This window comes from Hemiscyllium ocellatum, chromosome 10 (assembly GCF_020745735.1).
Source record: "Hemiscyllium ocellatum isolate sHemOce1 chromosome 10, sHemOce1.pat.X.cur, whole genome shotgun sequence".
Lineage (NCBI taxonomy): Eukaryota > Metazoa > Chordata > Chondrichthyes > Orectolobiformes > Hemiscylliidae > Hemiscyllium > Hemiscyllium ocellatum.
The window spans coordinates 27,542,756-28,119,471 of NC_083410.1; the positions used below are offsets into that span (position 1 = coordinate 27,542,756).

Here is a 576,716-nt window from a genome sequence, read left to right on the forward strand (position 1 = left end):
TAACAATGTGATCACACGATCGTATCTGTTTCAACTCTCTCAGTTCGCCGTGTTTGCACTGTGCAGGAACCTGTACAGATGATTCTACCCATTGCTATTAAGTAGAATATGGGTAAAGGATAAGGAGCTGGAACTGGGATGAACTCAGCAAAAGTTTTAGGCCAAATTTGTTTTTTGTGGTTCCCTTATTTTAAATTGGCAGGTTGCAGATTGATTTACATGAAGCCTCGTAGTGAATTCCGGGAATGATTATAAATATTGCAAAAAGACCAAACAAAAGTTCTGTTCATGTGTTTCTAAAGCAAATAAAATTCTGCAGCACAAACTGTAACATTTAGTATGCATTTTAAAGCCTGCATTTTGCAAGATTAATTGGATAATTCCTGTTTTTTTTAAACCACTGTCACCATATAATAACCTTTGATTTGTTCGTTTATTCGTGTTATCCATTAGAATGTGAATAGTTATTTTTCTAAATCATTATTTGCTCAGTCTGATCTACGTGGACTGAATTGAGAAACGGAATTGATTTTCTTTTGCATTTTCCATTGTGGTGATCCTCAAGTGGTCCTTCTTTTTTGAAGAAGAGGCAGCTGACCTTTAAAGACCTTTGTGCGACCTGAGGTTTTACTGCAGATTTCATCCAGATAATTGTTGGTTTCACAGGTTCTGGCTTCAGCTGAACACTGTATGGACTGATGACTCAACTGCAATCATTGCTCTGGATAATGTAACTCTCAGCCTTGACTGTTATCTATCAAGTGAGTATAATCATTGCACTTGTCTGTCACTTTCTTTTCTGTTTTATAATACTAGATCTTTAACAAGTTATGGTGTCAGAATGTAACCTGTCTGAATAAGTAAAGTGGTGGCTTCAGCTTTTGACATATCCCAGGGTTGTTTCTGTACTTGAAGGCGAATAGAATTACAATTCTTAAAGTTTATTTATGATTCACATTTTAAATGTGCTTTTGATATTAGTTAAACATGCATATGATTGCAAATAGCCAAGGAGAGAACCTGGATGTGGCAGTGAATTAGAACGCCACTTTTTCTCTGAGAATTTAATTTATTTTTTGCAATGGACTTGTAGTTTCTCTGTCCTATGTAGATGGCTAAAGAACATAGGAACAGGAGTAGGCCATTCAGCCCCTCAGGCCGGCTGCAACATTCAGTCAGATCATGGCTGATCATTTACCTCAAAGCAATTTCCCTACAATAACTCCATTTATGTATGGAGGTATCTTGAGGTTCAAGCCCATAGCTTCCTGAAAGAGGCCACACAATTTGATAGGATGGTAAAAAAGGCATATGGCATGCTTGCCTTTCCTAGTCAGGGAATTGAGTACAAGTATCAGGAAATCATGTTGCAGCTTTATAAGACAGTGGAAAGGCCACACTTAGAGTATTGTGTTCAGTGCTGGTTGCCACATTGCAGGAAGGATGTGGAGGCTTTGGAGAGGGTGCAGAAGAAGTTTACCAGGATGCTGCCTGGATTAGAGGGTACCAGCAATAAGGAGAGGCTACAAAAACTCAGGTTGTTTTCTCTGGAGCAGTGGAGGCTGAGGGGAGATTGATAGAAGTCTATAAAATTATGAGATGCATAGATAGAATTGATGGTCAGAATCTTTTTCCCAGAGTTGAAATGTCTAATATTGGGGGGTGGGGCATGCATTTAAGGTAAGGTGAGGGGGGACATTTAAAGGAGATATGGGGGCAAGTACTTTATACAGAGAATGGTAGGAGTCTAGACTACACTCCTGGTAGTTTTTGGGAAGGCAGATATGTTAGGAGCATTTAAGGACTTTTAGATAAGCAAATGAATATGTAAGAAATGGACCAAAGGTAGACAAAAGGGTTTAGTTAGACCTTGTCCAACAGGGAGCATGGAGTTAATTGGAAAGATAAGCAGCAGGATAGCATGTGTGCAAGTGGGTTTAAGCTCAAGGCAGACTAGGAATGCAGCAAAAAGGAAGGATAACTTTGGACATCTTATGATTTCGAATATCTCTAATAAAGATAAGAAAGTTAGCATTAAGGCACTTTACGAATGCTATAAGCATTCAGAGAATAGAGTAGATGAATTAACGGCAGAAATGATCGTGAATGATTATGATGTGATAGGCATCACAGAGACGTGGTTGCAGGGGGTCCAGGAATGGCAGTTAAACAGCCAAGGATTTACAACTTATCGAAAAGACAGGGAAGTGGGCATAGGGGGCAGGGTTGCCTTGTTAGATAAGAATGAAGTTACATCTATAGCACTAAATGACATAGGGTCAGATGATGTGGAGTCTGTGTTGGTGGAATTGAGGAACCACAAAGGCAAAAGAAAAACATAATGGGAGTTATGTACAGACCTCCCAGTAGTGGTCAGGACCAGGGGCGCAAGATGTACCAGGAAATAGATAGGGCTTGTCAGAAAGGCAAGATCACGGTGATCATGGGAGACTTCAATATGCAGGTGGACTGGGTGAAAAATGTTGCCGGTGGATCCAAAGAAAGGGAATTCATGGAATGCCTACAGGATGGCTTTTTGGAACAGCTTGTGATGGATCCCACAAGGGAGCAGGCTATTCTGGACTTAGTGCTATGTAATGAGCCAGACTTTTTAAAAGATCTTAAAGTTAGGGGACACTTAGGAGGCAGCAATCATAATGTGGGAGATATCAGTCTACAGTTTGAAAGAGAAAAGGCAAAATCATATGTAATGGTCTTACAGTTTAATAAAGGTAATTACAGGGGCATGAGAGAGGAACTGATGAAAATTGACTGGAAGCAGAGCCTAGCGGGGAAGACAGTAGAGCAACAATGGCAGGGGTTTCTGGGTGTAATTGAGGACACAGTACACAGGTTCATTCCAAAGAAAAGAAAGATTATCCGGGGGAAGGGGCGTGGGGTATAAGACAGCCGTGGCTGACAAACGAAGTCAGAAAATGTATCAAAGAAAAAGAGAGAGCCTATAAAGTGGCCAAGAGCACTGGGAAATCAGAGGATTGGGAAGACTACAAAAACAAACAGAGGATAACAAAGAGAGACATAAGGAAGGAGAGGATTAAATATGAAGGTAGGCTAGCCAGTAATATTAGAAATGATAGTAAAAGTTTCTTTAAATACATAAGAAACAAAAGAGAGGCAAAAGTAGAAATTGGGCCACTCCAAACTGGTGCACAAAGGCTAGTCATGGGAGATAAGGAAATAGCTGAAGAACCTAATAAGTACTTTGTGTCAGTCTTCACAGTAGAAGACATGAGTAATATCCCAACAATTAAGGAGAGTCAGAGGGCAGAATTGAGAATGATAGCCATTGCAAAAGAGAAAGTGCAAGAAAAGCTAATAGGTCCAAAAATTGATAAATCTCCTGGCCCCGATGGGCTACATCGTAGAGTTCTGAAGGAGGTGGCTGAGGAAATAGCAGAGGCATTGGTTGTGATCTTTCAAAAGTCACTGGAGTCAGTGAAAGTCCCAGATGATTGAAAAATCACTGTTGTAACCCCCTTGTTCAAGATAGGATCAAGACAAAAGATGGAAAACTATAAACTGATTAACCTAACCCCGGTTGTTGGTAAAATTCTAGCATCCCTCATTAAGGATGAGATTTCTGCATTCTTTGAGATGCAGGGTCAGATTAGAACAAGTCAGCATGGATTTAGTAAGGGGTGGTTGTGCCTGACAAACCTGTTAGAATTCTTTGAAGAGATAACATGTATGTTAGACCACGGAAACTCAGTGGATGTTATCTATCTAAATTTCCAAAGGCCTTTGATAAGGTGCCACACAGGAAGCTGCTGAGTAGGGTGAGGGCCCATGGTGTTCGAGGTGAGCTACTGGCATGGATTGAGGATTGGCTGTCTGACAGAAGGCAGAGAGTTGGGATTAAAGGTTCTTTTTCAGAATGGCAGCCAGTGACAATGGTGTCCTGCAGGGTTCAGTGTCGGGGCCACAGCTGTTCACTTTATATATTAATGATCTGGATGAAAGGACTGGGGGCATTATGGTGAAGTTTGCCGATGATACAAAGTTAGGTTTTTGACAGACCGTTAGTACTGAGGAGGTGGGGAGGCTGCAGAAAGATTTAGACAGTTTAGGAGAGTGGTCCAAGAAATGGTTGATGAAATTCAACATGAGCAAATGTGAGGTCTTGCACTTTGACAAAAAAGAATACAGACATGGATTATTTTCTAAACGGTGAGAAAATTCATAAAGCCAAAATACAAAGGGATCTGGGAGTGCTAGTCCAGGATTCTCTAAAGGCTAAGTACATGATTAAGAAAGCAAATGTAATGTTGTAATTTATCTCAAGAGGGTGGAAATATAAAAGCAGCGATGTGCTTCTGAGACTTTATAAAGATCTAGTTAGGCCCCATTTAGAATACTGGCTCTGGAGTGGGTCCAGCGGAGATTCACACGGATGATCCCTGGATGAATGGCTTAGGATCCTGGGATTGTATTCATTAGAGTTTAGAAGGCTGAGGAGAGATCTAATAGATACTTACAAGATAATGCATGGCTTAGAAAGGGTGTTCACTGGGGAGTTGTTTCTGTCAGGTGGGGAGTCTAGGACCCATGGGCACAGCTTTATAATTAGAGGGGATCAATTTAGAATGGAAATGAGGAGACATTTCTTCAGCCAGAGAGTGGTGGGCCTGTGGAATTAATTGTCACAGCATGCAGTGGGGTGTTAAATGTCTTCAAGGCAGAGATTGATAAATTCTTGATCTCACAAGGAATTAAGGGATACAGGGAGAGTACGGGTAAGTGGGGTTAAAATGTCCATCAGCCATGATTAAATAGCGGAGTGGACTTGATGGGCCGAATGGCCTTAATTCCACTCCTATGGTCTTATGGTCTTTTATTTTAATTTGGCGTCATGTTCGGCTCAACATCGAGGGCTGAAGGGTCTGTTCCTGTGCTGTACTGTTCTATGTTTTATTTCTTGATGTCATTATTCTCTAGAATTCCTTTGATTTCTGTCTTGAACATGCTTAATGATTAAGCCACAATTCCAAAGGTTCCCCACCCTCTGAGAGATGAAATTCCTCTTCTTCTCAGTCTTAAATGGCCCATTCTTTATCTTAAGATTATGTTCTCTGTTTTAGATTCTCCATATTGTGGAACATTGTATTTATATATGCCCTGTAAGAATTTTGTAAGTTTCAATGAGGTCACCTGTCAGTTTTTGAAACTTTAGGGGCCAAGGAACCAGTCTTGTCAACCTGTCCTCATAAAACAAGCGTTCCATCCCAGGATTAGTCTAGTGAAACTCCATTGTACTCTTGTTTAATTAGTAAGTGCCAATTCAGATAGGAGGGCCAAATCTATACACCGGTGAGGTCCCACCAAGGCTTTATATAACTGCAGCATGACAACTTTACTCCTGAACTCAAATCCTCTTGCAATGACAGCCAATGTACCAATTACCTTCTGGATTGCTTGCTGTAGCTGCATTCTAAGTATTAGTGAGTCATAAACAAGGACACCCAAATCCCATTAGACACCAGCATTTTCCATTCTTTCAGCATTTAAGAAACCTCTGCCTTTGTGTGTTTTTCCACCAAAACAAATAACTTCACATTTACTCACATCACGTTCCATCTACTACAGTCTCATCCATTTATTTAGCCTGTCCATGTCCTCTTGAAGCCTTCACACTACTTTGGTTCCAATTCAATTTGGTGATGCCAGCAAATTTGGAAATATTACAATTGGTCCCGAGATCCACGTGATGGATATAGTACTGATCCTTGCGATATTAGTCACAACCTGCCATCCTGAAGGTGATCCATTTATTCCCACTCTCCACTTTCTGTCTATTAACCAGTTCTCAATCCATGCCAGTTATTCTCCCCAATCCCATGGGCTGTAATTTTATTTAGGAGGTAAAAACAATGTCTGCAGATGCTGGAAACCAGATTCTGGATCAGTGGTGCTGCAACTGTCAGGCTTAAGTGAGTCAGAACCCTTCAAAATCTTTATCTTCAAGTGGCCTTATCGGAATCTTTCAGGAGGATATTTCCAGGGAATTGTCTTGGACTTAGCTACACAGGGTTTCTGCATGATCCAATACAGCAATCCAATGTATCCACTGATCCAGAATGTAATTTTATTTACCAACCTGCTGTATGGGACTTTATCAAAGCCTTCTGAAAATTCATACACACCACATCCTTCATTAATGCTACAAATACTATCTTGTCAAACATAATTTTCCTTTCATATATGATGTTGACTGCCCAATTTTATCATTTCTTTCTAAATACCCAGTTATCACATCTTTTATGACTTTGTCTATTACAGATGTTGGACTAGCAGGTGCACAGTTCTCCACTCTTGTTCTTCCACCCATCTTAAACAGTGGGGGTATATTTGCTACTTTCTAATCCACAGGCAGCTTTTAAAAATCTATATAATTTTGATATATAACCACCAATGCATCCATTAATTCAATTGCCCAAGGAATTTATTAACCTTCAATCCAGATAACTTTCAAGTACTGCAAATTTCTTTTAGTTCCTCAATTTCACAAGTAGAAGTTGCATGGTTTTGTCATCCACTTCACAGCAAAGTACTGGGAGTTGCGGGGTTGGCGAGGTGGTAATCTGGTAGGGGAGGGGATGACTGTGGAGCAGACAGGGGAGGTGATGGGTACAGCAGTGGGATAGCTATTGGGACAGTGTGTGGGGATGCTGACAAGTCAGGTATTCAGGTCCAGCAAAGAAAGGGTGTTGGGTCTAGCTGTTGGGTGAGATGGGGGTCAGCAGGGGTTGGGTGGGGGTTGCTGACTTTAGTGGGGAGAGATTAAGGAGAATTTGGTCCATCAGGGACAGCGTGAGTGACAAGGACTAGGCAGATTATAGTTGGGTGCTAAGTTTAACAGTTACCCAAGGAGTGAGAGTAGGTTTTGAATAATCTAACTTATTTTGAGCAATTGTCAGGCTTAAGTGAGTCAGAACCCTTCAAAATCTTTATCTTCAAGTGGCCTTATTGGAATCTTTCAGGAGGATATTTCCAGGGAATTGTCTTGGACTTAGCTACACAGGGTTTCTGCATGATCCAACACAGCAATCCAATCTATACTCTCCATAAACAATCTGGCCATTGGAAAAGCGCTGGACCATGTTTGTTGAGATCTTGGCAGGTGCAGGCACTTCATGTTACTACATACAGAGCCAGTGAAAGCATGCCATGCTGATGACAGGCTTGTTTGCAAAGAAGCATCTACTATTAAGTTTAACCAATCTTCACACGCAGTGATGGTGTCATTAGCAGTCCATTAGCTTCGTTGGCTACATGTCTAGAGTGTGGTTCAGAATAATACTATTCATTCCCAGTGTGGATTCATTCCCAATTCTGGCTGAGGTAGTTCTTGAGCCCTACCTTATTTCCTTGCACTATAATAATTTCATCACTTGTCCCAGAATGAGCAACCTTTCAATGACATTAATAGCACACAGGGAGAGGGTGTTACCATTTGATATACTGGGTCCCAATTTGCTTTGAGTAATTAAAATCTCCACATCAATTAGTTGCCTAATAAGCAAAACCTGCCCCCTTTGGCCTGTGCATGCAAGCGTGAGATTTCCAAACAATGGTCAATAGATCCACACACACCCCACCGCCCCCCTCCAACTTGTGCAAACTTTCTTGGTCACTCTCAATCCACAAGTTTTCTTGAATCTCATCGCCTTCCTCACAGAGACCCAACGTGTGCCAATAATCGTGCTGCAGAGAGGAAGGCAAGTATAGCCCCGGGATTCATGACAAACTCATGCCAGTAAAACAAGACAGAGAAAAAAAATCTCCAGATATTTGTTCTGAAAGGAATTCACAAAATGCAGGATATTTTCTGAGTTTTTTAAACGAGCTGACTTCACACTGATTCTCTCACATTTCTGGTCCCACTTCACATGGGTACCTTTGGAAATTAGGTTCTTCATCCGGAAATGATGCTGATTACATCTTCATTCCCAAATTAAGATGTAAATAAAGTGTCTGTTTGAATGAGATAAGCACTTCACATGTTATTGGTCTTCAAACTTAAAAGAAAAAAGCAACACTGCAGCTGAAAATGGGTATTGGTCCAGCTGGATGAGACTTCTGTCAGTTTTCAGTTACCAGCTGTCCAGCTTATGGGTGGTTGGCAAAGAGAAAGCCACAGAGATACAGTGTGTTTACAGCATAGCAACAAGTCATCTGACTGAATTAGTCCACGCTTCAACTCCTCACATACCTACTCCTGACCTTCACTAGGCCTATATGGCTCTGAGACGTGAACTGTGTACAGTAGACACCTAAAGGTGTTGATGCAGCACCACCAATGCTGCCTGTGCAAGAGCCTGCAAATCTGCTGGGAAGAAAGATGCACCTACACCAGTATCCTCGGCCAGGCTAACATCCCCAGCATCGAGGCGCTGATCGTCCCTGATCGGCTACAATGGGCTGGGCGTATGACCAACTCAAAACTCTCCAAGTGTGATAAAGTGGAAGTTGACCCCCTTCTGAGAACTAAAACTGAGACACCCAGAGAGGAGCGCCTCATCCTATAATCTGTAAAGAATGGGAAAAGTGGTGTAACCCACTTCTCACCAACTTCAAATGGTTAAGTAAAATAAATCCCTGACACTCACTTCAAAATCAACAAGTAACAATTTATTTATCTATCTCTGACAGGGAACAATTTAACCAAACTATTAATAAACCGAATAAATCCCTTCTAACTACTACCTATTCCCAAAGAAAATAAGATTCTAATGTTATGTTATTCCACTAAATACAAGTCCCACTCATACAACGAAAATAGAATTTAGTCTCTCAATTACAACCAGGCTATGTGTCTTCTGGAGTGTTCTGTGCCTTTTTCATCAATCAGTCTGTCAGGAATGCCTTCTCTGTTGTTCCTTCTGTCAGGAATGCCTTCTCTGTCATTGGTATCCTTGTTATTTAGATGGTACTATCTCTAATACGTAGAGGAGGCTGTGAGAGCCAATGATTCTCTCTCAAGCACTCAGGGCTGTTAATTCTGGCAGATGGCAGCTAGCTCTGGAGTTTTTGTGCACCTGCCCCCTTCTTTTATACCCTTGATAACATATCACTATTTCTTACAATAGGATTGGTCCTATGTTATCAAAGCCATCAGATTTAAATTTAGTTGGTTTTGGTATCTAAGTGCCTAGTTCAAATTGATTGGCTAAATTCAAAAGCCAGTTGTCTTGCTAAAATCTGCGGCTTGGCATGCTAACTGTACGGACTTTCAGTTCGAGTGCTTCATGTACTTGCAAACTTTCAAGCTGCTGCTCACAGACATCCATTTTAAATTTCTAAGCACCACAAACACCATCTTTTAAAGGGACCACACAATGCATTCTCCCCTTGTATTTTACAATTTTACAAGCACCAAGTTCGAACTTCCTGCGTTCCAATCTACAATTAGTCTATCCAACCTTGCAACACAAGCAGGTGCTTTACTCCCGGGTTCAGAACAGCATGCAAGCCCCAGGTAGACAGAGGAAGCACTTCAGGGATACCCTTAAGGGCTCACTGGTGAAGTGCAGCATTCCCACTGACACCTGGAAATCACAGGCCCAAGACCATCCAAAGTGGAGGAGGAGCATCCGGGAAGGCGTCAAGCACCTCAAGACTTGCTCTCAGGAGAAATGCCAGGAGGAAACAATGAAAGGAGCACACTGCCACACCCATGCCCCATTAACCACTTCCCATGACCACCTCCTGCCCCAAAGGTAACAGAGTCTGCGGTAACTATATCGGTCTGTACAACCGCCTATGGACTCACCCTGAGAGTGGAAGAGTGACCCTCATCTGTAAGGGGCTGCCAATGAATGAACAACACATGTACATAGCACAGAACAATAAAACGTTTCAGCCTTAACATATAATGAAAATGTAAGTCAGGACAGGGAAAAAAACCCATCAGTTTATGCTGATAGGAATTGTGGAAACAGAGAACAAAGCAGGAAAGATACATGATTGGCATATAACAGGTGTAGTATTGATTTAAATTGAATGGGTTGTGAAAATTAACAATTGGTAATTCAAGACAAGACTGTGAATGACAAAGAATGAGCTAAGGACTGGCAATATGAGGTAGTGATCTATTGCTGAGTTATTGTTATTGTGTAGGAAGAACAATGTAGTAACTCAACATGAAATGAATAAAGGTCGCATTCAGAAAATGACGGCTGACTGAAACCTGATTCATGAAAAAACTGTTAATTGAAAAATGCAACACAAAACCTATGTCAGTCTGGCATGTTTATTCCATATTTTACCAGCCTAGAATAAATTAAAAAGGTACAAGATGTTCCGTTGTCTAACTCCAATGTCCCTCATCTTGACAAGTATGAAGATTGAGTCAAACAAAATCCAAAAAAAAGCTTTCGTTAGCAGAAAGACTGATGTGCATTCGGATATAAAGTGAAAGTTACTGTAACTGTAATTTAAAATGGAAATGATAACATATTTTAGCCTGTTGTCAACCACATCAGCTCTTTCTCAACTTGTCAGTGCCCACATTACTGGTATAGAATTGACTGGACTGGTGATTCATTCTATTACTATGCAGAGCTATTCTAAAAATACTTAAAGAATGAAGCCACGATTCTTAGTAATTTGCAATATAAGCGAGGCAATTATTGTTGCATTTTATTTTCAAGCACGAGTTTGAGAAAGTGGTAGTGAGACACTTTTTTGAATCACATTATACAAGTATTATAGATCTACCCACAGTCCTTTTAGGTAGCAATTGTCAGGATTTTGATCGAGTGACAATGATATGTTTCCAAGTCAAGATGGTATGTAACTTGAAGGGGAGCTGAGAGATGCTGGGGTCTGTTCCCCTTGACTATCTCAGTAGTAAATCTGCAGATTTTGATTTGTGCTGTAGAAGAAACTGTAGAAAGGATGTAAGTTGTTTCTACAGTCACATTGCAAAATCAAAAGTACAAAAAGCAGAAAAAATTATAGAGCTTAGAAAGAATGAAATATTCAATAAAAGAAAGACAGAAGGACAGAAGATTGAAGAAGTTTGCATGTTGTATTCAAGAGATGTTAACTGCCAGATGATAAGCTTTCATTCAAATACAGAACTTTGCTATGATCTTATCAGTTCAGGACTTGGTGGCTTAATGGTATCGCAACTGGGATAGTAAGCAAGAGATCCAAGTTAATACTTGAGAGTCATGAGTTCAGCCCCCACTTCAGCAGCTGATGAAGCTTAAATTCAATGAATAATGCCAGAAAATCAAGCCAGTCTCTGTCATGACGACTATTATATAAACCTATTTTGTTTGTCAATGTACTGTATAACCTGATCCTAACCTGATCTGGCCTGCATGTGACCCCAGACCCACAGCAATGTTGTTATTGATTCTTAAATGCCTTCAAGGACAATTGCTGGTCTTGCCATTGACACCCACATCCCATGACAGAATAAAGAGATTGATTGATTCGTCATGAAATCAAACCAGAAGATTTGCGAATTGGATCTATACATTGACTGATAATCCACATGTGAACACAGAATCGACGCATTTCAATGAGAAATAAAATTTCCAAGTGGAAGACCTAACATTAATTATAAAAGTAAAAGCTGGTAACAAACTTCAAGAAAAAGTGTATGATTACACAAAGTAGTTAGAACTATAAAAACTTAACAAGAGTTTTCATTGATATTTTAAAAAGCTCAGAATGGAAGTGTTGGTCATACAAAAAGTGAATTGGAGAATTAATAATAGTAAACAAGGAGATGGTAGGTCAGAGGAGCAGGGAATTTTGCATTAGTCTTGACTATAGAGGATACAAGCAGCCCATGTGTAAAGAACTGTAAATCAGGAAGGATAGGATGAGGTAACGAAAATTATAATCATCAGGGAAATGGTTCTGAGCAAATGGTTGGTGCTGAGGGCTGACCAATCTCTGATTAACTTCATCCTTGAGTCTAAAAAGAAGTGGCTGGTGAAATAATTGATAGTTTTAATTTTCGTTAGTTTCAATTTTCCAAAATTTCCTAGATTCAGAGAAGATTATTAGATTGCAAAACAGTGAATGTGACACCTTTATCCAAAAAAAGAGGGAGATTGAAACAAGAAACTACAGGGGAGTAGGCTTAACATCCTGTCATAGGAAAGATGTTAGAAGTTATTGTTAATGACATTATAACAGGACACTTAGAAAAACTCAAAGTATGCAAGCAGTTAATCATATTTAACCAATATATTGGGATTCTTTGAGAAAATAATACATTGTGGATGAAGGCAAAGAGGTGGATTACTTTCCAGAAAGCATTTAATAAAGTTGCACATCAGAGTTTATTGAGAAAATAAAAGCTTATAATATAGGGTCATGGGTAAAAACAAACTAGTTAACTAGTTAAGAGGAAACAGAGAGTAAACATAACTAGGTCATTTTTTAATTGGAGAGATGTAATGAATGACACACCTCAAGGGTTGGGGCTGGGATCTCAACTTTTTACATTTTATAAAAACGACTTGGATGAAGGACCCACAGGTACGTTTGTAAAATTTGCTGATGACACAACATTATGTAGGGAGTAAATTTTGTAGTGGATATAAATGACTCCAGAAGTAGATTAAATGAGTGAGAAAAAGATCTGGAAATGCATTATAATGTAGGAAAATGTGAAATTGTTCCTTTTGGCAGGGAGAGTAGAAAAGAAATATTTTATACGAATGGTTAGAGTTTGCAGAGTTCTGAATGCAGAGGGATCTATGCCTCTTAGTATATAAGTCATAGATGGTTAGTGCACACATACTGCAAGTCATGAGGAATGCTAACAGAAGGTAATCACTTATTGTGAGTGAATTGAATACAAACAAAAGGAGGCTATGCTTCTGTTATACAGGTATTGGTGAGACCACATTTGGAATATTGTGTACCATATGAGTCACTTCATTTAAGAAAGGATGTAAGAATTTTCAGAGAAGGTTTATGAGGCTAAAACCTGGAATGTGCAGGTTAGTTATAAGGAAAGTTTGGCCTGGTGAGTCTTGTATCCACTGAAGATTAGCAGAGTAAGAGACAACTCGGTGGAAAGGATCTTGGCAAAGTGATTGTGAAAAAGAATATTTCCTTTTGTGGGAGAACTTACCTCAAGAGGTCATGAGTCTTTGGAATGATCTTCCTCAAAAGTCAGTCGAAACAAAGTCCATGAATAATTTTAAAGCAGATGTAGATAGATTCTTAAAAAGCAAGGAGGTGAAAGGTTATCAGTTGCATATGAGAATGTGGAGTAATCGGAATAACCATGATCTTAGTGAATTATGGAACAGGTTCAAGGGGCTGAGTGGTCTGCACTAATTTGTATGTCTGTATGTGCATGTAGCATATTAATTGCATTTATTAGATTTTTGATTCTGAATTACTTTCTTTCCAGTTATTCTGACAAACTGCATCAGGCAAAAATTTGATTTTAATTATTTTCTTTAATGTAGGCAATGCAGACAGCTCTCCTGCAAATCATTCTGCCAATTCAAGCCAGTCTCTGCTAGGCCGAGCCTTTGTGGACAAGACTGTTGTAGCTGCTAGTAAGAAGGTACAAGAGGAGATGCAAGTCAGTGCTCTGTCAGGTATGAGCCATGTAAAATAATTTGTTTGACATTTTAAAGAATTATTTTTGGAATGTAGATTTGAAATGTAGATTTTTCTTTTCCAATTGTAAAGTTTCTCCTGGATTATCTGACGTGCTATTGGAGATATTGCATCTTGGGTTGTTCATCTTTTGAGATTTGATTTAAAAAGGCTGAATGAGACTTAAAAGACAACATACAGAATAACACCTTATTCTGACTTGTTTCCAAATAAAAGATAAAATGAATGCAGTGTAACAGCATGCTTATTTGGAAATACATTTTGATGATAAGATTGATTAGAATGTTGTAGCAACTAGTGAGTCTAAACCCTTGCGCTCATCATGAAATGAAACTTCTGCAATCAACATTTTGTCCAGTGCTTTAGGAAATTGTAATGTTGGACTAAAATTGAAGAAACATACCACTGTCCTGGTATGCTGTTGCTGTAGGAGGCAAGGCAATGGGCATGCCAGTCCCAATTCTCAGGTTGTTTATGAAGCAGTTTCTTATATGGAATGGGAACCCAGCTTAGCATATATTTTTTATGATATATTTTCATATTCTTAGCAAATTATCCCCCCCAGTTGTGCCAGTTCTCCTGCTATAAATCTCAGTCGCCAATATTTTCTTTATTTTAATGAAAGATATTATCCTTCCTTGGTGTCATCAGGAGTGAGAATTTTCCTATCCTTCTGCTTTTCTTCGTTCAACAAATAGGTGTGTGACCGTGACCTCACTAAATCCACATGTGGCCTCACCAATACCCTGAATAACTGAAGTATAACTTCCATAATTTTGTATTCAATTCTCCTCACAATAAATGACCTAATGGTTCCCCCATTCCAATGAAGAAATGAATTGATTTCTACTCACTTGTACACTGATAGAAATTACAGTGCTGCATCTACTGTCTGCTCCTCCTTAGAATTTGCCAGAAGGTCAAGATCAGGTTGGAAAAATAATGACAGTTTAAGAGAGGGAAATACAGATCAGAAAGCAGCAGCGTTATCTCCAACAATAACTGATTCCCAAGGTGCTAAGTTCAGATGCCTTCAAATTAATGTCATCAATGAAATTTCCTTATGCAATTTGTTACAATTCATTTGTCCAAAAGCAATAGAAACAAGAGTAGACCAATTAGCCCTTCGAGCCTACGCCAACATTCAATAGGATCATGACTGATCCAACATTTCTCATGTCCACTTACCTGCCCGTTCCGCATAACCCTTGATTGCTCCACTGATTAAGAACTTATCAATCTCAGCCTTAAAGGGACACAAGGATTCTGGCACCACACTTCTCTGTGGCAAGGAATTCCAAAGATTCTCAACCCACTGAGAGAAGGAATTCCTCCTCATCTTAGTCCCTTGATTCTGAGAAATGCAGTCTGGCCCTAGACTGTCCCATGAGGGGAAACATCCTCACAACATCCTTCAGAATCCAGCATGGTTCAATGACTTCTCATCCTGCTAAATTCCAATGAGTAGAGTTTCAACCTGTTCAACCTTTATTCATAAGACAATCCCATCATACTAGGGATCATCCTAGAAAGCCTTGTCTGAACTGCCTTCAATGAAATTATATCTTTTCTTAAATAAGGGAACAAAACTGCTTACCATACTCCAGCAGCACTTGGTATAGTTGCAGTAAGACTTCCCAGTATCACCCTCCAATGCCCTTGAAATAAGGGCCAATATTCCATTAGCCTTCCTGTTTACTTGTCACACTAGTGTGCTAGCTTTCTGTGTTTTGTGCACAAGTACTCCCAAATCCCTTTGTGTTGCAGTTTTCTGCAGTTTTTCTCCACTTAAATACTTGTTCTCCCTTACAAATTGAACAACTTGACATTTTCCCATTTACCAACATTTTTACCCACTTACCCAACTTATCAATATTTCCCTGTAGACTGTTTGTATCCCTCTCACAACCTGCAAATCTGGCAACTGTTCATCCGCTTCCTTCCTCCAAGTCATTAATATATATGTAAACCGTTCCAGTCTCAGCACTGATTTCCATGGCACTTCCCTGGTTACAGGTCACCAACCTTATAAAGAACCCCTTATCTCTACTCGCTGTTTCCTGACCATCTGCCAATTCTCTATCCATGCCAATATATTATCTGCAACATCATGGGCTCTTATGATTTAATCTTTTGTTGAAAGCTCTTGCAAGTCCAAATATAACAGATCTACTGGTTCCTGTCTGTGCACTCTGGTCGAGACCCCCTTGAAACACTCTAATCAATTAGTCAGACATGACTTCCTTTCATGAAGCCATGCTGACTTTGCTTGATTAGATTCAGATTTCCTGCTTATATTTCTTCAATAATTGATTCCGACACCTTCCCAACAATAGATGTCAGGCTAATTGGCATATACTTACCATTTTTGCCATCCTCATTTTTTGAACAGGAGTGTCACATTGGCAGCTTTCCAAACCTCTGGTACTGCTCCAGAATCCAGGCATGTTTGGAAAATTGCAACTAATGCATCTCCTAACTGCGTTTAGCCCACTAGTTAGTCTAATACTATTTCTCTAGTGAAGGTGATAGTACTTAATTTCTCCCCTATATTCTTTAGTATGAATGGGCTGTTCAAAGTATCTTCCACTGTAAAGACTGATGCAAAATATATGTTTAAATCCTCTGCCATTTCTTTGTCCCCCATAACAGTCTCCCCAGATCCATTTTCTGAGGAGCCTATGTTCACTTTGATCTCTCCCTTTTTTATACATTTAATTAAGTTCTTATTGTCAGTTTTGATATTCCTGTTCAGTTTGCCCTCATAATTTATTTTCTCTCCCTTTACTAACATTTTTTGTATTTTTTTTTCAATTGACAGAAGAATTATATAGTTCACTCGTTACTTCTTTCAAGCAGAATGCTTAAACAAAATAGCATTCAATTGCTTTCATAGCCAACAAGGTTTTTAAGCAAACGGTTGTGCTTATTTGTGTCATAACAGTAGGGGGAGCCCTCTCTGCACATGCACAGATAAACAAAATACATGTGCAGCTATGCCAGTTATATTCAATGTCCATTTTGCACATACAGTGTGGCAACATTTCAGGAACATCAGGTGATGTTGCATAAATTCATGAGACGTGGAAGAACATGCATTTATATATCACCTTTCATGTAGTTCTCAGGAATGTCATCAGACAAACAATGAAATTGGACTACAGTAAAGAAGTGATACCCAGAATCACAGCAATAATTAAATATTTGGTCAAAAAGAGTAGATTTTACACAGAACTGTAGGAAGAAAGCTGACCAAGTTTACAGAGAGAGCTACAGAGCTCAGGATTGAGACACCCTGACAGCATGGCCACCCAAGGAATAAGGTAATTTAAAGCAGCTTGAAAGGATCAGTGCTCTTAGAGGGATGGTGACGGCTACTGAGGAAAAGAGGAATGAATTTACAAATGAATTTAGTATTGTGCTGGATATTACAATAAATTAGCACCATTGCTATTTACATGGGCATTTCCTGAAGACCTCTGATTAGGAAATATTGGTACTCGTAGAGATAATGGTCAAATTTTGATGAACCTTTTCACTGTAAGCTGTGGAAATCAGGTACTGACTGAATGCTGTGTCATTGGCCTGTTGGAACTTTGAAAATTCAGCAAGAGACTTTTCTGAATTAAATGTATGGAGCCAACATGATGAAATAGACCCAAAGGAGATATCAACCGTGATGTAATTGAATGGCAGAAGAAACTCAAGGGGTTGGATTGTTTATGTCTGTTCCTGTATTCCAATATCGTGTTTGCACCCTGACTCTACTAGCACTCAAGCTCATGCTGATAAATCTGTTTCTCTGTCTGTCTGCCTGCAATTCAAGGGCTGCCAACCATTCCTTGCCTCCCAGGCAATTCTTTTGTCAGGGCTTCATAGGAAAAGTGGTTTCCAGACCAATGAGAGGAAAATGCACCATTTATAATTGCAAGAATTTCAAATATCGCAATCAGAATGTTTGCAATAACTAAAGAAAGTTTTATTTTATTCACTTGTGGGACATGGGCATTGCTGTCAGCATTTAGAATTAGAATTAAAATAGCTTTGATTGTCAAGTCCACTCAAATGAGTGCAATGAAAAGTTTGTGATGTCACCACTTAGGCACTGTCTTAGGTACAGGACACCAAGGTACAGATACATTGTTACAGAATTAAAAGAGTAAGAGCATTAGTCTAGCGCAAGAATATAAAGTTTTACAAAGTACTAGGATTACTCAAAGTCCAGAATAGCAATAAAAGTATCTTTTAAAAGTACAGGTCGTTCTGCTATAACATGTGTTTTATTAATGCAAATTCGCTATAATGCTATTGACAAATTAGGGACACTTTCTAAAGCATGAATTTTTAAAATGTGTATTGGTTATTACGCAATCCTGTTCCCATTAGTTTCAATGGTGCTGCTATTATGCAATTTTCCTATAACATGGGATTGCACGAGAATGGAACTATTGCATTATAGCAGAACTGATTTTACTCAAACCATAGTTATTTTCACTGAGTCCGTGCCCACCGGGCTTCAGAACTTCTGCCTCCTCATACTTCCATCTGGCCCATGATTCCCCACCTGCATTTACCTCCAGGACTTGTCTCCCAGATTGGCCTGGGCTCAGACTGCCTCCCACGCGGGGCTTCGGTCTGCAACTGATCTCCAGGACATGCCTCCTGCTTGGCATAGTGTCTGACTCATCTCTCACACAAGCCAGGACTTAGGCTCACCTTCTCTACTCTCCAGGTAACTTTAAGAAGTTAAAAGTCGGGTGGGTAGGGGAAGGGGAAAAAAACTGCAGTAAAAAAAAAGAAAAAATCTTATTGCTCATCCTGAGTTTTCCCTAATTCAGTTGTGGGACTTGGACGTTGCTAGCTGGTCAGCATTTATTAAGAGACAGAAAAACTGCAGCTGCTGGAATCCACGGTAGACAGGCAGGAGGCTGGAAGATCACAGCAACGCAGGTAGCATCAGGAATTGGATAAGTCAACATTTCGAGTTCCTGAAGAAGAGTAACTGGCATTAGTGTGGCGCAAATGTTACTTGCCACTTGTCAGCCCAAGCCTGGGTATTGTCCAGATCTTGTTGCATTTGAATGTGGACTACTTCAGTATCTGAGGAATCGCAAATGATGCTGAACATTGTATAATCATTGTCAAACACCCCCATTTCTGACCTTATGTTGGAGGGAAAGTCATTGATAAAGCAACTGAAGATGGATGGGCCTAGGATACTACCATGAGAAACTCCTACAGAGGTGTTGTAGGATTGAAATTCCTGACCTCTAATCATCTTCCTATATGCTAGGTATGACTGTAACCAGGTAAATCTTCCCCCCACTACCTATTAATTTCAGTTTTACTGGGATTAATTGATGCCATACTAAGTTGCCCTTGAAAAGGTGGTGGTGAGCTGCCTTCTTGAACTGCTGCAATCCATGTGCTATGGCAGACTCAAAATGCCCTGAGGGAGGGAATTCCAAGATTTTGCACCATTGAAGTAACGGTGATATATTTCCAAGATAGAATGGTGTGTCTTGGAGGGGAGCTTGCAGGTGGTGGTGTACCCATGTATCTCCTGCCCTTATCCTTCTAGATAGAAGTGGCCATGGGTTTGGAAGGTATTGTCTAATGAGAATCAGTGAGTTTCTGCAGTGCATCTTGTACATAGCACACAGTGCTGTGACTGGCCACCAGTGGTGCATCAAAGTCTTTTATCGATCTGAAACAAGACTTAGATGAATGATTCATTTGTCCAGACCAATCTTTATTTTGCAGGGGGAGAGTACCTATTCACACAATAGGTAACAACTCCAACAAGCAATTCAAAATACAACCTTTTTTATAACATAAACATGGGAAAATGTCTACATGATTATTCAGCAAAGCAATAAGTACAAAATTGTGATAACAGGCCTGACTGATGGGAAATGAATATTTATGCAGTTCATTTGGACTGTCTCAGACTTTCCTAGGCCGTTTGCTTTCCCATGGATCCTGACCATAAGATGTCTCATTGTTTAAGCTGCAGTTTTTTTGCTTACTAGCTATGAGCAATATTAAATTTAAACCTCAAGCTACTCTATCCTTCATGCTGGCTTCCAAAACATTTTATTCTTCACTGAGTAGGATACTGCTGAGCAGGTGCTGCTTGATAGCACTGTTTATGACACCTTCCATCCCATTACTGATGATCGAGAAGAGACTGATTGGGCGATAATGAGCCAGGTTGGATTTGTACCGCTTTTTCTGTCGGGGCCAGAACTGGGCAAATTTCCACATTGTCGGGTAGCTGCCAGTGTTGGAGCTGTCCTGGAAGCGTTTGGCTAGGGGAGTAGCAAGTTCTGAAGCACAAGTCTTTTGTGCTGTTGCTGGAATGTTGTCAGTGCGCTCAGACTATGCAATATTCAGTGCCTCCAACCATTTCTTGATACCATGTGGACTGAATCAAATTGGCTGAAGACTGGCATGAGTGATACTGGGAACGACTGGGGGAGCTTTTATCCTAACCAGTAAAGACTATCAATTTTCAACATTCATCAGCTGATTTTAATACCTAGTACCTTCATTGGATAAAATGGAGGATAAGAAGAAATAAACATGGACCTAAAGTGGCAGCGGTGCTTATATGGCCGTAGATAGAGGCAAGATCAGGAAACTAATGTCACATAAATAAAACGGTCTCAACTGAAATAATCATTTTATTTTAAGGTATGGAAACCAGACAACTGATTCAGCTTTCAAGTCATTTTCACCTGCTGTTATATTTGAATGAGAAGTTGCATATATTTACTGGAAGGATTGCCTGCAAATATCCATTTTAGGAAGACAATGCAGTCAGACTCGAGAATACACCAATTAGTAATGTTTCAATAGCTGCTTAACAAAGCAGCAGAGAGAGAAAGGATGAGGTAACAGCAAGGACAAAGGCTTCTCTCTAACTGTTTCTTTCTCAACATCTTGAAAGTCCACCCTTGTTAGAACTCAGAAAAATCAATTCACCAAGAACTCAAGAATTCAATAAATTCTGATACTGCGGAACGTATAAGGCATCAGCTGGACAGTGATAGCCTCAGGGTCAATTTAACAACTCAAAGACTCATTACAAACTTTTTGAACTGCTATCCTTTATCTTCCTACTGAGCTGAACACTCTGTCTATTTTTAATACTCTATTTGTTTTTGCTTATGCATAGGTGGCAGTGGAGTAGGGCTCATCTGCTTTACTTTTCTCTTTTTTTCCTATCTTTTCTTGCTTTTTTACCCTTTCTTTTATTTTTTATTTTACTTATCTGTTGTCACTTGGCCAGAGCCACGGCATCAGCTTGGACCCGTGGCAGCGTGTCGCAGGCAAGTCTGAGTTCCTTGCAGCTTCTGCATGGACGAGGCGGTCCTAGCGCTCACCCATGGCTGCTGCAGTGGAAGTGAGTTTAGGTTCCCGGCGACATCTGCATCTGGCGCAGATTCACGGAAGGGGTGGTGGAGGCACGTTTGATATATTTCCCTCCCCTCCCCTATCAGCGTTCCGCAAGGACCACTCCCTTCGTGACTCCCTCGTCAGATCCACACCCCCCACCAACCCAACCTCCATCCCCGGCACCTTCCCCTGCAACCGCAGGAAATGTAAAACTTGCGCCCACACCTCCACACTCACTTCCCTCCAAGGCCCCAAGGGATCCTTCCATATCCGCCACAAGTTCACCTGTACCTCCACACACATCATCTATTGCATCCGCTGCACCCGATGTGGCCTCCTCTATATTGGTGAGACAGGCCGCTTACTTGCGGAATGCTTCAGAGAACACCTCCGGGCCGCCCGAACCAACCAACCCAATCACCCCGTGGCTCAACACTTTAACTCTCCCTCCCACTCCACCGAGGACATGCAGGTCCTTGGACTCCTCCACCGGCAGAACACAACAACACGACAGCTGGAGGAGGAGCGCCTCATCTTCCGCCTGGGAACCCTCCAACCACAAGGTATGAATTCAGATTTCTCCAGTTTCCTCATTTCCCCTCCCCCCACCTTGTCTCAGTCGGTTCCCTCAACTCAGCACCGCCCTCCTAACCTGCAATCCTCTTCCTGACCTCTCCGCCCCCACCCCACTCCGGCCTATCACCCTCACCTTGACCTCCTTCCACCTATCCCACCTCCATCGCCCCTCCCCCTAGTCCCTCCTCCCTACCTTTTATCTTAGCCTGCTTGGCTCTCTCTCTTATTCCTGATGAAGGGCTTATGCTCGAAACGTCGAATTCTCTATTCCTGAGATGCTGCCTGGCCTGCTGTGCTTTGACCAGCAACACATTTGCAGCTGTGATCTCCAGCATCTGCAGACCTCAATTTTTTACTCGAGGCACGTTTGGGCCCAGTACAAGATTTGGTAGCATCAGCAGCGGCAGCATCTGCAAGGTGGGCCCCAAGCGGACACATGGCAGTGGCAGAGTTGATTTTGGGCTGGTGCAGTGCCCGGTAGCATCTACGTTGGCGAAGACTCATACTGGCAAGGGCTTCAGCTGATGTGAGGTGACACCAAAGAGATGACAACTGTTGTACCAACGGTAGTGGCACGGCGAGTCGACTCATGCCTATCCAGAGGCCAATGGCCCATGGTGGAGTACTCAACAACAAGGTTGAGCAGTTTTTTTTTTAATTTCTCTGCCTTTATATTCTATGTTTTGATTAATTTTTTTTAAGGTGCTGGAGATGGCAGAACTATACAACATTTTACACTGTTTTTCGAAACAAAATGCACAATACAATAAATAAATTAACCAAATTTATTTCACGTCACATTTCTTAATTTATCTTGGGGTTAGTAAGTAATAAAATTCTTCTTTATTTCACTCAAAAGAAATGTGGCTTCCTAATTTTCACTAATATTACATTTTAATTAAAGTGTGGTATAACTATGTACTAAAAAGAATTTAAAATGCTTGTTGCAACTGACTAAGGGTGTTAAAAAGAGGGGAGTCAATCTACCCCTGCTGACCTGCTTTAACACGACATCTATGTGAAGTGATGGAGGGATTTTTTATACTATAATCTTTGTTGATAGGTGTGCCAGAAACCCTGTGCTTCAAATTGATCACTGTGCCTGGCAAATATATTTGTGAAAGATTCTTATGCCTCAGGGTCTAAGTTGAAGTCAGTTTTAAATATCCAACTCATACTCAGCACTATCTATTCTGCTCAATGTCAAAGAAATTTAAAGTAAATTAAACTGACTGTGAGGCAAGCACACTTTGAAATTACCTTAACTCGCGAGAACCTTGCAATTATGCAGAACGAAACCAAAATACTGCAGATGCTTGGCCACTGACATAAGACAGAAAATGCTGGAAATACACGACTGATCTGACAGCATCAGTGAGAAAAACTGGGTTAACCGCCAAGATTTTCATTCACTCGTCCCATCCTGCCATCAGGAACCAGAAACACCAGCATCAGCAAAGACCTGAGGGGCTGAATAGCCCACTTGTACTCTGAATTCATATGTTCATAGCTAAGTAAGGAGGCAGTAATGTGGTGGGAACGTCATTGGAGCAGTGATCCAGACCCCCAGTCAAACTGTCTAGGGACACGGGTTTGAGTCCCGCCTTCAGAGATGATGGAACTTCAATGCAATGAAATCTGGAATTAAAAAAGAAGTTGACTTAATGGCAGACATTGCTGTAAAAACCCATCAGTTTTGTTGAAGTCCTTTAAGATATGAAACCTGCCATCCTTTCCTGGTCTGGCCTACATGTGACTCCACACCCACAGCAATGTGGTTGACTCTTGTAACGAACAATAAGTTCTGGCTGAGCTAGTGATGCCCACATGGCAAGAAAGCATGGACATTAAAAAAAAGCCCAGAAGGCAATTTTGAAGGAGACAGCCAAATAAATGGTTGATTCCAGGACTCCCATTCAAGTAAAGATGTTGGGTGGGTACCTGAATCTGGAGTTATACCAGAAGGCTGTTCAAGAATCATAATTGGCTGTTCCACTGTCAGAAGTGGATATTACTGAAGAATGTAGGAAGGTGGTGAGGGTACCTCCACTGCAATTGTTGGAAATAAGAGGAATATCTAAGAGGATGCGTTCCCCTCAAATAGTAAATTGAATAGCCACATGGTCAGGTAGGTAACCATTGTCAAAGTAATCCTGACTCCTGCATAATCCTGTGGAAGTGGGCACATGTCAGGGATGAAAATGTGTTGCTGGAAAAGCGCAGCAGGTCAGGCAGCATCCAAGGAACAGGAAATTCGATGTTTCAGGCATAAGCCCTTCATCAGGAATCAACATGTCAGGGAGCCAGCTTGAAGGATTTTCCTCTTCTTGACAGGCTCCTCTGTTGGAATAATTGAAAATTGAACCCCATGTTTCAGGTCGGTGATCTTTTATCAGATCAGTTACCTCTGTTTTTCTCTGTCCACAAAGGGTGCAGTACATCTTAATCACCGTGTACAGATTTGTTTGCTGAGCCTGGATTAAGGAATGAAAATTCCACGGAGGAAAGAGCTTTTTTTCTCACATTTTCAAATTCTAAAATTAGTTTTAGTTTGGCATTTGACCTAATTGTAAGTGAGCCAGTTACACAATATCTGTCACGCTTGCAAAGTTGCTGATCTAGGTTGAAAGCCTTATATAAATTTTATCCTTGGCCACAATAATTCTACTATAGGCAATAAATGTGAATAAAGGATGAGTCCAAACATGGATCCAAGTTGCACAATGATTCACGTGTACCACAGTAGGCAGGAATGTTAGAAGGGCTTATGCCCGAAACGTCGATTCCCTGCTCCTTGGATGCTGCCTGACCTGCTGCGCTTTTCCAGCAATACATTTTTCAGCTCTGATCTCCAGCATCTGCAGTCCTCACTTTCTCCTAGGAATGTTAGAGTAACCAGATACTTAGCTTATGTAAATGCAGTAACATTTGCAAATAGTAATCAAATAATCAAAATGTCATTTGATCAAACAACATATACGCCAACCTCCAGGAAAATGTCTAATCAATTTTTAAAGAGCCCTTGGAATGGGCGAATCCAAGATGGTGGCGATCAAGGAAAATCGCATTGCAGAGCTCCGCACCACATCGAAAGCGGACTAAGTCCTAACCCACCTACTGGGACCACCACGATATCCTGGGACTCTGGAAAGGTCATGGAGTCCCAGAAAACTGTCAGAGAGCAACTTAACCAGCCTGCAGGATTCTCAGACTCGATTTCCTACCAGGTCCTGGTAAAGGAGCTCGATAAATCCTGCAAGATGTTAGTCAAGCAGTCAGAGGAGAAGCTGGTCCTGTTCTCTATCATGCTGCAGAAGCATGCACAGCAGCTGGGAGACCTGGAGAAAAGGACGGATGAGGTAGAATGCAGGGTCACAGTGGTGGAAACTGACACCAATTCCTCCAAGGATAGGATCCAGGCTGTGGAGACGCAGGTCGGTCGGTAATTTGCTTAACCAGGTTAATGACCTTGAGAACAGGAACAGGGGAAAAAAAAAGTGGATTGTCGGTCTGCCAGAGGGTAAGGAAGGTGAGCGGCCAGTGGAATTTATTGAGGACTGGTTGCTGAAATTCCTTAACTTGTAGGCTGGAATGAGAAGCTTCAAGATTGGGAGGGCTCACCGGGTCATGGCGCGGAGGTCAGGTCTGGATCAACATCCTTGTCCTATCTTGGTGCGCTTTCATGACTATAGATATAAGGAGAGAATCATGGAAGCTTCCAGAATCCAGGGGTAGGATCTGAAGGCCCTAGATTATGAGGACTCTAATATCATGTTCTTCTTGGACTTCTCAGCGGCAATGATATGGAAAAGGAAATCCTATCACGGCATCAAGAAAAGACTGAGGGAGCTCGGATTCCTGTATTCTCTGAGGTATCCGGTAGTGCTTCGGAGGACCTTAGATGAATATGTACATCTCTTTGACACATTGGAGAAGGCAAGGGACTTTGTGGACAAATTAACTTAATCAAAACAATTTAGTATGAACAAATAGTAGTGTTGTTTGGATTTGTCTTTACTTTTCTTTAAAAAAATGAGGAATTCTGGTCGGGACTTTCTTTTCCCTTTTTTTAATTGGTAATAAGCTGGTCCAAACTATGCTCGAGGGTGGTTGAAATGTGTACTTTCAATTTGTAACTTAAGTTATTCCAAAGGATAGTTGGGGTATTTATTTTTTTTCATAAATTTCTTTGCTCACATTGTTGTTTCATGGTGTATTTTGTTTGTGGTGCGGCTGTAGCTAGGAGGAGGGAAAATGGTTGGGATGGCTAGATGCCTACTAATGGGCAGTTTATGCCTGGTTCAGGTATTTAAATGCCCTGGCTGCAGTATTAACAATAGGATGAGAAGTTGGGTTTTTGGGGTCTGTAAATGCTCCCTTTGGGCAGGGGATGCATTCCCCTATTCAGCACCATTGGCGCTTTATATGTTGGTTTGCTTCTTGTTGTACGTAGTCTTTGATAGCTTTGTAGGTTTGCTAACTTGGTTTTAGTTTATGTAGTTTTTATGTTCGATGGATCTTGCAACACTAAGGCTGTGCGATTTGTAATTCAAGCATCTCCTCTCTGGAATCTAAGGATTACTGCAGAAGGTTGTGGCTAAAGACTTTATTAAATGGTGTACCTGGAAACATTAAGGGGAGTCACTCACCAATTAAGAGGAAGAAGATACTTACAAGTCTCAGAAAGAAAAAGGTGGATATTGTTTGATTACAGGATGATAGGGAGCATTTGAAACTCCAGCAGAATGGCTTTGACTGGGTTTACTTCTCAGCTTTGAACACCAGAAGTAGGGGAGTGGCTATAATGGTTAAGAGGAATCTCCCATTTAAGTTACTGGAGTGTGGTAAAGACACACACGGGAGGTTTGAAATCCTCAAAGCCCTGATAAACAGGGAAGAATGTGGTGTTTTAAGTACGTACTGCCCTCTGGCCCATCCCCTCAAATTTCTGGTAGATGCATTCTCTAAATTGATCAGTCTCAAGTCCTGGCATATAATTATAGGGGGAGATTTTAATTATCTTATGGATCCCACAGTTGACAGGTTGTCCAAAGGCCCCCTGATACCCTCTGTACAAACTAAACAATGAGTGGATCAGTGTGTGGAGTTAGGATTGATGAATGTCTGGAGGTCTTTCCACCGTACAGGCAGGGATTTTATAGTTTTTTTTCCAATCCTCACAGACACCAGTCCAGGATCGGTTTTTAGCAAGTTTTGAGAAGATTTGTAGCTCAGGTTGCGGTTCTGGATGTAGGTTTGCTCGCTGAGCTGGAAGGTTCATTTCCCGACGTTTTGTCGTCCTACGAGATAACATCTTCAGTGGGCCTCCCGGCGAAGCACTGCTGATGAATCCTGCTTTCTATTTATATGTTTGGATTTCTCTGGATTCGTGATGTCATTTCCTGTGGTGATGTTATTTCCTGTTCTTTTTCTCAGGGGGGTGATAGATGAGGTCTAACTCGATGTGTTTGTTGATAGAGTTCCGGTTGGAATGTCATGCTTTTAGGAATTCTCATGTGTGTTTCTGTTTGGTTTGTCCTAGGATGGATGTGTTGTCCCAGTCAAAATGGTGTCCTTCCTTATCTGTATGTAAGGATACTAGTGAGAGAGGGTCATGTCATTTTGTGGCTAGTTGGTGTTCATGTATCCTGGTGGCTAGTTTTCTGCCAATTTGTCAAATATAGTGTTTGTTACAGTCCTTGCACAGTATTTTGTAAATGACATTAGTTTTGCTTGTTGTCTGTATAGGGTCTTCCAAGTTCATTAGCTGCTGTTTTAATGTGTTGGGTTTGTGGGCTACCATGATGCTCAGGGGTCTGAGTAGTCTGGCAGTCATTTCCGAGATGTCTTTGATGTAGGAGAGCGTGACGAGAGTTTCTGGATGTGTTTTGTCTGCTTGTTTGGGTTTGTTGCTGAGAAATCGGCGGACTGTGTTCATTGGGTACCCATTCTATTTGAATACATGATATAGGTGATTTTCCTCTGCTCTGGATTGATTTTTTTCTGACCCCTGTGGCAATCCTGGACTTGGTGGCATCTTGTATGATTGGTAATATTACCATCTCCGATCACACTCCAGTGTACTGGTTGGTTAAGATTAAGGACGCTATAGTGGGCCTGAGGCACTGGCGAATGGATCCCTTTATCCTTAAGGATAATAAGTTTGTGGAGTACTTCTCTAAGGAATTTCGGGCATTCCTTGATATTAATTCAGGCTCAGTTCGTAGCCCATCTGTGCTTTGGGAAATTGCCAAATCTATGCCAAGGGGTTAGTTATTTCCTATCTGCCAGTAGGAAGCGGCAGAAGGGTGAGTAGCAACGTCTCCTTGAAGCATGGTTGAAGGCAGCAGCGTAGGCTTAGTTTGACAGGCCCTCGTTGGCCAAGCTACAGAGGATTATGGTGCTGGAGTCTGCATTGAATTCCGTACTCACGCAGACAGCAAAGAAGGAGCTTTCTTTCTCAAAACAAAGGTTGTATGATCATGGTGACAAAGCAGGCAAGTACCTTGTATATCTCATCAGGAAAAGGAGTGCCGTTGAGCCAATATGTTGATTATGGAAGGGTTTGGGAGCCTAACATGTGATTCCAAGAAGATTAATGTGGCATTCCAGAGATTCTGAGGGTTGTGAGGAGAGGCAGACCAAGATGGAGTCCTTTTTCAAGGATCTGGAGCTCCCGGGCGACCCCCAAACAAGAGTCTGAGGGTTGTGAGGAGAGGCAGACCAAGATGGAGTCCTTTTTCAAGGATCTGAAGCTCCCGGGCGACCCCCAAACAAGAGTCTTTTCTCAATGCCTCCTCATCAGAGCAAGATTCCCAGCAAATTCTATAAGGAATTTATAAGCATATTGTCAGGCCCGATGCTCAACATGTTTAATGACTCATATAGTCATGATTGTCTCCCGCCATCTCTGAGAAAGACCAATATTTCGCTTATTCTTAAAAAAGGAAGGTCCCGGAGGACTGTGCTTTGTACAGACTCATTTCACTCTTAAATGTTGACTTTAAAATCTTCTCAAAGACTCTTGCGTTAAGGCTGGAGACTGCGTTACCTTCTATTGTTAAAGAGGACCAGATAAGCCTCATAAAGGGCCGTAGATCCTCCAATAATGTTAGGAAGCTACTTAATGTAATTCAGGCATATCAACAACAGTCAGTACAGGATTGGTCATTGCTCTAGATGCAGAGAAGGCATTTGACCGAGTTGAGTGACCGTACTTTTTGTACACTCTGGAGTGTTTTGGCTTGGACAAAGCCTTTATAAGATGGGTAAAGGTTCTCTCCAGTGACCCTCTCCCTACAGTTATCACCAGTGGGATATGATCAAGCAATTTTAGCGTTTTTAGGGGCAGAGCCGACAGGGCTTTCCCTTTCACCATTGCTTTTTACATTGGTGATTGAACCGTTGACGGAGACTATTTGTAGAGATCCTAAAATATTGAAGTGGGGTCAAAATTACATAAGATTTCGTTGTACATAGATGATGTCCTCATTTTTTTTGTCAAATCCAGCAGTTTTGGTGCTTTGCCTGATACGATGCATCAGCTCTCTTGGCAACTTTTCAGGGTGGAAGATTAATTTTGCAAAATCAGAGGCTATGTGTATGGCCGGTCTTACGAAGGTGCTAGGTCTTGAGGGCAAATCTCAATTCCCATTTAAGTGGTCACAGGGAGTTTTATGTATTTGGACTTATTCATCGCTCTAGGTCTTGATCGGTTGTTTAATTTTGTTCAATTATTCGACGAAATCAAACAAGATCTTCAAAGATGGGAGGCTCATCTGGTCTCATGGTTAGGTCAGATAGCACTTATTAAGATAAATATTTGCCCCCATTTGTTGTACCCTCCATAGATACTCCCCCTGATTTTCGACAAGCAAACATTCAGGAGACTGAATGGCTGTTTCAACTCTTTTATTTGGCATTGTAAGCAGCCCCTTATTAAATTAGCTAAACTGGAATTGCCTCATAGACTGGGAGAGTGGATGTGCTGGACACTAAAAACTATCAACTAAGCTTGCTTTACCTTACATAAGTGATTGGGCTTGTGGGGACCCTCTTTCAGTATGGTTAGATATCGAAACCTCTTAGGCAAAATGCTCCCTTACTAGTTTGCTGTTTTTGGACAAAATGAGGACAGTTAATAATATTACCATAACCCAATAGTTATCAATACTGTTAAAACAAGAAGGGCAATTCAGCAGAAGGAAGGCAATATTGGCAAAACATCTTTTTTTCAACCTATAGTGGATATGCCGAGTTTTCAACGAGGGATGATGGATTCAGGATTCAAACATTGAGTGGCTAGGGATGTGTCTTGCATGGGTGATTTATTTGAGGGAGACACAATGATGTCTTTTTATCAGTTAGCGTGAAAATACATGCTATCTAATGGGGATTTCTTTTTTTTTCAAGTTAGGGATTTCATTTAAAAAAAACTACACTTTTGACTGAATCCTAGAAATCCAACGTAGAGAGGAGGGTGCTTAGTGCTGAGAGTACACTTTCTGTCATCAACTGGGGGTGCCCTCTCAGATGAGTTCAATCGACTCTGCAGGGTGTGGGAGAGAGAGCTAGGTTTTGAGGTCTCCTCAGAGGCATGCAAAGATATTTCGGAAAATGCAAGAAAGATGTACATTTGCAATTGGACTCATGCTTTACAGTTGAAGATTCTCCACAGAGTCTACTTAGCTCCGGATCGTTTGTCAAGATTTAAACCAGGGGTATCTTCAACATGTCCCAAGTGTAAAGTTGGTACAAGCACTCTTACTCATTGTCTCTCATCCTGTGATAGGCTTTAAACATTCTGGAGCACTGTGGCAGGTGCAATGGAAGGGATTTTGGGTGTAAGGATGGAGAAGACCCCGATCTCTCCTCTTCTTGGCCTGCCCAGTGTGTTCCCTGTAGATGTGTAAAGAAATAAACTTCTCAACATCCTCACTTTCTGATCAAGAAAGATAATCTTCTTGGGTTGGGTGTCCAAACATCCCCTGGTCCTGTCAAGTTGGCGAAAGATTGTTATGGAGCATATCCCTTTGGATTTTCTCACAAGTATGGTACACCACAAAACGGAGAATTTCTTTTAGACATGGCGGCCCTTTTGGAATACCGGAACACAGATTTATCTGCCACACTAATAAGGGCTTTTATATATCTGTTACGATTGTGCTTCACGAGTCCAATATCCAGAGAGGGGGATCTGCGAACGTATGAACAGGTCAAAACGAATGGTCTCCATACACAAGAGTTGGTGTTTTATTTGGCTGAGCTGTATTATTATTATTTATTAGTCTTTTGTTAGTTATTATTGATTTAGTTAAGTAGTTGGAATTTTTTATATGTATTTATACATTTGTATATGAGGGCGGTTTGGGTTTTTGCATTTTTATTGGTGTTCTTTCTTTGTATTGTTTTGGATTTGTTATAACAATAACAAATCTATTTTCCAATAAAAGTATATTTTAAAAAAGAGAGCCCTTGGAATAGATGCTTCCATCGAGCAGTGTCATCCAAAAAAGGCTGTTTAAATATGCAAACCAGGAGCCCGCATTGATTGTAGGAATCCCAATGTAATTTGCATAAAGAAGTGCATCGACCGAGCATTTTAGCACCCACTTCTATCACAATTCTCAAAATACTACTAGAAAAGACAACATTGTCCAGGAGAATACTGAGATACAGATTACTAGACTAGACAGGATTGAGGCAACATCCAACGAGCAGCGAAATCGACGTTTCGGGCAAAAGCCCTTCATCAGGAATAAAGGCAGTGAGACTGAAGCGTCTCTCTGCCTTTATTCCTGATGAAGGGCTTTTGCCCGAAACGTCAATTTCACTGCTCGTTGGATGCTGCCTGAACTGCTGTGCTCTTCCAGCACCACTGATCCAGAATCTGGTTTCCAGCATCTGCAGTCATTGTTTTTACCTGGACAGGATTGAGGTTCACAAGGATGTGGAAAGTGTGAAAATAGATAAGTCCCCTGGGCTGGTTGGGATTTATTCTACGATTCTCTGGGAAGCCAGGGAGGAGTTTGCCGAGCCTTTGGCTTTGATCTTCATGTCATCATTGTCTACAGGAATAGTGCCAGAAGACTGGAGGATAGCAAATGTTGCCCCCTTGTTCAAGAAGGGGAGTAGAGACAACCCTGGTAATTATAGACCTGTGAGCCTTACTTCAGTTGTGGGTAAAGTGTTGGAAAGGGTTATAAGAGATAGGATTTATAATCATTTAGAAAGGAATAAGTTGATTAGGGATAGTCAACATGGTTTTGTGAAGGATAGGTCGTGCCTCTCAAACCTTTTGAGTTCTTTGAGAAGGTGACCAAACAGGTGGATGAACGTAAAGCAATTGATGTGGTGGATATGGATTTCAGTAAGGTGTTTGATAAGGTTTCACATGCACAAAATACAGAGTCATGGGATCGAGGGTGATTTAGTCGTTTGGATCAGAAATTGGCTGGCTGGAAGAAGACAGAGGGTGGTGGTTGATGGCAAATGTTCATCCTGGAGTTCAGTTAATAGTGGTGTACCACAAGGATCTGTTTTGTAACCACTGCTGTTTGTCACTTTTATAAATGACGTGGGTGAGGGGTAGAAGGATGGGTTAATAAACTTGTGGATGATACTAAGATCAGTGCGTTGTGGATAGTGCTGAAGGATGGTGCACGTTACAGAGGGATATAGATAAGCTTCAGAGCTGGGCTGAGAGGTGGCAAATGGCATTTAATGAGGAAAAGTGTGAGGTGATTCACTTTGGAAGGAGCAACAGGAACAAAGAATGGTGGTCTAATTGTAAGATTCTTGGTAGTGTAAATGAGCAGAGAGATCTTGGTATCCATGTACACAGATCCCTGAAAGTTGCCACTTAGGGTTGATAGGGTTGTTAAGAAGGCATACAATATGTTAGCTTTTATTTGTCGAGGGATTGAATTTTGGAGCCACAAGATCATGCTGCACCTATACAAAACTCTGGTGAAGCCACACTTGAAGTATTGTGTACAGTTCTGGTCACCACATTATTGGAAGGATGTGGAAGCTTTGGAAGGGGTCGGGGGAAGATTTACTAGGATGTTGCTTGATATGGAGGGAAATTCTGCTGAGGAAAGGCTGAGGGACTTGAGGCTGTTTTCGTTAGAGAGAAGAAGGTTGAGAGATGACTTAATTGAGACATATAAGATAATCAGAAGGTTAGATCGGGTGGAGATGGCTAGCTCAAATGGACATAGCTTTAAATTGAAGGGTGATAGATACAGGACAGATGTCAGAGGTAGTTTCTTTGCTGCCTGCAACAGTAGTAGACTCACCAATTTAAGGGCATTTAAATGGTCATTGGATAAACATATGGATGAAAATGGATAGTGTAGGATGGATAGGCTTCAGGTTGGTTCCACAGGTCAGCGCAACATTGAGGGCCGAAGGGCCTGTACTGCACTGTAATGTTCTGTGTTCTATAAGCCACTAAGTAAGCAATCATTTTTTTCAGATGTTTTGTGATGTATAAAACTCTAATTCCATTCTTCCAGGTCCTCCTAGCCTCTTTGCCACCCAAATAAAGTTTGCCCTGGTTAGTATTAATTTTCAGTGAGTTGGAGCATAGATCATCTGTTTAGGATTCACAGTTCACTACAAAACATGTTGAAATGATCTGTGCTGAAAGGTAGTTTCAGTTTTCTAACTGCTACAATAATTAGGCATCTTTGGACAATTATCAATGTTGTTTATTATTCTTTCACAGGATATTGGCATTTAGCTGCTCAGTAAGGTAACAGGCCTGGCCTTATTCTTGATTGTTGCAATTGGGTGAACCTTGGCATTCTTCTGACTATTGTAATAACACTGCAGTTAACTTGACATTATTGTACAAGTGGGACATTTCTCTTTTCAGTTTTATTTTTGCTTTCAGAGTTTAATGTGTCAATTCCCATACATCCATTGACCACAATACCTCTAACCTCCATTAGCTGCTTAACACCAAAGCATCAAATCCATAATCCTCACCTGGACCAACAAGTCCATGGCTTTGCCATAACTCTTCCAATCCCTCTATCTCTTCAACCCAAATGATGTTCTTCACTCCTTCCATTGTAGCCTAGTGTAGATCCTACCCTCTCCCACACCATCACTGGGCCCCTTCACATTGCTACTCCCTCACCTTTAAAAGCCTCTGCTCTTCAAACAAGTTGATGACCCTCTCCTTGATTGTTAATTATTGCTTAAGTCTACTTCTTTGCTGTGATAGTTAAGGGCACAGTAGCTATTGCATTTATAAATCTGTACGTCTATCATCAGCTCCTGCTGCAATACCCTCTTTTTGTGTTTGCACGCCTGCAAATAGTGACTGGGTGCTCTGCAACTGCAATACTTCATTCCACATGTTTGCACACTTACGGACATTTTGATAAATTTTGCTAAATTTGAAGTTAGTTATCCGAAGACTCTTTTCCTCAATGGTGAATCTCTATATTTACCTGTCACTCCGACACTAACTTCAAGATTCATGGAGTTCCTTCAAACTGCAAGTAGCAGATATAATGTTCAGTTCAGTGAAATACATTTCCAATTAGTTTCAATCTCAGGTAGGGCACTTAGTATTATAGTGCTCATTATATGTCTGCAGTTATTTGTTTTTTTCTGGAGCTCTAACAAAATGGTACTGTCTACACTGCAATCCAAATGCCTACTAGGCAGAAGAATATTTAACCTTCATTTCCTATCTTTTGTCAGACCTGATAATAAGTCAATTGAAATAATAACTTCAATTCTGATAATAAGTATATTTCCATCATTTTTTGCTGTTCACTGAATTTGAAATGAATTCTGATATTTCCTTATTACGGGCATGAGTAGTCTATTTAGCCCTGAGACCTGCTCCACCATTTAATAAGACAATGGCTAAACCAATTGTAGACTCACCTCTAATTTCATCTCTGCTTCCGATACTATTTGACTCCCTTGTCAGTCAAGAATCTATCCAACACAGCATTAAAACCATTCAATGACCCGGTCATCACTGTTCCCTGGGTAGGGGAATTAGAGTGAGGAGGAAACTAGTCATCCTCTGAGAGAAAAGGATTCTTCTCGTCTCTTTTACCTTTAACCGTCTTCCCTACTTCCCATCTCTCCCATAAGAAGAAATATCCTTTCCACAACCACCTTGGCAATGCCCTCAGCAACTCATATGCTTCATAAGATCACCTCACATTCTTTTACATTTGTCAATACAAGCCCAACCTGTCCACGTTTTCCTCAACCCTTTCTTTGCAGGAACCAGTTCAGTGAACCTTCACTGCTTTAAAAGCAAATCTGCCCTTTCTCAAATAAGAAGAGAAAAACTGTACATAATACTTTGGATATAGTCTTGTCAATGCCCTGTACAACTACATACCAAAATGTCTCTACTTCTATATTCCACTCCTTATCATAAATGAAGGATTTGATACCCTTGCCTTCACTGGTCAGCGCATTGAGTATAGGATATCATGTTGTAACTATAGAGGACATTGATGAGGTCATTTTTAGAGTATTGTGTTCAATTCTGGTCTCCCTGCTATAACAAAGATGTTGTTAAAGGTAAACTTGAAAAGGTTCAGAAAAGATTTACAAGGATGTTGCTAGGATTGGAAGGCTTGTGCTACTGTGAAGTGTGATTAGGCTGGGGCTATTTTCCCTGAAGCATCAGAGGCTGACCTTATAAAATCATGAAGGGCATGGATAGGATGAATAGCCAAGGTCTTTTTTCCAGGGTTAGGGAGTCCAAAACTAGAGGGCGGCATAGGTTTAAGGTGAGAGGGGAAAGATTTAAAAGGGAACTGAGGGGTGACTTCTTCACTCACATATGGAATGAGTTGCCGGAGGAAGTGGTGGAGACTAGTACAATTATGGCATTTAAAAGGCAACTGGATGAGTATATGATTGGGAAGGGTTTAGAGCGACATGAGCCAACTACTGGCAAATGGGGCTAAATCAGCTTAGAATATCTGGTCGGCATGGATGAGTTGGACTGAAGGGTGTGTTTCCATGCTATATAACTTGATGACTCTCTGACAAAATCCTTTTTGCCTTCCTCAACATTTGCTGTATCTTCACACTAACATTCTGTGATTCATGTGCTATGATACTTACATCATTTTGTACTTCAGAGGTTTGCAAACTGTCTCCTTTTAAATAATACTCTGATTTGCTATGCTTCCCACCAAGATAGACAACCTCACACTTTTCCACATAAGCAATTCATCCCTTCAGCGTACTCCGCCATTTGATGCGATCATGGCTGACCTCATCTCGAATTTAACATCACTTTCCTGCATGCTCTCTATAACCCTTCAACCTATTGCTAATTAAATATTTATCTATCTGCTCCTGAAATGTATTCAAAATCCAAGCATGCACTGCAGTCTGGAATAGTGAATTCCACAGAATCACCCTAATCTGAGAGAATTAAGTTAAATCAGCTACTCCTTATCCTAAACTATGGCCTCTCATTCTAGGTTGCCCCACATAAGGAACTGTCATCTCAGCATCTACTTTGTTAATCCCCTTTAGCATCTTATCAATCTCAATTAGATCTCCTCATTCTTCCAAACTCCAGAGACAATAGACAATAAAATCAATCCCTCTGATTTTATCTTCATAAGACAAAGCCGTCAGCACTAAAATTAATCTAGTGAACCTCCTCTGCTCACATCATAGACCACCAGCCAAATTTCTGTCTTAATAATTTTTGTCTAAATCCCATTATAGACTTCTGTGTCTTCCTTTCCTACTTCTCTTTGGATCATCAGCAAATTTAGCCACCATACTTCATTAAAGTCAGTGATAAAGATTGTAAACAGGTGATCCTAGCAATGATCTCTGTGGAACTCCACTTATTACACCTGACCAAACTGAAACTTTTAATGCCTATTCCCTGCTTTCAATCATTCAACCAATCCTGGACTGAAGGGTCTGTTTCCATGCTGTACATCTCTATGACTGTATGACTCTATGTTAGCATGAGTTTTTATCTTGTGTAGCAAACACAGATGCCTTCTGAAAATGCAAGTACAGTATGCCACACTTACAATTCTGAGTTCTGAGGATGGATCACTGGACCTGAAATGTTAACTCTGATTTCTCTTCATGGATGCTGCCAGACCTGCTAAGCTTTTCCAGCAACTTCTGTTTTTGATGCCACATTACAGGTTACCCTTTATCCATTTTACTTGTTACTTCCTCAAGGAACTTTAATAAATCGATAAAACGTGATTTCCCTTTCACTAATGCTTGTTACAAATTGCCTCTTTTCAATTCTACCAAATTTTTAATTGAATTTAATGGTCAAAAGTTAGTTCTAAACAACTTCTCAAACTTCTCAACACAAACAAAGCTATACTTTGACTGTTGTTCTTTCAAGAGCTTCAATGTAAGTTAAAGGCCTTGTGATTTGCAATTTTGTTTTTTTTCAATGCTTGTGAAAAATATGCTGATGCCATGCCTTATCTCTTTATGGAAATCATTGAGTGGCATTTGGGCCCTATTTCCAAACAAGACTAATTCATCAACAATATTCCAGGTTATGGCTCTTCTCTTCTAGTCTTCAAAGAACTAGGGGCTATATTCACACAGCATATTGCTCCAAATCTGTACAACATTGCTCTGTGCCTAACTCTCTTTTAATTATTGAAACACCTCAATTAGATTGCCCTGAATGATATGTGTTAAAAAGGATACAAATCTAGTCTATCTATTCAACTTGTCCTCATAATTTAAATCTGATAGTTGCAATATCATTTTTGTAACTGTCTGCTGCAAAGTTAAACATTCTTTCTGTCATAATACAGCGATTTAGCAGAGTCATAGAGATGGAAACAGATCCTTCAGTCCAACTCATCCATGCCGACCAGAGATCCCAACCCAATCTATTCCTACCTGCTAGCACCTGGCCCATATCCCTCCAAACCCTTCTATTCATATACCCATCCAGGTGCCTTTTAAATATTGTAATTGTACTAGCCTCCACCACTTACTCTGGCAGCTCATTCCATACACGTACCACCCTCTGCATGAAAAAATTGCCCATTGGTCTCTTTTATATGCTTCCCCTCTCACCCTAAACCCATGCCCTCTAGTACTGGACTCCCCACGCCAGGGAAAAAAACTTTGTCTATTTATTCCTTCATGATTTTATAAATTTCTATAAGGTCACCTCACAGCCTCAGACGCTCCAGGGAAAACAGCCCTAGCCTATTCAACCATCATCTTTTGGCTCAAATCCTCCAAGCCTGGCAATATCCTTGTAAATCGTTTTTGAACGCTTTCAAGTTTCACAACATCTTTCCGGTTGTATTGTTGCCTCACAGCACTCGGGACCCAGCTTCAATTCCAGCCTCGGACGACTGTGTAGAGTTTGCACATTCTTCCCATGTCTATGTGGGTTTTCTCCTGGTGGTCCAGTTTCCTTCCACAGTGCAAAGATGTACAGGTTAGGTGAATTAGCCATGCTAAATCGCTCATAGTGTTCACAAATGTGTAGGTTAGATACAATAGTCAGGGGAAATGTAGAGTAATAGTAGAGGAGAATGGGTCTGGGTGGGATACTCTTCAGAGAGTCAGTGTGGAGTGTTAGGCCAAATGGCCGTTCCTACACTGTAGGGACTCTATGATTCATGCAGTGCCAAGGTTTAAAATAGCACTCCAGATGGAGCCTTATCAAACCTTTATGTATCTGTATCACATTGTCTGTCACTTTGCATTCTAGCTCCGTTGAGATAAAGACAAATATTTCATTACCATTTTTGTTTACATTTTGTATATATCCACCAGCTTTTAGTGATTTGTGTACATGAATCTATTAATTACTCTCTTCCTCCATAGTTCCTCACATTTTATCATTTAGAAAATGTATCGTTTCTAGGTTCAAAGTAGATGCCACTGATGTTCTCATTTATTAAGGAATAATTATATGTGCTTGCTTAATCTTTCAACACCCCTTTGCATCTATCTGTTCCCATCAATACTGTTTACCATCTATATTAGTGCATACTATCAACATCATATAATTCTAAATTATCTGAAAAAAAGCGTATTGGTGGCTTGTGGCAATATCACTGGACTAATTGTGCAGAGGCCCAGGCTAGTCCTTTGTAGAATACAAACTCAAATTTCTCACCAAACTTCGGTCAAAACCATGGAGCTTCCTTCCTCACATCCCTGCGCATGTGCCTCTACTTCAAAGACTACATCAGTTCAAGAAGGCATCTTTTCAAGGGCATTTAAAGATGGGCAATAAATGGTGAACAAACCACTGATACCCACCATGCATGAATGACTATAAAATCTCAACACAGACCTGGAATTGGAAAATATTTTCAGCAATAGCAGTCAACATTTGTGAAAGCATTATCAGTTGTTGCAAGAAGACATGTGGTCAAATCATATTTGACTTAATCAATCTAAAATATATTGAAAATTAATTACCCTTTGAAATGGCCTACAAAATCCAATTAGTTCGAGCAAAATTAGGGATGGGCAAAGATGCTAATCTTGACACAATGTTCCACAAAAGAAAACAAATGTAAGTTAAGTGAAAAACTGAAGCATCTGTGCAGATCCCTGGGGGATAATATCAATCAGATCTCCCAAAACTGAGTTGATACCCTTTAGTCAAACTTTCAGGCTCTGACCTCCTAATCAATTCCCTACCCAAAATAACTTCCTTTTATTCCCATGTGCTCTTATTTTAATTCACAGTTCTTCACATGGAACTTTACAAGATGTCTTGTGGATGTCGATATAAATAACAGCCAAAGAATTTCTGTATCTGCCATTTTAGTTTCCTCCTCAAAAAAATTCAATGATGTCCACTCAATGTGATTTAGTCTTTAAAAATCTATCTTCACTTTCTCTGAACAGTTCAAATTTGTCGAAACGATCTGTAACACTGTCTCTAATAATGGATTGTTGTAATTTCTGGACACCAGATGTCAGACTTAAAAGACCTTAATTTATCTCCCCTTCTTAAGAGTGCTCTGTTAAAGCAATTCCGAGTCTTTATATAGTGGCATTTCTATTATGTTGCAAACAAAATGTACCCACAATGATTATCTGTGATCTTATTTTGTGTCGTCCTGTTAAAATTTGAAATAAGGCTCTTTAAGTTGATTGTATTATGCTCTCATAGAATCTTTGCTTTGCTCATGTTGACCTCTAGATAAGAAATTACTGCTGAATAGCCCAATAAATTTCACTGACTGTACAGCACAGTGACGTCAAGTGTAGGAGTGTTGGATGGTACCGTTCACACTTCTGCCCATTATTCTCACATATTGGATTACTGAATCTCAAACTTTTATCATAGGGATGTCAGGTACTATCCAACTTGAAATATGAAGAATTATTGCCCAAATCACCTTAGGCTGTTTTCATACACCTTTGACAAGACGATTTAAGAGCAGCACTGAATGAGACTTAAGAATTAGACAAACTTATACACAGTCAAGAAATGCTACGTAATGTAAGAAGAATTTAAAGTGGTGTCGAGAGAAAATAATTAAAAAGAGAGAATTTCAATTTGATATTGCTTCCTTCCTACACACCTCCAGGCTTACATGCACAGCTATCTGCTCTAGTCCCATTTCGTTTGATATTGACCCAAGTACAGTCCCACACCTCTGCTCTGGATTTCCATGTGGTCCTTTTTCAAATTGTGATTGATTCAAAACGTACCTGTCTTCAAGTGTACTTTTCATGGGATGGTACAGCTAATTAAGCCAGCCTCCTCCTTGTTCTATTTTGCTTACCTGTTTTGAAAACAAAACTACAATTTTTTTTCTTAATGACTCTATAAATCAATAATAAAGCATCAGTTTCTATTAGGAGTAATGTGGGCTACTCCTGCACAGAGAGAAAACAGACTGTAATTGTGCCCCATTGTGACTGCAGTCATTTCAGGCAGTTGACAAGGTAGATATGCAGAGCAGTTGTATAGGTATAAACATCTAATCATGATGTCAAGGCAATTGCTTTTCCCAGAGGTAAGCGAATATTAATTTTCACATTAGCAAAGTTCTATAGAATAAAATTAACTAATATAGCATAAAATCAAAAATAAATAAAAACTATGAGAATGATTTAAGTTTGGCCCTTACTGCCAATTTAAAACATTAAAGATATTCTGCAATAATCAGTTGCAGTTTTTGAGGGGCAGTTTGTTTTTTATTTACTTTCATTGCCTTTAATTTGGAACTAATGGTGTTGGGTGAAAATTCTTCACTGCAGAATACAGTTGTGAAATGTTACCAGAGAAAGACATTGAAGCCAACAATATGAATGGATTCAGGAGGCAATTAAAAGTGTTTGTGCAGAAGAAAGAGATTAAAAGACAAGATGTATGGGTGCTTAGCTGGGGTTCATCTATCAGAATTGAATGAATCTCTGTGTGTCTTGCCAAGCAATACACAGTTCTATTTGTCTGTGAGAAGTGCACATTTTTAAATGTGAGATTGGGACAGGATAAGCAACTACTGTGACATTCCCCACAGTTAAAAACAACAATTAATAATCGGTCTAATTGGTGTAGTTGGAATGGAGTTGTGTATGCGATTATTTTTCTGAATTTCTGTTACTTCTGGATTTTCAAATTCATCTTGTAAGCATTTGTTTTCGTCAGTACAGTTCTTCTACCAAAATATTTGTGTTTCATCTTCAATGCAGCTTTGTGTGAAATGATTTGGAGATGCCGGTGTTGGACTGGGGTGTACAAAGTTATGATTTTTAACTTTGTGTGAAATGATACAGTGTAAGAATTCTGGAATTTGAGTTATTTTAGTCAACAATATTGTTTTTAAAGGCATGAATGCTCCTGTAAATAAAATTAAAATCTGCTTTTCCCACCCCCTACAAGTTTGACCCTCTTTACCTGATTTTATTAGTTTGATGTTGATCACCAGGCCTTGACATCTCACCTAAGTAACTATTCTTCATACATAGGACTAACCGGTTATTTGTTGTCAGCTATTCATTTCTTTCTTGACCAATGCTTTTAACTTGGCCCTGGAACCTATTTAGCTTTTGTATTCCATAGAATACTAGCTGTATGCAGTTGACTCTATGTCGACTAGGCAAACGGTAAATAAAGTTGATTTGGCACACTGCGCTTTGTATCAAATGATATAGTACTTTGTAGTCAGTCACATTTTACAGTATCAATGTGTAGGATATTAGCACTGCAATGTGAATTACACACTGCATACATTATTGCTGAAATAAACCCATGTGTTGATGCAGTACAGTAGAAGAAGCTGTAATGTGAATTGCATGCAATACTAAATAGATGGGAGAATATATATGTCACATAAGTCATGTGGTACAATATTGCATGCAGTACAAGCCACCAAAAATAATAACATTGTAGTATCTGTCTTACAGAAAATGACATAACTGTTTGAACTTGAACAGCAGTCAACTATATAATTGAGTATACCTTAAAGAATTGCGGAAGTTCAACAATACATCAAAAAAAAATCCCATGCCCTGTTTTCTGTTCCTTCCAGAAAGATGTTATTGTTGTGGAACACTCAATCTTCTCCTGTACACATTCAGCATCAGAAAAAAATGGGTTACTGTCAACAGAAGTACTTCCATTTGCTATTGATATTGCTTGTTAATATCAAATGGAACTTTAAGCTAGACTAACATTTTTGCTGATAAATATGCCCCGTCGACTAATTGCATCATGCCAAATTTATTTGTGGAAGGGACTGTTAGAAAACATCGTGATACAGAAAGATGTTCTTGAATTCTGCACGTTCATTTTCAGATTATTAATGGTTGGATTAGCTCACTTCATTAAGATGCTTGCCTGCTCTTGCAAATGTCCTCATGGTTCTTGTGATTGCAAGAGAGTTTCAACCATAGCAGCCGTCAAATCTTTGTGATCCTTGTGCAATGGACTAAGTTCAATGAAACAAATATATTTATGAAAATCTCTGAAGTAGCCCTCAAAATATACCGTGACGACAGGCAGTTGTTGCTTTTGGGTCTTTGTGATCACAGTTAGTGAATGTAGACAGCTGATAATGTTTAAGCAAATTTCTGATAGTTTATTGAGTTTGCTAAGAACAGGAGTTTATTAGTTAGTTAATTAGATAAAGCAAGTATACAGCTGCGACAATTACTTCACTATTATCAGTGGAGACTCAGTCTGTTGGCATAGAATGTGTTGGTCTCCTTAAAGCTCTCCAGCTGGAATTTAAAGGCATTGTTCCCTGGGTCGTCTTCTTCTTCCTTTGACCCATCTTCCATCTGGAGAAGACAGTTGTCCGAGGATTGCCAAATGAGGACCATCTGATGAGGACCGCCTGAACGCTTGCTGATTTACCGTATTTCTATGAGGCAATAACTTACTCAATGTATCAATTGTCTGAGTTTTTTTGGCCAATGGCCATGGGTCAGTTAATTATGACACCAGGGTGACCATTGACCCTTTACCCATCTTCATCTGAGGGTTAGTTTACCATTCTTTCTAAGAACAAATATTTCTGATTTTCCCAAACAGTTCACTGATAATAAGATGCATATGGCAGCACACAAATTGCTGATGCTGGTTCAATGGGTCATCGTGGCCCCTGTGCTTCTCGTGGTTCTTCCCATTTGTTTTCATATGCTTGAAATTTGGGAAGTTAATTACTGATGTAGTAGCTATTCAGTGAAATGTCATGCGACATAGTAAACACTAGGAAAATTCATTTTTTGAGAGCCTCCAATTTCCGACAGGGCCCCTATGAGAAGAAAATATCCTCATTGATGTCTAACACCTAATTCTTAATTAAAATGAGTTTTGAGAAGATTTGTAGCTCAGGTTGAGGTTGTGGATGTAGGTTTGCTCGCTGAGCTGGATAGTTCATTTCCAGATGTTTCATTACCCTGCGAGGTAGCATCCAATGGGCCTCCATATGAAGCACTGTTGATGATTCTATTTATATGTTTGAGTTTCTTTGGGTTGGTGATGTTATTTCCTGTGGTGATGTCATTTCCTGTTCTTTTTCTGAGGGGGTGGTAGAGAAAATGAAGCCCCTGATAAAAAGAAACTGAAATGACATCACCACCAGAAGTGACATCACCAACCCAAAGAAACCCAAACATATAAATAGAAAGCAGGAATCATCAACAGTGCTTCGCCTGGAGGCCCACTGAAGATGTTGCCTAGTAGCGTGACAAAACGTCTAGAAATAAACCTTCTTAATTAAGATATTTATTTCTAATGTACAAGTTCATTCCCCAATTTTTTAATTAAGTAAAATCATGAAATCCCTACAGCATACAATCAGGCCATTCGGCCTATTGAGTCCACATTGACCCTCTAAAGAGCATCCCACCCAGTCCCAGCCCTCCACTCTTTTCCTGTAACAGTGCATTTTCCATGGCTAATCCTCCTAACCTACACACCTCTGGATACTTTGGGCAGTTTAGCATAGCCAGTCCATCTAACCTGCCCATCTTTGGACTATGGGAAGAAATAGGAGCACGCGGAAGGAACCCACGCAGATATGTCGAGAATGTGCAAACTATACACACGCAGTCGCCGGGTCCCTGGCACTATTAAACAGACTACTGAACCACCATGCGGCCCTTATACATTACAGACAACACAACTACCAGGCTGTAAATATTAAACTTTGAGGCGCTACCACACATAAGGCCAACATTGTCAACCAAGGGATCTGATTGACATTGTAAATCAAGTCAGACCAGCCATACTCTCCTAGCTTTCAAAATTCTTCTAGTCTTGTTTGGCCGAGCCATTTTTTTCTAAGGTATTGGTCCTATCTAAAATTGATATGAGGTTTACAAAGGGGAGTTGAGCTGCCAGATTGGGCGATGACCTTAAATTGCCTCATTCTACAAGGAGATATTTACTCTCAGTGCTCTGATGTTACACATGGAATGTTTGATTGTGGTTGTTTCAATGAGTTGGAAGCAGAAAGAAGACTTCCAAATGGGGCAAATATCACCACCTTGCTCCCCATGCCTTTTCTTTCCCATTCCTTTATATCAAGTTGTTGTACTTCTCACTCTTTTCTCTCTCATTTTGCGTTGAAACTATACTTTTATCCTTTGAGGACGTTGGCTCATCCGTAGCAGATTATAGTATCTTCAATTCAGCCTGAAAAATGTTCAAAGTGTTCAGGGAAATTCACTCACAGCGGCACCAAATCAGAAAGAACTCACCCCTTCCCCAGTAATTAGAATGGAAGGAACCAACTAGAAGCTGTTCCTGCAACCACAGGCTGGCTTTCACACCTGCTTCCTGCTGATATGTTCACTGTGGACATGGAGTGAGGCTGAGATCCTGGGCTTTGGGGAAGGCACGGGGACAGAAATTGGGGAGAGAGAGTTGCTGCCAGGGGCTGTGGGGATTGTCTAAAGAAACTGCAGGTGATGGTGAGGGACCATGATTGGGGAGTGTGAGGAATGAGGGGCTGCAAAAGCTGAACAAGGGATCTCAAAGTCCGGCTGAAAAGTGAGCTGTGTTGCCAGAAATGAGAGCGTGGAGCTGCAAGGTGTTACAAATTTTCAACAAAAGGAATAGTCTACTACTGAGAAACCAAGAAGACTGAAGTAATGAAATCCTTGTAACTTAACGTGGAGTCTCTGGATTAACGCTGTCAGAGTTCATGAGCTATATATATGGGGGAGAGGTACAAGATGTGATTGTAATGAGCGTTGTGTCAATTGTACACTGAACAGTTTTATTATGTGAAGATTTGTGTTCATGTGTTATCACATCTCAGGGTGTTTTAATTAATATGAATTACTTGAGGTATATTTATTGTGCTGCAGGCAGTTATTTAGCTGCGACCCCATCAGTGAACCGAAAGTATGTGATGGATTTTTGTTTATAAAAATGTGTCAATTATTTTAATAAAAAAAATTGTTGCTAATTTATGCAAGTTATTTAGTGCCAATTTAAATATGGTGGTATCTAGGAAGTTAATACCTTCCACATAGACGTTATTTTATGTTTAGTGGAGCAGTGGTGATTATTGAGGATATGAATTAAATCTTCCAATTCTGCTTGTGTGCCAGTTCAAATTCCCCATATGACAATATAAACACAGAAGAATTGTTTCTAAGTGACTACATTATCTAATGAAGGAATTAGTGAGACCGAAATTGCAGGGCCTGAAAATCAAAAATCAGCCATAAAGAAATCTCCTGAGGGGCTCTCAAATGAACAACAATATATATGAAGCCCTGCTCTGAAGTTTATTTATTTAGTAATGCCTGCTTCATACCAATGTAGTAGATGCCACATATTAAATACAACAATAACTTCTCAACCTGCCCTACCACCACCTCTTTTTGGACAATGAGAGAGAAGGCAACAATATTCAATTGTTCTTATGGAAGTTGCAGAGTTGGAATTAAAGTCAATTTTTTTCTTTTTGGATCTAAGCAGTTTAATATCTTTTACAAGTTAATGTACAATTTTCGATCAAGCTCCATTTATGTATGGCTCTTGAAGGAACTGAAATCCAACTGAAATCTCCCCTCCTATAAGATGCTGTTTCCACAGGGACTCACTTGTTTTATTCACAGTCCAGTACGTGAAAAGTTGGGCACTATGTATAGGAGGCACGGCTAGTTCACTACTAACAAAGAAGTAAACTTTCTATTAAACCATTTAGGTGACACTTAATGGCTCTTTTTGTTGGAAATCACGTTCAGAATGCTAAATCTCATGTGTAATAGGTCACTGATGTTTGGAACCTATATTTAAAAAGAGCAGAGAGCTAAAGGCCCATTAGTTTAATGTTACTATAGGCAAGTATATAGATGTTATCATTTGAGGTGCATTGTATGATTAAGCTTGATAAAGCAGTGGCTATTTAGCAACTACAAAATGGTTTCTAGGAATCCTAACTCAACAACTTATATTGTCAAAAGACCTAGTTTAAATCAGTCCATAATGTTGGTTTTCCTTAAAAAACTATCAATTCGTTTCTTTCTGCTATTCTTAAACCTTTACCATGTAAATTGTGATTATTTAATCATATGTCCCAGTCCCTTTGAAAGTTACTATTAAACCTGCAACCAACACCCCTTCAACCAATGTAATCATCATAACTCACTGCAATGATTAAAAAGTATATTGTATTCCTCATCTCTTGTTGGCAATTTCTATGAATAATCTTAAATCTCTGCCATCTGCTATCTGACTCCCACAAGGTGAAATAATTCACAGAGGCTAGTATCCCGTCACCAAGTCACCCTTTATTTACACGTGCATAATACTTGGCACTGATCTGGCAAGGGCTTTTGCCTGAAATGTTGACTTTCCTCAGACACTGCCTGATATGCTGTGCTTTACCTGCACTGCACTTTTCAACATTGTCTGGCTTCCCCAGAGCCAGCTGTCAGAGTGAACAGAACCTCTAACACTCCTGTTCAAGTCTGTCAGCCAAGATTCTCTGATTGGACCAGATTAACAGCCCCAATCTAGGAACACATATTCTATGAGGTCCATCTGGCTGACTCCACTACAAACACTACATCCCTTTCTCTCTAAGTCCAGGAGCGTAGGCCTGTTGTATTTCTTGTAGCTTCTCCTGGGGCATTTTTACACTGGGTTGGCTTCCTCTGACTCAGCCTCAGGTCTAGGTAGTGTGTCACCACTTGAGCCCAGAGCATCTTGGAAGAAATTCATCCTCGTTTTCAGGCAGTAAAGGTGTTGTGGCTGCAACATCCGTCATGTCCATCTCAGACTCAGAGAAGGGTTCCTGATGAAGGGCTTTTGCCTGAAACATCGATTTCCCTACTCCTCGGCTGCTGTCTGACCTGCTGTGGTTTTCCAGCAATACACTTTCAACTCTAATCTCCAGCATCTGTAGTCCTTACTTTTGCCATGGGTTCAGACAGCCTTTCCGACTGTTCTAAGGAGACAGGTATGTTTTGCTGCTGTCCCATTTCCAAGTTTGCAGCTTTCATGTCATCCATGTGCTTATTCAGGATTGCTACACTCACCCAAACATTGTGCATCATGGGACCTGACCTCACCTGGTCATGCCTCTTACCCAGGCAGGGCCATTTCCATGGTTTCAGAATTTGTCCCCTGAAGTAATCTGCCTCTCTCATTTACAGGAGTCTTGTCTTTGGCATTGCTGTTCTTGCTGCTATTTCACTACCCCCACCCTCACCAACCCCAGGTCTGGAAGGATTAGATTTAACCTGGTGTAGAGTGTCCTACTCATTAGCAACTCAGCTGGGACTACTTCGTAGTTGCATGAGGGATGTTCCAACAAGCAGATAGGAACCAGGACACTTTGGTATTGAGTGAAGCTGTAGGCTATTTCTGTAAGCCTGCCTTCCAAGTTTGGGCTGCTCTATCTGCCAGACCATTAGACAATGGATGGTATGGTGCTGTTCTTACATGCCGAATCCTCTTAGACTTAGACTTAGACTTAGACTTACAGTGTGGAAACAGGCCCTTCGGCCCAACAAGTCCACACCGACCCGCCGAAGCGCAACCCACCCATACCCTTACATTTACCCCTTACCTAACACTACGGGCAATTTAGCATGGCCAATTCACCTGACCCGCACATCTTTGTGACTGTGGGAGGAAACCGGAGCACCCGGAGGAAACCCACGCAGACACGGGGAGAAAGTGCAAACTCCACACAGTCAGTCGCCTGAGTTGGGAATTGAACCCGGGTCTCTGGTGCTGTGAGGCAGCAGTGCTAACCACTGTGCCACCGTGCCGCCCAAATTTTAGGAATTTCCAGACTTTAGGAAAAAAATCAAATTTCCTGCTGGTGAATGATGGCCCATTGTCTGTGACCAGCACTTATGGGACCCCGAATTTTACAGAATATGTTCACAGCGTTTTTGTCATTGTCCCCATGTTCGGCAAATGAACTCTGCATGTCCAACCACTTTGAGTGGGCTTTCGAGGGTATGCATTCTCTTGGATACCAGCCTGAGTTCTCTTACTCAGTTTAGGTCTAGAGGGACCCTTTTGCTGTCTCAAGTCCACATAGTGCCAGCAAATACAGTGGCTTGCTGGCCCAGATCCTGAAGAAAATGTCAACCTTCTGACTGAGGCTTATTGTTGCTAGGGATTTTCCTGTGGGCTGACTTAGAGTCCCTCTGTTCAGGATATATCCTGAGTGAGGCTATGCAATTGCCTTCACTCAAATGGTGCTCCCCGAGCTCAGTCGCCTGGGCAAGAGTGTCCACTTCTTTCAGCATACCCTGTAACTTCCTTACTCCACTTGCTGCATTTTCCAATGACAAATCCAGTTGGAGTGTCTGTTTGAAGTCCAGTTGGGCTTCAGCTACTGGGTGCTTTTTGCATGGTTACATTATTAACCCCACTCTTGTTGGCACTGAAATAACTCCGCAAAGACTGGTATCCCATCACTGAGTTGCCTTTTATTTACACATGCATAGTACTTGACACCGGTCCAGCTTCCTCAGAGTCAGTTCAGAGTGAACAAAACCTCTGAAACTCCTGTTTCTATCTGTCAATCAGTGCTCCCGGATTGGACCAGCTTAACAGCCCCAATCAGGGAACTCATATTTTATGCGGTCCACCTGGATGACCTCGTTCCAATCACTACGCTGGCCACTAGGTGTCTGCCTCCAGGGAATTGAACTGTCCTCTGTCACATCAGAAAACTGTTCTGTTGGCCTGCTTAGTTACTGGCTAATAGGACTCTTCTCAATGAGCCCAATCACTGCCCATTTTGTAGGGCTAGCAGGCCTGTCCTGGCCAAAATGGCCGCTGCTCAGAACGAAGTTGGCAATGGAGTCATGAAACTTTCTGGTCCAGCCCACCTTCATTTTCAACCCAGCGGGTCTGAAATTTTCAGCTCAAAGTGTCTTTGTTTACAGAATATACACATTGATACTGTGTTTGGAGAGGTCATATTTTATCACTTACATTAAAAGCCCTGTTCCCAGAACAGGGCAAAAGAAGAACTGATTTGCGAGACTTGTAGTTTAATTGGATCTATGGGGAATAAGGGTTTAGCAGGCTTACAGTGGAATGGAGCTGAATACAAATCTTGATAAGGCAATGCATGTAATATTAATGCATGATGTACACTAGGAATTCAAAATGCTCATACAAGTCAAATTTACACCAGTGTCATTTTGACATTCTTTGATAAAATTCTGCTTTGATCTTGAATTATACATTAAATGCAGAGTCTACATGTGCACTGACAAAATTTCAGAATGCATGTTTTCCAACTGGCAATTTCAAGGTGAAATGGAAAATATTTTAAATTGTGGGACATGAGAGATTTATGAAAAGGCTTACAGAATCATAAACAAGAACAGGAATTATTGTAGTTTTTTTTATAACCAGGGCACAAAGAAAATATCCTTATTAAAAGGACACATGTTTCTATCACTTTATTACCAACGTTAAAAGCTGCACTTCTAAAAAAAACCCTTCTTGGTTTGAACTACAGTGGAGTTGTGCCAGTAGTTTATCATTACTCTTTTGCTGTCTGTGGCAATCTATGTCTGTCTGATGGCCTGTAATTGGAATCGAAGCTGTAATATTAAGTGAATGTCGAAGCAGAGAAGAAAATAAAATAAAAACATTAAGATCCAATTCAACTGTGTAGGCTATTCAAAAGCTGCTATCTGCTATCTTATGTGTCGTCGCAGTGCCTGAAGGAGATGGGTGAAAATGAGAGCAAAAAGAATACAAAGAAGGAACAGGACTTTGAAAGAAAAACAAGAAAGACAGAATAAATAAAAATAAAACAGGACAGTTGCTGGAGGCCAATCATTTCAGCCCTAGAAAATCACTACATGAATTCTTCAGGGCTATATGCTCATCTTAACTCTCTTCAGCAGCTTGTCCAATGCCCTTTGCTGCATTATAAACGCAGGTTCGCTGAAGATTGCATAATGTTTCATTTCATTTGCAATTAGTCTGGTAATAAAGTTGGCCATACCTGCGTACAGAGAGACCTTGCAGGTTATTTTATCTCTTTCCTGGATTTGGAGATTGAAAATTAGGATTGACATAATTGCACTGTAATGTCCAACATCTTTATGAAGATTTTTTAACAGATCAATTTCAATGAAATCATCCAGATACTCTTCAAGTGATCTTGATCTTTGACCAACATCATCTTACTTGGTTCACTGGCATTCTTCTTGCCAATACCTGTCATCTGCCTTCTTTTTTCAAGCAATCCCCATTGATATACAATGTCTGTCTTCGTTTTGACCTCTGCTGTAAAGATTTTCTTTTGAGATTTATGAAAGAACTCACAAATAGCCTTCTTCTGCATATAGATTGGTCAGACTAGGTCAGATGAGATTTTATTGTCAAGTGAAGCCGAGAACAGGGGCATAATGAAAAATGTACAGTCGCTATTCTGTGGCACCATTTTAGAATTAAAAATGAAAGCCGAAGTTAAAGAAACAGAAACGGAAGGAAACTAAAATGTCCAGATCACCCTCGTTGCTGCACTGTCTGTTAGTATGCTTACTGCTTGGTTATTGTATTCCCAAATTGTCTTCTGTTGGCTTAGTTATATAAGGACTTATTCCAGTCCCACTGTGATTACTGATCTGGTTTCAATCATCCTCCACAGATTTCAACCAGTTTCTTGTGATTAACAGTTCTGTTTAATTCAAATTCTTATATTCAATTCAGTACTATCATTGCAATTAACAAGTATTGATGTAATTAACAAGTATTGCATCCATCCAAGTTTTACATAACACTTCTGAATTCATAGCCAGTCCATTAACACTTTCCATGCAATCTTGACAATATCGAGGTTTGTCTTAATGTGTGACTTAAACATTATTTACCAGATAGTGATATACCCCCCCAAAAAAAAGCAGCATTTAACTCCCTCCCTTTGATGCAGTGTGGCAATGCCATTGCTCCACCATCAACATTGACCAGACTGAACCAGTCCCATGAACTTTATACCTAATGAAACAGGTTAGAGGCCTGGTATTCCACAGCGAGTGATTCATTCCCTGCCTCCTCAAAGTTTTTTCCTGAATATTGAGAAAGAGGTTGGGAAGAATTCAATCATACTCCCATTTGTTTGAATGCATACACAGGAGCAACAAAACTCAAGATGCTCAGACCATCCAGGACAAAATGTTTGAAAGATGCCCATCTGCCCTTCATGCACCATGGCTATGATCTGTGCTGGTAACCAACTGCCCTGCAGCAGTTCACCAAGGCCCCTTCAATATCACTTCCCAAGCTCACAAGCTGTGATACCTAAAAGGACAAGGGTACCAAGGCACAGCCAAGTTCCTACCCAAAATGCACATTGGCCCATCTTGTACATATATTTCTGTCACGGGGTCAGTATCCTAGAACCCCCCACTTTTTTGCATTGCAGGAGCACCCTGAATGCACAAACTGCAACAATTCAAGGGGAAAGATCAATCAAGGTGAGCTTAGCATTTGAGCACTGTCCATGTTTAGATTAGATTACTTTTAGATTAGATTACTTACAGTGTGGAAACAGGCCCTTCGGCCCAACAAGTCCACACCGATCCGCCGAAGCGCAACCCACCCATACCCCTACATACACCCCTTACCTAACACTACGGGCAATTTAGCATGGCCAATTCACCTGACCCGCACATCTTTGGACTGTGGGAGGAAACCGGAGCACCCGGAGGAAACCCACGCAGACACGGGGAGAACGTGCAAACTCCACACAGTCAGTCGCCTGAGTCAGGAATTGAACCCGGGTCTCAGGCGCTGTGAGGCAGCAGTGCTAACCACTGTGCCACCGTGCCGCCCATGTGTTGAAAATGAATTAGTGAAAAGGGACAGTACAGGTAAAACAGTGAAAGAATAAATCCACCCAAGAGCAGGGGTATCTAACATGTAAGGAATGCAGATGCAAAAAAACTTCAAACTGGTTTCTAAGGACTATTTAAAAAATGAGATACGCTTCTCTCACCCAGTTTATGACTCATGATTGTCATAACTTTAAATTTCATATTCCCTGTGCACTCAGTCGCAACGTTGTGGCATTTGACTATTTGGAACATAGTAAGAATAGAACAAAACTGCTCCAATCTGTTTTAAAATTTTCTGTCTCATTATTCAACATTTGTAAGCGCAAATACTCTCAAGAGACACATGCTACTATGGAGGCTTCTGTTTGAGGTACAGATCTTCCACAATCTATTGCTTTATTAATGCATGAATTACTTTAACACCTTCCACCTTCAGGAGTTCACAGCTTCTGAAATTTCAGGGTGCGCTGATTTGAAGCACCTTAAATCGTTTATGAGGAAGATAATGGCTCATTTGAGGAAATGGAGAGAGTTGCTGTGATATCGACTCTGAACACTTTGTAGATTTTGGGTAGAAAGTAGCTTACTGGTTGCAGCTGGAAAATTCCTTTCATACTGCTTAGAGGACAGTTGTAGGTGGTATAATATCCACATTTTCAGGGTCTCATTTAACACTTATCAAGACTATTGATGAAAAGGTTTAGCACTTGACATCAGATTATGTGAATCATAGTTAACCCTAAATTCACTTCATTGATGCAGATGTATAGTGGTCCTGTCTTTAACCAAAGACAGAATCCTCTGCCAAACCACCGAAAAGCTTCTGATCAACTGGCAGAGGATCTGCCTCTATTTTTAAGAAAGTCTGCAGAATTTAGTTAGAATTATGGCTGCTTTAATGAAATCAAGTAAGTACTGAAAAAAATCCATTGATATTCCATGCTTTGAAATTGTAGAAGTCTAAACAAACTTCACAACTCAGCGGGCAATACGGGGAAAAAGCATTCACCCCTCAAAAAGTAGTATTTAAAAACAAAGCAATTTGTCACATGGACTATCCACATCACGGTAATCACATTTGCATCTCATTTCACTCCCCTCCCAATCATAATTCCCTTTCCTCTCTCTAATTCTTTGTTGCCTGTGATCATTTTTTTCTGGTTAATTTAATGAGCAAGTGATTGTCAGTGAATATACTACATATTCTGAAATGCATTTCCAATATTTGAACTGGATGTCAGGCTCAGTAAAGGCAAAACATTTACGCCACAATAAATGCACGTCCTATGAGGGTTGAGTTTTCCTGTATGCAGGGATTTCTAGTTATTTCTGTACATCTTTTACAACTAAAGGGGAAAGGAAGAGTCAGATGTTAAAATTCATACATTTTGGAGTCCACCAAATGTAGTCTCTGTGCAAGAGGGAGATATTTTGCCTGCATTTAATACCTACAAGTGGAATAAGGACTGGAAGATGTCATCTGACAGAAATCCATGAATGATAATCTATATAAAACAAAATTATGGCAAGCATTTTGCTTTGAAGAGAGTTTATTATATTTGAAGGTGCTGTGCTGATCCATCAGCTCACTCTGACACTTTTCTGTTGAAGATTTTCTCGCAGCATCATAGCGCCATTTTGGCACAGAAGGAGGCCAATCAACCCATCAAATCCATGCCAGTTCTCTGTTGGGCAAGCCTGTGAGCCCCATTCTGCCACTCCACTTGTGTGGCCCCACATAAGTTTGTTTCGCTCAAGTGTCCATCCAATTTATTCATGACGTTGATGATCATCTCTGCCTCCACCCACCTAACATGGACTTTAATTGCGTTATGGTCCCAACTGATGGTGATAATGTACAAGTCAGATCTCAGTGTGAAACATGACTTGATAGGCCATTCGTTTTAATCCTGCAATTAGTTTGCCATGGTAGTCATGAGTATATTAACAAGAGGCTGCCAATGTACTTTTAACAAAATAAAATTAATGTCACTAAAACATAAAAGGGAAAAAGCACACAAGCTATCCTAAATTATCTAAAAACTATTTAAAATTATTTTACTTAAAAAATCATGAAGAAAAATTAAACTCTTTTGCCCTTACAAATACTTAAATCTCGATGAATGGTCAGCCACTTTAAAGTGTCTTAAGAAGCCAACATGACTGATTGGTCTATTTCTGGCAAATGGCAAATATCTGCATTCGCTTGATGCTTGTTTCTTTAGTTAATGTCTCTTGCTGTGAACATTTCAGAAATGTCTCTCTCTCCCTCAATTATACAATCTCCTATAATGATGGCATTTCTACACCTTGTTGTTTTGTCCTGTGCGGTCCCTCTAGCATTGGCATCATGATTTGGAATGCAATCCTTCAAGATGTTGACATTCCCAGCAATCTCCAGTGCCAAGTGCTAGTTTCAGAACGGTGGACACCCTGAACTGATATTGATTGCCCTTCCCTGGGTTTTGGATGTGACCCATCCTGAACATGTGCTTTCAGTTGGGTGTTCAACAGTTGATGAAGGAGCAGCGCTCTGTAAGCTAGTACTTTCAAATAAACCTGTTGCACTATAAACTTGTTTTGTGTGATTTTTAACTTTGTCCACCCCAATCCTACACCAGCACTTTCACATCATGACCACCTGGTATTTTTGATCCAGGAAATGCTAATTCTTTCTGGTGCTCCTCATTGAATCTAGCTCCCCCTCAAGCTTGGATATTCTCAACTTAAGCTCAAGCAACTGCAAATGTTTCCTGCACATGAAGTGGACTGAACTCCCCATATGGCACAGGAAATCCAAACAACAAATGTTAACTTCTCTCGGTAAAGAAAATCTGAATTGAAAGGAAAACATGACTGCAGCAAATCTTATTGAAAGGATGTTTACCGTTGTAAATGTAATTACCTTCTGTGCTACGGGCTTTGTTTTTTTTTAGTATTGAATCCAAATCAAAAATAATTAAAGCATGGAGTATAGTTTTGAGAAGCAAGATTCCCACTTTATCCAAGAAACTAACTTTTTGGTGAAGGTTTTGTTCCTCCTGTTCCAATCACTAATGAAGAGACAGGATAAATATGGTGAATTGGTAGATTGTCTTTTGACTTCTAGATATTGGGATTGGTAGGTCGGAATGTTAGTACATAAGATTCTTTCCTTGTTCAGTGGCTTAAATTGCCCATGGTGGGGTCCGTGGTGGGCATTAGGAGATTGTCACTTCTACTATGACCTGGATGAGTTTTGTTGACTGATGATGCACGTTTCAGCTCAATTTTCATGCAAGCAAGTTGCAGCACGAGTTAAATGATGAGTCACAAGGGGACAGTGGGCAGGAAGCTGTCAATTCTATTTGGATGTTCTGGGGTCAAAGGTTCCGGTGTTGTTTTTAAAGGACAACCAAACTCCCTTTCACCCAATGCAAGCCGAGAGCACTGGAGGAGTCTGTGTTGGCCGCCATCAACCACTCTGCATTTTAATAAGCAGAGAATGGTCCCAATATTCAGCAAAGGCTTGTGACAATCTCTTGTCTAAGTGACCTGGGAAAGAAGGGAACTTTTCCCTGGGAATGGTGGTAGGCAACCCCTCCCATCAGATCCCAGCAGCTTAGAGTGAGTTTGAAGCACAGTTCAGCATCAGTGAACTGACTATAAGACTCAGATCCAATGTAGGAAAAGGATGAACAATCTCCTGCACTCTCTAAGAATAAGTGGCACCATCTACTCATTACACGTGCACACTCAGAGGGCCATCCTTTAGTTTCAATATAGGACATAGTGCGATCACCAGATGGTGAACCCTGAATCAGCTGTCTAAGGAAGTGATGTAGAAATGTGGTTGTGGTTCATGAGAAAAAGTTAATTTCCTAAGTTGAGGTATATGTGGCTAAATATTTTCAGTATGTAAAGCAGGGTAATGTCTAAGTGAGATGTAAATCTCTGCGTCCTACAGTGAGAATAGGAGGAAAGTGCACTTCTGCAGTCTATAGTAATAGTTAAATAGTCACTGAGGATGTTTAGCCATTGCAAGGATACAGTCAATGTTCATAACATTGTGCAGGAGTGTTGGAATAATGAGGGAGCAAGATGACTGGCATTAATTAAGATGTGAGAGCAATCTCCAGGTTGATTGTTCCTTATTCTCCTCTTTTTTTGAGGCAAGGTCCACAACCCTGCTACCCTTCAGAAAACCTCTGTTCACAGGAGTATGCAGTGCAATTGCAACAGTTTTAAGCAATTAGCAGAAAGGTTAGATTGGTTTACAGATTTTCCTGTTAAAAATAAAACAATCACATTGGAAACAGTTTGCAATTGTAAACTTAGCTTTTGTCATGTCAAGGTATTGGTGTAATAAACAATCAGCATACACAGCCACAGCTAGACTGGCAGGCAGGTAGAATCACAGCATTGTATACACAGCACCTGTGGTCTTTAAAGGCGAAATTGCTTAAAGTCAAAGTACATTTAAAACATTCTCCTCATCCTCAAAAGAAAGTTGAACAATTTACAAGAACAAGTGAAATTATCAGTCTGTAACATATAAATGGTTTTCTCATATGTCCAGGTAAGATGGTGACTTTATTTAAACATGCTGTTGATTTCACAGGCATCAATTACATTGTTACAAATCACACAACACCAGGTTATAGTCCAACAGGTTTAATTGGAAGCACTATTAGAACAGATGAAAGACTCAACAGACAATCAAGGTATTTTTCAATGTATAATTTCACTTACATCACACTGTAAATTTTTGCTATAAATTCTGTGTCTTACAATTGTGTCCTTCACAACCACCCAATGAAGGAGCGGCGCTCTGAAAACTAGTGTGCTTCCAATTAAACTGGTGATGTGTGATTTGTAACTCTGTACACCCCAGTCCAACACTAGCATCTCCAGATCAATTACATTGTTTGTGTCTTCTAATTATGCTATTAAGTGTTCTCTCTTTTCCTTCTGGTTTTATTGGAAGCCTAGAATCCTTCCAACAGCTATTTCAGTGGCCATTTGGTTTCCTCTGCATCCTGTTTGAATTAACTTGCGAGATCATCATTGTTTGCATTTATTTCTGAAATGACTATCTCATGTGCCACAAAGCTGGTCCCTTTTTTTCTAAAAGCTGTTCCTTTTCTCAAGGATACTGTGTCTTTGATTATTTTCAGAGGGGTCGTAAAAGGGTCGGGCTCCGATTAGACTAGTTTGGTACAGAGATGAAAAGGATTTTGAGAGGCATTTTGTTTATATGTAAACAGATGAGACTTCAGGCCAAAGGCATCATGTTTTAGAGGTGCCATGTATAATGGAAGGGGAGTGGTCAGCTCTCTAGCTGAGCGGTTCAGACCAGAACCAGTGAGGAGATCAGCTGTGTGGAAGCAGGCTGTCTTTCTCTCTGCCCTTCTAACTTAAACCTGTAAGCACTTGTTCCATTTGTACTGGGTTTTTTTAAAGGGGACTGTTGTGCATATTTGGAACAGCATAATTAAGTCTAGTTTGGATAGACTGAGTTCTGTAGGGGTTCTTTATTCTCTCCTTTGTGTTTCATTATGTAATTTTGTGAATAAATTTCCATCTGTTTTAAAAGCTAGTAGTCAACCTAGCTAACTTACTCCGGGTAATTTTCACTGTACATTTATCAAAACAAATTGCAAAGTTATGGTCTGGGTTGCCTGCTCAAGAATATTTTGAGTGGTCTGGCCTCGCCCATAACACATGGATTATTTATAGCTCCTTATTGCCTCTGCTATGTATCTCCATCTAGTTTTGCAGGTCTGTCATTTCCTCTAACTTTACTTTCTGCTCACCAATTTTTCTATAGCAGCACCTGTTGAGCTTGATTCATTTTACATGCGAGTCACTCCAGATCTTCCTGTAAACTGGCAATCTTCTCATTGGATTGATGATGCAGCTCATTTGTTTCCTTTCTCTTGCAGTTCTTCATTCGTTATTGGGCTGAGTAGAGGTATACCTCTAAAATATTTCTGAGATGGTGGACTTACTTTTTTTTATCCATAGGCGAGAGCTGAGATCTTAGGTCCATTAATTCAGAAGGTGAACTGCTCTAATCTTTTTTTATACTCAGTTCCGCAACTGTTCCTAGAATAGTTTGTTGCAGTTTCAGTTTGTGACTGATTTCTTGTTTGTGACTAATCATGGAATGCTGAAATATCTGCAGTTGTTGGTCCAGCAGTGTCTACAGCATAGAACATCTGCGACAGCCAACACTTGTAATCCAACACATGGAATTGGTAAACCTTTGTATGCTGAAAGCTTTACTTTTATAGGTTGCGTCACAGCCTTCCGTGTTTGTGAGTAAGTTTTTAGAATTCATAGGTGTTTGCTCCAGTGTCGATCTTAGCTGATAACAAATAATTAGCAACTTTCTGATGAAGAATCATTTGCAAATACTTCAGATGTTGTGATAACTTTTGAACTGGCAAGAAATGTAAAATTTGAGTTCACCATTCATTGTATCAAATTGTACATCACCAAATTCTGGCTTGTCAATCACTTCATGTCCATGCATCTAGTAGGATACCAGACGGTCTTTATCGCAGCTTGAAAATACTCACTGTGTGTTGTTTGTTTGGGTTGGTCAACAGCTCTTGGTTGATTTGCCATAGTGATCTGCCTCTGCCAATGGCTTTTTCCACCATATGCCTTGCAAAATTGATTGAAAGCAGGGCATTTCATTGGTGCCTACAGAAAGCAACACCTACAATATGCTTTGGTGTTCTAGTGATGGTGTCAATTGTTAAATTTCAGCTTAGGACCTGCAAACTTCATCAACCTACAACAATTACGAAGCACTTGCATTCAGTAGCTGTTTAACTCTTTGGTCTCTTTAGCAAATCATTTTGGAAAGCTTCCATGGATGTTGGTGTAATCACCAAGTCAACAATTCTGTTAGTTAGCTTCCCATCTGAAAAATTATCCATTGATAATAGGAGTCAATGGCTGATCCTTTATTTCAAACCAATACTTTTGCTTTTTCCTCATATCCTTTTAGATTATAAAAATCTATTTCTTTCTTAAGTACATTCAATGACTTTTCCTCAGGATCGCCGCCTTCAACTAAAGACGTTTCTCCTTATCTCAGTCCAAAATGGCCAACCACAATTTCCGAGGTTGTCACCTCTTCTTCTGAATCCTACTCCCTGGCCGGGGGGAAATATTATTTGGGCATCTAGTCTGTTTATCCTGTCTGAGTCTAATGCATTTCAGTCACAACCCCTCTCGTTTTTCTAATCACGAGTGATCACAGGGCCAGTCAAATCAACCTCTTCTCATATGATGAACTTGCCATCTGTGGATTCAATCCGGTGAACCTTTGCTGCTCTCCCTCAAAGGAAAGTCTATCATTTCTTTGATAAGGAAACTAAAACCACTCTGGGTGTGATCTCTCTAAAGCCCTGTACAGCTGCAGTAAGATTTAGAGTCATAGAATCCCTACATGCAGAAGATGTTGTTCAGCCCACCTAGTCTGCACTGGCCCTCTGTATAGCATCCACCCAAAAACAGCCCCTACCCTATTCCCATAACCCCACATTTACCAAGACTAACCTACCTAGCCTGCATATCCAGCAAGGACCCTCAATGGCGAGGGTGTTGTTGGAGATAACGTGGAGCCAAAGAGTGGCAGCAGCACGATGAAGGGACTTGAGCTTGGCCATCAGGTCCATTGCCCATGGTGAAGCACTTAACAAGAGGAACTATAAAGTTGAACATTTTTAAAAATGTCTTCATTCTTCTGCCTTAAAATTCCATGTTTTGGTTTATTTTCAGATAGCACCAGAGAGTGCAGACACTGTACAACACTTATTGCTGTATTTAAAACAAAACCCACAATAAATAAATCAAATCACCTCCCTTGACAATTTGGCATGGCCAACCCACCTAACCTGCACTATGGGAGGAAGCCAGTGGAAACACACACACACACAATGAAACCGTGTCAACTCCACCCGGACAGTCACCCGAGGCTGGAACCAAACCCAGGTCCCTGGCACTGTGAGGCAGAACTGAGCTACTGTACTAGTGGCTTTGTTTGCTCCTGTACTCAAATTCTTTTGCAATAAAGGCCAACATGCCATCTGTTTTCCCAACTGTTTGTTGCACCTGCACGCTTGTTTTCAATAATTGCTGTACAAAGACATCCAGATCTTTCTGTACATTAACCTTTCCCAATCTGTCACCATTTAAATAATATATTTCTGTTCTGTTTTTCCAAAATGGATAACTTCTGCTATATATTTTCCTGATCATCCAATTTGTCCAAATCATTCTGAAGGCTTTTTATATTCTCTTCACCACTCACACCCCATTTATGGCATCAGCAAACTTGATAATATTACACGGATTGTCTCATCCAAATTGTTATTAATGTTGTGAATAGCTGAGGCCCAAGCACTAATCCTTGAAAATATGTATGATTGCTGTGAAAATGTATGGATGTCTGTACACCATCATACCATACAACATTTTCTCCCTATCTACCTCATGCAATTTGCCCCAACACTTTAATAACTTCTTTTTTTCAAATTCAATAACCTGCCCCCAGATTGAGCCATCTCACTTACAAACATAACGTAAAATACTGTCATATAGGGTCACGGATTACTCAAGGTTATGTTACAACAAATTATAAATTAGCTCTTTTATCATTGGATAAAATAACCTGTTCACTAGTTAGTTCCTCATTCCTAAAACACTGCAGAAACTCACTCTCCATAGCATTAGCGCTCATCATGATTACCCAGTCTACATGCAGAATGAAATCAGCCCATGATTACTGTATTACCTGTGCTACATGTTTCTCCAACCTCCCAATTACTGCCATGCCTCACACTATTTGTTTCGTCATCTACAAACAGCTCCTGACAATGTTTGCTGCCCAATGCTTATAGCTTAAAGCATTTGTTTGTAAAATCAAAGCAGCAAGTACTTCATCATACATCAGAGAGATGTAGAAGTCAATAGTTACTAGTTACATGCCAGCCATCTATGGTTGGATATCTAAAGCACTGAGTATCTCACCAAGTCTAAAATTGATTTGGAAGACCAGTTTGGTTCCGGTGAGTTGGGCTTTTAATGACAATTAACACGTGTAGATAACCTTCTTGACATCTGCTCGTGAGAAGATCAAATAGCCTTTTAAAACCAGAAACTTTGAACTTTTAGGTAGGCACTGAATATGCAAGGAATGGAGGGATATGGACCAAGGGCATGCAGAAGGGATTAGTGTAATTTAGCATCATGTTTGATGACCAACATTGTGGGTTAAAGGATCTGTTCCTGATCTATACACTTCTCAGTTCTATGTTTTAACTTAATTTCTGAAGTTTGTTTTGATGACAAGTATCTGCATTTTTTTGCCAGTTATACCTTCCATTCTCATTGCCGTCTCTGAAACTGGAAAATCTTGCCCAGTGTCTTATGTGAAATGAACTCTGGCCAACTCAGTCAAATCACCCATAAGATGATCCATCTGAATAATGGAATATATCACATTAACACAGCATGTTATGCTGTGAATAGGGCATTATTTAAGTGGAGAATGTATTAACCTACATCAGTCAATCATATCAGTCAGGAATCTAGATGGTGTTCTATTTCTCATTTCTACTATTTATCATCTTCATTAACTCTGAAATTGGCCATTCTAAAAAAAAAAGAGTGTTGTTGGTAATTCCCCTTTACAGGAGCTTGGTGACTTCTAACATTTGTTATTCCCTTATGGCTCCAAGTATAGTGTATGTCTAATGTCCTAATAATGTAAATCATATTTGCAATAAGGCTTGTAAGTTTTCAAACAGGATGCTTTGATAAGGATACCATTCCTCAGGGAGAAAAGAAGATTCAACTTAACCTTTAATAAATGTCATGCTAGCTGAAACACTGAATGGAACTAATATAATAAGTCTAGTCAGGATTTATAATTTCTCAAAGAAAGGACTCTTATATTGATCTGATTTTCAGCCTAATTCAGTACAATATTCTGATTGGGTGCACAGAGAGTTCCTTCTACTCTGCTCAATAATGTGTTTTAACTCTTGTCTCAGAATGATCACATCGAGTAGTATTCCTATTTCTTGTATGAAACACCCTATGGACTGGTTGAATAAGATCTTGAGCTGGCTTTTTGTTATGGAGAATCAGGTTTCGGAAATTGCGAATCTATCTCTGGCCCAGTGCTGGCTGCTTGGCTGGTAGAAGTTTCAACCAAGAAAGGTTCAAAATTCCATTTTAATTGTTTTATGTGTGAGCGTGAATGAATTATAGTTGCTGCTTTCTGCCTCCTTCCGTCCATTGAAGTCAAAACCATGGAATGCTTTCGGGAAGGATTTATAGGTGGCACAGTGGCTCAATACTGCTGTCTCACTGTGCCAACGGCCTGGGTTCAATTCCTGCCTCGGGCAACTGTCTTTGTGAAGGTTGTGCATTCTCCCCATGTGTGCATGGGTTTTCTCTGGGTGCTGTGGTTTCCTCCCATAATCCAGAGCTGTGCAGGTCAGGTGAATTGGCCATGCTAAATTGTCCATACTATTGGGTACATTAGTCAGGGGGAAACATAGGGTGAGGGTACGGGTCTGGGTGGGTTACTCTTCGGAGGGTCGGTGTGGACTTGTTGGGTCAAAGGGCCTGTTTCCATACTGTAGGGAATCTAATCTTAACTATAGCTGTTAGGCCGAAAGGGATCAAAGGGTATGTGGAGGATGGCAGAACAAAGTACTAAGTTGGATAATCAACCAAAATCATATTGAATGGTGGAGCAAGCTCAAAGGATGGAATGGCTTCCTTCTGCTCCTACTTTCTATGTTTCTGTTAGAGTTATGGCTTTCCAATCCACTAGAAGCTTTTCAAAATCTAGAGCATTTTAGAAGATGACAAGTAATGCTTCCATTATCTATGCTCTCGTCTTTTTTAAGTTCCTAGAAGTTAGGCCATCATGTCCAGGAGACCTATGAGCCTTTAGTTCCTTTTGTTTTCTAAGTTCATTTTCTCTAGTGATTCTGATTGTTTCACGTATATTTCTCCCTTTTGTCCCCTACTTTTTGGTTATTCTTGAGACATATTTGTGGCTTTCTGTCCTGAGAACACTATTCAAAATACTGTTCAAAATCATAAAATTGTCAAAATAAACAAATATTATTTGAACCAGTACTTGAAAATTGATAATTATCTTCAGAGGCTCACGAAGACAGTTATTTCAATAAGCGTGTTTGATTTGTGTTTGTTTTAGTGAGAAGGCTGACTTACTGATAATACCACTGGGCTAACATTCCAAAGGCCCAGCCTTATGTTCTGGGGACACAGAGGACCTGGTGGAATTTAAATTTAATTAATAAATTGAACAAATTAATAAAATCCAGGATTGAATGCTACCGTCAGTAATGGTTACCATTGAAATAATTCCACAAAGGCTGGAATCCTGTCATCAAGTCTCCCTTTATTTGCGCAGTGCACAGTGCATGGCACTGACTCAGCTAGCTCAGAGCCAGCTCACAGAGTGAATAGAGCACCTGATACTCCTATTTCTGTCAGTCAGGGCTGCCTGACTGCACCAGGTTAACAGCCCCAATCTGGGAACTCATATTTTATTTCGTCTACCTGGCTGACTTCATTCCAGTTACGACAACCACAAAAATATCAATTGTCATAAAAACCTAAAAAAAATCGATTATCATGTGGGGAAATGTGAAGTTACTCACTTTGGTCATGAAAATGGAAATACAGAACGGTTTTTAAAATGTGTGAAACTTTTAAACATGTTCATGCTCAGAGGCCTGGGTGTAGATGTGCAGGATATATGGGAAAGTAGGATACAGGTATAGAAAGCAATTAGGAAGGAGAAAAACATTTTGGCCTTTATTGCAAGGGAGTAGGTGTACGGGGATAAAGAAGCCTTGTTACAACTGTTCAATGTTTTGCTGAGATCATATCTGTACACAGTTTTACTCTCCAAATATGAGAAAGGGTGGACTCGCATTGCCCCCATTCCAGTGGAGGCATTACAACAAATATTCTTTCAATTGGGATGAGGGGTTATCTTATGATGAGAGGCTGAACAAATTTCTTTGGTGTTTAGAAGAAGGACATCAAGAAGAAGCAGAGGTGTTCTCATTGAAAGATACAAGATCCCTTATGAGCATGATTGGGTAGATGCTGAGATTTTGTTCTCACCAATCATGGGGCCACAACCTTAGGTGAAAAGGTTGATCATTTTCAACTGAGATGAGGCAAACTTATTTTCCTCAAACAGTAATGAATCAATGGAATCTACACCATGGAACACTCTTAAGGAACCAAGGGATATGGAGAGTGGGCAGGAAGTGAGAGTTGAAATCCAAAGATCAGCCTTGATCATACTGAATGATGGAACAGGCCCGACAGTCTACATGGTTCACTGCTGCACCTTTTGCTTGTGCTGAAGTGTGTTCCTTAGTTTCCTTACACTGATCTGAGCTGCATGTAACTCCAGACCCAAAGCGACTGATTTTTTGAGTGTCTCTGAAATGGCCTAGTATCATAGAATCATAGAAACCCTACAGTGTGGAAGCAGGCCATTCAAGTCTGCACTGACCCTCTCAGAGCATCCCATGCTGAGCCACTCCCCCTCTACCCGATCCCGCATTTCCCATGGATAATCCACCTAAGCTACACATCCCTGATTTTATGGGGCAATTTAGCATGGACAATCCACCGAGCCTGCACATCTTTGGACTGCGGGAAGAAACTGGAGCACCCAGAGGAAACCTACATGGGAAAAAAATGCAAACTTCACATGGACAGTAGCCTGACGGTGGAATCAAGCTTGGGTTCCTAGCGCTGCGAGGCAGCAGTTTTAACCACCGAGCCACCGTACCGCCCCAAAGTAAGGTGGTTACATGTGGAAATTAGGATTGGGCAACAAATGCTGTCCTTGCCAATGACACCATGTATCATGAAAGAATAGAACAAAAGTCACTGGTGGATCAGTCACACCCTTCTCAACTGGGATCAGATTGTTTTTGGGAGGTGCATTTACATAATGATGAGAGAAATCTTCAACACAACCATACCACTTTGTGTGTGGTTAACCTGATACAGTATGGGCCTTCTACCCCTCAATTAGATTGACCAGCACACCCATGAGTTCTAACACACCAGGAAAATTATAACAGGCTGCTGACAGAACTGCAGGCAGTCCCAGGATGAACACCACTCCATCCCCCAATGAATCCTCGGTCCCAATAAGTCAGAGGCATTAGGCAGGGACAATTCGAGCATCTCAGGAAAGGAAATGAAGGGAGTGGGTTTTAAAGTGCAGGCAAGGGGAAGAAAAGGTGCTGTCCGTGATGCACAACGGTGCACCCTAACGATAGTACCAACATTCCTTCTGCTTTCTTTAAAAATAATTAGGAAAAAAAGGTTGCCAGTCCCACTTGACTGCCTATGTCAACCACATTATGGTGTGGATAACGTAATATTCGACACAACTGACTTTTTAACAAGCTCAACTAACCTGTAATTATTTATTTAAATTTGGCAGGTAGGCCAGTCCATCCCCCTCCATACTGTGGGTACAACTTGGGGATGAATGGCCTATTTTACATGCCTTCACACGCACCTAGCTGGCTACAGAAAATCCAGCCATTGGTTACTAAAGGGTCCTATCTGCTGAACTCCCCTTCCCCTCTTCGTTCATCTCATTACCTCTCAAATAACATTTGTATATTTCTTTTTCCATTTCATCAGCTGAAGTGCTGCTGACTTTATTTTTTACAAATTATAGTGAATGTGCTGTTGAGGTAAATCACTACGTAAAGAAGGAAGCACATTCTTTTAGATATGCAGGAGCCTAACCCTCTGGGAATTCTATCACTGTACAGCAAAAAGGAAAAGTTGCAAATTTTTATATAAACCATTTATGGATTCAGTTCAGTTTCTGGTCGATAGTAAATCCCAGAATGTTGACAATGAGGGACCTAGTGACAGTGGTGCCATTGAATGCCAAAAGGCAGTATTCAGATTGCCTCTTGTTTGAGTTGGTCAATCTCAGGCACTTGCATGGTGTGAAGCTTTTGTTTACCACTCATCAGTCCAACCTAAATATTCTCCAGCTGCTTGTGAACAGGGACTGCTCCATATTACCATGAATCACAAATAGGGCTAAACATTTTGCAATGATCAGCAAACATCCCTCTCCTGACCTTATGATGGAGGGAAATGTCTTGCTGAAGCAGCTGAATATCAGACTGGGACACTGTCCTGAGGAACTCCTGCAGAGATGTCCTGAAGCTGACATGACTGACCTCCAAAAACCATAGCTTTCTTCTTTTGAAAGCAAGTAACCGGCTATAACTCCAACCGGTGGAGAGTTTTCCCGGATTTCCATTGTTTCCAGCTTTGCTGGGCTCCTTAATGCCATGCTTCGCCTTGATATTAAGGACAATCACTCTGTCTTCCCCTCTGGAATTCAGCTTTTCTTCTCATATTTGGACCAAGGCTACAACGAGATCAAGAGCTGAGTAGCCCTAATGGAACCAAAACTGAGTTTCACTGAGCAGGTTATTGCTGAAAATAATTGGAAGATGTTACAATGGGTCTTGACATCCCAACAACTTAGTGGACTGGTTGGGGGTGGGTTACGACAGAATGGTGTTTGAGAATCAATACATGGAACCCCCTTTGCTGTTGGCTGAACTGAATTGTGTTTAGTTAGAATCAAAAGGTTGTTTTAATGACTTCATGCAAAAAGCCTCTTACAAAATTGTACTTTGAAATTCTGATTTGCTTGAATGAATATTTAAAGGGTTAAAAACCCTCCAATCCTTCCCCTAATGTTGTCAACTCAGAGCTTGGATGGACTGCCTGTAAGTTACAGAAATAAAAGCCAGTTGCTTTGAGCAAGGTAATTGTTTTAATTGACCAAAGCCATCGCTATTCATTCAATATTGATAGAAGCAATGTAACCTCCTGTGAATAGCTGTTGATTTAGTGTAATTATGAGAGATGCACTTGACCTTTTCAATTTGGCTCAGGAAACCTAAAAGCTGAGCTGTTCATATTCCTGTGGGTTAGCGTGTCTGCCAGGAGTTCCAAACCAGCTTAATGCAGGTCAAACAATCAGCTGTAACCCAGCATCAGGGATTTGATTGACAGCTTTGCCTGATGATCTTTGAGGACTGGTCATAGTCATTGTCTGCAGCTCTCCTTAACAGGCAGTTCAGTGAAATTGGGTCTGAAAATGTGTTGCTGGAAAAGCGCAGCAGGTCAGGCAGCATCCAAGGAACAGGAAAGTTGACATTTCGGGCATAAGCCCTTCATCAGGAATGGGAGGAAGGGAGCTTCTTCAAGGAAGACATCCTTGCAAGAGATTCGCAGTAGGTTAAAATCTTCGAGGAGAAAGTGAGGTCTGCAGATGCTGGAGATCAGAGCCGAAAATGTGTTGCTGGAAAAGCACAGCAGGTCAGGCAGCATTCAAGGAGCAGGAGAATTGACGTTTCAGGCATGAGCCCTTCATCAGGATTCCTGAAGAAGGGCTCATGCCCGAAACGTCGATTCTCCTGCTCCTTGGATGCTGCCTGACCTGCTGCACTTTTCCAGCAACACATTTTCAGCTCATCTGTTAGTTAGTCAAGTGTTTTTTTTTCCTCTCTGGCCAGCAGCTGGAGTTCACCCAGATTAGTTTTGATCATCAGTGATCTCTGACCATTTTAAGCAAAAGCTTACTATTTGACTAAAGTACAACCCACATCTACCCTGAACGAACACATAGAATAAACAGTTTATTTTTAGTGCTACATAAATCTAAATCCATGTACATATAATTATTCATTCTGACTTCAGGTCAACAAATCTCCAATTGACACCTGTGATGACACATTATCTGCCAAGATTGAAGTCAGAGCTGTAATTTAAGTCTGCTAGTCACATTGAGTCCATCAAATGAGTATTTGTGAGGTGGGTTTGATACTTGGACCTGATTATTTTCATTCAGGAGAACTCTGTCATACAGAAGTATGTGGAGAGTCAAAGTAAGCTTTCACTTTAAAAGCAAGTCGTGCTAGAATCAGGCATTTTTCGTTGTTTGTGATGCCCACAAAATCACTGCCCCTCCACTTGCCTTTTAGCTCAATGTCATTTTGCACATTAATTATAACCATGACAACTCCACTGCTTTACAAATCAAACAGCTGATGAAACGTTGGACCTAAGCCATATTAAAGGAATGAATGTGAGACAAATATGACAATTTGTTCCATCACTTCAGATTCCTGAAATCATCTATATCAATTCCTCTGCTAAATTCCTCAGATCTGTACAGACATTTTCTGGGTGGAACCATTTTTCTTTGTCTTTGGGAGGCGTTGCAATGTTTGGATGTGATGTTTAATTGTGAGGACCACAGACCCAGTTTCAATTTGAATATATTAGCAGCACTGATCAAACCTGCTAACTCTCTGTCTTTTACCTTCAGTTCACTGTTCAGCTTAGTTAGTTTTGACATGATATCTGTAAAAAAAAACCCAAAGTTGAGCAGTTATGCACTATCTGACAGCTCATTGCACACTTCATTCCTTGATTAAAGTGAAGTGACAATTTCAGGTATCAGACCTAAATATCTAAAAGGAAGGATGGACAGTAGCTGAGAGGGTCTAGGGAGCTGGGAGTTGAGTGTAGACTTGGAGGGAGGTTTACTGACAGGTATTCAGAGTGACAGCACCTGCAAGCTGTAATATTGGACACACAAAAAAACCTACTGTCCTTGAATTTCAGACCTGAAGTGATGTTGAAAATGTGGCCTGGATTCTCATATTCAAGGCAAGCAGACAGGATTAAAAATATTCCAGTTTTGCACGTCCAACTCAGAGAGAATTTCCCACAAAAGTCAGATCTTCATTGCAAGGGTGAACTGTGATAGGATGAGCTGACCCAAGAAAGAGCTCAGCAGCAATCACAGGGGCTGATTATCAATAGCTTAATGATTGGTGTCTCCGCCAAGCTTCATACTAAATACCTGATTGAAATAATCTGCAAGGGTATGGGAATAAAACAGAAAATTGACAGTAGGTATTATGCTCATTTGAAGAGCTGGTGTAGACACAAAGAGCAAAATGGTCTTCTTCTTAGCCATGATTGTGAGAAAGCCCAGATATCCATTAGCCTGTTGAAACATCTGAGCCCCAAGGAAAACATTGCCTCATTGGCAGGTCTGGTACTCATCACTCTGCTGTCAATTGCACAATGTTTATTCACACATGATTAAGAGTTTTAAAAGCTGGCTGTAGACACTTTAACTGGCCTGTATCATTGACACTTTTATTGTCCATAGCAAAAGGATTTTTACTAACGTGGTGAAAGGTTAGGCAGTTTTTTAAAGTTATATTTGCACTTCCTGTGGGTTTCATACCAGATGACTGTGCAAAATATCATAGCTTGACACAGAACCATGGAATTGGATGGAGAATCAGAACCTGACATAGTGGGAATGAGGGTCCACGAGGAGTTGGGGGTAGTGGTTTCATAGCATAGCATAGTGGCATAAGAAAGATGTTTTGAACTTGTCTTTCGAAAGGTATCCTCATGAAGTTCATAACCTTTGAGGTACTGTGAATGACAGACTTTAAAATGTCTGTCCATCTTCATGAAAATTGTGAAGGACAAGGGCATGATTGTCTTTACAAAGAAACCTACCAGTTTGATAATGCCAGGTGCAGGATCATAACCCAGAAAATCAGAAACCTGGAAATGAATTTACCTCCCAGAATCATGCCTGCTACTTTTAAGGGTCTCCAACTCATCTCAACTTAAAAAAACCCAAGCAATAAAGCCAATGACCTGATTAATGCATTTATGGACAGGCATAAGACCAGTATGCTGACACCTCTCCCCTATTGTTCTTACAGACTCTTCTACCTTGTAAAGATCATGCAGTTCCCATTTTAAGGTGTTTTGCTTGAGGCAAGTAAAGTTGTAGCAGGAACGGTTGCTAAATATTACACAAATGTAAACTGATTTTAATGTCAGTGTTGAGTGCAGGATATAAATATTGCAAAACAGCAAACATCAAGTTAGCAAGCACAGTAAGAATTTCTTTTAGATGGGAACATAAAGTTACAAAGTCGTGTAGACAGACTAAGTGATGACACACTTTTGTAGTAGATGTAGGGAAGTGTGACGTTATTTTCTTTCAACCTGAAAAATACAAGTCAAACATCTTTCTTATGGTGAAAGACTGGGAATGGTGGAAGAGCACAGGGATTTGATGTCCACATACATAAATCTTGAAAAGCTAGAGCAGGTACAAACAGCAGCAAAAGGGTCAGTGGAATATTGGTCTTTGTCTCATGGAAGCAAGAATAAGAATGTGAGGAAGCATACTGTTCAGTTTCAGCCATACCGTGTATTGGTTAAATCCCATCAGGAGTATTGTGTTCAGTTTTGCAAAATGAGATTTGCAAGACCGTTACTGGGTTTAAACCGATAAATTATGATGATAGAGTTATGGAGTTGAACAGTATGGAACTGGCCCCTTAGTCCAACTCGTCCAATCCTGCCAGATATCCTAAATTAGTCCAGTTCCATTTACCAGCATTTGACTCATATCTTGCTAAACCCTTCTGATTCATATACCCATCCAGATGCCTTTTAAATGGTGTCATTGTACCAGCCTCCACCATTTCCTCTGGCAGCTCATTGCATACACGCACCACCTTCTGAGTGAAAAAAATAGCACCTTTGATCCCTTTTAAATTGTTCTCCTCTCACCTTAAACCAAAATCCTCTAGTTTTGGACTCCCCTACTCTGGAAAAAAGGCCTTGTTTATTTACCCTAACCATGCCCTCATGATTTTATAAATCTCTGTAAGGTCACCCCTCAGCCTCCGAAACTCCAGGAAAAACAGCTCCAGCCTATTCAGCCTCACCCTGTACTCAAATCCTCCAACCCTGGCTGCATCCTTGAAAATCTTTTAAGAACCCTTTCAAGTTTCACAACATCCTTCCTTTCACAGGTGGCATGATATTGGTTTGTATTCCCTAGAGTTTTAAGAATGAGAAGTGATGTCAGTGGTAGAAATTACAGCACTGAATTAGAACGCTGTAGTTCAAGTCCTACTCTAAAGATTGTAGCACATAATCCAGAGTGATTTTTCACTGCAAGACTAAAAGAAAGCTGTACAGTCCAGATGTGTCACCTTTCAAACGAGACAATAAACTAAAGCCCTCTGTACCTTCTCAGTCAGATGTAAAGGATCCCAAGGCTTAGAAGGGGAGGGATGTTTTCACTGGAAACGTTTTATGATGAGATTAGATTCCCTACAGTGTGGAAACAGGCCCTTCAGCCCAACAAGTCCACACTGACCCTCTGAAGAGCAACCCACCCCGACTCATTCCCCTACATTCACCCCTGACTAATGCACCTAATATTACTGGCAATTTAGCGTGGACAATTCACCTAACCTGCACATCTTTGGACTGTGGAAGGAAACCGGAGCACCCGGAGGAAACCCACACAGACACTGGGAGAATGTGGAAACTTCTCACAGACAGATGCAGGAACTCGACCATTGTCACTAAATGAGAATGACATTCAATTAGATTTTTTTTTCTCTCTTCCACTGGCAAGTTCAGCATTTGTTATTCATTCTTAAATGTCCTGGAGAAGATCAAGATGAGTCACTGTCTTGAACCACTGCCGTCCATCTATGATAGGTGCATTTACATTGCAGGTAGGAAGGGAGTTGCAGGATTTTGACAGAAAAAAAATGGAGGCGCAATGTAACAGTTTAACCGAACAGTGAACATGAAGTGTGACATCTGCTGTGTCAGGCAAGGAATCACAACAAGTGTCTTTTACTCACACTCGTTTAAGCAGGCACGTGTTCCTTTGCATATGCAAATAAAGGTCTTAATGACTGCCTAAAGTCCCTGCTGTAAAATTGGCTTACCCTAAGACAGCCATCACCATCAGATTGCCACCTCCTGTTTCCTGCATTACTCAGTATGCTTTGTCTTGCTGTGATGCGAGGGTAAATTGCTGTTGTAAATTTAGGCTTAAATAATTTACAACAACTCAGGATTCTGTTTCTTTACTGAAACGAAACAATGCCTAGTTCTTTTTAAGAAGTATTACAAACTGCTTAGAGTGCTTGGGGTGTCCAGAATAAAGAGACAGTGATATAAGATTAAACGTCCAGGAATTAGGACAGAGATCAGGAGGAGTCATTTTGTATTGAGGGTTTTGAGGCTATATACTGCATTACCAGAGTTAGTGACTGAAACAGACACATGTCAACATTTAGAAGTGAAATAGATGCTTGAAGGGAAAGAGAATAAAGGGGTAGATGAACAAAACAGATCTAAGGGACTAGGATTACTGCATATGCATAGAACAAGCACAATGTAGTCTTTCTTAATTTATTTAACTTTTGAGGAGAATTCAATGAATATTGTCTGACTGATAATGATTTGACCAACTCTTCAAAATCTATATCCAGACTCCTAGCATTGTGTTAAAGTGCCTGATTACTGCTGCTTTGTAAATAACTGTACTTTTAATAATCTAGCTATTAAGAAACATGTTTGGCATATTTAATATTATCAGTCTTCTGAAAGTACATAAGAAGCAAGAATATCTTGAGAATTCCAAACCTCTCCTCGGTCATTACTCCCCACTCAAAACATGGGATTGAATTTACTCAGCTGAAAAATTTTATATGCTTTCAACAGCAGATAAAATACAATAAAAGGGAGAATTTCTACCTTGTGAAGCATTAATTCCCAGTTACTGAGGTTTCAGCTGATGATGATTTGGATCACAGAAGGCTGAGGAACAGCAAAGATAAGTTGTCTCTTTGCAGTAAGATATAACAAATTAATGGGCACAATGCTGACTTCTAACAGAGAGCTCAGCAGGACTGGCAGTCCATGTAGAAAGAGCATCAGAGTTCATGTTTCAAGTCTGCTTTAAGTTCTGATGAAGAGTTCTGCTGGCAGACCTGTTGAGTTTCTCCAGCATTCTCTGTGTTAGTTTCAGTTTTTTAGCTTCTGCATTATCTTACTTTTATAACACAAAGCTACAATATTAAAGTTTGTGAGGGGCTGCTGTTCGCATCCATTTGAACCTCTGCCTATATCATTCTTAGTGACGGTGGTTAAACATTCTACCCATATTGAGCACTTGTATTTCTCTTCTTTGTCCAGAAACAGGAATGCATTGAAGAATCATAAATTCGAAAGTGCAACCTCATTTAGTCTATGTCAGAAAATAGTCTTGTTGCACAGAATTCTTGAGATTCCTTCCTTTAAAACCTCCTAATGAATTCTGATTAACTGAAACTAAGATTTACAAGATCTGCAGCTCTTGTGTTATATCTCAGGAGTTGGAATCCAGAATCTCAGGCTAATGTTCTAAGTATGTTGGTTTGAATCCCATTGTGGCAGATGATGAAACTGAAATTCAGTTTTAAAAAATCTGTAACCACTGTCGATTGTTATAAGATCCTATCTGATTCATTATTGTTCTTGAGGGAGAAAGTCCTTATCTGGTCTGGCCCACATGTAACTCCAGACTTATAAAGTGGTTTCCTCTTAACAACCCTCTGGCAATTAGGGATGAGCAATAAACAATGGCTTAGCCAGCAATGCCCACATCCTATGAATGAATGAAACAGAATATATCTTTAAGACACACACTAATAACATCACCACTATGTCATAGCATGTGACCTGAAGGCATAAAGTTCTCATACTCTAACTTTCTTCAGAATACATGAAGAATTACATGCAATGGAAAGTTTGTAAACCTGATGTTTTCACTTTTGTGTTCCATTCAACTTGTAGCCACATGCACAAGGTCAAAATACTAGTTACCTTCATCACCTACAAGTATGGCATTCACTACAAGTTTGCCCAAGTATTTTATTAGCATGGAGGAGCCACAGAGATGGACAGCATGGAAATGGAGCCTCCAGTCCAACTCATCCATGTTGATCAGATATCCTAAATTAATCTAGTTCTATTTGCCAGCATTTGACACATATCCCTCAAAACCCTTCCATTCATATTCCCATGCTTTTAAATGTTGTAATTGTCCCAACCTCCACCACTTCCTCTGGCAGTATATTCCTTACACACACCACTCTCTACGTGAAAAGGTTGTCCCTTAGGTCCCTCTTATAGCTTGCCCCTGTTCACTTTAAGCCTACGCCCTCTAGTTTTGGTCTCCCCTCCCTTGGGGAAAAGACTATGACTATTCACCCCATCCCGGCCCCTCATGATTTTATAAACCTCTATATGGTCGCTCCTCAGCCTCTGACGTTCCAGGGAAAACAGCCCCCCAGTCTAATCAGCCTCTCCCTGTAGCTCAAGCCCTCCAACCCTGGCAACATCCTTGTAAATCTTTTCTGAACCCTTTCATGTTGAATGCCATTTTTCCTATAACACGAGGAGCAGCCCAGGATTGCAGTAAGAAAGTTTATGATTTACCAGATACTACCTCCCCATAGATCACACGGAGATGGCACAGGTGATATGAAGACTTTTTTGAAGAGTTGGACAAACAAGAAGCGCAATGGCAAAACTTCCATCACCTAATTCATTTATTTTTAATGGGAGCTCTCAAATGTACAGGATTATGTGAAATAATAAAGTTGGCTATGCAAAGCAGTGCTTTTAATGGTTTATAAATCATTGGATTTTGGCCAGTTATGATTCTATAATTCTAAGATGGAACATTTGAAGAGGTTTCTAAACAGTTGTGATTTCAAGGTCTGCTGGTGAACAAAAACCTGTCAGCATCAATTTCTCTGGGTTTTGTTCATTTTCAAGTACAATTTTAGAAGTCACTTAGAGATGAATAGCTATATTGATCTGTTACCGTCTTGCAGAAAAAGCATTTGCTGCACACATTGACCCTTCTTAGTAATTAATTTGAACTACTTCATACAGTTCTATGCAAGTGAGAGCCTCAATTTTCATTTTGTGCCATCTAGACACTGAAATAAAATGATTACTTAAACATACTCACGCAGAAGGCCCTTTCTATCAGTTCCATGGCTAAATCTAGTGTTGGGGTGTTACAGAAGTTCATGGATTAGAAGAGCCCTGATTTGTTCTCTGGTGATATTGTTAGTTCATGTCATTAATCAGTATTTTACAGTTAGTGTCAATGCCTGCAGATCCAAACTTAGACAAAACATATAAGTTCATATTTTGACAGGTTTTGAGTATTGCTGCAAGGGCAAAAAAGAGCGTTTTGTTGAGCGATGAGACCTGTTTCCTACGAGTTCCTTTTTCTTGGTCATGGATTCACCATGTTTGAAACGAAACAGTGTTGTTTGTAAGTAATATGTTGCTTTTCAAACGTGTAGAGCTCTTGCAGAAGGTGCCATGAGATGTAGATTATTTATAAGACCTTTTGTGACCAAGAATATCTTTGTTTCCATTTTACAACCATTGAACAGGTAGGTAATTGATCGATTTAGTATAGTGCTGAAAATGTGTTGCTGGAAAAGCGTAGCAAGTCAGGCAGCATCCAAGGAGCAGGAGAGTCGACGTTTCGGGCATGAGCCTTTCTTCAGACTGTGCCCAATTTGGAGCATGAATTCAGACCAAGCTAAATTCATAAGTTCCTTCGACAATCTTAATGCAGGCTTTACTTCTAAATGGAAACAAGGGCCCTGCATAATTTCATTTAACTCATTACAGTCAGTGCAAGGATCTTCTGTGCAAAATCCAAAATGTTTTTAAGCCTCTACAGTGGCTGACTGAACTTTCCTTATACAGAGTTCTGGAGGCTGTGAAAGATACTGGGACGTAAGCTGCCTTACTGTGAATCCAGGAGAAACAGTAGCAATCCTAATGATTCCACTGGTGGCCATCGCTAGCCTTCACATGTCTTCTCCCTGTCTGCATGCCACCCTCCTTTTTTCCCATACCTCACTGTGCCCAACATAATGAACGACACTGTGGGGCCAAACGTGTGAGCACAGCTCTGCAAATGTATTACAAGGAAACTTGAGGCTACATTTAAGGCCACATTATAAGTTGTTTTTTTCCAGCTCTCAGATACTTTTCAGTGGTTCTGATATTTTATACCCATTATTGGCAGCTGCCAAATTTAGATTCACACAGGCCAAGACCTTTCAAAGGGAATTTTGACTTACAATTAGAATAGTCCAGGCCTTTGAACCCAAACAAGCTGATTGAAAGTTGGTCGGTCGAGCACAAAGGCAAAAAAAAACAAAGAACTGCATATGCTGGAAATCAGAAACAAAAACAGAAACTGCTGGAAAATTTCAGCGGGTCTGACAACATAGAGTCATAGAGATGTACAGCATGGGAATATACTGTTTGGTCCAACTCATCCATGCTGACCAGATAATCAAAATTAATTTAGTCCCATTTGCCAGCATTTCGCACATATTCCTCTAAACTCTTCCTATTCATGTACTTATCCAGATGCCTCTTAAGTGGTATAATTGTACCAGCCTGCATTACCTCCATCAGCAGCTCGTCCCATTCAGACACCACCTACTGTGTGAAAAAGTTGCCCCTTAGATCCCTGTAAAATCTTTCCCTTCTCATCTTAAACTTATGTTCTCTACTTTTGGACTCCGCCACCGTAGGAAATAACGTTGACTATTTACCCTTGATTTTTTAAACATTGATAAGGTCACCCCTCAACCTCCAAAGTTCCAGAGAAAATAGCCCCAGCCTAGTCAGCCTCTCCCTATAGCTCAAACCCTCCAACCCTGGCAACATCCTTGTAAATCTTTTCTGAACCCTTTCAAGTTTCACAATCTTTCCTGCAGCAGGGAGACCAGAATTGAACAATATACTCCAAAAGTAGCCTCAGCAATGTCCTGTACAGCCACAGCATGACCTCCCAACTTTTTTACTCAATGCACTGAATAATAAAGGCAAAGGTACAAAGTGCTTCTTTACTCACCTGTCTACCTGTAAATCCACTTTCAAGGGACTATGAATCTGCACTATGAATCTTTGTTCAGCAGCATTCCCCAGACCCATACCATTAAGTATATGAACCTGACCCTGCTTTGCCCTACCAAACTATGGCACCACACATTTATCTAGATTAAACTCCATCTGCCACTCCTCACCCCATTGGCCCATCTGATCAAGGTCCCACTACACCTTGAGTTAACCTTCTTCACTGCCCAATACACCAACAATTTTGATGTCATCTGCAAACTTACTAACCATACTGCCTATATTTACATCCAAATTACACTGCCGGCTACAGGCCTCCAGTCCAAAAAGAAACCTCCACCACCACCCTCTAGCTCCTACCTTTGAGCCAATTTTCTGTCAATTTGTAGAGAGAAAGCAGAGCTAACCTTTCGGGTCCAGTGACCCTTCTTCAGCATAGTTCTGAACCCAAAACATTAACTGTTTTCTCACTGCAGATGCTGCCAGACCTGCTGAGTTTTTCCAGAAATTTCTGTTTTTGTTAATAATAAATTAGGGCGGCATGGTGGCACAGTGGTTAGCACTGCTGCCTCACAGCGCCAGGGACCTGGGTTCGATTCCCACCTCAGGCGACTGACTGTGTGGAGTTTGCACGTTCTCCCCGTGTCTGCGTGGGTTTCCTCCGGGTGCTCCGGTTTCCTCCCACAGTCCAAAGATGTGCGGGTCAGGTGAATTGGCCATGCTAAATTGCCCGTAGTGTTAGGTAAGGGGTATATGTAGGGGTATGGGTGGGTTGCGCTTCGGCGGGTCGGTGTGGACTTGTTGGGCCGAAGGGCCTGTTTCCACACTGTAAGTAATCTAATCTAAATGGGCTGCAGCAGTGCAACACCAATCAGATTCATGAATAATTCAAATACACCAGTATTACAATTTGAGACCAGTGGTTTCAGCAAAAGGCAATATGAATTTGCAAAAATTGATTACCTTTAAGGGAAATTAATATACATGGATATTTAAAATTCTTTCCACTCAGTGCAACATAACTGGGGAATACAGCTATGGCTGTCAACCCTGATTTTGGCATCTTTGTGAAGGGACTTTTAATCTAGGGATCTGTCCAAAAACTGTCTAAAAGCAGTGTAATTCAATCATCAAAGAGACAAATAAAGGAGAACTCAGTCTCCAGTAATATGCAGTTATCTCCCTTCATAGCATTTAGAATGACACTTGTCAATTTAGATAGCAATTGAGCCTGTTCTCCAAATGATGGCTCTCTGTTTTGACTGCTAGCCATTATGATCATGTGTCAGTCCATAGTCAATTTTGTCAGTTCCTAGCCAGGGTGTTTGATGAAACATTGTACTATTGTTGAGTAGATTAATCATCTAGCTTCTGAAGGAGCCCTTGTCACCGCAAGAAGGTAACATCAATCTGAAATATTTCATCATTGGTTGTAAATCATTAATGTGCTTCAACATTTTTCACGAAGGTTTTCATCTAATAACTGTCTAAAGCACACCTTATCAGTGAGGCTAATTGGAATATTCTCTGTATTTTAGCCATGTTTACGCACTTAGTAATGATGAAACTCTCTGAGATAACCTTGCAAAGAAATTAGCAGGCATATCTGATCGCCAGAGGTGAAGTACTATGAACGTTCGAAATCTGTCAAACAAACAGAAAATTCTGAAAATACCGACTCGATAAGGCAGCAACTGCAGGGAGAAAAAGAAAGAGTTAAGATTCAGAATTGTGACTCTTTTGTTAGAACTGGAAAAGCATTACAGATGGAACAGGTTTTAAATAAGAAGGGGAAAGTTTAGGCGATGGGAAAAGGAACAAAAAATGAAAGATCTGGTAGGATGGAAGGCAGGAGAATGACATGACAAAAGAGATTTTGGTACAAGGCAGACGAGGATTGTCTTGAAGCAAGTGATGAAACAGATGTTGGATCTGGAAAGGGAGTAAATCAATCATTTCCAGCAGCTGCCATCTGAAAAACTTACAGCAGTTATTACGATTGGAACTTGTTAATTCCAAAGGCCATCAAATGTTTAACTAGCACATGTCTAATGTCTAACTATGAGATGCTGGACAGATTCTCGAGAACCACTGACTTATTTGGTTGTACACTATCGGGGGTGTTGAATAAACATTGGTCTCAAAGATTACGGTCAGTGTATCTCTTGCCCACTTTTCATTGCATTATAGAATAGAAATGGGGTGAGTTCTCTAATGGGTGCACATTCTCACCCAGATGGTGAAGATGAGAATTTAGTCCTTTGCCTCTTTTTTCCCTTTTCCAACCTATTTCTCTGTGCCAGCCATATTCTTTCTCTGTCTCCCTTGTGTTCTCCTCCTCTTTCTCACTATCACTTCCAGCCCACCCCAAACACAAATTAACACTTTTTTTTATCTTATTAATGTTGTTTTTCTTCAATGTTTTTCTTCTTTGTTTAGAGCTTGCTCCTCAGGGATGCTACCATATATGAGAACATTTGCTCTTGCACATCGAAATAGCACTAAAAACATCCATATAAAGGTACATTCTTGGTGCACTGATTTTGGAGGTAATCTGGCTTTTTAAAATCTGTAGCAGATATAAAGCCACATTTCAAATGGTGAACTGCTTTTAAAAGTGAATCATCCAGGACCCCATTCTGATTCTGCTGCTATAAATCTACCCCTTCTTTCTGATTCTTTAAGGCTGTCACAGAATATGAATGAAAAATCTATTCTGCCTACCTTTAGTTGTCCACCCAGTTGTCTTCTCATTCTTCCATCCAATAGTTTCTTGATTCCAGGTTTCCATCCATACTCTCTGCCCAGTGGATCATCTTTAAGTGTAGGTAAAAACAATGACTGCAGATGCTGGAAACCAGATTCTGGATTAGTGGTGCTGGAAGAGCACAGCAGTTCAGACAGCATCCGAGGAGCACTAAAAATCGATGTTTCGGGCAAAAGCCCTTTCATCAGGAATAAAGGCTTCAGAGTAGAGGAAATGACCTGGGAGTTACAGTGGGAGAGGGACTCCCTGAGATTCTTGTAGGGAGAGGAGGAAAACTTCTTCAAGGCAGGCATCCTTGCAAAAGGATTCGCAGTAGGATTAAAATCAACGAGGTAAAAACAATGACTGCAGATGCTGGAAACCAGATTCTGGATTAGTGGTGCTGGAAGAGCACAGCAGTTCAGGCAGCATTCCAGGAGCAGTAAAATCGATGTTTCGGGCAAAAGCCCTTAATCAGATCTTTAAGTGTTGCTCACTCTCTGTCTTAAGGGGAGCACCCCGACATCAGTCCTAAAATTGTGCTTTACTCCTTTGAAACTGTGTCCCTGTTTGATGTAAAGTAGCATTTCAGTTACCATTTCATTGCCTTGTGTTCCACTAAAATGTCAGCACTTCAACATCAGGCTTTTCAAGTCTCTGATGTTTCCTAATAACTCTGCCATGAAGATGCCAACTATGCTGAGTAACAACACCCTTGCCCCTCGAGTCAGATTCAACACCCATTCTCTTCAATGTAATTCTGTACGAGGGCAGCAATGTCAGTGGTCCCACCTTTTGAATAAGTTGTGAAACCAAGTCTGGTTCTGCCTGTTTAAATGGATGTAAAAGATCTTCTGGCACAGTTCAAAAATGATGAAGGGAGTCCTACCAGTGTTCTGTCAGCACATAGTCTCAACTGTTATCACTAGTGCAGATTATCTGATCATTTTTTTTATTGTTATTTGCTTTTCTTGTATGTAGTGGCTTTCACATTTTCCTACATTCCAACAGTGACTCTATTTCAGAAGTGCTTTCATTGTGAACCACCCTGGGGCAGCCTGGGGCGAGAAAAGACATTGATAGAAATTCAAGTTTTTTTTCTCATTCTGTCAGCCTAGTTGATCTTCTTTGTACTTATTTCTAATGCTTGGATCTCTCCCAGTCTTTCTTTTGACGATGCTCCTGCATTGTGTAAAATTAGAGGTGACTTGTTCTTTTCTCATCCATGTTGTGAAAATACGATCAAAAGCTTCTGAAATCACTTGTCGATTACTTCTAGAGTCAATCCCTGCAGTTTTCAGTAGATTTCAAGAAAGACAGTTCTCTTTATATATCGAGTGTTTAAAGTCTTCAGCTGTTACATTTTCCTCTTTGTGCTGATTTTTCACCAGGCTCAAACCTTCTTTCTGTACAGGAATTCAAGATTTTTAAAAAATATTTTGGTTAGAAGAATCTTCATCTGCTAATACTTCCAGCTGCTTTACTGTGCACAAGACCTATCTGTGTGTTCATTTGAAACATCTAACAAATGGTGGTAGCCATCAGATCTTTTGCATGTTATGGACTTGTCACTGATAATTTGCCATTGTACAGTTACTCTGAACACTTCAACCTTTAAAACTTTGGAATTTCTGTGGAAGATTTCTTGCTGGTTTGGTCTGAACTTCAGAAAAAAACACAACGATTTGGGAAAATGCCATTATTGGCATTGATCCAGGATTTCAGTGGATCTGAAGCTGTGGCATATGAACAAATAAATTTTGTGTTTGATAAGTTGCCTTCCAATTCTTTTGCATGATCTTAATTTGCTTCTTCATACAGCAGTTGCTTCATAACTTGTTTTGTTTTTCTGTATCCAATCTTTCTAACTTGTAGTCCAGACAATCATTGTTGATAATGCCTAGTTTGAGGACTATAATGAGAACCCATTAGAGCGTAGGGTGATGTGTTGCACCACAGCGCTGTTGACCTCTGTTTCTAAGATAGGGATGGCAAGAGATAATTGAATGGTTAGTCAAAAAGAAAAAAAGGAAGCAAATGCAAGATTTAAGAAATAAAAATTAAACAAAGCCCTTGATGAATATAAAGGAAGCAGAAGGAATTTAAACAAGAAATTAGAAAGGCTAGAAGGGGCCATGAAAAGCAAATAGAATTAAAGAGAATCCCATGGTATTTTATATGTATTAAAAAAGCAAAAAACTGTGGATGCTGTAAATCAGAAACAAAAACGGAAGTTGCTAGAAAAGCTCAGGAGTTCTGGCAGCATCTGTGAAGGGAAATCAAAGTTGACATTTCAGGTCCAGTGAGTTAGTTCTGAGAAAGGAACACTGGACCCGAAACTTTAACTTTGATTTCTCTTCACAGATGCTGCCAGATCTGCTGAGCTTTTCCAGCAACTTTGGTTTTTGTACTTTATATGTTAGGGGCAAGAGAGTAACTAGGGAAAAGGTAGATCCATTCAAGGACAAATGATGGAATTTATACTTTATGCCAGAGGAAGTAGCGAAGTCTGAATAAATACTTTGTATTGATATTCACTAAGGAGAAGAACATGGATAATGGTAAAATTATGGAGAGGTTTATTGATATTTGGAGCATGTTGATAGCAAAGAGGAGGAGGTGTTGGGTGTCTTGAAAAACGTTATAGTGGATCAGTCCCCAGAGACTGATGGGATCTGTTTTAGGATATTGAAAGAAGCAAGGGAGGAGAATGTTGGGTCCTTGACAGAGATCTTTGTATCTTCTTTAGCCATTGGCAAAGTTCTAAAAGACTGAAGAATAGCCAAAATTGTTCCTTGTTTAAGAAGAACAACAGGAATAATCCAAGAAATTATCAAGCTGGTGACATTAATTCAGTGGTAGAGAAATTATTGGAGAAGATTCTTTGGAACAGAATTTACTTGCTTTGGGAAAATAATAGACCTACTAGGGATAGTTAGTTTGGCTTTATGTAGGGGATGTCTTGTAAATATGATTGACTTTTTGAGGAAGTGACAAAGGTGATTGATGAGGGTAGGGCAGTGGATGTTAGTCTTTACAAAAGCATTTGCCAAGGTCCCTCATGGTAGACTAGTCCAGATGATTAAGTCACATGGGATCTATAGTGAGTTGGTAAATTGGATACAAACTTGGCTTGGTCATAGAAGACAGAGTATAGCTGTGCTGGCGTGTTTTTCAGACTGGAGGTCTGTAACCTGCGGTGCTCTGCAAGGATCAGTACTAAGACCTCTATTGTTTGTAATATATATAAATAACTGAAATGAAAATATAGATGGTCTCATTAGTAGGCTTGGTGATGACTCCAAAATTGGTGGAGCTGTGGATAATGAGGAAGATTGTCAGTGGATACAGCAGGAGATCAGCTGGAAAGTTGGGCAAAGAAATGGCAAGTGAAATTTTATCTGGACCAGTGTGAGGTGATATATTTTGGGAGATCAAAAGCAATAGGAAACAATACAGTTAATGGCAGTACCCTTCAGAGCATTGGTATACTGAAGGATCTTGGTGTCCAAGTCCATAATGCTCTTAAGATGACAGTACAAGTGAAAATGGCGATAAAACTAGACATATGGTGGGCCTGTCTTCATCAGTCAGGATACTGAATATATAATTTAGCAAAATGAAAGTGAGTACAGCAGATACTGGCGATTACAGTCAAGAGTGTGGTGCTGGAAAAGCACAGCAGGCCAGGCAGCATCCAAGGAGCAGGAAAATCGACGTTTTGGGCAAAAGCCCTTCATCAGGAATGAGACTGGGAGCCTTGGGGATGGAGAGATAAATGGGAGGAGGGGTGGGGCTGGGGCAAAGGTAGCTGAGAGTACAATAGGTGGATGGAGGTGGGGATAATGGTGATAAGTTGGAAGGGAGGGTGGAGTGGATAGATGGGAAGGAAGATGGACAGGTAGGACAGGCCATGAGGGTGGTAACTGAGCTGGAAGGTTGGAACTGGGATAAGGTGGGAGGAGGGAAAACGAGGAAATTGGTGAAGTCCACATTGATGCCTTGAGGTTGGAAGATCCTGAAACGGAAGATGAGGCGTTCTTCCTCCAGGCGTTGGGTAGTAAGGGAGTGGTGATGGAGGAGGCCCAGGATCTGTGAGGATCTAAAATCTGGAATTAGACCGTTGGCAGGAGTAATCATTTTTATGCATGCTTCTATTAACCACAAAATGGCTTCTTAATTCAAAGTAACATAACAAAATGGCTTCAGCGTGCAAATTAACACTCTGTTTAAAATGGCTTCAGGCTGCATTCCTGCATTGCTGAGCTAAATGAATTAAAGATAAAGCAGAACAATGGACCTTTCACAGCATGGAATTAACGAGGCTAGATAGGACATTACTATTTTAGTTAACCTTGGAATGCCTGTGGGAAGAGATAAATGTGTAGTAAACAACTTTGTTTTCCAGAAAATATTGGGTTAACCTGCTGTCCATTATGTCATTTATTACATTTTATTGGATTTATTCTGTAATTAAGGCCGTACTATTTCTTAAGAAACATATGAAAAATTGCCTTCTTCTAAGTGAATTTGTGCAGTTTCTCCAAGGAATACAGGAGCTGTTAACCTCTGTGTTGCTGGACAAAGCTGTGCCCAGCATCGCAAATACACTGCAAAACTTGCTGAAACAGACCGCATTCATGTTGATTATTTGACCGATCGCGGGACTGAGAGACCCCTCTTTGGGGGTCGAGATCTACACTTGTATGTCCTTGGTGGAGTACGAGGAGGAATTGAAGTGTTTGGCCATGGGACAGTAGGGTTGGTGGTGTGGGTGTCCCAGAGATGTTCTCTGAAGTGTTCTGCAAGTAGGCATCCTGTCCCTCCAATGTAAAGGAGACCGCATCGAGAGCAACGGATACAGTAAATGACATGTGAAGTGCAGGTGAAACTTTGATGGATGTGGAAGGCTCCTTTGGGACCTTGGATGGAGGTGAGGGGGGAGGTGTGGGCGCAGATTTTGCAATTCCGGTGGTGGCAGGAGAAGGTGCCAGGAGAGGAGGGTGGGTTGTTGGTTTGGGGCGGGGGGGGTGGGGGTGGACCTGACAAAGTAGTCACGGAGGGATCGGTCTTTACAGAAAGCGGGCATGGGTGGAGAGGGAAATATATCTCTGGTGGTGGGGTCCATTTGTAGGTGGCAGAAATGGTGGAGGATGATGCGATGTATACTGAGGTTGGTGGGGTGAAGGGTGAAGACCGGGGTGGGGGGGGGTTGGGGTTTGTCCTTGTTCCAGTTGGAGGGGTGGGGTTTGAAGGCAGAGGTGTGAGAATTGGATGAGATACGCTGGAGGGCATCATCAACCATGTGGGAGGGGTAGTTGCAGTCTTTGAAGAAAGTAGCCATCTGGTGTGTTCTGTGATGGAACTGGTCCTTCTGGGAGTAGATGTGGCAGAAGCAGAGGAAGTGGGAAAAAAGGGATGGCATTTTTACAGGAGGCAGAGTGGCAGGAGGTGTAGTCCAGGTAGCTGTGGGAGTTGGTGGGTTTGTAGAAAATGTCAGTATTGAGTCGGTCACCATTGTTGGAGATGGAGAGGTCCAGGAAGGGCAGAGAGGTGTCAGAGATGGTCCAGGTGAATTTAAGGTTGGGGTGGAATGTGTTGGTGAAGTTGATGAATTGTTCACCCTCCTTGTGGGAGCACGAGCTGGCTTCAATACAATCATCAATGGAGCGGTGGAAAAGATGGGGAGTGGTGCCGGTGTAACTATGGAAGATAGGCTGTTCTGCATAGCTGACAAACAGACAGGCATAGTTGTGGCCCATGTGAGTGCCCATGGCTGCCCTTTCATCTGGAGGAAGTGGAAGGATTCAAATAAGAAATTATTGAGGCTGAGGACCAGTTCAGCCAAACGAATGAGAGTGTCAGTGGTGGGGTACTGGCGGGGATGTTGGGAAAGGAAGAAACTGAGGGCTTGGAGGCCCTGGTCATGGCAGATAAAGGTATATAGGGACTGGATGTCCTTGGTGAAAATGGGGCATTGGAGGCCAGGGAAACAAATGTCTTGGAGGAGGTGGAGGGCGTGGTTGGTGTTCTGAACATATGCGGGGAGTTCCTGAACTGGGAGGATAGGACAGTATCGAGATAGGTGGAGATGAATTCGGTGGGGCAGGAGCAGGCCAAATCGATGGGTCAGCCGGGGTGGTCAGGCTTGTGGATCTTGGACAGGAGGTAGAATCGGGTGGTGCGGGGTTCCCGAACTATAAGGTTGGAAGCTGTGAATGGGAGATCTCCTGAGGTGATGAGGTTGTGTAAGGTCTGGGAGATGATAGTTTGGTGATGAGGGGTGAGGTCATGGTCAAGGGGGCAGTAGGAGGAGGTGTCTTCGAATTGGCGCCTGGCTTCGGCGGTGTAGAGGTCAGTGCACCAAACTACCATTGCACCCACTTTGCTGGTTTGATGATGAGATTGGGGTTGGAGCAGAGGGAGTGGAGGGATGTGTGTTGTGAGGGTGAGAATTTGGAGTGAGTGAGGGGGATGGATAGGTTGAGGCAGTCAATATCCCGGCGGGCAGTTGGAAATAAAGAGACCGAGGGCAGGTAACAGACCGGCATGGGTGTTCAGGTGGATGGGATGTGTTGGAGGTGGGCGAAGGGGTCCTTGAAGGGTGGGCAGGAGTCTCATTTGGCAAGATTTGGCCAGTCAAGTTGCAAGTGTATAAGACCTTAATGAAATGACATTTGGAGTATTTGTGTGCCGCACTGGTTACTATACTATCAGAAAGATGTGGAGGCTTTAGAGATAAGAGTGCAAAAGAGGCTTACTAGGATATTATTTGGAGAGGAGTGTACTACCTATAAGAAAAGATTGGACAAGCTTAGATTGTTTTCATTAGAGTGTCAGAGGCCGAGGGGCGACCTGACATAAGTACATAAAATTATGTGAGTCATGAATCGGGTGAATAGTCAGTCTATTTTCCCAACTTGGAAATGTCAAATACTAGGGGGCATTGGCTTAAAATGAGAGGGGAAAGTTTAAAGGAAATGTGCAAGCCAGGCGTTTTATACAGAAGGTGGTGGGTGGCTGGAAAGTGCTGCCGGGGAGGTGGTAGAAGCAGATATGTTAGCAACATTCAAGAGCCATTCAAATAGACACGTGAGCAGGTGGGGAATAGAGGGATACGGACCATGTGCAAGCAGATGAGATTAGTTTAGATTAGCATCATGGTTGGCACAGACATAGTGGGCCGAAGGGCCTGTTCCGGTTCTACGTTCTTTATTCACGAGTTCCTGCTGTCAATTGTGTTGTTCTGAACTGTTGCCATTTAACCTTCATTCGTACTATCCATGCTAGAATGACACCATACTTTAACAGGATTGCAAAGTCGACGTTAGTTTGCATTACACAAGGCTAACTCAATTTCTGACCTCATGACAGCTTGGTCCAAAATTGTTCGAAGAGCTTGAGCTCATACGGTGAAATGTGAGTGGCTATCTCAGGCATGAAGGCAGCATTTGAATGTATGGTATCAAGGATCCACACCAAAACTGGAGACTACAGGAATCAGAAGGAAAACTCTGCTGGTTGAGATCACACATTGCACAAAGGAAATGAAGGTTACATCACAGAATCAAAGAAGCCATTTGGCCCATCTAATCTGCACCACCACAAATACACTACTGCCTACATTGTCCCACTTTGCCACATTAGGCCTATGACCTTGAATGATGTGGCACTTTATGTTCTCATGCAAGCATTTTTAAAGGTTGTGAGGTTTCCCAACTCCACTACCCTCCCAATGCATTCCAGATCACCTCCACCCTCTAGGTAAAAAAGGTTTTCCTAAAATTCCTTCATAATCTCATACCTTTCACTTTTAAATGATGCTCCCTTGTTATTGATCTTTTGACTAATAGAGCAGCAGCTTTCTATTCACCCTGTCCATACCCCTCATAATCTTATACTCCTCGATTAAGTCCTCTCTTTCTCAACCTTCTCTGCTCCAAAGAAAACAATGCATTATCCAGCCTTTTGTCATGAGCTGAAATCTTCCATTGTGAGGCTGAATGGCTGATGTCCCACTGGTGTTCAGCACATGAGAAATCATTGTGAGGTTGGAGGAGCACAGGCTGCACTCTTATTGTGGCTAATTAACGTCATTAAGGGCTTGTTATAGGCCTGACATTATGCAAACTTTAAACTGTGACAGAGGCAGCCAGTCTTTAGGAGCTGCCAGCCTCGGACCAGCTGTAAGCAAGTGTGGACCAACTCAGGGACAGGTCTAGGAGGCCAGCAAACCTCCTAAAGGTGTAGCTCAATGCCTCAGCTCACCCCTTTGTAGTATAGGTCATAGCTGCCCATTGCAGGTCAGGGGAGAAGTCAACATGAAGACCTTTGCCAGTTTAGGAGGTCAGGACCGTCCTTACATTAAGAGAGTACTGGAACTACAGGCACAGCTATTTGATCTTCCAGCTCAGCACCAAGAAGACGAAATGGGGCTGGCTGTTAGCACCCTCAGAAATCAAGATCATTGGAGATTTGGAGCAGCAGAGAAGAACAGTCTCTGAGGTATGAGGACGATAAAGGAGAGGGATGAGAGGCATGAAGGAAGGGGAGACAATACCCTGAGCAAAGTGTTACAGCAGAGCTGAAGATACCTGGACCTGACTGAAAGCCAGTGCTGAGAGAGACTGCTACACTCTCGGCAGATGGACACAGACACCTGAGGCATTGTCAGTGTGGGTCTCACACTAACCCATTACACAGTTTATGTGTTGGTAACCTTGAGTTTCTTCACTTTTTCCTTTCAAAGGTCAGCTGTTGACCTCTACAACATTTTACAGGTGGCTTTACACTGATGAATCACCCAGGCGACAGATACCCACTTTGCAAAGACAAAACAATACTTCATTGTAAGTTCAGAGGGCAGCAGATCCAGTGCTGAGCCAGTCAGATAGATCACTCCGATATCTTCCCATGAGTGATGTGTTCCTCTGTTATGTCTTTAGCTTTTGTAATGTGAACTTTAAGACAGAGGTCTTACTTGGAACAAGTACTAGAAGATCTATTCGCAAAACGATTAATTGCGTTGCAACTCACAGACGTCAGCATGGTCTGGCTGTCTCACTAAAGAGGCTGAATGACTGACCAACTTTCCTTAATCGATTCCAAAATGTAGTGGCAGTTAATCAAGTTGGGGCAGTCCCCTTATACAAGAAGGTCATGGTGTCACATGGGATTGTGTCACACTTTGTTCCCCTCTTGAAGTCATATATTTACCTGATCATGATGCATGCAACATCACAACAGCAGGAGTCTTGGTCATTGGGAGGGAGTGACTCCACAACCTTCCAGATAGAGCAGTTCATGACAAGAAAAACAGGAGCAGAGATTAGTGGTGGCAGAGGAGTGTGCCAACTCAATACAGAATGTTCCTGTTGCAAAGCAAAGTGATCCCCTTCGGCTCCCCTCTGGGAAAAGGAGAACCTTCACTTGCATGGCCTTCTGCATTCAGACAACATTAATAAAGAAAGGGTCCATAATGCTACTGGTGCTAACCTTAAGCTTTAGCAGAAATCACAGATGACTGACTCCTCTGTGGCAGCTGCTATGGGGAGTATAAATAAGTCCCATACTTCAACTGGTCCGACTCCGTTCCTGCTACCACTGGCGCTAAATGAAGGGACAGAAACCCTATTTTCTGGGCCTGACTGGCCATGAAAATCTGAACTTCAGCAGGTTTTGTACTGAATGCAGGCTTCTGACACAAAACCAAACAGAGCTCCGATCTCCTGTCCAATCAGTCTACAATTCACTTGTGTTGTAAGATTGCTCCAAATGCCAAAACAACCTCCCTTTGCAGCAGGCCATGATGTGAGTTGTCAATGATGACCGCAAGAAGCCACAGCCCACACATCTGTAGCATCGCTGTATTCCATCCACAGTGCCATCAGGCAGGCAGTTGTAAACAGAGGGAGCCTGGGAGAGACTGGGGCTGAGGAGGCACTGCCTGGCCATCATTCACCTCAGTGGGGGGGCTTGGTTCCTTGTCACTTGTTCTCCCAGAGCCACAATCGGTGGGATTTTGGCTGGTCGGTGGAGCATTTGCAGAGAAATGTTTTATGGCCCACAAACCCATGGAAATATTAAACAGAAGAGGAAGATAAGGTTCCCAGGCATCTCTCTATCCTATCAGTAGTCAGACGGAGTCAAAATCTTGGGGGCAGAGTTTGGGGGGGGGTGCGCAATGAAGCATCTTGTCTGTCTCCTTACATGCTTTCAGGTTTAGACCATGGTTGGTAGATGTGATGTAATTTCATCTGTAATTACAGCCTGCAAGTGTGACTGTATTTCTGGCTTATTTTTCACTGTTTATTTCATTGTTTGGAGCCACTTGGATCACATTTAAAGCTAATTTATAATTTTACATGGACTAAGATGGAATTTGATATCATATCTGTTGTTATTAAATGTATAATCTTGATTTAATTACTAAGCTGAGGATATGGAACATTTTAGGTAGAAATTTATTTGCAACAATAAAGCAATGATATGTTTTATTTTTATTCAGTCAGACACCCGCAAGGAGCTAATAAAAATGTTAAGCAGAATGCCAGTACAATTATCACAGGATTTTCAGCTTGATATAGCCATACGTCACAAATCATTGGATCTTCTTGAACTGACAACAGTGGAGGCTCACTTAATTCCTTTGATGGGTAGCATCAGGTCAGGCCACGTCCATAGAGGGAGTTAATTAGAATTCTTTTAAGTCCTAGGAATAGATTTGGGCCAGGTGAGACATAAAAATATTAAGATTTTTCAACACACCTCGAACCTACCCACTTCTAATTTTAAATGAGGCAAAATAAGTATGGATAACCAATCTGCCAATCAGAAGGCTGATCTATCATTGAAACCATTCAAGGAGACTCCACATCTCCATTTCATCACTGCATATCCTCAACTGCTAACGAAAAAGGTTGTCCCCAGTCTTAGGAAACCAAACAAAAAAAGATGAGGTGAGAAGGGCCAGATCCAATAGGTTTTGCAGAACTGCTTATGCGACTGGAGCAGCAGGAATGGCTACCTCAGACCCCCTCCCTCTCTCCATAACGTACCCTTGAAACTCCTTCAACCACACTCTTCCAATCTCACCCTCACAATCTCTCTTTTCCATTGTACGTTTAGAATTCCACACTATAATTCTTCCCCCTGCTCCGAATCCTTATCTAAGCAGGTAAAGGGACGGTTGGAAAATAGGAAGCCTTCAGAAATGAGATAACAAGAATCCGGAGAAAGTATATTCCTGTCAGGGTGAAGGGGAAGGCTGGTAGGTATAGGGAATGCTGGATGATTAAAGAAATTGAGGGTTTGGTTAAGAAACAGAAGGAAGCATGTGTCAGGTACAGACAGGATACAGCGAGTGAATCCTGAGAAGGGTATAAAGGAAGTAGGAGTATACTTAAGAGGGAAATCAGGAGGGCAAAACGGGGACATGAGATAGCTTTGGCAAATAGAATTAAGGAGAATCCAAAGGGTTTTTACAAATATATTAAGGACAAAAGGGTAACTAGGGAGGGAATTGGGTCCCTCAAAGATCAGCAAGGCGGCCTTTGTGTGGAGCCACAGAAAATGGGGGAGATACTAAATGAATATTTTGCATCAGCATTTACTGTGGAAAAGGATATGGAAGATACAGACTGTAGGGAGATAGATGGTGACATCTTACAAAATGTCCAGATTACAGAGGAGGAAGTGCTGGATGTGTCGGAATGGTTAAAGGTGGATAAATCCCCAGGACCTGATCAGGTGTACCTGAGAACTCTGTGGGAAGCTAGAGAAGTGATTGCTGGGCCTCTTGCTGAGATGTTTGTATCATCGATAGTCACAGGTGAGATGCCGGAAGACTGGAGGTTGGCAAACGTGATGCCACTGTTTAAGAAGGGTGGTAAGGACAAGCCAGGGAACTATAGACCAGTGAGCCTGACCTCGGTGGTGAGCAAGTTGTTGGAGGGAATCCTGAGAGACAGGATGTACATGTATTTGGAAAGGCAAGGACTGATTAGGGATAGTCAACATGGCTTTGTGCATGGGACATCATGTCTCACAATCTTGATTGAGTTTTTTGATGAAGTAACAAAGAAGATTGATGAGGGCAGAGCAGTAGATGTGATCTATATGGACTTCAGTAAGGCGTTCGACAAGGTTCCCCATGGGAGACTGATTAGCAAGGTTAGATCTCATGGAATACAGGGAGAACTAGCCATTTGGATGCAGAACTGGCTCAAAGGTAGAAGACATAGGGTGGTGGTGGATGGTTGTTTTTCAGACTGGAGGCCTGTGACCAGTGGAGTGCCACAAGGATCGGTGCTGGGCCCTCTACTTTTTGTCATTTACATAAATGAATTGGATGCGAGCATAAAAGGTACAGTCAGTAAGTTTGCAGATGACACCATAATTGGAGGTGTAGTGGACAGCGAAGAGGGTTACCTCAGATTACAACAGGATCTTGACCAGATGGGCCAATGGGCTGAGAAGTGGCAGATGGAGTTTAATTCAGATAAATGCGAGATAAATGCATCAATGTTGTCCAGTTGATTGAGATTGCTTTAACCTGCTTTTATTTTTAGCCTACCTAATCATATCTCGTGCTTAGAATGGCTTCTCTTCTAGCTTTTACTTATTGCATTTCCCAAGGATCAATTCATGACCCCTTTTTATTTTTTTGTCTGCATTTGCCCATTAGCAACATCATTCGGAGCCCACATTAGTGATCACACCTGCCCTGACTTGACCTTGACCCCTCTATTGTTGCACAATTATCATTATCTGATATCTGATACTCAGTGAGTGAAAATGAGCTGGAGTGTTGTGTTTAGTACCAGGTGTCCGATAGCAGGGAAGATGTGAAAGAATTGGAGAGAGTGCAAAGTAATATTTAAGAATGATTACAGAAGTAAGAAACTTCAATTATAAGAACAGAGAACGTTGGGTCTGTTCTCCATGGAGAGGAGATTACGTAGAGGTTTTCGAAGTCAAAAGTAAGCTGGATAGAGTAGATAGGAAGAAGCTGTTCCAGTTCATCAAAGGAACAAAAGCAGATAGATTTAAAGTGATGTACAAAAGGAGCCAGGGTGATATATGAAAAAAACATTCTCACTCGTTGAGTGTATGGAATATACTGCCCGGAAATGAGGTGGAGACCAGTTCTATTGGGACACTCAAGAGGGCATTGGATGAATATTTGATGGAAATAGTGTGCAAGGCTATGGGGATATATGAAGAGATTGATCTTGAGTAATGATCATTTGAAGAGCCGGTGCAGACATGATGGGCCGAATGACCTCCTGCACTGCAGCAATTTGTCACATCATCTGATTTTGGCTGTGTCCAAACTAATCAGCAGCTCAAAACCTCATTCATGTCATTGTTACTTCACTAATTTAATCCTGGCCTCCCATGTTTTACATCCAGTACATGTGAGGTCATGCAAAACTCTGCTGCCCGTATGTAGTAAGTCCAATTCTCCTATTATCCCTGTACTCATTGATCAACATTGACTCCCAGTCAAGCAGCATCTTGATATTAACATTCTTATCATTAATTTCAAGTCCCTCGTAATTGAACATCGATGGATTTCTAAGTCAGGATGATGAATGGCTTGGAGGGGAACTTGCAGGCTGTGGTCATCCCATGTATCTGCTACCCTTGTCCTTTGAGATGATGATCATCGTGGGTTTAGAAGTGATTGTCTACGGAGGCTAGCTGGAGTGCATCTTGGTTCACACTGATACTCAGTAGTAGCAAGAGTGAGTGTTGTGAATGTGGGGACAGTCAAGCAGGTTGGATGGTATCAAGCTTCTTAACTGTTGTTGGAACTGTACTCATCCAAGCATCCTGACTTGTGCCTTGTAGATGGTAATTACTTTCCCATTGTGACCACACCTTCATTTGCCTAGGCTCCAAGCTCTGAAATGCCCTTGTTTTTCCTCCCTGCCTCACTCTACTCCGTTAGGGCATTCTTTAAGATCTATCTCTTTGACAAAGCTTCTGCTCACCTGGTTTCATATCTGTTTAAGTGGCTTGGTGTCACACTTAGTTTTTCAGAAAGCACGAGAGACACTTTATTACGTTAAAGGCACGATATAAGTATAAGTTATTGCTTATGTTGAGACAAATCAGATTAGTTTACAGAATCACAGATTCAAGGGGAACTTTTTATGGTATGTTGCTGGAAACTACAGCCTTGGTTGAAAATTAATTCTGACAGCAAGGTCTCGAAATTATCTTGTGAACATCGGCATTCCAAGGCTTAACTCATTAAATTAAATTCCCTGTGTCCAATATTTAAGCAGAAGGCTCGCTCATTTGAAATAAAACCGGTACTTGCATTAAAATAATGAGTAAAGGGACTTTGTTTGAATTTTAATACCTAGAGTAGCATTCAAAACTACTTTTCCAGATTTCAAGAGTTCACTGTTAGAGTGAAGGAGATGAAGTGGTAAAGCAATTAGGCTGGAAGTTTTACCAAGAAGATGGTTTAGGTAGAGTTAATAGTAGTTGTCATTTTCCCTAGCATGGGGGATTTCAAAACTAGGGGCACATTTTTAAGATGAGAGGATAGAGAGTAAGGCCATTCGGCCCATGGACTCGATGGGCTGAATGGCCTTACTTCCACTCCTATGTCTTATTTAAAAAAGACATGAGGAGCAGGTTTTTAACACAAAGATGGTTCGTGTGTGGAATAAACTTCCTGAGGAACTGGTGGATGCTGGTACAATTACAGTGTTGAAAAGATGTTTGGATAAGTACATGAATAGGAAAGGTTTGACGGGATGCGGGCCAGGACCAGGCAGGTGGAACAAGGGTCTGTTTCTGTGCTGTATGACTCCAAGACTCTATGTGGAGACTCCCTGCCTTAGCCAAATGGCGCTGGGGGCCTGAAAACAGAAGTTCCATCCCAGAACCAGGTACTCACTATTTTCACTGGGAGAGGGACAAACGGTGGGGGGGCGCTATAATTTGCATATTTATGGATCATTAGTGACAACTGCATAGGTTAAAATCCAGCTACCTCAGTCAGATCAATGGTGGCATGGAAAAGAAAAAATACTAAGTGCACTTTCAATTCAACAAGAGAGGTTTTCAAAATTAATTGCAATGAGTTTCAGCATATTTCTACAAGTTCCTTTGCTACATCTGAATAACTTTGACATTGGACCTGGGGAATGAGTGGAACGCTACACTCCCTCATTAGCTGCTGTTAAAAGCAACCTCCAACATCACCAGTGCAGGAGCAGACAGCATCATTGCCCTCACTCTCAATTTACATTTGAAAGTCACGGTGCCTGGACTTTCTGCTGCTACTTCAGTGTATTCTGATGCTTGAATGGAATCAGCTGAAAGAAAGGGCTTTGAGAAGACAGCAATCCTCAATTTAGAGTCCACACACTGCATTTCCAGTAATGAGGAGGTTTGAGATTGGCACTATTCTCTCAGCACCATTTAGACCACTAATTTGAATGGGAAGCACTGCTGATCTGAATATCTGGGGACTTAGAGGTAAAATGTAAGCCACATGAAAGACTTAAAAAAAATCAGATTGCTATTCAGGTAGGCAGCCCTAAAGTGATGCAATTTATTTGACTAACCTAAAGACCTAATTTTTTTTTAACATCTTTTTTCATTATGCTGATTAAATAGAGAGCTCTTTATGTATCCCATGTCCCACCTCTTACACTCCAGCACTTATAGGCATTGTCTCATTTTGTGATATTCTCACTGATGAAAGTAAATGAACTCACACTAAAATATAATTGAGTCAAATTTCTATTCAATCCTACACCACTGGTATACTTATTAGCTGTTCACTTAAATCTTACAGGCCATTTAGTTGTTTACATTCTGCACAGTGAAGATCTAAACTTCCTTTCTTTCTCGTATATAATATTGGCAGTAGGAGCATATTTTAAAGTAGGGTGGCTATAACCAGTGTCTCTGACAAACCTGAAGCACTGTGAGAAAGCTTACAAAAATTCATTCTTAAAGATTGGTTCAATGTGGATTGGTTGAAAAGGAAATAGGAGCAAAAGTGGACCAATGAAACCTCTAATGTCATCTGACACAAATAGTTCCAACATTGTACAATCCATTGACAGAACAAAAATTCTCCAATCTCTGACCTGAAAGACGACTCTTAAGTTCTAAACATTGTTCCCTCTTTCTTGACTGGCCAACAGGAAATATCCTTTCTACATTCATCTTATCAAACCATTCAGGATCTTATACACTTAGGTCAAGTCACCTCTCACTCTTCTAAACTCCTGTTCAATGTATCCTCATGAAACAGCCAACTTATTCCAAGTATCAATTTAATAAACCTCCCCTGAACCACCTCCAATGTATATCCATTCTTCTCTCAATCTCACCAATGTCCTGTATAGCAATGCCTTTCATAATAAAGGATGGCATCTGTTAGGACGGAATTCGTCCAAGCGTGTTCTTTTAAGGAGTGACCACACTTACCCAATTATTTGATATAAAGCAGGTACGTTTATTTAGCTGCAGAAACTTAGCTGTTACAGCGAAGCACGAAAGATCGAGTGGTTCGCTGGAGAAAATGTACAAGTTCTGAAAATCTATCGATAAGCTCCGTTAGTTATACTATTTTCTAATCTCAATTCATGCAACGTGATCTTTCACAAACAAAAGCCTTCTTCAAAATGGTTTAATTTGCAAACAAAGGTTCTATGTATTCTGGAAACATTTTTACAAAGGCTTTACATATATTTGAGACATTCTGTATCATAGACACAAAGAATTACTATATGTTCAAAACATTTTCCTAGTCTTATTATCACATAGTTTACCTTAATCTAATCGCTTAGTTTAGATGTTCTCTCATTTGAACATCAGCTTTGTTATTTGTTATGGCAATAATCCCAGAATTAAAAATTACTTTGGTCATCATTTTAAACTATAGGTTCACAGCGCCCCCAATGTCCTAAGAAGTAACTACATCTCTGTCCTTTCATGGGCTTCTATAATATCCTAACACATCTCTTCACCCCCTTCATTTTGTGCTGTGCCTATATACTACTTTTTGTCACTTCTGAACTGAAACAACTAAATCCCTCTGCATATTGGAATTCCACAGTCAAGTTGGTCTGAGAAATGGGAGAAGCATATGCTATTGCTACATTTCTTCCTAGAATTAACTATTTCTATGGACACTGGTTATTGCACTAGAAGTTGTACTAACACTGTATACTTTTTATAAATAGCAAATTCCACATAAGTATTCTCCCAATCTCGTTTGAATAATCCCAAACTTAAAATGGGTGTAAATGGGCATAAAGAGTAAGGGTGCAAGAAGAAGCCACCCTTGAGTTTCTGAATTGACATTTCAACGTGGTTAACCATCATCATGCAAATAAGGTACAATATGTTTAACAATCTGCAAGTGATAATGCTTTTCAAACTTGCATGTATTATTGTGGCAGAAGCATAAATCACACTTAAAAATAGAAAATGCAAAGCAAAGTTCAATGAGGATAGATTAGTTTCAAAGCTGAACATATTTCAGTCAAAAGGCTCACAAAAATGACTTTGTCTCTCGCTGTGCCTGAAAATCTCGTCATAATGTTTAGAAACCAACAATTAGAGGATTTTCAGAATACATTCATGGAATGTGGGCATTATTGCCCATTCCTAGATGCCCTTAAGGTGGTGGTGGTCAGCTGCTTTCTTAGGCAGACTCAAAATGTTGTCAAGGAGGGTGCTCCAAACATTTTGCCCAGCAATACAAAGGTTAGCAATGCATTTCTAAGTCAGGATGGTGAGTGGCTGGGCAGGAATTTGCAAGAAGTGGTCTTCCCACGTATCTGCTCTTCTCCTTTGAATTGGTGATTGTTGTGGATTTAGAAGATGCCGTCTAAGGAGCCTTTCTGGAGTGCATTTTGTAGATTATTAGATTGGGTTGGGATATCTGGTCGGCATGGATGAGTTGGACCAAAGGGTCTGTTTCCGTGCTGCATATCTCTATGACTTTATGACTGCTGATTACTAAGTATCACTAATGGAAAGAGTGAATGTTATGGAAGTGGTGCCAATCAAGCAGGTTGTGTAGTCCTGGGTAGCACCAAGTGTTGTTGGAGGTGTAGTCATCTAGGCATTTGAGGAGTATTCCATCACACTCCTGACTTGTGCTTTGTAGATCCTGGACGGGCTTTGGGAAGTCAGGAGGTGAACTACATGCTGTAGTATTCATAGCCTCTGACCTGCTTTTATAGCTACTGCATCTATGTGGCTAGTCAGGTTCATGGTAAGCTCATCTTCTTGATAGTAAAGGATTCAATGATGGTAATGAAATTCAATGTCAAGGGACAATAGTTAGATTGTGTCTTGTTGGAAAGGGCCATTGAGTTTTACTTTCCATTTGTCAGCCCAAATATTGGCACGGACTGCTTCAGTATCTGAAGAATCACAAAGGGTGCTCAATATTATGCAATCATCAACAAACATTCCCACTTTGACCGTATGATGAAGGGAACATCATTGATAAAGCAGCTAAAGGGTTTTGGGCCGAGGGATTCCCTGAAGAACTCCTGCAGAAATGTCCTGGAGCTGAGATGACTGACCTCCAAATAATACATCCATCTTCTTTCATGTTTGGTTTGACTCCAACCAGCGGAGAGTTCCCCTCCCCACCACTCCCATCCTCCACACCCTACAATTCCTATTGACTCCAGTTCTGCTGGAGCTCCTTAATGCCACGCTCGGTCAAGTGCTGTCATATTCACTTCACCTCAGTAATTCAGCTCTTTTGAACTTTTCTAAATTAAAGCAGTAATCAGAGATTCGGGGCTGAGTAGCCCTGGTGGAACCCAAACTGAGTTCAGTGAGTAGGTTATTGTGAAGAAAGTACCGCTTGATAGCATACCTTCCATCACCTTATTGACACACCGATGGGGTAACCTTTCGCTTTATTGGACTTACCCTGCTTTTTGTTCTAGAGCACAAGTCTTCAATACCAGTCCCAGAAAGTTATTATGGCTCAGTGCCTTTGCAATATCCAGTGCCTCCAACTGCTTCCTGTTATCATGTGGGGTGAATTGGCTAAGGACAGGCACATGCAATGCTGGGGACCTGTGGTGGAAGCCAAAAATGGATCAAGCAGTTCTGGCTGAACTTGTTGCAAATTTTTCTTTTGCTCTGACGTATCGGGCTCCCCCATTATTGAGGATGGTAATACTTATGCAGTGAGTTGTTTAATTGTCCACCACCATTTATAATTGGATGTGACAGGACTGCAGAAGTTAGATTTAATCCATCAGTTTTGGATATTTGCATATGATCTTTAGGGCTATGGGTGGAGGTTTGATGGACTGATGTAAACGATTGAGGTGACAACTCATGTTGTTTTTATATGCATACCTCAATCAAGAATATAAAATCCTGATAGGTCTTGACAAGGTGGGCATGGCAATAATATCTCCTTTCTGGGTAAGTCCAGAACCAGAGGACACAAATTGAAAAATTCAGCATTGCTCTTTTAAGACACAGACAAGGGGAAGGCTTTTCTCTCAGGAAGTTTGGGCAACTTTAGATCTTTCTGCCTCAGAAGACAGTGAGGCAAGGATCACTATATATATTTAAGGCAAAAAGGTAGATAAATTCTTGTTAGGTAAAGGAATCAAAGCTTATTGGGTGTGAATATGGAATTCTAAGCACACACAGATCAGGATAGTAATGACCTTTTTGAAAGACAGAGTATGATTCAATGCCAGAATAGCCCACTTTGCTCCTAATTCATGTTTGTCTGCCCAAAGTCACAGTATTCCAAATCACGTGATTTGTTTTCTCCCAAATTACTCGTGCATCTCAGTCCAAGGAAACTATCAGCACCCATGTTGGTTGAGGAGCAAGACTAAGGCAACATGTGATTAGCTGTTTGTGGTTGAGCACTCACCCATTCAATTCAAGCCAGAGATGTGGTTTATACATTTTCTAAACCTTAGTGAGTGTTCAGTAGTCACATGTATGGCAGCCAGATTTCAAAGCTCTGGTCTTGATTTATAAACAGCTACTCATACAAGCATTTGAAATCAAGAAAAACACAGAAGCATTAGTATTTGAATTTATTTTGGAGAAGTTTAATGTGTTTAGAAGAGGAGACTAAGGCGTAAAGCTGTTAAAGTCAATGAGGATAACAGTGAACTCTTCAGCTGGAATTTTGATTACATCAAAAACTTCACAAAGTAATGATATTGTATTGCTCCTGATAAATTTAGTAATGTTATTTGCCATAACACAATATCTTATATATAATAGTCATAGAGCTCTACAGCATGGAAACAAACCCTTCAGTCCAACTCATCCATGCAGACCAGATATCTTAAATTAATCTAGTCCCATTTTCTAGCATTTGGCCCATATCCCTCTAAACCCGTCCTATTTATATACCCATCCGGATGCCTTTTAAATGTACTTATATTTAAAATGCAATATTCTGTAGACAACATGGACTGGCAATTAACTGGCTTGCCCCTTGAAGTTCAATGTGTGATGAATGCAATCCATGAAGCTTTTTGGGTGACCGGCTGTTAGTAAGTGAAGTTTGTTGATTAGCAGGTCCATTTCATTACTTGTCTCATGGAAGCTCTCTGGATCAGAGTAGTGAATGCCTATCTCTCTCTAGTTTCACTCATGGGTGCTGTTTGCCCAAGAGACCCATGTCTTACTCCCCTAACTCTATTTTACTAAATTTCTGACCACCAATTCCCCTTTATGACTTCCATATTGTTAAAAACGATAAATTGCTCCCTCTCCTTAGGCAGTGTTCTCTTCTTTTCAAACAAATATTATCTACTCCACAGTAAATATGTCTTTGACTCCTGTGCTCTTTCATATCCATTAGTCACATTGTCCTCTTCACAGACAGAGGAGGTCTAATTGCCTAGTTCTGTGTCCAGTTGAAATTATAACAAAGATCAGTCAGCACAGATTCCACCCTGCCAAGTCTGGATGTTGTGTGGTTTGGGGGGATCTTGCAGGTGGAGCTCTTCCCTGCTTACCCTTATCCTTCTAGATGTCAGAAGTTGTGGGTTTGGAAGGTGCTGTCAAGCATACCTTGGTGAATCGCTATTCTGCATCTTGTAGATGATACATACTGGAGGGAAAGTTTAAGATGTGAATGATGTGACCAATTATGTGGCTGCTTTGTCCTGGGAGGTGGCAAGCTTCTGAAGTGTTATGTGTTGTTCGATCCTCAATCATTCCTGACTTGTGTCCTATAAGTGATAGACAGGCTTAGGGGAGTCTGGAGGTGAATTACTCACTGCAGAATTCTTTGTGTTGCAGCCACAGTAATTAAATGGCTGGTCCAGTTCAGTTTCTGGTCAATAGTAACCTGCAGAATGTTGCGAGGGGGAGATTCAGTGACAGTTATGTCAAGTAATAGCAAGGGGTGATGACAGATTCTCTCTTTTTACATGTGTGGCATTAAAGTTATTGGCAACTTAACCCAACTCTGAACATTTTCCAGGTCTTGCCGCAAACAGGCATGCACTGTTTCAGTATCCGAGGAGTCACTAATAGCTGACGACTTTGCACAATTATCAGCACTTCTGACCTTCGGTTTGAGTGGACATTGTTGAAATAGCAGCTGAAGGTAGTTGAACCTCGGACCCCACCCTGAGGAGCTCCTGTAGGGGGTTCAGATTTACCTCCAACAAGCATAACCATCTTCCTTCCCATAACTCTCATCAAGGGAGAGTTTTCATTGGGTTCTCATTGACTTCAGCCTTTCTAGGACACCTTGATGCCAGATTTTAACAACTGTCTTAATAACTTGAATTCAGCAACAGCTACCAACTGAACCATGACTGAAGAGTGCTAAAAACTTAAATTCAAGTTACAAACGCCAGGTTAGTTGCCTGTTCCAGAAGTTACACTTAGTCAGGCAGCTTATTGACAACTATCAATTTGGGGTGACACAATGGCCCAGTGGTTAGCACTGCTGCCTCACAGGGACACGGCTTCGATTCAAGTCTCGGGTGACTGTGTGGGGTTTGCACATTCTCCCCGTATCTGTGTGGGTTTTCTGCAGATGCTCCGGTTTCCTCCCACATTCCAAAGGTGTGCAGGTTATGTAAATTGGCCATGTTAAATTGCCCATAGTGTTCAGGACTGTGTAGGTTAGGTGCATTAGTCAGGGGTAAGAGTATGGGAATGGGTCTGAGTGGGATACTCTTTGGTGAGTCAGTGAGGACTTGTTGAGTCAAATGGTCTGTTTCCACACTGCAGGGATTCTGTGGTTCTATGATGATCACTCACAGGCAGTTTATGTTAGTTACACATCTTAACTAACTTCCAGCTTTTTGCTTTGCATTTTTCACATTCTGATACTAAATGTAGCCAAATTACGGCTTAAGAATACTGAACAGCGAGATCTTGTTGGCACGACATTTTTGATTTCGGTGTTCAATTTACAAAGTCCTCCATTCACAGATCACTGTGTGCTTCACATTCCTCACCTTTCCATCATAACCACTCTCCTCACCATCATTCGACACCCTCCGCCCCACTCACAAACCCAGGACAGACAGCTTCCTTGCCTGGGGAGAGTTCTACCGTAACTTTATGCTTACAGTGATCTTTTGCCAGGCACAATGAGGTGTAAGTGAAAGATGTCAAAATAACCTCCCTATGGACAAATGCTTGGCCTCCACTGGGCCCCTTCCCTACTTTGGCACAGGCAAGCTCAGACTTTATATGAAACTGTGTGATATCCCAAAGAGCACAGAGAAGCAGATGGTACTTGCACATTGTGATTGATTTTTTTGTTTGTAATGTAGGAGGCAAATATATGGATTGTGTTATTTGGTAAAAAGAATTGCTAGTATCTACCGGTAATGCATCAGAATATAAAATAAATGTTTTGATTGAGCCATTGCACAGACTACGTAAAAATATATAAAAGCCAACATTAATCGACCAGAGATAGTATATTCCTAATAGGTTTGACTTCATTTCATAAAAGATAATATTAACATGATTTTGATCTTCTCAGGAGCAAAACTCCATTAAAAAATAATGGATTGGGACATTTAAAAATTGTTTTCTTTAAATTGAGATTTAATCTTATCAGAAATGATCTCAAATGGGTTCCACTGAAGCACCGTTCAATCATTATCTGACGCATTGCAGTCGTTTCAATGGCCAAGATGTGCTAAGAGAAATCAGTTTAATCTATCCTATAAGAAAAGATGAATTGTATGAAAGCTGTCATATTTCTGCATAATATCCTGATGCAATGATAACATACGATACGTGTAATCTATAACCAAGGGTGTTTCTTTCCTTACAATTCCACTCGTAGTTTACAATTGTCATAATTAGAATGGATGAATGAAAAGAAGGTGGGATGTCACACATATTTCCACTGGGGAGCAGAAAATCAAATGATGCAATAATTGAAGAAAGCAAAATTTAGCGCCTTTTGTGACCTCAGGACGGCCCACAGTACTTAATAGTGAATAAATTCATTTTGAATAATAGATGCCCATAGTTATGAGGAGGGAGCAAAGCATTGGAAAACTGAAAGTACGGACACCCACTGCACTACACCTTTGTTTTTCTGAATTTTAAACTGGCTTTCTGTCAGCTGGGAAAGTCTGTAGCTGAAAGCTAGAGCTGATTTGATGGAGGGGGTGGCATAGGTCAGGTTTGCAGGGCATAGTTTCTTATGGAGTACAGATTGTTGAACCTGCTAATTTTGATGGGAAATGACCTGTTAGTTCCAGGGCGCAGATAATCGTCATGTGAAGTGCAGATTATGTTCAGGGCATGTCTCGCAGTCAAGGTTCTCATGCTCAGGCATTCGGATCGTGTTTGTTCATGAGCATTAAGGTCAGGAATAGCAGATTATACTTTTCTTGGTGATAATTTTTGGGATCTGTTATATCCATCTGAGAGGGCAGACATGGCATTGGTTTAATATCTTACCTGAAAAACAACATCTGTTACAGTGCAATACTCTGCTAGCACCACACTGACATATCAATCCTGATTTTGTGCTCAAGTCTCTGGAATGGACCCTTAAAACTTTATATCTCAGAGAGGACAGTGTACCCACTGAGCCACAGCTATGTATAGAAAATTACTGAAAATGTTGAGAGAAAACCATGGGACTGTATCTAGCAGAACAACCCAGAAGTAGCAATGCATACTCTCAACACCACAGACAGTCTTGAATTATTGTGGCAATCATAGTGTACAAATCAGCAAATAGATGATAATAAAGCAAGCAATCTACACTCTTCAGGGCTTGAATAAACCTATGAACTGAGGGTAAATGCAATCCTGTTCCAATTTGAGCAGCAGTATCTGTTCCAAGCAGCGCTGTTCTTTGTTAGTTACTTTCTCTTCCAGACACTTCTTATGACATATAGTCATAAACTACTAAGGCTTTGGTACAGTAAAGTTTTAGGGCTCTATTGGCATCAATATTAAAGTACATCCACATCATGTTCCCAGAAAGCTTAAGAGGGGAGTTTGAAACCATATTCTCCGGAATATGTTACTTCCCTAACTTCATTCCATGAAATAAAAGCCGATGTTGTGCTGCCTTGGCACCAAGTCCATTGTCCTAAATGTACATTCTTCTCAATTAAACTGATCCACAGAGCGCTTGCTAAAACTATATAGCCCCATCCCATTTCCCCCACCTCAGTGTATTATAAATCAACTGGAGTCCATTCTTTAAGTGTGAGGACCACATCCACAAAACAGTTCTCTAGATCCCAGATGAACAATGAGAACTACACAGAGCAGAGGAAAATCACCTATACCGTGTATTTTAAAAAATGGGTACCCCAATGAACACAGTCTGTTGATTTCTTATCAACAAACCCAAATAAGCATACAAAACACGTCCACAAACCTTAGCTACTCTTCCCTACATCAAAGACATCTCGGAAATGACTGCCAGACTACTCAGACCCCTTGGCATCAGGGTAGCCCACAAACCCACCAACACCCTAAAACAGCAGCTAATGAACTTGAAAGACCCTATCCAGACAGCAAGCAAAACTAATGTCATTTACAAAATACCGTGCAAGGACTGTAACAAACACCACATTGGACAAACAGGCAGAAAACTAGCCACCAGGCTACATGTACACCAACTAGCCACAAAAAGACATGATCCTCTCTCACTAGTATCCTTACATGCGGATGAGGAAGGACACCACTTCGACTGAGACAATACATCCATCCTAGGACAAGCCTAACAAAGGCACGCATGAGAATTCTTAGAAGCATGGCATTCCAACTGGGACTCTATCAACAAACATATCGAGTTAGATCCCATCTACCACCCGCTGAGAAAAAGAACAGGATGTGACTTCACCACAAGAAATGACATCACAGGAATGACATCACTAACCCAAAGATATAAATAGAAAGCAGGAATTATCAGCAGTGCTTCGCCTGGAGCCCACTGACGATGTTACCTAGTAGGGCGACAAAACGTCTGGAAATGAACCTTCCAGTTCAGCGAACAAACCTACATCCAGAAATTAGAACAGTACTGGCACATTCTGATCAAGTGTAATCCAAAGGAGAAAGCTAGTTGCACTCTCTGTTATTGATACAACCTGACCACAGATCAGTGGTTTCTGCCAGGAGGTTTGCAGAGGTGAGTGATTTTCGTTAATTATGCTCTGGACATGTGGCATGGTTCTGTGGGATCTGCCCTGGGAGCAAGAAACAAGGATAACTCATCTTGGAGAACTGACTGCTGCTGTGCTTGTAGTTGACTGGACGAACAAGGGGTGTGACTGAGTATGCTGGAGGTTCAGCCTTTCTCCTAATACATTTTGCTCCTCACAGAAGTTCAACAATGAGGGAGCTCTGATTCTCTCCTCAGTATATGACAGCAGCTATCGAATCACAGTCAAATGCAGCAGCCAAAAAGTGTATGACCTTCAATTTTTCCTAACCACGTCCTGTTGCTGCTCCCTGATGGAAAGGCTTCCATAATGCTTGGCTTTCAGCTTCCCCACCTTTCCTCCTACGCTCTCACTTTGTAATGTTTTCAGAGAATAAACAAGGTGTTGAGATGGGAGATGATGAGATCAGTGATCGTTTTCGCAGCTCTGAGTAAAATGGCAGCATTCGCTGGGGGGATAACATCTGGTGATGACTGCACAAAAAAAATCAATTTTATTTTTCTTTTTGTGCCTCAGAATGTATTTTACAGTTGAATCTGTGAGATTAAAGTCATTGAGGAGCACTATCTTGAGATATCAGTTTAAATGCTTTGTTGACTTGGGAGATTAAGGGTATTAATCTTTGTTTCATTGCAATGAGGAAAGGAGCCAAATATTTGCACTGGTTGATGTCAATATAACAGTTTGCATTGCAGTCTCATTGCACTCAGCATCACCATATTCAATTGGAGTCTTGTACTACAAGGTGAACAGCACTATTGCCAGTTGCCTTCCTGAGCACTCCCTCTTACTCACCAAATCTTATTTATCTGCCAGGGTTACATGCTGTCCATTACTATTCCCAATAGCTCTCTGCTCCACCATTAATATTGGTCACATTCCTAAGCATATAACCCCTGCTCTGATCTTAATAACTTTCCTTAGCAGACTGCCTCCAGCATTAATTCGGGATACCTTCCAAAGAACACATTGCTCAGCAGCATTCTGAACAGGCATCAGGCAGCACAATCCAATTAGCTTGCTCAGCCTATACCTTTCTGCACATTTCAACCAAAATGAGATGAGAATAGAAAATTGTAAAGAAATAAACTTCAATGGAAACTGTATTAGGTTTATCATTTTATTTTACTAGATTAGCAGCCATTGTGTAATGTCTTTCATTATGCTTGTTAATTGTTTGTTAAGTGACAGTTGAAGCAGAATCTACTTTTTATCCAGGCTTACCTGGTTCCGATTTGGAGATGCCGGTGTTGGACTGGGGTATACACACTTAAAAATCACACAACACCAGGTTATAGTCCAACAGGTTTAATTGAACAATAAGCACAGGTTTCGTGTGCTTCCAATTAAACCTGTTGGACTATAATCTGGTGTTGTGTGATTTTTAACTGTGTACCTGGTTCCCATATTATGTCATGTTTCTACATGCATCCCCGTTAGAAATGGCGAAGCTAATCACCTACTAGGGACTCTACAAAAGATGCATCGTCATTTATCTGACTTCAAGCTGATGTTGCCAGTAGAGCTGCAATGTTTGCAGGAGTGAGGGTACAAACTACTGAAGAAAAATCTAAGCAACTGTATTAATATCAGATGCTTGAGAATGGCGACATTAGGAGAAGACAAGCAAAGGCGTGAAGTTACAGTGTGAGTATCACCCATGTTGTCACCAACTCAGACCTCTTCAGCAGTTGTATACAATGTGACCCAATGTTGATGGGATTTCAGGGGTGTCCCAACTTTTGTTATGTAATTTCCAGTCTTGGGGCAATATCTGGGCAAGATACTGAGTTGATGTCCATGTTCATATAAAACCATAGAAATAGGAAGAGGAGTAGGCTGTTCAGCCTTTCGAACCTGAAATGCTATTCAACATGATCACAGCTGATCATCCAACTCAGTACCCCTATTCCCATTTACTACCCATAACCTTTCATCTCTTTAGCCCAAAGAACAATATTTAACTCGTTCTAGGAAATATTCAGTGGTTTGAGTTGAACCATTTTCTGTGGCATTGAATTCCACAGGCTCATTCATGATAAATAAATTTCTCCTCATCTCAATTTGAAACACCACATCCTTAGGCTATTCCAATACAAGCCACCGCTGTATGACTGGGTACTCGTAAGCACAGACAGATGATACTTGTACTTCATTTTGTACTTCATTACTGCATTATCCTTTTCCACTTTGTGGTACCATTCTTTACGTTCAGCAATGATATGTAACACTGGCTTAACTAGCAAACTGAATTCCACCAGTCATGTAGTCACTGAGAGTCCTCTCATGAACCTGATATTTATGCTAAGGAAGTTAAAGGGATTAGGCTGTACAATGTGTGCTCAAAAACACAACTGGGAATGCTGCAAGGCAAGGTGTGCTCAAGATTAAAATGGGTCACTACTTCCTTTATATTTAAATGGTATGCCGTGACTGAGTACCATGATACACATAGCTTGAGAAAATTGAAAATCCATTGGTTGCACAGGAAGATAGAGACTGCTCAGCAGTTTCATGTGAGCTAACCACATGAAGAATGACTGCTCAGATTTTCACACATCCAAACATTTTATTTAGCATTTTAGACATCATGTTGTGTGTCATGGGACTTTGTTATGTCAGAGGTAGAGGCACAGTAATGTAAGTACATCACGGAAAGATGACCAGGTTGTTGTAGCAGGTGATTTAACTGGCCCCATGCTGACTGGGAATTATTCAGTGCCAGGCACTTAGATGGGACAGATTTTGTTCAGCGCATCCAGGAGGGTTTCTTGAAACAATATGTAGAAGGTCCAACTAGGGAATGATAGTTTAGGATAAGGATTAGACTGGTCCTTGGATGTAAGTGCAAAATTGGCGGAAGTCTAATCACAACAATATTAGTCAGGAACTGGAGAAATTAGATTGGCAGCAACTGTTTGAGGGTACATCCACAAGCACCCTTGAACAGCTATAGTAGTCTTTTAAAGGCCATGCTCATTTTTCCTTCAAAGGTCCTAAATCCATCGCTACAAAGATGGAACTTCGAGGTCTGGATTTTATGATCACTGTCAGGTGTGGCTTCATGAAGGAAAGGGAAAGTACCTAGCAAGTAACAGAACATTCTGAACAAGAGTCATATCTGATTTGAAACTGTCATTCTGTCTGTCTCTCCCCACATATGCTACCAGACCTGCTGAGTTTCTCTAGCACTTTTTTGTTTTTACTCTACTTAATATTCTTTACTGTAAGGGAAACAAGCCCAGTTTCTCCAGTTCAATCATGTAACTGAAAGCCCTCATCACTAAAACCATTGTCATCAATGTCCTCTGTACTTTCTCCAAAGCATTCATATTTTTATTGAAGTCTGCTCCCCACATTGGACCAAAAAAAAACAGGTGGAGTGAAACATATGTCTTATAAAGGTTTGATAGAATTCCCTGGATTTTGTATTCTCACTGTTTATAAAATGAGACCCCTATTCTTTATCAACTGTTGTATTAATTTGTCCTATATTTTAAAGGATTTATGTGTAAGCACTCTCTTTTATTCCCTTAAGATTATACCACTTGGTATGTATTGTCTCCTCATTTTTCCTACTAGTTATGCTAAATTCCTGTAATGAATGCAGTTCATTCTTTAATCACCAACAACCTCTCCATGTTCTCTTGAAGTTTATTACTAGCTTCCTCAGTGCTTAGAGTTGCACAAGTAATTCTCAGTGCTGATTATCATCTTGTATGAGGCTATATGCAATATTACATGAGACTATTTGCTCTATTGCTCACCATGAGGTAGATTTGCTGCCATCATTCTCTTTGACAATCGTGACCTACAGGGTGCATTCTGTCTAATGTAGTAAAGGAAAACGATTTGCCACTTTAACAAGATGAGGCTTCTGTATGAAACAAGATGACGTTAACTGATTGTTAGCAACAAAGTACCAAGCAACAAAGTAACACTGCTTATGATAGACATTGTTCCAGAGAACCTGGATGATGGGTCTTACTCCTTCAAGAACCATGCTGTTCTCTGTCAATGTCCATTTGACATCATAATCTGTGGTGCTTAAGGCACGTCACATCGTTAACTCTTTCAGACCCACTTCAGACTGAACATTTGTGGTTGAGGGAATGAATGTTTGTGGATGTCATACCAATCACTTGGGTTATTTTGTCCTGGATGGTGCCAAGCTTCTTGAGTGCTGTTGGACCTGCACTTATCTGGGAAGTGGGAAGTATTAGACTACATTCCTGACTTGTGCTATCTCAGCTGGTGGACAGACCTTGTGGAGTCAGAAAGCGAGATATTCACTGTAGGACTCCCTGCCTCTGACCTGTTCTTTACATTATATTTACCATAATCCCCACTCCCTCCACTTCTCTGACTTTCTCTTACAAGCAGTCTAAAAGTTTCACTGTTATCCCAGAACATATTGTCTGTGGACTTGGCAGATTTGTGCATTTCTGGGTTGAAGGCTATTGTCTTTTTGTGTAAGCACTCTCTCTTTTTATCCCCTTAAGATTATACCACTTAGTATGTATTGTCTCCTCATTTTTCCTACTAGTTATGCCAGTATTTCTGGGTTGAAGGCTATTATCTTTGATTCTGTTTCTGAGAGAGTAAGGGCTGAAAGTTGTTTTCATTGTGACCTTTATATATGTGTTCATCATAATCAAGCAGTCAAGGGCAATTGATCCACAGTGGGATAAGGATTGCTATCGCTCCTCTGTGCAACTCTTTCTGTTGTACAAATACTATAGGATCTGCTCTGATCTGGAAATCCGTAAATGACCTCACCTTTCTGTTAAGGTCCCAAGTCTGCTCTTGGCTCAAATGTGTCAAACATCTTACATGATAACACTGCTTATAGTGTGTTGCCTGCAGGATTTCCTTTCTATTTATATCTTGACAGTACTATGGGCATAAACATGGAGTTAACCTCTGTTGTAGGAAGGGGTCTGAGTTTTCAGTTTTTCCCATTCAACAACTCTGATTATCATGGACCATATTAGAGCAGGATGGATTGGTCATTTAGCAATGTTGTGATGAAGTCAGCATATCCCATTCAATTGTGGGTATCTCTTGTGACATGACCAAATGCAGAGCTAGCTGGAATTTTGCTGAAGCACTAGTTAGCAAACTGTGACCTGTTGTTTGAAACAATGGCACCAGAAGCCATATATTGGAAATACTCCCTGCAAAATCCTGTCACCTACATCTGTAATGGTGATATATAAGTGTTCCATCTCTTTTCATCATGGAAACTTGTCAATCGAAATAAAGACAAGACTACCCATTAAAAAAAGCAGAATCATAGAATCCCTACAATGAAGAAAGAGGCCATTCAGCCCACACTGACACTCTAAAGGATAGCCTCCACCCCCTGTATTCCCATATTTCCCATGGCTAATCCACCTAACCTTTGTATAGAAACCAAAGCACCTGGCGGAAATCTACGCAGACATAGAGAGAACAGGCAAAGTCTGCACAGAGAGTGACCCAAGGCTGAAACTGAAGCCAGGTCCCTGGCGCTTTGAGGCAGTAGTGTGAACCACTGAGAGCCACTGTGCCACCATAGATCGAGAGTAGATCTGTGACCACACATTCTCACTATCTGCTACAGGTATTAGCAGCTCCCTCTGTTTTGGTCTGTGAGTAGCGCAAGTTTCACAGTCAGTCACACAATCTTTAATCTCTTTGGAGGGCCAGGCTATCAAACAGCTGACCAGAGACTTGGTGATATCCAAATGGTCCTGGTTTACATCTTCCTGAAGTCAAACTGGAACAGCAAGCCTCTTGTTGTACCCCAGTAAGACTTCCATGAACGTGACATTTTGTTGGTGCTTAAAAAACATTTTTCGGATCAGCCTAGTGAGTCAACTTACAACATGTTGGTGAATGGTGAAACGTTCTTGGTTTCTCTTCTGCTCCTTTCATATTTGGTTGGGCTGATTGTGGCTTACTGGACTCAGTGATACTGTGGACCAAATATATGACTTAATTTCATGAACAAATCCAACATCATACATGGACCATTGACCACCACTCTGGAGAGCACTTCCACTGTCATCTGCTGTTTTCCCTGCACATATGCTGTTTTATAGGTGAACCTTATAAAGAGGAATCCATACCTCTATTCATGGAGGTAACCATGCTGTTTTACTCTGTCAGAAGGGAGACCATGGATTTGTTGTCTGCCTGTATGACCACTCAAACTAAGGATGTATTCTGTAAATTTCTCACAGACCCATGTAATAGAGAATCTAAAGAGCAACATGACATATTGCATTACTGTATCTGATAATGCCATGATAGGTAATAGGCCACTTTGGGCACCAATTTTCTTGCTCCTGAAAGTGCACTGTTCCTAAGTCTGTAACGTAAGTGTCAACAGATAAAGCTGGTTGGAAAAGATGAAGTGAATGAGGATATCCATGAACAACAGCATGTCCTGTATCTTCCAAAAAGCACTGCTCTAATGCAGATTTCAATACCAGCCTTATTCAGGAGACATATCAAAGATTCTACAACTACCTTCAGAGTGGAGACCCCTGAACACCTTTGAATTTCTGTGGATTTGCCATCATCTTGTCGTGTTGACAATGTGTCCCAAGAAGTGAATGGACTCCTTGTAGAATTTACACCTGTTTGTGCCTGTTTTAAAACTGTATGCACTTCCTATTCATGTGCTTTGACTGTTTCATTGTGTCTTAATATGTCATCCATGTCGCATATGATTCTTTGAAAACCTTGTGAAATGTTGGATACTGTCCACTGAAAAGCCTTTAGAGCTGAGACAATCCCAATCAGCAGTATTTTGAAGGAGAACATCACAATTAGTTATAAATGTGGTAAGCATTGTTTATATAATGGCACCTTCTATGCTCTATTGTTTGCTGTGATTAATGTGAAAACTCTACTTGTGGTTGAGTTGACCAAACTGTCGGTGAATTTCTCTTTCCACTACATTATTGAACTTTGCGGGATAAACACAACTTTGAATGAACTCCCATGGTTTAGTACAGTAACCAAGCATCATTCGGTTAGTTTTATAACTAGAGAAATAATCCTGTCCTGGGTATCTCTGCAAGTTTCTCGACATGTTTCATTAAAGGGTATAGAATCTGCTTGGTTATATTGAGACTTAATGTTTTAGCATTTTTCATTAGTGTGATGCTGTATTCAGTATCAAGCTTCCTAATCCATTGAATAATTAGGGGTATTTCTATTCAAAGGAGCTTTTTAACTTCTGCTGTTTTTAACCTCTTCAACCTTTTGATGAAGGTCGAAGCTCAAGAAATACATTCTTGCTCAAGAGTGAGAATTCATGATTGTGGATTTTATTTAAGTTTTCTACTCTCTCACGGCCCTTGTGGAGACTTGCTTGTGGGATGTATATCCCCTCGACCATGTAGTTGCAATGTTGTCAGTGAGTTGTCAAACCTGGTTCACTATTAGATAATATAGCAACATTCACTCCTGCATCCAACTTAAAATTAGAGAGGTACTCATTGGCATAACTATCCTCTTCCCAAAAAGCTAGGTTGGCTTCACCCTTTTCCTAGGAGTATTTAGATTTTCCATCTACTGTACACTGTTCTATCTCATTAAGCTCATCGTGTGAGTAGCTATTTGATTGTTTGCTTTTCTGTAAAAATGTTCTACTTCGACACAGTGACCTACCAGTTAAAAATTTCTTTTTAACAGCTGAACACCTCCTATGCTTGTGAGACTTCCTTGTTCCACAGAGCTGACAAGCACCTTTTATATATGGTGTCTGTCCTCCTTTCTATACACATGTCTCTGTTGTGATTTAAACCTTAAGACCTGAAAAGACTCTGCTAATCCTCTGTTTTACTATTGATCGTCTCCTCATGGTGTTCCACTGGGCTGCTTCTACTTCAACTCTACTCACCATCTTTATGGTTTTATCAGAATTGAACTTCCTTTTGACTGTAATAAATCAGACAAATATCTCATCAGCAATTCGGACAACAATTATGTCACTTGTGATTTATTACTTTAAATTGCCATTGTTGTATTATTTCATTAAGTTTTGGGATCATTCATGAAATTACCTATGGATTCCTGAAAATGATGAAAGCTTCAATTAGCATCTTGCTTTCTCATGAATTTTCTTTGTTCTGAGGTTAAGTAATTGTCAAAATATTTGAGTAATTCTTCAAAAGTATCTGTTGTTTCTTTTACACTTTGATAAGATATAGCATCATTAGCTTATACTCCCAATTGTATATGGAACTGTATTAACTTGTTCAGCTTATGATTTATTATCTAGTTTGGAAGCTATTCTGCATCTTAAGAATTGTTTCTCCTTTATGTCCAACTATCTCTTTGATTGGACTGATCTCTGACATTAACTCTTCCTGCCAATATTATTTTCAATGCCATGTCTTCTGAACATGATTATTTACCTTCATCACTTAAAAGTCTCTGCGGTAATAGCAGTGCGGCTGCTGTGTGCTGCCACTGGTGGGTTTCCCAGATTGTTGCACTAAACATGGAATATTCCGGTCTTCTACAGCTAAATGGAGAATTTCCCCTTTTTGTGGGTAAAATACAAGATTCTCAGCTTTTGCATGGCTTCACTAAGTTCACAGTTATTTAAAGCTTTAATATATGGTTGCTGTTTCCCTCATGACATTACTGAATGAATTCAGCTGCCTGCAGCTTTAATAATGAGACCAGTTCTAATCACGGCAGGAATATGTCAGAAAAATGAATGCTGCTTCGATAAAAATTCCCATTTCTTTCACTATTTTTTCTCTGAATGATTCCTGCTGTCTACTGTTTTGATAATGGCTTCCTGCCTTTATTATGGTTTTAATAATGGATCTCTCACCATTCCTGTGGCTTTAATAAAGTCTCCTAACTTTCTTCTTCCATTAGACCTTATCTAAGCTTTTTAATATACCACTTTATTGCTTTAATTCTTATTGCATGGTGTTCCTAGTCTTGCAGTCGCAGTTTGAATTGCTTCTGTGACTCTTGATATCCCTTACTTAAGCCATACCTCTTCATTTCCACTCACTATGGCAATAATGTTTGATCCAAACTGTAAGTACTTTTCTGTTCTATTATCTTTCCTAGCCTGTAATTTGCTCCATTTCATAAAGTTACCCCTTGTTGGCCAGGGATATTAACTTCATTCACAGAGCTTCTGATGTCCATTCACTTGATGAGCAAACATTGACTTGAGTCTCCTCCTACACATCACCAGCAGCTGATACAATCTGTAACTGCCCTGAAGTGACTGATACTCCAGATACAGGGAGTTTCTAACATTCCTGCTGCAGTGCATCTCTTTATTGGCCTGACCATAGATTCTGACTTTCTGAATCTTGAAACCCAGGGTTTCTTGCATCGACCCCTTACTTGGTCATCTCTTCCTGTTAATGATTGCAGGAGAGGATTCTTAAAGCTGTGTCTGGAAAGTCCTCAGATGTTCAATGTTGACAGCATGTGTATGAGACAACTAAAACAAATCTACATCACCATTGAATGAGGCTGTCTTCCTTGTTGTTCACCATGCAGCTTCTTTTACAGGAGGGATCTAAAGGATGTGCTTTGGATGGTATGGGAGACTAAAATCACCTGTTAGTCAACTTAGCATTTGCCTGTACCTGTGTTTTTGTTTTTGCCACTGTTTACCTATTATTTATTTATCTATGCTATTTAACTCTGTGATCTGCCTATATTACTAACAAGACAAAGCATTTCACTGAGCCTCGGTACACGTGACAGTAAATTCAGTTCAATTCAACTCAAAAGCAACAGTGATCCAATCATGAGCCTCGTGCCTCGTGCCTCCATTCTGTCTGAAGAATAGCCATTGATCATTACTGTCTGCTTTCAATCCTATCCTACCTTATCCTGGCTCTTCCAAGATGGAGGCAGAGTAAGGCTCCTGACCAGAGCTCATCTGCTCCGACTGCTCCATCTGTTTTTCTCTCTTCTCCTTTTTTTCTCACTTTCCTTCTGTTACTTCCTTTTAGTTCTTTAGTCTTTTTTTCTTCCTCTGTTCACCGATTGCGTGTCCAGCTAACACAGCATCGGAGCATGACAATGGATGGGGCCCAGCATGAGCCTGGATGGTGGTCTGCAGTGAAAGATAGCAGCAGCAGCGGCCAGCAATGAGGCAGCCAGTGGCGAAAGGTGGCGGTCGGTCGCGAAGGATAACAGCAACCACAGTCAGCGGCAGAGCAGCAGTGGGGATGGAAGCTTTGTGAGTGGCAGGAAAGCCTGGAATGTGTGATGGAGGTCAGCAGTGGTGGCAGCTGGTGAGCATGGATGTTTCTTAGCCCAGCGCAGGGAAGAGGCAACTGTACTGGGGAAAGCCCAGCTTGGTGCATCAGCAGGCCCATGGTTTAAGGAAGAATTGTAATGTTTGACTTCTGAACTTTACTTCTTTATGTTTCCATTTTTATATTAGGAAGACTGCCGTGCTTAACGTATTTCTTATTTCAACTTACTTTAACCTATTTCTTTAGACTTCCACTTCTATAACTAAGATGTTGTACACAGGTATTTTGAATCTAAGATGGTGCTGTATGTGGCAACATTGTATACTTTTCACTTACTCTTGTACCTTGTGCATTAGTGCATGTGAATAATAAAACCTAAATCTAAATCCAAATCTAAATCTATCCATCTGTTTGTTCCGTTTAGTTCACAAGCCTCAGCTTTTGTATGAAACATCGATTTTCCTGCTCCCCAGATGCTGCATGACCTGCTGTGCTTTTCTAGCACCACACTCTGGATTCTAATCTCCAGCATCTGCAGTCCTCATTTTCACCTAACAAGCCTAACTTGTCATGTCTAAACCTTTTGAATGACTACATTTGCAACATCAACTGCATAGTCCTCATTTACCAACTCTGGTACCTCATTAAACTCAATCGAGTCAATTAATGCACTTTGGGAAAGCAAATCTTAGCAGGACTTATACACTTAATGGTAAGGTCCTAGGGAATGTTGCTGAACAAAGAGACCTTGGAGTGCAGGTTCATAGCTCCTTGAAAGTGGAGTTGCAGGTCGATAGGATAGCGAAGAAGGCATTTGGTATGCTTTCTTTTATTGGTCAGAGTATTGAGTACAGGAGTTGGGAGGTCATGTTGCAGCTGTACAGGACATTGGTTAGGCCACTGTTGGAATATTGTGTGCAATTCTGGTCTCCTTCCTATCGGAAAGGTGTTGTGAAACTTGAAAGGATTCAGAAAATATTTACAAGAATGTTGCCAGGGTTGGAGGATCTGAGCTACAGGGAGAGGCTGAACAGGCTGGGGCTGTTTTCCCGGGAGCGTTGGAGGCTGAGGTGTGTCCTTATAGAGGTTTACAAAATTATGAGGGGCATGGATAGGGTAAGTAGACAAAGTCTTTTCCCTGGGGTCGGGGAGTCCCGAGCTAGAGGGCATAGGTTTAGGGTGAGAGGGGAAAGATATGAAAGAGACCTAAGGGGCAACTTTTTCATGCAGAGGGTGGGACATGTATGGAACGAGCTGCCAGAGGATGTGGTGGAGGCTGGTACAATTGCAATATTTAAAAGGCATTTGGATGAGTATATTATTAGGAAGGGTTTGGAGGGAGATGGGCCAGGTGCTTGCAGGTGGGACTAGATTGGGTTGGGATATCTGGTTGGCATGGACGGGTTGGACGAAGGGTCTGTTTCCATGCTGTCCATCTCTGTGACTCTAAACAAGATTTTCTCAAATATATCAGTACTGTCTCCTCTGTGGGATGTCTATGTTTGTATCAAGTGGCTGTCATTTTTCTCCCAGTTTAGCTTCCTCACCAATAAATTCTATGTACTTCTGATGTTTTCCCATTATACCAGGGTTGACATATTGGATACAGCTGCAGTTTATGCTCATGTCCCATTTCGCTGCCATGAATAACCCTCTCTTTTCTTATGTCATATACAAGTCCTTTGGGTTACAGTTTTCATAAGAAGAAGTGAATTATAGAATGTGATCTAGAGACAGTAAGACAGATCTGAAATTCAATTTAATGAAGAGCAGTTTAACTTAGTTGCCTTGAAGCAATTTGTTTGGTCACAGACCTCAAGTCGAAGTTCTTTTTCAATGATTTGCTCTTTCGAAGCTGTTCATTGTCAGTTTTTGAGGTTTGTTTGTTGACATGCATGGTTTGCAATGCCATAAAAATGGAATTCTTGTACAGTTTTAATTTCAAGAGCTTAACCCACCTGGAGCCTTTGCAGTGGTGTAGCTTGCACTCCTATTGTCTCTTATTAATCTTAAATTACAGTTAAACCCCCATACCCACGGGGGATACGTTCCAAGACCTACCATGGCAGCTCAAAACAGCAGATAGGTGCAAACCTATTCATTTCAATGGAAAATGTACCTCCCCAGCAGCCCCCTGGTCCCCGGTTCTGGAAGGTTCCCTATAACATGTTTGGGCTGCGGTAAACCGCAGGTAACTGAAACCATGGTAACCGGACCCATGTAAACGTGATGTGGAGGTTCTGGTGTTGGACTGGGGTGGACAAGGTTCAAAATCATGCAACACCAGGTTATAGTCCAACAGGTTTATTCAGAAGTACTAGCTTTCAGAGCGCTGCTCCTTCATTTCACTCCTTCACTTCCAAATACACCGGTTAGATAAAAACCTGATATAGTGTGATTTTTAACGTAAATTAAATGGATCACCTCTTCTAGATGTCAAACACTTAAAGCCACAATTTCCATTTATCCTAGGGCACATAGGTTTATCTTGACAGGGGAAAAGTTTAAAAGAAATGTGCAATGTGTGTTTTTAACATAAAGCATGGGAGACTCTTGGAATGTATGGCCAGGGGAAGTGATCGATGCAGATATGATAGCCAAATTAAAGAGGCATTTAGACAGGCTCATGAGAATAAAGGGAAACAGACCATGTGCAGGCAGATGGGATTAGCTTAGAATGGCATCATGGTCAGCACAAAAATGGTGGGCCAAAGGGCCTGTTCCACTGCTGTGCTCTTCCATGTTCCACATTCATCTGTGTTAAAGATGCGCATGGGTGAATGTAGGAAACTACTAGAGACTAATTCAACAGATTCAAAAAGCCAGTATAGCTCCACAAATTGGCAACAGAAGAAAAGCCCTGATATGTGAAAACAAGCAGTTATACACACAGGCTCTGCACTGTAAGCAGCTGGTTTGAACATTTATATTGCTTTTCATTTTTGAAGAATAAAAATATATCTTTGTGATTGTTTGAAGACACATTTATGAGGGGAAAGACACAAATCACACAGTGAGTCCAAATCTTTTGAAATATATTCCCCAAAATTTATGCACCCTCATTTATATTAAGCATGTTTTTACTTCATAATTAGTAAGTGTTCCTTTAATAAGGAAATTCAAATTTCACCAGACTAACAATGAAGTGATTGGAACAATGCCAACCAGGTGGATCTCTTAGAATATTGACTGGGGCTGTTAATCTGGTCCAGTCAGGGAGCCTTGGCTGACATATATAAGTAGGAATGCCAGAGTATTTCCTCATTCTAAGAACTGGCTCTGTGTTAGCTGGGTCAATGTCATGTACTATGCACTCTGTAAATAAAGGGTGACTTGGTGACGGGTTACCAGCCTTTGTGGAGTCATTTCAAACAGGATTATCTTTTATTCTCTCGCAAAGTGCTTCTGACAGTTTCTGCCTCTTTCCTTCATTACTGCCCATTCTCTCAGCCACCATATTATCCATTGACAAATTTTCTCGCTTCCATTCATACTTTCTTACACTCTCCCTTTCAATGCTTTTTCCTTTTACTCACCCATCAAATTTCTCCCCCCTTATATTTTCTTCCAGAATGACACTCTTCATCTCCCCTTCCATTTTTTAAATTCACTCATGGGATGTGTCACTAGCTGAGCCAGCATTTATTGCCTGTACCTAGTTGCCCTTGAGAAAGTAGTCCCTTCTTGAGTTATCTTCTTGAGTTGTTGCAGTTCATGTCGTGTCAGTAGACCCACAATGCCCTAAGGCAGGGAATTACAGATTTTGATCCAGTGACTGTGAAGGAACGGCGATTTATTTCTACTTCAAGCTGATGAATGGTTGGAGTGACACTTGCTGGGGAGAAGGGAGCAAAGAGTACAGTAGGTGGATGGGGGTGGGGATGAAGGAGGTAAGTCAGAGAGGAGGGTGGAACAGATAGGTGGGAAGGAAGATAGGCAGGTAGGACAGGTCATCAGGATGGTGCTGAGCTGGAAGGTTGAAACTGGGGTAAGGTGGGGGGAGGGGAAATGAGGAAACTGGTGAAGTCCACATTGATGCCCGGGGGTTGAAGTGTTCCGAGGCAGAAGATGAGGCGTTCTTCCTCCAGCCACTGGGCTGTGGGGTTGATTGGTGCGAGATGTTCCCTACAGCACCGGACTCTGTGGGAAGCTAGAGAAGTGATTGCTGGGCCTCTTGCTGAGATATTTGTATCATCAATAGTCACAGGTGAGGTGCCGGAAGACTGGAGGTTGGCAAACGTGGTGCCACTGTTTAAGAAGGGTGGTAAAGACAAGCCAGGGAACTATAGACCGGTGAGCCTGACCTCAGTGGTGGGCAAGTTGTTGGAGGGAATCCTGAGGGACAGGATATACATGTATTTCGGAAGGCAAGGACTGATTAGGGATAATCAACATGGCTTTGTGCTTCGGAAATCATGTCTCACAAGCTTGATTGAGTTTTTTGAAGAAGTAACAAAAAAGATTGATGAGGGCAGAGCAGTAGATTTGATCTATATGGACTTCAGTAAGGTGTTCGACAAGGTTCCCCATGGGAGACTGATTAGCAAGGTTAGATTTCATGGTATACAGGGAGAACTAGTCATTTGGATACAGAACTGGCTCAAAGGTAGAAGACAGAGGGTGGTGGTGGAAGGTTGTTTTTCAGACTGGAGACCTGTGACCAGTGGAGTGCCACAAGGATCGGTGCTGGACCCTCTATTTTTTGTCATTTACATAAATGATTTGGATGTGAACATAAGAGGTACAGTTAGTAAGTTTGCAGATGATACCAAAACTGGAGGTGTAGTGGATAGTGAAGAGGGTTATCTCAGATTACAACAGGATCTTGATCAGATGGGTCAATGGGCTGAGAAGTGGCAAATGCAGTTCAATTCAGATAAATGCGAGGTGCTGCATTTTAGGAAAGCAAATCTTAGCAGGACTTATACACTTAATGGTAAGGTCCCAGGGAATGTTGCTGAACAAAGAGACCTTGGAGTGCAGGTTCATAGCTCCTTGAAAGTGGAGTTGCAGGTAGATAGGATAGTTAAGAAGGTGTTTGGTATGCTTTCCTTTATTGGTCAGAGTATTGAGTACAGGAGTTGGGAGGTCATGTTGCAGCTGTACAGGACATTGGTTAGGCCACTGTTGGAATATCGCGTGCTATTCTGGTCTCCTTCCTATCGGAAAGATGTTGTGAAAGTTGAAAGGGTTCAGAAAAGATTTACAAGGATGTTGCCAGAGTTGGAGGGTTTGAGCTATAAGGAGAGGCTGAACAGGCTGGGGCTGTTTTCCCTGGAAGGTCGGAGGCTGAGGGGTGACCTTATAGAGGTTTACAAAATTATGAGTGGCATGGATAGGATAAATAGACTAAAAGTCCAGAACTAGAGGACATAGGTTTAGGGTAAGAGGGGAAATATATAAAAGAGACCTAAGGGGCAACTTTTTCACACAGAGGGTGGGACGAGCTGCCAGAGGAAGTGGTGGAGGCTGGTACAACTGCAACATTTAAGAGGCATTTGGATGGGTATATGAATAGGAAGTGTTTGGAGGGATATGGGCCAGGTGCTGGCAGGTGGGACTAGATTGGGTTGGGATATCTGGTTGGCCTGGACAGTTTGGACTGAAGGGTCTGTTTTCATGCTGTACATCTCTGTGACACCCACACCAATCAAGCCCACAACCCCGTGGCCCAACATTCCCCCTCCCAGTCTGCCGAGGACATGCAGTTCTTGGGCCTCCTCCGCCACCAATCCCTCACCACTCGTCGCCTGGAGGAAGAACGCCTCATGTTCTACCTCGGAACACTTCAATCCCATGGCATCAATTTGGATTTCACCAGTTTCCTCACTTTCCTTCCCCCCACCCTACCCTAGTTGCAACCTTCAAGCTCAGCATCCTCCTCATGACCTGTCCTACCTGTCAATCTTCCTTCCCATCCATCTGCTCCACCCTCTTCTTTGACCTATCATCTTCATCCACACACCCCTCCACCCATTGTACTCTTTGCTACCTTCTCCCCAGCTCCACCCCTCTCCCATTTATCTCTCCATCCCAGAGGCTCCCTGCCTTCATTCCTGATGAAGGGCTTTTGCCCGAAACGTCAATTTTCCTGCTCCTCCAAACCTGCCTGACCTGCTGTGCTTTTCCAGCACCACTCTAATCTAGAGTCTGATTCCCAGCATCTGCAGTCCTCACTTTTGCCTTGGAGTGAAACTTGTAGATGGTGGTGTTTACCCCTCTTGTTAGATTCTCGTTCTCTCCTGGACCTTCCTTGGCATTCCTTTTCTTCCCTTCTCAACCTTAATCGAACTCACTGGATAGATGGAACTCCTTTTTTTTTCTGTCTCCGGTATTTAGAAACGGTAATGAGCATCAGAGGGACTAAGAATATATAAAGATAAGGCTGAGGATCTGCTGGTGCATCCACCATCTGCATCAGAAAGGAATACCGCAGGAGTACAAATTGAGATGCAATTACACCTCTTTGTTTGAGCAGATATTGGCACCTTGACTTGCCACAGAATAGTGACAGCAAATGACATGGCGATTAGTATATCAGAAGAAAAACTACCATAATAAGTGACTTCAATTTAAACCAGCAAATTAATTAATGAAACATCACTTCATTACTTGTGCATTGTTATAAGATTATGAGGACTGCTGAAACATAACATGTTTGCCAGAGCCTTTTCACGAGCATAAGTCCTTTAATAAAGTGTCAGCAGGGATACATTACCTCCTGACCTGAAGCCAGACTTGTCACAGCTATTGTGAGGCAAATTAAAGACTTGAGTAATGACCGTCAGTTTCATTCATAGAATCCCTACAGGCCATTCGGCCCATCGAGTCTACACAGCCCCTCTGAAGAATATCCCACTCAGATCCATCTCTCTGCATTTCCCATGGTTAATCAACATAACATACACATCCCTGGATACTATGGAGCAAATTATTAGTGCCAATCCAACAAACCTATGTATCTTTGGACTGTGGAAGGAAACTGAAGCACCCGGAGGAAGCCGATGTTGGTACTGGGAGAATGTGCAAATGCCACTCAGTCACCTAGAATTGAACCTGGATCCTTGGTGCCAAGAGGCAGCAGTGCTAACTACTGTGCCAGTGTGCCAGCTGTATTTGAACAGGCTGTTTTGTTCTTATGCCTGAATCTATCACAACAAAAACAGAAATTGTTGGAGAAACTCAGCAGGTCTGGCTACATCTATGGGAAGAGAGCAATGACTCTTCATTAGTTCTGCCTGAGTCTGTACAAAGACAGTAGAATAGTAGTTAGTCACAGGTCTAACAAACCAGAGGCATTAGCTAATGCTCTGTGGACATGAACTCAAATCCATGATGGCTGCTGGGATGTAACTCTACTTGATAAATCTGGGATTAAAAGCTGCATTAAGATCCTAATTGATGGTACTCCTAGATATATCAATGCTTAAAAGTTAGTGACGTTTCATTGACTCAGTCATATTTTGCAAAATCATAGACTAGAGATAACATATGTCACAAAGCTGGTATTTTTTTCTAAAGGCTGTTCTTTTTCACAAGGATACTGTGTCCTTGATTTTTCTCAGAGGGGTCGTAAACAGTTCGGGCTCTGAATCGACTGGTTTCGTACAGAGATGAAAAGGGTATTGGGAGGCCATTTTGCTTATACGTAAACAGATGAGACTTTAAGCCACACCTTTCATGTTTTAGAAGTAACCAGTATAATGGAAGAGGAGTGGTCAGTCCTAAAAGCTGAAGTCTTGTTTGAGTCAGCTCAGCAGTGCACTATGTGGAAAAAGGCTGTTAAATTCTCTCTCCATCTGCCCTTCTAACTTTAGCCTGTTAGCCTCTGTTTCAGTTTTACTCGAAGATTAAGGGATTTGTTTGTTGGGACTGTTGTGTATTTTCGGAACAGCATAATTAAGTCTAGTTTAGATAGACTGAGTTCTGTGGTATTCTATATTCTGTTCTTTGTATTTCAATTCATAATTTTGTGAATAAATTTTTATCTGTTTAAAAACCTGGTAGTCAACCTAGCTAACTTAGTCTGGGTAATTTTCACTGTACACATACCAAAACAAATGACAAAGATATGGTCTGGTTGAAAATGTGTTGCTGGTTAAAGCACAGCAGGTTAGGCAGCATCCAAGGAATAGGAAATTCGACGTTTCGGGCATAAGCCCTTCATCAGGAATGAGGAGAGGGTGCCAGGCAGGCTAAGATAAAAGGTAGGGAGGAGGGACTTGGGGGAGGGGCGATGGAGATGTGATAGGTGGAAGGAGGTCAAGTTGAGGGTGTCTGGCCTGCCTGCTTAAGAATGTTTTGAGTGGTGTGGCCTAATTGATAACAGATTAGGGCTCTATGCAGGATTAAACAGCAAGAGGTAGGTGCTATTGTCTTTATTTCAGGTGTTGGTTTGGTTCGGTAGACAAAGTTTGAGATAGTAATGGCTCTTTCAGTTGCCAAGAGTTTTCTGGAGGTGGACAATGTGAACTTAGTAGTTATACAAAAGATGAATAAGATCAGACTGCTGCAATTAGCAGAAAAACTGGGGTTGGAGCTGCCTTCTTCTTTGAGGAAAGAAGAGATAATTGCAGCAGTAGTTTAGCATTTAAACTTGCTGGCAAAAATTAAATTGCAAATGAAGCAGCTTGAGTTAGAGGTGAGAGATAAAAGAGAGCAGCAGAAGAGAAAGAAAAAGAACAAAGGGCTTCAGCAGAAGAGAAGGAAAAAGAGAGAGAGTTTGAACTTCAAAAATTGGCACTTAAAAAGGAAAGTCAGCTTAAAAGATTGGAGATGAAGGCTGAAGGAAAGTTCATTGAGGAAGAGAGTAGAGATGGGCCAACCCATGGTGGACAAAAGCCTGATGAGAAACTGTTTAAGTATGTTCAAGCATTGCCTAGATTTGAAGAGGAGGATGTGGAAGCCTTTTCCATCTCATTTGAAAAAGTGGCTAAACAAATGCAGTGGCCAGTGACCAGTTTGTTGATCCAAACAAAACTTGTAAGTAGGGCTAGTGATGCCTTCGCATCATTATGAGCGGAGGTATCTGGGGAGTATGAGGAGGTGAAAAAAGCCATCTTAATTCATATGAGCTTGTACCAGAAATCTATAAACAACATTTCAGGAATCTAAGGAGGGTCCCTGGTCAAACCTATATTGAGTTTGAAAGGATCAAACAAAGTAATTTCAAGAGATGGATAAGAGCTTTAAAGATAGAGCAAACCTAGGATGCCCTTAGAGAGGTAATGATTTTGGGTGAATTCAAAAATTCATTGCCTGAAGTAGTGTGAACTCATGTGGAAGAGCAGCGAGTTAAAATAGCAAGGTTAGCAGCTGAAGTGGCTGATGATTATGAGCTGGTCCATAAAACTCGGTTTGGCATCCAGAATCAATTTCAGTTCATCAGGGATAGAAACTGGGGCAAGTAGACATCCTCACGTGGAAAAGGAAAGATAGATCTCAGTGAAGATCATAAACTTAACTGAGCACAGGGTAAAAAGGAAACCCTTGAAGGGGATAAAGAAGGTAAAAAGCTCTGGTGTTTTCATTGTAATAAAGTGGGTCACATGAAATCACAGTGCTGTTGGGCTAGGAGAAAGCCAGATGTAGGGAAACAGGACGAGCCTGGAAGTTTTGTTGGCATGGTAACAGAAAGCACAGAGGAAGCTAGAAAGCTGCATCAGAGATTGATTAAGGAGGAACTGCCAGATCTGCTTTAAAAATGTACATGCAACGGTAAAGTTTATTCACATAGGCCAGGAGTAACAGATAAAGATGTTACATTATTAAGAGGCCCAGGATCCTCTCAGTCTGTAATGCTGAAGGATGAGGAGATAGGTACTCCTGAGGGAGTATTGCCAGAAAAGGTACTGGTAACAGGAATCCATGGTGAGACAGAAAGTGCTCAGTTATGTAAAGTGAGGCTAGAGTGTCCAGAAAAGAGAGGAGAATTTGTGGTAGGAATACCGGACAAACTCTCAGCTCCAGGAATACAATCTGTCCTTGCAAATCATATAGCTGATTCACTGGTTGACATGCTGCCTACTCTAGTTGAAAAGCCAGTGGAGACTCAAGCAATTGAAGCACTGCAGGAGTCTTATTTGGGAATCTATTTGGTATTTTGTAGTAATGAGGGCACAGAGTCACAAGCTGAAGCAGGAGAGATCAAAAGGCACAGATACGGAAGCTGAAATAGCATTATCAGATAATTGGGACAGAGCAGGAGCAAATAGGTAAACATGCAAGTATCTTTAGCTCTGCTAAGCTCATTGAGTTGCAGCAGAAAGATGAGAACTTAAAGTACTTTTATCAAAAGGCATACACAAAAAAGGAGAGTGAATGCATCCCTGTGTGTTATTACTTAACAAATGATGTCGCAACGAGGAAATGGAGACCATCACATATTTAAGCAGATGAGAAATAGGCAGAAGTTCATCAAATTGTTTTGCCAGTAGGGTATAGAAAGGACGTGCCGCGAGTGGAGCATGAGCAGCCATTTGGAGGCATTCAGAGTGAGGAGAACACAGGCTGAAATACAAAGACGTTTTTATTGGTCTGGACTCCACAAGGATGTAGTTGAGTTTTCGAGTAAAAAGTGAGGTCTGCAGATGCTGGAGATCAGAGCTGAAAATGTGTTGCTGGTTAAAGCACAGCAGGTTAGGCAGCATCCAAGGAACAGGAAATTCAATGTTTCGGGCCAGAGCCCTTCAAAATTATTCCTGATGAAGGGCTCTGGCCCGAAACGTCGAATTTCCTGTTCCTTGGATGCTGCCTAACCTGCTGTGCTTTAACCAGCAACACATTTTCAGCTCTGTAGTTGAGTTTTGCCAAATATGTCATACGTGTCAGCTAATCGGAAAACCACAGGTCGTAATAAAACCTGCACCTTTAATACCTATTCCAGCATTTAAGGAACCTTTCACAAGAGAGTTGATTGATTGCGTAGGTCCCCTACCCCAAACAAAAAGTGCGATAAGTATTTATTAACACTAATGGATGTGTTGACTACATTTCTAGAGGCAGTACCATTACACAATATTACAGCTAAAAGGGTTATAGACGAATTACTCAAATTCTTCACTAGATATGGACTGTCAATAGAGATACAGTTAGATCAAGAGTCAAACTTCACATCTAAACTATTCAGCCAGGTATCGGTTAGCTTGGGAATGAAGCAATTCAAATCTACTGCGTACCATCCAGAATTGCAGGGAGAACTAGAAAGGTGGCATCAAACACTAGAGGACTGTATTGAGGGCTTATAGTCAGCATTATCCAGATGATTGGGATAAGGGAGTTTCCATTTGTACTTTTTGTGATCAGAGATGCACCAAATGAATCGACTAAATTCAATCCATTTAAATCAATTTTTGGACACGAAGTAAGAGCACGGCTAAAATTGATTAAGGAGAAATTAATAAGTCAGAATTCAAAGACCACCCTTTTGGATCTGTGTCAAATTTTGGAGAACGATTAAATAGAGCTGGAGAGTTGGCTAGACAGCATTTAAAAGCATCGCAACATATAATGAACAGGAAGTGAATCAGAAAGCACAAATTCACAATTTTGCCATTGGGGTTAACGTATTGGTGTTACTTCCAGTAATAGGTGAACTTTTAAAAGCAAGGTTTAGTGGACCTTATTAAATCAAGAGGAAATTGAGTGAGGGACTTGATAGGGACTCGAGACAGGAAGAAATCTCACAGAGTGTGTCATGCGAATATGCTCAAAAGGTATTTTGACAGGAAAGGAAAGCAAGAGGAGAAAGTGTTAATGAGTACAGCACAGAAGGAAGAACCAAGTTCAGAGGATTCTGAATTGGACATTCCTCAAATCAAATTGGTCAATGAGGAAGTTGTCAAAAATTGGGATAAATTATTGAGTTACCTTCTGCAAGAAAATCGAAATGCCCTGAAAGAGTTATTACTATCACATGGGGAGATATGCAGAAATAAACTGGGGAGTACTAACCTAACAGTGCATGATGTAGATATAGGAGATGCTGTTCTGATTAAGCAATGTCCTTATAGGCATAACCCTTTAAAGTTGGCACAGGTTCAGAAGGAGGCAGAACGCATGCTCCAAGATGGTATAATCAAAATGAGTTACAGTGACTGGAGTTCACCCACAGTCATGGTGCCAAAGCCAGATGGTACCCAACAGTTATTTAGATTAGATTAGATTACTTACAGTGTGGAAACAGACCCTTCGGCCCAACAAGTCCACACCGACCCGCCAAAGCGCAACCCACCCATACATTTACCCCTTTACCTAACACTATGGGCAATTTAGCATGGCCAATTCACCTGACCTGCACATCTTTGGACTGTGGGAGGAAACCGGAGCACCCGGAGGAAACCCACGCAGACATGGGGAGAAAGTGCAAACTCCACACTGTCAGTCGTCTGAGGTGGGAATTGAACCCGGGTCTCTGGCGCTGTGAGATAGCAGTGCTAACCACTGTGCCACCGTGCTGCCCACTTATATGTGGACTATCGCAAAGTCAATGCAGTTACAAAGACTGATGCATATCCAATTCTGTGGTTGGAGGACTGTGTTGAAAAGATGGGACAAGCAACTTACATTTCCAAGTTGGACTTGCTCAGAGGCTACTGACGGGTACCTTTTTCAGAAAGAGCAAAAGCAATTTCAGCTTTCGTAATGCCAGATGGACTATATCAGTTCAAAGTCATGCTATTTGGTATGAAAAATGCTCTGGCCACATTTCAGAGACTGACTGATAAGGTAATCACCGGGTTACCCAACTGTCTGGTATACATCGATGACCTGTGATTTTTATCACTCGTGGAAGAAGCATTTACATCATTTATCAGACTTGCTCGATCAATGTCAGAAGGCAGGCTTGGTGGGAATCCTGGCTAAAGGTGAATTTGCTAAAGCCCAAATCACCTTCCTGGGCCATATTATTGGACACAGACAAATGGCCCACAGGATACAAAAATTAAAGTAATTAGGGTATTTCCCACAAAAAAAAGAATAGTACTACGGTTCCTGGGATTGAATGGATTTGACCAAGAGTTTGTGCCGAATTTTAGCAGTGTGGCTGCTCCAATTACTGAATTGTTAAAAAAGAGCAAGAAGTTTCAATGGATGGAGGACTGTCACAAGGCGTTTGACAGCCTAAAAACTGTGTTAACCACTACCCCAGTATTAGCCATACTGGATTACAGAAAGCCTTTCAAGGTGGCAATCATTGCCAGTGATGTGGGTGTCAGTGCGGTGCTCCTGCAGGAGTACGTCGAGGGGATAGAAAGACCCATCGGGTATTTTTCCAGGAATTTGAACGTTCATCAACAGAAATATTCAATGGGGGAGAAAGCAACTTTGAGCTTGGTGTTGGCATTACAACATTTTAGTGTTTATATTATCAGCAATGCATCTGAGACAATCGTATACACTCATCATAACCTATTGACATCTGTGGAAAAATTTAAGGACAAAAATGCCAGACTGTTTAGATGGAGCTTGTTGTTGCAACCATTCAATTTGACAATTGTGCATGTGGCAGGTCTGGAAAACATGCTTGCCAATGCGTTACCGAGACTCAAATGAGATACGGAGGCATTTGGTGGTAGGTGTGCCATGAATTTGAATGGGGTTGTGCATGTTTGCATGTGTATAGTTAGTATAGTGTCTATGTGTGTTTTAGACTGCTAAACAATCTTTTCTGGAGTAGTTTTAAAAATGAAGCCATCTTTGTATATTGGTGGTTCATTTTTTTTAAGGGGGAGGTGTCACAAAGCTGGTCCATTTTTCTAAAATACTTTTCCTTTTCTCAAGGATACTGTGTCCTTGATTTTTCTCAGAGGGCTCGTAAACAGTCTGGGTTCCGATTCGACTGGTTTGGTACAGAGATGAAAAGGGTATTGGGAGGCCTTTTTGTTTATATGTAAACAGATGAGACTTTAGGCCAAAACTTTCATGTTTTGGAAGTAACCTGTATAATGGGAGGGGAGTGGTCAGTCCTAAAAGCTGAAGTCTTGTTTGAGTCAGTTCAGCAGTGCACTGTGTGGAGAGAGGCTGCTAAACTCTCTCTTCTTCTGCCCTTATAACTTCGATCTGAAACTTCTCAGTTTTACTCGATGATTAAGGGATTTGTTTATTGGGACTGTTGTGTATTTTTGGAACAGCATAATTAAGTCTAGCTTGGATAGACTGAGTTCTGTGGGTATTCTATATTCTGTTCTTTATGTTTCATTCCATAATTTTGTGAATACATTTTGTCTGTGTTAAAACCTAGTAGTCAACCTAGCTAACTTACTCCGGGTAATTTTCACTATACACTTCCCGAAACAAATACCAAAGTTATGATCGGGGCTACCTGCTCAAGAATGTTTTGGTCTGACCTAGTCCACAACACATAAAACAACATGTTGTACTATAAGAAACAAAGAAAAGGCTGGAGAAAGCAACACATCTCGCAGCATCTGTAGGGAGAGAACAGAGCTAACATTTTGAGTCCAGTATCGCTCTTGATTCACACTGGACTCAAAACATTAGCTCACTTTCTCTCTTTACAGATACTGTCAGACCTACTCAGTTTCTCCTGTATTGGATGCTTACTTTGAAGAGGTTCTCCTCCTCTCTCCACAAGAATCTCAGTGAGTCTGTCTCACTGCAACCTCCAGGTCATCTCCTCTGCCCTGAAGCTCTTCAGCTCAGCACCATCCTCATGACCTCTTCTACCTGCCAATCTACCTTTCCACCTATCTGCTTCATCCTCCTCTCTGACCTATCACCTATATCCCCACCCCGATCCACCCATTGTAGTCTTTGCTACCTTCCCCCACCTTCCTCTCTGACCTATCACCTTCATGGTAAAAACAATGACTGCAGATGCTGGAAACCAGAGTCTAGATTAGAATGGTGCTGGAAAAGCACAACAGTTCAGTGAGCATCCGAGGAGCAGGAAAATCGACGTTTCGGGCAAAAGCCCTTTTTCAGGAATACAACTGAAGCTCTGCAAGGCTACTTCTGCTCCCAGTTCTTATCTTAGGAATTCCTTTGGGCACCCAGCCAATATGTCAAAAAACATGGATCCAAAACCACACAATTCCTTGTAGCAAAATTGCTCTACATCACTCCCGAAACGTCGATTTTACTGCTCCTTGGTTGCTGCCTGAACTGCTGTGCTTTTCCAGCACCACTCTAATCTAGACCCTATCACCTTCATCCCCATCCCGATTCACCTATTGTACTCTTCGCTACCTTCTCCCCAGCCCCAGCCCCCTCCCATTTATCTCTCCACCCTGGAGGCTCCCTGCCTTCAGTCCTGATGTTGGGCTTTTGCCCAAAACGTTGATTTTCCTGCTCCTCGGATGCTGCCTGACCTGCTGCGCTTTTCCAGCATCACACTCATCTCGACTCTGATTTCCAGCAGCTGCAGTCCTCACTTTTGCCCAGTATTCTCTTTGTTTGTTTCAGATTTGCTGCATCCATAGTATTTGCTTTTATTTGTGGTATACGATAACCTCTTAGAGAAAGATTTCTGGATTTTGAAAGTTTCTGGATTTAAAAATTATATTGGAATGCCTAGTGTGCGCTGGAAAACTGAAGTGTAAAACAGGAAAAACGCATCAAAAATTTTGAAAAGTTTTTGTCCTTATCCAAATATTGTTTGGCCTCCATGGAACTGTACTGGTATTTGGGTCTACTCAAAAAAACTTCCAGACAACTACTGTTTCCAAAAACAATAAACTTCTGAACTGGAAATGTTTCAGTGTTTTTCAGAAGTTTAAAATGCTCAGCACGGATCTGCAGCTTCAAAATGTGTAGTCAATTGAAGCTGGAGGCTTATCTGCTATTCTTAAAGCCTGGCTGCTTCACCTGATACAATGTAGATAGACAATGCACTCAGCAGTTTCTCTCCTCATAATTAATAAATAAGCTAGCTGAGGTTCTAAACTTCTTTTGATGAGCGATTGTTCTGTCTGCAATCCAAATATTTAGGCCCTGTGGCTGTATCTGTTTGAATGACTCCCAAGAGTCCTCAAACTATTTACAATGAGATGATTTGAAAAAAATTGTCATCTTGACTTCTTGTTTGTGTTAAATTGAAGGACAGTACAAAAACAAAATCCGACTGGAAAGTTGTTTCATTCTGTGCAGAGAATAATCATCCTTACTTTTAATGTAGTGTTCACCTCCTGTGATTTATTACAATGTTCCAATGTGGTATCACAGAAGCACTTAGTCTTTTGTACATTTCTCTACACAAGCATAGTTTATATGGTAACTACATTCAGTTTGAAAGCCTCAGGCCAAAATTCAAAATTGCATGGATTTTGAGTGGAAAACTGAGACTGAGCTGTTAAGTGATAACTCAGATAATTGCTGTATGATTTCTTCTTGATATTACTGTTGGTAAATTTGGATTGGGTTTACAGACTTGCAGACATTAAATATCACTTTACAATCACGTCTGTTTTTCCAGTAAAATCGCCAAAGGCAAAGTTTATGCTGACCCCCTACCATGGAATGCAAGTTGCCACAGCCGTCTTAACTCTTTTTACTTTTCCCTCCATTTTTCAGGCCCGTGGATTATTAGGACATGTGGTGCTAGTGGGCCCAAAGGACCAACACAGACCCAGTGCAACAATGCTTACAGGAATACGAGTACCTCTGTGGTGGTTGTAGCTAAAGGTTCTTGGAAGGGCATTCAGAAATGGAGAGTGCCATCAACAGACACATACAAGTAAGTGCAGGTTACCTTTCTTTTGCATTTAAACTTGATGTGGAAGCCATTACCAAGGCCAGAATAAATTGCCCATTCCCAAGATGCCTTTGAGAAAGTGGTGATGAACTTTCCTCTGCAATCACAGCAAACTAAAAGATGAAGGTCTTCTCATAGTCTTCATTCTGGTTAAAAATCACACAACACCAGGTTATAGTCCAACAGGTTTATTTGGAAGGACTAGCTTTCAGAGCAATGCTCCTTCATCAAGTGTTTGTGGAGTAAAAGATGGTATGACACAGAATTTATAACAAAAGTTTACAGTGTGATGCAACTGAAGTTATACATTGAAAAAGATTTGGGTCATTTGTTAAGTCTCTCATCTTTTAGAAGGATCATGTTGGTTTCAGTTCTTTCATATGTAAATCCCAGAACGTTTTTTAAAGTTACATTCTCAAGTGAACTTTAACAATAGGTACCATGTCTGCCCAGATAATGTTAAACAAAGTTCTGAGATTTACACATGAAAGAATTGAAGCCAACATCGTCATTCTAAAAGATGAGAGATTTAACAAACAATCCAGAGCTCTTTCAATATATAATTTCAGTTACACCACACTGTAGTTTTTTGCTATAAATTCTGTGTCTTAAGATCTTATACTCCACAATCACCTGATGAAGGAGCAGCACTCTAAAAACTAGTGTTTCCAAATAAACCTGTTGGACTATGACCTGGTGTTGAGTGATTTTTAACTTTGTACACCCCAGTTCAACACCGGCACCTCCAAGCATTCATTCTGGTCATTCACGTCTTAACTGTTGCTTTGAAGTGTTTTCCTCAGAGGTAGTTTATATTATGACATCCTAGGTTTTGTTTTCATGCACTAAGTTTATTGCCTCCTTTTTGACTTCTTGCCATTTCCTGATTAGTGGTCAGTATGCATACTAATTGACAGAAATAGTGAGAAAAACTGATCCAGAAACTGGCAGCTCAAGAACAGCCCAGTTAAAAAAAAACATTATATCATATCTGGTCAAGGATTCCCAGGTCCTTAACATGAAACAATCCATCATAGGTGTCTGTGTTTCAGCAAAATGTAAGTCCATTGGGAAACAACAAGTGTCTCCTCAGCTGGAGCCCATAACCTATTTGTACGACAGGATCGAGAAGAACATTGAAGTAGCAGTAGGCCGTTCAGCCTTCCAAGCTTGCTGTTCTACTCGAGGTCACAGCCCATCATCCACCTCATTGCTATACATTATAAGTTATTAATCTCACCCTTGAACTTACTGACTGATTGAGCCCAGTAAAAACAAGGACTGCAGATGCTGGAAACCAGATTCTAGATTAGAGTGGTGCTGGAAAAGCACAGCAGTTCAGGCAGCATCCGAGGAGCTTCCATCCTTCTTTTGGGTATATACTTCAAAAGATTCACCAGACTCTGAGATAAAGAATTTCCTCATCTCAGTCCTAAATGATGTGCCTTTTCTCAGAGACTGTGTTCCATGTTTCTAGAGCACACAGTCAGGGAAAACATCTTTCCTACAAATACTATGTCTATCCTTTTCAGAATTTTGTAAGTTTCTGTGAGATTATCTTCCATTCTCCTGAAGTCCAGAAAATCCGGCCCAGTGTCCTCAATCTCTCCTTGTAGGACAGGAAAAAAGTTTGATGAGGCTCCACTGCACTCCCAGCATAGCAATATATCTGCTCTTAGCTGAAAATACTAGAAATGTACACAATGCTCCAAGTGTGGTCTCACCAGTGCTCCAGGCAATTGAAGCAAAAATTCTTTGCTCCTGTACTTGAATCCTCTTATCATAAAGGCTGTGTGCCTTATAAATTACTTGCTGCACCTGCATGCTTGCTTTCAGTGTCTTATGAACAAGGATGCTTTGGTCCCTTTGTTTAGCAACACTCTCCAATCTCTCATCATTAAGGAAATATTCTGCATCTTTGTTCCTCCTAGTAAAGTGGATAACCTCACAAATATCCATGTTGTCTTCCATCTGCCATGTTCTTACCCACTTACTCAGCCTGTCTAAGTCTCTTAGAAGCCCTCTTGCATCTTTCTCCCACCTGATATTCTCATTGAGTTTAGTATAATCTGCAAACTTTGAAATATTACAGTTGATCCCAGCATCATTGATACAGATTATGACCAGCTTGAGCCCAAACACTGATCCTTGTGTTTCCTCACTGATCTCACCCCATGCTCCTATGTTGCCCTCGGTCCCAATGCTTCAATTTTTAAAATCGAAATACGCAACATCCATAGATTTACCCTGATTGACTCTGTTAGAAGCATCCTGAAAAAACTCTATCATGTTTATCAAACATGATTTCCCCTTCATAAATCCATGCTAATTCTGTTCATTATTTCCTAAATATTCAATAATCACATGCTACCTAGTAGATTCCAGCAGTTCCTTTATTACTGACATCAAGTAACAGATCCATAGTTCCCTGTTTTCTCTCTCTCCCTCTGTTCTTAAACAGTGTGATTATATTTCCAGTCTTCCCATGTATAGGCACCACTGCAGAATGAATAGAACATTGAAAGATAATCACCAATTTATCAATCATCTCTTTAACCACCTTCTGCAACAGTCTGGAGTGAAGGTTATTATTGTCCCACGTATTTATCAACTTTTAGTTTTATCAATTTCTTCAGTACTACTTTTTGACTAATGCTAGTTGCATTCAGATTCACATTTTCAGCATACCCTTACATCTTTATTATTTCAGGGAGACCTCTTGGATCTTCCTCTATAAAGATGAAGACAAAATACCTATTTAGCTTCTTTGCCATTTCTCTATTTCCTCGTATATATTCTCCCACCCCTACATGTAATGGACCTCCACTTTTGTCTTTGCTAACCATTTCTTTTTTATAATCCATTTTTAAATGGTTCTAGTTATTTTTTATTCATGTTTCATTCTCTTTTTCTTTATCAGTTTCTTGTCTTCTCTTTTTGAAGTTCTCCCAATCCTCAGGGCTTACTTTTTTTTTGGCAATTGTTTTAGCCTCCTCCTTTGATATAATGTTATCTTTGTTAACCGTAGTCAATAAAGTGTGGCGCTGAACAAAAACACAGCAGGTCAGGTATCATCTGAGGAGCAAGAGGGTTGATGTATTGGGCTTAAGACCTTCATCAGACTCTCTTGCTCCTCAGATGCTGTCTGACCTGCTGTGCTTTTACCAGCATCACACTTTATTGACTCTGACTTCTCCAGCATCTGCAATCCTCACTATCTCCTCTTTGTTAACCATTGTTGACTTGCCTTTTCTGTCAGGTATTTTTGATCGAAGGAGCATATGCTTTTTGATAAACAAGTAATATTTACTTAAATCCCTATTACCTAGCTACAGCCAGACATTTTGATCTATTTTTCCAATCCACCAATAGACAACTTCCTCCCCATACTTCCATAATTTCAAACTTAATGAGAAATTCCATCATATCATGATCACTATTCCCTAAAAAAGATGTATTAATTAGCCTTTTTGCATTGCATATTATTAGACCTAAAATAGCCTGTTTCCCAGTTGGTTTCTCAACATATTCTTTCAGAAATCTACCTCAAATGTATTGCAGAAATATTTCTTCCACAGCATTCATGCTCATTAGCTATATCCAGTCTATATATAGATCAAGGTAATCCAAGGTGATACCTTTTGGTACATACATTTCTAATTTCCTCTGATTAATACTGTGCTCTGCATTACCATGCCTTTTGGTGGCCTAGAAAAAATTCCCTCCAATCTTTGTTGCCCTCGCTGTTTCTAAGGTCCATCTAAAAAGATTGTGCATTCTGTTCTTCAAATTAGTATTTTTCTTTCCCTAATAAAGCTTATTCTTTTCTTCTATCCTTCCTACAAGTTGAATTTCCTTAATGTTCAATGCCTGTCTTGGTCACCCTACAGCCACTTCTCTGTAATGGCAATTCGGCCATGTACTTCGACAAGCCTCACTGGGACTGCAAGCTGGAATTCAAGCCTGCTACAACAGGGGTTCATCACAAAGTTTGCAAAATTCCTGAATGCACAAGTCTTTTTAGACCCAGGTTTATAGAAAGATTGTAAAATTCTCCCTGAACACATGTATAGATGCAGAGAAGAAATTGGTGTGAGAGGTGAAGGAAAAAACATAGAAGGTCCTTATCCCCAGGGTTTACTGAGATGTCAGGTTACTTCTGGTTTGTCAGGACTTGCTGTTCCTTGGTTACCCTTCTCGAGGTACTTTCACTTGCTTGCAGGAGGTACAGAGCAACTAGTTCACAACTTATAAAGTCTCTGACTTATTGGTTGAAAGCAACAGCTTCCAGCAACTGGTGAGGGAAAGTAAACTAGTTTTAGCTTTCTTCTTCACTGTATAGAGAAATAAACCATTTCTCTTCCCAAAAGACCAACGGCTTCTGATCTTAATGTTCACACCCACAAGTTGTTCAGCTAATTGCGAGCCAAGCATATAGCTTTGTGCAGGTGGAAGGCCTTTGTCAGCAAGAAGTGGTCATCACTCCATGGGTCATTGAACTATTGTCACCAGCTAAATCTCCATTTATACACATTTCCCGGTGACAGTTTGGCTGCAACTAAAATGCTCCTCCTGGTTGAACAAATCAAGTCCCATTATTCTTGGCATCATCTCAAAAGTTAAATATTGTGTCAAAGTATGTAAAGTCCTCAATCAGGTAGACCAGGCTAACAAAAAAACATGGACCAGGTTTTTCTGTACCTAACCTGTTCCAAGTAGATAGGTTATAACCTCAGGTATACAACTATTAATTGTTGACATATAACTCTAATCAGTAAAACTCAAAACACTCTTCTTAAAATCCACTTGCACAAATATATATAGATTAGATTCCCTACAGTGTGGAAATAGGCCCTTTGGCTCAACCAGTCCACACCAACCCTCCAAAGAGTAACCCACCCAGACCCATTTCCCTCTGACTAACGCTATGGGCAATTTAGCATGGCCAATTCACCTGACCTACACATCATTAGATTGTGGGGGAAATCCAGAGCAAACCTGCACAGATATTGGGTAAATGTGCAATCTCCACACAGACAGTCACTCAAGAGCTGGAATTGAACTGGGGACCCTGGGGTTGTGAGGCAGCAATGCTAACCACTGAACCACCATACCGAGATAGCACACCATTGCTGTTACATGTGCAGGGACAAAAAATTACTGAGAAAACAGTTCACTAGCAGAAGTCCTCAAGATTCGAAGGAGTGTTCATTTTGTTTCCCAAGTTCTTCAGTTCTCTGATATTTTACTTCTGGTTCTCTCCCTTCACAGGAGGCACAGAAAGACTGATTCATGATTTGTCTGTTAAAAGCGACAGCTTACAGCAACTGATCAGACAAAACATTGTCATTCTTCAGGCTTTAGGTACTTTACGAGAGAGAGAGAGAGAGAGAGAGACACACACACCATCAGTCTAAAGCGTTCTAGCAGTATTATTCATGTCCACAAGCTCTTCAGCTACCCAGAAATAATCAGATACTTTTTGTTAGGATGATGTCATCTACAACTAGTCACAACCCCACAAGCCAATCAGTAAGCTCTTGACGACCAAATCTCACTTTTATACAGCCCCTAGTGCTATGCTGATGTTATCATTACATTAGGGTGGGGATGGCATGGAATTCACAGCATCACTACCCCAGTGCAAATATGAGGCTTTCTTCTGTGGAACCTCCAGCTCACGTCTAGCTAAAATTCATGTTACAACAGCGAAGTACCATTATTACATTTCAATAAATGAAAAAAAATCTATAGAAGCTGGAAATCTAAAACAAACAGAGAATGCTAGAGAGATTTAGTTATTCTGGCAGTATTTGTGGAGGGAGAAACACAGTTAACTCTTTTGAAGCTGGTGCCAGATTCAAAATATTAACTCTGTTTCTCTCTCCACAGACAAGAAAGTGATGATTGCAAATGCTGGAGATCAGAGTCAAAACGTGTGGTGCTGGAAAAGCACAGCCGGTCAGGCAGCATCAGAGGAGCAGGAGAGTTGATGTTTTGGGCATAAGCCCTTCATCTTCTCTCTCCATAGATGTTGCCAGAACTGCTGAGTTTTTCTCACATTTTTTGCGTTTCTGTGTTTCTTACTTCAATCCACTTTTGAATACCTATGTGTGATGATGCTGCTGTTTTTTTTCTGCAGCGGGTTCGTAAACACAGAGACTCCAGGAGGTGTAGGTTTGAAGTGCATTAGGGATAGTTTGATTATAGCTAACAGATACTGCCTCAGGCAAAAGCTTTTCAAGTTTTAAAAAAAATGCTTGTACAATGAAAGGGGAGTGGCCAGTTCTCCCAGCTCAGTTTTTCTCTGGTTTGGTTTGGTTTTAGCCAGCAGTCTGGCTGTTCAGCGTTGCTAGTCAGCTGTGAAGCTGCTGGACCCAAAGAAGCAGATCCATGTTGATCCTTTCTCTCTCTCTCTGACATCTCTCCTGTAAGCCCTGTGTTGATTTTTTTTCTTTTTTCGCAAACGGGTGTTTGTGGGGGTTATAGCAAGTATTTGGAACAGCATCATTAAGTTGGGATAATATGTTGGGTTTTCAGATATGTTAAATTATTCTACATTCTGTTCTCTTTTATTTGTGTTTCATTTGGCAATCTTGCAAATAGTTTCTGTTTTGTTTAAAACCAAGTGGTTGAGCCAGCTGCATCACTCCTGGAATATCCACTTACACCTGCTTAAAACAACGAGCAAAGTTGAGGTCTGGACTACTTTCTTGAAATGTTTTGAGAGGGTCTGGCCTTGTCCATAAACACATGTTGCTAATAGATCAGAAGGGACACACACCTTGCTCAAGTTGCTGGAAAATGCAATGAAAGCTACTTGTATATCACTCTAATAAAGTGGATCAAAATGCCCTTTGTATGAAAAAGGAATAAAATGGTCAAAACACTAGAGTGTGCTTCAGGGACAGCTGCATGGTTATGAACACAAGAATTCATAGACTTTTAAATGTCCACTCAGTCATTCTCCAGTTTAGTTTGGGGGCAAGCTGAGATTCTGTACCTTAGAAGCCCCCCTAATCTCCAGGAATCCTGTGTTCTGGCCTTAACCCGTGACCCTTGCATTAAAAAAGACTATGGATTTTCAAGCTCAGCACTGTACATCATTTTCCAGTACTCTTTGGTATGCCAAACACTTTGAAATGCTTTAATAGATGTGATAAACTGCTAATTTCCTGTTAATTATATGATTGATCCGGCCAATTCAGGAGAAGAGCATGCAGTTTCGGTCAGTTTATTTCAAAAACCATTAAAAGCCTTTCTAAAGAGTAATGATGTCAAGCCTTCAGAGACTAATGCATGAGAATAGCTTAATTATCTAATTATAGTTTCATTTGCAAGAAGATTGAAGGGAGACAAATAAAAAGTGTAGCTTTCATTAAATGAAATTTAAACAAGAGCATTGAAGAATGGGAGTCTAATACAAACGTAAAGCAATACTTGAACTTCAAGAAAAATTAGCACAGCGTAGTAAATAGTGAAAGAAACTCATAGAGGTTAATACAGGGCCACATTTATAAAGTAATCAGATTATGATTTGTTGAGAAAGATTATAGGAATTATAGAGCTATAAACAGGACTACTTATTTTATTCAGCCGAAGTTAGGCAGGAAATGTGGGAATGGATCCTACCATAGTTTTGCCATGTGTCATTTCTGTTGAGTTTAATGGAAGGTTTCTCTTTGCAAGGCCTCATAGATGTTTCTCATGCTATCATCCCAAACATGCCTCATTAACTACTTACCACACTCTCGTGGTGCCCTTCATATCCAATCCTACCACTATATTTCCATTCCCCGTAGCTGGAAGTATTTACCATTACTGGAATACCAAGGAACCCTGACATCACACTATCTTTAAAACACTGATGTTCACTCAGTCAATTACTAGTAGCCAAAAGCTGATGGCACAGCAGAGGGACATTCTTTTCTCCAGGACTGGCTGAGATTGCTACAACCCTAGACCCTCCCATCATGTTCTGAGAACGTGTAGCAATGTAGGAAGAACATCAGTGGATTTCTCCACCCTACTAACATCTTCTCTCTAACACCTTTCACTCATTCTAACTCAGCTACTGCACCCCATGTACCACCAAGCCTTAAGTTTTACCATTCCCAATACTGGCAACATTGGGAATGTTGCCAGTATTCAAACTTTCACCCATTCAAACTTCTTGATGCAAGGGACACCGTGTGGCCTCTGTGCTGCCAATTTGTATACTTGGGCTACCTCACTGACATTCCTCCACCTTCGCTCACCAGCAGCTATGCCACTTAATCCCTTCATTTTGTTCCAAGCAAGGAAAATACTGCCCATAATAGAGCCAAAAGAGCCAAGATATTCGGCTCCTCACCTCCAGCGAAAAGAGTATCCTAACCCTGGCCACCTGAGAGGCTAACAAGCCCTGTCCAAGCACCTGGACAGATCTTGGAGACTGTCCTTGGCTGACTTTGCCAGGATCCCATGACAGAAGGGTGCCTTTCTTACCTTGAGTGATGGCCGCCTCTATTAAGTGAAGAAGAAAGTGTTCCCAATGGAATAAAAATTGACCTGTTGTGAGTGAAACTAAATCAAGTCCACACGTTGCCATTTGATAGGTTTTCTGTTGTCTTTCAGCGGAGTGATGTATAGGGCCTTTTTAGTCTAGTGTGGGAGCAGAAAACAATGTACTCATCTATATAGAAAACACTCTGATATCAAATAAGAATTGGTTTATTGCATGATAGCAACTTATTACAGATTACATTGATACGATGGATGTTGTTTCAGAGACTATGAGGAAGACCTGGATGGTAGGTCTTACTCCTCTGAGATCTTTTGCTATTCTGTCCATAAGACCTTATGGAATCCTTATAATGGTTGGCACACATTTGTGCTCTTCAGTATCAAACCTTTCAGAATCATATAGAACATCATTTCTGAAGATTCTTTCTGTATTAGCATTATACATTTGTGGGTATAATTACATTTACAATGTCCGATTTCACAAACAGACTTTGGGTGGGATATGCTGATCAGTGTGGCCATTGGTGAGAAAGTTAGGGGAATCAAGAGAGACTGGCAATGAGAAGCTTCCAGACTTTGGGAGCAAAATGTTCCCAAGTGTTGAATGCTGAGATGAAATACCCACTAGTGAGTGGGAAGAGGCCTATTGGCATGTATTAGTATTTAATAACATCCTCATTTCTTCTCATTGAAATGCAGTTCCCCATTCTCCCACCTGCCAGATAGAAACTAGACCGTTCTTGGCATTCAAGTCAGAATGGTAACTTGGCAACTCCAGCTCGTCACTTGCTCTATCTATCTGTAACATCTCAGCGCAGGCTCCGTGCAAACAATTGCTGTTCACCTTGAAGTGCAGACAGTAGGATGCCAATTTCTGTCCATATCTAGGGCAATTGACAGAAACCATGGGTGTAGCTGTGGGCTGCCAACATTTGACCGAATGTACAACTGGGCATTAGAGATGGCATGACACGAGGGCGTGGATGTCCCAGCAGTGGCGAATATTTCTGGCTGTGTCAAGTGGGAAATGCAATAAGTGAGATGCCTTATAGGTATAGGAAGAAGGCAAATTTGGGAAGAATGTTTGAGAGAACGCATGGTAAAATTCAGCCATTGTTACAGAGAATATGAGGAGGACCGGGTATTAGGTCATATTCCTCTGGAATCCTGAGCTGTTTGGCCTGCAGGTTCATGTGACTTCATCATAGAGGATGGTGCTTTTGACACTTTTCCATATTAACCCTTTCATAACCAGACACAACAGGTTCAGCAGCTGTGGCTACTACTGAATCCTCTACAAGATAGTATGTTGCTGTCTCAAGCAGGCAGGGAGGCTGGCCCAGCAAGTCTACTTTGAACCCTACTCCCCTCATCAACTTTCTCCTCTGCCTCAGGAATCTGGAGTCAACTGAGGAAAAACCCTCCAGAAAAGCAGGCTTCTATCAGTTGGTCTTATGTCACCATGAATTTACTGACTTTGATAGCACCCTTTTGAGGACAACTTACCCTCCCATTCCTCAAACTCACATTTATAAAAATGACCTGAGTATGGAATGGAGGCAAGAATCAATATTCAGGTAGGTTCTCCAATATTCCACATCTGTATGGCTCCATTCCTGACTCCAGTAGGCTTCCCTTTGTCTCTGATGTTGCAGGTTTGATGAACCAAATGTGTTTTCCCCTTCTGGATTTTATTTAGTCAGGCTGAGGTCAATTGCTATCCTTCTTCAACATTGCAAACTATGGGACTCAGCCTAATCCAGGGAACAATTATTGGATCAACTGAGTTGGGTATCAGGCAAAGTCCACTGTTGAATTTACATTTCATAAATGGTTATGTTTTAAAAGTTTGCTGGAAATTGCTCAGATTTTTTGCTGGTGTGTGAACTGATCAAGGTGCAGGTCATCTGGTAACTCGGTGAACAATGGGAAACACAGGCCATCATCTTACCCAATGACATTTAAAGATTGACAAATAAGCATAGGAAAGACTTAGAAGAGGGTGAATGCGAATGGATGAATTTGATGCCAGGTCAGGTTTAGAAACAGAGATAGAGGGAGGGAACGATTCAATTACGAGACTTAGAAAGAAAATAAATGAAAAGAAAATTAAGAAACAATAAACATTGTTCACTTTTACTTTTCCTGAAAATTTATAACCTCCACACTTGAGAAAGAGAGATTGATGGAGTGTCATTCACAATTATCACACTGTAAAGAGTACACTGATCATGTTAATTATGAGACTTAATTTTCCTCAGTGAATTGAATGGGTACGTAGTGTGCGAAAGCAGCAACTTCATGGAAATCACAGTAAGATTAAGCACAAGATGCCATTTTTGCAAAGCTAATGACAGGGCAGTGCAACTTGTGGTGAGTCACAATGCACAGCATATCTATTTGTTATTGTAAGTACCAGGTCACTTTGTACATTATTAATGATATGTGACATTCAGATGTCATTATTTATTCAGCATAATATGACCAATTGCCTCAGGAGCCTAGAAAATGCATGAGACCTAAAGAACACTGTAGAATCTATACTGTTCTGCTAATATTAACCCTCTTCACTACTGAATCTGATGTGGTATTAGTGAATCTCAATATGAAACCTGTTCAGCACCGTGTATTCAATTCTTCAGTCAGCTGTATTTGTGGTCAAAGTTGTTATATTGACAAGGCAAACTGCTCCTAACTAATTGGTTTAGCTGCCCATCAAGAATGAGCTGGGGCTTGCTTCAGGATTTGATTGTTTTGGAAAAGTAGAAAATTGGATAATATGTTTGCACTCTCAGTGCAGTTCGCCTGCTGTTCACCCTGAGCTGTGAAAGCCCTATGTTGCCTTTCATTTATTTCTAGCACCCATTAGTGCTAACTTTGACAGTACAGAGCAAATATAGTGTGGCTGGTGGAAGTTACCTACAAGTGTAACATTTAAAAACCAGGATGGACAAGGGTTTTAACAACTTATCAGCAGTTGCTTATACACTGATGTTTTATGAAAAGAAGTGGATTGATCTCCGCTGCCTTTGATAGTTAAAACAAGAGTTTCATGATATATTTATAGAGTTTGATTTTTCAGCCCTCTCCTGTATGTTGCTGCTCCATTGAGATGTAAGCATCTGGGAATAAAAACAAGATTTCTGTCAATGTAGTAAAACATAGAGCAGTTTATTTTCCCCCTGAATTCATCAAATTAAATAGTTGTGCTGCAACACAGAACATTTTCCCATTTTGCCTTGAGTGAAGTTACCTACAGATCTTGTCCACTTAATTATTTATGACAGAAGCCAACAATACAGTATTCATTCTTAAATGAAGTCATTGGACCCAAACTCTGCTTTCTGTTCACAGATTCTGCCAGATCTGCTGAATTTTTCCAGCTATTTCTGATTTTCTTTCTGATTTCCAACTTCTGCAGTTCTTTGGATTTTTGGGGTTCTTTTAGATGCAACATTAAAATTTGATTTCTTGCTTATCATATCCTCAACTAACCCATGAGCAGTATATTCGATATTAAATTAAGTTTTTGTATTGCTTTTTGTACTGTGCACTGATATCTGCAAGGAACTGAATTGAGAACTACTTCTCTCCCCATTTACGTTTTATGACTTCTTCCATTTAAGGTTATTTTCTGTATAATTTCAACCAGGATGGAAGGAATGATCATTTTAGAGATAACTAAACAAGAGTAATATGACCTATCAAAAATATTAGAGGGCAATGCAGACCCTGACCACCAAGAAGAGGTTGAACATCTTTGCACTTATTTTTTCGTGAAATATTAACATTCCGAAATGAGTTTCAAATGGTCATCTGCTGCGCCTGATCTCTCTCAGAAATATGCCAGCAGCAATGTGAAAAGCCAGTGACTCTTAAATCTACAATCCTCAAATGATTCCTAGTCTCCTTCCATATGAAAACTGCAAACCTACAGTATTGGGTCTCCTAGTATAAGATTGATTATTAACTGAAGCTATCCCCCAAAATGTCCCCTGGAGTTACCAGCTTACAAAAGCTAGCTGAAGTTTTATAACATTTGGAGCAGGAAGGACTTGAGCGCAGACCTACCTGGCTCAAAGTTAGGGAAATTAACACTGCACCACTGAGCCTTTACATGAGGTGGTAAATGTGCTTTATTGGCTAAGGCTTGTGAACAGATTACCTGCATTTCCACTTAATGGAAATAGTGGGAAGTAAACAGAAAGAATGGATAAGCTCATTTGTTTTTTGCCCCCTTGCAGCTTCAAGAGGTTGTTAGGAAAGGAAATCAGAATCAAGCTTCGATAATGGCTTTCATTTCTTAAGCTCCTTTAATGTTCAATCCCACTTTAGACTTAATAGAAATAATAAAAATCCTTGTCAGGCTGGAAAAATAGAAAATGCAAGGGATAGGCACAGCTAATCAAAGAGATATGTTTTAAGGAGGTTCTTCACAAAAAAGGTAGACAGCTGGACTGTTTAAATGGAGATGAAAAGCACATGGGGGAGGTTACTATTTTATGATCAGAGTCTAGATTAGAGTGGTGCTGGAAAAGCACAGCAGGCCAGGCAGCATCAGAAGAGCAGGCAAATCAACGTTTCAGGCAAAAGCCCTTCATCAGGAAGCCTACTTTCACCTACTATTTTATGATGGTATCCTAAACACATAGGGCTGGAATTGGGGTGGGCAGCATTTAATCTAAACATACCTGGGTTTGGTTGATTGGTCAACTAGAAGAAATTGTGTTGACAGTTTCAAATCCAAGTCTGAAAGCCACCCATTTATAGCCTTAACAGAGGCAGAATGAGGTCCAGGCAACTAATACACTCATTGGAGGTGGGTCAGTCATTGAAACCTTTTAAAATGTTTATGTATCTCCATTTTAATAAGATTTCTGTTGAGAGCTCCTCTTGTTTGTGTTTCAACCTTGGGACACTTAGCAGTTTAAAAGATGCAAGAGTAATCAAAACATTTGAGTGATAGAGATGTACAACATGGAAACAGACCCTTCGGTCCAACCCGTCCATGTGTTTCCTTCAAACTACCCAGTTAATACCACATTTGCATTAACTCCCACCTCCCCCCACAAACTTCCCCGTCCTTTCTCTGAAAGTACAGACGCTGGACAGGACAAGGCTCAGCTGTTCTGTAATGAAGTTCCCACTCGACAGTTTTGTTCATCAGGAGAAAGTGAGTTGAGATGCTGGAGATCAGAGTCGAGAGTGTTGCGCTGGAAAAGCACAGCAGATCAGGCAGCATCTGAGGAGAAGGAGGGTCAACATTTCGGGCATAAGCCATTCAACAAAAATGAGGCCTTTGGGGGGAGGGGGGGTGGGGTGGCAGGGGATGCTGGAAGATTAATGGGAGGGGGGTGGGCTGGGGCAAAGGTAGTTGGGGATCTGATGAGTAAATGAAGGTGGACGGGGAGAAGGTGATAGTCGGACAAGAAGGTGGAGCAGATAAGTGGGGAAGAAAGATTGACAGATCAAGAGGGCAGTGCCAAGTTGGGACTGGGTGGTGGGGGAGGGAGGGTGGAATGAGGAAACTGGTGAAATCCACATTGATGCCATGGGGTTGCAGGGTCCCAAGGTGGAAGATGAGGCATTCTTCCTCCAGGTGTCAGGTGGCAAGGGGTTGGCAATGGAGAAGGCCCAGGACCTGCATGTCCTTGGTGGAGTGGGAGGGGGACTTAAAGTGTTTGCCCCATGGCCATTCAGTGTAATCGATTCTTCCACATTTCCCAACCTTTATTCCATCACCACAACCCCACTCCCGCAGACTCTCAATCACCTCTCGGTAAATATTGAAATGGTTGTCAATGTCACATCTAATAGTTAAAATATTGGAAACAGAAAGTTTCTTTCTTTTGAATCCTTCCACAGATGTGGATTTTGTCATGAGGCCAAAGTTTCTTGTTTATTCCTAATTGCCCATAAAATGGTGCTGAGGGGCTACTGCTTCAGTGAACTGCGATAATCCATTTGGTGTATGTACATCACACTGTTCTGTTAGAATGGGAGTTTCAGCATTTTGATCCAGTCACAATGAAAGAATGACAATAAACTTCCGCGTCAGGATGGTAAGTGGCTTGGAGGGGAACTTGCAGGTGGTCTGGTGCTAGTACTCATCTGCTGCCTTCTAGATATGAGAGATCATGGTTATGGAATGTGATGTTGAAGGAGAATATATGAATTAATGTAAACAATTTTGACTTCTACCTGCAGGATATCAGCATACGGAGCTGCTGGAGGCACAGGAGGGAAGGGAAACTTTAGAAGATTTCATGGTGTGTTAGTACAAGCCATTTTCCAACTAGAAAAAGATCTAATTCTGTACATATTGGTTGGACAACAGGGAGAAGATGCTTGTCCGAATGTAAGTAGCTATGTAGTTTACATATTTTTTTTCCTTCATAGCAACATAAAATAATTAATGGAAACCGCAAACATCCTTGGCAGTGCAAACTGTTTTTATTTTAATGATCTCAACCACGTCAATTGGAGCAATTAATGGTGATATCTTGAAGAGTGTCGTTATTACAAAGGAGGAGGTGTTGGACATTTTAAAACGCATAAATAGGTGGATAAATCCATGCAACCTGATCAGAACTTTGTGGGAAGCGATTGCTGGGCCCCTTGCTGAAGTATTTGTATCTTTGATAGCCACTGGTGAGATGCTGGAAGACTGGAGGATGGCTAATATGATGCCATTATTTAGAAATGTGGTGAGGAAAAGCCAGGGAGCTCTCAACCGATGAGAACCTGACATCAGCAGTAAGTAGGTTGTTGGAGGAACCTTGTGGTGTTGCCATAGTCTTAACAGACCATAGGGTTGCTCTCATTTGGAGAGAAACAACTGGTGGTGACCTGAGGGCCACCAGACTTCAGGTGAGGGAAGAGGTTGAGAAAGAGAGTCCTTCACAGTACCCTCAAACCAGTGATGGGAATTGAACCCAAGCTGTTGGTATTAGACTGCTCTGCAAACCAACAGTCCAGCCAACTGAGTTAAACCAATTCCCAGAGAATTGTAAGGAACAGGATTTACATGTATTCGGAACGAGGTGGACTGATTAGGGATAGTCAACGTGATATTATATATGGGAAATCGTGTCTCACGAACTTGATTGATTTTTTTTAAAGAAGTGACAAAAAAGATTGACAAAGACAGAGCTTTGGACATTGTCTATATTAATGTCAGGAAGGCATTTGACAAGGTGAGCAATGGGAGACTGATTAACAAGGTTAGGACACATGGAATCCAGGGAAAGCTAGTCATTTGGATTCAAAACTGGCTTGAAGTTAGGAGACAGAGGGTTATGGTAGAGGATTGTTTATCAGACTGGAGGCCTGTGGCCAGTGGTGTGCCACAAGGATTGGTGCTGGGTCCAATGCTTTTTGTCATTTATATAAATGACTTGGATGTGAATATAGGAGAAATAGTTGTAAGTATGCAGTTGACACCAGAATTTGTGTACAACGGGTCCTTGATCAGATAGGCTGAATAGTGGTAAATGGAGTTTAATTTAGTTAAATGTGAAGTGTTGCATTTTGGGAAGGCAAATCAGGACAGGACTTATACACTTAATGGTAGGATTCTAGGAAGTGTTGCCAAACACCTTGGGTGCAGGTTTGTAGTTCCTTGAATGTGGAGTCGCAAGTGGACAGGGTAGTGAAGAAGGCATTTGGTACACTGACCTTTATTGGTTAGTGTTACGACATGGAGTAAACCCCTCTGCTAATTTAAAACCCGCAACACAGAAAAAGAATTACCCCATGCAGTAATCTGCGAAACTTCAAGAGGTCAAGACCTATTTGAAGTAAACATTCACAACTTTATTTCTTAAGGTATAACAGAGAATAATTAATGAACTATTTACAACTCCTTCCTCTAACCTATCTTTTATCTTCCCTTCTATAATACTAGTCCAATAAAACTCCCAATTAAGATTTACAAAACAAAACTTCTTATCTCAAAACCAGGCAGCTTTCGGTTCTTCTCTGTATTCCTGTCTTCTTTACTTCTTCTTGTGGATTCTGCTTTACTGGTTACTGATTGATTAAGGTATTTTTAAGAGAGCTATTCTCTGGGCAGTTTGCAGATGCTGGTTTGGCAGTTGTCCTCCCAACTGTTCAATATTTCCCTGTCTTATGCCCCCAAAGCATCGGATTGTGTCAATGGCTTTTAAGATTGTCAATATACTAAATTCAAACTTGATTGGAATTTTGAACTTTCAGGGTATAATTTAAACTGATTGGCTGAATTTGAATTTATTTTTGTCTCACAGCAACTCAACCAGTGCTATCTGTTTTGAACTAATGTAGCTTTGTAAATTCTCCAGAACTCAGTGTGCTTGCCAAGTCCTTCACTCTCTGAAAGGTACGGTACACTTCTACATCCTCAATATGCTTCCCCCTTAAGAAGAAAATGGGCCATCATAATGAAAAGATAGCTTCGTGTTTTTTTCTTCTTTTTAAAAACACATTACCCTAATATACAGTTAACTTTAATATAAGTTCACCCTGACTTCTTCCCATATACCTGTATACATATATAACATTAAATAAATACAAACCTCATCTAACCTTTGTCAGTTAAATCCACGATAACGCACCTGCGATTACATTCTTTGGACCTGCAACATGCATGGTTTTTAAATTAAAAGTCTGGAACATAAAACTCCAACGTAATAGTCTCATATTCTTTTCTTTGAAGCATTCTAAGAATGTAAGCAATCCGTGTACATAACCGTCTCTGACACATTGTTCAGGACATGCACATTAAAATGTTGTAAGACTAGTACCAAACTCAATAATTCCTTTTTGATTGTGGAGTATTTCTTTTGATGGATGTTGATCTTCTTCGAAAAGTAACCAACTGGCAGTTTAATCCCATCCTCAGCTTCCTGGAGGAGTACAGCTCCAACCCCAATGCCACTAACATCAATGGCAACTTTAAAAGGTTTTGAAAGGTTTGGTGTAGCTGAAACTGGTTTGGTGGTTAATATTGATTTCAAATGGTCGAATACGTCCTGGCATGGTTCTGTCCACCAAAGCTTTGTGTTCTTCTTCAGTAAATTGGTTAATGGTGTCACTACACTGCTGACATTTGGAACAAACTTCCGATAGAATCCACTGCGTCCTAAGAATCGAAGGACCTCTTTCTTTGAGGTTGGTTGTGGAAATTCCTCGATGGCCTTCTTCTTTGCGTTCCGTGGGGGCAACCTTCCATGACCGATGTTATGTCCCAAGAACATCACCTCTGCTTTTGTGAATTCTGTTTTATTTAAGTTTATCACCAGTGTTGTTTCTCATAGTCGTTCAAAGATGTCTGCCAACTGTACCATGTGATCCTTCCAAGACTTACTAAAGTTCCCTACATTGTCCAAATAGACAGTACAGTTTCTTAATCCAGCCACAATTCTGTTCATGAGTCTTTGGAATGTGGTTGGTGTATTCTTCATTCGAAAGGGCAACACTTTAAACTGATATAGCCCATTTGGGGTTACAGACGCACAAACTTCTTTCGCCAACTCTGATAAAGGTACCTGCCAGTAACCACGCATAAAATCCAACTTGGTGATGAAACTGGTTTCTCTCAATACAGTCCTCTAATCTAGGAATGGGGTATGAGTCCATTTTGTTTAGGTGTTGACCTTCCAATAATCCACGCAGAATCATTGAGCCCTGTCCAGTTTAGGAACTAAGATGATCGGCGAACTCGGAAAAAGTGAGGATTGCAGATGCTGGAGGTCAGAGTCGAGAGTGTGTTGCTGGAAAAGCACAGCAGGTCAGGCAGCATCCGAGGAGCAGGAGAATCGATGTTTCGGACGTAAGCCCTTCATCAGGAATGCTGCACTTTTCCAGCAACACAATCTCAACTCTGATTAACGAACTCCACCCACTCTGGCTTGGTTCAATGATGTCTTTATCAAGAAGGCCTCCACCTCTATCTGTACCTGTCTAGCTTTGAAAGGATTAAGCCAACAGGGGTGTTGTTTTATCGAAGCATTATTCCCGATGTCTACTTCACATCCAATAGCATTAGTCCTCCTCATCTAATTCTTACATATATCCTTATACTGCAATAACAAACCCTTCGACTGCATTCTATGTACCTGAGACAAATAGCTCACTAACCTATCCCACTCCTCAAAGACTTCTTCATTTTTGAATCTATTTTGAGGCATATCAAAATCTCCATCATCTGAATTTAATTCCTCACTCTGCGGGGCAGTAGTTCTTTCTTTCGAGTATGATACAGTTTCAACGTGTTCACATAACATACTTGATACCTTTTTTCTCTATCTGGCATTTTTACCAGATAGTTCACATGACTCAACTTTTTCTCAGTTTGATAGGGACCACTAAACCTGGCCTTGGGAAAACGTCCAAGTCTCAGAGCTTTTATCTGCCACTTGCTTCATTCTACACTGTGCCCTCTTTAGCTGCTGTTTAGCTAATTCACCTACTTGATTTTGATTATGTATTGGAGGTGAGGGAGAGACTAAGTGTGAGATCTCTGAGTTTGGTCCTGCCAATTCTTCTTTAATTAATTTCAAATGGTCTCTCACTTCATGACCGAATATTAATTTGAAGGGAGTGGACTGACTCGTTTCATTTGGGGCATCTCTAATGGCAAACAATACGAATGGGATACCTTTATCCCAATCATTCGAGTAGTCCTGACAGTACGCTCTCAACATGATCTTAAAGATCTGATGCCACCTTTCTGAAGCTCCCTGGGATTCAGGATGATACGCACTCGATTTAAAGTGCTGTATACCTAAGCTATCCATCACCTCCTTAAACTGCCTAGCAGTAAAATTTAACCCTTAGTCCAACTGAATTTCTCCAGGTAGCCCATACCATGTGAACAAAGCTACTAACACCTCTACTACTCTTTTTTGCCTTGATACTCTGTAATGGAATTGCCTCTGAAAATCTGGTATACAGATTCTCTACAGTTAACAAGTATTGGTTCGCATCTTTAGTTCTCAGGAGGGGACCTACACAATTAATTCTAACTCGTGTGAAAGGTTCTTCAAATGTGGGAATTGGCAACAAAGGTCCTGGTTTTATTACCACCTGTGACTTACCTATCATTTGGCATGTTTGGCACATGCAGCAAAAGTTAACCACATCCTTGTGCATTCCAGGCCAATACAATTGTTTTAGTACCTTAGCCTGAGTCTTTCGTACCCCAAGGTGACTTCCTGCAGGAAACGCCTCCTGTCTGAATGCTACCAGTAATCCAATCGGGTGCACATTGGCCCATTTCTCCTCTGCACTAACTTGCTGTGGTCTCCACTTCTGTCTTAGGATTCTCCCTTTCAGATAATAACCCTCTGGAATATTCTCTGCCTCATTTTCAGAGTATGCATCCACATATATATCTTTTATCATCTTGTCTTGCAGTTGCAAGTCTCTTAGCCTTTCAGGACTAAATACTTCTGTCTGACCCTCTGCCTGTTCAGGTTTGTCCTGCACCATTACATCAAATAGAGTATCCGCTAAATGAACCTCAACTCCTTCATCTTTCTCTTTACTTTTCGTTTTGTGCTGTCACTTATGATAGTTGGATCTGGTTACCAGACAGTCTGGGAAAATACCAGGATATTTCTGTTTTAATCCTCAGTTCCTTGGTCTTTCTTGGTGTTCTGCACAACAAGGGATGTCACTCCCACCTTGGATCCTGCCAAATCATTCTCAAGAACAAACTGGATTTCTGGAAATGACACTCTGTCAATCACTCCTACTGTAACTTCACCAGTCTGGAGTTGGCACTCCAACCTGATCTTACATGGGGGAACACTAAATTTCTGTCCATCTATCCCACAAATTACCACACTCTCAGGTAACAGATCAGAAAGAGCGCATATTCACTCGTCTCTTACTATCAACAACTGGTTAGATCCTGTATCTCTCAAAATTATGGCTTTTTGTCCTCCTCCCCCTATTCTTTCTAAGTAAACTTCAGCCACAGAGGCAAATTCTTTGTAGAGATCAGATGCTAACTCCATACTCAGCCCCTGCCTAGGCTGCACACTCTCCTGCAGCTCCTCAGCTCTTCTGGGGTCTCCTCTGCTACCATCACTAAGGCCACTTGCTAAGCTTCTTTCACCACATCTTTTCCCACAATGCCTTTCTTTAATGACCAGCACTGTGTCTTTATGTGTCCCACTTTACCACAGTGGAAGCACCTGAGGCCTTTCACCTCCTTTCCACCATCTTGGGTGTCTTTTTTAACCTGTGGTAAAATCTTACCAGCACTCTCTACTCTTGGTTTAGTAGTATAGGATCTCCCCTTCTCCCAACTTCTATCCCTCACAAGTCAAAATTCTGGCCGGAAGCTTGTCTTATGCACCAACATGTACACATCTGCTAATTCTGCTGCCTTTCTCACTTCCTAAACTTTCTGTTCCTCCACATGAATTCTTACCATTTCTGGAAGTGAGGTTTTAAACTCTAACAGCAGAATAATCTCTCATAGAGCCTCTTAGAACATAGAAGATAGAAAAGTACAGCACAGATCAGGCCCTCTGGCCCACGATGTAATGCCAAGAATTAATCCTTATGTAAAATTAAATAACCTAACTTTCACACCCCTCAATTCACGCTGTCCATGTGCGTGTCCAGCAGGCGCTTAAATATCCCTAATGACTCTGCTTCCACCACCACCACTGGCAACGCATTCATGCATTCACAACTCTCTGCATAAAGAACCTTCCTCTGACGTCCCCTCTGTACCTTTCTCCTAATACCTTAAAACTATGACCCTCTCGTACCAGTCAATCCTGCCCTGAGGAAAAGTCTCTGGCTATTGACTCTATCCATGCATGTCAGTACCTTGTATACCTCGATCAAGTCACCCTTCTTCCTCCTTCTCTCCAGAGAGAAAAGTCCAAGCTTAGTCAACCTCTTCATAAGGCAAGCCCTACAGTTCAGGCAGCATCCTGGTAAACCTTGTTTGCACCCTCTCCATAGCCTCTGTATCTTTCCTATAGTAGGGCAACCAGAACTGGACACAATATTCCAAGTGTGGTCACACCAGAGACTTGTAGAGCTGCAGCAAAACCTTGCGGCTCTTAAACTAGATCCCGTTGTTCATGTTATATGCTTTCTTAACAGCCCTATACACTTGGGTGGCAACTTTGAGGGATCTATGTACTTGAACACCAAGATCCCTCTGTTTCTCCACACTGCCAAGAATCCTGTCTTTAATCCTATCTTCAGCATTCAAGTTCGACCTTCCAAAATGCTTACATCGCATTTATCCAGGTTGAACTCCATCTGCCATTTCTCAGCCCAGCTCTACATCTTGTCTATATCGCGCTGCAGCCTGCAATAGCCCTTGATACTATCAATGACACCTCCAATCTTTGTGTCATCTGCAAATTTAATCACCCACCCTTCAACCTCCTCATCCAAGTCATTTATAAAAACTACAAAAAGTCAAAGCCCAAGAACAGAGCCCTATGGGACACCACTCACCATTGACCTCCAGGCAGAATATTTTCCATCTACAACCACTCTCTGCCTTCTGTCAGCCAACCAGTTATGAATCCAGATAGCCAAATTTCCCTGTATCCCATACCTCCTGACTTTATAAATGAACCTACCATGGGGAACCTTATCAAATGCCTTGCTGAACACCACATCCACTGCTGTACCTTTGTCGACCTGTCTTGTCACCTCCTCAAATAACTCAATAAGATTTGTGAGGCATGACCTGCTTCTCACAAAGCCATGCTGACTGCCTTTAATCACGCTATGCTTTTCCAAATAGTCATAAATCCTATCCCTCAGAGTTCTTTCCAAAACCTTGCTGACAACAGACGTAAGACTGATTGGTCTGTAATTGCTAGAGATGTCCCTATTACACTTCTTGAAAAGAGGAACAACATTAGCCTCTTTCCAATCCTCCGGTACGACTCTCGTGGAGAGTGAGGAAGCAAAGATCTTCGCCATAAGTATCTTCGTCTTATCTATTTTCAAACCCATCGATCAAAATGGCTATGTTTAATTCTTTCGATCTCAACATATGTCTGACCTGGTTCCTTCTTTGTGTTTATGAACCACTGTCTAAATGCTTCTGATACCAATTCATAAGCACTTAAAATAGCCTGTTTAGCCTCTTCATAATCTCTTGACACCTCATCTGACATCACAGCAAATACCACGCTAGCTTTGCTTACCAGTCTAGTCTGAACTAGCCCTACCCATAAGTTCTCAGCCCACTCTGTCTACCAAGCCAATTTTCCAAATGAAATAAAGAAGTGTTCAACATCTTTTTCATCAAAATGTGGCAGAGTTTTAACATATTTATGTATATCAGTACCTTCTCTGTTAATCTCCATCCTGTTAACTTGACCTTGCTGACTAAATCGCAACTTCTCAAGTTCAAATGTTCTCTCTCTTTCTCTCTCCCTTTCTTTTCTCTCAGCCAAGAACCTTCTCTCTCTCTTTTTCCTTTCTCTCTCTCTTTTCTCTCTCTTTCTCTTTCTCTCTCCCTTTGTTTATCTTCTAACTCCATTTTCCTCAATTGTGATTTATGTTTTTCTACCTCTACTGCACTTCTCTGAAACACCTAAGTGTTTGAATAACTCCCTTACAATTTCCGCTTTACTTTTGTCCTTAGTTAAACCCAAATCTAACTTAACTTGCTAATTCTAAAAGTATGGCCTTTTTCTTTCCTTCTAAATTTTCTTGGCAAATTTGAGAATCATCACCAAATCCCAGAACCTCTTTCGCAATTTTAAGAGCCATTTCTCTCACTTTTAATTTAATTGATCACAAGTCACTGAAATTAAACAAACTGCCTCACCTACATTTTATTTAAAGTTCTAGGATGCTAACTTGCAAGTGTTTAAATCTGCTGGGAATTTTTATACCCCAAATCTATTCAAATCTGTCTAAACCAGTTCAAATCCTGACGACGAGCCCCCAAACTGTTACAACACAGGGTAAACCCCTCTGCTAAATTAAAATCTGCAACACAGAAAAGATTTATATTGTCCAGTAATCTGTGAAAATTCAGAGGTCAAGAACTATTTAAAGTAAAAATTAAGAACTTTATTTCTTAAAGAATAACAGAGAATAATTAACTGGCTACTTTTTTGCAACTCCTTCCTCTAGCCTATCTTTTACCTTCCCTTCTATAATACTAGTCATTGAGTCATACAGATGTACAGCATGGAAACAGACCCTTCGGTCCAACACATCCATGCTGACCAAAGAGCCCAAACCAATTTAGTTCCACCTGCCAGCACCTGGCCCAAGAACAGAGCCCTATGGGACGCCACTCACCACTGACCTCCAGGCAGAATATTTTCCATCTACAACCACTCTCTGCCTTCTGTCAGCCAACCAATTCTGAATCCAGATAGCCAAATCTCCCTGTATTCCATACCTCCTGACTTTATACCATGGGGAATCTTATCAAGTTCCTCCAAACCCTTCCTATTCATATACCCATCCAAATGCCTTTTAAATGTTGCAATCGTACAAGCCTGCACCACTTCCTCTGGCAGCTCATTCCACGCAGATACCACCCTCTGCATGAGAAAGTTGCCCCTTAGGTCTCTTTTATATATTTGCTCTCTTACCCTAAACCTGTGCCCTCTATTACTGGACTCCCCCACCCCAGGGAAAAGACTTTGTCTATTTATCCTATCCATGCCTCTCATGATGTTATCAACCTCTATAAGGTCACCCCTCAGCCTCTGATGCAGTCTATTTAACCTCTCCCTATAGCTCAAATGCTCCAACCCTGGCCACATCCTTGTAAATCTTTTCTGAACCCTTTCAGGTTTCATAACATCTTTCCGATAGGAAGGAGACCAGAATTGCACACAATGTTCCAAAAGTGACCTAATCAATGTCCTGTACAGCTGCAACATGACATCCCAACTCCTGTACTCAATACTATAACCAATAACGGAAAGATACCAAACGCCTTCTTCACTATCCTATCTACCTGCAATGCCATTTTCAAGGAGCTATGAACCTGCACTCCAAGGTCTCTTTGTTCAGCAACACTCCCTAGGACCTTACCATTAAGTGTTTAAGTCCGTCTAAGATTTGCTTTCCCAAAATGCAGCTCCTCAACATTCATCTAAATTAAACGCCATCTGTCACTCCTCAATCCATTGGTCCATCTGATCAAGATCCTGTTGTAATCTGAGGTAACCTTCTTCCCAGTCCACTACACCTCCAATTTTGGTGTCATCTGCAAACTTACTAACTTTATCTCTTATGCTCACATCCAAATCATTTATATAAATGATGAAAAGTAGTGGACCCAGCACTGATCCCTGTGGCACTCCACTGGTCATAGGCCTCCAGTGTGAAAAACAACCCTCCACCACCATCCTCTGTCTTCTACATTTGAGCCAGTTCTATATCCAAATGGCTAGTTCTCCAAGTATTCCCATGAAAAATAACCTTGCTAACCAGTCTCCCTTGGGGAACCTTGTTGAGTCCAATAAAACTCCCAATTAAGATTTACAAAACAAAATTTATTTTCAAAACCAGCAGCTTTCAGTTCTTTTCTGTATTCCTGTCTCCTTTTCTTCTTCTTTTGGATTCTGCTTCACTGGTTACTGATTGATAAAGGTACCTTTAAAATAGCTATTCTCTCAACAGTTTGCAGATGCTGGCTTGGCAGTTCTCCTCCCAGCTGTTCAATTTTCCAAGGTCTTATACCCCTAAAGCATTGGATTGTGTCATTGGCTTTTAAGATTGCCAATATACTAAATCCAAACTTGATTGGGATTTGATATTTTGTGGCATAATTTAAACTGATTGGCCGAATTCAAATTTGTTTTTCTCTCATGGCAACTCAGCCAATGCTATCTGTTCCGAACCAAATGTAACTTTGTAACTTCTCCAGCACTTGGTGTGCTTGGCCAGTCCTTCACTCTCTTAAAGGTACAGTACACTTCTACACCTTCGTAACAGTCAGTACATTGAGTACAGATGTAGCTGTATAGCATTTGGTTAGGCCACTTTTGGAATACTCCATTAATTCTAGTCTCTCTGCTTTAGGGAAGATATTGTTAAACATGAAAGTGTTCAGAAAAGATTTACCAGGATGTTACCAGATTGGAGGTTTGAGCAATAGGGTGGATCTAATTTGTTGTGGTTCTGTTCGCTGAGCTGGGAGTTTTTGTTGCAAACGTTTCGTCCCCTTTCTAGATGACATCTTCCGTGCTTGGGAGTCTCCTGTGAAGCGCTTCTGTGCTGATTCCTCCGGCATTTATAGTGATTTGAATCTGCCGCTTCTGGTTGTCAGTAGCTGTCCACTGCAATGGCCGGTATATAGGGTCTAGGTCGATGTGTCTGTTGACACTCATCCACAAATTCTATCAACAGATACATCGACCTAGACCCTATATACCGGCCATTGCAGCGGACAGCTACTGACAACCGGAAGCGGCAGATTCAAACCACTATAAATGCCGGAGGAATCAGCAAAGAAGCGCTTCACAGGAGGCTCCCAAGCACTGAAGATGTCACCTAGAAAGGGGACAAAACGTTTGCAACAAAAAGTCCCAGCTCGGCGAACAGAACCACAACAACGAGCACCCGAGCTACAAATCTTCTCACAAACTTTGGATCTAATTTCCCTGGAGTGTTAGACGCTGAGGGATGACCTTATAGCGGTTTATAAAATAATGAGGGGCATGAATGGGGGAAGCAGTCAAAGTATTTTTCTGAGGATAAGGCAGTCTAAAACTAGATGGCATAGGTTTAAAGTGAAAGGGGAAAGATTTAAAAGGGACCTTTGGGGCAGATTTTCATACAGAGGGTGGTACGTACATGGAATGAGCTACCAGAGGGAGTGGTGGAAGCTAGGCATATAGATGGGAAGAGTTTCGAGGGACATGGGCCAAATGCTGGCAAATGGGACTGGATTAATTAAGGATCCATCACATATTCCTCAACTCTTATTATCCAGATGATTCTTATGATTAACTTAACTCATTTGTTCTATTTGTATGAATGTGTCAAAATAGATAAGGTAAAAAAAACCCTCTGATTACAGTATATGTTTCACTAAAGGCCCAGTTAATATGTGTTGCAAAGTATAACAGAAAAATAAATCACCACTTACTCAATCTAATAAATAAATCCAGTTTGTTACATAATTGCAAATGTAATAGACAGTGTGCACCTAACAGCATTAAAAAAGATTTGAAGAAAATGCCATAAAATGCATCAAATTATTTGATCCACAGATCATGTACCATCTCATTCATTGGATCAACCTAATTGTTCTCTATATTACTTCCCCTATCCAAAAGTAAATATTCACACTAGTCAGATTTGCAATAATCTTCTTCAGCAAGTTGCCTTCCTTGCTTGACATTCATGATGTCAACAGTCAAGATTTATTCAAATCTAAAACCTGTGGCCCATTCATTGCAATTCCACATTTTCTGTTTTGTTTCTGAACTCAAAATCTAGCCCAACGATTTGTACAAAAAAGAAATATAAGTAAAGATTATTAGATCTGTCAGTGCACAACAGCTCAGTGGTTCAGCACAGCGGCTCAGCAGTTAGCACTGCTACCTCATAGCACCAGGGTCCCATGTTTGATTCCAGCCTCGGGCAACTTCTGGGTGAACATCCACTAATATCGTTTATTGTATCCATTGCTCCCGATGCGATCTTCTCTACATTGGGGAGACTGGACGCCTCCTAGCAGAGCGCTTTAGGGAACATCTCCGGGACACCCGCACCAATCAACCACACTGCCCTGAGGCCCAACATTTCAACTCCCCCTCCCACTCTGCCAAGGACATGGAAGTCCTGGGCCTCCTTCACCGCCGCTCCCTCAACACCAGACGCCTGGAGGAAGAACGCCTCATCTTCTGCTTCGGAACACTTCAATCCCAGGGCATCAATGTGGACTTCAACAGTTTCCTCATTTCCCCTTCCCCCACCTCACCCTAGTTCCAAACTTCCTGCTCAGCACTGTCCCCATGACTTGTCTGGACTTGTCCTACCTGCCTATCTTCTTTTCCACCTATCCACTCCACCCTCCTCCCTGACCTTTCACCTTCATCCCCTCACCCACTCACCTATTGTACTCCATTCTACTTTCTCCACACCTCCACCCTCCTCTAGCTTATCTCTCCACGCTTCAGGTTCTCTGCCTTTATTCCTGATGAAGGGGCTTTTGCCCGAAACATCGATTTTGCTGCTCCTCGGATGCTGTCTGAACTGCTGTGCTGTTCCAGCAACACTAATCCAACTTCTGGGTGGAGTTTGCACGTTCTCCCCGTGTCTGTGTGGGTTTCCTCCGGGTGCTCCGGTTTCTTCCCACAATCCAAAGATGTGCAGGTTAGGTGAATTGGCCGTGCTAAATTGCCCCATAGTGTTAGGTGCATTAGTCAGAAGGAAATGCGTCTGGGTGGGTTACTCTTTGGAGGGTTAGTGTGGACTGGTTGAGCCAAAGGGCCTGTTTCCACACTGTAGGGAATCTAATCTAATCAACTTCTGTATTGTCCAGTGGACCTTTGTGCATCAGGTTGCATTCCTTCTTTATATATAAATGTTAATGCCTGCAACAAGAAATAATTTCTGCCTAAATTCAGGGCAAAGTTACTCCTTCCCAATCATATTTTACAATCAAGCATGACAGAAAGCTAGAAATGGAAACGATCAAAGAAACTTAAGTAAGCTACTCACCGCATGTACTACCATGTGCTACTCAGACAGGGTTTTGTAAGGTTGAGGCAAAATCATGTAATACTTTGTATTATGTTAAATAGTGTACATTTGTACATTGCTGTGTTGCCACTCACTAGGACTTAATAATATGTCAGGCAAGATTGATGAATCATTGCAGAATGTTGCATGTTTTGTGTTTGCATGCCTACTGAAATGTTAACCAAATGCTGTAATTGTGATTACAGCATTCAGGTGGCATTCCCCCATTCTCATTCATCAGTCAAAGATAAATACTGTTAACTTGGCTATTCACTCTGGCAACAAAAAAATACATCCATTAAAGATCAATGAGCCATGCATAAAGGTTAGAAGAAAAGAAATTGGCTGAACCATTTACATTACTTCTGTCTTTTACATGTATTTTGCTGCAGTTGTCACTTGAGCATTTCATTATTTTACCTTGATGTGGCACAGCCTCTTCCATTTACCTTTGCTATTTATCTGCTTATCTATCAAATTGCATAAGTATAACACAAAGCATCATTTAACTGCATATTCCCATCTTCTGTAAAATCTGAAAGATTTCCGTTTGTTTCTCTATGAGAGTTGGGGAACACATTGGGATAGATTTTAACTTTGAGTGATAGTGTACAACATTTAATAATGAATTATAGCTAATTTTGCCCCTCTCCTGTATTTCCTTTCCATTAAAATTACAATAATAGTAGTAAGGGGTGCTGTGAAGAAAGCAAGAAAGATGTTTATACAGCAACAGCTTATACTTATACCTCCACTCAGTCTGTAAGCATACCCTCCCAGTTTTCAGTCACCCATCATTTTAGTTCTAAACGGTAGGATCTTTTGATTAGGCAGTCTTCCAAACTCAGTGTTGAGTTCAACAATTTCAGACCATAATCTCTTCCCATATTTTGATAATTTTTTAACATATTCTTTTCCCTCTCATTTTTGTCCGGCTCTTGATGTCAGCTTCCCACCATTCTCCTAATCAAACTTTCTTTCGACATATTTTTGCTTCTTGCCCCACTGCCACTCCCTTTGGTTTTGTAACCTCAATTCTTATATAATTTTAATCTCTCCTGTTCATCAACCTGTGTTTTTGTTACTTTTCTATTACTCTGCTTCACTTGCTTAGAACTTAAAATTTGTAACTTTTTTCCTAGATTTGATGAAAAATCATCAACTGGAAATATTAATTGTTCCTCTCTCCACAGACGCTCTTGATCCACTAAATATTACCAGTATTTTGTTTTCTTAAATTTGAGATCTGCAATACTTTAGCCTATTCTTTTAATTTATACCAGAACTTTATCAGGATAAAATGTCTGAGTAATTCATAGGACTGATGTCAAACACTACCACTTGGAAATTCCTCCTCAAGCCATAGACCATTCTGACTTGATGTCTGACAATGTTGTAGCGCAAAAGGCAATCATAGCAATAGCATAGATGAAATGGTTGGAAGCTCATCTCAGCATTAAGTATGATACTAAGTTTGTAATCAGAGCAACTGAACCTCAAACAGCTACTAGGCTGAAGAATGGAGTAAGCAACTTGTAATGAGAAGTCCTATAGTGTGACTGAGTGATGTGGTAAAGGAGGTGATGGGCATGAGGGAATTGTTGAGCCGAGTAAACGAAGGGAGCATGTACAAGAGGTTGGCTGTTGCAACATAATGTGGAGGAAGTAGAAAAAAGGGTAATATACATTCCTTCAATGGGAAAACCTGAAAGACTATAAGCGAACAAATAGGCTGCAAATGCAAAATTCATCACTTCAGTGGATAGCCATTAAAAATAAGCGTTTGGAGTTATAAAATAATGCTTGGGCAGATGCTGGAAACCAGATTCTGGATTAGTGGTGCTGGAAGAGCACAGCAGTTCAGGCAGCATCCAAAGTGCAGTGAAATCGACGTTTCGGACAAAAGCCCTTCATCAGGAATAAAGGCAGAGAGCCCGAAGCGTGGAGAGATAAGCTAGAGGAGGGTGGGGTGGGGAGAAAGTAGCATAGAGTACAATAGGTGAGTAGGAGAGGGGATGAAGGTGATAGGTCAGGGAGGAGAGAGTGGAGTGGATAGGTGGAAAAGGAGATAGGCAGGTAGGACAAGTCCGGACAAGTCATGGGGACAGTGCTGAGCAGGAAGTTTGGAACTAGGGTGAGGTGGGGGAAGGGGAAATGAGGAAGCTGTTGAAGTCCACATTGATGCCCTGGGGTTGAAGTGTTCCAAGGCAGAAGGTGAGGTGTTCTTCCTCTAGGCGTCCGGTGGTGAGAGAGCGGCGGTGAAGGAGGCCCAGGACCTCCATGTCCTCGGCAGAGTGGGAGGGGGAATTGAAAAGTTGGGCCACGGGCCGGTGTGGTTGATTGGTGCAGGTGTCCCGGAAATGTTCCCTAAAGTGCTCTGCTAGGAGGCGCCCAGTCTCCCCAATGTAGAGGAGACCGCATCGGGAGTAACGGATACAATAAATGATATTAGTGGATGTGCAGGTAAAACTTTGATGGATGTGGAAAGCTTCTTTAGGGCCTTGTATAGAGATGAGGGCGGAGGTGCGGATACAGGTTTTACAGTTCCTGCGGTGGCAGGGGAAGGTGCCAGGATGGGAGAGTGGGTTGTAGGGGGACGTAGACCTGACCAGGTAGTCACGGAGGGAACGGTCTTTGCAGAAGGCAGAAAGGGGTGGGGAGGGAAATATATCCCTGATGGTGGGGTCTGTTTGGAGGTGGCAGAAATGTCGGCAGATGATTTGGTTTATGCGAAGATTGCAAATGTGTTGCTGGTCAAAGCACAGCAGGTTAGGCAGCATCTCAGGAATAGAGAATTCGACGTTTCGAGCATAAGCCCTTCATCAGGAATAAGATTGGTAGGGTGGAAGGTGAGCACCGGGGCATTCTGTCCTTGTTACGGTTGGAGGGGTGGAGTCTGAGGGCGGAGGTGCGGGATGTGGACGAGATGCGTTGGAGGGCATCTTTAACCACGTGGGAAAGGAAATTGCGGTCTCTAAAGAGGGAGGCCATCTGGTGTGTTCTGTGGTGGAACTGGTCCTCCTGGGAGCAGATACGGCGGAGGCAGAGGAATTGGGAATACGGGATGGCATTTTTGCAAGAGGTAGGGTGGGAAGAAGTAACAGTCTTACTAAACAATACTTGCTTAGCAACAACCTGCTCACTGACACCAGGTTGGTTTCTGCCAGTGCCATTAAACTCTTATCCTCTTTACACCTTGATTCACTCATGAAAAAAGACCTGATTTTTAGAAATGAGGTGAGACTGACCATCTTTGACATCAAGGTTACAATAACTGACTGTGTCAACGAGAACCCTAACAAATTAGTGGAAATCAGGGGGAAAACTCTCGATCATCCGGTGTCAGTAACAAGGTTGGAGTCATACCTAACACAAAAGAAGATGATTGTGGTGGTTCGAGTTCAGCCATCTCTGTTCCAAGATGTCGCTGCAGGAGTTCCTCAGGGTAATGTCCTAGGCCCAACCATCTGCAGCTCCTTCAACAACAATCTGCCTCCATCATAAGGTCAGAGATGGGGATGTTGACAGATAATTGCACAATGTTTAGTTCTAATGGCAACTCCATGGATTCTGAAATAGTCCATAACCAAATGTTGCTAGACCTGGACAATTTCGACTTAGGCTGAAAAGTGACAGGTAACATTTGAGCCACACAAATGCCAAACAGTGACCATCTCTAACAAGAAAGAAACGAACCACCATCCCCTGACATTCGATGGTATTACCATCACTGAATATGGCACTAACAATATCCTGCGAGTTACCACTGACCCAGAAACTGAACTGGACTAACCATATAAATAAAGTGACTACAAGAGCAGTTCAGAAGCCAGGAATACTGCAGTGATTAACTCACCTTCTGATTCACCAAAGCCTGTCTTCCATCTACAAGACACATAGCAGGTGTGTGAAGGAATACTCCCCATTTGCCCAGTTGTGTAACAAAGCACGATGCCACCCAGGATAGCAGCCCATTTGATTGGCACCACATGCACAAACATCCATTCCCTTCACCACTCATGCTCAGTAGCAGCAGTGTGCATCATCTACAAGGTTCACTGTCGAAATACACCAAGACTCCTCAGACAGCAAACGCACTACCATCTAAAAGGACCAGGGTAGCAGATACATGGGAGCACTGCTAACTGCAAGTTCCCCTCCAAGCTGCTCATCATCCTGACTTGGAAATATATTGCAGCTCCTTCAGTGGTATTAGGTCAAAACTCTTGAATTCTCATCTGAACAACATTGTGGCTCAACATATAGCATATGGACTACAATTGTTCAAGAAGGCAGCTCACCACCACCTTCTCAATAGAACGTAAGGATTGGCAATAATAATAGTTATTTAGCTGGAAGTCTGAAACAAAATGACAAATTGCTGGAGAAATTCAGCAGGTCTGGCCACATCTGCAGAGAGAAACCATTGTTAACATTTCAAGTCCAAGGATCCAGCCAGCGATGCCCACATCCTAAGAAAGAACAAAAAAAACTTTGCAATTTTACTTCCTAAAATATTCCAAAAGTAGGGAAAACTGGGATTGCCATGTTTTGAGGGGGACTCCTATTGGAAACAAATGCACTTGGAAAGAATCAAAAACCTGAGTGAGGTGAACACTTGAATAGGTGAGACAGGCATCATATGCCCTTTAATTTCATTTCCAGATTCATTTGAAGGTGCCACAGTGTCATTACACAAAGGAGCTTCATTGAACTATAGTTCCCGAAGCCCTCCTTGGGGCTGCAGGGTGTGATTTACCCTGGGCTGCTGCAATCCCTCGGGATAGCTCTGATTGCTGTTTTGTAATCTCTTCCAGGTATTGATTATTCCCATTTTAATCAAGATAATCCCAAATATTCCTAACCACTGAGTGGACAGAAAGAGCTCCCTGGTCATCCGCCAAAGCCTCAACAGAAACTGAAAATATACCTTAGAATAACAATATAATTGGCCATTTATAACAGGTCTACTGCTTTTCTGCAAATCTTCCATTGAAAGTTCATGAAAATGGGGAGAGTTGAGTACAAAGCATTCTGTATCTCCTGCTTTTAACAAGGAACACAGAGGAGATTTAATACCTATGTAATCCAAGAGTCATGACTTTAAATTAAAGTTAAATTAAATAAAGATTCACTTAATGCAAAATTAACTTTTCTCAGGAACATTCCTATGTGAAAGTAAGCTCAAGGTTATAAATTTACTGGAATGTAAGGTTACTCAAAATTGTATTTAATACATGGAAATTTCAAGGATAGACACTTTCTGTGGAATAAGAACAGAAGAAAATCAAGAGTTGGATTGGTAACATAGTAGAATCTGTGGCCTTCTGGCAACAACTGATGAATAAAGCTTTGAAGAAAGTGTTATGGAACTGCTCTTATTGTCACAATCAAGTGGAGTTGGTTGTTGCTGGAGAGTTTGGCAGATAGTTGTTATTAATCTATAGTTCTCCAGTGGAGTTAGTTCTACAATTTTAATATCAAGTAAAATTTCCAAAATTGTTAGATTTTTCATCATTTTCAGCTAACTGATTTGGATTAGGAAATTTGTAAGATAAACCTCACAAACTTGTAGTTAAACAGTTGAAAGACAAGTCCTCTCATGCCTCTTTTATATTTCTAGTTAGCTCTCCACCTTACTGACCACCCCACCCATACTCATATAAAGGACCATTCAATAACTGTGACAGATGCAAAACATTTATTCTCAACTTCATTGACAAGTTACATGAAATAACCCTACAGTGAGCCCCTCTGTGACCTTTTTTGTCCCCTCAGATGTAAGAATAATTAGTCTCTGCTGAGCACTTGACTTAACCACTTTCCAATAAGGAATTAGAGGTACAAGTCCTATCATTAACACAGTGCTTAACAGATTAGCATATTCAACCATAGCAAACAGTTTATTCTGCTGCAGATTGCATCAGAAATGCATATTTCACAGCAATAGATTTACCATCCATCATGTAAAAGCTTTTGCCTGACAATTCGTAGATAAGGTTAAAAAAGCTTAACAGTTTTAATTAAACATTTGGAGTGTAAACAAAGTGAAATGATCTTGAAATATTGCATTAAAGAACTCAAGTGAGATTTTCAGCAGGCATGCTCTCATCAGTGATTCTTCTGTAAAATCAGTAATGATAAATTCTTTAGCACTGCAGCGTAAAGATTAATTGGGGCATCATGAGTGAATCAGACATCAGGAGGAGGTTTCTTTCAAAAGGTGGTACTTGTTCCACTGGGGATTTTAAGATGTCGCTATATACAGCAAGTCATAAAATCCAGCTTTAAAGCCCACTGTTAAGGGGTGAGAGTGGGGCTATTTGACAAATCCTATCAGGAAATTTTAGCTGCCCACTTTAAGGAAATGTTTCAATGTCTAGACAACAATTTTGCGTGGACCTCTATATTGTACAACCATTCATTGCTTTCCCTAGTAATACCCTGCTAATTGTATGTTTTATCCCTATAAGTACTGCATTAACAAGAATTCTTCAGGCAAGATCTCCTGTTCAGACCCACCACTTACAATGATGACTTTCTATTAAGTCTTTTGCAATAATTAGGGTCCACTGTGTATGTGTCTTCATCTTAACTCTGGGCATTTTGGTTACTCCTGTCAAATATTAAGCAGATGATCACTGACATAGCCTTTTTTGGCTATTTTTGGGACCCATGTAATCCCAGTCATCCCTTTTAGCTCTGTTCCTTTGATATTAGGAGTGAACCTCTTGGTTTTTCTCAGATCTGCCCCATGGCTTCAAAATCTCCCATGCATCTCAGTAACTAAAGCTCAACAGAGTATTCTGTTCAGAGTATACAAAAGTCCCAATACTGCCAAACTCTGATTGTTTGGTAACTTCAGGCAGGGCAGGACACCACTATACCAGGAAGTGATGGACCAAAAAGCCCATCGGGTGACCATAATGCCTGACAGGCATTTGAACGGTCAGGCTTTCTCACTGGAAGTGGCACGAGGTGCCCGACACATTGATCACTGGGATGCATGGTGGCTCAGTTGTTAGCACTGCTGCCTCACAGCACCAGGGACCTGGGTTCGATTCCAGCCTCAGGTGACTGTCTGTGTGGAGTTTGCACGTTCTTCCCATTTTTCCTCCGGGTGCTCTGGTTTTCTCCTAAAATCCAAAGATGTGCTGGCCAGGTGAATTGGCCATGCTCAATTGCTCACAGAGTTAGGTTCTTTAGTCAGTGGTAAATATAGGGAAGGGTTTGGGTCTGGATGGGTTACTCTTCAGAAGGGCAATGTGGACTTGTTGGGCGGAAGGGCCTGTTTCCATTCTGTAGAGAATCTAATCTAATTATGAAGACAAATCGAAAAGTCCTGACCGGTATCTTCTATTCTTCACTGGTGCTGGATCACAGTGTTGGAATTGAGCTCTCTAGTAGCACTGCATGTGTGCTTACAGTGTGCTCAAGAAAGAGGCTCATTTCTCCCTTCCCAAAGGCAATTAGGGATTTGCAACGACCTTACCTGTGAAACACATCTGATAAACAAGTACATTTTAAAAATGTTTCTATACTTAGACTGTAGACCACAATAATAAAAATGATGAAATTCCAAGAGGAGCAACGTGGAGTGACGCATTTTTAGGAGGAAGATTAAGGAGAGAAAGTATGCTAAAAACAGATTAAGTTCAACTTCAGCAGAGATGTAAAATGTGCATTGCGATAGTTCATTGGACATCAGTTGCATACAATGACTGATTTCTCTTAGCATTGGCTTCAGGGTAAAGTAAGTCCTCCAGAATGTAAAATGGGCATTTTTGTGCCTTAGCCAAAGTTGAATTCCATGGATAGCAAGTGGCCCTGATATTCTGTAGCAATTCTTCCTAAACCGTGGATAACTATCCCAAGTCGGATCACAAGGAAAGGTTTTGGGATTTTGAGCTCCAAAGCTGCAATTGCTGCCTGGGAGCTTAGATTAAGTGCAAACAATCAAAACTCCCTTCAAACCCTTCGGTTATGTTTTCTATTGGTGGGTATGGACTGATGGACAGCTCTTTGAAGTCTCATTCCAGCTGCATACAGACACCTGTGAGAAAGTAGGCGTTGATTCCCTGTAGATTATCCAGTTACCAACATTGCTGAACTTCTTCCCTCACCCCCATGTTCATAAACTAAAGCCTCATTGCTCCCATTTGCCAACAGCTGAAGCTTCATTCATCTGCATCCCAAACCCGTGGATAGGAAGTACAATGAGGATTAAAAAGGGATCACAAACAGAAAATGTGTATGGAGCACGGCATCTGTATGATGGTCACACTTTGTGGCCCACTAGACACAGCAGGGTCAGCCTAATGGAACACAGTGGACCATTTGGCCCATCAGTTCTGCTTCACCATTCAAGCAGGTCAAGGCTGATTCTCTCTTAAATGAAATCTTCCCCAGATGTCAGAAAGCATCCAAAAATTCTATCAATTTCAGCCTCAATCTTCCACAGCCCTCTGAGATAAAGATTCAACACTCTCTGAGTGAAGATTTGGAGATGCTGGTGTTGGACTGGGGCGTACAAAGTTAAAAATCACACAACACCAGGTTATAGTCCAACAGGTTTAATTGGAAGCACACTAGCTTTCAGAGCGACACTCCTTCATCAGGTGATTGTCAATTACCTGATGAAGGAGCGTCGCTCCGAAAGCTAGTGTGCTTCCAATTAAACCTGTTGGACTATAACCTGATGTTGTGTGATCTTTATCTCTGAGTGAAGGAATTCATCCTCATCTCAGTCCAGTTGCTTCAATCTCTCATCAGAAAACAATCCCGTCATCCCAGAGATTAATCTGATGACCGCCTATTGCCCTCACTCTATAAGAAGTACATCCGCTGATAAGGATCAGTTAGATAAAGAGATCCACAGTGTAGTACTTGAGATGCAGTGTCACCAAGGCTGTAGTGTATCTTGACTCCCACATTCCAGTACTTTTGCAGCAATCCCACTATACTCTGAGTTCAATCTCCATTAAAATGATTCAATATTGAACTAACTAACCTCATGCATTGGTACCCCAAATTTTGTATTCTTCCTCTTTAATAGTTGTGCCATTTTCTGAGATAAAGCTTCCCTTATTTCTTGCAGGTGAGGAATGAGCTCCACATTTATGTTTGTTGCAAGTTCTGATACTTTTATAATTTGAGACGCAATGGCAGGAGTTGTGAAAAGCAAAGCTGAAGCAAATCTGATTGATTTAATCAGAAATTCTAATTTGAAGTTCAGGTTCAGAGACCCATGGTTTGGGACCAAGAATTGTTGTGCTGACCTGTTCCAGCCTTGTCTAAAATTCATGAAACGAATGCAGTGAGACTCTTTGTGACAAATTCTTTTCATGAATATGCAGACAGGGTTCAACACTGTGCTGCTTCAAATACTGATGAGCCAATTAAAGCACATCCCAAAGATTCATTACCATTTACAACGTGAGAAAAAACCACAGTGGCATTACTCTTCCTGACAAATGAAATCTCGATATCTGCCACAATGAACCATGAATGAGACTTACTTGTATTCATGGATAGCGAATGATTTAAAACCTGTATACTCCCAACACTCAGTTAATTAAATTTGCTGATGATGAAATGCTAAGACAGGTCATTCGGAAAATGACTAATGATAAGGGATGAGAAGAACTAAATTGTATAATCAAATGGGCAGATTGGAATAGTATGTAGGAGAATATATTGAAGATTCTTCTAAAAGGTGATAGTGACAAAGAAGTTGCTGCTAAATTTAAATTAATTGCATGTTGAAACAAGCATACAGAAGTGAGCAGGTGAAAAGATAAGTGCTCTCTGGGTGCTTTAATAGATTAAATGTTGGCATTAAAAATGCACGTGAAATTCCCACTGTGGAAAACTTATCATTTGTACCTTATCATTTATTGCAAATATAAGTTGCATTTCATTTTGTCAGAGGGAAACATAGGTGAGAAGGACTATTATACAGAACATAACCCAGATTGAAATCTATGAAGATGAGATACATCAAGTACGAGCAGTTCGGTAACATCAATCTCTGAATTTGAAAGCCTAGAGATGTAGGAGAAAGGAAATGTTGAAACACAGTAGGATATTGCATAGTGCTAAGATCCTGAGAAACACATGGATAGACTAAGTGAGGGTGCAATATGATATTTTAACAATCAGATGGAGGGAGGAGGCAGAAAGTCTACAATGACTCACTGAGACTTGAGAGGAACAAAGAATGCCCAGTATCAGTAAATGTGACCCAGAAACTGATCGTTATGAATGCACAAACAGCTGGGGCTGAAGTCTCACAGATGGTGATTAGGAAGTCAGTCGGGAGTCTAGTTTTGTCATCAGACAGTGTGTAAACCCACCGACTCCCACAGCTACCTGGACTATACCCTCTCCCCACCACCCTTCCTGTAAAAACACTATCCTTTACTCCCAATTCCTGTCCAGAACATCCCAGCTGGCTTCCTTTTTCAAGGACTGCAATGTCCCCTCCCACTTGCTTAACAATGCCCTCCAGCTCATCTCCTCCACTTCCTGCACATCCACCCTTCAACCTCACGCTTCTAACCACAACCAGGACAGAATCCCCCTACGTCCTCACTTTCCAACCCACCAACATCCAGATACAATGCATCATCCACCACCATTTCTGCCACCTACAATCAGACCTCACCACCAGAGATATATTTCCCTCCCCACCCCTATTTGCATTCCGCAGAGATCATTCCCTCCATGGCTCCCTCCTTAGGTCCATGCAGCCCCCCCCCCAACACCACCATCCTACCCTCCACTCCCGACACCTTGCCTTGCTACTGCAAGAGGTGCAAAACCTGTGCCCACACCTCCCCCCTCACCTCCATCCAAGGACCCAAAGGATCCTTCCACATCCGGCAGAGTTTTTCCTGCACCTCCAAACACATCATCTACTGAGTACTTTGCTCTCGAGGAGCAACTAGGGAGGCAGGACGCTAACTTGCGGAATGTTTCAGAGAACATCTCCAGAACACATGCGCCAAACAATCCACCGCCCTGTGGCCAAAAGCCTCAACTCCCCCTCCCACTCAGCCTAAGACATGCAAGTCCTGGGCCTCCTTCACTGACAAATTCTAGCCACCCGACACCTGGGGGATGAACAAATCATCTTCTACCTTTGGACCCTCCGGTCACATGGGAGCAATGTTGGTTTCCCCAGTTTCATGATCTCCCCTCCCCCCACTTTATCCCAGATCCAACCTTCCAACTCGGCATCACCCTCTTGAATTGTCCTACCTCTCTATCTTCCTTCCCACCAACCACTCGACCCTATCATCATTATCTCCCACCTTCACCTACCTATCGTATTCTACCTTTCCCCCAGCCCCATTCCCCCTCCCGTTTATCTCTCAGCATCCTTGGGAACATGCCCCCCCCAACTCCACCCCACATCCCTGATGAAAAGCCTATTCTTGAAACATAGACTCTCCTGCTCCTTGGGCGCTGCCTGACCGGCTGTGCTTTTCCAGCGCCACACTTTTTGACTGAGTGTGCTGGCTTGCCAGATGCATCCTATCCATGACAAACTCTTCCAGAGGCAGGATTCAAGTGGAAGGTTCATCTGTCTGTGACGGATGTATGGCCATTTGTTACAACCTGACAAGGAGGGGTGAAAGTACTCCACCAATCCTTCTACCCTCGTTTGACCATAACTGATTTTTGCTTTCACATTTGGGGAAGACATGCCTTTTTAATTCTTTAAGTGTAGCACTGTTCAAACTTCTAGGCTATGAAGGTTTTCCTCAGATGGGTTTCTTTCAGTTAAGCAAAGAACAAGTTTATTGAAACTACTTTTTCCCCAAAGATAAGAAGATTATAATGCAACCCCATACATACAGTCACACACATACATCTGGGACCCCCTCCCCACACACAATTACCATTCACAGGGTAAAAGGCTAGGTTTACAAGCAGTTTACAGAGCAAGAAAGTTAAAAAAAAATTTGTTATTCTTTGGCTAGTCTTGATGTGACAATTTAAATGTTGCAGTCATTTAGTTCATTTCTTTGTCTGGATGTGATTTTATTGATTTCCACGTTTTAAAAGATCTTGGTTCGTAGTCTGCATTCTCCTAGGATGATCACCCTTCTCGAACTAAGCACACCACATCCAAAGAGATAAAGCAATAGAGATAAATAAAGACAGCTTCTCAGCCTGTTTTCAGCACAATATTATCTTAGTCAGTCTCCCACTTGGTAATGAACTCTTTAACTACCCTGTCCACTCTAGAGAAATTCCATTAGTTCATGTCATTAGCAGTTATTGCTTCAAAACAGATAATTGCATTTTAGTGTTTCATCGCAGAAACATTTGAAAAGTTGCAGGGAGTTATGAATCGAGAGGAGTTGGGGTCTTTCATACCCCCTGAGGATATGACTGGTTTCATCCCACTCAGCGGAACATGGAATTATATAATTTGCAATGTCTCTGTTAAATCAAAGACCCCTTTTTTTAATGAATCTGACCAGGAAAAGGAAAATTATAAGTTGTATTTTCAAGTCAAAAACACTTCTCATAATGCAATTAACATAAATAGAAGAACCTTTTGGGCTAATAATCAGGGGTCAGTTTCCAGTCCCAGAAATGTTAGAAGAGCTGCTTCCCGGAGGCATGCTATTGGTGGAATACTTTGAGGACTTGGCCTAGCCTCAGCTCTGGCAATAGGCTGCCTTGTGGTGGGGTCACCTCTGCAATAGTGACCCATCAGCTAAGATCATTTATTCATTCAACATTTTCAAAAATGCCAAGAAGATACATCACAATGGAGGTGCTTTTTTTTCCTCTCTCTTAACCTACAGGCTGCAGTTTCTTCTGAGCTGAATGTCAAGCTATTGGTCCTCCCACAATCCTGAACCGAATGCTTTGAAAAGAGTGCTGAATTTATGTACAAGAATGGCTCCCAGAATGAGAAACTTCATTTATGAGGATAGATTGAAGAAATTGGGACTGTTCTCTTTGGAGAGAAGAAGGCTGAGAGGGGATCTGATAGAGATTTTCAAAATTATGACTGGGCTGGATGATGTAGATAGGGAGACGCTGCTCCCATTCTTAAAAGTAACAGGAACAAGAAGGTATAGCTTCAAAATTATTACCAAAATCAGATGTGAGAAAAAGAATTTTCACTCATTTAGAGTATAAAATGCACCCTTTGCAAGTGTGGTGAAGATAGGTTCAGTTGATGTATTCAAGAGGGCATTGGATGATCACTTGGATAAAAGGCAAATTGGTCATAGGCTAACCAGACTGTAGGGCTGCTCTATCGTTAGAGAGAGACAATTGGTGGTGGTTTAACCTGAGGATTGCCATGCCTCGGGGTGAGGGGAGAGGTTGAGAACGTGAGTCCTTCATGTTAATTTTAGACGGTGTGGGAATTGGCATCATTCTGCACTGCAAGCTAGCTGTCCAGCTAACCAACTCCCTAAAAAATAAAAAATAATAACAGAATGGGGAAAAAGCAGAAGATTGGCACCAGGTAATGATGCTTGTTTGAAGAGCTGGATCAAAATAGCCTCCAACTGCACTGTAACAGTACTGTGATTGGCTGGTTAGCAAATACTCTGACTACTAATAGCCAATTCAGGCACAATCAGTATTTGGTGCCTTTTCCCTGCTCTGTTCAATGTTTGATTGTGCTGTCTGTGTGTTCCCTGTGCTCTGTGCTATTAGTCAAAGATGTTGGTGTTATTTATTGCAAGGAAAGAGAAAGTGAAAGCAAGCTGGAAGTTTGTGGCTGAGACATTTAAAAGCTTTCTGAGTAGAGTTGCGTTCACACATCAAACCCTTTGTGTGCCTTTTCCAAGGCAAAAAACATAGTGACTGGTGAAGCAGGTTGACCATCACTTATTTATCAGCTTCAACACTTTTTTTCTTTCCAGAAGAGCACCTTTGCTGTGGAATCAATTGGTTTTGGAATTCAACATCTATTTGCTCACTTTGGGTGTAGAAAACATTAAGGTGGCAGTGACCTGCAAGAAAGCAGTCCTCATTGCCATAGGACAATTTGAACTGCTCAGTGAGGGCACAATGCTAAGTACGCTTCAAAAATACATTGGGCTATGTAGTACTCAATGTTTACATGTTCCATCTGAGATGACAAGGAAAATGTGAGCTCATAAAACAGTACATGTCGGTGTTGCAGCAATTGACTTCTATGCAGTGATTTGGCAGACTAATTTGTGAAAACTGATTGGGGAAAGTACAATTCCAGGAATTAGTGAGTGCCCACATTTGGGGGATGATGACTTAACCTTGGAAAGAGCCATGACTTTGGCTGTCCAAATCAAATCCATCATGTTTGATTTGAAGAGGCTCTGCAGAAATGCACCCTCGTCACAGACACAGTTTTCTTTATCACACTTTCCCCATCACGGAATGCTAAAAGTATGCCCAAACTGTGGAGGCACCCATCAATTCCTGACAACATTTCCAGCATGAGGAAAAAAAATGTATAATTCATGATTAATGATGAATTACTTTGTAAAGTGCATGTGCGGTTATCGGAGAAGAAGTCTTCCTCAGTTCAACACATGGACGAGTCTGTTCCCAACAATGAAATGCAGCAAGTGCAAAGCCTCACTGATGATAAAGTACCAAGTCATTTTAAGGATTGCTCAGTCATGTGCATCTCAGTGTCAATCCTCATTGGTATCAGACAATAAATATCTATATTGTGTGACAAATTCTACCATTATTATCTTTGCAGCATTTTCTCACCCAAGTGATAGACACTTTTCACACTACATTGATTCGATTATTCCAGTTTGGAGATTTCAGTTCCAGTGAGCTACAAACATGTCAACCCACAGAAGTTTACATTCCACATAGCCAAAGAAGAGATTGACCCTGTTTGATAAGCTTGGCTTCAAACTTGAAGACCCCAGAGTACGGACAATGATAGTGACAGTGTCAACAATATCCTTACTTATTTGCAAGGTTTAGGGACACAAAAGCAAATTGTCATCCTTTTCATGTTGATATGTCAGTTCTGCCAATTTTCAAATATTTGACATGGTTGCCATTTGCAATCCATGCCACAGTGTCAAGGAACTGAAACAACTTGAAGCACATTATTTTATTGAGCAAATTAACACACTCCCAAGAATATTGAATCTATTCATTACAAAGCATAAAAATGGTGACTATGCATTGACCTTAAAATGGTAAACAAAACAATCATACCAGACAAGTAGGAGAAAGTGAGGACTGCAGATGCTGGTGATTAACGTCGCGAGTGTGTTGCTGGAAAAGCACAGCAGATCAGGCCATAAAACCATATGACCATAAGACAGAGGAGTGGAAGTAAGGCCATTCGGCCCATCGAGTCCACTCCGCCATTCAATCATTGCATTTCAACTCCACTTACCCGCATTCTCCACGTAGCCTTAATTCCTCGTGACATCAAGAATCTATCAACCTCTGCCTTGAAGACATTTAACGTCCCAGCCTCCACTGCACTCTGCGGCAATGAATTCCACAGGCCCACCACTCTCTGGCTGAAGAAATGTCTCTGCATTTCTGTTCTGAATTGACCCCCTCTAATTTTAAGGCTGTGTCCACGAGTCCTTGTCTCCTCGCCTAATGGAAAAAAATTCCTAGCGTCCACCCTTTCCAAGCCATGTATTATCTTGTAAGTTTCTATTAAGTCTCCCCTTAATCTTCTAAACTCCAATGAATACAATCCCAGGATCCTCAGCCGTTCCTCAGATGTTAGACCAACCATTCCAGGGATCATCCGTGTGAATCTCCGCTGGACACGTTCCAGTGCCAGTATGTCCTTCCTGAGGTGTGGGGACCAAAACTGGACATAGTACTCCAAATGGGGCCTAACCAGAGCTTTATAAAGTCTTAGTAGCACAACGGTGCTTCTATATTCCAGCCCTCTTGAGATAAGTGACAACATTGCATTCGCTTTCTTAATCACGGACTCAACCTGCATGTTTACCTTTAGAGAATCCTCGACTAGCACTCCCAGATCCCTTTGTACTTTGGCTTTACGAATTTTCTCACCATTTAGAAAGTAGTCTATGCTTTTATTCTTTTTGCCAAAGTGCAAGACCTCGCATTTGCTCACGTTGAATTCCATCAGCCAATTCCTGGGCCACACTCCCAAACTGTCTAGATCCTTCTGTAGCCTCCCCACTTCCTCAGTACTACCTGTCTGTCCACCTAACTTCGTATCATCTGCAAACTTCGCTAGAATGCCCCCAGTCCCTTCATCCAGATCATTAATATATAATGCGAACAAATGTGGCCCCAACACTGAATCCTGCAGGACACCGCTGGTCACCGGCTGCCATTCCGAAAAAGAACCTTTTATCCCAACTCTCTGCCTTCTGTCAGACAGCCAATCCTCAATCCATCCAGTAGCTCATCTCAAACACCATGGGCCCTCACCTTGCTCAGCAGCCTCCCGTGTGGCACCTTATCAAAGGCCTTTGGAAGTCTAGATAGACCACATCCACTGGGTTTCCCTGGTCTAACCTACTTGTCACCTCTTCAAAGAATTCCAACAGGTTTGTCAGGCATGACCTCCCCTTACTAAATCCATGTTGACTTGTTCTAATCAGACTCTGCTCTTCCAAGAATTTAGAAACCTCATCCTTAATGATGGATTCTAGAGTTTTACCAACAACCGAGGTTAGGCTAATTGGCCTATAATTTTCCATCTTTTGTCTTGATCCTTTCTTGAACAAGGGGGTTACAACAGCGATCTTCCAATCATCCGGGACTTTCCCTGACTCCAGTGACTCTTGAAAGATCTCAACCAATGCCTCCGCTATTTCCTCAGCCACCTCTCTCAGAACTCTAGGATGTATCCATATGGGCCATCAATTTTAAGACCTTTTAGCTTTTCTAGCACTATCTCTTTTGTAATAACAACCATACTCAACTCAGCCCCTGACTCCCTTTAATTATTGGGATATTACTCATGTCTTCCACTGTGAAAACTGATGCAAAGTACTTGTTAAGTTCTCCTGTTATTTCTTTATCTCCCATCACTAGGCTTCCAGCATCAGTTTGAAGTGGCCCAATGTCTACTTTTGCCTGTCGTTTGTTTCTTTTGTATTGAAAGAAACTTTTACTATCGTTTCTAATATTACTGGCTAGCCTACCTTCATATTTGATTCTCTCCTCTCTTATTACTCTCTTTGTTATCCTCTGTTTGTTTTGTAGCCTTCCCAATCTTCTGATTTCCCACTGCTCTTGGCTACTTTATAGGATCTCTCTTTTTCTTTAATACATTTCCTGACTTCCTTTGTCAGCCATGGCTGTCTAATCCCTCCCCGGATAATCTTTCTTTTCTTGGGGATGAACCTTTGTACAGTGTCCTCAATTATACCCATAAACGCCTGCCATTTTTGCTCTGCTGTCTTCCCCGCTAGGCTCTGCTTCCAGTCTATTTTTGTCAGTTCCTCTCTCATGCCCTCATAATTACCTTTATTTAACTGTAACGCCATTACATCCAATTTTGCCTTCTCTCTTTCAAACTCCAGACTGAACTCTACCATATTATGATCGCTGTTTCCTAAGGGTTCCCTTACTTTAAGATCTTTTATAAAGTCTGGTTCACTGCAAAGCACTAGGTCCAGAATAGCCTGCTCCCTTGTGGGGTCCATGACAAGCTGTTCCAAAAAGCCATCCTGTAAGCATTCCATGAATTCCCTTTCTTTGGATCAACTGGCAACATTATTTACCCAGTCCACCTGCATGTTGAAGTCTCCCATGATCACTGTGACCTTGCCTTTCTGACACGCCTTCTCTATTTCCCAGTACATGTTGCGTCCCTGGTCCTGACCATTGTTAGGAGGTCTGTACACAACTCCAATTATGGTTTTTTTGCCTTTGTGGTTCCTCAATTCCACCCACACAGACTCCACATCATCTGACACTATGTCATTCAGTGCCATAGATTTCATTTTGTTCTTATCTAACAAGGCAACCCCACCCCCTCTGCCGACCTCCCTGTCTTTTCGATAAGTTGAAAATCCTTGGAGGTTTAACTGCCAGTCCTGACCCCCCTGTAACCACGTCTCTGTGATGCTTACCACATCATAATCATTCACTATGATCTGTGCCATTAGTTCATCTGCTTTGTTATGAATGCTACGAGCATTCTGGTAAAGTGCCTCAATGCTAACTTTATCATTAGAGGTATTGGAAGTCATAAGATATCCAAAGTTATCCTTCCTTTTTGCTGCATTCCCAGTCTGCCTCGAGTTTAGATCCGCCTGCACATACGCTATCCTGTTGCTTATCTTTCCATTTAACTCCATACTCCCTGTCACTTTCACTTTCCCTTCCCCCCCAACTCAGAAGTTTAAAGTCCTACTGACCACCCTATTTATCCTCTTCGCTAGAACATTGGTACCTGATCGGTTCAGGTGGAGACCATCCCAACGGTACAGATCTCCCCTGTTCCAAAACTGATGCCAATGCCCCATGAAGTGGAATCCCTCTTTCCCACACCAATCCCTTAGCCACGTGTTTACTTGCCTAATTTTCTTGTCCCTATGCCAATTGGCATGTGGCAGTATCCAACGAACAGGAGAATTGACATTTCGGGCATAAGCTCTTCATCAGAAATGAAGGGTTTACGCCTGAAACGTCAATTCTCCTGCTCCTCGGATACTACCTGACCTGCTGTGTTTTTCCAGCACCGCACTCTTGATATAGACAAGTATCCACTTTCTGTAATCTAATAGCTATGGGAATTTCATGATCCTCCAGTCTTCATGAAACATGCATGTGACAGAATTGCCAGTAGCAGAGCAATAGTCAATATGTGGCAACTTTGGTTACTCTGAAGTGTGTTTCAGAATGCTTAATAGATTAAGTTCAGCACCTAATGCATTCCAAAAGATCATTTCTTCAGCCTTGTCAGACATTGATGATGTGATCAATTTACTCGACAATGTCGCTATTCATGGAAGGGACAATGTTGAACGTGATCAGTTGTTGTCAGTGATGTTCACTTGAATTGAACAACACAATTTTTGACACTCAGCAACTACAATTGCATATTTGTGGCACATGTGGTTCACTTTCTAAGGTCTAGTGAGAGCAGCTGGAGTAAAGTCTACTCACAATGTCAAAGCCATTCATGCTCTTCTGATCTCATCTAACTGACAAGGGTGTGCATTGTTCCTTGGAACTGCCAACTTTTATCATAACTTTCTGCCTAATCTTACAGAGATTTCAGAATTTCTTTGAAAGCTAGTACTCAAAGATGCACAATGGGAATGAACAATCAGTATTGGGTCCATTCATTGGATGTAAATGATTTGGATGAGAATATAGAAGGCATGATTAGTAAGTTTGTGAATGACAACAAAATTGGTGGTATAGTTGACCCTGATGAAAGCTTACAAAGAGATCTTGATCATTTGGGTCATGGGCTTTGGAGTGGCAGATGGAATTTATTTTAGATAAATGCGAGGTATTGCATTTTGGTAAAACAAGCAAGGGCAGGAGTTGTACAATGAATGGAAGGGCCTCGTTGTAGAACAGTGAGACCTAAGACTTCAAGTACATAATTCTTTGAAATTTACGTCTCAGGTAGACGGGGTAGATACCAGTTTTCACACAATGCGTAGTGGGAATTTGACACTCTGTCATTCCTGAACAGGTTGTAGGAGTTAGGATAATTGACATTTTCAAAACTGAGTGTAAAGAATTTTTGTTAGGCATGTGTTACTGATGTGCATGCATGGATGTGGAGATGTTGTACAGATAAGCCATGATCTAATTGAAAGGTGGATCAAGTTTGGGGGACAGATGTACCTATTCCTACCTTCCATCCCCAGATTTATGATCTGACAACAATATTAACACATGCCCATTTCTAACGGAGCCCTTGCTTATCCATGGAAAAGTACTTGGATCATGAATGATCATTTTATGCCCCATTTATTTTCCAGAGCTGCTTCAAAGAGAAACAATTCCTTAGTAGTTTGGAAATCCTCTTCCCATGAAATATAACCTATTTATAATGCAGGACAGAAGTTGTCATATCTGTAGCAATAGAGAAACATGTGGATTCATAACATTTTGAAGATACTATCGGTTAGTTGTGATTGTTACCTTGGCAGTGCCCTCTTTAAACCCTGAAATATTGTGGGGGCACCAGCACTTGCATTGGGCCACTTTCTTTTTTTTTCTTTTGCTTCATTGAGCATAGACTTTGAGTATTGGAGTTGGGACGTCACATTGAAGTTCTACAGGATGTTGGTAAGACCTCTTTTGGAGTACTGCATACAGTTCTGATTGCTCTGTTATAGGAAGGACATTATTAAATTGGAGAGAGTCAGAAAAGATTTACTAGGATGTTGCCAGGAATGGAAGGTTTCAGTTATAAAAGAAGGCTGGAAAGAATGAAGGGTGACCTTATAGGGGTTTATAAAAACATGAGGGGCATAGATAAGGTGAATAGCAAGGATCTTTTCCCCAGGTTGGGGGGAAACTAGGGGGCATATTTTTAAGATGAGAGGAAAATGTTTTATAAAGGGTTAAGTTTTTTTACACAGTGTGTGGTTCATGTGTGGAATGAACTGCCAGAGAAAGTGGTGGATGTCAGTACAGTTAAAAAAAATTAAATGACATTTAGAAAAGTATATGAATAGGGAAGGTTGGAAGGATATAGCAGGCAAAGTTTAGTTTGGGAACATGGTCACAGACTATTTGGACTGAAGGTTCTGTTTCCATGCTGTATGGTTATGTGACTCTATGACTCTATATGAAATAAGAAAATAACACCTCAGCCAATTTCAACTCATTCGGAAATGGATAGATATGTGATAGGATCTGTATCCAACCTTATTATTACCAGTGCTTTTTACCAATTGGATATGCATCATGCCTGTTAATTTGAACTGAATACAATACTCTGCTGGGGAACAGGAAGTACTACCTTAAATCTATACCAGTGACTATTGGCACATGTAACAGGAAGTTCTCTCTCTGCACTGATCACTAAGCACTGAATGAAATATTAGTCATGTCAGGATCTAATCATTGAGCTTTACGCTTCTGTAGAAAGTCAGATCATCTTCGTCAGCACAACTTCAAGGTTGAGTATGACTGAGTAGCTGATTTATTTGAGCTCAGCATTATTACAGACCATGTTAGTAATAATGAAGCAACTTACAACTTTGGAGACCACATGATTGTGGCAATTTCACATGTGACCATGAATCTTATTTCACAAGAGGCATTGAACATAGATTGCTGACTGTAAATGTAAGAAAGTAAATCTGTACCTGCATCTAAAAGCTGAGTGTCCTCATAACTAAGAGGATGAACTGGCCCTACAATACAAACTATAAAATGAATTTGCATTGTTTGATAAGAACTGTGTTACATAATGAACATGAGTGGTTATCCCAAGAGCACTAAAGCAGCATGGCATATGTGAGAACTTAGGAGCAGAATTGGGATGTTCTAGTCCCGAAAGCCTACTCCCCCTTTGAATAAGATCATTGTTGATTCAATTATGGCACCTTGTCCATTAAGGACATTTGTGGGTTGTAGGATGAAGCTATGATCCTCTATTAAGTCCAGTGGTCAGTTATATAATGCTGCATAGAAGATTTCATTAGAAACTGCACAGCAGTTATGAAAAATCTATTAAGCCATAACCCTCATGGTAATAAACTCCATGGTGAATAAAATCATTGTCACGTTGGTACTGTTGCCCTCAGAGATTGAGGAAGGAAGTGGCTTCTGGTCCTTCTGGCCATTTCCTTGTGGAGGTGGCAAACATGCTGGTGGTAGACACAAGAGGGAGGTGTCACGGCCAATGGTTATAAGTGATATACAAGATGCAACATCTTCCCTAAAGGGCATTAGTGAACCAAATGGGCTTGCACAATAATTGCTGAAAATGTGTTGCTGGAAAAGCGCAGCAGGTCAGGCAGCATCCAGGGAACAGGAAATTTGACGTTTCGGGCATAAGCCCTTCATCAGGAAGGGCTTATGCCCGAAACGTCGAATTTCCTGTTCCTTGGATGCTGCCTGACCTGCTGCGCTTTTCCAGCAACACATTTTCAGCTCTGATCTCCAGCATCTGCAGACCTCACTTTTTACTTGCACAATAATTGGCAGTGGTTACAAAGTTGTCATTATGCTAGTTTTCAACTCCAGATTTTTATTGATTCATTTTTCAGCTTCTGCCATGAATGGATACAGACCCATGTTTCCAGACCCTTAACCTGGTGTTTTGGATTGCTAAACCAATTGCAATCGCACAATATGATCTCCTCCCCTAACATATATGGTTACAAAGAAAAAGAAAATGGAAGCATGCTGGATGCTTGAGGCTGGAATATTTTAAAAACATTTGTAAAGAAAATGCTGTTCACACAAGTGAAAAAGTAGCAAAATTAGAAATGAAATCCTTGTTTTGAGGTAGTTTTAATTTGACATTTATTGCATAGCTTTGTCACAAAAAATATGCTACAAACATTTAAAGGAAAAAAACAAAATTCTGACAGTTGGCAAGAATAAAATGCACAAGTGGTCAACTCCTCTGCATCAGAGAGATAGTTTACCATCTTGCGTTTGATATTTTTCTCATTGGTTCTGATAAAAGCCGATAGCAGAAGAAATGACCTTCCTTATCAGATTTTAAGTGATCGCTGTACATGTTCTGGTTTCTTCACATCAAAACATTTGCAACAAGTTTAGATTTTAGAAGAATGATAGATAATGAACAAAAGAACATTCAAAAACAAAGAAAGAAGGAACTGAACCTATCTTTTTCAGGACATTGTTGATGTGTGGAAATTCTCAGCTTTTCTAATACTTGAAATACATATATAAAATAAATTTTAGGAAAATAGGCATTGTACTTGAATGAATGAATGATGATTTATTGTCACATATCTGAAAGATACAGTGAAAATGTTTTATTGCCACAACCCGGTACCTTGTTTCATTACAATAAGAATAAAAAGAAATTATTATATATTGGGGTGTCAAGCACAACTTCCAGGCTTCTGCTAGGTATTCCCGTCCTCAAAGAATCCCACTCTGGAAACAGAAAAGACTATGCCAATGCCCCAGAAGTCCCCAGCTCCGCTGCCGCTGCCACTGCCAAGAGTTCAGGTTCCAGGCCTATCTCTGCCAGGCTGTCATCACCAAGAGACCAGACTTTGGACCTATCATGGTCATGAGTCCCTGCTCCAGGTACTGCCATCACCAAGAGTCCAGGCTCCGGACCTAACATCACCAGGAGTCCTCATCTTGGCACCATCGGTGCCCAGAGTCCAGGCTCTGGGTCTACCACTACCAGTGTGAAGGACCAGACCAAATCCCCTCAAAATATTTTAAGAAGATAGCCTAGCCCCTTATTCTTTCTTATTTTAAAGGTAAATGTAAGGCATTGCATTCCAGATGGATTAGTCAAACTACTAGTCAAACTGCATGGATAGCTCAGTTGGTAGAGCATCAGCCTGTTGGGCTGCACGGTGGCACAGTGGTTAGGACTGCTGCCTCACAGCACCAGAGACCCAGGTTCAATTCCCGCCTCAGGCAACTGTCTATGTGGAGTTTGCACGTTCTCCTTGTGTCTTCGTGGGTTTCCTCCGGGTGCTCCGGTTTCCTCCCACAGTACAAAAATGTACAGGTTAGGTGAACTGACCATGCTAAATTGCCCATAGTGTTAAGTGAAGGGGTAAACATAGGGGAATGGGCCTGGGTGGGTTGTTCTTTGGAGGATCGGTATGGACTTGTTGGGCCAAAGGGCCTGTTTCCACACTGGAAGTAATCTATGGGCGGCATGGTGGCACAATGGACGGCATGGTGGCACAATGGGCGGCATTGTGACACAGTTGGTAGCACCGCTGCCTCACAGCACCAGAGACCCAGGTTTGATTCCCGCCTCAGGCAACTGTCTGTGTGGAGTTTGCACATTCTCCCTGTGTCTGCGTGGGTTTCCTCCGGGTGCTCTGGTTTCCTCCCACAGTCCAAAAATGTGCAGGTTAGGTGAACTGGCCATGCTAAATTGCCCGTAGTGTTAGATGTAGGGGAATGAGTCTAGGTGGGTTGCTCTTCCAAGGGTCGGTGTGGAATTGTTGGGCCGAAGGGCCTGTTTCCACTCTCTAAGTAATCTAATCTACTCGATGGTAAGCAAAACACATTACAGTTAAAATAAAGACAAAATAAAAATTTTTTAAATGGTTTAATTGTAATTCTACCAAAATGCTTAACAAAATAATAGGTCAGTGAAGGCTCAATGGGCTGAATGTCCTGCTTCTGCACTGTAGGGATTTATGATTCAAACCCATGAACTTTATCAGGTCATTTCGATTTTCCTCTGGAAGATAACGCCATAATTTATCCCAATGTTTGAAGTTCTTATTATCCAATTTAGTTTGAGGAATATCCAATTCGGAATCATCTGAACTTGCTCCTTCACTCTGTGTTTCGCCAGCAACACGTTCTCCTTTTGCGTTCCTTCTCTACCAAAATACCTTTTGAGCATATTACGTGACATGGTCTGTGAATTTTTTTTCTGTCTGCCATTCTTATTAAATAATTCACCACACTTAATTTTCTTTCGAGATGGCCCAATAAATTTTGCCTTTAAAGGTTCACCTACCATTAGGAGTAACACTAACATTTTATCTCCCTTAGCAAAACTACAAGTTTTTGATTTCTTGTCTGCTTCCGGTTTCATCACATGCTGTGCTACCTTCAAATGCTGTCTACCATCTGTATTTAATCTTTCCCTAAAATTTGACACAGAGTACAAATGTTAGGTCTTTGAATTCTGACTCACCAATTTCTCCGTAATTTGTTTCAGTGCTCCTGTCACTTGTCAAGCTATTGCTGCTACTGCCTCCTCTTTTTGCACAGTCTAAGGCAAGCCCAGCTCCAGCTTATCTGCCAATTCCAAAAGCTTTGTCTTGCTCTCTTCCTGTAAAACTCCCAAAGTGACTTCTTCCGCACCCAGGAAACTTTTATTGGCTGAAAGACCCATTACTGTACAAGGCACACTCTGTTTAAACCAATTGAATGCACCACCCAAAATAAAAAAAACACACACTCACCACTCAGTGCCTTTGAGTCCAATAATCCTAAACCCATCCTGGAATTAGAGATTTTGATACCAACAAGAGTCCCATTTGTTATAGACCGGACAAAGTCCCCACAAAATATGTTAAGGAGATAACCTAAACCCAAACTGTTTATTACCTTGCCTTATTTTAAAGGTAAGTGTAAGGCGTTACATTTCAGATGCAATCTGATAGGTCAAACTACTTGACGTTAAGCAAAATACACTTCACTTTTACTCGACAGTTAAAATACAGACAAAGTAAAGATTTTCCATGCACAAACCTTGATTGTGTTTTTTGAAAAAGTAACAAAGAGGATTGATGAGGGCAGAGCAGTGGAGGTGATCTATATGGACTTCAGTAAGGCGTTCAACAAGGTTCCCCATGAGAGACTGGTTAGCAAAGTTAGATCTCATGGAATACAGGGAGAACTAGTCATTTGGATACAGAACTGGCTCAAAGGTAGAAGACAGAGGGGGGTGGTGGAGTGTTGGTTTTCAGACTGGAGCCCTGTGATGAGTGAAGTGCCACAAGGATCGGTGCTGGGTCCACTACTTTTCATAATTTATATAAATGATTTGGATGTGAGCATAACAGGTATAGTTAGTAAGTTTGCAGATGACACCAAAATTGGAGGTGTAGTGGGCAGTGAATAGGGTTACCTCAGATTACAACAGGATCTTGACCAGATGGGCCAATGGGCTGAGGAGTGACTGATGGCATTCAATTTAGATAAATGTGAGGTGTTGCATTTTGGGAAAGCAAATCTTAGCAGGACTTATACACTTAATGGTAAGGTACTAAGGAGTGTTGCTGAACAAAGAGACCTTGGAGTGCAGGTTCATAGCTTCCTGAAAGTAGGGTTGCTGGTAGATAGGATAGTGAAGATGACATTTGGTATGCTTTCCTTTATTGGTCAGAATATTGAGTAGAGGAGTTGGGAGGTAATGTGGCAGCTGTATAGGCCACTTTTGGAATATTGCATGCAATTCTGGTCTCCTTCCTATCGGAAGGATGTTGTGAAGCTTGAAAGAGTTCAGAAAAGATTTACACGGATGTTGCCAGAGTTGGAGAATTTGAGCAAAAGGGACAGGTTGAAAAGGTTGGGGCTGTTTTCCCTCCAGCGTTGGAGGCTGAGGGGTAACCTCATAGAGGAATATAAAATTGTGAAAGGCATGGATAGGATAAACAGACAAAGTATTTTCGCTGCGGTCCAGAACTAAAGGGCATAGGTTTAGGGTGAGAAGGGAAAGATATAAAAGGGATCCAATAGGCAACTCTTGCATACAGAGGGTGGTGAGTGTATGGAATGAGCTACCAGAGGAAGCGGTAGAGGCTAGTAAAATTGCAACATTTAAAAGGCATCTGAATGTGTATATGAATCAGAATGATTTAGAGGGATATGGACCCAGTGCTGGCAAATGTGATGAGATTAGGTTAGGATATCTGGTCGACATGGATGAGTTGGACTAAAAGGGTCTGTTTCCATCCTGTACATCTCTATTACTATGAAAAGAGAACAATCAGCTTAAGTATAATTTTATCAAAATGCTTAACAGAATTATATGTTTGTTATCTACTACTAATTAATTGTTCCAATATCATAACATCCCATTAACACTTACGTGGCAAAAGCAAATTTGTAAAATAGATGGTCTCACATGCAATTCTAGCAGCAAGCAGAGAACCCTAGCTTTTAAAAGAGAGGAATAAGATTTCCATATCCAGCTTCAAAACCCCAGCAACTGTAGAAAGCTAAAACTAAAAACCTTGGGTAGGAGCTTGACCACACCCATTCAGGCTGCTTCAATTGTTCCAACTTAAAAAAAAACTCAAGGCCTCACAAGCTGTTTACTTTCTTGGCTTTGAGCATTCCGCTTTCCCCCTCTGTCTCAACTCCTCTGTCATTAAAAAAAGACCAGGACAAAATACACTAGAAATCCCCCCTCCAGGCACCACGACTGCAAGAGTCCAGTCTCTGGGTGTACTGTCACCAGGATTCTTCGCTTCAGCAACAAGTTCCTTGTCTCAATGGCATCAGTGTGGGAAAACATTTTCAGTCACATCTCAGGAAAGTGAAGTGTGGTAGAGAGATTAATTAGCACATAGGTTACTTCTAATTCATTGTCTCTTGCCTTCTGGTGAGAACCTGTATGATAATGAAGAGTGCAACAATGCCATCAAAGTAGCATTTCTCAATATTTTATGGGTCAGTTTCCAGTCAACACATTGGTAACCAATTTATTCCTTTTAAGTGTTAAGAAGCTCATTGTTCAATCTGAACATTTCAATCAGTGTTAATGACAATCATTTTCACATTCATTACTAAAGTGTACAAACTGTATGCTACAGGAAGGAAATTACTTAAAGAACCTCAGTGAATGCATTGTCATCCATAACAATTTACAGCATGTATTTTGATCTGAAAAGCAGTATTCAGAGGATCTCTCAACTGCTTATGTATAAGCAGATCATTTATAAGAAAAGCTGAGGGTGGTCAAATTATAATCAATTGAATGGATTTGAAATTGATGTATTTTTCACATAAGAGTTATAAGTACATACCTACATTTCAGCTTTTCCTAATAAAATACTGTCTTTCTTTCAAATCTGTCAATTTAGGGATTGGTATTCAGAACCCAAGAATTATTTAAAATGAAATTCCCTTTCGCATTATCCTGAAGAGATTTGCTACTCTCTATGCCTCTTGTCCTTGTCAATTTTGCACTTGTACAATATTGAAAAATGTGGGTTTCAACCCTGGCCTATCTCCATCTCCTGTTCTCACGCACAACATCTTGGAACAATACTTTGGATTATGGTTTCAGGTTGTTACTCTGATGTCACGTTTAAATAGTGGTTCTGGCTGTGCACTAAAGATGCACGTTCCTGATGAAGGGTTTATGCCTGAAACGTCGGCTGCCCTGCTCCTCGGATGCTGCCTGACCTGCTGCCACATTTTTCGACAGTGTAGTAAAGACCCATCACCAGGCAGTGATCTTCTTGAACTGGCCAGTTATTGGCCACAGAGCATTCTTATCTTCCAGTTATGCACACCAAACAGGCTCTCAACATTAGAGGATGAACAGAAGGCATTCAAGTCTGTAAGGAGCTGCAGCCTGTTGTTGCAGGTAAGGGAAAGAGGGTATGCCATTCACTCAGCAACATTTATAATTTTCTTTTGAAAGAATTGTCATAGCTACTAGGTGACCATCATGGAGGGGGTTCTCTCTTACCAGATAGCTTATGAAGGTAGCTGTGAACAGGCAGGTGGAGAGTGCCACCACAATTTCCTGGAGTGCAACCTTCCTTTCTGCCAATCAGAGGTGGATCGCAGTAGATGGCCTGGTTCCTAATATCACAGAGAGGCACTGATCATCTGGAAAAATGCAGTTCTTCTTTGATAATTGGCATTCATTGACTTTAACTTACCTAATTGACTGTGCCATCTGTAGTTGGTACCCAGTCCCACTGTAGGAAATGGCTCAGAGTATGGCGGTGATGGTGTGGTGGTCCATAGTGCTACCTACCTGCCGCTGTGCACACTGTCATTGAGTCGTAAACATTCTGTGTTTTGTCTTCAATTATTTTAGGCCATTCCTACAATTATGTGTTTATCTGAAGTACTAATTTATCATCCATATGACATAGATCTATACCTTTGGGTTTTTTTTTGGACTGAACACTTTGTAAAGTGAAAGAGACTATCTGCAGTATGGAAAATGTTACATTTGCAAACAAAAATGACCCTTTTGAATCAAAGCCATTCAATGTACAATATTATCAAAATGAGGTCAGATGATTCAGTTTGTGAATATAGCAAAACCATTGAGCTCAAACAGTTAGAGAGATAACTAGCCTGGAGAACCAGCCTTTGCTTTCTCACTCTTTTCTCTGAAATCATGTTCATCAACATTTGTAGGAGGCTTCATAAAGGCAGGATTCAGAATTTGCCATCATGTTGTGTGTGTGTGTGTGTGTGTGTGTGTGTGTGTGTGTGTGTGTGTGTGTGTGTGTGTGTGTGTGTGTGTGTGTGTGTGTCAATGTTTGCATATGAGTGTTTCCAAAATGATGCTATATATATATATTCCTATAGTTTATAAACTTTGATGATCTTTCCATCTTTGCTTGACTAATGTTTGTTCATAATACTCATTATTTAAGGAACCTGGCCAGCTTGTTTCTGATACTGAGCTATATACAGTCTAATATATAAATATATAGTTCGTAATGTCACCTTGCTTTTAAAATACAAGCATTGTACTTTAAAAGCAAGGAAAGCAATCTACTTTCTCCTCCTAATTCAGTCAGAGAGAGGGCCTGACACATGTAGTTACTAAGGTGGTTTAATTCAAGTCAGAAGTAAATTATTTTGCTGTACTGCTTGCAAATCCTATGAATCTAAATGCAGTGTTCAGAGCTGCTTTATCAAATGGGTCATGAGTAAAAAAGTTGTTTTCTGTTAACTCAAATACCTGGATTTTGTTTTATTCATTTCAGGCTGTTGGCATTGGTTGGCTAAGCAAGTATTTACTGCCCTTGAGAATATGATGGGGAGCCGTTCTTAAACCATTGCAGTTCTTGGCTGCGGTAGGGGCACTCCCAATGCTATTAGAAAGGATTTTAACCCATTGACCATAAAGCAGCAGTGATATAGTTTCAAGTCAGGAAATTGTATGGCTTGGAGGAGAACTGGGAGTGGCTTACTATATATGCCTGCCCTTGTCCATCACGCTGAAGGCATCACAGATTTGGAAGGTGCTGTGAAAGGAAATTTATCTGAGTAATAAGAACTCTGAAACCAAAGATTGAAGAAATCCCATTGCTCATTTCAACCTATGTTTCTTTATCCCAGTATTTTCTGATATGAAACACCATGGAATATCACCAGGAGGATCTGCTGAGCTCAGCACTCTTAATTTATCTGCTTTTATCTTTGTTGATCTGACCCCCCTGCAGCTCACTGATGCTTTAGGTAATGACAGTTTTTAAATGCCAATGAATAAAACATTTCAATGATTCCCCTGTCTGCACCAAACTCCCTAGGCTGACTTTTGGAACAGAGATATTGCTGCAATTTTATGACCCCCATATTCAGTTTTGCACTCTATTTTAGATTTGAGTTAATATGTGTCCCCTGGTACTTCAGCAAATCAGTGATGTCAGCTCCTTTTCATTTTACACTTCTGGGATTAATACATTTGTATTTATGTTCTTTCTTTGTTAATTCAAGACTTCTACTTAAGTCTTACTTTCTCACAATATAATTCCTTCATTTTGCCAAGGTATGTGCAATTACTGAACAATGTAGTAGACCAATTATTCCAACACCAGTGCTGCTCCTAGAAGTATGGGCAAGAGCAGTTACTATACAATGGATAGTCAGTTTTTTTGAAATCTTGTGTGAGCTTCCTCTTCCTAACATTAATATCCTTGTTAACACTTCTAAATCATGGGGCTCCTTAAATACCTCCCTCACATCTCCTCCTTCCTATGATCATACAATCTTTTAAAACCCAATCCACATCAATCAATCTATACTTGCTCATCTACGTACTCTCCTTTATTCTTCGCCAGCTTGATGCTCACTTTCAATTTCAGCCTGGCATGGTATCTACATTTCTCATGGTGAACAATATTGGTTGAGGGTAAATCTTATTTTTCTGGAGAAAAGCAACAGGTTTTATTTTCCCCATTGTCAGCTTCCATTAGAAAATATCATACAGGCTGTTGTATATACTGGCAGTGTCCCTACCTCTGTGTTAGGAAGCCTGGGTTGAAGTCCCACCTACTCCAAAGGTATGTTATAACATCTCTGAACAGGTTGATGAGAAAAACATGTTAAATAAAACATGAAGGGCTTATGCTCGAAACGTCAAATTCCCTATTCCTGAGATGCTGCCTGGCCTGCTGTGCTTTGACCAGCAACACATTTTCAGCTGTGATCTCCAGCATCTGCAGACCTCATTTTTTACTAAATAGAAAATGCAAGTTGTTGAGTATACTAGTAGATGTGGATAAATGTATAGTTATCCACTTTGGTGGCAAGAACAGGAAGGCAGATTACTACCTAAATGGAATCAATTTAGGTAAAGGGGCAGTACAAAGGGATCTGGGTGTTCTTGCACACCAGTCAATGAAGGTAAGCATGCAGGTACGGCAGGTAGTGAAGAAGACTAATAACATGCTGACCTTCATAACAAGAGGGATTGAGTATAGAAGCAAAGAGGTTCTTCTGCAGCTGTACAGGGCCCTAGTGAGACCACACCTGGAGTACTGTGTGCAGTTCTGATCTCCAAATTTGAGGAAAGACATTCTGGCTAGTGAGGGAGTGCAGCGTAGGTTCACGAGGTCAATTCCTGGAATGGCAGGACTACCTTACACTGAAAGACTGGAGCGACTGGGCTTGTATACTCTTGAGTTTAGAAGACTGAGAGGGGATCTGATTGAGACATATAAGATTAATAAAGGATTGAACACTCTGGAGGCAGGAAGCATGTTTCCGCTGGTGGGTGAGTGCTGAACCAGAGGACACAGCTTAAAAATACGGGGGTAGACCATTTAGGACAGAGATGAGGAGAAACTTCTTCATTCAGAGAGTGGTGGCTGTGTTGAATGCTCTGCCCCAGAGGGCAGTGGAAGCCCAGTCTCTGGATTCATTTAAGAAAGAGTTGGGTAGAGCTCTCAAGGATAGTGGAATCAAGGATTATGGAGATAAGGCAGGAACAGGATACTAATTAAGGATGATCAGCCATGATCATATTGAATGGTGGTGCAGACTCGAAGGGCAGAATGGCCTACTCCTGCATCTATTGTCTGTTGTCTATTGTCCAGTGTCTCTGAACAGGTTGATTAGAAAATATCTTTCTAGTCACGCAGCTGAGCTTAGAAGCTGAGCAGACCAATGCTTTTTCCTTCCTTTGCATTCATCATAATTGTGTTATTTTGGTTCATTTGAATGACTTAAACCCAGATGTCCTGACACAGGCATAGGGACACTACCAGTATGCATAACAGCCTGCATGATACTCAAATTGTCTATTTGATATAGACAACACTACTCCACTGCTTTTTCCATTTCTCACTGATTTCTCCATCCATTTTGTTTTAAAATATTCCCATTTTTTGCAATCAATATAACACCATTACTTTTTTTTTATTTATAGAGTTAAAAATTGGTCCAGGTCAGTTAAGCATGAAATCAGTTACCAATTTCTTTTGATAATGGATTTATTGACAACATGCAGCATCTGCTGTCTTCCTACCAACCCAACAGTTCAGCATCTCTTTTTCTAAGTATTCTAAGTAATTATTTAATTATCTAACGCCCTTTACTTCTGCATTTTAGCAACGCAATTCACATTTTCAGCATGGTGAAGGTAGGAATGTGTTGATAATCAAACCCCACTACCCATTGCATCATTGGTGTAATATGTTGATTCAATTACCAAAACGGCCAATTGCTCCTCCTTATCACCACTGTAAAATATAAAAGAAATGACTGCCAGGTTTCTTTAATGAACTCAAAGTAATCTATTTATTATGAACAAGACTTACACTTAAAACAGGTGTCAAACACTGATCAACATCCAAGCTATGATCTAAAATTAAAAGTATTTCCTTAATCCCACATACAGACACACTCACACAACATGAAAGTCAAGTCACTGCAGAGATTTTTTTTCATAAATGGCAAAGGGCAAACAAGAAACCATCCCACTGGGGCAAGGGTCCAGGGACAAAGGATAAAATGCAATGATTTGTCACATTCACAGAATTTTCAGTCGATAAAGCTGAATCAGTTGATAATTAATGATAGATGTTCATTTTTGATTCTACCCAACTTGGGTTCAACTTTCTAAGAATTTGACACAGGGCTTTGCCATGTAGACAGAAATATTGCTGATTTGAAAATCTAACAGGAACATTTACCAAGAAACAGGATTTCAGGAGAGGATTCATAGCTTCAAGGGTGTCATCCTCTGATAGCTGGGTCTGCAGAACAAAACTTTAAGTCCAGAAAGGGTACCTCGTCAATCATTAGCATAGGGGCAGCTATGCATCTCAAAACTGTGTTTTTTAATAATTAAGTAATAAATCCCATCTCTCATCTCCTTAAAAGCTTTGCTTAGCCATTTCTCAAGTCACTTGATTTCCAGTGTCACAAAGCTGGTCCTTTTCTCATAGCCGTTCGTTTGTCTCAAAGTTACTGTGTCCTTGATTTTTTCAGAAGGGCCGTTAACAGTCCAGGCCCCAAAACAGCTGAGTCGGTGCAGAGATGAATGGTTTATTGAAGCCCTTTTTGTTTATCCCGAAACAGATGATACCTCAGGCCAAAGGTCTTCATGTTTTAGAAAGAACTTGTATAATGAAAGGGGAGTGGCCAGTCCTGGCAGCTGAGGTTTTTTGATTGATAAAAATCCCTACAGTGTGGAAGCAGGTCCTTCAGCACAGCAAAGCCCCTCCTTAAAGTAACCCACCCAGACCCATTCCCCATTATCCTATATCTACCTCTGACTAAGGCACCTAACCTACATATCCCAGAACACTATGGGCAATTTAGCATGGCCAATTCACCTAACCTGTACATCTTTGGACTGTGGGAGGAAACCCACGCAGACATGGGGAGAATGTGCAAACTCCAAACAGACAGTCACTGGAGGCTAGAATCGAACCCGGGTCTTTGGCACTGTGAGGCAGTAGTGCTAACTACTGAGCCAACATGCCTCAGTTCAGCAGTTGTGTGTGTGAATAAAGGTCGGGTACTCTCTCTCCTTCTGCCCTTCTGATTTCGAACTGTGAGTTGCCTGTGCCATCTTTTGCTGTTGGTGCTAAAGGATGTGTGTGTTTTTGGAACAGCATCATTAAGTCGGGTTTGGATAGGATAGGTTATCAGGAATTCTATTTTCTGTTCTTCGTGTTTCATATTTTGGAAATGAATTTTGTGTGTTAAAACTTGGCAGTCAATCCAGTGAATTTGCACTGGGAATATCCACTATACACCAAGCTAAACAAATAGCAAAGTTACAGTCTGGGCTGTCTGCTGAAAGGGGCCTGGCCTAGTCCATAACACCAGTAAAAACAAATCTTACGGAACACATTAAAACTGCTAATGGCACTTTCTCAGAAATCACATGATAAAACATTATTATATGCCCAAATAGTCCAAATTCTTCTCAGTTTTTCCAGAAAATTTTAAATATAAATTATTTTTTAAAAAAACAATAACATAGACAATCCATGACAAAGTCATGAACTCTGATGTTCTGGATCCTTTGCATCCTCCTCACTAAGCTAGCTATTTACACTGCTCACCCTCCCATCCTTTTTTGTGCAGAAATGTGAACAATATATGCTGTTTATTTATCACAAAACATTCCAACTTTTTTGAGTTGATTTGATTTATTATTGTCACATATACCTAAACACAGTGAAAAGTTTTGTTTTGCGTGCAGTACAGGCAGATCATACCATATTTAATGCGTAAGGGTAATAGAACACAGTGAGAAATACAATGCTACAGCTGCAGAGAAGGTGCACAAATAGCACTGTCAATATTACATTTGAAGTTTGAAAGGTCTGTTCAGAAGTCTAATAAAAGTAGGGAAGAAGCTGTTCTTGAATCTGTTGATTCATGTGTGTCTAGCTTGGACTGAATTACTGTTAAAGATGCATTTATTTTCACATGTGAATTAGAATGACACCTATGATTAACCCTATCTATTATCCGTCATGATTTTATAAACCTTAACAAGGTCACCTCTCAACCTCGTCCTTTCATATGTGAAAATAAATCCATCTTTAACAGTAATTAAATCCAAGCTAAAATTCACTTTGAGATATTGAGGTGAAACTGAACTGATATTGGTGCAATGATCTTCCCGTTTCAGATTTTAAAGTGAACCAAAGGCTAGTATGTTCCCTGAGTACAATTTTATAAAGATGCCTATGACTGAAGCCAAGATGTATATTGGTGGATGCCTGTTAATTTGCTTTATTGGTCATACAATGGTCAACAAACTGGTTTATAAAATTGACTTTTTAATTTTGTTTTATTCTGAGAAATTATGTTTTCTTGTTAGGTTTATTTGCATGACCTAGATGAAGTAGGTACAGTGTATAATTTGTATTTCATCCTTCATTGTTTTATTTTGAAGGTAAATCCCACCATCCAGAGTGTTTGCTTGGGAGAGAATAATGTGATTGAGGAGGAGTTAAAAGCAAACGGCAATGTCACTGAGTGGGCAGGAGGTGGAGGAGGAGGTGGAGGAGCCACATTTATCTTCAAGGTGTGTATTTATAATGGCTTGATTCTTTTTTTCAAAAAGGCATCCATCATTTTAACAATTAACTTTACACATTTATCAAAATGACCAAAAATCACAGGTATGTATAGCTTGGAAAGAGACTATTCAGCCCATTAAGTCTGTGCCAATGAGAATAGCAATCCAGCCCAAACCTGTTTTCCAGCATTGGTAATGTCTTTGTATGTTACTGCACTTCCTCTACATATCCAAGTTCAAAATCCCAATTATTGAACAGCCTTAAATGATACATTATTTTTAATGCTGCATTATATTTCATGCTGGGTTCTGCAAATATTAGAGAATAATGACAAATGTTTCCATTCGTCTCAGACAGGGAACATGTTTGACTTTGCATTTGGGCTAAGCTATGTAACTCCAGTTGTCTTAATCAGGAAACAGGAGAATCACAGAAGCTAGCGTGTAAGAGTGGAGCAAATGCTAGAGAATTAGAATGCCTGGCACAGATCCATATTGTCAGAACTGTGGCACATTACTGCTGAGTTTACTGCTGAGACTCGTTAGATAAGCTTAAAGTGTTCTTCCTGATAAGAAGTGTTATTACAATTGATTTAAACGAAGCTATTACAGTTTTCAGATCTTCAGTTGATATTTTCATGGGCTTAGTGTTAGTGATCACTCCTACTTCCCCTACACTCCAGAAACAACTTCTACCACCGTTATCAAATTATACAATATAATGACACAAGGACAGTAATAATAAGATCCTTCCTTGCTTGAACTGGATAAGACCATACATCATAAGACATAGGAGCACAAATTGGCCAATCAACTAATTGAGTCTTCTCAGCAACTCATGGCTAATCCGATGATCCTCAGTTCCATCTCCTGTCTTTTCCTCAAAACATTTGATCCCCTTACTAAAGAAAAATCTGTCTATCTCACCTGGGATGTTTTAACACTCAGTCTTCACAGCCGTCTACTATAAAGAACACAACAGATCCACCAGCCTCTGAGAGAAGGAACTCTTACTCATCTCTAATAGATTTTAATAGCTGACCCCTTACTCTGAGATTGTGCCAACTGGTCCAGCACTCTCCCAAAAGCAATGATTGTCTCAAGCTCGCTAAGAATCATTTTTTGTTTCAATAAGGTCTCCTCTCATTCTTCTAAGACTCCAGTGAGTACAAGGCCAACCTACTGAACCACTTAGAGTCATAGAGCATGGAACGAGACCCTTCTGTCCAAACAGTCCATGCCAAACATAATCCCATATTAAACTAGTCCCACCTGCCTGTTTCTGGCCCAGATTCCTCCAAACCTTTCCTATTCATGTACTTATCCCGATGACTTTTAAACATTCTAATTTTACCCACATATACCACCTCCTCAGAAAGACCTTTCCATATACAAACAACCTCTTCTATAAGCAAAAACTATCCACATCCAGAATCAGTGAACCTCTCTGAATTGCCTTCAAAGCTAGTCGATCTTTCCTTAGATAAGGGGCCCAAAATTGTCTGTAGTATTCTAGTTTGGTCTGACTTGTACAGATTTAGTGAGAACTCTTCATGTTTATATTCCATTCACTTTGAAGTAAAGGCTCCATCCTGTTTGTCTTTCTTATTACCCACTGGACATGCTTTTTGTGATTTATGCATGAGGACCCAAGATCTCTCCATGCTGCAGCTTTCTGCAGGCTTTCTCTACTTAAATAATATTCACCTCTTCTACACTTCCTGCTGAGGTGCATAACATTGCATTCTTCTGCAATATATTTCATCTGCGAAGTTTTTGACTACTCACTTAACCTGCCTATATCCCTCCGAAGTTTCTTTGTATCATTCTCACCAGTTGCCTTCCTATTTATGTTTTATCATCCTCAAACTTGGCAATAGTACATTCCCTTCTGTCATCCAAGTTAGTAATGTATAATTGCGATCCCAACTAACGTTATATCAGTACAAGTTCGATCCCAGATGGGAACCCAATGTTATGGTTCATGATTTTATTTACTTTGATTTTAATAAAGTCTCTCTTGCTGAAACATAAACACAAAATGCTGAAGATTTTGTTTTAACAATAAAACAGATGTTTAGACAAAACAGACAACAGAATAGAATAATCCAAATTATCTACTTATTTTACAAACTCAAAGGTTTTAAGCACACAGAAGTATAATCCTATTAATGCAAAATACTCTTTTATAAACTGAAAAGAAATAAAATAGCAGCCCAAGCCCCTTCCAGCTAGTTCCCAAAAACGGCACTCATAAAATATTTGCAATGATATCCCTGTATCTAACATGTTGGTAGGTTTAAGTCACTTTGGAATTTATTTGTTAAACTGGAACTGCAACAGCTTCTTCTGGATTGGATTGGAATATCTGGTCGGCATGAACAGGTTGGACCGAAGGGTCTGTTTCCATGCTGTACATCTCTATGACTCTATGACTTGAGCTTCATTGAACGTAACCAATTATTTCTAGGTCTTTGTCTGATCTGAACCAACACTAACTCTTCACTCCAAGGCCCTTCACCCCCCATTCTTTTCAAGAGAACTACTCTGAACAACTATCCTGTTCTAAGATCTTCACAGGACTAATTCACGACCCAATGTAAAAAATGAAACTAAAAGTCTTTCATTATTGATAGTTCCCTTAACCTTAAAAAAAACAGATTCCAAATCCTCCAAGAAACCTTTGAGCCCCAATTATTTATCCTACTTACTCAAAACAATCTAAAGTGAATGCAAGTCTTTTAGTGTACAAATCCATTCACTCTAGAACCAAGTTTTAAAATTCTTCTTAAAATAAATTGCTGTGGTAGCAGAAATACTTGCAAATTAACATAAATGTCAGACACACAGGAAAATCTACCTGTTACACACACAAAATCCAGACCCAAACTCACCCCAAGTATCTCTAAAATTAATGATAGAGACAGTGGAAGGACGGGTACAACATTGGTGATGGACTGAAAGCAGAGCCAATGGTGAACAGTTATTGTTCAGACTGAATGGAACTGTACACTAACATTTCTCAGCAGTGGGATTAGGGCCACTCCGTTTATTGATGTACATTAATGATCAATACTCAGTTAAACAAGGCATAATTTCAAAAATCAGTGCATGTCATGAAGTTTGAAAATGTTGCCAAATCATGAGGGGTGTGGTAACAGATTTTAGGCAGACATAGAGTGGAAAATAAGAAGCAATATGTGAGTTGCCAGGACTAATGGTGATACATTTTGATAAGAGAATGAGGGAAGGCAGTAGATTTAGATTTAGGTTTTATTGCCACACGTGCTCAAGTACTGGAGTACAATGTTACCATTCACAGGGCCATCTTTGGTACAAAGGGACCTAGATACAAAATCTTGGGAACAAAAATAGAAAAGAAATAAGCTAAAACGTTCATCACTACAGTTCTTAGTATAAAGTAGAAAAATACAGAAATAAAGTTAAAAGTTAAACATAATAATCTTTTCCTAAGCTATGGGGCCTGCAGATGCTCCACACTGCCCTTCCCACATAAGGGCATGCTCTCTCCCTGCGCTAGGCATGTTTTCACCCACACTGGGCTAAGTTCTGCCCAGGTGCACCAGCCACTACACCACCAACTGCCACTTCACCACCGACCACCAACCAGGCTTATGCTGGGCCCCAGCCGCTGCCAGACTCCATCAATACTGCAGCCTCCATGACTGTGCTCTCTCCAGACAGTAAGTTAAAAAAAAGAGAAAAAGAGAGAAAAAGGACAAAAGAGGAAAAGAAAGGAGGAAAGAAAAAAAAACAGACAAAATGGACAAGATCCAGGCTCAAGAACCAGGACACTTCCTACTCTACTGCTACCACCATCTTGAACCTTCATTGAGTGTGAGCTGAATGGGACAACTTTAAAAGGAACATAAGAACAGAGACCTGAACTGTACACAGATCCTTGCAGGTAGCACAAAACTTATGAAGTCTTCTAGGAATTATGGAATAGTTGCTTAATTAATAGAGACATGACTCCAGGAAAATGTGAACAGAATAGAACAGAATGGCAATTCATTGTCACTTGTATTTATGAAAACACGTGAGATGTGCCTAAGTCTTCACAATTCAGCACCATTTTAATTACAGGAATTGTAAGAAGAAATAATTGAGACAAAGTTCGGACAAAGCTCATGTTTTTGTTCCCTCTTATGGCTATCTTGGTTTATGGAGCGGCTATGGGACAGTACCACCCTGAGGCTGCCAGGGCAAGGATTCCTGGAGTAGAACCACCAGACTGCCACCGCCGAAATCGATATCGAAGCCATTGCATCGCCGCCATAGCGACGAAGGACAGACCGGACCCATCAAGTCCAAGACAGCCACATTGCCGCCATAGCAATGAGGAATGAACCGAAACTCCCACGCCACCACAGCTGTAGCTACCACTGACACCGCCTCTCTACCTCCAGGAGGAATGGACCAGGCCCACCGACAATGGAAAGCCATGACCACTATGGTCACGAAGAGCAGATATCTGGATCCACCACACTGCCGCAGCAGGCCCTCACAACCACCTTCCTCCACACAGCCGCAGAAAAGAAGAGAAGGTGAACTTCAATACAGAAGAGAAATGAAGAAAGAAAGCAATAAAAATAAACATCAAAGAAGAATGCAGCTGGCCAGGTGAGCTGGAGCATATGGACACGGAGTCTGACATTCCTACCCTACTACAACCATCATCTTCAGAGTGAGTCAGCCCTTTTGCAGCTGTGAAACATGAGACTATTTCCAATGCCCATTTCCTCCATATTATTGATTCAGAGGGACGTAGGGGGCTGGGGTTTGGGATTTGCAAACCTTGACATAGTGTGAGAATTGTATGGAGATGGAAGTGGGCTGGTGGTGCTGGAGATGGTGGAAATTCAAGTTTCCTATAGGCTTCTCAATGGTTTCCCCAATATCAGTGGACTTCTGTGCAGAGTCACAACTCAATGTTTTTCTGACCATGAAAAGGCTGTCTGAAACTAGGTTGCAAACTTGGGAAGGGAGAGGAAATCTTTTTGTTCTCAAACTCTGAAAGATTTCAGATTTCCTGACCCCATTTTTGCCTCTGCTCTGGCCATGAATATAAACGACACAGAACATAAAAGTAAGATATGCCAAGACCCTAAAATGAGCCAGATAGCACTTAGTTGGAGTATTGTTTTTCATTGTGGGACCCACAAGAAGGCAAAGCCTTAGAGAGAGTGCATGGAAGGTTTACTAGAATGGAGCTAAGGATATTGTCCAAAATGATAAATTATTCAAATTATGGTTTTGATAAAGTTGATTGAAGGATTATATGAGTTTTGAGGACAGTTATTTTTATCCAGAGGATGGCACAAGTTTGGGACAACTGTGGGAAAGATTGGCAGAGGCAGAACTCCTCACTGCATTTACCAAGATTCATGGACATGTGCCATAATGTACAGAGCTACAAGCTAAGAACTGAAAAGGAGAGTTAGGCTGTAAAACTCACTTTAGGCTGGCACACACATGATGAGCTGAATGGTCTTCTGATTTGTAAATTGCTTCATTTAACCCTGCTTGCATTGTGCTTGCATCCCTGACATGGTCCAGATGGATAATGGAGAACCAGTACCACTGCTGATAGCAGCAGGTGGAGGTGGCAAAGCCTATTTAAGTAAAGACTCCAGTTTCCCAGAAGAGATGCTCGAAACCGATTCCACTGTTCCTGGTTTGAATGGGAGGTCAGGTGCTGCAGGTGAGTTATATCCTTAAATAGCTTCTTTTGGCATTCTAAAGAATTCACTATGTCTTCTATTTTTGTATCAACTGCAAATTGGCATTCTAAGGAATTCACTGGGCCTTCTATTTTTGTATCAACTGCAAATTTTATTACCATTGTCCTATGGTGTATATTTCAGAAGGGAATTTATATTAATGACTCGAGTTGCTACAATCTGAAGCAATAGGGGAGCCATCTCTTTTTTAAAAAAAGGAAATCAAGTGTATAATTATTTTCATTTTTCAAAAAAGACAAGCATTGAACAGAGATGGGTATATCCTCATTTACCTTTTGACTTTCTCCCACATTGGCCTCAGCATGTCATCCAATCAAGAGTAAAATTATAATTTAATCACCAATATAAAAGTGAATTCCATTTTTCTCTTCACAGTTAATCCAAGTACTTGAGTATTTTCAACATTCCACTAAGGTCTTGGCTTCTGGATGAAATCAGACACAAAGAGACTAGAGGGCTTGGATTTTCATTTTTTTTAGATTTGTCTTTGCTTTATATTTCGCAGACATTGACAACAAGTCACAACGTAATTCAAGTGGTCGTTTTTTATGAACAAACAATGGAAGGCAACACCTTTGTGCTCAATCCTGCCCCCACTCAGTGTTCCCATAGATTCACTTTCCAGCAAGAATTAAAATTTGAAGGGATAAATGTCTGTTTTCCTTTTTTTGCTCCCTTTCATGCAAGCCCCGAAAATGGTTGTTTTCAGGGGCCTCAGGCTCAATTGAAGAAGTGTTTCACTTGTTATCAAAAGACTCGCTGAAATGTTCTTATATTGTGAAAAAAATGTGACCTTGCAAAGCAATCACACTATAAAATTCCTTAATTTATGAAGCCTTAAATCCTTCAGCCCTTAGCCTTATTGATCTTCTTATAATTACTTCAAGCAGATTGCTGACACATTGGCGTTATATCCCATTTCACCAATTCACATCCAATTTAAAATGTCACAAACAGTCTCTCTACAAACCACTCTTCAGATATTATCTTTAATATGCCATTAACACTTGAAATCACAGGCAATTTAGCTAAAACAACCGCAGCATAATATTTGTGTTTTATTGCCTCAAATACAATTTGTAGATGTTACTTAAGATGACTTAGAGTAATGTGTAATCTGTGTAACTAATCAGCTCTAAGTCAATGGCCTCAGTATAAACTCAGTTCTGTCTTTCATTCAGTGAACGACTGCAGTGTACCATTGACGTGACAAATTAGGACAATGAACTCTGAACTCAGTGACCTGGATGTAAATTAGAGAATCTGCTGACATTTCAGCACTGCTTTCCCACAATGGAGAGTTCCTCATTGCAACCAGCCACAATGTGAGGCAGATGCTGAGTGATTAATTGCTGGAAGCTTGAGTGAATAAAGATAAGATCATATGGTCACAAAGCAGCACCAGAAAAGGTTGTGGAATTGTTGAGATTCTAATTGAATCTTGGAAAGTAGGGACATTGGGGCCAGCAAGTACAAACATACCTTTTCTTTTGTTCAAGTTCACTGCCTCACTTCCTCACCACATCCCTCAGTGACTTCATTTTTCAATAGCCTCTTGTATTCACTTATACTATCTGTTTTGTTGGCTTAGGGCTGATAACTTTTATTTCACAAACTCAGAAATTTCAATGCAAAATTTGTTAATCCTGGTTTTCTTTCTTATTCCTGACTTACTAATTTATATCTTGTGTTTTTTGGATTAATGTACAAAGTTATGTAGAAATGAAAACTGTCAGGAGAAAACAAAGAGACTACAAATGTATAGACAGTTTATGCAAGTGGGGAACAGGCTGGCAGACTGAGTTTAAGTAGAAAGTATGAACTTATTCACTTTGGTGATAAGAACGGAAAAGCAAAATGTGTTCTAAAAGAAGTGGAACTCTTAATTGTTGATGTGCAAAATGATTTTCCTTTTATTTGTAGAAAGGACACAGAGTAGAAGCAGTTTGGGGTCAGGATTAGAGATGGATGCATCAAAATTATCATAACTATCTATGAATTCAGCACCAGAATCTTGATTATAAGTCATTGTGGAGTACTTGAAAGTGCAGGGTAAAATAGGGTTCAGTCAGCACATCTTCATCAAGGGGAGGTCATGCCTGACAAATCTATTAGAATTCTTTAAGAAGGAAACAAGCAATTTAGACAAAGTAGAGCCAGTAGTTGTGATCTATTTGGATTTCCAGAAGGCTTTTAACAAGGTGCTGTTCAGGAAGCTGATAAATAAGAAAAGAGCCCATGATATTTGGAGCATGGTACTGGCATGAATAGAGGTTTAACTGACTGGCAGAAGGCAGAGAATGGGGATAAAGAGCTCTTTTTCGGGATGGCGGCTGACAGCTAGTCGAGTTCCCCAGGGATCAGCATTGGGATCACAACTAATCAGGTCATACATAAACGATCAGGACAAAGGCATTATCACTAAGTTTGCAAATGACACAAAAATAGGTGGAGGAACACATAATATTGGGGGAGTGGGTAGGCTGCAGAAGAAATTGGACAGGCTAGGAGAATGGATGACAAACTGGCAGGTGGAAATCAATGTGGAAAAATGTGAGATTATGCACTTTAATTGGAAGAATAAGGGCTTAGACTATTTTCAAAATGGGGAAAGGTTTCGGAAATGGGGAAAGGCTTAGGGTTGCACAGTGCTATAACGGTCAGGGATCCAGGTTCCATTCTAGCTTTGGGTGTCTGTCTGTGTGAAGTTTATATATTTTCCCCATGTCTGTGCGGGTTTCCTCCGACTGCTCCAGTTTCCTCCCACAGTGCCAAGATATGCAGATTAGGTGGATTGGTTGTGATAAATTGCCCAGTAGAATACAGGAATATGCAAGCTAGATAAATTAGCCAAGGTAAGGATAAAATGGGTGGGATGCTTTTCAGAGTATTGGTACAGACTCAATGGATCAAATGGCCTCCTGCTACACTGGAGAGATTCTATGATTCTATGAAATCTGAAGCACAAAGGGACTTAGGAGTCCAAGTTCAGTATTCGCTTTAGGTTAACATATGGTTTCAGTTGGCAATTAGGAAGACAAATACAATGATAGCATTCATTTCAAGGGGGCTAGAATACAAGAGCAGAGATGAACTGCTGAGGTTGATTAAAACTCTAGTCAGACCGCATTCAGAATATTATGAACAGTTATGGGCTCCATATCCAAGGAACAGTGTGCTGGTATTGGACAGGTCCAGAGGAGATCTACAAGAATGATTCTGGAGATGAAGGGCTTGCCATATGAGGAGTAGTTGAAGACTCTGGGCCTGTACTTGATGAAGTTTAGAAGGATGGGGGGGACCTGATTGGAATTCACAGGATACAGAGAGGCCTAGATACAGTGGACATGGAGAAGATGTTTCCACTAGTAGGCGAGACTAGGACCAGAGGGCACAGCCTCAGAGAAAAAGGACAAATCTTTAGAACTGAGGTGAGGAGGAATTTCTTCAACCAGAAGATGTTTAATCTGTGGAACACATTGCCACAAAGGGCTGTGGAGGTCAAGTCATTGAGTGTATTTAAGTCAGAGATAGATAGGTCCTTGATTGGTAAGGGGTTCAAGGGTTCCAGGAAGAAGGTAGGAGAATGGGGCTGAGAAAAATATCAAACAGTGGAGCAGAATTGATGAGCTGACTGGCCTAAAATTCTGCATCTATATTTTGTGATCATCTGGTCATACCTGAGGAGGATGTACTTGCCTTGGAGATCGTACAGCAAAGGTTTGCTCAATTGCCTTCTGAGGTAAAAGGGTTGACCGATTATGAAAGGCTAAATACTTGGATTTATATTCCCTGGAGTTTAGAAGATGAGAGTTGATATCATTGAAACATGTAGTTTCTGGACAGGATTCCCAAGATAGATACTGAGAGGTTATTCCTCCCAGATTCTAAAACATAGAGCATTAATGAACTAATTGTTTAGGGCTGAGAAGAAGTGAAGTTCCTTCAGTTAGTGCATTGTGAATCTTCAGAGTAGTCCATGTCAGAAGATTGTGGATGCCCCATTGTTGAGTATATTTAAGCCTGAGGTAGTTGGATTTTTTTTTGATCTGGCAGCAAACCAATGGGTATGGGGCAGTAGGCAGGAAAATGGAGTTGAGGCGACAGGTCAATCATGATCATATTAAATGGTACAGCAAGCTTGAGGGGATGTGTGGTCTACTCCTGCTCACATTACTTTTATTCTTTGGTATTAGAACGCTTCACCATCATAAAGAATTTGTACTGAAATGTTTTGTCAATCACTTGATTCAAAGAAAACGATTAAAAATATAAATGGCACCAAATGCTGACCAGCTGAAAAAAAAATCAAAATTCCAAGACTTGAGAATAAATCAATTATCAACTCACCTTTATTTTTCAATATACATTTTTTTTCAAAATATTCATAATTCACTGTTTTGCAATGATTTGAGGCTTTGCTGATTTGGAATAGGCATGATTCCCTGCAAAAAAGTGCATCACGGACAGTGATTTACAGTGACTGAATAATCAAGGTTATTATTTAAAATAAATTATTAAACACTGGTGTGGGATTGAATTCCACAATCTCAGAGACAAGTCACAGACTAGTGGCTACAAGACCAGGTCAGAGACTAAGAATTTTGCACAGAGTAATTCATCTCCTGACCTCTCAAAAGTAGTCTGCAGCAGACAAAACACGAGTCAGCAGAGTGATGAAGTGTTCGCCAATTGCCCAGGATGGGTGGAGCTCCAAAACCCAAGAGGTTCGACACCATCCAGGCAAAAGTAGTCTGCTTAATGGGCACCTCACCAACCATGTTAAACGTTAATTCCCTCCACCACCCAGTGCACAGTGCCTGTGGTGTACATGAAGGTGCACTGCAGTACTAGCCAAGGCCTCTCTGCCAGCTTCGTTCTAACCCATGACCATAACTGCACTAGAGGAACCATGGCAGCAAATGGGAACAACATCACCCACAAGGACCCCTCTAAGTCATGTGTCACCTTAGTTTGGAAATATATCACCATTCCTTCACTGACACCAGGTCAAAAACCCGAAGCTTCCTCCTCAACAGTACCTACATGATGGGGACAGATTCCAGAAGGTGTCTTATTACCACCTTCTCAAGACAATTAGGAATCAACCCCAGCAATGCCCACATACCATGAATCTTGTTTTTCATTAAATGCCTAACCTTATTTTGTCTAAAGTTTATTTCAAAGTAATTACAGCATGAAGTCAGTTGTTTGGACCATCCAGCCTGTGGTGATGTTTGCCTTTCACATGAGTATTGTCCCTGGAAATTGATATATAAGCCATCCCGGAGCAGGTGCTGTGATATATCGGCCTCCATAACAACCTATGTGTGTTTGTACGTTGCTTTTCAGTTAAGTGCACAAATAATCAACTTGGTTGGGAGTGCAAGAGCTGGTGCTTATGAGGTTCCAACACTTCCTGGGCCTCCCTCAGAATTATTGTGTCCTGTCCCCTCCTCCTGTTCCCCCAAGTAACCAAAGTTTTGCAGAAATGGAAGAAAAGCCTCTTTATGATAATAAGATCTTTAAAAATATTCTTGCCATCTGCTTTCACATAATGCCCTAAGGGTTCGGAATTTCAGAGCAGTAGATAATATCACATCTTGAACCTTTCCTTCTTCAGTCTACCTTCACTGTGCTCTTTATGCCCAGTGAGGAGGAACTCCATGACATCATCACAAGGTTGCTCCAGAATCTGAAACAATATACCGAACAGACAGCCTTCCTGCCTGGAGGACAATTGAGGGTAACCAATAAGTGCAACTAATAAAGCCTCATTCCTCCACTACTAATACTTAACCAGCAGCCAGTGGGGCCCAGTGAGATGATGAACAGAAAAACTCTGATTCTTAGGCCTGGAGCCTGGTAGGTGGAGCTTTCTTTGCAGCCACACAGGCACTCAGCAGCAAGGAGGAACTGACCTGGAGTAAGGTCCACCTTCCTTTTCACTCTACCTTGGTACATGTGACAACAATAAATCAAACTCATTAAACTCAAACTCAAATTGAACCTCTTCTCAAGGGATTCTGCCCTCTGAAGCCGGAGGTAACCAGTCCCACTAACCTTCTTTTCTTGCTCCATCATCAATCCTTGTTTTAGGCTACCATGTAGTAACAGAGCAGCCAGCACTCTTGGTGGCACTGCTAATACAGGATAGCCACCAACCTCTGATTGGCTGGCAGCTCCTCAGCCAATCACACCAGGATTTCAAGGGAAATGTATATCTCAGATGAACCAGAACCCTAACAGTATAAAGATAAATGCCTGACTGGGTCCTAATTCCATCAGGCCATCCAAAAATGCCTGTGAGCTAATGACAATGGCATTCCATTAGATTCCAGCCCTGATGTAGGTAAGCTGGTGAAGGAAAAATCTTTGCAATTATTCTGTATGACATTGGAGCAATAATGTCATTAACAGCTTTTTGGAGCTTAAGCCATACGAGGCTGAACACCAGACTAGTGCAAACTGTTAACATTTATTGACTCTATGCATAAACCTAGTGGAGCAATTATGGACTTCTGTGAGAAGAAAGAACATAATTTTGTGAATTTTGTGATTCAGTAATAAGAGAAAACAAATATTACTCCACTCACTTTATGCTGTTAACCTTCTCTAAGCACTGATCAAATCTTTAATTTCAGCCAGGCTTAATAACAATTCTGAAATTTGAAAAAGAATTGCATTATTCCAAATTTTGACATTTTACATTTCAAAATAGCGACAGCTTCATAAAAATCCATGACATTTTAATGGTGTGCATTTGGTGAATAACATTTCTCCTGCTTCCTGTCCTTCCTGTTTCTTGATAATATCACTGGCATTGCTTAAAACTGCTGTACTGATCACATGCACTACCTTATGGTTCTAACCACAGAAATGAAATGCCCATTAAGGACAACCAGACCAATTACCTTAACATATTGCTTGTACCTCACTGGACAGTAAGGCTGTCAAAAGGTCTTGAATCTCACAACCTGAAGACATCTCAAAGTGCTTTCCCGCTAGTGAGAGTTATTTGACATGTGGTCACTCTTGTAACTCAAAGAAACACAGCAGTCGATTTGCACTCAGCAATATCTCACAACCCACAATCAGGTAAATCACCAGTTGATTTAATGTGCGTGGGGTTTGTCAGATAGATGTTGGCAACGACAGCCTTCATTTCTTGGGAAAAGCATGAGAGAATCCTTTTCATTCAGATTGGGCCTTGGTTTAATTGCTCCATCCAAAAGCCCAAATCCCAACAGTGGTAGCAGTCTTGCAGCCTGTAATTTTCTGAAGAGACTGAAAACTCTGTTATTGAGCCAGAGCGAGCACCATTAAAAATATCCCAGATGTAGGAGCAAACATAGTTTGATACTGGTTTATGTTTGGTCAGTTTGAGCTCTTAAAACTGAAGTCAATGCCCTCAAATAAAGAAAAAAATCTGAATATTGGTCAGAGGAGAAACCCTAAATGGATAGAGATCCACAGCAGAATCAAACTCCTCAACTGGGTCTTCATGGTTGAAAATACTTGGCTTATGAACAGAAAATCCAACTTAGAAGCAAGAGTAAGCTGATCAACTATTTGATGTGATCAGATTATGATCTCTATTTTCCTGTGTATTCCCATACCATTTTACTTCGTTGTCAGTCAAAATTATTTCTAACTCAGCCGAACAAAAAAAGATACCTCTATTTCTACTGCTGTCTAGGACAGAAGTTTCTCCAAAAAAACAATTCCTATATGTGTCCTAAACGGGAGACTCCCTAATTCTAGTCTCTCCCGTAAAGGGAAAAATCCTTTCAATATCAGCCCGGTCAAGGCCCCTCAGCAGCTTGTATGTTTCAACAAGGTCATCTCTCATTCTTTGAAACTCCAATAGATGCAGGCCTAATGTTTCCTCATAAGACAAGCCCTTCATCTGGAATCAGTCCAGTTAATCTTTTTTGCAATTATGTCCTTTCTTAGGTAAGACCACCAAGACTGCAGGTATGGTCTCAGTAATTCCCTATGCAATTGTCACAAATCTTCCTTATTTTGATATTTTCACTCCTCCAACACCAAACAACAACATATCATTTGCCTTCATAATCACGTTCTGTAACTGCGATTTGTGTACCAAGATATCCACATTCCTGTAGAGCAGAGTTCTGCAAATCGTTCTGCAAATCTCACTCCATTTAAGTAATATGGTCCTTTTCAGATTCACATTTTTCTACATTATACTGATCTTCCACATTTATTGTCCACTGCCATAAATATATATATATATATATATATATCCCTTTTCAGAATTATTATGTCCTCTTCCCAATTTATTCACCTATCTTTGTGCCATTAACAAATTCAGCAATCATACATTCAGTACTTTCATTGATATAGACTGCAAATAGTACGGGCCCCAGCACCATTCCCATATTATTAAACTACAGAGGGTTCAGTAGAGATTTATCAAGATGTTGGAAGGTTTGAGTTATAAAGAAAGGCTGGACAGAATGGGACTTTTTTCACTGGAGCATAGGAAATTGAAGGATGACCTTCAATTAACAATATCATAAGGGTCATAGTTAAGGTGAATGGCAGGTGTCTTTACCCTAGGGTGGGGGATTACAAGACCAGGGGGCATATTTTTAAGGTTAGAGGAGCCATGAGGGGCAATTTCTTTACACAGTTGGTAGTTTGTGTGTGGATTGATTTCCTGAGAAAGTAGTGGATGCAGGCAAAATTATAAGTTTTAAAAGTCATTTAGGTAAGTACATGAGTGAGGAAAGGTTTGGAGGGATATGGACCAGGAGCAGGCATGTGGGGCTAGTTTAGTTTGGGGTGATGTTCGGAACGGACTGGTTGAACCAAAGGGTCTTTTTCTATCCTGTATGACTGTATAACATCTACAGGCCCCCTTTTGTCCACTTTGTTTTCTCCTTTGTCAAAGAACTCTGAAAACAGTCAAACATGATTTGTCTTTCATAAATATATGTCGATTCTACCTGATTGAAGATTTTTGCAAGTTCTGGAATATGAATAGATTCTTACATTTTCTCCATCACGGATGTTAAGCTGACTGGCCTGTAGTTTCCTGCTTTTTGTCTTACCTGACCAATCAGATATAATTATGGCATTACACTGAGACAGTTTTAGATGATTCTGTAGAATCCTTGGAAAAATGGCCACAATTTGAAAAACTCCCAGGGGAATGTATTCTTTCACTGTCAGGGCTCACACTCAAAGAATAACTATTTTGAGTGCTTAATCCAAAAACTGCCAGCACCTGTGAAACCATATTTCAGCAAGAGTATTCTTCAGGCAGAGGAAGTGATCAAATAGGATAAAATATTTTCACGAAGGCTTTGAATCAATTAACGTGGGTCCTTTACCATATTATTAGTGCACTAGATGAAAAGCTGCAGCTGTAGTAGTCTGCATCTGTAATCATCGCAATCCACTTTTCAAATCCATGAAAAGCACAATCCACTGATGTCATGACACATTTAACAACTAAATTATTGTTAAAACTTGACTTTTAATCTTAATTTTGAATTATACATATTGTGAATTATAGCCAAAATTCATCACCTCACATTGCTAAGTAGCTTGCTACTAGCAGCAATGACAGACCTTTCTCTCTCTCTCTCTCTCTCTCTCACACACACACACACACACACACACACACACACACACACACACACACACCTGGCAACGCTGACACTATTGAAAGTTGTTGTCTATTGTTTTCTAATTCATATCAATTATTTTTTAACAGCATCTTAAACTGCCCTAGCCTAACATTTTAATTTCACACCACCCATATTGATTGCACTACGTCAAAAAAGCTGTCCTTTCAAAGATATCTTTTATTATAATTGCAGCACTTAAAGAAACTGATTGTGGAAATGCTTCATATGATATAGTTAAGGAAAAAAACTACTTTATCTCGTCTGATGTGTACAAGGAAGCCTGGTCGATTATCAACAAGAGTACATCTCTTGTAGTCAGGACATTAATGAATTCAGCATGCTCAGTCAGCCATTAAATTGATTGTGCACTGCCTATTCATTTTAACAAACGTCAAAGAGACCGAGTGAAATGTGAAATACGAAACAATTTATTGTTTCAGTTATCGTTATTCAGATTATTATAATGAATTCATTAAGAGTGTTCTTTTTAATAATTTCTATCAATGATACCAAATGCAATAATTGTCTAACCCCCGTCTTGTGACAAAGTGTTGAATGGAGGCCAGACAGTTCCTCATTTGGATAACATGAAGAAAGGAGGCAAAATAAGAGGGGGAATCACATTAGTGAACATAACTGTCTTGGGTTCCAGATAATTGGCACTGGCTGTCCTTTGTTACCTCATCCAGCTTGCATGTTACAATGAACAAGTCTAAACTGTGATAAGTCGACAGACAACAGGATCCAGTCCTTAGCCAACTGTCTAGGAGAAAGTGAGGACTGCAGATGCTGGAGATCAGAGCTGAAAATGTGTCGCTGGAAAAGCACAGCAGGTCAGGCAGCATCCAAAGAGCAAGGGGATCGACGTTTCAGGCGTAAGCCCTTCTTCTTCTTAGCCAACTGTCATCCAGAACATTCCTATTGATGATCATTGTGCCATAGAACTCACTGGACAGTGATCAAATATTGATTTGTCCTAGAGATGTGGGCATTTTTGGCCAGGTTAGCATTTACCACCCATCCTTAATTGCCCTTCAAGATGGCAGCAAGTCACATTCTTGAACTGCTGGTGTTCATGTAGTGTAGATACAGTCACAACATTGCCAAAAGTGAAGACTGCAGATGCTGGAAATCAGAGTCAAGATAGAGTGGTCAGGCAACATCCAAGGAGCAGGAAAATCGACATTTTGGGCAGGAGCCCTCTAGCAGTTTTATTTTGCACTCTTATTTTGCCTCTTTTCTTCCTTTTATCCAAATGAGGAACTGTCTGGCCTCCATTCAACACTTCGTCACAAGACAGGCGTTAGACAATCATTTCATGTGGTATCATTGATAGAAAGTATTAAAAAGAACACTCTTAATGAATTCATTATAATAATCTGAATAATTATAACATTCCTGATGAAGGGCTCCTGCCTGAAACATCAATTCTCTTGCTCCTCGGATGATGCCTGACCTGCTGTGCTTTTCCAGCACCACTTTAATCTTGACACTCACAACATTGTCAGGGGTAAATAAGCCAAAGAAAAAAGAATGCTGTTAACCTGAAGCAAAAACAGAAATTGCTAGAGAAACACAGCAAGTCTGATAACATCTGTGGAGAGAAAGTAGAGTTAATATTTCCAATCCAGTGCCCCTTCTTAAGAGACTATCAGGAAAATAGTTCCTAGATTCTGACACAGCAGCAGCTGTGACTTCAAAGGGGTCTCGAGACAGATGGTGTTCCCATTGTGCTGCCCTTGGTATTCTAGGTGGTCCATTGTAGGCCTCTTCTGCCATACATCTACTAATTTAGCACAGACCAGGGGATTACATCTGGGATCTTATCAGTGCGGGAGACAATTATACTTACCTCTAATGTCTTTCCAGCTTTAGATACACAAAGCAATCGATTCATCATTTTTAAAATGTAATCAGTTGTGTTGTGGTAAACATGACAGCCTATTTAGTCAAAGCAAGACCCCAGAAGAGGGGTGTTAGATAAATGAATAGGTAATAGCTGTATAGAACTTTAGATAAACCACATTTGCAATATTGCATATAATATTCTGATCACCAAATTGCCAGAAGACATAACGGCTTTAGATAGGGTACAAAAGAGGTTTACCAGGATGTTGCCTGGTTTAGAGGTTTTTAGCTATAAGGAGAAATAGGACAATACATGTTTATGAGAGGCTTGGATATAATGGATACTCCGAGTCTTTTTCCCAGAGTAGGAATGTCAATTACTAGCAGACATAGGTTTAGGGGAAAAGGGAAAAGTTTAAAGGCAATGTAAGAGGAAGGATTTTTACACTGAGGGTGATATGTCCTTGGAATGTTCTGCCAGGGAGATAGTAAAAACAGACACAACAGCAACATTTAAGCGATATCTTGGCAGGTGTATGAATTGGCAGAGAATAGAGGGATACAGATAGTGTAGAGGCAAATGGTTTGAAGATTCAAAAAGCATCATGGGTTGGCACAGGCTTGGTAGGCCAAAGGGCCTGTTCCTGTGCTGTACTCTTCCTTGTTCTTTATTCTTGAATACATAGACTTTTGTGTCACAATAGGCAGCTTATATGGAAAATGATAGATTGAGATTATTTTTATTGATGATCCACACAACAGAAATAAAATTGCAGTAAACAAAAGCTGTGCTGGAAATAAATGAGTCCTAAGATGGGAAATTATGCAAACTATCTATTTTAGACTGTACCACGAATATAATATATGGAGACCATTTGGTTTTATTCCTGTATTTATTTTCCCTTTTATGTTTCTCTACAGGGGGTGGTGGTGGTTGGAGTGACATCACTATCCCACCATGGTCTGGCAAATCACTGACTGAAGGAGCTGAAGGTGGTCAATCCTGCCCACAGGCCATCAAGAAGTGGGGCTGGATAACACATGGAGGTTTCGGAGGAGGAGGAGGAGCTTGTACGGCAGGGGGAGGTGGTGGAGGCTATACAGGTTGGTTATGTTTTATTATTTGCAAGTATACATTATTACAATGGAATATAATAACAGTGATGAGCAGAGTAGATTTTCTGATTGGATGTTAGTTTGGAACTGTATCATCCTGACCACTTGTTTGATCGTTTCCAGCTGAGCTGAAAATGTGTTGCTGGAAAAGCGCAGCAGGTCAGGCAGCATCCAAAGAGCAGAAGAATCGACGTTTTGGGCATGAGCCCTTCTTCAGGAATCCTGAAGAAGGGCTCATGCCTGAAACGTCGATTCTCCTGCTCTTTAGATGCTGCCTGACCTGCTGCGCTTTTCCAGCAACACATTTTCTGCTCTGATCTCCAGCATCTGCAATCCTCACTTTCTCCCCTGATCGTTTCCAAACTGACTTTGCACTTTATTGCAGCAGCATCTCTATTTATGTACCCGTCAGTCCATTTTCAACACTGCCTTGCAACATCACATTGAAGAGTCAAAAAAGAGTGGCACTGGAAAAGCACAGCAGGTCAGGCAGCATCCGAGGAGCCGTCCTGATGAAGGGCTTATGCCCAAAACGTCGACTGTCCTGCTCCTCAGATGCTACCTGACTTGCTGTGATTTTCCAGCGCCACCCTTTTTGACTCTGACTCTCCACAGCATCTGCAGTCCTCACTTACTCCAACATCACATGGAAGATGAGATCTTAGGGCAAAACATTGAACTTGAGGCTAAAACATAAAATGCTTTCAAGAAAGATTTAGATGTAATTCTCAGGGCTGAAGAGATCAAAGGATAGGGAGAAAGCAGAAACAGAGCACTGCGTTGGATCATCAGACATGATCATATTGAATGGTGGACAATAAAATGGCCAACTCCTGCTCCTGTTTTCGATGTTTCAAATTTTCAGTGATGAATAAATTTTAATTGCATGTGGCTCTTTAAGGGAAAATGGCAATACATGGGCATAGGAAATGTCTGTGCTCCTCATAAAACTTTCAGGTATTTGAATCTATATGTCAGCCTTTGTCTTTTATCAGCCTTTGTTACAAAATTACCTGGCAAAAGGTAATGACTGGCATTATGAGTGTGCATCTAGTTAATCCGACTGTGCCTAACCAAGGCATAGAGTCATGTAGCATGGAAACAGATCCTTCAGTCCAACTCATCCATGCCAACACAGTTTCCCAAACTAAACTAGTCCCACTTGCCTGTGTTTGGCCCATATCCCTCTAAACCTTCCTATTCATGTACCTGTCCGATGTCTTTTAAATGGTGTAACTGTACATACATCTACCACTTCCCCTAGCAGTTCATTTAACATACGAACTATCCTGTGTATGAGAAAAGTCACCACTCAGGTCCCTTTTAAATCTTTTTCCTCTAACCTTAAAATTATGCCCTCTAGTTTGAAAGTCCCTTTTTAAACTTCTTTTGTGCCTTGCTGTTTAGCGTAGACACAAAGGCAAGAATTGTCTTCTGCACTCTGTCAGTGAAGGATAACATTTGCTGAGTTGATACAACACTGAGCAAAAAGCAGTCTCCAGTAGCAGACAAGGGTCTTGGACACAGTCAGTCAGCCATTTAGAGAGGGCAGAATCAGTGAGGGAAGACATTGCAGGCAATAGTGAGAGGGAGCAAGGTTGTGAGGTGGATGTCTTATACCGAGCAAGTTATTCTAGAAATGGATTTTGCTAAGACGGGGCTAGAATTGGATGTGAGGGATGTCATGGGGCAGGTAATTAACGAGGTGACTTTGGTAAGATACAACAAGAAATTTCACTGGGTTTAGCAGTGAGAATCCCTCCAAAAAATCTGATACAACTCACATTTATTCAAAAAAGTAAGATTCAGCCCTGAGGCACAAACCTGAAATTATATTGATGAAAATCTATGAGGAATACTTCTAATCAGGATATCTCCAGGCAGAGGCATACCCCTTAGCGGTGACTCTCTAAAACAGATTGCACTACAGCAAACAGGCACATTTCAAGGCTGCCATCTATCACAAGGACCCTTGTAATATAGTGCTGAATCTTTCTCTATTTGCTCATTGTTTCTGCAGTGAGTCTTTAGATTTTTTTTGTTCTAAGGCCTAGTGAGAAACTCATAATGCTGCTTATCAAAAGCAGCAAAGATGGAGTGAGATGTTCCCAATCCCACTGGACTTTCCTTCTGATTCTGTTCCAAATTGTACCAGGAATTTAGAGCATGGATCAGTACTTGGGGCTATGATGTTGTGGCCATGACGGAGACTTGGGTTTCACAGAGGCAGGAATGGTTGCTTGATGTTCCAGGGTTTAGAATATTTAATAAGAACAAGGAGGGTGGAAAAAGAGGAAGGGGTGTAGCATTGCTAATCAGAGAGTGCATCACAGCTACAGAAATGAAGGTTGTTGAGGAAGGTTTGTCTAGTGGGTAGAAGTTAGGAACAGCATGGGATCAGCCAATGCATTGGGGGTTTTCTACAGACCATCTAATAGCAGTAGAGAGATTGAAGAACTCATAGGCGGGCAGATTCTGGAAAATTGCAGAAGTAGCAGGGTTGTTGTTATGAGTGATTTCAACTTTCCCAATATCGACAGGAACCTCCTAAGTGTAGATGGTTTGGATGGAGCTGTTTTTGTCAGGTGTGTTCAGGAGGGTTTCCTTACTCAGTATGTAGACAGACTGACAAGGGGAGAGATCATTTTGGACTTGATGCTTGGCAACGAGCCAGGACAGGTCTCAGATCTTGCAGTGGGAGAGCACTTTGGTGAAAGTGATCACAACTGCCTCACATTAAGCATAGCCTTGGAGTGTGAAAGGAGCAGTTACCGAGGGAAGATATTTAATTGGGGAAAAGCAAATTATGACGCTATCAGTCAGGAGTTGGGAAGTACAGACTGGGAGCAGCAGACATGTGAAGACTATTTAAGGAACAGTTGTTGAGAGTGATGCACGAATTTGTTCCTCTGAGACAGGTAAGAAGGGGTAAGATTAAGGAACCTTGGATGATAAGAAGAGATGAACTTCTTGTCAAAAGGAAGAAGACAGCTTACCTAAGGTGGAGGAAGCAAGGATCTAGCACAGCTTTAGAGGATTACAGGCTTGCTAGAAAGGAGCTCAGAAATGGACAGAGGAGAGCCAGGAGGGAGCGCAAAAAAGACTTGGCAAGAAGGATTAGGGAGAACCCAAAGGCATTTTACTCATAAATGAGGAATAAGGGAATGATCAGGGAGAAGGTAGGGCCGATCAGGGATAGCGGAGGGAACTCGTGCATGGAGTCCTAGCAGATAGAGATAGCCCTAAATGAGTTTTTTTGCTTCAGTTTTCACCAAGAAAAGGGAACTTGTTGTAAATGAAAACTTTGAGGAGCTGGGATACAGTCTTGACCAGATCAAGATTGATGAAGTTGATATGCTGGAAATTTGGTGAGCATTTGGCCAGGATCAAACCAGATTTATCCTAGGCTGCTCTGGAAAGTGAGAGAGGAGGTTGCTAAGCCGCTGGTGAGGATATTTACCTCCTTACTCTCCACAGGAGTCGTACCGGAGAATTGGAAGGAGGCGAATGTTGTTCCTCTTTTCAAGAAGGGTAATAGGGAAATCCCTGGTAATTATAGACCTGTCAGTCTTACATCTGTGGTTAGCAAAGTTTTGGAAAGAATTCTGAGGGATAGGATTTATGACTATTTGGCAAAGCATAGTGTGATTAAAGGCAGTCAGCATGGCTTTGTAAGGGGCAGGACCTGCCTCACAAATCTTATTGAGTTCTTTCAGGAGGTGTCAAGACAGGTTGATGAAGGTCAAGCAGTGGATGTGGTGTATGTGGACTTCAGCAAGGCATTTGATAAGGTTCCCCACGGTAGGTTCATCCATAAAGTTAGGAAGTATGGGATATAGGGAGATTTGGCTGTCTGGATTCAGAATTGTCTGGCTGACAGAAGGCAGAAAGTGATTGTAGATGGAAAGTATTCCGCCTGGAGGTCAGTGTTGAGTGGGATCCTGCTGGGCTGTATTCTTGGGCCTCTGCTCTTTGTAGTTTTTATAAATGTCTTGGATGAGGAGGTTAAGGGGTGGGTTAGTAAATTTGCAGTTGACATAAAGGTTGGGGGTATCATCGATAGTGTAGAGGCTGCAGCATGGCATAGACAGGATGCAGAGCTGGGCTGAGAAGTGGCAGATGGAATTCAACCTGGATAAATGTGAAGTGATGCATTTTAGAAGGTCAAACTCGAATGCTGAATACAGGATTAAAGAAAGGATTCTTGGCAGTGTGGAGGAACAGAGGGATCTAGATGTGCAAGTACATAGATCCCTCAAAGTTGCCATCCAAGTTGATAGGGTTGTTAAGAAAGCATATGGTATTTTGGCTTTCATAGACAGGGGGATTGAGTTTAAGAGCCGCAAGGTTTTGCTGCAGCTCTATACGTCTCTGGTGAGACCACACTTGGAATATTGTGTCCAGTTCTGGTCGCCCTACTATAGGAAAGATACAGAGGCTTTGAAGAGGGTGCAAAGAAGGTTTATCAGGATGCTGCCTGGACTGGAGGGCTTGCCTTATGAAGAAAGGTTGAATAAGCTCAGACTTTTCTGTCTGGGGAGAAGGAGGAAGAGAGGAGACCTGATCGAGGTGTACAAGATAATGAGTGGCATAGATAGAATCAATAGCCAGAGACTTTACCCCAGGGCAGGATTGACTGGTACGAGGGGTCATAGTGTGAAGATACTAGGAGGAAGATATAAAGGAGACGTCAGAGGTAGGTTCTTTACGCAGAGAGTTGTGAATGCATGGAATATGTTGCCAGCTGTAGTGGTGGAAGCAGAGTCATTGGGGACACATGGATGGCAGTGAGTTGAGGGATGCGTAGGTTAAGTTACTATATTTTACATTAGGATTGAACCTCATTTTGGGCCAAAGGGCCTGTTGTGTGCTATACTTTTCGATGTTCTATATTGGAATATGTGTTTTCTGTGAGGACATCAATCATTCAAGTTTTCACTGAGTAAAAACAGGGTGCTTTTGCTGAATTACACACAGTAATATGCACACAGTAGCAAATGGGTACACTGGTATTTGTGCACTTTGAGGGAAAATTTTGTTCTCAATCCATGTTCTTGCCAATCTGTACCTTCACTGTGTCACATTTTCCAGATGAAATATCAAGCTGTTGAGAGTGGGGTGGGGGGAAGCTGTGCTGGAGGCCAGTCAAAAGTAGTTAAGAGTCTTGATGATTATTCAAGCGGTTAACTTGATTGTTTTTTAAGTATTTTGGGATGTACTAATATACCTAGCAATGCAGCCTTGACAGCCCTCTGTGGTAAAGAATTCCATAGATTCACCACCTTGAGACAGAAGAAGATCCTTCTCTTCACTGTCTTAAATGAGAGACCCCCCAAACCCCAAGATTATTCCCTCTGGTCCTCAACTTTCCCACAAGGGGAACCATATTGACCTTGTCAGCCTCCTAAGAATCTTGTATGTTTCAATAAGGTCACTTCTTCTTCTGTTTTTGAAGAATAAGACCAACCCACTCAACGTCTCCCCATAAGAAAATCCTTCCTTACCCAGAATCAAATTGAGTGAGCGTTCCCTGGGCCACCCCAGAATATCTTTGTTTAAATAAGGGGACCTAAACTGTCAATAGTATTCCAGGTATGGTCTGACTAGCGCCTTGTCTCATTTTAGAAAGACATCACGGTTAATATACTCCATTGAGATGAAGGTCACATTCCATTTTCGTTCCCTACCACCTGCTGAACTTGGATTTTAGCTTTTCATGATTCATTGATATGGACTTCCAAATCCCTCTGTGCTGCAGCTTCCTGCAGTCATTCCCCAATTAAATAATATTCAGATCTTTCACTCTCCCTGCCAAAGTTCAAAACATCACATTTTCCCACATTATATTCCATCTGCCAAGGTTTTGCCCATTCACTTAACCTGTCTGTAGCCCATCGTAACTCCTTGTCTCATCCTCACCACTTGCCTTCCCACATATTTTTGTGTCATCTGCAAACTTGGTGATAATACCTTCATTTTCTTTATCCAAGTCATTAATATATATTATAAATAATTGTCCCAACATTATTCCTGTGGCAGTCAACTAGTTGGCACCCTGAAAATGTCTCTTTTCCCAACTCTCTATCTTCTATTATTTAGCCAAACCTGTAATCATGTAAATATACCACGTCCAACACCATGGGCTCTCATCATATTAAGTAACTTAATGTCCAGTGCCTCTCCCTTTGACAGGAAGCAATATAACAGTCCTATAACTTGTAGTTGGCCTACCAGAGCAGACGGTAGGAGTCAGACATGCATACTTAGCCTTTTCATTAACATTGTTTGTATGTAACCTTACCTTCAAAGAAATTATTATTTCACAAATCCTTGTCATTTGATTGATATGTTTGTATCAAGAGGAATAATCCATCTGTTGGTTGTTGTAACTTTATGAATATAATTTCAAGCAATAAATTTCTTTTGGAGGTTCTAATGTGTTCCATGATTGAAATATAGAAAATAATTTCCTGAAAAACAAGAAAATAAGAATGGGGAGCAGGATTTGACCATATGCTCCTCAAGCTTGCCCCACCAGTCAATGAAATATATTTCTTCTTTTACCACAGCTTCACTTTACTGCTCTATACCTATATCCTGTGATTCCCTTCATATTTGTGAAGTCATTGATCTCAATCTTTCATATACTCAGCCAATAAAAGAGCAAGGAGACCACTATGTCCACCCATATTAATTGCCCAGGACCTTCTTGTTACACGCCACAAAAAAAGGTTCCTATAAATATCACAAGTGACCTATCTTTACTCTATGCAGTTCACAAGAGGAACAATGACCCAACATTTTACAGAATGATCTCCACACAAATTAGAGGAAGAGTATGTGCCATCTGACATTGTACGGCCACACCTCCTTCTAATCCATCCCTGGTGACAAATGCCAGTTTGACCGGTCATTTGATGACAAGTCATGTAAATGTTGAAAGATACAATACCTTCATGATTTTAACTGTACATAGAAATGCTCAATTGAGAAACCAAGATAACTTTTCAATTCAAGAACCTTTTGCTAAAAGCATTCAGCATCTGTAGCATTTTGTTATGTACTGATGGCCGTTAATATGTGTGTGTGTGTGTGTGTGTGTGTGTATATGAAAGAGAGAGAGAGAGATCCAAGGAGCTAAAGGTCTTGCTTCTTCAGTTCTACACAGGTAATGTTGCTGAAAGTTTGTATTTTGATTTTATATTCTAGCTTTGGATTTTATTTAATTAGTAAAGCAATGTAATTTTGTAAATGAATGGAAGGAAATCAAGGGAATTGAATCCTGTCCTATTAACCACAGGTGGGAATGCAACTGAGAATAATCATCCTGAAAAAGATGGTGGCTGTGGTGTTTCTTATATTAGTCCATTGGGTGAAATCTACACCCCACCACTAGCAGGTAGGTGAGATCTGTGGACAGTTCTGCAACAGTTACATGTTTTATAGTATTTTATCATCAATTACGTGCAAGATTCAAAAGCTTAGATTTTCCACTGGGACATTATTTAAACATTGTTCAATATTCTATATTAGAATCCAGGTAATGCTGGTATTGACTAGCAATTATAGACTTGGCTAAAGTCACTTGTTCATCATCAGATGTTCCCCGGTGCATTTTCTGAGAGTATCCTCTCATACACTTTTTTTTGGGATTGTGGTGGAAGAATTCCTGTGTGCCCCTTCCATGGCCAGCAGGTTCTAGCATGGGTCTAAACCAAGGCTGCTGGCAAGGGGTAAAGACACCACTGCTGCACCATCAGATCTCCTCCTTATGAGATTCAACCTTTCTGATAAATGACTGAAGAGGCATCAAGATGCTTAACCAAAATGGAATTGAGTTGGGTGCATGTGAAAATAAGTAAGTGACCTCAGCCAGATCACGAAATAATCCAAGTGTAAATCAAATAGTTTTCTTCATAGAAAGTAAGTCATTAGGCTCAAGTTGTTTTTTGCTTGCAATGTGGACTCATTGCTTATCTTTTGCTCAATTTGTCTGATCCATTATCAGTTGATGGTTCTGTTTTCTCATCTGCGCCTGAGTCTTTAGCTTTCTATCCCCCTCTGTGCCTCCTTGTTACCAAGTCTACTCCCTGTCTTTTTGTCTCCATCTTTATCTCACACTTTGTTTCTTTTTTCTGTCTGTTCCTCTCTCTACACAGTGACAGAAAGCCACGGGGAGGTTGAAATTGTGCTGCATTTAAATTGCAGCCACTGTGAACATAATGACTGTGTATTTGACCATATGAAAGAAGAACTCATCTGTTTGTGTGAATCAGGAAAAATATTGGCTTCTGACAGTGTTACCTGCATTTGTGAGTATCAGCTTTGAGGCAGTTGTTTTTTTTTTCCCAATCCCTTTTCAGATTTATCCTGAATAACATATATGTAAACATCATCATTATCAAAAACACTTCAACTTATTTTCTGGAACTCATGGCACTCATGTTACTCTTTGCTGTGGCATACAAATTGCTGCTGAATGCTGATGTTTCTTAGATGTGAAACACTGAGCAGAGCATTGACCCACACAGTCGCACTGAAGACTGAGTGCAGCTCAGAATGACTCAGAGAGTTGTGAAGAACTCTGCAATCAATAGCACTAAGTACTTGCGAAAAGATTCATTAAATAGGGCTAGGATGAAAACATGGAAGACAAGCATTAAATGAAAATAAATAATTTATTGCTCTCCGAGGAGTTTTCTTATCATCTTTCTTCTTTGCTAGTACCCCCGGAGGGGCACCTGCCACTCTCCCTTGTGCTTTCGGTCGTGTTGTCGGTTGTGGTAGCGGCCTTGCTTCTCGCCTTCTCAGGAATCATGATTGGTGAGTTGGAACATGGTTTGTATTGAAATATGAAAGGACCCCTTTTTTCTCATCTACCAAGTTAAATCCTTTCTATCCATGTTTCATTACGAGCTACCTAGGCTTGTGAAATCGCATCGGAATCCAGTGAATGGCAGATTTGTTCCGAGAAAGCTCTGTGTCCCCTCCTCTACTGACAAGCGGGTGCTTTCGATCTCTTGCAAGCACTTGCCACTTTTCGATGTTTCTTGCTGTTTGTAGCTGAATTACAGCTGCCCTTTAAGGTTGCCTTTAAATGCTAGCAGACACCTACTCAAGGAAGCAGGAAGAAAGAGGCAAGGGAGATCAGCAAAAAGAAAATAATGTGGTTCTAGCTGCCAAGATCCCATTTACCCACATGAGAATCTAACTAAAGTTTCAGATCTGATGGCAGAGGAATGGTATAGAAAAGGGACCTAAGATATTAACTGTATTTTAGATAGCAGCTAAAATTGAGTTTTTTTCAGCACTTTTGACTTTTACTTCATTTATAACCATGCCATATTATGAGTTGATGCATTCTTCTTTAAGTATGGTAACTAAAGTATCATAGATAATTGCATTAAATGCTCTTTATTGTAGTATATCGCCTCAAACACCAAGAACTGCAAGCCATGCAGATGGAACTGCAAAGTCCTGATTACAAGCTCAGCAAGCTGCGAACTTCAACCATCATGACCGACTACAATCCGAACTACTGCTTTGCTGGAAAAACTACTTCCATCAGTGATCTCAAAGAAGTTTCCCGCAAAAACATTGTCCTCATACGGTGAGTCAGAGAAAAGCTAAAGCCTTGAATGTGGGTTACATTATTTTTACTTCATATTTTCAAAGTTGCTCAGTTTCACTGCCTGAACTATTGAATATTTCTAGCGTTCTCTGTTTACATTTCAGATTTTCAGCGTCCACGATATTTTGCTTCTGTTTTTAAAATACGCTAAACATGAAGCTGGGAGGAGCAGTATTGCTGGCCATTTGTGTCTCATCCTAATATAGCTGAGATCTGCTTTGACCCTTATAGTTATCCCAGTGATTCATCAAAGGCAGAATTTCACTTGCACGCTGAATGATTTCTCAGGCAGAGAGGTCTGTAAGATTTTTCCTGTTTCTGATCCCCCATCACTGGCATGGCTGCCATTTTCTGACCTGTGGTTTGTGCCTCCTTCGGCAGCCTCCTTTTCTGATCATATATCCCCAGCCCCTGCCAATTACTGCTTCACTCCAGGCACCCCTGACTTGTGTGACAACACTCTCGCTTCCCCAGGGCCTCCTCTCCTGGCTCTGGTCAGAATACACTCCATGTCTTGTCCCACATCCACTCATCTGTGGTCCCCAACATATCTGTAACTCACTGCCAGACTCTTCTGTGTCAGGGTTGCAATGTAATCCCAGGAGTGGTCCCTGCTCCTGTTGGCATTCCTCCGTCAATGAACCCTTGGATGTTGGACTTCATTTTCACATGGGGATGTTAAATGATCTTTGAGGGGACAGAACATATCCATCATCTGAAAACTCCTGCTTCAGATTGGTTAATCTTTGTAGTTCTCTTGATCAATGAAGTCCAAGATCCAATACAAAAAGAGCTGCAAGCCTTCCTCTTTATGTCATTGTAACAATTTGAAATCCCAAATTAACTACACCTTAATTTCCTGGTCTATGTAGTGCAGGTATTGAGGGAAGTGGAACTTTAAGGTAGGTCCTCATTTTTTAATACTGTACTCATTTCTAAACACCAATAGGTCAGTAGTTGAAGGGCATAATATTTGCAAAATATTCTAAAGAACAGAAAAAAAAGAAAGGAAATGTATTTTTAACCTCATTTGATTATTAGGTCATGGAATGCGTTGCCAGAGACAATGTGGGAATAGAATCTGTAGCACCTTTAAAACAAAACCAATAAATATTTGTAACATGAAAAAGAAATTGCACAGACATGGGTGAAAAGCACAGTGATGAGCCAAGATGGCTTCCCTTTTCAGAAAGCTCACTGCTGTAGGCAGCATGGTGGCTCTGTGGTTAGCGATGCTGCTTCACAGTGCCAGAGACCTGGGTTTGATTCCATGGCTCAGGTGTGTGTGTGGGTTTCCTCTGAGTTCTCCATTTTCCTCCCAAAGTCCAAAGATGTGCAGGTTAGATGGATTGGCCATGGGAAATTGCCTACACTGTTCAGGGATGTGCAGGCTAATTGGATTGGCCATGGGTTATAGGGATAAGGCAGGGAGGTGGGTCTGGAAGGGATGTTGATGGGCTGACTGGCCTGACCCCACACTATAGGGATTCAATGTATGATAGGTAGACCAAAGTGTTTATGCATTTTTTACTCGAAGATTTTAACCTACTGCGAATCCTCTTACAAGGATGCCTTCCTTGAAGAAGCTCTCTTCCTCCCTCTACAAGGATCTTAGCCTGCTTGGCTCTCTCTCTTATTCCTGATGAAGGGCTTATGCTCGAAACGTCGAATTCTCTATTCCTGAGATGCTGCCTGGCCTGCTGTGCTTTGACCAGCAACACATTTGCAGCAAAGTGTTTATGTGTTGCACAATCCTTGGTGTATATACTTCAAAAGAATCCATTATTGTTAGCTGTAATTGGTTAAATTTATACCTTGTGACTATCATATTAGGTTTAGGCTACCTAATTATTTAATTATAATATGTATAATATTGGCTTTAGAGAAATGCATCTCAAGTGGAAAACTGTATGCTCATTCATTTTGGATCCCCTTACAGTGGTCTAATTTCCAAAGTTTTCTTCTTGTTCTGGTAGTCAAGAGTGACACTCTATAGGAAATGGAAGACAATAGCTTATGTTAGAGAAATTCACCTCTGGGACAATAACAATGTCACTACTTAACTGACACATGCCCAAGTAAGTAAGCAGATAATGCCCTGACCGAGGTGGGGGGTGGGCGGGGGGTTGGGGGTGGGGGGGAGAGTGGGGCTGAAACAGCAGAAAAACACCAAGTTGAAAAGAATAAAAAGAGAAAACTGAGCACTGTGATGAGAAGAATTACTTTGTGAAAAAGCTTTTATTTCTTATACTATCAATAAATTCAGATTATTTGTCAACTTTAGTCATGAGTGAATATTTGTAAATATCTTCAGGACAGGTTCCTGGGTTAATGTGAATATTTGCAAGCTCCTGCTTGGATAATCTGATGTTAACTGCAGAGGCATTTACAATCCACTCTGAATAATTCAATCATTTCTTAAGTTTAAACAGCCTGAAATACCCAAGAATATGAACTAAGCATGTAAAATAATAGCAAATCAAAAACTTACTGGTAAAAATTGAATGATCACATTGTTTAAATTAAATGATTGAATTCAGGGTAGTCGACTATAAATACCCCTGTGCTGATGCATGTGTAATTAAACCTGTCAAGCACCTTCGTTCAAAAGGACTCTCATTCTTTTCACTTTACGATTTGTGACTTTTTGGCACAATATGCTTTAAAATTAGAAAGACCTTTCTTTATTTAAATAGTTTATAACTTGATTCATTCTTATGTTCACAAATCACAACATTTACTCAATGATGATTGCCTTATTATAATAGAAGTGAGTGTACAAGAGGGATTGCAATAATTGATTCTTTTAGAGCTTGGAGATGCTGTATTAGTTGAAAATGGTTGGTGCTGACAGAATGATTTCTCTGACAGTGGCCTGGGACATGGAGCATTTGGCGAGGTTTATGAAGGTCAAGTGACCGGTGTTCCAGGCGAACCCAGCCCTTTGCAAGTTGCTGTGAAGGTGAGAACCCTGTGATTTCCATTGGTGTCTTTAATCACGTGTTAATTTTCAAGTGGTGTTGAGCTATATTCTTCATGTATTGCAGCTTTTTTTTTTCTTGATAAGTATCACTGAAACTGTGGAGAAATTCTGTCCCAACATTTTTGCCTCCAAAGCACTGCTGAGCAAAGGGGTCTGCTCAACTGAGAGCTAGCAGGAAACCCCACCCCTATGGAGGAGACCCAACAGCCCATCAGGCACTGAGATGGGGGAATCCCAAGATGGCGGCGACCCAGCTAGTCTGAGTCTACAGTACTCCTCCCAAGACTTGGGCAAAGTGGGTCACCCACCCCCACCACACTCACCAAATCATTTAAAATAGCTGTTTACTTTAATTAGTTGCTTAGTATTAAATTTAAACAATCTAATCTTCAGTAGAAATGACTAAAGGGAAGGGAGCGCGCAATTCTCAGCAAGCAGGAACCCCTCCCCCACCTTCTCCAGCTGCAGCTGAGGCGTCCGCAGCCGCCCCGGGGGACTTACCTACAGTGGCGAGCCTCGTGGAAATCATCTCCAAACTGGATGCAAAGATCGACGCTTTTATTGAAGAATCCCGAAGTCGATGGGACTCACTCTTGGCTGTGCTGCAAAAGCACGACCGAGACATTAAGGAAATCGAGCACCGAGTCGGAGGGGCGGAGCTAAAGGCCGCGACTTCCGAAACTATAGTGCAATCAGCCATGGATCGGGTCCGGACTCTCGAACAGTGAGTCTGGACCTTAGAGAATCATATTGATGACCTCGATAATTGAGGTCGCCGAAAAAATATTGGTTTGCTGGGCCTTCCCGAATGGGAAGAGGAAGGCCAGCTTACAGCGTTCCTTGAACAATGGCTTCCACAGCTATTAAATCTGGAAGCTGGATCAGGCCTGGTAAGTGTAGCATGGGCCTACCGGATTGCAATAGGCAGGCCCGGCTCGAACCAGCGTCCCCGCCCGGTCCTGTTCTGGCTGCAGAGCTATAAGGAGAGGCAGATACTCCTAGAAGCCTCTAGAAATCTTGGAAAAGACTCCCAAGCCATGATCTATAAAGGATCCAGGATCGTGTTATTCCAGGATTTTTCCCCAGCTCTGGTCCGAAAGAGAAAGGCATTCGATGAGGCGAAAAAGTGTTTAAGGGTCTTAAATATTCAGTACTCCTTACGCTACCCAGTGACACTACGCTTTAACCATGAAGGATCTGTGTATAACTTTGGATCGCCGGAAAAGGCTAAGGAATTTTTGGACTCTCTTAGATAAATTGTAAGAGGTATTGGATGTTGATTTGCTTTCCCCCGACTCCAGTTTACATCCCCCCCTTTTCTTTTTTTTACCTTACTGTTTAATATTATCTTGGGGGGGTGGGGAGAGGGATTTATTTATTTGTTCTCTATTTAACGATTTTCTCCCCCCTTGGGTTTTTTTTATTATTCTGTACATATATATAAAGCCGGGGGGTCTAGTTAATGTTGGTGGGGGGAGGTGGTTACCTTACTCTATTTTACCTGTCTCTAGGAGCGGGGTTGTTTTCCCTTGTTATTTTGTATTATTATATTTAATTATTATTTGTTGAGGTTGTAATTTTATACTTATATATGTTTATACATGGTATTAACATTACCAAATATAACCAGGTGTTGGTGTGGGTGGGGGGGGGGGGGGGGGGGGGTGTGGGGGTAGGGTGCTCACTGTTAACTCTAGCTCTGTAGTATATTTGAATTCTCCTCATCCTATTGAGGAGAGCCTGGGTAAAGGGTGGGGCATTGGTTTGGAGAGGATACAATGGACCTTTGGAAAGGAAGTGATACCCCCTAGGAACAAGGGGAAAAATCTCCATTTAAATACTTTTTTTTATTATTTAGAAATAGTTTTTTATTATACTGTTGTGAGTGTATTAGAGAGCCTTTATTTTTGTGAATTTTATATGCTCTATGCTTGGGTTGTTCTGGATAGGGTTTCCCCTCCCGAGGGGTCTCGGACTTGCCCGGACGATTATGGTTGATCAGTCGGTTAAGTGGTGCACCTGGAATGTCAAGGGGAGTAATTCACCAGTCAAAAGGAAGAAAATATTATCAAATCTCAAGAAAGAAAGAGTCGATATAGCTCTCCTACAGGAGGCACACCTGTTGGATAAAGAACACTTGAAATTACGACAGGGTGGATTTGATCAGGCCTTTTTTTCTTCTTTTAGCTCAAAACGTAGGGGAGTTGTTATTCTTATTTGGAAGAATTTCCCTTTCAAAATCCTAAATCAGATAAAAGATGAATCTGGACGATATATTCTGATTAAAGCCCTTATAAATGGAGAGGAATATGGGATTTTACATTTGTACTGCCCCCCGGCACATCCCTCTAAATTTATAACGGAAGCCTTCTCAGAATTGATGGGCTCTCAGTGCCCGTCAGACAATTATAGGGGGAGACTTTAATTGTATTATGGATCCGGAAATAAATAGGATTCCCAAGAGTACTGCAGGAGTATCTCCCAGATCTAGAAAATTGGTGGATCTGAACAAAGAATTAGGATTAGTAGATGTATGGAGATGTCTTCATCCACAGGGCAGAGATTTTTCTTTTCACTCCAATCCACATAAATGTCATACCAGAATTGATATGTTTTTTGCCACCTCGATTTTTTAAAATTCCATATCATCCTCTAAAATAGGAAGTATAGCAATTTCCGATCACACTGCTGTATATTTGGAAATCAAGGCGAGGAACAACGGGACATCCCCTCGGCATTGGCGTATGGACCCCTTCCTGATGAAAGCTAGTAAATTTGTAAAGTACTTCTCTCAAGAATTTAAAACTTCTTTAGAAATTAATTTAGGTATGGCTAGCATCCTATCAATGATGTGGGAGACCATCAAAGCTTACGCGCGAGATTTGATCATCTCCTACTCAGCGACCCAGAAAAAATGAAAGGGAGAACAACAGCGTCTGCTCGAAGTTCGCTTAAAAGCAGCTGAAACAGTATACGCTGATAGACCTTCTATTATCAAATTGCAAAGGATTAAGGCCCTTAGGCCAGCTCTAAACACCACACTTACCCAAACGGCTAAGAGGGAACTATTATTTGCAAAACAAAAGTTATATGAATTTGGCGACAAACCGGGTAGATACTTAGCATTTCTTGCAAAGTAAAAAAAGGCCCCTCAAACTATTACATCTATCAAGGAAAACACAGGTATTTTGACTCATGATCATAAAAGGATTAACGCAATCTTTAGAAAATTTTATTCTGATTTATATAAATCGCAGGATTGTGAAGACAGGACTAGGAGGATGCAATCATTTTTTAAAAATTTGACCTTTCCGGACCTAACTCCGGAACAGGTATCGGTCTTAAATGCTCCCCTAACAGTCCAAGAAATACTTGATGCAATCAGGCAACTTCAGAGCAGTAAGACACCTGGCCCAGATGGCTTTCAAGCTGAATTCTATAAAGAATTTACAGGAATATTGGCTGGTCCACTTATGGACATGTATAACTACGCATACAGTCAGGGCTGTCTCCCACCTTCGCTGAAAGAGGCAAATATCTCTCTTATCCTTAAAAAAGGAAAGGATCCAGAAGATGTGCGTCATACAGACCAATATCCTTGTTAAATGTAGATTTTAAAATCCTTTCTAAAATGTTAGCATTGAGATTAGAAAGGGTATTACTACATATCATAAAGGAGGATCAGACAGGGTTTATTAAGGGCCGTAGATCATCCAATAATATTAGAAGGGTTTTGAATATGATTCAAGCCTGCATTCAGGGAAAGATACCAGGAGCAGTAGTCTCATTAGATGCAGAAAAGGCATTTGATAGGGTTGAATAGTCATATTTGTTTTACACATTGGAAAGGTTTGGCGTTGGACAGGTGTTTACCAAATGGGTCACAACATTGTATAGTGATCCGAAAGCATTTGTGGTTACTAATGGATTAGGTTCGGATAGCTTCAGTGTGGATAGGGGCTGGCGTCAGGGATGTCCGCTCTCGCCATTGTTATTTACGCTAATAATTGAACCACTAGCAGAAGCTATATGGGCTGATCCTAATATAATGGCCCCGAGGATTGGTACAGGTAAACATAAAATTAACCTTTATGCAGATGATGTTCTTTTATTCCTCAGTAATCCTCTGATGTCCGTACCTTGCTTAATTCAAGTTATTAATACATTTAGCACATTCTCAGGCTATAAAATTAATTTCTCAAAATCGGAGGTTATGCCAATGAGTGGCTCCCACTTAGTGGACGGATCCCACTTTCCCTTTCGGTGGTCCCTGGAGGGTTTCTTATATTTAGGCATTTTTATTGCCCCAGTATTTGGTCAGTTATACAAGGCTAACTTTGTGCATTTATTGGAAAGGATAAGGCAGGACCTCCAGCAATGGGGAGACCTTCCAATTTCCTGGCTAGGTAGAATAGCACTAATTAAAATGAATGTCCTGCCCCGTCTCCTATACCCTATGAGAATGCTCCCGGTGATGCTGCCGAGGCTGACACTAAGTAAATTATTTGACTGGTTGGGTTCCTTTATCTGGAATCATAGACGGCCCCTCATTAAGCTGAAGAAGCTACAGCTTCCACAGGCAAGGGGAGGATTGGACTTCCCAGATTTTAGGAAATATCAGTTAAGTTCCCTATTAAGTTACATAGCTGATTGCGTCTTGTCTGACCCATAATCAATCTGGCTGGACATCGAGGCTTCTCAAGTAGAATGCCCACTTGTTAGCCTTTTGTTTTCAGACAAGAGGAAAATCATTACGGATCACTGTAAAAACCCTATAATACTAAACACAATTAAAGCTTGGAATATGACGCGGCAAGATGAGGGCAACTCACATAAAACATTCCCCTATGCGCCGATAGTGGGAGAATGGGGAATTCCAACCGGGGTCTACAGATGCCACTTTTAAACTCTGGAGATCCAGGGGTATATCATGTCAAGAGGACCTATTTAAAGATGGGGTCCTGATGTCTTTTGAACAGCTGCGTCAGAAATTCGTATTACCTAATGGAGACCTCTTTCGATACTTCCAAATTCGAGATTACATACAGAAGAAGCCTACGTTACTTGATAATCTTTATAAATCAGACAGAGAATGTAGAGTGCTACGGCCAATGGGGGTATCTTCCATCAGTACTATTTATAATTTACTACATGATGAAGTATCGGGAGATATGGACAATCTGCTTAAAACATGGGATCAGGATTTGGGACTAGAAATCTCTATAGAAACTCTCTCGGCGGAGCAGGTAACGGCTGTCTGGTGGTGTTTTTTTAAAGTCGCGGTATAGTCCAGTTATTGTTTTTTTTAATGGTTAAAATTAAAGTTTTTTTTAAGCGCCTAGCGGACCCGGAAGCTGGTGTCGCGCTAGCTTACCTGGGAAGGTTTTTTTTTCTCTATAAAATCGCGCAGGCGAGGAACCCGAGGCACTACAGGGATAGAGCCTCCCACCCGCCCTCCTCCTCTAACCTAATAATAAGACCCGTTGTGATAAGCAGGTAAGTGCTGCGTTTTGCTTGTTTGTTTCTTTAGATCCAGTTTTCTTTTTAAGGTTTAGCTTTTAGAGGGATGGCAGCGAAGGCAGTGCAATGTTCCTCTTGCAAGATGTTTGAGGTGAGGGAAGCCATTAGCGTCCCTACCGATTACACTTGCGGGAAGTGCACCCATCTCTAGCTCCTCCAAGACCGTGTTAGGGAACTGGAGCTGGAGTTGGATGAACTACGGATCATTCGGGAGGCAGAGGTGGTCATAGATCAGAGCTTTAGGGAAGTAGTTACTCCGAAAGTTATAGACAGATGGGTGACAGTGAGGGGGACTGGGAGTAAGCAGCCTGTGCAGAGACCCCCTGCGGCCGTTCCCCTTAATAACAAGTATACCGTTTTGGATACTTGTCGGGGGGACGACTTACCAGGGGTAAGCAATGAAGTTCAGGCCTCTGGCATGGAGCCTGTCCCCATTGCTCAGAAGGGAAGGGCGGAGAAAGGTAGAGCGATGGTTATTGGGGACTCAATAGTGAGGGGCACAGATAGGCAGTTTTGCGGGGGCGTCAGAGACTCACGATTGGTATGTTGCCTCCCAGGTGCAAGGGTACATGATGTCTCTGATCGTGTTTTCCGGGTCCTTAAGGGGGAGGGGGAGCAGCCCCAGGTCATGGTCCACGTTGGCACCAACGACATAGGTAGGAAGAGGGGTGAGGATGTCAGGCAGGCTTTCAGGGAGCTAGGTTGGAAGCTCAGAGCTAGAACAAACAGAGTTGTTGTCTCTGGTTTGTTACCCGTACCACGTGATAGAGAGTCGAGAAATAGGGAGAGAGAACAGTTAAATGCGTGGCTACAGGGATGGTGCAGGAGGGAGGGATTCCGGTTTCTGGACAACTGGGTTCTTTCTGGGGAAGGTGGGACCTCTATAAACAGGATGGTCTACACCTGAACCTGAGGGGCACCAGTATCCTTTGAGGGAGGTTTGCTAGTGCTCTTTGGGAGGGTTTAAACTAACTCTGCAGGGGCATGGGAACCTGGACTGTAGCTTTAGGGTACAGGACCTTGAGTGTAGGGAGGTTAGGAACAAGGCATCGATCTTGAAGGAGGGTGCCGGTAAACAGGAAGGTGGCTTGAAGTGTGTATACTTCAAAGCCAGAAGTATAAGAAATAAGGTAGGTGAACTTGCAGCGTGGGTTGGTACCTGGGACTTCGATGTTGTGGCCATTACAGAGACGTGGGTAGAACAGGGACAGGAATGGCTATTGCAGGTTCCAGGGTTTAAATGTTTTAGTAGGGTCAGAGGTGGGGGTAAAAGAGGGGGAGGTGTGGCATTGCTTGTCAAGGATAGTATTACAGTGGTGAAAAGGACGATGAAGGAAGACTTGCCATCTGAGGTAGTTTGGGCTGAGGTTAGAAACAGGAAAGGTGAGGTCACCCTGTTAGTAGTTTTCTACAGGCCTCCTAATAGTCCGAGAGACGTAGAGGAAAGTATTGCAAGGATGATTCAGGAGAAGAGTGAAAGTAGTAGGGTGGTTGTTATGGGGGACTTTAACTTCCCAGATATTGACTGGGAAAGCTATAGCTCGAGTTTGTTAGATGGGTCGGTGTTTGTCCAATGTGTGCAGGAGGGTTTCCTGACACAAAATGTAGACAGGCCAACAAGAGGTGAGGCCATATTAGATTTGGTTCTAGGTAATGAACCAGGCCAGGTGTTAGACTTGGAGGTAGGTGAGCACTTCAGGGACAGTGACCCACAACTCGGTGACTTTTAATCTAGTGATGGAGAGGGATAAGTGTGCACTGCAGGGCAGGAGTTATAGCTGGGGGCAGGGAAATTATGATGCGGTGAGGCATGACTTAGGATGTGTGGATTGGAAAAATAGGCTTCAAGGGAAGGACACAAATGATATGTGGAGCTTGTTCAAAGAGCAGCTATTGGGTGTCCTTGATAAGTATGTACCAGTCAGGCAGGGAGGAAAGGGTCTTATGAGGGAGCCGTGGTTTAATAAGGAATTGGAATCCCTTGTAAAAGGGAAGAGGGCGGCCTATGTAAAGATGAGGCGTGAAGGTTCAGTTGGGGCGATTGAGAGTTATAAGGTAGCCAGGAAGGATCTAAAGAGAGAGCTAAGAGCAGTGAGAAGGGGATATGAAAAGTCCTTGGTTGGTAGGATTAGGGAAAACCCAAAGACTTTCTATAGGTATGTCAGGAGTAAAAGGATGACTAGGGTAGGTATCGGTCCAGTCAAGGATAGTAGTGGGAAGTTGTGCGTGGAGGCGGAGGAGATTGGAGAGACACTAAATCAATACTTTTCGTCAGTATTCACTCAGGAACAGGACATTGTTGCTGATGTGAATATTGAGTCACAATTAATTAGAATGGATGACTAGATAAGTCCCCTAGGATTTATCCTAGGATCCTCTGGGAAGCTAGGGAGGAGATAGCGGAGCCATTGGCCTTGATTTTTATGTCGTCGTTGTCTACAGGAATAGTGCCTGAAGACTGGAGGATAGCGAATGTGGTCCCCTTGTTCAAGAAGGGGAGTAGGGACAGCCCTAGTAACTATTGGCCAGTGATCTCACTTCTGTTGTGGGCAAAGTCTTAGAGAGAATTGTAAGGGATAGGATTTATGAACATCTGAATAGGAATAATGTGATCAAGGATAGTCAGCATGGTTTTGTGAAGGGCAGGTTGTGCCTCACAAACCTTATTGAGTTCTTTGCGAAGGTGACCAAGGAAGTGGACGAGGGTAAAGCAGTGGATGTGGTGTATGTGGATTTTAGCAAGGCTTTCGATAAGGTACCCCATGGTAGGCTACTGCAAAAATTACGGAGGTATGGCATTGAGGGTGCATTAGAGGTTTGGATTAGGAATTGGTTGGCTGGAAGGAGACAGAGGGTAGTAGTTGATGGTAAATGTTCATCTTGGAGTGCAGTTACTAGCGGTGTTCAACAAGGATCTGTTTTGGAACCATTGCTGTTTGTCAGTTTTATAAATGACCTGGAGGAGGGGCTTGAAGGCTGGGTGAGCAAGTTTGCGGATGATACGAAATTTGGTGGAGTGGTGGACAGCGAAGAAGGATGTGGCAGTTTACAGCGGGATATAGATAAGTTGTGGCAAATGGAGTTCAATGTAGCTAAGTGTGAAGTCATTCACTTTGGTAGGAGTAAAAAGAAGATGGATTACTGGGCTAATGGTAGGCTACTGGTAGTGTGGATGAGCAGAGGGATCTTGGTGTCCATGTACACAGATCTCTGAAAGTTGCCACCCAGGTAAATAGTGCTGTGAAGAAGGCATATGGCTTTATTGGTAGAGGAATTGAGTTCCGGAGTCCTGAGGTCATGTTGCAGTTGTATAAGACTCTGGTGTGGCCTTATCTGGAGTATTGTGTGCAGTTTTGGTCGCCATACTATAGGAAGGATGTGGAGGCACTGGAACGGGTGCAGAGGAGGTTTACCAGGATGTTGCCTGGCATGGTAGGAAGATCGTATGAGGAAAGGCTGAGGCACTTGGGGCTGTTCTCATTGGAGAAAAGAAGGTTTGGGGAGATTTGATAGAGGTGTACAAGATGATTAGGGGTTTAGATAGGGTTGACCATGAGAACCTTTTTCCGCGTATGGAATCCGCTGTTACTAGGGGACGCAGCTTTAAATTAAGGGGAGGTTGGTATAGGACAGATGTTAGGGGTAGATTCTTTACTCAGCGGGTTGTGAGTTCATGGAATGCCCTGCCAGTATCAGTGGTGGACTCTCCCTCTTTATGGTCATTCAAGCGGGCATTGGATAAGCATATGGAGGTTATTGGGCTAGTATAGGTTAGGTAGGCTTCGGTCAGCGCAACATCGAGGGCCGAAGGGCCTGTACTGTGCTGTATTTTTCTATGTTCTATGTTCTATGTTCTATGTGGAATGACATTTGGGAAAACGCCAGAAGAATCACCATCTGTAACAGAACTCAGGCTATCCAGCTGAAGATACTTCATAGGGCCCACATAGCACCGGATCGATTGGCAAAATTTAAGGCAGAAGCATCTCCAATGTGTCCCAAATGTAAAATAGAGGTGGGCACTCTTGTACATTGCCTATGGACCTGTCATAAGATCCATAGATACTGGACTAAAGTAGCAAGTACCTTGACAGAAATTTTAGTAACGGAAATTAAAGTGGACCCTGTATCTCTCCTTTTGGGCTTTTCGAACTTACCCTCCCTGGATATGCACGGGAAGAGATTATTTTCTGTTCTCTCTTTCTGTGCAAGGAAAAATATTTTGGTAAACTGGGTGGCTGAGGGCCCCCCTGGACTTTCAAATTGGCCCAGATTAATGATGGAATGTATTCCCCTTGACTTCCTTACAAATATGGTGCACCGAAAGACCAAATTATTTCATAAACTATGGCAGCCCTTCTTGAATTATATGAATACAGATATTTTGGCTATCCTAACAAGGGCTTTTATTTAATTGAGATTACGAACCTGGCTGGTCTGGGGCCCCTTGGGAGAGGAATTCCACACGAATACGGGTTTTGTTACATTTGATGTTAACACATTCCGAGCATGTATCTCACTACCCAATTTCTGTGTTATCCGTTGTTTTATTTTTCTCTTATTTGAATAATGTAAGAGACTTAAATATACACTCTGGTTAGTTGTAGGTTAGATTAGTAGTTAATTGAGTTTTGTTTTTTTTCTTTCTTGGTATTTTTCTTTTGTTAAATTTTAGTTATTATATATTGAAGATTTAATTGTATATCAATGTTTGTACTTGAGAGTTTTGTTTATTTTTGTAAACTTGTAAAAATGTTAAATTTCTAATAAAAATATCTATTAAAAAAAAGCACTGAGATAGACACGGCCCAGGTCTTCCCACTGTTGAGGCCCTGGTTGATCGGGCTGCCAATACGAGTGGGAGCACTAGCAGCTGATGGTAAGCCCAGAAGCAGAGGTGGACAAGGGCAAGATTGCGATGTCAGAGTGAAATTTGTGGTTACCATGTATGTAGGAGGCCAAAGCAAGGACGTGGATTTCAGTTGCACGCCCCTCCTTCCTGATGCTGGCTGGTTCCCTCACAAAATCACAAAGAGTTTGATAATGTGGGACCTTTGCTGAGGGCCATTTAATCAGGGTAGATTTTCCCACCACTGAGAGACTGACACACTGCCTCTCACATGATTACATGAGCCCAGTCATCATGTTTCCTGCTTTAGATCCAGTCCTTAGCTTTTGTTGCAATGCATCGTCTCATTTGTGCCTGTGACACTACATGACTTTTCTGATTTCTGTCCCTCCATACGCACAAACACAAGGAATTTGCTCAACCCCTCTCCTTGTCAAAGGACATTTTAAAAATATGAAGCTGCTTGAGAAGGCAATAGGAAGTCAGCTTATTCTGATTCTGTCTGCTGTTCCGTTCCCTTTCGGAGAAAATGGCAAGTCAAACACCGTGGAAAATGTTTTCGAAAATTAATCATGAGGTGTCGGATGGTACAATTGTACAATTTCATGTGATGACTTCTGTTCATAATAGATTATGGCATCAGCCAGTGTTGATGACTTCAGCTTTCTTTTGTATACTCAACAACACATGTAGCTTCCTCACAGAAATGTTTAACAGTCGGACATGATTTCTCTCTCCTTATAATGTGATTGCATGAGTTATTGTGCAATTCCTTTACTGTAGGAAACTAGGATTAAATCCAGTGGAGACCAATAGGAAGTTCCAGCGGGGAAAGAGAGTATGATGAGGTTGATATAGAGATACATTGTTGCAGACAGAGTAAAGGGAGCTTCAGTCTGCATCTAATCAGACTACTTAATGCTTGACGTGGCGTTCCCAAAACAGTAAATATATTCTATTTCACTACCACTGACATCTTTATGATTATCAACACAAATCTTCACTCGATAAGTGTACTAATTTCCAAGAGCAGTGACTGTTTTAATTTATCAACTAAATAAACAATTACCCATAAAAAAACATCGGTTCATAACAACAGTAATGGTGTTTACACAGTCTACAAATTGCAGGGGGAGGTGGTATTCTCAACAAGAGAAGTCCATCTTTTTCAAACAAAACTGACTAATTATTCAATGCAAATGATCATTTAAGGAAACGTATGGTGCGACCACAGGGGATGTTTGGAAGTCTCTGGATGGATGAATTAAGCGGAATGGTTTTCCTCGTCTGTAATTAACGTGATCCTGGAGTGATTGTAATAGATCAGCCTGGTGAACTTCATAGAATGTGAGTTCCCTGATTGGAGCTGTTACTCAGACATCCAGTTCATTCTGACAGGTGGCTCTGAGGGACCTAAATCAGTGTCAAGGACTCTCCATGTATAAACAAAGGGTGACTTGGTGACAGGATACTAGCCTATGTGGAGTTATTGAGTCATAGAGTCATAGAGATGTACTGCAAGGAAACAGACCCTTTGGTCCAACCCGTCCATGCCGACCAGATATCCCAACCCAATCTAGTCCCACCTGCCAGCACATGGCCCATATCCCTCCAATCCCTTCCTATTCATATACCCATCCAAATGCCTCTTAAAAGTTGCAATTGTACCAGCCTCTACCACTTCCTCTGGCAGCTCATTCCATACACGGACCACCCTCTGTGTGAAAAGGTTTCCCCTTAGGTCTCTTTCATATCTTTCCCGTCTCACCTGAAACCTATGCCCTCTACTTCTGGACTCCCCGACCCTAGGGAAAAGACTTTGCCTATTTATCCTATCCATGCCCATCATAATTTTGTAAACCTCTATAAGGTCACCCCTCAGCCTCCGACGCTTCAGGGAAAACAGTCCTAGCCTGTTCAGCTCTCCCTGTAGCTCAAATCCTCCAACCTGGCAACATCCTTGGAAATCTTTTCTGAACCCTTTCAAGTTTCACAACATCTTTCCGAGAGGAAGGAGACCAGAATTGCATGCAATATTCCAACAGTGACCAAACCAATGTCCTGTACAGCCGCAACATGACCTCCCAACTCCTGTACTCAATACTCTGACCAATAAAGGAAAGCATACCAAATGTTGCCTTCACTATCCTATCTATCTGTGACTCCAGTTTCAAGGAGCTATGAACCTGCACTCCAAGGTCTCTTTGTTCAGCAACACTCCCTAGGACCTTACCATATGTCCTGCTAAGATTTGCTTTCCCAAATTGCAGCACCTCGCATTTATTTGAACCAAACTCCATCTGTCAATTCTCAGCCCATTGGCCCATCTGGTCAAGATCCTGTTGTAATTTGAGGTAACTCTCTTCGCTGTCCACTACACCTCCAATTTTGGTGTCATCTGCAAACTTACTAACTGTACCTCTTATGCTCACATCCAAATCATTTATGTAAATGGCAAAAAGTAGAGGGCCCAGCACCGATCCTTGTGGCACTCCACTGGTCACAGGCCTCCAGTCTGAAAAACAACCCTCCACCACCATCCTCTGTCTTCTACCTTTGAACCAGTTCTGTATCCACATTGCTCGTTCTCCCTAATCATGCTGATCAGTCTCCCATGGGGAACCTTGTCAAACGCCTTACTGAAATCCATATAGATCACATCTACTGCTCTGTCCTCATCAATCCTCTTTGTTATTTAATCAAAAAACTCAATCAAGTTTGTGAGACATGATTTCCCATGCACAAAACCATGTTGACTATCCCTAATCAGTTCTTGCCTTTCCAAATACATGTACATCCTATCCCTCAGGATTCCCTCCAACAACTTTCCCACCACCGAGGTCTATAGTTCCCTGGCTTGTCTTTACCGCCCTTCTTAAACAGTGGCACCACGTTTGCCAACCTCCAGTCTTCCAGCACCTCACCTGTGACTGTCAATGATACAAATATCTCAGCAAGAGGTCCAGCAATCACTTCTCTAGCTTCCCACAGAGTTCTAGGGTGCACCTGATCAGGTCCTGGGGATTTATCCACCTTTACCAGTTTCAAGATATCCAGCACTTCCTCCTCTGTAATCTGGGCATTTTGCAAGATGTCACCATCTATTTCTCTGCAGTATATATCTTCCATATCCTTTTCCACAGTAAATACTGATGCAAAATACTCATTTAGTGTCTCCCCCATTTTCTGTGTCCACACAAAGGCCGCCTTGCTGATTTTTAAGGGGCCCTATTCTCTCCCTCGTTGACCTTTTGTCCTTAATATATATGTAAAAACCCTTTGGATTCTCCTTAATTCTATTTACCAAAGCTGTCTCATGACCCCTTTTTGTCCTCCTAATTTCCCTTTTAAATATACTCCTTTATACTTCCTTTATACTTTTCTAAGGATTCACTCGATCTATCCTGACATATGCTTCCTTCTTTTTCTTAACCAAACCCTCAACTTCTTTAGTCATCCAGCATTCCGTATACCTACCAGCCTTTCCTTTCACCCTGACTGGAACATAGTTTCTCTGGATTCTTGTTATCTCATTTCTGAAGGTTTCCCATTTTCCAGCCGTCCCTTTACCTGCGAACATCTGCCTCCAATCAGCTTTCAAAAGGTCTTGCCTAATACTGTCAAAATTGGCTTTTCTCCAATTTAGAACTTCAATTTTTAGATCTGGTCTATCCTTTTCCATCACTATTTTAAATCTAATAGGATTATGGTCGTTGGCCCCAAAGTGCTCCCCCACTGATACCTCAGTCACCTGCCCTGCCTTATTTCCCAAGAGTAGGTCAAGTTTTGCACCTTCTCTAGTAGGTACACCCACATACTGAATCAGAAAATTGTCTTGTACACACTTAAATTCCTCTTGTTATTTCAGATCCCATAACAATGAGCAAGTTAATGAGGTTAAAAACCACAAAGCACACACCAGACAGCCAATGCAGTGTTTAGGATAAACAGCAGACAATAAAAGTCAATGCTAACACTGCAGTGCAAAGAAATCTCTGAGACTTGAATGGTGCCCAGGTTTTTAAAACTGATTGCTTTTTACTGCAGAGAAGTAAGTATTCAGAAAAAGTGCTGAAAAAGATACAGTCACAGGAAAAGCCAGTAGGACATTTTGCTGGGATTTGTAAGCTTACATTGGAACCTAAACAAAAAAGAGAATCTTCTAACCACTAGTTATTTTAATAAAAGAATTGTTTCACACTGTGTATGAGATGGGAAGCTATGACTATAATAGTTTGGCTGAAATGTTTTCCACGATTATCAAAACTGAAGAGAGTTCAGATTCCAAGTTGCAACAAAGTTCAAGACGAGCAAAGAGACAGCAACTGAACCATCTGTATGACTTCAGATGGGATGTGTAATGATAGAAAGTGGAAGTATCTGCAATTGAATTGAGTCAAATTACTATCCAGTACATTGAATAATCATCTACCCCAAATTCAAGTCTTCCATTGAGTGATTAAAAAGGGATAAGGTTAGATAAAAGGTCCAACACAGAATCACCAGCATCCACTAAAGGGTATCACTTCAAGCAAGGATGTACCTCCAGGAATCACAATTGAGGAAATGATCAAGCTGGTTTAACCAATAATTCACCCACTGAGCGAGAAGGAAAAATCCCAAAAAATACCAAAGAAGTTGAAATAATAAGTCGATCTACTTTAGCATAGATCTATTGACACAACATTCTACTGACTCATATTGAAGATATGGAGCATGCAACTCGATGGAAGACACCAGCACTAAGAACAGCCAAATGTACACAAATCTAAAGCACACGAAGAATAAAAATTACCCACCAAAGCCAGGATTATACCAACATCTATTAGGATAGACAGACAGCTCTAAAACCCCTCCCTTAAGGAACATATGAATTTAAAGACCTTTCAGTTTTTTGAGAGAGCTATAAACCTCAGATTATCTGGAAGATAGTCCAAGTCAAAAAACTGCTACCCAACAAACAACCATTCTTTTGAATCTGAAGAAAACACAGTACTAGAGAATTGTGAAACCTCCAGATTGGCAGAGATTGGATGTTGGTAAATGTGGAACAGTTCAGTCATTATGAGGTGAAAAGATTTGAGGGAAGGTGTTATAAATGAGTCTGAAGGAATTTATACTTGATTAAGTCAAAACAAAGAAGGAACCCATAGAAGACAGTGCTAGGGTTAGTGTGGGCTGAACAGTCTGTGTCATAATATAGTTTTGTTACAATAAATCAATAAATTTTGCATTGTATGCTGGCCAATACTTTTTTAGTTACATCTGAAAGGTGGCTATCCAAATTGCCATGAGTTACAGAAGTGGACATAAGGTCATATGTGTTAACACAGATGGGTGAGTTGAGGGGCTGTGAAGGAGTGAGGGATGACTTCCTCCTTCACTGTGGTTTACAGACAGGGCAAAGTGTCAACGTCCCAGGGTGGGTGTTTTCCTTGGGCTGAGCTACACCTGGGAGTCCTTGTGGCTGCCACCAGCTGCTGTCTGTGATGGGTCTGACTTCTGTGAACATCCACCCACCTCCGGAATGAAAATCCGACTCTCCAGCTCACTCTCTCCCAATTCGGGTTTGTGGAGCCCGGAGTTTTTCTGACTCTGTGCTCCTGCCACAGGCCTGCAGCCTCACGCTGACTGTTTGGGGGCAACCATTGTTGCAGCCTTTGTTAGAGAAAAAAGAAGCTGACAAAATAAGTCTGCAGGCAGAAAAAAGAAATAAGATGGCGAGTGTTGAATCAATGCAGTGCTCAAAAACCCTGTACATTATCTGCAAAATTGAAGCACCACCACAAAAGCAAAATTTGAGGGTGCTAGAAATTTGAAATCAAGTGCGACGGGATGGAAGTGAGGATGATCACTTCCTCCCGAAGATAAGACCTGGCCACAGGCAGATATAGTGTGATCAATTAAGGAAAAAAATGGCAGTCTCTTTAAACTACACATCGCAGCCATACTCCAGATGGTCCTACAGGTAGTGTCCAAAATGTGGTCTTCATGAAATCTGCTGAACAATGCCATATTCTTACATCTTGTTCACATCTTTCTTAGAAGCTGCTCAGGCATGACATGGATTGAGGTGACAACTTCCTCCTGATACTCTTCATATGCCAACATTTTAAGAGAGCTTTACGCATAAAATCACTCCAGTGCAACCAACCTGTGTGAAGTCTTATCACTTGGTTAGCTCTGCTGATTAGATGGTTAATGCACAATGGAGAATCATGCCAATGATACGGGTTCAGCTCCCATTCCAGCTGGAGAAAGCTCTGTCTTCTCCATGCTTCTGGAGTGCTTCTCCTCAAATGATCTGTAACTAATTGTGTGTCTCTGTAATGGAGAGAGATGCCTCTGTCTTTTGCAGACTATGACCAATTATTTCTTTTACTGACACATAATGGGTTGTAAAATGGCTGAACAAATATCATTAATGACTGTCTACAGCGAGAAACCTAACAGCGAAGGAGCTCTCACAGATTGTGATAGAAAGAAAATCAAAGTAATGAGTCACCGATGATCTCTTTCACATTTGTGTTAATTTTATTCAGTTGTGGACAGACTCACCTCTGGGCCGGAAGGTTACAAGTTCAAGCACCAAGCTGTGATGTAAGCATGTAAATTAAGATGAGTTTTTGGAGCAGAAACTGTGTTACTATTTGTGTTATACAGTTGGGAAGAGCAAAGTGTGGAATTAGAAAAAACAATGGATGTAGATTGAACAAGACCTATTGTTCCTTTTTCAGAATTTCAGGTTGGTGAAGGAAGTTTCTGGAAATTGTGTATCATCAGGACTTTTATGTCTTGTGTGCAAGAAACGGTTTGTTAACATGAGCCTTTTTTGATGGCAACTAAGTCCGGGCACAATGGATGGAATATAGTTTCTGGTGAATACAACTTAAGAACTGAAAGTAACCATGAGTGCATTATTTCAATAACCTTTTGCTCTTTTAATTATACTAATGTGTGATCATTGTTGACATTATGCAGTATTATTTTGTAGTTTTCTTCAGAATTATAAACCCCAGATCATAGTACATAAGGGTATGAATTGTTGCAACCTTTACAAGAAGGAAAGGACTGACTGACATTCAACTCATATGTTGAATTAGTGCAGTGCCCAAAATCCCCATTCATTAACTGTGAAGGGGCGTGCTATTACAAAATCTACATGCTGTGGATGCTGAAAATTAGAAATAATGTGCCACTGGATGGATATGAGGAAGATTACTCTTCTTATAGTAATGAAGTAACCCTTTGCAAGACTATGCCTGGCAGCAGGTGACCAAGGACAATATGCATCGTACATAGAGTAAGTAGTGAGAGATCATACATACTGTGAGAGATTACACATTTGTGTGGGAAGTACTTCTAACTACATGAGCCGTATCTTTGTTATATCAATAAATTAAAATGGCATTTTATTTTTTATTTGAATTGCCAGTTAATTAATATTGAGTTATATTGCTTTTCATTGGTTCAGTGGGACAAAGTTTGAAGAGTGATATTTGATCGCTGGCTTTCTTTCTGAAGCCTTTTTAGCTTTTCTTTGGTCTCTGTGTGTATCAAAACACTCCCCTTCCAGAAAGTGATCCATTACCTCATTAGTGCTTACAGAGCTCCTGAAAATAATAGAAGAGACTCTACAAATGAATGATTATGTGCGGTTAGCATATTGGCTGATACTGCAAATTAGTTCATGCCGGAAGGCATCAGTGGCAAAATATTGATGGGACGTAATTACTCCAACATCCACTGGTAATGGTACTATACATTGCTTGGCATCCTTAAATCAGATGGCATAGATTGTAATCAGTTCAAAGCTGATCACTAACAGGGAGTTATGCCGGCTAACAGATATAAATGGAGTCATATAATGGATGCAGACAGTCCATTTCTGGTGACCATTGATCTCCCTGGAATTCTTTCATTTGCCATTTATCATCAATTATGAAATGTCCGTTTGATACTTCAAAATAAATTTGCACCATTAATTTTAACTTGGCTTTCAGCCCCTGATGTAATGAATCACTTAGCTATCACTTTTCTTGAAAATCTATATTGTAATAGCTCTTTTTTATATCCCTCTCTTTCACTTTTAGCTCTTCTGATTTTGCTGAACTCATGCAAACATTTCCCTTTCAGGCAATTTTCTGTGGGATCAGTAGGTAAAGGGCTCAGTTTTGCTATAGCAATAAAAGTGAGTGGTTATCAGTGCTATTTATATGGGAATTAAACAACAATTTCTGATGAGTGCACACAAACAGAAAGGGAAACATTAAAATGTGATAATCCACAAAAGTATTTTTGGAAATGCCATTCCGGCATCTAGTTTGTGATTCAAATACACAGAAAAGCATGAAGTTGATGTCCTCAGTAATAACATACTCACTGATACTCAGTTTGGGTTCTGTGAGGGCCATTTGACTCCTGGCCTCATTACAGCCTTGGTCCAAACCTAGAGAAAAGAGTTGAACTCCAGAGGTGAGGTGAGAGTGAGTACCCTTGACATCAAGACAGCATTTGACCGGAAATGGTACCAAGGAGCCCATGCAAAACTGGGGATCAAGAGGAATATTCTCTTGTTGGTTGGATGGCCTGATATTTCGCAGAAAGCAAGATAGTTGGGATTGGCAGGCGTCAATCATCTCAGGCCGAAGACATCACTGCAGGAGTGCCTCTTGTAATGTCCTCGTGGACTAGTGTCAGAGCTGCCCTTGCCTTACTGCTGGAACCCCTTTACTGAAGACTATCTCCCCTGTCTTGACTGAGGGCTGGTGACAGCTGAGATAAGCTTTCTGGCTTTGTGTCGAGGCTAAACAATATGGCAGTACAGCAGCTTTGTGAGTCTGGTATCGCTGGCTGAGCGGGCAGTGCTCAAAAAGGTAGTGCAAGGCAAGACGTGGATGCTGTTAATAAGGTTGTTAACAAATAACAATCCTCCTTAAGAGGCAACTCTGCACCATCTAGCGAGAAACTCACCTTAAAGTGTGGAGCTGAGCTAAAAGATGCAACAGGTTGTTTTCAATGTCAAGACAGGTCTCACTGGACTTCTTTTGTGATTCTGCCACATTTCTCACCATTGCCAACATAATTCAGACATCCATACATTTCTGCCTGTGTTTCACCAATCTATCCTGTAAGTGTGTTAATATTCCTTTCTATTAGGATTTTCAAGAGTCGTTTAATGTGATGGCCCATTAAGCTAATAGTTCTAAAATGCTTGCATTGTATTGCTTCAGATTTTTGACGTAACAATGAATAATAAATGTCTTGAGTCACTTGGAATGAAGCCAATCATATATATTTGATCACAATTTTTTTTAATAATTTCTAATTTTGTGTTTCCAAGGTCTTTCAGATATTCCATTGTTACTTCATCCATACCTGGAGATTTTCCTGTACTCATCAATGTTTATCTCTGATATAATGTTTCATCTATCAGTTCCCTCTATACCTTGAAGATTCCCTCAATTGGAAACTTCATATAATTCACGTATATATCCTATTTCTTTGTCACTGCATCCCTTTAAAATAATATTTTACCCTCTTTGTCTTTTTATTCACCTATGGTCTGTTGTTATTTTTATCTTTCTGTCAAAGATTTCACCTTACAATGGATAACTCCCCTGTGACTTTGTGACTTTGTCTAACTCTAATACCTCATCGGACATCCCATTGTACAAGTTCTCTTCTTCACTTTCGTTTTGATTTCATCATATTCAGATTTGTTTCTCTTCATTCTTCTTTCTATCAGCACTGCTAATATATCATCTGTCATCCAATCTTGTCTCTATTTCTTTTCTGTTTATTTTATCTCTCTCAACCAATTAATCTTCAGCTTACTTTACTTCTGTTTCTAATCTGATTTGCCTATAAATTTATTATTATAACAGGCACTTTTTTGTTCAGACTGCATTGCAAATTAGCAAGTTTTTGATCTGACTGTCAAAGGAAATATTGTTGCTCTCGCTCTAATAACGCTGCTTAATACACAACTCGCTGCCTCTCCCGCTCACCATTTCTCTTCCCATCATTTCCCACTCACAAGTCCTCTCACTCCCTTGTTTGCTTTCTTCCTTTTGCTGCCCCTTTCCTGAGCCCTCACGCAGCCCTTGCTGAGATTGTGGGAACAAAGTGTTGTGGAAGCGAGAGGTGAAGTGGCAGAGGTTCAGACAAGGAAGTGGTAGGGTCAGTGAAGGAAGGGACAAAAAAGAAGACTGATGAATGTGAGAGATAGTGAACAGCAGGGTCCAGGATGTTAGTAGTTATTGAACACTTATGAGTAGATTTTCCTGCCTTGGCCATAGTAAAGGAGCCGTTTGAGTTCCATTGTCACTCCAGGACAAAAGTTAGGTTTACTGACCCTAAAAGCAAATGGTAAGCAGCCACACACAGGGATGTGTGCCAGAGTTGGCTGTTTAGTCTGAGTTATCTGTGAGTCCAGCCCAGTTGTATCAGAGTTCTTAGGCCCTCTACTATTCATCCCTTCCACCCCTTTGGTATGCTCTTTCATTCCCTTACATCCTCTCACCATCCACCCACTCCTATCTTCTCTCCACACCGATATATGTCCGTACAAATACACCTTCACATCCCTTCACCCATTGCCATCTCCACACCAACTCATGTCCCTTCATTTCCCATGATTCCGTGCAAACTTCATAGCAATGAGAATTCCCAATGTTCAATCTGAAGACCTCACATGGAGATGAAAGCAGGAGCCTCCAAAGGTTCCATCTCATACACACTCCTATTCAAGAAACCTATTCACAACTTTCAAATCTCCTCAGGTGGGTGATCTAGTTCAAAAACAAACAAGCTTCTATTCAGTCAGCATATCAAAGGCAGCTCATCCATTACACTGAAAATCAAATATTGAAATCAGAGTCCCTGGTGAGAAAATGCAGTCATTTGAAACTCAGCCAGACATCCTGGCCAATATATACTAACATCCCTCGGGAAATGTCAATAAAAGAATCTAGAGAAATTGTGGAATGGGTTGTAATGTTTTTTCTAAGCTACACCAGATGATGTCGCAATCAAAGCAGCCCAGCTGACAGGAACTTTTAAGTTTAAAGTTTAAATGTTCTTGTCATTTTTTTTTAAGTTTAAAAAACAGAGACATGACACTTAAGTAGATCAGTCTATCTTTGTGTTTCAATTGCTCCGTCAATTTGCAATGTTTAGCGTGTCCTGCCCCTTTCCCTACCGACAAAAATTAGATCCATATCTAGGTCCCACCATATCAGCAACTAATTGGTTTATCTTTTATGAGTTTTTTTTGGCATTTTCTGCTTGAAAACATCTATTTGAGAAATAAGTTGCTTTGAATCTGTAAGTATTTTAAAATTCTACTTGAGGCTTGATTAAAGTTGCAATTTCACGGCTGGCTCTCAGTATTTATTTAGTGAATATCCCTGATCTATAGGGACTGATACTTGGCTGACAGGTGCTGTCAGTGTTGAAGCCAGTGCAATTTTTTCACCAGTCAGAGAAAGATCCATCTTCTAGTTAGATACTTCATGCTTGACACAAATATGAAGTACAGTTAAGAGAATGAATAAAAGAATCTGCAACTTTTCAATCAAAACAATTTCCCCAAATACATGGCAGTAACATTTAATAACAGATGATACGCTGCAAATCTGGAAAATGAAATGGATAAATGCCTTTAAACCCTTTGAGCTCTATTGATTAGGGGAGGTAGTAGCATAGTGACAATATGACTGGACTAGGATTCCAGTGCCCTAGACTAATGTTCGTTAGAACTAGGAGTCAAGTTTGTGAGTGCAGGGTAAGACTGAAATTTGGTGAAATTCCTTCACTCAGAGAGGGGTGAGCCTGTGAAATTCTCTACCATAGAAGGTGGTTGAGATCAAAACATTGAATGTTTTCAAGAAGAAGTCAGACATGGCTGTTAGAGCTAACGAGTTCAAGGGATATGAGGAGAAAATGGGAACAGAGTGCTGAGTTGGATGATCAGACATGGTCATATTGAATGGCCAAGCAAGCTCAAAGGGGGGAATGGCCTACGTTTTTTTATTATTCGTTAATGGGATGAGGGTGTTGCCAGCGTGGACAGCATTTATTGCCCATTCCTATTTGCCTAGAGGCCAGTTAAGAGTCAACCATATTGCTGTGGATCTGGAGTCACATGCAGGTTAGACTGGGGAAGGGTGGCAGTTTCCTTCCCTAATGGACATTAGTGAACCAGACGAATCTTTCTGACGATTGGCAATGGACTTATGGCCATTATGAGACTCATAATTCCAGAGTTGTATTGAATTCTTGCTTCTGTGTTCTATGTTTCTATGATTGTGAAGTTCTCTATTAATGGACAAAGTGAGTGAGCAGCCCAATTCTGGTTGAAACAAGCAGAAAGAAAACTCTGCTATGTTTCTTTTATTGATGTGGCTTCTGTCTCTCTCGGAAGATGACAGACTGTGCCCAGAATGCCACTCTGTACTGTAGTGAACGTTGTCTGTTGTGCCCATAGAGACTGATCAAAAACGGCAATTCCTACAGCTGGTGCAGATGAATGGTGTTGACCTACTGATTGGTTTGTACCTTCTGGCTGCCTCCTTTTCCCACTATCTCTTCAGTTTTTTTTCTTCCTTTTCCATGAACTTCCTGACTGCTTGTCTCAAACAATAAGAATTCCCAAATATCAACTCAAATTCCAGTTATCTTGAAGGCCAACATCCAGATGTTCTTGTCATCCAAGCACAGGTAATTCATTGCTCTTGTGCCAAAGCAACTTCACCATAGATCATGTCTTAGGGGGTGGAGATGTCACCCCCTTCAGCTACATGACCCAGCCAACAGAGACATGCTGACTCAAGGGAAAGCGTGCTGTGTTCTGCCAGGAGATGCCCATATTCGATAATGGCAGCAGAGATGGAAGATGTTTACCTGCTTTTCTTGGCTTGCCAAGGTTGTTCATGTTTTACCTCTATAAAGGACAGTGCTCAGAATATAGTCTTCTACTTATGCAGCTTTGTATTTTCAGGCAGTTTGCTGTTTGCCTTGACTCAATTTTGACAAGGCGGCTGCAACCTCATAAATCCTGCTGCTAATGTCGGCATCAAGGGTCAGATTGCTGGTAACTGGTGATCTGAGCTATGTGAAGGACTGCAGTATGGTTGTCAGTGTTGGAGAAAGGTGGAATATCTACATCCTGGCCCATAACGTCAGTCATTCTGACGTTGATTCTTTGCCCAAACTCCTTGCAGGCCTGAACGAACCATTCTACAGAGTGCTGCAAGTGAGTTTCAGTTGGGATACCAGTGGGGCTTCATCAGCAATTCAAAAACTGGAATGATGGGACAAGCCAAGGCTACATCCAACTCTCTGTGTCATATTTTTCTCCATGGTACAACTGTAAACGTTTGATGGCTCAAATGCGCAACAAAAAGCACTTTGACCTTAATGTGCTGTCTCAGCTGAACACCTTGTTATCACCTCTCACATGCAGGTTGACACCGTCATCTGAGTGTTCAACATCATAGAGTGATAACGTAAAGGAAAATATGCCCAAGAGAATCGGTGCCTGCACACAGCCCTGTTTGACCCTGTCCCCACCCCTCCAGAGCCTGAAGGCATGTGACAGTAGTTCATTGCAACTGACAGAACTGTATGTTGTTGTGGCAAGAAGAAATGACGCTCAGGACTTCAGGCAGATAGTCTGTTTTCTGCAAACACTTAAAGAGTTTGCCTCCGCTGACAAGATCAAAAATCTTGGGGAGGTCTGTGAAGTCAATGTTGAGTGATGTGGAACAAAGACCTTTCCCGGATCATTAAACAAGCCGATGCCTTTGTAATTGTTGCAGTCACCGCTGACTCCTTCGCTTTTGACTATCTTAGCATTACACGTCTTGCCGGACAAATCTCTCCCAGCAGCAGAGACAAAAGCGTTTGTGGAAATCCGGCAGCAGCACCAGCTTTTCAACTTGTAACAATGTCAGATGGAATGCCATCATTTCCTGAGGCTTTGCCACTGTTGATGAAGAAGAGGGATTGCCAATCCACCGTAGTGGAAAACCACAAAGCTATTTACCTTTTTGCCAGTGGCAAAGCCTCAGGAAATGATGGCATTCCATCTGACATTGTTACAAGTTGAAAAGCTGGTGCTACTGCCGGATTTCCACAAACGCTTTTGTCTCTGCTGCTGGGAGAGATTTGTCCGGCAAGACGTGTAATGCTAAGATAGTCAAAAGCAAAGGAGTCAGTGGTGACTGCAACAATTACTAAGGCGTCGGCTTGTTTAATGATCCGGGAAAGGTCTTTGTTCGCTTTGCTCTAAGCAAACTGTAGCCTCTGGTGTCAGTGATAATGTCAGCTATCAATCTCAGCGTTTCTTCAGGACTGACACAGCAATAATTGACCTGATTTTCTGACAGCTGCAGGTACAAGAGAATTACAGCAAACAGCGCACATCACTCGACATGATATCAGGAATTCCTGATGAAGGGCTTTTGCCCGAAACGTCGATTTCCTGCTCCTTGGATACTGCCTGACCTGCTGTGCTTTTCCAGCACCACTCTAATCTAGACTCTGATCTCCAGCATCTGCAGTCCTCAGTTTGGCCTACATCTGGATTTTGGTTGCCGGAGATTTGCTCGGAGTTCACGAGAGCTGTGGTCTTGGTTTGCAGTAACTGGCCCCATTTCCACCCAACAAGCCCCAAACCAGTCAGCATTTCGTTGATCTCTTTTCCCCATGGGCAGTGAATGCAGAGGCTCCACTTTGACACCATGTCTGGTTGTGTGCTTTGGTGCCTGAGAGTGTCAGTTTGAGGCTGTTAAAGAATCCTGGATCAGTAGTACAGCAAATGTGGATCTGAGGATAACCTTTGCCCTTGAATTGATTTTCAGCTTTCTTGCTGAAGCTTGCTACATATCAGGGAGTGCTGAGTGTCACATGGTCAATGCTATGATAGCTGTGAGTAATGAGAACCCAACTGAGGCGCTATGTTTAAATATAATAAAATCTAGCTGGTGTTAGTGGCACCAGAATTTGTCCTAGACTGGTGGTAATATGCTTACTTTCGAAGTTTCCCACATTCCTGAGGAAGAGCTTATGCTTGAATTGTCGACTCCCCTGCTCCTCAGATGCTGCCTGACTGGCTGTGCTTTTCCAGCGCCACATTTTTGACTCTTGCTTATGAAGCAGCTGTTTGTCACACACAAACTCTATGGTAACTTCAGAAACATTTTTTTTCATCCATCTTGCTGATTCCCTGATGCCCTCTGCACATTAGCCAAGCTCTGTAGATGTTACCCCACCCTCACATTGAGGTCACTTCATAGCTACATCCCCTAATTGTTGGGAATTGTATTAAGGCCAGCAACAAGTGTCTCATAGAATTGATCCTTGATGTATGGGGAGATGGTGAGTCTTCCAGCGCAGATGCACATCAGGGTTAACTGAGCCAATGTGTGTTTAACCAAAACACGTTTCTGTCTCCTGAATGTCAATAAAAGGTAATAACAGAAGCTTATATTTATGATGCACTGTAAATCTGTAAATTAAACTCTGAATAAAAGCTTTAAATGTTTTGACCTCTATTGATTATGAAGCCCTGAATAGATAGGCAAAGTGAGTGATCAGCCCAATCCTGACCAAACTGAGCAGATGGTTAAACTAGGCTTTGTTTCTGTGGATAATAGAAAGTAAAAGTGGTTATGACTTTTCTCGGCCACTCTTAAAGACAAGACAGAAAATTACCTCTCACACTAGAATGATGTAAGTGCAGTGATGTGGATCTGAGCCAGAATTTTCAGTCTCTCTCTATCCTTTCCCTATCAATGTCACTGAACTTTGTGATTGGAAAATCTGCTCTGTTATATTTTCATGATACAACATTTTGCAGGGCAACAAACTGAAGGCCACACTGATATCTATAATTTCATTTTCTTTCAGTCTCAAGTCAGATTCAATTAAATGTCATTATGGTTGATTTTAAAGGAAACAGACCTAGACAGAATCGCAAGTTAAAGCACATTTTATTTATTGTTGCTTTCATTTGATCAGTCAGAGGTGTCAGCAAGGTAATGATATTCAGTGTCGCTAAGTAAGGCAAAGAAATGAATGAGGGTTCATACTCTTAGTTTGAACTGATGTCAGATGAGACCAGGATTGGGATCTTCACAATAAGAAAAGGTACTGATGTTCAAGCCCTAAAAATCTGCAAGATGTTGAGCAAACTAATGGCATGAGCTAGATCAGCTAGGAATGGAAACAAGACCCAGTTATATTTCACCCCAGTTATCAATTTCGGCCTCTGCTGGAAGAGGATGGAGGGATTTGCACCTTCCCATTCCACAAAAAGCCATGGAATTGGTCATATAATGTAACCTATCCAAACTTTCATCAGACTCAGACACTGGGTAGAATGTTCAGGGCATGCCTAGACCTTTTAAAGGAACAGTAAGAGGAAATTTATTTGGGCAGGAGGTAAACTTTCAGTTTCCCAACAATGGGTTAAAGTTTGATTAAAGTCTTAGAAAGTTTCAGGCTGTTTGGCTTATCATGAATACTCCAGCCAACTGGAGCTATGTTCATGGGCGCAAGAAACAGGGATCACATGTTCACAAACGTGCAGCTGGTGAGGTAGACTGCTTCTTCCAAACCCCAGTAATTAAGAACCGCTTCACTAACCTGGCAAAACAGCAAGCTGTCACTTTGCACAGAATGTATACAGTGTTAGAGTGAAGCCTCTCCATGGTGAACAGCTCAGAGAACGTCTCAGTTATATGTGGTGTGGCTTGTTATCATTAAAGACTTATAATATAAGAGGTGAAGCCTGACCAGGTCAACAAGTCTGTCCAGGTGAGGTAGCCACAGTAGCTGACACCTGCAAACTTGACTGGGGAGCAGGGATGCATGGGCTAGGGGCTCAGACTCAGATGGTCAAATCTCCTGGATGTGTGCTGTACTGTTCTGTGCAAGCTTTTGGATAGTCATTAGATATGTCACTGGATCTGAAATTTTAACTCTGATTTCTCTCCACAGGTGCTGCCAGACCTGCTGAACTTTTCTGGCAATTTCTGTTTTTGTATCTGATGTGTATGTTGTCCTAGTTCTAATGAAAAGTCAGTGATTTGATGGTGTATGAGCAGCTGATTGTTGTGGGTGTTTTTATGCTTGAATTGTGAAAGCAGGCAGATGTGTGACAGACTGTGCCACTGTGATGCAAGCAGTGCTCTACATTGCTAGTTTCAGTCAAGTGGCTGACTTTGATCACATGTGATGCTTCTGATGTAGATGCCTGGAATCCAACTTCCTGTGTGACAGCCGTCAGCCGTGGCAACTTTATAATCCTAGCTCAAAAAGACAGGGGCATGAAGCATTATCCATTGGTGGCAGGTTCTCTTGAGCCAGTATGTCCAGGCTGCCTTCTTCAGCTGGGGTGACCTCTTATTATTATCCATTTGGGAAAAGAACTTCCTTTGTTTTCTGAACAAGCTGCAGGGGAACTTCCTAGGAGACATCACTAAAGACTGCAGCTGATTGTTGGCTCAGTGTCTGACATCTCCTGGGCTGTAGGGGCACAAGCAGCTGAGATAGAGTGATGCTCCGGGGTTATGGAACGTGAAGTGCTCCGTGGCATGTGCCTTTTAAATGTAGCGCCTGGATACTGAAGATTGCAAAGTACAGGGAAGGAGCAGAATTTTCTGTCTGTCCATCCCTAAAACGTGGCATTTTACCTACACCAGAATAGGTAATGAGCTTCACTGAACATAATCAGTGAGAAAACATGCAGTCCCTCCGAGCTGAAATACCTCTTGCTTTTCAGTCCACTTCCACCTGACTGTCAGAAATGAAAGTCCCTCTCAGTGTGTGAACCACGCATATGTTTGCCAAGGCCTCATTATGGCAGAGAGTGTATTGACAATTATTGTAAAGACTACCTTCTTGCTTTAGCTGATACATCTAGCACTTCAAAACAGCAACTTTGACAAGGAGTTTCTTACACCAAACCGCACTTTCTTCCACCATTCCCTTCCAGCCCTTCCCTAGCCCAACAGGTCCCTCAGCATCACTGATACTAACCCATGCATACATGAAGGTATTCAAACTCACAGGGCTGAAGTTTCCTATTTTTTTTGGCCAAGTGAATTTTTTTAGTGAGCTACATGATGGCCAATCTTGTCACTGCTCATGACAACCTTTGACACACAGCGTCCTGTTCTTCAGTTCAGGAGCCATGTGACTGGCCTCACCAGCACCCATCTCATGGAATGGCAGAGAAGTAAAGCTGGAAGTGCTCACCGCTACTGGGACATTATGCTGTTCACACCACTGTTGCCATATTTAAACTCTAGCTCCACATTATTTCAGACACTGCAAACCAGGAAGTGCTCTTCACACTGTGCTCCTGCACTGTTAACCAGAAGGAAATGGGCCCAAAAGGCAAGTTCACTCCGTGCTTCATCCATGAGGTGCTGATGGACAGGCTCCTGGAAAGGAGCGCAATGCTCCTTCCTGTTGACCGGAACAGGAAGGGGATCATGCCTCCAGACCTAGTCAGTTTGGGCTGAGATAGCAGCCCAGGTAAGTGCAATTTCCCAGATGTAAGTTAATACACAACAGGGAGAAGGTCAATGAGCTCCTGCACTCTGCTAGCCCACACTCACAAGGACACTATTCACTTGGACTCTGGAACTACGCACTCACCTCACCAAGGCTCATGGAAACAACTGTATACATCATGCCCAAACAAAGGCTCTCACCCACCTCATCCTCCCAAGCCACAAATTCTTTCTGCTCTCTGAACTTGCTGTTCATTCACAGGCACACCTTACCACCTCTCCTTCCCATGCATCACCACTAAGCGATTTTCAATCCATTTCCACCATACTCAATCCCTCCTTTTGTCTCACTACAGGGAAACCTGGTTCCCTCCTGAACTGAGGTCTCCACAGCAGACTCACTGACATACTGTCATCCCCTGTTGCACTTGACCTACAAGGCTGGCCATTGTCACCCTCCAAACTGAGATTTGAGGAGCCATTGAGTGATTGCACTCCCCCCGCCCCCGATAATGAGATGCAACTGCATGGAAATAAGCTAGCTGTCATTCATTAGTGAGATTCAGAACTTGCCATTTAAACCCAAAGGGACAAGGCAGATATTTTTTTCTTAACAGGAAGAATCTGACTTTTTTTTGCCATGTATTTCACCTCCAGGCAATGGATACTGCTTAGATTAGATTACTTACAGTGTGGAAACAGGCCCTTCGGCCCAACAAGTCCACACCGACCCGCCGAAGCGCAACCCACCCATACCCCTACATTTACCCCTTACCTAACACTACGGGCAATTTAGCATGGCCAATTTACCTGACCCGCACATCTTTGGACTGTGGGAGGAAACCGGAGCACCCGGAGGAAACCCACGCAGACACGGGGAGAACGTGCAAACTCCACACAGTCAGTCGCCTGAGTTGGGAATTGAACCCGGGTCTCAGGCGCTGTGAGGCAGCAGTGCTAACCACTGTGCCACCGTGCCGCCCACAACTATGAATTCAGACAGGGTCAAAGTGCAGCTGGTCAGTCAGCATTGGGACATCACTTTGTTCACAGAATAGTTATTTGCTCAATATATCAGAGTGTATTAACATGATTAGAGCCAGCATTTAGCAAAGGAATTTTAGTATCGTTGGTAACCAGGATGCTTCTTGTTTTCAGCATATTTTGGAAAATGGCAATTTTCCCATCCATTTATTTTTGATAACATGTACTCAGAGGCTTTAAGCTTATATATTCAAGAGGAGAGTTGGATGAAAACATTCAGTCAATATCATTATCCATGAATAGTGTGTTCATTGAATTTACATAAAATAATTAATTTTGCTTGAAAACATTATGAAAGGTGCTACTTAAAATAAACTGCTGATTAAAACAAAAAAGCTTCTGATTATGCTTTTGTTTACATTGGTGTTGCAGAGAGAAACCAAACTGCTTTTTATTTTATAAGCTCATTTGTTTTATTTGATGGTTATAAAAGTTGTTCCCATTAGATTTTGAGTGGAAGTTTAATGCTGGAATTTACTGCGACATTTGTAAACAGCGTTGACTCTGGGCTGCTCAATTTCCATAATGGCCACACTGATATTGCCTTTCAAAATCACATTGTGGTTATTATCCAAAATTCATTTGTTTTGGCAGAAATTGAATTGTTTTTCATGAGACATTCCCCCATTTCCCTGCAATAAAGAGTTTACAAAATGACAATGTTGGATAAAATATAGAAAACAGCAGTGGTTGTAAACCATACCAGCGTGAGTTTCTTCTTCATAACCTGACATTGCAGCCTGTTGTAATAATAATGTCCCAGGTTCTGATGACAGAGTTCATGTTGCAAATTGGAAGGGGCACAATTCATACCCGAGACTCCCAACTCTTCCCAACTGCACAGGAATCTTCCTCGGGAGACCATATTCTTCCAGCTTCGGGATCACAACTTGCCATGTGCATGTAAGCTGCCATTAATTTACGGCCGGCGTTTGTTTTCTGCCTCTTGGCAGCAATGGAACTATAAAGGCAATGTTTTTCCCTGCTCCTTTTTGCTATATACTCATATTTCTGATGTAGATGTCGTTGTAATTTTTTTAAAATTCATTTGTGGAACATGAGCGTTGATGGCTGGCCAGCATTTCTTGACCATTCCGAGTTGCCCTTGAGAAGATGGTGTTGAACTGTTTCCTTGAACTGCTGCAGTCCATGCATTATAGCTTAACCTATGATGTCGTTAGGGATTCCAGGATTTTGACCCAGTGACAATGAAGGAAAGGCGATATCATTCCAAGTCAGAATGGTGAGTTGCTTGGAAGGGAATTTGCAGGGGTTGGGTTCCCATGTATCTTTTGCCCTTATCTTTCTAGAGTGAAGTGGTCATGGGTTTGGAACGTGCTATCAAAATATGTTTGGTGAATTTCTGCAGCATATCTTGTAGATTGTACACACTGCTGCTACTGAGGTCCAGCAGTGGAAGAAGTGAATGTTTATTGATGTGGTGATTTGTCCTGGATAGTGTCAAGCTTGAGTGTTGTTGGAGCTGCACCCATCCAGGCAAGTGGGGAGTATTCCATCAGACTCCTGACTTGTGTCTTATAGATGGTGGATAGGCTTTGGTGAGTCAGGAGGTGAGTAACTCGTTGAAGTATTCCAAGCTTCTGACCTAATCTTATAACCTCCACATTTATATGGTGAGTTCATTCGAGTTTCTGGGGTTAATGGTAACCCCAAGGATGGTGATAATGCAGGATTCAGTGACAGTAACACCATTGAATGACAGGGGTGGTGGTTAGATTGTCTCTTGTTGGCGATAGTCATTGCCTGGTGTTTGTGTGACACAAATGTTACTTGCCACTTGTCAGCCCAAACCTCGATATTGTCCAGATCTTGTTGCATTTGAACTTGGACTACTTCTGTATGTGAGGAGTCACAAATGGTGCTGAACATTGTGCAATCATTGGCCAACATCCTCACTCCTGACCTTATGATGGAGGGAAGGTCATTGAAGCAGCTGAAGATGGTTAGGCCGAAGACGTGACCATGAGAAACTCCAAAAGAGATGTCCTGGAGCTGAGATGACTTATCTCCAATAACCACAATAATCTTCCTAAGTGCTAGGAATGACTTCAACCTGTGGAGAGTTTGCCCCAATTGTCATTGGTTTAAGTTTTGCTGGGGCTTCCTGGTGCCACGCTCAGTGAAATGCAGCCTTGATATCAACGGCTGTCACTCTCACCTCATCTCTGAAATTCAGCTCTTTTGTCCATGTTTGAACCAAGGCTGTAATGAGGTCAAGAGCTGAGTGGCCCTGTTAGAACCCAAACTGGGCATCAGTGAGCTGATTATTACTGAGCAAATACTGTTTGACAGAACTGTTGATGGCAACTTCCATCACTTTATCGATGATCAAGAGTGGACAGATAGAACAGTAATTGTCCAGACTGGATTTGTCTTACCTTTTCTGTACAGGACATACTTGTGCAACTTTCCATATTATTATGTAGGTCCCAAATTGTAGTTGTATGGCTCAGTGAGTGGCAAATCCTGGAGCACAAATGTTCAGTAATATTTATGGGATGTTGTCAAAGCCCATAGCCTTTGCACTATCCAGTGACTCCAACTGTTTCTTGATATCGCATGGAGTGAATCGAATTGGCTGAAGACAGGTTCCGTGATGCTGGGTCCACTGAAAAGGGCTGAGATAGATCATCCACTCGGCACTTCTGGCTGAAGATGATTGCAAAAGCTTCAGCTTTATCTTTTGCAATTTGTGTTGGGCTCTTTCATCATTGTGGATAGGGATATTTGTGTAGCCTCCTCCTCCAGTAAGTCACTTAATTGTCCACCTCCATTCAGGACTGGATGTGGCAGGATCACAGAGCTTAGATCTGATGCGTTTTTGGCATGCAAGTAGCCCTGTTTGGTGGCTTCACTAAGTTAACACATCATTTTCAGGTATGCATGGTGCTACTCCTGGCATGCCCTCCTGCACTCTCCGTTGAACCAGGGCTGATCTCCTGGTTTGATATCCTGGTTTGATGGTAATGGTTGTTGGGGGATATACCAGGCCATGAGGTTACAGGTTGTATGGGATACAATTCTGCTGCTGCTTATGACACACAGAACCTAATGGTTGCTCAGTCTTGAATTGCTAGATCTGTTCAAAGTCTGTTCCACTTAGCACGGTGTTAGTGCCACACAACCTAATGGGGGTCATTTTCAATGTGAAGGTGAGACTTTATTTCCACAAGAACTATGCGGTGGTCACTCTTACCGAAACTGTCACGGCCAGGTGCATCTGCAGCTGGCAGATTGGTAAGGATGAGGCCAAGTATGTTTTTCCCTTATTGGCTCCCTCACCTGCCTGCCACAGACTCGGTCTAGAAGCTATGTCCTCTAGGACCAGACCAGCTTGATCAGTAGTACTGCTGCTGAGCCACTCCTGGTGATGGATATTAAAATTTCCCACTCTGAGTACATTCACTGCCCTTGCTACACTCAGTGCTTCCTCCAAGTGGTGTTCAACATGGAGAAGTACTAATTCAACAGCCAATGGTGGACATTAAGTGATAATCGGCAAGAGGTCTCTTTGCCCCATGTATAATCTGGAGCCATGAGATTTCATGGGGTCCAATGTTGAATACATCTCCCACCTCTGCTGGCTCTGTCCTACCAGTGGAACAGGGTGCCAGGGATGGTGATGGTGTTTTTGAGATGTGACTATGACCATTTCTATCATTGTCTTTTCCAGTGCCTGGATGGGTGCCAGTCAGACCCTCCAGTTTCATTTCTTCGTTGAGACCTCATAATATTGTTACAACTAAGTGGCTTGCTAGGCCATTTCAGAGGCCAGTTGAGAGCCTATCACATTGCAGTGGGCCTGGAATCACATGTAGGTCAGACCAGGTGAGAATGGCATATTTCCTTCCCTGAATGACATCAGTGTGCCAAATGGCTTTTTCTGACAATCAATAGATTCTTAATTCAAGATATCCTTTATGATTATCAAATCCAAACTGCTGTGACAGAATTTGAACCTGGGTCCCAGATCATTAGCTGTGTTTCTGGATGAATAGCAGAGCAATCTCCCCTGTCATCATGAACCAGAATCTTGTGGGAGTCTGAGCAATATGAGTATGGGCTATGGCGAGATTTGCAGAAGAGTTAGATGAGAAGTCCAGTGAGGCAAATCTTAACATTGGGAGCATCTCTTATGCTTTTGGTTCTCCTCAATAGTTTTGGACACAGAGGCTGTGAATGAATAGGGATTTTGTACAACGTAGACCAGAAGTGTCACCAGCATTCAATGCCAACTATGCACCTTGTTTCTCTTGCTATCAGATGTTGCAGATTCTCACTACAGACATTAAGCTGTGGTACATTGTCTGGCCACGAATTTATGCTTCGTGTTAGAACAATTACATTTGGAGCTACACAGAAAGACAAACAACCAGATGAAAGGTCAAAGCAATGCCATTTGTAAAACTACTGCAAAAGAGTGCATTGTCACCAGTACCACCAAAGTGCCCTCTGTAAGTTTTCTTCTTCTCCCACCTACTGCATCATAGTGTACTCCTTGGATCTGTAGCCAGAGCTGAGGGAGTGGAGCACATTAGCCTGGGAGGTTTGGGCAGGTGATTCTAGGGGTCACTTGTGTCTGGACATATCAAACTTGCTGAGAGTCTTCCTGTCAGATGCAAGGTGGCCCTCTTTGGTATAAACGTCAAAGGCCAGAGGAGAGGCAGGCAGGTTGGAGGTTGCAGGCTCAGACGCGCGAGTGTCCTGAGAAGAGATTTCTCAAGGGCCTGTTTTTGTGGTTCTGCCTCCAACTGAGTGCCTCCTCCATTATATCCCTGAGACAAAGAGGCAGCTGAAGTGTGTGTCAGGTTTCCCCATCCCTCTCTTGCCACGCCATCAGTCCTGAGCACCAATGGAGGGGCCGATGGAGTGTAGGTTCACGCATCTCTCCATTAGCTTCTGAGGATGCTAGAACTGACTCTCAATGGCAACTGCCAACCTGTCCAAGGAGGTAGCCGGGCAGTTACATGCATGCCTGCACTGCTGCAGCATCTGCACAATGATGGCTATGGTGTCTCACATAGCTGTCTGCTGCTCCTGTTCCTTATTGTGCATATGAATTAAATCCCTGATAGAGTCACTGAGTCATACAGCATGGAAACAGACCCTTCAGTCCAACCAGTCCATGCTGAACCAAATCCTAAACAAAACTAGTCCCACCTGCCTGCACCTGGCCCTTATGCCTCCAATTCATGTATCTATCCAAATGTCTTTTAAACATTATAATTGTACCCTCACCCACCCACTTCCTCAGAAAGTTCATTCCACACGTGAACCATTGTCCATGTGAAACAACTGCCTCTTATGTCTTTTTTAGATCTCTCTCCTCTTACCTTAAAATGTGGCTCCAAGTCTTGAAATTCCCCCTCTTAGGGAAAAGACAACTATCATCAAATCTATCTATACCTCTCATTATTTTATAAACTTCTATCAGGTCACCCCTTAACATCCTACAGTCCAATGAGAAAAGTCCCAGCCTCTCCGGCCTTTCTTTATAACTCAAGCCTTCCATACCTGGCAACATTCTGGTAAATCTCTTCTGAATTCTGTCCAGATTAATAATATCCTTCTTATATCTGGGTGACCAGAACTGGACGCAGTATTCTAGAAGAGGCAATGTCCTGTACAACCTCAACATAACCCCAACTCCTATATTCAAATAGCCAGCATTGCAAATCCTTCCCTGCCTGGAGATCAGCATGGTCTCTGCCAGCTCTCCGAGTGCCAGCACCCTGGGGCTATGGAGCTGATTGTAGTCCCATGCCCTCTCAGCCTGACATTCCCACCAAGGTGTGATTATCTGCACTGCTGGAGGAAGCATTGCCGTTGCTCCATTGAAACCTCAATTCCCTTGACCTCAGATTTCAAGAAGAGGGGATCAGAGGATGTTGGTCATTTCACTACACAGGTGGTAGATACACTGGCAACACCCACAACACAAAAGAGAGGGAAGACCATATGGCCACCAGTTAGATGTGGTGGCTCAATGGATGACACTGTCAGAGGGTTACTGTGAGAGCTGTGGTGGAATGAAATGTGGTACCAACTCAGTTAGTGGGACGTGCAGCCCTGCAGGAGATCTTGTCAAGGCCCGGATCTTCTCCTCATCTGGGGTGAGGAGCACAATGTCAGGCACCCTTCCACCCATTCAGGTTCTCTGTGCCCTGCTATTAGTGGTCTTTTTCTATAATGAGATTTAGGAATGAATTGAATGAGATGAAAGAGATTGGCACAGCTATTAGCCATGGTGTCTGAAGCAACGAAGTAGCTGTACAAAGGGCCTGTGGGATTGGTGAGTGGGAAGGTGGAGGAGTCCTGAGAGTGGGTGACGGAAGATGTTGCAGGCAGTTGGATGGAGCATGAGCCTTGGTGGAAGGCGGATGCAGGAGCAGTGATAGAGTATGGTACTTAGCCTGGCACAGCAGAAAATTGTTAGTCAAGGATAGTATAACGGTGGCTGAAAGAACTTTTGATGAGGACTTGTCTGCTAAGGTAGTGTGGGCTGAGGTTAGAAACAGGAGAGGAGAGGTCACACTGCTTGGAGTTTTTATAGGCCTCTGGAGAGTTCTAGGGAAGTGGAAGAGAGGATTGGCAAAATTATTCTGGGCAGGAGTGAAAGGAACAGGCTGATCATTATGGGGGACTTTAACTTCCCAACATTGACTGGAAATGCTATAACTCTAATATGTCGGATGGATCAGTGTACAGGAAGGTTTCCTAATGCAGTATGTGGAAGGGCCAACAAGAGGGGAGGCTTAGTAATGAACCAGGCCAGGTGTTTGATTTAGTTGAAGGTGAGCACTTTGGAGAGAATGATTATAATTCAGTTAAGTTTAGTTTAGCAATGGAAAGGGATAGGTACATGCCACAGTCAAGGGTTATCGATGGGGCAAGAGTAATTATAATGTGATTAGGCAAAAATTAGGATACATAGAATGGGGTAGCAAAATGCAATGGAAATGTGGAGCTGGTTTAAGGAACAGATATTGCATGTCTCTGTCAGGCAGGGAGGAAGTGATAAGGTAAGGGAACCATGGTTTACTACAGAAATTGCATCTCTTGTTAAGCAGAAGAAGGAGGCTATGAGGCGATGGAGAGTTACAGATAAGCTAGGAAGGATTTAAAGAGAGAGTTAAGAAGAGCAAAGAGAGGACACAAGCAGTCTTTAGCAAATAGAATAAAGGAGAATCCTAAAGCTTTCTATAGGTATGTGAGGAATAAAAGGATGACTGGGGTAGGAATAGGGCCAGTCAAAGACAGAAGTGGGAAGTTGAGTGTGGACCCTGTGGAGATCGGAGAAGTGCTAAACGAATATTTCTCATCGGTTCTCACTCAGGAAAAGGAGAATTTTGTAGAGGAGAAGAATGAGGTATGAGATTTTGGACTAGAAAGGATGGAGGTTAGTTATGAACAGATGTTAGCAATTCTAGAAGGAGTGAAAGTAGACAAGTCCCCTGGGCCGGATGGGATTTATCCAAGGATTCTCTGGGAAGTTAGGGAGGAGATAGCAGAGCCTTTGGCTTTGATATTTGAGTTGTCATTGTCTACAGATTTAATACCAGAGGACTGGAGGATTGCAAATGTTGTACCCTTGTTCAAGAAGGGCAGTAGAGATGACCCAAGTAATTATAGATCAGTAAGCCTTACTTCTGTTGTAGGAAAAGTTTTGGAAAGGATTATAAGAGGTAAGATTTATAATCATCTGGCAAGCAACAATTTGATTTCAGATAGTCAACATGGTTTCATCAAGGGCAGGTCATGTCTCACAAACCTCATTGAGTTTTTTGAGAAGGTGACCAAGCATGTAGATGAGGGTAGGGCAATTGATGTAGCATACATAGGCTTCAGTAAAGCCTTTGTTAAGGTTCCACATGGTAGGCTGTTGGAGAAAATGCAGAGGTATGGAATTGAGAGTGATTTAGCAATTTGGATTAGAAACTGGCTTTCTGAAAGAAGGCAACGAGTGGTGGTTGATGGAAAATATTCAGCCTGGAGTCCGGTTACTAGTGGTGTGCCAAAAGGATCTGTTTTGGGACCACTGCTGTTTGTCATTTTTATAAATGACTTAGGCGCAGGCATAGGTGAATGGGTTAGTAAATTTGCAGACGACACTAAAGTTGGTGGAGTAGTGGACAGTTTGGAAGAATGTTATAGGTTGCAGGGGGACTTGGATAAACTGCAGAATTGGGCTGAGAAGTGGCAAATGGTGTTCAATGCAGCTAAATGCACATGGGGCAGCACGGTGGCTCAGTGGTTAGCAGTGCTGCTTTACAGCACCAGGGTCCCAGGTTCGATTCCAGCCTTGGGCGACTGTTTGTGTGGAGTTTGCACATTCTCCCCATGTCTGTGTGGATTTCCTCCAGGTGTTCTGATTTCCTCCCACAATCCAAAGGTGTGCAGATCAGGTGAATTGGCCATGAGAAATTGCCCATAGTGTTAGGTGCATTAGTCAGAGGGAAATGGGTCTGGGTGGGTTACTCTTCAGTGGGTCGGTGTGGTCTGGTTGGGCTGAAGGGCCTGTTTCCACACTGTAGGGAATCTAATCTAAATGTGAGGTGATGCACAATGGGAAGAATAACAGGAAGACATAGTACTCGGTCAATGGGAAGATTCTTGGCAGTGTGATGTGCAGACGGATCTCTGCATGTGCTTATCCAAGATTTAAATCTGTCCAAACTGTCCATGTACATAGATCCCTGAAAGTTGCCACCCAGGTTGACAATGCTGTTAAGAAGGCATACCGTGTGTCAGGTTTCATTCATAGAGGGATTGAGTTCCAGAACTGCAATATCATGCTGCAACTATATAAAATGCTAGTGCGGCCATACTTGGAATATTGTGTACAGTTCTGGTCACCGTATTTCAGGAAGGATGTGGAAGCATTAATAAAGGTGCAGAGGAAATTTATCAGGATGTTGCCTGGTCTGGAGAGAAGGTCTTATGAGGAAAGGCTGAGAGACTTGGGTCTGTTCTCATTGCAAAGAAGAAGGCTAAAGGGGGATTTGATAGAAACCTACAAGATGATCAGAGGATTAGAGAGGGGAGACTGTGAAAGTCTTTTTCCTAGAATGATGATGTCAGCTTGTATGAGGGGGCATAACTACAAATTGAAGGGTGATAGATTTAAGACAGATGTCAGAGGTAGGTTCTTTACTCAGAGAGTGGGAAGGACATGGAATGCCCTACCTGCCAACGTAGTCAACTCAGCCACATTAGGGAGATTTAAATCTTGGATAAGGACATGGATGATGATGGGATAGTGTAGGGAGACGAGCTGAGAATAGTTCACAGGTCAGCCCAACATCGAGGGCCGATGGGTCTGTTCTGTGCTGTATTGTTCTATGTTCTAAAATGTCACGAAAACCTTCTTAAGCAACAGCTGGCCATTCCTTCCGAATTTGGAGATGTCATTGGCTTGGATGGCAAGCTCAGATTAGACTGCCAGGGTCTGGTGACATAGCCTCACCTACCAGTCCTCCAGGAAGCATAGCTGAAAAGGTGTTGCTGGTTAAAGCACAGCAGGTTAGGCAGCATCCAAGGAACAGGAAATTCGACGTTTCGAGCATAAGCCCTTCATCAGGAATGAGGAGAGTGTGCCAAGCAGGCTAAGATAAAAGGTAGGGAGGAGGGACTTGGGGGAGGGGCGATGGAGATGTGATAGGTGGAAGGAGGTCAAGGTGAGGGTGATAGGCTGAAGTGGGGTGGGGGCGGAGAGGTCAGGAAGAAGATTGCAGGTTAGGAGGGCGGTGCTGAGTTGAGGGAACCGACTGAGACAAGGTGGGGGGAGGGGAAATGAGGAAACTGGAGAAATCTGAGTTCATTCCTTGTGGTTGGAGGGTTCCCAGGCTGAAGATGAGGCGCTCCTCCTCCAGACGTCGTGTTGTTATGTTCTGCCGGTGGAGGAGTCCAAGGACCTGCATGTCCTCGGTGGAGTGGGAGGGAGAGTTAAAGTGTTGATCCACGGGATGGTTGGGTTGGTTGGTCCGGGCGTCCCAGAGGTGTTCTCTGAAGCGTTTTGCAAGTAAGCGGCCCATCTCCCCAATATAGAGGAGGCCACATCGGGTGCAGCGAATGCAATAGATGATGTGTGTGGAGGTACAACTGAACTTGTGGCGGATATGGAAGGATCCCTTGGGGCCTTGGAGGGAAGTGAGGGAGGAGGTGTGGGTGCAAGTTTTACATTTCCTACGATTGCAGGGGAAGGTGCCGGGAGTGGAGGTTGGGTTGGTGGGGGGTGTGGACCTGACGAGGGAGTCACGAAGGGAGTGGTCTTTGCGGAACACTGATAGGGGAGGGGAGGGAAATATATCCCTGGTGGTGGGGTCCGTTTGGAGGTGGCGGAAATGACGGCGGATGATACGTTGTATACGGAGGTTGGTGGGGTGGTAGGTGAGAACCAGTGGGTTCTGTCTTGGTGGCGGTTGGAGGAGCGGGCCTCAAGGGCGGAGGAGCGGGAAGTGGAGAAGATGCGGTGGAGGGCATTGTCGATCATGTCTGGGGGGAATCTGCGGTCCTTGAAGAAGGAGGCCATCTGGGCTGTGCGGTGTTGGAACTTGTCCTCCTGGGAGCAGATGCGGCAGAGATGAAGGAATTGGGAATATGGGATGGAGTTTTTACAGGGGGTAGGGTGGGAGGAGGTGTAATCCAGGTAGCTGTGGGAGTCAATCTTCTTCCTGACCTCTCCGCCCCCGCCCCACTCTGGCCTATCACCCTCACCTTGACCTCCTTCCACCTATCACATCTCCATCGCCCCTCCCCAAGTCTCTCCTCCCTACCTTTTATCTTAGCCTGCCTGGCACACTCTCCTCATTCCTGATGAAGGGCTTATGCCTGAAACGTCGAATTTCCTGTTCCTTGGATGCTGCCTAACCTGCTGTGCATTAACCAGCAACACATTTTCAGCTCTGATCTCCAGCATCTGCAGACCTCATTTTTTACTCTAGGAAGCATACAAAGGCAAGGCAGGGATGAGTGAGTGCTCGGACAGCGAGTGAACAGGCCAAAGATACGGCCTCATCCTTTCCATGAACTAGTAGCACACAGCGTCCTTGCTATAGCATTAGCAGGACAGTTGCAGGTTTAGTCTGAGGTGCAGCATTGAAATACAAAAGCTTGCTCTAAGGGTCTCAGAGATGTGCCAGGATGGTTCTTAGTGGCTGATAGTGTTGAATGTGAATATCTGTAGATGTGGGGTGCATGTGGTCCCTGCTCATGGAGCATGCCTTGAGATATTGGTTCTCAGCGCCCAAACAGGGCGTTCTTTGGAGCAACCAGTGAGCTGATCTGACTTCCAAGCTGAGAATCCTCAAGGTCTATTTTGCTTGCGGTGGGTGGTAGCCTGGGAAGCTGCAAGGTGAGATCTGCAGTTACTAAGGTAATTAATAAGCAATAATCTCCCTTAATAGGAACTTGGCTGCTCCTTGTGAGAAGCTTGCCTCAACACATACTTAGAAGACATAGCAGGTTGCTCTTGACATCGAGATCAGCCTCCCTGGACTTCTCACAAGATTCTGGCACAGTTCTTGCGATGGCCTGCATAATTCAGGCCAATATTAGAATCGCACAAGGAGATTTATGAAATGAATGAAAGTCACATGGCTTATCTTGGGGATTCATTTGCAACCAAAAGCGTACAATTAGGTTATGCTATCTTAAAGTTCACTTTACAGAAGGTCTTTAAATCATTCGATTCCAGGACTGTCCATCCACACTTCAATAGGTTGAACACTCACAAATGTCTCTATTGTGGACTCTCTCTCATTGAGACCAAGAAGTCTATCAAAACTACTTAAATTAGTAGGAGGTTAAGCTACGATCAGAGATGAAAATCATGAAACTTCAGTTCTATCAGGGTAGCTGGGATTATGGGAATCTGAAAAATCTAGGTTCCAATACTGCCACCATAGACAGTTAGCTAATTAATAAGGTGCTACTGTCAGTAAAGAGCTCCACCCTGTGGGATGATTGTTGTCTCTTGTATCTTCCACACCTTTCCATCTTGTCAGTAAAATTAAAACAGACATGCATAACTTGCATGGATCACATTCAACATTGGAGAAGGATTGCAGATGATATTGTAACTCTCCATTAAGATGATCATGCCAGTATCTGAATCCACTTGATTCACAGGCAGCCACTGTTTAATGTAAATTAAACAAAAGAAAGCTGTTTCACTGTCAACAATTTCTTGCAAACAAGTTGGGATTATGTTAGAATTAACAAGGTTTAAAAGACGCTGTTAAGTGGCAATGTGCCACTGTCCCCAAGGCAATAATTCTAGTAGCTTTTAACACTGGAGAATGTCACAGATGAAAGACATGCAAATGGCAGCTGATTCTGTTCCACAACAGCTCAGCTAGGAATACACTTCACTTTAGTCACTCATTTTCCAGTGCAGCTCAAGAATTGATCGCTGAAAATAAAGACAGAAAAAGCTGCAGATACTCGGCAGCTCAGTGATGGATCTGATAAAGAGTCATTGACCTGAAAAGTTAACTCCTATTTTTACTTCACAGATGCAGACTGACCTACTGAATGATTTTGTGGTTTCCTGTTTTTATTTCAGTTTTTTTTAGTACATTTCCAATGTCAGATGATCTCCTTACACTGCGACACAATGTCCTTTAGAGCAATGTATGGTAAATACATTTGGTAAAGGTCACTTTTTCCGATCTTTTCTGTTTTTATAGACTTTGCCTGAGGTGTGTTCGGAACAGGACGAGTTGGATTTCTTGATGGAGGCCCTGATAATTAGGTAAGAACATTTTAACCAATTATCAGAGGAAACAGTAAGATTCCTTGCCGAGCCGCATTAGAAGCAATAACTTTCCATTGTATTTCCCTCTTTTCTCTTCTCATCCCTTTCTTCTCAACCCAATCCAAGCACAAAACCATGATCAATACCACTCAAGTACTTCATCCCCCTTAGTGAACAGGATGATCCATGATGTTAGCAGTTCTAAGAGGTTACTGCTTCAGAGCTAACACACTTTAAATAGCTTGCAAAGAACTCCCTTTTTGAAGGTAGTTGTGTTAAGGTGGATAAATTTAAGCCCACCAATCCCTACAGCTTTGAGTGTCATTTTGAGGCTCCAACAGATCTAGGCTGCCGGCCACCAAAAGGTATATTTAAGAAGAAATGAAAAATTCTGTAAGGGCTTGAGGAACAGGGCAGGGTCTCCCTGTGTTCAAGTTCAGAGCCATCCCCTGGTGAAACTGTGTCCCTCTTACTCACTCTGAGCCTCAAGGGGGACTGGTTGCAGTCCCAGTAGTCACCATGCACTCCCAATGGTGCTGCTGAGACTGGTCATCTGTTGTCCATCTGTTCTTGATGGTGGGATAATCCCCCAGACAGGAACAGAGCAAGACTTAGAAAAGATTCAGGTTTGGGCTGATATGTGACAAGTAACTAGGAGAAAGTGAGGACTGCAGATGCTGGAGATCAGATTCAAGAGTGTGGTGCTGGAAAAGCACAGCAGGCCAGTCAGCATCTGAGGAGCAGGAGAATCAATGTTTCGGGCTCAAGCCCTTCATCTGTTTCGACATGTGACAAGTAATGTTCATTTCATACAGTGAAAGGCAATGACCATCTCCAATCAAAGAATCTAGCCATCTCCCCTTGATATTCAACAGCATTGCCAATGTTGAATCCCCCCAACAATCAATATCATAGGGATTAACATTGACAGAAACTGGACCAGCCACATAAACACTGAGGCTATTAGAACAGGTTAGACAAGACAGGAGGTTTTGCAAGTGGCCACAAAATTATTGATTGCATTCAACATTTAGTCCATGGGCTGAATACACAGTTGTGCTGAATCTCAAATTTGGACATCTATAAAATTCTGTGGGTTACATGCAGCAGCAGACTGTAATCAACCACAACCTGTAACCTGAAGGCTTGGCACATACCCCTCTCTTCCACTGCACCACGCTAGGGAATCGAACCTGATTGCAGGAAGGCCTGTCAGGAACAGCACCAGGCATACCTAAAAATGAGGTCTCAACCCAGTGAAATTACAACTCAGGATTCATTACAACTGGTTGTTGAGCCCATGGTGGATTTGCTATGGGAAATGTAAGGTAACAGGGTTAAGATAGAGGGCTGGATCTGGGTGGGATACATTTTGGAGGGTTGGTGCAGACCCATTGGACCAAACAGCCACTTTGCGCACTGCAGGAATTCTTTGACTCAATATGAGCAAAACGTAGACAACATTCAGTTTGGGCTGATTAGTAACAGCTAATAGAAACAGCAATCTCTTCAAATAACCCCAGCCCCAAAGCTAGGGAAGCAATGAACATCAGTGCAAAAGGTAAGATCAAATCTCAGCCAGAGGTGGCAAGTAGATAATTCAAGCTTCAAAATTCAAATCGCACAACGGAACATAATGACCATCTCCAATAAAATGAGACACTAACCACCTTCCGTTGATATTCAATGGCATTACCGTTGCTGAATCTCCCAACTGTCAACATCATAGGGGTTAACAGTGACAGAAACTGGGAGAAAGTGAGCACTGCAGATGCTGGAAGTCAGAGTCAACAAGTGCGGCGCTGGAAAAGCACAGCAGGTCAGGCAGCCTCTGAGGAGCAGGAGAGTCAACATTTCCTACAGGAATGTGGATGGGGGATGTAGGCTGTGAGATAAATAGAAGGGGGGTGTTTTGGGGCTGGGGGGAAGGTAGCTTGGAAGGCGATAGGTAGATGCAGGTGGGGGCTGATGGTGATAGGTCGGAGCAGAGGGAGGAGTGGATAGGAGGGAAGGAAGATGGACAGTTCAGGAGGATGGTGCCAAGTTGGAGGGTTGGATCTTGGATGAGGTGGGGGGAGGGGAGATCAAGAAACTGGTGAAATCAACATTGATACCGTGTGGTCGGAGGCAGAAGATGAAGCGTTCTTCCTCCAGACATCAGGTGGCTTGGATTTGACAGTGGAGGTGGCCCATGACTTGCATGTCTTTGGTGGAGTGGGAGGGGGAGTTAAAGTGTTCAGCCACAGGACAGTGGGGTTGTTTGGTGCAGATGTCCCAGAGATGTTTTCTGAGATGGATACAGTAGATCCATTGCTCCCTATATGGCCTCCTGTACATTAGGAAGTCAGGATGCCAACTTGTCAAACTTTACAGAGAACATCTCCGGGACACATGCACCAAACAATCTCACCACTCTGTGGCCGACCACTTCAGCTCCACCTCCCACTTCGCCAAAGACATGCAAGTCCTGGGCATCCTCCACTGCTAAATCCTAGCCACCCAATGACTGGAAGAAGAATGCCTAATCTGCCACCTTGGGACCCTCCAACCACAAGGGATCAGCATCGATTTCACCAGTTTCCTCATCTCCCCTCTCCCCACCTCATCCCAGATCCAACTCTCTAACTCAGCGCTGCCCTCTTTAACTGTCCAACCTGTCCATTTTCCTTCCTAACTATCCGCTCCACCCTCCATTCCAACCCAGTACCATCAGCCCCCTCATCTGCATCGACCTATCACCTTCCAAGCTACCTTGCTCCCAGCCCCAATTCCCCTTCTATTTCTCTCTCAGTCCCTTCCCCCTCTCCACATTCCTGATGAAGGGTTTATGCCCGAAAAGTTGACTCTCCTGCTCCTGCTGTGCTTTTCCAGCACCTCACTTTTCGACATTGGCAGAAACTGGACCAGGCAAATAAATACTATGGCTGCAGGAACTGGTTAGACACTGGATATTTTGCAGTGGATAATGGACCTTCTAATTTCCCACAATCTGTTCAAGACACAGGAGTGAGACAGAGTAGTCACCATTTGCCTCAGTGAGTGTGGTTTGCAAATATCTGTCTCCATGGGTTTTAGAAGTATAAATTTTAATTCTAGGAAGACACATCTAATACTTCAATCTCAAAGTTATGTAAAATGGAAATGTGATTGAAATACTGTTGAAGCAATATATTGGGTAATCAGAATGCAATGCATTTATTTAATAATGTCAGAGTTAGTAGGGAGAAAACTTCAGAAATGGAGGACTCATCTTTGAGTTTTGCTATAGTCATGTGCTTTACACTTATCTCATTAAAATATCCAAACTATTTCAGCAATTCCAGGTGAAATGAAGCTATCAGCAGTTTGTAAATAAAGGAATTCCTTTGTGGGATCTGCAAGGTTGGCAAAAAGGCAGCTAACTCCATCAACGATATAAATTGTTCCTGTGAGTTTTAGAATTTAATCGAAGATTTGATTTTGAAGCCAAAAGTTAATTATTATAAATTTCTGTTTGGAGCATACTATATATATTGTTCCGCAGGGCTTGGTGTTTGAACACCTTGCTGCTTGTTTTATACATTAACCATTTGGACTTGAATGTGAGGGGCACAATTGGGAAATTTGCAGATGACACAAAAATAGCCATGTAGTGGATAGCCGAGGCTGGCTGTAAGTTCCAAAATGATATATATTAGTGAGTGGAGTGGGCAGGAATGTGGCAGGTGGAGTTCAATTCTGACGAGTGTGAGGTAATGCATTTAGGGGGGTCCAACAGTAAAAGGGAATACACATCACATAGGAGTATACTAAGAGGGGTAAATGAAGTGAGAGGGCTTGGTATGCAAAGTAACAGGAGAAACAGCGCATATAGATAAAAAGGCTTATGAATTCTCTGTCATTGGTAGAGGTATAGAATACAAAAGTAGGGATATAATGATGAGACAGTAGTAAGGTCACAACTGGAGTATTGTATGCAATTGGTGTATTTGCACTGGAGAGAGATGCAGAGAAGATTGACTAGAATGTTACCAGAGCTGGAAAATTGTAGCTACAAGGAGAGATTGGAGAGGTCTGGGTTGTTTTCCTTGGAATAGAGAAAGCTGAGGGATGACATGACTGAGGGATGCAAATTGTGAGGGGGAGAGATCAGAGTGAACAAGAGGAAGTTGTTTCCCTTGGCAGAGTTCAAAAACCAGAGGTCATAGCTTCAAGCTAAGTGGCAGAAGAAAATTATTTTACGCGGAGGGTGGTGGGTGTCTGGAATTCACTGCCAAGATTGTTGTGGTAGCAGAGACCCTTTGGCCTTTTGGTTAGCATGGACCAGTTTGGGCCAAAGGGCCTGTCTCCGTGCTGTAGGATTCTATGACTCTATAATTCAAAAGTCCAACAAAGCCAGATTAAGTAGTATAGTATCGTACCTAAAACTTTATACTGTCAAACCCAGAATCGAAATTCATGAAACATGAATGAGTGGTCAAATTGTGGTTAGTTATAAATGAATTTACATATCAAATCAAACACAGTTACAAAATCCTTCAAGATTTTGTCTTACTCACTAGGATTTTCAACTCTTTTTTTTCTAACATTTAGCCAGATCCCCAGCTGACAGCATGCATGTCCAACTTGCATTCTGTAGATGCAGTTTTCACCAGAAATGTCATAAATCTACAAGAACTCCTCAACTTTGCTGGCGATTGTCAGGATGGTGTAGATCCACCAATGTTTTCCTCAAGTAACAGAAATTGCTGTAGCAACTGTGGATTTTCCTATTCTCAGTTTTTTTGGATTTGGCATCCATTTTCTTCAGCCTGTATGTACTGCACCATTGCAATCACCATCTGAGTCTGATTGTTCTACATCTTTTTGTATGGTTTCAACCAGGGTCAGTCACTCCAGGCATGCTGGTTCTCATCTCTGTTTCAATCTTATTCTCTTTTAAAAAATGGAAAGGACACATTCTTTCCTCAATTTCCCATTTCATCGAAGGTCTGCCTCAAAGACAAAAAGTTTTGAAACCACAGATTCCATCAAGTCATTCAAGAAGCTCAACACCATTCAGGACAAAGCAGTCCATTTGATTTGCCTTAAACAGTCATTTCCTTGATTATTAACACACAGTGACAACTACATGTACCATATAACAGATGTCATGCAACAACTCACCTTCAACAGCACTTTCCAGGCCCACAATATCTGATACTTACAGGAACAAATACAGTAGGCTCATGCAGTACCATTATCTGCAAATTTTTATCCATGTCACGCATTATCCTGATTTGGAACAATATCACTGTTCCCTTACTATCATGGGATCAAAATGCTGGAACTCCCCAAGCGGCAGCTGTAAGTTTATTGCAGTAGTTCAAGAAGGCAACTCACCAGCCATCACATTTTCACAGCAGTCAGGAATGGACAACAAACATTGGCCCTGACAGGGACTCCACATCTGATGAAATGATAAAAAAAACTACAAACATTGCTGCATCACTCAAATTGTATGTCATTCTGTTTAGTGGCATTATTTGAGGGACTAGCAAACAAATTCACTATCAGAGGATCACTTAAGAGCATTGCATCTACTGGACTTAGCTTGCCATGCATGTTCCTACTTACTTATGTACTTAACCAGATTGCTTTTGCGATCACTAAACATTCTTGGTTTTTCAAAGATTAAATTTTGCAGCTCTAGCCCCAACACGTGCCTCCAAGGTTACATAGAAGTGCTACTTCTAAAATACTAGTTCAAATGGATTGGATCCTAAAATGTATGGTGTGGGTAGCACAGGAGATGACTGGCCAGCAGAAGTGGCATTTGGGATGTGCAATGCCAGTAGAAACAGGGTTTCAAGGCTACAGAATTCTCCAGCTCTTGGAGGAGCAGAGATATTCCGCAGCACTGGAATATTTATTACTTTGTTCCATTAATGTTTTGCCAAATTCATCTCTCACTCAATCTTGTTTGACCCAGAAACCTGGGAATCTCTGCACTTGCAATAAAAATAAAATTTAATGGGAATGAGGTTCAATCGCTTTGGAAGCTGCCAGACCTCTCCCGGGTATTCAGATATTGGTCCTCATATATCTTTTTGTATATTGTCACATAACAAAATGATCAATGGTATTCTTAAAAATTGTAAACGTGTCCTTTTTTCCAATGATTCCAGTAAATTCTGCCACCAGAATATCGTGCGATGTATAGGAGTCAGCCTGCAGGCTCTTCCTCGCTTCATTCTACTAGAGCTGATGGCAGGAGGAGACATGAAATCCTTCCTTCGAGAGTATCGACCTAAACCGGTAAGAAGTGATGTACTGTATACAGACCAACATATACATCATGTACACAGATCCATTAGGTCTCATTCATTTGTCATGTGCATTGCCTGGACCATTTGAACATTTGTCCTATTTTAGTGTTCTAGTTTCCAGTTCTTCAATTGGATTTGCAACTGATTTCATGTTCAGGTTGAATTAGGCCAGAATTGCTGCTGCAGTGATCCCCTTATCCAGTCGAAATAGGCTGCTAATACTCAATGTATTCACATCCAGATCCCCATTTTTGAGATGCTCATTCATAGATGCAGAAAAGATCCCATTTTAGCCTCAGGTTGTGATCAGTTGCCAGATGACACAGATTAAGTATCAGCATTTAATTTGATGCTTTATTCAGAGAGGCTGGCAAAATATCAAGTGTTACTATTTTCTGAATTTCTATAGTTCTAATTGGCGATAAACCCGAGGCACTTGGAAATGAAAAACCATGGATTAAAGGTTAATGTGTTAATGCAGGCACTGACGTTTGAAGTATAACTAGCACTTGTTACAATGTATTGGTTGTCAGTTTTTGTATCACTGATTGAAACTGGGTGACAGAACATTAGACTGGGATCTGTGCTACATTGTATCAACAGCCTGGAATACCAACATGCAAAATATTGAGCAGCAGAATAATGAAATGTTTCATTTATAATTAGGCTTGTATCATTACTGTCTGTCTAAACTGACAAAAAAAATCATCTAAACGCAAAGCTTAACTTTAAGCAATTTATTCTGTCACTTGGCAAAGTTAACAAGTAGCTGCTTATATAATTAACATTTCCCTCCTCTCAGTAAACTTATTTGACAATTGGGGATAATCAGAGATGAAAAGTAAACCAATGGTTTTCTCATTTTACTCCGAACTCTTACTTCTTACTGCACGTCACTTGTGTTAACCCCTGTCTCCCCAGTCCCGACATACCAGATGCTGTCTCATTCTGTTGTACATGTAAGCACTCTTCCTATTTTGCCACACAGAAGAGGAAGTAGAGCACTTAGACTTACTACCCATTTTCACCAACTGTCCATCTACCACTTGCCACTGACTTTAGATTTCAGAAATGTGGTCAAGGGCTTTACAGAAACAACTAAGAGCCTCATTTGGACAAAGCAAAGTGGGGTCTTATGATGTCAATAGGATCCAGATACAATTTTCAAAATTTTAAATGGTAATTGGTGTAAAGGGGTAATAACGTGTTCTTTAAACTGCAACCTCTCACAGAATGCAATTGATCACATCAAATCTGGTCTTTTTCCTTCCATTTAACCTTTACGTCTCTCTGTCTCCCTCACACACATACACGAAGAGGACCATCACCACAGGAATGCAGGAAACTACTTGAGAACGGGACAATTTTGGGCTCATTCATTTAGTGAAATGTCTTTTCCTGACGTTTGGGCCATTGGTAAACACACTTACTGATGCTCCCTTTCAGAATAGGAATAAGGCTGAGAGATGGCAACAGTTCACAGGGCATAGAGGCAAAGTTCAGAATCATCGAATTGTTAAAATACAGATTAAGGCCATTCAAATTGCAGTGTCTACATGTGCTGCCTAAATAAGAAATTCACATTGTACCATTTTGCCACATTTTCCTTGGAGTACTGCACACTCTTCCTTTTAAAATCAGTCAGGGCAGGTGATTTAAACTCAGTGTTTAGCAGGTGAAAGAGATTCTTTGGGACATTCATTGATAGAAAGGTGAGTGCAATTGAGCGAACTAACAGAAAGGAACATGTTGATGAATAGTGCCTACAGCCTTGCTAATGGCTCTGAAATTGTTGGAATGGCATATCTCACTGTGTTGTAAAGGTGACATTTTGTGTGTAATTCACTCCAATCCATAAAAAAATCAGACTGAGATATTTGAAAACTTCATCAGGGTTTATTCTTGCGAACGCTTCCTATGGGAGGAATGGACCTTTCCTGATTTGTTATAAGACATTAAGCTTTGCACCCAAAGCATTAACTCTGCTTTCTCTCCACAGATGCTGCCAGACTAGCTGAATTGTACCAGTAATTTCTGTTTTTGTTTCATTAATTTTTATACCACCTTTACATAGTCGCTACTTTATTTAAATGCTAATAGTAAAATTAATGGAGTACTGTAAATCAAAAAGCAGTCTGTCACAGTCGATAATAATATTGTATCATTTCCTGCCCATCATTTCCTGTTATTTTTATGCAAGAAACATGATGAACCTGTGCAATCACTGTTGTTATCCCAGCCATCTCTGGCACAGCTGAGATCAACAGAAAGGAAATTCATGCAGGGCACTTATCAAGCAGTAATTCATTTCCACTAATCAAGCATCTCTGCCAAAGATGTATTTCACCCTGATAATTAGAATATTTTTGTAGAATGCATCTTGTTCTACAAAGGAACTCCGAAGACATCCTGGATGATCAAGTAAAGAACAAGGAGCAGTAGAACACAGGAACAGGCCCTTCGGCCCATCAAGCCAGCACCAACACACAACATCTTTCTAAACTAAAAACTTCTGGCCTCTACACGATCCACATCCCTGTACTCCCAGCCTATTCATGTATCTGTCAAGATGCCTTTTAAACTTTACAATTGTATCTGTTTCTCCCACCTCCTCTGGAGCACATTCCAGGCACAGTGTCCAAGAAATGCTCGAGCTCAAATCTCGGAGCTTGAGGGGGGATTGGAGTCACTGCAATGCACCTGCAAATCCAAGATCATCTCAAATATACAATTCAACATGCGCATATCCCACAAGAAGTTGCACATCATACAGGCCAGGAGGAAGACGTAGGTAGTGAAGCAATATTCCAAACGAGTTTCGTTTTGAATACTAGAATGCGTGACAACTGAGTGCTGGAAGAATCATACCCCAACCATCCAGGGGATGATTCGGCTCTGTACAATAAGAAGTGCAAAAATGCAGTCGGCTGAGGGGATTCAATAGTCGGGGCATAGATTAATATTTCTGAATGGTATGTGCTGTAGGGTAATCAGCAATATGAAGGGGAACAACCAGAAGTTATGATACATACCTGAACCAATGACATAAGTAAACAAAACTGCAGTGTTAGGAGCTAGGAAAATGATTTAAAAACTAAAAAGCAGGAATTTCAGAATTATTCTCATTGCCACTCATTGCTCAATGGCAATGAGTAATACAACAGGAAGATACTGTAGGTGATGAATGGATTTTGAAAAGATTGAGTAGCAGTTGCTAGGGAACCCCTTTAAACAGGAATAACCTAAATTACTTAAAAAGTTAGGGAATTGCACTGAAGAGAGCTGCTAAATCATTATATCTCTAAACATGCAGGAATATTCTGCATCTGTTGATGAAGCAAGTTGAGAAGCAATTTGCAGAAATGACAAGAATGAGCATTTTTTTCCTACTCACAAAAACAACTGACATGGTTACGCTACCCAAACTGAATAGTATTATTCAAATTTGTGTTGACATTACAGACCTCACAAGGCATTGATGAAAAAAAAATCACGATATGCCGATGGTTGAAGAGTTTAACTAAACTGTATAAAGATCAAATTTTCACAAAATGCAATTGTAGATAATAGACTCTGGTCAGTTCCATTAGACAAGCTATCAACATTGCTTAGTACCTTTAGGAGATTTTGCTTCAACAGATTACCATTTAGAATCATCCTGGTCCTAAAGGTTTTTGAACCAGTTATGTCCAATAACTGCACGGAGTCATATCCCACACAGCTCAAATATTGATACATAGGGAAAAGATTGAAAGCATGATCAGAGAGTTTAGGCAGTCCTAAAGTCTTCCAAGCTGAAGGGCTCACCTTTAATGCCAAATGCAAGGAATCTATTCGGTTTTGGAACACATGGTCAACAATAAAAACATAGCAGCACATCCTCAGAAGACTAAAGCAATTATGAAGTTCCCCACTCCAAAGTCAATCCAGGTACTCTAAAGATTTTTAGGCATGACAAGCCAGTTGGTGGGCGTTGTGCTTCACTTGGCAACCATCACTAATCCTTGGGACAACTCTTTAACAAGTCTCAAGGATGGTAATGGATCCTGGATTATGAGGGTGCATTTTAGAAGATCCAGAATATGTTGACATCCACAGACATCTGTCCTATCACTAACCCTAGCCTTAACCCTATAATCCACCCCTTCCAACCATTTTAGCAGCCTTTGCTTTAGCTTAAGAACAGTAATCTTGGATTCTGGATAGTGCCGTAAACATTCCAGTACATATCAACAGCATTATCAGACACAGAAACACAATATTACAGGGATTGAGGAAGAGGATTCCTCAGTTAGATGGGCTCAGGAGAGATTTTCAGAATATATCCTTGGCGTGAAAATGGCTCACGGGATCTCTGGTTTCTCTGGATGAAAAGAAACTATCTAGGATACTTCCAAGAATACACAGTTTTTAACTTTGTTTTATGAGGTGCATCTATGAACGCGTATGCAGGCAGGGAAACAATGACAGGTACACTCTCCAGAGCACTGACCCACTGCCTCACCAGGTTTGGAAGATAGTTGTTCCAGCACGGGAGTTGGGAGTTGTGCTTCAGGATCCAGCAACAGGCCCAGCACAGCTTACTCCACAGGACCTGCCTGAGAGATTCTCATTCCATTCCTGGCAATTACCCAGTGTCTCAAACTCTCCATAAAGGCCCCCGGACTTTGAGTTAGAATTGGAGACTTAGGAAGGTTCATATTGACTCAAGATTAATATTTACCCAGGAAAAGTTGGAGAATGAAACATGCTGTAAACCTATGCCTGAAGTAGATGTCCCTGACATTCCCCAATTCAGTAACCCATCTCCGGCCCATGAGAGCAGCCCCCCCCCCCTCAACTGCACGCTGACCCCTGTGATCTGAAACCTATCCCGCTGACCTGACCTCCCTTGCACCCAAACCCCTCTCTCCTTAGATATGAATCCACAACCCTCAAATTCACCCGCCACAATACAGATCTTGACCCACCTTAAGCACTAATCCACTTCGCAAATACCCTCGCCTCGCTGGCAGGTGAACACATGCTCCCTCACTCAGCTGGAACCTTGCGTTCTCATTTACCTGCTACCCATCTCGCCATATCCCAGCCTACCCATCTCATTGATCTTGCATCCCATCATCTTACAACCTGGCACTCTAACTGCTCATCACATCCTTCTACCACCCCAACCACATGCCATCCTATCACTCTAACAACTCTACACATGTACTCATACATGTATCATCTCCTATAATCGCCTTTAAATGACCGAATATGACACATCTCAATGAAAAGTTGGCACAGTTTTCACTCTGACCCTCTGACTCTTGGATTTGTATGTGCCGCTTCAGATGAGAGGGCTGCTGGTCAGGAAATTTGAATGGAAAGCTCCACCACAGCTAAGTATATGTATTTTGTCCAATCAGGATAGGAAATATGGTTCCAACCCTCATTGGAAGATCTGAGAAATTGAGTTTAACTAAGTTGAATCGTACGCTTAGTCCATGGCAGCACAATTGCCAGCAAGCCACAATTAGCTAACCATATCCACATGAGCTAATGAGGGATGTCTCAATTTCCATCTGTATTGTACTGTAGATTGGTCAGAGCATTGGCGTATTGGACTGGCCATGAGAACATATTTTAAGCACTGACTTCTCCAGTTGTGGACAACATGCTGGTGTGCAACAAATTACTGTCCATTCAAGCTTCACTTCAAGAAGATGTTCTCAGAAAGCTGTAGCAAGGACAATTGTAGATCCCCATGTATGGAGCCAGAGCTTGGCCAGTGGTGTGGTGGCCTGAGATCTCCAAGACCATTGAAAGTCTCCTCATTAATTATGATATCTGTGCCAACCACAGACCAGAGCAACAAGAGCTACTGATGCCAACCACATTTGCCACCAGACCATGGGAACAGATAGGCACAGATCTGTTTGCTTTTGATGAAACTCTTACTTCGTTGTCATTGATCATTTCGCCCAATGGACGGAAGTTGTACACAAAACTTCTAATACTGTTATCGAGTTTTACATTACTGATTTGCATTGTACAATGGCCCTGAATTGGTTATTTTGGACAACAGGCCATAGTTCAATTTGCACTCAGTTTCGGATTTAAAGTTGTCACGAGTTTGCTGAGATGCCCACAATAGAATGGGAATGGTAAGGTTGGGTCAGACAGTGCGGTTCCTATTGAAGAAGAATTCCAGTTTCTATATGGCACTGCTGTTTTTCAGATCTACCCCATTCCAATCTATGACCATCAAATTTTAGATTTAGGTTTAGATTCAGATTTTATTGTCACGTGTACTTGAGTACGGGAGTAAAATGAAAAGTGTGCAAATTAGTCATTCTTTGGCACCACCTAAGTGTACAGAAATCAGGATTACAAACAGAAGTGGAAATTATAAAAAGCATGCAAGAGAAAAGGACCTGCCCCAGATCACTCCCCTGCCTCCACTACGAGTTCTCACTGCTAGAGAAACAAAGTCCATCCTTAAGTCTGTGAATACTCAGGTACCCCAAGTCCACACACAGTGCCACACCGGGAACACCACCACCTCCTCCATCAGGTACCTGGGCCTAGCCAGTAGGGCCATGCCACGCCACCGCCACTGGGACCATGTTGCCATTCTCAGCGCCTTCTTGCCTCCACCGGTATCGCAAGCCGCCGAAAATGAGAAAAGTAGATACAACAAAAGTAAAAGAAAGAGAGAAAAAAAAAGAAAGGCAGACTGAAGCGACTAACCCCAGGCTCAAGGCCCAGGCTTGAATGCTGCCACTCTGCTGCTGCCATGTTATTAACACAGGTGTCCGCTGTGGCCATGCACACTGTGTTTACTCAGAGTTGCTGATGAGCAGGAATCCAAAGACTCAGTTCCCAATCCTATATGAGCACAATGGTGGTGCTTTATGGCATTCACTATTAGTCCTTGCAAACCCACATACAATATTGGGAGATTTGAGAGAGAAAACAGCGCATAGTATTCACCCTGATCATTGGCTAATAATTAGTGATCATGGATTCAAAATCTGTTGCTAAAAACTTGGAGGAGACTTTTGGATTGTTGCCACAATAGAATAGTCAGTCTGGAAAAATAGCGGAAACCAATTCCATTGTTGAGTGAAAAAGCGAGTTGGACACATAATTGAGGATGAGGATCTTACAAAGTTACAGATAAAACAGGAGTGTGAGACTTCTTACAAAGTGTCAACACATACATGTTGGGTCAAATGTCCTCCTCCTAAATTACAGGGATTCTGTGACTTTTTGAAGAAATTTCTTTCTGGATTATTTTTCTGAAATAATAAATCAAATGAAGTATTTTAGTTCCATGAGTTACCATGACTTCCCTATTAGTTTGAGCTTATTGATATTACCAAATGCAAAAATACAATTATTCAATAAGCTGTCTGAAGAAATTGAAGATGCAACATTTAATTTTGAAGTTTATCAATTAATGAATAAGTATTATTTGAAATTAATTCACAGTTCAAGTCTACCTAAGGTAGTAACTGATTTATAATTATAAACTTACATTTCAAATGATTTAACTCAGGTTTATGAAGGGAAGTGACAAAAATGATCCTGAGAAATGCTCATTGTAATGAAGGGCCCTGAGGTAAGTGCAATGATGAAAGCTGTGAATTTTATTCTCTCTTCCTTTACTGCTGATATTGTGACACATTTATGCCATCATTGCCATTTGAAGATGGCATGCCAAGTCTGGTAGTGCCTGACCTGCAGGAATATTGATTTTGTAATGAGAAGAATATGGATTTTGTAATGTAAATCCTGAAGATATCTTAATTTGATGAAAATTGTAGGTGTATTGAGTTCATGATGTAAATCCTTAAGTTATATTGGGGTAGATTTTGAGTCTACGCAAATGTGTTGAACAGTGATAGCAAGTCCACGTTCCAATTTATCCAACTTCAGAATAACTATAATCTATCTGGCTGCTGTCCTTTGTATTTTAGCTTCAACTTGCTTTCTTTTAATGTATAGTATTCCTACAGTTAGGAAGCAGGCCATTTGGCCCATCGAATCCACACAGAGTCTCTGAAGAGGATCCCACCCAGACCCACACCCCCATATCCTATCCCGGTAACCCTCTATTTCCCATGGCCAACCCACCTAGGCTGCGCATCCCTGGACTCTATGAGCAATTTAGCGTGGCCAATCACCCAACCTGCACATTGTTGGACTGTGGGAGGAAACCGGAGCACCCGGAAAAAATCCACGCAGACATGGGAAGAGTGTGCAAACTCCACACAGACAGTTGCCTGAGAGTGGGATTGAACCTAGACCCTGGTGCTGTGAGATAGCAGTGCTAACCACTGAGCTACCACTATTTCTTAATAAGCTTGATCTGTTATAAGCCTGAAGAAAATGATGAAATTTTCTGTTCTCACTGGTGTTGAACTTAGGTGGCAAGACAGGCATTTAATTAGCCTTGGTAGTGTCGTACCTAAAACCCACCTCCACCAGAATTAAGTAGTGGGCAGCAAGAGCCATGAATAACCTGCCCACCGCACTAACAATTGCCACCATTAGTGGCCAGAGCTCTATGCCACAGCTTGGGCTAACCCAGTGATGGGTAGGTCTGTTGCCACATGGCATGCCTGGCAGTTGATTCTGTGAGGAGCTTGTCAGGTCCAGGTAGGATGTTTGGAAGATTTCCTTTGATCAAGAATCAAAATCATGTCTCACAAACTTGATTAGGTTTTTTGAAGAAGTAACAAAGAGCGGTAGACATGATCTGTCTGGACTTCAGTAAGGCATTCCCCATGGGAGACTGGTTAGCAAGGTTAGATCTCATGGAATACAGGGAGAACTAGCCATTTGGCTATAGAACTGGCTCGAAGGTAGAAGACAGAGGATGGTGGAGGAGGATTGTTTTTCAGACTGGAGGCCTGTGACCAGTGGAGTGCCACAAGGATCAGTGCTGGGTTCACTACTTTTCGTCATTTATATAAATGATTTGGATGTAAGTATAAGAGGTATAGTTAGTAAGTTTGCAGATGACACCAAAATTGAAGATATAGTGGACAGCAAAGAAGGCTAACTCAGATTACAACGGGATCTTGATCAGGTGGGCCAATGGGCTGAGGTGTGGCAGATGGAGTTTAGTTTAGATAAACATGAGGTGCTGCATTTTGGGAAAGCAAATCTTGGTCAGAGTATTGAGTAGAAGAGTTGGGAGGTCATGATGCAGATGTACAGGACATTGGTTCAGCCACATTTGGAATATTGCGTGCAATTCTGGTCTCCTTCCTATCGGAAGGATGTTGTGAAACTTGAAAAGGTCCAGAAAAGATTTACAAGGATGTTGCCAGGGTTGGAGGATTTGAGCTATAGGAAGAGGTTGAATAGGTTGGGGTTGTTTTCCCTGGAGCATCGGAGGCTGAGGGGTGACCTTATAGGGGTTGTATAAAATCATGAGGGGCATGGATAGGATAAATAGACAAAGTATTTTCCCTGGGGTGGGGGAGCCCAGAACTAGAGGACTTGGGTTTAGGGTGAGAGGGAAAAGATATAAAATAGACCTAAGGAGCAACTTTTTCATGCAGAGGGTGGTACGTGTATGGAATGAGGAAGTGGTGGAGGCTGGTAAAATTGCATTATTTAAAAGGGATCTGGATGGGTATAAAAATAGGAAGGATTTGGAGGGATATGGGCCGTGTGCTGGCAGGTGGGACTCGATTAAGTTGGATATCAGGTCGGCATGGACAGATTGGACCAACTGGTCTGTTTTTGTGCTGTACACCTCTATGACTCTATGACTCTAAGTACCTTTGATCAAGGGACTGGACATCAGGAAGAATAATGCCCACTGATAAAGATCTTCTTGCTCTTGCTACTGACCACCATGCCCCATTCTGCCCATGATCCACCCACACACACACATTACATACCTGTTGCGCAGAAATAGGCCATTCAGCCCAATCAGTATATGCTTCACTTGAGCCTGTTAAACCTTTTTGAAGCTCCATTGCTACCATCTATTAGTTTCTCCATCATGTGCTTATCTAGTTTCCCCTTAAGTGCATCTGGACCTTCACTTAATGACTGCTTGTGGCAGCAAGTTTCACATTTTTTGCACTTTTTTGGTAAAGATGTTCCTTCTGCATTCTTAATTGGATTTCTTGGTGACTGCCTTGTATTGACAGTTTCTACTACTTATGCTCTTCCACTTAGGTGGAAAGATTATCTCTGTATCCATTTCATTTGAGCCATACTGGCATCCACGTTGACTAAAACTGGGCCTGTTGATATGCTCCAGATTAAGGAAGTAGTCAGACAAATCTTTTCGGAGCGAAAAGAGCAAGATCTACAGGCAACACTTCCAGTCGAGCAAGTGGATAAAGGGAGGCCAAGGCCCAGGACTTTCACTCCTATACTGCTCGCTAATCGGTATTTAATTTTGGAAACTGGTGAGGGAAATTGTTCCTCAAGAGAGTGCTACTGAGCCAACTAAATATCACCAAAGGTATCTGACATAAATGGGGGAATGAAGCAATAGAAGGGCAATAATAATAAGAGATTCTGTAGAGAGAGGGTCAGACAGGCATTGCTGCTAAATGAATCTAACTCCAGGTTGATGAGTTGCATCCCAGGACCCAAGGGGTCAAGGATGTCGCGGAGCAGCTAGTTTTCTAAAAATAGATTAGAGGTTCACCTGGGCACACCTCCACCTAGGTTACTTCATACGTTCAATCACATCTCTGTTCAGTAGAACTATGGCTTTACTGTCAATGCTGTTCTTTACACTGGGCAAAAGAAAGAGAATGTGGGAACTAGCCCAATCGAAACAATTGATGATAACTTAAGTGAGATCAATTTTCACCTGAAGACCAAAATAATCTGTTCAACTTGTAAGTCTAAATGAATTGTTAAAAGCAAGCTGTGATATTATCTCATGAGTACTTGGTAAGAGTTCGAATTGATAATAAACTGAAAACAGAAAGTCTTTGAAATTCATAGCAGGCCTTGAATATGAGCTATTTTTGACTTGATGCAGAACTCTGTTTCTTTTCCACAATGCTACCAAATATGCTGAAGATTTCCAGCACGTTCAGCTTTTATTTCAAATTTCCATCATCTGCAGTTCCTCACTAATAAGAGTTAACACATCAAGTTGCAGGAGCAGACAATAAGGAAAACTGCAGAGAATCATCACAAGCTCAAGGAAGAAAGAGAACACTACAAATACAAAGAGAAGAAACGGGGTATCATTGCTAGCACCTGGAAATGCTTTATAAATTCTCAATCAAGGGAACATGAAAGTCAGCATTGACACACTATTGAAATGATGGAAAACAGCCCGTCAACTGCAAATCCAACTGGTCATTTCTGAGATTCATCTGCACTGGGAATTAAGGAGCAGATGCAGAATAGTTGGCCCATGCCAATCAATTTGCAGGCAATTTATTGAGCCAACTAATTAGCCTACTTACTGTGAGCTTTGGCTGATATCCCCAGAATATCTCAGAAGGATGATGCAAAGGGAGTAGAATATTGTAGGTGTGGTATTTGTGGATTGAAAGATGCTGCCACCATTTCTTTTGCATTGATTTTGTCTAAGGGTCTCCTTGTTTACAACAGTAGAGGATCAACCACTATTGAATCTGAACAAGAAGAGACTCTTTACAAGATGTAAAGTCAAGATGCACGGTGGCTCAGTGGTTAGCATGGCTGCCTCACTGCACCAGGGTCCCAGATTTGACTCCAGCCTCGGGCAACTGTCTGTGTGGAGTTTGCACATTCTCCTTGTGTCTGTGTGGGTTTCTTCCCACAGTCCAAAGATGTGCAGGTCAGGTGAATTGGCCGTGCTAAATTACCCATAGTGTTAGGTGCATTAGTCAGAGGGAAATGGGTCTGGGTGGGTTGCCCTTCAGAGGGTTGGTGTGTACTTGTTGGACTGAAGGACCTGTTTTCATACTGTAGGGAATCTAGTCTAAATTATCGTATGATAGGAATAAGGTACAAATGCTCTTGTAAGACAAACAGTATTTTTAAGACTATGAAGAGACCTGGGTTATAGGTCTTCATTTCACAACATCTTAAGTAGTCTTTGAAATCATCAGATTACATGGAGCTTAATACACTCTCCAACGTTAACCCCTTCAGAATTATTATCTTTGACGACAAAAGGTGTGTCGCAAACCATCAAATTTCTGATTTGAAAAACATCTACCATGGAAGGTATGAGGTATGACACCATGTGGTGTGTGTCGTTCTAGGGAAGGATTTCAAGTTGTCAGATAGGATAAGAACGGACATGGGTTGTTATTTAAAGCCACCAATAGGAATTGAGTTTGCTCAGAGTTGAAGTGGCTTTGGTAGGTATAAAAACAGTCCACTCTGTATTAATGGCCGATTAAACATAGCAAAGAGTTTGTTGTTACTTTGTTAAGGATGAGACATCGACAACCTGTTTCCGAGGGAGTTGGTTCAAAATAGAGTCAGAACCACAAGTGAGAAGAAAAGGTTGCAGCACAGTGGGGGTGGGGAGTGATTGAAAAAGTGAGGGACAGAGACAAGAAGAGCATTGAAGGAGGAAGGCTGAGAGATGGAAGCTGTTGTGCTCTTCTATGAGAAGAAATTATCTTAATATCTTTCTGCTGTTAACAAGGCTTTTTTGTGGGGGCAAGGTGGAGTTGGAATTGATAGGAAGTAAGAAGTGGGGTGTGATAGAGGCAATCTCCAAGATCCAGTGCCAATCGTTATGACACGGGGTAAACCATCCTGCTTAATTTAAACCAGCAACACAGAAAAGATTTATCCCATGCAGCAATCTGTGAAAATTTGAGAGGTCAAGAACTATTTAAAGTAAAAATTAACAACAACTTTATTTCTTAAAGTAAAACAGAGAATAATTAACAAACAACTATTTACAACTCCTTCCTCTAACCTATCTTTTACCTTCCCTTCTGTAATACTAGTCTGATGACCACACCCCCCCCCATTTGGATTTACCAAAAGTTCAAGTTTCAAAACCAGCCAGCTGTCAGATCTTCTATTTGGATCTTCCTGTGTCTTCTTTTCTTCTTCTTAGGGATTATGCTGCACTGGTCACAGATCAATAAAGATAACTTTAAGAGATCTATTTTTTGAGCACCCTCTACATGCTGGTAGCTTTCAGTTCTCCTCCCAACTGTTCAATTTTCCCCAGTCTTATACCCCCAGAATATCGGATTGTTTCATTGGCTTTTAAGATTGTCAATATACTAAATTAAAACTTGATTGGAGTTTGGTTTTTTTTGGGGGGGGGTATAATTTAAATTGATTGGCCTAATTCAAATCTGTTTTTGTCTCCAGGCAACCAGCTACCCTAGATACCCCAGTAGCTGGACCACATGTTGCATTGTATCTTATTGAGAATACTTGGTGCTGTCAGGTAGTTCTGCTAGCTTTTAACTCTCTTACAGGTACAATGTACCCGCATCTTTAGAACACAATGAAAGAAGAGCATAACTGGAAATGTTATCAAGCTTTTGGTCCAAACGGCAATGAAGAACAGCATCTGCCAGAATAGAGGCAACCATGGCAAAGGGATGAGAGCAGGTGTATGTGTGTGTGTGTGTGTGTGTGTGTGTGGGGGGGGGGGGGGGGGGGTGCGGGGAATGGCTGCACAATTTGGATCTGACACAAGCTTCACAAGCTGCACTCCACCATTCTGCCAACCCTTCAGACCTTCAGAGATTTACCAAAAGAGAAAGACAGAGAAAGCCTCAATGCAAGAACTTTCCCTGTGCTATGTAGCTTATTATTTACCTATTAGTTACATCCAAAACAGCTAAATGACTCACGTTACTGATGCACTGGCCTTTGCTCACAGCCACTCTTACAAGGTTTACTCCTTGTGGAAGAGGTTGAGTTGGAGGCACACTGCTAACTAGAAACTCTTGAAACAGCGTGCCCATGCCAGCCTTGGCATGGAGGTGCCAAAGGGTTTGGGGGCATCTCCAAAGGTTAAGGCGCTGATAGTGCTGGGGGTTAGCTTCTGTCCCAGGTTTGATTCCACAGACGTATCACCATCCTCCAGTGCAGCCAATGTGGGAGGGATGGTGACAAGGGAATTCCCCCGTGAGGGTTAGCCCCCACCACCTTGTCACCTTCTGATGCCCTCTCAGTTCATTTGTGACTCTTGATTTTTGGAGGGGGATGAGGGACAGTTGGCATCAACTTTAGGCTTCTTTATATCATTTGTATTATTCACTGGTTCTGCCTGCCGTGCATCCTTTTGCATTTCAGTGTGCTGTGCCTGCATTCATTGCTAGTCATGGTTGTTCAAGTGATTGACTGCTCACTCAATGGCGGAGCCCCTGCTCTCAAAGCCCTGAGAAATGGTGGAGCCCATGAGTTAAATGGACTCCTTCTTTCTCAATCTGAAACTGCGTAGCTTTGAGTGATTCTGACATGTGGCATAAATCTTACACTGTCTGTCCTGATGGAGGTGCCTGTTTCATGACTCACAAGGCTTTGTGCTGAACAGAACTGCACCTCTCTGTCTTTGGATTGGGGCTAACCAAAGCTAACACAGCCTTCCCTGAATCCTCCAGCTTTGAAATGTAGTGTGCTTCCCCCTTTGCCACCATCTCTAACACTGTGCAAAGACCCATCGAAGTGTGAGTGTCCATAGTGGTGATGGGTGTGCCAGTGAGATGCAATGATGCAGGCACTGAGGTCTCTTCCTTCTCTCAATTCTTGGCCACTTGTAATCTGAGCTTTAACTCCCGTCCCTTGGCAACTGACCTGTGGAGGACAAAAGAACAGATGATGATCAACGATTGGAACAGCAAACAGATAATTCTGCTGTTAATGAGATGGCAGGTTGTGGATTGATAACTCATTGAATAGGGAGTATTGTCATGTCTCCCTAAAACCTGAGATGTTGTGATGCTTCCATTCTGACTATTTTGACTTCTTTTCCCTATCTCCAGCGTTCCTAAGGCTTGACACTGGCCACATCAAGAGCCCTGTTAGTTTGTAATGCCCCATTCCATCTCTCACTCCTTTTCATTCAACCTGTAGGTATCATTTTTGAATACGATGTTCATTCAGCTTCACTTGCCAGTAACTATCCTTTAAATCAAGGATAGTAAAGATTTGCTCAGCAAGGCTTCTCCAGTGACTGGCATGGGGTAATGAGATCGCTTCAAAGTTCTGTTGAGTTCCTGTGGATTTATGCTGTCATGCCTTACTAACATGCTGGAAATCAAGCCCCATTATCCCTGGAGCCATCACAAAATTTAAATGTTTTATCAAAGTCCCCTATTTTATTTATATGATAGACTCAGGTTAACAAAAAAAGATAGTATAACAAGAATTAATATTTATTAGAAATAAGTAAATTCTAATCACAAGTGAACAGCTATGAATGATCAAGTGGTTAAAACTCTAACCCTCTTCTAAAATCCTTATACACATATACAGGGAAATGCAAAACCATTGGCTTTAAAGGTGGAGGGAATAAAACTGGAGAACCACAGTTCAGTAGCACCAATTCATAGGGTTAGTTGAAATGATCCTTTGGTTTGCCAGACTTTCTGCTGTTTAACCTCTTTTGTTGTTTGTTTTTCACTTCTTTGTATGAGGTACTGGTGATTAGTTCAATAATTGCAAAATCTCCTGGTTACTGGTTATAGGCCACATCTTACAGCAACTAGGGGATAGGTTTTCCTCAGACTTCAGATATTTGTACTGGAGAGAGAGAGAGAGAGAGACCATCTCCCCTTCCAGAGGTCTGAAGCTTTTCATTGTATCACTCACAACCTCAAGCTGCTCAGCTTTCCAAGAGCCAATGAGTTTTGGTCAGGCTGGTGACCTTTGCCACCCACAACTGGTCACAATTCCACAAAATAATCAGCTCCTTGTTCCTGGCCAAATCTCACTTTGTATACACACTCTGGGTTAAGCTGTCTCTGGTCATATTGCCCATGACTGTGTGCAAAGCAACGACATTAATACGACTTTCCAATGAATTTTGATAACTTGTTTTTTAAATGTTCAGTCAGTTCTAATATAATGAGATAGTTCCGTTCTCGTACAATCTCAATTTATAAGAAAATCAAGTACTAGCTGCACCATTTAAACTCAAGGGGCCAGAATCACTTGATAGCCAAGACAGGTAAGGGAAAGTTCACATTCTACAAAAAACTGTCTAAATTCTTCAATTGCATTAAAGTCAATTTGCATTGAAGAAACATGCATTCTAGCAGAACTGACTTCACAAAATTCCTTGCTCAGTCCTTTAATATAAAACTATTTTTCCCAATTCAATCCACCATCAAAAATTAATTTAAATGAAAATATGCTGTTTTTACGACATATATTCTCAGCCTCCTAGCTTATTTTATTGCTACTATGCTGATAATCCAGTTTATTGGAGGTGTAACGTTTTGATTGCATTTTCTGGATCTTCCACCTTGTTTTTCAGGTTGGACTTTAGGACAATTGAAAGTCTTTTCAGCAGGTGCTAAGTTGGTTTCACACTGTCATTTATTTGGAGGTGATATTCACTTAGAAGTCTCTAACGCCTGTAAAAATGTTTAGTATTCAATGGCCAGGGAACTGATACAAATCTTTGATAGAACTTGGTGGGTTATAGCCCAGGCTTTGGACTTGCTTCAGCTGAGATGAGTGCTTTCTCTCTAGAGCTCTAAATCTTCATTCTTCCCATTGCATTGGGCTCTTAACCTCATTTAACCTCCTGGGATGAACATAGTTTCATCACTTACCCTCAGTCTTATCTTCAAGGACTTAAATTTTGAGTTACCACTTTGAACAACTTCAAACTCATGATAAAAACCAAAGGAACTGCAGATACTGTAAATCAGAAACAAAAACAAAATGTGCTGGAAAAGTTCAAGTCTGGCAGCATCTGTGAAGAGAAATCAGAGGTAATGTTCACTTGACCCTAAACGTTAATTCTGATTCCTCTCCACAGATGCTGCCAGACTTTCTGACTCACGATGTTGCACTGAGGTCAGTGTGACACTTCATATTCACTCAATGTTCTCCTTCTTTTGTCATCATTCTAACAAGCACAAATTATTTATCACTTTTAGACCTGATGCTGCTGTGTGTCCCATGGCATTATCAGGTGACATCTCTCCAGGCAGCCATCTTTGTAAATCTGCATCACTTCTTTCTAGCTAAATACTTGCCTGAAAAGTCATTCAGTCACTTGCAGTTGGAACATTGCTTTTACATGCTGGACATGCTTTCTTTTGTGTGATTTTCTTTTCAAAACATGCATGGCATCCTGTGGCCTTGATCTTTCTGATGGCCCATCTGCAAATATTTCTTCTTTTCTTCCAATATTTTGTTCTCTCTTGGTCTGGAATGTCTCTCAATATAAGTGACATACTCTCACAGTGGGCTCTCTTAAGCCTATCACAATCTTATTTCTGATTACATCAGGTTTAAGTTGTCTAAATTCATGGGATTTACCTCGAGATGAGTGCTATCACATTCTGTTTAGTAGTCTCTCTCCTTCTGATTTGATGTTGAACACAGTGTTCAAAGTAACATTAGTGGAGGACTTAAAATGTGTCTTTAATGCCTTCAGAATCTCTCCTGGGGTCAGTGCTCTGCAGCTGAGGCATATGCTACAATACAGCCGTGGCACTAATACCAGGGTTGCTACTCATATTTGCTCAGCTCTTTCAATGAATTCTGTAGCTATTTTACAGTGTTTCTACTGAGTCTGTAGCAAATTCTAATTCTCTGTTTCATGTCTCATTCTATTTACATGGCAGCAGAGAGTGGAAAACACACAGCCATTCTGACTCATCCTATAATCCAAGGTTGCAGACTTTGATTTTAACTCATCTTCGCAGTTTTTGTTTTACAGCAGCTTGCTCTCTTGCAACTTTGAACATTCACTTGATCTCAGCTTCACACTTCTGGCATCATGTTTCAAGTAATGTGCTCAATGGTTATTACTTTAACTTAAAAGCGGTATACTACAGATATGGAGACCACATGACACTGGCAGGCCACTTAGTATACCATGTACAAATTCACTTCTCCAAACAATGTCTGAACAATGTAAAATGTCAAGGAGAGCTTCACTGGTGTGTTAATAAGTACATTTTAAAACTAAGCTACATTTGGCTTCAGCATATCAAAGGAGGAAAGAGAGGTAGCTCAGCAGAGAAATGTAAGGAGGGAATGTCAGAGCTTAGGACTGGGGCAACTGAAGTCAGATGTGCTGATGGTGAAAACCTTAAATCAGGAGCTTTCAACAGTTTTGGAATTCGATGATTCACCCATCACCCCTCAATGCTGGCTAGATACTACTTGGGCAGCTGAGCTTTGGATGGCTTCATGTTTACAGAAAGTAGAATGGTTAAGATCAGAAGTGCATCAAAGTATTAAAATTCAAAGATAACAAACATATTAACAAGGACTTCAGCAGCTGATAAGCAGATGACTTGAAAGTTGAACCGTGTTGGACAATGTTTCAGAGGTGGTAAAGAATTGGATATTTTTATTAAAAGTGCAGATATATAGTGGGAGGCTTACCTTCTGAACAAATATGATACCAAGGTTATAAACAGTCTGATTCAGCATCAGGAAGTTGCCAAGTATCAGGGTGGAGTCAGTAGTTAGAGAACAAAACTTGTGAAGAAACTTTATCATGGACCAGACCAAATCCCCTTCAAATATATCAAGGAGGTAGCCTAGACCCTAACTTTTCCGTGTTTCAAGACAAGTTTAAGGTGCTGTGTTCCAGATGTTATTTCATAGTTATACTAACCAGTTTTAAGCAAAACATGCTTTATTCTTACCGAAAAGTTAAAATACAAACAAGAGAAAGAAGAATTGGAATTAGTTAACATTATTGGAAAACTAATAATAAAAAATAACAGATGATTTCACTTCTAAACAGCAAACTGTTCCAATGTAATAGCATCCCATAAACACACTCTTGGTAAAGGCAAATTCAGTAGAACAGATTGTCTCACATGTGATTCTGGCAGCAGAGAACTCCAGCTTTTAGCTATAACAGAGAAAGGAAAAACAGTTTCCACATCCATTTTCAAGACCCTAGCAACTACTGAAAGCTAAACTAAAACCCTGGCTCTGTGTGAGCCTGACTCCACCCATTCATGCTGCTTCTATTGTTCCAATTTAAAGAAAAACCCAAGGTCTCGCAGGCTGTTTCCTTTATTGGCTTGGAGGAGACAGCTCCGTCCCTATGGCTGAAAGCCTCTTCAAAAAAAAAGGACAAAATATACTTCTCAAAGCCATAGTATCATCACATACAGAATTTAGTAGGAAGAAATTTCAACTCATCTAATACTCAATATTGGACAAAACAGCCTTACAATTTAGAGATGATTGAGTGGAAAAGTGTGAGGTAATGCACTAAAGGAGAACTAATAAGGCAAAGGGCTGTATGGTAGAACCTGGGAAACACTGAAGATCAGAGGGATCTTAATGTGCATGTCCACATATCCCTTATAGTAGTCAGGCAGGTAGGTAACGGGTTTAAGAAGGCATCTGGAATATTTGCTTTGATTAGTCTTAGAATACAAGAACCACGAAAGTATGCTGGAACTATACGAAATGCTTATTAAGCCACAACTGGTGTATAGCACGCAGTTATGATTCAACGTGTTGTAGGAATATGTGTTTGAACTAGAGAGGGTGCAGAGGAGATTATCGGGGTGCACTCTGGACTGGAGGGTCTCAGCTCTGAGGGATGATTGGTTGGACTGGGGTTATGTTCCTTGGAGCAGCAAAGCTGAGAGGGGTCCTGATATAAGCTGTGTAAGATTATGAAGGGCATAAACAGAGCATATAGGGAAGTACTGCTTCTATTGGTACTGTCATCAGTAACCAGGAGGCATTGTTTCAAGGCAAGAGGGTTAAAGGAGAGTTAAAAAGAATTTGATTTCAAGCAGAGAGTGGTAGACCAGTGATCTCTGCCTGAAAGGGGATTGAGTGAGAGATGCTCATAACATTTAAGTAGGTTTTAGATATTCACTTGCATTGTCCTTGCTTCCAGCGGTATGGGCCAAGTGCTGGAAAATTGGATTAGTGCAGTCAGAAGTTGCCTGGCATGGACACAATGAGTCTGTGAACACAGTGCTGTAAATATCTGTGTGCCCGAGATTCAGTCAAGAGAAATTGTGCCAAGTCAAACTGCAGAAAAATCTCTCCTCAACTTAAGAATGGATGAGAGAAATAAAGAGCACTGATAGGCTTATGTCGGCTATATGGTTTACTTTTAGCTTTATTTGTGATATTTGACATTTCATCTCCTTCTATCGATGTGGGAACATCCGAAATTTAAAGTACATTCGAGTGAGTTGTAGAAATCACATTTCAGTATCAAAACTACTCAACGTTAGCAATATCAGTATGTTTGAGGAAGAGGATTCAAACATGGAGCAAACAAGATGAAAGGGTTTAAGTGAGATTCCAAGAGAAACATATATTAGGCAAAGACTGATATATTGCCATTCATAGAGCTGACAGTGCTTTAGCAGCAAGAAAAATCAGAGAGTTGAGTGACATTTCAGAACCCAAAACTCGAGGACAAATCAGGTGCTCAAACGAAGCAGCACAAATATCTGCCCATCTCTTTTGCAACATCCTTGAAAGTATGACATTGAAATTCTGATGAAACACTGATTACTGAGTGGAGAGATAATCCAATGTTCACATGGTAATCTGTAATCAAGATCAATGTAGGACTGAAAAAATAGGATGGCAGTCAGGCATCAGAACAAGCATCATCAAGCAGGTCATTGTTCAGTAATGTAGAAGAGAAGAGAAGTCAAATTTATGAGCATCGATCGCCAAGTGAAGGTAGAAAGGGCATTGAAAACAGTCTGCCTTAATTATCATTATTTGAACATGATTTACACCTGCAAGCATGTTTTCCAATGCCTGTCCATGTGTTAAACAAGTTTCCCTGTATCATTCCAACTGACCAAGACTCCAACCCTCATCATCTCTGCCAACAGTTGGAGAAGCCCCCACCCCACTCTCACACACATACCACTCCCAACAAAACAAAATAGAAAAGTATGAACCACAAAACTTTGTGGAAGATTGATTGGCAAAACGTAAGGGAAGTAACAAGCAAATAACTTTGAGAGAAGTCCAAAGATCAGCTGTGGTAAGATTGCTACCTCTGTGGAATTAACAGCAAGGCAATCGTCTCCCTGGCAGGAATCAATGCCAATTTCCACCCATTCCCCACCCGCAGCAATCCCCCATGTGCACGACTTACCACTATCACCCAGTGAGTCGTTAAGTCATGGACTGCACAGATCAAATCAAAACTGCTCCCACACATTGAGCAGAAAAGCATTGAGCATTTATCGCTTGCCCAGACCTACCTGTACCTCCATTATGAGGCTAGCCACTCAATAGACAATAAGTGCAGGAGTAGGCCATTCTGCCCTTTGAGCCAGCACCACCATTCATTATGATCATGGCTGATCATCCTCATTCAGTATCCTGTTCCTACCTTATCCCCATAACCTTTGATTCCACGATCATTAAGAGCTCTAACCAATTCTTTCTTGTAAGTATCCAGAGACTTGGCCTCCACAGCCTTCTGGGGCAGAGCATTCCACACACCCACCACTCTCTGGGTGAAGAAGTTTCTCCTCAAGGTAAAAACAATGACTGCAGATGCTGGAAACCAGATTCTGGATTAGTGGTGCTGGAAGAGCACAGCAGTTCAGGCAGCATCCGAAGAGCAGTAAAATCGACGTTTTGGGCTAAAGCCCTTCATCAGGAATAAAGGCAGTAAGCCTGAAGGGTGGAGAGATAAGCTAGAGGAGGGTGGAGGTGGGGAGAAAGTAGCATATAGTAGAATGGGTGAGTGGGGGAGGGGATGAAGGTGATAGGTCAAGGAGGAATGTGGAATGGAAAGGTGGAAAAGAAGATAGGCAGGTAGGACAAGTCATGGGGACAGTGCTGAGCTGGAAGTTTGGAACTAGGGTGAGGTGGGGGAAGGGGAAAATGAGGAAACTGTTGAAGTCTACATTGATGCCCTGGGGTTGAAGTGTTCCGAGGCGGAAGATGAGGCGTTCTTCCTCCAGGCGTCTGGTGGTGAGGGAATGACGGTGAAGGAGGCCCAGGACCTCCATGTCCTCAGCAGAATGGGAGGGAGAGTTGAAATGTTGGGCCACAGGGCAGTGTGGTTGATTGCTGCGGGTGTCCCAGAGATATTCCCTAAAGCGCTCTGCTAGGAGGCGTCTAGTCTCCCCAATGTAGAGGAGACCGCATCGGGAGCAACGGATACAATAAATGATATTGGTGGATGTGCAGGTAAAACTGTGATGAATTTGGAAGGCTCCTTTGGGGCCTTGGATGGAGGTGAGGGAGGAGGTGTGGGCGCAGGTTTTGTAATTGCTGCAGTGGCAGGGGAAGGTGCCAGGATGGGAGGGTGGGTTGTAGGAGGGCGTGGACCTGACCAGGTAGTCACGGAGGGAACCATCTTTGCGGAAGGCGGAAAGGGGTGGGGAGGGAAATATATCCCTGGTGGTGGGGTCTTTTTGGAGGTGGCGGAAATGTCAGCGGATGATTTGGTTTATGCGAAGGTTGGTAAGGTGGAAGGTGAGCACCAGGAGCTTTCTATCCTTGTTAGGGTTGGATGGGTGGAGGCTGAGGGTGGAGGTGCGGGATGTGGACGAGATGCGTTGGAGGGCATCTTTAACCACGTGGGAAGGGAAATTGCGGTCTTTAAAGAAGGAGGCCATCTGGTGTGTTCTGTGGTGGAACTGGGAGCAGATACGATGGAGGCGGAGGAAGAATAGCATTTTTGCAAGAGGTAAGGTGGGAAGAGGTGTAATCCAGGTAGCTGTGGGAGTCAGTGGGTTTTTAAAAAATGTCAGTGTCAAGTTGGTCATCATTAATGGAGATGGAGAGGTCCAGGAAGGGGAGGGAGGTGTCAGAGATGGTCCAGGTAAGTTTAAGGTCAGGGTGAAATGTGTTGGTGAAGTTGATGAATTGCTCAACCTCCTCGTGGGAGCACAAGGTGGTGCCAATGCAGTCATCAATGTAGCGGAGGAAGAGATGGGGAGTGGTGCCGGTGTAATTATGGAAGATCGACTGTTCTACGTAGCCAACAAAGAGACAGGCATAGCTGAGGCCCATACGGGTGCCCATGGCTACCCCTTTGGTCTGGAGGAAGTGGGAGGATTCAAAGGAGAAATTGTTAAGGGTGAGGACCAGTTCAGCCAAACGAATGAGAGTGTCGTTGGAAGGGTACTGTTGGGGACGTCGGGAGAGGAAAAAACGGAGGGCTTGGAGGCCCTGGCCATGGTGGACGGAGGTGTTGAGGGATTGGATATCCGTGGTGAAGATGAGGCGTTGGGGGCCGGGGAAATGGAAGTCTTGGAGGAGGTGGAGGGTGTGGGTGGTGTCTCGAACGTATGTGGGGAGTTCCTGGATTAGGGGGGATAGGACATTGTCAAGGTAGGTAGAGATGAGTTCAGTGGGCAGGAGCATGCTGAGACAATGGGTCGGCCAGGGTGGTCAGGCTTGTGGATCTTGGGAAGGAGGTAGAACCGGGCAGTGCGGGGATCCCGGACTATGAGTTTGGAAGCTGTGGGTGAGAGATCTCCTGAGGTGATGAGGTTCTGTATGGTCTGGGAGATGATGGTTTGGTGATGGGGGGTGGGGTCATGGTCTATTCTAAATGGCCTACCTCTTGTTTTTAAACTGTGTCCTCTGGTTCGGGACTCACTCGATCCCCTAGTGACTTAAATTCCGATAAACACTGCATTCATACACATATATAGCTGTTAGTCACTTTCTACTCCAATGATCTGCAGTTCCCTTTTACAAATTACCCTCCAAGGGTAAGGCAAGTCCTGCTGCCTTTGAATTCCCTTTGTTTAGTGCTTCTTTCTACGCTGGTGTTGGGAATCTGTGCTGCTACATCCTCTTCCACCCCAGGGACTTCTGCAGTGTCAACCCCCCAACTCCACCCCTACCATCCCTCTCTTTACTGCAACAGGAATTTCTCAAGCAGCAATGCAGTGTATTGAGCAGAATTCCATTCTGCATCTGTTTAGCCTCTCCAACCCATTTTCCAACACTTCCCTGTCTTCATCCTTCCCATCATCACTTTGCTTTCTGACACTATCCTCTCCCTTTCCACAACTTTAGTTTGCTCTTTCCCCTTTTTCCTTCCTATACACATCTACCCCCTGCATCATTTCGACATTTCTATCTTTGTCATTTGACTCCTGATCCTGCAAAAAATAAATGCCCATGGTGCTGTGGGCAGAATGTTGGCATGGATGGAGAATGAACTCTTCGGCTCGAAACAGCAACAGGAGGTAGGTTGGCGCCCTGTAACCCCAGGGATGATCAGTGCTGAGGCCACAACTGTTTGCAATATATTCATGACTTTGAGGAAGAAAGCCTCCAATGTACTGCCGCCAGATTTGCCGATGACCCAAAAATAGGTGGAAAGACAATTTGTAAGAGGGTACAGAGAGACATTGATTGGTTAAGTAAGCGGGAAAAATGTTGGCAAAAGGAGTGCAATGTGAGAATATGTGAAGTTGTTCACTTTGCAAAGGAGAACAAAATAACAGAGAATTGTTTAAATGGAGAAAACTGCAGTAAACTACAATGTAAATGTACTTAAGACCATAAGAAATAGGAACAAGAGTAAGCCATTTGGCACCTCGAGCCTGCCCCACCACTAAATAGGATCATGCCTGACTCGATACTCCTTATGACTATTTTCATCCCCTTTCTCCAGAACTTTGATTCCCCGAGGGAGCTTGGGTGACTTGTGCCTGAAACACAGAAAGCTAGCGCACAGGTGCAGCAGGTAATCATGAAATGTTGGCCCTTATTTCAAGGAGGTTGGAATGTAAGAGTAGGGAAGTCTTACTGCAATTGGACAAGGTGCTGGTGAGACAACATCTGGAGGACTGTGAGCAGTTTTGGTCCCTTTATTTGAGAAAAGATATCGCTTCATTAGAGGCAGATCAAAGAAGATTCACTGGCTGATCCCTGGTTTGCAGGGATTATGAGCAATGGTTAAACAGGTTGGGACTCTCCTCACCAGAGTTTAAAATAAGAATGTTTCCCCTGATGGGAGAGTCTCAGACCAGAGGGAAAGTCTCAGAATAAAGGGGCACTATTTTAAGACTGAGGAAAGGTAGAATTTCTTCTCTCAGAGGATTGTGAATCTTCGGAATTCCTTGCCACAAAGGGCCATGGGGCAGGGTCCTCAAGTAAATTGAAGGCTAAGGTAGTTGGATTCTTGACCAATAGGGGAATCAGGGGTTGTGGGGGAAAAGGTATAAAAGTGGCTGTGAGGAATGTCAGATCAAATCCTGTCGAACAGTGGAGGGGCTCAAGGGGCCGAACTGCCTATTCCTCTTCCTTTTCTTATCACATATGGTCTACCTTTCATCTTGTCTCCCTGTTTGTGCTTTCAAGTGAGGCCAACCGATGACACTTAAAACTGTAAAGGGGCCAATATTCTAATTACATTCCAACGTTATCAGATGGCCAGCTGTGAGGGGAAAACTTACAGAGGCCAGAAGGATACTGTAAGAGCACATGACATTGGAAATGGGGGTAAAAACAGAGAACTGTAATGAAAATGAGATTGTCACAGTTAAAAAAAAACATCACTGGTCATCTGAGAAGCTAGCAGTCTTCTTCCTGAATTAAAAAGAAGCTTTCAGTGTGTATTCAGCTACTATATCTGGATCTGCAGGGGATAGTGAGATTTACCACTGTATTAAAAGTTTCTTAAGGATTTTGAAAAATAATTGGAATAGTCAATATTTATTTATAACTTTAGATCACCAATTGTGTCAGAAAAATTGGATTCTATCAAATCTTGAAATCAATACATAGTTTAATAAATCTGTTCACTCCCTGCTGTTTATGAGCATCCAGCTTAAAAAATGCATTTTGTTTTGGTCTGTTTTGACCATTCCTATTTATTTTTGAGGAATTTCTAATACAGATGAAGTCTAGTAAGTGCAAGGACATTTTTTGTGTGGCTGTTTCACAAAATGATATTTTAAGATGCCAGTTTAAATTTCACAGAGCAGAATTTTATGCCCTCTCCTGTGGTGAGTTTAGTTGCAACAGGAGCTTTTAACCAGGGAAGGGTTAGCGGATAAGTACCACACCACTTTCTCACTTTCACCCGAATTAACTCATAGTAGGTAAAATCAAGGACTGCAGATTTTGGAAACCAGAGTCCAGATTAGACTGGTGCCGGAAAAGTACAGCATGTCAGATAGCATCCGAAGAGCAGGAAAACCGACATTTCGGGCAAAAGCCCTTCACCAGGAATAGAGGCAGGGTGACCGATCACCTCCATCCCCACTCCTTTCACCTATTGTACTCTATGTTATTTTCTCCTCATCCCCACCCCCCTCTCATTTATCTCTCCACTCTACAGGCACCCTGCCTCTATTCCTGATGAAGGGCTTTTGCCCAAAAACGTCAGTTTTCCTGCTCCTTGGATGCTGCCTGACCTGCTGTGCTTTTCCAGCACCAATCTGATCTAGACTCATGGCAGGTAGGCATGTGAAAAATCTTTCCATTCTGCTGCCAATGGAGGCATTCATGGAATACATAGAATCCCTACAGTGTGGAAACAGGCCATTTGGCCCAACAACTCCACATCGACTCTCCGAAGAATATCCCTGACCATGTTACTCTACATTTCAACTAATGCACCTATCCTACACATCCCCTGGACATTGTGGGCAATTTAGCATGGCCAATTCGCCAAACCTGCACAACTTGTGAGAGGAAACTGGAGAACCCAAAGGAAACCCACGCAGACACAAGGAGAGTGTGCAAACACCACACAGACAGTCACCTGAGGCTAAAATCGAACCCGAGTCCCAGGTGCTGTGAGGCAGCAGTGCTAACCACTGAGCCACCTTGCCGCCCCATTGCTGACCCAAGTAAACAAGAATGCCTACTTAAGAGCTTTGTGTTGCCATTGCTGGTGTTAACCCAGCCACTGAAGTGTAGGGCTTGGAGGGCATTGGCTGTACAGGGAGCAGGACAAGCAATTCCTGCTGTGTTTGCCCATGGGCTCCCAGGGGAGGGGTGATCCTTGATCCAAAGATACTCAGTGCCTGCAAGAGGGAGCTGGCATTAGAAATGGTGGAATGGGGGTTGGGGTGGGCTGGATGCTGACAGCCATCTGATGGTGCTGCAGAGCAGAAGTGTTGCCAGCATCTAATTGGCCAGTGGTTCTCAATGTGTGAAACTTCAGCACTGTGATCATGGAAGAAGGCCAAGTGCTCATCTGTTAAGTACCTGAGTGGCTCAAGATACAGTTGACCCTCTGGAAAAGAAGCAACATAGCAATTTCATTGGCTATGAAGACACTGGCTAAAACCCCATTGCATGCATAACACTCTCCTCATTGAACCATTTAGAGAATAGAAGGCAGCTATTCAACTCACAAATGTGTGTTGACTCTCCAGAGAGCAATCCAATCAATTCTATTCTCTTACTCTATCCCCTGCAAGTTTAGATCCATCAAGGACCTAGCCAATATCCTTTTGCGGTTTGTAATTGTTTCCACTTCCTCCAGCCTCATAGTCAGCAAGCTCTTGATCAGTGCTGTTAGCTATGCAAAAGTTTTTCTCCTCACGTTAACCCCCTCAATCTTGTCTAAAACTTTAAATCTGTGTCCCCTCGCTCTTATGCTTGCAGCTAACTGCGAACAATGTTTTAAATTTTGTGAGAACAATGTGTGACAATTGAACAAGCAACTCGATTCAAAATGCTGGAATCATTACCAAACCTTGTTATGCTCTATGGGATACCAGACGGACTTCTATCAAAGTGAGATTGGAAACATCAAGCTCCATTGTTCATGGGCCCATTAGGTGGCATTGACAAGAGAAATGGCTGCTATTAAAAACACCAAATTAAGCATGAAAAAAGACATTGAATCCTCTTCGTTATTTTCAAAGGTTCATACTGTGGCACTTTGAGTCCCATTTCCTCAGGGAACATTGAGCTAAATTGGATAAATTTCAGTATATCATATATCATGTTGAAATGACCTTTGCTTTACTAAGAAAGTAGCATTTACGGAAACAATTCTAAGAAAGCTGAAGTTTGAAATAGTTGTAACAGCGAAGAGGACAATGTGACTGTAACTGACCTATTGACTTCCCAAGGAGTCGAGCAGTCAGCTATATCAGGGTTTCGAATTTGATGTTTCTGGAACTAAGCAAGTACTTATACAAACAATAAGAGCTGCATTAGTTGACTTTGTTGCGTCACAGGTACATGTACAATGTCTTTAATTCCCCTCCAGCAATGTTACCTCTGGAATCTTCCAAGGATCCATTATTGGTCACCTCCTACTTCTAATTTAGATGCTGTCCTTCAGCTACAACATCCTGAAGGATAATATCAGATTCCGCATGACAGTGAACAACTTTATCTTATCATCACATCTCCTGACCCTCCAGAATCTCTGATTTCTCACAGTGATTTTTAATATCCAAGTTTGAATGAGGTAAAATATTCTTCAACCAAATACTGAAAAGACTGAAACCAATGCTTTTAGTACCTTGCATTAATTCAGTTACCCAGTCATCCATTCCAACCCTCTCTCTGGCTAGTGTTTGAGACAGAATCAAACTCTTTGCAACCTTGATGTTTTAGTTGACCTTAAGATGACATCCTGATGCCATATCAGATAAGAGACTGCCTATCTCCTATCTATAACACCATGAATCTCTAACCCATTTCAGCCACTCTCTGCCTGGCTGAATTCCCATTTACCACTCTCTGTAAACTCAAACCAATCCAAAACGCTGCTGTCCATATCCTAATTTGTTCCAAGTCCTATTCACCATCAGCCCTATGCTAGCTGACTCACATTGGCGCTCAGTCAAGTAATGCCTTAACTTTAAAACCATTATTGTTCATGTTTCTACATTTAACTAGTGACTACAAATCATTGGCTGTACTGTACTTTGAGGTGTCTGTTGCTCATCAACAACACAATATCAAATAAGTGGCCAGACCTCTTCCTGTCCTTTTACTTTTCTCCAGTCCTCTCCATTCCTCCAAGGCTGGTCTCTTACACAACGTTAGTCAGTCTACTTTTGGTGACTATACCTTCAGTTGCCTTGGCCCTACTCTCTAGAATTCTCTTCTCATATGTCTCAGCTTTTCTTGTACTCTTCCTTCTTTCAAGATGCTCCTTTAAACTTTACTCTGGTTTTGGCCAGCTATCCTGATATCTCTTTTTACAGAACAGTGTCAATTTTGCTTGGAACACCCTTGTGAAGCACCATGGGATGTTTAAATGTATAACATGCTGGATTTTGAATCGTAGGATGGAATTTAATGTAGGCCACAGGGGTTTTGCTTGCTGATTGTAGAACCCTATGTTACCTCTTCTTGTAAAAGCCCACAGCATTAGTGCCAATTAGACAATCAACTGGATAACAGGAGGCTTCCCCATGAACAAGGATCCAGACTTATGACTCTATGATTCCTGTCCACTGAGATGCTGACTCCTCTTCATTATTTGGTAGCGCTATCAGGAGGTGGTGGCTGCTACCAATATTATACACATCTCAGGATCCCCTGATCAACTCTGATGCAGGTTAGTTATAGGGAAAGGGGTATCTTAGGAGCAGAGTGTCAGCAATAAAGCAGGTGTGGTAACTCTGAGTGGTCTGCCCCTCAGTCAGGAATTGAATGCCTTGAATGAGGGATCGCCTGGGAACCCAACAAGGTTTATCAGGCTTCCTGAATGTTAGGTCTTCTGCTTGTCTGCTGAATGCCAGCGATAGTGGGATGAACCCCTCAAGTGGACATTAACTAGCAGGGTGGCAAGGCTACTGACAAGCCTTCCTGTTCTGAAGTAAATTGGGGCATACATGTGAAACTGGTAGGATCTCCTCCTGCCATCTTTCTGCCAATTAAGTAGCTCACTTGCTACCAAGCTCACGATGGGGGAGAGCAGTAAATTCTGCCAGAGTTACAGATTGAAAAACACAGACGTAACAGAGACACAGAGATGAAAGGAGGAGTATTTGTGCTTCTCTTATCTTCTATTATGACTTAATGCATTGGGGAACGATGTCATTCCAAAGCAGGTCTTTCAGTTTTCACAAGCATACATCTCAAAGTGTCTACTTCTGTATTGACACACTTGGTAACAGCTTTTTGTTCATCAGTTTCTTTCATCTGTCATTTAAGAATCACAGTCCTTGGAAAAATGTGCAATAATGATCCATCACGTGAAAATGCCAAATATTTGAAAAGTATAGGCAAAAACTCATGGAACTATTCAATGATGCTATTGAGAAAGAATAAGTTATGAATATTAATTTGGTGTCTGAAGATTTGAGAACTCATTACAAATTAATGCAGTAGCCAGTACAGTCAAAACAATTCTGAAAGTATTACTAAGGTCCTTTTTCACCTACTCCAACTTGGAAAAGCTGTAAGATAAAAGTGACCTCACATAAGACAGATTGAGCTAAGAAACTGAATGCTCTTTAAAAAATGTAAACGATCAGTCTTTGGCCTGCAATGATTTTGTTGATCACAACTGGGCACTGTCCGGAGGCTGGTCATTGGTCTGAAATTCCACAGACCTATGAACACTCCCAAGCTAACATATTAACCAGTTGAAGAAAAGTGACAAAACTGATGTAAGGAACAACAGAATTAACATGCCCATTATCAATACCTAATAAACTAATGCAGTCCATCAGAAGGAGTGAACTTGAGGAGTATTTGCTTGTCTGGCAGTGATCTATTAACTTAAAACACTGGGACACAGTTGGCTGTGGACTAGGTGCAGATGGGTGGGATTGGTGTAGTTCCGTTATTGTTGACTAGTATAGATATGGTGGGCCAAAGGGCCTGTTTCTATGCTGTATGACTCTATGTCTCTAGATTACAAACCATTCTCACGTTAGAAGGGGAAGATCCTACTTGATCAATTTTCTTGAATTTTTTTTGAGAAATATCATACCAAGGAGGTAAGCAAAACTTATGACAGAATTTTCCTATGGGCTTTGAGACCCTCAGCATCCTAACCCAGTGGGGGTCTGGAGCCTGCATTTGTTGAGAGCTAAACCAGGAGTGGTAATTTCCTGGAAAATGCCTTCTCATTGCTTTCCTATGTGTTGTCTGCTCTGTTAAACTTAGTGGATAGGTTCCCAGTGCTCCTAGCACAACACAGCTATAGAATGTCAGCAGCATCAAGAGACATGGACACTGCTGAGACAGGCCTGAGACTGAAAGTAAAAATCCAAAGTGGCAAGCAGGTAAATCCCTTAAGTTGGACAGGAAAGCCTCCTCTCTGTCCTCTTCACTATTAAGAAATTAACTATTTGAGAAAGCTGTGCACTAACATCACTAAAGTTTACAAAGGTGAAAATTCATGGCTAATCTGCCTATCCTTGTAGATTGACTGAGGAATGCTCAGAAAAGTGGTATTTTATCATTTCACAGAATTTAAAGACTCTTCTACTGAAGTCACAACAAAAAAGCAGGAGAATTTTGATAGAAATGCTGCTCCAATATTTTTTCCCTGGAGTAATGCGAAGTGAAAGTGTAAACAACTGCGAAACACTCAGAATGTCCCGACGACACATTCTTGACATTTGTTGGAAGAAATTGAAAAAAAATTAGGAAGCGCTAATAGACTTCACGCTTGTATTTTGCTGAGCTCCGAATTTAGCTTTGATGCTCAAAACTTTAACTGAACTCAGGCAAAATAAAATGTCTTGCTAAGGATTTTCTTACAGCCTTGATAAACACTAATCTGGTTGAGATTTATTTGGATAAGAAAATAAGTTAGCAGATCTGAGGAAAAGAAGATTAACTCCTCAGATACCAACTCTTTGGTTTAGATTTGCAGCTGCAAATGTGGATTAATTCCAAATGGTTGATGATGGGTTTTCGACAGGCTCAAATTGAAATGTGCTGTTTGCATTCAGTTTTCTGAAATCAGATTTGGCCAGCTGCAGCGTACACGTGAGAAGTGGAATAAAACGTTGCATACAAGTGATATTTTGTTAGAAGGAATAGTAGCAGGGCAAAAATTCTATTAGCCTTTGAAAAAATGCAGAATATGCATGTACATGGCTTAAGGAAAGAGAGCAGCCAAGTATACGATCACTTGTTTGGTGGTGAGTAAAATGAAGGTACTGCACAAGGTGCTACAGGAAAAGCACCTCGATGTAACGCTATTGCACCACATCAAAATGTCAGAATTGTAACACATCGGAAAGAAGCCCTGACTCTGCCTTGTTGCACATCCCTCCATCCTTAACACAGGTTACTGTGCCTTCAGTACCAAGATTCATCAATTTTTAATTCCCCCCCCAAAAAAACACCTCTATTTCTCCACTTCTCACAATTCCATTAGGAAAGCCTACCAAATAAACCCGTTTGATGAAGCCTTTGGACATCCTACCTTTTATCTCTTCCCATGGCTTTGCAAGTTAACTGTGATTGCACCACTTAGCATTTCCTTGAGACATTTTTCAAAGTTAAAGAGCCTATCTAAATTCAGGACCCCGGTGATACTAATGATGTGCTGTGCTTATGCTGTTTCCTTTCAACATATGACACAATCGTATATTTGACTCTCTAATGTGATCATTGCCAGCTTGGTGTGCCAGGCCATATGGATATGGTTTACTGGCATCCTGTCAGGTGCAGCCACTGGTTGATGATCACTCGAGCATGCCTTTTTTCATGAAGCAGCTTTAATGTGTTTTGATTGTTTATTGGAAAGCGTCAAGAATTCACATCTGTTATTCATGACAGCAGGTCAGCCACTCATACTACCTCTGGACAGAGGAGACACCCCATTTACCCATGCACACTGTTAAGATCAGTTTGCAGGTGTATACAGACAATTCTTTGCACAGCCTGGCACTCTTTGTTGATCCTCCTTTTTCAAATATCCTGAAGAGGAGGATTGCCAGTGATTGCCAACAACCCCTTGTTGTCAGTAATGGTCCAGGCAGAAGAGGTGGTAGGGGGGATTTATAATTTATCAATTGGCACTAAGGCTTTTGAGAACCCAATGATCAGCAAGAAAAAATTAAATGGGCACTATTTCTGTTTCCTTATCCTGACTTTTCATCTAGTCACAACTGCGTCAGAATCATTCTATCCAAAAGTAGTCTTTTGACATCTAGCATTCTGAAATCCAAAACATTAAGAAATAGCATGCAGGAAGTCCCTTCCAACAACTATTATTTGAATGAAGCAACTTTTTGATCAGAAAAGCATTTCTAAAACTGTTAGCTCTCAACCCCAGGGAACTACAGCCCAGTTTACAGTGAGGGAGTCTCCCTTTCTCCTCCTCAGTATTGGTTTATTGCAGTCAGAATAGCACCCTCCACAACTGGACACTGTGAATGTTTCTGTATTGAATATATTGGGTCCAAACATCTCAGCCCCTTTGGCACACTCCAATCAATTCTATCAGGAGTGGCTTAAAATGACTAGAAATGAGTGTGCTCCTTGGATATTATAAATCTTGTGACCTTATAGGATTCCTGTCAGTTTTGTGAAGGTAAACAATTCCTCACAAGGCTAGCTACATAAAAGATAGTTGAGCTGGAGACACAAAAATAAATGTAAATTATTTGACCTACGGTTTTTAGGTAAGCAGCTCATCAGCAGTAGAATTCTTGCTAACTGGTCATTAATGTTTTATGATCTTTCAATATTTCAGGGGCAACCATCAACTCTCAGCATGTTGGATTTACTGAATGTGGCTCGTGACATTGCTCGCGGTTGTCAGTATCTGGAGGAGAATCACTTTATCCACCGGTAAGGAGTCACAATCTTAGCAAGTGGCATGTTTGGAGAATATCAAATGGTACACCTTTTTTAATGATCTCGATTGTTGAATTTGTGTTTTTTTAAAACAAGGCATGATATTGTTTATATTTATTGGCACTACTGCTTTAAGCGGGTCAAACAAAAATACAAGAAATTATTAGAATTTACCACATTCCACTTTCACCTCATGATAAAATCAGTCAAGGATGGTTCAGATGAAAATCTCTAATAGATGTAATAAATGGATGTGGTTGCACTATTTCATATTATTGCAGTCACATGTTTATTTTTACAATGGTTTGGTTATTGCTAAAACAGGATGAAACAAACAATGATTACTGAAAAGTTAGCTTTAACAAATTAGAAATTACCTCAATCTGATGAAAAAGTTGCTTTGAGAAAAAGTCTATTTTCCTGATAACATTTGTCAATCTCCAAAGCCATGCAGGATTGTTGTCAATTTGTAACATCAGCAGTTCATGAAAGTCATTTGGGCTGCTTGGAAGTTCATGGTGCAGATAAACTTACATCAGCTCTGCTGTGTGTAAGCTAAATCAAATCAGATAGTAACAAGCTTAAAACCAAAAATAGACAGCCTCAAACCTTTCACGTGCAGCGAACTATAGGTACATTTGCACTTCTAATAGTTTAAAGGAAGGCATATTTTAGTGTCACTCAACTGGTAATACAGAACCCTGAACTAATTTTCTGGGGACATTGGCTCAAATGGTGAAATTTGATTTCGATAAAAACCTGGAATTTAAAAATAATGCCAGCTTAATGGGGATTGTGTTAGCACTGTCAATTATAATAAAAAATCAATCTGGTTCACTAACATCCTTTAGGGAAGGAAATTTGACATCCTCACCTTATCTGACCTACATGTGACTCCAGACCCACAGCAATGTGGTTGACTCTTAATTGGGCAATTAATAATCAGCAATAGATGATAGGTAAGCCACTAATGCCATGAAAAACGATAAAGCAATTCTGAATAACTAATTCTGCATGTTGACACATAAAGCTATACTTTACACACATTTCTTCCCAAAAGGGGCCTGCTCCTAATTCATAAGTATATGTACAGCCTTATATAGATGAGAAATTGGATAACTACTATCAAACTGTAGCAGCCGCAATCATACAGCATTTAATCCGTTTGTAATTCTTGTCCCTTTGATGAGAGTATGCAAGAAAAATGTTTTCAAACCTGAGGTTGACAGGTAGTAAAGGCAGAAAGAGAAATCCATAACAGTGAAATATCACACATCCTCTTGTACAGTAAACAGTTATCCAATTCAAATATTAATTTACATGAACTTGTCTTTATCACTTCCTACTATAAGACCACTAGTCATGTTTCTCATCCTGTGTGGGCCCTCGGTGTGGCTTCATTCACTGTGTGAATGCTGATTCTAATCTCTTACAGTATCCTAGAACCTGATCCTCTTCCTCATAAGTTTCTAACATCACAATCCATTATATCAGACCTCTCCCCAAGACAGTCAGTGATCTGCTCCTGTCCCCAGTGTGTTCCAGATGTTGCTCCTTTCTGGAAAGGACCACCTGAGTCAATTCCCTTTCCAAGTGAGTCCCAAGTACTGTCCCCCTTTGCAGATGAATCCCTGAATCTACTCCCCTTATCCATCTTGCTACTCCTCTCACTGAATCAGTTCTTAGAACATAGAAAATACAGCACAGAACAGACCCTTTGGCCCTCGATGTTGTGCCGATCTCTGAACTATTCTCAGCTCATCCCCCACCACTATCCCATAATCGTCCATGTGCTTATCTAAGGATTGTTTAAATCTCCCTAATGTGGCTGAGTTGGCTACATTAGCAGGTAGGGCATTCCACGCCCTTACCACTGTCTGCGTAAAGAACTTGCCTCTGACATCTGTCTTAAATCTATCACCCCTCAATTTGTAGTTATGCCCTCTCGTACAAGCTGACGTCATCATCCTAGGAAAAAGTCTTTCACTGTCTACCCTATCTAATCCTCTGATCACCTTGTATGTTTCTATCAAATTCCCCCTTAACCGTCTTCTTTCCAATGAGAACAGACCCAAGTCTCTCAGCCTTTCCTCATAAGACCTTCCCTCCAGACCAGGCAACATCCTGGTATATCTCCTCTGCTGCTTTTCCAATGCTTCCACATCCTTCCTGTAATGGGGGCGACCAGAGCTGTACACAATATTCCAAGTCTGGCCACACCAGCATTCATGTTATTCTTATCCTTGAATGAGTCTCTGAATCTGCTTCTCTCCCTGAGTCAGTTCTTAATATTGCTGCTCTCTTTCGGTAAATTCCTGAGGCTACGTTTCTCTGTGAGTCAGTTCCTTGAGTTGTCCTTGATGCACATTTAATCCTTGAACCTCCCAATTGCTTCACGTTATCTAGAAGAGAGATGGCATTACATGGTGATGCCTCAGCTGAAAATCCCTCCATGAATGGCAATCCCAACAATTATATTGTTGGAAGGTCAGCATAGCTCAAGTGCTTAAATTCTGGACTGAAACTTAAAGTGTTGACTCAGGTGAGATTTTTGCTAAATCAGACATACTGATAGAGCTTGGCATCATTCCAATTCAACCTCCTACAGTGCATTTTGATTTGCTGTCTAAGGTGAAAACATGCAAATATTTCATTACAACACAGGCATCTGCCAAAATTGACTAATACACTGATACCATACAATTTGATCCCAAGCCAGTTTTCTTTCTTGACTTTGGCTTACTTTATTGATCGAATTTTTTTAATCTTGTTTGAGTACATAATATATACATGCTGTAATGTAAAGAATTGTGAAAAGTGAGATATTTCCAGGAATATAAATGCTGAGAAGTGTCCAGTTCCAATTCACCACTACAGTGGCAAGGCATTCATTTTGAAGATCAAAGGAATGACATGACTAAAGGTCAGATCTGTCAGATTAATATTATAATATTATACCCAGTTAGACAATAATAGGATGGACTTTGCATGATCCTGACATCATTTATACTTTAAGAAACAATTTACATTTGCTCCACTCTGACACCTTTCACTCAGGTATACTCAGACAATCTGTGGCTGACATTTTAATTGAGCCTTCAAGTAGAAATCTGAGATCTAAAACCCTCTCTCCATCCTTGGTCTAATTCTTCAACATTGTCATTTTGTGTTAGCATTCGTGAGTGAATTAAATTTATATTTTCACTCTATCAATTATGTTACAATGAAGGCACTGACTGCTGTATAATTAAATATACAAATCTATGTTTACATTTTAATCTATACTGACCCAGAGGATCTCAACCAGGATACCAATTTGATCATTGATCTTAGCATCCTTTAACAATTAAAATATCATTCAAGACTCCTGCAATAAATTAGAATCTAGTGATCCCTACTGAAAGTGAATTTGTGGGTATCAGCTGAGTGTGGGCTCAAGCTTAACCCTATTCCTCTCAAACATCACTTAGAAGCACTCAGTATGAAGAATCTTGTTTGATGTATTTTAGCAGTGCAGGCAATTGTTGTGACAGTGGAACTCTACTCCAACATTAGTCAGCTGTTCTGGAATGGATGTGAGTAGGTGTATGATGATTGGGGGAGAGATCGTTTACCTTTCTTTGTTCTCTTTGTTAACAGCGATATAGCTGCAAGAAATTGCCTTCTCACTTTCAAAGGTACGGGAAGAGTGGCTAAGATTGGAGATTTTGGAATGGCTCGTGATATATACAGGTAAATGAAAAAAATATAGTATTTTACTTTTTTTCTTTATTCTGCTTTGTGAAGTTCACCAGTAAGGCCAGCAAAATTATCTTAGAACTGATTGAGTTGCTCAGCCATTTCAGAGGGCAGTTAATAATGGCCGCATTGCTATCATTATTTTTAGTAATCAGTAAATAATTGAAACTACGACCCAGTTTGAGCTGTAGAGTTGACTGTACACAGATAACCTTTGGTAGCAAGAGTTCAATCTGTTTCCTCTTATTCCACAAAGAAAAAATAGTCAGTTTTTAAAAATCTGAATATCATGGGAAATGAGCTTCAGTAATACTAGGCCGTTATCGATTTCAAATAAAGGAAGTGAAGATATGTGTTATTATTGCTGCCATTGTTCTGATTATTTAAAAAATCTAAGAGAGGAACAGTTTATGGAAGTCAATTTTCTGAGCTATTGCATGTGGTGTCAGGCCTGACCATAGTTTCCAAGTAAAGCTGTGTCGAAAGAAATAAATTAGTTGGCCTCGATGCACAGACTGACAATTATGTCTTATATTCTTGTTTTTATATATCATCGCAATTAAAAATAGCAAAATGTGTTCATCTCGGAAATAAGGAAATAGAGTTGGTTGCAGCAGAGGATTCTCATCACAAATTGAGAAGTTGGGAGACACATTACTGATACACAACAATACTGCCACTGACAGGAGAGGCTGATTATCACATGATACGTTTATGTAGGAGTTTTCTATGATACTTTGAACAACAAAAGTAGTCAAAAACTGATTTCAAATGTCACTGAAGGAACAATGGAATAAATTTAATGATACTCCCAGGAGCAGGAAATGAGGCACTTAATTGTGTGGGAGCTGAAGTGTCAACTTCTCAGCTGTGGATAAAAATTGGGAAGGTCGTCAATAGCAAATTAAAGACAAGTGTCGATAAGCTCTTTGTAATGCATCAACATGTCACGTTCAGCCATTAAAACACATGCTCACCAAATTAAATTGATTCCCTTGATACAGACATGACGTGCCAAAGGGCCTTTTCTGTACTGTGTGATTCTTTGGGTCTGTGATTGACTTGAGATTAGCTTGGCAGCAAATGGGAAAGATGTTCTCTAGATTCATGACTGGTTAATGGTGTGGTGCGGAGAGGAAGGCAGTTTTCCTGATGGATTTGGACAGAACACAAGCTGCCAGAGAGAAGAACTGATGCACTCTTGATGAAGGGCTTTTTCCAAAACATCAACTTTTCTGCTCCTCAGATGCTGCCTAACCTGCTGTGTTTTTCCAGCACCACTTTAACCTTGACTCTAATCTCCAGCATCTGCAGTACCCACCACCGCATTGAACACTGCTATCATGTCTCACCTTTTAGTGTAGACCAAAAGGAAATAAAGGAGGTGGATATGTTAATGTACGGTGATATGCTATTATCAGTGTCACACCTGCAGCATTTGTTGGCAACCATGTGGCAAAGACACTACATGTGCTCCAATTAAGTGGCCATTCTTGAAGACTAAGGCAAGAAGTTCTTAGGTCAAGGCAGACTGAGGCTTGGCCATACTCATTCGAGTTGTTGAGTTGATCAGAGTAAGGAGTTCATATCATTGCAGTTTGGGAATTGGACCACGGCCTGTTCTGCAGGTCCAGTGCAACCAGGAGAGAAATTAGAGGCAAGTTAGTCATGGAACTGTACAGAGATCAATGAGGGTTATGGTTATTCTTCAGTCGGAATTGCCTTTCCATGTCAGTTAGGCCACGGTCTATCCAGGGAATCTGTTCATTGAAAGTCAAATAGGGGGTCATTAGGGTACAGTGCTGTGGTGGGAAACTGGGAAAATTAACTTTGGAGATTGAAGGTAGCATGCTGGGATGCAGAGGGGACAATAATTGTGAAGTGAGGGACAACTCAACCTGTATGAGAGGGGAGATGATGACAGAGCATGGGAGGGCAAGGGGTACTGTGGGAGGGAGATCATTGATGGCCTCCACGGCCCTGACTTCGTTGGGGCCTCAGGGCATAGCTATCTTTGTTATAACTAAGTTATTTGTTTGTGGCTTGAGAGGGTAACTTGGGGAGGATAGCAGTTAAATAAAAGATTTGGGTGGGAACATGAGAAAGATCAAAGCTGATCAGTTTGACAGGGACAGCAATGCAGAAAATAACATGGCAGTTTGGTGAGGGGAACACCTAGAAGAGAGGCTGAGCAACTTGCCCCATGAAATGTTACCTATGTTTCATTCCATCCTTAATCCTGGGCGCAGTAACTAAAGCAATTGAATGTGGGTCCATGCCAATACCCAACAGATACTGCCAGTACTACACTTGGGTCTACGTAGCAGTTGCCAGCCTATCCATGGTGAAAGCTAGAGGAATGCATGTCAGAGGCAGCACCATCGTGGTTAGCATTGATGGGCACCTGATGCGGCTGATGCCTGCAGGTGCCGAGAGAGAATGAGTTGAAATTAATTGGTAGGAGTTTGGGCACATTAAGGATATATTTGCAGTGATGATAATGGGAAAGCAGCATGACACTGAGAAAGTCAGAAATCCGTAGAGTCATACAGCACAGCAACAGCCCCTTAGTTCCAACCAGTCCATGCCGAACTTAATCCCAAACTAAACTAATCCCACCTGCCTGCACTTGGCCCATATCCCTCCACACATTTCTTATTCAGGTACTTATCTAAATGTCTTTTAAACATTGTGACTGTAAAAGCAAGAAAACACATGCAACATGGTCTTATGCCCCAATGAAAACCACCCAGTGGCTCGGACCTGAAGTGCTTCAAGAGGATGGTCATGGCCCACATTAACTCTATCCTCCCAGCCTGCCTCGAGCCCTTGCTGTTTGCCTCCTGATGAAACATGTCCACAGCAGAAGCCATTTCCCTCACCCTACATTCATCCCTGGAACATCTGGATAATAAAAATACCCATGTCAGGCTCCTACTTATCGACTACAGCTCTGCCTTCAATACTTTAATCCCAACCAAACTAATCTCAAAGCTCTGAGACCTAGGTCTCAGCTCCAACCTCTGCAACCGGATCCTCAGCTTCCCGACCCACAGATCACAATCAGTGAGGATGGACAACAGAACATCCCCCACAATAATCCTCAATACTGCAGCCCCGCAAGGATGTATTCTCAGCCCCTTGATAATTTCTGATAAAGGGCTTTGGCCCAAAATGTCAGTTCTCCTGCTCCTTGGATGCTACCTGACCTGCTGTGCTTTTCCAGCACTACTCTAATGTTGCCCCTAATGCACTCCCTGTACACTCACAACCTTGTTGCTAAATTTTGTATGAATACCATCTACAAGTTTGTTGACGTATTAAAATAATGATGAGTCAGAATATGGGAAGGAAATAGAATGCTTGGTGTCATGGTGCAATGATAACAATCTCAATCTCAATGTCGGTAAAACAAAAGAACTGGTCTTTGACTTTAGGAAGAAAGGACAAGGGCATATCCCCATCTCCATCAATGCAGCTGAGATGGAGAGGGTTGAGAGTGTCAAGTTCCCAAGAGTAACAATAACCAGCAATTTGTCCTGGATCTCTCATGTAGCTGTGATGGTCAAGAAGGCACAACAATGCCTCGTCTTCCTCAGGAAGCTAAGGAAATTTGGCATGTCCATAAGGAGCCCCAGCAACTTTTACAGACACCCCATAGAAAGCATTCTATCCAGGTGCATCACGGCCTGGTACAGTAACTGCTCTGCCTAGGACCATAAGAAACTACAGAAAATTGTGAACGCAGCCCAGTCCATCTCCCATCCATTGACTCCATCTACACTTCTTGTACCATGGATTCCTCCCACCCCAGCAGAAAATACAGAAGCTTAAACACACTTACCCACAGGTTTGAGAACAGCTTCTTCCCTGCTGTTACTAGACTGTTGAATGGACCTCTCTAATTTCAAATCCAATGTTGATCTTGCTTTGTACACCTCCTGTGCAGCTGTAACCTTGTATTCCTCAATCTGTCTAAGCACCCTGTGAGTTATCTGTCCTAATTCATAGAATCCTTATAATGTGTAAGCATTCAGCCCATCGAAAAGGGCTGAAAAGGGTCCCATCTAGACCCATTTCTCCACCACCACCATTCTATCACTTTAACCCTGCATTTCCCAAAACCAATCCACCTAACCTGCACATCTTTGTGACTATGGGAGGAAACCAAAGCATCCAGAGGAAACCCATGCAGACACGGGGAGAATATACAAACTCCACACAGACAGACACCCAAGGCTGGTATCGAACCATGTCCCTGGTGCTGTGAGGCAGCAGTGCTAACCACTGAGCCACTGGACCATCCTTGCATACTATAATCTCTGTACACTGGTCACAAAACAAACCTTTTCACTGTACTTAGGTGCATGTGACAACAATAAATCAAACCAAAGTCCACCACATCCTCTAAAAGTCCCTTCCAAACGCAAACCACTGTCTGTATAAAAAATTTTCCCCATGTCTTCTTTAAACCTTTTTCCTCTCACCTTAAAAATATGATCCTTAGCTTGAAATCCCCCGCCAATGAATTTACTTGCCACAGTTTGGAGGTCTTAGGCGTCACCATATGAATGGTCACAGTCATCTCCTGCTAAGACAAGGAGACAAGTCCGTGGTGGTGGTGTGGGGGTTGATGGGATGACTTTTGGCCACCTGATCATCTTCCTTGATCCTCTCCAGCCTATTCTGGGTTGTTTTCTCTTGGAATGAGACAATTGAGTGTGATCAACGTGGACAGCACAGCTTTTTGTGCAGGTGTGGGAAAGAAGGGGAGGTGTGCCAAGTGAGTGAGTGACTGAGGCGCGGAGGGAATGTGGGGGTTCATAGTCTGGGAGACCGAGGTGGATATCAGTGAATGAGTGATGATGTTACAAGTAACAGTAAGAGTGATAGAGCATGAGCCTCAGTGTGAAGTAAATGCACAGTAGAATTAGAATAAGTGTAAGGTAGCAGAGGGAAGATGCTTGTCTTTTCAAAGTTTGGAGATGCCAGTGTTGGAGTAAAAAATGAGGTCTGCAGATGCTGGAGATCACAGCTGCAAATGTGTTGCTGGTCAAAGCACAGCAGGTTAGGCAGCATCTCAGGAATAGAGAATTCGACGTTTCGAGCATAAGCCCTTCATCAGGATGAAGGGCTTATGCTCGAAACGTCGAATTCTCTATTCCTGAGATGCTGCCTAACCTGCTGTGCTTTGACCAGCAACACATTTGCAGATGCCAGTGTTGGACTGGGGTGTACAAAGTTAAAAATCACACAACACCAGGTTATAGTCCAACAGGTTTAATTGGAAGCACACTAGCTTTCGGAGCGATGCTCTTCACACAATCACCTGATGAAGGGGCGTCGCTCTGAAAGCTAGTGTGCTTCCAATTAAACCTGTTGGACTATAACTTGGTGTTGTGTGATTTTTAACTTTGTCTTTTCAAAGATGGAGTTGAAAAGCTCTTTGACCTGCACTGCTGGGTGATCCTCTGGACTGTGGACCACGCATTGACACTGGTGACCACCAGACCAGACTGGTAGGGAATGGTGCTGTGGTCTCTGCTAGCAGCCTATAGGAAAGTGGACGGCCCACTTCTCCACTAACCTGTCGAACAGGACCTCCAGACCCCTACCAGAACATTGTGATACCACCTTGTCTCTGTCAACCATCTCCATGGCAATCCTTATCATAATGCAACTGCAAGAGACCATTCCTGTTTTGTAGCAGTTATCCTGATGTACAGTTTAAATGTGGCAGTGGGAGCAGAAATTCCAGGGGAATGCGAACTCCCATTGCTGGTGAGTGCCAACAGAGGCATGGGACTTACATAGTGAAGTGAGCTGCACAGAATAGCATAAGAAAACCTGCTCAACTCACACAGAGTGAAACACTCTATGAAACTCCCTAAAATTGCAACTCTAGCCTATAGTATACTCTCGCACGGAATATCGTCTCGCAAAGAAATCAAAGGTTGACAGATGTAGGTGGTGTCATTATCACAGATCATAATGGGTGTTTTGAAAGAGGGCTGATATAGCTAAAGTGGCTGGAGATGTAAATCCAGTGGCTGCCTGGAAAAGAACTCTGGAAAGTCACACCTGCAGGTGTCAAAGAATTTCAAAGAGAGAAAATGCTTGACAAATTGAACTGTAATCCTGCGAGTATCTCAGAGTGGAAACAAGCAATCTAGATGTGAGCCATATTTGCATTTTCCCCATTCCAAACAAACAAGCTTCAAACCTGGTCTCTGTGTGTTAGTGGCCTGATCTCCTAAACTGTGAATTAGTGTCCTGTGAGGATCACAGCTTTGAGAACAGCTATTAAACACCCCTACAACAGGTTCAAAGAATGACTGTCAGTCTGAGTGCTGCCAGGCACCATTGAAAGGAATCAAGACAAAAAAATCCCACTCAGCCTGCAAAGCCAAGAACCTTGTTCAACTGATAAACTCCCAACATCAACAATATCAGCAAATGATGCTGTAACAGCTGCCATGTTTGACTGTATATTCTTCACGAAAGACTAGGTCTGGTGCATATAATTTTTGACATTCACCTTTTGGCTGGATTAACCTCTCTTTTCTGATCTGTGTGCATGTGTAACGTTTTTGTTTCACTTAGCATTTAACAGCTCATCCCAGCGAGAGAGTGGTGTGTTTATGGAATGTGCTGCCACAGGATGTGGTGGAGCCTGCTACAATTACATCATTTAGAAGGCATCGGGATGGATATATGAATAGGAAGGGTTTAGAGGAATGTGGGCCAAGTGCTGGCAGTTTGGGCTTGATCAGTTTCGGATATCTGGTCGGGATGGACGAGTTGGACCAAAGGGTCTGTGTCTGCGCTGTACAATTGTCTCTGTGACAACTAAACTCTTTGATAACTCCTTTAAAATGCAAGTTTGTTTTGTCTAGGAGAATGTAGTCCACACGGGAGGGAATCACTTATAAATTAACCTTGTTGTAACTAATCATAGGAGTGGGTGAAAATGGATTGATGTATATCAATAAATAATTGAAATAATCTAAGAAAGTGAGAATTGGTGATGCAGGAATTACAACAGTTTCTGTTGTATTGCAGTGAAGTATATTTGCTAATTTTGACAAAAGGTTTCACACTTTATTTAGCTGATATTAGTGAATGAAGGAAGTTATAGCCTTACATCATTAATTTTAACTCAATCATTTTGTCGATTTTTGGGCAATTGATTATGTGAACAGAATAATTTATCACTGTTTTATTCTTTTAACCTTTTAAGTTCACTTTTAAAGGTTGTGCAAATTAAATTTTCAATCTAACATTAAACCATTACGTTCCTTTTGGGACAATGGCTTACTATTTCATATAGCCAGTGAATGCAGCAGTTAATTATCCATTTTAAAAAACTATCCATGACAGACATTTTATACGTCCAGACTTCAAGATCATCCTGTGGGATCCTGGTCCACAATGTCAATGATTATTTGAAATTCCTCTGTCTGCTCTCCCAACAGAGGTACTAACCCACCAAATAGCTACATTGACATCTTCATTGTTGTCTGGAAATGAAATGCCTAAACCAGAACATCTTGTGCTTCCAGTAGAGTAACTATTGTGTGTACAAATTGCAAAAATATTTATGAAAGCTTCTTTTGTTCTGGGAAAGAACAGCTGTATCATATTTTTGTCAGCATTCTATCTACATAAGTGACGTATTAATATCTATTAATGTGGCATTTCCTTTTAGATCTGCAAGTTACTCAAAGCTGTTGTGGTTCTGTTCGCTGAGCTGGGAGTTTTTGTTGCAAACGTTTCGTCCCCTTTCTAGGTGACATTCTCAGTGCTTGGGAGCCTCCTGTGAAGCGCTTCTGTGCTGATTCCTCCGGCATTATGCCGGAATCAGCACAGAAGCGCTGAGGATGTCACCTAGAAAGGGGACGAAACATTTGCAACAAAAACTCCCAGCTCGGCGAACAGAATTACAACAACGAGCACCCGAGCTACAAATCTTCTCATAAACTTTGAATTACTCAAAGCTTGCAGCATTATATGTAAAGCAAGGCTTAAATATCAATCCAAATAGCCATATTATGCTATGATGCATGAAACATATTCAGTTTTTGCCTGCAAAGTACAGCTGATTAACAGTAATATATGAAACTGTTTGAATTTACTTTAAAGACTGAGAAAAAGCAGAGGTAACTTCATCTACTGGCTGGTTTGCTGAACTACCATTTTACTGTCATAATGTTCAACACTTCCTTTAACATCTATCACACAGAAGGATCATATTTGTTTGTGTTTGATTCCACAGGGCTAGTTATTACAGAAAGGGTGGTCGTGCCATGCTCCCAGTGAAATGGATGCCACCAGAGGCCTTCATGGAAGGAATATTTACTTCAAAAACAGATACTTGGTATGTGTGTTTGAGCGCATGTTTCCTGAAAAAAAAGAATAAAAGGAAAGGTTAAGGTAACAACTGAATTAACTTACCTCAGGTTAGCAACTTTAACAAGCTTTACTGTGCTGACAGCTTAATCACAGACCCACAACTGACAAAGGAAAAAGAAAGATTTTCCAATAGTTTCTACAGAGTAGCAGTCCGTTGTAAGCACTGTCCTTTCACCATGCCCATTATATGAAATGCATCACATGAATTTCAGCAATCTCTACCCATTCCTAGAAAGCAAGCGCACTACAGCTCACACTAATTTGGGTCTCAGTTGGTAATCTCAGTCAACCACAATAAACTACTTTAAAATAGCGCCTTTAGTTCAAAGAACTGTCCCAATGTACTTCACAGGTACATGAAGGGAACAGGTGCTGAGCTGAAGGGAGAAGGGTGTCCAAGAGAGGCAAGTATGCAGTGGTTTTAAAAGGAAGGAATTGCAGAGAGTGGGACCAAGACAACTGAAGTAATGACTATGGAATATTGGGCGAAAGAAAAGGGAATGCACAAGAGGATAGAATCTTCAGAATTGAGTGTTGTGGAACTGTTTCTAGCTCGTGTAGGGTAAAGAGGTACGATGAACTAGGGTCAGGAGGGGTTGAAACTCAAAGAAAACAGTTGAGTAAAGTACAAAGGAAGCAAAACAATGGAGGCCCTAGAGGAGGATAGAAAATGCAGGGGGAGCTCAAGAAAGCAATTAGTGTGAGCAAAGAGGTGATATCAGAAAACAGGGGCAGGCAAGGTTATGGAGAATCCCAAAATATTCTTCAAGTATATCAAGCGAAAGAGAATAGCAAGTGATAGAGTAGGGCCGATTAGTGATCAAGGGGCAATCGGTGCTTTAAACTGGATGATATTGGTAGAGTGTTAAAGACCACTTCACATCTTCACTTCACTTTACTCTGGAGATGGAGGATGTAAGTACAGAATTCGAGGATATGGACAGTGAAGCTCTCGAGCAGATTGATGTGATAAGCAAGGAGGGATGGGAGGTTTTGGTGGATTTAAAAGTGGATGAATCCCCAGGTCCAGGTGAATTGTACCCCAGGCTATTGTGTGAGATGTTGTACCCAGGCCCTGAATTAAATTAGCAAACTAACTTTGGCCATGGGGGACCTGGAGGACAGCTAATATGGTTTCACTTTACAAGACCAGGGAACTATAGACCAGTGAGGCTAACATCACTGGTCGAACAACAATTGGAAAGAATAGTGAGGGAGAAATTAATCTCCATTTCGAGAGGCAAGGTTTGATCAGGGATGGTCATGTCTAAAAAATCTGGTGGAATTTTTCAATGAGGTGACTAAGTATTTGAATGAGGCAAGGGCAGGTGATGTAGTTTGTATGGATTTTAGCAAGGCCTTTGACAAGGTCCCACATGGGAAACTGACAAAGCAACTCACGGGATTCAGGATAGCTTTGTCAGCTGGATTTGAAATTGGCTCATGGACAGGAGACAGAAGGTAGTTTTATGGGGCTGTTTGTGTGACCCAGCGTATAGTGGCATACCACAGGAATCAATGCTGGGTGCCTTATTGTTTGTGATCGTCATAAAAATGTAGATGAGAACGTGGGGGGGACAATAAATAAGTTTGTGAATGACACAAATATTGGGCAGATGGTTGCCAGTGAGGAAGAAGGTGTTAGGCTACAAGAGGATATAAATGGATTGGTCAGAAGGGCAGATCAATGGCAGATGGAATTTGTGGGCGGCACAGTGGTTAGCACTGCTGCCTCACAGCGCCAGAGACCTGGGTTCAGTTCCCGCCTCAGGCGACCAACTGTGTGGAGTTTGCACGTTCTCCCCGTGTCTGCGTGGGTTTCCTCCGGATGCTCCGGTTTCCTCCCACAGTCCAAAGATGTGCGGGTCAGGTGAATTGGCCATGCTAAATTGCCCGTAGTGTTAGGTGAAGGGATAAATGTAGGGGTATGAGTGGGTTGCGCTTCAGCGGGTCGGTGTGGACTTGTAGGGCCGAAGGGCCTGTTTCCACACTGTAAGTAATCTAATCTAATCTAAAAAAAACCCTGATAAATGTAAAGTGATGGCACTTTGGAAGAAGTTACAAGACTAGGGAGTACTCAATGACTGGCAACTCACTAGGAAGCTCAGAGAAGCAGAGATCTTGGCGTGCTTATGCACAGATCCCTGAAGGTAGCAGGCTGGGTTAAGAAGGCAGTTAAGAAGTTATTAGTCAAGTCATGAGCAGGGAAGTCATGTTGGAGCTACACAGAACTTTACTTAGGCCACAGCTGGAGTACTGTGTGCTGTTCTGGTCACCACATTATAGGAAGGATGTGAATGTACTGGAGAGTGTGCAAAGGAGATGTGCTGGGATGTTGCCTGGAATGGAGCATCCCGACAATGAAGAAAGGCTGGATAACCTCAGAGGAACAGAGAAAGTTGAGGCGAAGACTTGAGGGAGGTGTATAAATTTATGAGGGAGTTGGACAAAGTGAATAGAATGCAGCTGCTCCCCTTAGTTGAAGGGTCAATAACAAGGCAGCATCATTTTAAAGTGAAAGCATGCAGTTAGAGTGGATTTCGGGGAATTCTTCTTCACCCAGAGGTCAATATGTGTCTGGATTACACTGTCTGGGAGGCTAGTTGAAGTGGGCAAGTTCACAACCTTTAAAAAATACTTTAATGAGGATGTGAAGTGGCATAACATTCGAGGCTATGGGTCTGGTGTGGGAAAGTGGGACAAGTGTAGGAGGTAGTGTTTATTTGGTAGTACAGACTGGATGGGTCAATAGGGGTCTTCTACCCTGTCTGATTCTATGATTCTATGAAAGCTCGAAAAGACAGCTTGTGTATAGCAAAATGAAATTTCACTGCTGCAGCTGAAACCCCATTTAATGCTGATACTGGGAACTTATTCCTTCGGACTGAACATCACGATCTTACAAAGCACAAAAGTGCACCTGAAAAATTCACAGGTTCACATGAAGGGGAAACAATACGAGCAATAAAAATACATTTGATTTGAATGGAATTAGCTTTAGTCCAGGACTCCCCTCCTGCGACAGTCCCTAGTCCAGGACTCCCCTCGGTGCAACACCCCCTAGTCTAGGACTCCCCTCCTGCGACAGTCCCTAGTCTGGGACTCCGCACCCCACAACACCCCATAGTCTGGGACTCCCTTCCCCGAGACACCTCCTAGTCTGGGATCCCCTCCCTGTGACAGCCCCTAGTCTGGGACTCCCCTCCCTGAGATACCTCCTAGTCTGGGACTCCCCTCTCCGAATCATCTCCTAGTCTGGGATCCCCTCCCTGTGACAGCCCCTAGTCGGGGACTCCCCTCCCCATGACACCCCCTATCCTGGGTCTCTACTCCACGTGACACCCCCTAGTCTGGCACTCCCTTCCCCGTGACACACCCTAGTCTGGCACTCCCTTCCCCGTGACACCCCCTAGTCTGGCACTCCCTTCCCCGTGACAGCCCCTAGTCTGGGACTCCCCTCCCCATGACAGTCCATAGTCTGGGACTCCCCTCCTCGTAACACCCCCTAGTCGGGGACTCCCCCCTCCGTGACACCCCATAGTCTGGGACTCCCCTCCCCATGACACCCCCTAGTCTAGGTCTCCCCTCCACGTGACACCCCCTAGTCTGGGACACCCCTTCCCGTGACACTCCTCCGTTTGGGAATCCCCTCCTCACGATACCCCCTAGTCTGGGACTCCACTCCCTACGACAGTTCCTAGTGCGGGTCTCCCCAGCCCATGACCGTTCCTAGTCTGGGCCGCCCCTCCCGATGACACTACCAGGGCTGGCTCTGCCATCCCTGCGACACCCCCTAGTCTGACATCCCCTCCCCACGACACCCCCTAGTCTTGGACTCCCCTTCCCATGACACCCCCTAGTCTGGGACTCCCCTCCCCACAACAGCGCCATGTCTGGGACTGCCCTCCCTGTGTCACCGCTAGTCTGGGACTCCCCTTCCCATGACACCCTTAGTCTGGGACTCCCTTCCTCACAACAGCTGCCAGTCTGGGTCTACCCTATCAGTGACACCCCTTAGTCTGGGACTGCTCTCCCGGTGACACCCCCTAGTCTGGGACTGCTCTCCCGGTGACACCTCTTAGTCTGGGACACCCATCCCCACGATACCCCCTCGTCTGGGACTGCCCTCCCTGTAACACCCCCTAGTCTGGGACTCCCCTCCCCACGATACCCCCTAGTCTGGGACTCCCCTTCCCATGACACCTCCTAGTCTGGGTCTCCCTTCCTCATAACAGCCCCTAGTCTGGGACTCCCCTCCCCACGATACCCCGTGACACCCCCTAGTCTGGAATGCCCCTCCACATAATGCCCACTAGTCTGGGACTCCCCTCCCCACGACAACCCCTAGTCTGGGACTCCCTGCACCGTGACACCTCCTAGTCTGGGACTCCCCTCCCCGTGACACTCCCTAGTCTGGGACTCCCCTCCCCATGACAGTCCCTTGTCTGCGACTCCCCTCCCCATGACACCCCCGAGAATGGGACTCTCATCCCTGCGACAAACCCTAGTCTGGGACTCTCCTCTCTGCGATACCCCCTAGCCTGGGACTACCCTACCTGTGACAGCCCCTAGTCTGGGACTCTCCTCTTCACAACAGCACCCAGTCTGGGTCTCCCCTCCCAGTGAGACCCCCCTAGTCTGGGACTCCCCTCCCCATGAGAGCCCCATGTCTGGGACTGCCCTCCAGATGACACCCCCTAGTCTGGGAATCCCCACTCCGTGACATCCCACAATCTGGACTCCCCTCCCCACATTACCCCTTAGTCTGGGACTCCCCTCACCATGACACCCCCTAGTCTGGGACTCCACTCCCTGTGACACGCCCTGGTCTGGGACTCCCCTCACAACGACAGCGCCATGTCTGGGACTGCCCTCCCGGTGACACCCCCTAGTCTGGGACTCCCCTGCCTGTGACATCCCCTAGTCTGGGACTCCCCTCACCACGACAACCTTTAGTCTGGGACTATCCTCCCCATGACACCCCCCAGTATGGGATTTCCCCTCCCCACAACAGCTCCTCGTCTGGGACTCCCCTCCCCACGACAACGTCTAGAGTGGGACTCCCCTCCCCCTGACACCCCCCAGTAGGGGAATCCCCTCCCCGTGACACCCCTGCGTCTGGGACTCCCCTCCCCACGACACCTCTTAGTCTGGGACACCTATCCCCACGATACTCCCTTGTCTGGGACTCTCCTCTCCGTGACAGTCCCACATTCCGGGACTCCCCTCCCTGTGACACCCCCTAGTCTGGGACTCCCCACCCCGTGACACCCCCTAGCCTGGGACTCCCCTCCCCACGACAGCCCCTAGTTTGGGACCTCCATCCCCACGTTACCCCCATGTCTGGGACTCCCCTCTCTGTGACAGCCCCTCGTCTGGGACTCCCCTCCCCACAACAGCCCCTCGTCTGGGACTCCCCTCCCCATGACACCCCCTAGTCTGGGACTCCCTTCACCACGACAGTCCCTTGTCTGCGACTTCCCTCCCCATGACACCCCCTAGTCTGCGACTCCCTCGCCACAAAAGCCCCAATTCTGGGACTCCCCTCCCCACGATACCCCTTAGTCTGGGACTCCCCTCCCAGTGACAATCCCTAGTCTGGGACTTCCCTCACTACGATAACCCCTAGTCTGGGTCTCCCCTCCCCATGACACCCCTTAGACTGGGACTCCACTTCCCGTGAAACCCCCTAGTCTGGAACTGCCCTCCTGGTGACACCCCTTAGTCTGGGACTCCTTTCCCCATGACCCCCCCCCAGTCTGGGACTCCCCTCCCCACGACAACTCCTAGTCTGGGATTCCCCTCCCTGTGACACCCCCTAGTCTGGGACTCCCCTCCCCATGACACCCCCTAGTCTGGGACTCCTTCCCCGTGACACCCCCTAGTCTGGGACTCCCCTGCCCGTGACATCCCCTAGTCTGGGATTCCACTGCCCGTGACACCCCCTAGTCTGGGATTTCCCTCCCTATGACAGCCCCTAGTCCAGGACTCCCGTCCCCGTGACACCCCCTAGTCTGGGACTCCCCTCCCTACGACAGCCCCTAGTCTGGGACTCCCCTCCCCAGGACAACCCCATGTCCGGGACTCCCCTCCCCGTGAGACCCCCTAGCCTGGGACTCCCCTCTCCATGACACCCCCTAGTCCTGTACTCCCCTCCCCGTGACACCCCCTAGTCTGGGATTCCCATCCCCACAATACCCCCAGTCTGGGATTCACCTCCCCATGACACCCCACATTCACGGACTCCCCTCCCTGTGACACCCCCTAGTCTGGGACTCCCCGCCCTGTGATGCCTCCTAGTCTGGGACTCTCCTTCCCACGATACCCCCTAGTCTAGGACTCTACTCCCCACCACATCGCCTAGTCTGGGACCCCCATCCCCACGATACCCCCTTGTCTGGGACTCCCTTCTCCGTGACAGCCCCTTGTCTGGGACTCCCCTCCCTATTATACCCCTTAGTCTGGGACTCCCCTCTCCACGATACCCCCTAGTCTGCGACTCCCATCCCCGTGACATCCCCTAGTCTAGGACTCCCCTCCCCATGACAGCCCCTTGTCTGCAACTCCCCTCCCATTGATACCTCCGAGAATGGGACTCCACTCCCCATGACACACCCTAGTCTGGGACACCCCTCCACACAACAGCCCCTAGTCTGGGACTCACCTCCCCGTAACACCCCGTATTCTGGGATTTCCCTCCCCATGACACCCCCTAGTCGGGGTCTCCCCTCCCCACCACACCCCCAAGGCTGGGACTCCCCTCCCCACGACACCCCCTAGTCGGGATTCTCCTCCCCCTGACTTCCCCTAGTCTGGGACTCCCCTCCCCACAAATGCCCCAAGCCTGGGACTCCACTCCCCGTGACACCCTCTCGACTGGGAATTCCCTTCCCGTGACACCCCCTAGTCTGGGAGACCCCACCCACGACAGCCCCTCGTCTGTGACAACCCTCCCCATGGCAGTCCCTAGTCTGGGACTCCCTTCCCCGTGACACCCCCTGGTCTGGGACTTCCCTCCCCACGAAAGGCCCTAGAGTGGGATTCCACTCGACACGACAGCCCCGAGTGTGGGACTCCTCTCCCCATGACAACCCCTAGTCTGGGACACCCCTCCCCATGAATCCCTTAGTCTGGGACCCCCCTCCACACGACACCCCCTAGTCTGGGACTCCCCTTCCCATGACACCCCCTTCGTCTAGGACTCCCCTCCCCAAGACAGTCCCTAGTCTGGGTCTCCTCTCCCCATGACACCCCAAAGCTGGGACTCCCCTCTCCACAACAGCACCTAGTCTGTGAATCCCCTTCCCATGACACCCCCTAGTCTGGGCCTCCCCTTCCCACGACAGCCCCATGTCTGGGACTGCTATCCTGGTGGCACCCCCACGTCTGGGACACACCTCCCCGTGACACCGCCGAGTCTGGGACTCCCCTCCCCGTGACAGTCCCTTGTCTCGGTCTCCCCTCCCCATGACACCCCCAAGGCAGGGACTCCCCAACCTGCGAAACCCCCTAGTCTGGCATCCCCTCCCCACGACACCCCCTGGTCTGGGACTCCTCTGCCCACAACTGCCCCATGTCTGGGACTGCCCTCTCGATGACACCCCCTAGTCTGGGACTCCCGTTCCCCGGGACACAGCCTAGACTGGGACTCCAAGCCCCACAATACTCCCTAGTCTAGGTCTCCCTTCCACACGACACCCCCAAGGCTGGGACTCCCCTCCCCGTGACACCCACTAGTCTGGCAACCCCTCCCCACGACACCCCCTAGTCGGGGACTCCCCTCCGCATGACGCCACCCAGTCTGGGACTCCCCTCCCCACAACAACCCCTAGTCCTGGACTCCTCTCCCCGTGACACCCCCTAGTCTGGGACTCCCCTCCCCATGACACCCCCTAGTCTGGGACTCCCCTCCCCACAACTGCCCTTTGTCTGGGACTCCCCTCTCCATGACACCCCTTAGTCTTGGACTCCCTTCCACATGACACCACCCAGTCTGGGACTCCCCTCGCCAGAATACCCCCTAGTCTGGGACTCCCCTCCCCACGACACCCCCTAGTCCTGGACTCCTCTCCCCGTGACATCCCCTAGTCTGGGATTCCCGTCCCCACAATACCCCCAGTCTGGGATTCCCCTCGCCATGACACCCCGCATTCCGGGACTCCCCTCCCTGTGACACCCCCTAGTCTGGGACTCCCCGCCCTGTGATGCCCCCTAGTCTGGGACTCTCCTCCCCACGATACCCGCTAGTCTAGGACTCCACTCCCCACGACATCTCTTAGTCTGGGACCCCCATCCCCACGATATCCCCTTCTCTGGGACTCCCCTCTCTGTGACAGCCCCTTGTCTGGGACTCCCCTCTCCGTGACAGCCCCTTGTCTGGGATTCCCCTCCCCACTATACCCCGTAGTCTGGGACTCCCCTCTCCATGATACCCCCTAGTCTGTGATGTCTGGGACTCCCCTCCCCACGATAGCCCCTTATCTGCAACTCCCCTCCCCTTGACACCCCCGAGAATGGGACTCCCCTCCGCATGACACCACCTAGTCTGGGACTCCCCTCGCCACAACAGCTCCAAGTCTGAGAATCCACTCCCCATGACACCCCCTAGTCTGGGACTCCCCTGCCCGTGACACCCTCTCGACTGGGACTCCCCTCACCATGATACCCCCTTGTATGGGTCACCCATCCCCACAACAGCCCCTAGTCTGGGACTCACCTCCCCGTAACACCCCGTAGTCTGGGATTTCCCTCCCCATGACACCCCCTAGTCAGGGTCTCCGCTCCCCACGACACCCCCAAGGCTGGGACTCCCCTCCCTGCGACACCCCTTAGTCGGGGACTCTCCTCCCCCTGACACCCCCTAGTCTGGGACTTCCCTCCGCATGACACCCCCCAGTCTGGGACTCCCTTGTCCATGACACCCTCTCGACTGAGAATCCCCTTCCCATAACACCCCCTAGTCTGGGACTTCCCTCCACATGACACCACCTAGTCTGGGACTCCCCTCGCCACGACACCCCCTAGTCTGGGACTCCCCTCCCCACAACTGCCCCAACTCTGGGACTCCACGCCCCATGACACCCCCCAGTCTGGGAGACCCTATCCATGACTGCCCTTAGTCTGGGAGTCCCTCCCCACAACAGCCCCTCGTCTGTGACAACCCTCCCCATGGTAGTCCCTAGTCTGGGACTTCCCTCTCCACAAAAGTCCCTAGAGTAGGATTCCACTCCACACAACAGTCCCGAGTGTGGGACTCCTCTCCCCACGACACCCCCTAGTCTAGGACACCCCTCCCCATGAATCCCTTAGTCTGGGATCCCCTCCACATGACACCCCCTAGTCTTGGTCTCCCCTCCCCATAACACCCCCTTCGTCTGCGACTCCCCTCCCCAAGACAGTCCCTAGTCTGGGTCTCCCCTCCCCATGACACCCCCAAGGCTGGGACTCCCCTCCCTGCGATACCCCCTAGTCTGGCATCCCCTCACCATGACACCCCCATGTCTGGGACTGCTCTCCCGGTGACACTCCCTCGTCTGGGACACACCTCCCCATGACACCGCCTAGTCTGGGACTCCCCTCCCCATGACAGTCCCTTGTCTTGGTCTCCCCTCCCCATGACAACCCCAAGGCAGGGACTCCCAACCTGCGAAACCCCCTAGTCTGGCATCCCCTCCCCACGACACCCCCTGGTCTGGGACTCCCCGGCCCATGACTGCCCCATGTCTGGGACTGCCCTCTCGGTGACACCCCCTAATTAGATTACTTACAGTGTGGAAACAGGCCCTTCGGTCCAACAAGTCCACACCAACCCGCCGAAGCGCAACCCACCCATACCCCTACATTTACCCCTTACCTAACACTACGGGCAATTTAGCATGGCCAATTCACCTGACCTGCACATCTTTGGACTGTGGGAGGAAACCGGAGCACCCGGAGGAAACCCATGTAGACACGGGGAGAACATGCAAACTCCACACAGTCAGCCGCCTGAGTTGGGAATTGAACCCGGGTCTCTGGCGCTGTGAGGCAGCAGTGCTAACCACTGTGCCACCGTGCTGCCCTGGGACTCCCCTGTCCATGACACCCCCTAGTCTAGGACTCCCCTCCCCAGGACACAGCCTAGACTGGGACTCCGCACCCCACAATACCACTTAGTCTGGGTCTCCCCTCCCCATGACACCCCCAAGGCTGGGACTCCTCTCCCCGTGACACCCCCTAGTCTGGCAACCCCTCCCCACGATACCCCCAAGTCTGGCAACCCCTCCCCCGACTTCCCTAGTCTGGGACTTCCCTCCGGATGACATCGCCTAGTCTGGGACTACCCTCGCCACGACACTCCCTAGTCTGGGGCTCCCCTCCCCGTGACAATTCCTAGTCTGGGACTCTCCTCCCTGTGACACCCCCTAGTCTGGGGCTCCCCTCCCCAAGACAGTCCCTAGTGTGGGACTCCCCTTCCCACGATACCCCCTAGTCTGAAACTCCCCTCCCCTAACAACCCCTAGTCTGAAACTCCCCTCCCCATGACAATCCCTAGTCTGGGTTTCCCCTCCCCACAACAGTCCCAAATCTGGGACTCCCCTCCCTGCGACACCCCCTAGTCTGGCATTCCCTCCCCACGACACCCCCTAGTCGGGGAATCTCCTCCCTCTGACACCCCTAGTCAGAGACTTCCCTCCGCATGACACCACCTAGTCTGGGACTCCCCTCCCCACAACTGCCCCGAGCCTGGGACTCCACTCCCCGTGACACCCCCTAGTTTGGGACTCCCCTCCCCACGATACCCCCTAGTCTGGGACTCCACTCCCCGTGACACTCCCTTGTCTGGGACTCCCCTCCCCACAACAGCCGCTAATCTGGGACTCCCCTCCCCACAACAGCCTCTCGTCTGTGACAACCCTCCCCATGACAGTCCCTAGTCTGGGACCTCCCTCTCCACAGAAGTCCCTAGAGTGGGATTCCACTCCACACGACAGCCCCGAGTGTGGGTCTCCTCTCCCCACGACACCCCCTAGTCTGGGACTCCCCTTCCTTTTACATCCCCTAGTCTGGGACTCCCCTCCTCACGACAGCCCCTAGTCTGGGCCTCTCTTCCCCACAACAGCCCCATGTCTGGGACTGCTCTCCCGGTGACACCCCCTCATCTGGGACACACCTCCCCGTGACACTGCCTAGTCTGGAACTTCCCTCCCCATGACAGTCCCTTGTCTCGGTCTCCCCTCCCCATGACATCCCCAAGGCTGGGACTCCCCAACCTGCCTAACCACCTAGTCTGGCATCCCCTCCCCACGACACCCCCTAGTCTGGGTCTCCTCTCCCCACGACACCCCCTAGTCTAGGGCTCCCCTCCCCACGACAGTCCCTAGTGTGGGACTCCCCTTCCCACAATACTCCCTAGTCTGGGACTCCCCTCCCCATAACAACCCCTAGTCTGGGATTCCCCTCCCCATGACAATCCCTAGTCTGGGACTCCCCTCCCCACAACAGTCCCTAATCTGGGACTCCCCTCCCTGCGACACTCCGTAGTCTGGCATCCCTTCCCCGTGACACCCCCTAACCTGGGACTCCCCTCCCCACACTGGCCTCTAGTCCGTCTCAAAATTGATTTTCAATTAGTCCCTTTTGGCTCCCAAATGTATCTTTTTCATATCAGATAATGTTTTTAAATTAAGAGTATTTGTAATTTAATAGATCAGTCCTATAATCTGTAATTTAATAGATCTGTCCTTTATATTCATTGCGATGTCTTTTTAAATTCATTTTTGCCCCATGGTAAGAGGCGGACCCTTATTTACCGTTAGCATTTATCGGGAAGAGTCAAATGCCTGAAGATCGATGGGGATGGTATTGTGAACGCATGGTGTGCACTTCCCTCAGAGGGAAGGAAATCTCTTGCTTGACCAATTGTATACTCAATGTAAAGGAGGGTGGAAATCGGTTAATTTATGTGAATTATGATCGAGAATTAAAATGGAGGACTTTAACTTGGTGACACAACTTGGAACAGGCTGAGATTTGCTGTTTCTTTGCAGGTCCTTTGGAGTGTTACTGTGGGAAATCTTTTCACTTGGGTACATGCCATATCCCAGCAAGAGTAACCAGGAAGTGCTGGAGTTTGTCACAAGTGGTGGTCGAATGGATCCACCCAAAAACTGCCCTGGTCCTGTGTACGTAAATTACTATCAAATTGTTATGCATCTGTTCCCCTAGAAATTTTATCTCGGTATGTTAGGTTGTTTGAGTCTTTGCGGCCGTTTGATCTTCTCTCAGCATTAATGACATTTCACTGCAATTAGAACATAGAACAGCACAGCACAAGAATAGGCCAATTAAAGCATATTGTCAGAGATTAGAAAGAACTTTCCAGACAGCTTCGAGCCCTATATGACAGGGGAAAATCTGTGGCCATTCCCAACCAGGTTTTGAACCCCACCTCCACCTCCCCCCAACTTCCTGCCTGGCTACATCTGCAGGTTACCCCTACTAGGTGGCCTGGCTGCAGAGGTAAGTTTTAAAGTTTACAAGTTAAAAAATTTGGAGAGATAGCACCTCTACCTAGAGGCGCAGCTCTCTCTGTCATTCTGGGAGAGGCAGCCCTCTGCTTTTGCAGTGCTGCAGAATGTCCTAGTGGACCTCTCCCTTTGAGAGCTCCTGCTCACTGTTCTCAAGCAGACACTAAGCCCACCCTCTAGCCACTACTTGGTCATTCAACGCTGCGTGTTTTTTCTCGCACTTTGCAGCATTTTGAACCCTACTTCACCCTGACATTGGGGGTCATGACGTACACAAAGTGGGCGGCACGCTGACACAGTGGTTAGCACTGCTGCCTCACAGCGCCAGAGACCCGGGTTCAATTCCCGCCTCAGGCGACTGACTGTGGAGTTTGAACGTTCTCCCCGTGTCTGCGTGGGTTTCCTCCGGGTGCTCCAGTTTCCTCCCACAGTCCAAAGATGTGCAGGTCAGGTGAATTGGCCATGCTAAATTGCCAGAGTGTTAGATAAGGGGTAAATGTAGGGGTATGGGTGGGTTGTGCTTCGGCGGGTCGGTGTGGACTTGTTGGGCCAAAGGATCTGTTTCCACATTGTAAGTAATCTAATCTAATCTAGACCCCAACCTTCCCATTACTGGTCATTTTAACACAGTGTTCCTCTTGCATGCCCACTGGTCTGTCCTCGGCATGTTGCAGTGTTGCAGTCAATCACAGCACAAACTGGAGGAACAGCATCTCATCTTCAGACTAGGCACCTTACAACCTTCTGGACTCAATACTGAGCGCAATACCTTCAGGTTTCTGAACTCACTCCCATTTCTTCCCTTTCTTTTAGCTTTGCTTGTTGCATTCTCTGTCACTCTTCTCCCCTCCCCGTCCCAGTCAGACTGCCTGTTCTTTTCAATCCAGAGACAGAAAAACCACAAATGCTGGAGACAGGCAGGAGTCTGGAAGAACACAGCAAGCCAGAAGGTGCAGAAGTTGACATTTTGGGTATAAAAGGGGTATACCCAAACGTCGAATTCTTCACCTCCTGATGCTGCCTGGCCTCCTGCCTGTTCTTTCCAATCTGTCAGTTAGACACACCATTGTTCTGCCATTCCGATCACTTAATCTGAACTATCAACATCCTTTCTCCCCCAGCACTCCACAACCCCCACTGCAGCATAAAAGTCCTCTCTCCACTTCACATCAGCTCATTAGTTTGCTTTCTCTCTATGGATGCTGCCTGTGATTTCCTGTGAATCCTGATGAAAGATTACACCTGAAACATTGATTTCTCCACCTCCTGATGCTGTCTGGCCTTCTGTGTTCTCCCAGCCTCCTGCCTGTCTGCCTGTGATTTCCAATATCTTTTGTTTTCAGGAGAAATTCCTACCCCTCATCTCAGTAATTAACCAGAGTTGAAAGCTAATTTATTAAAAGTATCTAACTTGACTCAAGCATAAAAGGGTTGATTGTATATACTGGTAAGATATTTAAGCTTGGTATATAACCACTCTCAGTCGTATCAACTCCAAGAATTAGCACATTTTCATCCAACAGGTATTTGCAAGCAACATTTGTGTTTCTGAAGTCCATTCCAAAATAAGAAAAAGTGACAAACAAGAGAAATGAAATTATTTTTGCTTTAACTACTGAGAATAAGTAATCTTGGAATATTTTATTGTTATCTTGATATGTCACATGAGAAGGAAGGAGTAATTAGAGAGTCTGGGAGCCAGTTTAATAAGTAATCCATGTGTCCTGATCACACCCACAGCATTGACAGGGCTAATGGTGCACAGATAGACAACATTTCACATTAACTAACTCTTTGTAATTAAGGGGAATTTGCAAGCTGATTTATATATTTGTTCCTGTAGTGGTTATATTGGGAACTCTTTAAGAATGAAATGCATAATTAACATGTCAAAGTATAGCTGTGTTTGTGTCCATAGATCTAACTTTGAAGTGTTACAGTATTGTCCTCTACTCATTAATTTGTCAGTAGCCACATTGAAGTAACTTTAATGTAGGGCTGCCACCTTTTCCAAAGTCCAAACTTGACAAGGGCAGGATGGGGCAAGGGAGAGGGCGGGCTTGTGGTTTCAGCTCTGAGTCTTCCTTTGTTATTGGTGAAAGTTCTTGCAAACCTTAATGTCTGTTGCTTCCACAAATGCTGTTGTAGGTGATTCTTAAAAAAAGGTTATGCCCAGTAATCCATTACTGCTGCTTGAAGGGTCAATCTGAAAATGCCTCTTAAAGGAGGAACTGGGTAGTGGCAATAGCTATTCCCACAAATCACTTCATGCCACATTTAAAAAACAATACAGTTTCCAAAAGGCACTATGCTGTCACAGGCCACTAAGGTTGAATGAGGCAATCTTACTTTGGGCTTAAGTTTGTTACAGCATATACTGGTGATATGTCAGACTATTGAGATTCACATCAATAGTTACGTTTCTTTTTGTAACACATATGTAAAAATAAAGCCCTTCAGTGGAAGTCATCACAATACTAAAAGGAAAAATATATGAACTGAACAAATAACTGAACAAATATTAATAGATACCACTCACTTCTTCCTACTTTAACTCTTAATATTTCAGGTATCGAATAATGACTCAGTGTTGGCAGCACCAGCCTGAAGACAGACCTAACTTTGCAACAATATTGGAAAGAATTGATTATTGCACACAGGTAACCTTTACGGATATATGTGATTTTTCTCAGATGAGGTTACATTTATCTAGGATTTTAGAGTACACTATCTCTCAGATTGGCATACTTTGAGGATAATGTGATGATCTAATCAACCAAGACTTCCAGAACTGTTCCACTAAGGATCTTTATAGGGGGCAAAAATGAGAGTTCATGAAATTTATGATAAGTTGTTTATGTGATCATTATACAGCTAGATGAAAGGAAAAGGGGGGAAAGATCATTATCAAAATCAATAGTTCCAGTTCATAGTTCATACTTCCAACTTATAGAGAAGAATTCCAATTGTACTAACATTCTGATGAAATTATAATATAGAGACACAGAAAGAACTCAAAAGAAAATCAGAACATACCGTAAATAATAGAGAAGTGAAAAGTGCTAATTCATTAAATTCATATCTATTTCTTTAGTATGAAAAGGGAGTTATGGTTTTTTTCTCAAATTGTGAAGTGGAGAAACCTTAAACTTGGTTTTGAGTTGCACACAAAGCTGCCCATCTAGCATTTATTCATTACACCCATGGGTTGACCAGAGGCTGTTAGTGTAGGACTGGAGAGACATAGAAGGTTCAGAGCAGCAGGAGGTTGTTTGTTTGTGAGTTCACATTCAAAAGTTGTCGTGGTGGGACTTGAACTAATGGGTCCTGATTTGCACCAATAAGTAGTGTGAGCATTTCTCTACTGCAGCAAAAGCACTGGATGAAGTTGAGACGCCCAGGCACTGAACCCAGCATTTCTCATTTTCACAGGGGTAGGATTGGGGAGTGGTCCATTGTTTATACATGCACAACTCCTAGAGGGAAGTAGCTGTTTAAATGACCAGCTAACTTCACTAATTCAGATTTTGGAGACCTTGGTATCTGGAAGTTGGAGTGTGGGGATCAGATCAGAACATGTTTGTTCACAATGCGTTTCTTTTGGTTAGCCCTAGTCCCAGAATACCTTGGAAGTGAGAATCAGGGCTCCTTTGGAGGTGGGTGTCAAGAATCCTTTACGGTTAGAGTTTGGCATCAATTTTAGAATGGGGCATTACATGTGCTTTGGGGCAGCTAACTGGATAAACGTTTGCGTGAAAGTTACATAAATGCTGAGAAGTGTCCAACACGTCAGCATGGGATAGCAAGTTTCAACCTGCCAAAGCAATGTCAACCAGTTCCAAAATGTATATTTATGAATCAGGGTGCATTTCTCAATGAAGTGTTTCCTGCAATATAGAAATTTAATTTTGTTTTTTTCTGCTATGTGCATATGTCCCTCAATGAGTTGACTTGGTAAGGTGCAGGGGGAAAGGGCATTGGGCAAAACTAGACATGAAATTGGCAAAGGGGTATAAGGGGTGGATGGAAGAACATGGAAAGAGGGGTGCAGGATGGTGAGCAGATAGAATACTTCCTATTTTAAACTTTAGTTTAAATTTTGATTATGATACTGGAGCTCCAACAGGCCTTCCTCAGGACCTGGCAACTTCTGAGGTGTTTCCTGAGTCACCCAGCCAAATCTGTAAACTAACTTGGACTGAAAATCGATTTGCAGGCAAATGTTTTTACATAAGAATATAAGAACTGGGGGCAGGAGTTGAGCCTGTTCCACCATTCAATAAGATCATGGCTGACATTTTCATGGACTCAGCTCCACGCACCTGCCTGCTCATCATAACCCTTAATTCCTTTGCTGTTCAAAGATCTATCCATCTTTGCTGTAAAAACGTTCAACGAGGTTGCCTCAATTGCTCCATTGGGCAAGGAATTCCATACATTCACAATCCTTTTGGTGAAGAAGTTTCTCCTCAATTCAAAGGTTTGGTCACAGAACCAAGATCTCTCCTAATCCCACACACTTGACCTCGGAATGAATATCAGAGGCACAGCCCCATAATCAATTGACAACAGTCAGAAGAAACAGAGGGGAGGGAGTAAGCATGAAGACGTTCATTTTTTAAATCAAAAGGCCAGATAATTAAACAGTCAAGAACCAAGAAACTACTTTGTGGAACAATGCTTCAAAACAGGAGGGAGATCAAAGCCATTTAACCAAGTGTGAGTACAATCCTGCACGACAGAATAGGTGGATGCTCCACTTTTGATTATGTCCAACTGGTGCACATCCAGTGTCATTGCTCATAGATTTATGTCATTTTAACCTGATTCCTTCTAGCCAGTGAGAGACAGCAATACTCAGATGGTACCATTTTGAAGAGAGTAATATTCATTAAATAAAATGATTTGGAGATGCCGGTGTTGGACTGGGGCGTGCAAAGTTAAAAATCACATAACACCAGGTTATAGTCCAACAGGTTTAATTGGAAGCACACTAGCTTTCAGAGCACCGCTCCTTCATCAGGCACTCCGAAAGCTAGTGTGCTTCCAATTAAACCTGTTGGACTATAACATAGTGTTGTGTGATGTTTAACTTAAATAAAATGAGCATCATGATTGTTGGGATAGTCAGAAAGGAGAAAATAAGATGTTTAATAAACAGAAAAAAATTATAGACACCTTTAAGTAACAATTAATAGTTTAGATAATTTTCCTTTCTGAAGGTGGTATTTAGAGTATGATCCCTTGGGTAGCTTCTAATGGAGGAACCTTTAACAAACATCGAACTGTCGAATTCTTTTGCTCATCTGAGAAAACAGGGCCTGATTGTTTATTTTACCAAGAGCTCCACTTATGTTACAGTGTGCTTTGTGGGGGTGTATTTAAGTCACAGGTTTGCCATGCAACCTGAGATCCAGTCTTTAATAATGTTTTATTTGTGCTTTATCCTAGGATCCTGATGTAATAAACACTTCCTTGCCTGTAGAATATGGGCCTCCAGCGGAAGAAGAAGGAAATGTTCCCGTGCGCCCAGATGATCCTGATGGACTAGCGCCTCTTTTAGTTTCACCAGCACAAGAAACCGAGAGCCAAGGAGCATCCACTGACCTCGCCCTGCCACCCCAGCGTCCAACCAACCTCTGCCTTGGTGAACATCGGGTCAAATTTGTTCCCAACGATTCTGCCGTTGTACATACTGGAGGGCCAGCTGAGGATGGGTCTCATGTCAACAAGACGTACTCACAAATGAACAACTCTTCTGCTTTGCAACAAGGTAGGGGCTCCCGGAAAAAACCTACCAACCTCTGGAACCCTACATATGGGTCATGGTTCACAGAAAAACCTATCGTGCAAAACAACAATACTTTGACTGACAACAGACCACCAGAAAGGGAAGATTCTGGTTTCCATGCCAGTGGCAGTTCTTCTACTACCATCCCAAATTCCAGGCCACAGGCCTCTGCTGTTGTATTAGAACCTTCTTCTCTTGTCGCCAATACATTGGATGTGCCTCTATTCCGCCTGCAGCATTTTCCTTGTGGGAATGTGAGTTATGCATTCCAGCAGCAGCAGCAACAACAGGGATTGTCTCTGGAAGCTACGTCTGTTTGTGCTACTCGTAAAGAAGATTACAACTCACATATTAGTAAAGGTTTACCTGCTCAGCAGGACCCACGTGTTCACCCGGTTGCCAATATACCCACTTGGGACTCAGGACTCTCTCTCGCAGAGGATGTAAATGTCACTATACTGTAAATAAGCAAAACAAACAGGTGGTTCTACTTGAACAAGTATCACACCAACCAAACTATAAAGCAGCAGCAAGTACTGTTTGGCATACGGGACGAGAGCAGAGTTTTTATTTTAAGCTGAAAATATGGTGAGAACCACATGTGAATGTGAGGTAAACTCAGTACTGTTAATGCATGTGAAGATATCAGGCCCATGTACAGGTAATCCAGGGCTGAGGTCACAAATATACAAAAGCCACTGCAACACCAACTGAGATAATTTAGAATTTTACAGTAACTTTTCAACCAAGATAGTGTTTTTGAGTAAAGATTCCACAACCGACAATGTGTACTGCATCAAGTTCTCCACTTGTATTTTTTTTCTGGATTGTGCAGCGGTCTCTTAATTGCCATGTCACTATGTCCCTTTGCTCACTAGCACAATCAAGGTGCTCCAAGGTAGAGAGATGATTAAGTTTGAAAACTGAGGAGGATCGTTAGGATCTTAAAAAAACAATTTCGTATTTATATAACACCTTTCAGATTCTCAGTATTTCAATGTGTCTCAAAGTACTTCCACTGCTTTTTGTCACTTATACAAATGATTTGGATGTGAACATAAGAAATATAGTTAGTAAGTTTGTAGATGACTCCAAAATTGGAGGTGTAGTGGACAGCAAAGGAGGTTACCTCATTACAGGATCTTGATCAGATGGGTCAGTGGGCTGAGGAGTGATAGATGAAGTTTAATTTAGATAAATGCAAGATACTGCATTTTAGGAAAGCAAATCTTAGCATGTCTTATACATTTAATGATAAGGTCCTAGGGAGTGTTGCTGAACAAAGAGATCTTGGAGTGCAGGTTCATAGCTCCTTGAAAGTGGAGTTGCAGGTAGATAGGATTGTGAAGAAGGTATTTGGTATGCTTTCCTTTATTGGTCAGAGTATTGAGTAAAGGGAGGTCATGTTGCGGCTGTACAGGACATTGGTTTGGCCATTTTTAGAATATTGCGTGCAATTCTGGTCTCCTTCCTATCAGAAGGATGTTGTGAAACTTGAAAGGGTTCAGAAAAGATTTACAAGGATGTTGCCAGGGTTGGAGGATTTGAGCTAGAGGGAGAGGTTGAATAGGCTGGGGCTGTTTTCCCTGGAGCGTCAGAGGCTGAGGGGTGACCTTGTAGAGGTTTATAAAATCATGAGGGGCATGGATAGGGTAAATAGACAAGGTCTTTTCCTTGGCTTGGGGGAGTCCAGAACTAGAGGATTTAGGTTTAGGGTGAGAGGGGAACGATTATAAAAGAGACCTACGGGGCAACCTTTTCACGCAGAGGGTGGTACGTGTATGGAATGAGCTGTCAGAGGGTGTTTATAGATTAGATTACTTACATGCGGTGGAGGCTGGTACAATTGCAACATTTAAAAGGCATCTGGGTGGGTATATGAATGGGAAGGGTTTAGAGGGATATGGGCCAGGTGCTGGCAGGTGTAACTAGATTGGGATATCTGGTCGGCATGGACGGGTTGGACCGAAGGGTCTGTTTCCATGCTGTACATCTCTGTGACTCTACTTTATAGTCAATCGAATAATTTTGCAAACAAGCCGCTGTCATAATGTAGCAGACTAATGTGAGAAGTTCTTTATATAAAATCAAAGAGAGAGCAAAGAAATTCAATACTTTCTAAATTATGGTACAATCTCACTCATCGCTTATCTCTGCTACTGATTGCACTTTAATGTTGGGATCAGTGAATGATAACTTAATCTGCACACAGGTACCGGGCACTCTCACATTGGTGACAGCTTTCAGGAGTACATCTGACCCCAAGGTGTTCTTACATAAGGTGCCCTTGGATTGTGTCCCATTCCCCCTCCAACTCACCAGGAAACCAGTAAATGACATCCTCTCAGCTTCCCTTTATGAGTGGGCATATATTGGTTTAAACTAAAATCGATTTTAATCTTTAATCTACCTCTTTTGGGGAGAGAACCCAAAGGTGGTCCCATAGATATTCCACAAGGAGTCCAGTATAATTATGCTGACTACAAATATTGATCTTCTTCAAGGCTAAAGTTGTAACAACTCCCAATGTATGGAAGTCTCAACTTCAGCCTCAAACCATGACCTTCCAAACTTCATTGGTCTGAAAAGGGCAGCTGGACATTCTAGCTCTTACAAATTCAAATGGAAAATAGACCGGTATCTCCTGCATCTAGATTCAAGTTTATATTCTGGACCTTCTGCAGATTCCCACCTGCTCACTCAAGTTTCCAATGGTGGTCCACTGGAAAGATAAAACAAAGCATTACAGTCACAGCCTACAGGAAAGGTAAAAGCCATTTGGTAGTATCAAACATTCTTATAGTTAGCCCATCATGTAAGATCTTATGAGACCATTCATTCATCATTTCCATTCCAAAATCCATTTCTCTCCAGTTCCTGCTAAATTGGGAACTGTCTAAATTCCCTTTAAACTCTTCACCAAGCAATGTTTTCAACAAGTGAACAACTGTAAAAAAAAGTATGTAGACACAATGATTCCAGAAGCCAAAGTTAATGTACAGTGAAATTAAAATGAGTTGAAGGGCAAGGGGTGTACCCATAATGTTGTATAAAGTGGAGCTTTGAGATAGCTGAGGAGCCCCCTTTGCAACCCAATTTGCCTACAAATGCAGTATATGGCAAAAGAAAATCAAAAAAAAATTAAACACAATAAAGCACTAAATATGTAAAAAGTGTATTTATTTTTCAGTTTGTCCTTATCTTAAAAACTGCAATCTTTTTCTGCTTAACATTCCAACTATGGATGAGTGTGCTACAGTCTGTTGTGTTGTCAGTGCAGTCAGTCATGTTTTCTGTGTTTTTGTCCTGTAGTGTGAGATCTCAGGGCATCTCTACCGCCTTGAAACAGGTGAGTGAGCAGGATGGCATTCATTGCATTCATCAGGGTCATTAGCTCCTACCTCCTCGGGCTCCATTGTTAAAGAACATGTTGCATCTACAGTTCCCGTTGTTTAATGTACAGTATCATCTATCTCAATGTCATTTTCCATAGCTGTTTCTGCTGGAATTTCCTCACCAGCCTTCTGAAGGTGAGCCAAAAAAGCTTCAAGGATTGGGTGACTTCATCCTACACCTCTTCAACCTTGCTGTCTTGTGCAGTTGTAACCTGTTTAAATCCAGTGCGGTTCAACCTGTTGGCAATTGTTGCTTCCCATACCATGGGCAGCACAATAGCCATGATTAGCACTTTTGCTTCAGCACACCAGGGACCAGGGTTCGATTCCAGCCTTGAATGATTGTGTGGAGTTTGCACATTCTCACCGTGTCTGTGTGGATTTCCTCTGAGTGGTCTCGTTTCATCGCATGTGCAGGTTGGTGAATTGATCATGCTAAATTACCAAGAGTGTTAAGGGATGTGTAGGTTAGGTGCATTAGTCAGGGGTAAATGTAGAGTAATGGGGTAGGGGAATGGCTCTGGGTGGGTTACTCTTCAGAGGGTTGGTGAGGACATGTTGGGCCAAATGACCTGTTTCCATAATGTCAGGATTCTGCTCTATTCCACACCCTCTCATGAACATTGGCCTCTGTGACAGTAGGTGTATTCCTACTCCTCATCAATAGCCTTAAGAATCCAAAAGGCCAGCTGCTGGCAGTAGTGGGTTTCAGATGCCTAATTACCTCTTGATCCATTGGCTGGAGCTTGGATATAGTTTTGGGAGGCAGGATTGTCAGCTCTCACTCTTGAGGTCAGTGATGCTAAGGTGTGGGATCAGTTGTCTGTAATAATGATAATCATTCTTTTCTTCCATTGATACATATGGTCATTTTCCTTAATGCATGTCCAAAAGATGCTGGAGGTTTTCCAGGCAATTTTATTGCCTTGTACTGTGACGGTAGTGTCTTAACATTTGAAAAGCAATGCAATGTGGCTTCTTGGACCTTTCTATCACAGAAGGCAGTAGTTTTTCAGTACTATCTAGGGTGGCACAGACTTGTGCAGTAATATGTTCATTGCTCCAATTTCCACCATTTCATGTTTTAAACATCAAAGTATGACCTGGAAAAACGATAGTAAAACAGTCTGGTTACATCCATGTTAAAAATGTCTCTTGCTGCACACTCGTTCAGGATGTGGCTTCCATTCTATGACCAATTCTCTGTCATTGCTGTCATAACTCCACAGTCTCACCACACACTGTGTCTTCTCTTCTCTATTCCTGAGATGCTGCCTAACCTGCTGTGCTTTGACCAGCAACACATTTGCAGCTTCTCTTCAGTCAGTCCAGTCATCCATTCCTGCAAGTGAACTCCTTGGCTCAGCCTCTTTTCCAAGGCATTCCCCTTTCCTGCAGGATTGGACCAGAGTTGGGATCATTCTTTTGCTCAAGCCACGTCAGCCGAACCTTTTCAACGTCAGGACAGGCAGCTGTTCTTATCTCTTCCTTTCTGTGGAGAACGCCTGAATGTCAAAATGTTCCAAGATGTCCACCTTGTGCTTCAAAATGGTTGGCACACTCAATGGTGGAATTTCCCACCTCTTAATGACATTCAACTTTTACTTTACTAAAGTTTTCCATGCACTGGGTCAACTTAACTTTGTCTCCAAATGACAGCACTTTAACTTTCTCACAGGTTTAGCCACACTTTCAGGGTCTGAACTTACATCCACAGGAGATGTTGATGCCAAATGTTGGCTTGCACTAACCTCTGTGGTTCTGCTCTCTAGAGTGGCCTAATTCTGTTCTAATTACTTGGCACAATCATTTGAGGAGTTTGCTCAAGCCTAGCTAATCCTGAGTTGCCAATCTGAAAACCCTTTTTATCATAGCATCATTCTAATGGATTTGCTATTCTGCCTGCAGGAACTGGTGGATACCTACAGTACGATTGGAATTTTAGATTGTCTGAATTTTATTGTAATGAGTAATTCTGAAGACTTAGATCATAAATAATGAACTGACCAGAAAGTAAACTAATTGGGAACTACTTATGTTGGTTTGGTTGTCTCAGCGAGTATACAACTTTGATTCTGATGAGATAGTAATCCTAATATCTATAACATATAAAATGTGACAATGTTCAATACTCCTCTATATATCTTTTTCCCACATTTAACAACTAAACTTTCATCATGATACTTTCAGTTGTTCTGAATTCTTAGTATTCTTTGCTATTTTGGAATAGCATAAGTTTAAGGTGAGAGGGGAAAGATATTAAAGATACCTACGGGGCAACTTTTTCACATAGAGACGTGGTACGTGTATGGAATGAGCTGCCAGAGGAAGTGGTGGAGCTGGTACAATTGCAACATTTAAGAGGCATTTGGATGGGTATATGAATAGGAAGGGTTTGGAGGGATATGGGTCGGGTGCTGGCAAGTGGGACTAGATTGGGTTGGGATATATGGTCAGCATGGATGGGTTGGGCCGAAGGGTCTGTTTCTATGCTGTACATCCCTATGACTCTATGACTGTACGCAGTTGGTATTTGAATGTTAAAGTGACTAAACATATAAACTTCATTATTCCTTTTTTGTTTGCAAGTCTCCATGCTTCATGATGAAAATCTCAACACTTTGGACTAGTATCAATTTCATTTCAACCCAGTGGGATGTCAGGGATAGTTGCCCTGAAGCATCATACATGAGAAGTATGTAGATGCACAGAATTTTTCAGAATAATTCTCAAATTCTCTGAATAGAGTTTTTCCTGGTGTATTTTGAAAAATGTAATATTTAGAGGCATTTTATTTGCAACATGTTCAGGTTAAATATCCTTGATTGTTGCCTTTCCATGTCGATTCTAGTTCAAGTTTGATAAATTAATAACAGAAAATGCTTGAAATTTCAGGTGACATCTGTATAGGGAAACAGAGTTGTGTTCAAGTCAACAGCTGGGATAAATTAGAAATATTAGTATATTTGGGGTTTAATGGTCTTCCATGGTACAATTCTGTTAGAACATCATTAAGAAACACTGTCCTCAACCTTAACTTGAAGAGTATTCCATCCTCTTTACATATTGTAGGTCAGGCTCTATAACCTGATTTACTATTTAAATGTAAGGATTGACAGAGGCTGCATTGGTGGCTTCCTTTGACAAGCAGAGTAAAAGGAGTCCATCAATGTCAAGTTTTGTTTTCAAGTTACTTTTGCGATCAGGAGCAGTAAAATCAATGCTTTCCCTCCTCAAGTCCTTCTTGTGCCAATGTCCACTTATGTCTATCCAGCACGACTGCTTTCATCCACCTATCTGTGATTCTGCCAGGTTCAGGTGAGAGTTTAAACTTGCAGATTTAATTCCAGATGCTTCAGTTTGTGAGTCCATAGCTTACTGGCACTGGCATTGGGGATGGGTCATTCCCTACTCCATATTCATTTACGTTTCTGAAGTGAGTAAATTAATTTCATGGCAAAACAAAAATAAAGTGGCCCACAAGCCAGAATTCTTTCCACAGATCAACCTAATAATTTTACCCTACTCCCCTCCCCACCAAGAAATGCATCAGTGTGTTGACCTTATTGTAATGTCTGCTTCAATGCCTTTCCCCGATCTATTTCAGTAACATTTAACAAGGAAAATGGAAATCTCACCACCAGCTTTACTGACATTCACAGCAGGTCTCCAAAGTAAAACATCTGTAGCGTGTTAGAACAAAAGATTGACTCGAGGGTGAGGGTGACTTTCCCTAGGTTGTAACATGATAGCTGCTCTGCTACATATAAGCCCTGAGCCAGATTCAGGTCATCTACAAATAATTTTTGCACAATTTTCTCTGTAATCCCTGAAGTTAAATTTTATCTCACCTATTTATGTTCTCTTCTTCATATTTAACTTGAAATAGCAAATGAGACTGGGAATCATGTGTTTGTATCTCAACATCAACTGGTATTTGTATGGGGGGGGTGCGGGCAGGAATGTCTGTACAGAATAAGAATGTATATACACTGGTTATTGCTTCTTACAGTAATTGTTCTGACTTTATGAAAACATTTGTCTACATATTATTGCACTCTAATCGTTAAGTAATTGTGTCAAGCACTTTGAGATATTTTGATGCTCTGTAAATGCAAATATTCCTTTGCTTAATTCAAGGAAAATCCTGTGTAAAGTCCTGTGAGAGAGTATTAAGTTCATTCAAAAAAAAATGGATGTTATTTGACAGTCTGACCTTCAGCTGCCTCAGAGAGATCAATCTTTTAGTAACCAGGAAGCCAGCTTTTGACTTGCCAGTCGAAGAAAAATTGCAACTGACCAAAAGAGACCAACAGGTTCACAAAGTTCATGTTCCACCTTGGGTGCAAGAACTACAAGCTCTAGGCAGCTAACAATCTCAAAGAAGGCACTGACATCGCTAAAGAAATATAAATGTCCATTATGTCTGTTTCCATACTGTTCAGAAATGTTGTGCCATGGTGAAACGGATTCCTTATTGGTTGATGCTGACTGCATGGTCACAAGCTTGAATACTCCATAACTTAGAACATGGTGGTGTTAATGTGCGACCTTTCTTCATAGGGGTCATCAGTTGCAACTCCTCCCTGGTGATCAGTTGGCATTGTAAAGTTACTATTAGATGCATGGCCCTATGATTGTTTCATACCAAGCATAGTTATCAGTTACAATGAATAGGTTTTGAAGTCATGTATTTTAAAAGAGCTGGATGTTAAAATTAAAAATCAATAAAACCTAGAAATTACAATATTACTGTAAAATGCTCAGTACATTTGTATGACATTTATTTATCAACTAGTTCAATAGAGGTATTAACCTTTACATTTTAAGAAAGTTGATACCTTTCGTAAAATAGTAGCAGAAGTATCTTGCAGAGTGTGAGCATTACAAATAGTATTTTCTATACTTAAAAAATAAATAATTAACTCTTCATTTCGTGAGTGGAGAAAACAAACAAATAAATTTTAATTAAATATTTGGGACAAGCAACTTTAAGCAATAATGTTATCCCATACTGTATCAATGTGTTGAGTACTTTTGCATACATTTAAATATTATGACATAAAATTGACAAATAATTCATTTAGTTCTTAACATTTTATTTATGGTGTGTGGCTCCTTCAAAATTATGAAGGAGATAAAGATGTACTTATTGAAGATAAAATAATTTCCTTGCCACACCTTTAAGTTAGCCTTCACTTGGCAAGCTGCAGTTGTCATAATTTATATCGAGTTGCGGGAAGTTTATCAACAGTTTTTATATCTAATTGGATATCAGCTTAAATACTGTACATGATCAGTTTCTGAAAGATGATGACAACTTATTGTCTCGCATATAATTCCTCAAGATGAAAGGTTACACCTGAAATATTAGCAGATTCTTCTGTCACATGATATGTCAAATAATCTTATTTTTCCAGAAAACAACTCATGCATTTTCTCAGTAAACTCTGTACTTGGAGTTCAGTAGCTAAGGTCTCTGCCATTATTTCTGATTACCTGCTGTGGACTTATAGTATTTTTAGTACCGCGAGGGATACATTCCAAGACCTATCACAGAAACCTGAAACCACGGATAAGTGCGAACCCATTTATTTAAATGGGAAAGGTATCATCCCAGCAGCTTCCTGGTCCCTGGTTCTAGAACATTCCCTATAATACTTTCAGGCCGCGGTAAACCACAGGTAACTGAAACTGCAGTAACTAGACCCATGGACACGGATGTAGTTTGGCAAATCATTTGATGTTTTTCGCAGTCTTTGGAATGAGAAGTTTTAAAATATATTTAAAATATATTTGAAAGTATTGAATTGAATGTGTTTTAAATATTGAAAAGGGAAACATGATACAACGAGAAATGGTACAAATGTTTTTGCTTTTCAGCTCACTAGGACAAATGAACAGATGCCAAATTTCAAACAAATGGAATGTGTAAATTGGAATTTTTTTGAATTACTCAGGAGCTTGGGAGCCTATTGTTCATGAACTGAAAACAACAAATTCTGGAGATCACAGCAGGTCAGACAGAATCCATGGAGAGAAAGCAAGCTAACATTCCACATCTGGATGACTCTGATGAATATTCCTATCATTTCCGTTGCCTTACAAATGTGCATAAAGCAAAAGCAACATATCAATGGGCAGCAGGTTACTAAATATTTCTAAGACAACAGTTATCTCATGACTGCCAGTGGAATGTGTGTGAACATCAGCTGAGGAAAGGATTGGGATTCTGAGACTAAATAAACTTCTGATACTCATTGTTTGTGAGGTCTTGTGTTTGAAGCTTTGGGATTCTTAATGACAGAAGGTGTATTGTTAATGTGGCTAATCAGGTTGATTATCAGCCTCTAAATCCTCTCAATATACCTGAACAGTAGACTACCCTGGTGAGGTGTCCAGGAAAGACCATGGCAAAGCACTGTAGTACTTTAACCATACATGTGAACCAATCCAATGGAAGTCCATAGCTCCAAAGTAAAGGTGGGGGAAAAAAGACAGATAGGCTTATTGTTTAAACTCACAAATGAAGAACATCTGTATGAATTATTTGTTGAAATCTCTATTTATTTAATGGCATAAGATTGAATATAGGCACTTAGGATGAAGCCCATCTGCAATCATAGTTAAACAATGCCCACAGCTGGAATATTCTGGTGAAGGCAGCAGCTGGCATTAAAATAGGGAGCCAGCTCTACTTCAGCCAGCAACCAGATCCTGAATTAGCATTTCATCCCCTGCCAAAGTATGGTGATGGCAGCTTTTTCTGGAGCAGCCAATGTAGGATGACGGCCATGTTGATGGCCAGGCACTTCCAGGGAAAGCTGAATGTGATCTAAGAGCACTGAGCCATGCAGGAGGGCCCCAAAGATGGGGGTCAGGAGGCTGGCTGCTGAGATGAAGCAGCATTATTGCCATGGGGGCAGCTATCATCATGGGGGAGCCCCTTTGTGCATGATGGAATGTCCCAAAAGGAGTGCTTTAACTGGAGTTCCTACAGGCAGTGCAACTAACCCAACCTCTATCAAAATGGCACACTGGTGTGAAGACAATAGGTGTCCTCCTCTTCCTTCTCCTCCTGCCCCACCACCACAGCCCAAAGCACTGGAAAAATTCACAACCACATTCCTCCCAGTCCCTGATAATTATGAAAAGGCTATGATATCTATTTCTAGTTACAGCACCCATTTGAAGTCATTTGTTATCAACAGTTATATTTCTATGGTCTAAGCACCACCATGTATCTATGTATGTCTACAGAAGGAAAGTAAATAGACTACCATGATGTTAATGATACTCAGTGCTCCATTGAGACAGCCTTCCTCAGTGACAGTGCAAATCAAAAATGTGAGCCCACATACAGTAGTAGTGAGCAAGTAACTTACAAATATGATTCTATTAAATATGAAGACTGTACAAATACCATGATAAAATGAGCTATTCCATCACTGCGATTCAGTTTCCTTTTGAATAGACATAAGAACCTCTGTTTGGATTGACTTTTCATGTTCCACTGAATAAATGTTAGCTCATAGATAATCACAATGACTGTAAAAAAAAATTTTAAATAATTGTCAACTAAACTTTATAGAAGAAAATGCATAAATCTGAGTTCAATCGCAACGACATTTTTATATGTTCACCTGACTGTGAAATGAAACAGCTCTTGATTCACATTAGACTTCAGCATGCCAAGTATTTGCCTAGCGGCAGAAAATGCAGAAACATTTGAGCATGATTGACAAATACTCACCTAAGTTTACAAGGAAATGCTATTGGTATGTATTGGTATCATGTAGGATAAGTAACCGCATTCAACAGCAGATGCACTTACTTTTATTTTATTTAATCATGAGATGGGCTTTAACCAGCATTTATCATCCACGCCTCATGGCCCTCAAACAGTTTCTTCAGTCACTGCAATCCATGTAGATAACTCCACAGTCCTTATGGGAAGGGAATTCTGGGATACCAACGATGAAGGAATAGTGGTTTCTGAGACAAAGTGTTGTGTTCCTTGGAATTTGTGATTGATGGCGCTGCCATGTGTCTGTTCCTCTTGTTCTTCCAGGTGATAAAGATCACAAAGACTAAAGTTTGGAGATACTGTCGAAGAATCCTTTGAAGGTTGATACAGGGGCACTTGTAGATGGTATTAAGGTGCTGGATAGGATGTTAGTCAAATGGGTTGTTTTATTTGTTATAATCAAATTTATTCAATTAAATTCAAGTACACTTTTGAAAAGCAAAGATTTATAAACAAGTGTGATAATTTGTATTAAAATATTTAGACACATGCCATATAAAAAGCTGAAGACAATGCAATGTATAGAAAAAAAAAGAAAATTCAGTGAAATATGCAGGCAAAGCTTTAGAACATCTTGGCAACATTCAGGTTTCTAATTGTTACAGATCCAATACTGCATGGCAGGAAATTAGTTGTTCAAGCTGGCATCAGAATGGTTAGTGCTATTGATTTGTTATCATTGAACTGTGAAAGATCCTGATGCTTTTCCCTTAGATCTTAAAGTGACAGAGAAGCTTTCATGCAATAACTAGAAAGGCAGTTACAATGCACTGAACCACCCAATAATTAGCATTTCAACTGATTTAAATGCATCACATTTTTGACATTATAGAATAGGAAATTAACTACGGTGGTGGAACTTGTTGGAGACATTGAACAATTAATTGACATTTTCTCATGTCTATGTACCAAACTAAACTGACCACATATCTATTTGGGAATAAAATCTTTAAATTCTTGCAGACCTATTAGATGTTATTTATCAGTAGCACTTAGAAAGAGACAGATGTCAGTTTCTTTTAAAGGTACCATGATGTACATGTGAACATAGCAACAAGTAATGGGAAATTCTGAGGAAGGATCATTGGACCCAAAACATTAACACTGATTTCTCTTCACAGATGCTGCCAGAATTACTGAGTTTTTTTCAGCACTTCTGTTTTTGTTTCTGATTTACAACATCTGCAGTTCTTTTAGTTTTTATGTAATGGGAAATGACTGCTTTAGTTGTTCAGCTATGACAAAATAATCAACAATTAATCTGGTTTGCAGTATGAATTCATATTGAAATAGTTATCACCCTCAAAATCCAATTATTGTTTAATATATTATAACAAACTGAATGAATCTAATCATCCAGTAAAAAGTCCATGTTATGCAAATTGTGTAAGTTCAATACAACTACGTATTTATATTGTATCTCTTGCTCTGCCAAAACATTCTGATACCATTGATATTATTTGAAGTAAACATACTACTGTTTATTGGCAAATAATTGGCATTTTGCAAGTTCACACAAACAAATCACTATATTTTGATGGTGTTTGTTGAGAGTTGTGTACTAAGCCACCTTTAAACTTCCTGTTTTCTGTTTGAGAACTTTGCAATCGCCATATGGTGTTTAATATCTCTTCCAAAAACTGCAACACCAATACTGCCACCTACCATTGTATTGCAGTCAAGTAGATTTTGTGTTTTTTAAAAAATCTGCTCATGGTAAGCATTAGAAAGGGCTTTTGCCCGAAACGTCGATTTTCCTGCTCCTCGGATGCTGCCTGACCTGCTGTGCTTTTCCAGCACCACTCTAAACTAGACTCTGGTTTCCAGTATCTGCAGTCCTTGTTTTTACCTTATGGTAAGCATTGCCCATTCCAAATTGACCTTCAGGATGTGGTGGTGAAGTGCCATCATCCTTGAACAAAGTTAAAAAATCACACAACACCAAGTTATAGTCCCAACAGATTTATCTGGAAGCACGAGCATTCAAAGCATTGCTCCTTCAGGTGATTGTGAAGCAGGACCATTAGAATTTATAGCAAAAGATTACAGTGATACAATGATACATTGAACAAACCTAGATTGTTAAGTCTTCCATCTTTTAGAATTGATTTGCTGGTTTCACAACTTTAATATGTAAATCCTAGATAATAGATGATTGACATCACAGATTTGTAAGGCGCTATCAGAGAAGTGTCAGAGAGCTATTTAAGTGTGCCTTGCAGATGACTCACACTGCTGCCACTGAGCATCAGTGGTGAAGAGAGTGAATGTTGAAGACAATGGGTAAGATGGCAATCAAGCAGGCAGCATTGTCCTTCTTGAGAACTGTTGGAACTGCATATATCCATACAAGTGGAGAGCATGCCATCACATTCCTGACTTTGTGTTTTATAGATAATGAACAGGCATTGATGTTATATTCAGTCACATACTGCCAGTCACATTAGATTTCTCCAGCATTTTGTTGGCAGAATTTAACCTGGCGGTTTTAGAACATAGAACAGAAATGTACAGTACAGAACAGCGCCTTAAGCCCACGATGTTGTGCCAAGACTTAATCCTAATGTAAAATACAGTAACTTAACCTACGCACCCCTCAACTCACTGCTATCCATGTGCATGTCCAGCAGTCACTTAAATGTCTCCAATGACCTCGCTTCCACCATCACAGCTGGCAACACATTCTATGCATTCACAACGCTCTGCGTAAAGAACCTACCTTGGATGTCTCTTTATACCTTCCTCCTAATATCCTCAAATTATGATTCCTCGTTCCAGTCAATCCTGCCCTGGGGAAAAGTCTCTGGTTATTGACTCTATCCCTCTCATTATTTTGTACATTTCGATCAGGTCTCCTCTCTTCCTCCTTCTCTCCAGGGAGAAAAGTCAGAGATTATTCAGCCTTTCTTCATAAGGCAAGCCCTCCAGTCCAGGCAGCGTCCTGGTTACCTTTCTTTGCACCCTCTCCAAAGCCTCTGTATCTTTCCTATAGTAGGGCGACCAGAACTGGACACAATATTCCAAGTGTGGTCTCACCAGGGACTTGTAGAGCTGCAGCAAAACCCCACGGTTCTTAAACTCAATACCCCTGTTAATGAAAGCCAAAATATCATATGCTTTCTTAACAACCCTATCCACCTGGGTGGCAACTTTGAGGAACCTATGTACTTGCACACACAAATCCCTCTGTTCCTCCACACTGCCAAAAATCCTGTCTTTAATCCTATATTCAGCATTCGAGTTTGACCTTCCAAAATGCAGCACTTCACATTTATCCATTTCTCAGCCCAGCTTTGCATCCTGTCTATGTCATGCTGCAGCCTGTGGTAACCTCAATACTATCGATGACACCTCCAACATTTGTGTCATCTGCAAATTTACTAACCCACCCCTCAACCTCCTCATCCAAGTCATTTATAAAAACTGCAAAGAGCAGACACCCAAGAACAGAGCCCTGCGGGACCCCACTCAACACTGTCTTCCAGGCAGAATACGTTCCATCTACAACCACTCTCTGCTTTCTGTCAGCCAGCCAATTCTGAATCCAGATAGCCAAATCTCCCTGTATCCCATACCTCCTGACTTTATGAATGAGCCTACCATGGGGAACCCTATTGCTGAAATCCATGTACACCACATCCACTGTTCGACTGTCGTCGACCTGTTTTGACACCTCCTCAAAGAACTCAATAAGTTGACCTGCCCCTCACAAAGCCACACTGACTGCCTTTAATCACACTATGCTTTGCCAAATAGTCATAAATCCTATCCCTCAGAATTCTTTCCACAACTTCGCTGACCACAGACATGAGACTGACTGGTTTGTAATTGCCAGGGATTTCCCTATTACCCTTCTTTAAAAATGGAACAACATTCACATCCTTCCAATCCTCCGATACGACTCCTGAGGAGATTGAGGAGCCAAATATCCTTGCCAGCGACTTGGCAACCTCCTTTGTCGCTTCCCGAAGCAGCCTAGCATAAATCTGGTCTGGCCCTCAGGACTTATCAATCTTAATGTTTTCCAAAATTTCTAGCTCAACATCTTCATCAATCTGGATCTGGTCAAGACTGTATCCCAGCTCCTCTAAGTTTTTATTTACAACATTGTCATGTAGATGACAGTGTTGTAGCTATACTGGAACAAATTGACTAAGGACATGGATCATTCTAGAGCACCAGTCTTCTTTTCTAAATGTTACCAGCTCCCCTAGCCTTTGCAGTTTCCACTGCCTTCAGCATCCCTCGATATGCAGCAAATTGAATTGGCTGATTCTGGCATCTGTGGTGCTGGGGAGCTCAACACATGCAGATGAATCATCTACTTGGCACTTCAGACTGAAGATGGATGCAAATACCTCAGCTTTGCCTTTGATGTTCTGGGCTCTCTCATCTTTGGGGATATTTGTGAAGACTCCTGCTACTGTTAGCTGTTTAATTGTCCTTCACATTCAAGGTTGGATGTGGCTAGACTGCAGAGCTTTGATCTGGTACATTTGTTGTGGAACTGCTTAGCCCTTAATATGGTGACAGGGTCACATAACATGATAGAACATACGCTCAAATTGAAGATGGAATTTCATCTCCACCAGTACTAAGCAGGAATAATTCCTATCAATATTATCATGGACAGATGCACTGTGACAGGTAGATTGGTGACGATGAGGCCAAGTAAGTCACTTACATGCTGTACACTTTGTCTAGCAGCCAGATTCTTTAAGAACTGGCGATTTCAGTCAGTAAAGGTGCTACTGATGAAATCCCCCACAGTTCAATATGGAGGGGCACTAATTTAACAGCTAAGGGGGAGAAATAGGTGGTAATTAGCAGGAGAAATCCTTGCCCATGTTTGATCTGATGCCATGAGATTTAATGGAATCCAGAGTCAATGTTGAGGAAGACCAAGCTAACTCCTTCCTGAGTGTATACAAATGTGCCACCATTTCTACCAGAGAGCCAGGACATACCCAAGAATGGTGTAGGTGGTGTCTGGGACATATTCTGTAACATATGATTCCATGAGTATTTCCATGTCAGGCTGTTGTTCAGTAATCTATGAGACAGCTCTGCCAAATATACCACAACTCCAACAGCAACACCCTCCCCCCACCCACCAAGATGGTGGTAAGGAGGACTCTTCAAGATTGACAGAGCTCTGTTGCCATTTTAATTTTCTATGTCTTAAGGTGATGCCAGGTGGTTCTTTCAGTTTTATTCCTTTCTTTAGACTTGGTAGTGGCTTTATACAATTGCTTGCTGGGGCCAAATCAGAAGGCAGTTAAGTGTCAATGACATTGCTGTGGGCCTGAAGTCACATATGGGCCAGACCAGGTAAGGATAGCAAATGTCCTCTCTTGAAAGACATTAATGAATCAGATTTTAATTACAATTATGATATGGCTGCCATTAAGTTAGTTTTTAATTCCAAACATTTTTTAAAATTAAATTCAAATTTCATTATCTACAATGGCGTATTCAAACCCATGTCCCAAAAAACATGGGGTATGAGGATGCTAATGTCCAATGATATTAGCATCACACTACCATTTCCCTTCACGTTAAAAGTCTGTAATGAGGCATAAAATCATGTTTTGTACACAACACCAGCAAGAAGTGCACAACCTGCCATATTGCCTGAGGACAGTCAAGAGACATACCCACGTAGGCATCAAGTGTTTGAATGAAAACACAGCAAGTATTCGAAAGGGATTTATCACACTCACTATCCCAAACATGACCCTGCCCAATCCTCAGATGGCTGACCTTTGGGACCAGCCCTATCTCAAATAACACTTCCTACAGCCCATTTATACTGCAACTCCATCTCTCTATACTACTCTAACATTCAGGCTTTGATTTCCATGACTACAATTTCCTGTTCTCTCCCCACAACATCCCCACTTGCTCCTCGACCCTCATAGTCCATCTTGCAAGTACCTGATCATTTGCAGGATTCTAAACTTGCAGCACCTACCTTTTGTTGCCTCCCCTCATACTGCCATCTTCATTGTAATGAGGTTAACATATTTGGATGTCATTCATCCCGTTGAGACCCTGCTGATTAAAGCTGCAGTCATCCAGGTTCCTCAGGCCTTGCAATCTGAATTGAGAGTAATAACTATGTCCACACATATGTTTCACTGCCATTATCTTTTGAATCATATGAAATGGCTGCAGCTGAGCCAAAGAAACAAAATAGGAAAGGGAGATTTTATTTATATGTAGTAGGCTTCTCAACAGCTTTATACCCTTTGTACCATATATTAGTTGACTGCTTGATCAGGCAGCCAACTGTACCATGTCCCCATTAATTTTGTTCTGGAAATGCTGCTAGTTTTATTCCAGGCAATTTTCAACACATTAACGAACCTCAGTGGCAGGGGGAGTGACAATCTTATGCCATACTTAGCAACTTGTTGAAACACCAGCACTATGAATAACAATGCATCAAGTTGTAACTTACTGATAGTGCATTCTAAAATGGCATGCATACTTTGCTCCATTTTATTCATTTTTTCTGATTAGTAGTTAAAATTCTGAATACTTCATCCTTTTTGCATCTTTGTGTTTTAACACTGCAATGATGCAAAAGCATAATGTCTCAAATGATTACTAGTAAATGCATTAAATTGGATTTTCAATGCTGAATAGTAAACCAAACCAAGTTAGTTAACTTGACGTCTTTAAAGTTAAAAATCACACACCTGGTTATAGTCCAACAGGTTTATTTGGAAGTACAACTTTTAAGAGCACTGCTCCTTCATCAGGTAACTAGTGGGACAGGATCATAAGGCACAGAATTTATAGCAAAAGATCACAATGTCATATATATTGAACTATTGAAATATATTGAACAAACCTAGATTGCTGTTAAGTCTTTCATCTTTTAGAATGGGTTGCAGGTGTCGGTTCATTAATATGTAAATCCCAGAACTTCTTTTAAGTCACATTCTCAAGATAACTTAAGATTTTATTAAAAAACAGTGACGTCTCTGCTCAGACAAGGTGTGAGGTTAGAGTCTAAGGTTTGTGCAATTTATCCTTTTAATTGCATCATACAGTGATCTTTCTGCTATAAACTCTGTGCCTTATGATCCTGTCCCACTAGTTACCAGATGAAGGAACAGCGCTATGAAAACTAGTACTTCCAAATAAACCTGTTGGACTATAACCTGGTGTTGTGTGATTTTTAACTTTGACCACCCCAGTCAAACACTGGCACTCCCACTCATGAATTCTTTAAGTCCGTTATATGTAAGACTTGTTTTGAAACTTGCATTAATACAAAATTTATAGAATCACTACAGTTTGGAAACAAGCCAATCAGCCCATTGAGTCCACATTGACCCTCCGAATAGCATTCCATCTAGACCCACCCTTCCTACCCTGTAACTCTTCATTTTTCCATGCCGAACCCATCTAACCTGCACACCCCTGATACTATGGTCATTTAACACGGCCAATCCACCTAACCTGCACATCTTTGGACTATAGGAGGAAACTGGAGCACCCAGTGAAAAGCCGCATGGAGATGGGGAGAATGTGCAAATTCCACAAAGCCACCTAAGGGTAGAATTAAGCCTGGGTGCCTGGCGCTGTGAGGCAACAGTGCTAACTACTGAGCCACCATGCTACTCAGAATTGTTCAGAAAGCAATGCCAACTTTCCACTAGTGAGAATTTTTTCCATGAACTCAGTGCTGAAAATTGTCTGTAGGTTGCCTGTGTACTTTCATGGAGCAGCAGTAATCTGGTGCTGAAGGATTAAATTTGGTAGACAATTTGCATAATCTGCCTTGTATGCTCAAAGTTTTAAGGGTGATCAAATCATGGTATTTAAAATGATAAATTGAATTCAATAGGGATGAGAAAATAAGGTAGAATATCTGTGAGGACAGTCAGAACATGAGGGCATTACTTTAAAATTAGATCTTGGGTACTCAACAGTGAAGTTAACTAGCACTTCTTATCCCCATAGTCTAAGTCTGGAATCTGTCCTCTCAAAATAATAGGTCAGTTAAATTTTCAAGATTGCGATTAATGCATTTTTGTTCACTAAATATTCCAACGGATGTTGAGTTTCACATTAATCATGATATAATTGAGTAGTAAAGCATGTTGTAAGGACTCTACTCCTCTCCCCATGTTCCTAGTATCAAAATCCATTGCTATAATCACAGTTGTCAGAAATGTCTCATCATACAGAGCAGGCACATTCTCAAAAGTATGAGATTTGCTTATGATCAAAATGAAGATGAATCGAAAACCCATTTTAAGTTATAAAACCATTGTAGGAGTGAAATAGGTCACACATTTATAAAAAGAAGAATGAGTCTTACCCCAAACAATAAAAGTCATCAGCCTTGTTTAGGTTGGGAATGATCTCGGCAATCATAATGAAGTGTAGTTTTGTGGGACCTTAATGCATGCATTTGTAAATGGAGTTTCAATAAACAGCAACAAAAGTACATAATTCAAAGATATTTATTTTTCTTAAGGGAATAAAAGAACAAAACCATTTATCTGAAGTTTCTATTTCAACCATTATTGAAGGAATTAGGAGATTATCACACAACACAAGCCAGTAGTAATAATGCATGATTCTAACTGGTGTACTGAATAGATGACTTCACAAAATGGGTGTGCCCACTACTGTAATCATGTTGTAAGTGGATTTATTTATAACTGTACATGTTAAAAAATAAAGCTGAAGTCTATCTTAATACAATGTCTGCAATCATTTTAAGAAAATGACTTGTAAGAATAAAATAGATCTGCATCAAACATATACATGTATTTAAAATTTCATCAGTAAAATATTGTAACATCTTTAATATTGTTAAGAAGAAAGCAATAGCTACTTCTCTAAAAGTGCTACAATTACGTCAAAATAACTATCGCAGTTTCCAAAAATAGCACAAACTCTGTTCACCTAAAGAATTTACCAGTATTTAAATACCTTAGTGCTGTTATGACAAGTTAGTTAGTTGTAATATTTTGGAGAGAGAGTGGCATTTTAGTTATCCAACATAATTTCTCCTAGCTTTAGTTGCTTCTCAAGCTATAATCCAGGGGAAAAATAATTGACCTTCAGATTTCTACCCTGTCAAAAAAAATGGAAGTACGCAGAACTGATAAGCATGATAAACTGTTACAAAATGTATTGTCCCCTCCTTTGACTCAATGTTTATTAACATAATATATAATCCTAGCAATCTTGGCCTGTTAAATGATCTAGGTGAAAGCTGTCACTTCAGAGCAATCTGTACTCATTGCGGATGGTTGCGAATATTCCTGGTTCCTAATAAGTTGAAGACACCAGGCCATCCTAAATCTGATGTACCTATAACACCTAGTGCATCAGCCATAATTGTTAGTTGTGTAAACTCTTTGCCAGGTTAATTCACATATTTATAAAACAGCAACAAATCACAACTGAACAATTAGCAGCTCTCCACCAATGGTTTTGTTATCTTAAAAATATTCTCTTACAAAACCTGATTCTCTCTAACTTGTAATTGGAAGTTACAAACTGCAGTCAATCCATAAATCTCCTTCAGTAAGAGCAATTAGCTTTAAATCGATCAAAGGATGTGGTTACCATGTACCTTCCCTGGGTGTAAACTTATGAAGTAATGGTGTGGACAAATAGGTTGAATGTTTTGTGTTTCTGTGGATTTTAAGATCTTTCAAATTGTATACTATATTCAGATAGCTTATTTTTTTTAAAATTCATTTCTTTGTGCAATAAATTTCTGTTCCATTATTAAAGAAAATTTTCAACCTTTTGTTTCAGTGGTGACAACCATGTTTTTTTAAAATGACTGAGAGATCTGACTTACCTAGTTGGGATCATAGGGATGCATTACCCAATCTGGGGAGTAACTTTAGGACATCAAGAAGCTGTACATTCTTCTGAAAATGTCAAACCTATCTACCAATTTTGAAACCAAGTTTACAAACTAATGCAAAAATCACACCATACCCATACTCACTCAGTTTTCTTAGGTGACACAGTCAGCAATTAATGCTTAAAATAGAACATATTAAAACAACCTATGAGTCACAGCAACAGATTCTTAATCAGATGGGAGATTCAGGGCGATTTTCATGTAGTATGTATAGTTACTATGGGTAGGAATCAACTGTGCTTTAAATTCACTCATAAAGAACATTTGAGCATTTCAGCAAATATCCTGGATCCACTGGCATCTTTTACATCATTGCCATTTTACAAAGCTATGCACCCAGCCAAGAATCCAGAACTGCTCCGCACAGTTCCTAACATTTGGACCTGGAAAACATTCACACTGGAAAAAGACAATGTTATCCAGGAGATACAAGCTATTAGACTAGACGGGATTGAGGTTCATAAGGAAGAGGAGTTAGCAATTCTGGAAAATAGATAAGTGCCCTGGATGGGATTTATCCTGGGATTCTCTGGGAAGCCAGGGAGGAGATTGCAGAGCCTTTGGCTTTGATCTTTATGTCATCGTTGTCTACAGGAATAGTGCCAAATGACTGGAGGATAGCAAGTATTGTTGCCTTGTTCAAGAAGGGGAGTAGAGACAACCCTGGAAATTATAGACCAGTGAGCCTTATTTCGGTTGTGGGTAATGTATTGCAAAGGATTATAAGAGATAGAATTTATAATCATCTAGAAAGGAATAATTTGATTAAGGATAGTTAATAAGGTTTTGTGAAGGGTAGGTTAGGCCTCACAAACCTCACTGAGTTCTTTGAGAAGGTGGCCCAACAGGTGGATAAGGGTAAAGCAGTTATGTGAGGTATATGGATTTCAGTAAAGTATTTGATAAGGTTCCCACAGTAGGCTATTGTAGAAAATAGGGAGGCATGAGATTGACGGTGATTCAGCAGTTTGGATCAGAAAGCTGAAAGAAGACAAAGGGTGGTGGTTAATGGGAAATGTTCATTCTGGAGTGCAGTTACTCATGGTGTACCACAAGATCTGTTTTGGGGCCACTGCTGTTTGTCAATTTTATAAATGACCTAGATGAGGGCGTAGAAAAATGGGTTGTAAATTTGCGATGACACTGAAGTCGGTAGAGTTGTAGACAGTGCAGAACGATATTGCAGGTTACAGAGGGGCATACATAAGCTGCAGAACTGGGCTGAGAGGTGGCAAATGGAATTTAATGCAAAAAAAAGTGTGACTTGATTCACTTTGGAAGGAGTAGCAGGAATACAGAATACAGGGCTAATAGTAAGATTCGTATCGTGTGGATGATGTGTATTAGCTTTTAATGGTAGAGGGATTGAGTTTCAGAGCCATGAGGTCAAGTTGCAGCTGTAAGAAATTCTGGTGCGGCTGCTCTTGGAGTATTATGTACATTTCTGGTCGCTGCATTATAGGAAGGATGTGGAAGCACTGAAAAGGGTGCAGAGGAGATTTACTAGGATGTTGACTAGTATGGAGGGAGACTGGTATGGAGGGAAGGTTTTATGAGGAAAGGCTGAGGGACTTGGGGCTGTTTTCGTTAGAGAGTAAAAGGTTAAGAGGAGACTTAATAGAGACATATAGGATGATCAGAGGATTAGTTAGGGTGAACAGTGAGAGCCTTTTTCCTTGGATGGTGATGGCTAACATGAAAGGACATAGCTTTAAATTGAGGGGTAATAGATAAAGGGCAGATGTCAGCAGTAGGTTCTTTACTCAGAGAGTAGTAAAGGCGTGGAATGCCCTGCCTGCAACAGTAGTAGACTCGCTAACTTTAAAGGCATTTTAATGGTCATTGCATAAATACATGGATTACAATGGAATAGTGTAGGTTAGATGGGCTTCAGTCTGGTTTCACAGGTCGGTGCAACATCAAGGGCCAAAGAGCCTGTACTGCACTTTATTGTTCTATGTTGAATGTTCTAGGTTCTATGTGCTCCAGACAAGTCAATTGAGAAACATTATTGCTTGTTAAAGAACTTGTTGATGGCGCAGGCGCAACTTGCTGGATTAATATTCAACAAGCTAGACACTGAGAAAAACTTACATAGAATCCAGAGTGAGATGCTCCTGATGTCAAGTTCAGTCTCACCATGCTTCTCATTTGATTCTGCGAAAACTCTTGCCCATGGGCCACATCACTCAAATCCCCATAAGATTCCACCCTCAGAGTTTTAAAGTATTGTATTACTCTCAATGAAATAAAAATATTGAGATAATAGCTTATTTAAACGTGAACCAACCTTGAGATTATTTCCTTATAGACTATAAATAAGCATTTTATACTCATTATGTTGGGAAGAATTTGATCTCTTTTTGCTTGCATGCAATTGAAAATAAAAAATGTTTGACATCTAAAAAGGTTCCTGGCTTTGAAGGTGGAACACTACATAGACAGCTAAACAGCAGAGCTTGCAGAAGCCAGGAATCCAGAGGGTTAGGGGTTGTTGGGACAGAATGCAGAGACGTTTGCCTGCTTAAATAAAGCATATGTTACGCAATGTGCTAATTCTTTCATGTCATTTTATAGAGATAAACTGTAACAATTGGGTCTGGCAAATCTGATTATTACCACAGTATATATTCACCTTACTTAACAATTCAGCTAAGCCTTTTCATGTCGAGTGTTAATTTGCTCCACTTGTAAAATGACTGAAGAAATATTACAAAAGGCACACGTATCCTTTTCAAATCACAGTAGGATTTTGATGTCCTGCTATCTTTTAAGCAGATAGAAGGTAGCCTGATAAAAGCAAGACAGTCAGACTGTCTGTGGGAATGACTGTTAGCACTGAATCAAAATTGATTTTACAGCAGATTCAGATTTGTAACAATGTTATATTTATGGTTTCTGGAGCAAAAATGGGAGTCGAAGCTTTCTAGGAAAGGGAAAGGGAAACATATTGGGAAAAAAAAAATACATTTCTGGCGGATAGGAGGAGGAGAAGAAAATAAAACAAAATCCATCTGAAAAAATACTGTGATCACCCTCATTACTCTCTAAATAGCCAAAAGAAATGGACAGGCCAACTGGCCAGAGCAATTGTATCAATGTCACCAGGGATGCAGTGTTGTGTTGTGTGTCACACAAGGATCCTTTCAATTGTTATGGCTGCGACATTAGTGTACTCAACTGTTACTTCCTTCTTCTGCATTGTGAGCATTGTTAGCAAGACTAATAATTGTTGTCCATCTCTGATTGCCTGATCCAAAGTACTTTTAGGGAGTTCCAGAATTTTGTTCCACAACATGAAATGGCAACATTGTTCCAACTCAGGATGGTGTATGGTGGCAACTTGCATGAGGTGGTGTTTCCAATTCTAGATTATAGAGATCATTGGTGTGGACAATGCTGTCCAACGAGGCTTGACAAATTGCTGCAATGCATTTTACAGACAGTGCACACCGCTGCTATTGAATGCCAGTGTTGAAGCGATTGATGGGGAGTGAATGTTGAAGATGGTGGTGGGAAATGACTTCTTTGTTCTGCATGGTGATTTACCTTTGTCTCATTCTAGGCTGGCAGTGTCATCATCAGCACTATCAGCTGGCATTATGTCCATGGATGCATGGAAAAATGTGGTTCAGCAGTGAACAAACTATTTTATCTCCTCAATGCTGAACAGCAACAGAAATAGTTGATGATGTTATTGTCTTGTCCAAAGTACACTGTAACAGGTGCCTGCACTTAAAAAGTACATCATGGGTACACCTAGAGATTGTGTAAGGCACCTTATGAATTCAAGGATTGCTTCAGAGTATTCAATCAATCCTTGATGACAACCAGCAAGATTCATTTCTCCTTTTAAAATCAACATTTGCTCTTCCATTACATTTTATTCCTACTTCCTGAGGATAAATGTGTCGCTATACTTCCACTCACAAAAACTGGCAGTTTACTCTTTTAGGATTAACAATATTACGATGTTCTCTCCAAGACACAACTTACATCAGAAAAATATTACATAAGAATCATTGGGAAAAAGGCAAGATTTATGAACTGGGTAGCTTGAGGAGGCTTGTGCCTTAATTCTTATCAATACTCTCATAAACAAAGATGCCACAGATATCCTGCTCCAAGACATTTAAAAACTTGTAATTTCACAGCCATCCACCAGTTGAGATCTTGTTTGTTTTAAGTGGGGTGGCATGGTGGCTCAGTGTCGGCATTGCTGCCTCACAGCGCAAGGGATTGGGGTTTAATTCCAGCCTTGGGCAACTGTCCGTGTGGAGTTTGCACATTCTGTCACATCTGTGTGGGTTTCCTCCAAGTACTCCGGTTTCCTCCCATAGTCCAAAGATATGCAGGTTAGGTGAATTAGCCAAGCTAAGTTGCCCATAATGTTCAGGGATGTGTAGGTTAGGTGCATTAGTCAGGGGAAATGTAGAACAATAGGATAGAGGAATGAGTCTAGGTGGGTTACTCTTCAGAGGATCGGTGTGGACTTGTTGGGCCAAATCGCCGGTTGCCACACTGTAGGGATTCTACTATAAAAAGTGAGGTTTTATTGTGCAAGCAGAAAATTATTCAGGCCATGTTATAAATTGAAGTAACAAATGCAAATTGTTAAATGTGCAAAATCCGTCGCCAAGTTCAATTGTAATATGTTCTCCCTAATTACCCATAGTCAGAAATTAATGAGATATAATGCTGTATACAGCCTTGGCACAGTTTGTATATCTAGCCGTGGCAGCCTATTCCATATTCCAGGACTTTTGTGTCCAGTATTCAGGATTGAGTGTGATTCCCATCTCCTCCTTTCAAGTATGCTCCTTAACAACCTCTGGGTTGTTGATCTACAGTGGCAAAATGCATTTCATTCATTCCTATCTTTATTTTGTCAGCAAGGGTGAAATGGTGCACTGCCCTACTGATCTAGAAGCCCAATTTCCAGTTCCAGATTTGTGTCCCAGTCATTGATAATGAGCAGGTTCATTCTTTACTAAGAATCATTTGGAACAGCTAAATGTATCATTAAACCACTTCTGACTTATTTACAAGTTAACACAACTTCTGTCCTATACATAATCACTTATCTTTAAGTAACAACACTTCCTTAAATGTCCTCATCATTCTTTGTCAGCAGTCCTCAAAGAAATGCTTTGTCTAATTTCCTGCCATCTCTCTGTCTGGTTCGGGTACAAGGAAGTAACCAATGCTGAGAGCTCACCAGCTTAAAAAACAGCAACCTGCAAGTCTGGCTGTATCTGTACTAATCATTCTGCACAGGTATATTTCCCACCACACATTTCTTCTTTACATCTGCTCACAGCCCAAAAGATATGCCTTAATGTCTCACAAAATCAGCTATATGCTCACTTAGGATTAATTTTTCCAATAAATACCCATATCATCAGTGGTATCTGGTTTATATATTATCAACTCACCAATCCATGTATTTAGAGCTTTGTTGTGATATATCCTCTATACATTAGCACGATTTGTGTTAATCATTCATACTTGCAGATGGGTCATTATGGAAAGAAAATTATCTTTCAAGATTTAATTTAAGAGAGGCTTGATTTAAATGCAGTTAGCTCCTTCATTATATAGCTACAGATTTCTGACCTTGATATGCTGAGCTTGTCAATTAATAGGAACATTTGATCAGCATTCTTCCCAATAAATTGCAATGGAAGAAACAGATCTTTCTGGAAACTGTTAAGAATAGACATTACAGGCATATTTCATGGCTAATTCTACAGCAAACAAATTGCTGCATCACAAATATATGAAGTTAAAATAGGAGCAGAGCCAGGTTTAATTTACATATAATTGGACAAAATTATTATTTTCTATTTACATACTACTGGAATATCCCCTTCTAATTTGCTTTAAAAGTGGATAACATGCAAATGGTATACTGAGTAGATTTATATTTGTTCACTATTATCAGTTCAGCAGTGGCACTACATCTGCAATATAGAAATAAATGATAATGTAAAAAGTAGAGATGACAAATAATCATTTCTACATATCAAGCTAACAGTTTCAAGTGAAGTTGCTCTCCTGATACATGCGTGAAGCAGATTTACTACCATTGATCTGGTGAAATTATGATCAACAGGAAAATGTTACTGAACAACAGACGAAGCTGACAAGGCCCTGGGTTTTGATGGACTTCATCCTATGGTGTTGAAAAAAGTGACTAATAAGATAATAGATGCTTTGGTGTTAATTTTCCAAAATTTGCTAGCTTTCGGAAAGCTTCCATCTGACTGGAAAGTAGCAAATATAACTCTTCTATTCAAGAAGGAAGGGAGGCAGAAAACAGGAAACCATAGGCGTCTGCCATGAGGAAGGTGTTAGACTTATTAATTGTAAAGTTCCAAGATACAGAAGAATCTATGTGTCCTAGTGCTTAAGTCACAAAAAGTTAGCAAGCAGGTACAGGATGGAATTAAGAAGGCTAAAGGAATCTTACCCTTCTTACAAGAGGAATTGAAATAAAAGTTAGGATGTTGTGGTTTACACTGGAGATAATTCAGAGGAGATTTACTAAATTGAAAATTGGAATAAGTTGTCTTATGAGGATAGGTTGTATAGGATGGGCTTGTTTCAACTGAAATTTAGAAGATTAAGGGGTGACTTGATTAAAGTGTATGGTTATCAAGCGTTATTTGAAACATGTAATTCAAAGCATAATTAAATCAAAAGTGATCTAATTGAAAGACAAAGCAGAATGGATTAATTCTGCTCCTAATTTATGTTTAATTGAATAACATTCCCCAAGCATTGCTACCAAAATGGAAGGAAAAGACGATGCCAAATGCAACAAAATTTCATAAACACAGAGTTGCTCATCAAAACAAAAGTGAAAACAGAAGGTGCTGGAAATACTCAGCAGGTCTTACAGCATTTACAGAAAGGGAAGAAGTATTAAACTTTTAAGGTAAAAATTGCTCTTCTTGAGATGTCTAGAGAGAAATTAATTAAAACCTGTCCAAGAAAAGATAACCAGTAAAATCCATACTTACACAGCTATAACAGTAATGCTACCTATGAAGGTTAAAATTATCTCTTCGGGGAATCATATTGCTGACTTGCTTACTTAAAAAGTAGCCACTGAAGCCACTGCTAATAGCAGTTAAAGTAAATGCATCACTGATGAGTCAGTTTTACAATTTCTTCTCACCCAATAATTGGGTTAATGACTTTAACTCTTTAGCATTTACAGAAAGTGATATTGCTAATTTAGATCAGGTTACGACAATTGTCAATGGAACATTATTAGCGTCAGTCTCGAGGGGATCTTGTGGTACAGCAGTCGTGTCTCTCCCTCTGAGCCAGGAGACCCAGTTTTAAGTCATATATGCTCCAAAGGTATGTAATAACATTTATGAACAGGATGATTAGGAAAATAAAGTAGCCTCAATCATTAACTGGTTCTCTCTCCACAGAAGCTGTCTAGCCAACTGGAGTATTTCCCAAATTTTTATGCTGCTGATTTAATAGGAATAAATAGATAAAAGGATTTTTACTCATCATAAATACTTTACTTTTTTTTAACTTTTCCATTAAGAAACAAAGTTTGTGCTATGAAATATAGCAGCACAATAAACCACAACATACTTTAACATCTCTATTTAAAAATAACAAGCTTCTCTCTGTAAAACAATCTAAATATATATAGACATATATATTATATATGCATACATAATATATATATATATATATATATAGATAACACAGTAAAAAACTTACAAAGTGCACATTTTGTCTCACTCTACACTGAACTTTAACTGCTTCTCCTGACAATAACTTTTATAATGGTGGATTTTTTTGGAAGGAGGTGTGGTTGCGAAAACAAATGTGCTTAGATTTGCCTTTTTGTTATTCACTTATGGGAATGTGGACTTCGCTGGCTGGGCCAGCATTTATTGTCCGTACCTAATTGACCTTGAAAAGGCCATATAAATGCACTTGTTTTGAAAGGATAATGTAGCTGTAAGTCAGCAGTTAGAAAGGCAGAAAAGTTTTATGTGTATTCACATTCACCAAATGATTGAAATTGCTTCAGGAACAAAATGTATCTTGTCAAACCTAACCAGAAAAACAACATTTTGTTTGTGCTTTATAATACTTTCACATACACTACGGTCAATGGCACTTTCACATAATTAGTTATCAAATACAAAAATTTACTATTCTGTTGTACAAATATGTTTCATGTAAAGCTGTTACTGTTGTCTTTTACAATAAGGTAAAATCAAGAATGTTATCTTCACTAAAGTGGAATGGATTATGTCGATTATGTGCATGTTTGTGAATAATTACTAATCATATTCATTCATATCATCAAAGTTAAAAATCACACAACACCAGGTTATAGTCCAACAGGTTTAATTGGAAGCACACTAGCTTTCGGAGCGACGCTCTTTCATCAGGTGACTATCATCTGATGAAAGAGCGTCGCTCCGAAAGCTAGTGTGCTTTCAATTAAACCTGTTGGACTATAACCTGGTGTTGTGTGATTTTTAACTTTGTACACCCCAATCCAACACCGGCATCTCCAAATCATGATTCATATCATTAGCATTGTAAAACCTTTCACTATTTTTCATTCTGACCTTTTTTTCATTTTTATGTGAGCTACATATGCCTGGAGTTTCCAATGTGAGCACAACACAAAAATTCCACACAAGCAATACTTCAAAATGCAACTATTTAGTTCATGTTAGATTATGTCCAAAGTATCCTCCAGATTTGAATTAGTCAAACCTAATGTGGATATAAAATTAGTAAAAATGATGATAAGCCATTTAGGCTATGGGAAACACTAAGTCCACATGAGTATTTTTCTTTCCATTATGGAGGTTGGCTAGCTCAGGCAGCCGGACAACCAGTCTGTAACGTAGAGTGATGCCCACAATGTGGATTCAATGGCAAAGGACACCAAGCACTCTCTTCTCAACTCCTCCCCTTGTCTGTGATGGCCCTCAAGTTAACCACGACCTGTTGGCTCTCTCTAATGGGTGAGCAGCCCTATGGTAACTTTGGTTGTTTTTGCTTTCAAATTTAAACCTCCATTGATTTAACCTTGCATTAGTGGTATACATTTATTCATGTATCTTAGGCACACAATGTTAAGAATCTCAGAAAAGGCAGCCACCGAGCCTCACCAGCTCTTGGGCGAAAAGCTCACTTAGTTCCATTTTCCTGACTTCTCCCTGGAAGCCTGCAATTTCTTCCATTTCAGATGACATTCTAATTCCTTTCTGGATGCTTCAGCTGAATCTATCTCCAGAACAATCTTGGGCAGTGCATTCCAGACCTTAAACTACATCGCTGCATAAAACATTTTTTTCTCATAGTACCTTGGTGTCTTTTGCTAATCGCTTTAAATCTGTGGCCTCTCTTACTCGACCCTTTCACAGTTTCTCCCTATCAAACATTAAAGATGGAAAAGCTTTTCCATTTTTAATGTAATTTATACTTAGATCATAAAACACAAGAGATTCACCACACTCATATCATACATTAAATAGTTAAATTATGAGGACTGCTTCCCTTTGTTTAACTTGTACTATCTTGGATTCAGTCAATAGACAATAGATGCAGGAGTAGGCCATTCTGCCCTTTGAGCCAGCACCACCATTCATTATGATCATGGCTGGTCATCCTTAATCAGTATCCTGTTCCTGCCTTATCCCCATAACCTTTGATTCCACTATCCTTAAGAGTTCTATCCAGAGAGTATCCAGAGACTTGGCCTCCACAGCCTGCTGGGGCAGACCATTCCACACACCCACCATTCTCTGGGTGAAGAAGTTTCTCCTCAACTCTGTTCTAAATGGCTGACATCTTATTTTTAAACTGTGTCCTCTGGTTCGGGACTCACCCATCAGCAGAAACATGCTTCTGCCTCCAGAGTGTCCAATCCTTTAATAATCTTATACGTCTCAATCAGATCCCCTCTCAGCCTTCTAAACTCAAGGGTATACAAGCCCAGTCACTCCAATCTTTCAACATAAGGTAGTCCCGCCATTCCGGGAATTGACCTCGTGAACCTACGCTGCACTCCCTCAATAGCCAGAATGTCTTTCTTCAAATTTGGAGACCAAAACTGCACACAATATTCCACATGCGGTCTCACCAGGGCCCTGTTCAGCTGCAGAAGAACCTCTTTACTTCTACACTCAATTCCTCATTCTGTCATAGAGTCACACAACCTAGAAACAGGCCCTGCGGTCCATCTTGTCTCTTCCAGCCACCAAACACCAAACTACATTAATCCCATTTATCTGCACTTGGTCCATAGCCTACAATGCCCCGGTATTGTAAGTAGTCATCCAGATGCGTCTTTAATATTGTGAAAGTATCTGCCTTCACCGTTCTCTATATGAAGCACTCTATGATCTCTCTCAGATCTCCTCTAAGACACTTGCTCCTCACCTTAAACTTATGCCCTCAAGCCTTAGACACATCTGTCCTGGGGAAAAGATTTCCATGATTAACTCTGCCCATGCCTCTCATAATTTTGAATATCTCAGCAGACTTCCTACCCGTTCGCCCCCCCCCCCACCCCCCCCACCCAGCCTCCTCTGCTCCAAGGAAAATAAACCCAGTCTATCTTGTCTGTCTTCATAGCTGTGCAATTGTGTTCTTCTGATAGTCTGACAACCAGAACTGCACACAATATTCCATTTGTGGCCTAACCAATGTTTTGTAAAGTTTTAGCTGAAAATATGTTGCTGGTTAAAGCACAGCAGGTTAGGCAGCATCCAAGGAACAGGAAATTCGACGTTTCGGGCATAAGCCCTTCATCAGGAAACTTATGCCCGAAACGTCGAATTTCCTGTTCCTTGGATGCTGCCTAACCTGCCGTGCTTTAACCAGCAACACATTTTCAGCTGTGATCTCCAGCATCTGCAGACCTCATTTTTTACCCTTTGTAAAGTTTTAACATGTTTTCCTTGCTCCTATATTCTACACTTTAGTAAATGAAGGCAAGCAGCTTTCTTCACCACCCAGTTTCCCTGTGCTGACACCTTCAGGGATCTATGAACTTTTACACTAAGGTCCCTTTCTTCCTCAGTACTATGTAGGGACTTACCATTCATTGTGTCTATCTTCCCTTATTGGATCTCCCAAATGCATTACCTCACACTTATTGGGATTAAATTCCACCTGTCATTTTTCTGCCCAATTTACCAGCTGATCAGTATCAGACTATAGCCTGAGATAAACCTGATCCCTATCAACACCTCTAATTTTCTTGTCATCTGCAAACTTACTAATAATACTTTCTGTATTCACATCCAAGTCATTAATGCACACAACAAACAATAAGGATCCCAGCAACAATCCTGTCAGTCACCGCCGGTCACAGGCTTCCAATTACAAAAATAACCCTCTACCTCTGCCTCCTATTTGTAAGTCAATTTTGGATCCAGTTTGCCAACTTGCCTTGGATACCATGGGTTCCTGTGATTGAATTTTCATAGGCAATCTGGAGTCTTTACAATTCAACAGTGTAGGCTCAGAAAAACTGGGCTGAATTATGAGGTGCCATAGTCCCAGCCTCATCAGCAAAGAAAGTCATAGGGAGAACTGTTGCTCTGCAGGATTTAACAGCCAATTAATAACCAATCATCTCTCAAATGATGGTAGCACCATTGTCGCTACAGTCAGTCCTGGACTCAGGGCTTCTGGAAACATATGACAATGAATGGAACTTCTGGTGCCAAGGCGAGGACTTTCCTTGAGAGAAGGTGTTGGGAGCTGAATTCAAGAGACCATGGGGAAAGGTGAACCTGAGGTGGACATGATGTTGTGCAGTGAATCTTCCAAAGAGATCTTGTGGCCATTAAAGAAGGACATCCCTGCCAACCATCTGCCCATGAAGGGAAATCTGCTAGCTGACCAATTGAATGGGCCTCCTCCATCATATGGCTAATCCCCGGGGTAATGGGATAATACCCTTGAAGTAATGGCCCTTTCAAGGGCCTCAATTGGCTGACGAGCTGCCAGGCCACCTGACATCAATCCTGCCTCTGGTGAATTCCTGGCAGGTATAGAATCAGGTAAGTAAGTGGCAGGGAGGTCACCCACTGGGTTTAATGTACACTTCCATTTTGAAATGAGGCAGGGAGGAATATTAAATCTATCTCATTATTTAATTAGATAGGGGAATCCACAACAAAGAGATATCATCTTATAATTAGAACTGCACCATTTAGCAGTGAGATCAGGAAGCACGTTTGCAGAAACGAAAAACTGGTCCCTAAAATAAGGGTCACTTAAAAATATTGACAGTTTTTTGATTGCTATGGGAATCAAGAGATGTGAAATGAAGCTGGTCAATGGAATTGAGGTACAGATGAGCTATGATCTCATAGAAGCATGCTTGAGGGGCTGAATGGTCAATATTATTTCCAGTGCCAGAACTTATTATTATAAATGTGGAAAGTTACACAGGAAGCAAAGCACAAAACAGGCCATTTGCCCTGTGTAGTCAATACTGGATTCATGTCAACACAAGGCTTTACCCACTCTGCTTCATATCAATATACCTTTCTATTTATTTCTCCCTCATGTACTTAATTACCTGTCCCTCAAATGCATCTTTGAGTTACCTCAACAACTTCATGCAGTGGTAAGCTTCATTTTTTTAAATTCTCTTTGAATAAAGAAGTTTTTTTTATCCGAACTCCTGACTGAACTTATGGCTAATTTATATTTACAATCTGCTAGTTTTCAACTCCCCCAAAGCTGAAAGTGAGGACTGCAGATGCTAGAGGTCAGTGTTGAGAGTGTGGTGCTGGAAAAGCATAGCAGGTCAGGCAGCATCTGGAAGGGCTTATGCCCGAAATGTCGATTCGCCTACTCCTTGGATGCTGTCTGACCTGCTGTGCTTGTCCAACACCACATCTCAATTCCCCCAAAGGTGGCAATGTCTTCTCCATGTCTACCCTATATAATAATTGAGTAACTTTAAAGATCCTTATTAGGCCAACCCTCAGTCCTCTATTTTGTACAGAAAAAAATCCCCCTTTTATCAGTCTTTCTTGATATTTATAAACACTCAATTGCAGTATAATACTTGAAAATGTCTTCCTACAGAGCAGTCACCTTCAAGGGAATACAAGTGAGATTTATGATCAAAATGAGTGGGACGGATTGAAAACCTATTTCAACTTATGAAATTGTGTATATTTTTAGAAATGAGCTATTTGAAATAGATAACTTTTTAGAATAAACTGTGTGAGATTCATCTCAAATGATGAAGAGATGACAGCCTTGTTTATGTTGCCACTCTGTAATGGAGTTCAGCTTTTTCGAGGCTTCAATGCCACATTAAAGGAAACAGAAAAGATTCTAAAACACTAAATATTAACAATTAGAAAAAAACAATAATCACTTTGTTTCATACGGTGTCTGAAAACTGTTTTGATGGAAAAATGTAAGATATTAAGGTGACTCCTGCATATTGTAGTTACACGTGTGATTTACGTCCACAATTACATGTATGCACGTATTTGGATGTCACCATGAATGAAATTCATAGCTTACGTGCATATGTTAAATTCTGTACGATTAAGTTTCCCCTAAGCTTACTGCAAACAAATCTTTTATCCACAAATGTCATCCACTAGTTTGGTGCCATTAATCCCTCGGTATGTGACACGGCTTGGCCGTACCAGAACTCCATAATTTGGTTTGCAATTAAAATACCGTTTCTCCCCCACAGAACCATCATTTTTGCCTTTTGGTGAGCGCAGTTCTAGTCCAAGCCATATGCCAGGTGCAAAGTCAGTAGGTCCAATGTATTTAATGGTTGCCATCTCACTTGAACTGCTCAGTAGTACCTGTGAGCCTTCCTGTAACTTTACGCTTCCTTCAGTTGTACTTGTGCTGCTCCAGCTTCGTCGCATGATTGCATTTTTTGGCCTGGAAACAAGAAATATTATTGAGAGAAGAAAATTCTGATAAAATATCTGTATCCAAAAATTTTTAGCCATTAATTAATCCACATTTCCAGAGTTTTCTTATTTATTTCTCAGATTTCTAGTTGTTTTGATTCATACAAAATCACACCCTTACAATATAAATTGTAAGGTATAATGATTGAAGGAAGTTCCTGCCTATGCACACACTGACTCTGTTTCATTTAAGTTCAACCAAATCTGCTGGAAAATAAAAATAAAAAGATAAAATGTCAGTGCAACATCAAGGGCTGAAGGGCCTGTGCTGTACTGTACTATTCTATGTTCTAAAAATACTTTTAAAACTATTTAAAATTTTGATGATTAATTGCTTTTGATTGTACTCAATTTGTCTATAACATAAACATCTTCAGGTTGAAGCAAACTTCATGACCAACAGAAATTCATTAAAAAGGTTTTGAAGAAAAAAATCTCCTTTCTTTTCTCCAAGTTTCTCCCGGTTTGGCTTGCAGAGTGGGTTAAAGAATTACTCTAGAGAGGTATAAATGCTGCAACACAACCAACAACTCTGCAATATGGTAAATCTAGTGAGGTGACTCTCTCTCCTCCTGGGAGACAACTTGGAGTCCGCCTTTCTGTAAGGCATGATCAGGATGAGGGAAGTACTTTGGGGAGACTTGTGAAACTTGTATTTTACCTTGCATTTTCACACTGAAATCTGGTTTGATGGATCATATTTGTGTTTTTTATGTATTATTGTTTTTAATGGGTGATCTTTCACTGAAACACACGCAAACATTGGTTTTAGCAATAAAACAGAAGTTTATTACACAAAGGAAGTGAAGAAAACAATAGAAGAAACCAAACTATTTAACTTAATGTTTAAAGATTTTGAAAATGATGGTTAAAATATATTCCATTAAACCCAACAGTACTCCTTTACAGTACTTGCACCAGACAGAATTCCCTTCTCTATCACATCTATAGGACTTACTTCAACTGTGGTTTCAATTCTCAGTCTTCAGAATCTGATAGTCTGTTATTTGAGTCTTCTTAGAGCTCAGCTTAGACTTTCTCAGCATCAAATAACACTTCCAGCTTTTAGCCAATTATTTCTGGTCTGGGTATTTCAAACTAAATTTCTTACACTTAGGTAACCTATTTCATAGTAGTTCTAAACTGTCTCCTTTCCTCAAGAGCAATTGTATTATACATCAGGCTTCGGCTAAGACTTCTGCAAAACTGCAACCAAATGGGCTTTTTTCAATCTCCAGGTGTTTTCACTAAACCAAAAAAAAAGCAATTGTAGAACATTTTAACTAAAGTCTAATACACCATGCTGCTTATTTTGTTCACTTGTAAAATGTCTCAAATTTAACAAATTCCCATTAGCATACAAGAATAATCTCTTTCACACTGTTGTTTAAAAGAAGTCACAATGAATACAGAAATACTTACAAGTTAATCATTAAAATCCTTCAGAGACACAGACCAAGCTTAAATGTCAGTAGTTTAAACTCCAAAAATTCTAAAATAAATTATATTCATACGTATTGATTAGGGATAGTCAGCATGATTTTGTGCAAGGAAAATAATATCTCACAAATCTGATTGAGGTTTTTGAGGAAGTTACCAAAATGATTGATGAGGTCACAGCAGGAGACATTGTTTACTTGGACTTTAATAAAGCCTTCAACAAGGTTCCAGGCTGTAGACTAATTAGTAAAGTTAGGTCACATGAGATAGAGAGTGAGTTTGCCAATTAGATACATATTTGGCTTAACAGTAGGAGACAGAAAGTGGTGGTTGAGGGTTGCTTTTCAGACTGGAGGCCTCTCACCAGCGGTGTTCCAAGGCAATCAGTTCTGGGTCCTCTTTTGTTTGTCATTTATATAAATGATTTGGATGAGAATATAGAATGGTTTGGAGGTGCCAGATTTGGACTGGGGTGGACAAAGTTATCGGTTATAGTCCAACAGGTTTATTTGGAAGCACTGGCTTGAGATACTACCTCTTCATTAGATAATTGCGGAACATGACCATACGGATACAGAATTTATAGCAGAAGGGTTACAGTATCATGGAGTTGTAATGATATATTAAACAACTTTAGTTAAAAATCACACAGAAGACATGGTTAGTAAGTTTGCAGACAACACCAAAATTGGTGGATTAGTGAAGTAGATCGTGAAGATGGTTTTCTAAGATTACAAAGAGATCTTGATCAAATGGGTCAATGTGCTGAAAAATGGCAGATGGAGTTCAAAATGGATAAATGTGAGGTATCGTATTTTGGTACAACAAACAAGGGTAGGGCCCTGGGTAGTATTGTAGAACGGAGGGACCTAGGGGTTTAGGTACACAATTCTTTGAAGTTTGCGTCACATATAGACAGGGTGATTAAAAAGGCATTTGGCATACTTGCACTCGTTGCTCAGCCCTTTGAGAATAGGAGCTGGGAAGTCAAGTTTTGTTGTGTGGGGCATTGGTGAGGCCTTTTCTGGAATACTGTGTCCAGTTCTAGTCGCTCAGATATAGGAAAGATATTATTAAGCTGCAGAGAGCTCAAAAGAGATTTACAAGGATGTTGCCAGGTATGGAAGATTTGAGTTATAAAAAGAGGCTGGATAGGTTGGGACTTTTTTCACTGGAGCATAGGAGGTTGAGACGCAGCCTTATAGAAGCTTATAAAATAATTCGGGGTATAGATAGTGAATGATAGTTGTCTTTTATCCAGGATCGGTGATTTCATTACTGGGGGTACATATCCTAGGTGAGAGGAGAAAGAATTTAAAAAGACATATGGGGCAATTATCATGTGTAGAATTAATGTCCTGAGGAACTGGTGGATGTGGGTATAATTACCATGTTTAAAAGACATTTGGATAAGTACATGAATAGAAAAGGTTTTGAAGGATATGAGCCAGGAGCAAGCATGTGGACTTTGTTTAGTTTGGGATTTTGTTCAGCATGGACTGGTTGGACCGAAGGTTCTGTTTCCGTGCTATAGGACTCTGTGACTCTCTATATAAATTATGCACCATGTATCACACATTGACATTTCTTTCTCAAAATCTTTTAATTGAAAGTTAAAATCTCTATTAATCCAACTAGCCCAGCTCAAAATCAAGGGGGTATAAATTGGGACTGCAAAACTGGTCTTAGAATCACCACAAGCAATGAAGCTGTATGTGAAAATAGCAATGCACCGAGCATTTCATGCTGAATGCTCACTTAAATGTTAACAACATGAAGCCAGATGTCAGCTCAATGCTGAATGGCAGCATGCCTTAGCAGAGTCTTAAGGTCATGCGAGGTTAATGTCCTAAGTTAAATCCCCGCAAAAGCTGATCATGCTGCATAATCCAGCTGATAGATCTGCTGACACCATCCTCTTTTCTGGTAGGGATATACCCAGCTTGATTGGTTTGGTGTGGTAGAGAAAACCCATCTAGTTGTCTAATCTGAAGGGGTTCTTGTATTAAGTAAAATGTAGTTTATTGTACGATAGCAAAAAAGATAAAGTTGAACAAGTATGATAGACATTGTTACTGAGACTGAGGAAGACCTTAATCTTTTGAGCTCCAAACCTGTTCCTCTGCCTAACTGCATGTCACATCAACATTTTGGATAGTCCTTAATACAGTTCTCTGTATGAACCCTTTCAAACTGTTACATCTTATGCAGGCAGTCCCCAGGTTGCAAATGGGTACTGGAATGGAACCCATTTGCAAGTCAGTTTATATGCAAGTTGAAGCATAATGCAGGACAATCTGGAGTAGTTGCTCATAAGTAAAGGAAATGTTTGTTTGTCAGGTCTTTAAACTTACACTCTGTATGGGACCATGCTCATAAGTATGAATGTTTGTACGTCAGTTGTTTGTAAATTGGGGACCCCCTGTACAACAGCTCACAACCAGTTTGTTCCCCATTATTAACATAATACAAGCCTCTGACCACAAATTAGTTTGTGTAGGGCTTTTGCTATTCTCTAGAACATGCTCTCTTTGGACTTGGAAAATTAGTTGCTGTCTGGATTGGAAACTGTTAACCTTGATTCGGTTCTTAATAGCATGAGTTCTGTAAGTGCATTTAAACTGGAGGACCTTCTACTTCTGGGTTGTCTTTCACTAAGGACAGTCTTCCTTTTGAAACAAGCAATTATTCCATTGGATTAGTGGGAGGGGCTTTATTCTTAGAAATTTCCTTCACAGAAGACACGTGACCTGCTGAAACAGGTACTTTCTTTTTCTAGTATCCTGGAACTGTGAACGAAGCAGTTTCTTCCTTGCATCATCCTGTATTTCTAAGTAAGGCAGTTTCCTTTTGCCAGTATCCTGAATCTCTGGGCAAATTAATTTCTTCTTGATTGTGTTCTAAATCCATGATAAATGGTCATCATATCTCAGTGATGGGTGTCATAGAATTGTGCACATTAAATCATTAATACTTAGGTTAGATTTAATTCCCTACAGTATGGAAACAGGCCCTTTGGTCCAACAAGTCCACACCAACCCTCTGAAGAGTAACCCATCCAGACCCATTCTCCTACCTTATAGTTACCCCTAACTAATGCCCTAACTAACAGTATGGGCAATTTATCGTGATGAATTTACCTAACCCGCACATCTTTGGACTGTGGGAGGGAACTGGAGCACCCAAAGAAAACCCAGCAGACACAGGCAGAATGTGCAAACTCCACACAGTCAACCGAGGCTGGAATCGAACCCAGGTCATTGGCGCTGTGAAGCAGCAGTGTTAACCACTGAGCCACTGTGCCAGCCGCATGAACAGATAATCTGTAAGAACAGATTTGTATTCTCAAAACTACTGACTAATCTGCATTGAAGAGTTGTTGAAGTGTGTAGACTCTTCAACTTGTTCATTAAGTTGGTTGTTTTAATTCAACCACAGTTATGGATTATTGGTAAAACTAATGTGTTCACTTCTTCAGCTGTGTTACTTGAGGACGTTTTTTTGCTTGGTATAATCCCTGCCACTGATGATTCTTCCTGAAAAGCGGTAAGAACAAAAATGTTCTGCTTGAATTAGCAACTAGTCTGTCATCGATTTCATCAAGCTGTTTTGGAGTCTCAACTACAATCAGTTGAGAATTCATTAATGAGCTATCTGCTATTTCATCTTTTGTGTTTCCTCAGAAACTCTGTTGAATTTTGCAGTCTGAACTCCATTCAGTTAGGAGTGGAAAACATTTCAGGCAACCCTATATAATCAAAGGTTTCCATCTTGCTGGTGGTATGAAACTCATTTCATTGCCAGTGTACTCTAATTTCAATACATTCCACCTTTCCTTTGAGTTTCTCCAGCACTTTCTGTTATATTTCCGCTCTCCAGCATTTGCAGTACTTTGCTTTTATTAGGCATGTAGCCATGGTAACCCAACAGACACCCTCTGTTTTGAAACAAAAGCAAAAACAGAAATTGCTGGAAAATTCAGCAGGTCTGTGATAACAAAGCCTGGCGTGTAGGGTTTACGGTAAGAACATGACCTCAAGCGCTACAAATGTTGAACACAATATTAAGTTCAGAAGGACTCTATTTTGATGTGCTGATCAAAATCCTGAAGGAACAACAGCTTGAAGAATAAAAGTAACATGACTGACTGCTATCAGGATGGCAGGCATTCAACCGCATAATGTGCTGAGCCTGGTTGTACATTATTGCACATTCAGCAACTGGTAACTTTTGCAAGCAGTTAGATGAAGTGCCTGCAAATCTACTTCTGTGCAATTGGTCTTACCCTGGGGATTTCCACTGTAACAAAGCCATGTACATGTTTCACCTGCTTCACAAGTCAGAGAGAGGACGAGTACCTATCTGTCACATCCTTTATGCAGGATGGATGGTGAACTCTGCTCCAGCTTGGACGGATGCCAGCATGAAGAAAGTCAGGACTATTGTTGAGCTATTGATGGCACTATTCTTGTCCTACTCTGAGATTGTAGATTTGGATACAAGGAATGGTAGAGTTTTGACAGCAATGCTTTCAGAAAGTACAGGTAATGTGCATAGTGCTTCTCGCTGAGGAGAAAGTAAAAGCAATGCTCCTGGAAGGTCCTAGGGGATAAGATCTTCTACTGAGAGGCTTTCTCCTCATAATCCTCCTCCCCATATCTGCTCCAGCTCCCTCTTACTCTGTACCCCAAAGATGATTATAGCATCCTGGATTCTGAGAAAATGATCTGACCAGAACCTTTGATGTCAAAGCAATGCCTTCAAAAGGGAATTAAATAAGCCCCTGACTAGGAAAGCTTTGCAGGACTACAGAAAAAGAGTAGGGGAATGGGAGAGTACCTAAATTTATATCCTGATGCTAAACACAGGCTCAGTGTGCCAACAAGTCTTGTTCTGTGCTGTGGATTTTCTATAAATCTTCTTCTCAAGTTCTATGCCCAAAATCATAACAAATACACAGCATCATGACACTAACACAGGGAGGCCAATGATGTGCGTCACAGAATCACTGCAGGTGGAACATGCTGCAGTTCAGTCTAATCTACACCAGTCACCCAAGGCAACCAGCCTCTCAAGGAGTACAACATAACTTTGACATGCAAATTGTAGCCTGCAGACTGATAGTGATGGTCCAGGTTCAAATTTCTTTACATCACATAGTTCAGCAGGAATCACTTCTGTTCTTACCACCTGTCATTGGCAGAAGGTTTTGCAGGTTGACACTCAACCTTTTTGCTGTATTCTGTAATTACCCACCTTGGCCATCAAGTGTGCTGGTGAAGAGAAAAACTGGCAAAGTTGGGAACAAAGTTGTAATACATGCTGACACCACAATCTTTCTATTCTACAAATCTCTGGCACACATTCCTAATATCCAAGTAATTACAAAAATCACCAAAATGGTATTTGGCACTAGCTATGCTGGGGTGTTGAGCGGTATGGGTGGAACGAACCCAATTTTGCAGCCAAGGTTTCCAGGTTTCAAATTCATTTCTCAAATGTAATTCTTTCCACCAGCAGGGTTTGCATTAGATAGCTCCAGTAAAATATATTATTAAATGTACCCTATAACTAGCTTCATGTTGCTTCCTGTCTTTTTTGGTTTCAGAGGCACACCAAAAAAAGTAAAATGTCAGGGAACTAAGGCATTATGAACAGTTGTACTTTTTAATTATACTTATTAAAGGATCCTGAAATTGTTAAAATAATGCAGGTTGAGATGACAATTTAATAGTCAGGTTGTGGAGTTTTTACAAATGGCAGTTTTAAAGTTTACTGGCAGTGTTGTAAAGTAAATGAGGTCAAGGAAGAGCTTTAGTAGAATAGTCCACATTTATTGCTTCATAAATGACTCCAATTAATTTTTGGTACAATTTTCATTGTTAGTTTTGTTAACAGTTGGTATTGTAACAACTTTGGATTGTGCAGTTCCACATGTATATGACTGCCTTTGCTATTTGAGGTCATGTATCTCTGCACATCAGCGTGCATCTAGGAAAATTTAAGAAACAGTGAAATTCACAGCTGACCTTGGAGGAACCTGTATAGGAGAACTCACAGCACAGGAACAGATAAGGGCATAGCTTTTACATGTAACCTTGTTGTAAGTCTACAGTAGTGAGTAGGATGGGTTCTTTCTTGATTATATGTTTTATTGAGATTTGTCTCTTGATTAAATTTTCAAAATATAAACTATAAGTACAATGTTAGCCAGGAGCACTGTTTTTTTAGAGCAATAATACAGTGCTATTTTCTGAGTCTGTAGATTGTGAAGGAGCAAAGATGGCCTTTAGCAGAGTGATAAGCTCTTCCTGTTGGATGTGGAAGTTTAGGGAGATTTTCATGTTACTGATGATTATCTCTGCAGAAGCTGTCTTTGGTTGTGAATCCTATCAGATCGCATGGATTGGTTGGAGTGGCAGTTAGAGGCAAGGAGGAATTTACGAGAGCTATGGGGTGTGATGGATGACAGTTATAAGAAGGGAAAAAAGCTGCAGATACAGTCAGGTAGATGGGTTAACTCCAGGCAAGGTAGGAGAGGTAGGCGGGTAATACAGGGGTCTCCTGTGGCTATCCCCATCTCAAACAGATATGCTATTTTTGAAAATGTAGAGAGTGATGGACTCTCAGGAGAATGTAGCATGAACAGCCAAGTTTCTGGTATCAAGCCAGGCTCTAATGTAATGAGGGGGACATCAGGTTCCAAGCAATCGATTGTGATAGGGACTCTCAGAGGCACAGAATTTTCTGTGGCTAGCAGCGAAAAATCAGAATGGTGTGTTTCCTTCCTGGTGCCAGGATCAAGGGTGCCGAGTGTTCTCAAAAGGGGAGTGGGACCAGCAGGAAATCATTGCACACATCGGAACTAATGACGGTATCAGGCAAGAGTTTTCAAAAGCTGATTGGGGGCAGATGTTTGCAGGTAAACAGGTTGGTTGGAAAATGGGAAACCTTCAGAAATGAGATACCAAGAGTCCAGAGACAGTGTATTCCTGTTAGGGTGAAAGGAAAGGCTTGGAGGTGTAGGGAATAAGAGAAATTGAGGTTTTGGTTAAGAAAAAGGGAACATATGCCAGGAGTACAGGGAACTATAGCAGCGATCGAGTGAATACTTAGAGTATAAAGGTAATAGGAATATAGTTAAGAGTGAAATCAGGAGGGAAAAAAGGGGACATGAGATAGCTTTGGCAAATAGGGTTAAGGAGAATCCAAAGTGATTTTATAAATATATAAAGGACAAAAGGGTAACCAGAGAGAGAATAGGACCCTTCAAAGATCAGCAAGGTGGCCTATGTGTGGAGCCACAGGAAATGGGGGAGATACTAAACAAGTATTTTGCAAGTGTTTACTGTGGAGAAGGACATGGAAGATATAGAACGTGGGGAAATAGATAGTGATATCTTGAAAAATGTCCACACTACAGAGGAGGTGCTGGATGTCTTGAAACACATAAAAGTGACAAATCCCCAGGACCTGATGACGATATCCTAGAAATCTGTGGGAAGCTAGGGAAGCGATTGCTGGACCCCTTGCTGAGATATTTGTATCATTGATAGTCACAGGTGAGATGCTGGAAAACTGGAGGCTGACTAACATGGTGTCACAACAAAGGTGGTAAGGAAAAGCCAGGGAACTATAGACCGGTTAGCCTAACATCGGTGGTAGGCAAGTTGTTAGAGGGAATCCTGAGGGACAGGATTTATATATATTTGGAAAGGCAAGGACTGATTCAGAATAGTCAGCATGGCTTTGTGTGTGGGAAATCATGTCTTACAAACTTGATTGAGCTTTTTGAAGAAGTAACAAAGATGATTGATGAGTGCAGGGCATTGGACGTGATCTAAATGGACTTCAATAAGGCATTTAAAAAGGTTCCTCATGCTAGACTGGATAGCAAGGTTAGATCTCATGGAATACAGGGAGAACTAGCCTTTTGGATACAGAACTGGCACAAAGGTAAAAGACAGAGAATGGTGGTGGAGGGTTTTTTTTTCAGACTGGAGGCCTGTGACCAGTGGTGTGCCACAAGGATCAGTGCTGGGTCTACTGCTTTTTGTCATTTATATAAATGATTTGGATATGAAAAAGGAGATACAGTAAGTAAGTTTACAGACGACACCAAAATTGGAGGTGTAGTGGACAGTGAACAAGGTTACCTCAGAGTAAAATGGGATCTTGATCAGATGGACAAATAGGCTGAGGAGTGGCAGATGGAGTTTAATTTAGATAAATGTAACGTGCTGCATTTTGGAAAAGCAAATCAGAGCAGGACTTATACACTTAATGGTACTGTCCTAGGGAGTGTTGCTGAACAAAGAGACCTTGGAGTACAGGCTCATAGTTCCTTGAAAGTGGTGTCGCAGGTAGATGGGATAGTGAAGAAGGTGTTTGGTATACTTTCCTTTAATGGTGAGAGCATTGAGTACAGGAGTTGGGAGGGCATGTTGCAGCTGTGCAGGGCATTGGTTAGGCCATTTTTGGAATATTGCATACAATTCTATCGGAAGGATGTTGTGAAATTTGAAAGGGTTCAGAAAAGATATACAAGGGTGTCGCTAGGGTTGGAAGATTTGAGCTATATGGAGAGGCAGAATAGGCTGTTTTCTCTGGAGCATTGGAGAATGAGGTGTGACCTTATAGAAGTCTGTAAAATCATGAAAGGCATGGATAGGATAAATAGACAAGGTCTTTTCCCTGGAGTAGGAGAGTCAAAACTAGATGGCATAGGTTTAAGGTGAGGGGAAAAATTTAATGGGACGTAAGGGGCAACTTTTTCATGCCAAGGGTGGGATGTGCATGGAATGAGCTGCCAGAGTAAGTGGTGGAGGCTGGTACAATTATAGCATTGAAAAAGCATCTGGATGGGTATATGAACAGGAAAGATTTAGAGGGATATGGGCCAAGTGCTGGCAAATTATGTTAGGATATCTGGTTGGCGTGGATAAGTTGAACCAAGGGAACTACTTCCTTGCTGTACATCTCTGAGTCATAGTCATGTATTGTCGTGTCACCAATTTTGATAAATATTAGCAGGCAAGCTGTTTTGTAAAGTAGTGCTGAGTAATGAGATCAATATTTGTTCATGAGTGACTATAGAAATAAAGCTGCTATTTACTTCACAATCAAAAATGATGGCATTTCTACAACATAGCCTTCCATGCTGTTAAAAACCAATAAAACAAATCGCACCCAGCTGGAGGTATTGCACCACCTAAAGGTCCTTTCATTTTCTCCAATATTATAATACTGCAGTTTCATTACCATTTGGCTTTGTCTAAGAAATAAAATACTTACAAAATAAACCATGGCATCAACAGCATTCATCTATGAGATGGCAGCACTTCTCTCCTAAAAATAAGCTTCCATGAAATATCAGACAGTGTAAGCCTCATTAGACACTGCATGGAGTCAGATTGCCAATCATTTGACCACCATCAAATATTCATCACTAACACTTTCTGAAAATTCAGAGTCTATGCCATCATTTAAAGAACTCACATTTGTTAGCACCTTTAGCATTATAAAACATCTCAAAGCAATTCATAGGGATATTAAGAGACAAATATGATAGTGAGCATTAAGAACCGTTAGGACAGATGACAAGCTTTGACAAAGTAGATTTTAAAAAGCATCTTAAAAGAGGAGAGAACGGAATGTGTAGCAATACCCAAGGCTCACTCCAATGCCCTTAATAGATCTCATCAATATTCCACATTCAAGGCATCACGCTCGCAGACGTAAGAGAAAGGATGATGGAATAGAGCAAAGATATTAATGAATTTTAACAATAAAAACATATTTGGAGTCCCACAATGGTAGCTGAGGGATATAAATTTAACAAATAAATAAAATTGAATAAAAAATGCTTCTCTTTAATCAGGATCAGAAATTGCCATAAATACATCTGGTTAATTGATGTGCATCAGAGAACGAAACATTTACCATCCTTACCTGATCTGGCTATATGAGATTCTAGACCAACAGCAAGGTGATTGACTTTTAACGGACCTCCCAAAAGCATAGAAAGCCACACATTCTGTCAAAAAACTACAGGGAATGCAAACCAGAATTAATTAGGATGGTCTACCTGTCAACAACCTAAGCTTGCACAATTGACACACTTTGCCTAATCAAGTCTGCAAAGTCCTCCTCAGTAACAACTGGGGATGTGTGAAACAGAGGGAGCTGTTCCAAGTTTAGTCAACCAAACACCAGACACAACCGTTCAAACGTTTTGATAATACCGTAGAATACTCCATCACAATTCGTAGAATTCCTACCATGTGGAAACAGGTCATTTGGCCCAACAAGTCCATATCAACCCTCCAAAGTGTATCCTACCCAGACCATTCCCCTACATTTCCTCTGACTAACACATCTAACCTACAAATCTATGAACACTATGGGCAATTTAGCATGGCCAATCCACCTAACCTGCACATCCTTGGACTGTAGGAGGAAACCACAGCATCCGGAGAAAACCCACACAGACATGGGGAGAATGCGCAAACTCCACCCAGACAGTCGCCCGAGGTTCAAATTGAACCCACGTCCCTGTGCTGTGAGGCAGCAGTGCTAATCACAGGGCTACCATGCCCCTCTAATGCCCTGCCATTTCTCACCCCGGCTCGCCCAGAACCACTCCAGAGATCACACGTACCAGAGACAGTAATACAGGTGGCATACAATTGGCTGAGAGTGACCTCGGGAGCTCTCTGGCATCTGATTGACCGTAAGCAGAGAAACCTTCTGTTCATCACCACCTATGCCTTCTTTCAACTGATGGATCAGTACAATTCCATTATTTCAATTAATTTATGAGATGTTAGTCATCACTAATTGCTCAGAGGACAGTTAAGTATGAATTATATTGCTTTGGGTCTGGAGTCACATACAGGCCACACGGGGTTGGTGGTTTCCTTCCCTAAATGACATTAGTGAGCCAGATGGATTTTTCTGACTAGTAGCAATGGTTTCATGGTCAGCATCTGATCCTGAATTCCAGATTTTTATTGAATTTAAATTCAGTCATCTACCATGGCAGGATCCAAATGCGGGTTCCCTGAACATTATCTGGCTTTCTGGGTTAATAGTCTGTTCACAATACCACAAGGTCATCATTTCCCCTTAGATGTCAAGCACCACTTAGATGAAACATTGAAGCTAGTAAGTGCACAGAAAGCGGTATCATAGGGCACATAAATGTTCATCATTAAAAGTGGCTCAGGAGCACCATTACTGAATGAACTGGCTGAATCCTAGAGGACAGATCTACTAGAATGGGCCTGTAGCAGATGGTGAGGGAATCAAAGAAAGGGAAAAAAATTCTCATCTCACAAATCTACCTGTGGCAGATGCATCTATCCATGACAACACTGGTTGAAGGGCTCACTGGGTAAACTAAACGCTAACAGGAGATTTATTATGATTGTTACAGTATAATTTATCTTACTCTTACCTCTACAGAGGAAGCACCACCCGATTCTGACATGCAGTATCACAGAAAGCATTTTAATTTCCTTTGCCTAATGGTTTTGAGGAGGTCACAACATGGTTTTGAGGAAGTCACAACATAGTTTTTTTGCTGTTTCCCTGTTCTTTGACACCTTCACCTGGCCAGCTACTTGAATCAAGAATATCATGAATGTATGAATATTGGAGTCTCATAATGTTGATAGATCCCCAAAGACATTTTAAAGTTTTAGCGTGTGATGAAGGGCTAATGCCCGAAACGAGGATTCTCCTGCTCCTCTGATGCTACCTGACCCACTGTGCTTTTCCAGCGCCACATTTTTTGACTTTTTTGTGAACTGTTCTATAGATTCTTAACTCTCAAGTTTTCCCTTCTGGTTTCTAGGAACAGTCTAACTGCTGAACAACACCAATGCAACCCCACATCCTCCAATTTACATTCTGACTAGCCAAGATGGTCTGATATTTCACCATTTTCAAACAATAATAAGATGCCAAATTGTGCACAGCTGGCTGGAAGCACATTGCTAAGAGAGATTATGTTAAAGAAAATCTACTTCTTTGTGACAGTATTTGCTGATATATTATTGCCGTGCATTGAGTTCATTTGTAAGTCTGCTTCTTTTTGTTAATTTCACTGTCTCAAATACTTGTTTTAATTGTGCAAAAAACCTGAACATTGGTGTATAAAATGTTTCTTGGCAAAAGCAGCTTGTCGACTGCCTCAACGCCACTAGGCAAAGGAAGTTAAAGGAAATTAAAATATTTTCTGTGGTATTGCATGTCAGAATTTCTCTGGTGGTGATATTGGAAGAGATTGGAATAACCCTATTGGAAATTTGACCCCACAATGTTTTAAACAGCCCAGATATCCATTAAAGATGATTACTGCTGAATACAAGACCTGAATTACAGATATATTTTAGTTGTTTTAACACTTCTTTTAAATCACAGGTAATGTTCATTCCATGTCAGCATTGGTTTTTTAGAAAGCCTCATGTGTGAACACAGTTTATCAAAGGACAAGAACAACATTTTACTTTCCCTTGGAGAATCAATAATTTTGAGTTCTTTTGTAATGGACAACACAGATGCACGACCTTTCAGAGAACATCTTGATACTTACTACACTAGAACATGTATCTCAACTGTAACAATTAATTTTGATGTCCATATTGCGTGAAAATTACTTTGTGTACTATTCATGAGTAATCATCTTCAATTATCAAAATTTTGATCCAAAAAATGGAAAGCCAACTATATTGCATTCACATAATTAACAAAATAACGAAGTTAATTTACTGAAGATGAATTAAAAGAAGGAATAGCACCAGGTATTTTCTGGGCATTTGCGTGCTTTCTGTAGCTGTCCTTTTATATTACCACTCAAAATATGCTGCAGAAATATATTTTTGACTTTAAAAGTTAAATTACTCTTTTTTAAATTGGATCAGTAAAAACCCTATTTCATAAAGCTGCATCAATGCATTTCCTATTACAAAAAGACATTTTTCATAAACATTTCTTGTCCCTCAACAGAAGGAAAGACATCATTCAAATTTTATGTAGTAGAGATATTCCAATCGCAGATGAAACCATTCACAAAATCCTCCACTTCAAAGAAGGGTCCCTCTAGTAATTCCTATGTATTAAAACTAGAATTGTAAAAACAGTACAAAAATAACACTATAATGTTCACGAGTCACAAAAACTATGTAAACCCAGTAAATTAATACCTTTTAGACATCAATACTTGAATATGGAATGTGAAAAACATCTTGAATGCAGTCAAAATGAAAATCTATGTCAACAACAAGACAAGAAATTTGGCTATGAATTTAACAACTTTAATATCACAACCTAGAAAGGTATATTTGAAGAAGCTTCATGACTATTGTTGCACTGAATAAAACAACATATTGGAAGCCCACCAATTAGGCTTAAATTATGTCCACCCACAGAGCTGAATTTGTTTTGAGTGCATAAAATTCCACTTTTCATTGAAGTAAGTATGAATCTGCAAGAATTGTTTTATAACCCTTTTACAGAGGTTTATTTTGTGCTCTTCCAGGTTGCATGCTCTCATTTACTAGATACAATTTAACACCTCAAAGAAATTACTCCTTTATTCATTTTCTCCACAAACATAACAGCAATCTCCTGAAAAAAAGTATCAAATAGATTTTTTAAGGATGATATACTTTCACATAAGAGAAAATTTATGGATGTAATTTATCCAGACCGCTGCCAAATAGGCAGCATGGAAGTTTTCCTCGATGGATTATCAACCAAGCAATCCCATATCGACTGAGATATAATCTTTCAGGTTGGCTGATGGATTTTTAAAATTCAGCACTGAGGACATTACTTGAGGAAGTGACCATTTATTTGCTGAAAAGTTTTCTTTTGAAGATGAAATATTTCTCAAAGTGATTTAGTTGACTGTAACAATGATAAAACAGAGTTCACATAAATGCATTATTTCTGCTATTAATTGAACAATAAATTCAAGAACTTCATATCTTTTGACATAACCTGCAAAATTCCAATTGACATCAGAGAATAAGAACTAATGAAATTTATCTTACTTACTGCAAAACTACAATGAAAGAAAATATTTTTAAAAGTTTTTTAAAGTCATTAGAACTTGTTGTACTTCTGAGAAAGGGCAAGACCAACCTATTGGTTTCGTTAGAATCATACAACACAGAAGGAAGCAATTCACCTGATGTTGACTCTTAACATTTTCTCTGCCTTTCCCTCTCTTTCCCTTGGTGCCTTTCTGAAGCTTCCACCACATTTGCTTCCAACAGCATTTTGGGCTGCAGATTCCAGATCATAATAAATTAGAAAAAGTTCTCATGTCATCTCTGGTTCTTTTGCTAGCCATCTGAAATCTGTGCCTTCTGGTTAGTGATTCTTCTACTCACGGAATTAGTTTGTCTTTCTTTACTCTATCAACCTTTTACGATGTGGTACTCTTAGTCAAATCTCCATTTAATCTTCTTTGTGTGAAGGGAGAAAGTATCCCAATTTCTTCAGTCTCTCTCTGCATATTATTATAATAATCGGGTTTTAATGTCCTTTGTGAACTTTCTCATCTCTGATACCCTCTAGTGAACCATTTCAACATCTTCACCAAATTCTCAACATCACTTGTAATTTCCAGTTTATCAAAAAAAGAACTGAGCTCCAGAGAGAACATAGTGACTGTCCTTGACATCAAGGCAGTATTTAAGTGAGTAAAATCAAAGAGCCCGAGCAAAACTAATGGCAGTGGAAATCAGAGGCAAACCTCTGCTGTCTGTACCTAGCACAAAGGAAGGTGGTTGCAGTTATTGATAGCAACCGCAAGAGTTCTTCAGGATAATATCCTAGGCCCAACTATCTTAGCAGCTTTATCAATGACTTTCCTTCCAGCCAGGTTTGGGTTGACTCTTTAGGCAATAGCCATCTGCAACAAGAGAGTATCAAACCATCATCTTTTACATTCAATCCTATCGCATTACCATCACTGAATCCCACATCATCAACTTCACCAATACCATCGACTAGAAACTGAACTGGACCAGACATATAAATGTATTGACTACAAAAACAGATCAGATGTCAGAAATTTGGTGCTGAGTAACTCAACTACTGTTCATCTGCTGCCTGACCATGATTGACAAGGCTCAGACTGGGAGTGCAAAGGAAATTCTCCACTTATTTGGGTGAATGCAGTCCTATAAACTCAATATGCTTGACATTAACCATGACAAAGCAGCCTGCTTGATTGGCACCCCATCTACCACTTTCAACATTCACTACCTTCACCACATACAAACAGTGGCAGCATTTTGTATAAGATGCATTGCAGTAACTCACCAAAGGCTCCTCTGACAGTGCTTTCTGCTTGCCTCAAAATTCACTATCAACAATCTGGGAGTTACCATTGATCAGAAATTGAACTGTAATAGCCATACAGGTATGGAGTGTGGAGTTTGCACGTTCTCCCCGTGTCTGCGTGGGTTTCCTCCGGGTGCTCCGGTTTCCTCCCACAGTCCAAAGATGTGCGGGTCAGGTGAATTGGCCAAGCTAAATTGCCCGTAGTGTTAGGTAAGGGGTAAATGTAGGGGTATGGGTGGGTTGTGCTTCGGCGGGTCGGTGTGGACTTGTTGGGCCGAAGGGCCTGTTTCCACACTGTAAGTCTAATCTAAAAGTATTGTGGCTACAAAAGTGGCAGGGCAGGAAAACTGCAGCTAATAATCCACTTTCTGATTTCCCAAAGCCTGTCCACCATCTACAAATCAGGGCTGTGATGGAATACTGCCTACTTGCCTGGATGAGTGTAGTTCCAAAAAAAACAAGAAGTTTGACACCATCCAGGATGAAGCCAGCCTGCTTAATTAGCACCACATTCACTCCCTCCAGCACTATACACTCACTCCCTCCAGCAGCAGAGCATGTAACAGCCACAAGGTGCACTGCGGAAAGTCATGATGGCTGCTCCTACAGCACCTTCCAAACCCATGACTCTACCATTTTAACGAACAAGGATAGATGCATGGGAACACCACTGTTTGCAAGATCCCTTCTCCTGTTTCCTTGCCCCACCCCCCACCTTCTCTTTAGATTAGATTACCCACAGTGTGGAAACAGGCCCTTCGGCCCATCAAGTCCACACCGACCCGCCGAAGCGCAACCCACCCACACCCCCACACTTACCCTTTACCTAACACTACGGGCAATTTAGCATGGCCTATTCACCTGACCGCACATCTTTGGACTGTGGGAGGAAACCGGAGCACCCGGAGGAAACCCACACAGACACGGGGAGAACGTGCACACAGTCGGGAATTGAACCCGGGTCTCAGGCGCTGTGAGGCAGCAGTGCTAACCACTGTGCCACCGTGCCGCCCAACAAGTCCACACCGACCCGCCGAAGCGCAACCCACCCATACCCCTACACTTACCCCTTACCCCTTACCTAACACTACGGACAATTTAGCATGGCCAATTCACCTGACCCGCACATCTTTGGACTGTGGGAGGAAACCGGAGCACCCGGAGGAAACCCACGCAGGCACGGGGAGAATGTGCAAACTCCACACAGTCAGTCACCTGAGGCAGGAATTGAACCCAGGTCTCTGGCGCTGTGAGGCAACAGTGCTAACCACTGTGCCACCGTGCCGCTGCATATAAACTGATATTTTCCTAGCTACCATCAGTTCTGAGGAAGGGTCACTCTGAAATGTTAACTCAGATTTCTCACCACAGATGCTGCCAGATTTTCTGAGCTTTTCCAGCAATTTCTATTTTTGATTTTTCACACAAGAATTTGGTTCGTATGTGGAATGAACACCAGAGGAAGTGATAGATGAAGGTACAGTTACAGCATTTAAAAGACATTTGGATCAGGTACATGGGCCAAATGTACGCAAGTGGGACTAGTTTAGTTTGGGAAACTTGGTCAGCATGGATGAGTTTGGATCATAGGATCTGTTTCCGTGCTGTATGACTCTAAATTAATCAACTGTTGGCTCTGACTTTTCTTCTCATGCTATAGGTATGTATTCATAACAGGTTTTCTTATTCATTGGTTTCTTAGGACTGTATCAGCTCTTTTGAAATTAAAACAGGAAGTGCTGGAGAAATTCAGCAGATCTGACAGCATCTTTGGAAAGAGAAACAATGGATTGAAACTTAGTTATTTGGCTAAGTGTCTGTTTCATTGAGGGCTTTCCTCTGTGAGGTTTTGTGAGTTTTCTCACCGATTCTCTGGGCGAATCCAAATAGGGTCAAAATGAGTAAGCAAACAGGCTAGAAATGCAGCCAGTCCACTTCGTGAGCTGGGAAAGTGTTCCGATGTGCAAAGTGGTCTTGCTGCAGCATTCCAATGATAGTTGTCAGTGTGCCCCATTTGGGTTTTTAGAGGTTGGCAATGTTTCAGGATGCAGAGTGCATTTGACCAGTAGACATTGAACATGCCCTGAGAAATTTATGTCTGGTTGCCAACACTGAGGTCCTTTGGAGCAAGCAGTGAACTACAGTCACGTGGTATTCATACTGACTTTAGTGTTGAGAGTTCTCAGTGTCTAGTTTGCTCCAAGTATAATAGAAAATTGCATATTAATGAGGCAAGATGTGTAGTTAATAAACTTGTTAACAAACAATAGTCTGCATTGATAAGCAATCCACTGCTATCTAGCAAGAAACTCACCTTCAATGCCCAGACTTAGCTAAAAGATGCAGAGAGTTGTTCCGACTTGAAGATAGAACTTGTTGGATTCCTTGCACGATCCTGCATTTTCTGCCATAGTGCACGCCATTCTGGCCCATGTAAGATTCCAACTAATGTTCTGAGTTGGAATCCACATTGTTAACTCTTTTTCATTCTCCACAGATGCTACTAGACCTTCTGAGTATTTCTTGGCCTTTATGCTTTCATTTCAGCTATCCAGCAGCCACAGTACTTTGCTTTCCATTTTTGAGGTTGCCCAACTTTTACTTGGGGGTAAAATGTAACTTTATTGGAGGCCCAGAATGTGTACTAGCAAACTGACAGCCTCTTATACTGCCTGATTAATTTTATTTGTCATTGATTTGGAATTGAAGTTTTGCAACATATGCCAAAGTTAACTGATCTCTACCAACTCTATATTACACCTGATGAAAATAAATTTTATTAGGATTCCCACAAGCCCACTCACACTTGTTTTTCAGACTGCTGTGTTGAACTTAAAGATAGGTAGTAAATATCCATATGAGAGTGGCAGTGAAGCACATCTCATGTGGAACTATGATGAATTTTGTTAATCTAAACAAATGGAAAGGCTGTGTTTTATATTTTTCTGTTAATTTGATTGTGTAATGAAATGGAAAAGGAATAATTTTTAAAGAACAAGGAATTGCAGCACTTTTTGAAACCAAGTAACCTGATATTCATCATAAGTGCCGTTTACATAGCTGCTGATTAAAGCATAAGTAAATAGCTTGGAGATTATCTGGAGTCAAAAGCTCTGAACAAATTGAAATTCAGCCAGTAACAAGTAAATTGGTCTGTGAACTAGTTATCTGTTATTAATGTTATAGGACTTCAACAACTATGTGAAAGGTTCCAGGTAGCTGGACAACTTAGCCTGTGAACTAGATGGTGAGAAGCTACCTCATCTCCACAGGCTTAGAAGATGCCTCAGTTCTCTGTAGAAGAAAAACTTAAGCCTTCAGAAAGGTATTTTTTCTTCAGCAGTTTGTAATCTGTGAGTTTTAATTAATAGGCCAGTGATCTTTGATAATGTGAACCAATTACCCTGTACCTCCTGCAAACAAATTACAGCATCTAGAGAAGGAAGATTGAGAAGTGACATGTTGATCAGAATAAAAATCATCTCAGCAAATTCTGTGAACAGGGACCATTGAATTACCTTCCCAAACTTTCTTTCCACCCATAACGCCATTGTGTTTCTTTTCCTATCCATGTTATCTGTGGATGTGTGCAAGGGGTTAGAGTTTTCATTTGTAGAGTTATATATGTCGATGGTTCATAATTGTTCATTGGCAGCTACATTCACATAAAGCAATTTCTGTTATGTACAGAAACCTGATCTGTGCTTTCAATAAATCTTAATGTAAAAGATAGGTAAGTTGTGGAATTTGTGTACTGTTAACATCTTTAACTTTTGTGATGACTGCAGGAATAGTGGGGCTTGATTTTTCAGTGTGCTAACCCAGTGAAGTACAAAAACATTTGAATTAATAATAGTTTTCTAATAGTTAAGTTTGAATGACTAACAATTAACTGTTCAGAGCAATTCCAAATTACTAGTAAATTTTAAATAATAATTAACAGTTCTTTTCAAGGAAGCATGCAATGCATTCTAACTAAAAACACTTCATGGCAAACAGTTTATTGCTATGGTAGTAAAAATAACATGATAAACCAAACTCAACATTGATTTCCAATAAAGGAAGCATAAAATCATCTACACAGAGTTGAGATTTTGGGATAAGTTGCTCAAAAAAAGGCATTGTTTGAAACTGAAAGTGATGCAGCAAGATGATTTATTTAAGACCTTTTATCGGCAGAGGGTTTACAATTCATGATCTGCATTCTCACTTCCATGATTTCTGCACTCAGCTCAGGAAGACTCACCCTTCTGGCTGACTGCATGCTCAGTAAGGGCTCCAATAAGGTGAAAGTGAGGACTGCAGATGCTGGAGATTAGAGTCAAGATTAGAGTGCTGCTGGAAATACACAGCAGGTCAGGCAGCATCTGCGAGTAGGAAAATCAGCATTTTGGGCAAGACCCCTCCATTAGGAATAAGGCTGGAAGCCTCATGGGTGGAGAAATAAATGGGAGGGATGGGGCTGGGGAGAAGGTAGCTGGGAGTGCAATAGGTGGATGGAGGAAAGGGTAAAGGTAATAGGTTATAGAGGAGGGTAGAGCAGATAGGTGTGAAGGAAGATTGACAGGTAGGATAGGAGGATGGAGCTGAGCTGGAAGTTTGGAACTGGGTAAGGTGGGGGGAGGGGAAACTGGTGAAGTCCACATTGATGCCCTGGGGTTGAAGGGTTCCGAAGCATAAGATAAAGGGCTCCAATAAAGTTAGTACATATTACAGTTAGCCTCTACTTCTTAAAGGTAGACTGTCCAGCTTAAAGGGAACCTACACTGAATCAAAGGAGGCCACTGTGGTTGGTCAATGTTGCAAAAGAGAACAAACCTACTTGGCCACAGTAGCCTTAGTGAGAGAAGTCCACAGGAGCAGAAAAATCATGTTTCTGCAGGGAGGTGGGAGGCTCTGAAGGATCACTCTTCGAAAGAATGTAGCTGGTGATCAAGAAAATCAGTGATGTTAGAAGACATCAAATGTTCACACGTGGATAATTATGGCATCTCCCACTCCCATACGTCCATTCTTCCATACTCAATACTCTCCTGAATCATGCCTAATATTTATTTATTCCATCCTATCCTTAAACATTTGCAAAAATCTTAGAATCGCACTCACATTTCAACTGTCTCGATATACTTCAACTAAGTAGCTATGTCAGAGATGTATCCAACTTAGAAAAACACAATCGCTGATGGACTGCTCTCTCTTTCATAGAATAAGGCTGCCCACAATGGAAGGCAGCAACAGAAAAAATGCAAGCACCTAGCATAATACTAATCTGCATCTGACAGGGGAATATGGTGCCTTGCATTGTACAGCCAGCTACAACAGCCTTTGGCATCCAGTATCAGCGAGAACATTCAGAATTACAATATGTTACCGTCATTATGATCTTTCTTGTGTCCCACCTTACTGTCAACTGACTTGAAGCAATATGATTTAAACAAGCATTTATCTTTATACACACAGGACTTCAATTGTCTATTCATTTTATCCCTATAATAAGCAAGAACGGCTGCACAGCCAGATACAGAAGGAAGAGAGAACACCAAATTAGAATGGACATTTTTAACTTCGAATAAACTAAATTGCTTGATGGAAGAGCGACCCATGGAATGTCACACTGACAGATGTGAAGGAACTTTAAACAACAGGCATTCGAAGTGGAGTGGGGAGTTGGAGAAGAGGCAAATCCAAACAAACTGGACTGTGGTTTTTTGAGACTGCTAATGAGCAAATGTCCTTTCTGAACCTTTATTAGCCTCATTCTTTTTTTTTAATCATCTTTTTACTATTTGCAGATCACAGAAATATTTTTTCTGCATTAGATAAGGATTTTATTTGGGTTTAGATGAGGATATTAAAGAGCAGCATACAACAGAATACAGGTGAAGGTGCACATCAAGACACTTGCTGCATTGACAGCCTACCAGGCAACATTCTGGGACAAATAAGGAGCACACAGAAAATGTTCCCATATGCAGAGAAATATTATGCAGAGCTCAGAGCAAACATTTTCAGCATGGGAATGGTGGCCAACTCCATGGCAGCACCAACTGATCCATCCATGATGAAGTACCCTGTGGCCACTGTCTTAATTTCCACTGCAATACAGGATTAAGCCTCCTTTAACTTAATGCTGAAAATAATCCTCAACTGGAGGTCATTTGATTCATACCTGCTTCCATGCAAATTCAATTTTGTATTCTATGGTATGAGACTTCAGTATTCAAAGGGTTATGTAGATTCTCACAGCAGGGCGAAATTGAGGACTGCAGATGCTGGAGATCAGAGTCTACATTAGAGTGGTGCTGGAAAAGCACAGCAGGTCAGGCAGCATTTGAGGAGCAGGAAAATCAACGTTGGGAGCAAAAGCCCTTCTTCAGGAATTCTCACAGCAGTCCACCAACCTGTCCTCCCCCAACACATTATTAGGATTGTTGAGGTGCTACTTAAAGGGAGTGGCATTCATCCAGAAGATATATCGCAAACTTGTGCTAATGTCCTTCACAGCCCTCGTACTTCACCACCCATGCTGCAACTGGCTGCAAGCATGGCTGGTGTCGCTTTAGATCTTCATGGTCTCCTTAGTACTAGCACCAATGGTGCAATGATCCTGAAGTTCACTACTACTGTCAGTTACGTGTCTAATAATATCTATCTAATAATTAATATTTTTTTTCTTATATGAAAAGAATGATACAATTGCAAAATAAGGCAGAATATCACCACCTCTAAACATTGTAAAGAAAGACAGAAAGGCATCAAAGCAATTTCAGACCTCCTGGAATGAAAGTAATCAGTGGTTAACCATTGGCACAGTAAGTAACAAGGTGTACCATTGGACTCTTTTTTTTAGAAAACTCACCAACTGCCACTGCATTTCAGTGATCTTCATTGAATGAATGTTTGAGATCTGGTTGTGATGATTATTTGACAATTTACATTTACCAGCACTTCATTTGATTAAAGCATACAAAATAAAACAATTGCATAGTTTTATAATACTAATCTGTTTTGGACTTTTACAATATTGTATGAAGAACTTAAAAGTTTTTAATCAATGAAATCCAAAGGTTCGCGTTCAATTGTCGTTTGAGTTACATAAATGTTTTGATGGTGGCGTAATTGTACAAAATTATTTAACCCACAGAACTTTCAATCCAAAACCAATCCCCCTCTAAACTCAGTCACAGAGCTTCAATATGCAGATGACAGTTGTGTTTGCTTTCATTCAGAAATCGAACTCCAAATAATTGCAGACTCCTTCTGTGAAGTATTTAGGAAACAGGCATTTCATTAAACACACAGAAAATGATCTTCTAACAAGCAAAACACCTGCCCCAACAATGAATTTAACAGCACAATTAGGGAAAGTGTGGAAATTTTTCCATATTTGGGGAGTGTCCTCTTTCTGAAAGTAGACAGACAACAAAATGTAGCATTGCCTTCAATGTCCCAGCTTAGTCCTCAAGCAACTGCGAAAAAGAGTATTTGAGGGCTTGGATCCAAAATCAGAAACGAAAGCAATGTTTTACTGGGCAGCAGTGATCCCCACGTTTTTAAATGTTTCACAGACTTAGATAACCCAAAACACTGGAGAAGTATCAGCAGTGATGTCTTCATAAAATTATCAAAATCTAATGGCAAGAAACGAGATCCAACAGCAATATCCTATCCAAGCCAACTTGCCCAGCATGGAGGATCTGTCATTCAGAATCAGCTCTGACAGGTGAGCTATGTCCTTTGTATGCTTGACTCCAGAAACAACTTCTTCCAAGGAGGATAAATATTTAAATATTACTCATGGCAGAACCTGGCTTATAATAGACCAAAAATGGAGGAAACCCATTTGGAAAGGCACTAAACACATTGAGAGACTTTGTCAGAAATTTGCAGAGATGAAGTTGTGAAGTGAAGAGTTATCAGAGAGAGAGAGATGACAAATCTCCAAACAACTCATCAACTCAACCATTCAAGACCACTGCCCTGCATTTGAAAAGTCTACCAATACTGCATGGGACTTATCAACCATTTTAGAACTTGAATGGCAGCAAGTCATCTTCAATCCTAATGAATTGTCTAAGTTGAAAATGAAGAAGCAGAAAACAGTACCAGTCAGTTATAAAGTTCTAAGCTGTAATCACATCAAGCTTCAAAATTTATACCTTGCAGTTGATAGGAAAAATTCAAATTCAGGAAAAGACATGGACAAGTCTGTGTGAAAATCCTTTGTTTTAAAATAAATACAAATACCCTCCAGCCTGTAAACTGAGAAGGCTTTTTGAATGTCACGATAATTGCATATATGTGGATATCAACCATTTCCAAGCATTTATTAACTAATCCTTACCTGTTTAGAACAAACACCATCAGGTGAGGAGGGGTCAAATAACTCCCTCATTAACCTTTCTTTGTTTGATCACAATAGGTTTTTTGTTGTTTGATAAGGACATATGTGCTAATTCAGTGTGTGCTTAACTGTTTACATGCTGTGGTAAGATGAACTATTAGACAAGTTTCCTTGAGTTTAGCAAAGAATGCTTTTCTCATACTTTATTAATATACGTATGGTTCAACTTCTTTTGCTCTCTCTCTCTCTCTTTCTCACCCACATACATATAGCAGGCACATATTACACACATTTATTCTTTAAAATCTCTGCCTACTGCACATAGAGAGACATTAAAACAATAGAGGGGGCTAAAGTGTCTTCAAATTGGATGCAAAGGATCTCTGTCAGTGTCTGAGCTGCTTCCTCAATTTTGCTGAGAAAATGTGAGCTTAAAACATAGAAAGGGTTGGCTTCTCATTTGATTGCCCTCTCCAGCTAGCCATGACTATGTATTTCAATTGTAATTTAACTGGGAATTCACCTTCTTAAACAGGTATGCATTGTTCAAGAGATTAAGTTTGATGGCTTGTTACCACCCAGTTGAGTATCTGCATGTTGCCCGAATAGAATAGGAAATACAGTTCATTGTCATTTTCATTAATGATTTGGATGCGAGCATAAGAGGTACAGTTAGTAAATTTGCAGATGACACCAAAATTAGAGGTGTAGTGGACAGCGAAGAGGGTTACCTCAGATTACCAGATGGGCCAATGGGCTGAGAAGTGGCAGATGGAGTTTAATTCAGATAAATGCAAGTTGCTGCATTTTAGGAAAGCTAATCTTAGCAGGACTTATATGGTAAGGTGCTAGGGAGTGTTGCTGAACAAAAAGACCTTGAAGTGCAGGTTCATAGCTCTTTGAAAGTGGAGTCGCAGGTAGATAGGATAATGAAGAAGGCATTTGGTATGCTTTCCTTTATTGGTCGGAGTATTGAGTATAGGAGTTGGGAGGTCATGTTGCGGCTGTACAGGACATTGGTTAGGCCACTGTTGGAATATTGCATGCAATTCTGGTTTCTTTCCTATCGCAAAGATGTTGTGAAAGTTGAAAGGGTTCAGAAAAGATTTACAAGGATGTTGCCAGGATTGGAGGATTTGAGCTATAGAGAGAGGCTGAACAGGCTGGGACTGTTTTCCCTGGAGCATCGGCGGCTGAGGGGTGACCGTATAGAGGTTTACAAAATTATGAGGGGCATGGATAGGGTAAATAGGCAAAGTCTTTTCCCTGGGGTCGGGGAGTCCAGAACTAGAGGGCATAGGTTTAGGGTGAGAGGGAGAAGATATAAAAGAGACCTACGGGGCAACATTTTCACAAAGTGATACGTGTATGGAACGAGCTGCCAGAGGAAGTGGTGGAGGCTGGTATAATTGCAACATTTAAGAGGCATTTGGATGAGTATATATATGAATAGGAAGTGTTTGGAGGTAAATGGGCTGGGTGCTGGCAGGTGGGACTAGATTGGGTTGGGGATATCTGGTCAGTATGGACGGGTTGGACCAAAGGGTCTGTTTCCATGCTGTACATCTCTATGACTATGACTCTATGTTCCTTTGAGGTCTTTTGCTTTGATGGGTTTTGGCAGGCATGCCATCTGCACCTCAATACAGTTGAAATGTGGAATGTATAGTCATTCAAATTGGGTAGCCATCTTGCTGTGAGATCAAATTACTTTCACCCTAATCTTTAAAGTCTGTTTTTAAAAATTCAATTTACATTTCCAATCAGTTGGCTATAAAGTACAAAAAAACCGAAAGAACTGTAGTTGCTAGAAATCTGAAAAGAAACAGAAATTGTTGGAAAATCTCAGCACGGCTGGCAACACCTGTGAAGAGAAATCAGAATTAATGCATCAGATCCAGACACTCTTGCTCAGAATGGTGGTAGCTAAGAAAACAATGGTTTTTGTCTACATGAGAGGGTGGAGGTGGGGGAGAGTTTACAATAGATGGAGAGAGAGAAAAATAGGTAGACAGACAAAGGATGCCTAACGGTCTCTCTGGGGGAATGAATACCTGCAAATGGGGACTATTCGTTGCTGGCAATGGGTAGTGTGTGGTAGCAGCCCATGTGATGACAAGGCCCAGCACAAGGTGGATAGAAGAAAGCGTGGGGAAAAGTGCTCAAGCCCTAAAATTGTTGAATTCGGTATTAAATCCAGAAGGTTCTCAAGTGGAAAATGAGGTGGTTTTCTTCCAGCTTGTTCTCCAGCAAACCTGAGACAAGATATTGGCCAGAGAACACAGCGGTGTGTTGAAGTGGCAGGCAACCTAGTTGACAGGGCCCTCAGCCAGGTCTGACCCATCTCCTGCATTGCGGCCCTCATCCCCTCTCTTGCTTCCCACAACAGCGTTCGGGTCCACTTTGTCCCTACCTACCATCTCACCAGCAACCTCATCCACAGAATCAGTAGCCACCATTTCTGCCATCTTCAGCGCGATGCTACCACCAGACACCTGTTCCCCTCCTCTCCCTTGCCAGCCTTCCACAAGGATCATTCCCTTCGAGACACCCTAGTCCACTCCTACTTCAGTACCAACACTTCTCCACACCCCTACGACACTTTCCCCTGCAACTGCAGCACACCTGCCAGCTTACTTCCTCACTCCTCAGTATACAAAGGCCCAAGTACATTTCTCAGGTGCTTGCTTCGCAGAACACATATGTTGTATCTGCAAACAAGAACCTGAGCTTCCAGTTGCTTGCCCCTTCAATGCAACACCATGTTCCCTGGCTCAGACTAGCTGCAGGGCTCCAGGGAAGCTCAGTGTAAGCTGGAAGAACAGCTCCTCAGTTTCTGCTTGGGAACCCTGCAGCCATCTGGATTTAATATCGAGTTCACCAATTTTAGAGCTTGAGCACCTTTTCCCATGCTTTCCCCCAACCCTCAAACACCAGGCCTTGTCATCACATAGGCTGCTACCATTGTCAGCCACTAATAACCTCCATTAGCTCTATCTCCACCTATTGTTTACTCTCCCCCTTCTTCCCACCCTATCTTCTATACAAAAAATATCTTTTTCCAAGCTACCAACAGTTCTAAAGAAGGGTCAGTGTACCCGAAACATTAACTGATTTCTCTCCAGTGATGCTGCCAGACCCGCTAGATTTGCCCTTGGTTTCTGTTTCAGTTAAAAAGCATCATTTTTTTGGCACTAAACACAACTGAATGAGAACAGGAAATATTGTTTCCAATATTTTGAATTTTAGACAAATTAGAGATATATGGAATCATATACAATTTATAACAAAAAAACAAACAATTGTTTCTGTGTCTCTATTTATAACCTATTGAAACTACTGTCAATTTACTTCATTAACCTCATCGACATATTTCTTTTTAGCCTCCTTCATGTACTTACCTTGATACAGAAACCTTCATTTTCAGGGAAGGCGATGGCCTAGTGGTATTATCGCTAGACTATTAATCCAGAGACCCAGATAATGTTCTGGGGATCCAGATTCGAATCCCGTCATGGCAGATGGTGGACTTTGAATTCCATTTAAACAATCTTAAACTAAGGATTTACTGATGACCATGACATCATTATTTACTGTTGGAAAACTCCATCTGATTCACTAACACACTTCAGAGAAGGAAATATGCCATCCTCACCTAGTCTGGCCTACATGTGACTCCAGACCTACAGCAATGCGGTAGACTCTCAGCCGCCCTCTTAAATGGCTTAGCAAGCCATTCTGTTGTATCAACCGCTCCAACGTCTCAAAGAAATGAAATAAAAATGGAACAGATCACCTGGCATTGACCAAAACACCGGAAAAAACAACGACAGAAACCGCCCTGTTAACCCTGCAAAGTCCTCCTCACTAACATCTGGGGGCTAGTGCCAGAATTGGGAGAACTGTCTCATAGACTACAGCCTGGCATATTCATACTTTATAGACAATGTCTCAGATACCATCACCGTCCCTGGACATGTCCTGTCTCACTGGCAGTATAGACCCAGCAGAGGTGTCAGCACAGTGGTATACAGTCAGGGAGGTGTTGCTTGGGGAGTCCTCAGCATTGACTTCAGATCCTATGAAGTCTCATGGCTTCAGGTTAAACAAGGGCAAGGAAACCTCCTGCTGATTACCACATACAGTCCTCCTTCAGTTAATGAATCAGCACTCATCCATGTTGAACAACACTTAGAGGAACACTGGGAAGGACACAAAATGTACTCCGTGTAGGGGATTTCAATGTCCACAGCCAAGAGTGGCTCAGCAGCAGTACTACTGATTGACATAGCTACTAATGTGGATCTACAGCAGGTGGAGAGGAAACCCAACAAGAGGACAAACAAAACTTGACCTCATCCATACCAATCTGCCAGCTGTATTTGCATTTGTCCATGACAGCACAGTCCCTGTGGAGGTGAAGGTCCACCTTCACATTGAAAATAACCTCCAACATGTTCTCTGGCACTATCACTATGCTAAATGGGCCAAACGTTGAATAGATCTAGCAATTCAAGACTGTATCCATGAGGTGCTGTGTGCCATCAACAGAATTGTACTCTACCACAATCTGTAACTTCATGGCATGGCATATCCCCCACTCAACCATTACCATCAAACAGGGAATCAACCCTGGTTCAATGGATAGTGTAGGAGTGCATGCCAGGAATAGCACCATGCATACCTGAAGATGAGGTGTCAACCTGGTGAAGCCACCAAACAGGACTACCTGCATGCCACACAGCATAAGCAGCAAGTGATAGACAGAGCTAAGTGATCCCACAATCAATGGATTTAAGCTCTGCAGTCCTATCACATGAATGGTGGTAGGCGATTAAATAACTCACTGGAGGATGAGGCTCCACAACTATCCTCATTCTCAGTGATGGAAGAGCCCAGCACATCAGTGCAAAACATAAGGCCGAGGCTTTTATAGCAACCTTCGGCCAGAAGTGGCCAGTAGATGATCCATCTTAGCCTGGTCCAATGGTCAAGAATGTAGTACTGGAAAAGCACAGCAGGTCAGGCAGCATCGAGGAGCAGGAGAATTGACGTTTCGAAATGTCGATCCTCCTGCTCCTCAGATGCTGCCTGACCTGCTGCGCTTTTCTAGCACCATATTCTTGACTCTGATTTCCAGCATCTGCAGTCCTCACTTTCTCCTCCTCCAGTGGTCCCCAGCATTACAGATACCAGCCTTCAACCAATTCAATTCACTCCACTTTATATCAAGAAACAGTTGGAGGCACTGGATACTGCAAAGGCTACAGGCCCTGACAACATCTCAGCAATAATACTGAAGACTTTTGCTCCAGAACTTGTCGCTCCCCTGTCCTAGCTGTTCTAGTAGTTACAACACTGGCATCTACCTGACAATGTGGAAAATTGTCTAAGTATGTCCTGTGCATAAAAAGGACAAATCGAACCTGGCCAATTACTGCCCCATCAGTATACTCTCGATCATCAGTAAAATGATGGAAAGTGTCATCAACAGTGTTATCAAGGAGCACCTGTTCAGTGATGCTCAAGTTGGAATCCACCAGGGCCATTCAGCTCCTGACCTCATTACAGCCTTAGTTCAAACATGGACAAAAAAGCTGAAATCCAGAGGGGAGGTGAGAATGACAGCCTTTGATGTCAAGACTGCATTTGACTGAGTGTGACATCAAGGAGCTCTAGCAAAACTAGAATCAATGGGCATCGGGGGCAAACTGTCCAATGGTTAGAGTCATACCTGACACACAGGAAGATGCCTATGGTTGTTGGAGGTCAGTCATCTCACTCCAGCACATCTCTGCAGGAATTCTTCAGGATCGTGTCCTCGGCTCAACCATCTTCAGCTGCTTCATCAATGACGTTTCCTCCATCATAAAGTCAGAAGTGGGTCTGTTCGCCGATGATTGCACAATGTCCAGCACCATTCTCTACTCCTCAGACTCAGAAGCAGTCTGTGTCCAAATGCAACACGATCTGGACAATATCCAGGCTTGGGATGACAAGTGGCAAGTAACATTCACCACAAACAAATGCCAGGTTATCACCATCACCTGTAAGAGACAATCTAACCACCACCCCTTGACATTCAATAGTGTTACCATCACTGAATGCCTCACTATCAACATTCCGGGTGTTTTCATTGATCAGAAACTCAACTAGACTCACTGCATAAATGCAGTGGCTACAAGAGCAGGTCAGAGGCTAGGAATACTGTGGTGAAAAACTTACCTCCTGACTCCCCAAATCCTGTCCGTCATCTACAAGGCACAAGTCAGGAGTGTGTTGGAATACTCCCTACTTGCCTGGATGTGGGCAACACTCAAGAAGCTTGATACCCTCAAGGACAAAGTAGCCTGCTTGGTTAGCACCACATCCACAAGCACCCACTCCCAACACCCCCAAGTCAGTAGCAGCAGTGTGTACTATCTACAAGATGCACTGCAGAAATTCACCGAAGATCCTCAGATAGCAATTTCCAAACACTTGACCACTTCTATCTAGAAGGACAAGGGCAGTAGATATATGGGAACATCTTCAAGTTCCCCTCCGAGTCACTCACCATCCCCTCTTGGAAATATATCGCTGTTCCTTCACTGCCATTGGGTTAAAATCCTGGAATTCCCTCCCTAATGGCATTGTGGGTCAATCTTCAACAGCTGAATTGCAGCAATTCAAGAAGACAGCTCACCACCACCTTCTCAAGGGCAACTAGGGACAGGCATTAAATGCTGGTCAGCCAGTGACACTCACATAACACAAAAAATTTAATAAATGAAAAAAAGACTTCCAGGAAAATAAACAAAATAATAAACACTATGATCATAGCCACAAATAAAAGACAAGCTATAAATATATCAGTCTCCAAGAGTCCTTCAAACAATAACTATCCTTTAATATGTTCAGAACAATTGCTATTGGCATTTAAGGTAGAAGAAATGCTCTGAATAATTAGGTTGAATAGGTTTTTGTCTGTGAGGAAGATCTTGAGCCATCATGATTTGTGACTTCTGAAAGCCCTTTATATTCTTGCAATCAGTAAGTCAATTATGTTTGATGTTTTTTTTACACTCCTTTACTTTTTTTGGGTCCTAGTTATTCTGTTCCTTTTCCTGTCATAGCATTTTTTCCTCCTCATTGTTTCTTTTGTCTATAAAATAGATCATTTTCTGAGCTCATTTTCTTCATTTTTCATTGCAATGCAAACAGCCATCAGGCCAAGTTTCCAGTCACCACTATTAACAAAAGCATACCTGGTATCTATTAGGAAGTGAAGGAGAGATAACTGCCTTGTAGAAACCATGCACAGATTATGCCTTTCTAATAAGAAGTCTGTACCTTGAAAGCTAATCTGCCCATTGCTTTTCTCACATGCTAGCTAATAGACTGCATATTGTCAGCATTTCCCATTTTTATATGACCATTACAAAGATGTTATCAGAATTAAAATGAAAAACGATTCTGGAATGCAAAATTTCTCCCTATCAAAGTCTCTACGACATGTACCTTAACTTGTTTTTCATGCCCAATTACAGGATTTGTGCTAGGACATTTCTACGAAAGCTTAAAACTTTGTGCTCCATCGTCACATGGCTTCATTGTCATATGCTTCTGCTTCTTGGAATTCTTCAGTCATCTTGATTTAAATAATACATTTTATATACTGCTTTTACATTGTTCATGCCAAAGTACATTGCTTCACATTTTCCTATAATATAGTCGGTGTCAGATTTTGCCCACTCAATCAACTTACCTACATCTGTCTGCAATGTCCTTATGCCTCCTTCACAAATTTTTCTTACCAATGTTGGAGTCATTTGTAAAATCAACTACCATAACTTTGCTTCCTTCATCTAAGCTTTTGATGTAATTATAAAAATCCTAAAACTGTAGGACTGAACTCATCATGTCATGTCAATTAGACATAAATCCATTTGTGCATGCTGTCTCTTTTTTGACACATTCACAAACATTCACTCACACCTAGTAGTAGCATTATGTCACATTTATAAGATGCAGTACAGAAAGTCACCAAGGCTCCTCGAACAGCACCTTACAACAACGACAATAATATAGAAGATCAGGCACAGCAGATACATGGGGACTCCACCTGCAATGTCCCCTCCATACTACTCACCATTCAGACTTTGCAATCTGTTTCCATTTCTTCCTGTTGTTGGGTCAAAATCCTGGAATTCCCTTCCAAATGGCATTGTGGGTATACTGCACAAATGGAAAATGGACTGCAGGAAAATGGTTCAGGAAGGCAGTTCACCACCACCTTCAACAAGGGATGAGCAAGTATGCTGGCCCAGCCAGTGACACATGCATCTCAGGAAATAATTTTTAAAAGCTGTTTCCAAGTTTCAACAAATTGTGGATGTTTTGTTACTCTGCATGTTTCAAGGCTATATATTATGCACACAAATATATAGAGAGGCTCAATTTGCAACTGTCTGATTTTATTAGAAATCCTTAAGCCAAAACAAAACAAAGCTACCTCCTTCAAACTATCTCATTAGCAACTTGGCACATTTGGGATGTTCTAGGTAGAAGTTTGAACAAATTTACATTACCTTCCAAAAAAATCCCTTTAATTCTGAAACTCCATAAATAATTCACATGTCTAATTGCAATCTCACCACATGTGCGGGTTCCATTATGAGGCTCAGGTAAGACCAGTTCTTTATTGTTCTCTGATTTCCAACTCTGACCTTTCTTAATAAACACAGGTCACCGTTTGAAATGCAATACATCAGGTCGGTTTTACAGCTTCACAAAACTAACTACTTTTAGTATCCTACATTTAAAAGCTCGAAACCCCAAACTACAAACTAATCTCCCAAATCTATGAATCATAAAATTAGACATTTTTACAACCTCAGTTGAAAACAAATATACCTATTATATAATTATCATAATCGCAACAGCATAAACACTATCAGCAGTACCACCAATTTAGCAGTAATTTACAAACTTTACTAGCAAACCACAGGACAATTGAATTTATTTTAACACATCAGCAATCCCCCCACCTTGTCTCAGTCGATTCCCTCACTCCCCCCACCTTGTCTCAGTCGATTCCCTCGAACTCAGCACCGCCCTCCTATCCTGCAATCTTTTTCCTGACCTCTCCGCCCCCACCCCACTCCAGCCTATCACCCTCACCTTGACCTCCTTCCACCTATCACATCTCCAGTGCCCCTCCCCCAAGTCCCTCCTCCCTACCTTTTATCTTAACCTGCCTGGCACACTCTCCTCATTCCTGATGAAGGGCTCTGGCCCGAAACGTCGAATTTCCTGTTTCTTGGATGCTGCCTGACCTGCTGTGCTTTAACCAGCAACACATTTTCAGCTCTGATCTCCAGCATCTGCAGACCTCACTTTTTACTCTAATATAAATAAACAGCCAATGTGAGCCTACAACACAGGACTCAGGGCACGTCAATACAGTTTCAAAATCAAGTAACATAACAGAGTAAAGAAATAGTCAAGAATCCTATTTCAGGTATGGCAGACAATGGCAAAATTAGAAGAAGTGTATTAATTAAACTGGAAGAGATAAATAATAAATGGGTGAATAAAGTATCAGTGCCGAGGGACAGGTTACAGGGTATGGCTGAAGTAAGAAATACACAGAGTGTAAGGAATAAATTAAATGAGCTGCAAGTACAAATTCAAATTGGAGATTATGGTATAATTGTCATTACTGAGATATGGCTGCAGGATAGATGGAATTAGGAACTAAATATACCAGGTTATAAGGTTTACAAGACAGGAGGGAAAATGGCAGAGGGGGTAGTGTAGCCTTACTGATTAGAAGCAAAATTATTTCAATGGTGATGGAGGATAAAATGGGGGGAAAGCATTCAGTGAAGATCATATAGATGGAAATGAAGAACAGTAAGGAATCTAAAACTGCAATAGGTGCTGTATATAGACCTCCTGGTAGCAGCTCTGAAATGCTAGATTGTATAAATTCAGAAAGTAGGCAAGGGTGATGCAAAGCCAGAGTAGAATTAATGGGGGATTTTAACTTTAACATAGATTGGTAGAGGTAAACAAGCACTTGTCAGAAAGATAGTGAATTACTGGAGTGTGTTCAAGATAGTTTCCTACAGCAATATATTCTAAATGCAACAAAGGGGACAAGCAAGTTTAAATTTAGGAACAAATAATGAGCCAGATTTAATTAGTAACTTCATTGTACATGAACATTTATCAAATTGTGATCATAACATGTTTGAGTTGATTATAGCTCTTGAAAGTAAAAAGCATGCATCAGCTACTAGAGTTTTAGATTTAGGCAAGGTTGACTTTAACAAGATGGGACAGAGATTGTCCACTGTAAATGGGAAAAATCTGCCAACAGGTAAAATAACAGAAACATTAAACATAATATAAATTCAGTTTATACTTCTGAAAGGGAAGAGTCCACTTCACAGAAAAAGAACAGGTACGGAAACTAAAGAAATAAGGGACAGCGTAAAACTAAAACAGTTTACAAAACTGCAAAAAAACAGCACCGATTCAGCTGAATGGGAAATATACAAAGACCTGCAAAGGGCCACAAAGCAGTTTATTAGATTAGATTAGATTAGATTTACAGTGTGGAAACAGGCCCTTCGGCCCAACAAGTCCACACCGACCCGCCGAAGCGCAACCCACCCATACCCCTACATTTACCCCTTACCTAACACTACGGGCAATTTAGCATGGCCAATTCACCTGACCCGCACATCTTTGGACTGTGGGAGGAAACCGGAGCACCCGAAGGAAACCCACGCAGACACGGGGAGAACGTGCAAACTCCACACAGTCTGTCGCCTGAGTCGGGAATTGAACTCGGATCTCAGGCGCTGTGAGGCAGCAGTGCTAACCACTGTGCCACCGTGCTGCCCACAAAGCTATAAAAGCTACTAAAACAAGATTATGAAACAAAACTTGCCAGGAACATCAAAGTCAAGAATACATTTTCTATTTACATAAAGGAAAAGTGGGTGGTCAGGAGCAAAGTTGGCCTACTAAAGATTGAAAATGAAGATATTGTCAATAACTGTGGGAAAATGACAGACATGTTGAATAATTACTTGGCCTCAGTATTTACAGTAGAAACAGAGGATAGTTTGCTGGACATCCTAAAGAAATTAATAGTGGATCAGAAACAAGGAATGATTAAAATTAGGATAATTAAATATCAGTAATGATGAAGTTAATGGAATTAAAGAGTGACAAATCCCCAGGACCTGACACTTTCCATCTGAGGAATTAAAGAAAGTAGAGGAGTACATTGTTGATACCCTAACTATAATCTTTCAGAATTACCTCGAGACAGGAGTCATCCCCATGGATTGGAAAATTGCACACATCACTCTGCTTTCTAAGAAGGGCCAAAGAGGAAAACCAGGTAATTACAGACCAGTCAGCCTAACACTTTTATGGGGAAATAGTTGCAGTTTACAATCAAGGATATGGTAACTGAACACCTTGAAAATCTTCCATTAATTGAGGAAAGCCAGCAAGTATTTAAGCCATATAGATCATGTCTGACCAACTTCATTGAACTTTTTGAAGAGGTGATTAAGGTAGTGGACAGGTGAATATCTACAGATGTTTGCATAAACTTTCAGAAGGCTTTTGATAAAGTCCCATATAAGGGACTATTACCTCAGGTAGAAGCCCATGGAATTGAGATCAAATTACTGACATGGCTAGGAAACTGATTGAGTGGCAAGTTATAGAAAGTAGGGATATTTGGTAAGTACTCAAATGGATATATCCAGTGGTTTGTACAAGGGTCTGAATTGGGTCTCAATTATTCATATTATTTATTCATGACTTGGATAATAGCAGAGAAAGTCAAATACCCAAATTTGATGATGACACAAAGTTAGTGGCATTGTTGACAGTGTTGATGATAAAAATCATAAAATAATTTAATTATAAAATTATATAGGCCATAAAATTGCAAAGAGACACTGATAGACTAAGTGAATGGGAAACACTGTGGCAGATGGAGTTCAATGTTATCCATTTTGGACAGGAAAAGGACAGATCAGGAAACTTTCTAGATGGTACAAAATAAATGCAGTGGATTTCCAGAGACTTTGGGATTTCGGTGCACAGATATTTAAATTGTGATGAACAGGTGCAGAAAATAATTAAGAAAGTTGATGGAATGCTGGCCTTTGTATCTAGAGGACTGGAATACTAAGATACAGAAGTTATGCTGCAATTATACAAAACCCTGGTTAGACAATACTTGGAGTACTGTGAACAGATCCGGGTTTCACACCTTAGGAAGGAGATTTTAGCCTTAGAGGGAGTACGATGCAGGTTTACAAGAATGGTACCTAGACTTCAGGGATTAAGTTATGAGGAAAGATTAGATAAATTAAGCTTTTATTCTCTGGAATTTGGATGGATAATAACATTTCTGTTGTTGCTACTCATTTAAAGAATAGAAGCACAACCTGACCAGAGGGTAACAGACAGAGTGTGTCTCTGTACCAAGGGTATCTCATTTCCAGAGTGGCACTAAAACCACATCTACCTCCTTGTCTTCTGCTGCAATTAAACATATGGCCATGAGCAGAAGCCATCGCACCAGCAATGTTATTTTGTGGATCACATGGGTACTTTTGATATGCATAATGCTGAACTGTTAAGCAATAAAACATTGGAGATTTGGCATTCTCAAGCTGACTTGTGTGTTTCTATTTCATCATGGCTAGAAACAGGAGAATGGGAAGTACCAAAGCAATCAATGTTCTCGGAAAACGTGTGTTAGATGTGCTCTTCTGGAGGCTTGGGGAGTTTATGTCATTGGAAGGTTGTTGACTTTTGCTACAAACTGAAGTCTACTCTTATTTAGGAGAAGAGAACTCTGTTCTCCAAATGACCTACAGACTGAGCCTCTTGTAAATTAAACATCTCTCCATCAGAGAGGACGTGTTGTCAATGTCATTCCAATGAGAGCACTATCTCTTAAGCATGCCACAGCTGTTACCTCACACAACAAGGCGATGGTCCTCCTGTTTCTCTTTTAGTTTTCTCCTCAAACTTGACTTATCCCGTTTTGAGTAGTTATGCTGTTCCAGTGCTTCTCTCTCCTCAAGATTACATCCTCGCTAAAAGGTCATGACACTTGAGGAACTGTATTGGAGGATGCCACCCAACCTGCCAAAATGCCTGAACCTTAAGAGTAAGAAGCTGATGCCTTGCTCTGTGATGATCCTTGTGCTCAGGCAGCATCAGCTGGTGTCTGAACCTCTGGCAGGGTCATTAACTCCCCTTACAAAGGTTAAGTCTTATCAGCTAACAGTCAACACAAATCTCCACAGCTTTATGAAGAAATACCACATCTGCGAGTGCTGGGGTAAAGGTATAATAGCAACATCCAGGAAAGCATATTGGCGTGAAATATTTCCTGTAATCACTCAGCAGCTTGATGGTTAGGAATCAAATCTTTACTTTTGAAGTATTTCCCTGGCTGGTCAATTGTTGTCTAGTTAATGGATAAAAACAATGATCACTGTACTTTACAACGGTAAATCCTGCATCATTTTTAACTTGAATGCCCCAATACACCTTGAATTCATGTCTTCTTGAAAGCAGTATACCTTACCTCCATCTTGCAAATGATGGTGCTCTGCCTGCAAGGTGCCAATAATATCTGATACCTGGAAAGAGCTAATTGGAAGAAAGTGCAAGGCCACTTTGACTTATGCAGCCACAGGAAGGTCATGGCAACAGTTTCTAGGAACCTTCAGTTGTATGTCAATGAGGGTACTTAGGTAAGCAACCAAGTGCCTGGACTGGCATAACAATCTGTAGCCCTGAGGCTCTGAAATGAGAGGGCATCTTCTGTTTGAGGCTGAGGTTTTTGTTTCAATTAACTTCCTGCTGTGTGTTCCTCACACCAGCACCTCTGCTACCTAGAAATTCTGACACAGATATTGATCCTTACCAAACTCAGAGTATCTTGATCCCTTTTCCTCTTGTGTCCTTTTTTTTACCAGGATGTACAGTCTTCTAGTCTTATGAGCCTGGGACAGGTAAATAGAAAGACCTATCTGACATTAGCCATAATGCACCCAACCTCCACAAGATGCCTTTAATAAGAGTGCAGATATAGAAAAGGTGATATTTTTCACTCAGAACAACTGAATGCCTGCAAATATAGGGCCATCTCCGAGTCTTCATTTGTCAACAACTTACAGGATTCTGCTCCTTCAAAACGAAAGTCAAAACTGGACTTTAATAAGCTGACAAACTTGTTAAGAGGCTTAAACAGCCATTTAAATAGTTCAGGTGGGTTACCTCTTCTAGTGCTTGTTATAGCCTTTTAAACTTTGAAATGCTGGTTTCACATTGGGAAATCAACACACTAATCTGAAAAGCACATACAGTGGACCTCCAGCCCTTCCTTCCTGTCCTCTAAATCTAATAAAAATCTCCAACTTTTACTCTGCCCATGTGCAATGGAAGTCTATGGTGCTCAGTCTCAGCTGAACAGACATTTAGCAGCACAAGGAGTTGTCATTTAAAGAGCCAGACATCCAACTCGGAAGTGAAGTGTTTTTGAATGACTTTTGCTTTCGTACTGATTTATGGCGTTGTGAAGATTTGAGCAAGCACATAGACAGTTAAAAGAAACTATAGTTAAAAAATCCAATTTTTCTGGAACAAAGCAGCTGCACTTTCTCAGCACAAAGCTTCACATAACAAGAGTACAAAGCAAGTGTTGTATTCAGATATGGAAGTCATTGAATCCTACAGTTTCCTTCCATTAAAAGAATTACATATGACATCAAACAGACATCCAAAGACTTGGTGACATGGTTAAAATGTTCTGCCTTAGACAGCAACTAGCTCATCATTTAAAAAGATAGAAAAGAAAGTATTCCTAATTGATGTAATCTGTCATGTTATTAAGCAATTTCCAACATTGATTGTTACCTGTTTGAAGCATTCTTTCCTTTAATCTCCCTTGGTGATGGAAGGGTGGATGGTGTGCTAAAACTTCGATGGAAACCTAAACAGAAAGAAAATTCTTGTTAGATAACAAATGTTTTTAAATGCAAGATAAACCAGAATAAAATAATTTAATCAACAAATATAAACATTATACTACATAATAAGGACAAATTAAACAATGCCCTCAAAAATGTAAACAGAGACCTTAGTCAACAGAAGGATGACATTTGGGTTTTGGTAACCATGTTATAGCAACTCAGTTTGTCCCTCTCTCCCACTATTTCCCCAGATCTAAACAATTTTGTTTCCTTCCAGTGCTTATCCAATTCCCATTTTATCACCTCCACCACATCCTCAAGTACAATGCCACTTCTCTAATCCATTTGTGTAACTGAGGTCCACCATAACTGGAAACATTCTTCTGGACTCTTTCTAAAGCCTTCCTTTCTAAAATAGAGTGCACAGGATTGGATACAACAGTTCAATCAACCATCATAACTTTGTCAGTTTTGTACTGTATGTGACTTTCTTTTTTCTCAATATCAGTTGGGCCTTTATTGCCAATTTAAAAACACTTACACGGGAAATGTAATCTGTATGTAATGGGTGTATACAGCTGAAACACCTGAAAGCACATATAGGAGCAAATGACGCAGATCCTGGAATCAGTATTGAAAACAAAAAATGTTAGAAATCACAGCAGGTCAGATCAGGAGAAACAGCAAACTAATGTTTCGAGCCTGGATAATTCCATTCACCAATTCGTCTATTGTATTTGCTGCACCTAATGTAGCCTACTCTATATTGGAGGAACCAAACGGAGACTGAGTGAGGGCTTTGCAGAACACCTCCAGTCCGTGCGCGTGATCCCACTTTCCCATTGCTGGTCATTTTAACACAGCATCCTGCTCACACGTTCACTGGTCTGTGCTCAGCATGCTGCAATGTTTCAGTGAATCATAATGCAAATTGGAAGAATAACATCTCATCTTCAGATGAGGCATTTTATAACCTTCTGGACTTAATATTAAGTTCAACACCTTCAGATTGTGAACTCACTCCCATTTCATCCTTTCCTTTAGGTTTACTTGTTATACTCTCTGTCAATGTGTCCTCTCTAGTCTTCCCCCACTCCAGTGGGATCATCTGTCCTTTTCTCTTTGGCAGTTAGACACACCATTGTTCTGCCATTCTCACATTCTGATCATTTAATCTGCGCTATCAGTGCCTTTTCTCCCCAGAACTCCACCCCCCCAACGCCACTACTGCATAAATGCTGTCCCCTCCACACATCACATCAGCTCTGATGAAGAGTCATCTAGACTCAAAATGTTAGCTTGCTCTGGCTCCACAGATGCTGCCTGACCTGCTGTGATTTCCAGCATTTTTTTTAAAAACATATGTGCAGCCATTAAAGGACAGTTTAGCCTTAAATCCTCAACAGCAGATTGGGAGGATAAATTGCTAAGAGAGGAACAATTCATCACATTAACTTACTTCTACATAAACTTTACTATGTTTTCCCATATTCTTTCAAGGGACATAAGCCTTACTGGCCAAACCAGTATTCCTAACTAGCTTTGAGAACATGATACCTTGAACTACCTTCTTGAACAGTTGTAGCCCATCTACAGTGCTATTAGGAATGGTGCTCCAAATTATTTACCCAGCAACAATAAAGGAACAGTAATATACTTCAAAGTAAGGATGATGTTTGGTTTGGAGGGAAACTTACAGGTGGTGGCACTCCCAAGTGACTTCTGCCTAGGACTTCTAGTTGGTACAGGTTAGGGTTTTGAATGGTTTTGTAAAAAATGGATTAGCAAGTTGCTGCATTGCATTTAAGATGGTTCACACTGTTGATGTTATGTATCAGTGATAAAAGGAATAAGTGTGTAAGTTCATCAATTAGGCACTGATGAAGTAAGCTACGTTGTCCAAATGGTGTTGAGTTTCTTGAATGTTTTGCAGCTGCACTTATCATGCAAATGAAATATATTCCAACACACTCCTGATTTGTGCCTTGTAGACATGCATAGGTTATGGTAAAATCAGGAAATAAGCTGCATGTTTGAGGATTCCCAGCCGCAGACCTACCTATGTAGCTACAGTATTCATGTGGCTGATCCAATTATGTCCAACAATTGCAAAATCTGCACCTCCTCCCTCACCTCCATCCAAGGCCCCAAAGGAGCCTTCCACATCCATCAAAGTTTTACTTGCACATCCACTAATATTATTTATTATATCCGTTGCTCCCGACGCATTCTCCTCAACATTGGGGAGACTGGACGCCTCCTAGCTGAGCGCTTTAGGGAACATCTCCGGGACACCCGCACCAATCAACTCCACCGCCCTGTAGCCCAACATTTCAACTCCCCCTCCCACTCTGCCGAGGACATGCAGGTCCTGGGCCTCCTCCACTGCCATTCCCTCACCACCCGATGCCTGGGGGAAGAACGCCTCACCTTCCGCCTCAGAACACTCCAACCCCAGGGCATCAATGTAGATTTCACCAGTTTCCTCATTTCCCCTCCCCTCACCTTACCCCAGCTCCAACCTTCCAGCTCAGCACCACCCTCATGACCTGTCCTACCTGCCTATCTTCCTTTCCGCCTACCCACTCCACCCTCCTCTCTGACCTATCACCTCCATCCCCACCCCCATTCACCCATTGCACTCTCTGCTACCTTCCCTCACCCTCCTCTCCAACCTATCAACTCCATCCCCACTCCCATTTACCTATTGTACTCTATGCTACTTTCTCCACACTCCCACCCCCCCCCTCATTTACCTCTCCACTCTGCAGGCATCCTGCCTCTATTCCCGATGAAGGGCTTTTGCCCAAAACGTCGATTTCCCTGCTCCTCGAATGCAGACTGACCTGCTGTGCTTTTCCAGCACCACTCTAATCTAGACTCTGGTTTCCAGCATATGCAGTACTTGTTTTTACTTACCTGATCCAATTATGTTTCTGGTCAGTGTTAACCCTCAGGATAGAATGTTGATAGCCAGAAATTCAATTATAATTATGTCCTTGATCAGCAAGGGAAGATGGTTAGGTTCTCTTGTGTTTGAGATGTTCTGTTTTTAAAAATTCATACACTATTTAGGCCAACATTTATTGCCCATGCCTAACTACCTAATAAATGCTGATCAGCTGCTTCCTTGAATAGCTGCAGTTACTGGAGTGCAGTGACACCAACCGTGCTGTTGGGTATGGAGTCCCACCATTCATGATTGAATGTGTTCGGACTGCAAAGTTTCAATTTGATCCATTTACTGTGGGATTGTTCTGCACTGTCTGTGCATACTACTTCCACTGTTTGGCACGCTAGTAGCCATGTGCAATAGGTTGATAACGTATTGCTAGGTACGCCTTGTGAGCTTCTGGCATACCCTCCAGCTGACTTCATTGAACCAAAGTTGCTAGTGATGGTAGAATGGAGAGTATGCCAGACCATAACACTACAAATTGTGGTTTCATACAATTCTGCTGCTACTCGCTATAATGATTATACAATGGTCAATCCTAATGATACTGTCATGGACAGACGCACCTGTGATAGGTAGATTGGTGAGGATGAGATAAAATAGATTAGTTTTTCTTGTTAGTTCCTTCATCACCTTCCACAGACCCAATCTAGTAGTAATGCCATTTAGGACTCTATAAGCTTGGTCAATAGTGATACTACTGAAAGAAAGTGAGGGCTGCAGATGTTTGAGATCAGAGTCGAAAAGTGTGACACTGGAAAAGCACAGAGGTCAGGCAGCATCCAAAGAGCAGGAGTTAGGCAACATTTAACGTCGATTATCCTGCTCCTTGGATGCTGTTTGACCTGCTGTGCTTTTCCAGCGCAGCACCTTTCAACAATGATACTACTGGGCCATTCTTGATGGGGGAATTCAAGTCATAGAGTCATAGAAGTGTACAACACAGAAACAGGCCCTTCGGTCCAACTTGTGCATGCCGACTAGATTACCCAACCCGATCTAGTCCCACTTGCCAGCACCCAGCCCATATCCCTCCAAACCCTTCCTATTATTATACCCATCCAGATGCCTTCTAAATGCTGCAATTGTACCAGCCTCCACCATTTCTTCTAGCAGCTCATTCCATACACATACCACCCTCTGCATGAAAAAGGGTGGTTCTCCACCTACAGTGCATTCTATGCCCTTGCTCAGTGCTTACACCAAGTGTTGTTTGACATGGAGGAATACTGATTCAATAGCTATGGTTAGGGGACAATAGGAGAAAGTGAGGACTGCAGATGCTGGAGATCAGAGCTGAAAATGTGTTGCTGGAAAAGCACAACAGGTCAGGCAGCATCCAAGGAACAGGAGATTCGACGTTTCGGGCATAAGCCCTTCTTCAGGAATCCTGAAAGAAAGGCTTATGCCCGAAACATCGAATCTCCTGTTCCTTGGATGCTGCCTGTTATTTATGTGCATCTGTGCATGCGGGTTTGTGGGTGGGTGTGTGTGGGCATGGTGGGGAGGGAACAAAAGAATGAAAGGATGCTGTGCTTTTCCAGCAACACATTTTCAGCTTAGGGGACAATAGGTAGAACTCAGCATGAAGTTTCCTTACCCATGTCAGATTTAACATCATGAGACTTCATAGGTTCTGGTGTCAATGTTGAAGATTCTCAGGAATTTGCCTTCTTGACTATAAACCACATGCTGCTGCCACTGATGGGCCTGTCCTATGGAGGGACAGGGCACACCCAGAGATAATATGGTGGTGTCTGTGTTATAGTCATATTCATGGAATCATACTTTATAGACAACTACTCTGTGGGGCTTCTCTTTCCATTTTGTTACAAGCCCTGTTGTGCTGGTATGGAGGTTTATTCAGAGTGTCAAGACTGTATTTGCCATTGTCATTTCTGGAACCTAGGATAGATGTTGGGTGATCCGTCTGATGTCATTCTTTTGTTTAGGGTGTATTGTAGTTTGGTGCAACTGAGTGGATTGTTAGGCCATTTCTGTTTGGCTATTGGTTGGTTGTGGCACACTTAATTCTGGATTGCATCTTTATACTTCAGCTAGGTTTTGTCAAAGATCATAGTTTTTGCTTCTTCAAGTGTTGTTGGGGATCTCAGGAGGAGGTACAGATAGATCAAATTAAAACAAACTGAGAGTATCAAAGAACTACAGTGAGTCTGGCAGCATCCATGTAGAAAGGAAGGGAGCTAATGCTTTGACTCTTCTTCAGAACTTAAAGGTTTTAGAAAATGTTTTTTTCTCTATACTTTTTACAGATGTAGAGATGGGGCAAAAGACACAAATGGTGTACTGACCAAATGTAAAAAAAAATATATGGGTGCTAACAAACTAAGATATGAAGGAGATAGAAAGGGTCCTTTCCTCTATGAGCAAAGTAAACAAGACATGTATGTGTGTGTAAATCAAAAATAGAAATTGCTGGCGAAACTCAGCAGGTCTGGCAGCATCTGTGGGGAGAAAGCAGAATTGACATTTTGAGTCCAGTGATCTTACCATATTTGGAATGTTAACTCTGCTTTTTCTTCACAGAGTCAAGATTAGAGTGGTGCTGGAAAAGCACAGTAGGTCAGGCAGCATCCTAGGAGCAGGAAAATTGATGTTTCAGGCAAAAGCCCTTCATCAGGAATGGGTTCTTCACAGATACTCTCAGAGCTGCTAGGTTTTTCCAAGAATTTATATCCTTGCTTCAGGGATGGCATGGTGGCTCAGTGGTTAGAACTACAGCCTCACAGTGCCAGGGACCTGGATTAAATTCCAGCCTTGGGCGACTGTCTGTGTGGAGTTTGTACATTCTCCCTGTGTCTGAGTGGGGTTCCTCTGGGTGCTCCAGTTTCCTCCCACAGTCCAAAGATGTGCTGGTCAGGTGAACTGGCCATGCTAAATTGCCCATAGTGTTAGGTGCAACAGCCAGAAGGAAATGGGTCTGGGTGGGTTAACCTTCAGAGGGTTGGTGTAGACTTGTTGGGCTAAAGGGTCTGTTTCCACACAGAAGGGAATCTAATCTAATCTCCTCCAGCATCTCCTGTTCTTGGTTTTATTTAATTGTTATTTATGTGTATCTGTGCATGTGGGTTTGTGGGCGTGTGTGGGCATGGTGGGGAGGGAACAAAAGAATGAAAAGAAAATGGAAAACAAACATAATGTGGTCCGTTTCCAAAGTCATAGAATTCAATCTTGAAAAAAAACATTTTTGAATACCTTCCAGTTCTAAAGAATAGTAATTCCAGATTAACTTTGTTTTGTAACATTAAGTTTGTCTCTCTCTCTCCACAGGTGTTGCCAGCCCTCCTGAGTTTCTCCAGCATTCCCTGTGCTTGTTAGTGAAGATAGGTCATCCCCTTGGCACTTCAGATTGAAGGTTATTGAAAATGCCTCAGGTTTCTCTTTTGCTCTCCATCATTACAGTTGAGACACTACCTCTTCCAGTTAGTTTCGATTGTTTGCCACCATTCATGACAGGATGTGCCAATTCAGCAGAGGTTTGATCTTGTCTATTGGTTATGGAATCACTTGTCGGGGGGTGGTGGGGCCTAGTGGTATTATCGCTGGACTGTTAATCCAGAGACTCAGGTAATGTTCTGAGACCTAGATTCAAAGCCTGCCATGACAGATGATGGAATTTGAATTCAATAAAATTCTGGAAATATATGTCGATGATGGCCAGGAACCAAGGCTGATTGTTGGGGGAAAAAAATCTGGTTTACTACTATTCTTTAAGGAAGAAAACTGCCATCCTTAGCTGGTCTGACCTATACATAACTACAGGCCCACAGAAATGTGGTTGACTCTTAACTGGCCTCTGGGTAATTATGGATGGGCAATAAATGCTGGCCTAGCCAAGAATGCCCTTCTCTTGTGAATGAATAATAATAAAAAACTTAGTTTTGACTTTTCCTCTGTTACCATGCATGAAACCTTCTGTTCTAGCTTTACCATGTCTCAGCAATTCTACTGAATTATGTTTGTATAGACACCACCTGTGATCAGAGGCCAGCATGGATTCATTGACTCAGACCTCCAAGCTCTGCTCAATAAGGTTAAAGGCATAGCTGGGTCTGGATGCCATCAAACTGTTCAGTGTTGGATAATTTGTGCTTCCTGGAAACAGGCGGCGCTAGGACTAGGATTAAAATGCTGGGAAAAAAATTAAATGATGCCACCAGAGCTGAAAGTATAACGTAGGAGATGGTGTCTCTTTTACTTCTTGATCAAAGTAGTCTGAAGTACACTTCATTCTCTTAAAGCCACAAAGTGATGATTAGACTTTCATACTGCACTTTCACTCTAACTTGGTGCCTTACACTCTGGTTATCCAGCCTGCCTCCCAGCAATTTCTTACATGTACCATCCAAAAATATGTTATTTAACAGCAGGCTCAGATAGGTTCATAGCTAAGATAGCAATCAGGTTCCCATTCATGACAGAGTTCAAATTCTGATAGCTCAATTTTTATTCTTACAAGAACCATCATCTGAGCTTCTCCTTTTTGCAAATGCTTCAAAAAACTCTTCTGCTATAATTTTGGTCCCTGTGATGTTATCCCTTTGATGTTATACTTCCAAATAAATGCTTGGAGACATTACTTTATGTGAGTAACATTATATAAATTGAAGTTTTCTGGCTCTCATTACAAAAGTAAACAAAAAAAGTCATTATAATTAAAGTTCAGAGTGAACATGAAGTATAACTAAACAAATTAAAGAAAAAAAATTCAAGTTTAATTTAAATATAACACAGCTAACTCCTTTACTTCAAAGAAACTCAAGGCATTTTTCTCAACATTCTTCCATTATTTGGCCATGTAGTCTACTGTTACGAATACCTAATGGGTTCTATCAGTGCAATAAATCATTGTCAATTTGGCCCAGTCACAAAAATGCATCAAATAAAAAAATAGGCTATCCTTTCAAACATCAACCTGTGAAGTGAATGCTGATGAGGAAGCCTGTGCATTTCTCCCCCACTGGGAAATGATCTAAACATGGGAAGGAATGAAAAGAATACAAAAACATGTCAACAATAGCCAAAAAGGCAGGCAATATAATACAAAGAAAAACACCGAATTGCTAACTAATTAAATATGAAATCACACATCACCAGGTTATAGTCCAGCAGATTTATTTGAAATCACAAGCTTTTGGGGCATAACCTACCTGACAAAGTGATTACTCTCCAAAAGCTTGTGATTTCAATTAAACTTGTTGGACTATTAACTGGTGTCGGATGACTTCTGACTGAGAATCTCCACAATCACCTGATGAAGGAGCAGCACTTCAAAAGCTAGTGCCTCCAAATAAACCTGTTGGACTATAACCTGGTATTGTGTAACCTGTACCTTTGCACACCCCAGTTCAACACCGGTATCTCCAAATTATGTTTTTTCTGGGCAGTGTTAAACTTTAAAACTGATACCTTTCAGATGCCAAATGCTTCTCTCTTAAAACCAACTTTTATGAACTGGAGTGGTTATGTGGCTCAGATTGTGAGCTGCCAGCTACAGATTAATTATGCTGCCACCTGACCTCCACAGCAGTGATTATTAGCTTTCTATATTGTTAGTCATACACTGACATCAATGCACAACTTTAGGTGCCAATATTTCTGGATTAGTTGCCAGTGTTCAAGGGGGTGATGGGCAAATTTGCCTCAAAATTTCACAAGGACCCATAAAAAGATGGAGGTGGAAAATCGATAACTGGTTACACTATTAGTCCTTTGTAAGGTAAACAGGGCTGAAAAATTGCTGTCATAGATGCTTTGTTGATATTCCGAGAGTAGGGAGTTAAGTTGGAGGAGCAGTGAGCATAGGACACAGAAAATTTATGGGGAGCAACTCCTCCAATCACAAATTCCATCTTTCTTATGGTTATTGCTGCTATTCTTCCATTGAGAAGTTCCCTCTTCCCAACTCGTACAGCTCCTCTGGAGACAATATCTACGATTGAAGTAGCAGGGAGAGAGGGAGCCTGACTGGAGGAAATCCAAACTGCAGGGCTCCAGGCAGCTGTCACTCATCGCCATGGTAGCTTAGACCCTTCCAGGTTCCACCTGCATGGATGGGGTCTGGGATCTTGCTGACGGTCCTATCTTTTCACAATGATAGACTCTGAGTGTGTTTGCAGTACTTGATCTTGGAAAGAATGTTTCAGGTGTGGCAACAGATGGAAGGGTGGGGGACCTTGGACTATGTTGGCTGTTCATAAAGGTGCCACATCCAGTAAATGCATGCATAAATTTGCTAAGTTTCCTCAAGTTAATTCCAAACTAAAATCTTGTAAGTTTAAAAATCTTAGTAAAAAGAGAACAAGGTTTTATTGACATGTTAGATTCCAAATGGATTTTTTGTGATTGCTTAGAGCTATGTTCTAATTGAGTTCCATTTATTTTTAATTTCAACATAAATTAATTGTCCCCTACTTGCTCCACTTGAGAATAAAGCTCCTGTCTTTTATTTATAACAATGGGCACAAAGAACCGTAATTAATGTTCCTTTGATCTATCCAATCTATGGCTAATTAAAGAAAAGATGATCAGGCAAGAAGCTGACTAGATTGAAAAATAAAATCACTGAAATGTAAAGTATATACAAATTAAATCATTCATTATCTGATAGTTAGCTGGCTCTTGCAATGCTAATTTGTGTTTTATTCCCTTATATAGTTCAACTCTTGGAAGTAATATCCTTATATGCACTTACTTTACTCATTAAACATTACTCCATACTTTAAGTATCATACCCTCCATGTTAAACTAATATGTATTCCCAAACTTGTATACTTGTAAGCTTTCAAAATGGAATAAATTAAAAACTTTAAGAAATATGCTAAGTTGCCTGTATCTCCCTTTTCTGTCCTTTTCAGTTGCTGATCCTCCTGCAACACCTCTGTCCTTCACTACTCCTCGTTCCTCCAACTCATCAATCCCATGGCTGCCCTCACTATTCTAAGTGGATGGACACACATTTCTCCACAGTTTTGCCATCAGGTAACTTATCAATGTTGAATTACAACATTCTGCTTTGCATTCAATAATATTGCTCTTCTCAAAGACATGCCCTTGATTCTTTGGCTGTTAATACAGCAAACTTTGTTTTGAAGCGGCCTCTCAATAAACCAGCAAAAATTATACATCTGAAATATCGGATATTTACAGTATTTCCATGATCTCTGCAAGGTCCAAGTAATCAGATGTGGGTGAAGTGCGAAGGCTCAAAGCTTCAGCCTTAAGTTTTACTTCAGACAATGGTGCATTATTACTTAAGTGATTTATGCTGTAAATAAAGTGCAACAGTGATGCATATATCCCTGCATTACATTTTTATTACATAGTGCGTTTAACACTGATTATGTGAACCACTTGATCAACCAGAATATTTGATCAACCATTAATTTACTGGTCCCATAGGTGCAACTTAATAAAATGTTTGCTGTACTTCATCCTGAGCCATTTCTTTGGCAGTTTTTGTCAGTGGTTGTTTGCCATTGTCTCCCACTGTCAAGTTAGCAAGTTGCAAGTCAAACTTAACAAGAATGTGGATTGAAGCTTTTTTTTGGCATTATTCTGAGCCACATGCTAGTTTTCGATCTACAGGATCTAATTGTCCCCTATATTTTGTTCATATCCATATTATTTACCATGCCACCCGGCTAGTTCTTAACAAAACTTGGATATCTGACCCTATTTCTTCATTTAAATCATTCATAACTCTTCCAAGCATTTCAAGTCTTATGGTACGCCAAACATTAAATTCTTGCTTACATATTTGGTTACATTCTTGAAAATTACAATTTTAATTGAAACAACTTTAAGTGAATCATGGTTTCCAGTGGGAGTCAATAACAAACATTGAGTTAAGGTCTTTCAAATATTTCTCACTCAGGAAAAAAATGCAACGGTTGAAATACTGTGTGGTACATGCGCAATACTAGCTGAAGTAGCTTATATAACAAAATGCATGACTTAGTATAAAATATGTAAAATATAATTTTTTTTAATGTATCACTTTTATTGAACAGTATCTAGATGGGTATATGAATGGGAAGGGTTTAGAGGGATATGGGCCAATTGTTGACAAATGAGACGAGATTAGTTTAGGATATCTGGTCGGCATAGACAAGTTAGACCAAAGGGTCTGTTTCTGTGCTGTACATCTTGTGACTCTGAGACTTTACTGTTAGTGACCAGGCTCCATCTAGCGGCAGACATTGGTCAGTTCAGGGACTTCTGGCATGAGCTGGAGCCAAGGTTGTCAATTTGAATGTGGAACAAGCAGTTGATCTGGGAGGGAACAAGTCATGGGATGGAGCTGATGCCCAGGACAGATGCACAACTGGAGAGAGGAAATATTGGGAATCAGGATTGGTGCTGGGGAAAATGGCAAGTTGAGGGCCAAACCTGAGTGCTGGGAGAAGGATCAGATGAGAATTAAATTGACTGAAGAGGAAAGCTGTGAAAACAATGCTCAAGTGAAACTGACAATGTAAAATGGATTTATTATCATTACTTTATTAATGAAGTTAAAACAAAATTATGTTCAGGGGGCAACTTTTATTGAGGTCTTATTGTATATCATCCTTTCTCACTGGAAAACTGGAGAACAACCAGATTCCCTAATGTTAGGATAATAACTTTAGAATGATTTCAAATGCAGCAAATGACTTTAAAAACAGTTTTCAATATTCCAGCAGCCCGTCTTTGAGTATTTTAATGCTAGAAAAGGAAGAAATAATACTAGGTTTTTTTATGCAATCAATAGATTCATTGAGTGCAGGTACTTTTGACATTCATTTGCATGGAGGTTATATTGCTGCATCGTTGTTAGATGCAGAGGCCAGAAAAGTCATACAGGAAGGTTTAAGTATAATGTTATTTAGGATTGAAATGGGGTACAATATTTTCACTCCACTTTTCCTGTGCATCACACAAAGGTAGGAAGAAAATTCACCCTAGCTACTTGAACTATAGTCAATACCCTGAGAAGCTGGTCATGGAAATTTTTCTTAATTCATCACAGTTCTTTGGTTAGTGATTTCCATGATCTTATTAGGTACAAAATCTTGGCATTTGTACAATGAATTTGTCCAAGTATAAAGGCCTGTGACCTTGATGGTGACATGAAGATGATGATGCTCCCTGCTGCTGCTGCACAGATTTCTCAATGGAGGTATATCAGGAACATGAGAATAGGAGTAGACTGTTCTGCCCATCAAGCCAGCATTGTCATTCATGATCGCGATGAATAATTTCCTCAAAATAATTTTCCCACATTCCTTCATATCATTAGTCTTCAGCAACCTGGTGATTTCTGACCTGAACTGCTCAATGCTGAACTTCCACAGCCCAATGGTATAGAAACTTTGAAAGATTCACCAGTCTCTGAGTGAAGAAATTGCTTCTCATCTGAGTCTACAGTCTGCCTAGTATTCTGAGAATATGTCCCCTATTTTGTAACAAAGTGCTTAGTCCTAGATTCTTCTGAACCAAAAATTAAGCTAATGGCCTTAAATGCTTGCTTTACCTTCTCATAAAGCTGGTTTCTTCTTTCTAAAAGCTGTTCCTTTTCTCAAGGATACTCTATCCTTGTTTTTGTCAGAAGGGTAATAAACTGCTCTCGGTACCGATTTGTCTCTCTTGATACAGAGATTAAAGAGTATTGAGAGGCCTTTTTGTTTATATGTAAACAGATGAGACTTCAGGCCAAATTGGTCATGTTTTAGAAGAGACCTGTATAATGAAAGGGGAGTGGTCAGCTCTCTAGCTGAACAGTTTAGTTCAGTCTAGAACTGTTTGGGAGTTCAACAGTGAGCTGTGTGGAAACTCCATCTTCTGCCCTTCTAACTTCAACCTGTAATCATCTGATCCTTTTTTTTGTACTGTGTTTTAAAGGGGGTTTATTTATGGAAGTGTTGTGTATATTTGGAAGAGCATACTTAAGTCTAGTTTGGATAGATTGAGTTCTGTAGGGGTTCTTTGTGCTGTTCTTCATGTTTCATTGTGTACTTTTGTGAATGAATTTTTATTTGTCCATAACAGCTTGGGGGCTCGTCCGGGATTTTAAACAGCAAGTGGTAGGTGTTATTGTCTTTATTTCAGGTATTGGTTTGGTTTGATAGACAAAGTTTAGGATAGTAATGGCTCTTTCAGTCGCTAAAAGGTTTCTGGATATGGATACGGTGACTTCAGAAGTTTTGCAAAATGTGAATAAGACCAAGGTGCAGGAGTTAGCAGACAAGCTGGAATTGGAGCCACCTGCTTCTGTGAGGGAAGGAGAGATAATTACAGCAATAGCTCAGCATTTAAATTTGCTGGGGAAACTATCAGAATCTATAGAGATGGCAAGAATTCAATTGCAAACGAAGCAGTTTGAGTTAGAGGCGAGAGCGAAGGAAAGGGTAGCAAAAATATAACAGACTAAAAGCAGAAGAGAGAGAAGGAAAGAGAGCAGCAGAACAGAGAGAATGTTTTCAGTTGTCTGGCCTAGTCCATAACAATCTGTAGTCCATGAACATTTCTTGCCTTTTCAAAAATTTATTAAAGGACCTACTAGACTGCTGAAGTTTGGAACAAACTTCCAACAAAATCCATTCATGCTAATATATCACAGGATTTCATGTTTCATTTTAGGCATTTGAAATCCAAATTAGCTCTTATTTTTACTTCTCAAGGTGCTACTTGGCCTTGCCCCACTATGTGGCCCAATTAAGTCACTTTGGCACTTCCATTTTTCGTGAAATATATAAGCAAATTAGGTGTTTGTAAGCAAAAAAGTAAGTCAAATAGTGTAAGTGTTATTTCCAGCTTTAGCTGAAACAAAGGAGGGTGGTGTTGGAGGATTGCTTTTCAGCCTGGAGATAGGTGACCAGTGGTGTGCCACAATGATCAGTGTTGAGCAAACTGCTTTTCGTTATTTATATAAACAATTTGGATGTGAACACAGGAGGCACAGTTAGTGGGTTTGTAGATGACACCAAAATTGGAGCTGTAGTGGACAGCGAAGAAGGTTACCTCAGAGTATAATAGGCCCTTGATCCATGGGGCTGAGGAGTGGCAGACAAAGTTTAATTTAGATAAATGTGAGATGCTGCATTTTGGAAAGGCAAATCGGGCAGGACTTATAGACTTAATGGTAAGGTCCTGGGGAGTGTTGCTGAACAAAGAGACCTTGGAATGAAGGTTCATAATTCCCTGAAAGTGAAGTTGCAGGTAGACAGGGCAATAAAGAAGGCATGTAGTAAGTTTTCATTTATTGGTCAGAGATTTGAGTATAGGAGTTGGGAGGTCATGTTGCAGCTGTACAAAACATTGGTTAGGCCACTTTTGGAATACTGTGCGCAATTCTCGTCTTCCTCCTATCGGAAGGATATTGTACTTGAAAGGGTTCAGAAACGATTTACAAAGATGTTGCCAGGGTTGGAGGGTTTGAGGTATATGGAGAGGCTGAGGAGGCTGGAGCTGTTTTCCTTGGAGCGTTGGAGAATGAGGGTGACAATACAGAGGTTTATAAAATTGTGAGGAGCATGGATAAAATAAATAGACAAGGTCTTTTCCCTGGAGCATGGGAGTTCAGAACTAGAGGGCATGGGTTTAAGATGAGAGGAGAAAGATTTAAAAGGGACGTAAGGGACAACTTTTTCACGTAGAGAGTGATGCATGTATGGAATGAGCTGCCAGAGGAAGTGGGGAGGCTGGTGCAGTTACAACATTTAAAAGGCGTCTGGATGGGTACATGAATAGTAAGGGATTAGAGGGATATGGACCAAGTGCTGGCAAATGGGACGAGGTTAACTTAGGATATCTAATCGGCATGGACAAGTTGGGGAAAAGGGTCTGTTTCAATGCTGTACATTTCTATGACTCTATGACATTAAGTTGTCAATATAGATAACAGTTACATAGTTTTCACACAGATTTCGGCAGTTGGTTATTCCTAAGTTGCTGGTACACGTTTCATTCCCAAAGCATGAATTTGCCTTGATAAAAGCAGAAAGTTATTTCATGTTGTTAGTTCATAAAACTGGCCAATATCCTTCTTAGCAAATCACCTTTGTTGACAGGTCATGTATATCCAATTTGTTCAATGCAGTCCTCCAATCTTGGAGTAGGCTTGAGTCTGCTTTTGTTACTGTGTTGTCTTTGTGATAATAAATACAGAATCATTGAGACCCATCCAGAACTGCTCCAAGACAGGACTGCTCCAGTTACTTTGACTCAGTTCAAAAATGTCATTGTCCATCATGAATTTAATCTCTTCCCTCACTTGAGTTAATTTCTTGGAATGAGTCATTAAGGTTGGTGTTTTCCCCAACCTTTGACTGAAATAATGTACAGCCAAAGATATTTGTCCTTGACTGTTCACATACATCAATGTGAGTCTGTATTTGTGTTTAAAGTTATGCTGATTGTTTTCTGGAATAAGCACAATATTTCTACTAACCTTTTCAGCACATCCAATTTTAACAATGGAGGATCAACATTTGAATTTTCAATTTCAGATTCATTCTCCAATTTTTCTGATATTTGTTATTTCTTTCACTGCCAGACATGAACTTTCTCCTGACTTTCCTTAAGATATCTATTCAAGATATCAACAAGACATACTTGCTGATTCTTTCTCCTATCTGAAGTACTCACTATATAATACACATACTTTCGATTTGATAAGGTGCAGTGAACATTTTCCCAGAAACAGATAATAAATCTAACACCTTTCCTCCAGCAACAAAGTTTCAAACGTTAGTCTTTTCATCTATTGTAGTTTTCATTGTTTGTTGAGCACTCTTGAAATGAGTTTTGGTCAACTCACACACTTTGATCAATTTTTCTCTGACAGCTATTCGCGGTACAGTTCTCAAACCAATGCTGCAACCTGCCTGCTTTAAAATGTAACTAAAGCCTAGCAGGTAATTGTCTGTCAGCCTCAACTGGTACATTCTCCTTGGTATACACCTTTACTAATCAGAATGCAATTGCCAACCAATCTACACTTCTCTGTTATACAAGGAAATGTTGGGATTATCCTTGAATTTGTATTCTTGTGAATTATCCTGATGAATAAATGATAAAATACAAAATATCTTTATTCTCAGCAATACTCAAGTACTGAAGTATTGCTGAGAAAAGACATATTTCATCAGGATACAACCTGTACATCATGTACCAGAACTGGGCAGCACGGTGGCTCAGTGTTTAGCACTGTTGCCTCACTGTGCCAGGGACCTGGGTTCAATTCCTGTCTCAGGCGACTGTTTGTGTGGAGTTTGCACATTCTCTCTGTGTCTGCATGGGTTTCCTCCAGGCTAAATTGCCCATAGTGTTAGGTGCATTGGTCAGAGGGAAATGGGTCTGGGTGGGCTACTCTTCTGGGTGTGGACTTATTGGGCTGAAGGGCCTGTTTCCACACTGTAGGGAATCTAATGTATGTGCCACGGAACCAGTCCCAATGCCTCAGAAATCAGATAGCCTTACTCCTGTACTGATTTTCCAGTCATATCTTCAATCACTCAATTCTTCTATTTCTATTTTCACTGGCATGTGGAACTGGGAATAATGCTGATATTACTGCTTTAGAGGTTGTGCTTTAAAGCCTCCTACTTTATTCCTTCAAATCTACATTTAAGATCTCATTATACACATCATTGGTACTGACATGGCTGACTGTTCACCCTTCCCTAGAAGAATGTACTGCAATCATTCTGTGATCATCCTTGACCCTTGTACCAGGAAAGAGACAAACCATTCTGTAGTCACATTTGTGGTTGCAAAAATTTCTGTCTACTCTTTCTTCAATAAAGAATCTCTAATCTCCTCCTCTTTGTATTCCCCTATTGTACGGCTGAGCCACTTGTGGTAACATTGAATTTAGTCTGACTACACTCCTCTGAGGAAATATTGCCCTCACCAGAATGCAAAACAAAAAAATAATCATGTGAAATCACCTCAGGGGACTATAACACCACCTGGTTTTCTTGGATTGCATGGCGGACCATGATTGCTGGCTGCATTTCCCTAAGCCACAATGTGACCATCTCCCTAAACATGCTATCCACATAGCCCCCCTGCCTTGTGAATAGACACCGGTGACTCCAGTAGCCTCTTGGATTATGATATCTGCAGCTCAAGTGTTTACAGATGGTGACACTTCCTGCTGATGTGTTTGTCTCAGACAAATGAAATATCCATGACTTTGCACAGATTACACATTCCACTCAACTCAGATGTCCTGTTTTTTGGTTCTCGTGTCATTACTTATTACAAGTAGAATAGCTTATCTTTTGCTCACCAACAGCTCCTTCCACTGCACTGAAGTAAGAGCCAAACATGAGACAGTGAAGAAGGTAAATAAAGTATCTCCTCCCCTTTTTTGAATTCATTATTAATTGAACTCACTCAGCCTGAAATCTGTACTCTGCACACTGCACAAAGACCTGTATAGTTATGCGCTTTGTAGCACAGAATTAGACTGAATTCTGTTACCTAATTAACTAATCAGCTACTTTTCAGTAGAACTTACTTACTTTAATTCATGACTGTTAAAAACTAGCTGGTTTTGGACCAAACTTTTCCAAAGTTATTGATACTTAGTAATTCAATACATTACAAAACTCTTTGAAATCTGCACTTCACGCACAGATAGAAGATTGGCTGACTAACAGGAAGCAGATGATCAGCATACATGGGTCCTTCTTAGGTTGGCAAGGTGTTACAAGTCACAAAGGTCAGTCCTGAGACCTCAACTGTTTACAATTCATATAAGTATTTTTGATGAAGGGACTGAAGTATTGATTGCTAAGTTTGCTGATGACACAAAGAAGGAAAGTAAGTTGGGAAGAGAACAAGAACATTGCAAAGATCAAGTGTGTGGGCAAAGTTTTGGAAAATGACATGTAATATGGAAATTATCCATTTGTGGCAGCAAGAACAAAAGAAAAATTACTTACATGACATATTAGAGATGTACAGCACGGAAACAGACTCTTTGGTCCAACTCCACCATGCCAATTAAATTAACCTAGTCCCATTTGCCAGCTCTTAGCCCATATCCCTCTAAACCCTTCCTATTCATATAGCCATCCAGATGCCTTTTAAATGTTGTAACTGTACCAGCCTTCACCACTTCCTCTGGCAGCTCATTCCATACACGCACCACCCTCTACGTGAAAAGGTTGCCTCTTAGGTCCCTTTTATATCCTTCCCCTCCCATAAACCTATGCCCTCGAGTTCTGGACTCCTCCAACCCAGAGAAAAAAAACCTTGTCTATCTGCCCTGTCCATGCCCCTCATGATTTTATAAACCTCTATAAGGTCATCCCTCAGCCTCCGACACTCCAGGAAAAACAGCCCCAGCCTGGTGGCACAGTGGCACAGTGGTTAGCACTGCTGCCTCACACCACCAGAGACCCAGGTTCAATTCCCGCCTCAGCCAACTCTCTGTGTGGAGTTTGCACATTCTCCCCATGTCTGCGTGGGTTTCCTCCGGGTGCTCCGGTTTCCTCTCACAATCCAAAAATGTGCAGGTCAGGTGAATTGGCCATGCTAAATTGCCCGCAGTGTCAGGTGAAGGGGTAAATGTAAGGGAATGGGTCTGGGTGGACTGTGCTTCGGCAGGTCGGTGTGGACTTGTTGGGCCGAAGGGCCTGTTTCCACACTGTAAGTAATTCAGCCTCTCCCTAAAGTTCAAACCTGGCAACATCTTTTCTGAACCCTTTCAAATTTCACAACATCCTTCCATAGGAGGAAGACCAGAATTGCATACAATATTCCAAAAGTACCAATGTCCTGTACAGCTGTAACATGACCTACCAACTCCTATACTCAATGCTCTGACCAATAAATGAAAGCATACTAGGTGCCTTCATCACTATCCTATCTACCAGCGAGTCCATTTTCAAGGAGCTATGAACCTGCACTCCAAGGTCTCTTTGTTCAGCAATACTCCCTAGGACCTTACCATTAAGTGTATAAGTCCTGCCCCGATTTGCCTTTTCAAAATGCAGCACCTCACATTTATCTGAATTAATCTCCATCTGCTACTCCTCAGCCCACTGGCCCATCTAATCAAGATCACGTTGTACTCTGAGATAGCCTTCTTCGGTGTCCACTACACCTCCAATTTTGGTGCCATTTGCAAACTTACGAACTATACCTCCTATCTTTACATCTAAATCATTTATATAAATGATGAAAAGCAGTGGACCCAGCATCAATCCTTGTGACACAGCACTGGTTACAGGCCTCCAGTCTGAAAAGCAACCATCCACCACCACCCTCTGTCTTCTACCTTTAAGGCTAGATCTCCCTATAATTCATGTGATCTAACCTTGCTAACCAGTCTACCATGAGGAACCTTGTGAACGCATTACTGAAGTCCATATAGATCATGTCCATCGCTCTGTCCTCACCAATCCTCTTTGTCATTTCTTCAAAAAATTCAATCATGTTAGTGAGACATGATTTCCCATGCACAAAGCCATGTTGACTACCCCGATCAGTCTTTCCCTTTCCAAATACAATGCATAGTGAAGTTACAAAGCTGAGATACTGAGGGATCTGGGTGTTCTACTGCACAAATCACAAAAAGATTATTATGCATGTAAAGCAAGTAATTAGGAAACTAAAAGAATGTTATCTTTTATCACAATGGGAATTGAATACAGCTTATTGCTGTATTCAATTGAATTGAATTGGGTTATGCTTCAATCATTCAGGGTACTAATGAGACCACAGCTGGAGTCTTGTGCACAGTATTGTCCATCTTATTTAAGAAAGGATGGAGAAGCAGTTCAGAGATAGTTTACCTTATTGATACCAGATATGAGTACATTGTCTTATGAGGAAAGGTTAGACAGGTTAGGCATGTATTTGCTGGAGTTTAGAAGAGTTAGCATTAACTTGACTGAATCATGTAGGATCCTGAGGATTAGGTTTGGAAATTATGTTTCCTCTAATGGGAAATTCTAAAACTAGCGGTCATTATTTAAAAATCAAGGGTCATGCATTTAAATAGAAATGAGGTGACATTTTTTTATCTCAGAGGATTGTGTGCCCTTAGGACTCTCTTTCTGAAATAGTGATGGAAACAGAGTCATTGAGGTAGATAGATAAGCAAGGGGGTGAGAGGTTATCAGGGATAGGCAGGAATGTGGTTTTGAGGTTACTCTCAAATCAGCAATAATCTTATTGAATAACAGAGCAAACTCAAGGGGCAGAAAGGTCAAGCAGATGTGAGGGGCTGAAGGGCCTACTTCTGCTCTCAGTTCATATGCAACCTTAACTTGTATTTTTACTCTTTGGAGCAACAGTGCAATAGCTAGTTACATGATGCTGAACAAATTGATGGCACTACTAAATATGGTTAGTTCCTCTGTCAATGTTTCTGAATAATCTTGGTGGTTTTACAGCTGGATGTCATTCCTGCTGCTAACCCTCCCCTTTATCCACCCTGGTACTAGCACTGCTATGGACTGACTTGCTTGCAATATTGTAAAGACACCTTTGTAACCAGCAAGTTCATAGAGTAACATTTGAAACCAAAAGCTCCTAACTCATAGGAAGGAGAGCTATCTACTGAACCACACCAGGACCTACATTTCTCAAAGTAGAGATCATGCAGCAAGAGAGGGTCTTAAGGTAAGTTTTGTAATTGCAACAGTGCGAGAGATGATCCTTTTCATGTACTTAATGGCACAAATTTGTGTGATATCTCAATATCAGCCTAGATGTTGCAGGTCCTGATAATTTAGGTTGCTTCATTATTCGAGAAGTTGTCAATAAAGTTGAATACCTGCAATGATTGGCATCTAAACTGGTGCTCAGAAAGGAAAGATTCTCACTAATCAGTTAGTAGAATGGAGGTATTTGGCAATGAGTAAATGTTTTGGAATTGAGTTTGAAATTTCTTGATGCTTGCCATCATTTTTACAATTCCAACAGCCAAGTCCATCAAACTATATACTAAGCTGTCCCAGTCTATCCTGCCATGACTGTCATTTCCAGAGTCAGTAACAAGGGACAGTACTGGAGGAGCCAAGCATATTGATCTAAAGATGGTGCACATGACTTTCTGATTGTTATGACTAGTCAGTGGGATAGCTCTCCCATTTTACACACCAGCTCCCAGATGTTGGACTTTGCAGGTTTAAATGTACAATTGTTTGAATCTTTGCCCAAACCATAGTTGAACATAAAAACATAAAAACTAGGAGCAGAAGTAGGCTATCTGGTCCTTCGAGCCTGCTCCATCATTCAATAAAATCATAACTGATCATTTCATGGTCTCAGTTCCACTTTTTCACCCTCTCACCATAATCCTTAATTCCTTTACTGTTCAAAAAATTATCTATCTTAGCTTTAAAAACATTTAATCAAGAATCCTCAACTACTTCACAGGGCAGGGAATTCCATAGATTCACAACCCTCTGGGTGAAAAGATTCCTTCTCAATTCAGTCCTAAATCTGCTTCCCCTAATTTTGAGGCTACACCCTCTTGGCCTAGTTTCACCAGCAGTGGAAATATCCTCTCTACTTCTTTCCCATCTATTCCCTTCATAATACTTTATGTTTCTATAAGATCCCCCCTTTTTCTACTAATTCCAGTCTACTTAGTCTCTCCTCATAAGCCAACCCCCTCAATTCCAGAATCAACCTAGTGAACCTCCTCTGCACCCCCTCCAGTGTAAGTCCATATTTTCTCAAATAAGGAGACCAAAATTGCACAAAGTACTCCAGGCCTCACCAGCACCCTAAATAGCTGCAGCATAACCTCCCTGCTTTTAAATTCAATCCTTTTAGCAATGAAGAATAAAATTCCATTTGCCTTTTTAATTACCTGCTGCACCAGCAGACCAATCTTCTGTGAGTGCAATAATTTTACCTGTCATAATTGAGTTATTCAGGCACATCAAAACGGTACTCATTTTCATAACCAGGTGAATACGTTATTCTTAATAGCTTTTAAACTTTATTTACTAGATCATAGAACATTACAGCGCAATACAGGCCCTTCGGCCCTCGATGTTGTGCCAACTTATGGAACCAATCTGAAGCCCATCTAATTAAACTAGTTTTTTTTTGTATTGCATCTTTTAAAACAAAACAAACAGGATTGGTTAGGTCACATGTTACCTCTCGCAAATGAGAAATATAGCATTATGGCAAAAGATTTAGAGATCACAGTAAACATGTAACAAATGTAACAAACAAATTACTTACCTATAACTGATCGATTAAGTTTACTGGTTGGGACAACTGAGAAGGAATCCAGAGCTTCTGTCACCCTACAGATGAAACCAGGCACAGTTCAGAAGCAAGAAGAAAATCATATTACTAGTCATCCAGTGCCACAGAATTTAAGTATTGTTAAAAAAAATACATTTCTCTTTAGTAATTTACCCTAAAATTTGAATAAAACTTACATTTCAATTAATGTTTTAATTCTGCTGACAAAAATATACGTTTGTCAAAGCTTTTCATCTCAAACGCATCAGGAAATCTTAGAAGAATATAAATTCAAAGGGAAAACCAACATTTATACTGCATGAGGACAGACAAAGTATTGACCATATCTGACCAAACTATGTCCATATCTGGCCAAAGTATGTTTGCGAAACTTGCAACACGGTGTCTAACATCAGATGCAATTGTGCAATTGGAAACAATTTGCTAGATAATCCTGAACTATGCATGGAACTAGGTGGCAAACAATTCAGGTCTGTCAATTGGGGTTGCAGTGGGTGCACTTGGGTGCATTTGAAGCTCCATATATTAATATTTAAGGCCCTGTTCTTTGCAGTCAGGAAGAACATATACAGGCACTTCATCTGTTTCATCTCAACAAAAATAAATGACTGCATTAGCTCTTCATTTCTCAGGGCAAAGTCCTGATAAATCAGAGTAAACCTGCTCAGTTGAAAACTTAATAAAGCCTAGCTCTTAACTATCATCAATATGTGCATTCTCCATTGCAATGCTGCAATTAAAGAACCAGCACAACCAAATAACTACCTTCTCTACTATATATTCTACCACACACTTGAGGCATATTTTCCAAATTTCAATCAGAGCTCAACTGACAATCAATTCGCACTGTTTTCTCGTGCAGTAAAAACGTTGATTTTCTCTCTGAATAAGTATTCTTGTGCGATGTCCTGATACTTACAAGATAAAAAACATCCACAAAATGTACCTTTTTCACCAAAACATAAGAATAATTGAAATGTATATTTCATTCAGAATTTAAGGCAAACCTACTGAAGAAAAATGTATACCTAAATGCTGATTTTGTCTTTCAGCTCTCTAATTTGGAACATAAATGGAGTAATGAATGCCAAGAAAGTATGCATTATACAGCTCTGTTGAATTTTGTCTAGTTTTAGAATCTATACTACCTTCAAATCAAACTTGCAGCAAATGATTGAAGTTGCTGTATGAAACATGGGGCCACTTTAATACATTATATGAAAAGGATTAAAGAAGAACGTTGCATTATATTTCAGCCTATAGGTGTACTGAATAACACATACGATCACAGATATGGGAAGGAACCTGAACACCAATGAGCAAGTGGGAGAGCCGTTAAAAAGACCACAGACTAGATAACCAGTGGCACAAATTGGGCAGTCCACTGCCCACCATATTCGTAAGGATTCCTGAATAGGAAGGTGTTCAGAGTCCAGGCATGAAACAGACATTTGGCTGTTTGCAGATATTATGACCAAGGAGTAGTAGAATGAAACTGACTGGACAATTATATTAAAGAACCAGCACAACCAAATAACTACCTTCTCTACCATATATTCAACCACACACTTGAGGCTTATTTTCCAAATTTCATTGGCCACAGAATGCCATCAATATGCTTAGGCACTTAGCTTCCAAAAAAACCATCAATGTGATAGAACCACATCCGTAATTCTGTAAGTCCACTTTTCAATCTAGGTACAGGAGGAAAGGCCTGATGCACTCTTGAGCAGCAAGAAATCATTATTGACACGTAATTAGTTATAAAAGCTAATGTGAATGATTCATTACTGCTTAGAAGAGTGTATAAATGTTAAAGAATTTTTTAAAATTTCAATCCTGATGGAATTATAATCACCACTTTCAATACAATTTTACATCCTCAGCAATTTCTAGAACAGCATTTAACACACAACTGTCCCCACTGTCCAGTCATACCTAAAATATATAGCTTTCTCCTCCAGATTTTGGTGAATCAGGTTACAATTTCCGTTAGAGCAAGGTTTTTATCAACACTTATCTAGCAATACTCTCAAACTGAATTGCAAATGATCACAGCAATCATGAAGTCAGAGTTACCAACAAATCAGTGTTGTCAGACTCACCATGATTAGCATCAATTTGCTGATATTAGTCGTGTAATTGCAATCCACTCTTTTAATTATTCCATTGATTTCCATAGTTTTATAAGCTTATGAGTAGGGAACGAGGGGACATTGCACGTCATAATGTCAGACTGATGCATCAATAAAGTGCTTAATTAGAGCTCTCTGCTGGACTGGTTAATGATAAATTAACTTACAGCACAATAGTGTGTGATGATCCAACATCTGAGATAGGTGTTCATAGCACAAATTTAATATTAACTAGCTAGATTCCAAACTGATACTAAAGGGGAAAACTGACTAGATAAAACAATGAGAAACTGTACAACTAAGAAAATCACCCTAAACAATGTGTTTAGTATACTTACTACCTGTGAGGATAAGGATCAAGGCAGTTGGAAGACAGCCAGAGTGCTGTCTTGGCGTTTTGAGGCAGGAGGTTTTGAAAGGGAGGAGAAGGTGAAAGAGAACCAAGTGTGATAGATGTAGAAGATTCAAAACTTTTTTGGTGGCACAGTGATGGTGGTTGTGGGGAAGAGATACAGGATAGCGGAGATGGAGGAGGCAGCTGCCTTCCTTTACAAATAGGATTGTGGTTTGTTACCTTCCTGATGCTAGGGTGAGAGACATTTTGAACCACATGCAATGAGTATTGGAGGGTGACAGTGGGGATTTAATTGCTGTCAGCAATGCTGAGTCAAACAACATAAGAAAAAGTAGGCAAGTGATCCTGTTTGGAGAGTACTGATAATTAGGAGCTAAATTATAGGAAGGGATGATACAGGGAGTGAGTAACCTCCTTAGTATTGCCTTAACTACATTCAAATTGGCATGGGAAAAGCAGACTGGGGAGGTGGACAAATGATTGAAGGAATGGTTTGAGAAAGAATAGTTTCACTTTATAGATTGCAAGAGCCAGCACTGGGATACAAAATAACTGAATCTTCAGGTCTATTTCTACCTGAACCAGGCTGGGATTAAGGTCCAAGTAGGAAAGCTAAGTAGGATGTTCATGAGGATTTCAGAATAGCAAATGAGGAGAGGGCTCACGAGGAAAAAGATTAAAAATAAACAAAATGAAAGACAGTGGAATAACAAGAGGAAGTTGTGTTTTACACGCTGCAAGCAAAGTAAAATCTAAAAAATGTAAAGCATTTAAACCAGGAGAGAGGATTAGGGACCTTATGAGTTGAACATTGAAGCAGAAAGACAGGTTAGGTATGCAGCTCAAATAGGAGTTATTTATACAAATAGAAGAACTACAAAGAAGAAATTGAGCCTGTTCCAGGTACTAACTTAACCTGGACGATATGGCATGCAAACCGTCATAAAGATATGTTGCAAGATTGTCAGGACATGATACCAGGTTACAAAGTCTGCAGGATAGTTAGGAAAAATGATGAAGATTCATTTACTTCTTGAATGAAAAGCCTCTATTTACATGGAGCCTTACAAAACTACTGGATATCTTCAAGGAGATTAGATTAGATTCTCTACAGTATGGAAAGAGGCCCTTTAGCCCACACCGCCCCTTCAAAGAGAAGCCCACCCAAACCCATTCCCCTACCCAATACTTATCCAGACTAACACACCTAACACTGCGTGCAATTTAGCATGGCCAGTTCCCCTGACATGCACATCTTTGGAAAAGATTGTGGCTGTAACAGGCTGCTCGTTCTTTGAGGTCTTTTAGTTGTTAGAAGCGAATTCCTCGAATTCCAGGAGCAGTAATTACTGTTTTATATGCTGTTGCATTGTTTTCGAACTTTGGAGAAAAAAAAGTCAAAACAATGGCACTTTTAAAAGGGAGAAGGACAGAAATAGGCTGCACACGGTCAGTGCGGGACAGAGAGAGCGAGAAAGTAATCCATATTGCTAACTGACGCAGCAGTGAATATGTGCAGTTACTGCCTTTGCTGTTTGAATTCATGTATCGCTGGACATCAGACTGAGTCTAGGAAAACTTAACAAACAGTGAAATTCACAACTGATCTTGGAGGAACCTGTTTGGGAAAGGTCACAGCACAGAAACAGATAAGTGTATAATTTTTAAAGTGTTGCCTTGCTGTAAATCTTGAGTGGGTTCTTTCTTGATTATATGCTTTATTGAGATCTATCTCTTGATTAAATTTTTAAAATATAACACGTAAATTTTAAGTTAGCCTGGAGCAATGTTTTTTAGAGCAATAAGACAGTGCTATTTTTCAGGACCGTAGATCAGAAGGGAAAAACAAATGGCCTCTGGTAGAGTGATATTGTCTTCCTATCAGATGTGGGAATTTCGAGAGAGATTATGTGTTACTGAGGATTACATCTGCAGTAAATGTCATTGGTTGCGAATACTATCAGATCAAATGAATTTGTTGGAGTGACAGAGGCAATGAAAAATTTACAAGAGCAAGGGGGTGTGATGGATGACAGTTATAGGAAGGGAGAAAAACCACAGATACAGTCAGATAGATAGGTTAACTCCAGGAAAAGTAGGAAAGGTAGGCAGGTAGTGCAAGAGTCTTCTGTAGCTATCCCCATTTCAAACAAGTATTTTGTTTTGGAAAATGTAGGGGGTGATGGATTATCAAGGGAATGTAGCACAATCAGCCAAGTTTCTGGCATCAAGACAGGCTCTAATATAATGAGGGGTAAGTTGGGTTCAAAGTGATCATTGTGTTAGGGGACTCTCCAGTCAGAGGGACAGACAGACATTTCTGTGGCCAGCAGCAAATCAGAATGGTGTGCTTTCTCCCTAGTACTAAGATCAAGGATGTCTCAGAGAGGGTGCAGAACATTCTCAAAGGGGAGGGGGACCAGCAGGAGCTCATTGTACACATTAGAACCAATAACATAAGAAAGGAAAATGATGAGATTTTGAAGGGAAATATAGACCTTGGCTATTCATCTTATCTATGTACTCTTATGATTTTATAACCTCTTTGGCTGTTTTTATTTATTCATAGATTTGGGTATTGCTGACTAGACCCACATCCTATGAATAAATCAAAAAAGCCAAAGAGGTTTATTGCCAAAACGGCAATTAAGAGCCAACCACATTGTTGTAGATCTGGAGTCACATGTAAGCTAATTTAGGTAAGAATGGCAGTTACATTCCCTAAGGACATTAGTAAATCAGATGGATTTTTCCTGACAACCAACAATGTTTCATGGTTATCAGACTCTTAATTCTAGACTTTCATTGAGTTCAAATTTCACCATCTACCATATCAGAATTTGAACTGGGGTTGCTAGAATGTTAGAGTTGAGAGCGGGGTGCTGGAAAGGCACAGCAGGTCAGGCAGCATCCAAGGAACAGGAAAATTGACGTTTCAGGCAAAAGCCCTTCATCAGGACCAAACTCTCAACGCTAATCTCCAGCATCTGGAGCTCTCATTTTTGCCAGAATATTAGCTGGGTCTCTAGATTACTAGGTCAATGTCTCAACAGATTATACACTGACAACCTTATTTAGTGGGGGGCATTTTCTGCAATTCAAACCCACAACTTGATAGAAGTTGGAGCTTAAATGTAGCACATTCGACTGCTCTTGCTGCACTATCACAATAGTGGTAACTCACAATTTTCTGCCTCAGACACAAGCATACTATCCTCTGAATGGAAAAAAAGTAACACCTCAATTTCAGTATGTCATACATGGGTCCTAGATAAAAGATGGCGTCTACGGATGATAAACATCCAACAATGGCTAATTGCTTGAACTTGCTAAGACATCTAATAATTTCTACTGTCTCTAGTCTAGTTACCTCAAAGCAGTGTTTTTCTAAGGGAATTAATGATCAAGCTTTTGCAATATGTTCTTCCAAAGATATGTTTTATAAACATCATTAGCACTTATGCATTAATTATGTTGAACAGCAAACAGTGGAAGTATACAAAGAGCTGGAGTAGTTCACCTTGACCAATATTAAAATCAGAATTTTTGATGTTATATTCTAATATTAGCATACAAATGTTAGAGCAGTAGAAATCAATATTAATACTTTTATTATTGAGCCTAATAATAAGTATGTTGCAATAGCTAATAAAATAACTCACAAAGGAATTTAACATGAACATGTTAACTACTTGTCTAATAATATTTCAAAAGTGCAATGTTGCTTGCTATTATGTGGGCAAGTGGTATAAAGGATGTTGTAATACTGGGCTTTTATTGATTTAGGAACTTCACTTTTTCCCTTGCCGTGTAATTATAAAACATAATGAATGTGTCCTTGCACTTAGAATTGGTATCTGCTCAACTGCCTGATAGCACAATTTGCAACGTGTTGGAATCGCCAGGGTAACCCACATGTTGATTGTTGAATGGATCACTGCCTACTGAAGTAACAATTGTCTCTAAGTACTCATCCACACTACTCTGAAAACATAATCAGAGTTCAGAAAACAACTCAATGCCAAGCACTTCAAAGATCTAAGCTTTGTTCTCAGTATTGTCGTTAAGATGATGCTGGTGCAATACCTTCAATTTGAATGAAAGATTTAAAAATATTACATGAGAAAACAATCCAGTGTGAACAGCACAAGAAATATGTGACCCATAGAACATTAATGTATTCTAACGATTTTATCATGGTTAATTTGAGAATCACATCAGGCAAAAACAGTTTTGTATTTTTGATTTTCCTTTAAATTGTAACCAGTAACTTTTCTGTTTTTATTCTTTCAATGATGTCACTATTTACTTGATACTAGGTTAATCAAGTTCCAGTTTCATGTCCTAAGCAGATATGGATTGAAGATGTTTCACACCATCTCAACTGACCTTGCTTTCAACCTCATTTCCTTCCACCTTCATCCAGAAAAGGGACTCCACAGGTATGTATGGTCAAACACTTGAACCATTTATTGAGAAATGAACCACTGAAATGCTGTGCTGTTCATTTGTCACTACTTTAACTTTAATTGAAAACCCTGAATGAAGGAGAATAATTTTTCTTAACCTCTCTCTCTGCAGAAATTGACTTCATAAGCTGCTTGAATATCAAAACTTATCGTAACACAGTGAAAGCCTTAAAATAAAAATGTTGCAAAAAAATCTACAGTAAGATGGAAACAGTTACAAATTTAACTAAAGCTAGCTAAATTGAATTTTAAATTTATTGACACATAAGTAGCACCAGTGGTTTATAGAAGTCATTTTTGTGGAAAATGTAATTTTGTGTATGCATCTCCCTCTTGGGGTGGGGGGGCGGGGATGAAATTCTCTTATCCAACAAAGACTAATAAACATGTACAGTCACCACTGTATCACTGTAAAAATAATATTAAGATTAGACTTACAGTGTGGAAACAGGCCCTTCGGCCCAACATGTCCACACCGACCCGCCGAAGCGCAACCCACCCATACCCCTAACCTAACACTACGGGCAATTTAGCTTGGCCAATTCACCTGACCCGCACATCTTTGGACTGTGGGAGGAAACCGGAGCACCCGGAGGAAACCCACGCAGACACAGGGAGAACGTGCAAACTCCACACAGTCAGTCGCCTGAGTCGGGAAATGAACCCGGGTCTACAGGCGCTGTGAGGCAGCAGTGCTAACCACTGTGCCACCGTGCCGCCAATATTGGGCATATTTAGAAAGATGAGTGACGATTAAGGTAGGGTTATCAACTCTGGTTGGAGACTTTCCTGGAGTTTCATCATGTGAAGCTCAGGCCATATGACATTGGATCATGTGAAAAAAAACCACATCACCGTCACATAAGATACCCGAAGCTAATTAATTAGTTGATTGAAACTTCTTTATAATGTAATTTGTTTAAAAGTTGAAACCTATATTCTGTTCGGAATTTCAGTCTCTTATTTTGACTTTGTTTAAAATAAGAATATGAGGAGTGACCTTATAGAGGTTTATAAAATCATGAGGGGCATGGATAGGATAAATAGACAAAGTATTTTCTCTGGGGTGGGGGAGTTCAGAACTAGAGGGTATATGTTTAGGGTGAGAGGGGAAAGATATAAAAGAGACCTAAGGGGCAACTTTTTCACACGGAGGGTGGTATGGGTATGGAATGAGCTGCCAGAGGAAGTGGTGGAGGCTGGTACAATTACAACATTTAAAAGGCATCGGAATGCGCATATAAATAGGAAGGGTTTGAAGTGATATGGGCCAGTTGCTGGCAGGTGGGACTAGATCGGGTTGGGATATCTGGTCAGCACGGACAAGTTGGACCGAAGGCTCTGTTTCCTTGCTTTAAATCTCTATGACCCTATAATATAACTTCATGACATTGTGAAGCAGAAACAGCAAAACAAAAATCCTTGCATTTACAATATTTGTATTTAGAGGAGTCAAGGATGTGTGTTTGGGGCAACATCAGATCAGCCATGATCTTATTGAATAGCAGAGCAGGCTCAAGGGTCAAGTGGCCTATTCCTGCTCTTAATTTGTTATCAGTGTTCCAAGTTGCTTAATGAGATTATCAATCAAACATTTTTGCTACTAAGCCACGTAAGAAGACATGAGGCAAATCACAACAATATTGGTCAATGGTATGCGTTTTTAGGATTGTCTTGGAGAGAGGTGAAGAGGCAGAGAGACATCTGGAAGTAATTTCTCCCTAATTTAGGATTTGGTGTCATGGTAGCCAATGGCCCTGGAGGGATCTTTTAAAATAATTCTCTGATGGGCTGTGAGTGTTATTGGCTAGGCCAGCATTTACTGCCTATCCCTAATCACCATTTGTGATGAGCCATCTGTTTGAAATCCTGCAGTCCATGTGAGGTCCAGTATTTTGACCCTGAAACATTGAAAAAAATGACAATATAGTTTCAAGTTCGAAAAGTATGTGGGTTGGCAGGGAACTTGCAGATGGTGATGGTCCCATGCAGCTGCTGCCCTTTTCCTTTGAGATGGCAGAGTTTGCAAGGTTGGAAGGTGCTATCAAACAAGCTTTGCTAAGTTGTTGCAGTGCACCTTATATATAAACACACTGCTGCCACAGTGAATCGAAGTGTGGAGAGTGCAAATTATTTTGCACTGAATTCTGGATTTGCCAATCTCAAGACATTTGTCTGACCTGTCAGTCAATTGTCAGATTTCCAAGGTGTATGCACAGCAAGCCGAGCTTCTTTGGTAGAAGTGAAAAATTGTGAAGGCTTTGATCAGTTCTCTGGAAGAGCTATAAGTATGATCAGGTGCAAGGCTGTTGTTCACAACGTTCTCAGAGGCTTTAAGTGCTTAGTCAGCGATAGCCAACTTCTTGGCAGGACTTCATCTGTTCAGCACATTGCTCACTTTCAATTGAATTTCCCTGCTATCAGCTTTCAGCATGACATGAAAGCAGCCTATGCAATTTGATCTTTGGACTTTGCTGGGCATCAAGGACAGGGGGAAAACTGTTCCAGCAGTAGCAAGAGCAGTGCAAGATCCCACTCACAAGGTAAATATTACTGACATCAAGGTCCAACTGGAATGAGGCCAAACCACCAACCTACAGTCTACTTGCAGAGAAGGTTAGTTCTCTCAACAAGTCTTCACCAGAGCCTCAGGAAATTCAGGCTTTCAGGCTGGTTGGTGTTACAATTTGTACTCTCCTAGAGCATGAACTCCTTCTCAGGGTACCAGCTGGACACTTGCCAGTGGCTGAAAGCTGCCTGTCTCTTATGATCACCTCTGTGCTTCCTTTGAGCCACTGAGTTGTTCTTTGTTGTCTTCTGCAAGGACAGAAAGCAGGCAGATGAGTTTTGTAATAGATTGTAACCAGAAAAGCACATCATTTGTAGTAAGTAACTATGAGGCATGAAGGTGAGTTATAAGGTGGGTTGACCTGAGGCGCAGTGTAAAGGAGAATTCTGGGCAAGTCAGAGTATGGAGGTTGGCTCCTGTAGATGTTACACCATTCATTCCTGAGGTCTTCAAGTCTTCTGTTGCATCATCTCCAGGATCACACACTGGATATAATTTCCTTCCATGCTTTGTTGGTTGGAGACGTTGTCTCTTCCTCCTGTACTTGAGAAAGCTGCCTATACATTAGTCAAACAGCAGAATCTCCAGGTAAAGGTCAGAGACCTGTGAGTCCAGTGGGGTGGTTAGGATGGAGGGGCAGGAGTGAATAGTCTTTCCATGTCTATCTTTTTTTGCTATTGGTGCTTCAACTTCAAAATCCTCATGCTGGCAAGCTTATCTGAAGCATGCCGGGGTCTCATCAAACAGAAACAGTTCTTTTGACAGAATTGCAATGTTATCCTTTCCATCTCCTTAATTGATCAAGGAGCCCAAAGGCAGGCTCTTAACTGTTTTTCTCTGGTAAAGAGAAACCAGAAGACACATTAATTGGGATGTCAACTATGCAACTGGAAAATTGTGCCACCATTGCACCAGAGATTAATATGTTAAAATTCTGCCCAAGGTCTTCAGACTTGCCCATGTTTACTTAGTAGGAATTTCTGCTTATTCTATATTGGATAACAGACAGTGTGATGTATCAGAGGCAGTAGATCAGTCAACAGTTGGTGAGATAAAGTTATTGTCACGTGCAACCTGAATTTGCGAATGATATAATTGATGGAAACATATAACAAGAAATAGAGAGGCCGTGGGCAAATTCTTGAAGAATTCCAAAAATAACAGTATAGGAGTGAGCAGTGAAGCTGTTGCAATTCTCTGGTTAAGCTTCAAAAGAAGAGAATAGAGCCAGGAAAGGCAAATTCCACCCCTCTGGATAACGAAGCAGAAGGATGGGGAAAGATGATATTGTCAACTCTGTCAAAGACTGAGCAATAGATTGAGAAGATGAGGAGTGATAAATTGCTACAGTCACAATAATACAGAACTTCATTTGGGACTTTGATAACAACTGTTTCTGCTGAGAGAGAGCGGTGGGGAGACAGAATGAAAACTTAACTGGAGCATGAAAAATATCGGTTTGTAGGAACAATAGATCTTGATCTTGGAGATGACAATACATTCAAGGACTTTAAAGAGAAAAAGGAGATTGCAAATAGGGCAGTAGTTTGTAAGAGCAGAGGGGTCAAAGATGGGTGTTTTGAGGTGGAATCACTGATGTTAGATTGGAAGGATAGGAGAACATTGTGCAAACAATGGGAACTGCTGACAAAAGCAGCTGACATGGCAACCAGGAAAGGAAACTGAGTGATCAACACTTTGGTCAGAACAGGGAATGCGGAAGCAGAAAAAAAGTCACACGGACAAAATGAGCTCTGAGGTGAAGAAGATGAGATTCCACGGACAGTAGAGTGTACATGAGGGAGCGTTTGGCCTGGTGGGCTAGGGGAAGGAAGGCAAGTGGCAGAATTAACTCAACACTGGCACACAATGTCTGATATTGCGTTATTGTATTAAGACTGAGGTCCAGGTGCCACTGAAAAATACAAAAAGACAACTGCTGAACCTTCCTATAATATACTGTAAATGCTTTTCTTTTAATTGTCATCTTCATATTGTCAAGTTTTCCAAAGAAATTTGTCCAATATTAACAAAAGTTAGTATAACATTAATTATAAATACAGAATGAAGTTTTGAAAATCTTGTAATGTAGGAAATGAAGATGAAATATCCAGAATTTGAAATTGCAATGAGCTGGTTACTAAATGCCCTATGTGTCAGATCCAGACACTCTCGATCACTTGATCACCATTTTTTGAAATCTAAATTCTTTATTTTTGATGACTTGACCTTTTATACACTTATAACTAATCAGCATGTGTTCTTCCTTGCTGCTATTCTTTTTATCTTTTATCTTTGTATACAGCTGACTTTATTGCATTACCATGTAGTTTGGAGACTCATTCACCATCTGGTGAGCTGACTGTATAATCAGGAATAAATACAGTGATACACGAACATCATTGTATTATTTGAGTGAAAATATTGGTCTGGAGATTAGACAGTGCGCACTCATCTCACTGGTGTGAAAAGGGAAAGTAAAGGTCTCATTTACTTGGTGGTTTCTGAGCCTTTAGTGCACTATTTACCATATTTACAAAGGCTTATCAACAGCTGAAACAGTTGTTGGGATCATTGTGTACTCTAATAAAGGAACTTATTGTTGATTTGATTGTATTGCACACAGCTTGATCAAACATATCAGTTTCTTCAAATATTTAGCAACCAAACCAGCAGTCATTAAATTTTCGTCTTCTTTAATTTACATGGCGTCAGGAATCACCACAATTTGCAACTGCAATTGCCTTACCCCACCTTGAACTCTTATAAGAGCCTCAGATGGTGTGTGAGCCAGCTGATCTTGCTTTTCACTGAGATTATCATGTAGCCTGCAAAGCCATAACAGACGCATAGAATTCACCACAAATTGGTAGTTTTAACCAATTTGTTCGAACATGTTGTAACACATATCTGGGGAAGGTGGGCTTGAACCATGGCCTCTTGGGTTATAAGTAGAGGCAGAACCACTGTGCCACAAAAGCCATATTCACCACGGATAACCCAATAAAACTTAATTTGCCACAATCCTGTGACCAACCTGACTAGACATCTGTGGAGTGTCTTACAATGAAATCACACTTAATTTAGGTGTATTCCGATTTAAAAACCATTATATATTAATATTACAAGCGAAAGTAAATCTGTCAACATTCCCTAAAATTGCAATGTTGTATTGACTTTGTAAAGCAATTTAAATATCATATGACTACATTGTTGCAAACAATGGTAAAATAATTATATTTACTCTGGCAGCTATCTGTCAATGTGTTCACAGGCTATTTAGTGGAAAAACAAGAACACAAAGTCAACTGAACATAAGGAACAAACTAGATTTCGAAAGAAATCTACACATTGTTTTCACATTGCTTTTAGCCAATTTATGTGAAATTATGAGAGCTTTGTTATGTGGTATCAGACCACCAGTTAAACCATTCAGTGATTGAGTTTGTTCCCTTGCTTTCCTGTTTCCCACTTGCGCAGTTATTAATTTTATTTATTTCATTCTTGGGAGGTGTGGATGGATGGATGAATAGGTGGACGGATTGATGGATGGACGGACAGGTGGATGGATGGACAGATGGACAGATGGATGAAAAGTAACACATGCACAGAAAGTTGGCCCAGACTGCTGACACTTCCCAAAAGGCAAGTGAAGACTGGTATTCAGCTCTGAAGAAAGGTCAATGAACCTGAAACATTAAATCTGCTTTCTCTCCACAAATACTGACAGACCTGCGTTTTATTATGTTTCTGACTTCCAGCATCTGCAGTTCTTTGTTTTTTTTGAATACTAGTAGAAGTTGGAGAACAGGCCTTTAGTCTTCCCTCTTGTCAAGTTTGGTGTCCAATGGGTGAAACATTACTATACTCAACAGAAATATAGATAAAATACAATCTTCAAAATATACAACATAATGATACTCATGATAATCATAATGCAATGCATTAAATTGGGTGCAGTGTCTTCAATAAATTACTGATGTTAGCTTACACTCAGTATTAGGAGAAAATGAGGAATGCAGATACAAACCAAATTCCCAATTCAACAATGTCTGAGAAATCTCAATGCCACAAATTAATATTCATTACCTCTGAACTCTCGATGGAGGTGCAAACACTCCATGTTTTGGCACACAAGTGAAATACTGTACTCCTCCAACAGAGCCATCATTCTTGCCATTGGGTTTATCCAATTCAATCCCATACCAATAACCTATAAGATTAGACAATAATAATAAGATTTAGATAACACAAAATGTGTTTGATTTTATCCAATCCACACACCTAGCTGGAATTTAACAGCCAGGTGGTAGAAACTGAACTTCATAAAATGGATGCAACAAGAGAAAACTTTACAGACCAAAACATGCTGGATGACTAGAGAAAATGAGGTTTTGGTCTAGACTAAGAAGGAAATATATGTCAGATACAGGGATTGACTGAATTGCTAGAGGAATATAAAGGCTGTAGAAGTATACTTAGGAGGGAAATGAGACAGTTTTGGCAAATAGAATTCAGGAGAATCCAGAGGGATTCTACAAATACAATGGTGGCTCAGTGGTTAGCACTGCTGCCTCACAGTGCCAGGGACCCGGGTTCAATTCCTACCTCAGACAACTGGCTGTGTGGAGTTTGCACATTCTCCCTGTATCTGCTTGGGTTAACTCCAGGTGCTCTGGTTTCCTCCCACAATCCAAAATTGTGCAGGTCAGGTGAATTGGCCATGCTAAATTGTCCATCGTGTTAGGTGCATTAGTAAAGGGTAAATGTAAGGGGGTGGGTTACTCTTTGGAGCGTCTGTGTGGACTTGTTGGGTCAAAGGGTCTGTATCCATGCTGCATGGAATCTAATCTAAAAAGGGTAACTAGGGAGATAATTGCATCCCTCAATGATCAGCAAGGCTGCTTATGTGTGGAACCATGGGAGAGATACTAAATGAGCATGTTGCATCAGTGTTTATTGTGGAGACGAATATGGAACGTGGAGAACTTAGGAAAATAAATAGCGACACCTTGAAAAAATGTCCACAATACAGAGGAGGATGAGCTGGTGTCTTAAAATGCATTGGGATAAATCCCCCAGGTCCTAATCAGGTGTAGAACTTTCTGAGAAGCTAGTGAAGTGATTGCAGAGTCCTTTGCTGAGATATTTGTATCATCACTAACCACAGGTGGAGTGCCAGAAGACTTGTAGCTGGCTAATTATTTAAGCAAGGTGGTAAGGAAAATCTAGAGTACTATAGACTGGTGAGCCTGACATCGGGCAGTTGTTAAAGGAGATCCTGAGGGACAGGATTTACATGTATTTAGAAAGGCAAGGACTGATAAGGGATAGTCAGCATGGCTTTGTATGTGGGAAATCGCATTTCACTAACATGACTGAGTGCTTTGAAGAAGTAACAGAGAGGATTAATGAAGGCAGAGTGGTGAACATGACCAAATGGATTTCAGGAAGGTGTTCAAAAAGGTTCCACATGGTAGGCTGGTTAGCAAGGTTAGATCACATGGAATACAGAGAGAACTAGCCATATGGATGCAGAACTGGCTTGAAGATAGGAGACGATGGTGGTGGACTGTTGATATTCAGACTGGAGGCCTGTGACCAGAGGTGTGTTACAAAGATCGATGCTACATCCACTGTTTTTTGTCATTTATATAAATGATTTGGATGTAAACATAGGATGAATGGTTAGTAAGTTTGTAGATGACACCAAACTGGTGGTGTAGTGGATAGCAAAGAAGGTTACCTCAGAGTACAATGGGAACTTGACCCGTTGGGCCAATGAATGGCAGATGGAGTTTATTTTAGATACATGTGAGGTGTTGTACTTTGGAAAGGCAAATCAGGGCAGGACTTAGACACTTAAAAATAAAGGTCCTGAGCAGTGTTGCTGAACAAAGAGACCTTGGAGTGCAGATTCATTGTTGCTTGAAAGTGGAATCACAGGTAGACTGGGCAGTGAAGAAGGCATTTGGATGCTTGCCTTTATTGGTCAGTGCACTGAGTATAGGAGTTGAGAGGTCATGTTTCTGCTGCACAGGTCATTGTTTAGGCCATTTTTGGAATACTGTGTTCAATTCTGGTCTTCCTCCAGGAAGGATTTTGTGAAAGTTGAAAGGGTTCAGAAAAGATTTACAAAGATGCTGCCAGTTTTGGAGGGTTTAAGCTGTAGGGAGAGGCTGAATAGTTTGGAGCTATTTTCCCTGGTGCATCAGAGGCTGAGGTGTGACCATATGGAGGTTTATAAAATCATGAGGAACATGAATAAGGTAAATAGACAAGGTTTTTTTCCCATCGTAGAGGAGTACAAAACTAGAAGGCATAGGTTTAAGGTCAGAGGGGACCTAAGGGGCAGCTATTCATGTAAAGAGTGATGCATCTTTGGAATGAGCTGCCACACAAAATAATGAAGGCTGGTACAATAACAACATTTAAAAGGCATCTGAATGGCTATATGAATAGGAAGGGTTTTGAGGGATATGGGCCAAGTGCTGGCAAATGGGACAAGATTAATTTGGGATATCTGGTCAACATAAATGTGTTGGACAAAGGGTCTGTTTATGTGCTGTACAGCTCTGTGGCTCTATGTCCCTAAAATGTGCCAGTTGTTCAGCTAGTAAGTCATTTCTCAGGCACTCTAGCAATTGCAGAAAACAAGCATCATGTGCTTTACTTGTAAATGAGTGGGAGGATTGCTAGTCTAAAAGATTAAAACTGGTTTAGGCTCACTCTGGAAAACTGAATGGTGTTGAGTGGAGCTAGAGGCAGGACAGCTCTGTTCACGTTTCTTCAGCTGCTGCCACTTACTTAGCTAAAAAAAATATATTTATACCTAATATTCATGACTGCTGGATATCTCAAAGATTTTATATGTGCTTTCTCGTCAATAAAGTACTTTTGAAATAATCACTTTGCAGTGTCAGAATACTTTTAAATCACTTTTCTGATACAAAGAAGAGCAAGAGTGCTTTCCAACTTACAGATCTTTAGATCGGCTTCTGCAATGACCCCTCTCTCCCATCTAACATGAACCTTGAGCTTGCAAAACAAACATCCTGAAATGCATTGCTTTTAATTGGCTGGCTGTAGAGAGCATCTTAACAGATGATAGTAACTCAGCCAAATAATATTAAGGAAGTCTGAGTTCCAATTTGGGCTAGCTTTGGACCTCCAAAATGGGATGAAGGTAGTGTTCAGGTTACATATCAGGTCTGAAAGGGAAATTTCAGCTTGGCTAGAAATTTCCACCTTGAAACGTTAAAAGATTGGATGGCATTTGGTGGATAATCCTAAGTGTTCAAAGAATTATGATGGCAAGCAATTTAGAATTTGTGTGATCTGAAAGTTTCATGTATTTATATACAGGGCTCTATTCTTTGCCGACAAAAACACTGCATGTATGCTTTGTGCCTGTTTCAACACAACAAAATGGGTGATAACCCTTTGCTTGTTCATTTTCAGGGCACTACCCTGACCAATCAGAGTCTTCCTGCCTGTTTTAAGATTTAACAAAGCCTGACTGTTAACACCAATCAGCATTCATGGTGCAGTCTCCTTAGCAATGCCATTACCAATTAGAATCCACTTGAAAACCTATGAGCACTCTATTGTCGTGCGGGATAAATGTTGGTTTTCCTCTGCGATTAGTATTTTTATGAATTATCCTGATAATGCTAGATGAAAAGCTTTGACAAAATGTGTCTTTTTTAAATACTGTTCAAATTAGAAGTTACATCTTTCAAGGACATTCAGTTTTCCAATTTTTTTTGACATACAAGGTAGCTAATCAAATCTAGGATACTTCGTCTCAAAATTACTGTTCATGTACAGGCATAAACATGGACTTCCACCCTACTGGAACTCAGAAATTTTGACTGTAAAATTGCTGTTATAACATAAAATTTGTTTATTGCTTTGAGATTGAAATCAGAAGTAAAATTAACACTCATTTAAAGGTTGAGAGTGTGGTGCTGGAAAAGCACAGCAGGTCAGGCAGCATCCGAGGAGCAAGACAATTAACATTTTGGGCATAAGACCTTCATCAGGAAGGGCTCTTCCAGCATCTGCAGTCCTCACTTTCTGCCTCCATCATCTGCAGTCCTCACTTTCTCCCTCCAGCATCTGCAGACCTCACTTTCTCTAAACTCATTTAAAAGTGGAAAGATTTGAGGTACCTGTCAATTGGTCACCAACAAGTAGTTCTCGGTGTTTTAATGTTGTGAAGGGTCTGATTCTTTACAATTCCGTAACACCTTTTCAATTATCCCTCTTGCAACATTAGGCTAATTTTTAGATTAGCTTACTTACAGTGTGGAAACAGGCTCTTTAGCCCAACAAGTCCACACCGACCCTCCAAAGAGCAACTTACCCATTCCCCTACATTTACCCCTTCACCTAACACTACGGGCAATTTAGCTGCACATTTTTGGACTGTGGGAGGAAACCAGAGCACTCGGAGGAAACCCATGCAGACACAGGGAGAATGTGCAAACTCCGTCCCGACAGTTGCCTGAGGCCAGAATTGAACCCAGGTCTCTGGCGCTGTGAGGCAGCAGTGCTAACCACTGTGCCACCGTGCCACCCAAGATTAAAGTCTGAATTATCTAAATTTGGTAACATGTATTTAGAAAATGTAATTATCACATGTCCTATGGTTCTTTCCATGGGAGATTGGTTAGCAATGTTAGGTCTCACAGAATACAGGGAGAACTAGCCATCTGGATACAGAACTTGCTCAAAGGTAGAAGACAGAGGTTGGTGGTGGAGGGTTGTTTTTCAGACTGGAGGCCTGTGACCAGTGGAGTGCCACAAGGATCGGTGCTGGGTCCTCTCTTTTTTTTTTGTCATTTATATAAATGTTTTGGATGCGAGCATAAGAAGTATGGTTAGTAAGTTTGCAGATGACACCAAAATTGGAGGTGTGGTGACAGCGAAGAAGGTTAACTCAGATTGCACCAGGATCTGGACCAGATGGGCCAATGGGCTGAGAAGTGGCAGATGGAATTAAATTCAGATAAATGCGAGGTGCTGCATTTTGGGAAAGCAAATCTTAGCAGGACTTATACACTTGATAGTAAGGTCCTAGGGAGTGTTGCTGAACAGAGACCTTGGAGTGTAGGTTCATAGCTCTTTGAAAGTTCAGTTGCAGGTAGATAGGATAGTGAAGAAGGTGTTTGGTATGCTTTCTTTATTGGTCAGAATATTGAGTACAGGGGTTGGGAGGTCATGTTGTGGCTGTACAGGTCATTGGTTAGGCCACTGTTGGAATATTGCATGCAGTTCTGGTCTCCTTCCTATTGGAAAGATGTTGTGAAACTTGAAAGGGTTCAGAAAAGATTTACAAGGATGCTGCCAGGGTTGGCGGATTTGAACCATGGGGAGAGGCTGAACAGGCTGGGGCTGTTTTCCCTGGGGCGTCAGAGGCTGAGGGGTGACCTTATAAAGGTTTACAATATTATGAGGGGCATGGATAGGATAAATAGATAAAGCCCTGGGGTTGGGGAGTCCAGAACTAGAGGGCATAGGTTTAGGATGAGAGGGGAAAGTTATAAAAGAGACCTAAGGGGCAACTTTTTCACGCAGAGGGTGGTACGTGTATGGAATGAGCTGCCAGAGGAAGTGGCGGAGGCTGGTACAACTGCAACATTTAAAAGGTATTTGGATGGGTTTGGAGGGATATGGGCCAGGAGCTGGCAGGTGGAACTAGATTGGGTTGGAATATCTGGTCGGCATGGACGGGTTGGACCGAAGGGTCTGTTTCCATGCTGTACATCTCTATGACTATCACTCTATGAATAGTATCAAAAAACAAAATTTGAAACTGAGCTCCATAAAGAGATATTAAGGACAATGACAAAAAGCCTATATATTAAAGGTCAGCTATTATAAAGGAGGGGAGATAGACAGAGAAACCGAGGGAAGACATTCCAGAGCTATCAACATTGGAGACAGTAAAAACATTGGTCAAGAGGGCAAGTTCCTACTCACTGCTGGATTAAAATCGGCAGCAGTATGATCAGGCCCTTAATTCAGCATTAATTTGTGGGGAGATAGTTGCGCAATGGTAATGTCATGGGACTAGAAATCCAAAGGCCTAGGCTAAAACCCTGGAAACAAGGGATTAAATCTCACCATGGGGAGCTTGTGGAATTTAAATTCAACAAATCAAAATTCTAATTGAAAACCAGTCTCAGTAACAGTAAATGAACCTGGTTCATTAATGACCTTTAGGGAAGAAAATTTGCCATCCCTATGTGGTCTGTTTTACACACGACTCAGATTCACAGTAATATTGACTCTTAACTGGCTTCAGAAACGGTCGACGAGGAAATTGGAAATGGACAGCAAATGTTGATCTTGCCAATGATGTCCATATCCAACAAAAGAATCATTTTTAAAAAACATTAATTGCCCTTTTAAGGGTCTCAATTATTGCAAAGATAGAAAAGCCATCAATTAGGGAAGACAACAGCCATTGCCTTCTACCTCCTTCAGAAATTTCACAAACTCCATTCCTCAGTAACTGAGTGTAACTACACCAGATTATCTGCTAGCGTCAGTGTTACATGTCACCCCAAAATAAAACTCCAACTACATGTCCATGCCATCAGAAGACCGCCCATTTCACCTGTGAAACATTTCCTAATTTTACTCTTTTCCAACTCAGCTGCTGCTGCTGCAATATAAACCTGTAAACTAAATGCAGTTATTGTTCTTGGCACAGATTTGAAAATAGTGAGATAGGAGGAAGATCAGCAAGAGAGAAAAGAGACCATTATAGAATAGCAGGTTGGTAACGATCAAAAGATAAGGCCTAAGGAAAGTGAGCAAGAAAGAGAATGGGCAACATTTTGGTATGGACCAGGCCAGAACCCCTCAAAGTAGCCCAGACCATAACTCTGCTAGTTGTTTTCGGCAGGTGTAAGGTGGATATTCCAGGAGTGATGCAACTGGTCAAACCACTTAATTTCAAACAAAATGGAATTTATTTACAAGATTACTGAATGAAACACAAGCAAAAGAGAACAGAATACCGGAAAACCTAACCTACCCAAAAACCCAACGATTATGCCAACTTAATGATGCTGTTCCAAATACTTGTAACAATCCCCTTAAACACCCCTTGGCATGAAAGACAGGGTCTTATAGGAGAAAGGGAGAGATGGCAGCATGGAACACTCTCTTCCATGTGCTGTTTCTTGGATTAGCAGCCTCACTGATTACCTGCTTTCAGTGAACAGCCAGACTGCTAAAACCAAACCAAATTAAACCAGAGAAAAGCTGAGCTGGAAGAACCAGTCACTCCCTTTTCATTGCGTAAATGTTTCTTTTAAAGCCTTGAAAGCATTTTTGCTGAGGCAGTATCTGTTAGCTGTAATCAAATTGGTCCTAAAACCCAACCAAGCTAGACTTTTCAAAATTATTGCTTTTACGACCAGGACAGCATAACCTTGTTAAAGGAGCAGCATCATCACAATAAGATCTAACAATATTTTAATGCAAACAGATGCAATTTTATCATTTATTATTGCAAGTCGAGATTTATTGGTTTAGTCAGTCCCTTTAACCTACCTGGTGCAAAGCTTGTTTTCCCGTAGAATCGTACTGTACCAATCCTCTGTCCAACCACAACCACACGATCTCCAATCTGTATATGAGTCTTACAAATCTCTACACTTCTCAGGCTGCCAACTGATGGAGCTCGACTCCTCAAACCTATTTTAAACAACAGAAGTTTGAGAAGTTAAATTAAACTATGATAACCATGTATTATTTCTGTATTCTTCCCTCTCAGCAATATTTTCTTTCTTTAAATCAAAACCAGAAACAGCTGGAGCAAGTCTGGCAGCATCTGTGCAGAGAAAGCAGAGTTAATGTTTTGAGTCCAATCATTGGAAGGGTCACTGGACCCAAAATATTAAATTTGTTGTTTTCTCGCCACAGATGCTGCCAGACCTGCTGGGTTTTTCCAGCAATTTCTACTTTTGTTTCCGTTTTTAGCATCTTCAGTTCTTTGTTTTATTCTCTTTCTCTGTGTTCTGTGAAGCATTAAAGACTTGCAGGCCAGATGGCCTACTCCTGCTCCTATTTCTTATGTTCTTATGTAGCTCCAAAAAGTACCAACAATTCAAATGGAGAATGTTCCTCTCAAAATGGAAGAAATTAGACACAGGGTCAGATTTACAGGAAATTGGATATGGATAGCAAATGCTGATCTTGCCAGCAATGTCTATAACTAACAAAATTTGCCATCATCAGCCATTCCAAGTCCTGCAATCAATTAATACTTAGAACATAGACTATAGAACATAGGACAGTACAGCACAATACAGGCCCTTTGGCCCTCGATGTTGTTCTGGCTTTTATCCTACTCTAAGATCAGACTTACCCAAATACCCTTCATTTTACTATCTTCCATGTGCCAATCCAAGAGATGCTTAAATGTCCCTAATGTATCTGATTCTACTGCCACTGCCGGCAGTGCATTCCAAACACCCACCACTCTCTGTAAAGAGCCATTAATTATTTTAAGGGGGGACTTCCACTCCCATCTGGGAGGAAATCCTACTGCTGAGAGCTGACACACAGTCAAATGGTCAGCTTTCTGGTTTCAACAACACACTAGGAGCAGTGATAAGTGCTGGAACTACAACTCACCCCAGTGCCAAGGAACCAGAAATGAAAGACAAAAGCTAGGCAAGAAGGCCCTGGCAAAAATTACAAAGTTGGCAGCTACAAAGACAGGAGGAAGGGAGGACATGACCTAACGGGGAAGGGGTGGAGCCTCCAATAGACTCAGAGAGTTCATGAAGAAGGCACTCCCCATCTAACTCCCTTCGTATACCACCAACCTGTAAGCTTAGACTTGCTATGTATTAGTTATTTGATGTGGGCCTCTCAATTGTTCAATAATTAGACAGCATGAAGCCTTGGCAGCTGACAAAGGTGACAAAATGGGGAGGATGCACCAAGTGGAAATTGGTGATGTAGAATATTTGGTCAGGGGTTGGAGGGAGGGGGTTTGGTGTAGGTGCACTATGGACAAGCAGACAATATACATCAATAGATGGTTAAGCAGGATCGAATTTGGCATGCAGTTTTTTTGATGAGTTTATGTTTTCAAAACATAGTGATTGGAAACCTAATGAGGAACCAACACTTCAATACTGTATAATGTGGAGTCATAGACTCATACAGCATGGAAACAGACCCTTTGGTCCAACCAGTCCATGCCAACCATAATCCCAAATTAAACTAACCCCACCTGCTATGCTTGGCCCATGTCCCATCAATCATTTCTTATTTATGTACTTTTCTAAATGTCTTTTAAACATTAACAGAATCCATCACTTCCTCTGGAAGTTCATTCCACACATGAACCACTCCCTCAGTAAAAAAGTTGCCCCCATGTCTATTTTTAAACTCTTTCTCCTCTCACCTTAAAAATATGCCCACTAATCTTGAAATCCCTCACCCTAGGGGAAAGACACCTGACATTCACCTTATTTACTCCCCCATGATTTTATAAACATCCACAAGGTCATCCCTCAACCTCCTACGCTACAGTTAAAAATATCCCAGCCTACCCAGTCTCTCCATAAAACTCAAATCCTCTATTTCTGGAAACATCCTGGTAACATGTCCATTTTGATAGGAATGGCCTTCCTTTTAACTGGTGGCATATTTATAAATCATATAAAGATACCATGCTATGACTGAGAATTCTAATGGCAAATGAATGACCTTAAAGTGGTGGGGAGATGGCAAAGTCATTGTGCGATCAGACAATGATTATGATACAGAAAACAGGGAGTAGAAAACTCAACTTGAATTCAAATACAATGCCAGTGTTGCAAAAAGTCTGATTCATCCTGAGTCAATGGCTACAAAAAGGAATGGATTCACTAAGTCTGAAGGGACTTCAGACTTCAAATGTAGGTAAAACTACATTTAACCCAACATTTGATAATGCTTAGTGGCTTGGGTCTTATCCCTGACATGCAGGAAAGGACCCAGCAAGGAGTCAAAATTCGAAAACAGACCACAGCACCAAGCCACTATATTCCTGGCTCCTGTAATCTTAATAATTCAAGTGCTGGGGTCCACAAAGATTCAAAAGTCGTAGTGTGATGAAATAATGTGTAAAATTCATGACAGGAAGTATTGCACTATATTGTCTGATAGCAGCAACAAAATGAGTGGAGCTGACTGACCAGAAGAGGCCCAAGTAAAATTTATTACTTTGCTTGGCTCCTTCTAGGCCAATGTGGTTCTCTAAGGTCCGGACTCGCTGTTCGAGAGTTGTAGTTTTGGAGGTTGTGGCCTTTAGCTCTGCCCCTCCAACTCAGCGCTCGATTTCCTTAGTGTCTTGAGAATCGAGGTCGTCGAAAAAATATTGGTTTGCTGGGCCTTCCCGAACGGGAAGAGGAAGGCCAGCTTCCAGCATTCCTTGAACAATAGCTTCCACAGCTATTAAATCTGGAGGCTGGATCAGGCCAGGTAAGGGTAGAATGGGCCTACCGGATTGCAATACGCAGGCCCAGCTTGAACCAGCGTCCCCGCCCGGTGCTGTTCCGGGTGCAGAGCTATAAGGAGAGGCAGATACTCCTAGAAGCCTCTAGAAATCTTGGAAAAGATCCCCAAGCCATGACCTATAAAGGATCCAAGATCATGTTATTCCAGGACTTTTCCCCAACTCTGGTCTGAAAGAGGAAGGCATTCGATGAGGCAAAGAAGTGTTTAAGGGACTTAAATATTCAGTACTCCTTACGCTACCCAGCGACGCTACGCTTTAACCGTGGATCCTTGTATAACTTCGGATCGCCGGAAAAGGCTAAGGAATTTTTGGACTCTCTTAGATAAATTGTAAGAGATAATTGACGTTGGTTTGCTTTCCCCCCTCTCCGGTTTACATCCCCCCCTTTTCTTTTTTTTACCTTACTGTTTAATATTATCTTGGAGGGGTGGGGAGATGGATTTATTTATTTATTCTCTACTTAACAATTTTCTCCCCCTCCTTGGGTTTTTTAAAATTATTCTATTTATATATATATAGGTCGGGGGGTCTAGTTAATGTTGGTGGGGGGAGGTGGTTACCTTATTCTATTTTACCTCTGTCTCTAGGAGCAGGGTTGTTTTCTCTTGTTATTATATTGAATTATTACTTGTTGAGGTTGTAATTTTATAGTTACATATATTTATACATGGTATTAACATTACCAAATATATCCAGGTGTTGGTGTGGGGAGGGGGTAGATTGCTCACTGTTAACTCTAGCTCTGTAGCATATTTGAATTTTCCTCATCCTATTGAGGAGAGCCTGGGTCAAGGGTGGGGCACTGGTTTGGAGAGGATACGTTGGACCTTTGGAAAGGAAGTGATACCCCCGGGAACAAGGGGGAAAGTCTCCATTTAAATACTTTTTTTAAATTTAGAAATAGTTTTTTATTATACTGTTGTGAGTGTATTAGAGAGCCTTTATTTTTGTGAATTTTATATGCTCTATGCTCGGGATGTTCTGGATAGGGTTTCGCCTCCCGAGGGGTCTCGGATTTGCCCGGATGATTATGGTTGATTCAGTCGGTTAAGTGGTGCACCTGGAATGTCAAGGGGAGTAATTCACCAGTCAAAAGGAAGAAAATATTATCAAATCTCAAGAAAGAAAGAGTTGATATAGCTCTCCTACAGGAGACACATCTGTTGGATAAAGAACACTTGAACTTACGACAGGGTGGATTTGATCAGGCCTTTTTTCTTCTTTTAGCTCAAAAAGCAGGGGAGTTGTTATTCTTATTCGGAAGAATTTCCCTCTCAAAATCCTAAATCAGATAAAAGCCGAACCTGGATGATATATTTTGATTAAAGCCCTTATAAATGGAGAGGAATATGGGATTTTAAATTTGTATTGCTCCCCCCGGCACATCCTTTTAAATTTATAACGGAAGCCTTCTCAAAATTGATGGCTCTTTGTGCCCGTCATACAATTATGGGGAGAGACTTTAACTGTATTATGGATCCGGAAATAAATAGGATTCCCAAGAGTACTGCAGGAGTATCTCCCAGATCTAGACAATTGGTGGATTTGAAAAACGAATTAGGATTAGTAGATGTATGGATATTTCTTCATCCACAGGGCAGAGATTTTTCTTTTTACTCCAATCCACATAAATGTCATACCAGAATTGATATGTTTTTTGCCCCCTCAATTTTTTAAAATTCCATATCATCCTCTAAAATACGTAGTGTAGCAATTTCCGATCACGCTGCTGTATATATGGAAATCAAGGTGAGGAACAATGGGACATCCCCTCGGCATTGGCGTATGGACCCCTTCCTGATGAAAGCTAGTAAATTTGTAAAGTACTTCTCTCAAGAATTTAAAACATTTTTAGAAATTAATTTAGGTACGGCTAGCAACCCATCAATGATGTGGGAGACCATCAAACCCTATGCGCGAGCTTTGATCATTTCCTAATCAGCGACTCAGAAAAAATTAAAGGGAGAACAACAGCGTCTGCTCGAAGTTCGCTTAAAAGCAGCTGAAACAACATATGCTGACAGACCTTCTATTATCAAACTGCAAAGGATTACAGCCCTAAGGACAGCTCTAAACACCACACTTACCCAAACGGCTAAGAGGAAAATATTATTTGCAAAACAAAGGTTATATGAATTTGGCGACAAACTGAGTAGATACTTAGGATTTCTTGCAAAGAAATGAAAGGCCGCTCAAACTATCACGTCTATCAAAGAAAGTACGCGTATTTTGACTCATGATCACGAAAGGATTAACGCAATCTTTAGAAAATTTTATTCTGATTTATATAAATTGCAGGATTGTGAAGACAGGACTAGGAGGATGCAATAATTTTTTAAAATTTGACCTTTCCTTACCTAACTCCGGAACAAGTATCGGTCTTAAATGCTCCCCTAACAGTCCAAGAAATACTTGATGCAATCAGGAACTTCAGAGCCGTAAGGCACCTGGCCCAGATGGCTTTCAAGCTGAATTCTGTGAAGAATTTACAGGAATATTGGCTGGTCCACTTACGGACATGTATAACTACGCATACAGTCAGGGCTGTCTCCCGCCTTTGTTGAAAGAGGCAAATATCTCTCTTATCCTTAAAAAAGGAAAGGACCCAGAAGATTGCGCGTCATACAGACCAATATTCTTGCTAAATGTAGATTTTAAAATCCTTTCTAAAACGTTAGCATTGAGACTAGAAAGGGTATTGCCACATATCATAAAGGAGGATCAGACGGGGTTTATTAAGGGCCGTAGATCATCCAATAATATTAGAAAGGTTTTGAATATGATTCAAGCCTGCCATCAGGGAAAGATACCAGGAGCAGTGTCTCATTACATGCGGAAAAGGCATTCGATAGGGTTGAATGGTCATATTTGTTTTACACATTGAAAAGGTTTGGCATTGGAAATGTGTTTACCAAATGGGTCTCAACATTGTATAGTGATCCCAAAGCAGTTGTGGTTACTAATGGATTAGGTTCGGATAGCTTCAGCGTGGATAGGGGCTGCCGTCAGGGATGTCCACTCTCGCCATTGTTATTTACACTAATAATTGAACCACTAGCAGAAGCTATACGGGCTGATCCTAATATAACGACCCCGAGGATTGGTACAGGTAAACATAAAATTACCCTTTATGCAGATGATGTTCTTTTATTCCTCAGTAATCCTCTGATGTCCGTGCCTCGCTTAATCCAAGTCATTAATACATTTAGTGCATTCTCAGGCTATAAAATTAATTTCTCAAAATTGGAGGCTATGCCAATGGGTGGCCTCCCGAGTATACCACACTTAGTGGACGGATCCCACTTTCCCTTTCAGTGGTCCCTGGAGGGTTTCTTATATTTAGGCATTTTTATTGCCCCAGTATTTGGTCAGTTATACAAGGCTAACTTTGTGCATTTATTGGAAAGGATAAGGCAGGACCTCCAGCAATGGGGAGACCTTCCAATTTCCTGGCTAGGTAGAATAGCACTAATTAAAATGAATATCCTGCCCCGTCTCCTATACCCTATGAGAATGCTCCCGGTGATGCTGCCGAGGCTGGCACTAAGTAAATTATTTGACTGGTTGGGTTCCTTTATCTGGAATCATAGACGGCCCCTTATTAAGCTGAAGAAGCTACAGCTTCAACAGGCAAGGGGAGGATTGGACTTCCCAGATTTTAGGAAATATCAGTTAAGTTCCCTATTAAGTTACATAGCTGATTGCGTCTTGTCTGATCCGTAATCAATCTGGCTGGACATCGAGGCCTCTCAAGTAAAATGCCCACTTATTAACCTTTTATTTTCAGACAAGAGGAAAATCATTACGGATCACTGTAAAAACCCTATAATACTAAACACAATTAAAGCTTGGAATATAATGCGGCAAAATGAGGGCAACTCACATAAAACATCCCCCTATGTGCCGATAGTGGGAGCATGGGGATTTTAACTGGGGTTTACAGATGCCACTTTTAAACTCTGGAGATCCAGGGGTATCTCATGTCAAGGGGACCTATTTAAAGATGGGGCCCTGATGTCTTTTGAACAGCTGCGTCAGAAATTCTGATTACCTAATGGAGACCTCTTTCGATACTTCCAAATTTGAGATTATATACAGAAGAAGACTACATTATTAGATAGTCTTTATGAATCAGATAGAGAATGTAGAGTGCTACGACCAATGGGGGTATCTTCCGTCAGTATTATTTATCATTTACTACATGATGAAGTATCGGGAGATAGGGACAATCTGCTTAAAACATGGGATCAGGATTTGGGACTATAAATCTCTATAGAAACGTGGAATGACATTTGGGAAAATGCCAGAAGAATCACCATCTGCAAGAGAACTCAGGCTATCCAGCTGAAGATACTTCATAGGGCCCACGTAGCACTGGATCGATTGGCTAAATTTAAGGCAGGAGCACCTCCAATGTGTCCCAAATGTAAAATAGAGGTGGGCACTCTTGTACATTGCCTATGGGCCTGTCACAAGATCTGTAGATACTGGACTAAAGTAGCAAGTACCCTGACAGAAATTTTAGGAACGGAAATTAAAGTAGACCCTGTATCTCTCCTTTTGGGCTTTTTGAACTTACCCTCCCTGGATATGCACGGGAAGAGATTATTTTCTATTCTCTCTTTCTGTGCAAGGAAAAATATTTTGGTAAACTGGGTGGCTGAGGGCCCCCCCTGGACTTTCAAACTGGCCCAGATTAATTATGGAATGTATTCCCCTTGACTTCCTTACAAATATGGTGCACCAAAAAACTGAATTATTTCATAAAATATGGCAGCCCTTCTTGAATTATATAAATACAGATATCTCGGCTATCCTAACAAGGGCTTTTATTTAATTGAGATGGCAAACCTGGCTGTTCCGGGGCCATTTGGGAGAGGAATTCCGCACGAATATGGGTTTTGTTACATTTGATGTTAACTCATTCCGAGCATGTATCTCACTACCCAATTTCTGTGTTATCCATTGTTTTTTTTTTCTTTTTCTTATTTGAATAATGTAACAGACTTAATTATACACTCTGGTTAGTTGTAGGTTAGATTAGTAGTTAGTTGAGTTTTGTTTTTTTTTCTCTTAGTATTTTTCTTTTGTTAAATTTTGGTTATTATTTATTTAAGATTTAATTGTATATCAATGTTTGTACTTGAGAGTTTTGTTTAATTTTGTAAACTTGTAAAAATGTTAAATTTCCAATAAAAATATCTATTAAAAAAATCACAGTAAACAGTAACAACACTTCATTCCATAATGAGGATACAAGAAAACCAGATCATGAACATGTGTGACAATTCATCTCTAACTGTGATGATTTATACTGTCTCATCTGTAATATCACGTCACATCTCCTTCTACAACATCTTCCCAGACTCTATACATGATAACTACATGTCCAAGAAAATTTCTCACGTAAGTTCTTATTTACTGGAATAAGCACTGTGGTGGTTTTACTAACGTACCTGACCCATGTTCTCAGCTCCTTCAGAGGGAAATGAGAACCTGAGTCATCAATTAATTCTCTTGAATGATGCTGGGCAGAAAGAGAATTGTCAGATGACTCAAGTTCAGCATTCAAGCATCATTTGGATTCACTGATGAACTCAATATCTCTGGTCTGTTCAACACTTTTTTGTGACTGCCTTCATGATGTGAATGATTGCTTTCTTGAGGATACTAAAGCATGTCTGTTTCATCATTCTATATGATTTTGGTCTGAGCAATAATGTGGTATTGGATGTGGACTTGGCAATTAAATGTTTGAACATACATCCATACTGAAAGGATGGCTAGTAGGTTACGTGCTCTGTGATGATTTCTGTAGTTCCACATGTAACCAGAATGGTACTCATCTTTTTTTCCAACCCCCCACCTGCCAACCCCCCACCACCCAACCACCCCCACCCCCACAGTCTAAGTCCTCTACTTCAAGATTCACTACGTGTGTATATTGGAGAGAAGGGAGTTGAGTTTGCAGTGAGCAAAACCATTTTGAAGTAGAGATGGAAAATAATTCAAGAGTGACAAATGAATGTCATTGTTCTTTATTAGCATGACCTTTACTGTTTGGATTCTCCTTTTTTCTTCAGCATTGATTTGCAGGTATTGCGGTGAGCTACTGATATGGTCAAAGCCTTAGCATACTGTGTACTCCTTAAAGTACTCATTTGCAAATTGTGATTGATTGTCCAAACTGACAAGATCAAGGATTCTGTGGGCTTCAAAGATGTCCTTCAGAGACCTAATCACTGCCTCCAATGAATAACTCTTCAATCTCGTGACCTCCATCCACCTTATATAACAGTCAACCATTATTAAGAATGTTTTACCTCAAAGAGATCCATCCCTAGGCTTTCCCACAATCTTGGAGGAAAATATGATGATATGAGTGGTTCTTTTGGTGCCTGGCAATGAATTGCACAAGTGATATATGTTGATATCATCCCTTCCAAAGCTTTTGAAAGACTTAGCCATCAAATGGAATCACTTGCTCTGGCACAACATTTTGTGATGTCAAAATTACTTTGATATAAGAATTGCAGTATATTGAGTTTCAGTACCCTTAGTATGACTAAATCTCTTCACGAGTTAGAAAATTATCCATTACACTGAGGTATCCTCTCTATTGATCAAGAATGGGATTTTTTGCATAACAACTTTGAGCACGTTCTTTGTAAGATTTTTGTGTATTTCTGCTTTCGGTAAGTTGTTCCGTTGTTGCTGACAGACTTACTAGATTACTTACAGTGTGGAAACAGGCCCTTCAGCCCAACAAGTCCACACCGAACCGCCGAAGCGCAACCCACCCAGACCCATTCCCCTACATTTACCCCTTCACCTAACACTGCGGGCAATTTAGCATGGCCAATTCACCTAACCTGCACATTTTTAGAGTGTGGGAGGAAACCGGAGCACCCAGAGGAAACCCATGCAGACACAGGGAGAATCTGCAAACTCCACACAGTCAGTTGCCTGAGGTGGGAATTGAACCCGGGTCTCTGGCGCTGTGAGGCAGCAGTGCTAACCACTGTGCCACTGTGCCGCCCACAACTGTTCACCTCAGTATTTAAATGGATATTCAGACCTTGCCACTGGAATACAAGACACATTTCCTTGAACATACTCATAACCTTTATAGCAAATGCCATTAACTGTACTCTTGATGGCAATCTTGCTAATTTCTTAGCATCCAAGAGAGTAACTGAAGATTCTACCTCAATTGCAAAGACCTAGTTCATAATCGGCAGGTTTTCTACAAGCCCATGCAGCATCCATGACTCTTTTCCCATGATTGCATACCTTTGTCCAGCCAATGAAATACTTCCATTTTAACATTTCCCTACTGGAGCATACTTCACACTGTACCTAACTCTTGTTAGCTGACTGCAAACATCACCAACCACAACCTGGTAATTGACCCAAGTGTAACCGTTTCAATCTCCCATGGAAAATTTGGGCAACCTTCAATCATATAAAATTGGGTCAGGGAAAATGTGACAACTTGTTTGACAAGTGAAACAATAGGAATAGTTCAAATTGTGAGTGCAGCAACTCAAGGCAGATAATCACATACATACTGAACTTTTGCCTTGAGAGATCCATTCCTGGTGGGACCATCACAGTGCAACAGCTGAAGCTGTTAAATAGATTGTTAACCTCAGTATTGAAATGTATCTGCTTGCCCATCCATGTGAATAATCAACTATTTTCCTTGAGCAATTAACATTTGCTTTTTGCGACATTTCATAAATGAGATACATTTTAAACACTGGGCAAGAGGTTTCATTTATAAAACTATACACCAGGATGCCAGCTATAACATTCTACTATCATATGAACTTTCACAACACCACATTTGAAGGTTAAATGGATAGTAGTAATTGCCTAACTGCATAAATGGTTAGATGCAGAAGATATCGGGGTCAATTATCACTCCACGTGCCTGGTGAAAACCTGATGCAAGCTTAATTAAAATTGAGTGAGGGATCCAGTTTCAGAAATCAGTGCCAGAACAAGCTCAGCAAGATAAGTCTGCCCTCTTTACTCCCATCTCCCAAAAAGAGGATACCCCACCAAGATTAGTTTGGTTCCCTGGACACCATTACATTGGATCATAGGTGGACTGCTGTTTTGGTCCAGAAGTGAATGAGACATTTGCAAATTAGATAATCCAGCAAAATTGACTGAACCTCACTGCTATTGTTTCCAAACAGACCAGTTGTTTGCTGGTTACATCCCTGCATAAGAATTAATACAAAGTCTATAACTTCTGCCTTATTTAACCTTTAAACTATCCAGTGATGTCTTTTGTTAGTTTGCAGTTTCATTCCCACAGTTGTTCTGCTGCCCTCATTTGAATGATTCAAAAGTAAAAGTTAGTGCAAAATGTGAATGCCACAGTGGTCCATATCAATCAACCTTACACACACTGCACATCCATTTCAGAATCTCCATTGAAGTAGTCTTCATATTTTTTTGATTCTCATTCAGTAGGTTTCAATAAATTTGGTTGACTTTAAAATGTCTTTCTGTTAATGTAAACATTAAATATCTAGCATTTCTTTAGAAAATTTGAGCAAATACCCGTGGTGATCTTGGTAATTGCAGGTATTGGTTTAGTTGCCATCTTCTTAGAGTTAGCCAAATTCCTTTGTCGTGTGGGCGGCTGCCTTTGTCTGCTTTCTATTGAAGAGGTAGAGGAAGATGAGGAGCAGAGTGACCCAGGCAGAGAAACTGGAAAGACAACAGAAGTTGAAAAGAGAGAAAGGATGGAAGTAAGAAAAATACACAACTTAAAGGAAGTAAAGCATAATAGGACAAATCATTCATTGGTATTCGCATCATAAATTCAAATATTTAAGTTTTCTTAATTGAAGGGCCTTTTGTACAGAGACGGATCATGTGAATACAATTTTACTTTTGACCTTTTACTCTCTCATTTGCCATTTTGGACATTTATTTTTCATTTTCAATCTATTGACATTTTGCTTCCCTGGTTTTGATTTCATTCTTTAATGAACTTACATTTAGAACTATTTTATGACATAGAAATTACTGAATGAAAAGGACCAAGGTCCATCTAGTTCACCATATATCATCCTAGTAGTCACACTGAAGCACAACAATGGAGTTGTTGACCAATCATAACAATTAATCTCCATCAATTAATACAACAGTCAAAATATGATGTAAAGAAAACCACTATGGTGGATGTTTTGGAAACCACAAGTCTAAAGTTTACTGGCAATTCCAAATACAGTATATAATGCTTACCATGCCAGCCGCAAAACCTGCCACTCTAGAACTGTTGGGGCTGCAAATGGCACATGACTCTCAAAGTCAGAGTCATAGAAGTCTACATAAATGAAAAAGCCCCTTTGGCACCTCTCTTCTGTGCCAGTCAAAAACAATCACCTAATTAATCTAATCCCATTTTCCAGCACTTGACCCGTAGCTTTGATGCCTTGGCATCACATGCACAACTAAATATTTTTTACATGCTGTGAGAGTCTCTGCCTCTAACACTCTTATAGGTATTGAGTTCCAGATTCTCACCACCTTATTTTTGAACAACATTTTCCTCATATCCCCTATAAATCTCCTGTCCCTTACCTTACATGTAGTCACTTTCAGCCACATTAGGGAGGTGTTATTGTGCTAAACCATCAAAGCTGAGTTTACACAAGAGACCTTATATTGAACTAATTCAAGGGCATGTTATTCAGTTTATGAATGAGACAAAGTTTTTGAAGTATTATGACATGTTTTCAGAGGGACTGTCGTGAGTTTCTGGATTTGATAGAGGGTATTGCTAGTTTCCGAGTAAAAAGTGAGGTCTGCAGATGCTGGAGATCAGAGCTGAAAATGTGTTGCTGGTTAAAGCACAGCAGGTCAGGCAGCATCCAAGGAACAGGAAATTCGACGTTTCGGGCCAGAGCCCTCCTGATGAAGGGCTCTGGCCCGAAACGTCGAATTTCCTGTTCCTTGGATGCTGCCTGACCTGCTGTGCTTTAACCAGCAACACATTTTCAGCTATTGCTAGTTTCCCACAGGGCATGGAGAGAATTTTGTGACCTGTCCATGCAAAGAATGCGGTAGGATAAGGGTTGTAATTGCTTCTGATTCTATATCACAATAGACAAATGGAACTGAGGTTGTAAAGAGGGAAGAATCTATACAGTGACAGAAGGGCAAGGACCTTCACAGAAAGCCCTACTAACATTGGATTTTCAGAGAACAATTTCACATCCTTCTCTCACCTAAGAACCATGTCAATGATATCTGAGATTCATCAAGGAAGTAGTCAGAGAACTGTTCCATTTCCTTCAACAAGCCCTACAGCCTCATATCAGAAAAGGGACAGCATTACTTGTGGTCACCACCACTCTGAACTTTTACATAACGAGTTCCTTTCAGCAGAAGCATAAGACATCGTAAATATTACAAATTGCACCATCTGTCACTGAATCCAAGAGCCAACAAAAGACCTGCATATGAGGAGAGTTGAGTTTATTGTTCGTCTCTAACCAGAGAGAAGCAGGATGAACAGCCTGTCCAAACATTGCAGGTACTGCATCAACTGCATGAATAGTTGTATGGATTCCACTTGTCGATGAGGAGATTGCAGGAAGCACAAGCTGTTCCATTTCAACTAATGTTTACTTGATGCATGATCATTCCCAAACTATCACTATGCTGAATTTCTGCAATCCTGGTAGCAGCTTTGATGCCTTCATTCTGAGGTAGTACACCATTATTTCCATCTTTGGGTTATTATGAAGAACCAGAATCCCATCCTCATGTGCCAAAGATTTGTGGAGATACTTTTCTTATTTGGATAAATATATGTTGAAATTAAATAAGTGATACCCTGTCCAGCATAAAATGTGCAGGTGAGCATGTAGAATGACCCAGCAGATTTAGTGACAATGTTCCCTTCCTGCAACAAACAAGTTTAGTCTGCTCTTTTAAACAGCTGGGGTTGCTTCTTTAAATTTTGAGCAACTATCACTGATTAAAGCATGTTGGCCCAGATGATAATTTAATCTGCTAATTCGTGGCAGGAGGAATTCACAGACAAATGAAAAACATGTCTGTTTTCCTGTGAATTCAGAAGGAGTAGCAGTGCATCCTTCAGTCTCTGGCAGCTGCTTCCTGCTGCCCAATATTCCATTCTACCTGCTGTCGACCTCTTGGTTCCCATCAGTTTTGATGGCTTTGGACTTAAATCCATCTACTCTATTTAATTTACAGACTCATAGATCTCAGTATTATCAATAGATAGGACTAAACATGTTCCAGTCTGAACTGTTACAAAGCTGTAAGATTGCACCCCAGATGGCCAAGACAGTTCAAAATAACATGCAACTCAGCCAAGTTGTCAATTATCTGCTGCTGCTATTTTTGAAAAATTCCTTTCTCTTTTTAAATTATGTGTCCTGTTGAATGGCTTGATGCCTTAGCAGACTGACAAAATTGTCCAACAAACTAATCTCCCCCGTGCTGTTCTGTGGCAACTCTTGTACCATAGAAAGTAAATTGAAAGTAAAATTGTTGAAAAGGAAAAGAGAAAGATAGTGAATGGAGTGGACAGAGACAGAGACAGACAAAGGAAAGAAGGAGAGAGATTAAAATGAGTTGAAAGAGACAGTAAAATGAATTTGAAGAGAAAAAAAACCAAAATGCACATAAGGAGGGGCAAGAGAGATGAAAGAAAGAATTAAAAATTCAATTTAGAAAAGAAACACTTAAGCTGAGGACAGAGAGATGGAGAGTTGAAATAGAGAGAAAGATAAAGTGATTGAGAGATAAAATGACAAGCCAGTTCAACCCCAGCAGTATGCAGAATATCTGAAATGAAAATTTAAGATGGTTACACACAAGTAAAACTTTTCTTTTAGCATATTTTATCCTAATAACATTACTTAAGCCCAGTAATGACACTGATAGGGCATTGAGACAAACAAGTAACCTAAGAAGCGGGCAGTTAAAAATGTTAAGCAAGAACTGTAAAAGCTACACTATTGTTATCATAATCTTGGTGAACATGCAAGAATTTTAGAGTTAGCACCACACATGCTAAGATTAATTTTAAACTTTTTAAACAGTTAGCAGGTTATTTTTACAGTAGGAATCAACTTTAATTCCAATTGCACATAATACCGTATACCTTCTGCTCCAGCATGAGGTTTGGTAATGTCCTGAGCTGGTATGGGGTCTTTTTGAACATACTTTTTGGAAGAAAGTAGACCTTTTGATGGAAAAAAATTATTTGATAGTCAAATAGGAAGACAAAACTGTGCATGTTTAAATGGATTAACATGGCAAATGCTTATGTCCAAGTTTCATAATATATATATCTATTTAACTCGGGCCTTTAAATGCTTCAACCCACTGCTATGGAGACACAATAACACAAACATCCATTTTCATTACAAGAGCATGGATTAAAGAATTGGACACAAATAGATTTGTTATTACCCTAATCTTCCAGCAATGAAGACTAAAAGGTCAAGAGTACTGCAAACTGAATACATGCCTCCAGAGGCAAGTTTGCAGCCATTGGTAACATCAACTATAAAGGAAATTAGCCTTGAAAAATGGACTCTTATAATAAAACAAAAAAAATCGTGAAACCCCAAAATATAGTTGAAAAATAAACTCGAAACAGTAGTTTAATCAATATTGTAAATACGAAGAAAGGTTAACATTTGAATGTGACCTTTCTGATCAACCACTGGCGGACATGTTATGCACCTCTGGAATTTTATGGAGAAAATATTTAAGAGGATCTGATTTTGGATGCACATATGACAATGAACATTTACTCTGGATCTTTATTCCTTTGAGATGGGCAGCGTGTCAGCTTTGTGCTTGTCTGCTCATAAACATGATTATAGAGTACAGCCAAGCACAAAACAAGCTGCTGACTGATTTGCACATTGTACAGCTAGCCCAGACCCCTTAAAGGAACCCTGCTCATTTTAAAGGAGAACTGCACTAAGGATACAACAGCAGCTGCAAAAGGTGCAGCAAAGTCTTGATTGGAAAGAATAGCAAATGAGTGTGAGAGAGAACTATCAAGATTTTGGATGTCTTAGTGATGGAGGTTGATAGGAGGAGAAACATCATGTTTTCACAAGAATCCAGGAAATCCTTACGACACACCATTAAAAAGAAGAGAACCCAGGTGGTGAAACAGATAATTCCTGGAATCTTATCCTGATGATGTAGCTGCAATGTGGGAAAAGGTTTGATGGCTTCAGAAGGATAGTCAAGGTCAATGAATGCACCTCCTACCCACTGCACCGCCAACCTCTCTGACTGCTCAATGCATCACAACCCAGCAAAGTTCCTGAGGAATTTAGATTCAGGCTTAACATTTAGAGACTCCATATCACTGATCATGCTATCAGACATGCTCACTTCTTATTCAGAGACTCCACAGATTTCTAGCTGTTTAGTTATGGTAGACATATGACCCAAACACACTTCAACAGAGGCAATCTTTCCCCTCTTACATTTTTTTGGCTAAGTGTCAGTTTCGTTGAATTTCACAGAGAGCTTTTCTCCATGAGGCATCGCTAGATCTCTCATTGTATCTTAACAAACTCACTTCACTAACTACCTTTAGGTTTAAATGGATATACAAACAAGTCAAAACTGATATGAGAAAAATATTTTTCACTCAATGGGTAGTGAGGTACAAATGCATTGGCTGGAAATGAGGTGGAGGAAAATTCAATTGAAGCAGTCAAAAGAGTTTGGATGATTATTTGGATAGAAGTGTTGCCCAGGCAAACGTTGAGAGATTGACACTAGGTGATAGAGCTAGTCATAACAATCTGGGATTCTTTGGTTCTGCGACCAATCCCATCCCTACAACATCCCATTTGCTGGATTCTAGCTCCATCTTACCACTCACTGCTTCTGGAACAATTCACTACTCACTGAATATCCACTGAAAGACTGGTATCACTCACCATCTTTATTATACCACTTTGACACCAGATGAGCACTGTCATTCTGAAGCTGTCCAGCTTATGGAAGGACATCATTCCAAAGATGTCTAAGAAAGGGAAAATAGCATCAGGGAGCTGTAGGTCCTGGTGGATGGGGTGGTCCTATGGCTGGCAGAAGAGGCCATACCACTAGACCCTGACAGCCTGCTTTGAAGTTGTCAAATGGGTTAATGCTATCTCCACAGTCCAGCAGAACTGCCAGCAGTGCCACAAGAAAGTCAATGACCTTCTCCACTCTGCTCGGCTAACTGACACACTCTTTTCTGCTGCCTCACACATGCTCTATCTGTTAGTTCACCCACCTCACTAAAGTTCATCTTCCACTCTCACTATTTGCTGCAACATCTTTTCGCACTCACTCTTTGTCGAGTTTCCACCCTCAACTTTCTACACCACTAATGCTGCATGGCATCTGTGCTGCCTACTTATCTGCCAAGGACAACTCACCACTGTCTGAACATCTGCAGCAGTACTACAGCTGAGCCATCCACTTTCATCTCACCCAATCCCTCCCATTCTCTCATTCCAGGAGAAAATTGCCCATAGTAAGGCGGAAAGAGCCAGGGAAGTGGAGGGGTGCCTAACATCATGCTCCCCATCCATTACAAGGAAAGAATCCTATCCCTCACAGGAGAAGACTCAGTTTGCTCCTGCGGGATGCCGAGACATTCATGTCCTGCAAACCAAGCAGGTACCTTTCTTCATTCCATTGCAACTCATACTAAACCCACTGTCAATGTCATTCATTGACTACCACCTGATGAAGGTCCAATTAAACCTGTTGGATTATAACCTAGTTTTGTGTGATTTTTAACATTGTACACCACTTCACATCATCGGTACAACACCTCTTCTTGTGTGATCTGATAACCAAATGGCCATGTAGAGACAGGGACTGCGCTGTGAGAAGGCATCTCCTTGATTTCTGAGGAAGAGAATTCAGATGCTTCAAGGGAAGCATTGGCAAGACCCCCTCCTGTATCGCTGCCAGCTTAGAAACTGACATCTCAGTGAGAATGTCAGGTTTATAAACTTTGTGAGGACAAGCGAGTGGGAACCTCATTCCAACAGCTCTGCAAGGAAAAAAAATTCCAAACCCCAGACACCTGCTCAGTCCCAGGCAGGAGAGAACCTGTGTGATGGGCAATACTTTGTTCAAAGGTACAGACTAACAAGAGCAGCAGAGAGGTTTGTGGGAAGTAATGGCCCTTATAGCCCAGAGATGGCAGGAGTTCCTCACAGCCTGCTATGCTACAAGGACCCAGCTGCCTCACACATGCAATTGTCTGACTGCCATCAATGACAGGTTTGCAGCTCCTATGGAAAGGCAGATACAGCACTCTCAGGGTCTGCTAGATACCTGCATACAACAGCACTGCATTCTCAAGATCTAAGGAGTGGCAACAGGAGATTGAGGAATCTAGCACACACTCCAAGTGCTCCTTCCTTGCACAGAAATAGGATGGTGCCAGGAGTCCAGCTGAAGGAGACTCTATACAGGCACCTCAGAAGTCTTCTCTCCAGGCCCTCCTTCCTGCCCACTCACCTCCAATCTGAGGACAGCCCACTTGCCTCTGTCAAGATGACCCTGAGCAGACCAGACATAAATGGCCTTCGGTCACTCAACCAAACCTTCAAGGCTAACGGGCTCCATTAGCAGCCAGATTCCTTTTAACTCTGAGACATAGTGGGAAGGAAAGAAAAAAATAATCCTTTTGAGAGTACTTTGGTGGCATAGGTGACATCACACTCTTTATGTTAGCATACATATTAGTGCTTTTGAAATATATCTGTTTGATTGTCCATGCAGTCCTTAATGGAACTGTGCCAGCACGATGCTTACCTTCATGTACAAATAGAGTGTACCATGGCACAATGTCTATGTTGAGAACACATGGAAGCAAGATGTGCATGGGCTATATAGCGCAATGGATTCTATTGACACCATTGCTTCTCTTGGCCAGGCATCCCTATCCTTCCATTGGTCTCTATATGTAAAAGTGTCATTGTTGAATGAAGTGGTCAGCAATGTCTGGGGCAGAGCAGTGAACAGCACACAAGGAGTGCCATACTAGGATTGCCATAGATTAAGAACCCTGCAGGTCAAGTGCATTGGTCTGCATGTAATGTTCTTGACCTCTAAGATATCTTACATTGATGATTCCTGCAACTCCTTCCCTCACAGGTCGAGACATTTATTCCACGCACACTGGGTGTGGTCATAGCCACCTTCTTTCACAGTGAGTAATTTCAAATTACATCATGATAGAAGGCAACAGAAAGGACTCTTGAGGTTATTGTTTCTAGTTTCTGCTTTATTCACTTATCCTCTTCAAATAACCTTGAAATATCTTTGCATCCTCCTCACTCTCATCTAGTTTTGTGATATCTAACAATTTGGAAATGCGGATTCATGGCATCGGAGTCAAGTATGGGCCAGTGTAGTACTTGGCGGCATCAGTGGCATCTGTATTGGCAAGGTCCAGGAGGGCTCATAGTGGCAAGGGCATCAGTGGAATCGAGATGGGCGATGAAGAATGATGACTTCCATTCCAGTGGCAACACAGCAAAGAGGTCTCATGCCTGGCCACCAAGGCCTTGGCCCATGGCAGAGCACATCCCTTGATGTGGGTTTCTCTCTACAACTGTTCATCATGTACATTAGTTCACAATTCTCAAGCAGAACTACTAAATTTGCAAAAACACCGCTCAGGAGCAACAGCTAAAAAACACAGTTGTTCCCAGGTTGTGTATCCTCATGAATACATTTACTTTGGAATGTAGTAAATGTTTTATGTGTATTCAACCATTAAGTGACAGTGAGACTAATTATGATAAATCAAAATAAAAGTGGATTTTATCTCCCCTGTGTGATAGTGCATCTTCCCATACCCAACATCCTGTTTCTCTCTGGTTCTCCCTCAGCCACATGGATCGCTTATCCCCTGTTGAATCTAGCTATCTCTGCTCTCAATACATACTCTCAAGCCTCACAATGCTGCTGAAATATGTCTTCTTGTGTTCTTTTGAAATGGCTCTTTTGTTTTCTTTTCCCTTGTTCCTTCTTTCTTCAATTCTTATCTTTCATATTTCTTTTCACTTCCTGGCTATTTTTGCATTTCTTGTACGGAGTATAATAAAGATGAAATTGTAGATATATTGTCATTTTATTAATATATTACAAAAATACTTTTTACTCAAATTCTAAAGTGAATGATTTGGGTTGTTTGTATTAAATTACTAAAGTATTAAACATGTTGATACTATTTTTAATAGTGTTCTTGACTTGATGTAAGTTTTTTTTAACTAACTATCTGCAGCTGCTGCAAAAGGCCAAGTGGGAAATGAGTCATTTTGTTTGGAAGTTCATTATCAAAATATCAGTCTCAGTCAAAATGTCAGCAATAATTATACATCTTACACAGTAAGCCCGAAAGGTAGGATTTGTGACACTGTCAGTCACCTGTCAGATTTAATGAACAGAATGTTAATAAGGTGCTAGTAAATAATCCTTTGAGTCGAAAGGATTGACTTTCCAAAGAACTTTCACAAACATTTTCTATAACAGTGGCAGCGAATCCACAGGAACGCTAAAAGACATTACCCAGATCCACCCCAACGTTACAGTGAATGATCTCTTTTGGCAGTATAGGCTCACTGAGATGGAGGGTCTCTTCTCCTATATGACTCTATGATTACACAGATGTCCAATACTAAAAATCTCTTAGGCTGCCTCAGCACTGAAATAGAGATGAATGGAGAACCATGGAAAACAAGCAAGCAAGAAAAATATCAGACTATTTATTATACTTATTACATTAAGCACAGAGAAAATTAGTGGGATAACTTCCACTTTCCTTCATTTCTTGGATTACTGCAACAAAATTTATTTTTGCGAAACCTCAACAGTTCTGAGTGCCATGATGTTAAAGAACAGACATAGACAGGCTTTCTTTAAAGGTAAAAACAATGACTGCAGATGCTGGAAACCAGAATCTGGATTAGTGATGCTGGAAGAGCACAGCAGTTCAGGCAGCATCCAACGGTCCAGGCTTTCTTTAAAGTTTAATCAAAAGATCAAATACACTTTTATTTTCACAACAGCTAAAATGTAATGTCCATTCCCCAAACAAGCAAACACACAATCAAAGATGATTGGTAGAGATGCAATATGCACTCAGATAAGTAACAAAGTAACAAAAACCAGTCAAATTTTCCAATGCAGATACCATACAGCCCATCCTTCAACCAAGGCCTTCACTGAGCAGCCAGCAGGCCTGCTCAAGGTATGGTTCTGGTGCTTAGATAAATCTAACAGTAACTCTGGAGAAAGTGTACTGCACAGACAGTTGGTCTGTAGACAAAGCCAAGCTCAACGCAAAGCACTGCAGATGTTGGAAATCTGAAGCAAATAAAAACAAAAACATACAATGTTGGAGAAACAGGCAGCATCTTTTGAATGAAAAACAGAGTTAACATTTCGAGTCCAGTGACTCTTCAACAGAAATGGCAATAGCCTGGTATCTCTGGTTGAGGGGGTAACACTAAAAGCCAATGCAATTACACTGTGGAATCGACATAGGCTCAGAGTAAGTGTGTTCTATAACAGCAAGTGAAGAGCCTGGAGATGCAGCCTGGTCCAGTGCATGAGCGGGAAGCATGTCCCTGAGTGCAGTTTCCCTGAAGCAGCATTATAATGATAGTTGCTGGTGCAGCCAGAATGTAGTATTAAAGCATAGAAGCTACTGTAAATGTGGCGGAGATGTGCCATGAGGCTTTATACAGGCTGTCACATATCAGCTGACAGTGCCTGTGGACATTATGTAAATGTAGCCAATGCCCACTGAGTGTGCTTGAGATGTTGATGTTCGGTGTCCGATATAAAGATCCTTTGGACCAAGGTTAGCTGAAGTTATCAGATACCCACTCTGACTTCCATTTCGAGTTTTCTCAATGTCAAGTTTGCTTGGCACATTTGATAAGAAAGGAAGTTGAATATTAATGAGGTGAGTCAACAGCCATCAACCAGGTGTTTAACAAGAACTAATTCTCCTTCATTGACAACTCATTGTTGACAAGCGAGAAACTAACTGCATCATTTATCACAAACATATAAGATGGCGTGAGATCCTCCCAACATGGAGATTGGCTTCATTACATTTTTTATCCAATTCTGTCACATACCTCACCATAGGCCATGTCACACAGACTCCTATACAATTATGCCCATTGACTCCAGTATCTCCCAGCAGCATTGTTGGAAACAGATTTCAATGTATTAATGCAATGAAATCTGCTGTAAGATTATAGAGTCAATAAGCAGAATACCTATTGTTAAAATATAACTTCATTATTAAAACAATTAAATCTAGCTTCATTCAAAACTAACACTTGACTTTATTAGGTACTTTTTTTGTAGAATAATTGTATTAAACTTAGAAGTAGGGCATCGCAAGACACATACGCCAAATATGAAGAATTTATGTGAAGTTTTACTGATCATTAATACCTTGAGACTTTCTGTTAGAAAATGCGAGAATGCTCCAGGTCTCTTACTATGAGATATGAAGCCTTAGAATATAAAAACATTGAGATACAGTACTACATACAAAAAGGCATTACTTGTGTAAATATATAAGGAGGTAGGTGTAAGTGGTAATATCACTGAACTAGTAATCTAGAACCCCAGGCTAATCCTCTAGGGACATGAGTTTAAATCCCTCCAATGGCAATCTAGAATCTGAATTGCAGTAGTAACATCAGGTGGGATCATAACAAAAAGAGTTAATCTATTCTCAGGTTAATTGCTGTTTGATTTCTTTTGGCTGTTTGATGATAATACAAGCAGTGGTCACTTCCTATATAACTCGTATAAGTTGCTGAATTCACAATGAGTCATATGCCATATGATGAATGAATTTGCACTCATTTCAAGACAAACCAGTTGCTCCAAGTCATTATTATCATTAAAATGCTGCATAATTTGGTGAGCAGGCCATGTAGAGCAGAAAAGAATGCTGGAAGAGGAAAGAGGACAGGAAGAAGTAGGATTATCATCAGAAGGCCATATCTATTTAAGATATTCAGGGACAAATAATGGATGCTGAGTGAGAAACAATATGGCAACAACTGCACTTCAGCCACCAACTGATAGTTTACAGAATGACAAGGTCTGCACAGCCAGTAGGTGTGAAAGTGCCTATTGCAATGGGCATTGGCTTCTTCCAGATTAAGGTGGAGACACTGCAATATCCTGTAATTTTCCATATACTCTTGTATGTGTTGGGTCACTGACACGTTATAACTATTTAGAGCAAACTACATTTTTTACGCTCATTTTCCAGTTAGATGCAGGTGAAGCAAATGCAAAGCTTTCCTCGGATTGCAGGTTCTCTCAGGATGTCATTGTCTGCATGTACATCACTTTTCAGATTCTATATTCAACTCTACAGTATTTTGTAAACCAAAAGGAACTCCACTTTCTCAATGTCTAGTTAAGAAACATTTACGTCAATGTTTCAATATCGCAGCAGAAGCCCACAGCAGTCTGATATGCCTGCCCCATTTGATACACTTTGGCAAATCAAAGGAGAACATAGGTTATCTATTGACCGCATAGCTGATAAATTTGTTGTAGCACTCATATAGACACTCACAGCATGTTAACATGAAAACTATACTGCCATACAAAACTTAATACAATGTTGACATGCAGAAACAACACTTCTGCTGCCTGGACTGATGAACAGGATTGAATGAGCAAGTGTTTAGTTTCATGTTGGTTTCCTGCGTGATCTATAAGCTCACCATTGTCCCTTTCTACTAGGACTTTCTGTTACTCTTTTAAGTGTGATAATCCTAATTTCCCACTTGCTGACAGTTCCACTCTTTCTGACCCTCTATCATTGGCCATTACATCATTTAGCCACAGTGCAAACAAAGACGACCAAAAAACAAAAATTCCAAACAAATTTTGTGGATTTTAAATTTGGAAGGCTGTTCCTTAAGCTTCCATTGAGCTCTGTTATAATCGGTTATACATTCACAATTCTGTGTGGAAATTCTGCATGTCTTAGGGATAGAATTCATCCTTGGATGAATAAAAAAAAGGTTGCACACAAAAATCAACAACAGTTGTCAATACTTACATGTTCCCTTGCTACCTCTCTTCTACCTGCCCTAGTGCTCCAACTGTATTCAATGCAAGTAGAGTGGAGGATGAAAATAAATAGTTGATAGTCTGTAGAATTTCTCCAAGAGTAATAGAAACAGGGTAATTGAATTTTGCTGATTTTGGGTTATATAGAGTCTTAACTGATAAGGGGTTAAAAATTGAAGTCAGGAGTGTGTTATTGAGGCCACAATCTGACGATCCGTGATTGTATCAAATGGTTGAGCATGCTCGAGATGTTGAATGGCCTACTCTTATTCCTAAGCTGAATACTTTTCTGTATGTTGTCCTGATTCTAGAAGACCCAATGTGCACTTCATTATTTCAGCATGAGTGGAAACAGTCCAAGCTGTCTAGCTGACTAGCAATAAGAGAGAAACTAACTGCTAGGAAGGGGAGGATAAATGCTGTCTTCCTGCGAGGACAGCAGGATCAAGCTCTACAGAGCAATTATCATTCCTCAACTGTTACATCAATTCCAGTAATCTACTGGAAGACATACTGTTTGATTGCTGTGACATTTTGCGAACCCCTTTGACCTGTAAACTAAAGTCATGATCACAGCAATCTGAACCTCTATGGCAGCAAGTTGACTTTGCATGACAGAAACTGAGCTTTCACCGCAGCACTCTTTCTGATAAAAGCTGCTCCTGTTACAGTAGGAGTTGGCACACGGGCTATTGGATACTGCCTTATGTTGTGTTCACATGTTGTGCTTATGGAGGTCGCCATTACTCCTACCCTGAAAGAACACAACCCTGTGACATGTTGTTGCTGGCCTACTCCATGACCTTTGGCCCTGATCAGAGGCTTTCTGGCAGGGTTGTCTACGTGCTAGGCAGAATTAGGTAGAGAGAGCACATGGCTTTGTTTTCAATTTACTTAATAATCACAAAAATAAATGTTTATGCAAAATTATATGGTAGAAGCAAGTGAAACTTGCAAATGATGTTTTAGTATTTAAGTGATTAACCAGGTGGAAATGTTAGTTTGAAAACTATGATGAAACTATGAAGTGATCTTTTACTCAAGGTAATACCTCCTTTAATATTGCTTCAAAGTACAACTAAAGTTTGAAAATCTAAGAACTTTTCAACCTCCATCCCTATGTATTTAATTGTCATACATTGTAATGGCCACCAATTATTTATTACATATTTTATTACATATTTTCTTCCCTCTAGTGTTTTACAGTTTCATTACAGCTGACTTTGTCACGAATCAAAAATAATGTGTACACTGGATAAAATAATTGTATTACTTTATTGTTATCACTTTGTTAGAGAAAGGGCAAAGATCAAACATCTTGGAGTAAAATCAATTATAAAATCATAATTTTATCACTGCTATTCAATTTATGCTTGAATTTGAATAATGTTTCCAAAGAAGGAGAATTACCTGGAGATCCTTTCAATTAGTGTAATGAGCAAGTGATGGTGTACAAGTTCATCAGTTTGTTTTCTCAAAAACAAACTACAACTGACATTTAAAAATGAATAAATTGCGAAGAAATATGTGTTTTAAAGTATAATTTGTGTTTTTTAGAATAAACCTATTGAATACAGAAACTGAGCTTAAAAGGAACAGAACAGATAAACACAGGAAGTAAACTGAAATTAAAGGAAACAGAAAAAGTAAACACATAAATTAAACTGATTTTTCTAAGGAAGCAAAAACAAACTGAAGTTTGTAAATCAAAACTTTCAAGGGATCCTGGTTAAATGGTATAAGCGGACACAAATCTGCCCAAGTTGAGCAGTAGCAATTGTATATCCAATCTAGTGCAACTGCCTCAGCACTATCTTTTAGTGAAGCTCTTGAACAAGCACTCTGTCTCAACCATAGCTCATTCAAAACTTTGGTTCTGATATCTTATCTCAGACCAAGTCCAGTTCAAACCTCACATTGTGTTTTCTAGCTTAAATCAGATCCAAAGCCTTGGCCTGTGAACTCTGTAATCTCCTGCAGCCCCACAGTTCACCAACAGATACAAGATGTAGCTACTTTGAAATATATTTAGGTTAAAAGTGTGACATAAATGTTATTTTACATATTGTTTTAGGCCCCTTTTTTGCATATACAAATGGTCTACTGGATATTGCAGGATTGTGCAATACATGCCAAATATTTTGACCTTTACAAAATACCATTGCTGCCTCATAATGAATGTTCACTTCCTGACTGGCATTTAGCCATACTGGCCTAGTGCCTTAGAAAGTTATTTATTTCCCCTTTCACTGCACAAACAAATTTCTAAACTCAATAGACCACTTTGATATTCTTTTCACAATTTGTATCAAGGCTCCCAACCAACCTCTGACACACTGTTGGAGTGATTATTTCTCTCTTGATTAGCTGGTGCACCTGAATCTTTCATGGTACCTTGAGTGGATAAATATTTAAGAAGCTAGACCACTGCTAGAATAAAGGAAAATGTTTGATCTCAGTAACTCATCCATAAACATAAATATCCACTAATTTCACTATTGTCTTACTGAGGTTGCAGTGTTTATTTTTAAAGGATGCCAGTTCAGCAAGTGATCAAAATTATTTTGACAATGTTGTGATTGAGGTTGGATGAGTGCATTCTTGATCTAATCCCACTATGCTACAGATCACAAATTATTTTACCTGTTACTAAAATGGTAAATAAAATATCTTATCATACCAGGTTTTAAATAAAAAAGATCTATTGACCAGATCTCCTCAATGAACAAAATAATTGGTTATTATAAAAACAACAGTTATTCAATGTATACACAATAACTAGCTAACCGAGAGTCAGTAAAATGGAACTATGAATGTTAATCATCAAGTAATGCAAATCACACACACTTCAAATGAGGAGAAAAGAAACAGAATTCCTATCTCTGCAAATGCTCTCTTTAAATAAAGGAAACATTTTCTGGTCATTATGGTCATTCTTGAAGGTCAAAAGTGAAAGGTGCCAAATGTTTCAAAACCTGTATTTCTGATTTTCTGCCATATGTAGTCAAATCACCAATCCTGTACTGTTGTCTGTGGAGTCTTGAGACACAGCATTCTCAAGCAATATAATATTGAGAAATTTCCTTTCCCAGAAAAAAACATAGGTTACACTTAAACTCAATAAGAGAGTTGCTTTTAGAAATAAGGGGGATGAGCCATGCAGCTCTTTGACAAAAGCTTTTCATTAGCCAAATAATTCCAGATATAGAAGCACTCTCCATCCAGTCACTGTTTAAACAGCATTATCATGTGTCTACAGCAGAGGAACTTGATGTCATGTGAATTCTCAGAAACCTTGTAAAGAAATTCTCCCAAATTCATAAGGACCTTTCAATGACCTCTTTTAAGGAAATTATTTTTGGTATTTCCACAATACTTCAAACAAATAACTTTGTGGGTGTCGCTAGTGGGCCAGTATTCATTGCCCATCCCTACTTGCCTTTGAGAAGGTGTGGTGAGCTTGAACTGCTGCAGTTCACCGGCTATAAGTTGACCCACAATGCCATTAGGGAGGAGATTCCAGAATGTTGACCAACCAACACTGAAGAAATGGCAATATATTTCCAAGTCAGGATGATGAGTGGCTTTGAGGCGGACTTGAAGGTGATGGTCTTCCCATGTATCTGCTGTATCCCTTATGTATCCCTTATCCTTTGATATGAAAGTGGCCGTGGGTTTGGAAGTTGCTGTCTGAGAATCTTTGGTGCATTTCTGCAGTGCATCTTGCAAATAATACACAATGCTGTTTCTTGAGTGTTGCTATAGCTGCATTCATCCAGGCAAGGAGGGAGGATTTCATCATACTGCTGACTTGTGCCTTGCAGATGATGGACAGGCTTTGGGCAGTCGAGGTGAATTACTCACAGGAGTATTCCTAGTGTCTGACTTACTCTTGTAACCACTGTGTTTATATGGCAAGCCCAGTTCAGTTTCTGGTCAATGGTAACTCCAAGATTTTGATAATGGGGGATTCAGTGATGGTAACACCATTGAATGTCAAGGTTGATTTGCTTCTTACTGATGATAGTCATAGCCTGGCACTGTATGGCACGAATGTTACTTGCCACTTGTCAGCCCAAGCCTGGATATTGTCCAGATCCTGTTGTATTTGAACATGTACTACTTCAGTATCTGAGGAGTTGCAAATTGTGCTGAACATTGTGCTTTAATTGGTGAACATCCCCACTTTTGACATTATGATGAAGGGAGAGTCATTGATGAAGCAGGTGAATGTGGTTCAGTCAAGGACACCATCCTGAGGAAGTCCTGCAGAGATGTCCTGGAGCTGAGATGACACATCTCCAACAAACATGACCATCTTCCTATGTGCTAGGTATGACTCCAACCAGTGGAGAATTTGCCTCCTGATACCCACTGATTCTAGTTTTGCTAGGACTCCTTGATGTCACACTCGGTCGAATTCAACCTTGATGTGAAGAGCTATCAATCTCAACTCCCCTCTGGAACTCAGCTCTTTTGCCCATGTTTGAACCCAAGGTTGTAATGAAGTCAGGAGCTGAGTGGAATCCAACCTGGGTATCACCGAGCAGGTGATTGCTGAGCAGGCGGTGCTTGGTAACACTGTTGTTAATAACTTCCATCCCTTTCCTGATGATCCAGAGTAGGCTGATGAGGCAGTAATTATTAGTATTGGATTTGTCCTGCTTTTTATATACAGGACATAGCTGGGGAATTTTCCACATTGTGGGGTAACTACCAGTATTGTAACAGTACTGGAAGTGCCTGGCTAGGAGTGGCACTTTCAGGAGGATAAGTCTTCAGTACTATTACTGGAATGTTGTCAGGGCCAAAGTCTTTGCGATATCCAGTGTCTCCAACCCTTTCCTGCTATCACGTGAAGTGAATCAAATTGGCTGAAGGTTGGTATCTGTAATGCTGGGTACCACTGAAGGAGGAGAAAGTGAGGTCTGCAGATGCTGGAGATCAGAGCTGAAAATGTGTTGCTGGAAAAGCGCAGCAGGTCAGGCAGCATCCAAGGAACAGGAGATTCAATGTTTCAGGCATAAGCCTGAAGAAGGGTTTATGCCCAAAACGTCGAATCTCCTGTTCCTTGGATGCTGCCTGACCTGCTGCGCTTTTCTAGCAACACATTTTCAGTTCTTACCACTGAAGGAGGCCAAGATGAATCATCCACTCAACACTTCTGATTCAAGATATCTGTAAACATATCATCCTTATCTACCACACTCGTGCTGAGGTCTTCTATCTTGAGGATCGGGGTATTTGTAGAGCCTCCTCTTTCAATGAATTGTTTAATTGTACACCACCATTCACAACTGGATGTGGCAAGACTGCAGAACTTAGATCTGATCCAATGAATGTGAGATTACTTAGTTCTGTTGATCACTTGTTCTTATGTTGTCTGGCATGCAAGGCTTCACAAGGCTAATCTCTCATTTTTAGGTGTGAGGGGAACATGGTATGACCTCCTGCACTGTCCATTGAACGAGGGTTGATCCCCTGGCTTGATGGTAATGGTTAAGTGGGGGATATGCTGGGCTATGAGGTTGCAGATTGTGCGGGAGTGTAATACTGTTGTTGCTTATGGCCCACAATGTGGAACCCAGTCTTGAGTTGCTACATCAGTTCAAAGTCTGTCCCATTTGGAAAGGTGATAGTGCCACAGCACACAATGCATGTTATTCTCAATATGAAAGCAGGACTTCATCTCCACAAAGACTGTGCAGTGGTCACTCTTACCGAGAACATTCGCAGCTAGCAGATCGGTAAGGATGAGGTCAGGTATGTTTTTCCGCCTTGCTGGTTCTCTTGTCCCTGCTGCAGCTCCAGCCTAGAGGTTAAGTGCTTTAGGACCTGACTGACTCAATCAGTAGTACTACTGTCAAGCCAGTCTTGATGGTGGACATTGAAATCCCCCATTCAGAATATGTTTTGTACCCTTTCCATCCTCAGTGCTTCCTCTGAATGTTGTTCACCATAGAAGAGTACAGATTCATCAACTGAGGAAGGATAGTATGTGGTAATCAGCAGGAGGGTTCCTTGCCCATGTTTAACCTGATGCCATGAAACTTCATGGGATCAGAATCAATATTGAGGGCACCTAGGGAGATTTCTTTCCAAATGTATACCACTTTGCTGCCATCTCTGCTGGGTATGACCTGCCAGTGGGACAGGATATATTCAAGGATGGTAATAGTGGTGTCTGTAAGATAGTATTCCTTGAGTATGACTATATCAGGCTGTTTTTTGACTAGTCTGTGAGACTGTTCTACCAATTTTGGCACTAGTCCTCAGACGTTAGCAAGGAGGACTTGGCAAGGTTGACAGGGCTTGTTTCTGCCATTGTATTTCCCCTGTCTAGATCAATGCCAGGTGATCCATCCAATTCCATTTCTTTGAGACTTTGTAATGATTAATACAACTGAATGGCTTGCTAGGCCATTTCAAAAGGCAATTGAGAGTCACATATAGGCATGATCAGATGAGGATGGCAGATTTAATTGCCCAAAGAACATTAGTGATGCAGATGGGCCTTTCCAACAATTGACAATGGTTTCTTGGTCATCAGTAGATTCTTACTTTCAGACATTTTTATTGAATTCAAATTCCACCATCTGCTGTAGCAGAATTCAAACTTAGGTCCCCAGAACATTGGCTGAATGTCTGTCTGGATTAATAGTCTGATCATCCCCAAGTTTCCTCCCCAAGCTGACTTGAAAACAATTCATTTTTGATGGATCACAATTGTAAAAGTTCCAACCTAACACATTTTGTACTGGAAAACATGATCTTTTCATGGGCCATTAAGGACAAAGAAAATGCCAGCAGTGCCAGTGAGTGATGCCCACCTTCCAAGAGCAAATAAGAAAGCATAGGTGAAAGAAATGAAATACATACTTGACAACTGCACTTCTCAAACCACCGTCAGGCAGAAGATACAAAAGCTTGAACACATGCACCAGCAGGTTCATGAACAGATTCTTCTCTGTTGTTATTAGATTGATGAATGGACTCTCCAACTTCAAATAATGTTGATCTTTTTAATGTTGTTCTTGCCTCATGCACATCCTGTGGAGTGTAACCTTATGTTTTTGTCACCTTATGATCTTTACATCCTTGCTTACTGTGATCAGCCTGTACTGCTTGCAAATCAAAGATTTTTCTCTACACTTATGTACACCTGACAATAATCAAATCAAATCAAATCAAATCTCTACATTTACTTTGTCAATCCCTTTTATCGTTTTATATACCTCTATTAGATTTCCTCACATTCTTTTAAACTCAAGACAGTATAGGTCTAAACTACCCAAACTAGCTTTGTGAGTTGAAAACTTCATCTCTGGAACAAATATAGCGAACATTCTCTGATCTGCCTCCAATTCAACTGCATCCCTCAAGTAAAGGGATCAAAATTGTACGTGATACTGCAGGTATAGTTTCACTAGTGCTTTGTACACATTCCAACTTTTCCACTCTATTCTTTTAGCAATAAATGTCAAAATTCTATTTGCCTTTCTTATGACCTGTATACTAATTTTCTACGATTCATACATAAGAACATCCAGATCATTTTGCATCAAAGCACCCTGAAGTTTCTCTTCATTTAGATAATAAATTGTCTTTCTATTCCTCCATCCAAAATGGATGATCTTATACTAATCTGCACTAAATTTCATACATGGCAATAATCAGTCATGCCTGGGATATCCTTTGTATTTAAATGGCCACCACAGGCTGACAGGAAGTTTCTGGCTTGCAGCAAGTGAAGTGGTGTCCTTTAAAGGTGGCACCAGATGTATAACCCCAGAAAGTGCCACTGATGGGCACAATATCCTGCTCATTTGCCGGGTGATTTGCTGTAAAACGCGTGCAACCTCTCTTGCAAAGATAATGAGCTAAGAAACACATAATCATGAGAGATAACTTGCTCCAGGAATTAGCAGTTATATACCAACCAACATGCTTGATGCCATGCTTTAACTTCAAAATGGAAAACCTCAGCCTAAAAGTATATTCAAAAGAAAAGTACTTCATCAATTAAAGCAGTCATGATTATTGTTACCCCAAAAACAATCAATTGGATTGATCTTGCTGCAGTTATCACCATTCAACTGTCGTCAACCTAACACTTTATGCTGGAAATTGATACTTTTTTCAGGTAAGCAATATTAAATACAATTACTGCAAGAGAAAAGAGAAAAAAAATCATAAAATGAAGGGCTTAAATAAATCAATGATATTACTGATAATCCCTTTATCAGGTAATGACGCGATAGATTAAAAAAAGGAAAAAATTATACTCTTCAACAAAACTAAAAACAAACACTTCTTTTTATATTTACCACAGCAGACTTCAGCCTACCTGTGTTAACTTTTGATGTAACATGTGACAAATCAATTTTTTGTGATCGGACAGGAGTTGACGTTTTACTTGATGATGTCCTTGTTACACTCTTTTTTACCACGGGTACTTTGCTAATCTTGGAAAGCGGTGCAAAAATCCCTTCAAGGAAATAAAAAGATTTAGAAAAGATCTTCTACTGTAGAATACATCTGGAATAACAGTGCCTCAAAAGCCCTCTACATAAATTGCCAATTCCAAATAACCTTTTTTATAGATTTTGTTTTATCATCGATTTTCAAGATGTTCTTCTCTACCCTAAAGACCACATAGAGGTATGCATTATTTAACTCTACCACCTGAAACCAGTGGAACATTAGCAATTGAATTACAGTGTTCCCTGAGTACCTGTATATGTCTTCCAGTTTTTCTATCCTTGGGAATATGGGGAAATGCTTACTAATCTTGATGGTACAATGAATGTAGATCACCACATATGGAATTGTCATTGCAAACACACATCATAAAATTCTCGCACACTGTTTTCAAAGGCAAAGTTTGCAAAACATCAATTTTATGGTTAGTAGTTCACGCAGTCCTATTCCATTGGTAGATATTGAATTTTATGCTCATTTTATCTAATAAATTAACCAAATTATAATTTCACTGCGATAAATAGTAAAGAAATGTAACTTGAGCATCTTGACCTCTACTGCATCAGACAGCTTTGATCTCAAGTCTTTTCTCAGAATTATCATTTCCTTTCACTGGCATCATCCTGGTGAAGCTGTAGTGCATCTGCATTATGTCATTAACGGGTGCCAAAACCGCACCCTAGCCAATGTTTTGTTTAAAATGATGACTGCACATTTACTTTATTCATACTTTGCTCTTATAAATTGTTATTGACCCCTTTTATAGTCTTTTTTTAAATCTAGTTGCCCCTAAACTTTCAGAGAATTATGTATTTGAAGGAAAAGCAGAAATTGCTGATGAAACTCAGCAGAAATGCAGCATCTGTGAGTCCAGTGACTCTGAATTTGAAGAATTAGGTTTCAAGGCCCAAGTCCTTCAACATTTTTCAGTTGAGCCTTTGGATTCATTGTTGTTTTTACAATAATACTGCATTATCCCATGCGTCATATTAGGTTGCATCTGTCATCCACCTGGTAATCCTTTACAATCCTTCACTATTTTGCAAGCTTCCTTTGCTGCCATCAGCACATTGTCTTACCTTTACTAAAATTATGGACACCTGTCATACACAAATTCCAGCTTTTCTCCAATCTGTGCAATCCACATTTAACCTCTTTATTACCTGTCTGTTAACCAAATTTCTTGCCATGCTACTGAAGCTTATCTTATATCATGGAGCAGAATAATTATAACAAAACTGCATTTAATTCTGGTCTCCCTGCTACAGGAGAAATGTTGTTAAACTTGAAAGGGTCCACAAAAGATTCACAAGGATATTATTGAGATTGGTCAGTTTGAGCTATAGGAGAGGCTGACTATGCTTGGGCTATTTTCCCTGGAGCATCAGAGCCTGAGCGGTGACCTTATAGAGGTTTATAAAATCACAAGGGGCCTGGATAGGGTGAATATCAAAGGTCTATTTCCTAGGGCAGGTGAGTTCAAAATTAGAGGGCATAGGTTTACGATGAGAGGAGAAAGATTTAAAAGGGACCTAACAGGCAGCTTTTTCACACAGAGGGTGGTGTATGTATGGAATGAGTTGTCAGAGGTAGTGGTAAAGGCTGATACAATTACAACATTTAAAAGGCACCTGGATGAGTTTGTGAACAGAAGGGTTTAGAGGAATATGAGTCAAATGCTGGCAATTAGGACTAGATCAGTTTAGGATATCAGGTTGGCACAGACGGGTTTGACCGACAGGTCTGTTTTCTGTGCTGTATAATCTATGACTCAAAAAGGTATGCGAGTCATTTTATCAAATATCTTCTCAAAGTTGATACACGATACATCAAATTTATCCTCTTTATCAATATAATTGGTCATGTCTTCAAAACAACTATTGTATTACATTTGTCAAAAAGTTACCTAGCTATAAAGCCATTTGTTGGCTGTCTTCAATTATTCCATGCATCTCAAAATGGAACCTAATTTGATGTTGAACTTTAGCTTCAAGTGATTTTGCATTATGAGCCAACACTATGTTACTGGTCTATAACTATGTGGTTTGTCCTTTCCTCACTAAGTGATGCTACGTGGCTACACCTGAATCTCATGGCATGGTTTGTATATTTAAGGAAAATTTAAAATTATAGGGATCTTCTGTTACCTTATTTCCAACTTCCTTCAATAATACAAGGACAAGTAATTTATCCTTCTTAAGTTGTGCTTTATTTTTCAGAAGGAATTTTGTTTCTGATATCTACGTTAAAATTAGGTGTCAGCACAAATAAAAAATGTTTTAATATCTCTGCCACATATTTATTGGCTAAAATGAGACTTTCTTTTTGATTTCTGAATGATCCTATCTTCTCTTTCACTACTCTTTATTTTTAGTATGCTTAGAAATCCTCTTGCTCTTTGAAAATCCATTTTCACGTTCCTTTTGTGCCCCTCTAATCTGTCTCTTTGTCTTTTTACTCCACTTCCTTTATTTCTTAGGGTTATTGTTAAACTGTTAGGTCTAGTTTATAGCCTGATGTTTTAATTGAAATCCAATCTCTTAATTTATCCATAGAATTTTATATTCTTATTACATCAACATTTTGTTTTTCTTTATAAGAATTTATTCTATCTGGCCTCCGACTAATGCAGTCAACAACTAAAAAATGAAAGATGAATACAGGTACAGAAAGAGCTGAGGAGCAAAACATTCACCAAGTTCTAGGAATATAAATAAGAAACTATCTATATACATATATATATATATATATACCATGTTTAATGGGACAGCTAAAATACTGAATGCCACAAATACTTCCATCATTCTTCCCCTCAGGTTCATCCAGCTCAATCCCTGCCCACTGGCCACTGGCAAACTCAGTGGTGCCACAAAATCGTAGTGTGCCAACCTAAAAGAAGTACAAAATGTAGGAAGATTTAAATACATGAAAAGCATAAATGGCTAGTATTTTGCTGTCGTTGTTACAAATTTCTTACTAATTCTAAAACATGAAAAAGTTAAATTTTTACTTTGAGTTTTCAGAAGTTTACAGAAAAAATCTCTTGTTCAAGTGGTAAATTATATAAACATTTATAGAGGTGCATAGTAGTATACATTTTTCAATTAAACATTTAATAAACTTGAAGCAGGTTGATTTGAATTCTTAATTCATGAAATTGCGAATATATCAATGTTGAACAAGTGAGAAATATAGTCTTTAGAAGTAGCCAATAAAAATACATCATAAAAAGCTGCCCAGGATATCTAGATATAATCATTCATGACAAATAGCTTGCAAAAGTCATAGACTCATTAAGTCAACAAAAACACAAAACCAATATTGTGTTCACTAGGATGATCCCTGGTGTGGAGGAGTTGTCTCATGAATAAAGGTTGAACAGGTTAGGATTCTACTCATCAGAATTTTGAAGAATGAGAGGTGACCTCATTGAAACATGTGGGATTCTTAAGGGGCTTGACAGGTTAAATGTGAGAGGATGCTTCATCTCGCTGGAAAGACTGGAATCAGAAAGCATGGTCTCAGAATAAACAAGCACCAACGTAAGATTAAAATCAGGAGGAATTACTTCTCTTAGAGGGTTGAGAGTCCTTGGAACTCCTTGCCAGAGAGCTGTGACACACAGTGTTTGTGTAGATTTAAGTCTGAGATAGATTCTTGTTCAGTAGGGAAGGCATAGGTTACAGGGAAATTACAGGAAAGTGATCATGAGGAATGTTGGATCAGCCATGATCCTATTGATTGGTGCAGACTCAAGAGGATGAATGGCCTACTCCTATTCCTACTGCTTCTGGTCTTCTGGACTTATGGTCAAATATCAGTTTTTGTGACAGAGTGGTAGTGTCACTACCTTGAGGTCAGACTTTCTGCACTCCAGTGCCACCTCATAATGTGATGGTCATGGAGGTGTTCATAACACATCCAAACAAGTTGATTCAAACAAAACATTTCTACACAGAAAGGATTTGGAAATGAGTTACATCAAGGTGGGTTTAAAATTCTCTTCAGTCAGATGTTACTGATATAGGAACTTTGTTTCCAAAAGACAGACATATTCACACATGACAAGACAATCATCCATCTGAAACTTTGTCTCAGGCTTGCTACTAACATTTGTAACTATCCTCAATGTGATGTTTTATAAATTCCTACTTTGGGAATAGAATCAGTCTGACTCAAGGTTGGGATACAGACAGACTCTGACCTCACACCTTTAATGCACTATCTGAGCTGAGATGTCACATATTTTTATACTGATAAAATCTTAAATTGTCTCGGGACCGTGACTTGAAAGGAGTTCTGGGATTTACTTATTAATCAATTGAAACCTACATTCCCATTCTAAGTGATTAAAGACTTTACAGTAATCTAGGTTTGTTCAATACATTGCATCAGTTGTATGATATTTTGATTTTTTTACTATAAATTCTATGTCCTATGATCCTGTCCCACCAGCTGCCTGCTGTAGGAGCAGCGTTCCACAAACTTGTATTTTCAAATAAACCTGTTGGACTATAACCTGGTGTTGTGTGAATCTTAATTTTGTCTACTCCAGTCCAACACCAGCACTTCCACATCATATCCTCATTTGGGGTGCATGCATGCCAAAAATCTACTCTTGTTGTTGCAGGAGAGATAGTCAGTTTTATTCCAACACCTACAGGTCATTCACTAGAAGACAGGTTGGAATGTCAGCCATCCACCACTTGTGATCATAAGCAAGAAAAGACAGAGAAATAAAACTAATAATCTAAAGAATATTAACTGGCACCAATATAAATGAGGAGGGTTAAAGTGTGGAAGCATAAGAAATCTTAGCAAGGTTTGGGACATGAATGAACAGCTCATCTAAAAGAATGGACCTCATTTAATCTGGGTTGAAAATGTGTTGCTGGTTAAAGCACAGCAGGTCAGGCAGCATCTCAGGAATAGGGAATTCGACGTTTCGAGCATAAGGAGCTACTCGGAAGCATTTAATCTGCCATAGATATTAGTCTATCAATTAGCTGATATTGTGATCAGGGGGCTGGAGTAGAAATCTGTGGCCCAAAGCATGAATTTGCAGCAGATGGTGGTAGCTGAAGATACTTGGGAATGTACCCTGGAGATTTTGGAGGCACTGGCAACGAGCAGGGATATTGCAGTAATCAGGATTCTGGCTGCAAACTATGAAGCAAGTTTTAATGTGATCAGAGGGCAGGGGTGGGTAGTCTAGTGTAGGAGTGACTCAGATACTTTTTTTAAATAAGATTTAGAACTGCACATCAAGAAACACAAAATTAATGTAAAACATAACTTTAAGCCTCGACATCTAATTCCTGGTGAGAACCAACTATTGCTCCTCTTTCCATGTAGCTCAGGCCTCACCTTGAAATTACAGGACTGATTGAGTCAGAAGGAGAGACTGGATAGGCTGGGACTTCTTTCACTGGAGCATCAGAGGTTAAAGGGTGACCTCACAGAGGTTTATAAAATCATGACAGAAACAGATAAGGTGAATAGCATAGGCCTTTTCCTTAGGGTTAGAGGAGTTTAAAACTAGAGTGCATATTTTTAAGGTGAGAGGAGAAAGATTTACAAAGGACCTGAGGGGCAACTTTTTTACACAGAGGGTGGTTCATGCATGGAATGAACTTCCACAGAAAATGGTAGATGCAGGTAGCATAACAACATTTAAAAAGACATTTGGTCAGGTACATGAACAGGAAAAGTTTAGAGGGATTTAGGTCAAACACAGGTAAATGGAACAAATTTAGTTTGGGAAATAAGTTGGCATGGACAAGTTGGACCGAAGGGTCTGTTTCTGTGCTGTCTGAATTATGGCTCTATAGTGAGTCCTAATACATTATCAGATTTAGTCAGTGTATTGAAAAAACAACCTTGTTTTCTTAAAAGCAGTCTGCACACATGCTCAAAGGAGTATATTACATTAGGACAGTGTAAGGAAGAAGTGGGATAGGATTGGTTAACTTTCCCCCAAGTTCAGCTTTTACTAGATGAGATCAGTTAAAATGTGGGCCAATATTTCAATGAGTGACTGGTAAACCTATAAAACATTTCCTGGTAAGACTGTGGAGACAGGTAGTAATGTTTCACTCAAATACTAATTAAATATAATTCTTCTGAAAATAATGTTTTAAAGTACAGTATCTGAGTAATCTAAAGCACAGAATGTAATAAGTATAGCATGCCTGGGGACAAGGATTGGTTTTTGACCTATTGCTTGCAAAGCTTTTCACTATGGGATGCTTTATTGACTCAAGACTGAGTCTGTAGTAAGATAATTGTGAGAAAATGATTGCTATCATTCACCAAAAATGTCATTCTTGTCGTATCCACGCATTCCTCAGGATACAAGATGGAAGTGGGGAGGCTGCAGAAGGGCTTGGACTTGCTGGGAGAGTGGGCAAAGAAGTGGCAGATACAATACAATGTGGGAAAGTGTGAGGTTATACATTTTCAAAGAAAGAATAGAGACTTAGAATTATTTTCTAAATGGGCAAAGGCTTCAGAAATCTGAAGCATAAAGGACCTTGGGAGTTCTACTTCAGAATTCTTTTAAGGTTAACATGCAGTTAGGAAGGCAAAGACAATATTAGAATTCATTTCAAGAGGGCTAGGAAACAAGAGCAAATATGTACTGCTTTGGCTGTATTAGGCTCTGGTCAGACCACATTTGGAATGATGTGAGAAGTTTTTGACCCCGTATCTAAGAAACAATGTGCTGGTGTGGAGGGGGTCAAGAGGACAATTTCAAAAGTGATCCTGAGGATGAAGGACTTGTCATATGAGGAGCGGATGAGGACTCTGGGTCTGTATTTGATGGGTTTTAGAAGGATGAGGGGGGATCTGATTAAAACTTATAGGATACTGAGAGATCTGGATTGAGTGGGGTTGTGGAGAAGATGTTTCCACAAGGAGGAGAGATTAGGACTTCAAGGTGAAAGGATGGATACTTTAGAACTGAGGTGAAGAGGACTTTCTTCAGCCAGAGGGTGATGACTCTGTGGAACTCATTGCCACAGAGGACTATGGAGGTCAAGTAATTGAGTGTATTTAAGACAAAGATAAATAGGCTCTTGATTAGTAAGGGGATCAAGGATTATAGGGAGAATGAAGGAGAGTGAGGTTGAGAAACATTTTAGCCATGATCAAAAAGCAGAACAGATTTGATGGGCTGCTCCTTGCCTTATAGTCACACCAAGTCATCAGTAAGTTATTGCGGGGGGTGGGGGGTAATTCGGTGATTTAGGGTCATGAGATAGGGAAGTGTAGAGGATTGTAGGAGATTTAGCATCAAGGATTGGTGGATGGTTTGCAGCAGACACCTCCTTCCTGATACTAAGTTCCTTCATCAGACAATGAGTATGTTTGAAGGAGCAAGTCCATGGTGGGATGATGTCTTTATGTTTGCAATAATTGCCCATTTATGGGCATAGTTCTATGCACAGCAGGGAGGCAAGGCCAATTCTCTCCGTGCTGATGTCTAAACACATTATTCGAGAGAGTGGACAATTCAATCATTGTCTATTTCTCTGTCTCACACTTACTCTGTCTCTGAACCAAAAACTTGTTACTGACCCAACAACTGGCATAAAACAGGAACCATGAGCCATGGACAACCAAGGCAAGCCTGAAATTTGTCCTGGGACCTCACTTCAGTAAGAGTGTCAAGACCTACCTATTACATTTCCACCCAAAATTTGGCCGTTTCAACATTTTGGACTTCAATTGCATTTCTTGACCAACAGCCTTCAAGTAAATTCGGGGGATCGGGTGATAAAACAGCAAAGGAGGGAAATATTCTGGGTTACTCCAACAGAATAGTTTTCAATATTCATTTGTTGTCTTCAAGGCTGCAGAGACAACTGAAGAATTTTGAAAGGTTTGGCTTCATTTTTGCTTATTGCATCCTAAAGAAATTTCTGTGAAGGTGTTCCGATTCCTGACTTCCATTTGAATAATGTCTGTTTCAGGCAGTTGAAAAATTGCCCTTTCTAGCATTAGTTTAAATGCCTTTCAAACCATCCTTTGAACGCAAGAATTTGGATCCCAAGTTTACTGTCATTACGCTTGTCTTATGCCTATGAAACAAGGACTGTGAAGCCTAAATTCGTTCACTGACTCTCTTGATTTTGCTTAATCTGTCCGATACCAGTGTCTTTTTCATAGAATACAGAACAGCGATCAATTTTCTCACGCGATTTCCCACTCAGGTCTTAAATAAAGGTACCAAATATAAACTTTGCCAAAATAAATTGTTTGAAATTGTTTCTTTTGCTTTTCAAAAATATATTTGAAGGTGCCACAATTTGAAACTAAAGGAAAATATCAATAAATGTTTGCAAGGTTTGTGAAGGTTTGTAGCTCAGGTTGAGGTTTAGGGTGTAGGTTTGCTCGCTGAGCTGTAGGTTTGATATCCAGACGTTTCATTATCTGGCTAGGTAACATCATCAGTGGCGACCTCCAAGTGAAGCGAAGCTGTTGTCTCCTGCTTTCTATTTATATTTTTCTCCTCGATGGGGTTCCTGGGTTTGTGGTGATTTCATTTCCTGTTCGTTTTCTGAGAGGTTGATAGATGGCATCTAGATCTATGTGTTTGTGTAGGTGTTGTGGTTGGAGTGTCAGGCCTTTAGGAATTCTCTGGCATGTCTTTGCTTAGCCTGTCCCAGGATAGATGTGTTGTCCCAGTCAAAATGGTTTTTTACATCCATGTGCAGGGCTACGAGGGAGAGAGAGTCGTGTCTTTTTGTGGCTAGCTGGTGTTCATGTATCCTGGTGGCTAACTTTCTTCCTGCGTAGTGTTTGTGGCAGTCCTTGCATGGAATTTTGTAGATGGTGTTGGTTTTGTCCATGGGTTGCACTGGGTCTTTTAAATTTGTTAGTTTTTGTTTGAGAGTGTTGGTGGGTTTGTGTGCTACTTGGATTCCGAGGGATTTTAGTAGTCTGATTGTCATTTCTGAAACTTCTTTGATGTATGGTAAGGTGGTTAGGATTTCTGGCTGTGTTTGGTCTGCTTGTCGTGGTTTGTTCTTGAGGAATCTGCGCACTGTATTTTTTGAGTATCCGTTCTTCATGAATACGTTGTTTAGGTGGTTCTCCTCTGTCTTCCTCTGTATCAGAACACTATTCCAATGAGTCACCACACACTGCAGCACAGATGAACTTAGGAAAACAGAGGAGATATCAAAGATGAACCATATTGGTCTCAAAATGGTAATTCTGTTCCTGTCTCTGCGGATGATGCCTGACTGGCTAAGTTTTTTCTATACTTACTGTTTTTATTTCAAATCTCTAGCATTCACAGCACTTTGTTTTTATAAGTTAATAGCGATTGATTGGCACCTTTAGAAATGTAATGAAAGATGTCATTAGCTCTGCGATAGAATGAGAAGAAAGAGAAAATTTGGCAAGAATGTAGTGTAAGAATGTAAATAGTCTACTGAAAGAAAATTGCTTTTTCATTTGACACAATTGTTCTCAATTCAGTCATCTCACTAAAAGGGGCAATAAGTGAAGGAAGAATGGGATGTAGAGCCATTGTTCAGGAGTAATTGATCTCAGCTGGGCTTTAAGTACATTATTCATTTAGCTATTCAATGCAGTTATTCCAAAATCTATGTGGCACAAGAATTCATGCACTAACACTGTGTTCAAATGCCCTTAGTTCTACTAGTTTTAATACAGCAACTGATCTAGATTTGAGAGTATTGCAATCAGCTTTTCCCAACTGAGAATGGAAGCTAAATTTCCTGAACCAATCATGGACTTGCAACCAGATCCTGGAGACAAAAAAATTCTGTATTCTAACCCTCTGGCACTTGCTATTTTGACATCCCTTCAGTGAATTAGATTTCAAACAGAAAATGAACAAAATCAAAAACACTGCAGTCAAACAACCACAGCTGCTTAATGCCATTAAAATCCTAAGAAACCTGACTGAATCATTTTATTTAACAGACCAACTCAATGTTTTAAAAATTCACACTTCTACATCATTAGTAACAATCACGGAAGCTAATTTGTTACATAATTAATATTCTGTTCTTCTAAGGTATTATAAATATTTTATGAAGTACAGAATCTCTGTGTATGAAACACAGCTTCAATAGAATGTAAGTGTTCTATCTCTTGTGTGTTGTGTACTGGTGCAGCATCCTCCTGATTTGTTATTTCGCAGTTCACAGCTGGCACAATAACAAAAGGTAACAGCAGAATTTTTATTAGTATTGAAGCCATTGAACAAAGTCAATTAATGGAATAAGTTACATTGATTTTGCTCAAATGCTTTAATGGCAGATAACATCAGTGCATGGGGAGAGGAATCAAATAATGCATCCAGATATCGGAAAACATGTGAGAATTTCAATTGTCATGCCTTATTAAAGTAGGCTTTAGAGGTTGGCTAATCTATCTCACTGGCACCAGGAGATTCCCCTTCCTGTACTTTACAACTTATAGCAGGAGTTCCTGATCATCACTTAAAGGATGAATGCAGCTTTTAAAAGGAGATTGCAGTCAATCAATCTAATGTCAATACTGCTTTCAGTTTGATTTATTACTGAGAACACAGAAAAAGGTATGGTTTCCCCTCAGGATTCCAGATAGTTCTCTGGAGGTACTGCTGGCAGCATGGAGCCTACTGCAAGCTCTGCTGAAGCCACTGGGTCTACCCTTTGTAAAAGTAACAACATGAGTAAAACACTTTTTTTTAAACCACTGTTGTAAAGAATGTACCTTTTATTTATTCTTCTGTTGTATTGGTTCTGACTGAAAGAGGCATAGGACTACTTTAAATACCAAAGGTTATGGAAAAGCCAAGGACTGTGAAAAGTGTTATTATACTTCTTAAAAGCAGGTTACTGATACTTATTATAAGTGTAGTTTTCACTGCTGCCTGTTCAAGCAGTGGGGGAGGATTAGTTGCAGGCAAGCAAGTGCATACAAAACAAGATTTGGATGATCACAATTTGCTGATTGGTCTCTGAAGGGGAGACCAGCTGTCAATGACAAAGGCCTTTATCTACAACAACTAAGTGATTGGTTCCCAGGTAGCTCGATAGCTTGTAGGTGTAGGTAACAGTGTTGTAGATTTGGTCATCAGACTGCCAGAAAGAAAGGTGCTGTCCTTTCCTCCGCAAACCTGGAAGAAAAAGTTTATTTCCCCTTTATTATTTGTTGTAGGCTGTGCTTTTAACCAATAAATAAGAGACTTTATAAGTGTGAACCAATTGCTCTGTGTCTCCTGAACACAAGTGCTGGACAAGGAAGTTAGAGAAGCAAGCCCTGAAAAGGCAAAAGGGTGATCTCCGTGAATAGAGTATAATGGTCAATGAACTGCCTTTGCATCTTTTCTTCTATTCATTTTTCTTTGTCTTTATCTATCCATATGTACGTGTGGGTAGGGTAAGAGGTTTAACATTTTCGCTAATCGAGTTTCTGGCTCATAATTATTAATTTATCTATAGCTAGAATCGGTTTAGTTATAACAAATAGTAACTCTTGTCAAGTACAGTTTGTGCTTTCTGTCAACCTTGGTCAAAAACCCAGGTAAATTGGGAATTTTATATTCTATTGAAACCTTTTTAATTTTTGTGTTGACTCCAGGAATTGATTTCCAGCATGCTACCCCAGTGAGGTGGAATAAGGTTAATGTTTTGGAGGTAAATGATTTGACACAATAATTGTTTTTCCACGCTTTTAAACCTTCATTATTTTTGATACTTCTGTCTGCTTAGTGTTTGGAGAGTTGTAGAGTGGTTTGAGACGTCTTGTCAGTAAGTCATTGGTGTGGAAGGTGGCTAAATGGAATCAAATGTTTGAGAATTCAGGTTTGAGAGTAGCAACTGAAGTTGATGGGACTATTAATATAAAGGGAATTAATTCACATTTCATTGGACCAGCCTCTTCCTCAAAGATCCCTTGCCCATCTGCCTCCTGCAGCTTAAATCTTCCTGAATGGATACACTATGAATGAGGCATAGACATTATGCATGAAATCCTGACTGAAACATATTGTGAGGAAGGTTCATTAAAAAAAATAATTTTAGGGACTTGGGCTCAAGTGAAGAAAGAAAATGGTTTTAGGCTTCAGCTCTGAAGATCTGAAATGCAATTTTTAAAAAAGGTTACTTTGAACTGAGGTTTTTTTTCATTTCGTGGAAAGTGGGTGTTGGTGTCTAAGCCAGCATTTATTGCCATACCCAATACCCATTGCCGTGGGTTTGGAGTCCCATGTAGGCCAGACCAGATAAGGGTGGCAAAACCGTTAAAGGCATGAGATTAAGGAAGTAAAAAATGAGGTCTGCAGATGCTGGAGATCACAGCTGCAAATGTGTTGCTGGTCAAAGCACAGCAGGTTAGGCAGCATCTCAGGAATAGAGAATTCGACGTTTCGAGCATAAGCCCTTCATCAGGAATAAGAGAGAGAGCCAAGCAGGCTGAGATAAAAGGTAGGGAGGAGGGACTAGGGGGAGGGGCGATGGAGGTGGGATAGGTGGAAGGAGGTCAAGGTGAGGGTGATAGGCCGGAACGAGTCTGTTTGAGAACGTGGCTGAAGAGCTTCTGTGCAGAGGAGATGACCTGGGGGGTGCAGTGAGAGAGGGACTCACTGAAATCCTTGTAGAGGGAGGAAGAGAGCTTCTTCAAGGAAGGCATCCTTGTAAGAGGATTCGCATAAGGAACACTATTAAGTGTAAGTGAGCTGAGATGACAGCTTATCTGAATGTCTCAGCAAGATAAAATAACTAAAGAGAGAGCAGTGAGTATATGGAGAAATTTTCCAAGAATAAGCAGGTTAAAGTCTTCCAGTTAACAAGAAGCATTAACGTGGAGATAGGTGAACTTTCACTGTATCTTGGGTCTCTGTAAGATTGTTCCTGGGGAAAAAGACTTGAATCCTTCCTTCTAATATTTTGAGTTTGTTGCAAATAGTTCTGGTATCATGGAATATAGGGCTGAATTTTAGTCGAAATCCGATCGGTCTCAATTCTGGTGATTTCTACAGAGGGATTTCTCACCCTACGCCCTTGCGAATTTTCTCCAATGTTTACTACAGTACCTATGCGCTATGCCTCTATGGTGCCCTGCCTGTTATCATCCATTGAGCAATAGTGCATGTGCTCCCCACAGCTGGGGCTTCCTGTGATTCTAGGTATCATCACCATATTTAAAGCCCAGAACCTGCCCTCCACAATGTACATGAGGGGCACCAAAAGTAAATGTTTCAAGGGGTAAATGGCTAGCACAGCTGACATGCTACTGCAAATACAAGTGTGCATTCTTAAATGTCTTGCTATTCAAAAACCAAGCTACGTGGGCTACCTGCACTTAATGTCATCCATCAGAGGATCCCATCTATGGAAGTGCTACTCTTTCCTTAACACCTTTTTAGTGTTCAATGTGCAAATGTCACATATTGGAATGCATTCAAAGATTGAAACCATTCACTTTTATTAAGCAACAAAAAAAACAAAGAAGCCTGCATTTGTTTCTTGGAACAAGACCACTTATCATAGATTCAGACAACATAGAAACAGGCCCTTCAGCCCTTCAGTCTATACCAGCCAATAAAACTACACTAATCTCATTTACCTGCACCTGATCCATAACCTATAATGCCCCAGCATTTTAAGTGTTCATCCAAAGTTGCAAAAGTACTTGCCTTCACCATCCTCTCAGGCAGCATGTTTCATCCTATAGGTGAAAAAGCTTTTACTCAGACCTCTTCTAAACCATTTCATCCTCATTTTATACATATGCCCTCTAGTCTCACATCCGTCTGCCACGGGGAAGAGATTCTCATGGTATACTCTGTCTATGCATCTTTTAGTTTTGTATGTGTTAATCAGATTCTACCCCTCCGTCCAGCTTCCTCTGCTCCAAGGATAACAAACCCAGCCTATCCAGTCTCTCCTCATAACTGAGACTTTTCATCCTGCACCCCTTCCAGTGCAATCACCATCCTAATAGTGTAGCAACCAGAACTACATGCAGTATTCCATCTGTGGCCTAACCAATGTTACATAAAGTTGTGACAAGATGTCCTTACTCCTAAATTCAATGCCTTGGAACTTAAGATAAGCATCCTGTATGACGTCTTCACCACTCGTGTCTACCTTTAGAGGTCTATGGCTTTATACACCAAGGTCACTTTGTTCCTCAGTAGTCCCTCAGGACCTACCATTCATTGTTTATCCTTTCCTTAATAGACCTGCCAAATGCATCATCCCGCACCATTGGGATTAAACTCATCTGCCATTGTTCTATATAATTTGCCAGCTGATAAATTAGATTGTAGCCTGAGATTATCCTTCTCATAACAACATCACCAATGTTTATGTCATCTACAAACTTACTAATTATATTGTCAACATTCACATCCAAATTGTTAATGAACATAACAAATGCTGTAGTACATTGCTGTTCACAGGCTTCCAATTACTAAAAGATCCTCTACCATCACCCAATTTGTAAGCCAATTTTGGACCTAGTTTGCCAACTCATGTTCGATCCCATGAGTTCTTACCTTTTGGACCTGATTTTCATGAAGGACCTTCTCAAAGGCCTTACTGAAGTGCAAGTAAACCACATCAACTGCACTAACCTCATCAATATAGTTAGTCACCTTTTCAAAAACCTCCATTAAATAAGTCAGACAGGATCACCCTCTAACAGTTCTGTCTATCCTTAATCAATCCCTGCCTTTCTAATTATTGATTAATCATGTCCTTCATAATTTTATTTTCAATAATTTCCCTACCACTGATGTCAGACTAACTGTAATTACCTGGCTTATCCCTGCTGCACTTCTAGAACAAATGAACCACGTTAGTTATCATCTAGTCATTTGGCACTTCACCTGTGCCGTGAAGTATTAACTATATCTGCCAGGAATCCAGCTATCTCCTTTGTTAGCATCCTTGGATACATCTTAACAAGCCCTCGGGATTTATGCACTACACCCACTGAAACATCTAATATCTCCTCCTTATTAATCTTAATGTGTGCTAGAACCTCACTATCCCAACTGAAATCCCTAGCTACAATGTCTTTCTCCTTTTTGAATACAGAAGTGAAGTATTCAATTTGGACCTCACCCTTGTCCATTGGTTCCATGCATAGGTTGCCCCTTTGGTCTCTATTCCTTACTCTTAACATACTTATAAAAAGCCTTGGAGCTTTCCTTGATTCCATCCACCAAAAGTATTTTGTGGCACCTCTTTGCCTTCCTCATTTCCTTTTGAAGCAGTCTCCCACACGCGCTATACCTTTGAACAGCTCCCCATGTTTTGATGTACAAGGGATATGTATTCTTCTTCTTTCTCAAACTCTTGATATCCCTTGACATCCAGAGTTCCCTCAACTTATAGCCCTTGCCCTTAAGAGAACAGGCTGGCTTTGAATTTTCGAGGAGAAAGTGAGGTCTGCAGATGCTGGAAATCAGAGCTGAAAATGTGTTGCTGGAAAAGCGCAGCAGGTCAGGCAGCATCCAAGGAGCAGGAGATTTGACATTTCGGGCATAAGCCCTTCTTCAGACCTTGGCTTTGAATTTTCACTACATCATTTTTAAAAGACTTCCACTTTCTAAATATAGACTCATCTGCAAGCAGCTGCCCCCAGTCTGTTTTCCAGATTCTGTCTAATGATATTGAAATTGACCTTCCCCTAATTTAGATACATATCTTTTATACTATCCTTATCCCTTTCCATAATGACTTTGAAACTTAGAGTTATGGTCACTATCAATCAGTTTCATTCCCTAGGATTAGCTCTAGCACAACCCCATTTCTAGCAGGACTATCTGCATACTTGAAGGAAAAACTCACAATCAACAAGTGAATGTGTGCAGACCACATCAATTCAAACTGGGTGTCAGTTGAGCCCGGTCTCACCTGTTGTGCCTGATTCTGCAGGGATTTGTCATGTAGAAAATGATGTTTGTCCTGTCCTCAACTTCCTCCTCAGAAGAGTGCTGCTTTTCTCCCAGCTCTTCAGAGTCTATCACATTCTCTTTTTAATGCTACAGTTGCAAAGCATGGCATGTTGAGACTATGCAACACATTCCATCTGGAGTGTATTACAAGGCCCCAGTCCAATCCAAGCATGAGAGCCTCATCTCCAGCAGCTTATTGTCTGTTTCATTATGGCCCTAATTGAAGAACGGGCATCTATGCCTGGTCTCAATCAGTGAGTTATGCAACAGAGTTTTCAGACAACGTTGATGAGGGTAGCCTCCATTTCCCAGAAAGTATCTTTTGTAAGACATCTGGTGCTTGAAACAAAGCATAAACATGGGAATTCTCAAGGATTTAGGCATCAAGGCAGCTTCCAGGATACCTGGCACAGACCTTTAAGATCTGGTACCAATGATCATGGATAACCTTTACATTGGTGAAATGGAACCTTTTTCTGCTCACAATGTAGCTGTGTTATGATATAGTGCTCTCCATGTTTATAGTCTATCGCCAGCTATGTGGGCAAAACCTACTGCCTGGCCTTTGGCACTGACCTTTTCAAGGGGAAATTAGATCAAATGGTTTGAAATGGCACAAATTACATAGGCCATGGCTTTGACATATTAATAGTTCGAGAAATGTGCGAACCCAAACGGGTCCTCAATGGGTCCTTGGAAGCAACCAGTAGCTTTGAAGTTTAATGTAATTGTCAACTTGATGCCACTGGAATATGATAGCCATCCACCCTGTCAGGTCACAGGGTCAAGCAGCTGACAGTGACAATGCAATTTGTTTTTCTGGAGGAACATCAAGGACAATAAACTCTGGACCTCCTTCTCTGGACCTAAACAGTAAACAAGTTATTTTTCACTTCAGAAATGTACAAAGTTGCACATCCTGGTTTTAAACACTTTTCAACTTTGTGAATGACCTTTTTAGGTCTGCTCATTGTTCCAGCTTTGAATGTGAAAGCCTGGTAGTTACCCTCTCTCACAGTTCACTGTTAGCTAACCAGATAGTAAGTATTTCAAATTCAGAATTGCACAGACCTCGTCTTCCTCATTCTCAGTATCCCTTTCATCCTCTACTGTCATCACTACCTGACAAACTTGTATTTGCTTATACTCCCAGCAACTGTATTGCTTCAACAAATTGATATGTCACAGTCTATCATAGGGTGTCAAAAAATAAAATGTCATTGGATTTGAAACATTAATTCTGCTTTCTTCACACAAGTGCTGCCAGGCTGGAGTTTCTCCAGCAATTTTGATATTCAGGTCTTCAGCACCCACAGTTCTTTGTTTTATTTTAGTGTCAAAAAATTAATATACTTTATTAGTACTTTTGAATACTGTCTATGGATCACTGAACTGTGCTTGTATCAATTTACCTTGTAAAGGCAGTAATATTAATACCTCATCCTCAGTTGAAATGTTCAAAGCAGTCTTATCAGCCGATTTCTTCACGGTTGCTTTAAAGCATTCTTGAGCTATTTTAAAAACTCCTGTGATTTGCTCCCACAACACAGATACAATTGTTCAACTAGGAAACTTCATAATTCTACCATAAAAACTTTTCCTAATGTAATTTCAAAGGACCTGTTACCTCATGTCCATAAACTGATTCAATAGGAGTAGGTATGAACATGAAATGTTAACTCTGATTTCTCTCCAGAGATGCTACCAGACCAGCTGAGTTTTTCCAGCAGTTTCTGCTTTCATTTCTGATTTCCAGCATCCATGGTTCTTTTTGGGTTTTTTTGCCAGTTATTTCTAAAGTTGGAGCATATTTTATTTTTACTTATGCTTTTATTTGTGAATCCAAGTAATGGGTTGGGATATCTGGTCGGCATGGACGAGTTGGACCGAAGGGTCTGTTTCCGTGCTATACATCTCTGACTCTATGACTCCAAGGCTCCTTCAAAAGCACCTTCCAAACCTACAACCTCTACCACCTAGAAGGACAAGAGCTGCAGATGCATAGCAAAATCATTATCTGCTTGTTTGCTTCTAAGTTGCACACCATCTTGATTTGAAACTATACCACTGCTCTACCAGTAATGAGTTTTCCTACATCCCAAGGACTGTAGCAGTTAAAGAAGGCACCTTCCCAAGAGCAATTAGTGATAGACAATAAATGCTGGCCTAGACAGTGACATCCACATCCCAGAAACAAATAAAAATTATTAATTTTTATCCTTATCAACTAGCCCTGGCATTTAAGGAATTATAAATGTGGAAACACAGTTGTTACATTTCAAAATTTTGCAATAATTGTAGATTGTCTTTCAATATTCCTCACCCAAAATATTACTTCACACTTCTTTTTGTACTGAACGCCATCTACCATGCTTGTGTCCATTTCATCTGACCATGTCATCTTGAAGTTCACAGCTAACACCACTATCTACTCTAAGTTATAATATTAACTGCAAATTTCACAATGTTGTTCCCTCCACTTAAGTTGGATAATTTATGAAAACTGATAAGAGTAATAGAAATAAAATTGGTCTTTTTAACGAGCGAATTCTGGCAATATTCTCCTAATGACCTGGCTGAATGAGTCTTCAGTTTTAGTCGGTTAGAAAATATTTCTTCATAAAATCCCAGAATCCCAATTAAGATGGAATTCATGTGTTTATGCCTGGTTGTAGAGGGAGCTGGAAGAAAACTTGACACCTGGTAAAGATCAATGATGACAGGCAAGAACAAAATGGCTTTGGACCAGAAAGTCCAGTAAATCATTTTAAACACTCTTGAAAGTTTTATAAGCTAGTAAAGGATTGAAATCAGGCCCCAAAATCAACTAAGCTGACTGCAAACTTAGAAAATGCACAAAAGTTACGACATTTTAAGCAACTATTTCCACTAGTTAAGGGAGAAAAACACAGGAGATACAAAAAGAAGTCCTTTCACTCTTGTTACAAATTTCTGGTGTTAATGGGATAGTATTTCAAGTTCAGCATTATTGGCGTCTCATGCAAATGAAGTCCATGTCTTAATTACAATGACAATAATAACAGGAATTGTTTATGTTCAAACAATGATCTAATAGCACCTACGGCACCCAGGGGTGGGTAATAAATGCAGGCTTGTCTTCGCACCAGAAACAAATTGGAAAAAAAAAGTGATTATATTGAATTTTACTTGATTTCATATCACTTTGTGTAACAGAATATAATATGTGCTGCATTATTCCGTCAGTAGGCTATATCAGAAATTTATCCAAAACTAGTCAGCATCAAGCTGAAACAGGTAGCCCTAACTGCCCTGCATCTGATTTTCTTTTGCCAGGTTTCTCCCAAGTGTATTCATGTATCATTTTTGAGCTGAGAATTTTCAGACTTTCTGACAATTTGTAACTTTAAGAAATTGACTTATGAAGATGTAAATAAAACCTCCCCGACCTACAGGAAGTAAATGGCCTGTTCAGCAGGATTCATACCAATGATGGTTTTGATACTGCCATTTTTGTGAACTAATGTGGAAAATGTGCAAAACCATGTGTGTACCCAGTTTCTTTAATTCTAATCTTTATGCTTTCAGCTTAACCTCCATTCTATATGTTATGGATTTAAACCCTGCTGAGATTAATTTATCTTAACTAATTTAGCCTTACATGATTTTTTTTCAGACAAACAGTAACATTGCAACTAAGCAGTTTTGTTTTATTACCTTAAAACAATCTGATGTAGCTTCAAAGACCCATGAGGAGAGTCATAATACCAGAAAAGGGGAGACAAGGAAGACTGATCAAAAAGATTGATCAAAGAGGTATCAGAGCTAGAATAGGGTTGACAGGTGACAGGATTGCTGCCTATGACAAGATTAAACAGTGTTTCAGATGAGATGAAGTTTATGGGGGGGGGTAACAAGTGAATAAAGTGTCTCACACTGCATCCTCCAGAAACTTTGTTTTGCCAGATTTCTCCCAAGTGTATTTTTAAGCTGAGAAATTTCAGCCTTTCTCCCAATTTGTAACTTTCAGAAATTGGTTCATGAAGATGTAAATAAAACCTCCCTGACCTACAGGAAGTAAATGGCCTGTTCAGCAGGATTCATATCAATGATGGTTTTAATGACTGACATTCTTGCAAAGTAATGTGGAAAATATGAAGCTTCTGAAAATGGGAGGGTAACAAGTGAATAAAGAATACCAGTCTCTCACACTGCATCCTCCACAAACTTGAGCTCATCCAAACAACAATTGTTTGTATCCTAACTTGCATCAACTTGTATCCTAACTGCTTCATCGTGGATGATTTTCAAGGTTGAATGTTGTTGGAACTGCATTCATCCAGGCAAGTGGGGATCATTCTATTAGACTCCTGACCTTGTACATGATGGAAAAGGCTTTGCTCAATCAGGAGGTGAGTTAATCACTCTAACCTGCTCTTACAGTCACTCTAGATTACAGTGGTGGTGGAAAAGCACAGCAGGTCAGGCACCATCCAAGAAGCAGGAGAATCGACGTTTTGGGCAAAAATCCTCCATCAGGAATGACGGCAGGGAGCCTCCGGGATGGAGAGATAAATGGGAGGGGTGGGGCTTGGTGGAAGATAGCCAAGAGTACAATAGGTGGACAGAGGTGGGGATGAAGGTGATAGGTCAGAGGGGAGGGTGGAGCAGGTAAATGGGAAGGAAGGTTGGCAGGTAGGACAGGTCATGAGGTACTGAGCTAGAAGGTTGGAACTGGGGTAAAGGGAGGAGAGGAGAAATGGGGGAACCATGAAATGTCTTTGGCAAATAGGACTAAGGAAAATCCCAAAGTGTGTCTTATACAGCGATAGATACGAGTGTGATTATCACTTTGGCTTTGTATTCTGTGCTATTTTCTATTAAGAAAGGTTGAGATAGAGGTGCAGAGGAGTTTGCTCCAAAGCCAATGAAGTAAACAACTTGTCAAGTCTTGCATATTTTGTAAAAAGCTGGAACAATAGAAGCAGCCTGATTGGGTGACGTCAAGCTCCCATAGAACTAAGATTTTTAGTTTTAGCTTTCTGCAAATGCTGGAATCTTGAAGCTGCATGTAGAAGCTCTTATTCACCTCTCTATTACAGCTAAAAGCTAGGGTTGTCTTTCTTCTGCTAAATTGCATGTGAGACTATCTATTTTACTGAATTTTGGCAAGGACGCATTTATGGGATGCTACTATTTTGGAAAAGTTAATTATTAGTAGTTAATCTACATATTATTTTGTCAAGTATTTTGATACAAGTACAGTTTAGCCAATTCTTTTATTTTTGTTTTGTCTGTATTTTAATAATAGTATATGAATAAAGTGTGTTTTATTTCAAGTCTGGTAGTATGATCAATCAAATTGTATCCAAAACACAACACTTTATACTTACCATTAAAGTAGGAAAAAGTTAGGTGTGAACTATCTTCTTCAAATATTTTAAGGAGGTATGTGCTTGTCCATAAAAGGAGCAAGAAGGTAACTAGACAAAGGGTGGATCCATTCAAGGACAAAGGAGAGAATTTGTGTGGAGCTAGAGGAAATGGATGAAGTCCTTAATGAATATTTTGTGGTGGTATTCACAAACAAAAAGAACATGGTGGATGGTGCGTCTCGGCAGGGATATGTTGATGTTCTTGAGCATGTCATTATAAAAAGTGAGGTCTTGGGTGTTTTAAAAAAACGTTAAGGTCAACAAGTCTCAGAACTTAATGGGATCTATCCCAGAATGCTAAGAAAAGTAGATGAAATTCCTGGGCCTTTTACGAAATCTTTGTATCCTCGTCAGTCACAGGAGAGGTCCCAGAGAACTGAAGAATAGCCAAAGTTGTTCCTTTGCTTAGGAAGGGAAACACAGATAATCCAGGAAATTACAGGCCAGCCACCCTTATGTCTGTGATAGGGAAATTATTTGAGAACATTCTTACAGGTAGAATTTACTCCTATTTGGAAAAATATGAACTTATTAGCAATAGGGCAGCATGATTTTGAGTGGGGAAGATAATGTCTCACAAATTTGATTTTCTTTTGAGAAAGTGGCAAAGATGATTAATAGGGTAGGGTGATAATTTTTTTTGTTACCTACAGTGTGGAAACAGGCCAATCGGCCTAATGTCCACATCGACCCTTCAACAAGCAACCCACCCATCTCCCTCTGACTAATGCACCTAACACTATGGAGAAAGTGAGGACTGCAGATGCTGGAGATCAGAACTGAAAATGTGTTGCTGGAAATGCGCAGCAGGTCAGGCAGCATCCAAGGAGAAGGAAAATCGACGTTTCGGGCATGAGCCCTTCTTCAGGAATGGGCAATTGCCTAACACTATGGGCAATTTCGAATGGCCAATCCACCTGACATGCACATCTTTGGATTGTGGGAGCAAACGCACGCAGACATAGGGATATCTATATTGACTTTAGCAAGATCTTTAACAAGGCTCCTCATGACAGGCTGATATAAAAGGTAAAGCTATGTGAGATCTATAGTGAGCTAGTAAGATGGATACTGAACTGGTTTGGTCTTAGAAGACAAAGAGTAGGGTAGAACAGTGTTTTTCAGATTGGAGATCTGTGACCATGGGCATTCCACAGGGGTCAGTGCTGGGACCACTGCTTTTTGTAACATATATAAATGATGTGGAGGTGAGTGTAGGTGGCCTGACCAGTAAGTTTGCAGAAAACACAATGACTGCGGGAGGTGCAGATAGTGAGGAAGACAGCCAGAGGATACAGCAGGATTAGGATAGGTTAAAGACTTAGGTAGAGAAATGGCAGCTGGAGTTTAATCTGGATAAATGTGAGGTGATGCATTTTAGGATATCTAATACAGTAAATGGCAGAACCCTTAGTCGCATCAACATACTCAGGAATCTAGGCGTATGGGTCCACAGTTTCCCGAAAGTACCAACACAACTAGAAACAACGATAAAGATGGCATATACCATGCTTGTCTTCATCAGGACACAGAGTCTAAGTTTGGCAAGTCATGTTGTAGCTGTTAGGCCATATTTGAAATATTGCATACAGTTCTCTTTGCCACATTGCCAGAAGGGTGTGGAGGCTTTGGAGAGGGTACAGAAACACATTACCAGAATGTTGTCTGGTTTAGAGAGGATTAGGTGTAAGGAAAAATTGGACAAACCTGGTTTATTTTAACTTGAACGTCAATGGATGAGGGGTGACCTGATTGAAGTTCACTAAATTATGAGAGGCATTGATAGAACGGACATTCAGAGGATTTTTTTTTCCCCAGGGCAGCAATGTCAATTACTAGGGCACATAGGTTTAAGATAAAAAGGAGTAAGTTTAAAGGAGATGTGAAAGGCAGGCGTTTTACACAGAGAGTGGTGAGTGCCTGGAATGCACTGCCAGAGCAGCTGGTGGAACTGGATACAAAAGCAATGCTTATGAGGCATCTTGACAGATGCATAAAAAGACAAGGAATAGAGCAACTTGGACAGCATGGAGGCAAAAGGTTTTTGGTTTAGATCGGCATCATGTATCGGAACAGGCTTGGTGGACTGAAATGCCTCTTCCTTGCTGTACTATTCTACTTGCTATACTATTCTTTATTCTCTGTTCTGTCTGGAGGCTTCCTCCCAGAAAAAGAAACATCACATCCCTCTCTGCATTCATTTATCAGGTCAAAGCCTACAGTTAAATAGGGCAACTACAACTGAAGTACTGTGTATAGTTTTTGTTCCTTACCTGTAGATAGATATACTTGCCCAAGAGGCATGACAACAAAAATTGAAGAATGATTTCTGGAATCAGCAATGTCCAATGGCATAAGAACACTTGCTGTAGCATTAAACAATCATAAATTGCTTATATACAAATCCCTTGAACAATCATTTCCAGGGATTTCTATGCAATAAGAAGGGTACAGAAAATGCACAATTACCATAACACAAGCATCCAGAAATTCTGAACCAAATGTATTTAAATGTCTTTCAGCACTGTGAGATTCAAGCATTAGTAAAGAGTTTGGTTGGGAAGATGGTGCACATTTATACCTTTGGTACATAACTTCCTATGCTGTTAGTGATAATTGCAAAACAGCTTTAGGAGGTTCCAGCAATACCTGCTGAATTTGGAACATGTAATGAATAATTTTGATCTATGCACAGAGAAAATTCAGTTATATGGAATATTCCAATATCTCAGCACAGCTGCACAATCTGTCATATTATCAAAGTAGTCAACATATTAGAAAAACTTTCATTTCAAATGCTGAAGAGGGGATTTCATTTAAAGACACTTTTTTGAAAACGAAAGATTAGATTAACATTCATGTCTTTATACACCTTTAGATTTAAGTTAATTTTAGTTATTATCTTGTTTAAACAGTGATTGTTGAAACTATTGAAGACTATAGGTTGGGAGAATTTTAAAGCTTGACTGCAAGAAATTAAAATTAACAAGAAAATATCAAACTAGCTCAGCTATCTTTTCAAGTCAGTTTCCATGAAAATGAGATATTTTTGAGATCAACTAGAATAAAATTATAGCCGCCTTACATTTCACTTTTTCACAAAGCACTGTACTGAATTTTAGCAAATAAATCAACATACTCTAAATATTGTATTTTGCTAGTGTATAACTCAACATTGTTATTTGTATTTATACAAACAATATAGGCTGTATTTATACTGCTGTGTGTCTATCAACAAATTCAGACTGAAAAGAGGTAATGAGAAAAAGGATGCTGTTCCACAAAGATCTAAAATCACAATTTCCATTTAGGAATTCCAGTATTTTGCAGAATTGTTTCAGCATAGAAGGACATATTCAGCTTGTCATGTCTCTGTTGACTTTCCACAATAGCAAAGCACCTAATGCCATTCCCTCATTTCCCTATAACTTGCCACATACTCCCTTTTCAGATTATAATCCCGCACCTCTTAAATACTTGGAATAAAATCACCTCTATCACACAGGCAGCAGATTCTCAGATCTTAATTACTTGTTATACGAGAATGTTGCTCAAGTCTCCAATGTTTCTTTTGACAATTATCTTAAATTTGTACCCTCTTATTCTCAATTCCTCCACAAATCAGAACATTGTTTTTATCTGGACCCTTCATGATTTTCAAAACCTCTACCAACCTCTGCTCAATCTTCTCCAAGGAAAACAATCTGAAATCTTTGTATCTATAAAAAAGCCATTCTCCTGGATTGTTTTTGCTGCACTCCCTTGATACTTTCACATTATTGTTAAAGTGTAACACCCGTAAGTAGACACAGTACTGCATTGACATTAAACCAATTTTTTTTAAAATGTAAAATAACATTTGCCTCTATTAATAAAGTGCAGAATTCTGTTTGCATTATTTCCATATTTTTGCCCGTCATCTTGGAATAATTAAATTTGTTCCATACCCCACTGGACCACTGGCAATTTTGTGCCACATGAAACACTCATATGCAGTCATATGAAGTGCTTTCCACAATTTATTAATTTTGTATTGCAATGATGCTCTATTTACAAAAACTGAGAGAATTGGCAAAAATTCTGAAATATAAATAGGCTGAGTTCATTTCTCTAAAAAGGAGAAAACTAGGAGATGATCTAATAGAGGTTTCTAAAATGATGAAGGCATATTAAAAGTGGAGGTAGTGAGGAAGTTTCCACTTTTACTGGAGTCTAAACACAAATCCATAAACAGAAGGTTTTCACTAATAATTCCAATAAGAAATTCAGGAGAAATTCTTTATCAACAGTGTTGAAATTTTGATTCTCTGTTCCATCAAGTTCCTAAGGGAGAGTAAGATGAAGTAGTTGGAAAGAGGCTCAAGAATAAACACAAATAGAGGTCATTTGGCCCCACAGCTCTATTATTCTGCAGTAAGTTCCATCTATTAATGTGCCTTGCATTTATAAAACAACTTAAAATGTAAAGAACATTTCAAGACTCTTAGAAGCATAAGACAAATCAAGATCAAGCTAAATGAGAATTAGGAACGGTGACCAAATGCTATTCAGAGATGAATTTTGAGGACTATCTTAGAGACAAAGTGAATGAGAAAATAATAAATCTAGACTATTGAACAAAATGTTCAGTGATATTGTAATGCTTGAAGAATCACTGATAAATTAGGGAAATGCCATATTGGCGTTTAAAAACAGGAACAATAATTTAAAATTTGAGGTTCTTAAATTTGGGAGCTGCTGAGCAAGAGGACCTTGGTGCAAGATGGGTTTGAAGTACTGGAAATTTAAGACACTGCCTAAAAAATCATAGTGGGCCAATGAATTAGGATAATACATCTCACACACAAATATCTTCCTGAGTCATCAGATAATCAGCTGACTATCCATATAAGATTTTTCAACAAATTTACACAATATTTGTTAAAATGGAGCATTATTTTGGTGTGGTGTACACCATACTAGAAGAAAGATAAGATTATGTTGTGGCAGTAACATATTTTGTAACTTAGGTGGGGTCCCACCCATCTCTTATCACTTTTACAACTATATCACCACTATCACCTATTTTTATCTGTATTTGATTCCTCTGCTTATTAAACTCAGGATGTTAATTGCTTATTTACACCACACATATACAAAGTTACAACTTCCAGAATTCTCTACAATAACCTTTTATTTTCAATGAAAGTGAGCTCAACTTGTTTGCTATGTGAAGCCTTTCAATGGGCAATTGCTTGATTCAGCCGCTCAGAGTCCAGACTAAAGATATGTGCAATCATAAAATTCTGCATGTGTAGCTCATGCATTGACCAACTACAAATCCTGGGCATGAGCAATTTTGACCATGATAATATTCATTCTAATTTAATACTACTAACCTCTGTGAAGCAGAAGTGATAACAAGAAATTTGATAGTATCGCGTGCAGTCTATAACTCAAGGGTGCAAAGCTGCTTTCCTCTCATAATGTACTGTAAGTATGTCAAAATCTGCTCTTAAATGTAATGGTATCTTTCTTGGATGACATGGGGGCTGGTGGGAATAAGGTCTCAGTGATCCTACTGAACTTAGTATTTTCAGTTATGTTTGTGGGGCATGGTTTGTGCAGCATTCTTCTGAACAAGATGTGCTTTAGAAAGGATCCACCCAGCGGCATTCCATGGCCCTCCTTGTCAGAGGCCTCCAAGTCTCACTGTATCAAGGACTCCAGAAAAATGTCACTTTGTGCACTGTGACTGTTGTCTGATCACAATGCTAAAGCATTATTGTACCACACACAAGCTCGTTAGAACTGCCACAGTGGATTCAGGTGCTGTTTTGTTATGGCTGCTGCACAACAAAGGCATACAGAAATTGAGGAGGAACCTCCAGCCTAGTAGCAACTTCCAGCAGCTGCTGAACCACTTGTTCACCAATTGGTGCTAGATTATAATGGTCGAATTCCCAAAAACTGTCTATTAACGTATCATCAGGCTATCTTTGCCAATCTCATTCATCCAAACTATATGTAAATTAAAGTAACATGACGATAGCTATACCTTTCTGACAAGTCCTTATGATTTCTTCCAGCATAATCTGTCCTATGGTATGTAACTGTTCTCATCACTATCCAAATGATTCTGCATTCTGACCTCCAGAACTAAAGTCATCTCTGTCTTCTGTACCACTGTTATCCTTAATTAACAGAGCTACTCTCCAGCTTTTTGTGGCTTTCTATCCTTCCAGGTAGTCATGTGCTCTTGAATATTCATGTCCCAGTCTTTGTCAGCTTGTAGCCATGGTTATCAGACCATGCATATTTATTAATATCAAAATAATGTGCAGGATAGAAATTTGAAATAAAAACAGAAAATGCTAGAGAAACTCTGTGGGTCTGGCAACATCTGTGGAGAGAGAAAAACAGAGTTAATGTTTTGAGTCCAGTATGACTCTTCTTCAGAATTGAAAGGAGCTGGAAAATGCTGTTTTCTTTAATGCTGTAAACAGAAAGAGTGGAGGATTAATTGGAACAGATTGTGAGCATGAACAGAGCAAAAGAAGAAATAATGGTGGTAAAGAACAGATAGATATATAAATTAGTGTAATTCAGCAGCATCGATCTGGCTGTGCGGGTGCATACCTTGAGATTCAGCTGCTGCTGGATCTTTAGTCCTTGGACATCCTCAACTACTGCTACCATCTGCTCATCTTCTCCAACCATACTGTTCATCCCTGGATAACTGCAACTGCTGCATTCTGTTGAATGATGTCTCAGAGCAGATGTGAGTGATCTATGGTTTAGAAATTCCTCACTGAAGGTGGTTCTTCAGTCCATCAGGGGATGGTAAGATGTCCTGTTTCCCAGTAATGGCCTCAGGAGGACCTCCCTCCTTACCCTCCTGAGAATTCTTGCACCATTAAGTACACCATTGCCTCCTTTCTTGTTGCTTGTAGAAATATAGCTATCCAGCCATATTCTCTATTTGAAAGTAAATGCTACTGTTTTCAAAGCTTATGATCTTCTCAGTATTTTCACTAGATTCCATACAGGCAAATACATAAACGAAGAATGCTTTTACAGCATAGTTTGCATGTACAAGACTTTCCCCTCTATGGAGGTGATTGGAAAGGACAAAATGGGGGAACTGGGGAGTTTACTCTGGAGAAAAACTCATCAGCAAATCATGATTTTCTTGACACCAGCAATTACGGTCCTTAAATGGTTGGTCAATGGCCACCTCTCCAGCCACCTACTTCCCTGGTGGATCAGAGAGCTGGAAGTGAGGTGGGCTCCAATTATTGTAGACGCCATTATCTATTTACCTGAAGTTTACTGACATTGCCATTAATGACATCACCACTACAGCAAGGTTTATATGAATATTTTTGAGAGTGTTGTGGAGAGTTCATTCATTCTTACAAGGAGGTTAGAGATTTTGAGCACCTTTCTACACTAAAGCTACAATAGGCACAGCATCTCACTTCTGTTTCCTCTGGCTCTGCAACATAGCAGATAAATGGGGTTGATACTGCAGAATATGGAAGATGTATGAAAAGGGAAAAGGGAAGAGGAGGGAAAGGACTTTCAGGGAAACCTCTATATGCTGTGAGTTTTCAGGGACATTTTCTCTTATCTTTACCACAAGACTAATGCCTGAGGTGTCCCAACTAGGAACTGCCATCAGAACTGTACCACACCCTTTCAACAAGAGGAAGTGATAGTGTAATGGTAACGTCACTGGAATAGTAATCTAGAATTCCAGGATATCATTCTGTCAGATGGGGAGATTTGAATTCAATAAAACAAAATCTGGAATTAAAAGCAGCAAATATGTAACCACTGTTAATTGTAAACTAAAATTTATCTGGTTCACTATGTAAAGGAAAACTGAGAAAGAATTCTGCCATCCTTCACTGGTCATAGAGTCATGGAGATTTTAATAGCAGTGTAAAAGGCCCTTTGGCACATTATGTCCGCACAGGTCATCAAACATCCACCTAATCTAATCCCATTTATCAGCACTTGGTCTATAGTCTTATGTGCTATAGCATTTCAAGTACCCATTAAATAGTTGTTAAATATTGTTAGGGTTCAAGTCTCTAAATCCCTTTTAGGAAGTGAGTTCCAGATACCCACAACCTTATGGATGAAAAAGAAGTCCACAAATTCCCTCTAAACCTCGTACTCCTTATCTTAAAACTATGCCCACTGGTTAGTGATACCTCTACAAGGAGAAAGGTTCACAGTCATAGAACATAGAAAAAGACCCTTCGGTCCAACTATTCCAAATCAACCATGTCACCAAACCAAACTAGTCCCACCTGTCTGCGTTTGGCCCATATCGTTCAAACCTTTTCTGTCAAGTACTTATCCAAATGTCTTTTAAATGTTGTTACCATACATGCTGCAGAACTTCCTCTGGCAGTTCATTCACATATGAAACATTCTGTGTAATAACATTGCTCCTCACGTCCTTTTTAAATATTTCTCCTCTCACCTTAAAAATATGCCTGCTAGTTTTCAATTCCCCCACCCTAGGAAAAAGACTCTTGCAATTCACCTTATCTATACCCCTCTACAACCTCAATAAGGTCACCCCTCAACCTCCTACATTCCAGTGAAGAAGTCCCAACCTTTCTTCATAACTCAAGCCTTCCATTCTCAACAACATCTTGGTAAATCTGTTCTGAACCAACTCCAATTTAAAACTATCCTTCCTATAATTGGGTGATCAATCACAAAAACATTCCTCGACCATCACCTTCTGCTTCCTGCCAGTAAGGCAGTTTTGAATGCAATTTAATTAATTGTCTATTGTCTCTTAGTTTTTTAACCACTCTGCCTTGTGAGATCTGTCAAAAGCTTTACTGAAGTCCCTGTACATTACATCAACTGCATCCCCTTATCTAAACACTTAATCACCCCCTTGAAAAATTCAATCAAATTTGTTAGACATTTTCTATCCTTTGTAAAGCCATGCTGATTTAACCTTGCTTAATCCTTGCCTCCCCAACTGGAGATCAATCCTTTCCCTCAGAATTTACCAGCTACATTATAATCAATGTCCTGGTTTATCCCCACTGCCCTTCTTGAACAATGATAGGACATTAACTGTACTCCATCCTTAGGTACTCTTTTGGTCAGAAAGATTTGAACATTAAATCAGAGACCCTGAAATGACCTCCCTTGTCCCAGAAAGTAAACTTGGACACTGCTCATCTAGGCCTTCGGATTTACCCACTTTCAGTCTGATAAAACTGCTAATACCTTCTCCACCTCAATGCTGTTAAAGATCATCACAATCACCCTCCATAATTTCTAGAACAACACTGTCCTTCTCTTTTAAGAATACAGATGCAACTTACTCGTTTAAAACCACAGTTATGTCTTAGAAGTTAGAACATAGAACATTACAGCACAGTATAAGCCCTTCTGCCTGCGATGTTACGTCGGCCAGTGGAACCAATCTGAAGTCTATCTATCCTACACTATTCCATTTTCATCCATACATTTAAATGCCCCTAAAGTTGGCGAGTCTACTACAGTAGACAGTACATTCCACGCCCCTACTACTCTCGGTGTAAAGAAACTACCTCTGGCATCTGTCTTATATCTATCACCCCTCAATTTAAAGTTATGTCCCTCTTGCCAGCCATCACCATCCGAGGAAAAAGGATCTCACTGTCCACCTGATCTACCATCTGATTATCTGAAATGTCTCAATCAAGTCACCTCCCAACCTTCTTCTCTCTAATGAAAACAGCCTCAAGTCCCTCAGCTTTTCCTCATAAGACCTTCCCTCATACCCAGTCTTGTAGCTGGACACTACTGATTGTCCCGTTGATCCCTAATGGGCCCTACACATTCCTGTGTTATTCTCTTGCCCCAATTGCTTTCGGATTTTCCTCAGTGTTACCTGCCATATTGCCTCTTTAATTTATTTTTTTTAATTGAGCCCCTGCAACTTTCTATATTCCCCTAGAGCTTCCACTGTCTTGACCCTTCAGTATCTTGCATAAGGATCACTTTTGTTCCTTTTCCAATTCTGTACAAACCTTGACATCCAGGGTTCTCTGCACTTGTTGGTCCCATTCTTTACCTTTATGGGAACATATTGGACCTGCAACTTAACTATTACCCTGGCTCTGAGGTAAATTTTCCTGCAAGTAACTGCATCCAGTCCATTTGGCTGATCTTATCCTATCACATTAAAGCTGACCTTAGTCCAATTCAGAATCTTTCAGGTCCACCTTTTTTCTTATCCATAATTTCCTTCACTCTTACTGAATTATGATCACCATCACCATATTACACATGGTCCCACCAACATGTGACCCCAGACATGCAGCACTGTGGTTGACACTTAACTGCTCTCTAAAATGGCCTAACAAGTCACTCAATTCAAAAACAATTAGAGATAAGCAGTAATAATGAAATTCCCAGAAATGTGGGAAGCCATTAATTGCATGCTTGTAGCTTTGTGGGCCACCTATTTTCATATCAATGGGGTGGGGTCTTTCATTTTCATTTTTCCATGCAATGAGACCATAATGTGTTGCCCATCCATAACTCAGTGGCATCCTAGGCCATTTAAGAAAGCAGTTAAGATTATGATATGGGTCAGAATTCACATGTTAGTTGTAATTTTCCAAACTTCCTTGGATTCCAGAGAAGTGCCAGATGTTTGGAAAGCTACTAATGTGACATGCCTATTCAATAAGGGAGGGCAGCAAAAAGTAGGTAACTATAGGCTAATTAGTATAACATTTATTGTTGTAAAAGAATAAAAATAAATTATTAAGGAAATAAGAGCAGAACATTTAGAAAATCATAACCTAATTAAGCAAAGTTGGTGTGGCTTCACAAAAAGGAAATTGTGTCTGATTGTGTTATTCAGCTTTTCATGGAGTCTTAACTGAGTAGATAGAGTTCCAGACGGCATTTGACAAGGTATCTAACAAGAAGTGAAGTCAAGATCGGAACCAATGGTGTTGGAGGCAGTATATTAGCATGATTACAGAATTGGACATTGGCAGGCAACAGTGAATTGGGATAAGGATTGAGATAAAAGTTGGGATAATTCTTCAGGTTGGTGACCAATGGGGTTCCACAGGGATCAGTAGTGAAAACGCATCTGTTTACAATATATATTAATGACTTGAAGGAAGCAAGTGAATATACTGTAGCTAAATTTGCAAACGATACAAAAATAAATGAAAAGGCAAGTTGCAAGCAGAATACAAAAAGTTGAGAGAGATATTCATAGATTAAGTAAGCAGGTAAAACATTGGCAATATGAGTATAATGTGGGAAAATGTGAAATTCATTTTTGAAGGGAGAACAAAAGAACGAAGTATTATTTAAATGGAGAGAAACTGCAAAAAGCTACAACACAAAGGGACGTGGATAGTTGTACAGAAAACACAAAGCTAGCACAGAGGTGCAACAGGTAATCAGGAAGGCTAATGGAATGTTGGCCCCTCCTTCAAGGGGATTGGAGTACAAGAATAGAGAAATCTTACTGCAACTGTACAAGGTGCCAGTAAATCTGAAATACTGTGAACAGTTTTGGTCCCCTTATCAAAGAAAATATATATTTTTCACTAGTCAATTCAGAGATGGTTCACTAGATGATTCCTAGTATGGTGGGATTATTTTATGAGCAACAGGTTGGGAATTTACTCAATGAAATTCATAAAAATGAGAATTGATTGCATTAAAAAATTAAGGGGTTTTCAGGGTAAGTGCTAAGAGAAAGTTTTCCCCCTCCTGGGAGTCTAGGACCAGAAGGCATAGTGTCAGAATTAAGGGTTATCAATTTAAGGCTGAGGTGAGGACGAACTTCTCCTGTTGGAAAGTTGTGAGCTTTTGAAACTCTTTGCCACAGAGAGATTTGGAGGCAGAGTCTATGTGTACATTTGGCGCTGAGATAGGTTCTTGATCAGTAAGGGAATCAAGGGTTTTGGAGAAAAGGGAGCAAAGTGTAGGTGAAGTGTATCGGATCAGGCATGATCCTATTGAATGGCAGAGCAGACTCGAGGGACCCAACAGCCTATTCCTGTTCCTATTGTTTACAGTCTTACAGGCAGTCCAAGATTTAAAAAAACAGTTGATTTGCTTTCCTTGAGGACAATAGTGAACCAGCCGTGTTTTTTTTTTACAAAAATCCCTGTTAATTTCATGATCCCCAATGTTCAGTCGAGCTTCCAACTGCAGTTTCATTTTTGTCAATTAAAGTTAAATTCTAACAGTTGCTGTCCCAGAGATTTAGCCTAGGTATCGGATTAGAAATCCTGTGAAATTAGCACTGTACTACCATTTTCCTAAACTACAGGAACTGGAAGAACTAGCTTTACATTAATGTGCAGTTAATTTGCAAATCATGATGACCGTGAGTGTCTGCTATTATGGCAGCAGCAATGATGCTTTTATCTTGATGTCCACCTGCTGTTTCACACCAGCAAGGTGAAATTGAGGCTGGCACAAGGGAGATAAGAAATAACTGTTCTACTCATGGTTAATGATCTTCCACTTGACCATATGAAGACAATGGCTGCAACAGGAAACTTCACAGAATATTCCGTCAGTGTGGATAATCAACAGCTGTAATGTCCGGATGGCTCAGGTGGCACTCTACAAGAAGGGTCTGTACCAAAGTTTGTGGTGGTCTGCTTACTGATCTGGTCCCAACCAATTCAACAGTAATAACGTTGAAGATCCATGTCTTGAGCCCTGCTGAGGCCTCTGACAACATTTGCCACCAGTTTCATGTTACTGGCAGTGGGTTCAGTTGAGAATTACGTGCGCATTTGAGTTCAAAATATCCAGGTCTTGTATCAATGAACACAGGCAATCCAATGTTCATTAGAGTTGAAACCAGGGATGATGTCCATACCAATTTTCAAACTGTCAGCATAAAACCATTGCACATGATGATTTTCATTAAGAATAACAATGCTGCTGCGTACTGCTGAGTACTGATCAACTTTGCTAAATTTAACCTAAATTTATATACTTCAAAGCACTTCTCCTTCTGTCTATTTTTAGAAAATGTAAAGCCTTATCATTTTTAAATTCTAAATATAGCTAAAATTAATATATCCTGAGAAAAAAATTGTCTGGGATATATCTGCAACCTGCAAAACACACAACTACCTTCATGGGTCACTGACCCATGTAGTGCATTGTAAAAAGCAACAGTATTTACCAACTATTGATACTAAAGCCCTTATTGTGAAATCTATAAACTTGATGTTTTTTAAATATAGTTAGGAAACAGAATGGAGACAGAACTAACCTTACAGATACTAAAGGTACAAACTCACACAACACATTGGTTTAGTGTGGTTTTCTTGATGAAAGAATTATCTTCATTCAAAAGGTGCAAATTCAATAACTTTAATGTTGAGGATCCATGTGCAGGGACAATGGTACAATGAACATTAAGAGCTAGCAAAAATCAACATTTAAGGCAGATAATTTGAGACTTCTTTCAAATTTTGATTAGTTTTGCCTATATGAAGGGACTAGCCAGACATTTATACAGGTATACATATGACTCTGCTCGGTTTCTGCAACACTTTCTGTTATTTTAGATCTCCAGTATCTGCAGCTTAATTTTATTTTTATCTTTATTAAGGTAACTGCCAGATTTGTCAGGCAGGGAAAAGTCTAACCAGCATCATAGACAATCATTTAGTAGTATTACAATTTGAACATGTAAGCACAAACTTTTCTCAGCTCACCAAACCATCAAAAATGTAATGTGGCAGTGAAACAATGGTTCAGCAGCCATATTACTCTCATCAACCATTCATAACCAGAATTTATAAAATTAAACAAATCCATTACCCTGCAGCGCATAACATTTTCCACTTTTCTGCACTTCTAAAAATCTATTAAGTCTTGTCCCTCCCTATTTCAGCAATTCATATCTGCGATTAGTTACTACTACACCCTCATTCATACAAATTGAGCTTACAGTTTACCTCCTGTACCTTTTGGTCCACAGCTACAAGATATTATGCCCTGCCTTCTAGAGTTCTTATTTACATAAGCCACACCATCTTGATACTTTTCTTCCTGGTTTCAGAAACTTCCTAAAAACTTGATTATTACAAATATAAAGTTTACAAGTTTGTTATGTTTGGGACAGTTGGTATAGAACAGTTGTGAAGTGGTCATGTGACCTGCCCCAAATCCTGCTGTTTGACAACAACCTTAAGTGGCTTTGTTGTTATGGAGCCCAGAATGATCTACTGGAAAGACAGTAAAAAATGTTCACATCTGCAGACAATCATAAGTGAATCTATGATGACTTTGGTAGACTGTTAGCCCCCACATTTCCCAGGGAGGTAATATGAATAAAAACAGACGGTGGCGGAGAAATTCTGGAGGTTAGGTAGCATCTGGCATGGAGTCAACGCTAACATTTTGAAGTTCTACAGTTCTGAAGAAGAATCATATTGGACTCAATACTAAATCTGTTTTGTTTCTTCTCAGATACTGCCAGGCCTGTTGAATTTCTCTACTAAGAACAAACAGTACCAGACTTTTCCAGCAATTTCTATCTGTAAACAGAAATCAGAGTGAACGTTTAAGTCCAGTGACCCTTCCTCAGAACTTCTCTACCACTTTCTTTTTATAATTTAAATCTCCGGTGAATTCAGTATTTTACTTTTATTGAGGTGTTAAGAATCAGGTTTTGTAAATAGATGCACTTTAAACTTTATTTAATTTTAAGATAAAATGGAGTTGGAATTTGAAAGATTAGTTAATTAGCATTTCTATCTGGACTAAGTACCCACGTGATTCATGGTGTCTTGGAGATGGGCAATGAGAAAAGAAAAATCCATGGCAAACTATTGCAGAATCCAGTTACAATGTTTTTGTTAAGATCTCCTTGAATCTCTTGAGGGAGGAAGAGAGGGAGGGGGAGGGATGGATCAGTCTGCAAGAATCTGAGATACAGGGAGACCAGAGAGGTAGAGGCTGAAGCCTTGAAAGCTCATTATGTAGAATGTGTACTCAGAAATTGTACAAAATTGTACTCAATGAAAGAGATTGAGCTTGTGAGAATTTGAATGAGGTTGGCAAGAGTCAAGATCTATAGGATATCTCACACTGTAAAAGGCAGTTCAGGGATTAGAAATTATCCAGCTGGAAAAGGAAATGGGAAGTAAATCATCAAAAATTAAGAACAGTTTTGGACTAGTTCTTAGAGTAAATTATAACCGTGGGAAGAATTATTTTGTCATTTTTAGAAGTTAAATGGAGGCATTTGTGGAGTCTAGATTTAAGTTGTTTACAAAAAGTGTTTAGTAAAAGCTGCTTTTAATTTTAAACTGAAAATCTTAAATCTTGGTGTATGATCCTTCCAATAACTGGAAATTTCAACTAGTTTTTTAAAAGTAATCAGTCTCTCAGGGGATCATATCAAATTGAGGATTCTTGAGATTTGACACCACAAGCACATTTAAATTTGCCAGAATTTAAACAAACAAGATTTCATAAAGTTAACATTGCTGTGCCTATTGTGGAAGTGTCCCTCTAAAGAAAGGACCTGTCTTTGAGTGCCTTGTAATAGCTGAGAAAGGTTAAGAAAGATTCTTGTGATGTTTTACATCGTTTCCACAATTTCAGTCTCCTGCCTCTTGCTACCCCCACTTCACCATGTATGCATAATCCCTCTACATGTCCATTTCCCAACAGTTTGTTTTGAGGGCTCTACACATTATCCTTGAAAAGAGGCCCGAACTGTCTCCATTACCATCATGCTCTTTCGCATGGATGAGTTTGTTCTCACTTTGAACAACTAAACCATAAAGGTTTACAAAATCATGGGAGGCATGGATAAGGAGTATAGCTAATGTCTTTTCCCAAGGGTAGGAAAGTCCAAAACCAGAAGGCATCGGTTTAAGGTGAAAGGGGAAAGATTTACAAGGGTCTTGAGGGGCAGCTTTAATGCATATATGGAACAAGATGCCAAATGGACAGGTAGAGGTGGGTAAAATTACAACATTTAAAAGACATTTGGTCATGGACATGAATAAGGAAGGATCAGAGGGATATGGGCCAAACATAGGTAAATGGGACTGGCACAATTTAGGAAACTTAGTCAGCATGGATGAGTTGGGCTGAATGGCCTGTTTCATGCTGCATGTATCTGTGCATCCTGGCAGACTTGCACACCAACCAGCATAATCAAAACTGTAGCCTCTGGCTATCTGTTATTCCTGTGGATCATACTAATCTCAAGTCAACAATATAATCTTCTGCAGACAAGGGTTCAAAACTCACAATGGCAGATGGTGGAATGTGAACTCAATTAAATTTTTTTAGAATCCCTACAGTGTGGAAACAGGCCATTTGGCTTAATAAGTCCATGCTGACCCTCTGAACAGTATCCCACACAGACCCATTCCCCTACCCTATTACTCTACATTTCCCCTAGCCTACACATCCCTGAACACTATGGGCAATTTAGCATGGTCAGTTCACCAAACCTGCACATCTTTGGACTGGAATTAAAAATCTACTGACTGCCTAGTGTTACATAGAACAGTACACAAAAACAGGCCCTTCAGTTCACCACGTCTCTAACGACCTTGATGCCATTTAAAAAAAAATTAATCTGCTTCATTTACATCCTTTAGACCGAAATTTGCCATCCATCCCTGGTCTGGCCAATATGCTAAACTAGCACCATTATCAATGTGGTTGAAATAGCCGAGAGCAAATCAATTGATGGGCAACAAATGCTGGCTTTACCAGTGGGCCCACACCCAACACAAGCATAAAGAAACTGAAATGGGTTGACAGAAATTGGCTAGAATATTAAGGAATAGTAAGTTGACAAGTTCTTAACACTGCCCATGTGAACCAAACTGAAAATCTCTTACATGAAGAAAAGAAAAATAAGGTTTTGGTGTCTTATCACAAACGTGAACATTTTCCAAAAGTAAAAACACTGGACATGTGAACATTGGACCAAGTTTCATATGTATTTAATTTTTCCTGAGTAACTATTTTGCTTAATTTCATCGGAACCGTCCAGAGCCTCTGATTTTTTTTAAGAGACTTTCAAGGGGTTCCAATGGAACTGCCTAGAGGAAAATTCAATTTGGTGTGCAATATGATGGGCAGTCTGTAGGATCCCAATATATAACTCCAATCTATACTTGCAAAGTACTGGCCATGGAAAATATGCCCTATCTTTTCTATTTATTTGTTCATGAGATGTGAGGGTCACAGGACGGTATATGTTGCCCATCCCACTAGCCCTTGAAATGAGTAGACGAACCATTTCTTAAAGCCTTTAAGAGTCAACCACATTGCTGTGGATGTGGAATCACACGTAATCAGACTGGTTAATTTAGCAGAGTTTTTTCTCCAGAAAACATTAGATATTTTCATCGTCATCATTAGTGAGACTAGTATTCAATTCCAGATGATTTTTAATTAATTGAAACAACTCTAACAAGATTTGAACCAACACCACCCAAGTACTAACATACAGCTCAAGGCACTAGTATGGTGGAATTACCTCAACATCATCATTTCTCAATAAATGTGTGGACGGTAACTACTTTGATTCAAGATCCAAGAGCAGCCAATATTCGTGGAACAGTATACCAAACTTTATGAACGGTCTTCAAATATAGGAGGGATAGATGTTAAGCACAAAATTTATTCTTTACCTTCTGAAGTTCCAAATATTTTTACTTTTCACTGATTTTTTAATGGTTAAACAGACAATTTGCGAGCATAGCTAGAAGTTGCATTTGGGGATCCTGTGGAATCTCTGAAGGAATTGCCCAGCTTACTCACTTCAGTTTCTTTTATGCTTATGGGCACATTGGGAAGGCTAACATTTGTTGCCCATCAACTGATTTGCTCTCTAGACTATTTCAAACGCATTTCTAATATGGCTAGTGTTACATATAGGCCAGACCAGGCATGGGTGGCATATTTCCTTTCAAAGGACATTAGTGAACCAGATTTTTTATTAAACTTTTCATTAAAAACTTAATGAATTTTAAGTCACACTTCCTCTTTCACCTCTGACAGTAACAAATTACAGCTACAAATCTGTTCGTGATTTCTCCACATGATTGAAATGTGATTGCAATGAGACGACTACTTTTTTAAAAAATGAACAGCATTTAAAATCAACTGCACTTTCTGTTCAAGGACGTTTTTGCTTTTAAACAAATTGAAGCTTCTACCTTGTTTGGAGAAGTCTATACAAACCTGTGTGAGACATGCAAAGTATTTCCGTCCAAATAGTAACACATGGCCATAATGATTTCACAAAACTTGTGGTCATGTATGCTACTGAACTCCTAATTATTTTCAGAGCATATTATTTAAAGTAACAATCATAAATAACAAAAACAACTTGCGTCTACATAGCACATTTAGCAAACAAAAGCTTCAGTGTGCTTCAGTGGATAAGAATGATAATGTGTTAAAGAAGAATACATTAGGAAGGATGATCAAAATTTAAGTCAAAGAGTTAAGTTTGAAGCAGTTTTTTAAAAATGTGGCAGATTCAATAAGTGGTTCAAGTAGGCAGCTCACCAGTACCTTCTCAGACTTTGTTCTAAGTTTATTTATGGTTGAAGGCATGATCAGGAAATGAAAGGGAATGTGGTAGAGACTGGATTCAGAGGAGTGGCAGGTTTAATGGGATATTTGGGCTGGGGATTTTATACAGGGAGATGCAAGGCTATCAAAGGATTTAAACACAGAATGACCATTTTAAACTTGAGGCTCTGAAAGCCAGAATAAAATGTGGGTCAGCTAAAATAAAGTTGATATGAATAGGATTTGGTGAGATATTGGATGTGGGCAGCATAAGTTTGAATGAATTGTAACTTCTGGAGATTGAAGGATGAGAGGCAAGCAATGAGGTCATTGGTATAGATAAGTTTAATCTTGACAAAGGAATAGATGGGAGGTTCAAAAGTTGTTGGGCTGATATGCACTGAAGACAGATAATGGTATGGAAATAGAAATTGGCAAGCTTTATGATACAGGGTTAAAAATAGAGCTCATGTTTGTATGGAACTCCAGTTTGGAACCATCTGATTAACTTCAGACTGGCTGTTAAAAAGAGAAAACTGGCTTACTTAAGACTGCTTGTTACACAATTCTATAACATTAGCAGACAAGGAATTGAAAGTTGAGAAGGCGTAGAAGTGTACATCATGAGTACACATGTGGAAAATGGTCCTGTGCATAAAATATCAAGCAGCATGGTGGAGGAGGCCAAAGAAAGAACTTCAAGGTTTTAAATGAAAGACACAGTAAAAGAAAGAGAATCCACTGATGGAGATGCTCTGATTACAAACAAGTAGGTAAAAATGTAACCAATTAAAGATAGAACAACTAAATTATGTAGAAATGCAGAATATGCTGGAAAATCTCAGCAATTCTAGCAACATCTGTGAAAAGAGAGAAAAAAAAGAGTTAACGCTTCAAGTCCAGTATGGCTCTTCTTCAGTATGCTTCTGTTTCTCTCTCCACAGATGCTGCCAAAACTGCTGAGATCCTGCAGCTCATCCTGTGATTTCTGATTTCCAGATCAACAGTATTTTAGTTAGATCTGGAATCCATAGAATCCCTACATTGTGGGAACAGGCCATTTGGTCCAACAAGTCCACAATGCCCCTCCGAAGAGCAACCCAACCAGACTCATTCCCCTACCCTATTATTCTACAATTACCCTTGACTAATGCACATAACCTATATATCCCTGAACACTATGGGCAACTTCACCTAACCTGCACGTCTTTGGATTATAGGAGGGAACCTGAGCACTTGGAGAAATCCCACACAGATACGGGGAGAATGTCTGTGTGGAGTTTGCACAGTCGCCCAAGGCTAGAATAAAACCCGGGTCCCTGTGAGGCAGCAGTGCTAACCACTGAGCCACCATGCCACCCAATTACTTCTGTCAATTTTGCTTCCACTAAATAAAGGTAATGGATTAGAGGTGCTGGAGCACAATGATTAGATCAACTATGACAGAGGTTGTTGAGAGATGGAGCATTAAAGGGTTAAATTATTGTGTTCTGTCAGGCAAATGTAAATTGTGATTTAGTTCCAGTCATTTTGGTATTGTGGCAGGAACACAAATGTGTTAGGAAGATACAAAGAAGGAAGTGCATAAAATACAAGCTCAGACTTGAAATTGAAGAGAAAAAGAACGTTCACAACTGTCAGGCAGTTCACATAGCCAGAGGGGTAAAGATTCAGGTTTTTTAAAGGATTGAGGTTAGTTACGCACAGATGTTATCAATTCTAGGAGGAGTGAAAGTAGACAAGTCCCCTGGGCCGGATGGGATTTATCCGAGGATTCTCTGGGAAGCTAGGGAGGAGATAGCAGGGCTTTTGGCTTTGATATTTGAGTAGTCATTATCTACAGGTGTAGTACCTGAGGATTGGAGGATTGCAAATGTTGTGCCCTATTCAAGAAGGGCAGCAAAGATGACCGAAGTAATTATAGACCAGTGAGCCTTACTTCTGTTGTAGGAAAGGTTTTGGAAAGGATTATAAGAGATAAGATTTATAATCATCTAGCAAGCAACAATTTGATTTCAGATCATCAACATGGTTTCGTCAAGGGCAGGTCGTGTTTCACAAACCTTATTGAGTTTTTTTGAGAAGGCAACCAAGCTTGCGGATGAGGGTAAGGCAGTTAACATGGTGTACATGGACTTCAGTAAAGCCTTTGATAAGGTTCCACATGGTAGGCTGATGGAGAAAATGCAGAGGGGAATGGAACTGGGGGTGATTTAGCAGTTTGGATTAGAAACTGGCTTTCTGAAAGAAGGCAGCGAGTGGTGGTTGATGGAAAATATTCAGTTTGGAATCCAGTTACTAGTGCCACAAGGATTTGTTTTGGGACCACTGCTGTTTATCATTTTTATAAATGACTTAGATGCAGGCACAGGTGGATGGATTAATAAATTTACAGATGACACTAAAGTCGATGGAGTAGTGGACAGTGTGGAAGAATGTTACAGGTTGCAGGGGACTTGGATAAACTGCAGAATTGGGCTGAGAGGTGGCAAATAGAGTTCAATGCAGCTAAATGCAAGGTGATGCACTTTGAGAAGAATAAGAGGAAGGCAGATTACTGGGTCAATGGAAAGATTCTTGGTAGTGTGGATGTGCAGAGGGATCTTGGAGTCTATGTGCATAGAACCCTGAAAGTTGCCACCCAGGCGGATAGTGCTGTTAAGAAGGCATACGGTGTGTTAGGTTTCATTGGTAGGGGGATTGAGTTCCAGAACTGCAATATCATGCTGCAACTATACAAAATGCTGGTGTGGCCACACTTGGAATATTGTGTACAGTTCTAGTTGCCCCATTACAGGAAGGATGTGGAAGCATTGGAAAAAGTGCAGAGGAGATTTACCAGGATGCTGCCTGGTCTGGAGGGAAGGTCTTATGAAGAAAGGCTGAGAGACTTCGGCTGTTCTCAATGGAAAGAAGAAGGCTAAGGGGAGGATTTGATAGAGACATACAAGATGATCAGAGGATTAGGTAGGGTAGACAGTGAAAGTCTTTTTCCTAGGATGATGACGTCAGCTGTACAAAAGGGCATAACTACAAATTGAGGGGTGATAGATTTAAGACAGATATCAGAGGAGGTTCTATACACAGAGAGTGGTAAGGGTGTGGAATGAGGTAAAAACAATGACTACAGATGCTGGAAACCAGATTCTGGATCAGTGGTGCTGGAAGAGCACAACAGTTCAGGCAGCATCCAACAAGCAGCGAAATCGACATTTCAGGCAAAAGCCCTTCATCAGGAATAAAGGCAGTGAGCTTGAAGCGTGGAGAGATAAGCTTGGGAAGCAAGCGTGGAGAGATAAGCTTAGGGAGGAGCCCTACCTGCTAATGTAGTCAACTCAGCCCCATTAGGGAGATTTAAACAATCCTTAGATAAGCACATGGATGATTTTGGGATAGTGTAGGGGACGAGCTGAGAATAGTTCACAGGTCGGCACAACATCGAGGACTGAAGGGCCTGTTCTGCACTGTATTGTTCTATGTTCTATAATGACAGCAATTTTGAAAGACTGGGGAACTATCACAGGAGAATAAATAATAAACTATTTCAGCTTATATGGAGGTCCAAAATGGAAGTTTAGTAGTCAGCAGTTTATTTGAAATGGGATCAATGGAGCAGACGGTAGATCTCATCAATAAGACACTTGTAGTGAAAATAAAATGGGAAAGATAGAAGAGGAGCTAACTGAAGAAGTATTAGATGCTATAGAATAGGGGGAGCAAGACCAGAGTGTAACTTAACTGCTAAACGCAAGTTGAGAACATGCAAGTAATTATGCATGATAATAGTACCTTCTCAATAACTGCGTCCAGGGACCAAGTGAACACATATACAATATAGTAATATACACCAAACTGACTATTCATTGTCAAGTGAAAACCAAGGATATTATTACATATTAGATCATTTTTGAGCATTTTGAAATCAAAGAACTGCAACAATGATTATGGAGAAATGATATAATATTGTAAGAGTTGTGATAAAAAGCTACTAGCTGGAATAAAACATTTTGCTACAGAAAGCTTTGTTTTGATCACAATTTTTTATTTATTATTAGAATTTGGATACTATGATAGTCTCAAGCCTTGCATTTTAATTCGCATTTTAGGATACAAATTGCTTAATTCTTTTAACAATATTGTCCAAAGTCCATGCCTGATTTTTATATCTATTGACTTCATACCTTTATTCAGGTACTGATATTACAGTGATTATCAGGTTCACAGACAGACAAACACAGACTGACAAACAAGATTAATATGACAGAAAAACCTTACAGATTGCAGTACATTGACAAATGTTATACAAAAGCACACATATAGCAGCAAAAACTACTGCTTTTGCTACTGCAAGCACAATGGGTCCATGAATGCATTAATCTGTCCTCATACTTATTCATTATTTACCTTTTGCCCTGCAATCATCACTCTCTCTCCCAGCTTTAGGCCCAGCGACATCAGTAGTGCCTTGCCTGAGATGTGATCATAGTTTGTCAACATGGCTTTTGATATGTTGCATGTCAGTGGTAATGCATCCAAGAGCATCTGTTTCAGTTCTTTGGCAACTGCTGCTGCCTCTGCCATCTCGAGTGGCATATCCAAAGGGTCAGGAACAATATCAACAGGCATCTGTCCTTTATCATTCTGTTCAAGAAGAAAAAAGTGATTATTAATAATTATCATGCAAAAATATTTATTTGAAATCATTTTAATCACTGAAAGCAAAATTCAGTATACGTGTAATGCACTGCTCAGTTACTACTTTTTTCAAATACAAAACTAGTACGTAGTGCAAAATTTCTAATGATATTCCATCTGGGGGTGGTCATGTACATACAACAATTAGTAGTTTTTTTAAAAACAGATTCATCATATTAATTACTTGAAGATAAAAATTTGTTTGATAATTTAATTGGTTAGGGTTGTTGAAGCAGCCTTAAATGAACATCTTGTTCACATTTGTTCAGAACCCCACTGTGTCAATCTTCAGGAAAGTCTGGAATAACTTGTGCCAATAAAGTGCTTAACAAGTTAGTGACAGGTTATTTCCCAGAGATGGAAGTACCATTGCTGTGATCTAACAACCAAAGACCAGCAACTTCTCTGTACACAGAAGAAACACTGGGAAGGCAATGGCTGCTACCAATATTATGAACACTCAAGGCCTGGGTTCAAGGCCAGAGTGAGTGATAGTAGGAAGGGAGTGTCCTTACTCACAACCCTCCTGTCTAAATAAGTGCCCTATGCATCCATCAAATGCATGGAAAGGCATAATATTCTGCTCAAGGTTAACATGTTTAAAAAGTTTCAGTCAGGTGTCTTTAAATTTAAGGGAAAATGAAGGGGATCATATGACCTGAAATCTGCCTGACAACAGGGTGATGGGGCTGCAAGAATTAAAGGAAAGCCTGCATTGTTTAACTGTGGAAAAAGATGGCAAGGTATTCACACTTGCAGACAATGGTAAAGGCAGTAATGATGTGCTGGACATACTATGAATCTCCAAGATCCAGAAAAATGTTGATAATGTTAGATTTTAAACAGGTGTGATTTAAACTGGCCATTTAGTTTCAGGATGAAAGATAGTCGGGCCCTCACGGACAACTGTTCAGCTGAATGCAAGGCCAGGAGAATTTACATGGTCATAATGATGGGCTTTGAGATAAGAAGGGTATAGAGGAAGCCATTATGCTATCGAGTTACAGGTTCCCCCAAAGCATCACCGAGCATCAGACAAAATGGTCTGCCAAGGTCTGGAAAGGGACTGTCGCTATGGCTGTAATGAGAGTAGAAGCTCATTGAGGAAAAAAAATAAATAAATTTGTTATTAATTAAAATGAAGTTGGAGGATTCTGGAAGGACTGAATGCTACATAAAGAACAGTCTACTGCATAACTGTGAAAGGTATTTCTTTGGTGTGCTAAAAACAAGAGGATAAGATATTCCATTCTATGACTTGAAATTCCTGCTGTAGACTGCCCAAATCTCCAAATCATAAGGCAGCACTATTGCTCCTTTAGGGAGAGGGAGATATCATTTGTGTGTCAGAAACCAGATCTCTGAAGCAACTGCTCTACTCAGAGCTCAAACGTGACAGGAGACTCAGGGAGGAAAGCAGAAACTTTTGGGATGTCCTCATTTTATTTTATTTTCATTATTTTGTGAAAGTGGTCTTTACTGGAAGTCTACATGTATTGCTCATCTCCAACTAGCCTTTAACTGACCTTAGAGGGTAGTTAAGATACAATCACATTTCTATGGGTCTGGAGTGACATGTAGGCCAGATCAGGTAAGGATAGCAGATTTCCTTCCTTAAAGGATACTGGGCAACTAGATAAGTGTTTACAAAAATAAAAGACAGTTGTGATGGTCACTGTTACTGAGACTAAGTTTACATTCTAGATTTTGTTAACTAAATTTAAGTTACACCAGATGCCACAGCGGAATTCAAGACCATGTCATCAGATGATTAGTCTCAGCCTCTGGATTACTAGCAACCTTTCCTCTAAGTTTTATGGATATTCTGAGGGTCTAAGCAAGCTAATTAAGGGGTCAATATAATTGACTTGAGAAAGTTGCAAACGTTGCAGCTGCACATGGACCTTGGAGGTCTGCACAGAAGAACACAAAAATTAGAGAACGTAGATTCTATAATGATCCTTGACATTAGCACAATGACATGATTTCCAGCCATTATTGCAGAGGTGAAATACAGATGCTGAATCATAGGTGACCCTTGCTTGACACCAATCAGAACAGAGAAAGCTCATTCAAGAAGGCACTAAATATATCAAGAGACCTTGTGTGCAATGTAAAGAGGCAAAGTTGAGGCAGCAGAGGGAGTGCACTAACCTCCAAAAAAACCAATGACTACCCAAGCCTTCGAGCACTACCGGAGTAGCAGAGTGTGTAAGTTACACTTGGGACTTTTCAGCCATTTCAAAGTCACCTAACCAAAATGGAAGCAAGTCATCCTTGAACCCAAGGGAACATCTCAGAGGAAGAGGTTTATAATACAAGTTGTCTGTAAAGTCAGTGTTTATTTAATTGTGATTTTGCTCTTTTGTTAAAGAAAATGTCTGAAAATGCAAAATGTTGCTATGTCATCCTCTCAGCTATTAACTCATTATATGAGTTTCTTTTTAAAAGTTGACACTCTTCAGAAGAATTGAAACAAATAGTTTGGTAAATACCAGAAATAATAATCGAGGAAGCAGACAATTCATCAACATTGCCACAATAAACTGTAGCGTTAGTCTCAAAAATAATATCTCCAAACCAGACTTTTAAAGGTTTATTGTTAAGAATAATTGGACATGGCAATAAGCAATTGAAAGGAAATCCATGAAAACCAGACTTAGTGGAAAGTAGATTATTTTGGCTGGCAATGACCTTGCCTTGGGCTTAGGAACTGGCTGAATCTGTTTGTGACCACCAAGCACAGAGGAATGCCTGGAAAAGTACTCATTGGACTGGAAGCATGACACCAAGGCCATGGGAACAGAGAAAGAGCTCCAAGGAGACCCGGGCATGAGGATAAGGTAGTGAGATTCACTTGGAAAATATGTCTAAAGTTGTTTGAGCTAGTAGATTCACTCATTAGTTTGTAGTCTGCATATATCTAAATTAGAGTAGGCCAATAAGTTTGCTTTATATTGATGCACATGTGTCTTGTATATTTTGATCAAACCTTAAAGAACCTGTTAGGTACTTGCAGCCTAACAATATAGAGACTTTCTAGTAATAATAAACTTGACTTAATTATCTTCAGAGTAGTACTAGCAGTTTAAAAACAACAAGTATTAGCTAATTAGGGTATTGCACCAAAAACTGCCTTAATATTAAATTGCAAATACATTGTAAAAGTATTCTGGAAGTCAAATCTCCAAACTAGCTTGGATATATCCATGTTAGGCAGTATTAGCATTGGTTTAGAGGAGGATGCTGGTAAACATTGAACTATTTTATGCAAGCAATGTCTGAACTATGCAGTGCTCTACACCAACAAATACATCCTAAACCTAAATTCAGTAGGACTCCATTATCACAACACTATGAAGTTGTCCAATGTTGACACTCACTTTATTTTTGTTAAGAAAGCAAATTGGAATTAACTTGTGTACTGCTGATCTGTAGGAAACCAGTTTGAGATTTCCCCAATTATTTCTCTTATTGACATTCATAAAATACTTGCAAGCTCTGGTTTTATTTTGTAATGCAGAGGTGATTTGTTGAAGTACAGGCCCTTTTTATCATTCGATTATGTGCACACAGCTTGAAAATGGTACTTTTCTGATTACCATGAGACTGCAGACTTATAGGAATACATTGCCCCCAGCTCATGACTTCAACGAAGATTCAAAATCTAACTTTCAGAAGTGACGAGGTAGTGCAAAACCCTCTAAACAGCCAATAAATCAGACACTCTGGTACTCTTCTTGGGTGTTCACACAGAACAGATAAGCATGTATCAGCACCCTATTTCATACCATGGCTGAGTTTTTTTTCAACAGACTTAACGTATATCCATTTTGAACGAATGTTGAAGATGAATTACACTACCACTCATTTTTATTTTGGTTCATTCACGTAATTTGACTGTGTTACTTGCAAGGCTAGCAATTGATGCCCATTCATAATTGCCCTTGAACTGAGTGATTTGCTAAGCTATCTCAGAGAAGAGCTTCTCTGTGAGCTCTAGGTATGTTACCTCATGCAATTCTCTGCTGTATACCATGTTATGCTTGTACTATAGTCCTATAATGCTGTACTCACAATATTGTGTGCTCACTAGCGGTTGAAGAACTCATTGCTGCCAGGACCTTCTAGGATTCATGCGACAAGTGTCAAATCTAACACCTAGCTGTGCCAGGTCAAATGATGACAGCTAGGAATAGGCCTTCTTAGTACACACAGTGGGAGATATTGCTTCTGAGGGTACGTTGATATGGGTGACACTTCATGGAAATAAAATATCAAAATCATAAATGTATTAACTCTTCCCATCATCAGTTGTCTGATTAACTATCAAAGTAACTATAAGAACGAAGCCAAAGAGCTATGTTGCTTAGCCTCATACCATGTTAGAAGCATGACTCAAGGAGTGCTATTCTTTCCTTAATGCCCAACATAACATCTTGTCAATGCTCAATAAGGGAGCATTATGTGCTGTAAAGCCTACAGACAGTGGATAATGTTAACATTTATTAAACAGCAGGAAAATCAAAGTAAATAAAAACAAAACTGCTGCATTTGCTTTTGGAAATAACAGGGATTGCTTGCCTTTTGAACAACAAATTTACAGTCAATGAATGATGACATCATCCAACTCACATCTATTGGAGCAGGTGTCAATTACGTCCTGTATGGTTTGTTGCATCGAATGCTGCACCACTCTACCATACTGAAGGTAATGTGTCTCCTGTTCAATGTCCTCACTTTCCTCCTTGGAAGACTACTACTGCTCTCCACACTTGTCAACGTCCATCACATCCCCACTTTACATGTTCCAGTTGTGTGTAACACAGCACACAAGGTTTATGCAGCACATTACATGTGCAGTGCAAACTGCCCTCCAGGCTGAACCAAGTACCAGAAAAGGTCTTGAGGAGATCTGTTATCTGCTTCACAATAGCCTGGTGGAAGAATGGACTGTATTGTATTTAGGCTCAGCTTCATTCAAGTGATTGCATAACAAAGTCATCAGCTATGGCTGCAGAGATTAGTCTGCATCTCTTAGCAGCCATTCCTGTAAAGGTATCTCTTTAGTTGAAGCAGGAACCTGAGAGTTATATGGCAGTTTTAGGGGTATTTGATGCAGGCATCTAAGATGTGGTACTGGTGATCACAGGTGACTTGTACAATTTCTGAAAACTTTTCTATTAATGAGGTCATTATGATACAGCACTATCAATGAAATATGCATTCAGTCTATACTGTCCTGCATCTGTGGGAAGCCAGCTATATTTGCATAGCCTGTTGCTCAGGCCTTGATACTGAGCTCATCATAGGGAAACATGATGAAGGGATATGATCTGGCACAAATTGTTTCTGTAACTGCTCTGATACATTTCTGGTTGAGGATTAAGAGATCCCACAAATGCCCCCAGTGAATCCTTGGAAAAAGTCAATCACATAAAAGTTTAGCAGAGCTGTCACCATGATGGCCAGCAGGATAGGATTTGTGAGTCCTTTTTCTAGCAAATGGCATAGTTCTGAGAGAGTGTCCTGTAACATCATCAGTCTGCAACAGCAATACACATTGTTCATCTGAAAGAAACAGCAACAAAGACAACACATTCTAGGCCCCTGCATTTCCTCAATTTAGTTGCTTTTTATGTGGAAGCTGTTCAGCAGCTACTAAGGCAGCTGTTGCCCCAGGTCTTGTTGCTGCATTTGTTCCCTACAATTTCTTGGTAAGGGGATCATTCGCATTCATGGCACACAAAAATGACAGTTTAGCATTGTCCTTGATACATTTGGATATGGAGGACTCTGATAAGGAGAGCAAGAAATGACAGTGATTTTGATACAGTGGACCTTCTTCTGATGTATGCAGCTCAAGCCATATTGTGCAAATACTGTTGTAGATTGTAATTGTGGTAGGATTACTGAAATTTATACCCACCTCCACATCACCCAAGATAGCAATGCCCAAAACAGTATGTTGGCAAATACAGTTCAAAGTGAGAGGAAATCTTTGTGCAGTGTATGAGACCTTGGATTGTCTTTGTGAATCATGGCGTGTAGGTCGCTTGTGATTACGCCACAGATGGCTATGATCAAGTAGCAATGACCAATGACATGGTCAGAACTGGATGTGGCCAGAATTGTATTCCACACAATTGGTCAGTGCATGCATTTCACATGTGAATCCTATGTTAATAGATATCATTAATGCAGTTGCTCCTTGAAGGGCCTCACATTACTGACAAGTGAAGACACAGCTTTAGACAAAACACTTACTCCACCTACTCCAGATGTGGTGGCTGCCACTATTCATTTCCAGTGTGTGTTTGCAATTCCAATGAGGGTGAAAGGCAACAGTGATCACACTTAGCAGTGTGAGTCGCACACTCAACCTGTTAATTTAGGTGACATACCAAAGCTTTCTTCCTTGGACTTCTTGTTGATCCTATCAGTCTGATTTTCCACAATTTCCAACCAACTCTTTAAATATTCATTTCACCACATGACCTCCTAAGATCTAGGCTTACAGCTAATTGCCAACTACCTTGATCCACTGTCAAAGACCCTCCTCCTTTTTCCCCTAACATACTATGCATCCCAGCATGTCATCTCCAATTCCTACAATTGATTTCCTCAATTTGCCCATCACAGGAGCGGCCCCTGGTGACCCTTCCTTGACTTTCATTGAGCTGCCCTCAGGATTGACCATGGTCCAACACCCTGACCAACTTGAAACAACAGTCACAACTAATGACTGTCCGAAGTCCTGACTGATAGCTGCGCAACTCCCCAAATGATTTACCTAATCTCTGGACAGGTTCCACTGTTTCTCGTAATTAATTGCTGAAGATTCTCCAATGTTTTCAATTTTCCTTTCAGATGCCACAAACATGAAAATAGAACAAAGAACTGTGGAGATGCTGAAATCCAAAACAAAAGTGTAAATTGCTGGAGAAACCCAGCAGGTCTGGCAGTATTTGTGGAGAGAAAGCAAAGTTAATACTTTGAGTCCAATGATCCAATTTCTGAAGAGCAGTCATTGGACTTGAAGCCTTCTCTACACAAATGTTGCACAAACACATCACCTTAACTAATTAAACCAAATACACCATAACAGTTAAAAAGTTCTGGCCCAGAGGGACAGTGTAAGAACAACAAAAATAGGGAAAGGTAGAAAGGGAGTGAGGGAACTAAATTAAAATGGAGTTGGAGGGGTGAGATAATGCACCCCAACCGAAATGGTGCTTCCTGATGAAGGGCTTTTGCCCAAAACGTCAATTTTCCTGCTCCTCGGATGCTGCCTGACCTGCTGTGCTTTTCCAGCACCACTCTGATCTAAACTCTGGTTTCCAGCATCTGTAGTCCTCATTTTTGCCAAATGGTGCCCACCTCTCTCTAAATACCTTGTGGATGCTGGTGGGCACAGTGTGCTTTTTCTGTTAAGGACACCCCGGCATGAACATAAGCATGGAAGAGTGGCAGTTAGGAACTAAAAACCTCTCATGGCCCGCTGCCCGGACCTGTGGATGGCTACCTTTGCCAGGCAAGAAAAAGGCTGCTTTTTCTCTCCAGAGGTTTTTTTTTAAAATGTACCTCTGGTAGTTTGTTAATTGAAAAAAAATTCAATGTTTCTAATTAAATAAAAAATTATAAACACTGCCCATTGGGGCAGTGAACAACTAAAGTGAGGAAAGGTAGAGAGAGGGGGGAGAATCCAGGTCTTAAATATTATTAATCAGCCTAGTCAGGGATGTTATAATACACCTTTGCAGCAGATGGGATAGAACTCGGGCCTACAAAGTCCAAAGATTATCACCTGCTCTCAGTCCTCTGCGAAATTGTTCTGTTTTATCTTTAAAAGGATCACATTTCTGACATTATGTCAATGTGACATAACTCACCTCTTGTCTCCCCACTGCCTTACTAATATCTACAAGACATAAGTTAAGAGTGTGATAGGATATGCTGAACTTTCCTAAATGGGTACAGCTCCAACAAGAAGATACACTCAAGAAGATAGATTCAGGACAATGCAGCATGTTTTACTGGCACCATAATAACCACCTTCAATACTCACAACTTTTATCATTGACACACAGTGGCAATAATGTGCACCTTCTTCAAGAGGTATTGTAGCAACTCATCACAGATCTTTCAACAGCATCTTCAAACTCCACAACCTCTACCACTTGAAATGACATTGGCAGTGGAGCCTATATTCGATCCTTCCAGTGTTGAAGTGGTGTCCAACCTTAGTAAAACAGCATCCTGACTATTCTAACATTCCAGCTACCACTGAACATTGGCAGAACCCTCAAATCTCAATACTTCAATGATGCTCAGGTTGAAGTCACAAAAGCTCAGCTTGCTGCCATGAACTGAACTGAATCATTTACTGTCAAGGACATTCAATATAATAAATAGTGAAAACCATGTACCGTTGCATTCACATTAACTTAGAATAAAATAATTTTAAAAAGTAAGTTGAAAAGAGTCCAAATTTTCTGCTCCATTGCTACAGACTGCTCTGGGCTTCCCAGCCCAAGTAATGCCACCACCAGAGACCAGATCCAAATTCCCAAACTCAAGCCATGCAGCTGACAGAGTACCCACTCCCAGCTTCCCAGCCCATGCCATGCTGCTACTCGGGGCCCACTCCATGCTCAAGTTCTAGGCTTCATAGGCTGACCAACCAACTCTGTAGCCATGCTGTCTCTGAAGATACTTCAACCACTTGGAGTCCATTGAAGCCACATTCCCACTGAACAGCTGTCTTCATTAGTTAAATCTGAGCAAAAAGGGGGAAGAAGGACAAAGAAAAAGAAAAAAGAAGCAGACAAGCCTGGGCACAGGAGCTTGGATGCTGTCTTCTCTGCTGCTATCATCTTGTGAAAAAAATGAATGCCATGAATGCTCAGACTGCTACCATCATGGCTGCACATACCAGTGTTCAAGTGCGTTTGCATTATTTCACAGTAGTCCCGCAATTTGTGCTCTACAGCTGTTCTACAGTAGTTTCACTGGCTCCCTGATGCCTGAACCTACTCTCCTCTCTCAGGAACACACAATGAGTCAGACTACAGGAAAGAGATAGAGTCCTTGGTGTCATGATGCAGTTAATAACAACCTCCCTCTCAATGGTGGCAAAAAAAAAGAAAATGATCATTGTGTACAGGATGAAAGAAGGAAGACATGCCCCTATCTACGTCAACGGAGCTGAGATGGAGCGGGTCAAAAGCAACAAATTCCAAGGGAGTAACAATAACCAACAATCTGTCCTGGACTTCCCTCGCGGGTGCAACGGTCAAGATGGCACAACAATGCCTCTTCTTCCTCAGCTGGCTCAGGAAATTTGACATGTCCATAAGGACTCTCAACAACCATTACAGATGCACCACAGAAGGGTGCAGAAGGCCTGGTACGGTAACCGCTCTGCCCAGGACTGTAAGAAAGTACAGAAAGTTGTGAGCATCATGGAAGCCAATCTCCCATCCATGGACTCCATTTATACTTCTCATTGTCACGGAAAGGTTGCCAACATCATCAAAGATCCATCTGACCCTGTTAGTACTCTCTTTCAACCTTTCCCATTAGGCAGAAGATACAGAGCTTGAACGCATGCACCAACAGGTTCAAAAAATGCTTCTTCCCTGCTGTTATTGGACTGCTGAATGTACTTTTCTAACTTCAAATAATGCTGATTTTGTTTTGTGCACCTCCAAGGCAGTCGTAACCTTCTATGCCTCGTGCTGTCTAATGATCTGTATCCCCTTGTTTGCTACGATCAGCCCATACTGCTTGCAAAACAAAGCTTTTCACTGTACTTAGGCACTTGTAACTACAATAAATCAAATAAATAAATCATACCAGTGTCAGTATCCTTACTATTGCCTGTCGTCTGCTGGCCAGCCTAAACTGCTACTACTCATGTCAAGATGGTGTAGCACAATGAAGGGTCTTTGAAAGGTTAGTGCTGCCTGAAGCTGTGCTACCAAACTTTCTGCATTCTCCCCCAGCAAATGAACATGTTGTAGCCTCAGGAGTAGTACTGCAGAGAAAAACTAGGCCAGGAAAAAAGGCACATAGAACACAGGTACAACTGGAATACACAAGGTGAGTAATTGATGATTTATGAAACATAGAATGGGTTTATCTAATTAAGTTATTTGCAATGCTTGTTTAGTGGCAACATTTTACCCATGTTGTGGCCAAGATGATGCAATAATGGTTGACAACAGGGGATTAATACGAAAGGAGAAATTGGGGCTATATTCGTTTGAATTGGACAAGGTGATCATAGCCACCCCAGATAGAAAGGGAATGGTTTGGTTCTTTCCTTCCACATTTTCTTCTCCTTCTTTTCTCCTCAGCTGCTCGAAATATACCTAGATCGGTACCTTCATTCCATCAATTGTGCAAGGTGTGGTAAACCAAAATGACATGTTCTACAGGGCACTTCCAGAGAAGTCCAGGCAGCAAAGAGATCTCACTTAAGTAACTCCAATGCTCTACTTAATGATATCCCACGTGAAAGCATGGATCTCATTATATATACCAATTGCCCTAAATATTCATTACCTAGATATTCAAAAATAGCCCTTGTCTGCTGATGTCAATTTCTAATTTCCCATGATGACTCATCTGTTGCTAATACAGAAGACCAGCACAGAATAAAGGCATCATATTGGGTAGCTGGAATTTCTACAAATACCTAAAAAAGAAGGAAGAAAGGAAAGTGAGTGTCAGTACTCTGTTTTACTGCATTACACAGCTGACTGAAGCCTTGGTGTTTCTGATAGCAGCAGAATAAGATTTGAAGCTCACAGGAACTATACTCTACCCTCTAATCTAAGACTTTGCTGACCCCCTCACCAGTGTCTCCCTTCTGGCTCCTTGACATGATCTCATTGCCTTCGTGAAGCATGAGCTTCAACTTCATTACTGCATACTGAAGCATGTTCACAAACGTAGCATCTTGAAAATTTTTGTCCATTTGTTCAAGTCTTTGCTCCTACAAAGCAATTGAGAGGCTGGTTTCTTAGAATATAAAGGTTTTTTTTTTCATTTACATAACTCATCAACACCTCCAGCTTTCATCACCACCAACACCTCCATGCTTGATGGGCAAAGTACAATAAAATCCATAGGTCAAGTTATGCTTTCATCAAGTAGGCCACTGGTGTCCTGATGCAACAACAACTCTACAACGTAGACAGATCTGGTACCTTCTACAATAAGCATTCTGAAACATAATGGTTTGCAATAGTATGCTGCATAACTTTGCTCTGAAATCGAAACAACACATTAAGTCTCCATTGTTACAGGCAAAAAGGGAGAAGTGCATTGTGGTCGTACAATAAAAATAAAATATCTTTCTCCTTGCTTGACTGCAATGTGCCAATGACAAGAGTTGAAAGCAGAAGTTGTCCTCTCTACACATGCTACGAGAAGGTTGTTTTTTGATGGTAGCAAATTACAATTAAGGGCTTTCAATGTGGCAAGTATGACTGGTAGGCCAGAGGACTGGGAATATATTAGAAACTAGCAGGGCTTAGTTAGCTAAAATAAGAGGGAGAAACCAAATTATGAGACGACAGGTCATGAAGTCTTAGAGTCATATAAATATATAGCATGGAAACAGGCCCTTCTGTCGACTCGTCCATGCCAATTAATCTAGTGCCATTTGCCAGCACTCGGCTCATATCTCTCTAAACCCTTCCTATTCTTATACCTATCCAGATGCCTTTTAAATGTTTTAATTGTACTAGCCTCCACTACTTCCTCTGGCTCATTCCATACAAGCACCACCCTCTGCATGGAAAAAGTTGCCCTTTAGGTCCATTTTAAATCTTTCCCCTCCCACCTTAAACCTATGCCCTCTACTTCTGGACTCACCCACCCCAGGGAAAAGATCATGTCTATTTACCCTATCCATGCCCCTCATGACTTTATAAACTCTATAAGGTCACCCCTCAGTCTTTGACTCTACAGGGAAAACAGCACCAGCCTGTTCACCCTCTCCCTATAGTTCAAACCCTCCAACTCTGACAACATCCTTGTACATCTTTTCTGAACCCTTTCCAGTTTCACAACATCCTTACTATAGGAAGGAGACCAGAGGAAGAAAGATAAAAATAGGCTTCCACAAGTATATAAAAGAAGTGGAATTTAAGTAAATGTTAGATATTTTGAGGATGAGACTGCAGAATTAATAATAAGGAAGTATATCAGACTATTCCAATAATAGAAAAGTGAATTCCCTGAGGCTTCCAGCCTCAATCTCTATGATTCGGTCCCAAATATTGAGGTCCTCTTCCTAATAGCCCATCCCATGAATGCTGTAGGCTTCCCATCTTCCCAGGTGCCCACACAAATAGTCTACCTGAGCCTGTGCCTGCCTAGTATATGAGATGAGCATGTCATGTGTGGCTGTACACGACACTTCAGATGTTTCTGCCAATGAGAAAACCATACAGCCACACTCACCCACTCTCACCTCATTGTCCCGTTTCCACCTATGCTTTGCTGTATTCCCATCAGACAACTGTCATGTCTCCATCTCCATGGTACTCAATTCCATAGTTACCAGAGTCTCCTTCCTGCAGCAGGGACTCCCCTCACACCATTTCCCCACCACACGCCACCTCTGATCCCATCCTGTTTAGTTTCTGTGGACAGACTGGAACTACCGAACCTGACCCATCCCCTTGCATGGGAAAAGTGAAGACTGCAGATGCTGGAGATCAGAGTCAAAAAGTGTAACGCTGCAGGAGCACAGCAGGTCAGGCAGCATCCAAGGAGCAGGAGAATCAATGTTTTGGGCATAAGTCCTTCATCAGGAATGATTCTGTCCCTACTCACAAAAGAGTAGCAGCTTTTCAAATGCTACCGGCCAGTGTGTCCTCTGAGACATATCTGTGCTTTCAAAGTATTCTGCAACTAGATTGGAGAGGCACCATGATGGTCATGAATGGTTGGCAAATATCATATGCCAATGACTGTGGATGAGGCATTTATGCAACTAATGCCCATGCATCATGCCCTGAGATACTGTTTGGTATTGAGCAACACAGATTCATTGCAGCCAGTAGGAATCCAGGTATCCACTCTGATTTCCATGTTGTTGAGGATTCTTAATGTCCACCTTGTTCAGTACTTGGTAAGACAGGAAGCTGACATTAATGAGGGGAACTGCAACATTAACTTGGCATTTAACAAGCTATAACCCCCTTAACTGGTTACTCAGTAACACCTATTAAGGAACAGTTTTTGCTATTCAGCAAATGCATTAAAAGATGCAGCAAGTTGTTCACAACTTGAGACAGACCTCAACAGATTTCTCATGTGACCCTTCCATAAATCTTTCCATAGCCCATGTCATTTAGGCTCCTGTAAGACTGCACTCATAGTCTTAAAATTGTGCTGTTCTCTTAATGCCATGCATGCATACTATTGTCATTCATTATTCAATGGGTGATATTGTTTCAGCAAAATGCATTGTTCTATCATTTGTTGTTGCTGAAGTAGCCGTTGTTGTTCTATTTCTGTTATTAGGTTGTGTGCACCTCTGGTCTGACAGCAGGTGTGTTCTGCTGTACAAGTGTTGCATTCACCTCTTCCTGGTCAGCCCCCTGCAGTTGAGGAACAGCTTCTGTACTTGTGTGTAAGTGCCTGTGATTTCAAAGATATATCTGGTAGTTCACTTCCATTGTATACAATGGAGAACTGAAATGAGAACTACTCGCAGGTCCAAGTTCCACTTGAGCAGGCTTTTGTTGAGATCGGTGAATGTTTGCACCTCACTGGCTCTCCAATATGCAACTCTAGCAATGGTTTAGCAGTCCTGTCAAAATGAAATTTGGCTTTCTGCTGTTTTGCCTTGATTATTTCACTCACACCTGTTACTTCTTCTGGCTTCAGGAACTTTTTGCTATTGGATGACTGGTACAGCGAACTTTCCATGTCTTCATTATATATGTTTCTCCACTCAAAAGTTGCCTTGTGTAGTGATTGGAATGAAGGTCAGGTGGAGCTCAATGACAAGGAAATCCTTGACTGGGAATGATCACCTGGCTCAATCAGGGAGCCCTGGGTGACAGATATAAATAAGAGATTCAGAGACTAGGGACTGGCTCTGAGCTGGCTGGTCGGAACACTTATATTCTGCACATGTAAATAAAGGGTGACGTGGTGACAGAATACCGGGCTCTGTTCAATTATTCCACTTTATTTACATGTGTGAGGAATTTAATTTCAATTTCTTTACGATTCCTTTGATGATTTCCACTGTCATCTCAGTCTTTCAATTTGAGTTTGGATAGTGTGAAGATGGTGTGTGGTGTTCCATTTTCCAATCTTTCAAGGTGAAACTGAATTCCTCACTCATGAACTGATTGGCATCGTTGCTCCTGACAATGTCGGAAATGGCACAACAAAGTCGGCTTTTTTGCCATTCAACAATCAGAATGGTAGTCAGTGAAGTCAACTGGTCCACCTCCCAGCAGTCAGTCTACTGTAACAAGATATTCATTTTCTGTGAGTGTGATCAGATTGACTCCCAGCAAGATCTGGATTATCACGTGTCATTAGTGGTTCTCCAGTTTGTTTGGCTTGGTACTCATTACATGCAGTAAATTGACAGATATGGTTCTTAATTTGTGTTTAGGCCAGTAGAAGTTATCTCTTGCCTTCTTCAGACTTGATTCAATTCCTGGGTGGCTTACATGGATGTGCTTCAGCAACGCTCCTCTCAAATCCTTCAAGATTAATTATTTTATTTCCTTTGGACACTATGCAGACTTGAGCATCTTAATTCATCTCTATATTTCCGACATGCCCATACAGCTACAGGTGTGTCCTTGATGCTCTCTGGTCATCGTTATACCACTATTTGCAGCAGTTGGAGATTTGCATCTTGGTGGATAGCTTTTTTGATCAGAGCAAATTGCTTGCCTGTTACATGCAGTGCCTCTGCTAGATTGGTGACATCCAAAGCACAATGATCTGCAATTTTGCTGCTCAGTTTAGTGATGAATTGAAAACCTTCAACTCATTTAAAAGAATCTTGAATCTGCATCTGAAATGCAGTAACCTGCAAGAAAATGGATTGGTGTTGGCAACTGGGATTAGAGAAGGCAGCCAGACTTTTCAAGTGGCGCAACACAACAGGATGAATGGTCTCTTTACATGATGTAATTTTTTTTGATGATTCTTCTATATCTCAGAAATCACTATGTGAATACTGATGAACCAATGTCTTTCCTTTATAAGCTCGGACCCTAAAATCTGCACCTTTGTTCTTTACAACAGAACAAGTTGGATCTCTGGTGAGTTGTTTCACAGTGCTTTTACAATCCTTATTTGTTCTCATTTGTGTTCTCTGAATTGTTCAGTGCTGATCCCTTGAAATTAACATCCGCAACACAAGAGATGCCAATTTCAATGGAGGTCTTCGGAAAGACAAATAAAACACATGCCTGAATATGGACTCATCCTCAATCTATGTCCTTGTAAATCCCAAGATGCCGAATGGACTTCAGGGAATAATAAAGCACAATGGTAAGTAGGGATAAGCAGCAGATGAGTACTACTGCATGCATTATTAGATAGTCATGTTTGGTATGCAAATGAAATCTTTATTGAAAGAGGAATTCAAGGCAAGATGCCTGAACCATTGATCTCCATGGCCTTTCATATAGCCATCTTTATTTCATTGGTGGCATGTCTGTTTAGAAGCAAGATTACCTGCTTGTACTCTCCTTTCTATTGCATATCCACATCTCCTGCGTAAAAAGTCAAAATAAGATAGTCTGTGCAATTTGAAATTTTTTTTTAAAATGATTCAGGCAGCTTAACATTCTATCCACATTTTTGTCAGGATGGAGAGCCTTTCACCATGGCAAAAATATCAGAAGAAAGCTTGGAATTGAAGCCCTGCCAACAAAACCAGAATCTCTCATTTTACAAAGATGAGATCCAGGACAGAACAAAGTTCACATATGCACAATTCCTGGAGGCAGCTAGCCATTTAAATGATCAGCTGCCTCCACCAAAATTAAGTTTTGGATTCCCCGACGTGCAGAAGTCAATGTGGAAGTTGATGAATTTGGAACAGGTCTAATTTCTTAAGGATGGTCAGGAAACCTCTTTGGATCTATTTCAAGCCATCTTTGTTATGCTAATGCCTTTTGATGAAGGTACAAAGAACAAAGAGAACAAAGAAAATTTACAGCTCACGAACAGGCCCTTCAACCCTCCAAGCCTGAGCCAATCCAAATCTACTGTCTAAACCTGTCGCCCAATTCCTAAGAATCTATATCTCTCTGCTCCTCACCTAGTCATGCATCTATCCAGATGGATTTTAAATGAATCTACTGTGCTTGCCACTACTACCTCTGCTGGCAACACATTCTACACACCCACCAGCCTCTGTGTAAAGTACTTGTCATGTGTAACCCCCTTAAACCTTTTACTTCTCACCTTGAAAGCGTGACCTCTTATTATTGAATCCTTCACCCTGGGAAAAAGCCTATCTCTATCTACCCTGTCTATACCCTTCATAGTTTTGTAGACCTAATCAGGTCCCCATTCAATCTCATTTTTTCGAATGAACACAAACCTAACCTACTCAACGTCCCTGGTGGCACCTCCCATACCAGGCAACAACCTTGTAAACGTTCTCCGCACCCTCTCCAAAGCAACCACATCCTTTTGGTAATGTAGCGAACATTTTATTGAAAGTTCTCTTTAGGAGACATAAGGTCCATTTTAAGGAGGTGACATGAAGTTGTTGACTTGCACACTGAGCTGTTAAGTTTGTTTGCAGGCGTTTTGTCACCATTCCAGGTAATATCATCAGTGCACTTCTGACAAAGCATTGCTGCTCTATCACGCTTGCTATTTATGGATAAACAGCAAGTGGGACAGAACACCAACGCTTCACTAGAGGCTAACTGATGATGTTACCTGGAATGGCGACAAAATGTCTGCAAACAAATGTACCAGCTCACCAAGCAAGTCAACAACCTCATCCACAAGCTGAACTACAAATATTCCCAAATACTCTGAACTTTGCAAGAAGTAAGGTGCACTTTGTGACAGGTAAACTACAAATTGTGATTATACAATTAGGCATTCATAATCTCATTGGGACTGTCAAAGCCATCAAGATAATGTCTAAAAAAATGTTTGAAGCATTTTAATATGCTGCATTACCAATTTTCCAAACTATTAAACTATTGTAAAACAATGTCAAGAAGTGTGGCATTGGAAAAGCACAGCAGGTCAGCAGCGTCTGGAGAGCAGGACAGTTGATGTTTCAGGCATAAGCTCTTCATACTTTCTCTCAGTTATTGTAAAAACAATACCTATCAAATCAGCATTTTAACGGACAGCTCTAACTGCTTGTGGAATGCAAATGCTTGTTACATAAGAATTTAATACATATAAATTAATTTGTTTTCACAAGGGATTCATTAAAGGAATTTCAATATATTGAATGTCTTTTCTTTAAGTTTTTTTTTAAATTGTGGCACCAGCATAACTTTATCTTCTGTCAGTATGCCTCTTCTGGTTTGCCCTTGGCAGACATCAGGTACATTGGTAAGGAAAAGGAACAACAAAAGGTACCTGTGGGGTGCACATGTTGTCTTAATAGGATAAGGGCTATAAAAGGCCATAAGGAATGGGTGGATAACATAGGCTGGCAAAGGGGGATGGGTAGATACAAATATACATGAAAAAGGGGGTATCAGGGAGAAGGTGAGGACTAATTGGCACGGGGGCATGACAGGTGACAGGGGTGGATACAGGGGCATAGGTTGGCATGGAACATCTGGGGCCAGTATGATGGAAATTAGCTGGCATGTTTGAGCAATGGAAAAGAAGAGAAGCATTAGCTGCAGGGGAGAGGGGAATATGTGTTTTATATTTGATTCTATATTTTTACACTTTCAACACAGCATTGCAGCATCCCCGACAGGTTTTCCACCCAGTCAGTCTCTGGAATTAACAACCTTTCTTGCTCTTCCAGCCTCCCTAATCAAACGTTCAAACTCGCCTGTCCATGTAGACTGAAAATGGAAAATTGAGGGGTAATATGTTTAGGGTTTAGGTTCCTTGAGCAGGGACTTCTCCCCAATTTGCACCCAAAGTAGAAATCTGGCCCAAGTATCATAAGATAAAGAGCAATCAAATGTAGCAGGGAAAATGGTAGGGAAAACACAATGATGCAAGTTCATGGAGACAGTAAGATATGAAGGTGCCTTACATTCCTGGTAGAATGTGTAGCAGAAGTTGGAGCAGCCATTAAATAAATGAAGAGAGGGTAGCACAGTTGCTCAGTGATTAGAAATGCTGCCTCACAGCGCCAGAGACTTGGGTTTGATTCCAACCTCGGACAACTGTCTGCATGAAGTTTGCACACTCCCCCATGTCTGCATGGGTTTCCTCCCACAGTCCAAAGTTGTGCAGGTTAGGTGCATTAGCAATGCTAAATTGCCCAGAGTGTCCAACGATATGCAGGCTAGGTTGATTAGCATTAGGAATGCAGGGTATACAGATAGGGTAGGGGGTGTTGGTATGGATGGGATGCTCTTTGGAGGGTCGGTATGGACTTCATGGGCTGAATGGCCTGCTTCCAAACTGTAGGAATTCTATGAAAGTAAAACCTGAAAGAATTGATAGACTCCAGCAGAGATTCTCAAACTTGGAGGAGAAGAACTAACTGGTCATCTCTATCACCTGTTCCTGAAAATCTGGGACAAAGAAGAAAGCCCTGCTGATCTCAGAAATGCTGCTATCACCATAGTCTTCAAGAAAGGAGACAAAGCAAACTGTGAGAACTACTGAGGAATCTCCTGTCTCTCCATCACTTGCAAGATCATCATCTGAATCCTTACAAGGCATCTTCTCCCAATCTCTGAGGAAAACGTTCTTGAAAGCCAGTGTGGCTTTTGATCAAACCACAGAACTATGGACATGATTTTCACTGCTTGGTAATTCCAAGACAAATGCCAGGAAAAACACCAACCACCACACAAGGCCTTCATTGATATAACCAAGGCTGTTGACCCAGTCAATCGGAAAGGCTGTGGAGGACCATGTCAAAGGTTGGCTGTCTTTCTCCTCCATAACAAGATGTCAGGAAAGACCTCAACAACAGTACTATAACAGAATCTTTTGAGGTCAACACAGGGGTTAAGCAGGGATGTTTCACTGCACCCACCATTTTCTCCACCTTCATCACCATTATTCTTCACCTTGTCAAGAACAGTTTTTCCAGTAGTGTGGACATTGTCTACAGGATGGACTGAAATCTTTTCAACCTCAAACAGTTAAATTCGAAAAAGAAATGGCTAGGACCTTGCTTGTGGAACATCACTATGTGGATAACAATGTCATCTCTACTCTCGCTGAAGAAAACCTTAGCATTGCTTAATAGATTCTAGGAAGCACAATGAGGAATTGGTTTCAGCCTCAACTTCAAGAAGACTTAAATTCTTTACTAACCCATTCCATGTAAAGTTACAGACCATCACTCCATTAAAATCAATGGAAACATCCTCTCAAATGTGGACCATTTCCTTTACCTGGGAAGCTACCAGTTACATCAATGCTGTCTGACATAGATTCTCATATCAGCTGGAAGGACAGGAGTACTAACATCAGCATCCTTGAAGCAGCTAAATAACACCAGCAGAGGCCATGATCATCCAGAGCCAACTTCACTGGGCTGGCCTTGTGCTTAGTATGCTTGAAGTTCAATGCATACTAAGTTCACTACCAAAGCATATCTTCTTTGTCCAGCTTGAGGAAGATACTGAAATGAGAAAAGGACAAAGAAAGTATCTGAAAGATTCTCTGAAGGCTTCCATATAGATGTCAACATACAGGAGACCAGAAGAGACCAACTTGAAGGAAACTCCTATATGAAGGGACACAATTCTTTGAGAAAATCCATAGGCAAGAGGAAATATGGAAAAAGAACCAGAGAAAGGAATGTTAATGAGCTGAAGTTCAAGGACCACTTGTATCTCCCAAAAACACTTGCCAAATGTGTGGTCAGAGATGCATCAGCCACACAAGAATGCACCGAACCCATGACTTTTTCTAAGACAATCATACTCATCAGTATGTAATTGCTGAAGATGAAGATGATTTTTTTTAATTCTTGTGCCACTTACATTTACTTGCTCTCCTGCCTTTTCCCACTGCAGTTGAGAAATTTGTCTCGATTCCCATCAACCTGAAAGAGGAAATAAACCTCCTTCTGCTGCTGAGTTTGAGTATTGTTACATTAGAAAATCTAGAATTGCTGAGTCAAGTCATGCTATCTACTATTCAAAGGAAATTGAAGTCCTCATCTCCTCTTGCTAGACATTACCTTGAAGTAGAGGGTGGCCTATCCGACCTCATACCCTTCCAACTGCTAAATTGTCAATAGGGAGTATGGTTTTTGCTTGCAACTTGCGAACCACATTTAAGTCAAGCCAAGCCACAAAAATACAAAAATGATGGAGGCCCATGGCAAGTGCTCCAAGTAAATGGAATAGAACGCCCACACATTGCAATCCACTACACAACATTGTATATAAGAACTCACCTCACTCCATTTTATCCAAGCATGACCCAAGAAATTGAAACAAACACCAAAGAGATTTTACGGTTTATTTCATTGCGGTAATACTCTAGATTTGGACCTACTTTATCTTGTAGTACAGCAAGGATGAAAAATCGAGAATCTACCAAAAAAATCATTCTCCAGTTAGTGAAGAAAATGAAATTCTGCATATTTTCTGGTTCTATAAAATGCTTTGCTGTTTCTTTGCAGTTTATTGATGACCTCTTGTGACAAAAGCATAGTATTACAGTATTTTTATACTGTGAATGTCTTAATAGTCTTGTTGGCTTAAATGAATTTTTCATCCATACGATGGAATTTTGTGCCAGCTTTTCTCAATTATCCCCCAAGAAACTGCAAAAAGATCAGATGCAACACAAAAAAAAAGAGAATTTGAAGACAGAGAATAAACATTTCTAACAGCGCTTGATGTTGTTCATTAGTTGTTTAGATTCAGATTAATACAGTCAATGTGATGCTAGTCACCTTATGTGACTAAACTAATATGAAGCATATGTCAGACCAAAGCTTATTTTGAAACTTTTTACATTACCTTTTGCTTATTGTGGAAGAAGACATGAAAGCTAGAGAACTCAGGAAATTAAACGTTGATGTCTCGAAAACAGTCCACATTACAGAAGAGGAGATGCTAGAGGTCTTAAGCAGCATAAAGATAGATGAATCTATGAACCTGATCAAAGTGTATCCAAGGACATTGTGGGAAGCTAGATAAGAAATTGTGTGGCCCCTAGCAGAGATATTTAGATCACCTATAGCCTCCCGTGAGACGCCAGGAGACTGGAGGGTGGCTAATGTTGAGCCTTTCATTAAGAAAGGCTGCAAAGAGAAGTCTGGGAACTATAGACCAGCAAGTCTGAAATCTGTGATGGATAAGTTGTTGGAGGATATTCAGAGACACAGGATTTACTTCCTTTTTGTAAGGTAAGGACTAATTATGGATAATCAGCATGGTTTTGTTCATGGGAAATCAGGTCTCATAAATTTTTGTGAGTTTTTCAGCATGCGGCTAAGATAGATAGATGAGGGCAGAGCAGTAAATTTTGTCTGTATGGACTGCAGTAAGACTTTTGACAGGGTTCTGTATGGTAGACTGGTTAATAAAATTAAATCACATGGGATTCAGGAAGAGTTTGCAAATTGGGCACAAAATTGGCTTGACGGTAAGAGACAGAGGATTGTGGAGAATTGTTTTTTGGACTGGATGCAATAACCAGCAGTGTTGTGCAGAGATCAGTGCTCGGTCCACTGTTATTTGTCATGTATATAAATGATTTGGATGAAAATACAGGAGGCATGGTTAGTAAGTTAGCAGAAGACACCAAAGTTGTTGGTGTAATAGACAGTGAGGAAGGTTATTTAAAATTGCAAAGAGATCTTGATCAATGGGACCAGTGGGCCAAGGAGTGGCAGATATGAGTTTAATTTAAATAAATGTGAGGTGTTGCATTTTGGTAAGACAAACAAGAGCAGGACCACACAGTTAATGGCAGGGCCTTCAAGAGAGTTGTAGAACAGAGAGACCGAGGGGTTCAGGTACGTAGTTGCTTGAAAGTTGCATCACAGGTAGACAGGATAGTTAAGAAAACATTTAACATACTTGCCTTCATTGCTCAGATTATTGAGTATAGGAGTTAGGATGCTATATTGAGTTGTACACGACATTGATGCAGCCACTTTTGGAGTACTGCGTACAGTTCTGGTCACCCTACTGTAGAAAGGTTATTATAAAATTGGAGAGGGTGCAAAAAAATTTAAAAGACATTACTGGTACTGGAGAGGTAGAGTTATAAGGAGAGATTGGGTAAACTGGGTCTTTTTTCACTGGAGAGTAGGAGGTTGAGGGATGACCTTATTGAGTTTTATAAAATCATGACGGGCATAGCCAAGTTGAATAGCAAAGACCTTTTCCCTAGCAGTGGGAAGTTTAGAACTAGACAGCATAACCTTAACATGCGAGGAGAAAGATTTAAAAGGGACCTGAGCGGCAACTTCTTCACACAGAGATGGTTCATATGTGGAATGAACTGAAAGAGGAAGTGGTAGATTCAGGTACAACTACAACTTTTAAAAGATGTTTGGATTGTATATGAATAGGAAATGGGCCAAACGCAGGCAAATGGGCTCTGGTTTAGTTTGGTAAATTTGTTGACATGAATGAGTTGGACTGAAGGATTTATTTCCATGCTGTATGACTCTATGACTATAAATATAATTCAAGAAGCTAAATGTAGTCACTTAGTGTAGTACCAACCCAACTGGCCAGAACATCCTCTTCCATTCTCCAGTTTGAATTTCTCCAAAACGTGAGCTAAGTTCCATTTACCCATCAACGATGTTTGTTGTGACCTATACTAAATATGTTAAATCGGGGGAAAAGTGAGGTCTGCAGATGCTGGCGATCAGAGCTGAAAATGTGTTGCTGGTTAAAGCGCAGTAGGTCAGGCAGCATCCAAGGAACAGGAAACTCGACGTTTCGGGCATAAGCCCTGATTCCTGATGAAGGGCTTATGCCCGAAACGTTGAGTTTCCTGTTTCTTGGATGCTGCCTGACGTGCTGCGCTTTAACCAGAAACACATTTTCAGCCCTAAATATGTTAAATCCCCATCCTTACTTTCAACACTTCCCAGCTTTTCACACCTCACCCCATTATTGCTGCAAACTGCTCCATCTCAAGATGTTTGTTCCCCTTCCAAATCCATATTTTAATTATTCAAACACTGACAGTCATTTATTCAACTATCTTGAACCTGGAATCTGAAATTCCCCCTCTATTCCTCTCAATTTCCCTTTTCTCCTTTAAAACCTAACTTTCCAACTAAAGTTTTGGCATTATATCATAACATCTCTTTATGTTTTTCTGTGCACATTTTGTTTGGGAATGTTCCTTGAAGAACTACGGATCATTTTAGTTCATCCTATTAAAGCAAGATATTGTTATTTTAAGTGAACAATGAAATTTATTAGAAATACTATTATTAATAATAGTTATAGAATCATAGAAATGTACAGCATGGAAACAGTGCCTTCGGTACAAGTCATCCATGCCGACCAGATATCCCAAATTAATCTAGTGCCATTTGCCAGCATTTCCCCCATATCCCTCTAAACCCTTCCTATTCATATACCCATCCAGAGGCCTTTTAAATGTTGCAATTGTACCAGCCTCCATCACTTCCTCTGGCAGCTCACTCCATACACATACCACCCTCTGCTTGTAAAATGTTTTGCCTTAGGTCCCTTTTAAATTTTTCCCCTCTCACCCTGAACCTATGCTCTCCAGTTCTGGACTCCCCCACCCCAGGGAAAAGACCTTGTCTATTTACCCTATTCCATGCCCTCACAATTTTATAAAGGTCATCCCTCAGCCTCTGACACTCCAGAGGAAACAGCCCCAGTTTATTCAGCTTCTCCTTTTAGTTTAAATCCTCCAACCCTGGCAACATCCTTGTAAACCTTTTCTGAACCTTTCAAGTTACACAACATCCTTCCAATAGGAGGGAGACCAGAATTGCACACAATATTCCAAAAGTGGCCAAAAGTGGAATAGCCGCAACGTGACCTTCCAACTCCTATGCTCTGACTAATAAAGGAAAGCAAACTGGGCATCATTCCCAGACTTATCCATCTGCCATACATTTATCCAAAGCAGAAGGTTGGTAGACCACCTACTGTGGGATAATTAATGGACACTTTAGTGCTTCACTCAGCTTTAATGGTAACTTGTGCCCTATTCATCCCATTCCAATATCAGGGTCTGTCAGTCTAACACCACCTACCTCTGACTGTTCTATTAACCATCACATCCAGCTCCAAGGAGCATTGCTATTGGAGACTGGATACAATCAATGCAGTAGCAACTGCCGTTGGAGACCTGTCAGCCAATTAAAGCTGACAGTTGGTACTTCCTCCCAAATGTGGGCAAAAAACTACCTTGAGCCAACAGATCAATGGGGCAAATGAATGGTGAGTTTGCCGCTGACACCCAGAACAACGGGAAGACATCACCCATCTTAAAATCAAGCTAATTGTGTAGAATTCACCCCTGTGATAGTCAAATGACTCACAAAACACTGCACCCTGCTGTTGCTGCAATATTGGGAGAGGCTAGAGAGGTTAATTTTCCCAGCATCCTACATCATAGAAACTACTCAATTATCAGCAAAGATAGTTGGTCAGGTGCAGGGTTCTAGAAAAAAATAAGAAAGCCCTTCCTAAAAATCGTATCTTCCCACTGTGACAGCAAAATTAGAAATAAGTAATAAATGTTGGATGACAAAAATCAAGAGTATAATGACAGCATAACAAAGGCTGAAACAGTCTGTTTTTAATATATGCAGTTCTTGAGAGCTCTGAGATTTGTAACCTCTACATTCTGCTTTTTTGTTGATATTTAATGGTGCTACATTCTTCCAAAGTCATCATTAATAGGTAATTGGTGGACTGCAGAAGTTCCACTGTTGCATCTCCAGATGTCTCTAAGTGTATATGGGAGTGCCAACTAGGAAGGAGAGCCATGCATTTGCTAGCAGCAACATTCTGTCAACAAGTACTTCTGCAAGCATACCAGATGATGGACAGTGATGCAAAGACCTTCTGCCAGAAGTACCTGGTGTCCAGAGTATTCAAACACCTGCTACACTATAATGTGCTTCAAAACTGGGGCGTAATTTGCCCCAGGGTAAATATCAACTGAGTATTACAGACCAGAATAAATCCTTGGCACAAAACAGTTGCATACTAAATTGGCTGTTTTTGTGCATTATAACTTGTGAGTTAAATTCTACTGTGTATTGGAACTGTTTTGAATCACCCCAGACAGAGGAAATGATAGTGCCCTCAATCTGATCCCATTGACGATATAAGTGAAATAGTGATTTTAATTGGCAAAAAGGTTATTTTAATCCAATTTAGACTAATTTTATAACACTGTACAATTATGTAGATAAAGATAAAAAAGCAGCACAGAACTCTTACAATTTCTTCAGATACGGATAACTTCACACTACACAGCCTGCACAGAACCAAAGAGTAAACGTGTTCTTATTTTGTTATAAAGATTTTCCCAATTACTCAGGTCAATCCTTTATTTTGCAATAATTAATAAATTCTAATAAATTTATGTTTCGTACATTACATTACATTGTAAAATGATGCCATAGTCCTACTGGACTATAGGGCTGTTTTCTCATTCGAGGAGTATGGCTGGTGGTGGTTTAACCTGAGGTTCACCATATCTCATATGAGGGTTAAAAGATGAGAGAAACAATCTTTCATAGTAACTTCAGCCAGTGCAGCAATACTATACAGTTGGTATCACTCTGCATCGCAAACCAGCCATTCAGATAAGTGAGTTAAGTGACCCCCTATAGAATATCACGAGTGAAATAAAGAATACAGGAATCAGAAAAACAAAATTAGAGTTTAACCAAAGAAGTGTAAGTAAATAGCTATCTATGATAATATGACACAATTTTAAATTTTGCAGCAGGGTACGGGACATAGAATGAAACTTGAGAGGTCCACTTGCTCTTGCTCATGCCCCTGTTCTCTTAGCTCACAGAAGGAGTCATATGGAGATTCAAAGGGAGCTCCACCAACATGATTATAGACAGAACATAAAGTAGCAGAAGGATAAGGCCCCCCTGAAGTTGGTCACAATCACAAGTTTACAGATCCTCCGTAGACCAGACCACTTTCAGTAGAATCAGTGGCTGCATTCAACCATTCCAGTCCCAGTAGCAGACCTTTCACTTGGGCTGCCTCATTATGAATGCTGAAAACATTCAAAATTTTTACCCAGTGAAGCAGATGTTTGGGTCATTAACAAGCGCAATAGCTTGCTTATTAGAAATTTTGAAATTGTCGGTGAAATTACATATATGAAATCCAGCAAACAAAATCAGATGAATCAATTAAAATTATATTAGTACTCCAGAGCAAGTAAAATTTTCAGAGATTTTTTTAATCTCCATTAATAAGTCAGGCCTCTTTAATATTTTAACAGTTAATCACAGAAATATTGCATTTAATATCTTAAGTTAGAATATTGATGGAATAGTGTTAGTAGAAGGACATTTAACCCAAAACTAAAATATATGCCAGAAGCCAAAAGAAAATGCTCTACCAGTTAGAACAATTTGACATAATTTGCCTCTCTGAGTACATTTACATAAAGGATGCTTTCCTCCTGCCCACAGGTTCTCCATTCTCTACTACAGGCAATTTTACTGACATTATGTCTCTGGTTCTTTTCCTAAGAACGGTGTTTGAGGTGTGAAGTGAATTGTATAATGCACCAAAGTAGACTGTGTTGTCAAGACACTCCAGTTCCATTTCATGTTATTTTTAATGAATGGCTAATCTCTAAGTGTTCCAATTAACTTATTTTTGAATAGAGGTTTTCATTTACATTTTCTATTTAAATTTAAATACAAATAAATTTCTGAAAACTGGTCTGTTAATTTTGAAATACTATAGTTTCTTACCCTGAAGACAGGATTGGCTCCATGTTCCAATAAACATTTCACAGCTGACAAGCAGAGGTTTGATGCTGCAATGTGCAGAGATGTTCCAAAGTTGAAATCGCTACAAGTGGCATCCACATCTGTCAATACATATAGATGAAATGATTTAATGCATTGTCAATAAGTATTAAGTTTTATTTGTAACTAAGTTTTATCATTAGATTTAGGTCACTATTGCTATGAAAAAAACGTTTGTCCCACTTTGTCATCCAATCTCAGCACTCAGTCAGACATTGCATGCTACATTGTGAGAATAATGTACAATAACTTAAATTCCAGAATGTCATACCTTCCTAGGACAGTATAACCTTCATCTCTAATACTAACCATTCTGTGCATTGAGCAAGATTGTTAATTTTCTGGTAAATTATAAATAGTTTCATACTCTAGGCTTGCACACAAAATTGAAATAGCTAAAATATATACAAGGTTGGACACTATTTATGAATTTCAGAAAGCAAATACTTGCAACACATATTAAGTTATGCTATAGAAGATGAATGGATTCTCCAGAAGAATTGTCACATAGTACCACATACAAATTCTAATCATAATAAAATGTCGCACACTATCTTTAATTTGGTAAAGACAAACATTTCTATAAACAATAAGCAAAAAGCAGATTGAACACATTGATCACAGATGATCTAATTAAGATCATAAAACCATAAGATGTAAGAACAAACGTAGGTCATTTGACCCAGCAGAGCTATTTTTCCATTCAATGAGATCAAGGCTGATCTGATAACTGAGCTCCACTTTCCTGCCTTTTCCCCAAAATCCTTGATTCCCTCGTCGATTAAAAGTATGTCTACCTTAGCCTTGAATATAAAGACAGCTCTCTACAGCTCTCTGTGGTAAAGAATTCCACAGATTCACTACCCACTGAGAGAGAAATTTCTCCTCATCCCTATCTTAAATGAGCAACTGGTTATGCTAATATTAATGTCCTCTGGTATTAGATTCACCCAGAACAGAATTAGGCAGGTCACCTGAGTTATGGATCTTAAGGTGATATAAATGTTGGAGTACAAATGCAAAAACAGATAATAGTGAACATGTAAAACATGACACAGGTCCAAGTAGATGTAAGAATTTTTTTTATTCATTCACGGGATGAAGGTGTCACTAGTTAGGCCAACATTTATTACCCAATCATAATTATCCAGAGGACAGCTAAGAGTCAACCACATTGCTGTGGGTCTGGAGTCACAGACCAGGTAAGGATGGCAGTTTTCTTCCCTAAAGGAATTAGTGAACCAGATGGTGTTTTGTTTCCTGACAATCAACAATGAATTCATAATCACCTTTAGGCTCTTATTTCCAGATTCCTTTTTATTAATTGAATTCAAATTCCACTGACTGCCACTGTAGAATTCAAACCCTGGTCCCCTGAACAACCCCTGGGTTGCTGGATTAATAGTCCAGTGATAATACCACGAGGCCATCGCCCTCCCTTAAGGCAGCATTTCAATGAAAAGCAGGGCATTTATCACTGGTGCTCTGGCCAATATTTATCAGTTGATTGACATCACAAAAACAAATGATCTGGTCATTATCACACTGTTGCATGTGGGAGTTTTCTGTATACAAATTGGTGGTTGTGTTTTATATATTACACCAGTGAATACATATCAAAAAGTATTTCATTCACTGAGATGTCTAAGTTGAGAACTACTACATAAATACAATTCTTTCCTTTACTTTGTCACAAGAAAGCAGGAATAATTTGGCTGTGATTACTAATCATAGAATGGAACATTGGTCAGCTGAGCTATTAATGTGACCAATTGAGCACAAGGATACATGTGGAGGGCACTTGACTATAAGAACATGTTGTAATGACATTTTCAAATCAATGATTCAGAGGTGGAAATCAAGTTTAGATTAGGTCTATAGTTCATTAAAAAAAACATAGTTGCACCAAAGAAAAATTCAGAGAGGAATGCACAGGTTAACTCTCATGACATGAGAACTAAGTTATAAAGAAAGATTCATGTAAGCTTAGTAGGCATTCTGCCACTGAAGAAAGAATGTCGGAGGTTTAGTACTACAGAGCACAAGAAACTTGATTTATAATTGGACATTAACTACTTGCATATTCTTTCTCAACAATTGAAAAGATGTTCAACCTCAATGTACAAAATCTCAAAGATATTTCTCAATTATTTGAGATATCCATCTCTTTGAAAATTTATATGCTGGATAGTCTGATGATCTTTACCATTATTGTACAAATTGAGACTTGTTCTAAAGGTATACTCATAGGTCTTTTTGATAAAATACAGCTTGAAAATATCAAACATCACCAAGAACTTTTGTACCATAATATGAAACAAAGTGGCTACAAACCATAATTGACCTAAGAAAAACAAAATGAGAGAAGTTTCAGCTTTTGTACAGGTTTACATTACATCAAAGGTTGAGACATACAATGGGGTTTGTGAGGCATTGTAACCTTGAAAACAAGGCTTAGGTCAAATAAGAAAAGGAAGCCAGCCTCCAACCTACTCACTTCCAGTTTTATTTGAGATGGGATGGGGCCATGAAACTAAGGCATTCCCTGAAGGCAAAATATGAGTCTGCTTTATTATGAAGCTCTGTGTCTATTTTATTCATTATTTGAAATTTAACTCTGGCTGGATTTCATCAGCCTCAAAAAACTCACTAGCTAAACCAAGACAAAACTAAATCAGACAGTACATGCTTTTCCATTGACTAAATGGATTCAGCATGGACAATACACTCTCGTATATTGGTTCATCTCACTCCCAACCATCTCCCGCATTAGATTTTCAGCCTCCAACCCTATCCCAGGCTTCTGTTCTTTGACTTACATTCCAAGCGCCAGTCAATCAATCAATTTATTTTCACGAAAGGCCAATGACTAAAGTAAATCAACTAAATAATGTTTCCTTTCACTGGAAGGAACTTGAGATGACACACAAAACCTCAGATTTATGAATTCCAGAGATACATGTAAATGGAAAATAATCTTTGAGAAAAATAAGAAAGAATTTAATTCTTGTTTTATTCGAGAGCAAAACAAAATACAAAGAGACTACTGCTATTTTCAAACTTAAGTTTTTAGCATTGTTGTAGTTAATTAGATGAGTAAAAAATGAGGTCTGCAGATGCTGGAGATCACAGCTGCAAATGTGTTGCTGGTCAAAGCACAGCAGGTTAGGCAGCATCTCAGGAATAGAGAATTCGACGTTTCGAGCATAAGCCCTTCATCAGGATGAAGGGCTTATGCTCGAAACGTCGAATTCTCTATTCCTGAGATGCTGCCTAACCTGCTGTGCTTTGACCAGCAACACATTTGCAGTAGTTAATTAGATGCCAAGTATATTCTCAGCTTGGGCAGCACGGTGGCTCAGTGGTTAGCACTGCTACCTCACAGCGCCAGGGATCCTGGGTTCAATTCCTGCCTCGGGCAACTGTCTGAGTGGAGTTTGCACATTCTCCCCGTGCCTGTGTGGGTTTCCTCCGGGTGCTCCGGTTTCGTCCCATAGTCCAAAGATGTGCAGGTTAAATGCAGGGCTAAATGTAGGGGAGTGAGTCTGGGTGGGTTGCTTTTCGGAGGGTTGGTGTGGACTTGTTGGGCCGAAGGGCCCGTTTTCACATTGTAGGTAATCTAATCTATTCTCCAAAACTGTTGGGAGCATTTTATACTGCATTTAATCACAACTTTGAAAATAAGGATAATTGTTTAAAAAAAAAGGACAATTAATGCCAGTTCTTTACATGTCCATAATGTAATGATTTCACTATTTCTCTATAAAAACTTGTTACAGTTAGAATTTTACAAGAAAAACAAGAAAGGAAAGCCAACATATATTCCCTTCTAAAATTAAGTACATGATTGCTTACCTCCAACATTTGCATCCTTAAGAACTACTCTTATTAGCTCAGGGACATCAAAATAAGCTGCATAGTGCAAAGCATTCATATTTGTCCAGCGGCTACGAAGAGTGACATCAGCCCCCATTTCAATCAACTGTGAAGCAAACTTGGCAGCAACCTCTGCATCTCCTGGAAAAATAAACATGTAATTTAAAAAGAGCACTCTGGAGTGATAAGGTATAGTACAAATGATATGTCACCATTAAATAATATAAAAAATTCCACTGGTTTTCAAGATACATTGGGGGTGCAGGGCAATGTTCAGTCACAGTTAATTTAAACTTGCACGGGAAGCTATTGACCACAGAAATTTTATTCAATAAAAACATAAAACAAAACAATATTTTCTTAGTACCTCTTGGGATATCTTCAACTGAATATACTGCCACAGTACTTATGTGTTCAGATCATTGGGTCAAGCACAAGAATTATGCCCTTAAGGTAAACAAAGTCTAACTTTAATCCCTATTTTATCTCTAACATTAAAAAAAAGTTTCCCAAAATGTACAACTTCCAACTGCCCATGAAAACTAATTCTCTTGTTTTATGTTATTTTGAACTATGAAAACGTATGCAGGTGACCTAGTTCTAAGACTTTGCCAATATGTTTTTCAGTACCGCATTGCAAGGTCTAAACATATCAGCAACTTTGAAATAAAAAGACTGGAAAATCTCAGCAGATGTGGCAACATCTATGGAGAGAGAAAAACAGTTAACATTGAATCTTCTCAGGAACTGAGAAAAGATTAAAATGAGAAAATTGATCATGCAAACCACTGCATGCTCAAGAAAACAAGATAGCAACTGCAACAGTTCCAACAGTCTTTAGTATTGGATTTACTTTATCATATACATGTCTCTACATGAAGTGACTTTAAGAAACATTAATTTGATTATCAAAATGGCAGGTTTTAGGATTGATTCACGATCAGTCCACTAAATAAAATCAGGATGACTGGAGAGACCACAACAGAACCAATGACCATATTTTCACATTTGATGTAAAATGTTTTGCCAAATGAGATTCACAGCAATTGTAGCAATTTTTCTCACATAATCTTCTTGGCTTCACGACTTATACATCCTGGCTCTTCAGCATCGTTCTCGCACATCCAAGTACATATCAGGTAAGATGGAAATGCTCGCCACTGCTGGGACCTTTTAGTATTCACATTGCAGGCCCCATTTTCGAAGCTCAGCTGCTCATTACTGCAAGCCAAGAACTGTTCCTCACACATACTCCATCATCGTCATTGAAGAAATGGTCCAGAAACAAAGCTTGCTCCTTGGTTCACAAATAGAAACCTAGAGGAGCTGGTGGACAGATGTTGGAAAGGAAGACAGTCCTTTTCATGCTGACCAGTGAATCAAAGCAGGTCATTCCTCCAGACACAGCCAGCTTGGACACAAATAGAGGCCCAAGTCAGTGACATGTCCCAAAATAAAAGCAACAAGCAGCAGTGCAGGTTAAAGATTAATGATCATCTGCACTCCAGTGGGTTGAAACCATATCTCCCCTACGCTAATACACTCTCACAGGGCAACGACTGTCATAGCAATCCAAAATAGGAAATACTCCTGTCGGGACAGGATTGTAAGAGGTAAAAGCTAAGGGAAAAGATAACAAGGAAAGAAGGTGAAAAAAAATGCTAATAAATAACTCTACAAAAAAGAAAAATGTGAAGTTCAACTCACCAATTCCTTGAGCTCCAGCTTTGCAAGTGTAATGTAACAGTGTCATATCTGTCAATCCATCTCTGTCATTCACATGGCATCCCCGACTCAGAATCTAAAGCAGTATTTCCAATAGAATAATGAATATTTGCATTCTATATTTAATTCTAAACAAAAATTGATAATCCACAATGAATTGAGATACATGGGATTGTACTCAAGACAATCCTAAGTGTAATCAGACAACGTGTGTGCTTCATAAAAAGGAATTTGCTTGACTTTCTTTGGAAGAAAATCAGACAGTTTTCTTTACAAAGTCACATGCTCTGACTCAGATAATTCTAATATTCATTGTATTGAGGTGATCTAGTTATCTGAACCCAGAAAAACATCCTTTTACAAGCTTCTATTCCCTTTAATTTCATTCCTGGAGTGCCCCATTGCTACCATGTATCTGGCACAAAGGCTCATGCCATTCACTGTAACTCAACTATCCTCAATTGTTTGCATTAGTTTTTAAAATACCATACGAAGTGCACACCACACTCATACAGCTGAGCACATACCAGGATGAATTAATCACCAATGTTCACAAATTGCTATCTTTCTCAAACTTTCAGAGAAACTAACAGGTATATTTTGAACAAAAAGTGTTGATTCTTTTTACTTCGTTTAATGACTACCGTATCCCAATCTAACTAAATCAGAAGTCAAACAACATCAGGTTATAGACCAGGGGTAAAGTCAGGACTTCACCTGACGAAGGAGCAGACCTCAGAAAGCTTGTGATTACAAATAAATCTATTGGACTATAACCTGCTGTCGTGTGACTTCTGACTGTGTCTATGCCAGTCCAACAGTGGCACCTCCACACCAATCTAACTAGAAATTATTTCATGTCCTTTTCAGCAATTTAAAATCAATTTATTTACAGATATCATTTTCATGTATATTAAATTTTCTGTAAAGCAAAATATTTTTTTTTAAAATCCACTACCTGGTGAGGTGTTTCATGGCAGGTTTTGCATTTAATGATTTGCAAATAAACTTGTGTAGAACCCAGGAAGGTAGGTGGTAGACACTTGAGAGGTGTACGTGTGAGTAAATAGCAACAAATTTTATCAAAAAGAGATATAAACAAAAGGTGGTAAGAGAGGACATTTCAGCTGAAAGTTAACAGATCCAGGATCCAATTCCATGTGATCTGACATCTCTATAAAATAACTACTTTTGCACAAAGTCAACTACCCCTACATATTTATTTTCAACTTCAACTCATTCATCTCTAATCAATGATGTGCAAAAAAACTGCCATCAGGAAAGCTGATCCCACAAAAACATCCCACAAAAACATTTTTAACTTTTAATGAAGTACAATGCAACTCTCGGAGGATAATTTACAATAAAACATTTTAAAAATTGAAAAAAAATTAGAAAAATTATATTTTTCATTTTGTGTCTGAAAACCTGGTTGCTATTTTGAAGAGTTTCCGAGCAAGTACAATTGCAGCACTCTCATATATGAGTGATTCGATTTTGGAGATTTTGGCTAATCAAATCAACAAACAGGCACAAAAGATCAAGGAGAGGTTATATTTAATGCATATTACAAACTTACAAGCCTTGCCAAAAACAAATTTTACAAAGTACAGAAACTACAAACATGCAATTTTAATTTACCTCGTTCCCAATCACATCAATCTGTTGCTGCACTTGTGGGACCCACTGCCGCAAGATAGCAAACAATTCTGAAACAGTTGTGTTAAGGTCATGTAGTATTCTTTTGCATGCTGGGTCTTGTGGATCAAAGAAGGAAAATTCTGAAATGAAATATTTAAATAAAATCAATACTTTGGCACTGATATCTCCAATTCCTTAATTAGCCATTTAGAACTTGGATAAGGAGGAACTTTTTCACTCAGACGGTAATAAAGCTTTGAATTTCACTCTCTTACAGGTCTATGGAAGTTCAATCCTGAAGTTCAAGATAGAGATTTATAGGTTTCTAGCTTTTTCTTATTCATTCACAGGATGTGAATTTTGTTGGCTAGTCCAGCATTCATTGCCTATCTTTAGTTGCCCTTGAGAATGTGGTGGTGAGATGCCTTCTAGAACTACTGCAGTTCATTTGCTGTATGTGAACGTACTTTGCTATTAGAATCATAGTCATAAAATCATACAGATCAGAAACAGACCCTTCAATCCAACCAGCCCATGCAAATCACAATCCCATACTAGTGGTATGAAGTTGAAGGCGTGTATTGTACCTTTAAGGGAGAGTGAATGCTGTTCTGAACTAAGAACTTACAAGCACCTTGCATATGACTAGTTCACAAATTGTGTTAGTTCCCAAACCTGACGGGACTCAATGATTTTTGTAGATTATCGGAAGATCAATGCCATAACAAAATAGGACTCATATCCAATAGCCAAACTGGACGCCTTTATAGAAAAAGCTGAACAAGCCACTTACATCACAAAGTTTGACTTATTGTGTGATTATTGGCAGGGACCTTTATCAGAGAAAGTGAAAGAAGTTTCTGCATTTGTAACCCCAAATGAGCTATATCAATTCAAAGTGATGCCCTTTGGAATGAAGTACACACCAGGCACATTCAAAAGACTCATGACTAGAGTTGGGGCCAGATTAATAAATTGTGCAGGTTATCTGGACGATGTAATAACCTTTAGCAAGTTATGGAACATGGTACAGTTGGCAGAGTTCTTTGAACTATTACTAGAAGCAAAACTTAACGAAAACAAAGCAAAGGCAGAGGTGGCGTTATTGGTACATAACATCAGTCATGGAAGGCTGACCTCAAGGAATGCAAAGATGAAGGCCATCAAGGAATTTCCACGACCAACCTTGAACGAAGAGGTGCTTCAATTTTTGGGACTAAGCAGATTCTACAGGAAGTTTGTTTCAAACCTTAGCACGTGGTAGCACCACTAACAGATTTACTAAAGAAGAACACAAAATTTCCATGGACAGAACAATGCCAGGAGGCATTTAGAATTTAAAAGCAGTATTAAACACTGCACCAGTTTTAGCTACACTCAATGTTTTGAAATCCTTCAAAGTTGCAAGCGATGCCAGCAATATAGGAGTTGGACCTGTACTGCTACAGGAACATGATGATGGAATTGAACAGCCAGTTGGCTACTTTTCAAAGAAATTCAACACCCACCTGAGAAAACACTCTACCATTGAAAAAGAATTATTGAGATTGGTACTGGTCTTGTAATATTTTTATGTTTATACAACGAACAATGTATTGGAGACAATTGTGTACACTGACCTCTTACATTCTAGGAAAGATTTAAAGACAAAAATATGAGGCTATGTCATTGGAGTCTTATGTTACAGACTTTTAATTTAAAATTATACATGTTGCGGGTCATAAAAGTGTGATAGCAGATGCATTATCGCAGATTTAGACGAAAAAGTATCGGCAGGATTGGACAAATTCTCATGTTATATGCATGTGTTTAGAAATTAATATGAAAGTATAACTTAGATTAATGACTTATGTAGTTCATTCTAATGGGATTAAGAATTAGAGAAAACAAATAAAGCCATCTCTTCAATATGATGGCTCATTTTTTTCTTCAGGGGGCATGTGTTATGAAACTGAAGGCATGTACTGTACCTTTAAGAGAGAGTGAATACTGTTCTAAACTAAAAGCTTACAAGCACTTGTGGATATGACTGGACAGCAATGTCAGAGTGTACTGAAAAATTGAAAGGATGTAATATTTGGCTGTGAAATGGACACCTCAGTTTTGGTTGCTGTTTTGACAATTCAAATTTAACCAATCAGTTGAAATTATGCCCCAGGATACTAAAACCCAATCAAGTTTGAATTTATTGTTTTGCCAACTTCAAACCAATGAGACGATCTGATGCTGAGGATATACAAAATGCAGACATCTTGAAAATTGGAGAGATAGCAAATGCCATTGAGATAGATCCAATAAATTAATAACACTCTTTATCAAAGGTACCTTTTCATATGAAACACACTTACAATAAAAAGAATGAAGATGACCCAGGGGATTCAGTAGCTGGAACAGTGACGTCACAGAAGACGACAGCAGCTGTGTGGTTTTTAAATTAAGTTGATGTAATTTTAATAAGTGTCTTACTAGAACAGAATATTGTTATAGAGTTGGAGGCAGGTAATCAGCTGTTAAGAGAAAGGGGGGCTTAGAATTGTTAATAGAATTAGTTTAATTACCATAAGGCTTCACTGCCGTGTTGTAACACTAGATTAGTGGGCGGCACGGTGGCACAGTGGTTAGCACTGCTGCCTCACAGCACCTGAGACCCGGGTTCAATTCCCAACTCAGGCGACTGACTGTGTGGAGTTTGCACGTTCTCCCCGTGTCTGCGTGGGTTTCCTCCGGGTGCTCCAGTTTCCTCCCACAGTCCAAAGATGTGCGGGTCAGGTGAATTGGCCATGCTAAATTGCCCGTAGTGTTAGGTAAGGGGAAAATGTAGGGGTATGGGTGGGTTGTGCTTCGGCGGGTCGGTGTGGACTTGTTGGGCCGAAAGGCCTGTTTCCACACTGTAAGTAATCTAAAAAAAAATTAGTTCCATCTGCCTGCCTTTGGCCCACATCCCTCCAATTCATTCCCATTCATGTACTTACCTAAATATCTTTTAAACGTTGTAACTGTAGCTGCATCCACTGCTTCTTCTGGAAGTTCACTCCATACATGAATCACTGTCTGTGTAAAAAAATTGCCTCTCATGTCTTTTTTAAAATCTTTCTCCTCTCCCCTTAAAAATAAGCCCCCCCAGTCTTGAAATCATCGACCCATGGGAAAAGACACCTGCCATTCACCTTACCTATACCCTTCATTGTTCTTTACATCTCAATAAGGTCACCACTCAACCTATGTTACAGTGAAAAAAGTCCCAGCTTATCCAGCCTCTCTTTATTACTCAAACCCTCCATTAGAGAGGGAAGTTCCAGGTTTTGACCCAGCAACACTGAAGTAATGACATTATAGTTCCAGATGTGGGTGGTGAATGGCTTGGAGGGGAACTTGCAAGTGGTGATATTCCCATGTATCTGTTGCCCTTGTCTTCTGAAGAGGTGAAGGTGGTTGTAGGTTAAGAAGGGATTGTCTAAGGAACCTTAGCGAAATTCTGTAATGCCTCTTATATGTACCATATACTGCTCCCGTTCAGTGATGGAGGGACTGAATATCTGTGAATGTGGTGCCAATCAAATAGGCTGCATTATCCTGGACAGTGCCAAACATCAAATGTTAGAGCTGCATTCATCCACCCAGTTAGGCATATTTCATCACACATGTGACTTGCGTCTTGTAGGTGGTTGACAAGCTTTGAGGAGTCAGGAGGTGACTTTTTTTGCAGCAGGACTCCTAGCCTTCTGACCTGCTCTTATAGCCACAGTACTTATATAACTAGTCCAGTTCATAGTCTAGTCAATAGCAATTCCAGGATGTTGATAGTGCAGGATTTAGTGATGATGTTACCATTGAATGTCATGAGGCGCTGGTTAGCACATGTGTGGTGTAAATATTACTTGCCACTTGTCAGTCTGAGTCTAGTTATTGTGCAAATCTTGTTGCATTTGGGCACCTACTGCATTATTATCCAAGGAGTTGCAAATGGTGCTGAACACTGCACTCATCAGCAAACATTCCCACTTGTGATCTTATAATGGAGGGTAGGACATTGATGAAACAGCTAAAGATAGTTGGAAAGAACAGTAATGACATCAAGGAACGTGGCAGTAATATGGAGTATGATGGAGTTTAATTCAGACAAATGCAAGGTGATGCAAGATAAAGATCAAAATCAAGATGTGAATTGTACAATAATTCAGAACCCTTAGGAACAGTGACATATAGAGGGATCTGGACATACTGATCCCCGAAAGTGGCAACATGGGTGGATAATATGGTAAAGGAATACAACACCCTTGCCTTCATTGACATGGGCACCAAATATAAAAGGTTGGTCATAGCTGTATAAAATTTTAGTTACGCCACATTTGGAATACTGCATGCAGAAGTATGTAAATACTTTGGAGATAGTGCTGATGAGGTTTACCAGGATGTTGCCTGGTTTGGAGGACCTTAGTTATGAGGAGAGGTTGGATAAACACAGATTGTTTTCACTTGAAAGATGGAGGCTGAGGAGCAAGCTAACAGAGGTCTACAAAATTATGCTCAAGTGAGAAAAGTCCGCCTCTTTTTATAACTTAAACTCTCCATCAGGGAGGGAGATCCAGGACTTTGACACAGTGACACTGAAGGAATAGCATTATAGTTCATTAATCATGTGGATAGACCGAAGCTTTTCCCCAGGGTGGGAAGGTCAACCACTAGTGGGTTTAGGTTCACGAAGAGAGGGGGAAAGTTTAGGGAAGATGTGCGGGAAAGCTCTTTCAAAAGGGTGGTGGATGCCTGGAATGCAGTGCCAGTGGAGATAGTGCAAGTAGGCATATTAGCAATAAATAAGGCATACTTTGATAAGCACATGAATGGGAAATGAACAGAGGGATAGAAATCACATATGGGCAATATGTAGCAGGTCTAAATAAGGGCTAGGAATCAACCTAGGTGGGCTGAAGGGCCTGCTCTTGTGCTGTACTGTACAGTATTGTAAGACCCTGAGGTAGTCATGATCAGGAACGGCAGACAAGGCTTGAAGGGTTGAATGGTCTAGTCCTGCTCTTACATTCCTAAAATTGTGACAAAGTAAAATAACACTGCGGGTGCATCTACAGCAGATAGACAGTAACGCCTCACCTTTTTCTCACCACTCACTTCTCAAGTGTAATTTGGGATGGACAACAATGCTTGCCTTACCCAAAGCTCACATTCCAGGAAATATAAAAGAATACTACAGCCTTACACACTTATCTCATGTCCCCATATATCGACAATACATTGTTTCAACAAAGTAGCTCCAATCCCTTAGATACACATCAGTACCCAATACTTTAACACCGAGAGAAAAACCGAATTGTCAAACAGGACAATTTTTTACAAAAATTCTTCTTTCATTACAATTCATGTTAAAAGGCAAAAGAAAATCTGACACACAAAACAGAGAAACACAACTATCACTGTGACTATCAGCCTCAGCCACTCTTTGAAAAGAAAGGGAAATTGCCATCTGCCTGAAAATCAAGCTGGGTCCAAAACGGAGACTGTAATGGTTGATGTCAAATGTGAAAAGGAATATTTACATAATTTTTTTTTAAAAATGAACATTTAGGCCCAAAAGATTGGGGAAGAAAATTTAAAAACACAGAAAGCCACACAACATTGAAGGCCAAGTCTGTCTTCACCTGTGTGAAGTTTCAAACCACTTGTGAAAATAAAATTAGAAAAGGTCTTCAGCTAATGTAACTGATGTAAATAAAAAAGTGAATAATTTTAATAGCAAAGTATTTTTTGCAATTTTGCTAAATTGGAACAAAATGATGCAAAAAGTGATCTGCTAGCTTATACATTCCTTGGATATCAGCAAAGCTAAATCAGAAGTCATGAAGAGAAGTCATTTTTGTACAGAACGTAGAGGTATAATCTGAAGAAAGGATAACAAAAGAATCATGACAACATGATACATGTCAACAATTTATTTTGTTCTATATTCAGATCTTAACAGGTGTTGACCTTTAAA

General features: G+C 40.9%; 2 protein-coding genes across 2 annotated transcripts in view; one reads left to right on the top strand and one right to left on the bottom strand.

The window, feature by feature from the left end:
* The first annotated feature begins 8,303 nt into the window (after nucleotides 1-8,303).
* On the top strand, nucleotides 8,304-340,998 carry LOC132819381 (ALK tyrosine kinase receptor-like). Its single transcript, XM_060830863.1, has 20 exons — nucleotides 8,304-8,445; nucleotides 13,467-13,601; nucleotides 132,510-132,672; nucleotides 147,403-147,553; nucleotides 196,130-196,261; nucleotides 201,836-201,980; nucleotides 214,452-214,634; nucleotides 221,947-222,045; nucleotides 222,806-222,958; nucleotides 223,371-223,469; nucleotides 224,070-224,256; nucleotides 227,149-227,239; nucleotides 269,911-269,975; nucleotides 276,125-276,254; nucleotides 309,981-310,078; nucleotides 313,724-313,816; nucleotides 322,098-322,199; nucleotides 334,264-334,398; nucleotides 337,313-337,403; nucleotides 340,195-340,998. The coding sequence occupies exons 1-20, from the start codon at nucleotides 8,304-8,306 to the stop codon at nucleotides 340,996-340,998; spliced, it is 3,198 nt and encodes a 1,065-aa protein (XP_060686846.1).
* A 34,124-nt stretch (nucleotides 340,999-375,122) lies between these two features.
* LOC132819695 (CAP-Gly domain-containing linker protein 4-like) overlaps nucleotides 375,123-576,716 on the bottom strand; it is a 266,189-nt gene continuing 64,595 nt past the window's right edge. The window contains exons 3-16 of the mRNA XM_060831355.1: nucleotides 570,728-570,867; nucleotides 569,069-569,162; nucleotides 567,341-567,502; nucleotides 563,429-563,547; nucleotides 536,020-536,256; nucleotides 494,454-494,589; nucleotides 491,567-491,707; nucleotides 474,209-474,289; nucleotides 470,623-470,772; nucleotides 459,081-459,224; nucleotides 451,599-451,722; nucleotides 437,955-438,019; nucleotides 415,719-415,794; nucleotides 375,123-375,587 (exon numbers count right to left, since the gene is read on the bottom strand). Of these exons, the coding sequence (XP_060687338.1) occupies nucleotides 375,269-375,587; nucleotides 415,719-415,794; nucleotides 437,955-438,019; nucleotides 451,599-451,722; nucleotides 459,081-459,224; nucleotides 470,623-470,772; nucleotides 474,209-474,289; nucleotides 491,567-491,707; nucleotides 494,454-494,589; nucleotides 536,020-536,256; nucleotides 563,429-563,547; nucleotides 567,341-567,502; nucleotides 569,069-569,162; nucleotides 570,728-570,867 (1,988 nt within the window). The 3' untranslated portion in view covers nucleotides 375,123-375,268. The remainder of the gene's footprint in view (nucleotides 375,588-415,718; nucleotides 415,795-437,954; nucleotides 438,020-451,598; nucleotides 451,723-459,080; nucleotides 459,225-470,622; nucleotides 470,773-474,208; nucleotides 474,290-491,566; nucleotides 491,708-494,453; nucleotides 494,590-536,019; nucleotides 536,257-563,428; nucleotides 563,548-567,340; nucleotides 567,503-569,068; nucleotides 569,163-570,727; nucleotides 570,868-576,716) is intronic.

What these genes read in the sequence shown, in the direction of transcription:
- LOC132819381 (XM_060830863.1), top strand. Translation starts at nt 8,304, where the DNA reads ATGCAGCACCACCAATGCTGCCTGTGCAAGAGCCTGCAAATCTGCTGG. An exon ending in CCATCAACAGACACATACAA is followed by an intron (nt 132,673 to 147,402) that starts GTAAGTGCAGGT and finishes TTCTACCTGCAG; the next exon opens with GATATCAGCATACGGAGCTG. An exon ending in CTACACCCCACCACTAGCAG is followed by an intron (nt 222,046 to 222,805) that starts GTAGGTGAGATC and finishes CTCTCTACACAG; the next exon opens with TGACAGAAAGCCACGGGGAG.